The sequence below is a fragment of the Lepisosteus platostomus genome, chromosome 4, assembly GCF_059453375.1.
Source record: "Lepisosteus platostomus isolate fLepPlt1 chromosome 4, fLepPlt1.hap1, whole genome shotgun sequence".
NCBI lineage: Eukaryota > Metazoa > Chordata > Actinopteri > Semionotiformes > Lepisosteidae > Lepisosteus > Lepisosteus platostomus.
Genome location: NC_142614.1, coordinates 4,917,844 through 5,387,197, shown reverse-complemented (window position 1 = coordinate 5,387,197; position 469,354 = coordinate 4,917,844). Strand labels below are relative to the sequence as shown.

General features: G+C 46.7%; 21 protein-coding genes and 4 long non-coding RNA genes across 45 annotated transcripts; 13 read left to right on the top strand and 12 right to left on the bottom strand.

The window, feature by feature from the left end:
- Positions 1-3,726: 3,726 nt before the first annotated feature.
- bbc3 (BCL2 binding component 3) lies at positions 3,727-16,896 on the top strand. The gene is made up of 4 exons (XM_088627721.1): positions 3,727-3,937; positions 7,272-7,554; positions 11,181-11,365; positions 14,458-16,896. Exons 2-4 carry the CDS (start codon positions 7,284-7,286, stop codon positions 14,557-14,559), a joined length of 558 nt encoding a protein of 185 aa, XP_088483847.1. The 5' UTR covers positions 3,727-3,937; positions 7,272-7,283; the 3' UTR covers positions 14,560-16,896.
- A 6,327-nt stretch (positions 16,897-23,223) lies between these two features.
- sae1 (SUMO1 activating enzyme subunit 1) lies at positions 23,224-47,144 on the bottom strand. 2 transcript variants are annotated; one of them, XM_088627718.1, is made up of 9 exons: positions 46,869-47,143; positions 44,920-45,031; positions 43,023-43,196; positions 35,731-35,876; positions 35,537-35,636; positions 34,516-34,621; positions 28,469-28,613; positions 27,751-27,820; positions 23,224-24,043 (listed from the first exon to the last, which is right to left on the bottom strand). In XM_088627718.1, the coding sequence occupies exons 1-9, from the start codon at positions 46,958-46,960 to the stop codon at positions 23,951-23,953; spliced, it is 1,038 nt and encodes a 345-aa protein (XP_088483844.1). In that variant the 5' UTR covers positions 46,961-47,143; the 3' UTR covers positions 23,224-23,950. The 2 variants fall into 2 exon arrangements, with proteins under 2 accessions (XP_088483844.1, XP_088483846.1); XM_088627720.1 differs by lacking the exon at positions 23,224-24,043 and adding an exon at positions 25,864-26,160 and having other exon boundaries at positions 46,869-47,144.
- Positions 47,145-47,656: 512 nt separating this feature from the next.
- Positions 47,657-69,078, top strand: zc3h4 (zinc finger CCCH-type containing 4). Its single transcript, XM_088627717.1, has 14 exons — positions 47,657-47,975; positions 57,985-58,207; positions 58,731-58,847; positions 59,256-59,547; positions 60,174-60,325; positions 61,022-61,127; positions 61,756-61,898; positions 62,368-62,478; positions 62,889-63,000; positions 63,659-63,768; positions 63,896-64,275; positions 64,471-64,841; positions 65,442-65,705; positions 66,163-69,078. Exons 1-14 carry the CDS (start codon positions 47,890-47,892, stop codon positions 67,875-67,877), a joined length of 4,182 nt encoding a protein of 1,393 aa, XP_088483843.1. The 5' UTR covers positions 47,657-47,889; the 3' UTR covers positions 67,878-69,078.
- A 13,722-nt stretch (positions 69,079-82,800) lies between these two features.
- On the top strand, positions 82,801-92,900 carry LOC148672208 (cdc42 effector protein 2). The gene is made up of 2 exons (XM_088627716.1): positions 82,801-83,232; positions 88,878-92,900. The coding sequence occupies exon 2, from the start codon at positions 89,520-89,522 to the stop codon at positions 90,276-90,278; it is 759 nt and encodes a 252-aa protein (XP_088483842.1). The 5' UTR covers positions 82,801-83,232; positions 88,878-89,519; the 3' UTR covers positions 90,279-92,900.
- Positions 92,901-94,699: 1,799 nt separating this feature from the next.
- ercc2 (excision repair cross-complementation group 2) lies at positions 94,700-109,379 on the top strand. Its single transcript, XM_088627715.1, has 23 exons — positions 94,700-94,913; positions 95,000-95,099; positions 95,540-95,617; positions 95,770-95,832; positions 95,929-96,042; positions 96,262-96,378; positions 97,846-97,962; positions 98,480-98,603; positions 99,403-99,499; positions 99,899-100,032; positions 100,552-100,720; positions 101,380-101,498; positions 102,032-102,101; positions 102,294-102,363; positions 102,781-102,882; positions 103,282-103,345; positions 103,912-104,033; positions 104,486-104,578; positions 105,491-105,563; positions 105,928-105,998; positions 106,544-106,687; positions 106,955-107,098; positions 107,363-109,379. Exons 1-23 carry the CDS (start codon positions 94,909-94,911, stop codon positions 107,453-107,455), a joined length of 2,283 nt encoding a protein of 760 aa, XP_088483841.1. The 5' UTR covers positions 94,700-94,908; the 3' UTR covers positions 107,456-109,379.
- A 3,053-nt stretch (positions 109,380-112,432) lies between these two features.
- dpf1 (double PHD fingers 1) lies at positions 112,433-158,581 on the bottom strand. Of its 4 annotated transcripts, none has more exons than XM_088627713.1 (12): positions 158,403-158,581; positions 143,795-143,824; positions 141,923-141,980; positions 141,502-141,609; positions 140,792-140,919; positions 138,286-138,375; positions 137,587-137,665; positions 136,621-136,752; positions 124,664-124,783; positions 122,777-122,889; positions 121,575-121,656; positions 112,433-120,955 (listed from the first exon to the last, which is right to left on the bottom strand). In XM_088627713.1, the coding sequence occupies exons 3-12, from the start codon at positions 141,945-141,947 to the stop codon at positions 120,885-120,887; spliced, it is 948 nt and encodes a 315-aa protein (XP_088483839.1). In that variant the 5' UTR covers positions 141,948-141,980; positions 143,795-143,824; positions 158,403-158,581; the 3' UTR covers positions 112,433-120,884. The 4 variants fall into 4 exon arrangements, with proteins under 4 accessions (XP_088483839.1, XP_088483838.1, XP_088483837.1 ...); XM_088627712.1 differs by having other exon boundaries at positions 141,923-142,083; positions 158,403-158,578; XM_088627711.1 differs by lacking the exon at positions 158,403-158,581 and adding an exon at positions 153,959-154,090 and having other exon boundaries at positions 141,923-142,083.
- An 81-nt stretch (positions 158,582-158,662) lies between these two features.
- On the top strand, positions 158,663-168,335 carry LOC148672205 (zinc finger FYVE domain-containing protein 1). The gene is made up of 11 exons (XM_088627710.1): positions 158,663-158,930; positions 160,245-160,749; positions 161,180-161,397; positions 161,751-161,857; positions 162,174-162,282; positions 162,776-162,873; positions 163,007-163,124; positions 163,753-163,923; positions 164,821-165,010; positions 165,166-165,264; positions 165,740-168,335. The coding sequence occupies exons 1-11, from the start codon at positions 158,808-158,810 to the stop codon at positions 165,970-165,972; spliced, it is 1,971 nt and encodes a 656-aa protein (XP_088483836.1). The 5' UTR covers positions 158,663-158,807; the 3' UTR covers positions 165,973-168,335.
- A 5,759-nt stretch (positions 168,336-174,094) lies between these two features.
- On the bottom strand, positions 174,095-229,746 carry numbl (NUMB like endocytic adaptor protein). Of its 2 annotated transcripts, none has more exons than XM_088627708.1 (9): positions 229,160-229,746; positions 195,999-196,140; positions 194,003-194,077; positions 193,314-193,388; positions 190,636-190,776; positions 189,725-189,929; positions 188,818-189,093; positions 184,561-184,746; positions 174,095-183,564 (listed from the first exon to the last, which is right to left on the bottom strand). In XM_088627708.1, exons 2-9 carry the CDS (start codon positions 196,122-196,124, stop codon positions 182,825-182,827), a joined length of 1,824 nt encoding a protein of 607 aa, XP_088483834.1. In that variant the 5' UTR covers positions 196,125-196,140; positions 229,160-229,746; the 3' UTR covers positions 174,095-182,824. The 2 variants fall into 2 exon arrangements, with proteins under 2 accessions (XP_088483834.1, XP_088483833.1); XM_088627707.1 differs by lacking the exon at positions 229,160-229,746 and adding an exon at positions 203,477-204,008.
- A 2,956-nt stretch (positions 229,747-232,702) lies between these two features.
- coq8b (coenzyme Q8B) lies at positions 232,703-246,620 on the bottom strand. The gene is made up of 15 exons (XM_088627709.1): positions 246,420-246,620; positions 244,239-244,425; positions 243,369-243,671; positions 242,923-242,989; positions 241,879-241,956; positions 241,460-241,579; positions 240,656-240,741; positions 239,921-240,061; positions 239,406-239,487; positions 238,301-238,394; positions 237,315-237,456; positions 236,120-236,227; positions 235,144-235,209; positions 234,125-234,211; positions 232,703-233,941 (listed from the first exon to the last, which is right to left on the bottom strand). The coding sequence occupies exons 2-15, from the start codon at positions 244,413-244,415 to the stop codon at positions 233,654-233,656; spliced, it is 1,839 nt and encodes a 612-aa protein (XP_088483835.1). The 5' UTR covers positions 244,416-244,425; positions 246,420-246,620; the 3' UTR covers positions 232,703-233,653.
- Positions 246,621-247,150: 530 nt separating this feature from the next.
- On the bottom strand, positions 247,151-248,531 carry LOC148672202 (nanos homolog 1-like). Its single transcript, XM_088627705.1, has one exon. The coding sequence runs from the start codon at positions 248,407-248,409 to the stop codon at positions 247,966-247,968; it is 444 nt and encodes a 147-aa protein (XP_088483831.1). The 5' UTR covers positions 248,410-248,531; the 3' UTR covers positions 247,151-247,965.
- Positions 248,532-254,989: 6,458 nt separating this feature from the next.
- fbxo46 (F-box protein 46) lies at positions 254,990-266,914 on the top strand. 2 transcript variants are annotated; one of them, XM_088627697.1, is made up of 3 exons: positions 254,990-255,160; positions 255,339-255,468; positions 264,183-266,914. In XM_088627697.1, the coding sequence occupies exon 3, from the start codon at positions 264,337-264,339 to the stop codon at positions 266,392-266,394; it is 2,058 nt and encodes a 685-aa protein (XP_088483823.1). In that variant the 5' UTR covers positions 254,990-255,160; positions 255,339-255,468; positions 264,183-264,336; the 3' UTR covers positions 266,395-266,914. The 2 variants fall into 2 exon arrangements, with proteins under 2 accessions (XP_088483823.1, XP_088483822.1); XM_088627696.1 differs by having other exon boundaries at positions 254,990-255,468.
- A 1,024-nt stretch (positions 266,915-267,938) lies between these two features.
- On the top strand, positions 267,939-270,301 carry LOC148672200 (uncharacterized). Its single transcript, XR_015935700.1, has 2 exons — positions 267,939-268,320; positions 270,070-270,301. It is a non-coding gene; the product is annotated as an uncharacterized LOC148672200 (long non-coding RNA).
- On the bottom strand, positions 269,451-296,867 carry dmpk (DM1 protein kinase). Of its 6 annotated transcripts, none has more exons than XM_088627700.1 (15): positions 295,789-296,867; positions 286,804-286,895; positions 286,274-286,357; positions 285,250-285,345; positions 283,970-284,118; positions 283,499-283,592; positions 282,359-282,559; positions 280,853-281,101; positions 279,746-279,825; positions 277,400-277,520; positions 276,785-276,960; positions 275,458-275,555; positions 273,463-273,524; positions 273,033-273,107; positions 269,451-272,431 (listed from the first exon to the last, which is right to left on the bottom strand). In XM_088627700.1, the coding sequence occupies exons 1-15, from the start codon at positions 295,940-295,942 to the stop codon at positions 272,330-272,332; spliced, it is 1,833 nt and encodes a 610-aa protein (XP_088483826.1). In that variant the 5' UTR covers positions 295,943-296,867; the 3' UTR covers positions 269,451-272,329. The 6 variants fall into 6 exon arrangements, with proteins under 6 accessions (XP_088483826.1, XP_088483828.1, XP_088483827.1 ...); XM_088627702.1 differs by having other exon boundaries at positions 276,785-276,933; XM_088627701.1 differs by having other exon boundaries at positions 277,400-277,496.
- LOC148672199 (uncharacterized) lies at positions 283,948-288,390 on the top strand. Its single transcript, XR_015935701.1, has 2 exons — positions 283,948-284,077; positions 286,677-288,390. It is a non-coding gene; the product is annotated as an uncharacterized LOC148672199 (long non-coding RNA).
- Positions 296,868-300,108: 3,241 nt separating the features above from the next.
- Positions 300,109-309,985, top strand: lbhl (LBH regulator of WNT signaling pathway, like). Of its 2 annotated transcripts, none has more exons than XM_088627695.1 (4): positions 300,109-300,618; positions 306,499-306,580; positions 307,898-308,207; positions 308,634-309,985. In XM_088627695.1, the coding sequence occupies exons 2-3, from the start codon at positions 306,503-306,505 to the stop codon at positions 308,186-308,188; spliced, it is 369 nt and encodes a 122-aa protein (XP_088483821.1). In that variant the 5' UTR covers positions 300,109-300,618; positions 306,499-306,502; the 3' UTR covers positions 308,189-308,207; positions 308,634-309,985. The 2 variants fall into 2 exon arrangements, with proteins under 2 accessions (XP_088483821.1, XP_088483820.1); XM_088627694.1 differs by having other exon boundaries at positions 300,118-300,618; positions 308,637-309,985.
- Positions 309,986-310,736: 751 nt separating this feature from the next.
- On the bottom strand, positions 310,737-313,296 carry LOC148672196 (uncharacterized). Its single transcript, XR_015935699.1, has 2 exons — positions 312,754-313,296; positions 310,737-311,070 (listed from the first exon to the last, which is right to left on the bottom strand). It is a non-coding gene; the product is annotated as an uncharacterized LOC148672196 (long non-coding RNA).
- A 1,455-nt stretch (positions 313,297-314,751) lies between these two features.
- On the top strand, positions 314,752-317,316 carry c5ar1 (complement C5a receptor 1). 2 transcript variants are annotated; one of them, XM_088627692.1, is made up of 2 exons: positions 314,752-314,903; positions 315,792-317,316. In XM_088627692.1, the coding sequence occupies exon 2, from the start codon at positions 315,811-315,813 to the stop codon at positions 316,870-316,872; it is 1,062 nt and encodes a 353-aa protein (XP_088483818.1). In that variant the 5' UTR covers positions 314,752-314,903; positions 315,792-315,810; the 3' UTR covers positions 316,873-317,316. The 2 variants fall into 2 exon arrangements, with proteins under 2 accessions (XP_088483818.1, XP_088483819.1); XM_088627693.1 differs by lacking the exon at positions 314,752-314,903 and adding an exon at positions 315,093-315,113.
- Positions 317,317-328,493: 11,177 nt separating this feature from the next.
- On the bottom strand, positions 328,494-344,655 carry dact3a (dishevelled-binding antagonist of beta-catenin 3a). The gene is made up of 4 exons (XM_088627691.1): positions 344,136-344,655; positions 332,925-333,054; positions 332,266-332,412; positions 328,494-331,190 (listed from the first exon to the last, which is right to left on the bottom strand). The coding sequence occupies exons 1-4, from the start codon at positions 344,379-344,381 to the stop codon at positions 329,737-329,739; spliced, it is 1,977 nt and encodes a 658-aa protein (XP_088483817.1). The 5' UTR covers positions 344,382-344,655; the 3' UTR covers positions 328,494-329,736.
- A 5,889-nt stretch (positions 344,656-350,544) lies between these two features.
- Positions 350,545-382,311, bottom strand: prx (periaxin). Of its 3 annotated transcripts, none has more exons than XM_088627684.1 (7): positions 382,144-382,311; positions 363,422-363,477; positions 362,928-363,041; positions 362,293-362,418; positions 361,707-361,866; positions 360,007-360,200; positions 350,545-359,500 (listed from the first exon to the last, which is right to left on the bottom strand). In XM_088627684.1, exons 1-7 carry the CDS (start codon positions 382,199-382,201, stop codon positions 351,872-351,874), a joined length of 8,337 nt encoding a protein of 2,778 aa, XP_088483810.1. In that variant the 5' UTR covers positions 382,202-382,311; the 3' UTR covers positions 350,545-351,871. The 3 variants fall into 3 exon arrangements, with proteins under 3 accessions (XP_088483810.1, XP_088483811.1, XP_088483812.1); XM_088627685.1 differs by lacking the exon at positions 382,144-382,311 and adding an exon at positions 378,584-378,741; XM_088627686.1 differs by lacking the exons at positions 363,422-363,477; positions 382,144-382,311 and adding an exon at positions 378,584-378,740.
- Positions 368,347-372,853, top strand: LOC148672193 (uncharacterized). Its single transcript, XR_015935698.1, has 2 exons — positions 368,347-368,696; positions 372,671-372,853. It is a non-coding gene; the product is annotated as an uncharacterized LOC148672193 (long non-coding RNA).
- Positions 382,312-383,224: 913 nt separating the features above from the next.
- Positions 383,225-395,765, bottom strand: LOC148672191 (elongation factor 1-gamma-like). Its single transcript, XM_088627689.1, has 10 exons — positions 395,663-395,765; positions 393,859-393,993; positions 393,441-393,504; positions 389,767-389,909; positions 389,292-389,435; positions 388,609-388,738; positions 388,098-388,221; positions 387,261-387,433; positions 385,528-385,652; positions 383,225-385,092 (listed from the first exon to the last, which is right to left on the bottom strand). The coding sequence occupies exons 1-10, from the start codon at positions 395,666-395,668 to the stop codon at positions 384,934-384,936; spliced, it is 1,203 nt and encodes a 400-aa protein (XP_088483815.1). The 5' UTR covers positions 395,669-395,765; the 3' UTR covers positions 383,225-384,933.
- Positions 395,766-396,025: 260 nt separating this feature from the next.
- Positions 396,026-407,308, top strand: LOC148672190 (uncharacterized). 2 transcript variants are annotated; one of them, XM_088627688.1, is made up of 6 exons: positions 396,026-396,964; positions 398,336-401,163; positions 404,235-404,374; positions 404,873-404,997; positions 405,254-405,371; positions 406,152-407,308. In XM_088627688.1, exons 2-6 carry the CDS (start codon positions 398,640-398,642, stop codon positions 406,284-406,286), a joined length of 3,042 nt encoding a protein of 1,013 aa, XP_088483814.1. In that variant the 5' UTR covers positions 396,026-396,964; positions 398,336-398,639; the 3' UTR covers positions 406,287-407,308. The 2 variants fall into 2 exon arrangements, with proteins under 2 accessions (XP_088483814.1, XP_088483813.1); XM_088627687.1 differs by having other exon boundaries at positions 396,026-397,033.
- A 2,071-nt stretch (positions 407,309-409,379) lies between these two features.
- On the top strand, positions 409,380-422,907 carry kcnk6 (potassium channel, subfamily K, member 6). Its single transcript, XM_088627683.1, has 3 exons — positions 409,380-410,024; positions 415,832-416,227; positions 418,281-422,907. Exons 1-3 carry the CDS (start codon positions 409,709-409,711, stop codon positions 418,508-418,510), a joined length of 942 nt encoding a protein of 313 aa, XP_088483809.1. The 5' UTR covers positions 409,380-409,708; the 3' UTR covers positions 418,511-422,907.
- Positions 422,908-423,085: 178 nt separating this feature from the next.
- On the bottom strand, positions 423,086-441,483 carry LOC148672188 (HHIP-like protein 1). The gene is made up of 9 exons (XM_088627681.1): positions 441,106-441,483; positions 437,047-437,693; positions 434,170-434,313; positions 428,421-428,749; positions 427,424-427,550; positions 426,933-427,078; positions 426,313-426,394; positions 425,496-425,578; positions 423,086-425,379 (listed from the first exon to the last, which is right to left on the bottom strand). The coding sequence occupies exons 1-9, from the start codon at positions 441,379-441,381 to the stop codon at positions 424,319-424,321; spliced, it is 2,895 nt and encodes a 964-aa protein (XP_088483807.1). The 5' UTR covers positions 441,382-441,483; the 3' UTR covers positions 423,086-424,318.
- Positions 441,484-446,236: 4,753 nt separating this feature from the next.
- Positions 446,237-466,729, bottom strand: LOC148672187 (uncharacterized protein C14orf132). 5 transcript variants are annotated; one of them, XM_088627680.1, is made up of 4 exons: positions 466,662-466,729; positions 463,607-463,829; positions 450,351-451,656; positions 446,237-447,808 (listed from the first exon to the last, which is right to left on the bottom strand). In XM_088627680.1, the coding sequence occupies exons 2-3, from the start codon at positions 463,631-463,633 to the stop codon at positions 451,438-451,440; spliced, it is 246 nt and encodes an 81-aa protein (XP_088483806.1). In that variant the 5' UTR covers positions 463,634-463,829; positions 466,662-466,729; the 3' UTR covers positions 446,237-447,808; positions 450,351-451,437. The 5 variants fall into 5 exon arrangements, with proteins under 5 accessions (XP_088483806.1, XP_088483803.1, XP_088483805.1 ...); XM_088627677.1 differs by lacking the exons at positions 463,607-463,829; positions 466,662-466,729 and adding exons at positions 449,210-449,288; positions 463,304-463,531; XM_088627679.1 differs by lacking the exon at positions 466,662-466,729 and having other exon boundaries at positions 463,607-464,478.
- Between the last annotated feature and the right edge of the window lie 2,625 nt (positions 466,730-469,354).

The following is a 469,354-nucleotide window of genomic DNA, read 5'->3' as shown; positions in this document are numbered from 1 at the left end:
TTTGCCAAGTGCACATGCATTAACATCACATAAAAGACCTCCAAACCTTGGCTCCTTGCTGATGCCTGCAGTTTCAGAATTGCATGTCGGTCTGTCATTGGACGCCTGCTGCGATGAGCGAAAACAATAATATACACAGCGTGCACGCACACACACAGAGTGAGTATCAGTGTTGGGTCGGAGAGCTCGGTAAAGTGTGATACAGTTTAACGCGCGCTGTGCACGCTGGTTAGAGGGTGCTGGCGGAGTTGGTCCGGACATGTACCTGCTCGGGGATTTCCCACTTTGGGGGGGTTGGGTCCCCCGTCCCCCTTCCCCCGTCCCCCGCAGGCAGGGGTCTCGAGACAAGCTGTCACTTCCGGGTGACTGAACAATCCGCGAGGCGCGGGGGCCCCGCAGGTGCGGGGCAGGACAAGGGCGATTAGCCCGTCTCTCATATGGCGATCGGCCCTGGGGAGAGGATTCGGGGATTCCCAAGAAAAAACCCATTGTCTGAGATCCTTTACACAACAAACAGGCCTCGGTGATGCTTCTGCTGCACGGCTACAACGACCGCTATCAACTCGGCCTGCCCCCTTCATTTTAGAGCCTTGCTGACGTCCGTAAAGCTACAGGGTTAATAGGAAAAACTACCATCACTTTGTGCTCGCTTGTGTATAACACACGTGCTTTTTAAAACGTATACGATATCTATCCTTGTTAGTAGATCCCTCAATAATAGTGCTGGATTTGAACGCTGATGCATGCAGTTCATGTTCGGTGACGATAATGATGATGGTTATTCTTAATTATGATAATTAACATAATTAATGGTTATTATTTATACAGTGCATTATAAACTACAATATTATCCAATCCTACTCTCCCTTCTCGGTATTTATAACATACGGGATTACGTAATGCTATGAAATATCAGGGATATACTGTTCACTAAACTGCTCTAATCCTGGTGACCATAAATTGCATTTTGTGTTCTGAATAAAAACAACCGCGCGCAGTACCGGCAGTTCTGGGGGAGACAGTTCAAGCCGATGCGGAGTCATTCACAAAAACCAGGAGCCGCTCAATCACGCGCTGCAGCTGCGCGAACACTTTCCACGCGCCTGTCCCGAGCTCCGGCCTCCGTCTCCCGGGAAACCGCCCCTGGCGCAGCTGCCGGCCCCGGACCCCGCCCGCCCCTCCGCGCTGTCCTGGCCGGACACGGGGCGCCGCGCACAGTGCAGGTCCTGACCGCCCTCTGCCCCCGCTGACACCGGGGCCGGCCCGGCACCTCCATCTCTCGGGGAAATAGTTTCACAGCCCCTTCCGGCGATGCCAGTGCCGTTTTGGTCGTGAAACAGGAGGGAAACACTTTCCCTCTTTCAAGAGAGGGGAAGGCTTTTCTGGAACTGGGCCGAAGGCGAGGTACCAGGCCTGGGGGTGTTACCTCTGCTGCCTGTTTGTGAATAGAAGTCTGGATCAAACCCCTTTATCAAGATAAGCAGTTGTTTGTTTTAAAAAAAAAATCAGAAAAACTCAGCTGACCTCCCAGTAATTCCAGGGGCTGTTTCTGCCATTGCTGGGATGCTGTGTTTTCTGCACAGCTGTAACAAAAGCAGGCCCAGGGCTCTCATTCAGGGGTGCACATTAACAACGGCCCCAGATGAGGGGCGTCCCCAGTCCGGGCCTGGATAAAGAAACGCGCTGAGCTTGCTGGTGAGCTCAGAGACTGCTGGGGGTTCACACAGACGCCCCAGGCAGGGGCAGTGCAGACAGATGACCGGGCATCTGTGGTGCGACTCTGGCGCGCTGCCAGGCTTACAGGAATGACCTCCTCTGCCCTCGATTCGAGAAGAGACCCGCAAGGCCAACAGAGAAACACACACCAGAGGTCACAATTCATGATTCCTTACACTTCTATAGCACTTTTCTGGACATGCCACTCAAAATGCTTTACAGGTAATGGGGATCCCCTCCACCACCACCAGTGTGTACCCCCACCTGGATGATGAGACAGCAGCCATAGTGCCCCAGTACTCTCCCCACACACCAGCTCTCAGTGGGAGGAGAGCAGAGTGATGGAGCCAGTTCAGGGATGGGGATTATTAGGAGGCCATGATTGGTAAAGGCCAGGGGGAAATTTGGCCAGGACACCTCTACTTTTTTTGGAGAAACACCCTGGGATTTTTAATAACCACAGAGAGTCAGGAACTCGGTTTTAGCGTCTCATCCAAAGGACGGCGCATGTTCACAGTATAGTGTCCCCGTCACTATACTGGGGCATTAGGACCCACACTGACCCCAGGGTGAGCGCCCCCTGCTGGCCCCACTAACACCTCTTCCAGCAGCAACCTCACTTTCCCAGGAGTCTCCCCTGCAGGTACTGACCAGGCTCACACCTGCGGAGCTCCAGTGGGCTCCAGCAGTGAGCTGCAGGGTGACGGAGCTGCTGTCAAAGCGGACACCGCAGGGAAGAGCACTGATGAGGTTTCAGGACCAGGACCTGGCTCCTGTCAGGCGAAGGCTGGAGGAGATCCTGGGATCGATGAGTTCCTCGCAGCTGAGCGGCCGATCGGCCCCTCGGGCACCTGGGATCAGTTCGAGGTGTGCGGCGTGCAGGGCCTGACGTGGACGGCCCCGCGGGGGGCTCGGTGCAACTCGGCCGACGTGAGCACCCCGGACCCCGCCCGGCCCTCCGCGCTGTCCTGGCCGGACACGGGGCGCCGCGCCCAGCGCAGGTCCTGACCGCCCTCTGCCCCCGCTGACACCGGGGCCGGCCCGGCACCTCCATCTCTCGGGGAAATAGTTTCACAGCCCCTTCCGGCGATGCCAGTGCCGTTTTGGTCGTGAAACAGGAGGGAAACACTTTCAAGAGAGGGAAAGGCTTTTCTGGAACTGGGCCGAAGGCGAGGTACCAGGCCTGGGGGTGGGGGAGCCCGCAGAGGGCTCGGTGCAACTCAGCCGGCGTGAGCGGACCGGGGGAACGCGGTTCGAGGCCTAGGGTTCGAGCACTCTACAAGACTTCGACGGGTTCGGACTCGTGTGACAACCCCCCCCCACAGTGCAGAGCTGGTGTGAAAGCCCACACCTGCCACCTGCTAAACCAGCTGGAGCCCAGCATCGCCCTGCAGCCCACAGGATCCACAGCCTCGCATCCCAGACACTAAGCACTGTCACACGTTCCCACTCCGATCCAGCACTGCAGAGGTCTCTGGAAAGGGAAAGGTCCACGACAAAGTGGGACAACTCAATGACGCCACATCCGATCACAGATTGATAAACATCTCTCGCGTCTGGCATGATTTCTTTTTACTGCCTGGGCGGATAGCGGGACATCCCGGGGACTTAAATGCAAAGCAAAACGACAGAGCGCGCTGCTGTTTGGAGATAAGCGGCTAGGTGTGTGGATTTGTAAAGCAAAACAAGTCGTGAGCCTTAGAAAAGTTCCTGCGCGCACGATTTGAACGCCAGCTGCTTTTTACGTAGCGGTGCATGTATCTTTTAATGGGGACTGAAACGGGAAAGAAAGAAAGAAAAAGAAAAGGTGCGCCTGGTGCGTCCTTTTTGTTGTTCCGTTGTGCACAGAAGACATAAAAAAAGGAGCAGTCAGACACAAGACACCGTGACTTGCCCTGCCCGCACCGCCGGCCGGCCGGACCCGCGGCGCTCCGGCTCCAGCGCCAGCGCCGCGCTCGCGCCGCGTACATGTCAGGGCATGACTCGCGCGGGGGGCGGGGCGTCCGCGAGCGCCGGCCGCCAGTGAAAGCAGAGCGGGGCGCGCGCTGCACGCAGAGGCACGGCGCAGCCAAACAGGGAGACAGGGCAGGACAGGACAGCAGCGGACCGGACCGGACAGGACAGCGGGCGAGCGGGCGAGCGGCTCACGGTCTCCGACCCGTCGGCTTCTGCTTTGCGAGCACAAGGATTTGTTTCGGTCACCGTTTCATGTAACGTTTCGGTGAGTGAGAGTTCTTCTCGGTTTCTGCTTATGCCAGGCGCCTGACCGCTAGCCAGAAGTTGGGCTGGGGTTTTGTTTTGCTTCGCTGCAGAGTAAAGGGTGACCTCCTTATGTGCATTGCGGGACTGTGCGGCGGGTTCGTGTCCGGCACTGTTGTGGTCGCGGACAGCCCAGGGCACTCTGATGTGAGTTTTTCTGGGGAGGTGGGTGGGTCGTGAAGGGGTGACATGTAATACTTTGAACTCCGAGCGTAGCAGCCCTCAGAAATTCTGACACTCAGTGTGTTGTAATTCTCGACCTGCGACCCCTGCAGTCGCGCGGTTTTAAGGTGGAATCGGGGAGTCAGAAAGCTGCCCGGGATGCGGTTTGATGTTGGTGGCTGAGTGCGGTGCTGTTGTTTAATCGCGTTGGTCCCGCAAACGTGTGCCCCCGCGCACGGCTTGTCTCGAAAAGGCAGCGAGGGCACTACTGCAGTGTCAGTACCCGGGTGGATGTTCGAGGGCAACCGAGGACTCTGCCCGCATGTCCGACAGGGACGCGCCAGGTCCAGCGTCTACACTTCGGGGACGCTGTGCTGTGGTTCAGAAAGCTACACTGTCCGCGACGCGATCTATCTCTGCGTTCGCGTGTTTTCAGTGACAGGCGTGTCGCGGCTCTGCCCTGCTCCGCTCGCGGGCTGCAGGGAGACTCAGCTGTCCCGCGGGGTCCCCACTCGGCACACGGTGATGCGGAAGACCGGACGTGGGGTGGCTTTCGCGTCTGTTTCACTGCTTTTTGAGAAGCGAGATCGCAGTCGTGTGAGAGACGCTGTGACACAGAAGGGAATCGGGGAGATTCTGAATCGCGTGTGAACTGGCGGTGCAGAAAAGCACGTTACTGTCTGTTAAAGGCTCTTGCACTGTCGCCGGCTCTGCACGCTGCAAGTCACCCCTACGAGGCGTTGAAATCAGGTTTTTATTTGCGCGCCTGACCGGCGCTCGATCGGTCGTGTTATTGATCGGAGCTTTGGAAATGCGTGGACGATATAGACCAGTAAGTGGGTCAGAGATCAAAGACTGCTCCTCTGTCGTTCTGCTCATCGTCTGCACACCCCAGCGGGACTCGTATGCCTCGGAGCACCTAAATCCCGTGTAGAAAAACTCGCGTGTAAACGCACTGAAAACGTTGGGCAAATTGGCGTTTCTTGGTCTTTGGCTTTCATGTAGCACACGTCGCAGACGGCTGATGTAACTTCAGATACATGCACATATAGTATATTTACACGTCTTGCTTCAGTATTTCCATTTTATTTTTTTAATGGAGCGTTTCTCCCACGTAAACACTTTTTCCACTCGATGCAGCGACCGATAATGTTTTCGGTGTTGCAAAACGGAAATTTGAGCGTTCTTGCTTTCGTATTAAAAAAAAAGGCAAAAGATCTCGCTGGAGCGCGTCTGTTTTTATCGTGGAGGAATTGTGAAAGAGGGGCACGCTTCTCTCGAGGCGTGTCGTCGCGTGTTGCGCGGTCTTGCATGTGTGTGTGTGTGTGTATTTTGGTGGCCGTGTGTTTGAGCGCGCGCCGCAGCCCGGATTTGTTTACAAACAAGCACACGCACACGAGGGCGCTCTGCACTGCCCTCTGGCGGCTACGTGTGACACAGGCTCCCGGCTCGGGAAAAACACACGGCGTTTGGCGGACTGCCCGTGCCCGCGAGTGTTTACGGATTTCTGCGAATGTATCAGGATGGCCAAGCAAATAAAAGAGTTGTATACATACACCAGAGACGTACGAGATGGGCGCGTGTTCCTAAACACAACCCCCCTTGTAAATATTAAGAACCCGAAGAGATGATTGCAAGTCGAGCAATATAAACTTCAGATTTGTGAGAGAAAAGCAATGTAAAAAACAATTGGGATAGTTACATGTTTTACTTTATAAATTGCTTCTAGGCAAACGAATAGCGATAAACCAACCGTGCAGGACATTACATGTGTTTTGCTGTGGTGGTTGCTGAATGGCACCTTACTGTGGATTTTTACAGGGGAAGTTTCAGTTCCAATTTTAATACACATAAACATGACCAAGTTTCAGTGACAAAGGCGACAAACTGAAAGCGCAGTTGTTCATTGAATGCAAAAAAAAAAAAGGGCACTAACGGAAAATCTGTTGGTTTCTCCAACCAAAATTAGATCAGCACAGTTTCCTGTCTGGTTACAGAACTCGGCTCCGCGTGTTTTGTATCGAGGGGAAGCGAACATGAAAGGCAGATTTCTAGACCCTGGTACGGTTTGGATCAGACATGTTCACGGAGCTGTTTCTCCCTGCGAGCGCTGCAGTTCACTCGGCCTCCACCGGGGGGCGACACCCACGTTTTGTTTCGTTCCAGTAACGTGCAGGAGTAGGCTGGGGAGGGGGGAGGGGGGTTGTGGGGGCAACACGCATCTGTTAAGAAGGAAATCGGAAAAGGATGGAATCGCTCGGAAATCAGTCAACCAAAAACAAAAAGACGTAAACGAAAAAGAACACACTCAGACTTGATCTGTCATTTTTTGGGTGGGCTCATAAAAGAGGAGATGTTTCTCACGGGTGTGTGGGTGGACTTGCCTCTCCCTTGCATGCAAGTTATTTGGGAGCCACAGGCTGATCCCAGAACCTCATCGGGGGACATGTCCTAGCGGACCAGCACTCGGCCCGCCGGCGAGCCCAGCTGTGCAGGAACAGAACCGAGTCTCCCCCTGCGTGGTAGCCGGGCACAGGCACGCTGCTAGCTGCTGCCGGAGTTTTAAGGACACCAGGTTCTCCATATGCTCGGCAACTGTATTTACATTTGAGTGGGCAGACGTGTTAGACCGACCTCTTGGGGCGGAGCGGTGGATCTGTGGCTGAGGATCTGCACCTCTGACCGGAAGGTTGCCGGTTCAAATCCCGCGGCCGGCAGAGGAATCCTACTCCGTTGGGCCCCTGAGCAAGGCCCTTAACCCCAACTGCTCCAGGGGCGCTGTACAATGGCTGACCCTGTGTTCTGACCCCAAGCTTCTCTCCCTGTCTGTGTGTCTGTGTCTCCCTGGAGAAAAGCTGGGGTAGGCGAAAAGACGCATTCCTAATGCAAGAAATTGTATAGGGCTAATAAAGAAACATTATTATTATTATTATTATAAAGCAGGCGTAGCTAATTGCTGCTGGTAAAACCCGGAATGGGTCAAAATGCCTTGGATCGGGAGCCTTATTACCACCCGGCTCTGCTTGACTGAGGCCGCCGGGCGATCGGCTGCCCTGCGGTCCGGGATCGGCTGCCCTGCTCCGCGTGGAGTGACGGATCTGTCTCCTGTGTTGTCTTTTCCCGGGCCGCCGCAGACGAGCCCCGTCATGGCCCGCGCACAGAACGACGGCATCGAGGGCAGCCGGGGGCACAGCGGGCGGCACAGCTGCAGGTTCGAGGCCATCCGTGGGGACTCCTGGCGCCGGGGCTCCTACTACCCCCGCATCTCGCAACTCCCCCCCCGCCCGTTCGTGGGGCCCCTGCGGGACGTCGCCACCCAGACTCAGGCCCCGGGCACCCTGGGCGGCGTGCCCACCTGCGCCGCGCCCCCCGCCCGGCCAGGGGGAGCCCCTGGGGGCACCAGCAGAGCCAGCACAGGTAAGCGAGCCGGGGTGCGGGAGGACAGCGGGGAGGTGGGGGGCAGTTCGGGGGAAAGCAGAGCTGAGAAACGCGCTGGAGAAGCAGACGCATCTGCAGACACATCTGCCTTGTATGTTGACTAACATCAGGTTTACCCCGGTGTCCTGGCCAAATTTCCCCCTGGACTTTACCCATCATGGCCTCCTAATAATCCCCCTCTCTGAACTGGCTTCATCACTCTGCTCTCCTCCCACTGAGAGCTGGTGTGTGGGGAGAGTACTGGTGCACTAAGGCTGCCGTGTGGTGCTGCACATTGGTGGTGATAGTGGGATTCACCATTACCAGTAAAGCGCTTTGAGTGGAGTGTCCGGAAGAGCGTTGATAAGTGTAAGGAAGTCATATCACCCTAAAACAGCACATTGCTTCCAGACGGCTCCCAGGTCCACTCGGCTTGCTTTCCAGGGGAGTACCGGGGGTGATAGGCCAGCTGGAGTGTGATGCTGACCACATCTCCTCCACCTCCAGTGTTGGATGGTTGAGGACATGGTGGCCCTTGCCCCCCATTCCCCCAAGGGCCTTTATGGCCTGAAAGGGAAGCTGCCTAAAACAGCACGATGGGCCCCCGACACCGGGCACCAGTGGTGGGCAGAACCAGAAGCCAGTCGGCCTGCAGTGCCCTGGGAGTCTGATGGCCTCTCCCTGGCCAGTGTCCTTCGGCACAGACTCGCTCTGCTGACGCCAGGGGGCGCTCACGTCCATACAGAGGGAGCCCAGGTGGGCGTCGCAGCTCAGACGGGCCGGGGGCAGTCCCAGCGGCGCGCGAGAGGTCGCGGGGAGGTCGTCCGACCCCTCTTGACAAGAGGGCGCGACCCTCGCTCAAAAACGCTTGGGTTTTTTTCCACGTCACTGTGCGTCGTATTGTGTATTTCGGCGATTCGTTTTACGCTCCCGAAATGACTTCTGGAAGCTTTTAAAGAAACTCAGACGCACTGAGGTACAAGTACACAAAATATTGAAGGGATGATGCAGTTTCCTCCACTGCTTGATTCCGATGGCTGGTTTGCATTGGCCTTGAATTCGTCTTCGGAAGGACTGGAGGTGTAGCTGTGAAGCCGTGCTGATGATGGGCCGCCGGCTCTTTCGCTCATTTAAGTGGGGGGTAGAGATTTCCCCCGTCCTTTTCGAGCACGAAGAAGCAGGGGTAATGTCTCCCCAGTGGGCGCAAGATCCCGTCGTCCCGATGATGTCGAAATTCAGCGAGCGCACTTAGGCTGAGCTGCCCCTAGGGCCGCGCCGCCGAGCGGGGGAGCGCTGTCCCCCTCGGTAGCGTACGGGCCAGCCCGGGCCCGACACGTCTGCGCTGTCGCACAAGAAGAGCCCCGAAACCGAAACCTGGGCCCGTTGTTACACAGCGAGAGAGAAAAACTGGAAGTAAGACTGAGAGCTCCCCGCGAAGCAACAGAGGCACGGATCTGGGGCTCGGGCCTGCCGGCGGGGTGTGTGATACCCGTCTCGTGGCGCCCCCCGCAGGCCGGGGGGGGGTGGGCTAGCACACAATAATGTTAATGTTTCTTTATTAGCCCTATACAATTTCTTGCATTAGGAATTATCTTTTCACAGACCCCAGCTTGCTCTCCATGAGACACAGACACACAGACAGGGAGAGAAGCTTGGGGTCAGAGCGCAGGGTCTGCCATTGTACGGCGCCCCTGGAGCAGTTAGGGTTAAGGGCCTTGCTCAGGGGCCCAACGGAGTAGGATTCCTCTGCTGCCTGCAGGATTTGAACCGGCAACCTTCCAGTCACAGGCGCAGATCCTGAGCCACAGAGCCACCGCTCCGCCCCAGCAGGGAGTCGCTTGGCAAAACCTCTAAACAATGGCGTTAACGCCGAGGCGCGCGGGCCCATGTGATTTCACCTGCACGGGGTCAAGTGTGCCAACACAAACTGGCGAAGGCTGGCGCAGGGAGCCGCGCAGAAGGCACCACAGCGAGGGTCAACAGAGCCAGGAGCGCGCTCTCCTCTCCTCCCTTCATTCTTTATTTTCTCCATATTACTGCCTCTGTCTGCAAGCCTTTTTCTGCCCAGGACTCCTCTCTCTTTCCTAAAGTCTTCACCTCTCTCTCCATTTTTTTTCCCCTCTCACTCGCCTTCTCCTGTTTTTCCTCCCTCTCTCTCTGTGATGCTGCTTCTCCCTTCCTACCGACAAGGCCCGCCTTGCTCACCTCGCAGCCCGACCTATCCCAGCCTGCTCGGCGGGGCTGCCGGCCAATGAACGAAGCCCATTTCTATAGGCTCTGGGCCGCGGTTGCCCTGGCAACAAGCCAGCCTTCTCCTGCTTCTTCCCCGTTCGGGGCAGCTCTCCTCCGTCTGAGCACCAGCGTGCAAGCGGACGTACAGAGCCCATGCCACACCATAATGAGAAACAAAACATCCCGTTTCTCCCGTGCCCCTGCAGTGAAGCTAAAGCCAGCCTTTCACGTGAGCGTCTGCTTCTGGCCCTACGTCGTGCAAAATAAAGCCAAACTACCAGACAAGACTACTTCTGCATGCTCAGTGTGTGTGCTTGTTTCCCCCTCTCTCTTTTCTACGTCAATGCTATTCAGAAATATCCTTATGGCAAGGAAGTGTAATTGTGGTTATTTTTTCAGTTGCATTATTACAGCCAAGGTGCTGCAATACCTGTGACCTAGATTAGCCGTGTCAAAGAGGTTCTGAACACTGATGCAACAACAAGGTTGAAAATGAGAAAATAAAGCCTTGCTCCCACACGCAGCGCATGCCTGCACAAACAGAAGTGATCTAGACTCTTTAAGCAGATTAAGAGATTACATAAAGTAACTTTTTTTTTAAAAAAAGGAGAAGGTTGATTATGACAGCAGAGCAACAGAGAAATCGGCCCTTGAGCAGAAGGAGCAGGTTCGCACTTGACTGTTGAAGCAGCTGGGGCTGAGCCTGACTCAGAGCTGTTTCCTGTTGGTTTCTGGGGGCTGGGGGGGAGGTTCTCCTCTCCCTGTCCTGGACAGCCTCACACCTGCAGGAGCCTCAGGGTGGGGGGCAGATGTGGGAAACATCTGGACTTGCTAGTGGTGAATTGAAAACACAGCTTGGACCGGTTGGGTCATTCTGAACGCGCAAACAGGACGAACACAGGACAACGGACAGGCCGGCGACGCAAACACCAGAGGACAAAGTGCTGAAAGAGGCCGTCAGTCCAGACAGTACTAGACTCCTAAGAGCCTTAAGAAGTCACAAGTTAAGCAGGCGATCCGGGGAGGGAGGGGGCTGGAGTGTCTATCTGTGCCTTAGAGCAGAGCTTCTTAAGTTCATCCACAGGAATGACACGAGGGAGGGCTCAGGCCCCACTTGAGACTCGCAGGGCCCTGCCATATTTAAATGAGCTTCCCAGCAGCAAAACAGACAGGCCTGCTGACGCCCAGCCAGTGAAGGAAGTGTGCCTGGGGCATAAGGAGCAGTCTCTGGGGCATAAGGAGCAGTCTCTGGGGCATAAGGAGCAGTCTCTGCGCCTCCCTGCGTTACATCCACACCACACGACCTTTCCTCATTTCAGCCCGAAGGCTTGGTGAAAGCCGGTGTCTGTCCTAACTCCTGTCCCTCATTGCACTTCCTGTGTGTGTGTTTGCAGGAGAAGAGGGGGCCGCACGGGGGCCGCAGACGGTCGGCGAGGACAGGCCTCTGCCCGACCTGCTGCTGGGGAGGAGCCAGGGCCCCGCGGACCGCGGCGCATCGGAGGACGAGCTGTCGGGGAGGGTGGCGGAGCAGCTGAGGATCATCGGGGACGAAATGAACGCCATCTACCTGCGGAGGAGGGTGGGTGCCAGACCGGGCTAGCCCAGGAGGGGGAGGGGATTCTGACCCGAGATCTGCTCTTACATTACCATGGGTTTTTCTGCAACCGCCTTCGCCGCGGCGCCCAGACCCCGGCAAGCTTTACAGCACTCCTGTACACAAAGGGTGGTGGGGGTGTGGAACTCGCTCCCCCCCAGCCGCGGTCCTAGAGCCGGGTACCCCGCGCCCTTTCAGGCTGCTGCTGCCCGAGGGCCCCAGATCAGTCATCTGCTGCAAAAGCAAGCGAGCGAGATGGGCCGGGCGCCCTCCTCTCCTTTTCTCGCTGTCCCCGCTCGGGTTCTCGTGCCTCTCCGGCAGAGTCTCGGGGAGGGAGGCCTCCGCGCGCCAGCACGCGAGCGAGCGAGAGTGATGTCAGCCCGGCGCGGAGCTGGGGGGGGGCGGCCGGGATAAGCCAGTGTTTACTCACTCAGCTGGCACAGGGGCTTCTCACGCGATGCCTGTCTGCCGCCCGGGGCGGGGCTGGATACGCTGCCTCAGTTGCGACACTCGACCAGCAGCGACTGATTTGCTGTTTATCTTTCCGCCGAGCCTGAAGGCGAGGGAGACAGAGAGACAGCCCGACATGGCACACGGCCAGACCCATGGAGAACTCCACTGTATTTATTTATTTATATATATATTTTAAAGTAATATATATATATTTTAAAATGAGCATCCTAAAAAATAAGCAGTACTTCCCTTGCTCCCTCTTTGTCCAAGGTATAAGCTACTCAAAGCCAAACTACTCCAGATGTCGTTGGTGTCTCTGTGTGCTCCGTTTTGTGCAGGGTGTTCTGCGCCACCCTGCCTGTGTCAAAACTAATTCAAGTTAGTAAGGCAGGGCTGTCTGTTTTGCCCTTATGCAAAACCGTAATGTTTAGAAGGTTCATACAATAGTAAAAACCACTGCACAGGGGTTTCTAAAGAGGGGTGTAAATGCTCTCGCCTGTGTGGGTTTTCAAAATTTCAACAAGTGCTCCTCAGTGGATTAAAGGCAAGAAGTTTAACCAACACACAGTGTTGTTGCTGCTTCGCACTTCCTGGCACGAGCACAGCACTTTGCTTCTACAGCTGTGTGGCTGGTGACGAGGAGCCAGAAGGCACAGAGACGTCGTAAGGCGTTATTTACAAAAAGGGAGAAAAAAAAGGGCTGATTAACTTCCTCCTTCAGCTCAACAACTGAAACCAACCCGCAGGACTGGAAAGACGGGCACGAGATCGCATTCTCCCCCCCTCTCTCTCTATCGCTTGTCTGTCTCCGCCTGCTGTCTCTCTGTCTGTCTGTGACCTCCTCCGCCCTCTCCCCCAGCCCCTCCCGCGCCTCTCTCTTCCCTGTGTCTGTCGGGCTGCTCGTCTGCGTCCGCCGCGCTCTCGGTCTCCTGCCCTGGTGTTTAAAAGCGAGCTGCTATTTTAAGCCGGTGAGTCAGAGCAGCTGCTGTCGTGTGGCGCGACGCGTCTCCTGACTCCTGGCGCACAGATCGCTCCTCACAGCGCTAAGGCACGCACGCGCACACACACACACACACAGACACCTGCCTGTCTGGCTCTCTCAGTTTCCATGTAGTGTCTGGTGGTTATCAGTGTCGAAGCGGTGGAAAAGTACGATGATATGCACAATGATGTGCAATAAAAGGAACGGACAGGTGCTTCCAAGACAGAAGTCAGAGAGTTTTTTTTTCTGTTTGTGTTTTGCCTGGGGAAGAGGATGTACTTGTGTCACGTTTAAACAGCGGCACACAGTAGGTAATCAATTTAAATAACCAAAGGGTGTCACCTATGGGTGTAAAAAAAAACGGTAAATCTACAGTGCTTGTGGTCTAACACTCCAAAGTTTGTGCTAGGCATCATTAAATGCAGTTTAGATTGACCAGTTTATTGGCCCTATACAATTTCTTGCATTAGGAATGTGTCTTTTCGCAGACCCCAGCTTGTTCTCCATGAGACACACAGACAGGGAGAGAAGCTGGGGGTCAGAGCACAGGGTCAGCCATTTATACGGCGCCCCTGGAGCAGCTGGGGTTAAGGGCCTTGCTTAGGGGCCCAACGGAGTAGGATTCCTCTGCTGGCTGCAGGATTTGAACCTGCAACCTTCCAGCCACAGGCACAGATCCTGAGCCACAGAGCCACCGCTCCGCCCGATGCCACTCCCTAGATGGCAAACAGATCGCCCAGCTCTCTCTCCTCACACTTCTCGTTTAATAACATCAGTCCTGCTCGTCGACAGTTTCGATACTTGACCAAGGCTGGGTGAAGGGTGTACATTGGATTGAGCAAAACCCCCTGCCCGCCAGCTTCCAAAATAGTCCACATGCCAGCCAGTCCCGCACCCTTCCACAAACGTGCTTCGAATACCGACCTTCTGCGTGAGGGTCTCCAAGTCGCATTCCTGCACGATGAAACAAGAGACGAACCAGATGCCTTCCGTTTCACGCCTGGTGTTGCCTCACTGACATTTTACTTCTGCAAGTAGACAGACTCAGACAGATACAGCGGTTTATCTGCCGTACGTACATGTACACATGAATCACACTGATCTCTCCGGACATGCACAGAGCAACAGACAGCACACCACACAATCTAAACAGTACATTACAAAACAGTTCATAATAAACAGTGACAGTGTGGACAAACAGGAAGCAAGCAGAACAATAAATATGCTTTTGCCAAGCCCCAACCAGGAATCGCACCTGGGACTTTCCAGGTGGTCGGGACGCACTGTCCCGAAGTGTCACAAGAGTGGCAGATGGGTGATGTCGTATTTTTCAAAAGCAGACTCGATGAGAATAGAACAGCAGCAGCACCACGCCCCTCCTGCCCTCCGAGGTTTCCACCGGTCATTCCCAGGCACAGGGCAGTGAGGAAGGACTGCATCGGCGGCAGCCCTCCCTGTCCCGCCCCCCAGCCCTGGGATTACGGACCAGGAGAGCTGCACTGGAACGGTGTCCAGACAGGACAGGATGCTGGGATATGGGGGGAGGCAGGGGAGGTGGAGGCTGTGACAGAGCTCTTCGGAAGAGACACCCTCTCTAACCGCCCTGCTCTCTCTCTCTCTCGCTCTCTCTCTGTATTTTCAGAACGAAGCCCAGCCCTGGCAGAACTGGCGCGGACTGTGCAGAGAACTGTTCAACTTCATCACAGACACACTCGCTGCACTCTACCTGCCGGGACTGAGATGAACTGGGGGAGAAGGGGAAGGAAGTGAGGGCCGGGGTGGGGGGGCTGGCCTCCCCCTTTCTTCCACAGACACCCGAGGCCGTGGGAGGGGGTGATGGGAGTTGATATTTGAGGGTCACGTCCGCTGGATCGGATACCCTTTTTTCGTTTTTTTGCCCTTTTTTTTTTTAAACATTCCGAGAAGAGATGTAGCATCAGGACGCAAGCGCTGGATGATTCCTGTGTTTCCTGGGGGTACGCCACTCTCCCCTGCTTGCCAACCCTTCACCGGGACTCTGGACTGGAGCGGACAGGCACATTTCTGAGTCAGGACACGCTCGGCTTCACTTCCACAGGTATCTTCTCTATAAAGACGAGCCGCACCAAGGCAGCACAGGGGGACTAACACTAAGGACAAAATGGACAAGCTGTGCAGGGTCGTACACATACGCTCAAGCATAATACTGATACGCCACGGGGTGCGCTGGAAGCACTGTGGGAAAACTGGACAACTGTACTGTGCATCTCTGCCATTCATGCAGCAGATCTCCCTGGGCACACGTGCACCCAAACCTTCTGCATCAGAAATAAGGCTGGGAAAGGCTGAGGGACTCTTCAGCCTGTCTCATTCTCTGACCAGTTGTGGCACGAGCCGCGTCACCGTGCCGTTTCCCTGAGAGCTGCTGGAAGGAAGGCGATCGACCCCAGAAACAAAATCACTCGCAAGGCAGTGGAAATCAGATGTCGCGTGGTCAGGGGTAGACGGGCCTCCCCAGACTGGCCTCAGGCTTGCTTGTGATCCCGGTTCATTCTCTCTGTTTCCCTATAATGGGATAAACGTTTTTTTTTTCAATCAGTTCAACTACACTGGAAAAACCCTGAAGAAGCAGCAGCAGAAGCAGCAGAAATAACATAGACATCAAAGGAGCAGGTAAAGGTTAGTTCTGCACTGAAAGGAAAAGAGACACAACGTTTCGGCTGTGGCGTCTTCTTCGGGGGAAGACTCAGGTCCACACCTGAAGGAGGCTCCACAGTTGAAACGTTGTGCCTCTTTTCCTTTCAGCATGAGATTAACCTTCACCTGTTCCATTGCAGCCCAAGCATGCTGACGCAGCTCCCTACTAGGACTCAGTACAGACATCGCTCTTCTACAGGGGATTGCCAGTCACAGGGCCCCTCGGCATGAGCTACGAGGATATTTGCTGATACACTGCAGATATCGGTACTGTTGTGGATACCCGACACTGGAAAATGAAATTGTTATATGTAAATACAGTTCATTTTAAGCATTTTGGTTCAAACATGTTAGCCTGAGTTCTCTGCCTTGCCCTCCTGTTCATCGGTAGCCCTGCAAACGGTGCCCCAACAGTGAACTGGTGATCCAGACCAGTGGGAAATGCTTATCCTAGAGTTGGCTGGACTCCAGAGGATTGTTCCTCAAACTCCTGCTCTCTCGAGCGCGCGCGCGGAGGCAGCCTGGGATAGCCGGACGAGCAGGGCGCTGGGGCCGGTGGTCGATCAGGCCCCCCCCCCCCCCCCCCGGCCAGGGAGAGGGTCCGGCTGTGCTGCCAGCACGCTTTCTTCTGCTGCCTGGTCAGACAGCAGGAGCCTGAAACTCTTGTCCAGACCCCCACGGCGTTGCCCACTGGAAAAAAGGAGAACATCGCCTCCCTTTCGGGAACGCCGACACGGTAAAAAGAAGGAGGTGCCTTCTCGGAAGCGGAGAGGCTGGGCTCGGGGGACGAGTCACAGGGGCGGCTTGCGGATCCTGTCCGGACCAAACCCCCCCCCGGCAGAGCTTTGAAAAAGTTTAGTTCCTCCTTTGCGGCCGGTTCTTGGTCAAGCGTTTTGTAGGGCGTTCGCAGAGGTCGAAACGATGAAGCGGTCGCAGCCCTTGTCCGAGAAAGTCAGGTATTTCCGCCCAAATCCCAGTCTCGATCCCGATCCGAAATCTCCCAGGTGCCTCCTGCCGGCGGTCTTCTGGTCAATGGAGTCTCGTACAGGGGAACAGGAGGACAGGGAGTGCAGACCTGAGCCACTTGGCCAGGCGCTGTTTCTTGGTTTACGGTTTATTTATTGATGTAATTTATTCTGTGGCCCGATCCCATGCTGAGCATTGCAAGTGCAGTCCGCTGATCTGCCTCCACCCTGTCTGCAGCTGCCCAGTCAGAGCTGGGCCGGGGCTGCAGGCCGTGACCACTGGATTCTCTGTTGAAGGGTTGGCATTACAGTACTGTACGGAGTGTCGGTTGGAAAAATGTTGTTTTCTGATAAAGAGTTGTGTACATTTGCTATTTGACATTTTTTTCTATGTGAATTTTGTACATCTTTTACCCAGACAATAAAATAAAACAAACATATCTGTGGCATTCATTCTTTTTTAAGAGCATTGTAGAGCAACACTACCCCTGTACAGACCATTACAGCACTGACCTACACCCTGGGCTGCACACAATGTAGATGGCACACCAGCCAGGTGCTAAGTTCACCAGGCAGGAGGCTCTGCTAAGAATAAACAAGACACAACTATGGTGGGATCAGTTTGGAAGTCAGAAGGCATACGTGCCATTTAAAAACATGCCCCCCTGCAGTGACTCCAGCGTATCTGCCCGCCTACACAAACACAGGAAAGGGCACAGCAACCAGACCCTGGCACAGACGGGCACAGACGCCGACACAAACAAACTCCTGCACCGTTCGCTCCGGCTGCCACGGCACTGATGACAACCAGGCACGGCTGCCGCAAGCCCAGGGGCCCAGCGCCAAGCAGATTCCTGCGCCAGGCTTCTGGACATCAGACCCAGACTGCGTTTCCCAGCATCCCCTGGGGGGAAGGAGAGGAGCGCTATCCTGACATGCCAATTTCTGGGGGCTGAGACATGTCTTGGGTTACATTGCTAGGCATACAGATGCCGAAAAGACCTGCGGGCTTTAACATCAACAGAGCCCTGCTCTTGGTGGAGAGTCAGTCACGGAAAACCAAATCTACAGTATCTGTGGTTCAATTTAGGGTCCATTTAGGCACAGACTTGGAGAACACAGCGAGCCTGATCCCGTGCATTGAACAACTGGCAGGAACAGATACTTGGAGGTGAACGATAATGAACACTGGGCCAACAGGGTCACTGAACAACAACATGCACACCCAGAGTATTAAGGGACACTGGGTTTGTAAATATTACATTTTTAATAAAGAACACGGGTGAATACTAAAAACAGGAATTACAGATACTGGAAAGTACTGGGCTCTAGACAACTGAAAACAGACACATGGCAAGATTGAACCCTGGGCTATAATGGTCACTAGACAATGCTGAAAACTGAGAAATAATTAACATTAGACAATATACAGAACATCAGACAAGAATAGGCATTGTATTGAACATGGGAAGACAACACTATTCCAGCTGCACATTCAATTATGACAGGGTTCTGTATGTATTCTGCCCTAGTGCTGGCAAAGAAAAATACATTTATTTTTTTTTCCTCAAAGACACCTAGGGCTTCGATGGTTCTCAAAATTTCGATATTTGCATAGATACAGTATGTAAAAAAGATGAAAAGAGATGGTTCTGTGTAAATGAGACGCCTAAGCAGATGAGTACAAATGTACGGTAAATCATTGCCTGTAGCACTCTTATTACTGTATTAGATCCAAAATAATGACTTCAATAGCTTTAATATGTGGCAAATTTGTTTGAGTGGAGAGTGATGTAATACAAGTTCGACCTGTTTCGGAATTGCAAACAATGGGGAAAAAGAACACACCTCAGATAACAGGGATAATTAATATTGTTTTCAGGAAAATACCAGTTCAAGTGCTTAAGTAAGTGGTTAAGGGCTGTGTTTTTAAATCACTTTCTGCTGAAGTGCAATTTGAGAGGGTGTTGTGGAGCTGTGCGCGTCCTGGCCCTGACAATATGATATGGCATATTGCCACACAAGAGTCAGCTTTTAATGATACAGCAGAAAGATGAACAGTCAAACACTCCAAGAGTCAGTTTACCTGTACAGTCAGGGCAGGATTCTGCCAAGCAGAACGTCTGGCACTGTGTACGGATCTTGAAAAACTTTTATAAATATGGCAGGCTTCTATTACTATGAGATAATCATGTCTGTGTATTATTTATGTTAATAATTAACAAATTGTGTCATTATGTGTGTATTAATCTCAGCTAAATATCAGACATTGCTACTGTAGTCGTCAAATCAGGGTTTTGTGGATTTACAGAAGGTCTGAGTCCTCAGGGTGTTGAGGAGTGTTTAGTGCATTCTGGTGCCTCTACTTGAGCACTCTTAGACTCAAAGGATATATGAAAAGAAGATTACTTTAGCTACAACACAATGCATTGTGCTGCATTTAGTAAAAGAAATCAAGTACTCAGAAGTACAAATTCTCGTACTTAATGTGATCATGAAGGATCTGTAGCCTATAGAATTATTTAGTCAAACAGAAGGATCCATCATCAGCCAGGAGGATATTTCAGTGCTGCTCTGCATTCTTGACGTAGAAGGCATTGTACTATGATGAAGAGATTCTAAACAGAATTCAGCTCCCTCTCCAGGTATTGCACATGCAGGAATGCGTCGCCTCCTAATTGAACTGCATATGCAATATGATCCAATGGGAAATTTCTTTGAAATAATAATTAAAAAATATTCGCATAACACAGGACAATAACTGGAAATATCGAGACAATGCAAGACCAATAGCTAATGTACACAATGAGCATTTAACTCAGGTGCTCACTAATGAAGAAGCCAACAACGTGCCAGTGGAAAGACAAGGTTGCCTATTAAATTGTTATTAGTGTAGAACAAGAGGAAGTGTTTCAGATATTAGAAGCACTCGAGATCAATATATCCCCAGGGCCTGATGGTGTCGTACTCAAGGAAACGAAAGAAAGGTCAGTCAAAAACAGAAATAAAAAATCATCAGTCTGAAACTTAATGAGATTTTGTACACTTGCAGGCAACCGTGTCAGTGAAACCAACACAAAAAAAAAACTTGTTTCGTTGGCAAACGCCTTCTGTGTTTTGTCACACCTATATCATCTGCACCAAGCATCTCTTGACCAACATCTTTATCCTAAAATTACTGTCTGCATGTTATGAAGAAATTCTGTATTGGAGGAAAACCATGGTCTGGGTCTAATGCACGTGTGTTTGCTCTGAGGTAAAGTAGTGATTTTCGCGACTCCAGAGCTCACACGAGAAAAGATTACTACGGGTTTAAAACACCATCAGATGTTCTTCGTGGCTCTGGCAATGTGTCGTGCAACCGATTCGTTCAAAAAGCCTGTGGCGAGTGCTGGCACCTGGTGGAACACCAGGAAGATCTTTAATACAAATATCACACACAGGGGGTACAATTGCATGCCCCCTGAATAAGGAGAATGGATTCTACTGCCCCCAGTCTTGGGTGCTTTCTCAGTGCCCGTGTGACAGATGTGGACACATGAATAACTCCCGATGAAGACACTATATCGCGCAGGAGGCTTTCTTTCAACGGTCCTGCAGGTCTTTATAGCCAAAGACCCCGAAGTTCTCACAGTGCATGCCTGTGTGTGTGTGTGTGTGGCCTGTGACGCCCAGGTGTCCCAATCAGGGTGTGTCTCGCTGTGTGCCCCTCGCTTGCTCGACCCTGTATCGGATGCAGCAGTTAGAAGCTGGACAGATGGCCAAACGACCATGTGAGAGAGCGTTCAATGAATCACCCGCAGCGATCTAATCATCAATTTCCCTTCAGGATCAATAAAGTCTTATCTATCTCTCACTAAGTGTGCGTCTCTTGTCAAACAACAGAGGCCTTGGGGGGTCTCTAGTGGCGGTGACAGCTCTGACTGTCCCCTTGCAGACTAGCCTATCTCAGGGAAATGCCTGTAGGACAGCCCCCCCCTCACACGCACCCCCAACCTCAGGGGAACAGCCTTTACCTTCCGCAAGTGTAATCTTGGGGAAACGCACATCACGCCTTCCCCATTTCAGCAGGATTCACGGCCCCGTCTCTGGGGACTGCCTATCACACACCGTCAGTCTCGGGGGAACGGCTTGAATGTGCTCGCTATCTCACGGGAATACGTTTGACCCACCCCCTATCTTGGGGAAGCCCCTCGAACATTTATACCCTGCTATGGCAGGAGTGCCTCAGGCGAGCTTGTAATGCACCCCTTATCTCATGGGGATAACTTTCGTGCAACCCCTATCGCAACAGGCGGACTAATGTGCGCTCCCCATCTCAGGAGGATCACTTTTACATCCTCCCCATCTACCGGGACGCGTGTCCTTGTTTGTGAGCTCCGCTACCGAAGCCAGAGCTTCATGCCCTTTTAACACCACCTCTCCATAGCAGGCGTACTCAAAACCAGCTGCACGAGTGAGACACCCACCACCTGCCGCTGGCATGTACCGATACCTGCTGCCCACAGGCCGCAAAGGGGCCTCGCAGCAAGAACAGGACCCCGCAGGGGTACGAGCGAAGCTGGGACCCGTGCGGGGCGACTGTGCCTGTTTGCAGGGGGGATGTGGTGCAAGCTGCCGCCGCCGTCGTGGTCTGGCCTCTCAGAAATGACACACGGCCGCCGGCGCTGGCGTCTGCCCCCATGTCCCATCTGTCACCCCCCCCCCAGCAGCTGCTCCGGAACGGGCCTAATGCTGCTCCAGGTCAGGCAGCCACCCCACCGCGGCGCACGCCGCGACACGGGACCCCCCCGGAGCGACTCGGCAGTGCTCAGACGGAGCCGGGCCAGACACACCGCAGACCGGAATTAAACCGGTAAAAATCCGGACAGGCCCCGTCGGGCCCAACAGCTAAACAACATCCGATGTCTAAACCTAGCCTGCCGCCAGACGACCCCGGGAGGGATTTCCTCTGGAAGACGTGGAAGTAACAGACCCCAGAGCAGGACCTTCCCCCTCTCGAGTTTAGCAACACAGGGTGCTGACCCACTCGGACAGCCGTACCCTGAAATCTACAGTTCATTCTGTCAGAATACTGAAATCTGGTACGAATAAACATGGGACGATAGCTACGTCAAAGGAGCCGGAGGGCAATGACATAGCGCCAGGGGTGTGTGCAAAATGTTTCAGCAGTGTCCTCTGCTTCTGTTGGCCATAGGAATGTTTTCCCCATGGATGCGTATTGCAACCTTACCGAATTTTTAAAGCATCGCGTGCTTTTGATTACTTCTGCAACACTCGGAATCGCGAATCGGTTCTTTTACTACCCAGCCCCGGGCCGGATCAGTCAATCGAAGAGACGTGGATTTAGGCCTGCGACGCACGTACGCACAAGGGGAAGTTGAAGACCTGCGGACATCCTCCTCGGGCTCTCCCGCTTGTTAGAGGCACCCGTTGGCGGCGTGGCACCGGCAGGATCCCGAGGGGACACCGGCGAGATCCTGCCCGCGAGCAGCGCCCCCGTGTGTCTGCGGTGCTCGGCAACGCAGTCCTTGACCACATGGTCAGAACTGAGATGCCAAGAAGCTGAAATGTGCCCACTCAACAGGGAAAGAGGGATGTGCACTGCAATACCTTCAGCACTAGTACAGAGGATGTGGTCCACAGAAAGCACCACTGTGGGAACCACCTCTAGCAGAGACAATTAAACCCCGGGCTCAGGGGGGATGTGTCCCCAGGAGCGATATTTCTTACCCATGAGCAACAGATGGGGGCTTCACTGGAGTATCAGTAATGGCGTTACTGGTATTTTACCACCGAACATAATTAAAACCCAGCTGAATACGGAAGAGAACGTGTTTTTAAACACGGATATGTAAAGTTCGGCTGCGCACCGGCACGTTCAGTCAGGCAGGCCGATCACCAGACTCCGCCATCACTCCTCCTGCCCGGGACGGGCTGGGCTCTGGCTCCAGGCCTCTTTTCAATGAGCGATGACGAACGGCTCTGGCCGTACAGCATCATGCCGCACTCTCCCGTTGACCGAGATCACTGCATATTGCCTCGAACACAAACAGCAGCAGGAGCACTGCTGCAGCCTGCGCTGACTGTGCTCTAGTGCTCCCACCTGGCCTGGACGTGCATCACAGACATTTGGTTGCACAGAGGTGTATTTGGAGTAACGGAGGCCAGTTCGAAGAGCAGTATAGTGAATCAACATTAGCAGACGCTGCACTAAGCAAGGTACTGCTGTATATATTCGCTGGGAGAGGTTATGATTCACCACCATGTCTGCTTAGCTTTGTCAACTTGTTCCCCCTCAAACGAATTTCCAAAGCCTCCGTCCCTCAAACTCCCGTTTATGGTATTCAAACATGAGCAGAGCCTTACCTGATCTTTTAAAAATTTGTTCCAATTTTCAGTATAGCAGACTTGTCATCTCTCTGGGGACTTCACATAAATGGATCCGACTGACTTCAGCAGTTTCTTTTCTAGTGGATAGTGGAACTTGCTCACAGCCAGTTGTCTCAAACCCTGGCCTACTCATACAACTTCAGCAGGAAGCATGGCAGCAGTTCAATCTCCTAGACAAGCCCACTGACACAGCTCCTCGTCTCTCTGATACTCTGCTAGATCCATAGCTCCTCGCAGGAGTCGGCGCCGACTGGAGGGCTGGCGCAACTCCCACTGACGTCGGCCAGTTTAAACGCCAAAGCAGCAAAGGTTAAAATGCGACAAGTACCTCCAAAATGAAAGTGAACACGCAAGGATTGAGACGGGGCAGCATGTTTCATTTTAATTTTTTTATTACAAAACATAAAAATGACAGTTTGTCTGCCCAAGGGCTTTAAACAGTAAAACGAAAAAAGGTCTCTAGACACACAAGGAAGCACGATGTTCACGCCAGGAACCATGTACAGAAACGTCCCATCTCTCCGGCCCAAGCTGACCACAGATTGATCACGGATGCCTTTAAGTGAAATGTCCTATAACTGATTTCATTCTCACGTTCAGGATGCTTGTCACAACAGCCTGTGCTAATGCAGGTTACAACGGGGCGCAAAACATTTGACAGTACAAGCTGAGAAATGCAGAGCACGATTCGGTAATATTGTCGCCACGACACATAACACATTCACCAGGGGGCCTGATCATTCTCATTAATGACAAGAACTTCAAAGATGGCAGGCAAAGAAAGTCTTCTAACGGGCTCCTCCACAGGGTGCTTCACATAGCCTATGCACTGGACCTCTGCAGGTAAATGGTTCAAGCTTCGTTTGACTTGTGTGTGGGATCTCCACACTGGGGCCTGGGACTGGACCAGAGAAACCAGACTCAATGGGTTTAGACCTGAAGTGGCTGACAGAACCTTCTGTGAAACTCCAAACTATGGTCTAGCAAGTAGGCTGTTGGCTGAACCAGAGACAAACAGACTGCAGTATATACACACTTGACTTACTTCCAAGGCCCCCAATCCCACCCCCTGTCTATTTCTGCTAGAAAACGACTCTGGTTTTACTTCTCGCCCAAGCAGTCCACCACCCCAGTGCCCTTCCACCCGTCGAAGAAGAAGAAATTCTTGTGCGGAGCGTCCCTCTGGGATAGCGCCTGGAACGAGAGGCACTGCCGTGATTAATCAACGTGTTTTGGAAAAACAAACAAATTAGTACACATCAATACCAGTGAGTAAGTCCTCAAGGTATCAATACTGGCTCTAAGGCATAGAAGAACAAAGCTAATAAACTGTGAAGTGAGAGACTATAATGACAGGCGGACCATATGCTTCCTGAAAGAGGAGCAGCAGCTTTGACATAGCGAGAAGGACACAACACTAAGCACAAAATGGAGCAAGCACAGACATATTGCACAAGCAGGTTGCGGACGCCTGGCCTTCTGCACCATGCAGAGCCTGACGCAGATGCTCACAGTGAAGGCCAGCGTGTTTTGTACAAGGGCAAGAGAGAAGCAGTGGGAAAATCAGACACTGCCTGCGAGGCGTGCCAGCAACGTCCCAGCAGAGCTCTCGGATCGGTGCAGCAGGGCTCGAGATTTCAACTGGTCTACAAATGTTTGCCCCTCTGTCGTGAGGAAATAAAAAACAGCACAGTTATGGGCTGCCACTGATGTCTTCAACGACCTTTTTAAGAGAGCTGTCACACGAAACGGGCTAGAAGGCTGGTATGGAAAAAAAAAACTTTGTTGGGGGGGGGTTTGGCAAGGTGGGGGAGTGGCTGTGGAAGAAAATCTCGACATTAAAACAGAGATTTAAAGTTTCTTGCGTAATGCCCAAGAAGAAATAAGTCGCGCCACAGCAATTTCGCACTGTGCTGCAAGGCTGTGCGCTCTGGAATGAGTACCACCTTGACTTTCAGGCTTTCCCGGGCAGAGCGAGCACGAACGAACACCCGGTTTTCCACAGCTACAAGGCAGAGTTTCCTGCTTCTCTGTTGCTGCTGCTGGAGTGCCGAGTGGCAGATCCACACAGCCCCCTCTCACAGCTCTCCCCGCCCGCTCATTGCAGCCGATTTCATCATGCGCCAGCGGCAGGAGACAGTGTCAGTCTGGGATCAGCATCGGCTGCACCCACTACCACACACACACGCCGCCCCAGAAACGCAATCCTTCTCATCACCAGCGCTAATTATAAGAGAACATTAAGCGCCAGTTCATTTGCAAGCACGGCGAGAAAGCATTGCCCCACCAGCGATGAACACTAAAATGTTTCTGCAGTGGCACTCCAAGAATATGATGACAGTTGACTCAGTGACTATTAACTTTGCTCGTCCACTGAAAGTTGCCTTGTAAATATAAACTGTGAGGGTCAGCAGAGCCACTATCAGCACCTAAGATACTGCAGACAACAGAGAGAGCAAGATTATAAAGAGAGCAGCTGCATGGAGTTAAGAGTATGTAAATCCTATTGCGACAAAATGAATCATTAAAGGCTCAAAACAGAGAAGACAGAAACCAATGGGCGTGATTCCTTTAAAAGGAGGCCTCAGATTTCTTAGTACAAGGAACCTTTGCCTGCCACAGGGATTCTTTTCTTGAAACCCCCCCCAGCAAATAAACAGAATATATAAATACCCAGCCTTAAGCACAGAAACAGAAAACAGAGGGCTTGGGTAAACTGTGGTTCACATGTCACTTGACGGCTGTAAATTCACAGTTGTTTATGTAACCAAAACTGTAGATGCCGTGCACCCTACTGATGTAAAATAAGTTCATAACATAATAATAGAACAGTCATCAAGACCAGCCCTCATCACAGTCTTGTTCTTCTTTCTGTCCTGGTGGTAGACTTGTAAACACAGCTAGGGGGGCCTTGCTCGAGGGCAAAGCTCTTGATCACTGAAAAACGGCAATTACACAGGGAACAACCCAACAGTCCACTCCGCCCTGCAGTTGCCATGACAGAGATCGGGTGGTGAGCAGGTAAGCGGTGATGGGAATGATGGGAATGATGGGAAGGCCATGGGGGAGCAAGAGGGATGTGAGTTATTCGGAATGACGTGTGCGGTGTCAGGGCTCAGCCCCGAGCAACGGCTGCACAAAAATCCATCCGGATTAATCAGCCGAAAGGCCTCCAGTCCTCTCAATGTATTTGTTTCAATGATTGCACACGTACCAATCTCTTACCCGTGCTTTCTTTTTTATCCTGTAACAATGCGTCACAGTGTCACAATGGGCGAACACGCACAACACAAACAGACAGTTCTACTCACCTGATTCCCAAATCCAGTGTCAGGGTCGCGAAGAACCGGCATCACGGGCAAACCAGGAGAAAAACAGGACACCATCAGCATGCACTCCATTGACGGACACACACAGACACAAAGCAGCTGTACGCAGAACAATGTTTCCAAATAGTGCATTACCACCACATGTGCAATCCTCTGGTGTTTGACTGTTACTGGTCAGTGCAAGGTGTGGTCTGCATGTTGGTGTTCTGTGCTCTCTCTTTTTCTCCATGTTGCTTTTTGCGATCACCTGTGTGTTAATGTTACCGAGCCTGTGCCATTCAGAGTCTGTGTAGTTGTCTTGTCTGGCGCTGGATTTGGGTCCGTACGAGACACAGTACAAGAGCTGTGTCAGAACAGCTGGAGTTTGCTTTTGAAGAGAGCTGTGCCATTGCACAATATTCGGAATAAAAGAAAGATGTAACTTTGGCAGCACCTTTCCAGACCTCCCTGCTGGGTCTCGTTTTGTTGGCGGTAAATATTCAGCTTGTTTGTTTTGTTCTTCTGTGATACAGGTGCTGCAAACAAACTCTCACGATTATTTTGCCACTAATCTCGGGAGTACAGCCTTTTGTTCACAGTCTGACCACACCATCGTGCATTTTCCACTTAAAACATAAACCGCACTCATGAGCTCAGATTGTCCCTCAACAGCCTTAATTTTCCCCACCCCATCACATAAAACATCAGATGTAAGCAAATTCCAAGTTTGCATAACTGAACTGTTGCCCTCAATGCTGCTCTCTGTGGGAGCCGTATGGATCCGTTTTTGCACACAGTTACATCAGAGAGAGCTGTGCACCGTGGCCTCTCGAGACCTGTTGGCTGCAGGCTGGCCAGTGAGTCTCTTCAGCAGAACTTCGTCAGTTAAAATCCCGCTCTCGGTTTTGAAGGAAAACCTTCACCAAGTCTCCTTAAGCAAATTCATTTTGGCACAAACACATTTTTGAAAGGTACGTTTCCGTCTATATAAGCAACTTGTCAAATGTCTAGCAGGGACTCCAGCAGGCTGCACAGTGCAGTGCTTTCATCAGCTTTTACTGGCACCACATTTGCAGGCTCTTGGTTTCACTGTAGCCGACAGAGTCAGTGTCCATGATGGATCCACTCCTGCTGTGACACACCTGGACGGTGCACACTTGAATGCAAATGAAGGTTTTCTTTTTCTGATACCGGGATTACTGGCATAATCTCCTGGGTGCATGCGTGTGCCCTACGCTTTCCAATACATCAGGCTGTGCGGGTGTATTATACTCCATGCAAAGAAACGTGGGTAATGAACACAGAAGAACTTCGGACGGATTAGAACCTCGAAATGCCGGGGGGAGGGCTGAGCCAGGTTAAGTTTCGAAGGCACTGACCAGTGTTTCTTGTGTTTTCTGTGACGCGTTATGCTTTATGTATCGCTATTCAATGCTCTGCCTGTTTGGTTGTCACCTTGGGGTCTCAAGCCACATGTGTGAAACAACCCGCCTCCCTGTTTCAGCGACTCAAAAAAGGGTTTACATTAAAATGAGTAAAATGAAACTTGGACACGGCAGCAAAGAGGACACAGAGCAATGATAGAGACCTCACCTTGACAATCTCCTGTCCCAGCACGCCTCCCAGCACCGCACACACAGGAGACATCTCCGAGAAGCAGTAGCTGGGGAAAAACAAACAAACAACGATGACAATGCTGTTCCAATTCACCCCAAGATTTACTCTTTGACCATTAGGTGGGGAAGTAGGGGTAAATGGTCAACACTGTCAGATGAGACAGAGACAAGCTATAGTAACACAATGCTAGGTCAAAGGATTGCGCCCGTTCCTTCTGTAGGTTTCCAGGCACGAATCCTGTCTGTATCCCATAAAGTCTGGCTACTGTGCCCTGCAGAGCAGGATGCAGGAGCCCATCCTGAGGGCTGTTGTGTATATCGCCCCTTTAAGAACACAGAACCGCTGTTATAAAATAGAACCATTCTACTGTTTTAAGAATGGGAGGGAGTGCTTTACCCAAAGGGTTGTGGGAGTATAGAACAAGCTACCTAGCCACACTGTTAAAGTCAATACACTGGTTTCTTTAAAGAAACAGCTGAAAGAGATTCTTGGATCAATAAATTACTTGTGACCAAAAGTGCTAGATGGGTAGAATGGTCTGCCTTCGGTTCTATGCGTCTGCCAGAGCTTGTTCCAATTTGGAAGCGTTCACTTATATTTTTTTTGTTTTCCAGACTGAGCTGGACTGGAGGTGCCAACACTTTTTCCATTTCTGTCGGCAGTGAATAGCACTGTACCCAGCACGCCGTCCTACCTGACAAACTCGTCCGGGACCAGCTCGGTACCCAGCCCCAGGGAATCCAGGACATCGTCACGGATCTGGAGCAGGAGCTGGGAGTCGTCGGCGAAGCTCTCGGGGTGGGGGTCACGACCCTTGTCCGTGCGGAACTTCAGGAGTACTGTGCACCAGATGGAGAGAGAGGACTCATGGGAATGCTCAGTCTACTCTGACTAACTCATCCCTGTATCTCCAGCATTACAACAACGAATATGCATCACTAGAGCTCTCCTTTTGAAAGTGATGAAACTATGATTTCAGAAGTTTTATACAACAGCATTGTCAGCAGAAACTGTTGGGTGTTACTGATTGTGCATGAAAACTGGTTTAATAGTAAAAAGTCACCAAAATATTTCAGTGATTTATTTAAAATCTACGCAATGAATACTGGCAGTTTTGAATGCTGTTTGATTTGATGTTTGACTCAGTTGCATTTCTACCTGCTTTAAACCATCACACAGTTCTGTGACACCGATATTGCACATGCTCATTTGAATACAGCAGGCCTGTGCTTTCCCAGGCTCAGCAGGCTGACGTTATCCTCACAGTGAGCTTGGAACGGCATGAAAGCGAGGCACGCGCCGCCGCGTTTCTGATGTGTGAAACGGGCTGCAGACGACGAGAACAGCACGCAGGAATGAAAAACAAAAGTCAACGAGTCGAGGTTGAGATTCGGGCTCTGCCAGTTCCTCAATCCCCTCTCTGCGCTGGAACAGGATGATCTTGATTCGTGATAAAGCACTCTGGGTGCTGCTGCGCAATGCTTGGCGTGTAGACAACAACAACAACAACAACAACAACAACAGGCTCCTTGGTCACCCCCCTCCTGGAGCCTGTGTCTCGACACCTTCCTCTGCCTTCCTGACCATCTCGCTGACAACCAGCTCTGCCCAAGCTCATTCTCCACCTCTGACCAGCCTGTCTTGCAAATATCAACATCCTGATGTCGTAAGAGTCTATCTACCTAGCCTTAGACATCAACAACGCAGTACAAAGCGCCTTTAGACTGAAAATATAAATAGAGCTGAAGTGCCGTGCCGGGTCAGCAGAGGAAAGGTTAAAGGTTAAAGCAGGCCCTTATGCAACACACCCATGGAAACACGACGCACCACGACTCGAGGCAGGCCTGGGAGAACACGGCGGGAACGACTTGTGCAACACTTCCTGTGCAAAAAATCCAACTTTGCTACCACAAGCAATAAAAAACCCCCCAAAACATCCTCTTTTGACTGTGAGTTTCACTCTGAACTCATCACGGGCGAGTGTTGATCTTTCCCAGTCGTAACTGTGCACAACCTAAAGAAATACTTTAGCCCCAGCCTACGAGAGGACTGCTTGGTGAAGAGAGGGAAGATGCTTTTTTCTGAGATAGTAAGTCAGAAAGTTTGCAAATACACTGTATTTACATAAAACTAACAACAGGGCGCTATAACCCCTGTTGGCTGCCTCCTGAGCTGCCGTCACCATGGGAAAAACTGGAGAACCAACTTTAATGTGCCCCTTAATTGAGAGAAAAGATCTTGTCTGCATGCGCACTTCCATCTGATACTTAGTGATGGAGCAGCGGAGAATCCCAAGGTCTTGCAGACACCTGCTGACGTACAATCAGGATGGGTGAGCTCGAGTCAGGGTACCCTCAGCTTGGCTTGCAGTTTGCAAGTCGTTTGCAGTCGGCGAGAGATGCATCACTCCTCTAACCTGCGCTGACTCTCTCGTGGAGCTCACTGCACGTCTGATGCCCAGCGGCTAAGATGTCTGAGTCCAGTCCTTGCACCCACCTTGGCGCAGAGATATTAGAAGCGAAGCCAGACGATTAGCAGCTGTCGAGTCCAAAGTAGTCAAGCGCAGAAAAAAAAAGAAAACCTAAATAGTAAGCATTAACCTTATCTTGATCTTAAACAAATGAATCTAAATTGCGTAGTATATTTGCATTGTTTGCATTGTGTCCACCGCATCCTGTTATGTAAACTGTTGTATTTGTTATTGAACTCTGCAACTTCTAATAATTGCATTTCTTCCTAAGGCTGGTCTGTGCAGTACGCCCTTCGCCGTGGTGTATAACCTTGTGGGAACAAACAGGGCTTTGGCTCTGCCATGGAAAGAACACTTAAGATACTGTGCAGGGCAGGAAGACAGGACAGGAGAGAATCCATGTGAAGCAGGAAGCTGAAGCAACCACTACCAAACGGATGTGGCTCAGAGCTCCAACAGTTATCTTTCCCCTTCGTTATCTTTCTGAAGAGCTACACGAAATAGTTTAGACAGTTAAATGGAGAGCCGCATCCTGGAATGTAACCCTACCCCCGAGTCTGTGCCAAGCGCCTGGTGTGCCAATCTCTGAATCCCCCGCGCTCCACCCACACAACAAGCCTTAATTACTAACCCCCCCCTTCCAGTCACTTCCTGCCACCGGCTGTCCGTAAACTGCACAACTCCGCATGGCTGAGCCCGCCTACTCCTGTTTCCACCAGACAGGGAGCAGACGCCCTGCTTGCCATCACTCACTATACCAGCCTGGAACACGACTGAGACACACTTCCTGCTGACTATCACTGCACTATTCCAGCGTGATACACCCACCTCCCTACTGACCATCACTGCCCTGTACCCACCTGACACACCCACCTCCCTACTGACCATCACTGTCCTGTACCCACCTGACACACCCACACCTCCCTACTGACCATCACTGCCCTGTACCCACCTGACACACCCACCTCCCTACTGACCATCACTGCCCTGTACCCACCTGACACACCCACCTCCCTACTGACCATCACTGTCCTGTACCCACCTGACACACCCACCTCCCTACTGACCATCACTGCGCTGTATCCACCTGACACAACCACCTCCCTACTGACCATCACTGCCCTGTACCCACCTGACACACCCACCTCCCTACTGACCATCACTGCCCTGTACCCACCTGACACAACCACCTCCCTACTGACCATCACTGCCTGTATGCACCTGACACACCCACCTCCCTACTGACCATCACTGCCCTGTACCCACCTGACACAACCACCTCCCTACTGACCATCACTGCGCTGTACCCACCTGACACACCCACACCTCCCTACTGACCATCACTGCCTGTATGCACCTGACTCACCCACCTCCCTACTGACCATCACTGCCCTGTACCCACCTGACACAACCACCTCCCTACTGACCATCACTGCGCTGTACCCACCTGACACAACCACCTCCCTACTGACCATCACTGCCTGTATGCACCTGACACACCCACCTCCCTACTGACCATCACTGCCCTGTACCCACCTGACACAACCACCTCCCTACTGACCATCACTGTGCTGTACCCACCTGACACACCCACCTCCCTACTGACCATCACTGCCTGTATGCACCTGACTCATACACACCTTCCTACTGACCATCACCTCCTGGGAAAGCTAAGGTTGCTGCTGGAAGAGGTGTTAGTGGGCCAGTAGGGGGCGCTCACCCTACTGTGTGTGAGTCCTAATGCTGCAGTATAGTGACGGGAAAAGTACACTGTGGGAAAAAAAGCACCGTCCCTCAGATGAGATGTAAATCTGGGGTCCTGACTCGCTGTGGTCATTAAAAATCCCAGGACGTTTTTCAAAAAGAGTATGGGTGTTACCCCATTGGCCTTAACCAATTATGTCCTCCTAATAATCCCCATCTCTGAACTGGCTCCATTACTTTGCTCTCCTCCCCACTGAGAGCTGGTGTGTGGGGAGAGTACTGGAGTACTCTGGGTGCCGTTGCATCATCCAGGTGGGGGTACACACTGGTGATGGTGGAAGGGAGTCCCTATTATCTGTAAAGCGCTTTGAGTGGAGTGTCCAGAAAAGCGCTATATAAGTGTAATGAATTACTATTGCTATTGATATAATGGCTGGAGCACAAGAGCACAAAGTCTGAGAGTGGCTAGAAACAGACATGGAAGGAAGAGTCCTTCTGTGCTACTGTTATTAGTTTCCTGTGCTAGTACTAGCAAAACTATTATTACTGTGAGAACATAAAAACCAGCAACTGCCAGTAACTTATTCCTTGAATAAAATTGAAATCCCACTCTAGTGTACTGGTGAAAGCCCGTGATTTGTGAGAAACAGGTAGAAATCACAATGGTACAAGATTTTCAACAAAGAACGGCTTTCCTAAAAACTGCACGGTTGGCGAAGTGAAAACAGCCTTGGTGCTCGCAAATCTCTACCCTGATGGCCATCGTCACTGCTCACAACACCCCCCGTCACAGAAACAGCCACAGAGTCTGAGCAGGAGAGGAAATGATCCTTCCTCAAAACAGTGCTATTGTGCAGCGGCACTGTATTTATAGCTCCAAAGCAAATTAACCTTTAAAAGAACCAAAACAAGTAAAAGGAAATGTTTTTCTTCTTTAAGAAAAAAAATTACGAGGCGTGCTTTGAATAACCAGCTCTGTTGGAACAACCTAAGTGGTGATTCTACGATTCTTGTTTTTTTTTAATGAAATCCTCACACATGGTTAGCCATGGCAAACCTGTGATGGAAAAAAAGAGCTGATTTAGTGAACAGCCTTGGGGGTGGCTATTAATAACACCGTCATCACAAAAAAGGACCTGGGAAACACAAGAACACAACAACAACAAAAACAACACGTGTGAGCAGGACAAAGTGTGCAGGGGGGGCTTCTCTACACCTGTTTTCACCTGCCAGCCTGCAAAGCAAAAAGCAAAATAAAAAATCATGCACCCCTTAAAATATGATGGAACAGTCCAGTTATCCCACGACCTTTCCATGCCCTCTGACCTGTCTGTGTCAGGCCCTGCAAGAGCCGCAAAGCCAAGCCCCCGACAGACATGCCACGTTTTCGGTTTTTTTTTAAAGAATCTGAATGGCCAATTCTGTTATACACCCTGCCCAACCTGCAGTCGTTAACTCTCTGAAGACCCCCCGCATTGCACACTGAGAACGAGCACCTGCAGACGCACACACGTGGCTCGCAACACCTGTCAGAGTGGTTCATCTTTCACCTCGTTAAAAAAACAATGACCTGGGACTAAATGAGCAACGCGTCTCTTGCTCATCAACGTGCTCTGCACCCGCCAAGTCACAGGAAGCGCTGTAATACGCAATCCTGGAAGATATGCCAGCTAGCATTTCCCTTTCCTCATTGGTGCTCTCCCAGTTAGGCACCCTGGGCCATATCTGGTGCCTTTACTTTACCAGTAGGGGGCCCCCTTTTGAGAACTGGTCCTAAATGGATAAACCTACTTTAGAAAGACCAGGATACGCTCGAGTCATTTTGGAATCACTATTAGAGAGTAAAAACATATCCACGAGTTTCCACCTCTACTGAGCTGTACAATGGAGGAACAGCTTCACAAATGCTCAGCACTGGCCACAGAACTAACAGATTGGGGATCAGTGCTGACCCATTCAAATGAATTGAGGGCAGCAATGTTTTAACACACAGAGCACAGCCAACCATAACTAAGACACCTTAACTGCCCTGCTGTAGTGGGAAATGTGCTGTTATCTGTCCAAATTCACCAAGTCAACTTAAAAAAGTGACAAGATTAAATGATTGGTGAGAAAGTCTGTTTCCATCCATTATGAGAAAGACTTTTATTTCCTGAACACATCCTGGAACCACAGACCACGAGACAAAATTTCACCCTGAACGGAAAACAGGCCATACACAATTACTTGCATTAGGAATGTGTCTTTTCGCATCCTCCAGCTTGCTCTCCATGAGACACACAGACAGGGAGAGAAGCTGGGGGTCAGAGCGCAGGGTCGGCCATTTATACGATGCCCCTGGAGCAGCTGGGGTTAAGGGCCTCGCTCAGGGGCCCAACAGAGTAGGATTCCTCTGCTGGTTGTGGGATACGAACTGGCAACCTTCCAGCCACAGGCGCAGATCCTCAGCCACAGAGCCCAAACAGGGCTTTACAGGGCGGGGGGCGGAGCCTTTATTATGACACAGAGACAGGCAGCCTTGAGAAGGAGAGGCTCTGGGGCAAAGGGGGGGGGGGGGGGGGCGGTACCTTGCAGGAGGAAGTAGTCCGCTGGGGTGCGTTTCAGGGCAGCTTTGGCCTTCTCACTCGTCCAGTCAACTTCCAGGGCTTCCTTCAGGGAGCAGAAGCTGGCCGTCTGTCCGAGAGGCAGAGAAGGGGGATGGTTTAATGGCCACTGCCCACGCATGCCATGAGACAGCTCTGCTTTCACACTTTAGCAAAAAGATTTTTATTTTTAACCGGGATATTATAATTCCTTCATGATGGAGTTGCATTTTGGATTATCCTTTAGTTTAAAGAGTTTTGTAAGGGTACAATAGATGTGCGTGCATCTTATTCTTTCAAATAATTCGAACTATCAAAACAAAAACAGGATCCTGTAAAAAGGAAGAAATGCACTATTGCCTCAAGAGTGAGACTTTATGTACGTTTTACTTTTTATTTCTTCTGAAAATCATTGAAATTCTTTCATGTTTAAAACCCGTATCATTCTCTTAAAAAAGTGGCCCAAGAACACTTTGGAAAAACACATCGGAACGGCACAAAAAAGCAAACAGAACACAGGAGACCAAAAAATCTCATCTGGCTTCTAAACTTACTGTGTGCTATCATTCAACATTGCCGACATTTACCGTGGAAAAGCTGTATGATAAAAACCACACGACATTCATGCGTTACAGTTTTCACCAGACCTCAATATTTGATGTGCAATCTTATTTTCATCCCAAATGAATGAACCTAAAGTATAGAGAAAAGAGGGCACAAAGGGAAACTGCACTGCACTCAATTGAAGGGAGTAAAGGAGGTACATGAGAAAATGAGGCACCTCTTTACTCAAAGGGTTGTAGGAGTATGGAGCAAGCTACCCAGCCATGTTGTTGAAGTCCACACCCTGGCTACCGTCACGTCATGGCTGAATGAGGCCGTTGGATCAATTAACTGGGCAAAATGGCGACTTGTTTGTAACCATTCTGATGTTTTTAATGCTACAGAAGATACTAAAATATCACCTAGGAAAAGACAGTAGAAAAGAACGACGATGACAGCTTACCTTCTTAACCATGGCTGTCTTGCTGGGGTCAATCTTTGGCTTTTTGGCCTCGGGCCCATCGTCAACCTCTTCTGCAGGTTTGACCACCTTTGGCTTCTCTCTGAAAAAGGCAAAGCAAAGGAGCTCACCACCTGCGCTACAGCTCCGCTCCATGGGGCACTTGAAAATAAAAACAACGGGATGGCGGCACTCACTCCACATAGTGGTGCTCGGGCCCCAGGTTGGAGAACATGTAGCCGTGGTACCCGAACACGTCCCCGCTGAAGAACTTGACGTTGTTCTTGGTGCAGATCTGGTCCACTCTCACCAGGAGGTCACGGGGGCAGCAGGTCAGGCACACCTGGGAGGAGGAGAGGACAGGGGGTTCAGACACAGCTCCGGTGCAACCGGACACGGCTGAGGTCCCTGTCCAGCGGTCGGAGCACAGGAGAGAGCACTTACTGCCACACCGTTTTCAGGTTCAAACCCCCAGCTCTGCCACCGGCACGGCACTCTGAGCAAGTGATAATATAAACCTTCACAGTTATGTAGCGCTTCTCTGGACACTCCACTCAGAGCGCTCTACAGGTAATGGGGATCCCCTCCATCACCACCAACGTGTACCCCCACCTGGATGATGTGACAGCAGCCATAGTGCGCCAGTACTCTCCCCACACACCAGCTCTCAGTGGGAGGAGAACAGAGTGATGAAGCCAGTTCAGAGATGGGGATTAAAAGGAGGCCGTGATTGGTAAAACCCAAGGGGGGAAATTTGGGCAGGACACTGGGGTAACACCCCTACACTTCTCAAGAAATGCTCTGGGATTTTTGATGAGGAGTCAGGACCTCCATTTGACATCTTAACTGAAGGACAATGCCTTTTCGACAGTACAGTGTCCCCATCACTATATTAGGGCATTAGGACCCACACAGACCGCAGGGTGAGCGCCCCTTGCTGGTCCCACTAACACCTCTTCCAGCAGCAACCTTAGCTTTCCCAGGAGTCTCCCCTCCAGGTCCCGGACAGGCTCATGCCTACTGAGCTTCAGTGGGCTGCTGTGATGTGAGCTGCTATTAACTACCAAATGGGCTAGACGACCCAAATAGCCTCCTCTCGTTTGTCATGTTTCTTACCCTCTTGATTTGTGTAATTTACTGTGAATATACGTGGCTGGTAAATATTAAGTTCTGTTTTCGTCACGAAACATGAAGGTCAACATCACAGACCAGCTGCACTTATTGCTTTTAAGGCGAATAAACTACAGGACCCAGTCATTATGAAATATCCCTATCACTGTCTGCAATTCTCCAGCTATTACCAGTGCTTCAAACACTCCGCAACTGCCTCCGTCTTCCCCTGAACGATGTGGAAGACCTACAGTGCTTGAGTCTCCTCCTTCTTATGCTCAGTGCTGTATGCCAAAAAGGCGTCGCACAGTACAGCAGGGCTCTACATGTGTGTAAGTGCCAGTTACTGTTCGCAAGAAACATGATGTCATTTCACTGCTCTGTCAACAACCTGATGAAATGGAGGGGAAAAAAACATATTTTTCTTTGCAATGAAACGCTTTTGTTTGTTTTTAGATTTGCCCTTTTCTCCTAGATAACGTTTATCAAGGCGCTGACCAAGGGAGAGAGTGCACACTATCACCCACAGCACTCCCCAACCCCAGCGGGGGTCCGGGTGGGGGTGAGGTCTCAACTCCCTCGGTGTGCGCACAGATAAAGCGTGGGCCTTGCGGGGGGTGGGGGGTGCACATCACACCCCATTTCTTATCCCTCTGGCGTGAGGTGCGTTTGGGCGTCAGTACAGAGTGTACAGAGAGAAATTAGCCCAGGGTGCCACCCAAACTCCAGGGACATATGCAAGTAGGCAGAGGGGGTGCTTGCTTTAGTTTTTAATTTGCTGTTCTGTGCACTTTAAGACACAGAAATGCTGCTGTTGTTTCTGAAACGTGCAGGGGAAATGTGTTCCTTATTCCCTCATTCATGGATGTGACTTGTTTTCTCAGATCCCCGCTTCCGTTGGTAAAATACTCAGAGATGCTTTTGTTCCTAAACTGGAGCTCTGAATTACAGAGCCTTTCCAATTAAAGAGATACTTGTGACGACAGGTGAATACTTGTGGAAACAAGTGAGGCTCAACAGCACATTGCAAAACTGTCCACAGGGAAGACGAATGAATGTTTGGTTTTTCTTCCAACGTAGGTTTGACTTGAGCTTTTTTTCCCTGCAGCTCAGGAAAGAGAAGGGCACTGAGTGGATTTTGCACAGACCGGTCACCCTGCCTTGGTCGGAGCCAGCGGCCAGACTGGTACAGTCGGATACATGGAAATGTTCCCTTTGAATGGAAGCACATGTCGGGACAAGTCCCTACCACCCACGGCGACAGGGAATTTTTTTTTTTCACAGCTCAGACGCATGAACACAAAAGAGAAAAGACAAGCCCCAAGGATAACAGGATGAAGAAGAGAGCCAGAGAGAGTGAGGATGGAACACTGTGTGGCTAAAAATACAGGTGCATTATTAACGGCACTGTCCATGACAGTGCTGTTCTTCCACTACAGGACAATAAAGAACTGCTTTGTCACAGTTCGGGCACAATAAGCGCAACATACAATTAGCCAGTTTGTCACGGTACAAAGACATCGCTGAAATACCGCGCACGAGGCATGCTGGCACTGTGCGTGGCACAGGCGCATGGTGGTTAAGACGGGCATCTCACCGCTACAGGGTCTTGGGCTCAGTTCCTGCTTGTTATATGCGAACTACAACCCATACTAGCACCCATACACATGCAAAGCCCTGTCATTCTGTGTGCTGCTTGTCTGCATGAACCCTGCATATCACCCTGCAACTCACAACTGGCAGCCTGCTGCAGCTGATGATGTTCTTTCCATATCTGCATTGGATTGCTCCCGTTTCTCCTAGCCCCCCCATATACATGCAGATCGTATACAATTAGCTATACAGACGTTTAATGTTATTAAGAAGAGACAATTCCCATTCCGAACGGCTGCCTTATTTCTTTTTGTGTTTGGGCCATTCAGGGTTAACCAGAATGACTGACATACTGCCATCGTTTCTGAACACACAACATTCAACAGAAAACGGCACAACAGATCAGAGAAAAGGTCCCAAGTTTCCTCTTGGCTGCAGGAGACAGGCTTACAGGAACCACATGGCAGAGACTGCAGGAGAGGAAGGAAACACGCGGTTCATTTCTAAACAAAAAGGATCCGTTTGTCACTGGAGATGCTCTTATGTGGACAGTCAGGGGGGCAGAGAGAGCATTCACACCTCTAGTGCGTAGGTGTGTCACAAGACCAGGCAGACAGACCCGACCTACGCCAGGACAGCTCAAGCTGACACACGGAAGTATAATAGGGAGGATCCCCATTCATCCGGGGGGGCCTGGATGACTAACTGGAAGTGTCTGGAAACCTGAACCAGGAGACCTTCGAGTGGGAAAACCGCAGTCCTTCCTCCCCTTTTCACCGCCTGGGCACGGCTGAACAGACGTGGCTGCGCTGGGCTCATTCAGCCAGGGCTGCGAGTCAGCACCCCGGGGGCACAGACACTGGAGGGATTGTTCCCCGGGCAGGACAGGGGGGTTTCCACAGCTCGGCCGGACAATGGGGCTCGGGGGAGGGGAGCGAGACAGTGAAGTCTTCCACCAAAGAGACACACACACACACACGGGCAGACACACGGGCAGACACACACACACGGGCAGACACGAGCTGCACCGCCCACGGTTCTCACACAGCACCCACCCCATCCAACTCTCACAGATCCAGCTTTGTCCACTCCAGTCCTTCACCTCCCCCTTAGAAATTCCCTACATACAACCCCCAGTCCAGTAAGTACATCTGTGCTACAGACCTACAACGTATTTATGACAAATGCGCCATTTATTTCTATCTGCAGAAAGGAATCCGTGTCTATCTTCCCGAAGGTTCACGTTTCCACATATCTGTATTTTGGCAGAATTAGTCGTTCTGCATAAATGTCAACAGGTTTCACCTGCTCTTTGCTGTTCACTGTGGGTGTTTAAGGCTTCACTGATTCTCTACTACTATTTTCTGAGCTCCCCCCCCAAACACACATTTTTTGCTATGATGATACTTCGGATAGTTTGTTTTCTCCAGGTTTCTGGGACAAGCAAGAATCTCAAAGACAGGAAAGCGTCTCTTCCCTGAACTGTGCATCCCAGTCCCAGTGGGAGATACCTCCCTGGATTTGATCTGGTCTGAAGCAGCAGTACGAGAGCACCTGTGCTGTGATGTGTGCCCTGCGATTTATTAATCTCTTACATTTCATTGAGAAACTCCTCACAATGAGTCATTGGAAAAATTATAAAATCCCATTCAAAGGCTTAATCACTTCCCGTCTATAATTGAAGGAAGGGCCGTGTCACGTACTATTAAAACAAAAGCCATTACTTGTGTGCTGCAGGCATTTTGATGTATAAGCAATGCTGCACCTTCCCATCATTCTTTATACCATTTTAGATCTTTTCCTACCTTCCCAAATCCAGGTTATCATGAGCCCAATCTCATCTAGTTTTTGTTCCAGCTCTTATTCGATTGAACCCCAAGCTGAACCAAACTTGGCTAATGCAGATCTTCAAATTGTTTTCAGTTCCGAAAACGTCAGACTTCATTTTTGCATGAAATAAAAACTGTGGAGTTAAACAAACATCATGTTTTGCAGTGAGGAAAACAAAAAGGGTCTAAATAAAACATTATGGAGCTCGCCTGAGTCTGAAAACAAGAGCACCCCGCTAAATAAATCTGTCCAGTTTCACAGCGTATGCATTAGAAACCACAGGATGTGCAAGACGAACCAGTGTTTGGGCCTGCTCCCTTTAGTGCCGGGAGTTTTGCCCAGGCCTCTCATCTGATGAGGACAGGCCTTCCTGGTGCATGATGGCATGTGACTCGAGTTGGGAGCTGTACTGACGAGCCTTTTCACACAGCCCTTCAGAAAACACTGCCAGAGGGTTTCCCTGCAGGAGCCATTGTTCAGCCACTGCTTTATGTGCAGAGGCAAAGGGATCCCAGACCGCCAGCAACATATTGTTTTCACACTGCAGAGTTTTCCTGTACCTTTCCAATTCAAACAAGGGAGCAGAAAGAAAGCACAAAGCAGCTCTGGGATTAGTTTTCACCGCGGCATTGTGCGAGCTGACAAGATCTCCGCCCTTCACAATGGAAGGAGGTGGCCGCTGCCTGACCTTCCATTCACACGGCGCAGACAATGGGACAGGTCTCCGCAGAAGCAGAGGCCCACAGTGGGTGTATCACCCTGCCTCTCACCTTCGCCCTGCGTTGGGCTGCACCTCTGCATGAAAACACGCGCTTGCTTGAAAGGTGCAGTGAAAATGTATATGGCCGTGCGGATTACCAGTTAGGGCACTGGAGGGGTTAATTCCATGCGGTGACACTGCTATTGTGAGCAAGGTGCTTTACACAGACTGCTTCAATAAAAAAGCAATGCTGCACACATGTAAGGCCGAAAGAGTCAATCCAGATGAGTAACAATTATATTAGGTACAAGTAATGGGTTTATTCCATGCTGAACAGAGAAGAAAGAAAACAATGTGTCGGCCGTGGAGTTCTTCAGGTGTGAGGCGTGAGCCTTCCTCACACCTGAAGAAGGATCCGCGGCCGAAACGTTGTGTTTTCTTTCTTCTCTGTTCAGCATGGAATAAACCCATTACTTGTTCCTTTGCAGCCTACGCCTGATGACGCAGCCCCCCGCCTGAACAGTTATATTAGTCTTAGCATACCGTTACATGCTACTATATTCACAATACACTTACAGTGCACAGGAACGAACAGCCCCCCATTTATGCTTTGCAAACCAGTGTAACTGTAACCGAGCCGATGTGTGGTGTGTAGAGTTCACAGCAGTTGAATGAAATGGTGGTGGGTGTGGAGGGGAGTCCCCATTACCTGCAAAGCGCTTTGAGTGGGGTAATTTATTATTATTGCTCAGGGGTTAAAATGTCCTGGTACTTAAAAGCAGCTCTTTTTTAAATTCAAAGAGCTTAGTTCTCCTGACTGATTAACCTTCAGGGAACTGGCTGCTGTGTGGAAAGAAGGGGCAAAAGCATCACCTAGTGGGTTTTTTGGGAACTGCAAGAAATTGCTATTTGGCTTTCAAGAAAAGGGAAACATTCAGAATGGTTGCACTTAAACTAAAAGATTTTCTGTTTGCAAAACAAAGCAAAACAAAGGGCTCCCGGAAATAACTTCACTTCTTTCACCAGTGAAGCTGCTGCTTTCTGCCTCTCTTCTTCAAACCATCTCTCATTGCGCAGTGAAAAGCATGAAGTAGTACAAAGTTTATTTGGGCAATCTGTGCCGTTTTCTCCATCATACGTGTCTGTCAACAGTCTGTAACCATCAACGGGTATTCTGCTCCATAACATCTGCCTTATTATTATTTTTAAATCATTTTAATAGTCATATACAATTTCTTGCATTAGGAATTTGCCTTTTCACAGATCCCAGCTTGCTCTCCACGAGACACACAGACAGGGAGAGAAGCTGGGGGTCAGAGCAAAGGGTCAGCCATTGTAAGCGCCCCTGGAGCAGTTGGGGTGAAGGGCCTTGCTCAGGGACCCAGCGGAGTAGGATTTGAACTGGCAACCTTCCAGCCACAGGTGGGGTTCCTTAGCCACAGAGCCACTGCTCTGCGGTGAATAATACTTTCAGCAGCCATTTCACAACTAGCAGCCCACTGAAGCTCAGCAGGTGTGAATCTGGTCAGTACCTGGATGGGAGACCTCCTGGGAAAAACTAAGGTTGCTGCTGGAAGAGGTGTTAGTGGGGCCAGCAGGGGGTGCTCACCCTGCAGTCCATGTGGGTCCTAATGCCCCAGTATAGTGACAGGGACGCTGTACTGTAAACAGGCGCAGTCCTTCGGATGAGACGTAAAACCGAGGTCCTGACTCTCTGTGGTCATTAAAAATCCCAGGGCGTTTCTCGAAAAGAGTAGGGGTGTAACCCTGGTGTCCTGGCCAAATTTCCCATTGGCCCTTACCAATCATGGCCTCCTAATAATCCCCTCTATGAATTGGCTTCATTACTCTGCTCTCCTCCCACTAATAGCTGGTGTGTGGGGAGCGTTCTGGCGCACTATGGCTGCCGTCGCATCATCCAGGTGGGGGTGGAGGGGATCCCCATTACCTGTAAAGCGCTTTGAGTGGAGTGTCCAGAAAAGCGCTATATAAGTGTAAGCAATTGTTATTATTATGTAGATGTAGCAAAATCTCTGCTTCCCCCTATTCCTCCTGATTGCCCCACAGCCCTTACCCTGGGCACTAAAGCTAAACTAAAGACGACGTTAGACAATGCTGTTTCTCTCCACTTTCTGAACACACACCCCTACTAGAAACAAGAAAGCAGAAGGAACTTTGCGCACTGGATGGTGAAGGATGAGCAGCAGAGCACAGCGACAGGAAACCCGCCCTGTCTCCGCTCTCCAAAGCACTCACCGCATCAAACTGCAGGAAGAAATCCTCAGGCTTGGACTCGGCTCTCTCGGGGTCTGCCTTTACTTCCACCATGGGGTTCAGGTACTGAGCACGCTCCAGTGAGGTCTGGGCCCGGTTCTGACCCTCAGAACCCACTGGGATGAGAAACTGCGCTCGGCTAGACTCCTCGGTCACCTGAGACAGAAACAAGGGGCAGGGGTAAGAAAAGTAGGCAATGCAGGACCTCTTAAACCCTCTTCCTGGACAAATGAAAAGTCTTTGTTTTTTAAGCCTAATTTCTTTACACAAAGAGAGGCGAGTGCCTGGAACAAGTCTTGCTGCAGAAATACACTGTTTGTGAGCTTTCGGGAAAGGACTGGCTGAGATCCTCCAATCAATACGCCATTAACAAACAGAAAAGCGGTTCTCAAAATTTTGTAATTATTTTCGTTACATCTTCTTGCTTAGTCTAGTTTTTCTATTGCAGGACCTATGTGTTTTTCTCCGTTTACTCACATAGTCATATACCATAAGTCCACCCCCCCCCTCCCCAATCACAAAAGCTGCCAAAGTTGGGTTAAACACTGTTTTTAAAGATTTACTCAAAATACAGGACTGGGCAAACACCTGGAAGATGACATTTAATGTAGATAAGTGTGGAGTGTTACAGTTGTATGCAAAAGAACAAGTAGAGGCTTATTTCCAGGCTGAAAAGAGAAGAAAGGAAAAAACGTTTCGGCTGTGGAGCCTTCTTCAGGTGTGGACACAGGCTGAGTTCTCCACACCTGAAGAAGGCTCCACAGCCGAAACATTGTGTTTCCTTTCTTCTCTTTTCAGCCTGGAATAAACCTTTAACTTGTTCCTTTGCAGCCCACACATGCTGACGCAGCTCCCTACTTGAATTACTTCAGTTGTATGCAAAGTTTGTTAAATTCAGCAAATAAGTAATAATTGCGCATTACAATGTGCAGAAATACATCACGTTTAAGTTTGTACCCTGCAGAGGTTGTGTAAACTTCTTTTCACTTAGATATTCCCTGAAATATGCAATTTGATCAGGGGTGCCCAAACGTTTGGATACAACTGTATATGCAGGTAGCAGCCTAGAAATATAACATGCGAAACAATGAGCTTGAAGAAGCAACTTATCCTCAAGACAAGTGTCTATGCTAACATGATTAACAATGCTCTAGAGTAAGCCTTCATGCAGGCTCTGGGACACTTTTATTCATGACGTGACGAAAAAGATAACGCAGCTTTGGATGCACTTCAAAAGAAGAGCAACCGGACACGTTCACCGCACAGCAGGGAAGGAGATATGAGAAACAAATCAAAAGCCAACCAGAGAACCAACAAGAACTGCACAAGGTGGAGCCGGAGCACGAAAAGGACACCGGCTCATTGCTGGCCACACATTCATTCATTCCCATATGCTTGGGGGGGGGGGGGGGGGGGGGGCCATTTAAAGATAGCTGTCTCTCTATGAGAACAGCAGGTCTTTGGGCTGTGGCTGGGAGAGTACCTGAGCACCTGGAGAAAAAACCCACAAGCTCTAGGTGAGGTATTTGGCTTTTCAGGGTCTACAAAGCACCCCAGTGTAGAATCAAACCCAGGACCCAAAAGCTCCGAGCAACACAAACCCTCTGTCCCACCACCAAATCCAAAACATGTCCTTTCATTCTTTTTATGAGAATCATGTGGTTATCTAAGTGCATAGAGACCCGGGTTTGAAGCCAGACTGGAGCTCCTTGTGTGTGGACTTTGCTTTAGTGTTCTTCCTCGCTCAGAAAATCCTATGAGGTCAAATGTCCATTGCTCTCCTTTGGCGAAGAAAACTGCACACGTACTGGTTAGCACTGCAAAAAAAGACACTACTACAGCCGAGAATCAAGTCTCACCCCCGGCACTAGTGGCTTACCTGCTCGTGGTCCAGCATCGTCAGCCCCTTCACTCCTGCCAGGATCAGATTCTTGGCCACCTCTGCCCCCAGCCCCCTCATCCCCACCAGCAGCACGCGGGAGGCACGCAGCCTGGGAGAGGACAGGGCACAAGACAGAGCGAAACATTCAGCTCCTGAGCGCAGCGGACCTGGACTTCCCCACTCTCACTTCAATCCAGTGAAATGCTCAGTTCCTTCTTCAAAACACAATTTCCTTTTTAATGAATTTCATCCAGCGGTGGCGTCAGAGTGGATGCACATACTAGTCTAAAGGAAATTTCAAATATTCCTCCGTTCGAACACATGGCAATGTGCAAGACATCACTTTACTTTAGAGACCCCTGCTGAAGACACAATCTTCACAAGATGAGGTTTCCTGCATTGATATTACTTTTCAACCTGTACACTGTTTTCAGCTGCAGTCACAGATGGGGAACAAGCGCCTACTAACAGACTTCTCTCACACACCCGGGAGGCTGATACTCTTGTTTCTCTGAACGCGAGTGATGACTGCGCAATATTTTTTGGGTGTGGGAAGCGACTCTTTGAAATGTAATCTATAGTCCTGCATGACGACTAAAACAACACAAGGCAAATAAGACCACAGATGAATTATTAGAACTCATTTGTTACACATGGCAAATGTTCCATCCCCTTTACAGAGCTTCCTCCTCGTCCACTGTTCATACTGAAAGGAAAGGACTGAAGTAAGAGGTAGGGAAGGCAGCTACGCAACCAAGGCGATTTCAAAGTCCCTGTCTGCTCTTTTCTGTTTAAAGGGGAGAATTAATAATTGGATAACCCCCCTAAACTAGCAGTTGCCTCACTGTTTGAAGCTGTCATCGATTTTACCCACCCCGTACCAAAAAAACACTTGTCCCACTGTGGGGCACAGCAGGCTGGGAGCTATCTGAAAGCACGGCTCACAGGGTAGGCATGGAGCACAGGGTTGAGCTTCTCTCTGGATGGGATACCAGTTGGATGGGATGGGATGGGATCCGGAAGGGATACCATTTCACATTACAGGGTGAAAGAGACAATTTAGACCATCCTAGACAGCATATTTACCAGAAGAGGGGGTAAAACTATGAAATTCCTCAAAGGGGAATGCAGGAAGATCATGCAAACTCCACATACACAGATGCAGCAGGACAGATTCGATCCCAGAACCCTTTTGAAAAGTATTAAACGCCAGGGTCTTTCAGGGAAAAGGAATATACAAACATGGCTGATCAAAAAAAAAAAGAAACCGTAGACGCAGGAGATGATGATAGACTTGCGAGATAACAGCAACCAGTGCAAAACGCACAACTCTACTTGAACACACAGGCGCAGATCACATTGGTTCATGGGAAAATGCGCACTTAAGGAGAACCAGTCCACTTCATTGAAAAGACTACGGACTAGTAGCCCCGGTTTATCAATCTGACAATCTGAAAAATATGTTTTATTTAGAATGTTAGCGTCTATTTTACCAAGTGCACTCAACACGCTAATCTAGACAAATACACGAAAGTTTACCCGGTTTGTGATGAGTGACCTGCACCTGCTTATTATCGCCAAGAGAGGCGAGAATATGCTGTACATTCCCCTGGCGATGAGATTTCACCGCTGCCTCGGTTTTCACGTCGCGTCGCTGTACACAGCACACTATCCCCAACAGCCCGAACACCTTCAGTTTGTCTGCTGGCTCTACCCCATGAACAACCAACCCCTCACTTTACAACAACCGAATCTTCATCTTTTCGGAACAACACTGCACAGGGTATATTAATAATGTACATTATAGTGCACAATGAAAGACATGGTCGCTGGCCACCATACTTGTAAACAGCAACACGTGAGAAAAGATAAGAAAGAAAAACTTGTTATCGAAAAATCCGGTTCGATCCTCAAAACATAGGGGGCTACGGAACCAGCTATATTACCTTTTCTGAGCATCCAGACCCCACAACCGAATCTGACGGTCATACTGAGCCGCCTCCTCCTCGCTTATTAGTGTTTCCTCCTTTTCAACCATTTTTGAATTCGTGACACTTCAAACCAGAGTAATCGATACTTTATAGAAAATTACTTCTAGCGAGTATTTTATATTTACTATTATCCACCAACAACAAATTTCAATAAACCGCGGTCACCAATGTCCCGCTACGCACGGTTTGGAGAGGCGCTTACGGATTGCGTCATCAGAGACGCGACACTGTCGCGACAACAAGACGTCACATCTTCGTGAGTCCGCCACGAATACAGAAACAAAGAAAATTCGAAAGAATTTTCCGAAAATGTTGCAAGCTCATTTTTTTTTACGTAAAACAAACATATTTTAGATTCATATTCGGGGCTTTCCCTGCCGAATACACATTTATTTCAAAGAAGGATACCATAGAAAACAGTTATTATAATGGAAAAGACATTCATACTTATATGGGATTTTCCATGGAATTTTTTTTTTTCTGTTACATATTATTATAAAGACAATACAGTCCAATTCCAGACTGTAAATTTGGGGATGAATAAAACATTTTGTGATTTGCGGCCATTTCCGTAACTTTCCGAAAATCCTCAACCTCCCATAAACACGCCCACTTCACCCTCACGAAGTATCTTCGCGCGTCTCCGGGAAGCTTCGAGAGCATTGTGTCGTCATCATCGGCAAAACTCGGCCGGGCTCCTCCCTCTTCATCACCGCCCCCTTCCCTGACTAACTGAGTCGCCGCCATTTTAAGTGGATGAGTTTCATTTTACAGAGCGCAACTATAGGAGGAAGGACAACCTCAGGAAAAAAGTCAACCTCTCTCTTTATAACTGTAAATGGGGAATTGACTATGCTGAACTGAAACTTTTCCAAAAAAATCAGTAACCAAATAGCTCCAAGTCAGTGACGCATAATCCAGTAGATTATAGTTGTCGATTTGTAATTTTTTTTTGCACTTTAAATGTTAAGAGGAAATGGCTGTGGAAAGCATGACTGTCCATCCAAACTCCCCAACAACCTCCAACCACGAACACATCAACAGCCTTCTCACTGACGAAAGGTCGAGTAATTCTACAATCATATTTCTATACAACAGTTTATTCATCCTGGGCTTTTTTAGGGCATAAAAAAGCTCGGGTATCTTTTTCTTTGTTTTTTTCTTTTCAAAGGAATTAAAGTCGCCTTTTTTTCTGGGGAACAAGTAACAGAGGTAACGCCATCTTGAAACATTGCAGAAAGCAAACGAAAGGAAGGTCAAACATTAAAAGATGTGGGATACGAAGCTACAGTATTTTAAAGCTCTTTCTGAAAATTACTTTTATTTCGAAATCTAGTTTTTGAAATCAAATAGCAGAGGACAAATCGTCCTGCTGGACATTTTAAGTAATTACATTAACTTTAAAAAAGCCGTCAAAGAAAAAAGCGAACCAAATAATATGATGAAACAAGGACAAATATTTTGTAAAATCTTAAATTCAGTAATAACTTTTTATACTCCTTTATTCTATGTGGGAATGGATTAGCACTTATTTTTCCCAGGGTTGCCGAAGCGCAATCGGAAAACTAGTTAATTGTTAATGAATGTAAAATGTTGAATTCTGTTTTAAATTATATATACATTTTTCTATATTTTATGAACGTATCAGTGTCGTGTTAAATTGTTTTAATTGGTCTTTTCCGTAAAAGGAATTTTAAATTGATACCAATTAGTTTCAGCTGGTGACGCACGCCAAAGTACCCAGCTACGCATTTAACAAATACAGTCTTTCGACGCTTTTCAGCTTTTCTATTTACGTTTAAATGTTTTTCAAACCAAATTTATTTTTCAAAATATTTGTCCTGTTTAACCGAAGCTTTGATTCCGAAAAAATGTTGTTTTTATCCTTTAAAATATTATGTTGCTCTATTTGAATTAAGCGGAAATAGATTTTAATCACCCTTAACGTTTTAGGCTTGTACGGTTACAGAGTATCCCATTTCGTTAGGTAATGTAGTCGTTAAATTAATTACATAAGATAATTGTTTATATTTATTTTAAGATACCCCGTACTTGAATGCATGTTATGTATGTGTTGTTTCTAAAGCATGATATAGTGTTTTTTTTTAGGTTTATTGACCACACGTTTAAGCAAGACGTTATGTAAAATCCCTTTTCTCCAAAAAAGTTAACACTTTACTGTTACGACCTTCTCCCTTCCCCCAGGTTATACACATTCGATAGATTAACTTTATTCCCTGTTAGTGTGATACCAGTACATTTTGAAAATGCTTATGATGTGATTTTTTTTCATTTTTAGCTGTTTTTACCTTCTGAAAAACGACGTTTCAAATCAAAAAAATGTTTTCAACTCATTTATTTTACAGCATCCCTTATTACAGACCAAATACAGTGGTCAAAGTTTCAAAAGCATAACCAAAAGAAAGTCTAAAGAAAAAAAAAACACAAGTTCCCCATTTTAACCCCTTCCTTGCCATAGTAATTCTGGGTACAGCTGCTTTCCCCTAGATTCAAAGATTTCAATATTGAGTTTTTTTACTCCCTTGTCCATGACTCCCATAGACAATAATAAAAATGGATTACTAATGCACCAACACAAAGGATATAGAAAGCAGTACCAGTGATTTGGAATTGTGAAGATAGCCATGGTAACAGTAAGTATTTCCCTGTCTACAAAGAAAGAGAGGCCTACTATTTTAAAAGACGACAACGCTGTACGTAAATCCGTAACGTTCGGAGTGTATTTTTCCTGTTGGGTGTCTTTTGGGAGGGATTGCATGTGGACTGATGTGATGTAGTGAGTTCTTGAAACCTTATTTTACAGTTCTTGTCAGAGCCAAAGCATTTTCTCTTTGCTTTTTAGGATAGTGTTTACGACACTCATACGGCAGTGCATTAATCGGAATATTTTGTAGTGTTTGTAATATTTATGCAGCATTTAATTTGTAAAGTGACGTGTTTGAATCTTGTAGATTCTCTGCGGTCTGTAGGAAAACACCAGGTGGTCAATCGCTTTTTAGTCAAATTTTTACACAAAGGTTTTGTACCAGAAGAGACCAGACTTTCAGCAGGGTGGACACCACAGTTCAAATGTGTTCTTGGATTCTGATCGTCTTTGATCCGAATCCTACTTGCATTCACATTCCTGTCTTTACCAGTTGACAGCATCTATTTGCTGTCCCTTTGAAAGACGTTTTTCCAACAACTGGAGTTTTTTGGTTACCTGTACTTCTGCCTTTGCGTATTTTGTAGAGAGTGCTGTTTAAATCTTGATGGTTTTCCCTCCACTTGGGGTTCCCCAACTCCCAGCCCTTGTAGATTCTGGGGTCCAGAATGCAGCACGTTTTCTGTGGCTCTTGAAATCGCCAAATGTGAGCGTAGTGTAGAAGAGATGAACATCGGTTCAGTTAAACCATGATTGGATTACTCTTAACATTTCTCCCAGGTGAAGAACTTTCTAATTTAAGGAGACGGAAATCCTGCTGGATTATGGGTCCCGAGTACTGGAGTTGGAAAGTGCTTTATACCACAATTCTTTAGTTCTAAATCAAACAACAAAATTGGGACGTTAGCTGAAAAGAAAATGGCTTTCGACTTCAGGAGGAGGCCTCTTACTTCAGAAGAATAATTTCTTGCAGGTGACTTTGCAGATGAAAGGCTTCAAGGCCTTTTTAGGCTCTGAACACCCTGGACTGTGTAGTTTACTTCAGCCAGCACCTGTTAAGTGTCCAAAGCACTTGCTTTTCCATGTCTGCCTGAGTAAATGTGCTGAGAACGTCTGGTATAAAATCTTTATTTAAAAATACACACAAGTTCTATACCTCGTAGCCTAGTTATAGCCTAAACTACAAATACGGAAATTTTCATTCACATTCTGAATCAAAACAAAAGATTACAAACAGCACAAGAAATGTTGTAGTCCCTGAAACATGGTTATAGATAAGGGCGTATCTGTATACATTTTCAGGCATAATTCTTAGTATCTGGATTAGTGTTATCACGTTATTCAGCAAAAAATGCAACCATTTGTTTAACCTAGGTGTACTGAATTTTAGATTATTTTAGCCACTGGTAACTGGTAGTTAATTGCTAGGTTTCTGATACAATGTTTCAATGCTTTTACCCACAACTGTGTTGTTTTTCATTAAGCTGGAAAAATGAAGAATGCTGCTTTTGTCCTTTAACTTAGTTAACTCAGTAGACCGACCTGATTACTGCTTGCTAGCCTGAATAACTCTGAGCTGTGCTGACAAGAGGTGTTATTGTCAAACATTCTTTTCATATAGAATTAGTTATCAATGAGTGATTAGGTAGTTTCATAGTATTAGGACTAATGCCTCCTGTAAATGTGCACATACACATTTACAATCTGGCTTGGCTATATACAGCATGTAACATTCACTGCTGTGCACAAGTCAGAGTTGGTATAGAAAGACAGTCCTTGTTTTGCATATGTGCTGGTCATAAAGCAAGAGAAGTACAACTCGTCAGCATTGAACTGCGAAGATCATGCCTCGGTTTTGTTTAGCAGGGCTTACAGTGCTTTTAAAGAGAGTCTTTGGCATGGCAGAAGCAGAATTCATTGGCACTTTCCTGAGCTTGCCTGTGTGCACAGAGTGAACGCTGCGCAGAGGGGAAAGGGGGCCAGGACTTGGGGCAGTCAGTGGTCTCTTTGTTTCATCTGTCAGCATGCGTGATGAGATGTCTTGTGAACCGCCAGTGGTGCAAGAAAAATAGATTCCCTGTGTTCATTGATAAAGGTTCCTGCGTCTCAGCACAGCCAAAGCTTGTGCCAGAGCTCTAGAAACTAATTGTGGAGCTGTCGGTATTCTCTCCCTGTTATTTGCTGATTGCTTTGTTAGAAGGATCCACTGGTTTAAATCTGGTTGCTAAGCTTAGTGTTCCCTGGCACAGCCAGTGAAGGACCTGGGGCGTGTTATGATTTGTAGTACATAAATCTAATTATGTTCTAGATCCAATAGATAACTAATAATATTTACCGCCAATATGATTGTTTCACAACAGAAGAATGGTAACAAATGAGAGGAGGTCATTGAGCACATTGCCCATTTGTTAGGTAGTACTTAATTAGTCTGAGTTAATTCTTCTTGAAAGATGTCAGGGTTTTGGCTTTAGTAACACAGGTAGATAACCTGTTCCGTACTCCGACAACCCTTTGCATAAAGAAGTGACATCCGTTCTCGTTTTCAAATTCACTTCTTTCTTTATTTCTGGCCCATGGTTCATGTCTCGCTGCTTTGTGAGTTCGATTTGGTCTTTGACCTTAAGGATTTCAAGTCCTAGAATCAGGTCGTCGGGTCTCCCCATCTCTTCCAGACTAAAAAGGTTTGGTTCTCTTGCCCCGTCAGCGTAGGACAGTCCCCTAAGCCCAGAGATGTATCTTGTTGCTCTTCGCTGGAGAGCAGAGCACTGAACTAAAAGTGTTTGAGACGACAACTCATTGCTGCAGCTCGGATAACTCGAATGAGCTCCCATGCCATCATTTCATTGTGCGCTGCATGGATGGGTGATCTCGGTCATCCTCAGTGTGCTGGACGCTTTCTGTGCTTGACGTCTTTTTGTCCCAAGTGGCAGTTCAAGCACTCCCATTTACCAGAGCCTTGCTTGAACTAGTATTAGGAGAGTGCAGGCTTTGGGAGCTAGAACTGACCTCATTTAGTCCATGGAGTGACCGCCATGCTTTAGGTGGCAGTTCTGAGGTCAGGTTCCACTGCTGTTCTTCCTCTGGGCAAATTGAAGAGCGCTGGTAGAGCAAGTGTTGTTGTCATGTTGACTACAGAAGAGGGAAGAACCAGTGTGCTAGTGAAGACACCGTGGCATGGAGGAATTGCTAATAGCTTGTGACGTTCTATGGCCTTTTTTTCCCCACAAGATTTCATTTTGGATCTTGACACACACACACGAAAATGAGCGTGTCTAAGAAGATCCTTTTTCTTGAGAAACGCATTGGTAGCACTCATTTTCAGTGTTTATTTTTAACCAGGGGATGGATGTTCCTTTAAACCTCTCCCAAGGCTCATAGTTAAAAACATCTCATAGTTAGAAATGCCCCCAAACTGCTAATTACAAAACAAGACAGACTGCTTCTCACTTAACATTGCAGCCACAGAGTTTTCCCCTCTTCAAACCCTCAAGCAGAGCTTACAGGCGAGGCAGATCACTCAGCCCAGAGCCTGTTTAACCTGCATTTCTGTCCAGCAGTTTCACAATGTAGCCTAGAGACGCTTTATTATGGTTTTCACTTTCACCAGCAGTTAAACAAGGCATCCAGATAATTATCCCTTTCAACAGAATAATCATAACTGCAACAGTTAAAATCTGGAGAGTTAATCATTCATCCTAAATCCAGAAATTTCACACTGGAGTTTTATGAAGACACAGTTAATTATCATTTCAGTTCTGTTTATGTATTAATTTGTAGTATTGAAATATACTAATATTGATATATTGCTATATTTCAATATTATAATTGCCATTGCAATTGAGATGGCAGCTGGAAAATGACAACAACAAAAAAACAAAGTGTCCTAATCTCTGGACAGAAACTACAGCAGAGACGAACAACATGGATGAGGTAATTGACTTATATGACAAGGGCATAGAAGCATTCAGCAGAACGTCAGGCGATTCTGCAGTGTGAAGGTGTATGTCTGCTTATTTTAATGTGGCCAGGCCCTGCAGGACCAGAGAACAGTACTGTTCATGCACTGAGTGGATTTTTTCTATGTGCCTAGCACTGCTAGCTTAATCTGAGGCCCTTTCAGAGCAAACACAACTAAAACAACAAACCCTTTGCTCTTCCTCCAGAGGAGGTTAGAGGTCATTTGGTTCAGGTTTGAATGAAGAAAGCCTGATCACACAGAATGAAACCCTCTTATGAAGAATGTGAGTTGGTGATCCCAATAAGTTTTGGATATTTTTTTCCGTAAAGCACAGCCTGGATGCAGGGTGATTGTCGTGTAGGTAGTGTGCACTGAATATAAATAGTTCTTCTGGGTGAATTCACTCCAGCTGTAACTATCAAGTAACCAAACAGTGATGTGTGCTGTTACACTAATTCCACACCATATAGACTGATAGTCAGTCTTTTTTTTTGCCTGACATTTTTTGTCCAAAGTGACCTGAAATTATATAGCCAGGTATTCTACTGAAACAGAAAATTACCTTGTTCAAGGGTCCGACAACAGTGTTGTCACCACCTGGTGTTTTAATAAGCTTCCAGTTGCGGGTCCAGAGTTCTGACTACTGCTCCTTGAATCTGGCCTTTTGTGGTTTAGGACCTGTGACTGGTGGATACTGGGCTGTTGTGAGTCCAGGACAGCTGTCAGTATGATCTTACAATACATGGCCAGTTACAATCCTGAAAAATACTTTAAAAAGTCAAGTTAATTGCACTGCATCAAATCCTGCTTGGTGAAAACAACACTGTAATGATTTTTTTTTTTTACTAGCCACTTAGTGACTGTTGTACGCTGGTTTAATAGTGCTGCGCTGTGAGCTAGCCATGGACACTCATTGTCACTCGCAGTAAAAGCATTTAGCAGTGTGCTTTATTTGGTAAATTCTGTAGATAAGGAGAATTATTACCAAAAGCAGTAATATTGACCTCCAGTAGCAGAGGAATATTTTAAATTATGGGTAGTAAATTCACTTCTTTCATGTGGGCTGAAGATTGCACATAATCCACTTGTCACCCCGGGTCTCCAGGTTTTGGAAATGGTCCTCTTCAGCTCTTTCCTGTGTTTTGGTGCACAAGAAGGGTCTTGTAGGGGTGCTTTGCTATTGAAGTGTTTCTGGCAGCTATTTGCACAGACGTGTCTATTTTCTTACCTTATTAATTGTGAGTTTTCCAGTGTAGGTCTAGTATTTCTTATTCTTACTTGACATGAGCAGAGGTGGAAGAAAGATTCTTCTGATTTAGCAGCCTGAACAGTTTTTGGATTTATAACCTGCCAGCTTTTGTATTTAAGCCAGTCTCCAGGAGCTTGGTATTTTATACTTTTACCAAATTGTGAGTACATTTAGATTCCTGCCGTTTTAGAGGCTTTTCCTGTTGCTGTGTGAACCAGAGAGGTGTTTCAGTCAAATTTGACAGTGAGAGCACATGATCAGGGCATGTGACCAGTTTTCGCTGCTCAGTAGCACTCCTTGGAAGCGTAAAATTGCAGGACCCTGGGTCTGAACCCAAGGGGAAGGGCAAGGTATAAGATAAAGTGTAAGTTGATCATACTGTAAGTCGTGCTATAGTTTGATGGTAAAGATTCTAAAGTTTCAGCATTATTCAATTCAAACTGTGGTGGCATTCCTTCAGAGGAGAGACAGAATAGTCAAAGACTCTGGTGCTGGCTGATTTCAGTCTTTAAAATAACCAAAACGTCTGCACCTGTGACTACTGAGAACTACTTGTAATAAACAGACGACGAGGAAAACCTTATGACTTGTCGTAGCGACTCTGAAGCAGTATGTAGTTAGCTGAATAGTGCTTAGATCTCTCTCGTCTCTCAAGAGGATGAACTTATTAAGGCTACTGCACTCTCCAGTTCAACACTTAGCCATTATTTCAAATAAAGCCCGTCTTGTAAAGTAAACTCCCTTGTTTCTGAGTCCAGGCCTTTTTTTTCTTTTGTAATTTGTACCCTTGATTGAAAAGATCCTACACTCCCTTCTTAACCGTCTCCTCTCCCAGTTTTCAGTCCTTCTTTCCCCTGCAGGGCTTGTGTCGACATTCCAGGGAAAAACCAAACCAATTTTTCTGCTTGTCAACTCCAAAGTGTTATTTTTTAATTAATTGAAACACTGCCATGTGATCTGAAGTGGTCTGTGGTTTCTGTTGAAAAGCGCGTGTGTCCTGACATGTGACATTCAGCATCCCACCCAACAAAGTGAGACTGTTTGTCCCATCTTGCTATCGCATGGAAGTGCACGGGATATAAATCTGCCTTCTGTATACAGGAGAGCGTGATGCACGAGGCCGAGCCCTTGGATAAGAATCTGTTGGCTCTGTTATGTTCTGGGTACTGTGTCCCGGTTGTATTTTTTAATGTTGAAGACTGTAATTCTTCAGTGCTGGCATAACGTGATGAGCCATGAATGCTCATTGGACAAAGGAGCCTTCTTCATGTGTTCTGACCGGAGAAGGGTGTGAAGTAAAAACAAGGTAGTGTTCTGAGCAGAATAAGTCTCAACAAAATAGCAAACAGTGGTGCAAAAGGGGACACAACTTTCTGCTGAGAGGCAGACTTCCTTCTTCAATAACAGGGCTAATCAGAGCGTGTTGTAACCTCTCCCAGTGCTGCTGTTCAGCAGCATTTCTCTTCATTAGGGACCTGCTCTTTAAGGGGTTCTGTGTGTAATTAGGACAGCTGGGGCTAACCTTGCCAGCGTTGTTAAAGAGGTTGTGAGAGATCCCTGCTCCCTGGGACAACAGTAATTGAAATTTAGGATGTTAAAAGGCTGTGCACTTAGTCACCCTGAAATCTTGTTAGCGCTGAGATGAGGTGTTACCGTCAAGGGTACAGCTTGAAAATCTTTTATTTCCCTAATCCAGGAGAGACGAGCCTTTTTCTATCGCCTCACTACAAAGGCACTAAAGGTTAGATTCCCTTTGCACGGGCAATTTGATCCACTTCAGGCTTCTTACACCTGAACGCTCTTTGTGTTTGTTCCTCTGATTAAGAAGAAAAAAAAAGTTTAATATTATTTAATTTCATATTTGTCAAATTACTTGTTTTGTCATTGTGTTTCAAGTGTGGCAAGTACAGATTCTCCAGGATTTGCTTATGATAAATCCTGGACAGACTTAAATTCTGTGCAGTGGGCAAATGAGCTCTGAATCAGCTTCTGAAGTTAATCATGTTTTGTTGAAAGTGGGTTGTCAGGTCCTCTGGTGACCACTGCCAGGACAATGCTGTCTGCGTTCTGCTGTCTCCAGCTAATCAAGCAACTCATAGTAAGACTGCGGGACTGCTTGTGCTCCGTTGATTATTGGAACAGTGTTTGCTTTGGTGGTTTAATATTTGCTTCACCAAGACTGTGGGCTTTGAGACTCTGAAGCCACCCATCGTCTTCCCAGATCTTCCATGGAATCTGTTGCAAGAGCAGGTCTTGTGGTCATTGCCTTTCAGCTGTCCCTTATTTAACTGGCCTTTCCCTTTTTTTGGACATATATGTTTGAGGCAGTGACCCCTAAATGGGTTTCTTTTTTTTCCCACTGAAATCGTTCTTGTCTTTTATTGGACACATTATAGCCTTTTGACTTCTGGAGTTAAGAGAAATTCCAGTTTATAAAACCTGTGAAGCAGGCCAGTGTCGAAGGTCTGAAATATTCAGATTTACTACTGACAGCTAATTATTGACATGGAGTGGTTTATGATTGTATCTCATGCTTTTCGCCTCCATTCTGCAGCAGTGGTATTGCTCAAAACCACATCTTTCACGTATATCTCTGAGAAAGCACCAGTCTTCTAACTGAGCATTTCCAGATCGTCTTGTTTTGTCTTCCCCAATGCTGTAGTCTCTTTGTAAAACATTTCTGCAGAATATTTTGTTTATGACTTGTGATGTACAGCTGACAAACGGCTAAGTGGTTGTCTACTGTTTTGGTTCCGACTCCAGACCTGGAAGATCTGTTTCTGGTCCCTGAGGGGCTGATGTATCTGTAGGATATTTCGGTCCCTTTAAAGAGAGCTGGGTGCACTGTAGCCTAATTGGCCCAATTAATGAGCTGTTTTAGTTCCTTAAGTTTCACCTTGGGTTGAAAACCTGCAGATGCACTGTGACCTACCTGGATGGGATACCCCAGCTCAAAGTGATTCTGTCTGTTTCTGGTGCAGACTAATACACAAGCCAGAAGAGTGAAAAATCTTATGGCGGCTATACTGCTTCTTTCCAGTATGGCTGCATCTGTTTTACGGCTGTGCTGTCCACAGTGCCAGCTGAAATTGGTCAAGGAGTATGAGCGCACTTCGGCCCCAGAGCTGCCAATACCTGCCTGGTCTGAGAGGCGAGGGGCCGCGCGGTGACGTCTCTGGCCCTGTCCCTGTCCCTGCAGCCGCGAGGATGGCGAGCTGGAGGAGGGGGAGCTGGAGGACGACGGGGGCGAGGCGGAGGCCCCCAGCGGCGCCGGGGAGCCGCAGGAGAAGACGCGCCACGGCAGGGAGCGGCACGGCAGTGGCTCCGACGAGGACAAGGCCCACCGCCGCAAGAGGAAGAGGAGGAAAGAGAGAGAGAAGGAGAAGAGGAGGGCCAAGAAGAGGCGCAAATCCAAGCACAAAGTGAGTTTAAAATAGCCGCTCGGCCGAGCCGTGCTTTCACCAGGGCAGCTTGCCGAGACAAGAGGAGTGCATGCTCGGTCTGAGAGGGAGCACGGTTTGCAGATTCGCTGACAGCAGAGCAGCATCTGAGCACAGGAGGTTCAGTAACTCAGGGGGACCTGCACAGCTCGGACTTCATATTATTGATCTTTAAGTAATGAGAATATATTACATGCATAGAAATGTTGTTCTAGTTTCCGGATAGTCCCTGACTTAGAGTCACATCAAACAGACTGTGAAGGCTAGAGGTGATAGTTCTGTTTAAAGAGAGCTTATAGCCTGTCTGGTGTAATGCTGCTTAAAACACTGTTCTCACACCAGATACATCTATGTATTTAAAGCCCATTGAAAGTTCCTCTTTCAAGGACAAAATGTTTTGATAGCAGCAGTGATTGTGCAAAGCCGTGCCGAAACCGGACCTACGCTGTGTTTTTGTCGCTGTTTGGCATCCCTAAGATCTTCCTCTTCCTCGGTGTTTCCCCAGCGGCATGCGTCCTCCAGCGATGACCATTCGGACTTCAGCGACGAATCAGATTACAGCCCCACTGAGAAGAGCCACAGGAAGTACCGGGAGTACAGCCCCCAGTACCCACCACCGCCGGTCAGTCCCCTCCTAGCTCTGGTGTTGAGGTGAAGCCTCTTGCCAGAGGACCCTTCTGCATTCTTCTCTATCCGTTAGTTATTTCAGAGAAATCCTGCAACCAGGAAGCAGGCGTGAAAATTGCAAACTTTTGAGAGGTTGAGTTTGAGATGATGGGAGATGGCTTGGCACTGTTGGTTGCAGATGCTTGACAAAATAGAGCACCTCTCCTGATTCGCGATGCACAGAGCTCTGCCACAAGGCGAGTAGCCTTTATGCCTAGACAGTACAGCACCGAGCCCTGAAGAGAGCAGACAAAATACATTCTTCATCACACAGAGCCTGATGCTGGTGATTGTCCATGAGTGTAGTTGTGCTCATATTGCACGCATCAGTGTGCTTACTGTGGACATGCCTTTTCTCTGCCAGCCCCATTCTGGGTACCCCCCTCCCTCACACGGTGGCCCCATGCCCAAGAAGGGGGGCTACATGAAGATGGAGAAGCAGAGCTATGGGGTCTACGATGACTATGAGGAAGACAACTACGAGGGCGAGGAGGATGAGGAGATGGGTGAGGATGAATACGACGACTTTACCAAGGAGCTGAACCAGTACCGCAAAGCCAAGGAGGGAGGAGGAGGAGGAGGAGGTGGTGGTGGTGGTGGTGGTGGAGGAGGAGGAGGAGGAGGAGGAGGAGGCGGCGGCAACCGTGGAGGAAGAGGTGAGCAAACGAGAGTAATCGGAACACAAAAGCAACAGATTTCATAAGGTTTAATTATGCGTACTTTGTGACTCCTTGTTCAGTTTATGTCCTTCTGATTTTGAAAAGATAGGACTTTCCTCTCCGTCAGGAGAAGGCTAGCATGCTGCAACAGTGCTGCATGAATTGATTTAGCCCTTAAATCAGCTGGTAAAGAAATTCCTCACTCCTCCAGCTGATCTGCTGTAGAGGAGGCTCCTGATGAGGCACAGTGGCCCAGTGTCACCCTGGGGGTCAACTGGGTGCCGTACTATGAAAAAAATTGGGATTCTATGGGATGAACACCTGCATACAAATGCAAGAAGTTATTTTTCACATCAGCAGCTAGAACACGAGCTGTGGGTTTACCTTGCTGCTGATAAAGGTAATAAAACAGTGTGTATTTTGCAGTTGTTGGGGCTTTGATTTCCCAGGTGAAGCTTCCCTACTAACTCTGACTTACAGGATGGTGGTGTGGTAGACTGCGGGCCTCTTCTACAGCATGTTTGTTTTGGCACACTACCCGTGCAGCAGCACTGAAATACATCCTGCTATGTTCTGTAAGTCGACACACGGTCAGGTCTAGCATCGCGTTCCTCTCTTCCCAGGAGGCAAAGGGCGGATGAAGAACCAGCGAGGGCGTGGCCGAGGAGGAATGAGAGGGCGTGTCGGCAGGGGCGGGGGCGGCAGGGGCCGGGGGCGGGGCAAGATGGGCGGCGAGAACGACGACGGCGATGGGATGTACGGCGAAGACATGGAGGTGAGGCGCCGCCCCGTGGCCTGTGGTTTATTTTCTCAGGTGTCGTCGCTAGCCATGTGGAATTCAGGGATCAGGGCAGCGCAGGCCCATCGGAATTGCTGTTCCGGATCCCACTCCCCCACCTCAGCCCAGCTCCTAATCCCGTGTTCTCTGAAATGTAACATTGACGTTTTTTAAGAAATGAGCTGGAAAATGGGCGCGGTTCAGATCACTGGATTTTCTGCAGCCCAGTTTCTACAAGGGGGACTGCCACCCTTCCACCAGATATATACAATTTCCTGGTCCATTCAGTATGAAAAGCAGCTACCCAGCAGAGATCCCCTCACCTGTAGGCTTGTTTTAAGTTTTACGTGTTAAAATAAGTAGTGATTACAGGTATAAAACGTAACAAAAGGATTATAGTTCCTTAGATGAGTATTCTTAAAATGGTGAACAGTTTAGATTTATAGAAAACTCACCAGGGGGACACTAACAGAAGAAGACCGCTTTAGCACTAGTTAATGGCTAGCTGCTTAGATGGTGTTTGGAAAAAATGTTAGGTTGGTGGGGTGGCTACATTATCATCAAGACCAAAATACCTCATAGATTATTTATTATTTTTGTTGAGATTATTCAGAATGCTTCTCGGTCAGTTTGGCTGTTACATCTGACAGTAACTTTGCGTTTTGTGATTTGGTTTGTATGGTTTTTCTACAGTATGGAGAGGACGACTATGACAACATGTGTGAGGAAGATTATGATGATTACTCCAAAGAGCTGAACCAGTACCGGAAGGCAAAGGAGGGGCCCAACCGAGGCAGAGGTGAGGTCCGGTGCCCTGCAGAACCAGCACTGGCCATGGCTGTGTTTCTCTGGTACAGCCTGGGTAAACATCTGTGCCATAGCCAGTCTGCCTCACCGGCATTTTTTGGGGGTCAGAAGAGGAAAAAAAAGTTTCAGAAGAGAGTCGCCCATTAACACCTGTTTTGCTTGTTTAGTAGTTTGGACTTTATTGATCCAAGAACCTGATTCAGCCAATTCCTGAGTCTGCTTCAGCTGTACTGGAGGCTGGTAGAGCTCTATATTCTAGAGGCACACAGCCCTGATTGTTAAGTAGCTCCTTTTTAGTCCCAAAATTACCTTTGTTAATATCTTGTATCCAAGGGTCTTTTCTTTATAGAGTGTATGGCAATGGGGGTGTATGGTGAAGACATAGAGGTGTGGCGCCCCCTGCTGCCCGTTGTGAGACACAGCAGAGTTTTGTTGTTTTCTCGGGCTCAGTGATTAACCCATGTGGTGATTCGAGATCAGGGCAGCGCATAGTCCTTTCCCTTGGATTGAATATTTCAGCCAAGCCCTCCTGCGGCCTCACTGGCGCGCAGCTACAAGAGACCCGGTGCTGTCTCCCCGCCTGTCCGTGACCCGTGTCACTTCCTTCCCCGTTCCGGCAGGTGGCAAAGGTGGGCGCGGCCGCGGCAGAGGCAAGGGGGGCCGGGGCATGAACCGGGGCCGGGGGAGGAACCACCGAGGCAGGGGGCGAGGCGGGGACTGCGGGGGTAACGACGAGGACAACAACGGCGACATGGACATGGGGGTGAGTGAGCCGCGGTCTGCCAGGCATGTCTTCACTCTTCGGCAGCAGAACACTTGTAACCACAGGTGGATTGAGCTCTGTGCAGCTGTCACAGCAGTTTCCTGCTTCTTGATTCCTGTAGTCTGTGCCTCTTATCCGCTGCAAACTCTCTTCTCTTTTCCAAACACTAAATAAACGTAAGCTAACTCTCAGTACAGCTCCAACTTAGAAAAACGTGTATTCAGCCTTTGTTTGAACTTTCGGCTGTTTTCTCCCTCTGAGCTGTTGCTCAAAGTAGTTTGTTTTCGGATGCAACCTTTTAAAACCAACCTGCTTGTCCAACTGAATTTTGACCTCTTTCTGTGTGTATCTGAGAGTTTGCACTTCTATATTTGCCTAAGAATAAGTTGGCTGTAGCCCTCTGCCGCATCTGTCTCCCTCACCCTGAGCTGCTAGGGTGACTCAGTGTGTCTCAACGGTGTCCCTGCAGGATGGCGGGGGAGGGCAGCGCAGGAATGATCAGGACAAATCGCACCAGCAGGTCTCTGACAAGAAGGGGAAGGTCATCTGCAAGTACTACATAGAGGGACGCTGCACCTGGGTACGTTGCTCTGGGACGTGCGCTGCTGCACGGGGGGGGGGCAGATATCGAGCCACATTTCCGGTTCAATTTTCACTGAGAAACAAAAGAATAAAGAAAAAAATAATAATTTCCTTGCAGGAAGTCACAGAAAAAAACATACATATTTGAGCAAGTTAGGCTGTGTTGTAGACTCCTGTATGCAGGCGATCAAAGCTGTCAGTGTTTACCCTGGACTTAACGGAATAGAACAAGGAGTGAAGATGAGGGAAGAAGAACAGGGTTGAGGGTCCCCTAGCTGCGAGTGACGGAGCGTGGGGAATAGCCGAACCCTTTTTTTTCTGCTTGCGATGTAAGAAGCAGATCAGATTTGAGCGTTTTTGGAAATAACATTGTTTTTAAAAATTCTCATTCGTGTAATTCATTTACAGGGAGAGCACTGCAACTTCAGCCACGACATTGAGCTGCCCAAGAAGAAGGAGCTGTGCAAGTTCTACATCACGGGCTTCTGCGCGCGGGCCGAGAACTGCCCCTACATGCATGATATCCTTCACTGCCGTGCGTTCTGCTGCTTATTGGCTTTGCAATGGAGGCAGCACCTGGTTCAGTAAAAACTGGTGTTGTGTGAAGTGGTGAAATAATCTAGCTGGCCTGTTCTTTGGGTCTTGTAAGATGTCTGCATTAGGCCCCCGTGTGATACATAGGTATCCAAGTCTTCAGATCTGGATGTGTTGGTCTCTGCTCCATTTTGAACTGTATTATTTTAATCTGCAGGGCCTCTGTATTTTGGAATATATGTAAACACATTTTACCCTTCAATTCCATTCATCTGAAATGTATTATCTCAACAGATAAAAAAATGTTTAAATATCCAGGGAAAGGTTGTTAAAAGAAGGCACTGTTTGGGAGCGTGTTATTTCTAGAGTGTTTTTTCAAGCACATGGTCCTGTTGCTTCTTACTAAGAGAAATCGTCTTGTGGCTATGTGTGTTAGTAAAGCAGCAGGTGGCGCTGTATACCCTGGACCAGAAATGCCAGTGTGAGAGGACACGGCACTGCAATGTGTCAGGCTTTCATTTATCACTAGTCTCTAAAGGAGGGCGCTGAAAGCTGCCTGAACCCGGTTTTGGTGCGAGTGGGACGGGCATCCCATCACTGGGGAGTTCTGTTTGACTGTCTTTCCATCCTTAACTCGGCCTCACGCGACTTCCCCTGCAAGCTGTTCCACACCACAGGAAGCTGCGTCAATGGAGACGACTGCATGTTCTCCCACGAGCCCCTGACGGATGACACCAAGGACCTGCTGGACAAGGTGCGGCCGTCCCTCGCCCTCTTAGCTCTTGATCCCTGGACGTAGACCGCAGGCTGACAGATTCCTGCGCCTGCTCTGTGGTCTTCAGTGTCCCAGTCCACTCGGTAACGGCCCCTTTCCTGTACAGATGCTAGCGGAGGACGCCGAGGCTGGTGCAGAGGATGAGAAGGAGGTGGAGGAGCTGAAGAAGCAAGGCATCAACCCCCTGCCCAAGCCACCCCCGGGCGTAGGTTTGCTGCCCACGCCACCCCGGCCTGGCCCTGCCGATCCGAGCTCACCAGGGGGCTCCATGCCCCCCTCTTGCCCGCCTGGCCCAGCCCCCGGCCCCATGCCCACGGGACCCCCCGGACCCGGGCCCTGTCCTGGACAGCCACCCCCTCCTGGTCCCCCACCCCCGCCAATGGCCCCCCCACCGCCCTGTCCCGGGAACTCTCAGAAGAAGATCCCGTCGCTGTTTGAGATTGTGGTGCAGCCAACCGGACAGCTGGCACAGAAACTGGGCGTCAGGTGAGCCAAGCCAGCAGAAGGAGCCCCTAGTTCACTCTTTTATTAAACTTGTTTCTTATTGACTAGCATGCAATGGATTGCATGGAGACCGTATTAGTTATGCTTCCTGCATCAAAGTGATTCATGTTAGACTTTGTTGAAAAAAAGTTTTGCTTTTTATTTGAGCTTTAAGAAATGGACAATCTTTTCTTGCAGAGCTCCCGGCCCACCAGGCCCCCCAGGTCCCCCTGGTCCCCCTGTCCCTCCTGGTCCACCTGGTCCTCCAGGCCCACCCCCACCTCGCTTCCCTGGCCCTCCCGGACCCCCAGGGCATATGGGTCCCGGCCCACCGCCTGGGCCTCCAGGCATGAGGCCCCCGGGCCCGCATGACATGCCCCCGATGGGACCTCCTGGCATGAACCAAGGGCCGCCACCGATGGGTCCCGGGCCGCCAATGATGCCGGGTTTCGGGCCAGGAGAGGGGCCGCCCCACCCTGGAATGATGCCTCCTGGACCCCCTCCCCCCGGACCGAACTTTTACGATAACTTCTATCACCAGCAGGAGATGGAGGGTGGAGGAGAAGAGGGTGAGTAGACCCTGTGCCCCGCAACAGACTGGCACGCTGACACAGCTTGGGCGCACATCTTGGGCATAGAGGGGGGAAGCACCAGCAGGGCAGCTTTCAGTGATTTGTGCATCAGCGTAGAATTTGTCTCCAACCTGATGAGTCCAAATCTGTGGCAGTGAAAAAAGTCCTGTTTTATTTCTTTAGCATACGTGTGTTCTCTTGAGCTCATTTTGTGCCTTAGACAATTTTTTTACTCTGACGTCCCACAAATACAGAGAGCATATCCTCTTGAGCGAAGGAAAAAGATGTTGACATTGTGTATGAATGTGAGGTGCTTGGCCATTCTTTGGTTATTCTTCCAATGTGGTAGCTTTCTCACATGCCAGAAATCGCACAGAGCAGCCTTGAGGCAGGGATGCATGCAGCACAGCTCCGAGCACAAACACAGCCGTGGAAGGTAGAGCTAAAGCGCAGGTTGACTGTAGGGCCTGACGCAGATGCTCATGTCGTGTTAGACAGCTCCACTGCTCTTGGGTGAGGTGGGGAGGAGCACTGGCCAGTGCTGTCCTGTGGGTCCAGAGTGTGAAGTGATGGGGGATCTCTCCTGTGTGCCTGCAGGAGAAGAGTATGAAGAATACGGAGGGATGGAGGAAGAGGAAGGCGGCATGGGCTCGTTCCACGAGCAGGCCCCTGGCAGCCAGGCGGGCGGCGGCGGCATGGAGCCCCCTGCCCCTGCCGGAGCGCCCAATCAGCAGCAGGGGATAAACGTGCCGGACTTCCTGCCGGCGGCCCAGCGCGCTCTCTTCATGAGGATCCAGCAGAAGCAGCAGGAGGAGGAGGCCCGGCGGCTGGCCGAGGGGGGCGCCGAGAGGGACACGGAAGGTACCCCACGTTTTCCATGTGTCAATCCGACGTGTGTCCAATGTCATTCTGGCGTTCTGGGACACAGTAATTTCTCGATGTGGTGGTCCTGGTTTTTGAATCGTACACAAACAGTGGCTTCAGCATGCTGAGAATTACCAGTCAAGATATCTGTAAAGATTCCAGCTTCTGTTCAGATTGTTGGCTAAATTTGTCTTTTGTTGCTCTTCTGTTGTTTAAATATGGCGTTTCTATAAAGGGCTGTAACCTGTCATCAATAAATAAATTACATCAGTGTTTAGTTACAGCTTAGAACGAGCCTCTGTAGTTTACATTACCTGCCTTACTTGATCAAGAAAAGGTCAAACTGATTTACTTATTGTGTTTCAAATCAGCTCAAGGTAATAAGTGGCATATACATTTTTATGAGTTCAGGAACATCTCTTCATGCCTGATTTTGTGTTTTCCATTTTAACAGGCGATTCAGCCAACTGGTACTCTAGTGAGGACGAGGATGGTGGAGGCAGCGTGACCTCTATCCTGAAGACCCTCAGGCAGCAGACCCAGGCTGCTGCCAAGCAGGCGCACTCGTCCGAGTCGAGCCCCAGCGTCCTGACCGACCCCCGACTGCAAAAGTCCCAGGCCACACATGCCTCCAGCCGCCCTGCGGACCCAAGGCTGTCCCGGGACCCCCGCCTCTCTCGGACTGCAGAACCCAGCCACAGTGCAGAGGGCAGCCCCTCCGCTGCGCCTTCCTCCTCCTCTTCCTCAGCCCCTGTGGACCCCCGGCTGGCCCGCCACGCAGCCAGCCTGCCTCCCAAGCAGGAAGCCCCTCACGCCTCGGCCCACCACAAGCCTCCCCCGTCTTCGGTCCCGGCCTCCACCACCGCCGCCGCCGCCGCCGCCGCCTCCTCCTCCTCGGCGGCGGATGAAGAGGACGGGGAGAGGGTGCTGAGGGACAAGCCGGTGCCCATCCCCCTGGAGCCCCTGCTGGGCCAGGCGCTGCGGGATCCGCGGTCTCAGCTGCAGCAGTTCAGCCACATCAAGAAGGACATCGTCCTGCACAAGCCCCACTTCTCCAAGACGGTCCTGTGGAACCCCGAGGACCTGATCCCCCTGCCCATCCCGAAACAGGACCTGCTCCCGCTGCCCCCCGGCATCCCGCCCGTGACCAGCATGGACCCGCGGCTCAACAGGGCCCAGCAGCTGCTCCACACCTCCTCCACGCCCACCCCCCCGGCTGCCTCGGACCCTGTGCCCTCCTCCCTCCCGGATTTCGAGCTGATTTCCCGCATCCTGAAGACGGTCAACGCCTCTTCCGGGGGCTCCCCCAACTCCCAGCAGTCCCCGTCGCCCCAGCCCTCTGCAGCGGCCTCAACGGCGGCGGCGGCGGTGGCGGCAGCTCCCGCTGAGAAGCCGGTGGACCCCAGGATCATGCGCAAAACCCCAGCTGACCCCCGGCTGCTGCCCCAGAAACCAGCCCTGAAGCAGCCCGCCGAGGCCCCGGCCCCCGCGGCCGCCCCCCAGCCCCCTGCCCCAGCCGCCTCCCCCCCGTCGTCCACCACCATCGCCCCCTACGACCCGCGGCTGCTGTCAGCCGGCGGGGCCGCCCGAGGGGTGGGGGGTGGGGGCGGCAGCCAGAGCAGCGTGCTGAGCGGGATCAGCCTGTACGACCCGCGGACTCAGAGCTCGGGCAAACCGGAGGGCGCCGGGGCCCCCGCCCCCTCTGCGGCCGCCTCCTCCTCCGCCCCCGCCCCCTCGGCGGCCTCCGCCCCGGAGCCGAGCAAGAGCAAGCCCAAGGAGCCCCTGTTCGTGCGCAAGTCCGCCCTGGACCAGCCGGAGGCGGAGAAGAGCGCCGGCGAGCCGGCGACGGACAGGTACAACAGCTACAACCGGCCCCGGCCCAAGCCCACGCCCCCGCCCGCCGCTGGGGCCGGCCCCGGGGCCGGCGCCGCCCCTGCCGCCGCCGCCGCCGCCGCCGGCAACCCGGAGACCGGGCCGCAGCCGGGCGTCCACAACCTCCCCGTGTCCACGCTGTTCGGCATGGTGAAGCAGGCCAGCAAGCCCGGCGGCGCCGGCAGCCCCTTCGGCGGCAACAGCCCGGCGCAGCCCGAGAGCACGGAGCAGGACGCCGCGTCCCTCAAAGACGTCTTCAAGGGCTTCGACCCCACGGCCTCCCCTTTCTGCCAGTGAAGGAGCCTGCCTGTCCTTTTTGTATCGCGTTTCTAAGTTTCCTTTTTAAATCCAGTCTATGGGCCGAGGAAAGCGAACCACCATTGAGCGAGAGAACAGAATTCGAAAGGATGATGGTGTGTGTGTCGCTCCTTGTCTCTGACACCGTACAGTGTTGGCAAATCAGATTCTCTTCTTATCCGGGGGGGGGCGTTGTTCGGGGTGGGGGAGGAGGGATAAGAAAAGCAAAACAGCTTCTATTTTTAATAAAATAAAGAAAAACCTAATGATAAAAAAACTATACTTCCTATATAAAATAATCCCTGTTCTTCTACTTTACCAAAACAATAAAAAATTAACAAAAAAAAATACAAATATATGCTTGTATATAAACTTGTTTACTCCCAGAAGGATGTTGTTTTCTTCTCTTAAGTTAATCCGTGCAGTAATCATGGGGTGTCAGCTCAAGCTTACTCAAGTCCCCCCCTTTTTTTGTATGATAGTTCCTGCTGCCCTGGCGGCCAGAGCTAGGCACTGCTCCTCCGAACTCTGGCAGCATGTCCAGCACATGGCGCCTGGCTCACAGGGAGCTGATGAAGACAGTGCAGTGTGCCGGGGGGGAAGGACGGCCGTTGGTTTGTTGTTGTTTTTTTCCCATTGGCTGTGGATTTGGGAAGGGCCTGTCGCCTGTGCTGCTGGACTTCCCCCCCGAGTCGGTCAGTGATGTAACCGTTTTAAATGTTTTAGCTCTCCTTCATCGCAGCTCGTTTGCTTTATTCTCCTCGGGGCAGGGAGGGAGTGATTGGTGGGAAAGGAAAAGAAACCTGTATACCTATTTGAATAACTGTCTTTGTAATGTGTGTTATTTTTTTTTTATTTATTATTTTTATACTTAAAAGAATCTGCTTTTTCAGTGTCAGTTGGCGGTCGAGTCTTGTTTCATTTTCACCCTCCTGCACACTTTAAAAAAACACTCGAAATCTGAAATACATCAGCTGTAATGGAAGAACGGGACTTTTTCCAACTGTTTTTATAACTGAAAATGGGAAGAAAAAAAAATCACTGTCCACCTTGTCCACTGGCTCCTCTTTGCCTGTTTGGTGTCAACGGGGCAGGAACACCAGCTTTGTATAGACCAGGTCCCTGCCACCTGTTCCTCCTGGGTCTGGGTCCTGGTCCAGGAGGCGGGATGTGAAATAAAGTTGGTACAAGCTGGACGCCAGAGCGAGTTCAGTGTTCATGCGTCAGTCTCTGCGTGTGTGTGCAAGCAGATCTCTCAGTGGCCAGCAGCTTATCCATTGTCACCATTGCAGACTGCGGCCTCGTGCAGAAATGACAGCAACAAAAATATTCACTCAGCGGGACTTTTAACATCCCGTGTCGATCTGTGACCAGCTTTTTCAGTCATTTGAACAGATTAAAGATGGAGTTTCCACTTGCATTCACTGGTTTCGAAGACCAGACACCCAGTGAAAGCATTAAAAATATGTAAACTATTTTTTTAAGGTGTTTACCTGCTGTTGGTCACTGCTGTTGTCTTGCGTAAAACCCTACTGCCAGTTAAACCTGAAATGGATCACGCTGCTGTTCAGCTGGAGTCTGCACCAAAGGGGGTGTGAATGGCAGGTTGGTGACACTGTGTAATGTTTTTATTGGCACAAGTCTCTGCTGAATTTAAACCACAGGTGTCTGACTCCTTTCTTCCCGGAGGCCTGTGATGTTTTTAAATTGTGGATTTATTCTCACACAATGCGCTCATCTCACTCAGGTCCTCTAATTATTTGCTAGATTGTAATTCAGGGATGGATTAAACTGGCTGTTTATTTTGATTGATGAAGTAATCAGATCAGAATTGCGTGAGAGCAAAGCATTAAATTATCTTTTTCTAGGAACAAGGGATATATCTGAGGCAAATCTGGGAATGTTTCTCTTAATTGTTTAAAACAATCATTCTTGGTAATCTTTTCAGGATTTGCCTTCAATAATTTAATTGTATATCTGCATGTCCACAGATACCAGGACTTGATTATTAATATCAGCATTATAATGTAATGTGTTCATCCATCCATTTTCTAATCTGCTTATTCAATATCAAGCACCTGGCACAAACTGAGATACACACTGGATGGGACTTACATCCCATCCATCGAAGGGCATAACATTTGTGTTAGGAGATTATTTCCGGTTATTGTTTTAGGAGGCTGATCGTATGTCAGTGCTTTGAAGGATGGAGTCCCTGCTAAATGCCCCATTATACAGAAATGGGATTTCTAACCCAAAATAATACAGAACAAAAAGGCTTATTAGTACCACTGCTGTGTTCGGCGTTTTCTTTAATTTTCGCCGTTTAGTGCCAATCATGGCCTCCTAATAATCCCCATCTCTGAACTGTCTTCATCACTCTGCTCTCCTCCCACTGAGAGCTGGTGTGTGGGGAGAGGACTGGCGCACTATGGCTGCTGTCTCATCATCCAGGTGGGGCTGCACACTGGTGGTGGTGGAGGGTACCCCATTACCTGTAAAGCCCTTTGAGTGGACTGTCCAGAAAAGCGCTATATATGTGTAAGCAATTATTATTATAATAATTATTATTATTTATAGTACATTTTGGGGTGGGGGGGGGGGATTTTTGAATGTGGGTGCAGTGCCCTCTAGTGTTTGCACAGGAGAGAAGGCAGGGCTGCTGTGATGTGAATGAGGGATGGGGGAGGCTGCATCTGTGTAGATAAAATAGCTTTTGCACAGTAATAGAAGCAGTCAGTGGCATTATCCTAAAGGCTTGCTACACATTTTTGTTTTCAACAAACCTTGAAGCATCATTTGCCACATCAGTTACACCAGTGGATTCCCGGTCTGCGTTGACCTCTGACTCCTGTGTGAGGTGGGCATTTGTGAGCAGAGGATTCTCCTTCCCCCCACAGCTGCCCGGAGCAAGGGGACTGGAGACCCGAGTCGGCAACGTGACCAGGCTCGCACTGCCCGCTGTTTCCCTGCGCTCCCGCGTATTCGGAAATCATCCGAAAGCAGGCTTCCGAAGTCAGGAAATGAAGCCCATGAGGAGAGTCGTAAAGCTCCCAAGCCAGCTAGCTTTCTCCTGTCCCCTTTATACATCCATCCCTTTTACCAGCCGATCTCACTGGTTTGACACAAAGAATTGACAATGAAACAGAATCTCGAGGACGCAAATGGAAAAACGATTTGGATGCATTGAACAGGAGAACAAGAGGCATTTCTTCACGCAAAGGGTTGTGGGAGCATGGAACAGGCTAGCTGCCCATGCTGCTGAAGCTGGAACTATGACATCTTTCAAGAACCGGCTGGATGAGATGAATCAATTACTAACTACCAAAAAGACTAGATAAGGCCACATAACCACCTCTCATTTGTAGCCTTTCTTATGCTCTTATGCACATGTACAGGACTTGTTCTTCTTTTAATTAAGACTACTGTCAGCACAGAATTTGCAAAGTTGCTTAATTTATGCAGGTTGATTCCCCAGGGCAGGTCCATGCTGGCTGTGAGGAAGGGAGCTTTACTGGAATATTCAAGGATTTTATGAAATTCCCTAGTTTCACTTTCTTACTGTAACACGCTTATGACCAAACACTTCTTACATTAGCTCATAGCTTTTACAGCACAGGAAATTACTGCCTCCTAAATCCTCTTAGCACTCTATTACTCAATTTGAAGCGGAGCAACTTGGCGCTTCTGTGCGGAGTATATCTATATACCGTATATTTATAGCTTCCCTAATCTACTTAAAAGTTAAAATGGGTCAGGACATCTTAGCCGCTGAGGGACAACCAGCCCTCTGCTGCACTTCCTGTCTTGCTCTATCTCTGATCCCTCCTTCATGTTTTTTTTTGTGCTTTCCAAGAGCTTTCATTTCTGACCTCCGCCCCTGCCTCTCCATCCTCACCTTGCAGACTCTACTGACAGCACACGCCCGCTGGAGAGTATTCCCATTTTATGTGTTTGAACACTTTTTTTTTGTGTGATTCAGCCTCTTTTTTTCCAATTCACTAGGAATTACACCCCCCAAGAAATGAGAGTATGGACAGGTTTATTGATTGTTTTAGTCACGGGACATTTGAATTGGCCTGCTTGGCCGAGAGCTGACCTCCTGGCCACAGGACGAGGAGTCTGGGACCCCCCCACCAGAATGAGGGGTGCACATGGGGTGGAGAAGGGAGAGGAGGGGATCACATACAGTATCTATGAAGTTTGAGGTAAGGAAAAGACATCAGGATTGCTTACAAATTACCGACAGCCGAGGTTAAGTGAGCATGGCTGTTGTCTTCCCTCCTGAGCTATCGTTATAAACACTCGTGAGTGTTTCCCACTCTCCTGGAAGAGATGACGGGACGTGATCCTGGAAGTGAGCCAGTCCCTTGGGTCTTCCAGACGCACAGCACAGAAAGTGATCCGAGACTTACTGCCGGCCGATCTCGGCCTTCCTGACCGGGTGGGGACGCCGGGTCTGGAAAGAGAAGCAGGAAAGACAGACAGACTTCAGCTTCCCACAGGGAAGTTGCTAGACATGTTCCCAGTCTGGAATAACAATTCAGGAAAGAAAATGACCAGGGTTTCCATTCTGGCTGTCTTGCTTTTACTGATATCCTGAATTTGACCCAGAAACAAATCAAGATTGGAGTGGCTGTGGTCTCTTTCACACTCTCTTTTAGAGGTCTCACCACTACCTGGTCTAAAGGGTCAAAGTTCACACTTCATAGTCCAGGTATGTGTTCCAATGCTTTTGATCGGTCATGAAAACATTCTTTCACTACCTCAGCAACATGAAGGCAGCTCTCCCTTTCTTCAGCGGTTTCAGTAACACAAGGGAGGAGAGAAATGACGTTAGAGAGCTGACGCTAGCTCAAAGGTCAGGAATAAAAAAAAAAGATTTCCCCAGATTTTTAGCATGTGGGCTGTGTCACCCTATGAGCGTCTTGGACTTATGTTTAAACCTGATTTGATGATCCTGTATGGGAGGCTCTTGTTTTGACACTGATAAAATGAACAGCAATGAATCGAAAGTGTCAGGCATCAGACACTGAATGAACTCTGATTTTAATGCAGAGTTAACAGCTGCTCCATTGCCAGCAGCCATATCACCGTGCAGCTCACAGCTCACAGCTGGCAGCCCACTGAAGCTCAGCAGGTGTGAGTCTGGCCAGTACCTGGATGGGAGACCTCCTGGGAAAGCTGAGGCTGCTGCTGGAAGAGGTGTCAGTGGAGCCAGCAGGGGGCGCTCATCCTGCAGTCCATGTGGGTCCTAATGCCCCAGTATAACTGTATACTGTAAAAAGATGCTGTCCTTCAGCTGAGATGTAAAGCTGAGGTCCTGTCTCTCTGGTTGTTAAAAATCTCAGCCTGTTTCTTGAAAAGAGTAGGGGTGTTCAACATGCCTCACAAAACATGAACCTTGCCAATAACAACCTTATAAGTGTATTAAAAAAACAAGTTGTGTCTGACTCCTGATGACCGACACTGACCTGCTCAGACATCTCCCAAGCAGGAAGGTAGAAGGTGAGAGAGGTCATATGCTGTTCATTTTCCTTCAGCCCTGCAGTGGCATCTGAATGTCCTAATAGTGTCGGGACAGCTGTTTCATGGTACATGTATTTTCTGGTCTTCCCCGATGAGTCAGGACGTGACGACAAGGCAGCTACTGGTAAGTGCCTGTGTTCAAGTGCAGGGGTGGCTATACGAGTGCAGAGCGGGGTGTGTGGTCACCACAGGGGTGTGGGCGCCTGCTCCAGTGGCAGGGCTGGGATCTTTCCGTGAGCACAGTGCGCAATCCTGGGCCCCTCCTCTTTCACAGACCAGGAGTTGCAACTGTTAGGGACAGACTCCGGCCATGTGTGCGCTCTTCCTCGGGGGAGCTGCTCCTTCATGTTTGCTTATGTGACCCCCTATTTCCTGCCTCGTCCAAAAGCATTCCACAGCCCAGCATGTTTTCCTGGGAAGATTCTTATTCCCATTCAGAAGTTTGTTGCCCCTTTTTCCTCGGCGCTGCTATTTAATCTGTGCTTTGGGAATTTAAAACTCACAGACCGGCTTTAAAAGCAAAATAATAAATAAGTCTTGATGGGGGAGGGGAAGTATGCAGTTGTCCTCTACCCCAAACACACACTGTAATGGAATTCTTTCTCTTTGATGTGCTTTCCTCCACTTCATTCCATTCACAGTCCATTAAAGAATAAAATGAGCCATCTTGATCTGGGGAAAACGTGAATACGCACACAACCCTGGGCACAGAACAGACACAAACACAGCAGTATGGGGTGGTTCAGCCTTGTGCTCTACACCCAAGGCGTACATAGGGTATGAGGCAGCTGAAAGTGGCTGATATTTCTACAGGCACGAAAGAGCTGCATGGTTTGGCACAATCTGGAAAGAACTGACCAGTTTCCCCCCTGCACTGGTCGTGCACAGCGTGCAATCTTATGCTTCTACAAGAGCGTTCCTGTGGGGCACTGTAGAATGCAATAAAAAGGGCAAATTATACAGATGTTGCTGAGCTTGTGTCTGCTCTGCACGGTGCTAGGTGTTTTACTTCTAGTCACAGTACATCAGTGTTCAGCCTAAATTACTTCCAATTCACACGTCTTTAGAGTGGTTCTGATGACGGAGCGATAAGTCACATCCTGAATAGGGTAAGTGCTTATTCTTGCGTAGAATAAGCAAGCAGAAAGTCTCCGCAGGGCAGCAGGAGCCCATTAAGGCCTGGAGCCGTGGGGCCTCTGGTGTGTGGATTGGAGTGACTGGCGTGAACCCGGCTGCCTCCCTCCTCCCCCCACTTGGGAACACTTGGAGCAAACGAGGTGTGAAGCCTCCTGGCCTTCCTACATTTTCAATCTTTTCTTCTTCTTTTAATAAATATATAGCAGCAGACATATCACACAGGGCCCATGGACGCAAAAACTGCTGCATGAGCCTTCTTTTAGGTGTGTAAGGGAATTAATTAAAGGCTTTAATTAAGCGGGCCTTTTTCACGAGCCTTTAACTCGTAATTTCTCCGTTTCTAATGGTGAAAAAAAGGTGAACTCCCTCATTTTGAAAGCTGAAACTTTAGCGGAGGGAAGAAAGAGCTTCTCAGCGCCTCCGGTACGGTCCCTGCTCTGTTCTGCTATAATATCATCCAGCACCCAGGCAGGACTGACATTGCGGAGCTTCACCTTTGGGTTTCCTTTCGCGGCATTCATTACAACAAAAACTGCAGGTTCACTACAGCTTCACTCTGAAAGTTCAAGGGCTGTTTTGACTTTACTTCACAGTGCGTGTTTTGGTCAGATGTGCTGCACAAGTGAGAAATGAGGGCTACGTTTTATTCTCCTGGAGGGAGGGCAGTCACTGGGTGACATATTTACAAGTTCCTTCTTTTTTCAGCGTATCCCTTCCCTTCCCTGACCTTCCGTTTCCCTTATGGATAAGATTGTCTCTTCACTGGCTAAATCGGGCTCCGTTTGTCAGGCACAAAAAAGGAATGTTGTTTATAATGGATGTGTTTCTTTTTTTTAAAAAAAAAGATCAACTACTGTCCTGTAGTTGCACTCTATGATTGAGAATTGACTCACAAGGCCCAGCCCCCTGGCAAAGTGTACCGATTTGACCAGGCCCACAATAGATGGGAACTTGCACATTTCAGATGATCACTGTAACTGAAAGCCATTCTGAAGTGCCTCTGTATAGTCCGCACAGGATTCCATGCTCTTGACTCTTGGCTTTTGCAGTTCTGTTGGCATGGTCCATTGTCTGAAAGCAACCGCAAGAATTCCTCGCATTGCTTGTCTTTCGTGGGGGACATTCCAGAGCAGTTCCATGCGTGTGGATCAACAAAGAAGTGCTTGAGGGATTTACAGAGGATCGGAGAGACCCTGGGTCACAACCAAAGCCCCTGACCATTGTGAAGACAGCCCACACTTCCCAGTCAGATGCAGACTCCTGCACTCTGAATTCAAATTGTGTTATTAGTGGGGGTGATTATATCATTCCTCTTATTATTATTATTACTTCTTTGTGGAAAATCACTTCCGTGGAGTGATGAAGAAAAAACACCCCATTTAGCACAGGTACAATGCTTAATTACCAGGTAATTAAGAAACAAGAAATTCTGCGGAAGTGCATCGTTAACATCCCATCCTGCCTCACTGAACAATGAGCATCCTTGACCCAGAGGTGAGAGATCCGCAACACAACGCCAAGCATAAAATGGAGCAGACACTAACATATGGTCAGGCAAAGCCCTTACAAATACTTTGTTGTGTTCTGTACAGCTCATACAATTCAATACTACTTCAATTCATTTTTAATAAAATGTTTTTCACATATTTTCAAGTTACAGATTTCATGAGCTTCTATTTGAGTCGTTAAGAATTTCATCCCCCGTGACACCCACTCTACAGTTTATAAAGCCTTCTTTGCTTGCTATAAAGCCTTCCCAGTCGCTCATGAAAAACTTTCAGAGCAAAGGTTATGAACGCTCTTTCAGATGAGATGTAAAACCAAGGTCCTGACTTTCTGGCCATGAACAACCCCAGGGTGTTTCTTGAAAAGAGTAGGGGTGTTACCCCGGTGTCCTGGCCAAATTTTCCACTGGCTTTAACCAATCATGGCCTCCTAATAATCCCCCTCTCTGAACTGGCTTCATCACTCTGCTCTCCTCCCCACTGAGAGCTGGTGTGTGGGGAGAGTACTGGTGCACTATTGCTGCCGTCACATCATCCAGGTATTATTATTATTATTATTATTATTATTTTTTGGTGTAAACAAGAAAAGGATGTGTGTTTGGAGCCCATATGTCACTACTGTGTGAGACCTCATGCCAGCATTCAACCTCCCCCAAAAAAGTCTCTCCTCTAAATTGGAATGGGCTATGAGAAAGAGCCTGTGCATCCTCTCTGTTTTCCTGTTACCTCATCCCTTATCAGCGCACACCCTGCTGTGCGTGCGTGACACTGCCTGTTTCTGGACTGACTCTTCCCGTTGCTGACGAAGTGCTTCCTGAAGAAAGCCCATCTCTCTGGAAGCTCACAATAGGCATCAGGACAGACGCTGGTCAGCCACAGCTTCTTTTTTGCCTCTATTTGTGATACAGTAGTTCATCAATATAACCCTCCAACACGTTATTCTGTATGATCTGGTTTCTGTTGCTGCTGCAGTGCTTGCTGTCACACGCATCAGAGGTAAGGAACGCAGCCTGCTCAAGCAGCTTGGTGAGGAGCCAGCTGGGATTCCACACACATTGTTCCTGATTTTCCCTGGACGTTGCTCGAGGGGGGGTGGGCGGTTGGTGTCATAACCTAAGGGAGCTGATGTTTGTTTTCCTCTGGCTGTTGCTCCCTCTGGGCTCATGCTCTGACATCATTCGTGCTCTGCGTGACATCTCTGCAGCATCGCCTCGCCAAGGAAGAGTACAGGGCCCTGGAATTCAGATTGCAGGGAGGGACGGGGGAGGGGAAGAGGGTGGCAGCACTGTGGAGGGAGGTGTTTCACTCAGAGTGCTCCAAGGAAATATCCTGCTGGATAACTGAGCACTCTCTGGGTCGCATGTGTAAGAGGGGCGCTGGCCCCAAGTGGCACCTCTGAGTAAATTAAAGGTATTTTATTTCTTGCTACCGAAACTGTAGCAGAAGCTAATTTTCAAAAGGGGTCTCCAAAACCAGACTGCCAGGAGGAATAGGTGTGGCAGTGATGTAGCCCGTCCTTTGCAGACATATTGATTAGGCATGGCAGGCCATGATACAGTCGTATTTGGTAGGTACTGAGCTTATTTAACAGCTTGGAATTTGATCTGACAATCTAAGTAAGGCTATGCCTGGTCAATACTAGCACAGGACTCCTGCAAAAAAAACAGGTTGCTGCTGTAAGTGGTGTTGGTGGACCTGTAGGTGGTGCTCTTCTCTCCAGAATATCTTCCATAATTCCCTTATGATGCTGTAAACACGTTATCCTATTTCATAACTCCATAATACCTATAGCAAAGATAAAAAGCATCATGTATCCTTATGAAAGTACAAAAACCTATTTCTAGGTTTCTAGGAAACAGCATTTAATTTACCTGGGAGCTACTGTATACGTTGTTGTTTTTTAATTTTTGGTAATAGAAGCCCTTCAATGTACAAGTTGAAAGAACGAGGCAGTTGACAAGAAACAAGAACCTTCCACCGTCTAACCGCTTCTCCCAATTCCGGGTCGCAGGGAAGCCAGAAGCAATGGGCAAGCAACGGGCACAGGGCAGGGCACACCCTGGGCAGGACAGCAATCCATCACAGGGCAGACGTGCACACACTCACACCAGGGCCAGTTCCACCAGATGCCAATTAACTGTAGAAGGAAAGCAGAGCACCCAGAGGAAACCCACCGACCAGAAAACAGGGAGAAGAAACAAACTCAACACATATAGCATCCCAAGTTCGGGATTAAACCCAGGGCCCAAGCTCTGCAGGGCACCAATGGCTTCATCACTCTGCTCTCCTCCCCACTGATAGCTGGTGTGTGGGGAGCGTTCTGGCGCACTATGGCTGCCGTCGCATCATCCAGGTGGGGCTGCACACTGGTGGGGGTGGGGGGATCCCCATGACCTGTATAAGTGTAAGCAATTATTATTATTATTATTATTATTATTATTATTATTATTATTATTATTAATGCTAACCGCTATGCCACCATGCCACCTCAAAACGGGAACCCGCAGACAGCACGTGTTTCAGCTGCGGGGGGTGAGCCCGCAGACGAGCCGAAGTTCTCTACAGTAACAATCAAGGGAACGTTTCCGCAGGTCTTTCCTCCCGGCGGCTGTCAGGGTGTATAACGCTGCCCTAGGCTAGGACTTTTAGCCCTTCATTTGCTCCTCTATGGACAGCATGTTTACCCCATTGTACTTTTTGGACAATCAGTCTGTATAAACCTATGCACATTTTGCACATATTTTATTGTGTTTACAGTGACTATGATCAGCACATTTTGCACACACCTATGTACTTATTTATTTTTATTTATCTTGTTTGTCTTTTGTTTTATAACTATTCTGATGTCTGTTTTGCTTGTCTTGGGCTGGACTGCTGTAACACATCAATTTCCCTACGGGATTAATAAAGTATTATCTATCTATCTAAAGACCATGATACACAGTGGTGCAAGCACACCACGCACTGCAGAGGGCAGAGAAGGAAAGCCACCCTCAGGCTGCGGGGAGCTGCCCCGTGCAGCGCTGACCCAGTGGAAAGTCTCCGATGTTTGCTCGCATGAGCTCACCAGAGGGCCCAGGGCTCGTTAAAAAACCCGATGACACCGTCAGAGCTGACGCAATTACACGGGCAAAAGGCAGAAGACAGCGGAGCAATTAGCCGTGCTGGCTGAGTGATGTGAACAGATTAATTGACAAAGGGCTAATCCCCTTTCCGTCTTCATCAACACCTCCTCCAGTCATTCACACCCCCTTGTCCACAGTGACACCCCCCCTCCAGGTCCACTGAATGGTCATTTTACAGCATACCACAGTATCTCGCCGGGACGCGTCTCTAAATGCAGATTTAGATTAATTCCTCTCCACGAAGGCCTGAGCGATCTGATTTACACATGTGGGGGTGTTTTACTCCCCTTCGCCTGGAAATCTCGCATTCAAGACCTCCTTACAGCTGTGATTTGGTTTGTCTGGAACAGCAACACAACTTGAAGAAGAGTGAACCAAACTTTCAAGTACTTTGTTTGTGCCACGAAATTCCACCCCACAACCACTACAATAAACATGGGTCCTGTTATTTCCAGTACAGAACTGATTGCATCATTTAATCAGTCTTGACTCCGAGGCAGCATTTTCTGTTCTGAAAAAAAAAATGAACAGACTATTTTTTTAGTTTGCATGCTTATATTTCTGGCTTGATCTTACATAAAGACTAGTGATCATCCAAAACCATCTGAGGGTCCCAACTCTCATGCGACCCAACACCAAGTCTCAGACAAGTTGTCCATTTCCATGTTCCATGTAAGCTCAACAACGGAAACAAAAACAGTTTTTTTAGCTTATTTTTTAAGACACTTCTGACACCCACAGCCAGCCAGTACATCTCCCTCTGAGTGTGGAATGTTTGTTGTGAAGCAATGGGCTTATCAGGAGATGTAGCCAAGGAGGGGGGGAGGGCTGATTCCTGTTTGGAGCAGAAAGATAGAGCCAAGGCCATCTACAGAATTCCTGGCTCCCGTCTTCTTTGAGAAGGTTTGCTTGGAGGGGGGGGAGGGAGAGATCCATAGGGAGTTTCCCCTTGGAATTGACTTATCCTAAGAGGATCTGGAGAACAGACAGTGTGCGAGGACAGGTATCAGTTTTAATACAGGGACACAATTTGGTTCAGCTACACAGCCCCATAGAATCAAGCTAAAGGCGGTCAGAGAAACTCCAATGTGGCAAATTCTCTTGGGGTATATATATATAAGTGGATAGTACAACTTATACATTCCTTTCTTGCCTATCTTTCACCCTTTGTGCAGCTCCAGTTTAACATCACTTTTTAACATTTTTAACATCACTTTATTAACCCTTTACAATCTCTTGTATTGGGAATGTGTCTTTTCGCAGACCCCAGCTTGCTCTCCATGAGACACACAGACAGGGAGAGAAGCTGGGGGGTCAGAGCGCAGGGTCAGCCATTGTACAGCACCCCTGGAGCAGCTGGGGTTAAGGGCCTCGCTCAGGGGCCCAACAGAGTAGGATTCAGGGGCCCAACAGAGTAGGATTCCTCTGCTGGCCGCAGATTTGAACCGGCAACCTTCCAGCCACAGGCACAGATCCTTAACCTCCTATTGTAATACAAAGTGAAATCCCGCGGTGCCTGGGTGTATGCTGTTGTGAGCACTTTGAAACACCTCCAGTCACAGCAGCTGTGGGCCACACTGTGCTCACTGCGGCTCTTAATTTCCAAAACGGTGTCTTCCATTCCCTGGTCTGAATCTGGGCTGATGTCAGGAGTGGCGGCTCTGTGGAATGATTCCATGGGAGCTGGGGTCTCTTTCTCGTGTGTTTTAGAAAAGGCTGAGTCTGGTTCTCTGATTGTTTTGCACATCCACACGCTGCGCGACTGCTTCAGTTCAACAAGTCAACTGTAAAAAGGCACGGGCAAGTTTGAGATGCTTTATTTCTTAGTCTTACTGTGGTTTGTTCTGTGGTTTTGTTTTTTGGGGTGTTTTTTTTTTACGTTTCTTAGTTTTTGTTAGTCTGGTAAACATCTTCAAAATGTCTTAAATAAAATGCTTTTAAAAAAGAGTGGAACTCTAACAAGGCAAGGCAGGTGAACATAAAAGTCTCGACGTTTTTGTTATTCCATTTTTGAGTTATGTCTTAAGTGTAACATTTTTTATGTGACATCGTTCTGCTTACATTGACACAGCGGTTAGCACTAGACCATGAGTGCTGTCTGTGTGGAGTCTGCATGTTCCCCCTGTGTTTGCATGGGTTTCCTCCGGTCGCTTCTGTTTCCTCCCACAGTCCAAAGACAAAATCCAAAGTAGGTTTAAAGGGGTTCGTAGAACAAATGGCCCTTTTGTCAGTGTATGCGTGTCTGTGCCCTTCTCTGGCCCGAGATGCCGAGATGGACTGGTATCCCTTCCAGGGTGTAGCCTGCCTTGAGCCTGTTGCTTACCAGGATAGGCTCTGACTCCCCCACCACCCTGAATTGGAAGAATTGGTTAGAAAACAAATGGAAAATGAGAACCTCAGTCTAACATTTGCTATCCAAATACCCCAACCCTCCTTCCTCATCTGTGCTCTGGGCTTTTCACACCCCAATAAAGCAATGATCCCGCGAGGAATTGCCGCAATAAGATCACAGCTGAAAGGAATACAAGCCGTACTCCGAAGTATTGTCGTATTTTACAGGATTACATCTCAGTAGACCACGCCGAAGTCAGCTACGTATATTTCTGCTGTATTCACGGAGCTCTGATAAGCCCAATCGGGTCATCAAGCGCTGCTGGCGCTCCGGACCTCATCAAGGCGCCGTGGTCACCAGAGTTTAGCGCTGAACTCACCGGTTTACAAGATCTCGGCAAACACCTTCACGCTACTGCTACGACGCACGCAGCGGCGAATATTCTGGCACCTTCTTCTTTTTTTTCCCCCTCCAAATGGATACCTCCGATTTTTCTTTTTAATTAGTCAGACCGAGCGGGCTTTGATCGCGAATACACAAAGATAAAAGGCCACCGCCGGTTAATTGAGGCCCCGCGCCTCCCGGCCTGTCTCCCAGCGAGGAGCGTCGCCCGCTCGGGGGATTTCTATTCGACCTGCTTCGGCCAAGCAAACGACCCGTCTCTAAACTGCGCGGCGATATCGCGAACTTAGACCCGTAGATAAGACCGCTGTCGGAGGGGTATGGACGCAGTTAACCTCGCCCAATATTTTCATCGTGCATGTCAACAACGGTTTTGAAACCCCGTGAAAACTCTTCCTGACGTGCCACAAATCCATCCTTTCGTACAGGGCGATGGTGTCCTTGAACGGCGAGAGAGCACCACCTCCAGCGTCTTCAACACAAGGTACAGGCCACCACGTTAGATAACTTTCATGATAATAATTGCATTTAAAAAAAAAATTACATTCCTGTGGAATGACAGGAACGAGGGAAATTCCTGGACGCTTATGCGCTCCGGAGCTGGAAGAGAAAGCCGGATTTATACGAAGAGACGAGAAGAGAACCTGGCTCCGGTTCCGAATGATTCATGAGTCCCACAGCTGGGACTCACGTCAAAACTAACATTCAACTCCTCTCGGCTCTCATAATATTACCATTTAACGTGGCCGCATAGCTGCAGCTCCTCACATCCGTCTGGGGGTCAGGGAAGGGGCGAGCACGCCAAAAACTTAATTTCTGCGCGGAGAGGGGGAGCGGGAGAGATTTGCAGTGGGAAACGTGCCACGTACGTGAAGTGTTAAATTCGGCAGGGAAGACGTTTATGAGCGCCCAGTCGCTCGTCGCTTACTGCCAGGGTCTCACTGGGGAGAGAGGGGGGGTTTCTTGTGGGAGTTTGAAGGAAATGCGATTGTGAAATTGCCCGAGGACTAACAGAAGGGGGAGGAGGAAGAGGAGGAGGGGGGGGGTACTTGTAACCGAGCGGTGCTGGACAACAGCTGGAAGCTCTCGCGCCCTGAACAGATGTGACTCCCTCTCTCTCTCTCACCCGCGCGCGACCCAGCACCTCTGGGCGGCTCAGCCATTCACAGCCCGCGCGGCCCCTCCCTCCCGGGCTCGTGAGTCACATAAGAGGTTTAGGAGCTTCTAAGTTGGCATCGCGGTCGCGGGGAACGCGCGACACCTCACAGCGGGCCCGGCCTCTGCGCGGACTTCTCCACTCGGGGACGAGACACGGGCTACTGCAGGTGAGTACCCCCGGGGCGGGAGTCGTCCATTCGCTCTTGCTACCACTTTCGATTGTGTTTTGCCTAATCAATCAGCTGCTATTCATTTGCGCTTCGGAACTACTATTTTAAATATATATATTTTTTTTTTACGGACTCGGAAACGATTCTGCGGGGAGAGTAGTTACTCATTAAGTCTTACCATTGGTTATGCGGACGGTAACGCTGTGATTTGGGTCTGTCTAGGTCCGTCACCCTTTTTCCGAAAGTTGCGTGACATCTGAAACAGTTCAGTGATGGGCGACTCTTAATCTATCAGCAATGTGGGTTATATAAAATAAGATGCGTCATTCTCCTTAAGAAGATTAAGTCTCTTATTATAGACAGCGTGTACACAGCCGCGCAACTGAGACGCGTCTCCTACTCCAGTATTCCCACGTGAAAACAGAATACAGACCGATTACCAGTAACTAGAAAATGCTGTTAATCAGAAGACTTAAGAGGGGTTTAATTTAACCTGCTTGCGTTGGGGAAGAGCCGCGCGAAATTTAAACATATCAGAGTTACAGTTTACTTTTGTGACAGCTACTATAAACTGTCAGATTCTTTTTAAACCCTTTTCATGTAGTGTTGACTTAAAAAAAATAGTCCTACAGACATCTTACTGGACAAGTAGCAAGTCCCAAGCAATACCCGGGTCAAAGACCACGGTCTATAACATAGCAAACCCTTTTATCCACAGCATGATCAGATTAGATGTTTTCATCATAAATACGTCTCCGCAGTTTTTATAAGGGCGCTCAAATCTCATGACGTTTTAGAAATAGCGAGGCTGGGTGTGGATTACTGTACTTCAGATGGAGATGCAGAGTACAATGGAATTAACAGAAAACGTCCGGGAAACGGGATGAACTCATCGCGTCCGCGGGGTTATTGTGAGGGAAATCTCTGGTGAATTTGGCCAAGCGAGGCGGTTTCTAATGAAGGGGTGGATTTATCCGGTGATAAAAGTGAATCATCACTACCTAAAAAGGGGGCTTTTCCCAGATTTAGTGATAACTGTATCCGTTTGGAAAAACGGAATTCGGTCTCAGTAACCTGAGTTATCTGGTTCAATCGCAGTGCGCAGAGCCCCAGGAAACGGGACAGGGGCCACTGTTTTTTTTCCACACGAACGACTTGGAAAGAATGCAGTTTCCACTGCAGTTCAACGCGCGGTGTAGGAACTCAAGCCTCTTTTCGGTGCGTGAGCGTCTGCATCAGGCCCTTCCTGACGCGCACAGCCAATCCAGGTCAGATCAGATGCCAACATGTCTGAGTCTGCTCTGGGGCACGCCTGGGGTTATATATACTGCTTATGGTCACCTCAGTGACACAAACTTATTTTTAAGTCAGGGTCCGGGGTAATATACTAACCAGAATGAAAGCAGCGACGGAACACGGCTCAGCACCAATACGTAGTTTTTCAAACCTGGGTGGTGCCTGTAGTGTGAGGGAATCGATGACACACCCTCTCTTTTTTAAACCAGCTGTATGTTTTGCTTGTAATGAAATAAAAGTGTGATGCCACGAAAGTTGCTGGCAGAATCCCTACAAAGTAAAGAGCGCTTTTTGCGCCCAGAGAATTGATTCCCCGATCGCACTTGACGGGAGCTGGGTGTATTTATATTTCGAGACGGAACTCGAGAAGTTCATTTTTAGCCCCGGTAGATCCCGTGGCCGCGCCGGTGCAGTAAGATGACTCCCGCCACGTGAGGTGAGAGCTCCCGGGCCTTGTGACCTTTTCCGGGGAAATGCTGAGACTTTTCTGCTCACATTTCTGGGGCTTGCACAGGCGGCTGGATTTGAACCAGAACCCTTGGGATGGGTGGAAGGGAACACCAGAGGCCTGGGAGAGGTCGGAGGTCATGGGTGTGTGTGTGTGTACACACGCAGCAAGCCTGACAAAAAGAGCAGGGCTGAACTAACGGGACCTTAATGTGGCAAGGAGATGGAAAGCAGATGTTGGGTGTTTTGGGAAGGGAGGCAAATTTGCAACTCTCCCAGATTCCATAGGCAGTTTTCCTGTATTGCTCCGGGAAAAAAAAGAAAACACAGACATCTGATCCCGTTTCCCTAAGGATCTGCAGTAGGGCTAAGCTTACATAAGAGGAGGTCTGAACAGAAAGCCTGCTGGTTAACGTTACACTAAGAACAGCATTTTAAGTAAGTGGATTAAGAGAATATTAACGTAACACACTTCTTACACATACGTTTATTTAAGACTACAAAATCTGCTTTCTCGGGGTGTTCAAATCAGGTTTAGCAAGAGGACGTTGTAACCAGCTTTATGTAAAAAAAAGTTTTTTTTCTGTTATATCACTGTACAGGATTGGGTAGCTTGTTACAGACTCCTGCAACTCTCTGTGTAATGAAAAAATAATAATTTAAAATGCACTTTCATTTATTTCCCACTCTGTTTCCGTGTTTCACTGTGTTCATGGTGTGAAGTTCTGACACAGCTGACTTTATCAGCCTTTGAAAACTAAAGAGATTCAGTTATTTTAGTGTGGTATTGAATTACATTCCTTTAATCTTGGGTATACACCTTCATTTTCTTCTTTGGACAGATTCTGGTGCAGCTAGTTATATTTGTATCAAGACCACGATTTCACACTTAAATGAGTGTGTTCTAAATGAGCTTTTACTAGCGCACTGTACAATTTCACAGCAATATTCCTTGTTTTAAATTCTACACTTTTAACCAAATATATTTCCCTTTCAGAACATTTTTAAAGCAAAATTAAAATATTATTATAAATATTAGTTTCTCAGAATGTTACAGATTCCAGAGCTGACAAGTTAATGTTCCAACAGCGGTGTGTTATATTTTGATTATAATATAGCATTATTTTGGTTGTCACAACATTGTCAACTTGGAGTTTACTAAGCTGCAATGCTACAATGTTTCTGTCCTGTAATTTTGTCATTTGCACTGGTTGGTTCATGCAGGATTCCTGTTTATCGTGAGGAGGAAGAGCACATTGCAGTCCTACAGTTGGCTAACATTGTCTTAATTAGCTTAGAGTAACAGCTCAGGATGTTATTATGTGAATCACGAATGCAACCAACCTGCCTTTTGTTTCCAAATGATATAGGAAGTAGAGGAACTCCCCTTAAGTCCAGACTGAAGGCTGTCAGGAGACATACGGCACTGCTTCAGTTTTGTTTGTTTGCATAGAATATAAGAGTGATTTGGTCTTAACCAGAACTGACATAATTAGCCCTGTCCATTGTCTCGGACTCTCACAGGCCCATGGCCAAGGGGAAACACACACATGTGGTGTACACTGCTGGTATAGTCACACTCTGCAAATCCAAGCTCACACAGGATGTGACGCCACTTGTTGATGGGAGCGTTGTAGATGTAGGCCTGAGTGTGTTTTGCAGTTGTGTTACCCTGTATTTTAGCAAACAAATAACTGAAAATAAACAACAAATTAAATATTGATCCTGTGCTGGCAACAGGAGGGAGTACTGGATAGATGGGAAGAGGGAAAAGGAGAAAATGTCTCCTCACTAGTATCTACACACAAAGACTCTACTGAGCCTCCCAGCCTGGCACTCTTTAACTGACAGAAAGAGGAGTGAGAGGAGTGAGCCTCTATAACTGGCACTCTATAACTGACAGAGAGAGAGGAGTGAGACTCTATAACTGACAGAGAGAGGAGTGAGAGGAGTGAGCCTCTATAACTGGCACTCTATAACTGACAGAGAGAGGAGTGAGTCTGTCACTTTGGCACTCTATAACTGACAGAGAGAGAGGAGTGAGCCTCTATAACTGACAGAGAGAGGAGTGAGCCTCTATAACTGGCACTCTATAACTGACAGAGAGAGAGGAGTGAGCCTCTATAACTGGCACTCTATAACTGACAGAGAGAGAGGAGTGAGCCTCTATAACTGGCACTCTATAACTGACAGAGAGAGAGGAGTGAGCCTCTATAACTGGCACTCTATAACTGACAGAGAGCGAAACTGAGAAACAGCGACTGAGAGATCTGAGCATTCTGTGGCTTTTCATTCTGTTTGCACTCTTGTGATGTAAAGACCGAGGAGCTTTCACGGATCACAGCCACATGTGGGATTTGCTTAAGTCGAATAATAAAACAGGCAATGGAACAGCTGCTTTTCTAGTAATGATGACATTAATGGACTGGAAAAGCAGGCACCACCCAAGCTCTTAAAACTGTAACAACATTACCACGATGGCACAGGGCTATAATTAGTGTAAAGCCCTCCCTGGTTAAAATAAGTAAGTGGCAGGAACACAGTGGTAATAAAGAATCAAAACAGCGTCCTGCATAAATAAAACGGAACAGGTGCTGAGGAGGAAGTGAAGTAGACCCGACACTCCTCTGCCAGTAGCAGAATTTATGGGAAATGATCCCGGAGAACTGCTGGAGATAGCTTTCCAACTTGTACATGCGGACCAAGTGCAGGTTTGTGAGGAACCAGCAGGACCAGTGGCAGGCAGCACAATGCTGGCTGGAGAGTTACCTTTTAACACAATTCGTCTCGGGGCAGAACCAGCTCCTGACTTGGCGTGTGAAGGCGTGCGTCTCGTGTCTTGAGAGGTGGTGTAAAAAATATTTTATTCCCCGCATTCAAAGTTTGTCAAGAACCAGAATTTGGAGTTTGCGGAATGTGGTGAAAATGTTCCACTGGAGTTAAAAAGATTAGAGAATCGTCTTGGAAGTGTCGGTGCACTGGCTCCCTAATCCTGCATGAGTTCCATCCCCCAGGAAGAAAGTGGAATGGAAAACTCTGATTTAATTTCTGCTGCAGCCATGTAAATCCCTCCCAACCAGCCCTCCTCCCTCCATGTCCTCCTTTTTCTTTATAATCTGGCCGATCTCCTGGCTTGTGGGCTCTGGACACTGCAGGAGTGCAGCAGTCTGACCCCTGCCTCTCCCCACACTCACACCCTTTATCGGTATTATCATCGCTTGGTGATGTCACGCCTTGGTTAGATCAAGAGGAGCTGAGCCAAATCACTTTAATTTTAAAGGAAACATCATCATCATCATCATACACTTTTTTAAGAAGTTTGTTTCTCATAGGGGTTATGACCAGGATCTTTCTCTGCTTGTTGTCTTAAGCAAATGAGAGTTTTCAGTAATCTCTGTACCACAGAGGGACAGACACCCAGTGTCTCAAACATTGGGACGAGAATTCATGGGTAAGCAGTTCTCCCCCTGAGGCGGTCAGCAGCAATGGTGTGATAAGTGCCCTTGCTCATCCCTGGTTTCAATGACGCAGATGACAGGAACACAATCCAGATACAGTCAAATAGCTGGTGATTGTCTATACCTGCAACGTTTTTGATTAGCCGTCTTTGCACTGAATGAGTAGCTATAAGAAGGTATTTCACCTGATATTAAAATATCCTTCAATAGCTTAGCCACTCACGAGCCCAACCAGAAAGGCCATCAAGGTCAGCCAAACATTCGTCTTTGCACACAAAATAAAAAAAGACACCATTTGAGAAGCCTGTGAGGAAGATCTGAAGGAGCTGTTTCTGCTCTGTTATTGTAGTATCAAGCAAGTACAAAGCTATTTGTGTCGCCGATATTGTGCCTTTTACCCTGGTCTCTTCTCTAAATCTCTCTCTTCTGTTTGTCCTGCAGATCTGTGGGAATAGCACCCCAGCACCACATTCCGAGAGATCCCGAATTTTTGCACACCCTTGCCAGGTATAGGAGTGCAGCACGAGACAGACGGAAGAATATTGTTGTTAACGTTTTTCCAAGTCCCCAAGGACTTGCTTTTCTAACTGCAACTTTACTGGGGAGGGGAAGCACCCTCAGCATATGGGAGAGGTTTGCCCGACAAAGGATCCGTCGCGTAGAAGCTTCCCCAAGATCAAGCTGGGGGGAAGAAAAGCTTTCGGTGGTTTCTGGATTTAGCGTGTCCCTCGGCAAGGAGCCGGCCTTTCTCACCAGCCTGCCGTTCAAGCCGCTCAGGTCAGACTGTGGCGGGAGGCTCGGGGGGGGCGAAAAAACACAGAAATAAAGACCACAACGGCACTGCATCCGGAAAACAAACATCCCTTTTGTTCTTCCGTTGGCCCGAAGGAGATCTGGCCTGGAAATATATAGATATATAATCCCCGCTTGGTCTAATCTGTTCCTGTTTAAAGAAGAGAGACACGGTGCCAACTCATGCGCAGGCCTCTCCTGCGCAGAGATTAACCCCCCGGTCTCCTGCAGGAGTCAGGCAGCGCGGAGCAGCAGGGACATATCTGGGAGCAGATCACTCTGGGCAACAGGATGCCGGCGAAGACGCCAATGTATCTGAAGACGTCCACCCCGAAACGGGGCAAGAAGCTCAAGCTGCGGGACATCCTGTCTGGGGATATGATCAGCCCGCCCCTGGGGGACCTGCGCCACAGCGCGCACGTGGGGCCCGAGGGCGAGACGGACATGTTCGGGGACGTGGGCTTCATCCAGGGCAAGCTGGACCTCCTCCCCGGCATGAGCCGGGCCCGGTCCCGCAGCGCGGAGAGGGGGAGGGCCGAGAACCCCCCGGCGGACAAGAGGGGCCAGCAGCCGGCCGGCACCGCGCCCACCCTGCTCAAGAACACCGTCTCCCTGCCCGTCTTCAGCCCCGAGCAGGCGCCCCCCAAGCCCCCCCGCCTCCACCTGGAGGAGACCCCGCCGGCGCAGCGCTCCATGTCCGTGAGCTGCGAGGGGCCCCGCGTCGTCTACAGCGACCCCGAGCTCAGCCACTCGGCCTCCATCCCGGCGTTCGGCCGCCTGGTGGCGTCCTCCGGCTCCTTCTCCGAGGCGTCCTCCGAGGACTCGGTGCTGGGGGTCGGCCCGCCCCTGGACGCCAGGCGGGGGCTCAGCCTCGACTCGGACGCGGGCCTGAGCAACGAGGACCTGCAGAGCGAGCGCAGCGAGTCCCCCGGGGTCCCCAACTCCGAGTCCCTGCTGGGGCTGGACCTGGACTTGGGGCCGTCCATCCTGGAGGACGTGCTGAGGATCATGGACCAGTACAAGGCACAGGACGGGGACTACGAGCTGTGACACCTCACCCTGGCTGCCGATTCCTTTGTCATGGACTTGATGATGAGCTACCTGCGTTACCAATAGTGTAGAAAAAACCTGAAATGCCACCGTAACCCCAGAGGTTTGAGAGGAGCAGGACCCAACTAGTGACACAGATTTGATATAACTGAGGGGGGCTTCGAGGCAGATGAGGACACAATTTAAATATGCTGCCATATTCTTGTGCTCGCCAAAACACGTCTGCTCCGCAGCTCTGAGAAAACCTCATGGTGGCTTTTTAACGGAACCCAGCCCCACTGTGACGCTCGGATATACTCCTCAATGTTACAAAAACAACTCCTGTGGTGTCAGCCAGCCCTGTGCGTCCGCACTCGCAAAAGCACAAGTGACACCGCGCTGCTGCTCCGTTCTGTGCTGGTGGTGCTCCGCGCACACCTGATCACACCACACCACCTTCCGAGCTCCCTGCTTCTCGGCTTCAGCCAGTGAGAGGACGTGGGGCAGGCAGCACATTGAGCCCTGAGAAAGACTCTGCCCTGCTTCAGGTGCTGCCCCTGCTCACGAAATGCAACCTTACTTGTTTCCCCACAGCCAGGGGCTTGAGCGATGAAGGACAGAGAAGAAACAGAGACTGCGCCTGTGTGGATGAAATTACTGAAAAGACATAAGGTGGTGGAATCAGGTGATCTTAAACACTTGTCATCTGCTAGGAATCTAAAAGAGATCCTTAAGGTGTGAGCAAGAAGTTCTCAAATGATATTTTCCTTTTCTACAAAACTAACAAAGACGTGAAATGAAAACTGAGCAATGCTACTGAGCTGTATCTAGACCGAAACTTGGAATTATTTTGTGAGTTTATTTTCATGCACATTGGTTTATTCGAATTTCCACCTTCCTTTTCTTTCAGCCTGAAAATGGCAGCAGTCTTTTTACATGAAATACAACCGATTTACTGATGTGAGAATCACGTGTACAAAAAACACCATCTCGTGGGCCTGTGTTTAAAATGTGTGTTAGTCTGTTACTCCTTGACCAGGAAACTGTGACTCCAGAGGCATGGAAAGATGACTCGCACTGCACAGCAGTTTTAATCCATTTCGGGGTGTAAAATCAAATATTGGACACATCCGTTTCAAAGTGTCAATTTATCTGTTGAGTTTCAGACAGATTAAGATCACAATGAAACATTCCGAGTTTCTCCGTTGTTGGATTCAGTACTACAGCTTTTGCTTTGTAAAACTGGGATGTGTCTCATACTGCGATGCATTGGGAGTCTTTATTCCACCTCTGAAATATATCAAAATGTTCAATCACCTGACCATAACTGGACGATGAATCAACACAGGAAGATGGTGATTATTCTACCCACTCAGAAATCTTGCATGGACATATATACTGAAATCACTATTCAAAATAATTTATAAGGACATTTAGTGCATTTATCTCTTTAGAGGATAAGATGGGAAGTACTGTTTACAAATTCTAAAAGCTGGCGTAAATATATATTTATTTTATTGGAAGACTTTCGATAGTTTTAACAAACCGTTCACCGGTCCAGTTCAACAGTTCAACTGTGGTTGCCGAGCAGTACTGCACTTGGCTCGTACGGCCATCTAGTGGAAGGAGAGGGTAGTACACCTGGTAATTGGTCAGTACCAGAAGCGTCCTGGAGAAGCGTCCTGGAGAAGCGCAGCTCTCTTGCTTTTCTGAAGGTCACGAAATCGACACATTTAAAAACCTGAAACGACCGAATAATCCTAAAAGCTATGCCTTAAAGCGAAGCCGGTTCATTTTCTTCATTTTTTTCTTGGCAGGACTGTGTGTTGAGACTGAGTTATGCTACTGGGATGTGGTGACAGATGGAAAGAAATGATTTCTGTTGTAATTCTGCATTTTTTTAAATCTCCGTTAATGTTCACAATCTGTTTTGATTTCTGAATGTTTTAAGACGTGTTTCAGGCCCTGCTTGAATTTAATACATTTTCCATCACTATTCTGGGGATTCTAATAATTGCACAGATCTAAGCACTGGGGGAGAGGTTTGATGTGCTCAGCTCAGTGGGTAATAGCATGATGAAGATGCTGATGATGACGAAGATGAGGTGTGTAAGAGTTCAGCCGGAATGCAGACCAGACAACTGCTTGGAGGAATGTGACTGGATACTGTTGCCTTTCAATGGATTGCTGGGAACTAAAATGAAACTGTCGTCTGGGAAGTAGGTATCTGCTGTGCTGTGGACTGTGCAAGGTAGATGAAGGAGAGGAGAAAGTCCAAATAAATGCGTGGAAAAAAGAAAGAGACAATCAAGGAAAAATGTTTTTTTGAAACGATGATTTTCTGTTCTGGATGGAACATTATTTCGCAGTTTGTGTTACGTTCTGATTGACATGAAGAGGAACACCATGCAAGTGACTGTTGCAGTTATTTATTCTGAAATCTTCAGCTCAAGGCAAGCGGGGCGTCTAAAGTCAGTAACATGTCGCAGCGAACATTTCTCTAGTTTCAGAAGTTGCCCTTCCTCAGCGTGGTGTGACATCTGTCTCTGTAGTACAAAATGACAACCTTTTTTAAAACAAAAAATGTTTCTATATGTATTTAGCCTCGGTATTGAGGTCAATAAATATGAATGTTAAAGCAGACGTCACTCCAAATTTGTATGTTTTTCTTGCTGTTTTTTTTTTTTGGCTTCCACATCTCTTTACCTATGTTCCCTCTTCATCTTTTGAATCAGTGAGATGATCAGATACTGGCTGTGACACAAACCACGTCTCACATTATGAGAAGATACCGCAGCTCTGGTTCAGAAGCACCAACTGTGCAAACACTAGTGAACCATGTGATATCAACAGGAGAAGACTCCTAAGCACCTATGCACCTAACGCCACACCAAGCACAAAAGAGAGCACACACAAACACATCAGGATCTGGTGCAGCTTGGCCTTGTGAATAACCCAGGGTGCAGTACATGCACTTGCCCCCTGTTTTGTCTCCTTATTCAAGCCAGGCCCTCTCGCTATTCCTGGCTCAGCACTGGGAGATGGACACCCAGAAGCCCGCCGTCCAGCGGGTCCAGGAGAGATCGCGGTGTCCTGCCCGTCTGAGTCCGGGGCTGGGAGCGCCTGGCCTCCTTACCTTCGGTACAGCTCCTCCAGCCCTGTTATTGAGCAGATCCACCTCGAGGGTCAAGGCCTGCTCCTACACTCCTCTGGTGCCTGAAATGTGGTTCAGGCTGCCCCTCCCTCCACTCTGCCGTCTTTGTGAAGAACTGGCCCTTTAAACTGAAACAATAGACAGGGTTGATTCCTTTAGGAATGAAACAGACTTCAACTAAAAAAAAAATGAACCAAAGAGACGTTTTAGTGTGGCTTGACGCTGGTTTAATAATCTTTTCATATCACTCTGCAACTCACAGCTGGCGGCCCACTGAAGGTCAGCAGGTGTGAGCCTGGTCAGTACCTGGATGGGAGACCTCCTGGGAAAGCTGAGGTGTTAGTGGGGCCAGTAGGGGGCGCTCACCCTGTGGTCTGTGTGGGTCCTAATGTCCCAGTATAGTGACGGGGACACTATGTAAACAGGCGCCGTCCTTCGGATGAGATGTAAAACCGAGGTCCTGCCTCTGTGGTCATTAAAAATCCCAGGGCATTACTTGAAAAGAGTAGGGGTGTTACCCCGGTGTCCTGGCCAAATTTCCCCCTGGCCTTGACCAGTCATGGCCTCCTAATAATCCCCCTCTCTGAACTGGCTTCATCACTCTGCTCTCCTCCCATTGAGAGCTGGTGTGGGGGGAGAGTACTGGCGCACTATGGCTGCTGTCTAATCATCCAGGTGGGGCTGCACATTTGTGGTGGTGGAGGGGATCCCCATTACCTGTAAAGCAATTTGTGTGGAGTGTCCAGAAAAGCGCTATTTAAGTGTAAGCAATTGTTTTTTTTCTAAAGAAGAGCTGCAAGCCGTGTTTCAGAAACATGTGGGTGTTAGTAAGCTTTGCAGGGTGTTCCCACACGTTCTCCAAATAGAAAATGCAGTAATCATTTACACAAAAGTCATATTCCTAATTAAAACCTATAGGCGGATAATTCATAAAGTTTGACTATAAATCTACAAACATCAATACATTTGTTATTATGGTTTTCTTACAAGGTATATGTTCCTTGTTTTTGTTTTACTTCAAAGTTGATTTGCTCAGTAACTGGATTTTTATAGACGGCTGGAAATTTTTCAGTCCGTGCCAACAGGGAAAGCTAGACTTCTCTGGCCTCGACTATTCAGGTCTAATATTAGCAACAAGACAACTTTTTATATTGGTATTGATTAGTCAGGTCTAGATTTCGGGGCGCACTAACCAGGGGGCGGGGAAGAAGTGTGATTGACATCGAGATCACCCATTTAGCAACTCCTATTGCGTCTCCTCCAAAGACTAAGTGACCAATCGTGGGCGCGCTAGGAGGGATCACGTCCATCGAGGGGGATAGGTTGGGCAGTGACAGTGGAATCACACGTGAATAAACAGAAAAGCAAGAGCGGAGTTATCAACGTGCCTTTAATTTCTTTAGTATTATCCTTTGTTTATCTCTAGTGTTACGATAGCCTTGTCGAGCCTACAACAGCAAGAAGAAAATCGCCCGTCGCCGGACGCTAGCCGTAACAATGAAGTGTGTACTTCTGGAGTCTCTCGCCGCAGCTGAAGGGTCGGGTAACTTGAGAGTCGGGGCGCTAAGTTTTCATCTTGTTTTTGTAGGCTGAATATTGATGGCTTGCTGGTCTACTTCCCCTATGACTATATCTACCCGGAGCAGTACTCCTACATGCTGGAGCTGAAGAGAACCCTCGACGCCAAGGTAAGCTCTCCTTCTGTACCTGCAGCGCGGATGCAAGCGTCGCACCCCGGTCTTTCTCGTCTCTCCGCTGTCTTTGGTCGGGTCCGGTTGCTTCAGCTTTTGCGTGTTGGGTTGGAGGAGGCGGTGAGGGTGTTGGGAGATCGGCGCTCTGTAATCCCCGCGTCCATCAATCTGGCTCACTCGAGCGGTATTTAAAAGTTATTTTCATAAACCGAAACGGACCCGATGGAGTCACAGTCTTTAAAGAAAAAGCAGCAACCGGAATACCTCGCGTCTGTACGTGGAATGCACGGCTTCTGTCGGCTTTAGTTAGGATCCGCTGCTCTCTGGCGTGTGAATGTCGAGACTGCCCTTGCAGTGCAGCTGGGATCGGTTTGCTTTGTTGGTCAGGACGGGGGACAGCTGTGTTCATGTTCGTGTTTGACCTCGTGTCTCTGTAGGGCCACGGGGTACTGGAGATGCCCTCGGGCACCGGCAAGACCATCTCCCTGCTGTCGCTGATCGTCGCCTACCAGCAGGTGAGTGTCTCCCCTCTCCTGGGAGCACGGCACCAGGGCTGTCCTGCTGGGGCCCGATCCCTGGCGGATTGGCTCTTGTGTGCCGCTTGTGTTAACTTTGTTGGTTTGTGGTCGACACGCCTGTGTGTGTGATCCCTCTTCCTGCTCCTCAGACCTATCCCCTGGAGGTCTCCAAGCTGATCTACTGCTCCCGCACTGTGCCTGAGATCGAGAAGGTGAGTCGGAGTGGGTTCAGATTTTTTGGAAACGGCCGCCGGGTTTTAAGCTGCGCTTTTCCTCACCCTGTGCCCGGCTCTCCCCCCGTGTCTCAGGTGGTCGAGGAGCTGAGGAAGCTGATGGAGTTCTACGCCAAGGAGACGGGCAAACAGAGCAACTTCCTGGCCTTGGCCCTGTCTTCCCGCAAGAACCTCTGTGTGCACCCTGAGGTCAGGACGCCTGGCCCCCTGCCCCCTGCCCCCCGTCCCCTGGCCCCCTGGCCCCCTGTCCCCTGGCCCCCTGTCCCCTGCCCCCTGCCCCCTGTCCCCTGCCCCCTGCCCCCTGCCCCCTGCCCCCTGCCCCCTGCCCCCTGTCCCCTGGCCCCCTGTCCCCTGCCCCTGCCGGGCCCGTCCCGCTCCCCTGACTCTCCTCCTCCCTGTCCCGCCCAGGTGAGCTCGCTGCGATTCGGGAAGGAGGTGGATGGGAAGTGCCACAGCCTGACGGCCTCGTACATCCGCGCCCAGCGCCACGGCAACCCCTCCCTGCCTTCCTGCCGCTTCTACGAGGTGAGCGGGCTGGGGGGGGGGGGTGCTCAGGCTCAGGTGGGGAGAAGTAGAGAACAGTACTGAGCTGGGGGGGGTTATTTTCAACGGGTTTGTTAACAGGAAGTCGAAGATCTCCTGCTCTCACGGGGACGCGGGGCAGAACTACGCGTCTGGGCTACGGCAGCTGGCCTGTCCTGTTCACCCTGCAGGAGTCCAGGGAAGGCGTTTGACGCAGGTGGTGGTTTGTTTTAATGCCTGAAGGCCGCACGCGCCTTGTGGTGGCGACAAATGCCCAAGGAGAGCGAAGCAGCCTCCACAGTTTCTCCACAGTTGGCCACAGAGCCGATTTGTGCAGCAGTTGACAATATCGCAGCAAAGGAACAAGTAAGAGGTTTATTCCATGCTGAAAAAAAGAAGAAGAGAAGAAAGAAAACACAACATTTCGGCCGTGGAGCCTTCTTCAAGTGTGAGCGTGTGAGCAGCTGACCATGAAGGAAGAGGAAAAGAAAAACTCCCAGTTCTCGGCGTCCATGGCCCAGTGATCGTCCCCGTTCAAGATCTGGGTTTGTGGGACATCAATCATTTAATGTTCCACAAGCCCAGGTTTCCACACACTTAGTGATACACAGAGTTCAGCCATGAGAAAGACAATAACTACTCGCAGCTGCCAGCATTTTGTTATATAGTGCTTTTTTTTTGCATGTAGCGTCTGGATCTGGGCTCTCAGGTGAATAGGAGTGAAAATGATGTAAAATGAGTGCCCAAGCTAAACCTGAAAGTTCAGTACTTATTGCTGCCATGGACTGCTAAAGAATTGCTCAGCCAAATTCTGTGTGGAGATGGTGGTGTACTCTTTAGTTTGATGTTTCATGTCTCAAGGAGAAGACTGAAGGAGGACATTGCACTTGGATGGTGGAGGGCAGGATCCCAGCCTCACAGGGCTGGCTTGGCACTCTCTGGAAGTTCATCCCTGCTGGTGCACGGGGAGATCCGGATCGAAATACGGACAGATATCTGTCCCACTGGGATAGGGATATAGACAGTGTTGGAGGATTCTCCATGCTTGCATTCACCCACTGACCCTAGGAAGCAAAGAGTGCTAGCTGCCAAAGTTCTGAATACTGCTGCATACTGCTGTAGGACAATAACTGTGATTCTGGTAGGGTCAATTCCGGACCTGGAGTGCTATCTGCATGGAGTTTGTATGTTCTCCCTGTGTGCGTTTGGGTTTCCTTCAGGCACTCCAGCTTCCTCCCACAGTCCAAAGACATGCTGGATTCATTGGATTCTAGGAACTCTGGCTTTCACCCTTCACCCCCTATTTCCATAAAGTAATGTCCCTGTTCCCAGATCGCCCCCATGCTGCTCTCCTGTCCCTGCACTCTGGCGGTCCAGGAAGTCGGTGACTGAGACTGAAAAGGGGACAGTCGGGTTGAATTAGAACGCAAGAGGGGACTAACTTCCTGCCTCCCTTCTGTGCGTCCTCAGGAGTTTGATGCCCTTGGCCGACAGGTGCCCATTCCCGCGGGCATCTATAACCTGGATGACCTGAAGGCCTTCGGGCGCAGGAAGGGCTGGTGCCCCTACTACCTGGCCCGATACTCGGTGAGTGCCCTCTGCAGGGCTCTCGATTCCTGGCGCGTGCCGGCTCTCTGGTGATAATGACGTTGCTTTCCTTGAACTCCAAATGCAGGTTCAATTGAAATTGAAGTTCAAACCATTTTAAATACTTGTTTTTCCCCTATTTCCTTGTCCGTGTCCTCTCCTTTTTTTCCCCTTTAATTAATGTTAAATTGTTACAGTGGCATGAGTGGCGCTTTGAATCCTTGAGAACAATCAGGCTATTTCCCCGTTTCCACCTGTTAGTAGAATTTTCCTGGGATTTCTGGGGCTTGATCTCATTTGCACAACAGATCACACCTCCAGAAGTGTGCTGTTCCCAATACTGCAGGCTTCTGTAAGATGAACTGCTTATCTAGGGTAAAACTCACGGTGTCAGGTAGAAGGGACAATCCTGCAACTTATTCTAAACTATTCATTTTTTTTACTTAGTCCTTGTTGACCTTTTACTGTGCCTCCTCACACCCCCACCCACCGTCTGCCTCCCCGTCCTGCGCTGCAGATTCTCCATGCCAACATCGTGGTGTACAGTTATCACTACCTGCTGGACCCAAAGATTGCCGACCTGGTGTCCAAAGAGCTGGCCAAGAAGTCCGTTGTGGTCTTCGATGAGGCGCACAACATCGGTGAGGCACGGGGTTTGCCCTTCAACTGCTTCTGTACAGAAAGGGCTGGGAAAGGGTTTATCTTTAGTTATCCATGTGTTTGACTGCTGCTTTTAGCCAGAGTGACTCCCGGTTGCCGGTTCATTGCAGATGTACTTTGGTAGTTATGTACATGGTGGGGTTTTGCTGGGGGGAGTCTGGGTCAAGAGCCTTACTCCTGGGTACAGCAATGGCGAACCTGCCTGGAATGTGAGCTCGCAATCCCTTTGGTCAGAAGCTCAGAGCCTAAAGGTCCAGGTTGAAGCTGAATGTAGGTTTTCTAATTGTGACATGAATCTTTTTAAAGGCTAACGCATGTTGGTCTAAAAATGCATGCTGTGAATAGTGCATACCTGGCACTGCTGTGTGTACGGCAGCGAGCAACTCCGAAATACAGGGTAACCTCAAGGTGAGGGTGGCATGGTGGCACAGCGCTGGATTCAATCCCTGGGGTGCTCCCTCCGTAGAGTCCAGGTAGTTAATTGGCTTCTGGGGAAACTGGCGCTGGTGTGAGTGTGTGTCTGCGTCAGTGTGTGCTTTGCAACAGACTGGTGTGCAGGGTGTACCCTGGCGTGCGACCCATTGCTTGCCAAAATACAGCCTCCAGCTCCCCCATGACACTGTACTGGATAAAGCGGACAGAAAACGAGTGGTAGAGCTGCACCAGTAAGCTGCTGTCGCACAGCCAGGCCAGTTCCCACCGTGGGCACCCAGCCCAGCGCGCCTCGTGCCCTGCGCCGAGGCGTTGTCACTGACCTCGCGCCCTGCGGCTCTCTCCCAGACAACGTGTGCATCGACTCCATGAGCGTGAACATCAACCGGAGAATTCTGGACCGCAGCCAGGCCAACGTGGAGACGCTGCAGAGCACCATTCACAAGTGAGAGCCTAGTGCGCGCAGCCCTGCTGCCGGAAGGTTAATGGTGTAGCTTACGGCTGCTACATGAAAAAAGTCATTCTTTGCTGTTGCTAAACTTTTGTTTATGTGCAGTTGCAGGCCATAAATATCTGCAACCCAGATCTCCAGCATTGGTTTTTTAAAATTCCTTTTTAACTACAAGTAATACATTACTTGTAAACTATGCCTTTTTTGAAAATGTTATCCATATTTGTTTTGGCAGTTTTGTAAGCTTTGTTATGAATAAATCATTTGAAGACAAAGGGTGTGAATGTTTCACACGTCCTTAGACATCTGCTGGAATGGAGCAACGCAGCAGGAGACTGATTTCTACAGAAGTGTCAAAACTAGATGCTTCTTGATCCCTGCATGCTTTTTCAGGATAAAGGAGACCGATGCTGCCAAGCTCAAGGAAGAGTACAGGCGATTGGTGGAGGGGCTGAAAGAGGCCAACGTTGCCCGGGAAACAGATGTCTACCTAGCCAATCCTGTGCTGCCTGATGAGATCCTCCAAGGTTAGGCCCCTCCTCTCCCGTAGCCTTCAAGACACGGAATGTCTGATTCAACACGGCACCAACAGGAGGCGCTGTCCCTTTCTTGTTTGCCTTAATATGTTCTTCCATTTTTCAATAGGAGAGGATTGGTGAAAGCTCATCTGTGCACATCCTTAACGAGGCACAGTGTAGATGCAGGAGAGAGGAAAAGTATAGTTACTCTGCTCGTTACGGCTTCTGTTCAGAAAATTACATTTGAGTTTATCTGGTTTTGCAAAAGGCACTGAAGGAAGAGACAGTCATTTCTGTACTGTGTGCTGTGCAAAGTGTTTAAAAGTTGTAATTAGAAAAAGCTGAATTATTTTTAATGCAGTTTTCAGCCTGCTTCTTATTTGTCCAGGCCAGTATGAGATCACGGTGTGCTATTGAGAGATCCGTTGTGCTGCTCGAGGTCCCGTGATGACATCGCAGTTCAGTAGTGAGGTAACGGGTGGCTCCTTGCTCCTGTCCTTGTTCCTGCCCCCCTCCCCCCCTTGGCAGAGGCCATCCCTGGTAGTATCCGGACGGCCGAGCACTTCGTGGGCTTTCTGAAGCGGTTCCTGGAATACCTCAAGTCCCGCCTGCGCATCCAGCACATGGTGCAGGAGAGCCCCCCGCAGTTCCTGAAGGACATCTTCGACAAGGTCTGCATCGACCGCAAGCCCCTCAGGTGAGACCAAGGCGGCCGGTGCAGGAAGCCATTGGCTCCAGCTGCTGCTGTCCGAGGAGCTCCATCGACTCGCTCAGGGTAGTACATAGAAAAAGTCAGTGACGGGAGGTGTGCACTCGAAGGGGAGCAAGTATAACTCTAAAGCTTTGCTTTGACTGAGCCCTCTCGTCACAAGGCCAGCACTCTTAACCCTTCACACTCCCAGCCCAGTTCTCTGGACACGGTCTGTGGTCCACCTTGCATATGTAATTGGGTCCCTCGGTGTAGGAACTTCAGAAATGGACTGATCTTGACCTCTTTCATCAAGGAGTCTGACTGTGATGTAATAGCCCAACAAACATGGGGGCCCATAGCTTTGCAAACAGTCAAGACCTTGGGGTGAGTGTGTAAAAGAGGGAACAAAGTGCTGGATTTCACGTGGTTTTGCCTGAAAATATAGAAAGCCTGATTTTCCAGACAATACATGACTAGTCGATTTCCGACTAAACTAGATACAAATATTCACCATAGGAGCACCCAATGTCCTGGAGAGCACAGAGCTGTGTTGAATAACCTCACTGAGGTCACCAGTCAGTGGCTGGGCCTAGCCCACTGGTGTACTGATGCACCTCCTTCCCCTGGTTCTCTCTCCCCCCCCCTGTGGCTCCTCTTCCCTGCAGGTTCTGTGCAGAGCGCCTGCGCTCTCTGCTGCGGACGCTGGAGATCGCCGACATCGCCGACTTCTCTGCCATCACTCTCATCTCCCACTTCGCCACGCTGGTCAGCACGTACAGCAAAGGTACCTCTCCCTCCTGTCGTGTCCTGTGGAGGTTTGCAGAAGCAGTGTTTTCCCAACCCGGCACGATGCACGTGTCTTGATATTGTGTGCTCCGTAAATTTCCACCTGAAGTGTTTTTTTGCCATGGAGAAGACTTCACTCCCCAGTCTCTCAAAGACCAGAGGAGCAGACTGGGTTAGTTGAAGTGCTGTGCAGCTCAGGCACTTGGAGAACATCCAGAAGTTGGAGTCGGGAGTCTGACTGCAGCTGTATCTGAGGCATGGGTTGAGAGTATTCATGTGATCTGTTAATGCTAACTGTGTCCATTGTGTCAGGATGGTTTTTTATTAGATGGTTAATTAAACATTAGATGTCCAGAGTGAGTCCATCCAGATGTGCAGAGTGCACAGTTATGTTTGCCAATTGGTTTGGACCAAAACGTGCAGTTTTGTCCTTTACAAGTTTTTTTAAGTACAGAACATAAGTGATAAATTGAAGTCCTTTGATAAACCATCTGTAATAAAGAGCCTTCTGTGTGTTATCTTACCTTCCAGGCTTCACCATCATCATTGAGCCCTTTGAAGACAGAACTCCCACGATTGCCAACCCTGTGCTGCACTTCAGGTAAGAAGGATTTTCCTTCCAAATTAGTTGCATTACTTATCAGATTATGGAACTCTCTTCTAAACAACATCCAAGCCTCTGCGCCTTTGTCCATTTTTATTTTGACAAGTTTTATGTTTGATAAATAATACATATAAAAGCCGAAAAGGAGGTGGAGGGCACTTATTAATAGTGTCCAACTCTCTCCTTCAGCTGTATGGACTCCTCCATCGCCATCAAGCCCGTGTTTGAGCGCTTCCAGTCCGTCGTTATCACATCTGGGGTAATCTCTCCCGTCTTCCTTCAGTTTTGGGGTTCTGCTACTTGTGTTTTAGTCCAGCATTTACTACAACAGCAACTTGGTTCAAATTCCAAAAGGTCAGAAGAGCCTGACTTGGTAAAGGTCACATTGAGGCCGATGTAAATGTGGTAAAGACGGGGGAGTCCTTCTCCTTTCCCAGACGCACCTGACTACATAGTTGACATTGCTAAAGCTCTTGCAGTCCTTTGCTTTGCAATTCATTGGCAACAGCAGGACTGCTTCCTCAGTCTAGTTTTGTTCTCCTCACCATGTCCAGTGACCTGTGTTGGAAGAAAAAGGCAGGTTTTGTGGGGCGGGGGGTAACTGCAGAGCAGAAGAGAGCTTTGAAAATTGCCCTGTATCCAGTTCCTCACTGACGTCCACTCTCCTGTTGCCCAGACTCTCTCTCCTCTGGACATCTACCCCCGAATCTTGGATTTTCGGCCAGTCACCATGGCTTCCTTCACGATGACACTGGCTCGCACATGCCTGTGCCCCCTGGTGAGTCAAGAATAATTATTCCAAGAATGATCATCGCGCTTCTCAAATCAGCCTGAGACTGTGTTACATATGTAGGAAATTACATGAACATTTCTTGGCCTAGACAACACATTTGTGTAAAATCTGTATAGCTTTGACAGACGATAAGATGCATTCAGGAGCATAAGCAAAACTGAGAAGAAACCATTTGGACAATCTGGTTTAGTAGTTAGAAGTTACTTGACCCAAGGTTGCCTTCTTGCAGTTTTGTTAAAGAAACCAGAATATCGGCCTGTTCCATACTCCCATAATCCTTTGGGTAAACAAGTGTTTCCTGTATTTTGCTGTGCCCTCTGGTTCATGAAGAAATATGAGAGTGGCGGACTGAGTGGAATAATACTAGGCGTGTATCTTTCCCAGATTGTGGGCCGAGGGAATGACCAGGTGGCTATCAGCTCCAAATTTGAGACGCGGGAGGATTTTGGTGAGTCATGGCTTCTTTTTTGCCAAGTCATTGTTAATAATAATTGCTTACACTTATATAGCGCTTTTCTGGACACTCCACTCAAAGTGCTTTAAAGGTAATGGGGACTCCCCTCCACCACCAGTGTGCAGCATCCACCTATTGTTACCCACATAGAAGACAAATCTCAAACAAAAAATACACCTTTAAAACTGTTTTATCTGCTGGGTGCAGTGCAAAGAAAATACCCTTAAAAAGGTGAAATGCAAGTAAATATTTTACAACATATTTTTGGTTAAATTAATTTTAGGCGCTCCAACAAAGTAGTGTACATGTTCGGTACATTTTAAAAGAGAAACTACTGACAAATAAGGAGAAATTGAAATCGTGATGAATGGTGCCAAATGCATGAGTGGAGAATCCGATTTTTTTTTTCCCCCCAATGAATTGAGTTTTTATACGTCTATATAGTCCGTTTTCTGTGTAATGGGAAATGAAAAGGCGGGCGCACTGTGGTTGCACGCTTGTTGAGAGATGCACCTGTCCGGAACCTCGCGCGCTTGTGTGAAATCGGCCTCTCCCCTCAGCCGTCATCCGGAACTACGGCAACCTGCTGCTGGAGATGTCGGCCATCGTGCCAGACGGCATCGTGGCGTTCTTCACCAGCTACCAGTACATGGAGAACATCGTTGCGTCCTGGTACGAGCAGGTGGGTACCAGGGTCCTGCTGGCGGGACACAGACTCATTTTTATATGTAATAAATAATAAGAAAAAACGGTTGTTTAGCTTCCGGCATTATAGCCTGATCCATGATCCATTATAGCCTGATCCATGATCCATTATAGCCTGATCCATGATCCATTATTGCCCGATGATGTGTAATTGTAATTCCAATCTATGTAGACAATGCAGTCTTTGGGGAGGGTTATGTGAGGGTAGATGCAACTCTCTTACTTGTATTGTATACTGAAACCCAAGAGCCACAATGCCAATAATAAGGAAACATGTCCCACACTAAGAAATGGACTCTTGTTATTTGCATTGTGAAATCAGCTCAGCAGTGGAAGTATATCTGTGTTTTGGTGCTACCCGTGCACCTCTGTTGCAACTCCTGTCGTGTTCGTCATGTCTCCGTCTCGTCCTCCGCCCGGCCGCCGCAGGGGATCCTGGAGAACGTGCAGAGGAACAAGCTGATCTTCATCGAGACTCAGGACGCGGCCGAGACGAGCATGGCGCTGGAGAAGTACCAGGAGGTCAGGAGAGGGGGAGTGGGATTATTTAAACACAGCACTGGGTACAGAGCCCAGTGGTCAGGAGGGAGCAGCTGTTCATGAAGCAACTGGAGCAAGTCGACAGCAGACATTGGGGTGTCAGAGTTATAGAAAATTCATAGAGTATGTCCAAACTAAAAGACGCATGTTCTAGGCTATGGTCCAGTGATGGTATAGGAGATGCAGTTTTCCCGTTTTTGCTTCCTTCCAGTTCTGGGTTAAAGAGAAAAACCTGTTCAGTCTTGGTCTCGGAGACTGTGGCCACAAATGGCCAGCCTGTCCACTGACATTTGATTTATGTGTTGCACGTTTCCTGAGAGGGGCAATTTCATATGTAAAGTGCAAATGCACTCGACTGAAGGACTGTGGTGTGAAAATGAGCACCCGTCCGAGCTAAAGGCCATCATCCGGTTTTCAGCAGGACTTCTGCAGACGCAAAGCATGGGCTTCCTGCTTGAGCACACTTTTAGGCCCAGCATCATGCACAAGGCCAATCTAGACTAGACAGATCAGATCAGATCACTTTATTGGCCATATACAGTCTCTTGCATTAGGGATTTGTCTTTTCGCAAACCCCAGCTTGCTCTCCATGAGACACACAGACAGGGAGAGAAGCTGGGGGTCAGAGTGCAGGGTCTGCCATTGTACAGCACCCCTGGAGCAGCTGGGGTTAAGGCCTTGTTCAGGGGCCCAACGGAGTAGGATATCTCTGCCGGCTGTGGGATTTGAACTGGCAACCTTCCAGCCACAGGCGCAGATCCCTGGCCACAGTGCAACCACTCCGCCCAGACGGTGGCGTGTTTGTTGGCTTTGATGGAGCAGGGGTCTCTGGATGCTCTGTTGCTCTCCTGCTCTCTCCACTGCGGGTCTCCTCACGGGTCTCTCTCTTTGTAGGCGTGTGAAAATGGGCGGGGAGCCATCCTGCTGTCCGTGGCCAGGGGGAAGGTGTCGGAAGGCATTGACTTTGGTGAGCAGAGGGGGCATTAGGGAGTCACTGATGCAGTTCTGCTACCAGTGTTAAAACAGACCACAGGGGAGGAGGAGGAGGAGGAGGCTGTTTTCAAAGTGGGGGCTCAATAAGCGACAATTACTCCAGGTACTGGGGTGCTTCCTCCTTGCAGGGGTGATGGAAGTCCACATTGGCCTGTGACCTGGAAAAACTTAATCTAAGTCAATAGTGGACTTCAGTTCAGATAGCACTGCGCTGCGGCACCTGTGATATGTGTAGTGTTCCTAGGCGCAGGGCAGTGTTACTCCGTTTTCCTGGTTCGGCAAAGAAAGCACTGGAGGCACAGCTCACAGCTCTCGTCTGCTCCTCTCTTCCCCTCCAGTGCATCACTACGGCCGCGCCGTGATCATGTTCGGCGTTCCCTACGTCTACACGCAGAGCCGCATCCTCAAGGTATGGAGGGGCCTCTCACCTCGTCACTCCTCGTCCCCGCTCTCTCGTGACCACCGCTGCCCCACTTTCTGGAACACCTTCTCTCCTTCTCTCCTCCGTTAGCCTCTTTCTCTCTCCCCCTAGCCATTGTTTCTTCACTCTTCCCCCCCATCATATTGCTTGAGGATTCAGATCACGTGTCAAAGCTCTGATTATACTGGAAACCCTGCCAAGTCGCCCTGGTTGCAAGATGTAAGTGTCACAGCGTACAAGCCCTACCCTGTTCTAAATGAGCAACCCTGACAGTTCCTCTGGCAAGCCTCCAAGTGCAAATGAGAGCAGATGCACAGCACACCTGAGGGTCAGGCAGGGTTGGCTTGTCCACTGAGCAGGGCCTGATGCAGAAGCTCGTGCATTTGTACCACAGGTGTGGCAGTGCCTTGGGAGAGCTTGGTACTCCCTCTGCTGGCTTAGGGAATGCTCCACCGTAAAAACCTCCCTTTGCCTTCTTCCTCCTCTCTCTTTTCTGTCTCTCCGCTGCCTTCTCCTCTCTCCCTGTCCCCCAGGCGCGGTTGGAGTACCTGCGCGACCAGTTCCAGATCCGAGAGAACGACTTCCTGACGTTTGACGCCATGCGGCACGCGGCGCAGTGCGTGGGCAGGGCCATCCGGGGCAAGACGGACTACGGGCTCATGATCTTCGCGGACAAGGTGAGGGCGGCGCTTCTGGGTGACGCGGGGCCAGCCGGCGGCGGTAGGGGCTGTAGGTGACCATATCCAGCTCCGGCCAAACCCATTAGCCATGTGCAGGGTCTCACCGCGCGGCAGGTCGCGCATACGTAGGAACGTAGAGGTTGCAGAGTGATGAAGTCGGAAAAACCCCCCAGAGATTCAGTTCTGGTAACCCGTCGCTGGGAGGCCTGGGAACGTAGCAGTGGCTCTCCAGCTCTTTCCTTATCCCCTCCCCTCCCCCGGCAGCGCTACGCTCGCGCGGACAAGCGGGGGAAGCTCCCGCGCTGGATCCAGGAGCACATCCTGGACAGCAGCCTCAACCTGACCATCGACGAGACCGTGCAGCTGTCCAAGCACTTCCTGCGGGACATGGCGCAGCCCTTCCGGAAGGTGAGGCCGCCGGTCCACTGCGGTTCCCGCTGGCCGGACGAGCCGGGCGAGACCCGTGGAGCCGACGCCGTCAATGTGCTTCACGGTGGTGGTGGTGGTGGGGGGGCTTTCTCTCCGGTGGGGGTTTCTGCTCTGCTGTCCTGGAAAACTCGCACGTCTCTACTCACTGCCTTTCTCTCTTCACCCTCCTCTTTTTCTCCTTCCCCACCCCGCCATCGCTCTCACCCTCTCTCTCCCCCCCCCTCTCCCTCGCTCGTCCTTCAGGAGGACCAGCTGGGCCTGTCGCTGCTCACGCTGGACCAGCTGCAGTCGGAGGAGATGCTGAAGAAGATCGCTCAGATCGCGCACCAGGTGTGACACCCCACCTTCTCGCTCCTGGGCGGAGGCAGGAGCCCGGGGAGCAGGGGAGAAGAGGCCCCAGCAGGAGTGACAGGAGAGGCTTGTTTTGGCAGGCCTGGACACTGACGGCACAGCCTGTAGATCACAGAATGTGCTTGTGGAAATGGGCAACCATGTTGGACTGGCGGCTTTCATTCCTGCTGCAACCTTTACAGCTGCTTTCAGACGCTGAGCAGTGTCTGGCCAGGGCGACGGTGTTTCTCCTGCTTGGCCCTGGGTCAGGGCAACAGTGTCTCCAAAGCAGCAGGGATCTGTGTGCCATTTTGATGACCTTTTTCACAAAGACTTCCCGGGTCACCTGACAGTACTTAAAAACTTAAAAAACAGAACTTAACCTCTATGGGAGACGCCATGGAGATGTTCCCTCACGCTTCGTTTTCAGCATTCCCGATTTCTCTAAACAGTCTTCCAGAGAGCTGGAGCCGGGCGTCGGCAGGAGAGGTGTGAGGGTGCGTTCTGCAGGACCGAACCTAAATTTGTGTGGACGGGCTGGCGAAGACGGGGGTCGCAGGAACCCCCTCACTGCTGGAGAAGTTTTTTTTTACTGTGATTTTCTTCTACCCTTAGGCTGGTGTAATCGCCTGGCCCACCTTGTATCATTGTACGGACGTGGGCCATAATGTCAAATATCAGAAAAGCACAATAAAAGCACCTTTGCTGCCTGTCACTGGTGCAGGAGCACTAGGCTGCTGATCTTTCAGCTTGGATAAATAGCTCAGGTTAGGTTAAGGCTTAGGGTGTCTCTACAGGTCATCTTTGTATTGTAATTTTATTTTTACATTCAGTACATTTAAAACAATAAAACAGGGCTGTGCTCATGCCTTTGGGTAGAATGTGTCCTTCAGAAGACTATCCTTTTAGTTCTTCCCAGAGCCAGTTTCTCCAGTCTCCAGTTTCTGCCTGGGATGATGTCTCCTTTACCATTCTGTAATACTTTTGCAAATATAGGCGGTAGAGGCCTGGTTCAGGGCTTAAAGTGAAGCCTCTCAACGCTTAATGCCCTTGCGTTTCATGGGTAAATCGCAAATTAAAAGCAGAAAATACGAAGGGTCATTAATCCCAGTGTTTATAACGTTTTGTGTTTTAGGCGGGCAGGAGTTTGGGCAATGGTAGCAAAAAAAAAAAAGAAATGCGGCCGTGGTGGTTGGCTTTTTATTAAAAAATGATAGGCGAGCTCTGCGCACAGTTGTGTTCAATTGGCGCTTCGCTTTCAACAGCCTTTCCTCTACTGGCCTCGCTCCGAGCCGTCCTACCGGTTCCGGTCCGGCGGGCTCGGTTCGCACGATCCCGGAGCTGCTCAGTAGAACAGGGGGTGAGTCGCTGTCTTGAGAGAAGCAGTTTCACAGTATTACTTGGTGTGGCGTCTGTAAAGACCGGGCTGAAGCGAGTTCAACCGCGGGCGGACTTCTCTCCGTAAGGTCCCGGTGCTTCCTCAACGTGTCTCACCGGCGATAACGAATCCCGTCCGTACGACAAAATACAACGGAATCTCGTCGAAATAGCATTTGGTGATCGTTCCTAATTGGAGTCGGTGTAAAGAAAGTGCTGCCTCATGGTTTGGGTTTATCATGGTTAACGATGGCGGGACATTTATGCAGGGCAATGTTGCTGAATGGAAATGAATAAGACGAATTAAAAAAAACTTCCAAATGCAATATTGTTACAGCAGGCCACTCCCTCTAGCGTAGCAGCAGCGACAACACGGCTTCCGCACTTTCCTCAGACTTACATTTGGTCATTACAATATAGGAAAAAGAAAAGACTGCCCTTACATAATGACAACGGAAAACATTCATTCAGACATATTTGTGATGTATGGATCGACTTCGCTAAATTTGTAATTGCTTGGTACTAAGCGGTATTAAAGAGTTTAAAACGTCAACCTTGTTTATTTTTTCTGATGTTCTGACGCTTACGGTTACAAAATAAGGCTTAATTTCACACAAATGTAATGAAAACACTAAAACGTTATTTTCTTAAGGGAAAACCGTCCCCCCCCCCAAAGAGGAACCAATAGCGTCACAGCACTTACCGCGTATTTCTTCATACTTTAACTTATAATAATAATTGCTTACACTTAAATATCCTTTTTCTGGACACTCCACTCAAAGCGCTTTACAGGTAATGGGGATCCCCTCCACCCCCACCTGGATGATGCGATGGCAGCTATAGTGCGCCAGAGAGCTCACCAGACACCAGCTCTAAGTGGGAGGAGAGCAGAGTGATGAAGCCAGTTCAGAGAGGGGGATTATTAGGAGGCCATGATTGGTAAGGGCCAATTGGAAATTTGACCAGGACACCGAGGTTACACCCCTACTCTTTTCGAGAAACGCCCTGGGATTTTTAATGACCACAGAGAGTCAGGACCTCGGTTTTACATCTCATCCGAAGCACGGCGCCTGTTTACAGTATAGTGTCCCCGTCACTATACTGGGGCATTAGAACCCACACAGACCGCAGGGTGAGCGCCCCCTGCTGGCCCCACTAACACCTCTTCCAGCAGCAACCTTAGTTTTTCCCAGGAGTCTCCCATCCAGGTACTGACCAGGCTCACACCTGCTGAGCTTCAGTGGGTTGCCAGTTGTGAGTTGCAGGGTGATATGGCTGCTTCATCTCACCATTTAACCTGGTGAAGTAGGAAAACGCGTAATAACCGTGGATTAAAAAAAAACACACATTGTTCGACCTAAAAGTTCTCTTTTACATTTAAATCAGAGGAAAACGTAGACAGTTAGCAGACTTTGACACCTGAGGAATGGTCGGGGACACCTGGAGGTGGCGGAGTCGCTCTCTGGAATCAACCAATCACTAGTGATATAAACTACTTGGCGAGTTTCAACACTTCTCAAATTGGCCACACGGGGGAGCGCTCCTCCACTTTTTAACACCGTACTTGCTCTCCTCTTTATTACAAAATGTCATTGTTTTCAAAGACCTTACCACTACCATTGTATAACATCACCATGAGGAAGAGGAGGACACAGGAGGCCCTGGAGTCTTCCTCTTCCTGCTCCGCATCGACTCTTCGCCGTCCAGCTGCTGTGCTCCTAAGACTGGGGGCTCTGGGTCCAATCTAGGCGCCCCAGACTTGAGGACCATGACGAGAGGGTCGAAGTGCCGGTCAGGACCTCAGAGCCGCAGGCAGGCCGGCGGACACGGGAGGTGGGTGCGTTAGGCTCACAGGAAGCCCCCGGGTGTTGTCCTGTAGGACTGGGGCAGCGACCGGCAGTTCTGCAGTCTGTCAGGGCTGCCCTAAGAATCACAGCCTTGTACAGCTGCACTCAGTGGCACAACAAGATGAGCACATCGGGTTACCCTTCGTCCACGCACAGGATTGAGACAAATTACCATCAGCTTCACAGCACAGTCAGGAAACGGTTAAAATAAAATCCATGTTGGCTTTATGGGGCAAATATAAATACCTCAACCATCTCCCACTTCATCGGGTTGATAAACCTGGGCTTGGGCACTCTCGGCTATGACCTGGCTCCTTGTGTCCTGTCCTCTACTGAAATCAATCCCTCCGTATTCAGACGCAGACTAGCTGCTATTTTTAGATTATTTTTGATTTCCCTCCCCCGCCAAATCCGAGACCGAGGAACATTTATCACAGACACTCCCCCCCCCCCCACTCAGACTAACAGCCCTGTTGTCATGGCAACCACCTCCAGCCTAGTTATGCAGGGCTCAGCTCTGATGAGGTAATTGACTGGGAGCCTCATCTCATCTCCCCTCCTCTGGCTCCTGTGAGGGGGGAGAGGGCATCTGGGGCCAGCTGTAATGAAACCTGGAGCTCACAAACCGGGAGTCAGGATAGTACTGGGGGAGGGTGCTCTTCTCAATTTATTCATGCTTTGTATGATTGGAATAAAGGTGTTGCATCTCCCATTGTCCAGAAGGTACGCTGGAATGTTTCTAAATTCAGCCTGAGACTGAATGACTGCACAGAACACATCACATTCAGCTCTGATGGGCTGAATGGCTCATTTTAGTCATAAAATTCTCATTCTCATTTCTACAGTAACATTTCTACAGAATCTGGCTACATCATTTCATTTACTATCTACACCTGCTGAACGTGGGTAGAGGGTGTTCTTTTAGTGCTGTGACCACCTGCCTGGGAGGAGAGGTTAACACACACACACACACACCTTGCGGTGGGAGTCCTGCCCCTGCCTGCAGAAGAGTGTGTGTCTGCCCAGGGGAGTGATGGGAGTGGGCTCTGGACACCCGCCTGCCCGCCAGCCGTACTTTTAGAATCAGACCGGCGCCCAGACCCGATGGGGCAGTACCAGCGCCACCTCGGCCACTCTGGACCCTCCCCACCCTCTCGTCAACTCTTTTTCCCTTCCCCATTTCACCACCTTACTGAAAATTTTATTCTTTTTTCCCCCCAACAGCCATCAAAAATGAGTCAGGTGACGCCCTCCCAGAAGCAAAGTTAGCCAGCCTGCCTGCCCCTCTCCAAGACAGCAGGTTGTCTGGTAATCCAGCACTTGATTGCCTGCAGCTGGGAACTTCTCAGCAATGTCACCTGCAGCGCATGATTTCCTTCTCATCTTAGAAACACTTCTTCTGGAGAACACGGCCTCTAATTGGAGGTACAAAATGAAGATCACCACAATGGAAGCAGAATGTTAAGTAGACTGGTTTCTGATACTCGTGCATGACAACATGAAAGCTTCGTGCTAAGATTTCCCCATTAAGGTTTCCGCTCCTGATTTCACCGTTGCTATTTGTGTCTCCTAGACATGCATTCCAAAGCAAACGACTATGCACCCTACATAGATGTGGCATAATCTAAAATTAAATGGAGGTACAAATGCAGACTTATAATGCATTATAAGTTATAATCATTAAAAGTCAAGGAGAACTATGAGCAAAGAAAAATGCCCCTGCCCTCACCCCCCCCACACACACACACAAGAGTCCAGGTACAGGAGTAACAACTTTTATTTCTTTTTAAAATGGAAAGAACCCCTCCCCCCTCAAAAAAAAACCCCAAAACAATTTAAAAAAAGTTGAAAGCCCTCCCCCCCCCAAAATGAATTCATGAATGTACATTTGATGAAGAGAATTATTTTAAAGCATTCCCAAATTCAGGACCAAGAAGAAGAAAAAAAAACAACCAAAGAAGAGATTTGATCTCTTGGAAAACCGATTTAAAACAAAAATCTTCACTTCATTTTCCAACGCACAGAGTTACTGAAAAAGGGAAAAAGAAACACGCACACCCACGGGTCATAAAAATTTAAAGGTGCAAGCAAAGAATCACAGCACAGTAATATACAAGACCAGCCCTGGCTCACTGGAGTGCCTCACTGGAGCTAAGGTGCTTGATGGGACACTCCCTCTTCCTCCCTAGCTGTTCCTCCTGTTGCTGTTCCTGCCCAGCTCTGCGCTCCAGCTGCCCAGGCAGAGGGAGAGCCTGGAATGAGGGCCTGTCCCAGTCCCAGCACAGGAGGAAGTGAATGGGATGAGGGAGCGATTGAGGAACGGCAGTCTCTGCTTCAAGATCTGTCTAGAACAGCTGCTATCAGTAGGCGTGCCAGCTGCGCGTCCACACTCGGAACGCCCAACTGCACAACGTCATCCCCAGCGGAACCCCAGCTACGACCCCCTCAGATCTCTCCTTTTTTGTGCATGTTTGTTTGCACACTTATTCCAGAGAAAAAGATGTGCACAGAAGATTATTAAATAAAGGCTTTATATTCCCTCTCGTTTGCATCTGTTCTCTAGCCTACTAGAGCGCGAATGCAAAAGAAGTTATTTAGAGAGTCCAAGCTGAATTAGTAGAAATACAAAGGGAAGACAATCAGCATCGCACATAACACTATAGTTCAGTAACCTCCTTCCAGGAGGTTACCTTTGAGGAATTTTACGGGAGGGTTCATTTGATTTGAGAGGGGGTGTAGGCGCAGAAAGACGTTGCTCTGTTTCCTTCATCATCAGTGGGAGAATGATACAACAGAAAGACAATACTGTAATATTGTAAGGTACGAGGACAGTCCTTTCGTTAAAAATGCACCAAGCAATGGTGAACAAGGCAGTGCAGAAGGAAGGGATCTATTGCCATCTGCTGGTGAGAAACAGAGACACACCAAACTCGTACAGTAGGACTGGGCTCCCCAACCCTGGTCCAAAAGAACCACTTCTGGATTTCCTTTCCATACGGAATACTGTCAGTGCACCAATGGGGATGTGCTCTCTACCTGGCATACTCAGGGCAGTGAATATACATCTGGGGTCCTCTATCCCAGTCCTGGAAGGACAGTGAGCCTGCCAGTGAGGCCAGACTGAAATCAACTCATTGTGGGCTGAGCTACACCAGTTTTATCACTTTCTCCCAGCTTTCTGGATCCTACTGATTTAAAGACACTTTAGAAATCTTGCAGACAAATTGGATCTCTGGGACCAGGATTGGAGACCCCAGGACAAGTCACTCCAGCCCAGCTCCCAGTAATTAAATTCATTACATTATGCTCTAAACCTCCAATCGTGTTCCAGTAATACTGAATGCATATAACTATTTTTTTTTATTTACTTGAGCTGAATATTTTCATATAGAAAACCATTCAGCAGACCTGTCTGTTACAAGAAGACGAGGTTTAAAACTAATAGCCTCTGGCTAAGAAACATATCTGTGGTACGACTCGGTAATATACAAAGAAAAAAGCAGATCCCAGCCTTGATTTTTGAATTGTTACTGTTCACGGGCTATTTGAGACAGATCAACGGTGGCAGATCGATTTTAAAGGAACAGATACGTCGCATGTATTTTCCACCCATTCGTCTTTCATTGCTGTCGCCTCTCCCCTACTATGTGTTTGAGCAGTATTCTCTGCTGCCACTTCTGCCTTAACAGCGGCTCTCGCTGAGCCCAGGCAACATACCACAGCTTCTGAAATCAAGATTCTGGGAGCTGCATGGAAAGAAATGAAAAGGGGACATATGACATCTGTCAGTGATGCACAGGCCAGAGTGCAGAGCACACCCACACTGCCTTCTTGCTTCTGATCAGTACAATTTCCAGCCATTGCATTCCAGAGGTCATTTCAGAAGCCATTTTTAGGAAGCCTTTTTTTTTAAACCAAGAAGTCAAATTTGGATTTTAATAGTTTCTTTCTACAGACGGAAGATGACTAGATGACTGGGATACGGATATCAAATACTTAAGTTTCGAAGTTTGTTGAAGTGAATTGAGCAAAGGCTGGAGACCTTATCTCTACCAGCGGACTGGTTTTGTGGTGACCCCTTGAAACCAGCAGATAGCCTCACGTGCACATATACACACATAGCGACTGCAGTGCACTCCAGAAATACTAGGACATCTCTGTGTAGAGAAGGAACAAAGAGGCAAAGAAGAAAGTCAAAGCTGCTGTAAAACACAATTTATACAGGAAGGTACGGCCGTGAAAAACTGGGAGGGTTGTGCAGTGAGGCATCCTTAGAGCAGACACACCGCATACATCAAAACACTAACAATTCCCTTGCAGGTTTAAAGTGCCAGTATGACTGAAACTGTCTCTCCACCTCCGTGGGGTAAACTAAACATTCAAACGCTGCTTCACCTACTTTCGTGCAGGAAAGGACAACCCAGTTTAGATCCCAGGCCCTGCGGGTGTCTGGCCAGACACAGGGAGGCACTGCTGAGTGATCGGGCAAGGGCTCTGTTCACAAGCCCCGGGCAGAAGCAGGCTGCCCCCCTTGGCACTGTACTGCTCCACAGCCTGTGATTCACAGCTCTATGGCTGGACCAGGGTGAAAGGCAAAGGGGTAGAGGAGCTGCTTATACTGTTCTGGTGGTGGGGGTAATAAAGTAAAGTCCAGGCTAGAGGCTCATCACACAGGGGATCATCCTGCTAGTTCTGTCGCATCTGGAAGTGCTGTAGCATCTCCATGACCTCCAGGCAAAAGTTCTCACCCTGCCCCACACACACACACACACACACATGCATACTGTATACATTCTGTCCTTATCAGGGATTCTACAGTTGTATGGCACAAGCAATGGAAACAAAGCATATATGCAACAAGCACAAAGAACCTAGCAACAAGTTCATAGAGGAGATTCATCTGGCAATGCAAAGCACAACATTTTTTTTCCCCCAAGTGCTCTCCATTTACATTTTTTACAATGTACGCTGAAAAGGTCCTAGATTAACATCTGATATTGTGGACACTGAAAGCTTTATGGCACAACAGTGAGGTGTCGTAGCTAACCTCAGCCTTCACAGCCGATAGAAGCTGATATCTGGCCCCTGTGGTCCTTTAAGAAAAGTCTGGACAGGACAGCTGGATCGATTAGATGCACATGAGCAACTGCTTACCTACAGGAGCGAGGTGGGGGGATGGCCTCCCCTCGGTTTTAACCCTTCTTCTGTCCCCAGTCTTGAAGTTTCTGGTTTGATCTGCTCTGACTGTCCAGCACCAGTGCTCAGGCTGTGCTGCAGGTGCGTTTTGTTTCCCAGGTCTTGTATTTTGTTTTAGACAGTCGTGTCAAACAGCCAACATCTGCTAGGCTGCAAACAAGAGGAGGTCATTCACCCCATCAAGCTCATTTTGTTCCGTTTCTCTGTTGAGACGTAATGGTTGTACTAGAAAAATACAGCACTTTAAACCCCACAGAAATACTCAGAGTAGCCTAGGGAGCTTAACCTGCTGGGGGGTTGGGAGGAAACCAGAGTACCCCGAGAAAAGGCCACACAGACCTGCTGGTCAAGCTGGGAGTGAACTCAGGACTATGAGGCTGTAATGCAGGAGTGCTGACCCCCCATTTAGCCACGTCAGTGGCTCAGCTCACTCGGGAATCGGCAGACCTCAGCAGGAAGAAGCCGTTTCAGCAGGGGACATCCCCCTGGAGCATCTTTTCAACAAGGAGCTCTAATAATTGATACGCTTATCAGCAGCAGTGACGTCCATTCAGTTTCCATGTGGTAAACTCTGAACTGTCATCCACAGTGAACCCAGAGAAAATGTCCTAGGAATTCTGGAATGCACTTTTTAAAGTCCGTTTTTTCCAGGTTTCTAGTACCATGGAGTTCCTCTGCAAAACCTTCAAAGTACAAAGAAACTCTTAATAAGACGATGAAGCAGTAGGGGGAGCATCAAGTCGTAGAACGCAAACAACAGGTACACTTATACACATTTTGGGAAGAATAATACTTCAGAAACCAAAGAACACACCCCTGGCATGGTAGAAAGCAATCCGAAATAAAAAATAAACCTGAAAACCCGCACATCTGTGTAACACTGGATCCAATGGCGAGTGCCCGAAATGGGAGAGGTGTGACTCTGAGTTTCCATGTGGCTCAGGAGACTTTCAGAATCTGAGAGCACTCAGGACAGAGGCTGAGAAACACAGGTTAGCAACAAGGATTTCAAATATACGCCATAAAAAACCTCTTATCTAAATGGCTTTGGATTATAAAACAGATTCAGAGAGCGTTTTAACGCAAGCTTGCAAAACACACAGCCATACTTGTTCTAAATTATTATTTTTCTAGCACACAAAGCGCAGTCAAGCATACGGTAAAGAGCCCATTCTAAGTATTTAAAATGTGTTCACAGGCCTGCAAGGTTAAATGCATAAGCTGGCTTAAATTTCGACACCACTGGGAATTTTAAAAAATAAGATTTTAGAAATTAATAAATAAATATTTGTCTTTTGCCTTTTAAAAAAATGTATTTCAATATAATTCTCACAGATTTGATGATAACGCATCGAATTCAATCAGAAAAAATAAATTATTTAAACCTCTGGGAGGGGGGAGTGTTACAACCAAGTTATTGCGAATTAAGTGTGCTTTTTCTGCTCTTTTCTTCCAAATGTTTTTTTAAATTAACGACATGCAAAAAACGATAAAAAGTACAGCCACCATTTTTAAAATGGCGGCTGAGTATACCCACATACACGCACACATCAACAGCACAACAAATTCCATCCACTTCTCAGCAATTCAATATTGGCTATATAAACAAGCTGGCTTGGAACACTGTCTAGCATGGAGTTCTGTAATACTGCTCAGAGATACTGCACAAGGCCCTCTTGACAATACAAAAACCCTTCTCCCCTTCAAGCTGTTACTGATTGCCTATGAAGCTATACAATTCTGCACTCTGTGGGTTTCTGACACATTCCGATATATACTGTATATATTTTTAGCATTCAAAGAAGCAATTTTTAAAAATGACTATTTTATGCGATTAAAATCCTCAGTCCCTCGTACAAGAGGGATACAAAGAAGAGGGATGATGATGACAAATGCCACTATCATCGGCCGCAAACTCCAGATCTGATGACGCATTTCCATCAGATTTGACAAAGTCAGTGCTGCGTCAGCTATCGCTCTGGAACATCACCAAACAGAGGGACACCCACAGCCCTGGTGACTGTGAAACGCTTTCCCTACTTTTCTCAGCAAACGCATGGCCTTGTGGGCAGTCATATCGAGCAGGCTTCTTCTGCTTTCCTACAGAGGAAAGCTCTCCTGTGACTCCATTCAAACTATTACTCATTTATTTGGCTTATGTTTTTATTCAAAGTGACTTACATTCTGTACCCATAGCTTTGCTGTGTATTTTGCTGAAAGAAGCCAGGTGAAGCATCTCGCTCAATGGTATAAGAGCACTGTCTCACCAGGGATACAGACCCACAACCTGCCAGTTATAAGTCCTAAACCCAGACCACTGCTGCACAGATGACTGCTGAGCACTATATCCTGTAACATTAACTCCTGTATTTCCTTGTTAGCAATCTTATACCAGTTGTCTGCTGTGCCACCTTTTGCAGCTCAATTTTTTAAGATTAGGGAATATTAAAGGATAAAACTGGATAGGTTGCAATACATTTTGAATGCCATTACTCCCTTATAAGCCACCTAAGATAACAGTTTACGAATAGGCAACCAATCAGTAAAGTGCGACTGTAAAAAAAAAAAAAAAATTGACACTAGCCATTATTAAAAAAGAATTTTAAAAAATAGAGGGGTGCACAAAATTAATAAATTACTTGCAGAATATGAAAGATAATCCAAATGATATTATTATAGGCGGGTAGAGACGCACAATAATGTTCACATGAGAGCTACACACTGTTCTATCTTGATCTACAAATACATCGACTGATACTGCAACCCAGAATAAGCAGAATAAGTGCTTACCGCAGCCATACTAATTTCAGGTTTCCTGGATGGGAATTTAAACAGGAATCACAACAGAGAATAACTCAGAGCAAATGTCATGGATTTGCAATGAATGATAAACAAAGGCAGAAATCCCTCCTATTGATTAATCATTTGTTCTGTGTTACCAGCGGGGGCAGGAAGGCAATTCAGACTTGTGTTTAAATGGAAAAATAAAACATTGAGCTAATAACGAGATTGCAAGAGACACTCTGATGTAGGTCATCTGGAATCTTGCAGGAACGATTAAAAATTCAAATTTATCCTGCAAGACTCAATACATACGATGCAATTATCGAGAAGACAGGAAGCACTATTTAGAAAAACAAGAAACGTTTGGAAAACCCATAATTTCCATAACCCTGCAAAAGCCACAGACCAGTTTTGCTGAGAAAAATAGCCGACATTGACCATATGTACATACTGTAGCATTTTGTTACAGGAATGTTTGCCAGCATTTAAATTCTTTTCCTCTTCAATGTGGAATGATTTCTCCTTTCATGCTTTTCTTCAAGCTGGGACTGTGTAACAGATGGCCATGTGGTTAAATAATTTTAAGGTGATGCTTAAACATGAGAGGAATTAATCAAAAACTTAGAAATAAGGACGGTTTTCACACGACTCTGGGTCCTATAAGGTCTCAATCACTACTCCTTTTGAAGCGTTCAGGTTCAGTTAATGAACAGAATACACTGCAGAAAGGAGACTTGTGAAACAATCTTGCACACATACTGCACAATTCCAAAGTCTTTTAAAGGTAGGATTCAGAAAAAACACAGGGCAGTCTAGTATGCACCTCAGTCAGTTCTCAGAAATGTAACATTCAACAATCTGATAAAATACTCAGCTGCGATCTTGTTCTTATTAAGGCTGATTCTGTCGAAGTTGCTAGTGTACAAGACGCCTGTCTGTCTTTCATGACACAGTCTGAGGAGGAAGCAAGGGAAATTAAGCCAAATCGGTACCAGCTATACTGATCTGGATTACAGGAGAAGCATCTATATGGGACACAAAATAATTGGAATTTTTGACACCGATAACGGCAACTAATCAGCATGCCTGCCACCACAAAGGCACATAAGAATGAGGGACTCTCTGGGGAGTCTGGCATCCTGAATGTCACCTTTGTTCATTTCACATTATCGTGCTTTCTGGAGACAAGACGCACCCTTTATGTTGAGAGCCTTTCCATGTCACTCCTCCTCGTAGAAAGCTCTACGTGTTGCTCCTGTCCTGTGTTTTGCAGAAACCATACCATGCAGTCACCAGTCAGCCTCTGCTTTTACAAATAGGGCCCTTTTTTATCCCGCAACAGAACTACAAAGCTTCTGCCCCAGTGCTAAAATTAGTGCAACACAAAAACAGCCAAGCTCAGCGTATAGCATACTCAGTGGCAGGTCTGGCCATCAGCACAGGACTTGAGGACACTTTGGTTTAGGCGAATCAACTAGCTGAGTGACTTTATGTCATTCCTTTAGAAGGAAAATATTTTCTCTTCCACTTGCGACATTGCTGCAAGTATGTTTCCAAGTCCAAATGACTTTGGGAGTTGTTCTACTGAACTCCAAGTATTTTATCTTCACTGTACCTGCTCTGCAGGAAGAGATGCACACCTATAGCCTGTGATGTAAATGCTCTTTGGATAGAAAGATAACGCGTTCTTCTTTTGTTTTGCTGTACCTTTCCTGTGCAACCACAGCTCACAACAAAAGACTTTTCTTAAGACTTTTTTCTTAAGCAAAAAAAAAAGTTCTGTTCATAGGCCGACTCGCTTATTCCTGTGTGCCCGCTAATAGAAAAACCATCACAGTGCAATTTCAGTTGTGGATCAGAACCCAGAATTTTGGTTTCAGTCTACAGAACCTGCCAGAGGCTCATCTATATCTTGGTTTAGATCAAAACAAAAACACTAAAAAGCTAAAAGCTCCGGATTTTTTCCTTGGGCAGAGAAGATGTCAAGGGAAGTGGGTCAGATAAGGAACATTATGAAAGCACCTGGCCGCTGTGTGTCATACTTCATAGTTGTGGGTTGTTAACACTGGGGCACAAGCTGAATTAAGATAGTGTGTCTGTTTGCTCTGTTGGAATGTGTAGAACCTGCAGGAGATTTGGAGTTTCTTCATTGGCTGAGAGACAGAGAAGGGGGTGTGGCCTTGGGCTTCGGAGTAGGTGTGGCCTGGAGATTTCAGGGCACAGGGCGTGGCTTAGGTGAGGGTGATGTAAGCTGATGCCTTCTCCTTCAGTTGTCTCAGACACAGGTGGCAACTCCAGCTCCCTGTAAAGACAGCCGAGGCATTTATTTTATTTTGTTCTTCAGCAATGCTCAAGAAGAAGCACTCAACAGAATCTTCAGAATTTCGGAATTCAGATTTGTTTTTAACATCAACCCTAGATCTCCTTGTGTCACAATGCAGCAAAAGAAGGGTTGACCACACTACTACACAGGTTAAAGCGACTTATTCATGTTTAGATAACACAATCCTTGTGGATTAGGCTCTGGACTCAACTGTTGTCCCTTGAGCGAAGTACTTTGTCCAGATTGCTTCAGGCTAAACAGGTGTGTAAGGAACACCAGCATCACTAGGGGTAACCCTGTAATAAACTCAAACAGATGGTAGGGAAGCATCACTCTTCCAGTACACTCCATTATATAACTTTGATCCAACCGGTGCTTCAATTGCACAATTGACATTTAATTTAGTGATTGAACCCTTCTGCCAGTAATTGCTTTAACACTTAAGGATCAGCAGGAGCGAAGATCTGCAATGACAGAGCTACGGTTGATGAACTCTGGAGCACTCAGGGGAGAGTCATAAACTGCAAGTCCGCCTGACATGACAGAAAGCGAGATGCACTCCAGCCACCAGGCTCTTCACTATGCTTGCGTTACTTACCCTCTGGGGGTTCTGCCATGGGGGGGCTCAGACAGTACATGTGGTATCCTCTGTCACAGTCATCGCAGAACAGCAGCTGATCCTGCCCAGAGTGGAAGGTAGAGACAGGGAGATTCTGAGAGCTGCAGGTCGTGTCCTACCACTACCGGAGCGAGCTTCTCCAATATCAAATCACAGCATCTGCTATGTTTGGATTTATGCCAGCATTATGACATCTACCGTGTTTGGATGATGCTGGCATACTTAACACTGCCTTATACAAGTGACTGTATACCAGAGTTCAGATGGATCAAACTGATGCACACAATTTCAAACACCAAACTCAGATGTCTGGTTAAAACAGTGCAACTGAAACCTGAGACTACAACAGTGGAAGACTACAACTTTGGCCAAGACAACAGGTTCCTCAATAGCAAGTTTACACAAGACAGCTACTGTTACCAGCTCTGAGCTATAGCTATTGCGCTGTTCTAAATTGATAAACCACTTCCTTGATGCACAGGTCCTAAGATGACCATGTGATCTAGTGAGAAATAGATTGGCTTTCAGGAGGTGAAAACTGTGCTTAACATATTGTGTGCTATTACTGAATCATCTCGTGCCCCACCTTATGCTCTGGATGAGACATCAGAGTCCTGATAGCACTGACTGGCCAAAATATTAGCCTCTCCGAGTCAAAATAACTCACTTTCTTCGGGGGCAGACAGTGTGCAGCTGGGCTTGTGAAGCACGAAATTGATTTCCATCACCTTCTCTGGACAGAACAATAACCGGAGCTCAATCTCAGCTCAGTCTCATACCCCATTATCCTTAATACAAGCTCAGACGAAGGCAATCCTACTGCAGGAATGCGATGGGACAGGGCTTCAGATATTTCAAAAATCAGGAAAAGAACGCATCCATTAGAAAATGTTTGTTTCAAACCTCTGTGGAACAAGTGCTCGCTCTTTTCAGAGACCGCAACATGTTATTTAATGTCGGTTCTTAATATTTTAGCCACTCAGAATGTAACAGCGCAGCAGCAGCTCATGATGTCTAGTTTAAAGCAATATGCTAAATGAAAAAAGTGATTATAATGGCGCGCACAAAACAGATTCAGAATCTTTTTTCCTACTATGCTAAGCTCATATGCTAAATACCAATCTGAGCAGAGCCTTCGGAGCAGAAAGATGCTTCTCATTATGGTTGTTACTGCTACTCACGTCGTTCTCTGAGGTTCCACACAGGCTGCAGGACTTGCACTCAATGCACTGCCAGCGGTAGGTCCGCACAGCGGCAGTCATGTTCACTGTGAACTGCAGGCAGGAGGGGTGACCTGGCAGAGAGAGAGGCACGGTCACTACAGCTGGCAGGTCCCTGCTTGTTCAGACATGTGTTGCTCGTGTTTCTGGGGGACATTCAGCCCTGTCGCTCCCGAACGGCGCAGTGCTCCCCTGAGCTGGAGACTCGGGATGTACCTGGCAGTTTTTTAAAACACGTTTCAGAAACAGAATACAGTTTTCTAATGGATGCTTTATTTCCTGATCCTTGCATTCCATTTCTTTTATGCTTAGGTTTATTCTGCATTCATGGTCTTGATATACCCTTCCAATGTACAAACCTTCGGGATACTTTGAATGAAGACCATTGTAATTACTGTTACAATCTTGATTATTAATAACTGTGTTTTTTTAGTTTGCTAACAAATTTCACAATCCCCCATTTATTCATATTCCATGATTTTCCTAGACACTGACTAGCAATTAGGTATCACCATGCTTTCCCTCTGCTTGACTCCACTATAACAGCACCATTACACATAATTAAGCTTTACAGGCCTGTTCTGCACGAGGAGCAATCCCCGTGATCTTTCCGGGCCAGGTTCACAGCCCTCTTCCTCAAAAGGCGACAACATGTCAACCAGCACTAAAAGACGTCTTTCATCTTCGGGATTATTTGAGTTCCAGCTTGCTGCAGGGGGGCGTTGCGATTTTGCTGCTGCTGTTTCTGCCTGATCTGGTGCTTGTGGCTTGCGAAGCAGCTCAAAAGCAAATGGTGAGAGAGGGATCCAGGGGCCCTTGGCTGAAAGGCATTGATTCAGCACTGGGCCACGACACACATTCACACACTCCTCTTGGCCCCTTCAGGACCTGCTGCAGCTGAGCGTGGTCGTATATGCAAAGCATGCGATTAGAAACGTGGCGATTAAAGAAATTCAATCACAGGCCGCAACACCCAAATGAAGTGTCGTCTCCTGGCTTATTCCCCTGTACTGAACACCTACTGCCAGCAGAGTGTTTCAGTCACGGCAGGGTTAATATTGCTTGTCAACAGGCATGATCTTGAAAGTGTACCTCTGTAATTAGCCACCTGTCTTCTACTCCTTTTATATAACGTGTTTAGAAAGACAGCTTGTCAGAAGAAGAGTTAAAAGAGCACAATTAACAACATACACCAGAAAGATGCGAATGTTAACAGGAGCACAACCCATTTTAGGACAGAACTGTGGAGTTCTCACACAGCCATAAAGAGTTCCCTTAGGAGTGCCACAGGATCTGCGTCTTGATAATTTGTTACTATTCAGACTTAGCTGGTGCCTTTATTTCAGACTTTACTGATGGAGTTTATTTTTTTCCTAACAGGAAGAGTCTTTGTTACTTCAATTTTTAAATATTTATCAGTGTTGACTCCACACTCTCTGCTATACCCACGAGGACTTCTTGGAAGGATGTTATACATATCAGTCTAGAGTGAAACAGATATATAACCGACACACAGCATTTTGTTATATTGGGTTCTGGGAAAGTCTCCACCTAAGAAGTACAGCACAGGCAACTGAAGCTCCATCTGTCGATCCACCCACAGAGCAGGGAGAGAACAAGTGGCCACATTGTGCTCTTCCCTGCACCTCCTGCCTGCCAGCCTCCCTGGGTCTGTGCCACACTCACCTGTAGGCCTTAAATCTGTCCTAAAAAAATGCTATACTGTATATTGAAACAAAATGTAAATGGATTTGATTCCTTGCCTCTCATTTCTAGCCTGGACTCAAATGTGGGAGGCGCGCAGGTGGGTGAGGGTGTGTGTGGTTGATGGGATGGGTTTAGGCTTACCTGATCGCCCACAGTCAGCACAGGAAATCAGATCCTCCGGGCAGCCTGTCTTCTTAGAGCCGCCCAAGCAGAAATCACAATAGCCGTTGGGAATGACTGATCCATCAGGGGCTTTCTTGGCTGGAAAAGAATTTCGGGCAACTCTGAACAATCAAGGAGAGCAACGAGATCTCGTGAAAGAGGGACTTTTCAAGGGACCAAATCATAGATTTAAGCCTCCTACTGACAATGACAAAAAGGGAAGAAATCACCTTCTGTACTTGTGATGCAATTGCAGATCTTTCATTTCCCATTTGAGCTCTATGAATTGTCATTCTAACAGATTGCTGCTGCAACTCAAGCTCCCCACCCAAGGAGAAAAAGTAACATAAAGTCATTGTGTTCTACCCCTTTGGACCTCTCGTGATAGTGCAGGGTGGATGTAATGAATTCCACTGAATATTCTCTATCAGTGTAGCTTACCTATGGGACATCACGACTAGCTTTTTGCATACAGCAGATTATGTCAACCTGGTCCTGGAGACCCTGAAGGGTTTTCTGTTTCATATTCCAGCTGAGTTCATAATTACTTAATTGGACCACTTGTTATCTTAAATCGTACAAGTTAACAGGTATTGGCTGCTTAGTTGGAAATTTAGAGACAAAAAAAATGTGCAGTACTGTTTCTCTCTAAGACCGGGGTTACACCTGCTATACGGGAATATGACTGTACTACCTGATTCACTTCAGAGACAGCTGGTATAAAAACAGAGTGCAAAACTGAACTCTTTGACCTAGGATCTTCCAAACAGTGGGGAGAGAGATAATATCAGATTATCTCCAGCCAGATTCAAAACCAGATCACAGGACAAGTAAATCCCTTCCCGTGTTGGTGTTTTGGTAAAAATAAGAACATGTAATAAAAGAGAATCCTGCACTAAAAACATAGCAGCAACAGAATCAATCAATCAATCCCTATACCAATACCAACTTCACCCAGTCATCTTGCTGCAGGATCCTGGCACTTCTGCCTAGTTAACTGGCCATTTACTGACAAATGACATTAATTATATAATTAAATGATTGGATATAATTAAGGGCTGTAAAAAAGGCTGGTATTTGACTTGCCTTGTGCTTGGCTATATTAGTACAGATTGCAGAGTTGACAGGCAGGGTGATAATGACCGTGATGGTTTAGCTATTGTATTTATAAAGCAAAATGAATCTATCTCAGATCTTCTGGGATAAATGTCTCTATGTACACATGAAAGACTTGAACTATATACAGAACAGCATGGATTTAGATTTTGGCATGTGCCCAGGAGTTGCATAGTTTTGAGCTGTTTGCCACATGTTGTGTAAATGTATTTAACTCTTCCCAGGGATGTAGCTGCTGCTCTTTTTATAATAATAATAATAATAATAATAATAATAATAATAATAATAATAATAATAATAATAATAATAGGCATTTCGCGGAATATTTCTTAGTGCTCCTGCAACACAATTTCTGATTGCATATCTGTCATTTTTTCTTTTTAGACATTTTTCATAAAATGAGTCAGCAGCCAAGCTGAATGCAGAGGTCTTTTCAAATCCTGGTGCCAGGTGGCGAGGAGGGAAAGAATTAAGCACTACACCAATCATTCATATTGATCTATTAATGATTTTTTTTTTGTAAATGGTGCCACAGAGTTTCTAAATTATTTATGACGTATTAGCTAAGGATGACCCTGTACTCTAAGTGCTTAGCAAGCTATTAACACTGAGGTAAAATGAACTGCTTATTTACACGCAATTAATCACTAGCATAGGTCAGCTTCTACCAGGCTATTAACACTTTATTAATGAGTGACAGGTCATAGAGAATTTGTAATTGGAACGTGCCACCCCTAATCTGGAGTATTACCCTTCCAGTACACAGACTGGAACGACAGATGGTTACCACACAGTTGAGGGGCCCTGTCACCTGTACAAATGTAGTTGAATGCTCTGGTTATCAGTACGAAACGCAAGCCTGGACTCCACACCTACCTGGAGAAACATCAGGTGGCATGCTTTCATATTCTGTTTCTCCCAGTTATACATCGCATTTGCCATGCAGCTGCCAACATTACTGACCGTCATTGATGTCTGTGAAGTTGTTTACGCATAACAGCAATTATGTTTTACAGAGCACAGTGCAAAAGTGCCAGGAAACACAGGGAACTATGAAAGACACAGCAAAATCAAACTTCAGCTACAACGCAGTCACTTTGTGGTTGATCACACACACACACACACACACACACACACACACACACACACACACACACACAACACCTTACATGTGTCAAGACAGTAACCCATCAGAAAACGCCACACTAATCCGTGGATATCCTGCTGCTCAGTAATCTGGTCTGTAATTTGTCATGGTGCGACGCTGCTCTAATGTCAGTTTCTAATCCCCAACTTGCTTTGTGGATTGCTGTGGGGTGCGTCTGTGGGTGAGAGTAGCAGTTCTCCAGATGCCCAGTTGATAATCCCTTGAAAAACCGAGCAGCCTGCTCCTTTTGTCCAGGGGTTTCAAAATCAGTTCCCGGAAGACATCAAGGTCCTTCCACTTTCTATGCCTCTTTAACCTTCGCCTGATAACAGGGCTTCACATTTTTTCTATTTTCCAACTCAATCCCTCTCTTTTAATGGTAATTAACAGCTAGTGAGATCCCATATTATTAGAAACTATTTATCTCTGTGTTCATCTTTCTTTAATTATTAACCATAATGACTTTGAACATATTGTATTTTTGTGCTGTTGAGAAGACCAATTGCACTGTTAATCGACTGGCAAATAGAAATGCACGGCCATATACAGACATGAAAGAATTCAAGGCTGAACTGGAGAACTGCAGGTATGAAATGCAGGTGGCTTCTGGGATTAAAGATCAGCATCACCTGAGAATTGAGGGACTGAAAAGATAGACCACTCAGCTGCTGAGATGTTCAGAATGAGGAAACTGTTGTTTTTGCTTATTCGGCTTGTTTAAATATTAGTGGAGCTTTAGGGTTTTTAAGTGGGAAAAATTGCTTTTGGTATCTTTAAAAGGACACTGCACGGCCAAAAATAAATGAAAAACAGAGAATTATATTTACTTCGAACATTCCACTTTCAGAATAGACCTTGAACACGTATAATATTCCAGTTACTATAGACTCATAGTAGAGAATCATTTAGACCCTTCTTATTTTTTCTTCTTATTATTGAATAGTTTCATTATCACCATTACCACCACAGATACTGTACTTGACAAGGTTAAAACGTTAGAAGAAAGCATCATAAAAACATATTTTTTATTAATGTTTCATAACGCACAACCTAGGCCAGAAACACTCCAAGGGTGTGAGCTACACAATCCAAAAGCTGTTTTGCTTTTCTCTTTGTCGTGTTTATTATGTTGAGTGCGAGACTTGCACTTGCATGTTTTCTATAAGCATCTAGCCTGCCCCAGTGTGCCATACAAGAGAGCAAACTACCTTGAGAAATCACTCCCTATTTCTTATTTTTTCAATTTAGTCTGATCCCAGTGAGTTGCTGTGCTTTCGTTTATCCCTCTGGGGATAAAGCGCACACACACACACACATTTTTAATCAGAAGCTCAAGGTGGAGAATTGTGTTTTGCGTTAATCTTTTTCCGTGCTGGCAGCACAACTGCTCAGAGCAGTTGATCACTTTTCATGCAAACACTTCAATAATAAAAATAATTGAAAAAGAGTTCTGGAGAAATGCCAAATTCAGACTACGTTTGTTGCTGTATGCAGGGGGAAACCTGCCATTGTGAGCTCTGAATTACTCCATTTAGCTGTTTGCTTAGCTGTTCATGAGGGGGAATAAGAAAGGGTTTTAAGGTAGTTAAATATGGCCACTGTCCATAGAAAGGGAGATCAGGTAGTGGACCCTTGGCAATAACAGGTACAATGACACCCCCCTGTTCAATGCTACCCTTTATCCTCGTCTCCCTCTCCCCCTCTTTCCACACATCCAATTACTGGGAGAATCCAGAGCCGAAATTCCACACCTCACTGCTTCCTAAGCCATCGGTGTTTGCAAAAGAGGCACACTTCACTTATCTTTCCCCTGAACGAGACTCCTTTCCCCCACTTTTAAGTTAACAACTTAAAATGAATCCACAAAACGATACATTCCACCATGGGGGGGCGGGGGCAATGTCCTATGATGGTTAATTATTTTTTGCAATCATGAGATGTAGACGACACGACATTCAAAACCAGGCTCTGCGGACCCAACACCACAGAGGTGGCTGGCTATGGGAATGGCAAATTCCTGAAGCTATTGTTGGTAGGTCTTTCTCAGCACAATGAACTGCACATTGTTGGGGTAATGAGTGGTGTATCGCTGGAATCTGCACTAGGGCCACTGCTAGTTTTTATCAATGACCTTCATTCTCGTATAGTTAGCAAACTAATCAAACCGGCAGATTATCTCAAATTAGGACAATTTAGAAACACTAAAGAGCAGCAAATGAATTTCAACCACATTCAGACAAAATTGAAGACTGGGTGAACTGTCAGATGTTCAATGTAGATGTGTGCGGGGTTCTGCATGCAAGTTGTGAAAAAACTAAATATAACTGGGGCTGTTTATAAAATAAGGTGTTTATGCTGACACATTATTTACACCTTCGAGATGTGTAGAATCAATAGAAACTGCTAAAAAATGTTAAGATCTCCAGATAAAAATGTAGAATTCTAATCAAGACACGTTATGTTGAAATTCTACAATTCAGAAGTATAAGAGAAAGTAGTAATATTCATATAGAATATTGTTTACCTTTTAAGAGCAGAAAACAATGCTGCTCTCAAATCGGTCTAGAGTTGAGCAACCAGATACATTCTGACAGGCAGAAATAATCAAACCTTTTCAGCCTTGATCTTAGTCTTCATGAATCCTTGCATTTGCTGTTCAGAGAGTAACTGTGCCGCCTTCGCTAAGCACTCAGCTAATCTTGAGAATTCAAGAGCTGACCCAAAAATTATACAAATCTGCTGCAATCAGGGTTTATGTTGTGACTGAAAAAGCAGTTCAAAGGCGACGTGACCTCCATATTAAAAATAGTAGCCATGGCACTGATTTCAAGCCGTGATATTCCGGCTCTTAAAAAGTGAATCCACATTTCAGACCTTCTTCAGGTTTGCTTTTAATTTTCTGTTTGCAGCAACGTGTTATATTACAAAAAGTTCATCAGCAAAATCAGATACCCCAAACCCTAGTCACAGTTCACACTAGGGGCTGAAATGTCTGTGGCAGGAGTTATTAGAGTCTCTGGTTGAGGATACAATGCAACAGCATAATTATATTTGTGCTCAATTGCTGGTTGTCATTGGACAAAAAAAAAGCACTGAAAAAAGATGTCTTTTCTTCATGCACTGCCTTTGTCACTTGAATTCAGGCAGAAACACAGAACTCTAGCAGTTTTCAGAGTTCGGGACAACATAGTGAAAGGTCACGGGTTGAAAACCAGGGTGGGACATTAGCTTGTACTTTTCTGCAGGGTCCTTCATTCAAATTGCTCCAGGAAAATGCCCTGCTATATAAACTGGTCACCAGATACTCATTGTAAACGAGAACTTGGTTTTAATTGATTTACCTAATTCAAAGAAAGGGATGTTCTTAAACAAGCCATTCGCAACACGCTAATCTAAATGGTGTTGTTTTACCTCCACTTACATTTAGAGCATGTGTCTTTTGGACATATGGTTCATTTTAAATAAGGTCTAAGATAAGATCATTCATCTCCTTTTATGACAAACCCGAATTACAAAACTAATGATGATCATATTAAGATCAGCCCCAATTCCCCGAATTTATTAAGATGAGGTGCAATGAAAACCGTGTGATCCTGCATCCTGGAAATAATATGCATTGTTCCATAGTACGACCGTAACGAAAACTATTGTGCCACATAAAGATTCTGAACTTATGGGTGTCAGACCACAGCAGGGATTCTGCTACTCTTCAACTGAGCAGAACAGCAGACAGAAAAACCGCATGACTGCCAGGTGCGGCTTGTATATGACAGGTTAAGGTTACTGCCCACAGAACATCCGAACAGTTACAGATGAGAGCCAGCTCATTAGGTTTACGATGTATTGACATTCCTACTGCCACAGCTCGTAAAAAAACACTGGAAGAAACAATATTTTATATAGGACCCCCTTCAAAACCCACCATCTCAGAGCACAAAGGTAAGACCTAGAGCAGCAAATCAGTCCTAACCTGCGTAGCTTTAGGGGAAACCTGAGTGCTCGACGGAAACCCACACTATTGGGTAAATAATCCATCTGAACCCCAAAACAGACAGGCGCCTTAAGTTAGAATCTGACTCGGAGCCCAGTTCCTCGAAGTCAACGTGCCCCATTCAAACTCGTTGTGCATTTCCGAAACAAACTGCAAGGGTGAAACACTCACACCTACAATTTCGACTTTCAAGAAACATAAAATGAATCCACACCGCAGGATTTCAAAAAATGTCTTTCTGCTATTCAATTAATGAAATTTAAGATTTTTGTATGTAAACAACGCTAAGGATTTAATCTCATTTCAGCTGAAATGAATTTCACTGTGGTAGTATTGATAAGATTGTTCTTATACTGGAAAATTAAGATATGCAATCTAATGCTTTAATAAAACCAATTCCCCAAAAGTATGATTCAAACTGAGGTGTTAATTGATAAAATTTAATAATTTCTTGGCCACTGTGGTACCATTTTTCTTCCATCATATTCTTGCTGTCTTCAACTGTATTCGATTGCATTTGGATATTTAAGTAGGACCGTCAGGTGCACACCCCCCATTTGAATAAAAATCATCTGTTTTAGTAAGCAAACTGCCTGGTCATGTTTACTTCACTGATTCACCAGGATCTTTCAAATAACACTTTGGGAAGGATGGAGTCCACAACTTAGTGGCCATCTGGCCAGTGAGACGAGACAACTGACATCCTTCTCTTTTGCTATCGGAGAGACAAGCTCTTCAAAATGAGGTCCCCAAGCTGTCCAAAGTCCTGTCTGACGTTGCTCTATACAGAACCTCTTTTGCCTCAAATGAGAGACGCAGATGTGCAGCAATGCTACAATGTCTGCCCTTTACAATACATAAATAGCTAAAAAAAATACATTACTAAATGAGAAAGTGTCTGGCAGTCTGTCAAAGCAGTAGAGTGTGAAAATATCCACTCGGCAATTCTGTCACCTTACTGTTTAATGAGCAGAGAAAGGCGCAAACAGGAAAGATTTATAGCCGAGAGAGCTTTGCATAATAACTTTTGCAGGCTGCCTAACACCACCCCCCCTCTACCAATTTCACCCTATCCCCTTACCTTGGCAAATGCACAGCACACAGCCCTGAGTCCTGCTATGGATATTGCAGCTTCAGTCCACTGGGACACACACACAGAAACACAGACGTACAGTACAAAGGGAAGCCCATGATACACACACACTAACACAGACAGGAAAAAGCAGGCGAAAACTCCGTTAATCAGGCGAAAGCTGGCACAGGCAAAGAAAGACAAGAAACACAGACATGCAGACAGAAATACATGTTCTTTCTCATCACACACACACACATAGATGTAAATAATGTAGAAATAATTTGTTCTAAAAAGCTTCTCATTTGATCATCTTCCACCAGAAAACAGCATGCATTCTCTCATTTGGGTAATCACCTGCATCTGCACGGGGTCGCACATTGTACCTCACAAAGAACACGTATTTCTAGAACCAAGGTCATCTCATTCTCCATGCAGTATGTACTGTAAAACTGCATTCTGAACTGTCGCTTGTTTCATCTGATAAACACTGATGCAAAAAAAATGACCTCAAGCACTGAGCCGTGTGTAATTAAATCTGGACATTACATTAAGCACGGCATGCAGGTGAAGAGCATATACTTCTACACTAATACTCTTAGAGATATAACAACTACAGCTTTGCTGTAACTTAAGTTAGTTCATTCCCCAAAAAGGTGCGTTTTCCTGCAAGTAGGATTCTTTGAGGCTTTACTCTTCAATTAGTGAAGGATTAGCACCCAAAGCAAACCAGTGTGTGATTTTGTTTATAACTTAAATGAGTTGGATTGAGCGGTTAAGCAAGAGGAGAGGAGTTACCCATGCCCATGGCAGAGCATCTCACCTGCCTCTCGTTGGGATTAATGAGGGTCCAAATCGGTAAGTGATGACCAAACCTGTAAGTGATGAGTGACTCTACTACTAAGTAAAAATCAACACAAAATACTCCTAACCTGAAATGGTATGGGACAGCAACACTTAAGATGGTAAAAAAATGGTATAGGGCACCAACACTTAAACAGAGTTCAATATATTTGATTTTGACTCATCTATGACTTCCCTTGCTTAGTATATAATGAATTTTGAAGATTTGCAGGATACTAATCCCATATAAGAACAATTCTTTTGTTCACTGTCTTGTGAAAAGCATACGAGAAAAAACACATTAACATAGAAAGAAGAGTCTATTAAATAGGCATTATATCTGTGTATTTGCACAGGATTTTTGGCAGACCCGTGCTTTATTATAATGCCTAGAGTGGGGGGATGGAAGTCTGCAATCTGTAGATGGCAAAATGACTTTCTGAAGCTGATCCTCGCTGGGCTGGCTGTTTTTAATACCAAATATCAAATGGTACAGACAGGGATATCACTCATCTGGTCCTCTCACTGACTGGGTAATTGAAATGGTAAATCAAACAGTGATTTTTTTTAACTCATTCTCTTTGCCTCTCTCTCCTGCCTGTAATGAACACTCCCCCACACACACATACTTTTTTTTTCCCCCCAGCCCCACTCAATGTACACAACAACATATTCTTTAGGATAAAGATGGCTTGTTGTCATGGCAACGACATTGCTAGGCAACAGAGGTCCTGCTTTGTTGCCGAGCAGCAGCAGTGTACTTAGCAGTATCTTAGCATGCCTGGAAGAGGCCTTGTGTTGGTACATTGGAAATGAACCACCAGCAGGCACAGTCTGGGTATTTGTGAATTGGGGAGCGCCAGCAGAAAGAAATTCTTAAACGGCTCAAAGGAGAATCTGATATCATCTGGGAATTTAATTTATCATGTGCCGTGCATGCCATTATGAATCTTCTGTGATTCTCTCTGCTGCTGTTTATTAGACCAGGGATGGACAACTCCTGCCCTCACAGGACAGAATCCTGCAGAGTTTACTTTTCTACCAGAAAATGATGAAGATCTAAAATAAAAACTGGAGATATTTCTTCCTATTAAAATCACCTGTGCAATCCATGGCTGGAATGAAAACGGAGAACAAAGACTGCATCTGCCCATCTGTGGTCCAGATCCTGGTCATGCAATCTGACCAGGAAAGCATTACTTTCTTGTTGAGATTCAGATTTCACAACCACATTTTCTGGAGGTATGTGCCTCAGCTGTCTGAAGGCACGTTAAGTGCCTGGTGTCTAAAAAGAAACTATTTCAATCAGTTCGTGTGCTCAGGGGATTGTAGGACAGCAAAACTCTCAGAATCCTAACTTTCTCACTCCACGATTTGTGGCTGGACTTAAGCTATGTCTGCTGAGAGAATCCATTAGTCCTCATTTAAGAACTGACAGGTGCAAATGAAGCCGAGAAACATGGCTAGACAAAAAAAAGATCCTATTTTTTTGGTGTCTCAGGGAGATACCAGCACCGCCTAATGAAAATGCAGGATGCCTCATTCGCCACCTGGCTCTGCAGTTACAGGGTGCTTGACTGGGTCCCTTGAGGCTTTATGGGTTTTGCTTCAACCATCACCAGCATCAGAGATCAGGAGTCAAGGTGAAATCTTCCAAACTTAACAAATAATTTGTTTTAGCAGGCTGGCAGGAAGATCCCCTGCAGACCCCTAGCACTCTCAGTGTCAGATACAGTGCCCCCCTAGCCTCGATCTGTCACACACACTCACTGAGCTCCTGCTCTGATCAGGCCATTTCCCAAATTCCAAATTTCAGACGTCGGTGGTGGTGCAGGGAGGTGGGACCACACTGACCTTGGCTCGGACCCCCGTCTCATTTTCAAAGGCGCTGCGCAAAGCCAGTTTTTGTGCATGCGTGTGTGCATGCATTTCACATCAGTGACCTCAAAAAAAGCAAATACCCCGGCCTCTGGCTCCTACCCATCCCCTCCCCCTCGACCTTAAAAAAAAAAAAAAATGCAATGAATTTTAATAAGCTGCTCGTTTTAACCACCAGCTATTCCAGAAGAAAATAATAATAAAAAAAATACAATACAAAGCCATCCGCTAGAAAACTCATCTTCAGGCAAAATAATCTGTGTCATTTACCAAACAGATTGGAAAAAAAAATGAGAGAGAAAAGCACATTAGAATTCCATCAAGCTCTTCTGCAATCCGGTGCCCTGCAATCAGAGATGTCGAGCTGCAGAGAAAGTCTGTCTAGACACAAGGAAACAGGGAACACAGCTTTATACATTCAGCTGTCAGTCTTGCTTTTTTAATAACTTATGAATTATGTATAGCTGTGTGTGATTTTTTTTATTATTTGCAGCATGAAATATATTCAACTGCCTCCACTGTGTTTTCAAGCAGGCTGTCTGCGCTTTGGTGATCAGAACATTAACAGTGCAGGGATATTGCTTTTTTCTGAGGCTCTGTTCTCATTTCAGGAGGCAGGATGAGTTCTGTGACACCCTTTGCCTTCCAGAAAGTCTGAAGAGAGGAACAAGCAGATGCACCCAAGAGGGCCACCTGAATATTTCTTGCCCTTCTCCTTAATTTATTTTCCAGGGCTGGTGAAAGGAGAGACTGCATGCCATATCACAGTCACAAGCCGTACCATATAATATATGCATGAAGCAGGGGTATCTAACACAGAGGTTATTTTATTTTTTAATTTCTCCTTAAACTACAGTTTTCAAGGTGTGAATATCACATATGTTACACAGCATTCGAGTGACACTCAGCTGCTTCCCTTCCCCAGATTTTTAGATGCCTCTTCTGGATTGCTAATTTGCTCATTTGGCTGGGATAGCCAAGCAATGGTAAATCCCCACTCCAGCAAAAACAGCAGCAGGGAGTCACACAGAACGCACAGAATGGCACGAGCAATGGGCGAGCAGGACATGACAATAGATTCATCCTCCTTTGATTCCAGCTTCTGATCTCAAACCAGAGCCTCTTTGTTAGGGGTCCTGATGCCCCCTGATATCCGTACAGATACTCTGAGGAGGGCATCCCCACACTGAATAAAGAAAAATTCCAGCTAGGATCCTGTAGGATTTAGCACAAAAATCCCAGCAACTACCTTACGGGACTCAGAGTGGGAATTCCAGGGGAAGAGTCCTGAAGGAAAATAAAATATTTTATGTGATTTTTCTTCTGGATGGGGGGCAGAAGAAGGTCCTGGACACCATTCCCCCCTCACATGGTGAGCACAGTATGAAAGCCTTAATGCGACTCACTAATCGGTGCAACTGTCTACAACGAAGGCGTACGGATGGAGGACCTGTTGGCTGTTGCTTTACTCCAGATCTAAAAACCGAAAGGAAGCACACAATCCTTTCTCTGAAGCTGACCGATCTGCGTTGGACACAGTTACTACGTTGAAGAAGGGCTTGAGGGCAATGGCGCCGTTCTCAACCTGGTCACTCTTCACTCTGTTACTAATGTTGGGGTCACTCTCACGAAAGATCGGGACACCCCAAATAAAGCTCTGCACTGCAGCGGCTAGGCGACCTCAATCTTCAAGGATCACCGTCCAGCTGAGACGCTCATTTACCACCCGCTCCACGCCCAGGGAACAGGGCTAAAGAGGTCTAATTAAGAATGAAGACAATGACAAGCTCAGCTGGAACTCGCTCCCAGCTGACCCGCGTCGGGGTACGGCAATGTGGGAGCAGCAGGCGTGAGCAGGGACTCCACACGGCGGGGCCCGGGGGACTCACGTTTGTGGTTGTTCTTGCGCTGGAAGGGCAGAGTGTGGCGCTCCGAGTCCTCCTCCCCTTCCTCGTCGGCCAGGTGCGTGTGGGTGTAGTGGTAGCTGAGCCCGGGGCGGTTCTTGTAGCGCTTGCCGCAGACTGCACGGGGGCGAGGGGAGAGAGCAGCGTCACTCAGGAGGTGGGCAGAGGGAGGCAGCAGAGCGGCGCAGCACCTATCTGCCTAGACTGCTCCCCAGGCTCACTTATTTGGGTCACAGAAAAGGCGGCACGAGACTCAACACTGAGGTGAAAATTAGAGCTTGATTTTCCAGAGCGCTTGTATAGTGGTGTCGCTGCACTACTCAGTCCTCTGTGCCAGGGGTGCCCAGGCCTGCTCCTAGAGGAGCACGTGTGTCCTGGCTTTCATTTCAGCCCAGGTTCAACTGAACTAAAGAGTGGCCTGATTGGAACACCTGCAACTGGGATTTCATTTTACTTCTGAAATACATTCTTTAAAAGGTAACATCAAACTAGAGCTGAAGACAGTCAAACAGTTCCTATTATGCCTATCATTAAGTCAAATAATACTTCAGTTTTGGAACTGGACAATAACACAGAAGTTAAAACGTTCCACTTAGCCACTGAGTTTTATTTGTATAGCCTGCAATACTGTAGGTTTCACTTAAGTTATCTACAGTTTTTTAGGCTTATTTTGCAACAGCTACAATATAGGAGTAGAACCAAACAGAGGACATTAGTAGGACATTAGTTTTGTGAAGTCTCAGACAAAGGCAATCTGAAACCATTTTTCCATGTTAATATGGATGTGCACCTTGCCTGCCATGTATTTGAATTATTTGCAGAGACAATTGGTAAACATCTTGCCCCCCGATGAACAGTTTTTAAAACATGCAGATACAAGAGTTGAAGCTCCTCTAAGGGCACGACACCCAGTCAGCACACAGACTCTTACACAGTAAGACTGAGACTTACTGTCACACACGTAGGGCTTGTCCCTGTCCTCCAGTGAGGCAGGCTCTTGTCTTTTCCTCATTCCTCCAATTCCATAGGCCTGCAGAGGAGACACATGCAATTGGCTCAGGACAAGGGAACATGCACCGGGGAAGCACTGAAACCAAACAGCAGCAACACCCAGACCCCATCTTGGAGAGCGATGCTCTTGCAGGATTAATATGCAAACTGAAAAGCCTGCACCTCTACAACCTCAAAGCATCAAAGATCCACAGAGCATTAAAATGGGAGGGAATGTACCAACAGCACAGTTTCCCCTGGTCACCATGTTAGGTCTGGATCTCTGTTCCTGAGGGAAAAATGTTTAGAAGCCAGAAGCTGCCTGAATTCCTTCGAATTCCTCCTCCAGCCAGCTACCAGGCCCAAGATCATATAGCTCCTGAAATCTGACAAGATAAAGCTTCAAGATGGCAAAGCTGCTGGCAAATGCACTCCTAACAGAAACTTGTTCTTTACATTTTCTTCTTATGGTTGGAGACATGCCTTCTATCTGATCCCTGACTGCAGATTTGACTTTGATTGTGATGTGGGGCTGCTTCTGCGCACTGTGAGCAGAGGTAATCGAGGTGGGAGAGCGCACTGCGCCGGTGTTGGGTCAGTTTCACACACTCGGGGCTGCACTGGCAGACGGCAGGGAGCTGGCATGACAGCGACTCTTACCCGGCCCTTGGTGCGGTTCTTGCGTTTGGGCACATCGTCCTCCAGCTCCTCCACCTCCAGCTCATGAGGAAAGTCTCCCACCAGCAGCTTCTGCACAAGCCCAGAGAGCACGGAGTCAAGAGGGGCCGTGGCCCTGACGGGCGGCCGTCCACGTTACGCTTGACACAGCTAACCTGCCTCCCCCTCCACCCCTTCCATATGTTGCACGAACTGACAATCTGGCACAGCCATGTAGCCCATCTGAGCGCCGTTCTTCTGCTCTCGCTTGAGGGGCACCAAAAAAAATAGACCTGGAGCTTTCAATCTGTAAACAGGAAGCAGAATCAGCCCAGCTGTACTGCAAACTGGAGCCCTTGCTGGCACGCGACACCAGGCTGCCGGGCAGCAGGGTGAGAACCAAACGACAGAAATGAACACCACCAGCGTACCTGGCAGCCCTGAGGATTACCCAGTGTCAGTGAGCCAGTCAGTAATAATAATTGATAATAATTACTCTTATAAAGCGCCTTTCTGGATACTCCACTCAAAACGCTTTACAGGTAATGGGGATCCCCTCCAACACCACCAGTGTGTACCCCTACCTGGATGATGAGACAGCAGCCATAGTGCGCCAGAACGCTCCCCACACACCAGCTCTCAGTGGGAGAAGAACAGAGTGATGAAGCCAGTTCAGAGATGGGGATTATTAGGAGGCCATGATTGGTAAGGGCCAATGTGAAATTTGCCCAGGATGCCAGGGTTACACCCCTACTCTTTTCGAGAAACACCCTGGGATTTTTAATGACCACAGAGAGTCAGGACCTCGGTTTTACATCTCGTCTGAAGGACGGCGCTTTTTTACAGTATAGTGTCCCCGTCACTACACTGGGGCATTAGGACCCAAACAGACCGCAGGAAGAGCACCCCCTGCTGGCCTCACTAACACCTCTTCCAGCAGCAACCTTAGTTTTTCCCCAGGAGTCTCCCATCCAGGTACTGGCCAGGCTCACATCTGCTGAGCTTCACTGGGGTGCCAGTTGTGAGTTGCAGGGCGACATGATTGCTGGATGTAAGTCTCACAGCCTGGATCGGAGAGATCCGTAGACTGCAGACATGCACAGGTCTTCAGCCGTACAAGCCTCGTGTGTGACCCCAGGCCACCCCTTCAGAGTGCGTGTTAAAAGTAAAGCAGCAAAGCAATTTACATCTTATATACATCTCTCTATTCTATTTTCCAGAGATGCTCCAGTTTCAAATTTAACTTCAAGATATGCATCTTTGTATTTCTTTGTTGGAGACGGTGAGCATGCATGCCTTGGTTCTCAAGGAAAAAGTATTTGAGTGTGGTTTAATTGCAAGTAGTGCCATCACATTGAGGCATTCAAATAGGAAAACACATGATGCACCCTCTCAAAGCCTGCCACCTCGTGATTAGCTACTGTATATATGAAATTATTTAAGATTTCTTAAACTTACAATTTTTTTTTTATTTGGTTCCTCTAAATCTTTTTTTTTAAAGCTCCAAACAACTGTCCTCAAACAGCATTGCTTTGGAAGCACATAACAAACATGATTATGAATTGTGGTTTGCTAAATAAAATCTGCTTAATTAATAAACCCAAGCATCGCTGAATTAATTAAAATTGGGAGAAGAGGAACTTGCAGACCATTCAGTGCTGCAGTGCTGATGGGAGAAGAGAAGTGTGTACTGGGGTGGGGGGGGGGAGAAAACTGGAGAAAAAAGGAGGCAGGGAGGTGATGACAAGCCTGTTTTACAGCACAGCTGTGCACAGGATTCCCACTTCATTTATGTTCAACTGTATAAGTGAGATTTCAAAAAAGAAGGAAGATAAAGCCACCCGTCCATTATCAGTAAGCGGCTTATCCAGGGTGCAGTCACGGCAAACTGGCTGCTTATCCCAGAAGCACAGGGAGCAGGGCAGGACTGAGAGCACGCGTCTTCCCACCCCTCTAGTCAGGATGCCACTTCAGTGAAGGGCCACAGAAAAGGGCAATGCAGAAGAGACGAGGAATCCCAGCCAGTATGGCACTGGGAGCTAGGAGGACTGTGCAAACTCCACAAGCAGAGTTAACTGGGGGCGAGGTGGAATGAAACCACTTGAGTCTGGGGTTATGAGGTAGAGTGGTATACTTGCGATCTCTCTAAAGGGTTGAAAATCTCTATATAACGTTGGCTATCTCTGTCTTCGATCTCAGACAGCCTCTCTCTGTTTTTGAGCCAGAGTTTCCAGTTTTCTGTGCCCTCCCCCCCCACCTCTCTCTGGTTGTGTATTGCTGTGCTGGAGTGTCACAATGTTCGCCTGCCTTCTCTGTGAGTGTGGTGTGCCTGTTATGACGCACAGCCTCACTGTGTGCAGGAAGCATCGCTCCCTGCTGGCGTGTCAGTGTCGTCTCCATGTCGGCACAGCTCTGTCAACACAGCGGCCTTCTCTGCGAGCGCAGCGCGAGTGCTTTGCGTGCTGCGCCCTCGATATCAAGACAGCAGCGGCATCTGTCCACGTCTGACCTGGCACTCGCTCATGGTCTCCTCATCCTTGGTCTCTACTTTCTTGTCGAGAGTCTCAGCGCTCAGCAGCGATTCAAGGACTGGGCCCTCCGGCACTCCGCCTTCCTTTTTCAGAGACGCCTCACAATCTGAAGGGCATGGACAGGAGGCGTGAGTTTAGCACTTGTTCTTTAACCATTCTTTTGGCCAAAGACTGGCCTTTACAAGATAAGATAAGATCACTTAATTGGCCATATACAATTTCTTGCATCGGGAATTTGTCTTTTCGCAGACCCCAGCTTGCTCTCCATGAGACACACAGGCAGGGAGAGAAGGTGGAGGTCAGAGCGCAGGGTTCAGCCATTTATACAGCGCCCCTGGAGCAGCTGGGGTTAAGGGCCTTGCTTAGGGGCCCAGTGGAGTAGGATACGAACCGGCAACCTTCCAGCCACAGGTGCAGATCCTGAGCCACAGAGCCACCACTCCGCCCTTATACTACTGCAGCTAAACCCTCGTTTAAAGGGTAAGAAACGAGATGCTGAAAACTACAGCATTACACACAATGGTTCATAGTAAAAAAATAAGCACCGGACGTGATTCTTAAAGAGCTGTGGCTGCCCGTGGTGGGGAGCGAAACACAGTACTGACTGGGACCTTGGCTTGAAGCCTCGAGGTGGAGCATTCAGAGCCCGACTTGTTTTTCTGGGGCGGGGGGCTCGCAGGTCTCTTACCCATCTTGAACTCGCAGGGCCTGAGCCGCGGGTCCTCCAGGATGTTCAGCCGCCTCTTCTTGCGCCAGCAGCGGGCCGGGTAAGTGTAGATTTGCCCGGGGGCCAGCCCTGCGCCAAAGAGCAAAGCGCCGTCAGCACGGAGATGGTCCCCCGACGTGCAAAAACGCGCGCGGGCAGACAGGGAGAGGCCAGCTGCAGGCCCGCTAAAAGAAAAAGACCCCCGGCTTATGTCAGGCACGCTTTTCTTAACCTTCGCTTCAGAAACGCAGAGCCTCAGGCCGCCTGGCGTGACGGAAAGGCACTTTCTAAAGGCCGGTGAGCTTCGGTGCTACAGGACGGCCGGCTGGAGCAAGGGAGGGGGGGGGCTAAGTGCGAGCCCGTCCTAAGGAGCAAGAAAAGCAGCAGCCGAGAGAGCGGTCACCTGGCCCCCGGTGGGTCTTCTCCATCCAAATGTAGCAGTTGCTCTGGGCGACGCCGGTCTGCGAATCGAGGAAAGGCAGTCTCATAGAGCGCTCCGCACAGAGTCGGGCATTGTAGCTGCGGCAGTGCTCGATGGCCTCGCGGTAAAACTCCTCTCCCAGGCTGGGGGCATAGGTCAGTCAGTTCAGTCAGCCCGGGCAGTTTATTGTCATGCGCACAAGTGCAACGCGAGGCGCGTGTGCATGTATGCTCCAATGCAAAGAATACAAAGACATTAAGGAAAGACCAAAAACATCAACAGCAGCAGAAACAACAACAACAACAACAACAACGAGTTAAATAACATACATCTTAGAAAAAAAAAAACCCCAACACATCAGTGTGAGCCAGTGGTTGGGGTGGAGTTCAGTAATCTGACAGCTTGTGGGAAGAAACTGTCTTTGAACCTGGACGTACGTGCCTTTATGCTCCTATAATGCTCACCACCTGAGGGAAGGGGGGAGACAAATGAGAAACCAGGATGACTGGTATCCCTTGCAATATTCCCAGCCTCCCTGAGACAGCGAGTTGCACAAATGTCTGAAATAGAGGGGAGCTGTACTCCAGTGGTGGACTGGGCTGACCTGATCACCCTGCTGTAATGCCTTCCAGTCAGACAACGATCCGCTGCCAAACCACACTGTAGTACAACACGTGAGCACACTTGCAATAGCGCACCTGTAAAATGCGCTATTGGGAGCATGCTCACATGTGGTATTACAGTGTGGTTTGGCAGCAGCTCGGTGTCTGACCAGAAGGCATTAGGTGCACAGAGGCATAAGGAATGGTTATAAATGTAAACACATCCTCGGAGCCCTTTCCCCATCCAGTATCTTCAAGTCATGCACTTTCGCCAGGCACTGGATATCTCCCACATGGTCTTGTTTAGGGTCGGTCTGCACGGATAATTTGTGGACTGCAACGCAAGTGCAGCGTTTGCTCCTTCCTTCTTTGTTTCCGTCTGTCAAAAACCCTGCCTCTCGTCATAGCTGAAATGAATGACACTTATACGCAACGCGAGTCCCATACCAAACAAAGCACATCAGACACACTAAAGTTCTTCCTTCTGTCAAACCAAATCAAGGATGAGCTGCGGCAGAACAAGTACTTTATCTGCACCCTAACTGTTAGGCTCCGGAGAAGATTATGACCAGCGGTAAGATAATATTTGGGGGTTGCCATCCAAAACAGATGCTTAATTGTAAAGATAAGCTCAGCTCAGACCCTTGTAAGCTTTGTACACCCCAGGATAAAAAAATAACGCATGTCTGTGCTGCTGTGGCCTGCAGGACCTCTCCAATGAGGAACATAAAAGCAAATTGCAATGTGAAAGCCCAATAAGTGGCACTTTTATCATCAGATATTGAAAGGGAACCACAGGTCAGCCCTCTCACAGTTAAGATTATTAGCAGCAGTTCTATTGATTAAAAGCACCATTCAACATCAAGAAGGACTGTAGGGCTTTTACCTACAGAGGAATTACGGAGAGGAAAAACAACAGACGCCCCCAAACAGCCTCTCAGAGGCCCGGCTTGTGAATGAGAACCGGCAGACTGGACGGCAGTGGTCCCCTATTCCCAAGCAGGGCGAAGCACCACCCAATAGCCCAAATCTCTTTTTCCCTGATGCTGCCAGATTACAAGAGAGAAGACAAGATCTGTTTGTTTGCTTCTGCGAAGAACTTGGCTGCCCCCTGCCAAACGGCTAACGCTCACCTCATCACCGGCCAGCGCACGTCAACACGTGCCAACAAGGCCAAACCGCAGCTCGTTTCCGGGGATGCTGGGTTTTTTTTTTAAATTTCATTCACAGGGATTTTCCAAAGGACACTTACCTGTTTTTAATCACCGTTCCACTGGATTGCCTGAAAAACACAAAGAGAGATACAGATGATTAGCCCTATAGACATCTGCAGAGTGGCAGATATACGTAAAACCCAACCTCTCCTTTTAGATGAAATAAGTCACTGAAGAAGAGCTACCATTACCCACAGGGGTGGAAAAGTGCCCTCGGCAGACTAGTACACCTTCTCAGAATAGCATTAGCCAGCCTCTTTGTGTTAGATACAGGCTGGATATGCCTGCAAGAGCATCTGCAAGAGCATCGCGTCCACTTGCTCCCTTCTCCACCAATTGGTATTTTATAGATCGGGACCTGACATCACCATCCGGACAAATAACAAACAATAGCGATAATCTACTGTTGCGTTTCTCAAGCTTGTGGCGACTCTACTGACAGCCCATGATTTTGCTTTGCTCTTCAGCTCCCCCCCCACCCCCACCATAAGATATGGTGAAGGATGTCAAGTGAAGCAGTTCAGGTGGAGCCGGGACCGAGAACAGGAGCTACTACCTAACACAAAGGCTTGCGGGGATCTGGAACATCCTAACCAGCCAATCCGTCAAACAGCTCACTCACTGGGGCCCCGCATGGCTGGGTGCCATTTTCTGCAGCCAAACAAGCAAGATGGTCTTAACAGGCTCCTCCATTTCCTCCCCATCTTAACTTCAAATATTTCCTAGCAAAACCTGCCGCCGCTGTCTCCTTAAAACCCTCGTCCACTCACTGAGCACAGACGGCAGAACCCTAGAGAATCCCTTCCTGCTTTCATCAGAAGAAAAAAAAATCAAATCATTAAAATTTAGCCGTTGTGGAATCAAAAGGATATATTTTTAATATTTAATCTTTTCCTCATGAAAATGTGGTGGGAAGCTTTTGATACAGGGCAAAGGATCTAAGTGGGGCAGCCTTAGGCAATCTGGTCAGTGTCACTCGTCTGGAACAAGCGTTAAACTAGTAAAAGAGTCTTGCGTGAAAAGGCACACTGGATCATCTAAGTACCTCACACACAAAGGATGGTCTTCAAGGGGTTTGGAGAACCTTGGCTTTGGAGTCAAAGCGTCTTTTTTTTCTGTCAGCAAATAATTGGTTTAGGAAGCTACTCCAAGGCTGTTGTGAGCAGATGTGAAAATTGTTGCCGTTGTGAGAGGCACATGACACAATAGCTACAGCACGCCACTGATGAAAGACAGGAGAAGAAGCCTGAGAGACTCGCTACCTTCATTTTCAAAAAGCTCTTTAAATTCAAAATCTGTCAGAGTGCTTAAAGTGCAAATACATTTTTAAAATGGAATGGGTGGGCTCATTTTGCATCTTGAGAGACATTTTTGAAGTCATTAGATTTTTTTTAATACTCTACACATGTCAACATGCTTACCTAAAGAGACAACAGTTTAGTTATGATTTAAAAAAAAAAGACTTCATAGGTCCCCAAAACCCCAGCGATGTCCAGTGATATCATGGCATCTGGACAACCAGAGCAGCCCTTCCACTCTCAGTCTATGAAGAGGGATGCACCTCAGTAGCAGAATAACACTGCCATCAATTCCCCTAAACAGGCGGACATGCACACACACAAACTCCACACACGTACACCGATACAATCAGCTTTTGAAATATTATGTGTACGCAATGTATTAATACACTACAGCTTAAAAGCCACAGAGGTCCTGCAAGCTGGAGGAGGGGTCCAGGCTGAGAGACAGCACTCACAATGGAGAGCAGACAATCCCTAATCTCACCCCCTCCCCCACAAGCACAGTGAACTGAGCCATGGGGATGTAGCGGGTCCCTCAGTGGTAAGTAAATAAATAATAGCGAGAAGGCAGGAAAATGGGCTACTTTCATGTTTAGTTACATCTCTACGCTGACAGCTCCCATCACCAGTGTCCTTGAAAAGATTAAATAAATAAACAGGGGCCAGTGTTTGAGGTTGGGTGTGCAAGAGATCTGTGCGTTGGTGACAACATCTGTCCGATGAAGCTACTTGAATAATATGTCTGATATTATTCAGCACACTGGTTGTGTTTACAGGGACAAGACTCCCACCTCACAGTAGTGAGGTGAACTGCTCTCAGCGGTCAGTCCCAAGTGCTGGATACTTCAATCTTCTGAGATTTGCAAAGGCAGATGTATGAATCTGAAATATTACGCACTGTTTTTCTGCTTGAAGCCTACTTTTTATAAAACCTGAAACAGGCGTTAAAAACGCCGCTCTGCACGCCCAGCTCTGGCTCTCCCCACTTGACTCCCTGCTCTTTGTGCTTCTGCTCGGTGCTGTTATCCGTCATTATAAATACAGCAGCTTCATCAATAAAATCCCAGAAGTAAGACGGTAAGGCACCGTGGTGGGGTTGGCAGCTTGGCGTCACACTCTCTGATCCAAGCAGCAGCAGCACGCTGGACGATCGGTCACAATGACTGGTGTTCCCCATATATGCTTCTTCACAGTCAGATTTTCGTTAAGGCCATGCTTTTGAGGAAAGGATAATCTGAGCTGGTTCTCAACTGGTAGGCAGTAAAAGCATTCTTTTCCACTGCAGAATGCGTTTGATGATCTGGACTCAGACTTCATGAGTCTCGTCCTGAGATGCATCCCTGGCAGACTGTGACTGCTGGCTTGGTGCCAGCGGGAATGGGCGTTAGTCGGCCGGGTTCCCTCAGCTTCCAACGAAACAGCAAGAGCCGAGATTTCCAGGGTCCTACAGGCTCGCAGCTCTGTCTGCAAAGCCTGCACCTCGCCTCCAGCTGGCACTGAAGTCACCATAAAGCTCAGAGGTCAGAGACGCCTGTCTGCATGTGCTCATTCCTCTAGGTTGTAAGAGGGCCGAGATGTAAAGGTACAACTGGTGTTACTCCAAACTGAGTAAAAAATATTTTGTGATTCTAAATTCATGAAAACAATCTGAGCCAGGAGTGGGCAACCCTGGTCTTGAAGAGAGAAAATTGATGGAACACCTCTAAAATGAACAATTCTTAAAGATTTAAAGATATCTTACGAACCAATTATAATAATAAAGTTATTTAGTTGAAACTTTTATCTGAAGCCATCCACAGAGACTAAGGTGTAAATGATGCACTTCTATGTTCTGCTGAAGAGCCATGGACCTGGCCTGATGTTTCATCTGAATTAGCATGAGCTGGTCCTTAAGTAACCAACACACGAGGACACTGAGTGAGAGCCCACTGCACTTACAATAGGAGACAAAACAGCAGGGGGAATGAACTGCAAGCTGTTGATCTGACAACAAGCAGACAGGCAGGAGCAGCTATTAGCTTTTCTCTAAAATCGACTCCATTGCAATTGCTATTTCAATCTTGTTTACACAAGGGAAGTGTTGGACACTCGCTCAAAAAAAATGGTGTTAAAGCTGGAAGTGCCCAGTCTGTTCCTTCTGAGCCACCCGGAAAAGCAAACCCACTTTCAGATACACTGAAGCAGAATGTGGGCCGTTGAGGACCACCTGGCTCCAGGCTGTCTTTCATTGAGGAGCACCTACGTAAATCTCCCGAACTCTTGCCAGGGCACTCTCATTGACCGCCATTAATAACTTTCTTGCTTTATCCTGGCTAAGGACAAGGCCTGGCGTGTCTGCGTGGGCTGGTTTGCTTTGCGCGTTAGGGTTCCTGAGGTAATGGCACTTGGCTACTTATCGCAGAAAAGCAGAAACACTCCAGTGAAGACTTCAGATCTGTGTATTTAAATATTTACATGCACGTTGTAGTCAGGGGAGCACAATTAGCATTATGCAAGACTTCACCACGTCACCTGTTGGTAAAGCACTGAATTGTAACACCTGTGCAATTCTGCTATGTCTCCCTACCTTGTAACTCCTCATTCACTCCAACGAAGAAGGAGCACCCCGAGCCCACCCAAACACGGTGCCCCCCCCCCCCCATCTCTCTTAATCTCTACCAGTGTCCTGTGTAATTATTTCCTTTTTTTACTATAGAAGGATATGCATTTTTCAGAGCCAATCTTTACATATCTATTGAAATCTAAGCTGAAGGGGAAAGCACAGTAAATCAGTCAAAAACTGGGCTTGACAAACGAGCCATACAGAGCCTGATAGCCAATTTCAGATTTTTTTACTCAAAGACACAAGATCTTGTGTCTAGCTGTTATCTTTTTCTGGGTAACTGTGGCACAGTGATACAGAGCATTTGTACATACAGCACTGTGACTTCATACTCACATACAGCACATTAATGTAGACTACATTTCGACAGATGGACCTGCAATCCTGGACGCTTTAAAAGAATGGGACACACGCCGCTTCAGTGCTGCGAACAATGATTCAATCTGCTGCAGATCTACCCGTACTGCTGGTCCAACACGTTGTGTGTCCATGCACACATTTCAACACTGCACGATTTCCACAGATCCAGAATTTTGATATTAGAAGTTACTGGCTCTCCTATCAAAATCTGTAGGATAAAATGAATTAGCAAGGCGCTGTCCAACAGTGCAGTACTTCCTGCAGATTTCAACAGAACACTGGAGTTCAGATAGGTGTAGATTTCTACACTGCGATGTAACCTAACATTATGCAGAGAGATGCATGACATTCCTGCAGATTTTGAAAGCAAATATAAACGCCAATAGATTTGTATGAAATCCTATACATTTCTTGCACATGCCTGCAGAGGAAAATTCATAGTGCTGTATGTTGCTTCACAGATGACAGAACATTCTCACTGTAATAATCCCAATTGGATATTCTGACAGCTTCCATTGTGCCTTTTTTACCTGCCTTATAAAAGCTATAATTTGAATTGTTAAACTCCTCAAATAACATCATTGTTATTTCACAATGGTGATCCTCGGTTTAATCTTTTTCTACAGTAGGTGTATACAGTAAAAGCCCAGTGAAAACGTGATTGCATTACTCTTATTCCAAGGATGGCGAGATCACCACACAATATTCGTTTTAAGACTAGTGCTAATGTCTGGAGACACACCTTGTTAAGCTTAACAAGCTACATGAATGGAGAAACAGCTGGGAGGACTAATTAGCATATTCCACTTAAAAGGGATGCTATTGAAATTCCAACGCACCTGTCGGAGCAGTGAAGTAATCAGTTGGCGTGACGCTTCTTTTCCCCCCCACACAGAGCGGAAAGAGTCTCAATGAAGCCAGTATCCCTATTAATCAACGTGTTTAGCTGAGCCAAGAGACACTTGATGGCAAGCCGTTTGGACAGGAGAAAGCAGGCTGCCTTAACAACACGACTCTAAACAGTGCCGCTCGATATCTGTGCACCTGCCCCATGACCCCCGCTACACACGAAATAATCCACGATCTTGATTGAGGAGGAACCTCGGGAACGTTTAGGAGACAACGCTGACTACTTTGTCCTGAGGCCTGGAGGGTTTTAGGAATCATCGTTGTCTCTTTTGCCCTGGGTGGGGCCCAGATTCAGCCACAGTGGGGTGTGCGTCCCGAGTGCCTGCCGTTCTCCCAGCCTGCCCCTGCCTGCTCCTGCGCGGATTGTCCACTGTGCGTTTCTGCCCCTCTCCCTCACTGCCCGCCTCAGTGCGGCAGTCCCCCTCGCTGCTGCAATCGGATATTTAGCTGAGCCCGTCTCCTACAATACAAAGATATTCTCCATCTTACTCGCCTGCGAAACGTGTGCAGGGCTCACCTCCAGAGACGGATTGCTCCTGCAACTGAGCCACGAATGACAGGCTTAATCAAACCGGATGGATCGTCCACATTATGAAATGACCAACACGCCACTTCAAAGGCCATCTTGTCTGCACAACGCACAGCAAAACTGGCACCACCTTAAATTAGCCAAATGGCAGCATATCACTCATTGAGCACCCTCATATGCAGAATGAAATCTTCCCTAAGACCTGCTAGGGAGCTACAGCAAACAGGTATGGTGGCACTTGATTTCTAATTACAAGGTGCCTGATTTGCAATCACATTTAGAACAGGAGGTGCTCCTTCTCCTGCTCTGAAAGCATTATTGTTTGTCATCTAGGCTGTAGTTCTTTGGCACATCATTTTGTATTGGTTGCATATTCTTTAATACATCTGCAGTGCGATTCTGCGCACAGAATATCACTCCACACATGCTAAAAAAAATATCACTTCTGAAAAAAAATACTGTAAGCGGGACCGCAGAGGATAAGTCGAATTGAATTGAACTACACCTGCTACAAATCTGAACGACTCTTCCACATTCCCTGGATACTTACAATATAGGCCAAAATTAAGGGGAAAAAAATGAAGCTTCAATTAATTACCATCACTTTGGTGCACCTATTTGGAATTGCTCAGTAGCAAAGAGGGGTCCTTTTCAAATGTAACATTTTTTTTAATCAGGCTGAAATGACTGACCATAATTTTCATAATCTCAAATATGAAATCATACCATGCCTGCACTTGTTCTTACCTAGGTTCAGCATGCTGCTGGAAGTGCCTGGGATCTGTCTGTACCCCAGCTAAGAGCTCACCAGATCCATGTCTGTACCCCCACCTAGCCAGCTCAGAGCTCACCTGTCCCATATCTGTACCCCACCTAGCCAGCTCAGAGCTCAGCTCTGAGAATCCATGGATCCATGTTTGTACCCAGACCTACCCAGCTAAGAGCTCACCTGTCTCATGTCTGTACCCCCATCTAGCCAGCTATGAGCTCACCTGTCCCATATCTGTACCCCACCTAGCCAGCTCAGAGCTCAGCTCCGAGGATCCATGGATCCATGTCTGTACCACCACCTACCCAGCTAAGAGCTCACCTGTCTCATGTCTGTACCCCCACCTAGCCAGCTCAGAGCTCACCTGATCCATGTCTGTACCCAGACCTAGCCAGCTAAGAGCTCACCTGATCCATGTCTGTACCCCACCTAGCCAGTTCAGAGCTCACCTGATCCATGTCTGTACCCCACCTAGCCAGTTCAGAGCTCACCTGTCCCATGTCTGTACCCCACCTAGCCAGCTAAAAACCTACCCGGCCCATCTGTACTCCCTGCACTGTCCTTAAAGAACCAGAGACAGACAGGTACATCCTCTGAGACTTCTGTTCATGGAATACATTCTCAGTATGCAAAACCACCCAGGTGGATGTGTTTTTTGTGGGGGGGAACTCATGAAATTCAGCGATCGTGGAAACCACACGGCAGATGTGGCACACAGAGCATGATATAAACTAAATCCACTGCAAGAACTGTGCAGTCAAAGTGCTTTCAGCAGTCTTGACAGAAGAATAAAGTGACATTAGGAGGAAGGCAGTCACGTCCTGCTTGCGGGGTGTAAAATCTGACAGACACACTCAGAATGATTAAAAAACTTTTCACACTTTTGATCAAGACTGATCAACTGAGCTGGTCAGCCCTGGACCATGAGGGAGACAGTCCAGCAGATCTTGAGAAATCACCACCCGATGTGCACCAGACAGAAACGTTCAACTGGCCACAGAAAGAAAATAATCAGTTTGAATACTTAAATAAGAGCTCAACGGCATGAAAACGGAAAGGTCCTATGGCATTGGGAGGGAGGGACACAGCTAGACACAGCCAGGAAAGGATGGACAGACGAGCTGCTTGAGAGAAACGAGACGCTTAGTTGTGCTCGAAGCACCTGTCAGTCAGGGAGAGCTGGGGAAGGGAAGTATGGTTTCACTTGCAGGTCGCACACCAAGTGTTTCTTTCTCCCAGAACTGCCTTCCTTCTTCAAAACCGAGCAGAAACCTACAGGAAAAAGAAAAATCTAGAACGCAGCCAGCAGAAGCTACCGAGCACTGCAGCACTGCATAAACCGCGCTGAGCGAATGGAATTATAGAGAATTCATTTATTTCAAATCACTGAAGCAAGACAGAATAACTATCAGATCCGTCAGTACACAGCGCCCTGTTATAAATGGAGTGGCTGAGGGAGAGAGGAGAGAGGAGGGGGGGGGAGGGATTAGATGAGGGGAGGGGGGGAATCTTGTGGAAAAGGTTAAGGAATACTCCGTGGGATTTGGGGGGGGGGGGGGGGCTCGTCTCAAGAGGCTGACAGTGAGGCCCCTCGAAGTGTTGGCAAACAGCGCAGCACAACATCTTGGAGAAACGGGGTCCGTTTAGGTCTCCCCCACGTTATTTGGGTCCGAGGGGCAGGGGGGAGAGGGGGGAGGGGGGGCTGGAATTGTACGGGGGAAAGAAATGAATTAAAAAGAGAAGGCGGGCCATTTCAGAGAGGGAGATCTGCCCTGCCTGTTTCTAGGGCATCTGCAGAGCATGCCACCTCTGTGCTCGCGTTCACCTGCTTCCCCTAGCCTTGCCCCAGGACAGGCTGCGTTTCTCAGGCTCAGCTCCCTCCACAGACCGCCGGTGGGGTGTCAGGCTGTTTCACCGGGTGCACAGACACAGGACAGGTCTGTCCCCCCAGTCCCCACCCATGCGCAGGCTTGGGTCTGGAGTAAACCCCACTGACACTCCATCAGCAGCAGTAGTTCGGCTGCCTTTGGGGACACGAGGTGCCTCATTCACTGCCACCATTAAAACATCACGAGGCTGGGAGGATAGCAGCGTCCAGAAACAGGCAGCGGCCGTGTCATTTGCAGGCGATACCTTCAATGAGAACAGTCTCAGCGATCGGCAGAAAAGCCATTCTCAAGTTCACAGCGAGTGTGCCTCTACCCATCACCAAATGCGCCCGACTCCAGCTCACACTGCCGGCCCTGAGGTGGGGTTGTCGTGAACCCCCGCTCGTGTGGGACCCACGAGGACAGCGAGGGTCCCCCAGTGTCCCGGGCGTTGCGCTAGAGGGGGTCGCCCGGAGGGCATCGCCCTCCTCCTCGCACCCCTTCCCGGGCATCACGGAACAAGCAGAAGATCCGTAACGTAAAACGTTTTACAAGTTCAAACCTTAAATTAGACTAAATAAAATTAATAGACCCCCGCAACCCCAGTTTCGGAACTCTACTGCTCATCTACTGCATTTCGTGCCTCGGAGCAGTTCAGTTGCTCCCTGTTTAAATGTGATTAGTCCATGATCCTTTCAGAGACCCTATTTAAAAAAAAACACACATCCCAGGCATCTGCCCTTACAGTCAGTCTGCCCCCGCGCTCCGAGACGCTGAGAGGAGTTAAACTGAGTTCGGCAGGCAGGTAATATCCGACTCCTGCGTGGGCTGAGACCAGACTTCCTTTGTTACAGGTAGACAGACGTTCGGAGCAAGCACGCCGTTAAAACCGCAGCAGAGCACGGCCAAACCCAATGGTAAGAAATAAGAACGGTCCACTCCGGCAGGTAGCGGTGGGCAACAGCGAAGCCACCTATAGGCTAGTCTGCGCGCGGCTGAGCTGTGCTCTCGTGCTGCTCTGCACAAAGGATTCGGACATGAACTTGACGGGATTCTCTCTGTCTGCGCCAGCCGGCACGCTATCGCCCAGGCACATCTGATTAACACCAAAGGGGAGACGATCTGGCCTCGGCAGAAATTTTCAGCAACCATTTTCGCACAGGGTTTAATTGCACATACTGTATATATATATTAATAGCCCCCTGGAAAAAAAAAAAGACGCGCGCGCGCATACACACACACGAATAACTCAGCGCTGACATTATAAGGACTTTTGCTTCAATGAAGACCGACAGAACAAGATCATTCCGTGTGCATTACAAACGAGGAGGAATTCGTTAGTAGCACAGGCTTGTGGCTAATGGGATGTCGTGGTGCTGTACCTGAATCTTGTTCCCAATACGGTTCATTTTGCACAGGTGCTTAAGTGAAATGAAAAATTTCACTTTTTCTCCCCCCACCCCGCCCGCAATCCCCTGTGTAGGAAACACAAACACCTGAAAGAACATGACATTTCACAGGCATGCAAGTCCTGAAATCATTATTAATATAAAACGTCCGGTCTACCGGTCTGCTCTGCTAACATTCCACCATAGACAGCATCTGTGCACACAAGCGCAAAAAGCAGGCTCGCACTTCAGCACCGCGTTTTCAGCACAAAATCAAGATCACGCAAAAGGACGAACTGTCACTTTCCACCCTTATTTGCTCAGAATGAATTAAATCACCCTGCCTATGTTGCTGGCACTTTTCAGACGAAGAAATAAAATTGTCGAGTGTTTCCTCACGAAATAGAAGAACTGACAGCGACCGCCAGGTTTAGAAATACTGCCAAGAAACGACCATAGAAAATGTCTTTACTTACGATTTCAGTGGGGTTTGCACGACTGTGGCCATTTTGATATAGTATAATACAATGTAACACTGCAGATCCCGGTATTGTACATGTAATATACCAGCAATTTTCAATTTCATTCATTCTCTGGGGCTGCGGCTGGGGAAAGCGACCAATCACCGTGGCCTTGCTTCTAGGTCATCCATGGGAATTGTAGTTTTGCGTGTCACCGGCGTAAAAAGGCGAAAAGGGGGAAGCGGACTACGATCCCCACAGTGCATTGCTCTTAACAGTATAACGGTCCCGCCTTGGAAATGTACGGATTAAGCCAAAAATCTACTGTAATGTCACGGTTGGACCACAGAGCTGTCGGTCAAAACAGACCTCCCTTTCTTCCAGCCACAATAATAGGCAAAATCATTTTTTTTCCTTTTCGTTCTGGTGTATATTATTTGGACTGTGTTTCAGGGCGAGGTTTTCAGCAATGTCTGCAACTCCATTTTAAATACGATTTTCTCCCGATCCGCTTACAATTGATAGGGGTAATAAATCACATTTCCCCTAATATTCCACAATTCTCGCACCTTAAGGATTCACGAACTGTTGATACATTAACAAAGCTACAGGTAATTCTTTAAAGCAACACGCATATGGTTGTACCTTCGGGTCGCTCCAGCATTATTGACTAAATACGACATGACAAACTCTTGCCTGCTGCCTCCAGAAAGCGTTAATGATGAAAGCTGTAGATGACAAATTTCAGTAAGCACCTCCTAATTCAGTTAGAGAGCATTGTGCCCAACTCCTGTCCTCGAAGGCTGCTGTCCAGAAGGTCTGTAGTCCCTTTAAAACTCCTGCCTCTCAAGAAGAAGGGGTTTCATCTCTTCCAATTAAGCTAATAATGAGATCAATTAAGTAATTAAGAAAACCAGAATCCCTCTAGTCCTTTAGGACCACAATTACAGTACGTGCCACTGAGTCAGAGCCTTGAAAATTTGCAAGCTAAGTTATTAAATTATTTCACTTAGCTGATATGAAAGAAAAAAATATTTTTCTTTTTGCCTGTTCTATAAAATATATTTTGCACAGAATCACTCACTTTGAACGGATTGCTGAAAAGGTGTACCCCAGTGCCTGCTACACTAAATGTATTAAAAATTATCAAGTGGAGAGAGTCATTGAGGTAACAACTGCTGGGTCATCTTTTCTGAATAACCATAATTGCAGAGCATTTCAACACTAAAGGTACAGCTGACCCAACAACCATACCGCATGTCCATCATCTGTAGGATGCAACTGCGATCCAACTCATACAATATAGGTTTGAGAAGCACTACTGCATGGGAACTGTGCCCACAGTGCATGAAGCTCGACCGAGGGAAGCACACCCACCACAATAGCTGCAAAACGGGAAGACTCTGAAAGTGGAATGGGTCATGCAGATCACCCAAATTAAACAAGGGGAAGGTTTGAGTTTCTTCATCTTTTCAAGTGTCCAATCGCAAGGAAACTCACAAGTTATCTTCAGGAAAGTGAGATGATCCATTTCAGGCATAACGCAAACAGCCACGATCTTGAGCTTCATACTGTATGTCAGGCCTGTTAACTCATCTCGAGACAGTCTGGATAGGCATCAGCTGGGGTGGAGTTAAACCTAATTTTCACTGTAGCTTCATCGGTACAAGTTCAGCAAGAACCGGGAGCCTGTAAAACCCGAACCGGATTGCAGTGCTGTGCAATGAGTATCTCATCCATTTCCCTGTCATCCAGGACTGACTGGCCGACAGAGCTGGCCTGGCCTTGCTTAGCTTCTGACAAAACATGGCTCCAGGAAACAATCCCACCCAGCTAAAAAAACAGAATCTTGCAAAAGCACAATGAACCACAATGAGACGCACTATTTTTTTGTTATGGTGCTAGAATCTCACTCACCCCCCTGATGCTATGCTACTATTACGGAGCCAGGCAGTGACAAAGGCTATTTATAGAACACTCCTTACAAATATTTCATGAACATGATATGGAATAATTTTTCAGAGCAAAGCAGCTCTGTGGACCAGTGAAAGAAAGAGCAGGGCCTGCAGTAGTTGACGTTTTTTCACTGTGTTTCATTTTTAAAAACCTATTTTCTTAATAACAATAACTCTAATGTTATAAAATCAAACAGAAAGATGGAATGCTGTGCAGAAGATAGAGAAATTAGTTGGCAGTGCTGTGCATTCAGCAATACTTAACCAAATTAATTAACCCTCTTTCTTTTAGCTTAAAATAAGGATTTGCAAAATATTATACCCAGGCTATTCAACCTAAATAACTACTGGTTCTCAATAAGGCACGCTCAGAGAAATTCAACGACATCTGCATTCCCTGTTTGATTTGGCTGCTCATAATTAAGTTCAGAGCTGGTCTGGCACCCTGCTTTGAAATATCTTATCTTGATAGGAGCATTTTGAATATCGTATTCAAATACGGTTTTATGATAATTTTTTTCAAATTGAATTGACCAATTAAAAGAGGCGCTTGACAAAGGTTACTTTCATAGCTACAAGAATATTTCACAGAGGGAATGGAAATAACTCTGACGCTTATTGAGCATATGCTGAAAGAAGAACTGGCATTCGATAGTAAGATCCTCATGCTATCACAGTAGTGCAGGTTTCTGTGCATTGCAGAACTCCACTTAGCAAATGACGAGATTTGCAAAATCAGCATTTTAATTATTGTGATCTGAAGTGACGGTGCCCAGGAACATTTTTAATCATGTCTTGTTAAGTTGTCATGACTGGTCCTTTTTAGTGCTGCTTGGCAGGTCTCCCAAACCTTCACTGTTCAGTGGCAGTTTTTTAGAGGATACAGCAGGCTATCAGACAGACATGTTGGGATGCAGAGTGGCTCCAGGCTTCAGAGTTCTGGGTTCATTTTTGGCCTTGTGTGCCTGTGTGGGAGGAGTTTACATGCTCTTCCTGTGTTTGCATGCAGTGTTTGCCAATTACACCAATTTCCTCCCTAACAACACTAACACCAACACTAACTCGTTGCCTGACCTTAGAAGCTCACAGATGGTAAGCATGGCTGGGCCAGGACAGTACTGGAAATGGGAGACCTCTAAGGAAAAGCAGGCTGCTGCTGTAAGTGGACAGATATATATGTATTTATTTGTATGTATTTATTTTATTTTATTTTATATTTATTTTGTATTATTGTACATATTCTAATTTTTCGTCTATTCTGATGTCTGTTTTTTTTGTTTTTTGTTTTGTTTGTCTTGGGCTGGACTGCTGTAACATCAATTTCCCTTCGGGATCAATAAAGTCTTATCTTATCTTATATATGGTGACTTTGGACACTGTAGGAGGCTTCGCTGTTTGGAAGAGATGTTAACCTGAATCATGAATTTTCCTGGAAAGTAAGGTGACACACAGCTTGAGAAAACACACTTGCCGCTACCCAATTCATGATTCAACGACAAACAACAAACCCCATCGACCGTGGTTAGTCACAGGATGGACAAACCTGTGCTTCAGAATTGTTACACAAGCAGCATACAGCTGTTAACGGGGCGGAGCTGTGGCTCTGTGCCTGTGGCTGGAAGGTTGCCGGTTCGTATCCCGTGGCCGGCAGAGGAATCCTACTCTGTTGGGCCCCTGAGCGAGGCCCCTCAACTCCCACTGCTCCAGGGGCGCCGTATAAATGGCTGACCCTGCGCTCTGACCCCCAGCTTCTCGCTCCCTGTCTGTGTGTCTCATGGAGAGCAAGCTGGGGTCTGCGAAAAGACACATTCCTAATGCAAGAAATTGTATAGGGCCAGTAAAGTGATCTTATCTTAATGGACCCTACAATGCCTAGCGTCCCACACAGAGGACCACAGAAAGTAAATGGAAAATTGAAAACTACTGCCCCCTGACACCTGGACAGCTGTTTGTAACAGCGACTCCCTCACCTCAGTGCTGTCTGTGCTGTGCTGTTGACATAGGTGTGTACAGTATGTATTGATTAATTCTACAGTTGTCATTTTTCGCTCTTGCTCTTCACTTAATGTATTGAAGCTAATTTCAGCCCTCAAAAAACAATAAGGGATAGTTATCGGCGCATTTCAGAAATGGAAAGCAAGCTAGAATATCCTTAAACCATACTGGCAACATAACTTAGGGTACACCTGCAAAAAATGTTCAGAAAAATAGTCACGACTGGATCAGGAAATGTTAAGCGGGAAGAAAAACGTTATTAAAACCAAATAAACTTATTTGACCAATAATGCTTTAATAAGTTAAAGCATTTTCCCACGTGCTCGGAGGAAGCCAAATGCAATTAAGACACAAAAACTGAAATGATGCGATACTGATATATTTCATTCAGAAAACGCGCTAATTCTCCGCACACTAATAAAAAAAGTAAAAAGGACCATTGACTTCTTTAGAAATTGTGGAGTCGGATAACAAGGTGAAATTCACCTGGGACAACAGAAGACACGTACCTGAAGCACTACTTGAACTCAAGCAGGGAGGAATTAGTCGAGGTATCGACCTATACTTTTCCAGAAATTCCAGAAACCTCTCTTCTTTGCCAAGTGGACTTCGGGCACATTTTGTGCAAGCAGAGTTGGGTTAAAAATAACCGTTTCGGAGAATTGTTTTCACGCTCCCCTCCGCAATACCCGCAATCCCTCCGGCTCGCCACACGGTGGCGACACGGCCCTCCCCCACGCTGAGTTTGTTTCTGTTTGGTCACGCCGAGGGGGCATTGTGGGAAATAAGCATGGAAGCTGGGGTCGGAAGCTATTGTTGTTGTTGTTATTGTTGATGGTGTCGTTATCGCCGTCGAGTGAAACGGCGGCCGCGTCAGAGCCGGAGCCGAGAAGATGAAGTGACGGTCGGGAGCCATGTCGAACCTGCTGCTGGTGGACATGGACGAGATGTCGCTCGACGGCCGGCCGAGCAAGGCAGAGGAGAGCTCGCCAGGCGGCAGGAGTTTCCTCTTGGTGGACGACCGAGAAAATCTGCAGGTAAAAGTTCGACTCTGACCCGAACTGCAGAAATGAAACTAAAACCACGAACGTTTAAAAATGTAAAACTAGAAGACGACACCGGCTGTCACAGGGGTGCCAGGCGTGCCTTTCCCGTCAGTTGTGGATGCGCCTGTAAAAAGTGTATTTCGGGTTTGTTCTGAGGTTCCCTAATGAACACGATCGTGGTAGGAGCATGAAGAGGGGGCTACAGAGCTCAGCACATCGCAACGACGTTTTTGTTTTTTGTTCTTGAAATGTCTCGTTTTCAGTAACGTTATGCTGAAAGAGCGCGGCGAAACCAGTGAAACCGTGATTGAGTTTTCGCAACGAAAATGACATTAGCATGTTTATATGTTCGCGTGTTAAACGCTGATGGGGGAAATTCCACTCTTTCACACACCTAATTTGGGGCTGACATCGCCTTTGTGTGACAGGAGCACGTCAGGAGGCTGACAGCGTATGTCGTATGTCGTACGTACAGTTTAGGTCCAATAGTGCGTCCTGTAACACCTTGGAAGTCAGAATCCTCAGGGGGGAAACAACTTTTAAGGTTTACATACAATAGTGTAGAAAGATGTTACATTTCTGGTTCATAGTGTTCATTAACGATTACTTCCCCTCTCCAGCAAAGAACTGTAACATTTGTAATCGCCATTGATGTAAAATATGAATGGGTGATATGTCTGTGGAAATTTCACTAGTCACAATGAAAATGCATTATGAATACAAACTAAAATAAGTCCAGGGTTGACAAAAATAAGTTTGCTCAAAAATGTCCAGTTAATTTCTAATAATCTGTTGCAGCTACAGTGCCACGCAGAGGTGTTTTAAATGACGTTGTTTATTAAATAAATGAAATAATAATCAAAAAAGTGTTAGTTGTTCACTCAGGTTCCCTTTATCTAATATAAGATTTTGTCTAAAGATCTGAAAACATCCAGTGTGACAAATATGCAGTAACAGGAAATCGGGAATACTTTTTCCCGGCACTGTTTTACGCTAAATGATTCTGTCTTTTTGTTCTGAAAAGCCCAGCGTGTCAAACCCGGGGAGATTGTGTGGAAGTATGATTTGGGCCAGCTGGTGGTTGTGTGTCCAGTTTCCCCAGTATGGCGGGCTCCAGTAGTTTCTCCAGTATGGCCGGCTTTGTACCGCGGAGAGTTCAGCCAGTGTTTGTCTGGAGCACTGCAGCAGCTTGTCGATGGGAGGGCCACGCATGAGGCTCCACAGTCCAGGCTGAGGCTGATGGTATCGAAAAGGCAGCCCTTCAGGCCGTAAGCTCCCTGTCTTCTTCTCCCTCCCTCCCGCCAGGTCCACAGTGAGGCAGAGTTCCTGGACAAGCTGGGCTGCCAGGGGGTGCAGAGTGTCAAGGTGGTCTCCATCTTTGGCAACACGGGTGACGGCAAGTCCCACACGCTGAACCACGTCCTCTTCGGGGGGGAGGAGGTCTTCCGCACCTCGGCCCTGCAGGACTCCTGCACCGTGGGGGTGTGGGCGGCCTTCGACCCCCAGCTGGGGCTGGTGGCGCTGGACACCGAGGGGCTGCTGGGCGCCGCCGCCAACCAGAACCAGAGGATGCGGCTGCTGCTGAAGGTGCTGGCCGTGTCCGACGTGGTGGTGTACCGCACACGGGCCGAGAGGCTGCACAACGACATGTTCCAGTTCCTGGGCAGCGCCTCGGGGGCCTACCTGCGCCACTTCGCCCGCGAGCTGCGCGCCCTGTCCAGCCGCTGCGGCCTGGAGGTGCCCCTGTCCAGCCTGGGCCCCGCCGTCGTCGTCTTCCAGGAGACCTCGCGCACCAAGCTCCTGGGCTGCGGTACGGGCCCCCAGGTCATCCCCCTGAGGGGGATTCGGCAGAAGGGCATCGATTATGGTCTTTAAAATGAAAAAGTCGACTTTCTGTTCCCTGAAGGACTGCAGCGATCACATACGCCAGCCAGTCAGCTTACTCCCCATAGTGGCCCAGAATTGTCAATCTGTGTGTTTTAGTAGTTTTCAGTGGTCATAAATATTTTTTTGACGTTATGACAATTACAATTTTGACATTAGACTGTCGGGTCGTTAAACTGAGATCCCGATTATTTGATCGTTAAAAGAGCCCATCACACTTCCTATCAAAGTGAGGGTGTTGACTATTCTTTGTGTAAAGATGCCCTGGGATTGAAAGTATGATGTGAAATGCAAGGAATAATGATGAAACCGATGTAATATCAGCAGTTGTCCTGTCATTCCTGTCGTTGCTGCAGAGAGTAGTGTCTCTGGGCAGGCGGACACACTGCTGCAGAAGAGGTTCCACGATCTGGGGCTGACGACAGAGGCCTTCAGCTCGGTGCAGTACGTGGGCACGCAGACCGTCTGCCCCCCAACGGACTATTCCGGCCTGCAGGACACCATCAGACAGCAAGTAAAAAACACAGCGACGCGTTCCCCGAGACACCCTGCCATAGTCTACAGTGCTTTGCAGGTGAGCGAGTTTCCCATTTCATCTCCTTTCTGCATAGAGCTTCTTCAGTGTCACTTTTGGGATGTAGTGTGGCACATTTTAGAGTGAATGTTAGATACAGTTATAAAGTAGGAGAGAAGTGGCAGAGAAGTTAAGCTTTAAGATGACGTCTGCTGTTTTGATAAGTAACTTCATTGTCTAAATTAGACCTGGAGAGAATTTAAATTTACCCAATTAAGGCAATTACTGAGTTAACCAAGTAATTAAGAGTCAAGGTTGGATAGGGTCGATACAGAGGATCACAGTCCCAGGATCACACCAAAAAAAACAAACTAAATTCCTCCTGATCCCCTGCGTTCCTCCCTCACTTTCAGGCCCTGAGCGAGAGGTTCTGTGGAGAGATCTCTGATGACAAGATCAGCCTGTACTCTTTCTTCCCTGATGAGTACTTCACCTGCCCCTCACTCTGCCTCAGCTGCAGGTAAGGCAGGAGTTGGTCTGTGGGCTCAGTGCCAAAGCTGCATGGTTCTGCCAGCAGGAAGTCGTGCAGGCGTTGCCTCTCGAATAAGAAAGGGCAGGGACTAACTTTTAGAGCTTCATTGAGCCAGGAAGCTCCTGTAGATTCAGGGTCTGGACATCTGCCATTTCTTTTGTAACAGCAAGCGATCGACCTTGCTGGTACTCTGTGACCTCGAATGATTTTTGCCTTTGAAAAAGAAAAGTGGCTTGGCTAGAAGTAAGTGCTGCCTAGTTTCCGCTCACCACGAAATAGGAACACGCGTGCTCCCTGTCCGCAGTGTGCGCTGCAAGAACGGCATGAACCACCTCAAAGACAGCATTCCGCACATGGCCGATGGGTTGTGCCAGTACGCCCACCAGTTCAACAACAAGGTCCTCATCTGTAAGGTAAACTCCCTTTGCAAGGCTCACAGCAGGGCCATTAGGTGACGCCGCCGTGTCAGTTGTGTGATATATCCCAGTTACGTGTCAAGCCCTGCGTCCCTTATCCCATCGGTCTGGGCAGTCTGTCCCAAGGTTTCATCAGCCTCTGTGCACCAGAATATTTCTGCGTCTGATGTCACTACATTTTCATTCACGATAGACCATGAAACTGCCACGCTTTCTAATCTGGAGGGACACGCTGGGGAAAAAACATACCTTTCAGTACAGCAGTACTTGATAGCATCTGTTGGGGGGGGAAAAATATTGTTACAGTTAACAAAATGAAACTGCTGTGTTGAATAGCACAGGGCTTATTCAGCCCTCGTGTAATGTACCAATCACGTCAAATTGCTGCATCTCATTTAATGAAAAGGATTGGTCTCTGAACCTTAAGGCTGGAGGAGTCACCCCTCCTTCTGAGATCTGAACTTGAACAATTGTATGTCATCTTTCTCAGAAATGCTATGAGGGTGGCAGGGAGGTGATTGTTATCCCCAAGACGTCGGCCTCCTCTGATAACCCCTGGATCGGTCTGGCGAAGTACGCCTGGTCAGGGTGAGTGGTCCAGTGCTCTTGGCCAGGACGACCTTGCAGCTGTTGCCAACACTGCGGTGACAGCAGCGCTGGTCTGGCGTGCGGCCCCCGGGGTGCACTGCTGACCCGCTTGGTGGTCCCTGTCCCCCTGCAGGTATGTCCTGGAGTGCGCCAGCTGCGGAATCATCTACCGCAGCCGACAGTACTGGATGGGGAACCAGGACCCAGAGAGCAGCGTGGTGCGGCCGGAGATCAAGCACGTTTGGCCGGGGGTAAGTCCTCCTCACCCATCCTCCTCACCCATCCTCCTCACCCATCCTCCTCACCCATCCTCCTCACCCATCCTCCTCACCCATCCTCCTCTTTCACGTCATTACATGCAGGCTCGCACACGTCGGCAGGTTCATGACAGTCCTCCCCAGCACAGCAAACATACACTCAAGATATTTAGAAGAACTAGCACAGACAGCACTTTCTGTCAGTACAAAAACATGGCGATCGATCAATGGTACACACTAGAAAAAAAATGGAAAATAGTCCTTTATTCTTTTATTATATGCACAAGGCTATTTGGGGATCTCCAGGTTTTTTATCTCTAGCGATATTTCCTGTACCGGCCTGGCAGCAAACAAGGGATGCGGCCACACATCTCGGATATATCCCAGTGTCGGAGACGTTCTTAGTTTCAGATACTGTAGGCCCCGACTGGAGAAAAAGAGTGTTTCACACAGATGTCAGAGGAGTTGAAGTGTGCTGGAAAGCTGGCATGAACCTTCGTCAGTCTAGCATCGTCTAGGCAGCTGTGCTGCAATCTTTAAACGTTTTGGAGAGCTCTACAGAAAACCAAGCCCAGTCAGTAAGATCATTCTCACCCTTGACTCTCTCCCTTTTTGTGTCCAGAATGAGGTGTTCCTGGCAGACCACCAGAATGCAGCACAGCGTGTGCTGGATGGGGTGAACTTCGTCATCCAGTCCGTATCGGAGTACAGCACTGGGCCAACCAAGGCCGTCACAGCCTGGCTGACAGATCAGGTGGCTCCACCCTACTGGAGACCGAATGCAGAAATCACTGTGAGCTTTACCCTCATTTCTTCTCATAGAAATCAGTGGAAAGGAAAATGAAAAGGGTTACACTCCCATGCGATAGCAGATATGTTTTCTACCTTTCATGGTCTTCTGTTGATCACAAAGAAATGCGCTTTGAATTACATCTGTTTGAATATTTACCTGGATGAAGGTAACAGCAGCTGTTGATTTATGTACAAGCTTCTGTAACTCAGCAAGACCTGGTTTACAGTGAGAATATTGCCTCCATCCCTGAATCTGATGTACCATCCAAGGTTTTCTGAGCTCTTTTTTTTGTACGGCCCATTATTTCGGTTCTTTGCAACTCTTTTTTGTTCCTTCACACTTTGTTGCTTGCCATGCTGATGTGCTTCAGATACAGAACAGGGCTGTCCTCATTATAATTTGACATGCAGTGAAAGCATGGTAAAACCATACAGAAATCTCTCAAGAAACAGGGTGAATGTTTTTATTTCTCAGTGGTTATTCAGTAGTATTTTAGTTCAAAGAACAAATGTCCTTAAAGCACAGTCAGGTTTGCTTTACTGTGGCTTTAGTCTATAAGAGCCCACCGTGGAGCGGTGGCTCTGTGGCTCAGGATCTGCGCCTGTGGCCGGAAGGTTGCCGGTTCGTATCCCGTGGCCGGCAGAGGAATCCTACTCCGTTGGGCCCCTGAGCAAGGCCCTTCACCCCAACTGCTCCAGGGGTGCCGTATAAATGGCTGACCCTGTGCTCTGACCCCCAGCTTCTCTCCCTGTCTGCGTGTCTCCTGGAGAGCAAGCGAAAAGACAAATTGCTCATACAAGTAATTGTATATGGCCAATAAAGGGATCTTGATCTTCATAAGGGCCCTTCATTATCTGGGCTAGGAAACATGCAGTATCTCTTCCCTTGGTCGTGCAGGCGTGCCACGGCTGTAAGAAGGCCTTTGAGGAGGCGGAGAGGAAGCACCACTGCCGCTCCTGCGGGGAGGGCTTCTGCCAGAGCTGCTCCACACACGCCATGCCCGTGCCGGAGAGGGGCTGGGGGTCAGCACCCGTGCGGGTCTGCGACACCTGCTACGGCCAGGGAGGGAGCGCCGCCTCTGGCCAGGGTGAGGGCTCCCTCGTTCCTCGCGCCCGGGGCGGAGACGAGGACGGATTGCCTGTCTGTCTTCGCGTTTTGGTGGAGGGCCGATCCGAGGTACTGTGAATGGGGGAAGTGCATAGACCGGATGCAATGTTGGCTTCCTCTCTGTCTGTCTCGCAGGGTCTGAGGCAGAGCCCAGGGGTCTGATCGCTCGGCGGGTGACAGAGGTTGCCCAGAGCACGCTGAATCTCGTGACAACAGCAGTGGACTACCCATTAGGTAAAGCAGAGAGTTTGTTTCTCATCATTCACACTGCCTTGCTGAGTGAGACAGGAAGACGAGCAGATTTCATCTGGAGAAAATGCATTTCGGGAGACCCTTGATTTTACATTTATAGTTAATCCGACTACATCCTCAGGAGTTAATCCGTTTCCAAATCTGCTTTTTTTAGGTTAATCTTTCCAAATCGCTCATAAATGCTAATGTACAATACAAAAGGAGAAGTGACACCAATAGCAATATAGTCTTCTGTTCATTTTTCCATCAAAAATTCACGAGATGAAAGTGTGAAGACTTTGAACCATTTGACATTTGACAGTGTTTGTACGTGTCATATTGGCTTTTTATCGCTTTACCACTAAAAATCTAAAATGCGTCCCGAAAAGAGAGGCAGCGGAAATATAATTCCAAATAAAAACAGATCGGTTGCGCGCCGGGCGGAAGAAATGTTTCACGGTCATCTCTTACCTGGCAGGTTTTGTGAAGAATGTTGCGCGGCCGGACTACTGGGTTCCTGACCATGAGATCGTCCAGTGCCACCAGTGCAGCAAGGCCTTCACGCCCAGCATGTCCAAGCACCACTGCAGGGCCTGCGGCCAGGGGGTGTGTAGCTCCTGCTCCGAACAGCGCCGCCCCGTGCCCTGGCGTGGGTGGGACCACCCTGTGCGGGTCTGCAACGCCTGCGCCGACAAGACAGGCAGCCGCTAGGCACGGGAAGTGGGGCAGCGTGGGAAGGAAGACCTTGACACTTTCCTTGAGACTTCTGTGGTGTCCTTTGCGAAGGACTGTAAATATTCCTGTCAGAGCTGAACCTGCAGCAGTAAGGTTCGGGTTGGGCTCCTGCAGTTTTCGGCGGGTAGGCACTGATTCCTGAGTGCTGTCAAACCTCCAGTGTAAGAAGACCACACAGCCTGGAATGCAGCCACATAGGACTGAGTCTCCCATGTGCAAATCAACAGCACAAGAAAGAATTTCAGCTTTGGGTGTCACTAGTTGGTCATTGCTTTGAAGTCTTCATCACGGCCTCAAGTACTGTACCTGTGGGCAGGCTGCCTGCTGGGCTCAGAGGTCAGGACAGAGCATTATGGGGGGAATTCTTGGAAACAAAAGTCTACTGTCGGTACAGGCAGCCTCTAGAAATAACAATTGTTTAAACTTATTTTCTTAGAAAACAACTTACCTTTGTCCCACTTGCTTTAGCCATATGCATTGTCTGAGAAAAACATCTCTGCTCCCAAAGCTCCGTCATCTAAAAATGAGGCTTCATTTATCCATTTATTTAAAGCAGAAAATACTGCAGTACTTGTGTATAACTACTAATATACACTATCCTGTTTTAAAGTGCAACTTTAAAACCAATATTAATATTAAAGCTAGAAAGGTCTGTATCTGTTTTTTAAAAGAAGTCCAGAGAATAAAAATCAATATGCAAGGCTAAAGCAATACAAAATGTCAGTAATGTGTCATTGAGCATATAATCAAATTCCATTATCCTGTTAAGTCATGTTAATGATCATTTAAATACTATATAATGTGACCTGTATATGCAGGGGAAAATAATTCCTTCATAAACAACATCATTTTCAGAAGCTTCCTGTTCTGTCTCCTGTAATGCATTATGAGGGCAAGTCATTCTAAACCAGATCCAGTCAAATACAGAGAAGACCGTAGTCTCACCAACTTCATCTCACTTAGGGGTTTTATTCTCAGTGGTACTGCCACCAGACTGAGCCGAGCAAACTCTCCGAAGCTCAGCTGAAGAAGGCCAGGGTCCCTGCAGGCTGGTTGATTGCTGGTCAGCCAGGCCCCAGCCAGGGAGAAGGGAACTAAACTGAACACTGATGTTGAGAAGTCAGATTCCCATCTGAAGGAGAAGGACATGCTGCCGGTTCTTTGGTGACAGTTTATCAAATGTTGTAACAACAGCTTATCCAGTAGTGCCGCTACTCATAATTTAGACAAGTAGTGTCTCATTTTGTAAGAGACAACTGCTGGTCAGCTAACCCTCGTTTGCAATGAATGTTCAGGGTGTGTCAAAAGGACTGTTAATGGGATTGTTTGCTGTTAAAATCAGTGTTTTTTGTTACTCCGTTGCATTTGTTGCTTTTTCTCCGAAGTTATTATTTCCCATGGAGTTTAGAACATATTGGTGCTGCATTATGTGCTCGAAGAGACCCCCCCTGGGTGTTGTTCCACGGGGAAAGCATCTTATGTTTTCAAACACTCGGAAAATTCAAGATTGTGCATTTCTGATGTCTTAATCGGGCGGCTCCCTTAAATGACCTTCTCAAGTTATAACGATTGAAAATCTTGTTTAATGGATCTAGATAACGTCTTTTAGATGTTATCTACAATACAAACACCGTCACTGGGGAATATGGGCCGTGCTGCTGTTTGGTGCGATTCTGCAGCAGGGGTCTGGGTATTCAGGTTTATGGTTTCTGCTCCTCTTGGCAGAAAATGAGATGATATAATGGGTGACTGTATCTGCAATGCACAGAGTGTGGCATCAATGGAGTTAGAAGGCGGGTGTGTTAATCATTTGAATCCTCAGCATTGACCTTTTAACCAACAATAGAAAATCACTTGTGTCAAACAAAAAATAGCAAAAATGGTTACGAATGGGAGAATGTGGGTAGGATATTCTATCCCATATCGGTATTCCACATCTTTATCTTCACGTAGGTAGCATGAATCGTAATTGTTTCCTAGTCTGCTGGACATTCCTGTTTTTCATGCAGTTAATTTGGTATATAGTATATTTTGCACATAATTATGGACTACTCTAAAAGGGAAGAAACCATTTCAATATCACTTTTAATTTGTGTTTAATTTTGATGGAGTAATGTTAGAATGAGAAAGATGTATGCTGAATCTGTGCATTTTTCCATCTTTATATGCACTTTATTACAAAGTGAATACAGAGTGTGTTTTCCAGTTTAGGGAATATTAAACTTGTTTGTCTTCTGTATGGCTTTAGCTTAATGATAAAGCAAATGTTTTAAATATGATTTTGGCATTTGACAATCGTGTCTTTTAAGGAGATGTTCTGATTAAACACTTGGAAATCATGTGTGCCTTGCTTCTTTCTGTCTGGGTTTTACAAGGAAGATTAAAATCCTGAAACAGTACAGCCGCAGATCAGCCCGAGGTCACATCTAAAATCCTTCTTCGTGGCATTTAGCTATCTGCAACATCTCACTAATTAGACAGTAATAGCTTATGAAATCTGCTAGCCAATAAAACAGCTTTATTTGTATTGATTACACTGTCTGCTTAACTACCACAGTCTAGCTGACGTAAGTGCGTGGATGTAGTTTATATGAGCAGGGGCTCCCTCCCCAGTAATACAGGATAACTCGGAACCAGGATAAAACTGGTCGAGGTTGGATGCTGCACAGTCGTTGAGGCTGGGGCAGGAATTGCAGCTGCAGTAGATCCCACAATGGCTCATCTGAAGGCCAGTGCTGAGTCAGGTTAAAGGCAGTGAGAAAGTGACTCTTTGGCATGCGCCCTCTTGGAGTCTGGCAGCTGGCTGCATGCCTGTCTGACCGGGTGATGCCAGCAGACAGCAGATTCTGTTCCCACTGGCAGCACAGCCAGATCGGACACTTGGACACAGAGGAAGCTAATTGTCTTTGATTCCTGCAAGTCGGCATGGGGGGGTCTTGCAGTGAGATCAGATGGCTCCCACCTCTTATTTCAGGTCAGTCAGTGGCTGTTTGAGGGAAATAACTGGCACTTTAAGATCTGCGTCGTCATGAAATCATTATTGAATGAGGAACAATACAGGGGGGAAGTCATCGTGCTCTCTTTCCTATTCTGTTCAGCAGATTCTAAGCCACCAGAAGTCCCCTGAACTACGGACCGGCAGCAGCGCGTCAGGGAAGTGGATGACCCTCTGCCAAACTCTCGCAGCGCAGGGAGTGACACTGCAGCTTCTGAGCTGACCTGAAACAGTCAAGGTGATTAATCTCACCTGCATTCAGAGGCACCGGTCTGTGCTGGGCCTTCTCAGGCAGCAGCGCGTGAGGGAATCTAAATAAAAGTGACTATACGCGTAAAATTTCTAATTATTATTGACACAGTCGTTCCTCTGTGTACTACTCCTTTTATAATAACATCCCAGTATTTTCTGTCCTTTCACATGAATATATGACATGTATATGGTAAGCAGACCATATTATTATATGATTGAGGTTTAATATGAATTACGCTTGAGGATCTCACACATGGTCCTGATACTCTTTTCTTTTGGGGTTTTACTCCAATTTATTTCTAAAAAATTAGGGACAATTGCTAAGACTATCTGGATTCTTGCTCACAGGGCCCGGAAAATCACAGGAGCAAAGATCCAGGCCTGAGGTCTCTAGAGCTCTTTAAAAAGCATCAACAGCTGGAGGTCTTTCCAACACAGTAATATAGCGCTTTTCTGGACACTCCACTCAAAGCACTTTACAGGTAGTGGGGACTGCCCTCCACTACCACAAATGTGCAGCATCCACCTCAATTAATTAGGTGAATCACCTAATCGATTATCTGGAGTTAGGTAATTAAGATCAAAGGTGAAATGAACAACCTGTCCACATTGTGGCCCTCTTGTACTGGAGTTGTGCCGCACTGGAATAGGCCAGTGTCCAGGACCTGAACTTGATCTTCCCATCTACATCTAATTTTTCCAACAGTACCAAAAATACTGGGGTTTTACTGGTGTTTGAAATTACCTTTCTTACTGGGTAAAAATAACGTCCTTGCCGATTAAGCAAGGTTTGGTTTGTGATACATTATATATTGTACAGGACTTGAAGGCACCCGGGAACTGAATTCCACATCCACTCTAGTTACGAGCCGATGGAGTAATTTTCCTCGTCGAAGCCCAAGATATGCAGTTGCGGAGAAAGGGCACTAGAGGGAGACATGGGGCGATTTTTAAAAATAGTTTTTCTCTTCGTAGGTGAATTAGTCCGCAGACCAGCAGATTATGCTGGTTAGAAAAAACAACGCATTTGTTTCTTTTTAAAGAAAATATCAGAACACTGTGTTACCCAGGTTTCTTTAAATACATTTGTAGGTCAGAAGATTTCAGTTCTCTACTTTCTTATGATTTGTAGAGATAACCTTTTTCTCAAGAGAAAGAAACTCTATGAATTAAACCTGATGTATTCATTTAAAGTATTACAGCCCTTTTAGCTAAAATAAGTGTATTCAAATGAAAATTTTCAACCATGTAATTATTTAAGAAAGGGTATTAAAATTATTATTAAAACATTTAATTATCATCAAATAATAATTTGTTATTAAAACATTTGATAAGCTATTTCTAATAGCATTTGAACTTATTTTGATGGTTTGAATTTGAAAAGTACAATTCACCTTAATATTTAAGTTCAATATTTTATGAACTGTCCATTTCTGGTCATTTATCTTTCAAGTGTTTTTCATATTCTTATTATCTTTATTCATGGATACAAAATTGAGGCTGTTAAATTGGCACAGTGGTTAACACTGCCTCTGCACAGCTGTGGGGTCCTGGGGTCAATTCCAAACTTGGGGTGTTATCTGTGTGGCGTTCTTTCTTCTCCCCATATTCATGTGGTTTTCCTCCAGGTGGTCCAGCTTTCAACAAAGACATACAAGTAGTTTCATTGATGCCTAGGAAAAACTGGCCCTGGCATTAGTGTGTGTGTCGGCCTGTGTGTGCCTGTGATAGTGTACCCTGGCTTGCGCCCCTTGCATGCTGGGATAGGCTCCTGCTCCCCCACAACCCTGTACTGGATAACGCAGTTAAAGGATGGATGGAAGGGGTCGGAAACTGCAATGTGCTGAATGTTGCCTGAAATCGGAATTGCAGTCAGCCTGATTTAGTTTTGCTTTGCACATGAAGGCTGAGGGACTAAAGTGTTTGTTCTCCTGCAATGAAACTATTTGAAAGGGAGCCCTTGCTTCAACCTACAGGCACATAAACAGGTCAGAATATATCCTGACATGCACAGCCTTAAGCAGAATGAGAGGGTGTGACCCTCCCCAATGCTAATTTAACTTGGGATTACCCCTGGCAATTCGTCGGTATCCCTACGTCCAGTTGGGTGGACCAGAGCGACTTGAATCCATAATTTTTTCTATTGCACTGTATTGCTCCCTATTGAATTTTTTTTTCAGAGGATTTAGCCAGGACACTGCAGATAACATTTCTACTCCTACTAACTCCTTCTGTCATAGGATATTTAATCACCAAGTAACCAGGTGCTCAGTTTAATAAATAAATAATTCCTTACACTTATATAGTGCTTTTCTGGACACTCCACTCAAAAGCGCTTTACAGGTAATGGGGATCCCCTCCAACACCACCAGTGTGCAGCCCCCACCTGGGTGATGCGACGGCAGCCATAGTGCACCAGTACGCTCCCCAAACACCAGCTCTCAGTGGGGAGTGATGAAGCCAGTTCATAAATGGGGATTATTAGGAGGCCATCTTTATAGGATAGTGTCCTCATCACTATACTGGGGTTTAACATCTTATCCAAAAGTTGGCACCTCTTAAAGCACACCGTAAAGGGGCATTGCTTTGGAAGTCCAGAGGGAAGAGAGCCAACTACTGGTCACACAGCACCAAGTACAGCAGTAAATCAGACTTCCTTACATCTCTCCCACCCAACTCATTGTTATACTGACCAGGTACCAACAATGATTTGGTGAGCAATTAATATCCTTTTATTCATTTTCATCACTGCGTACAAATTGCATTTGTTAGGGTTTTTCCAGGTTTGTCTTAACTGGATCTTAAAAAAGTTATTCAGGGGGAATTTAGGATACAGAAATACGACGTCAAAGTCAAATATATCATACCCCGACCCTGCAGTGCGAATACCCAACATTTGAGCAGGAACGCTTCGACGAAACACTTATATTTCTTTTAAGATCAGCCAAAAGTAAACTGATATCCATCTCTTTGGCAAGCTCTGGAAAGTTAAGGTACAAAAAGGGTAGAGAAGGGGTCCCTCGTGTGGCGTGTCGGGGGAAACTCGGGTGCTGGTGGAATTTGGTATACATGGCGTTCCCTGCGGACATCTGCGCCATGGAAGACTGCTAATTAGAGGCGGCTGGATAATTAATAGATCCCTGACTAAAAGGCTCCCCCCTTTCTCTTACATGTCTGGGAGCAGAGTCTCAGGTGTGTAAGCCAATCGAAGGGCGGGGTGTCACAACATTTAAGATCTCCTCTCCCAATGCTATATCTCGACATTGTGATGATCTCGAATAAAAAACGAATAAACTCTCTCTTCACACTGTTGTCGAAGAGGAAATTATCGCACACCAGTCATGAGCATTCTTTGCAAGGAGACTTGAACTGCCACGGTGTCTTGATCATCAGTGTGTTTCGGACATGCTGGGCTGCCTCTTGAACTCGTCTGGAGAAGCCAGATATTCAACCAGACAGTGTGTGTGGAGCTCAGCCATTTGTAGACTTGAAACTGTGCATACAGGTTTTAACAGCTGTTTTTGCCTTTGTGGTGGTTTACGGTTAACATGCATTCTGTGAAACAAGCATTATTTAATTACTATTAACTCAGCCCAGAGGTAATGTGATAACGGAAATAAACAATGACGGTCACATCCAGAGAACATCGCCATTTCAAAACTCTCTGTTAAGACTGTTTTGCACATCTTGTGCATCACGTACAAGTGCAGGGTAAACAATAGACAGTTTATGATATTACTCGTTTAAAAAAAGTGCCAACAGACACCGTATCACTATTCCAGCTTGATCTCATAAACCACGTCAATTCACGAACTCATGTTTTAACGCGTTTTATTTTTAATTATCAGACGCGAGCTCGGTGGACCGAATGTTAGTTTCGAGAACAGACAAATAAAATCCAGTTTGACCTCCTGTCTGCGCGGCATTTAAACGATCCGGATTGGAATAGGTTGGGTTTTTTAAACCAGTTAACTTCCTGACATAATTTCTACGTATTGTTCAACTCCTTCTCGCACAAGGAGCTATTCGGACGTATTTGAATTACCCACTCGATCCCGTTTCCTTGACGACCGAAGCAGCTCATCTTGCAGGCCAGACGCTGGCTCTTCTGATCGTGTGTTATATGTAAAAAACAATAACAGAAACAGTCCGCTGTTAAACTAGCTTGGCTTCTGCTGAATGGGTCTGTTTTCGGAGGGAGTGGTGTCACAAGAAGACACGAATGAAAGAGCCGTTGTTGTAGCTCGTTTCCGACTACATTTATAAACTACGAATTCAGTTTTTTTTTCCTTACGGGGGAAGCGGGAAATGTTAAAAAAAATAAATAACCGTATTTTTATGAATAAGGTCACTACCGGTAAAAGAAGATAACGGTTAGATTTCACATGTATACATTTTAAAATAAAATTAAATGTGGGAGAGGTGGCGGGACACTGTTTTATACAGTACTAGCTACACACAGGCCTGCATACAGACTCTGCTGGTCGGTCTTTCCTGTTGACAACTTCCTTGAGGCCCTGAGGACACTGTTGTCAGAGTACAATGCTGAGGAAGTTCAGACAACGGGGGGTGTAAGACTTGATATCTGTTTTCACAGGTTTTCAACAGGATTGAGTTCTGGGGATTGTGCTGGCCAGGGAATGGCGATGGAAGTCGGTCTCCTTTTCCTGTAGCCTGCCATGCATTGCCTACCAGCTCGAGGGAGTTTCTTTGTTTCATTGGAGGGGAGGGTATCTAATATTTTGGCCAGTGAGTGCAGAATGGACAAATAGTCTGGCGGTCACTTACGTAGAGACAGAAACAGATGATCCAGCACAGACCAATACGCCAGGAAAAAAAATCATAACACCATTTTTAACATTATATTATTTATTTATCTTTGTACAATGTAATTATAATACAAATATGTAGGTTTAGATACAAAAATCTGTAAATAAAGATTAAAAATAAGCTTCAACTGGCTTGTTACCACTACACTACAGTTTACAATCAAGTTTATGAGGTAATTTAGTTTTTTCTTCTTCTTTAACATAATGACCTACAAATCCAGAGGTGGTGGTGGATTGGGGGAGGTTTTCAATATGACATTAAATACTTTCTCGATTCGCAAAAGAGGAAGGAACTAGGGGCAAAGACGGCTTGTATGAGTAAACCGTTTACACACCCAACACCTGGCTCTTTATACAACGTACCTTGTACTCAAACAGATTAAATTGGGCCTTGGTTCATGATGCAGGACCACAAACAGAGGACAGCCTTTCTTGTATTGTGAGAGCTACATAATTATGGGTCAGCCTTGCCAATACATATGATCCTGATGCAAAGACAAATTAAAGGTTATTATAAATAAACTCTGAGAAAAGTATATGCAATATTAGACCAGAGGTGGATCACTGTTGGTAACCAATAATCAGTGTCAGTGGGTAGGTTTGACTTGGCACTTACTGCCAGCAGATGGTAACACAATTACATGTAAACACTCTTGGTACTGCAACCATTATTTAAAGCCATCGTCTTTTTCTGCCCAATCCATGAAATTGGGGGAAAAAAAATCAGAAGATCCTATATTTTCAGTAAAAAAAAAAAAAAACTTGGACGGAAACTTGGACATGCGTTTAGCGATCAGAATTACTGGGATTAAACGGGCGAGGGGAGACGGCGGGTACTGCCGGCAGCAAATGTGAAGTGCGAACCCAGTGACCCCAATTAGCTTTTCTGCTTCACCACTTGCAGAATCAGAGACGGAGTGTGAGCGTGTCCCACGATTGCCTGGTTACAACAGTCTAATTCTACAGCAATTGATTTTCCTCTGATGCGTGTATTCTGGCAATGTTTACTGAGGAAAAGAAGAGCAACATGCACTAAGCGTGGATTGGAGCATGTGTCCAGCACAACACCCGATGGAAATGGGACATGGGGTTTGGCATGACTGGAATGTGGAGAGGAATGTAAAACCCGTGCACGGTGTTAAATTAAATTGCACTACTTCAAAAAAAAAAACCTAAGGGGAAAAATGAGAAATCGTTATTTCAAATGCATCGTGCACGTGGGTCTGTCGAGGGTTTTAATAGTAAAACGCAGTTTCCAGCCACACTATAACAGTCAAAGATGCCTTGCTTGACCCCCTTTGAACAGCAAAGGCTGTTGAGCTAGAATGTTGGTATTCATGGATGTTTCTCCAGCAGAAAAAAACAAAAACAGCTGGTGTGAAAAGTTCCCTTTTTCCATTTTTATTTTGGGGAAAATTATGAGGATCAGAAGGATCATCAAGTTCTCATTCAACCTCTAAACTTGCAGTTTTAGATCTTAAATGGACATTAATTGAGAAGAACTGTACCTGTAAAACCTGCAGAACCCTAGGTCTTAAGGATAGCCATAAGTCAATACTTAAAGATGTTATCCCCTACGCAGCTTCAGTCCTGTGTGCTTGTGTACGCTAAGAAAACAAATCTGAATATGCAGTTATTTACTGCCCAGCATACGTTCTTAGACTGTACAACCAAAAACATAACTGATCCCCTTCTCTACACTGTTCAGAACGTAGACTAGGCCATTTTAATCTCTTTCTTCACAAAATACAGATTGGAGTCAATTTCAGTTTCATTGCAGCTCTGTTGGCTTTTGTTACATCCAGCACCTCTGCGCTCACCCGTGAATCTGCTTTATCGTTAAGAGAAAACGAAAGCATTCATTCCCATGTTTTTGACTCCCAATTCCTTTAACTGATAAAAGCAACACCAAGGTCATGTTTGTCTGGACCAACTGCTATCCCTGTCAGCCTCCTTCCCATTAGATTAGACATCCCAATCCTGTGCATACTTGGGGTCTCCAGTGCTGGTCATGGAGATCCCCAATCCAGAATGTTACAGATGACATGTTCCTAAAGACCAGGAACACTGAGCACGTAACTGGATAATATATGTCTAGTTAAGGGAGGTCTGGTCCTTAATGGTGAACTGTTCTTGTTTCTGCAATTTCCCTTGAAAAATACCGTCTTTAAATTGGTCCGAACCTTTGGAAATTTGAGGATTGCATCGATTCGTCCTGTCTACACTCTCATGAAAGATCCCTGGCACCATTCGGAAGTATTGGTCCGGTGTCCTGGCTAACTTCCCATCGGGGCCTTAGCAAGCTGGCCTCCATACGGTTCCCCCTTTATTCCAGCTGCCGTGCAGGGGTGGAGGAAATGGGTCCCCTCCTGTCTGTGGAGCGGCTTGGGATCCTTTGGGATGAGAAGCGCTATATAGACGCATGGAATTATTAAGAAGCTATAAAACGTACAGGACTGGGGCTCGGGTTCTCAACCGATGGGGCGCACCACCCCCTAGGGGGGCATGTAAGTATCCAAAGGGGGATGCAGGAGCTTTTTATATACAGCTAATCCAAAATCCGTACCACATTTTTCAGACTATAAGGCAAAGTTTTTTACAGCACTTTATAAGCAGAAAAGTAAGATTCGCCTTCTAATCAAGCTTCCGTGTGTCTCCGACGTGTATTTGCTGCTAAACAGTAAATTCTCTGAAGCAAAATTTGAGTTGGCAAAACCACAGACAAAGTCTGATCCATCAACAGTCATTTTATAATAAAAAAATGTTAATTAAACCTTTGAATTGCCTGAGACATCTATCAGTTGACTTGGGAGAAGCTTTGGTTGAAATACTTTCCTGTCTACATAAAGTTAAATACATCCTTGCCCCATTTTCAGCCACCGATCTGCGCAAGGATGGATTTTCTGCACCTTCCATGATCAAAACTAGGCGCTCAACAGACTAGGTGGTGAAAGTGCATAATGCTCCTTCTTCCACAGAGCCAAGAACTTCAAAATCTCTGGCAAATATTTAGCATGAAAGCTCACTTTCATCATTTTTCAGGCAAATTCTTAAATGAACAGAAGTTGAAGTGTGAATTCGGTTCATACTGCCTTCAATCTGTTTGACTATTTTTAAAGTTAAAACTATTTTTTTTCATTGAAACGAGATTAAACGCACAAATAGCAATTAAAATTAAATTATTTTCTAAGAAAAGTTTAAATAAAATAATAAATAAATAAAAACAATAGGGGCCCTGTGGTTTTGTGTTAACAGAAATGAGGGCATTCTGTTTCAAAGGTTGAGAACGATTGGTTTAAGAGATTAAAATCTCTTCAGTCTGGAACAGAAGACTGAATGAAGATGTGGCCCGGGGTACATAAAATCCTTAGAGATACTGATGGGTCAACTCGGGGGAGAATTTCACACTCAATAGTGGAACTAAGACACAGACTCACAGTTGAAAGCTAAAACACAAAATAGGGAACACTTCTTTACACAAAGAGTTGTTGATGCCTTAAACAGGCTTCCCAGCCAGGAGGTTCGGGCCTAAACTCTGAGCTCTGTGAAGGGACACCTGGTCAAATTTTAATAGTCACTTAGCTAGAACACTACCAAAAAGAGGCCAGATATGTCCTTTTTAAACAGTGCTATAAACATGTAAGCAGTATTATTATTTAATTCCCTCATAGCCTCTGTGGATATAGAAGTCCACCTCTTGGGGTGGGGATGTCCAATGTTGTCCCTGGGCCTCCCCACCTGCCACTGCAGCAGCTGCTCTCCGCCTCCTGTCCTGATCGGAACTACCCACACACCGGTCCTCCTGCTCTCCTCTCGCTTTGTGTGCTTTTCACAAAAATACGCAAAAGTGAGATTTGTTTGCAGTCAACCTCCACGTCCCCCTTCCACAAGCCTTCCTCTGTGTAATTGATGAACACATTCCCGTTTCTCTCTGGCCGTCCTTTAACCAGCGTGGTTCCTCATCTGTGCCGAGTTCTCTGTATGGAAGCCACCTCTTGCTCAGAGTCTTCCAGCTTCTCCTAAGAGATTTGGTCATCTTTTCACAATGCCCAATTTTTAAAGTGCCCTGAAGTACCTGTATGTCCTGTCCCCATAGCCTGACAGCCTTGTTTAACTTGCATTTATATTTTTAACGTTATTATTATTATTTTTTGGTTTAAGCTGAATTTCAATTGTACCTTCCCTAAATGTCTTCTTCACCACAGTCCTTGTTAGCAGGACTTTTTTTAAACTCGTATCTTAATGCTCAGTTGTATAAGGCAACAAGCAAATTGTTTTTCTTTAGTGAAGAAAGTTAGCCTGTTAACAGCAGAGCTTCGCAACATGAACGCCGGTCCAGCGACCTGCGTGACGTTAAGGATTATTAGGGAAGTTAAGGGAGAAAGAGGGGCAGGTACACAGAGAGACTGTGATTGTGCAGAATGGAAAAGTGCTCTGAGAAACAGGAAACAATATGTGTGCACGTTTCTACTCCTCTCTCTTTCACTTCCTTACTTTTCAGCCTTCTCTAAACTTGCCTGAAACAGTCCAACCTCACATTCCTCACTTTGCTCCAGGTAACAGTTTGAAATCCACACCAGCGTGCCCCATCATCCACCACTTCAAAATACCATCCAAAGAACACATCTGAGCTCCCCGCTATACCAAGCAGACATTGCCTGAGTTAAGCCCCACCTTTCTAAATTAAAAAGTTCACTAGATCTTCAAACTTTATGACAAGGATGTACAGTAAAGGATCTAGGGAGAATATGATGTAAAAGGCTAGGGGTTGGAACGTGCTTGAGTTAAAAAATAAAAAGTGTTTTGGGGACTGAAATGAAATCTTTGTAAAGTGTAAGAACATACAGTATGTGCAAACAAACTGACCTACAGTTAAAGCAGAAGAGATATCCAAGACGAAGAGAAGAGTCAAGGGTTTTAAAAATGAAATCTACTACAGAGCTAGATTTTAAGGCTGAAAAATGGAACCCCATCGAGGGTCTCGCAGAGTCCAAGAGTGTTTTTTTTCTTCTTCTGAGTCGATGTTTAGCTGTACTTGCCATCCACATTGGTCAATAATTAATTCCCAGAGATCCTTCTAATCAGTAACAATCAATTTAATGGCAGCAATACTGGTGTACTTTTGTAATGATTCAAGACTTTGTTCTTATTTAACTGGTATAAGTCACAGGTTAATCTGTTTCTCCACTTGGCCTTTAGCTGAATCACCTAAAAGCAGAGAGCAGGCCTTTTAAACCAGAAGAAGATGATAGTGGTTGTAACATTGTGGAGGCCGGTGAAACCATCAACCACATTTGGTTGCTTATAACTAAATGATCCAAGGATTTCATCCAGCCACTCTTTTGAAGGATAGCATTCAACAGTATGGCTGGTAGGCTTGCCACCAGACAGCCACAACCCTTTGTGTACAGAAGCAACTTCTATTCTTAGCATTAAATCCAAATCTTAGCATTAAATATAATAGGGTCCCCTTAGTTCCCTATTATTTCCTCTGGCTCAGGTTTCACTTTTGATCTGATGAGTTTATTGGGTTGACATAGTTAACACTTCTGATTCAGGTCTACTCAATGTCACCACTGTTCAAGATTGAAAAGCTATATTTTTTTAACCCTGACATTCCTTCAGCCTGGTCATGTACCTTTCAGAAAAATATAGATACCAATGGCCTGCTCAGCACTCTCCCAATATTAAAGGCAGAATCACTCATTACGCCGAGAGTAAACCCACACACATGGGGTGCATTTTGAGTAGGGTGTGTAACAGTTTTTCCTAGTATCTTTCTGATAAGAGCTATGTGCATTAATTTTTATGTTTCCTTAACCAACCATTAAATAAAGACTGTACAGAAATAAATAAACAGAAGGGTTGATTCCCTTTGAGAGTGCTAGTTAGCTATGATGTGCATGGTCCCAGGACACAGGATGCATTTTGCTTAATTGGTATGCAGTATGTCCGTTACTTATTTTAATCCTAGTTGTACTACACTTTTCTTTTAAAAAGAATTACATGTCTTCTTCCTCACATTGTCAACTACTGACACTGCTGTATTATACTCACACAGGACCTGCAGGATATTTCCATAATAAAGTGTTTAAAGTGTTTTGACACCGAGATGATTTTACTGTCCAAGTCACTGGACTTGACAGCACATTTGTTAATATCTTTTGTCACTCCTCTCGTGTGGTAGGCTGTCTAACATTTGGTACCAAGAACTAAACATTCAATTCAATTCAATTCATAGCGCAACCGTGCATGTGCAGAAGAGGGGATTGGCCCGTCTGAGTCCTTCTTGTGACCGCTGATGGGCTAAAATGCAATAACAGGGTGAGAAGCACCTGCAGTAATCTGAGCCTCAAGTCCTCATCGTTTTTGTCCATCGGTAAACTTGTTAGGCTCAGCACCATTACTTCCAGTGCTGCAGTCCTCACTAGAGACACACCACTCGCTTACAGTGCCTTTGGCACCGAAACCATTGATGCACACTAGTAAGATCATCAGCAGGGGAAAAGACAACAAAGACTAGTCACCTAAAACACTGGACTAAACAACCAGCTAAGTGCATACCATCACTGGCTGACATGGGATCTATCCAGGGATGAAAGACTACGGTGTACCATTCCAAATTCTAGTCCCCAGGACACCTGGATGGATCACAGTGCCTGAGGGCAATCCCTGAATTCAAAGGTGTAAACGTTTTAAGTGATATACAGCAAATGGATGTAAAGTTTTCCAACGAATTCGATCTGATGTCAAATAAATAGTACTTAAATAAAGGACCGAGCGCATCTGACTTCATTCTTTCCCTGCGAAATGTTTCACAAAACTGGCCTTTGGCAATGTTCTAAATAAAGGAAATCGGGGAAAATGCGGGAGACCAGGGCCTTCAGTTCTGTATTTTCCCATTTCAAACCAGGGATCCAGCTACTACCGCTCTGGGTTTGAGGCACACCCAGCAACTGGGCATTTACTGTATATTAAAACTTGCATGCTTTTTCTCGCCGAATACACTAACTTGTCCCCATTTATTAGTGTATGAAGTAGGCATATTTTATATCTTGCACACAACAATGTAAGATGGAGAAAATAGTGATCAGAAGCTCTTTGGAAACGGAAGCCACAAATTAAAAAAGCCATTTTAAAAAGCATCATACGTGCACGCAGGGCACTGCCTTGCTCACAAAGCAGGATGGATCCTGTTTTTCAGCCTTCGAGCCCACAAGGTCTGAAGGGCTAAGCTGAGCTAACAGGTCAAACTCTAACTGTACAGCAGATTGAACACCTGACTTTGTTTTACAAGCCACAGGTACTGCTACAAATTGTCAGCTGAGGCAGAAAAGCAAACTGATTTATTAACTAACACTTCTGCCAGCGCACGTTTACCCCAGATTTAACTAACTTACTCCAGATGACACAGCTTGCAGCCAGTGGCTGGTAAAACATGAAAAGCAATCAAAGCTGATGAACAGTGGGAATCTGGTCCGGTTGACCCGGCAAAGCTCTCTGTACATCCGATTCAGACTGCAGTCTAGAAAGAGGCAATTGTGTCCTGGCAAGGGCATGTAAATTGAGTGACATTTCCAATTATCGTACAGATAGGGAAGGTTAAATGCTCATTTTAAATAAAAAAAACAGAAAATTTATCTAGTCCTCTTTCATGCACATACACACATACTTACAATGATACAATACTGAGGAGTCCTTCAGCTGATGGGCTTGTGTCACTCATTAGGACACTGAAGTACATCATTACAGATGATCTGAACTGCCTGTACATCTCTTGACCTGTAGGGGTCAGTGTGGATACTTCTTTTCAGGCTTATGGAACAGGTGAAACTCTGGTTGTGATGTTGAGCTCTAGATGCTGCATACACAGTTAATGAGGCCTGGGCTGCTTGGGTATTTGTATACAACTACCAGCATCTATGCGGAAGAAAATGAATCAGAACGTGGAGCTTGAGTTCATAAAACACAACAGGCACCCACTCCTTCGGACATTGCGGGACAGCTTGTCCTGGACAGAACAGCAGATGAAGCAGAGGTTACACTCGCTGGGTTTTCCTTTGAGAGGAAAAAAAGAAACCATGCAGGAAGGTGGATTTTCAGCGGCAGGAGCGGTGGACATGTTTTTGAGACCCCCTTTAAACCCGCACACATCAGAGCCCTGGGCCAGCCTGCACAGAACTTCACCCTACGACGAAGAGTGCTCTCGGTGTCCCAGATAATCCTGCCGGGCATCCTCTTCTGCCAACCAATATGAGCTGCAATGCGTGAAGAAAAGAACGTCACACGTTTCGACTCATGTCTTCTTCAGCCTAAGAAGTCAAGATTTCCATCATCTTCCTCCTCTCCTTGACTTGCGAAGAAAGAGAAAGCAAAAGTCACAAAGAAAGGTCAACTTTGGACCGTATGTTTTGGAATTAAGTGTTTATACTTTCATTTTTCTGCATTCTAAGAGAGGAGTTAAATGAGTATATTTCAGTTTGGCCATGGACTTGGAAAAACAAATATTGGAGGTTTAACAGCTCTGCACTGCTCATCCACTGAAACGAGAGACGAAAAGTATTGAGAAAACAACTAGGAACCATCATGTGTTTGAATGGAGAGGACAGGGCAGGCCGACGAAGGTGGGGATGGGGGGGCGTGATTCTTCCAGATAAGAGAGAGGAAAAAAAAAACTCATTCGGAAATAAAGAAGAGTGGTTCAGGTTTGATTGTGGCATGTCTGCGTTACAGTTAATACCCCAGGGCTCAGTTAAAGCTCGATCTCGAAAGTCTTCTGCAGGTCGTTGGAGAAGGGGTTGGGCGCCTTCTGCTGAGACTTGGACTCCAGCGCCGCCCACTGGGCCTCGAACCGCTCGGCCTCTTGGGCATCCCCAGGCGCCGTCAGCCGGGCGTCTGTTGGCCAGCCTGTGCCGTTGGCGGTGCCATTCTGGCTGCCAACGCTAGTGGAGATGGGCGCTTGCGGGGCGGGTGGGATGCCATTCATTGCCGCGGGGCTGGAGAACGGCGCCACCGCGAAGCCGGTGGCTGCAAAGCTGTGCCCGCCGACACCCCCGGCCTTGCCCGCTGTAGTCGCTCCCGAGCTGGCCGCGGTGCAGAAGACGTTGGCCACCATCTGGGAGGGGGTGATGCCCACCACCGGGACGCTGGCGCTGGGGTAGGTCATGCTGTTGGCCAGGGTGGGCATGTAAGCCGGCATGGGCATGAAGGCGGGCTGAAGGGGCGGGGGAGCGTACATGCCCACGGCGGCGGGCGTGGCGTCGAAGGCCATCGGGAAGGGCTGCATGGCAGTGGGCAGAGAGACAGGTGCCCCCGCCATGGTGGGCACCGCCTGCTGCTGCTGCTGCTGCTGCTGCTGTTGCTGCTGGGCTTTGACAGCCTTGGCCACTTCCTCCAGCCAGCGCTCCGCCTCCGAAGGGGTCCGCTTGTGCCCACCCTGGAAGGGGGGCGACGACTGGGCAGGGGCCTCACCCTGCGTCCACACCGTCGTCCCTGTAGGGATGAAGAGGGGGGGGGAACATCAGATGTTTGCTGGTTTCTAGGAAACCCCTTAGTTACCAACAGGAGTGTTTCAAGAACTCTTTCACACCTGTCTCGCTGAAACGTTGTGCCTCTTTTCTTTTCCTTTCAGCGTGGAATAAACCCGGACCTGTCCGTTTGCAGCCTACGCATGCTGACACAGCTCCCTGCTCAAAACTCTTTCCGGGGTAGAACGTGTTCGCACCCCAATTTTCCTGTTGTTTTCCAGCTTCCACAGCCTACAATGTGATCTGATTCTCTGATTTTTATGTACATACAGTACACACATAGCTCACACATACACCCCATTCATATGAACAATCATTTTGTTGTATATTATGGTTAAAAGAAAAGCTAAATGTACATAATAATAATAATAATTGCTTACACTTATATAGCACTTTTCTGGACACTCCACTCAAAGCGCTTTACAGGTAATGGGGATCCCCTCCACCACCAATGTGCAGCCCCACCTGGATGATGCGACGGCAGCCATAGTGCACCAGTACTCTCCCCACACACCAGCTCTCAGTGGGGAGGAGAGCAGAGTGATGAAGCCAATTCATAGAGGGGGATTATTAGGAGGCCATGATTGGTAAGGGCCAATGGGATAATAATACTGAGCATAATGCTCAATTTAAGGATAAGGCCTTAGTGTTCGTCTTAGACTGAATCCTTTACTTCCAGTTGACAGCTGACTGGTAGAATTGATTCAAAAATGTAAGCAAAAAAAAAAGAATGGACTTCTTCTGACAAACCATGAAGAAAACGTCCTTGAGCATGACAGAAGAGCTGCTGACTGGAGTGCAGGATCAGCACAGCCTCTCAATCTGTAGTTACACACTCAGGGTTGTAACACACTATAAACTGGTATTGTCACCCTCTCCGTTTGCAGAAGCTGAAATGATCCAAGCGTGCACAGATCTGCAGGAGGTGTAGAAAGTTGAGCGTTGTCCTTCTCCGGCCTACCTTGAGCTGGGGCGGGCGGCGGGGGGACGGCGGGGGGGACGGCAGGGGCGGGGAGGCCGTTAGCCGTCGCCGTGGCGAAGGGGTCCTCCGAGGGCTTGGCGAAGGAGGTGTTGATCTGGCTGCACAGCGCGGTGATGCCATCGCCCTCCCCCGGCGGCACGGACGCGGCCGACTCCATCTCGGCCACTGCGGCAGAGAGGAAAAGCAGGGGCGCACAAGTTTAGCGGGACCCCCAGGGTTTGCGGACAGCTCTTCCTCTTTTTCAGTTGTTTTTCAGCAACCCGTTTTATGTCCCATATTTACAACCACCATGGGTTATGCAAGATCCCCAGACATCGCTCTGAATATAACCTGATTCTGGGGTACTCCTCAAATGTGATTGCAAATCTACAGCATCCCAGCACAAAGGAGAGTCCTTGCTTTTGGAAAAATATCGACATCTCCGCAGCATTACAAGAGCAGTAGAGACATGTTTGGCTTCAGCTGACTCATTAGTATGACAGTGGCTTAGATGCTAGAAGCCTGCTGTGGATTTTATTTAAATGGCTTATTTTAAGAATCATACTATTACAAAACAAATACATGTCTTTTTTGTTCCTGATATCTTGATTATATCATTGCATCTTCTACTACTCACAATCTTGTAATGGTGTGCGCAGTCATTTATTTATTTAAGTGTGTCTGCATGTAGGTGAGCTAATTTATCAATGAACCTGTACAAGGGCTGCACAGATGTGTGTTACCCAGGTGCTCCTGAGGTACCTAAGTTACCTACAGTAAGTATTTACTGAGCAACACCGAAGACAATCAAAACCAGTCTGGGCTTGTTTGAGTTTGGGATTGCTTTCTTTTTGGTGTCTCCTGCCAGTGGACAGCAACAATGTATTCACCAAAGCTGCAACCACAGCTGGGCAGGGGGGACGAAGAAACACCAGAACCCCTGCCAATGTGAGCTTCCATGGCAACAGACATCAGCAGGAACTAAACCGTTTCTTTTGAAAAAAGACTGGCAACTTGTGATGGTGTGTGGAAACCTTTGTCCTAAGATTTGATGAAAAAAATCATATTATCCACTAAGGTCTCATTTGAATGAATGTATAATCAAGAAAGGTCCTTTTCTTGTTTGCAATCTTCTCATTATTCTTGTTCATGAAGTTTTTCTGATGCTTTCACTGAGCCACCTTAACACCAGTTTCCTAATGCAGCTATGAGATAACATGGAGTTACATGGCAGACACCAGCGCTCTCTCACAGTTCCTTTGGACTGGGGCTGCCTCCTCTGTGTGGAGTTTGCATGTTCTCCCCCTGCTTGCACCAGGTACCTCAGTTGCCCCCGTATCCCTGTGTGTGTTTTTGTGTCTGCCGAAAGATGGGCTGTGTTGATAGTGAAAGATAGTGTTGATCTGGCCTTCTGGGCTAGGACCCAGTGGGGAGTGACTTTCTGATAATGGATGGATAGACAATACAGCTGTGGTGTGGTTTAACTCTAAAGCACACAAGCACACAAATGGAGGAAAATTCCCAGAAGGGTTTCTCAGAGATCTATTGGCTCAGCTGTGGGTGTGGTATCCCCTCCCCCTGATATGAGAAAGCACATTGAGCTGTTTTCTGTCACTGGAGCTCTGCTGGGGTGGCAGGAGTAAGAGTCGCCCGTTCTCTGCAGCGCTCGACTCAGACAGCCGATCAGAGGGCCTTGCTCAATAAAGCCATTGTGTCGTCTGAGCTTTGGGAAGCTCAGCGCGAACAGTAAAAGAATGGCTGCACTGCGCCGCCGCCGCTGTGATGTCCTGTTGGATGGATGGCAGCCAGGACGCTGCGCCCCGCTGTACAGCACCTGTCACAGACGCCTACCCCAAAACCGGCCGCCGATGAGTCAGGCCAGATCTTGTGGGAGCCACTTATAAATGATAAGGTGCAAACACATGCAGCCACAATATTGAAAATCAAAATACTTGCCTTCTACAACACATTTCTGTGTGAACCCTCTCCACTCCACACAAGGTCAAGCGGCACTCTGTTTCCCCACAGGCTACTGGGTGTGGTGCACCATCCCGTTCTTGTACAATAACTTTAATGCTGTTTTTTTTTCTCAGGTCTAACACAACGAAGGAAAACTCTTTTTTAGACATAGCTGTAAGTTCACCATTTGGGAGAGGTAGGCAGTTCTAAAATCAAACCACCATGGCCCCCTGCTCCAGAGAATTTCCATAGAGCGAAGCAAAAAGAGATCCCATCCGTTTGAGTCCAGCCACCTAGCTGCTACACTGCACTCGCTACCACTGGGAAGGAATCAGAATTCTCGGATTCTCAGAAACGTATGTCAGAAAACAAAAAGCTGGGCAAAAGTTTGCCCCTTTATTTTTCAGGCGAGTGTATAACTCTCCATGGACAGCCATCTCTTCGTTTGTATTAAAAAGTGCTTAATATGAGTGTGTGTGTGCTCAGGAGTGTAGCAGGAGTGTGTGTGTGTGTGCTCAGGAGTGTAGCAGGAGTGTGTGTGTGTGCTCAGGAGTGTAGCAGGAGGAGTGTGTGTGTGCTCAGGAGTGTAGCAGGAGGAGTGTGTGTGTGCTCAGGAGTGTAGCAGGAGGAGTGTGTCTGTGCTCAGGAGTGTAGCAGGAGGGGTGTGTGTGTGCTCAGGAGTGTAGCAGGAGGAGTGTGTCTGTGCTCAGGAGTGTAGCAGGAGGGGTGTGTGTGTGCTCAGGAGTGTAGCAGGAGGAGTGTGTCTGTGCTCAGGAGTGTAGCAGGAGGAGTGTGTGTGTGCTCAGGAGTGTAGCAGGAGGGGTGTGTCTGTGCTCAGGAGTGTAGCAGGAGGAGTGTGTGTGTGCTCAGGAGTGTGTGTGTGCTCAGGAGTGTAGCAGGAGGAGTGTGTGTGTGCTCAGGAGTGTAGCAGGAGGGTGTGTGTGTTCAGGAGTGTAGCAGGAGGAGTGTGTGTGCTCAGGAGTGTAACAGGAGGAGCGTGTGTGCTCAGGAGTGTAGCAGGAGGGTGTGTGTGCTCAGGAGTGTAGCAGGAGGAGTGTGTGTGTGCTCAGGAGTGTAGCAGGAGGAGTGTGTCTGTGCTCAGGAGTGTAGCAGGAGGGGTGTGTGTGTGCTCAGGAGTGTAGCAGGAGGAGTGTGTCTGTGCTCAGGAGTGTAGCAGGAGGGGTGTGTGTGTGCTCAGGAGTGTAGCAGGAGGAGTGTGTCTGTGCTCAGGAGTGTAGCAGGAGGAGTGTGTGTGTGCTCAGGAGTGTAGCAGGAGGGGTGTGTCTGTGCTCAGGAGTGTAGCAGGAGGAGTGTGTGTGTGCTCAGGAGTGTGTGTGTGCTCAGGAGTGTAGCAGGAGGAGTGTGTGTGTGCTCAGGAGTGTAGCAGGAGGGTGTGTGTGTTCAGGAGTGTAGCAGGAGGAGTGTGTGTGCTCAGGAGTGTAGCAGGAGGAGTGTGTGTATGCTCAGGAGTGTAGCAGGAGGGTGTGTGTGCTCAGGAGTGTAGCAGGAGGAGTGTGTGTGCTCAGGAGTGTAACAGGAGGAGCGTGTGTGCTCAGGAGTGTAGCAGGAGGGTGTGTGTGCTCAGGAGTGTAGCATGAGGAGTGTGTGTGTGCTCAGGAGTGTAGCAGGAGGAGTGTGTGTGTGCTCAGGAGTGTAGCAGGAGGAGCATGTGTGCTCAGGAGTGTAGCATAAGGAGTGTGTGTGTGCTCAGGAGTGTAGCAGGAGGAGTGTGTGTGTGCTCAGGAGTGAAGCAGGAGGAGTGTGTGTGTGCTCAGGAGTGTAGCAGCAGGAGTGTGTGTGTGCTCAGGAGTGTAGCAGCAGGAGTGTGTGTGTGCTCAGGAGTGTAGCAGGACGGGTGTGTGCTCAGGAGTGTAGCAGGAGGAGCGTGTGTGTGCTCAGGAGTGTAGCAGGAGGAGCGTGTGTGTGCTCAGGAGTGTAGCAGGAGGGTGTGTGTGCTCAGGAGTGTAGCAGGAGGAGTGTGTGTGTGCTCAGGAGTGTAGCAGGACGGGTGTGTGCTCAGGAGTGTAGCAGGAGGAGGGTGTGTGCTCAGGAGTGTAGCAGGAGGAGCGTGTGTGTGCTCAGGAGTGAAGCAGGAGGAGCGTGTGTGTGCTCAGGAGTGTAGCAGGAGGAGCGTGTGTGCTCAGGAGTGTAGCAGGAGGGTGTGTGTTTGTGCTCAGGAGTGTAGCAGGAGGAGTGTGTTTGTGCTCAGGAGTGAAGCAGGAGGAGCGTGTGTGCTCAGGAGTATAGCAGGAGGGTGTGTGTGCTCAGGAGTGTAGCAGGAGGAGTGCGAGTCCTCACCTGGGTTCTTGCTCTGGAAGTCTGTCTTGCGCTGCAGGGTGGAAGGCAGGTCGTTGAGGCGCAGAGAGAGCTGCCGCTTGAAGGGGGAGTTCTTCTGGCTCAGAGCGGGGAAGCCGCGGAAGGAGCCCTGGCGCACCAGCTGCTCGATGGGCGCGTGGCGGCGAGGGATGGCATGCTGCCCCCCGGGCTCAGCCTTCTCCACGGGGGAGGCGGCCCCCTCAGGTGGAGAGGCAGCTCCAGGAGGCACTGCGGCAGGGGCAGCCGAGGCAGCCTCCGCTGTGAACAACCAGAGAGGCACACAGACGATGAAATACTAATTGCATTTTTGGTTGCAGGATAATTGAGTCATCCTGATTATAGAACAACTAATATGTAAATATTAGAAGAATCAACCTATGATCTTAAATGAGCCTCATTAAGCTTGCCAGAAATATAGATAAATAACTTGATGTGGATGATCCACTAGAAGGAGCCCAGTTTCAGAAAAGGAAGTACAGCAATGCCTTGCTTATTGCCGAGGATGGGGTCCACAGAAAGGTGGTATATAAAATAGTTTATTATTATATTATAATTATTTTGCTATTAGAACAAACAGCAGCAGGAGCACCTCTACAGCCTGCGCTGACTGCGGTGACAACTGTCCTGCATCTGCCATCACAGATATACACGTGCTCTTATACAGTTGAATTTAGTGTGATTAAAAAACAGCCAATTCAAACAAGAGCTAATGGAAGCAACAGGAATGGCGGTATGAGAAATCTCTGCAAGATACCGCACTGCATTATTCCAATATAAGAGTGAGAAAGTGGAAGCTGGTATTCTAAGCACAATAGTCACGAGAAAATGCCAATAATCCAACCAGGGCACAGGGCTGCAGCTGCTCCTCCCGGCCCACGGGGGGCAGTACCTTTCTTCTTGTCCTGCGGCTGCTTGGCGGCCTCCTCGCGCTCGGCCTGCTGGCCGGCGGAGGCGACCCGGAAGGAGCCCTCGCGGACGAAGGAGGTGCGGCTGGCGTCGAAGGAGGCCGTCACCCCGCACTCCTTCTCCCGCCGCTGCTTCCTCTCCAGGCAGGCGGCGAAGGCGCAGCCCACAGCGTGGCTCAGCCGCTCCCCCTGGTGGACAGCACAGGCACAGCCCCGCGTCAGTCTGCAGCCTCGGGCGCACGGAGGGCGCGCAGCGAGCCTCCTCTCTCACGTGCGTTTGGACCGCTCACGCCAAGGGGCCAGCTTGTCTACAGGCAATACTCCCTAGCTCCCCTTTTAGTCTGTCAATTCTGTGTTTATGTGACCAACATCTGCTCTTAAACATCAGCACTTCTTTAATGAATCTATGAATCTAATCTCTGAACTGGTTTCATCACTCTGCTCTCCTCCCCACTGATAGCTGATGTGTGGGGAGCGGACTGGCGCACTATGGCTGCTGTCGCATCATCCAGGTGGGGCTCCACACTGGTGGTGGTGGAGGGGATCCCCATTACCTGTAAAGCGCTTTGAGTGGAGTGTCCAGAAAAGTGCTATATAAGTGTAAGGAATTACTGTTATTATTTAAAATTGCATGCAATCAATTTACTTGCTGAGGCACCTTTAAAAACGAGGCCAAAGCTTCAAAGAGCACTACTGGTTCTACTGCAAACTTAATGTGGATGCATACTGGTTGTAAAGCATGAGGAAGGCTTGTCACATTCACAGTTCTTCAAAACTAGCGGAAAACCGCATTAAAAGAAAAAAAATACTGGGGTAAATTTACCACCCACTATCCAAGCCCTCTCTGAAATCTGAGGCGCCGCTGTGGACCCCCGGCGGACCGGACCCCACTCACCGAATCCTTGAGGGCCATGAAACAGTGGCAGATCCAGCGGCGCGTGGTGCCGTCCCGGCAGATGTAGGAGAAGGCCTTGTCGTAGTTGCGGTCGGGCGCGCAGAAGGACACCTTCTCGATGGTCTGGTCGACGATGAGGTCCTGCAGCGAGAGAGCCTGCGGTGAGCCGAGCGAAGAGGCTTCCCCGCCGGCGGGCAGCCGCGCGGAAAGGCCCGTCTCCCCGAACGACACCGCCTGGGGCTAGTCTCGCAAGACCCCCGACACATTAACTGCAGCCGTACGGGAAGAAATGAGCGAAACCGATTCGCCTGGCGAGAGGGAGCAAACGAATTCTTCATGCCCTCGTTAGGGGCAGAGCGGTGGCTCTGTGCTGAGGACCTGCGCCTGTGGCTGGAAGGTTGCTGGTTCAAATCCCGCAGGCGGCAGAGGAATCCTACTCCGTTGGGCCCCTGAGCAAGGCCCTTAACCTCAGCTGCTCCAGGGGCGGTGTACAATGGCTGACCCTGTGCTCTGACCCCAAGCTTCTCTCCCTGTCTGTGTGTCTGTGTCTCATGGAGAGCAAGCTGGGGTCTGCGAAAAGACACATTCCTAATGCAAGAAATTGTATAGGGCCAATAAAGTGATGTTATGTTCAGTTTTTTTGTTGTTGATCCTATATCAACAGGCAAAGCATGTACTGCTTGTTTGAAATCAGGAGCATATCAACATCTCCAGCAAAACTGGATTCATGTTCACAAATCCTACTCGAACGATGGAGTGTGTCAGGGCTAAGCTTTATTTTTGTGTGGCTGTATACACAGGCCCTGTCGCACTCAGCAGGCCTGGGCACAATCTATTGACTATTGTGGGGATCTGGTCATGTCAATTCCACAATAACACTACCTTCTTCAACGTCTTGCAATGACACCATAGAACCCGCTGCATGAAGGGCTTGTTCCTCTGCAGGACAAGGGGTGCTTAAGCACAAAATGAAAAACCTTTTTTGAAACCACTTCATTAGAGTGGGTCGGCCCACTAATCCCACTGAAAAGCTCTATTTGTAAAACACAAGGAAGGGTCAGTTCAACGAGAGGGCTATCAGACATTCTAGTGCCCTTGCTTTTTAATCAGATAATCTGGCTGATGCTGTTTAAGGCAGAGGAATGAGGAATATTCCATTAACATACTGTACCAAAAAATGTGAATGTACGAAAACAGGGGAAGTGCAAGAGGGACAACTTTACACTAAGGGCAGTAGGGGTCTGGAACATACTGCCCAGTCACGTTGTTAAAAATGACACTCTTCCTTCAAGAAACGGCTGGATGAGATCTTCTGTGCAGACTCCTCCTGCCCACACAACAGCCTGGCTGGACTGAAGAGGCATCTTCTCATCGGCAACCTGTCTTGTGTTCTTTATTCATACAGGTCCCAGAGCTGTGGCTGTTTCATTTCCCAGACATTCCAAAGGGCTGAAGGGATTCCAGGGAGCAGAAAGGAGGAATACCCTTCACCGTGAAGCCTCTGCACAATCACAATACGGCTGTATCCTCCACGCTACAGTACGTGCAATTCCTCCGCCTTCCGTTCTTTTTGTTTTTGGGCCCATTTTGTCACGGCGTTCAGGCAGCGGGGGGGCGATCATGTCTGCAAGCCAACGCGAAGCCATGTGGGCCGAGATCCGCCCACAGTGCAATTGTTCCCTTCCTTCCCGTAAAAAAAGGACAGAATACCCCCTTTCATTAAACCCAATTACCTCATTAAAAGAGTCGTTAGAAGGCGCAGGCGGCGGAGGAGGATGGAGGCAGGCCGTGGGCGACAAGTGTCAGACCGCACACCGAGTGTGAAAAGGCTGCCTCTTCAGCAGGCTGCGCTCGGCCTAGCGAGAGGGGGAGCGCAGACGCTGCTGCGCCCTGCGAATATTCCGGGAAGGCCGATCCTGAGGTCGGCGAGGCAGGGAGCAGAGAGGAGGCGGGCGGGGGCAGGCTGCTGGAGACTGCTGATTCAGTTCTGGTAGCGACAGAACGGAGGTGGGGGGGGGCTGGAACAGCAACGTTTGTGTGTAACTGCACACAAAAAGCCTGCTTGTGTCTGAAAAGAAACTCCAATAATTGCCTCATTATGTCTGCCTGATGGGAGGCCCACGGGTCTGCTGAATGGCCGCGTTTTGAAATACCGGCGGACTTTTTTCTTCCTTTCCCATTGTCCAGAGTGAAGACTCAGCACTCCCGGCTCCCGGGTGGACCGCGCGGCTGAGCCGAGAAAGCCTCCCCCCGGATGGCGGGGAGGGGTCTGTGCGGCCCCAAGAAGGGGGATCAGCTGCTGAGGTCAGGGATCCAGGTTTTGGGGTTTGAGTTCTGCAGTGCTGCAGGAGCCGGTGACCAAGGCGGGGAGGCTGTCTGCTGCAGTGCGTTGTCCCGCCAGTGCTGTCCCATCCTCGCGCACGCCAGCTGCTTCCTTTCCAATTCATGAATAGAAATAAGTGCAGCTTCCACGCCCACCCCACTTTGCCACCTTATTTCTACCCACATTACAAAATAAACTGCGCAGGAACACACTTTCAGCGGGATACAGTCCGCAGGGGTTGGTTTCCCCTTGTCTGTGTGCAGACCGGCTCTGCGGTATTGATAAAAAAGGTGCCGACTTCATCCTTCACTGCGCCGGTCTGGGCCCAGCTGGGCTGGCATGGGCACAGTCTTACCTTTGTCTTGTCGTCCACCACTCTCAGGCCGTCTGCGGACACCCACAGCACCGCCTTCACCGATTTCTTCCCGCTCTGAAAGACAACGGCAGCACTGATGGCCTGCAGGTCCCCGCGCTCAGCATTCACAGCCTGCCCTGCTGTGTGCGGTCCTCTCACGGCCCCCACCCGGCGACAGCTGTCCGTGTACTGTGTTCGTGTTAGTGCTACCCCTCGAGCACACTGTGTGGTCGCTCCTGGATGACGTGCCTTTACTGGCCAGCTTCACCCAGTGCTGAATTCCCATCCACGGCCGAGACGACCCCCAAAAACCCTAATCCTTGCTGGAAAAGCAGGGACAGGGAAGAGGTGATGGCCTGAGGCTATCACCTCTGCTTATCTCCCTCTAGCAAAAACAAAACTCTCCGAATGACGTATAAATGAACACAGAAAATTAAAAGTAAACTTGAAAACAACAAAAACAGCATAGAGGTGTCGGACACCACCTCAACGGAGTTTTATTTTTTGCTTATTATGGAAAAACATATTGGGGTGCATAGCAAAAGAAAAGAGCAGTTGGAAAGGTTTGAGTCTGTGTGTGTGATCTCGCTGCTCCTGGTTATTCCACTGCAGTTGTTGCAGCCAGCCCTCAAAAGGGGGGGAATCACTATTACACTGGAGGAGAGGCAGGGAGACGTTTTTCTACTTACAACTTTGAGCTTCTTGACAGCCTCTTCACAGACATGCATGCCCCTGGACTCGTCCACCTCCACGTGGCCCAGATACTGGAAGAGAGAGCAGGTGGAGTCAGAGGACAGTGATTCCTGCATAGGCCTCTCACTGTGAAGCAGAGATCACCAAGAGTTGGACTGTTCACCCAGTCACGAAGAACGGGAGCTGGGTTTAGACCAGAGGGAGACGGGTAAGTTTTACCCTGCTGGTCATGTGCTGCAGCAGCAGTGATCCCGCCCGGCATGTGAGGAACTGCAGGCTCAGGCATTTGGTGCCTTTGCTCGGCAGAGGAGCCAGTGGTGCGAAGCTCCCTTTGTGTGGTACTTGCACAAAAGAAGGAAAACAACTTAACCCACTGTAAAAAAAAAACTGGTAGATCACTGTGCTTTTCTCTGTTCTGCCTGGGGGCTATACACCACAATCCCTGGATTCTAACAAAGGATTCCATAAGATATTTTGGCTTTCAGGGCCTTCAGTGAGCTCAGGGCTCACCCACTCTGGAGAGTGCTGATATAGTTTCTCAGCCACCCTGAATGAGCCACGCAGACCACAACTTCACCAAAGCTCATGCGATAAAAACATCTGGAACTTCTTCTGGTCAGATGTCCAGTTTGTTACCATTTGTACAAAGCCCCGTGGAACAAAATCCCTTCTCTAATGCGATTAACTTACATTGAAGCCATCTAATTTTCTTAATGCTGTGAATGCAGTGAGAGGTTTGAATAATGCCCTGCTCAGGCAAGTCCTGCAGTTGAAAGTTAATCTGAGTGGCAGTTCTTTCAGTTTTACTGTATTTAATGCAGCTGTTACCATGGTGAGCCATAGTAAACCTTTAGAAGCCCCATCTCATTGCTTGGGCAGTCGGAAACTTTAACAGTGTGATGCAAAACACAGAGGAAAACGAACAGCCGGCGCACATAATGGAAATCAGCAGACCTCTGCAGGTTTATTCCTAATGCTTTCTCAGTCCCAGCACCAGCACTGGTGCTGTTGGTCAGACACTGTGCTGCCTTTCCTGGTTTTCTAGACATGTAAATTCCCTAATGTCTGAGGTGGAGACCAAAATGGGACAATATCATTTTAAAAGGGACATTTCCATTGGCCTTACTATAAACATGGAAATAGGACTAAAATCTGCACTCTGACATCAGTAACTTGTTAACGTCTCCTCTGCGCAAAATGACAGGTGCTCACTATTCTTACAAAATCATTGCAGCTTTATTGTTAGACATGTTGCCTGTCCACCCCTCTCTGCAAGACCTCAAACACAGTCACACCTTCGAGCCTGTGCGCATAAAAATTGATGTCTGCTCACACACACATTTGTTAAAGACACACGCCCGAGGACACACATTCACAGACAATCAGCCCTTCTGGACTGCTGTGGGCGCAAGTTACAATCTGTGCAGTGACAACAACAGAAAAGCCTTTTATAATTGGAAAATAATATAATAGGAGAAAAGATGTCAGAAGCTCAAGAACACACACAATAAACACAAAACAAATGATAAAACTGGAATCAGAAGGATGTGAAGGTGAGACCCATGACCTGTTTCACTTTCATGATGTTAAGTAAGAGTTAATAAAGGATAAAGACTCTCTTGACAGCTTTAAATGTGTGGAATTCAAATTCAGCTCAGGAACTGAAAAACCAAGAGTCACAGACTGAGAAAGCTGGACAGGTCAGGGAGTCTCATTCTACTGTGAAGAGAAGACCAACATAATCATAATTCCTTATACTTACATAGCACTTTTCTTGACACTCCACTCATAGAGCTTTACAGTCAATGGGGAATCCCACTATCACCACCAGTGTGCAGCCCCACCTGGGTGATGTGACAGCAGCCACAGTGCACCAGTACTCTCCCCACACACCAGCTCTCGGTGGGGAGGAGGGCAGAGTGATGAAGCCAGTTCAGAGAGGGGGATTATTAGGAGGCCGTGACTGGTAAAGGTGTCAGGAGATGGTCTTACCCGCACAGAGAAGTTACATTTGCCCTTGCGCACGGCCTCCTCATCCGCTTGCCACTGGTGCGGCCGGCTGGCCTCGGGCACGTAGGAGGGCTTCTTTTTCCGCAGGCTCTGACGCAGCTTGTTCATCTCGGGGTCCCTGTCACTGAGGAGGGGAGAGAGAGAGAGAGAGACAACTGGTTCAGACAGCCAGGCAGCCAGCCCCCCCTGCCCCCCGAGAGAGAGACGCGCATTTATCTACGGTCTCAGCTCGATGGCTTGCCCTTCCCCTGTCCTCCTCTGTTTAGCCCCCGCATCGTCCATCGCGCTTGTACTGATGTGTCGCGCGGACGGGGGGGGGGGGGGGTGTCGACACAGATGCGTCGACTGTGGTGTTTTTACGCGTTACCAGCTGGCGGATTTCTGGGCGGACGCGACTCAACTCCTGCCTTTCCTCGCCCCCGAGCCAGCGTCATCGCAAGCGCTGAGTGTTCGAGAATTCGTGGCGCGTCATGCTCTCCCCGAATTCCAATTCTGCAGCACCCGTCTCGCAAATTCCCACTCCAGCTGGATTTTCCTTGGCCACTTTAAACCCCCTACTGCTGTCCGGCTTTCCCAATTGTACTCGTGGTGCCACGCCACCCCTGCCTGGACCACCCACAAGGCCATGCTACCCACCTCCAGCAGGAGACCATCTAACCCCCTGCTCAGGATATTCTTGCTTTAGAAAAAAAGCTTCGGTTTTTGGAACATCAGAATTGCTTTACTCATTTTATGCCTTAGTCTGGCTTTTAAGGTTTTACAGTATAACTTGTTATCACACAGGGTCGCTCTTTAAAAAGCGACGTCTTGAAAAGATGGGGCCAATAAAAAAGAGTAATCATAACAGATGCTGATGCTCTGCCAGCACTTTGCTCATGCCCAAGCCATCTCTACGGTGACAGGAAAGGGCTGAGAATGCCAGGCTCTCATCTGACGACTCTCACAGTTTCCCCTCTTCCCATCCGCTCTCCAGAGTCCAGGCACGACAGCAGCTCTCCCTATTCCAGCGGGCAATGAAATCCAGCTGGAATCCAGATTGGAGTTCGGGACACCAAAGTGCAAAAGTGCCCCCCCCTCCCACCCATCTCAATTTCCCCTGCCTCACACATTCCCCGATTAGCACCCTCCTTCTCCCTCCCCCCACCCCTCGTCTTGCAGAAAAGTGCCTCTCCAAATAACTTTGTTTCAGAACATCTGGAACACATTGAAGAGAAGTGTGTGTGTGTGAGAGAGAGAGTTGGGAGAGTGGAGCGAGCAGGTTTATGTCTGCTTTTTTTTCTGGCAGCAGAAAACTTCTGCAAGCTCTGCCTAGTTTCCTGCCAGCCCCGTCTCAGACAGCAGCCGTCTGCGCACACTGCATCTACAGGACCTCTGCAGGCAGCGGCGGCAGTGAGGCAGCAGAGCCAGCCCTCGAGGTCAGCCGCCTTTCTCCCTCGCTATCTCCTTTCTTCATTCACCTCCTACTGTGGGCTTTCCACGTCAAAACGGAAATAGGTCACAGACAAGAGGAGGCCGTTTGACCCATTTTGCTTGTTGGGTTGTTGGCAGGTTATTGATCTACAGATCAATATTAATTAGCTGTTTTCCAAAGGATGCCACGGAATGGCACGGCTCGGCAGCATGTTCCAGACACCCACCATCCTTTGTGTAAAGAAGTGCCTCCTGTCCTCAGCACAAGCAACCCTCCTTCGTATTGTCCAGTTGTGCCCTTGTATTCTTATATTGCTGCTAGGTGATTCACTGGGTTGACGTTATCAATAACTTTGGGGATTTCGAACGTTTGCCTCATCCCCTTGTGCTCTCCTCTGGTCAAGAGATTAAGTACCACTGAAATATCTGCGCATGGCATTTCCATGACCAGCAATGATCCTGGACACTCTTCTTCGATCTCTTTCAGGGGCAGAAGAGTCCTTTCTATAGTGTGGTGGCCAGAATGAATAATAGTTTCTAACATTTCTACAACAACACATCGAGTTCTGTGCTGACCAGGCCCAGGCTTGCTGAACCTGAGATCTGACAACATCAGGCTGGTGCCACATAGAATTGTGCATAGTATTCCAACACCGGGCAAACCAGTCAATCGTATAACTTTAACTTTACTTCCTCGGGATTTTTAAAGCTTTGGTTTCTTAGCCCTCGTGACCTTGTATTAGATAAAGAGGTTTAGAAAATAATGGATGGGTGGTTTCTTAGCTTCTTGTGGCCGATGCTGATGAATTTGAAATTCTTTTTCATACTGCAATTGGCTATGCCAGAGCTCATCATCAAACATGCTGGCTTAAAGCATCACTTGTGCTTTCTTCTGCATTATCACTGAGGGTCCTTGCTCAACGTGGAGAATGATTCTCAGTGTCCCTCATTCTCAGCTGGAGCGCTGAAGAGAGCTCTACTGATGTCCCCTTGTTGCTTGTAGGTATGAAGCCAAAACACCATAAACATCTCTAGATCTTTTCCAAACAGCACACTAGAGCAGCATGTTGGAAAAGGAACATAAGGATCCTGCACCAAGGCCATCCCCTCGAGCAACAGTTTTTCCACTACAAAGAGGGTGTGGGGAGGAAGTGTCAGTGCTTATTTTCCCTGTCTGCTGTGCAGCTAGAGAAGGATGAAACTGTACCTTTAAGGATCCGTCTGAAAGCAGCGCTAATTCCCTTCCTGGATGAGAGAGCCTTTTGCTGGAAATCAGGCAAGCTGTGAGTCACTCTGCCTTTACTGTAAATCTGCTGCAGAGCAAGGATCAGAGAACAAGTATCTGTGTGTGTTTGTGAATTTTAACCTAAACACCCCTCTCTGGGCATGCGCTGCTGTGTGCGCTACGCGATATTGTGCTCGGGTAAGAGCGTGTGGGGGTGTCGGGGCCTGACGACCCCTCTCTCCCCCACCTCCCACTTACAGTACTATCCTTCCCAGCCTCACCCTTACTGCCCCCTCTTTCAGCCAAACCCCCCTTCCTCTCTCTCCTTTCTCTGCCAGCAGAGAGCTGCGTTTACTAACAGTTTTACTGCGGTTTCATCCTTTTTTTCTCTGCTTTCTCAGAGCACAAATAACCCCCCAGGCTTATTTACAACAAAGGCAGGAGAGAGGATCTGTGAAGGCAGCCGAAAGAAAGAAAGAAGGAAGAGAAAAGCACAGACAGCCAAAGGAACCGAGAGAATAAAAGGTAAATCTGAACTTGGAAAGCTTACAAAACTGGGTAAATTCACCTGGACTGAGTCTGCTGTGAGACACGTCAGATCTTCAGAGGACTAATCTTTTGTTACTAAACTGGGTCTTTCGAATGCTATAACATCTTTCTTCGCCCGATGCCTTTCAAACAGGGCCTTGTGCGTAGCACAGGAGTGCTTTGTTCAGATAAATGACATTTCTACTTTGCACTGTGGTTTAAATGAATTATTTTTTCATCTGTATTAAGTTTGAGAACAAATCTTGTTCGTAAAGGAAAGGGGAACTCCAGGTATGCCAACTGCAGAGATTAGTTCAATTAATTTGACTACTTTTTTGGTTAGCCCTCACTCTCTCGGATCCCCTGTACAGATGGACAAAAAGCAACTGGCACAGACCAGCACAGACCCAAACCCTTCAAGCTCAATGCTGAGAAACACCAGAAGCTGCAACACATCGTTCAAGGTAAACGATTCTCTCCCACAACCAAAATGTATATGACGTCTTAGGGTTCATACTAGATAGATAAGCTAATTTTGCCCAGTGGCCAAACTACAAGAAGATCCCGACACAGCACCGCGCCTTCTGATAAAACAGGTTCACGGGGCCAACAAGACTGGGTACAGGGATGAGCAGGCTGGTGCGCTAGTTCCTACATGTGCAGAGACCTATGTGCAGTAGCAGCTGTGTTGACACAGGCCATGGCTGAGGGACTTACTTTCAGTGCAGGCAGCAGAGGGAACGCTGACCAATTGAGAACTACCACAGAGACAGAGAACACAAGTATGGAAGTGCTTCCAAGCAGGATGGTTCATAAACTGGAAAATGATGTTAAAGATCAGACTTCAACTGTTCGAATTTGTAACAAGACTCGCCTACAATATCTACCTGGTAAAGAGCTCTTTCACAGAACAGCGCCAGCCCTTGAGATTTGACTCCAGATGTTGATCTAAAAGAGTCAAGTCATATCTCTACTGCAGAATGCTTGTTTAAAAAACGTATTTTATGCCCCGTCGTGCTCAGTGTGTTTCACTGTTGCTGTTCACTGCGGGGGGCGCTGCCGAGGAGACACTGTGTCGCAGCTTACTCATCTGTATAAACACAAGCCCTTCCAGGAGAAATGTGCTGTGTTTGACTGGAGCACAGGGAGCCAGCGTGTGCGTGCTACTGTTTAGCACAGGAACGTGCACTCTCAGAACAGCGAAGGCCTCTCTGTTTCGTTTGAAAATAAGGATCAGGCTGCCGTCTGGGGCTCCACGTGTTTGTGTGTATATACATTGCCAGGAACACCCTGACCCACTTCCTTTCACACAAACATTCTCCCACTGTGTCGGGCGCGTCCGACTGATAACACGGGACCCAGCCATGTTTTGCTTGTAAAAATTAACATGGAAAGGCCAGCTATTTTTTCTGGGTGTTTTCAACTCTCAGGAACAGGGGGACCACAGGTAGCTAGGCACGCTGGAAAAGACCACAGCCAACACTGAAGTCGAGAGCACGTGGAAGGTCACAAATGAGAGAAGAGCGTTACCGTTTTTCTGTCTCGGCAGGATGCAAGCCACTGATGCAAGGCTGAATCCAATCCACCCTTCTCAAGCTCTATCTGGAGGAAGTCCAGGTGTCACCTTGGGCAACATGGACGAAGAGCCTGCTCCAGACTCTCTCCCCCTATAGGTTATCCAGTCGTAGTAGTAGGAGCCCAGACTCACTCAATCATTTGTGCAGCTCAATAATTCACAGTCACGGTAGGTTGTAGCCCACTAACCATCTGCAACCTCTTTGTATTGCTGCTAATTAGACCATTTCGGTCTTTTGGCCATAAGCAAACCAAACTTGCCCATGGAAATGTCAAGTTGGTCAGCTCAGCCTGCCTTTCTCCTTCCCAACTTCCTAACTGGATTTAAAATATAACAATGGCATTTTTTATCCAGTCTTAAACCAATTCCTCAATGCACTGCACTATATCCCATTATATATTCAACTGGCCCACATACTCCATTCACTAGCATTCACCATGCCCTGTGAAGAGAGCATTCGGGAAACCACAGGAGAAGGTCACCGGAAGGTTACCGAACGACAACTCGCTCGATTAATGTGTAAGTGCATTACTGAAACTGGCATCTCATTCAGATTTTTCCTGGAAGATCCCAGGAAATCTGATTTAAATGCCTTGCTCTGTGACGATGTTCCCCCCATTTCCAGGCTGGATACATGCTTCCCTAGTGGGATCCATCCCTGAGCCTAAAGTACCTGACTGGGCGGACCCTGTCAGTACCTTTTAATCATTTTAATTCTCATGTCAAGAGCTTTTATTATAGCAGGACGTCTGACCCCAGAGCTGTTTTAAAGTCCTGCTGAGCAGCTGCTCCAAGTCTAGCATGTGGCACAAGAACCCAGATCCTCTGCGCTTTGGTAAAAAAAAAAACCTGCTGCTTTGCCAAAACCTGCTTGCAGTGGGCTGCAGACAGGGGCTGTAGACAACGCTCATCACAAATCACTGCCTGGTTTTAATCCTCAAAGAGACTGTCTGTCCCCGACGCCTGGCCTTTTTAACCACACTGATGGACACAGGGATCAAAAGGCTTCAATATCTGACACTCACACGGCTCCCTTGCAAGCCACATCAGATCAAGAAAGGCAGAGTCCTGCAGGGGTAATGTCAGCCTCCAAAAAAAGCTTTAAAGAGCACATAGATGGATTCCGATGCTCCAGACACAATGTTATACATCCAGCAGGCACAGAAAACACCAGGAAGTCACCAATATAAACGTATGTCAGCGCAGGTTGGCTTATACAGTATATGGCAAAATTTTCTGGCCTTCCCTGGTCAGATCAATTCTCAGGTCTCTACCTAGTTGAAAACTGGAGTAACTGGTGCAACATGCAGCTCACTCCCTCACACTGTTACCACTCAGCTGCTCTGGGATGCGGATACTGCCAAATCCTGTTTAGCACACACCCACACTGCGTTCCAGCTGGTCTTGCTGTTCACAGAGGATCAGCATGTGACGCGACTGTAAGGTTCCCAGTACTGTAGCCAGTGAGTGTACATCACCACTAAATTTCCTTCAGCAGTTTGAACTAACAGCTGGGGCTGTTTTAGTCCTCCACATCCTGAGAAGTTTCCAGGCCTCGAACACTTCAGGCCCATGCGCTCATTATCGCCGTCTCAGCTTTGTTGTACCGCCTGACGTCACGAGTCTGAGTCTTCCTCCAAACCCTCGATGCACCGGGACCACAGAAATATTTATTTCTTCAGCAGCTGCAAAGTGATGTCAGACATGCAGTGGCCTCAAAAACGCACTCCCGCCGAGGCCAAGCACAGGCGGCCGTGTCAAAACTTCGGCAGCGTCCTGAAACCGGAGCGCAGAGTCATTCGCGAGTCAGTCTCTGGACTCGGGATCGGAAGATGACGGGTTCGGATCCCAAGTACAGACGCTGCTGCCGAACGTCGGCCAAGGTAGCTTACCCAGACTGCTCCTGCAAACCCAGGCCACTAAAATTCACATCCAAACTTCTCTGTAAGTCACGTGATGAAAGGGTCTGCCAAACACATTAGGAACTGTTTTGAGGCACATTACATAAACAGTTTTAGCAACCTCAGCAATAAGCTTTAGATGTACAATGCTATGTTTTCACAAGCACAGACTTGACTTTTTCTCCTTATAGGGGTCATCTTCTGGCGAAGTTCTTCAGAATGGAAAAGCTTCTACACTTTCAGCTTTGAGATAATCAAAATAGAAAATTCTTGTGTTCATTAAGCCTGGTGAATTAACCATCAGCACGTTGTTTCAGGAGTTTCTGCTCTTCACTAGCAGAGACCCTGCAGCCTCGTACGTAGAAAACCATCTTTGTTAAGCTGTCACACGCATACTTCCATATTCCTACTAAAGGTATGCAACATCGCACTTTTTGGAAACTGTTATATCAGGGAAGATTTGTAGTATGATACTAACACAACCTTTAAACAAACCCCCTTCCCTTAAAACAAATAAATAACCCACCCCTTCAGAAAGGGAGGACTGAGACTTAATTTGCATTTCTTGCAAGCCTAAGTTCCAACGAGACACACTAAACTTACCGTTCAATTTAATTGCTAGGTGCAAACCCAGCCAGTCACACTGCACTTTTCTACCAATCGCCACTATTTCCAGAGTTTTTCTGCTGAATGTGAACAACTAACTACTCATGTTTGCTGTCAGAGAACCCAACTCTAATAAAAAAACAGATGTTTTGGGGTATAAACAAGCCATAACTATGTCACTGGACACGACATGACTTTCTCTTACAGTTCATACCTTTGCTCAATGGCTTCCCCCATGTTGCTCTCAATGTATCTTCCGAAAAAAAAAATCTTTGCGAATTGAAAGCCAGGAGTCCCTCAGGAAAACACCAGACCTGTGATAAATCCCGTAGTAAAGCAAAAAAAAAATCCCAGAGACGCTGCTCCTTCTCTGCAACCCTTTTAAAAACCTCAGCGATTCCGAGCACTTCTTCCACGTGTGGCTTTGTCAGCAGGCCCGCTCCCCGCCTCCTCCTCCGAGGCTCAGTCCCGGCTGTCCGGGAATCTCCGGAGGTGCGGGAATTCTGCACGCCCCGAGGAGCAGCTGCGCCCGGCTGCTGCCCTGCACCCGGACCCCCGATTTCCCCGAGGCAGCACTCTGCAGCTTGGCCCTGTTGTGTAACTGTGGCGGATTAGGCCGGTGCTTCACAGTGAGCGTGTGGCTCTGTGTATCCTCGTTAAGCCTATTAACAGCTAGAGCACAGGATGACCCCCCCTGCAGGCCAGGGGCTTAAGCATACAAGACCCAAGTTATGTAATGAATACTACAAGCCAATAAACAGCTCCTATTTCTCAATCAGATCTGAAAGCATCCCCCGGATAGAACTGCACCCCTAATCTCTCTAACAAGGAACCCCTTCCAAGGCCAGGCTGTGTTTCAGGCACCAGCAGTCGCTGTGGCTTATGCATGTTGTGTATCTCTTCCAATTCCACCTCTCTGCATTGTGAAATGGCAAGAGCTGACGCATATTAATTCCCACAGTTCATATCGGCCTTTCCACCTACAGCAAACTGCACTGAGTGTGCAACAGTGCAAGGGTGCAACAGAGTGATCCCCATTTCAACAGATTGTCAACAAAGAGGCAAGTGTTCCTGTATTTGACTGGATTACAAGGCCTTGTGAAAACCCGATAAGGACAGGAAAGTGTAATGGCTTCTGAAGTTCTATCTTGCTCTTCAAAGTGGATACCTACTGTAGCCTGCTGTCCTATACCCAGGTCCCATTCGTGTATTTTCAGCAGCCGCTCAATCCAGAACAGGGTCGCGGTGAGCCACAGCAGACTGTGGGTACGAGGCAGGACACCAGTCCAGTTCAGGATGGGACAAGTAACCTGGACAGGGAGGAGCACCTGGAGAAAACCCACCAGAACATGGGACCAAGCGCTAACGTCCACACTTCACGCTGAGGCACAGAGACACTCAGCCCATGTCTGTCTGCATATTTAGACTCCCTGCTACAGGCCGGTCTGTTTACCTCCAGCAGGGCTGCTGAAAATGGACTAACTTCCTGTTGTGCCTTTCCTTGCGCCTCCCTGCCCTGTTGGCCCCGATGTCGCCGGTTCAAGCCCGGGCCATGTTACTCGTCAGCTCCGACCTGGATTCTCCCCGCGGGGACGCAGAGCTGACCGAGCACTGCCAGGGGGGGTCAGAAGCAGGGCCAGGAGCTCCCCGGCTTGCCTCGCAATAGCGGCCCCTGGGAGTGCCCGGGGGCCCCGCGGCCCCGCAGCCCCGCAGTGAGGTCTCGTTGGTGCTAACATCCAACGAGGCCCCAAGGTGAAGCTGCTGTCAAAGGCCGACTGGCCCCAGCAGGCCAGACAGGTCGCAGGAGCTATAAAACAAGTCCGACTGGACACAGGTCCCAACCCCCCGCGTGAACAGGTGCTTGTGCTGTCTCAGTCCCCTTGAGGAAAGTCTGTGCAAAATCAAAATCAAGCCCCAGTATTTCACTTTCCTCTCCTGCCTGTGTGGGTATCTCTAATTCAGCACCTTGAGATGCTATACCATCAAAGGCAACACATGAAAGAAAGGTTATTTTATTCTTAAAGCAGCACGCTGGCCTCCTTTGTGTCTGTACTTTCCCACTTCCTCATCCTTGTCTCCGTTAAAACACCCTGTTCAAAAGTCAAATCTCACAAGCACCTTTTCACTTTTACACGATGGCTTCCTCTTATCTGCAACATAACTTCGTTTTCTAAAATCTCATCACTCTTGCTTAAACACCAGTCCTCAAGCAGTGCACACACATTAAAAATGCAGTAAGTTTTTTTGCACCACTTATTAATTTTCTAATACGAATGTTAAAATATGCATGCCCTGCTGCTTTGAAGTTTCTACATCATTTATTGATCAGTGATTTTCTCGTCAGGCCCTACTTACTGGAGGGACTTTGAAGGCTGGGGTATTGACAACAGACAAGCAACCTGGAAAAAAATATTACTGAATTTGATGACATCTTCATCAGAAACTGAGCTGGCCAAAAACACTGATATATCTCATACACGCCCCAAATAACACCCTAACACAGGAAATAGTGATATACTTCAAACAGGGTGAGCGCTCAATAGCTTTTTGTACTTACACATGATGCAGTTTAATGAGGCTCATTACAGAGTTCATAAGAGCACTCTGAAATGCACAAAAGGACAGTATAGTATTTGCATGGAACACTAGTAGTAGATGACCTGCAGATATTTCCTGCTGGATTAGCGCTTGCAGACACAAGAGCTGTGTTCCAGCCAACACTGCCGGTGTGCCTCTGGGGTGCCTGTTGAGATTACAGGCCCAGTTTGGCTCTATCACCTACAGAACTAGCAATGAGATACCGGGCAAGTGCAATGCTGATGCCCCACGATTTGGTGCACCAAGGGCTTTGGAAGTACTTTTGCTGTACTCTGCTTATCATAACTTCACATTTTGGGCGATGATGTCATGGAGACACTAGAAGCAAAGCTGTAAAACACAGGCTAGGATCGGAGATCAGCCCCCCCCATCCCGCAGCAGTGTGGAACCCCCAAACAGAGGAACCCCCAGTCCTGTCTGCGTGGCTCGACTCTGTCCTGGCCTTCCTCAAACACGGCCGCAAGCCTCTGGCACCTTCTCAGGCGTCCCTCACCGTGCGTTCGCAGCGATGGCAGAGAAGGGAAGGCCTGTGGTTAGCTCATCAAACATTACTCTCACACTGCACAAGATACTTCCACTGCGGGGCTGGTTTTGGCAGGCAACCTCACGCGCTGTTAACTGACTGCGAGCAGCTGGGGCACCGTTTTCTCTCCCCGCCTTGTACCGTGTCTCTGCATGCAAAACAAGGAAAGTAACTAAATAGTGAACAGCAATCTCATCCACTCCAAATTCACCTGAGGAAGCAGATGAATTTATACTGCATGTTCTTGATCTGCCAATGCACAATACCTTAACAGAAGGGAACAAGCACAAAACAGGCAGCAACTCGGAATGCATTATAAACACTGCATGAAGGCTTGAGGTTTGTAAAATCTGAACTGGTTCAAACTTCTCCGACAGCCCCGGACAAAAATACGTCACTCTTCTGCTGTGGGAATTGTGTCACTGGCTTGATTGACTTCATTGTGGAAGCCAAAACTCAGACAGAGCCACACTAATCAATTGCTGGCTGGCCCAGTTCAGAGGCTCTGTCTCTCAAACCCAGGCAGTGCAGACTTCGTGCCCTGTGGGTGTGCACACAGAGATACAGACACATGAGACGGTACCTTGGTAAGTTTCAAAAACATATTACTTCACAAAATCAGCAAACAACCTTACTTAAAACACAGGATTCCAATTACTTTTGACTAGAACTGTAGTCAAGAACTGTAACTGTGCACCTTATTTGAATTCTGCGTTCTGGCTTTTAAACCTGCTTGCTTTTTTACCGATTCCCAGTATATATGATAACAGCCTGAACCGGATTCAACATTAATCACTGAAGCATAGTCTGTCAATGTACCACATATATGATCATGTATAACACCTCAAGAAAAAAAAGAGTCAATCATTTAGCTTTCAAACAGACCAAGTTTACAACGCCATGCCTTATATATTACCTTGTAAATATCCTTTACAAGGCAATATTCTTTGGTAGTTGTTTCTGCGCAGACGATTTTATTTTTGCCATTCATCCAAGCAAGAATCCCATCCAGAGAAGCTTCTCCAGGATTAATGCCTGGGAGTGATGGGTGTGTTGAGATTAGTGTTGCAATATGGGCTTCCGAGCATCACGACATGAATTCCCCCCAGCCACAACACCAGCACATAATCACAAATGATGATAGTTCCTTACAGTTACATAGTGCCTTTCATTCCAAAGGGTGTTAAAATGCTTACTCCCTTTATCCAGCACCACAGCAGTCCCACTACAGTGCAGATCAGGGGAAGAAAGTCCTGTGAAATTCATGTCGACCTTTACTCTTATGAACAGTGCCATGGCATCTTTAATTAGCAAGCTGTTGGGACCTTGACTTAATGTCTCATTAGCAAGGCAGTACCTCCTGCAGCACAGTGTCGTGGTACTAATACTGAGCATTGCTTTGAAAGTTCATGAGAAAGAGCACCACTAACTAGTCAACAAACACCAATTACAGAAGCAGTCTAGTCTTTGCATTTCTCCCAGTATTCTCCCAGTATTGACCAGACCAAGCTTTCCTTAGTTTCTGATCCTACCAGGCTACGAGGCAGTAACGCTGCAGCCAAATCACCAGGAAGAAAAATAGTTTCCCAGACATGCCCGGAATGCCAAAAAATAATGTCTAGGAACAAGGAATATAGCAAACGCTAAAAACATTCCTGAAACATACAGTAGATTTAAGCTGTAGATGCAATCGACTTACTCGCTCACAGAACAAGAGTCACAGTGCCTCACGCTCGTTCCACTCCACTGAGCAATCCAGCGGGGGAGCGGGACCACTGAGCTCCGCGTGTCCTGGATCGCCGCAGCCTTCGGGATATGCCTCAGCCATGCAGAGCGGCTCACTCTCCCAGCTGACCCTGCAGGCCATGACACTGCCTCTGTTGCTGTCACACACCGGAGTCGCCCTTATTCCTGGGCCGCTCTCCCTCTGGTCACACTCACGCTAACTCAAAATGATCAGCAAATGCCAAACAGCACAGCCTAAGGGAACCCCAGTAACAGCCATCCTGCGTGAGACATGATGCCTGCAAGGTCGCAAGGTCGCAAGGTTGCAGAACTGACGGCTTGGACAGTGCCTGCTAAGAATCAGATTAAGAAAAAAAAATACTTCTTACAGAACAACAGGAGTATCGGTGGCTCTGTGGCTGGAAGGTTGCCGGTTCAAATCCTGCAGCCGGCAGAGGAATCTGGCTCCTTAACCCCAACTGCTCCAGGGGTGCTGACCCTGTGCTCTGATCCCAAGCTTCTCTCCCTGTCTGTGTGTTTCATGGAGAGCAAGCTGGGGTCTGCGAAAAGACAAATTCCTAATGCAAGAAATTGCATAGGGCTAATAAAGTGATGTTATGTTGTTATGTTAATGTTATCCCTACGGAACAAAGAAATCGAGGTGCAAATCAAGCTCCCCAATTGGCACCCTCAGCTGAAATACTCGGAGGCAATGAACTTGAACAACGGAGAACTTATTCTCAATTCTACATGTTCCTGGACCTTCTGCATTCGACACTCAGAACCGAAGGGCGGTGCAACACGAGGCTGCCAGCACAGTGAGTGTGCTGTGCTGTGCTGTGCCTGACCACTCACTGCCAGCAGCCCACACGTGTGAAAAAACAGCGTGGCTAAGTTGAACAGAGACGTCGAGCACATTCAAATTAGCACCGTAGTTAAGGAAAGGGGATCCATACATTTAACATATTTGATGTGTAACATATGTGAGGGTTGCTGAAGTGTGGAATAAGATTCTCAACCTCAAGGTGAAATTGATTACTTTTATGAACAGTGCCACGGCATCTTTAATTAGCAAGCTGTCAGGACCTTGACTTCACATCTCATTAGAAGGGCAGTACCTTCTGCAGTGCAGTGTCCCTGGTCCCGGTACTGGGGCATTGCTTTAAATTCTGGATCAGAGGCAAGTGCACCACTTACAGAAGCAGTCTAGATTTGTGCTTCAGTCTAGATTATCATTGAAGCCGATACCCTGGCTTCTTTCAACACACTCTACTCCTTTTTCATTTATTTTTTAGAGCAAGTAAGAGGGGAAGTCCTAAAAGTAGTATAGGAGGGACATAAATAGCAGATAAGCTATGGATATGGAGATAGAGGAAGACTGAAATGAGGGTCTATTATTAGTTATGATACAGATGACAGAACCCATTAGTTCCGAAACCCATCTGTGAGTTCAGCTGAACAAAGCCTCAAACTCCCAGGAATCACCTCATTGACTATACCATCCTGTGCTGTGAGGCCTCCAGCTCAGAGCTTTTTGCTTGGCTTTTAGGGGTCCACTGAACGGAGGGGGAGGCATGTCTCTTGTTGTTGTTTCTGCCAAGTTCCAGGATGGAATCGGCAAGGCAGAGGCTTGGTCATGCAAAAAGACTTCTTGCTTCCTGCCATCACTGGAGCTGATCCGCCTCCACGGCTGCCTAGCAACCGGCTCCCATAGCAACCGCTGCCAAGGATATAGTTGGGAGAGCAGCAGTGGTGGACGAGTGAGGTGAAGGGGGGGTGGATGCAAGCTGTGCACTGTAAAAAGTGCTTCACTGGCACATTGGATCACAGGAGTAGATTAGACCTACATTTTCTTGGTGATTCTTACATGTGACGTTCAGCCTTTGTACTCCATTTGATTGCACTCTCCTGTTTAAACGTTCGGTTTCTAAAAACTGAAGCTTCTGAAAGGACTGGAAGTGCCTGGATCACAGGTGTATTCCCTCGTCGTTTGGCACATAGAGACTTTTGAAGTGAGCAGCTTTTGCAAATAGGATGCCCATAAAGAACATGATGCAGATGCCGATTCCCAGGGATCCATCAGAAAATACTGCTGGGACTCAGGGATGTCAGAGATCTGGGCAAAACATGTGGACCAAATAGACATCTCTTAGTGTCTCTTAACCTTAAACCTTAATAATGAGCTTGTCATTGATACTATCACTGTTGCCAATCCAGATTTGCCTCATAATCACCCTAGATTCCAATTGTCACCTCAATATCATATTTAAAAAGACAGATTGTAAGCAGTGATTTTCCCCTATTCTCTGGTCTGCTACAGCCAATGTCTGGTCACGCTGACAAGATCCTGTACTGTCTGTAGAGGGGGGATAAAAGACACAAACAGACACAAAGGTGCAGCCCTTCTTTTCACTTCGATTTAACCCACGAAGAAGTGAAATTACTCATTTCATTTACTGGATAATGATAAAGGTTCAACAACCTGCGGATTTAAAATGGGACTCAAGATCAAAGTTACACATTTTGTAAATCAAGAGGATTTGCACTATTTGCTGGAGCCTTGCGTGTGAGGACGAACTGCACAAAGAAAAAGCGCAGTAAACACGAAAGACTGCGAAACGGCTCTGGTGAGACACCATGTCCGGGGGTTAACTGCTAAACCAGATGTACAATCAGTTTAGAAGCAGCGCTGTGTTTACTTTTTGGAGAAAAAAAAAATACACCCACGCTGCTCCAGAGGACCGCCCTTCTAGCAATCCTGTTGCCTGGAAGGAATCACAGCCGCTGAGGGTGAGGTTTCATGACTGCTCTCCCTTACAGCGACAGGCAGGGTATCCAACAAGCTTTCTTCAGCAAATGCACAGCTTTTAGACAGCAGTGTGGGGCAGGCGTGAGGTCTCTTAACTTGTAATCAGATGGCTGTGGCTTCAAATTCTGCACTGGGGCCCAGCTGTAGTTCTCCTATTTCTGGCACTTCACTGTTTCAGTAAAATATCCAGCTGTTTAAATGCATGCAAATGTAAGTCACGTCGGACAAAAGCGTCAACCCATTTAATTTTAGGCCTAGTTTACTTAGATGTTGGGAGAGCAGACCCTGGACAATGAAGGCTGTTTAAAAATCACAAGAGATACTGCATTTCTACTGCTGTGGTCCCCCTCCTGACATCTGTCCCTCCCTGTGGATGTCTCATGTTTGGCGCGGGTTCAAGTTGGAGGCAGGGGGCGGCGCCAACAGAAAAGCACAGAATCGGCTTTTGGAAAAGCACAGCATCAAGCTGGTACTGTGCTGCACCGCCGCAGGTGAACAGAAGAGACTAGCTTGACTGGAAAATGGTAAGAGACTGGCTCTCCCTTCTGGGTTCGTCTTTATTTTCACATTTTGAAGCTAGTGGAAACAAATGAAACCTGCTTAAGTGCTCCTCTGCACCCGGGGCTTAAACCCAAATATTTGTCATGTTACAGATGGCTCTAGCTTTGTCATGCTAATTGTAGACAGTTGTTGGAGGTGGAACAAGGGTTAATGGAAGTGAAAATAATAATAATAAGAAGAAGAAGAATACAGGTGGGTAGCTGCATCAGCATGCATAGGCTGCAAAGGAACAAGTAATAGAAGGCTCTTCTTCCTGAAGAAGGCTCCATGACCGAAACGTTGTGTTCTCTTTCTTCTTTTTTTTCAGCATGGAATAAACCTATTACTTGTTCCTTTGCATAATAATAATACACTTACACAGCACTTTTCTGCACACTCCACTCAAAGAGCTTTACAGTCAACGGGGAATCCCACTATCACCACCAATGTGTAGCCCCATCTGGATGATGCGACAGCAGCCACAGTGCACCAGTACGCTCCCCACACACCAGCTCTCAGTGGGGAGGAGAGCAGAGTGATGAAGCCAGTTCAAAGATAAGATAAGATCACTTTATTGGCCATATACAATTTCTTGTATTAGGAATTTGTCTTTTCGCAGACCCCAACTTGCTTTCCATGAGACACATGGACAGGAAGAGAAGCTTGGGTTCAGAGCGCAGTGTCAACCATTTATACAGCACCCCTGGGGCAGCTGGGGTTAAGGGCCTTCCTCAGGGGCCCAATGGAGTAGGATTCCTCTGCCGGCCACAGGATTTTAACTGGCAACCTTCCAGCCACAGGCGCGGATCCTCAGCCACAGAGCCAGTGCTCCGCCCCTGATGGGCGATTAAGATGGGGATTATTAGGATTATTAACCCCAGCCGATCTGGCACAAATCGACCTGTGCCCAAGAGCTGCAGATCTGCTATGACAAGGGCAGCAGCATCCTCTAGGAAGAGGAGGAGACACGGGGTGCAGCCCCCTTTCCTCACATGCTACCGGTGGTCACTAGCTGAGTTTCCGACCTGTCCCAGCAGGAGACCGTGGCTCAGAATCCCTGGGTGGAATCAGATAAATGGCCAAGCAGCGCCAGGAATCAGGCGGGGGTCTCTGTCATGTCACACCAGCGTCCGACACAGACTGGGCAACTGTGAGGACAGGCAGGAGCCAGCAGGAGCGGAGTGGCTGTCTTCCATTTGTTCCTGGAAGACTGGTTGGGCTTCAGGACCACCTGTGTCTTCTGCTCTTCCACCAGCTGAGCTCTCCTTTACTTGATCTGACCCTTAACCACACCCACCATTGGCTAAGAGGGACATTTAGAATCCTTTTTAGCTCAGAAAACAAAAACGTTAGTCTTTTTTTTGGGTATCTTGGAATCCCAAATAGTAAAATAACAGATGAGCTCTAATAACCAATAATATTCAATGCTTCAGTAATTCAATTAATCAATTAAATGGGATACTAGACTCACAAAGAGGAAGGACTGAGAAGCATCTGAGAAAGAGACAAAGAGAAACCATTTTTGATTTCTGATCATTTTGATCATTTTTGACGCAATAGATTTTGGCCCAATTCAGATTCGCTGTACTTCATTCCTAGAAACGTATCGAAGAGGTTTGGCACACACAGTTAAGACACTTTAAAAATGACTACTGTTCTTCCAAACATTCAGACTACATGTCCCTTTTGCAGAAAAGAAAAATCAGTTTTCTGTCTTATCATGGGGAAAATAACTGTGGATTCATTCCAATCCGCCTATATGTCCCCGTTCAAAATCTGGACAAAAGGCGCTGGCTATTATTTTACTAATTTTAGTCAACACAGGGGATGCAAAATATCTTTTTGGCATACGCAGACACGTACCAGACGGAGAAAGTGCCGCGCCCCCCTTTATAGAAGCGAGATCTTTTAACGTTTTCAAACTTTTTTTTAATCAGGAAAACAAAAGGACATAAAGGCCAAGCGTGTCCAGAGACGAAAAGGGGGAGGAGGTGTTGGGAAGGTGCTGGGGGGGGCGGGGGGAGACGTGGGAGATGAAGAGGATTAGAGTAACAAATCACAGATGGCAGTCGCATCACGCATTCGCATCCCCCCCCCCCCAGCCCGCAAATAATTAATAGAAACGACCCCGGTTTCCTTTGTGACCAGCGTGAGCCTGTCAAACACGAGCGTGTGTCGCACACAATAACAGCCCCACGCCGGCCTCCTCCCTCGCCCCCGAGTGTGAATAGCCAGGCACGAGCGACTTGTCACAATCGGAACAATGGGAGAAGGGGGGGTGGGGGGCAGCAGCCGGTCGCTTCGATCCCCACCCTCTGATGTTCCGAGGCCAGCCTCTTGGGTGTACTCCGGCCCCAGGCTTCCTTTGAACGGGTAGGCCTCGGAGCCGGATTGTCAGCGTTTAGCCACGCTCCGGTGTGACTGATTGGGCTATTGTCCCAGGAAGGGGGCTGGGGGGTGCAATGGGGAAGGGGGGTGGGGGGGGGGTTGGTTTTAATCAGGGGAAAGAGGAAAGTCAAACTTTGGAACAGCTGGGCTGGGTCTGGGGGTGGTGGGGGCTGTGTGTGTGACACAAAAGCAGAAAAAAACAGACGAAGGCCAGGCCGGCTACCTTTCCAAAGACATCCCTGGGCTTGACAGGGGCCTTTTGTAGAGGCAGCTGGCGAGAGAGGAGTTAACACCAGCTGTGCTCCCCGCCACGCCCCCCCACCCGACTCCTTACCAAACAAACCCAGCTGCGGGCAGGAGAGAAAGAAGCCAGTGCAGATCTGGGAGAGGGGTTGACTTGAGGGGGGCAGCTGCTTGAGGAAAGGCCTTCCCCCATGTGTCTTCCCACCCCCCCCAGCCGAAAACCGACTGTTTCTTCAGCTGCTGCCAGCTCTGAATCCTGGGCGTCCCCCCGCCCTCGACAACAGAGCACAGAACCAGGACACAAAGGCCGGGTCTCCACTTTCTGTCCTAGATTAATTTTTTGGGGGAACTGCAGTCGTGTTTGTACAGTTTTCTTACGGAGCGTCGATGTCCCAGTGTATCGTTCTCCACCCCCACCGCGTCCCGCAAACAGGATCCGGCCACCTCGTTTTGTGCTTGGTGTTGTGTCACTGGTGGACTACCTTCAGGGCAACTTTTCAATACGGCAGGGCTCGGACAGCACACGGGAAAGTGACGCAATATGAAAATTCACCTAGAAATGAAATGTTCATTTGAACACTTTTCCGTCTCTGCGTAGAAATTCCCACCTCAGATAAGAAACATTATGAAAAAAACAGGTTTGATGGAGGCTTGGGTCTTGAATCCTGATGACAACAGCACAGCCTCAGACTCCTGGGAGCCCGCGTTACACAATGCTTTGGCTGGGCTCCGGCTCCGGATCGGGGAGGCTTTGTGAAAAACATGCTGAGGGATATTTGGCTGAGAGAACCCCTGACAAAAGGCCATTGCAAAATGAGAAACTCCGTTGCAGGAAAAAAAAAAAGAAAATTAAAAAAGGCAATACTCTGTTTGCGGAGGTATCTCGGACCTTCCCTGATGGTTTCAGCTCTTATTGCTTTCCCAAGTTATTGTGTGGGATCTTTGCGTTCTTCCATTGTCTCCGTGTAGATCAGATTGCACTGATCTTATTAACTAAGCCGTAACAAATACACCTCCATTAAAACCAGCCCTGCACAGTGGGATGTTTTCTCACGGTTATTCCCCAATTCTACAGAACAAATCTCATCCCCTCACACAACTGTCCGTACCCTGTCCCACTGATAAGATTGGTCAACATATTAGACACTGCTGTGTTTGTGCCTGGACCGTTCTGGGCCGAGTCCTGCATTAGTTTTAGTCTCTCTTTGTCAGATCTCCTTATTTTGAAAATGCTGGGACTCTGGAACTCCAAGATCCACTAAAAGCCATACAGAAACCAAGAGGGGGAAGACTTTTGCATCTCTACCTCACTGAATCACTGAATCCTATCAGTCTATTACTTTCATTACATAAATAGAAAACATGCACGGACACTAAACTCGCATTGAAAAGATTATTTAATCTTACAGACATGAAGGAGCAGGGGGAACCCTGACAGGCTCAGCTGTCTGAAACCAACTTAAATACATTTGCTTAATAAATCACTGTTGTGTTCTGAAGACAGTACAGCTGTACTCCCACAGAGCACAAAAATGAGTCCCATAGTCCAAGGAAAGTGGTTTCTAACCAGATACACAGGGTGTCTTCATCTTGGGCAGTGATTAAATATCAGACTGACAGTCTGATCGCGCTGAGCACTGCCTTCACCTCTCCCAGACCAGAGAGACGCAGAGGTAAGCAAAGCTGATTGGAAACCTTTTGGATGTTTCCAAAATGTGGGCATAAAACACACAAAGCAAACAAATTACGAAACATTGAAATACCCTACTGCTGGTCTGCTCTTCACTTCAGCATTGAGCAAAAACCACCCTCCTTAATCTAATGCACATCATTGTTACACTCCACATTTACTGCATTCTCTGGCTCACAGTTTCTTCTGATTGCAGCTGAACACTTCTATCCCATTTTACTTGTGGTAGTAAATTGTATTTCTGAACATCATTCATTGTAATTTGCCTCCATCATATCCTGTGTTCTGTCAATGTCTGTCCTGCACGCTTTTCCCCCCCAGTGACGGTCTCTGCTCTTGCATGATGTGACATTTGGAGTTCTGCGAGGTCTGATGGAAACGGCTCTCTCCCTGCCTTTTCTTCTTTTAACATTCTGAGCCTGGTCTGTTAGGGGCCCCGAATTAAAGTACAAGTCAAATGGGATCAACGAGGTAATCGCCTCCGAGGGCTGGGTTTCATCGGCCCGGCGAGAGGGAGAGTCCGCGGAGCAGGGCGCCGGACAATAGCAGCCAGGAGCACCGCGGAGGCACGGGGGAGGGGCGGGGCGCGCCGAGAGACAGCCTGTGCCAATCAGCAGACACGGGGGTTCACGATCCCCGTCAGTCAATGCATGCTCCTAGCAGCTGGTGTCTGGTCACTTGGTCTGGTAACGTCATCCACCCCCACACACACACACACACACACACACACACACTTTTCAGCGGTGGGTGTCTGCTGTGCTGGAAGAGTCAGGCGCCCAGAGCCAGACCCCTCCCCGAGGAGATGAGCGAACCTCGAGCAGCCGGGAGCACCCAGCCCTCCCACCCTCCTCCTCCTCCTCCTCCTGCTGCTGCTGCTCTCTGTCTGGCCTCAATTTTTTCCCCCCATCTACTTATTCCTTTTCGAGAGAGGTAACAGCAATCACCCTGGTGAGAAACAATGACTTCCTTTTCAAAACTGTAGCCTGCACTTGCTGTTCATTTTTCATGTATTCCTACATGCTTCTGCCTTTCTCCTGCTTCTGAAAGCACCCTCCTCGACAGCTTGTACCACTTCCTCCCACACATGACCCCCGGAGGCCTGCGGATCAATGGATGTCTAGCCAACTCCCTCATTTGAACCTGGACGCCATTCATGAGCTCCTGGAAAAAAGGGCTGTTCAGCCCGCACTCCACAATCAGTTTTTTAAATCTCGGAGCTGCTCTCCAAGGTGAGCACTTTCAGTAAGAGGCTGATACTTAGCCAGGCTGCACTTTGGCACAGGATGCTCAGATCTATTGCTGTGCTGGGTATGGAGACACCCTGCTCGTCTGGCGCAGAGATAAGTAAATCTGACTGTATGTACTAGAATACGTGAAGCGGACTTTTATCTGATTTCTCCGTTAATGGGGGCAAATCTGGCATTCAGCACAAAAGAAAATACACTGTAATTAGGAATCCAGTTACAGATTTCAAGAAATCCTTAAATGAACTTCTAGCACATACAGAGAATTAGCAGGAAAAGTCTTCCACAGCTTTTTTTATACCCAGAGAAAAATCTGTTGCCTGTTGGTGAAGGCACACCAAGTGTAAAACGTTTCTGAAATTGAACATCATTTCACACGGGTCGAGGGCAAGCACAATAAAAGCCACATGCTGGGGTTGTGGAAGAGACTAGAGTTTTACTCGGACTTGGCCAGCGACACACATCTCAAGTAGGGGATTTTCTGAAGCCAAGCACTGACTGCTGAAAACAGCGAAAGGATTCCAGTCTAAGGCAAGCAGATCAATTAAATTTCTGACAAACCTAAGTAATTAGCAGACAAGTTATACTCCAGGGCCTGGAGTAAAAAGCACTGAACAAAGAGGGAAGAATTCCAGATAAACAGCAGCACAAAGCCAGCCAGTCAGCAGCTTTCAATTCACCATGAGTGCACTGGCAATTAAGCAGGTCACCAACAGGAAGTCCTCCTAATTCAGAATTCCATGCTCTCGCTAAAAGTTCTGGCTGAACAGCTAAAAGGGTGGACTGCAGAGCGGAGCAGCATCTTTGCACTGGGAATAGAAGTCTCCTATACATTACAGAGATGAATCTTCACATTTTCACAGCCTGTTAAGCACTTTTATCTCGTATCTTTTAAGCTGCCTAATGGAGTGTGAACTGGCTATTTTCCCCTTGTTGGAACGAAAAAAATACTCAGTTACAATTATATGGCAATTAGAGAATACTGAGCCACAGGACCCCAAGGGAAAGGGCTGGGGGCTCCAGGACACAACACTGTGGGGACAAAAACAAATTTAGCCCCTGGCCTGAAAGGACTGTCCCGGCCTTTGGGATAAAAACATACTGCTGTGTTCCTGCACAAACCTCAGCTATATGATTGAGTCTAAGTTTTAAAGGAGAAGGAGGTTTAATATTCAATTAATTTTAAACAGAAATCCTACATCTTTCACCGTGTTTCTTTTCTGAAATCAGAGGTCTACTGCATAAAGACTTTTTCATTATGGAAATGGAAATTTAGTCTATTCAGGGAACATCAACACAGAGCCTTTGCGAAGAACCCTCAGGTGTCTTGAAATTACAGCGCTCTCCTGATGTTCCAGTGCACCAATTTGCAGTTCCTTTTAAATCCTGCAGCTGAAGTGCAGTCACTCAGCTCAGTAATGTCCACAAAAGCATGGCACAGTCTTTTATAATCATACTTCTGCTTCTGAGCCACATTTTCTGTATGCATTCACCTCGTCACAAAATGTAGAATTGGTCATTATTATTAATTAGTCCAGCACATCTACTTAAGACGGTGTACAGTGCTCAGCGAAAGCATTTACCCCCTTCTGTCCCTAGTTGATTTTTTTTTCATTACAAATGAGATAAACACACCTTTGAAGTAAATATTTTTAAATAAAACTTGAATGTTCAAATTGAAGACTTTTAATATCAAGTTAAAACAAGTTAATATCAGCAAAAACTGCAAAAAAACGTAAAATATTTAGATTGCACAAACATTCACTCCCCTGAGTCAATATTTAGTGGAAGACCCTTCAGCGCCAACTACAAACAGGAGTCCTTCCGGATTAATAATGAAATACATATTTATGTTATTAATAAAACATGGGATACTACTCGCAATGAGCCGCACCACGAAGCAGAGCAGCGCAAGGTGTAAGCAGTCCCCTGCCGAGATTAACAGCAGTCCTTGGTGCATCACCAGGAAGCTCAGACACTGAACCATCTGGGGGTCGGCAGGAGGATATGAGACAGGCAGCCTGGTGGGGTTCTGGCAGCGGGGACCTGTGCACCCCAAGAAAGTGATGGAGATCATAGGGTTGAGATCACTGTCTCCATGGCAATTCTACCCCCACCCCATCTCACCAATGGTAAAACACCCAAGCAAAAAAGCAAAAAAAGGGAGATTAATAGCTCATGAACTGTGAACCAAACTGGTTGACTGACTGACAAAAAGACTTAGGAATGGGAACTGGATCAGGCAACACTGTCGGGGTGGCAAAAGGCACTTGGATCCTACTTTGGTTTGACCAGCTCCAGCTTAGAGTACAAACTGCGATGATTACAGTGATCAACCGAACTGAAGGCATTCACGAAACAATCAAGCACAATTGTTGAAGATGATGGCAATGTATTCGACACTAAAGATTTCACGTTTACAGAGCAGAGGCGGTGCTTTGCTGTTCCTGTGTGGAGAGACACTGGGGCCCAGCTGTCACACGGTGTGCAGGACGGGTTCGAGGCCGCAAGCGTTGGGCATGTGCGACTGCAGACAGAAGGCCTAAGTAGGCATGCAGTAGCTGAAATAATAGCTCTCTGCGATCTGCCAGGCAGATTGTCGGTAAAGTGAGGAGGGGCAGAGGTAGAGTGGGCCGCTCCACTGCCTCACAACTGCAGAGTTCTGGGTTTATGGATTGGGAAGCCTCCCTGCGTTTTTGTGAGGTGCTGCAGTTTCTTCCCACCTCCCAGAGACACACAATTTAGGAAAGGCGGGATTCTCTAAATTCCTTTCCAGGGATTCAGGATTGTGTCAAAGAGATTTGCATGCTTGGGAAGAGAGGGGGTGGCACCTGTTCTTCTGTACTTGCTGTGGGACTACAGAGAAACAGACCCAAACACACAAGGTTCTGAACAGTCTCCTTTCACTTGTGGCCGTTCCGATACTCCAGAGCTGGAACCTATGGCATCAGTGCCAGGCTAGTCATGTTACTTCACAGCAGGCAGCAAGAGAGTCAATTTTGTGTTTAATAATAGAACAGATCTGTGCATTGGGGACGATACAGCCTCTGCCCCCTGCAGGCTATGTCCAAGTCTTCTACTGACACGCCACACACTTATCTTGTGTGGACACCAGCTCTTTTTGCAAGGCCTGCAGTTTTAAGGCCATATCTGAAAAGTTCTCTCCTAATATTCTGGGGAAGGTAATTAGCGTTGCTCAAGTCTCTGAAGCCCTGACTTCCACTTCATGCACAATCCTACAATATTTGAAATCCAAAAATGGGATGACAGGTGTAGCACATGCTGGGGAGCCCCTGTCCAGTCTGTCTCAAACCCCAAACCACTTGCTTCTAAAGACACTTGTGCTATTGTTATTGATTAAGTGATCAGAATATTTGTGTAACTCAATGAAATCTGGGCCTTAAAAGCTGAACGATATTGAGATTGTTTGTTCCAGGCGAGCTCTGAACTACTAACCTGACCAAATCATTGTGTTAATTGAACAGCAAACGGGGAGTCACTGCTTACCTATTGAGCCTGCAGGGCTGGGGCTCTCACAGGCCAAGGCTGGAGACTGCTGGTGGACATTAAGCGGCACCATTTTGGCCAGGGAACTAAAGGACAACTTACGACAGTCACAAGTGCTTCTGTCTTTGACATATGTAAATGTGCTGTGCTGAAATACTCGCGCTTGCCTATATTACATTGAGATTTGACAGCTGGAATGCTTACAACTGGTATGTTTTAGTGCACTAGTACATATCCAGAGGTCTGGGTTTGGTGTGCTAATTTGTAATTGCCTATGTACAAAAGACTACAAAACACTACCTTAATATGAAAAGGTAGAGCTGCTACCGTCATGATAGCTGTTTGCGCTGTTCGACATGTGCTGGGCGCCTCGCTCCCATGCCCTCTGCTTGACGTCATGCAGCATCTGACCCTTGTTAATGCGCCTGTTTTTAATCCTGGCTCCAAGGAACAGTGCCCAGCTCCACCCTCCTCTTCTTCAGTTTTGAAAACCTTTTTATCTCTTGTTTGTACTGTTCAGACAGAAATGTGCACCCAGGCGAAGATCTTACCTTGTTATTAGATGTCCCACAAAGCAGAGATCACACAACTGCCCACGCTCATGTTACCAGTTTGCAGTTTTTCTATCACAAGGAGCACAAAGGAATCCAAGCTGAAGCAGAAACCCAGGAGCCCTTGTAGAGAATAAACACAGCGATTTCCTCCTGCTCTTGTTCCGTTACAAGCAGTACATCTGGCTATAAAAAGAGGTACTTAACCCCCCCGAACCTCCATCCTCCTTATTCAACCTCAACTGCATCACCTGGGGCCCACTCTGTCACAACTGCACTACCTCGCCACATCGGTCCAGCAGCTGGAGCCTCGCATCAGCCCCAGCAGCCGAGCTCCGAGGACGGAGCCCGGGAAGGATTCGACAATGAGCCCAACCAGCCCAGAAGCATCTCACGTGAATGCAGCAGCTAAACCAACATGCCAGCGCTGGGCTGGGGGGGGGTGCCGAGAACTGCAGCAGGGGGCTGGTATGGCTCTCTGGTAGACCCATCTGCTAGCCCCCTGGGGAAAGTGAATATGCAGACATGCAACTCCCTTACTGTGCTTCGTACTACACAAAGAGCTAATTTGCTCGAATGTGAGATACAAGTCAATCCAACATCACATCAGAAGCTGCAGAGTCTCGTGTGCCAACGCTAGCCAGGAGTACCATCCTTTGTTTGCCAGTGGTCAGTCCACAGTGTCACGCAGTCTCTCTCAGGGCTTTTGCTCCACCCTTCCTTCTTTTGTCAACGCCTTTGAGACGATTTCACTACGCTGTTCTGCACTCTGCTCTGATCGTGGCTCACTACATCGAGCTCTTGAAGGGAGGTGCACCGTGCCAGGCAGCGAGTCCTGTGCTCCTAGAGAGGGGTGCAGGGTGTTGCAGTCCAATGAGGGCCTGGACAGATGCTGAGAATGGAGGGGAGATGAGAGGAGGAGAGCCCTGCAGTTATCAAAGGGAAATTTTAATCAGGAAAAGGGCATGTTTCCCTTTTCCGGATCAATCACACAGCCCAGTACTATGTCATGTCAAGATACGGTACCCATGTTTTCCACATGTGAGCAAGCATGGTAAGCAAGACACTGAACACGTGGAGATTTAATCTATCCCTTTCACGGAAGCACAGGCAACATTGTCTTAAGAGCACCTTTAATGTGATTAACTTGAGCTAAGCAGCATCTCCAGGAGAATATTAACTCCGGTTTAATCACACCCTCGCGATGAGACTGAGAAGGCATGGAGCCGACCACAGAAGAAGAGCGTCCTGGGGGCTTGGCGGGGGGGGGGGTGGGGGGGTGGCAAATTGAATAAAGCCCACGTCGTTCTGGGAGCATTGAGCTACTTTTAATTAAAAATAGACCCATTTTCCCAGCTTCTTTCAGCTTGGCTGAGCTGAGAGAATTCTGTCAATAGCCCCAACTGCCTCCTGGGCTGTGGGGTTTATGAGAGGGCATCTCTCCACTCCTGGACAACTGCGGGGTCTTTATCTGCGCTCCTAAAGGGTCTTTTTGTTGGCATGTTTTCAAGAGACTTCAAATATCATTATTGCATTTCATAACTGTCATAGAAGCTGTGGGAATGCTTCTCTAAGTCCACTCTTTGTGAAAGTGGCTCATTGGCATGGCATTCCTTTTTGAGAAGAGAAACTGTACCAAATCTTCATGTACGGATACTGCTCTGGTCTCCTACTGACATCAGACAAATGCTTAATGAGCAAAGTGATAAAGTGCTTCCTCTTGGTAATAAGTGATGGCTACTGCATACACTCATCTCTTACTGATGGGATTTTGCAAAGTTTTGTCTGATACCAGCTCAAGGCGAAACCGGATAATGTTGGGCAGCTCAGTCACTAAGAAGGTTCAGGAAGTAGTGGACGTGCCTGCAGCCTAACTGTGCATTTTTAAAAGGCTTTCCCCGTTGGACTTGGAATACAGCAATCCAGAGAGTACTGGATCCTGAAACAAAAGTATTCGGAACAGGTACTGTATGTCACTGGCTAACACATAAGGAGCAGAGATGTGGAATGGTCCATTCTTTCTTATTGCGAACCTGTCTGATTCGAACTCACTCACTCACTGGTTAAGCCTTGGGATTATGGATCCTATGCTTCAGAGGTACAATGAAGACCCCAGTCAGAGCCACTCATCATTTGAACAGTTCTGGTTCCAGCATGCCCAAACCCGAGACCTACTGTATAGACTAACTCCGTTTCAACGGATTTAACTGTCCATGTCCTTGTGACGTCATTTATGAGCATTAATGGGCACAGGCAGCGGAGATTTCTAAACTTAAAAAAAGCATGTAACTTTAGAGTAACTTTGGAAAATTATCTTTAGCACATACCAGTTCATTGCACTTACTTTACTTTCCAGCACTCAGATTAAAAGAAAGGTGGAGGGAGGGGTGTGTGGTTCCCTGCAGAGGCCCTGAGACTACATTATCAAATTGTTATTTAAATTATGTGAACAGGAGCGGGTGATCACACATCCATTTCTTAATGTCTTCCCAATTCTTGATTCATCCTCAGTGATACATTTTCAATCTAAAACCACATAAAGCATCAGACTCAGCAAAACTCCAATTCTTCAATACAAGTTACTTCTCCAGCGAGATTAGCTATTCTGTTTTCTTGAGCATGTTTACTGTCACAGTTTTACAACGTTTTTTTGCAACTTCAGAATTTATCAGAGTCTGGCAAGAAATATTTACGTCCAGCTAATTAGGGAATTAGACGGATGAAATAGCTGAAAAGGCTCGTCTGTGAGCAAAAGCCAGGAAACAGTGTTTTTTCTCTCTAGGAAGAGTCAGGATAATCGCTGGAGCACATCACCAAAGGCACTCCATCTCAGAGCTTTCATCATAAAAGCAGATTTGTTGTGTGGCTGTGAGTCAGGGGGCCATTTCACAGGATGCCATTCCTGTGTGTTCTAGTTCCCAAAGCAAACAGTGCTGGGAATGCAGAGGGATGGATGGGCCTGAGTGTCAGGTGTCTACAAACAGTCTCTGCAAGGTGTGTGGCTTGCCACATCGCCCTCCCACGGGGGCCCACATCACTCTGGCTGCTTACCTCTCCAGTACTGCAGGGAGCAACACTGCGATTACTATTTTCAACAGCCCATACGCCGTATACATACAAGTGCGTGCAGGCAGGCGTGGGAGGGCATGCATATTCACCCGCAACAAGGTTACCTGTGAAATGTACTTCAAGCACATGTGCAGTCCCTGTAAAAACCCACATCTGAAGACATGCGTGCATCTGTCCCCCTTCACTGAATTGCTCCACATGCATGCACACATGCTGCACAACACACAGATGACACCTGCCACAGGCCTCTGAGCATTGCCCTGTTAAGGATTTATTCCCCTGTCTGGGAGCGTGCAGTGTCTAACACCTCTCCATGAATGGCAGGCTTAATACTGCCTTTCCCCTTTTATAGCTACTGCAAAAAAGGCTCTGGCAGGGGGGAAGAGCTTACCCCTTACACAGACACACTTCAGAAACGGCTCTCAATGCTCCCCCCCACAGCGTCCACAGCCCTCTCAGTAGGAGTCCTCCTGCCTGACTCAAACACAGAGGGACAGCTATGAAATCGAGGCAGGCTGTCCGAGGCCTGGTTAAGCGCGCACCAGCGAAGACGGGAGAGCTAATCTGTTTAGTTCCGTCCTTTCAGCGGATAAAAATAAACCCTGCCAAGAGAAACTGGAGCCAGCAAAGCCCCACGTCCATCTGCGATCAGCAAACAGGCCAGGGGACCAGTGCTCTGCGGATGGACAGCGAGGCCTGCAGGGTTTTTGAGTTTGAACGCACCTGCGATCCTAGCTTGTCTAGCCCAACTATGGTTTTGGCTCAATACGACCAATTTACCCCTTTCTCCAGGCCCGAAGCAAGGGATCAGACCCACACAACCTCTAGAGGAACCTGCTGCTCTGAAAAAGAATCACCCACCTGCAGCCCCCACTCTGACTCAATTCCTTACCCTGCATCTGTGCCCATCTTTCTCCACCCCACCCGGCCCCAGAGAGCTCACTGCAACCCCAGCTCACCAACCCGTCCGCAGGCCGAGAGACACTTCCAGTCCCCGCTGCATCTGCGGCAAGACCCCTCCCTGGAGCGGCAGGGGGTACGCGCTGCAACTGGCCTGCAGGGCAAGAGGGCAGCCAAGCCCCGGGAATCACCCTCTCCTCCAGGAAGTGAGCACGCCTGACCCAGCCGGAGCCGCCGCTCAGGGAGAGAGCGCACATCAGACTGCGCTCAGGAACGTGCAGCCTTGCAACGCCAGTGCTACAAACCGGATGGCAGAGCTATGGACACCCTAAGAGAAAGACTTCGCTTTTGTACGAGCATCCGGGCAGACCTGGGCTGAACACATGCCTCTCAACTTTAAATGTTACACCGAGTCCTCCTGGGGACACGTGAAACTCTCGTGAGTAGACATTTCAAAAAGGGTGGAGCTGACAGAAGCTTAATTCCAATCTAAATTGCATAGCAAAAAGTTTCATAACTCTGCACTTCTCCATGATAGTTTCTCAGCTGGGTTCTCCTTTGCATCCCTTGTGTGTGTGTTTGTGTGTGTGTGTAAGGGAGGGGGGGGCAACTTCCTTGCACTTCATCAGAATGCACACTTGTCGGAGCCCATTGCTATTTCTCCAACCTGCACACCAGCACTGACTTGTGCAGGAATGCAGCCCACACTGACAACATCACAAGCAAACATGAATGAAGCACTTTCTGTCAGCAGGCACGATGAGCCCGGCTGATCGCGCTGCAGGCACTGCGTCAGCGGCGAACTAGGCAGCAACACAGCTGCTGGAGAGTAAAGTTCGCACTACAGTGACACCAGGGCCGAGCGCTTCTGAATCCACATTACACTGCCTCTAGAATGTATCAGGGAGATTATTGATTGTGTGGGTTGAGGGATTAATCCGCGCAATTTCATGTTCCACCAGTTTCATATCCTGTAACAAGGACACCATGTCTGCCGGCTGTTGTTTCCGTTAAGATGGTTACTGCTGAGGCTAATTAACTTTGTCTGCGCAGCAACAAGAAGAAATCATGTTGAACCAGGAACACGGTCACATGGGAGCAGAAGGGCAGAAGGAAGACGACAAGTGAGAAGGGGCCGATCTTTCTTGAAGGAAACGAGGGTGTTGGCTTCGACCAAGAGGCAGGGCTGCTTGTTCCAGACACCCACCACCCTTTGTGCATGAGAGGGCCACCTGTTCCCACTCTTAAACAGCCTTCCACAGGGTTTTCACTTTCGCTTGTGTTTCACGGCCCTTATTACTAGCCCACCCACAAAACCCAGACCTGCCCCTTGGGAGCGCACCCAGTTTAAAGGAGGAACCCCTTGGGGAAAATCGAAAAAGGTCAAATGCAAATGACCTTTTTTTCCATGTCACCATGGTGACTGCAGTATTACTGGGACACATGGCTTGCACTACACTCCTTTGTATGACTTCCATCATCATCATCCTCCTCCTTTATTAAGCCATCTCTCTCTCTCACAACCGTGACTTCTCCCTCCTGTGAATAAAGCCTTCTTCAGGGAAGGAAACACACAGTGAGGACTCGGACAATGGAGACCCCGGTATATTTGACAGGAGGACACAGTGTCTACACTGCCCGATTCCCCCATGAAAACTAAAAGCCAGCCAGGTGAAAGCTAATTCTCATCAGAGTCCGGCTAAACTCTTCTCCCCGATCCCATCTCCGTGTCCGACTTACACTTCAGTTTTCACGGTCCCTGTGGTCACTTTATTTTACTGGACTGGCGTGTTAGGATATCGATTGGTGTTTGGTTATTTTTTTGCTTTCTGTTTACATTTAATCTAACCCTATCGGCACTGTAAGAACCTCTGGGCAAGGACGAGGGTGTCTGCTCAGCACAGAATAAAAGAGCTTGTCCTGAAATTTCCTTCGGTTCCTTCAGCGCTTCCCGCCTGAAGCCTCTTTCCCTGTTTACCTCGCTTCTGTCCTCACCTTTCCAACCCCTCTTTCCCCACCCTCTTCCCACTTCTTTAAAACAAAAAGAAACGGGGGTCCGTGGTGGAACTGAGGACCACCCCTCCGCCTCTCGCCGGCAGCGGAGAGGAAGAGAACCCGTTTTCGCACACGGGGAGCCACAGGTGTCTGGGGGACAGGCTTCCCAGATCCCGAATTCCCCCCCCAAGCGAAAAAACGCCCAGGCCCGGGCTTGACAGACTCCGGAGAAAGCCCAGGGGCAGGACGTCTCCCACGTTCTCCCCTCGCTGGGGGGACCGGAGGGGGCAGGTTTCTTCCGGCAGGACCAGGCTCGGGCCAGAGGCCTGCAGACCCTCTCCCTGCGGCCTGTCTGTCTTGCCTTCACCACCACCCCCCTCCACACACACACATTTCAGCTTTCAGCAGCTGTGCTTATTTATTTCCTAGCACAGCCCGGGGAAGGAAGTTCTTCAAAGCAGGAGTGCTCTTACCAGGCTTTATTGTCTGAGGGGAGAAGAGAGGTGGGGGCCGAATCCAGCTCACACAGATCGCACACAAACACACTGAATGAACGTTCCCAGGAAGCCCGCGCCCAAGACCAAACAAACTGCACCAGATTGAACAAGAGGATGTAGGTGTAAATGTCCACCTGTTTTTTTTTTTTAATTTCCACCTTCCCTGTTTCAGGAAACCTAAACAATCCCGCACTGATGACACGCCGGGTTATTGAAGTGCAAGTGCTGTACGCGAGAACGCCTGCAGTCAGCACAGGGCACAAACAAAACGTAATGAAACGTAAACTTCGAAAGATTTCCACCGTATCTACGCAAGGCGACCTGTGAACTATCCGAGAACCATGCTTCTGAGAAAGGAAGGGAAAAAAACGCAGGCTTTTAACTCCACCGCACCACATCTGGGGGAAAAAAACCACACACACGCATCTAGATCTTGGTATTTTTTTGGGAAACCATGAGGATAAATCAGCTTTAGGAAAAAACGCGTGTTGTCCAGACCCAGGCATTCAAGCAGGCGTCGACTGTTCATGCGCTCGGAGGTATGCAGTAACCATACGCCGCTGGAAATATGTTTGGAATATTTTTCCTGACACAGACGGGGGTAGCGCCTAGCGATGCCTTAAAAAAAAAACCCAAAACTTTCGTGTCTGGGTACCGTGCCCGCTCCGACGCCCCACTCCCGGGCGCAGGATGCTGCCCTGTGCGCCGGTGGTGACCTATATTTCCCCACGGAGGGCGGTCTCCATGGTTTCCGAAATGACCGATTCTCTACGGCCTAGCTCGGTCCCCCGAGCTGTCAACACCGCGGCACGGCACGGCACGGCACACCGTTACCCTGAGCAAGATGCTCGCCTGATATAAAGAGAGAGATTTCAGGGCGAAGCTGCAGCGATCAAAACCTCGGACGTCGGCACGTCTCGTTAGCCACGGAGTTTAATGATACGCTATTCAGAAATCAGACAGCGGAATTGTACACTGCCAGAGTATAAAATGTCGATATGCACTGTATGGGTTTTTTGGGGGGGTATTTGCGTACGTAGAAAGGCTCTTTTATTGGATCAGAACAGAGAACATGACGGATCAAAGAACTTCAGAAACCTTGGTAAGGGATACATTGATAAGTTACAATCTTTAATCCCCAATGTTTTAAAAAAAAACATTTGTTTATTTCTGGAAAGATGAGGGTTAATATATATAGTCATTTTAAACACGAAAAGCTTCCAAGACACATTTCTGTTCCATTTTTTTCCACCGCTCCTCGGTGGCAGCAATTTAATTGTGCACACGTACAAATGTTGTACAGTTTGTCTCCATATGGCCGCTGTTCTCCGCTCAACCAACCGAGATCCGGCGCTACACGAGTTACGGAGACATCCTCCTCTCCCGACCCCATCTCACACCAGTCCATGAACACGCCTGGTAAAAACACAGTATTTCTCAGACGCTTCGCACAATCTTATCTCGGGAACCAATTCATTCCAACCCGATCCGATACGGCAAAGACAGTCTCCGCAAATGCGAAGAAAAATGTTGTTGCCCACCCCCGATTACCTCCTCTCACAAAACAACGCGTAACCCCAAAATCCAATGCAATCTCTTGAACAAAATATCAACTCACCGTCAAAAACCAGCAGCTGTCCGAGGTCCGTAGCGCCTTTTTTTTTTTTTGTTTGCAATCCCAAAACGGCGTAAATTGGGCAAAATGGATGTTACTGCTTTTGGCGAGGGGGGAGGTGGGGAGGGGAGGGAGGAAGAAACAAAAGTAGCAGACAATAATTAATAACCAGTCCTGAAGCGGGTCGCCTATTTTAGCACGCCAAGTAATGAAGGGAGGAGAGAGGGGGGAAAAAAAACCTCGGCGACTCTACAGCAATCCGTGGCGCTTTTGTTGTTGTCTGCCCAGTCTCTGGCGTCCAGATTTTGTTCCACTCTGGGCTCCACCCGCGAGCCCAGCCTCAGCGCGAGCCCATTGGCACAGACCGCCGCGACATGCAAATCGAGCCCCATTGATGCTGAATGCGATCCGGAGGTGCCCGGGGGGGGGGGGGGGGGGGCGTTAACCCGTGTGTGGACGGAACCCGTCTCCGTGGTGGCCGTGGACGTCAAGTGCAAAGCGTGTGTCCAGGCTTCCCCCCCGGACTCAAAATGACAGCTGCCTTTCGAGAGCGGAGACTAACCTGGAGAAACGTCAGAGTTCCCCCCTCCCCCGAAATATGGTTATTTCTCTGGATTCTCAATGCTTTACAGTGCGAAACATTTCCCTACTATTATACTTTTCAATGGCTTGTTAGCTAGACAGTGTACAATAATTGTACCAAGCTCTAAATTGGTTTCTCCTCGGGGTTTGTTTTGCCTCGAAAAGACTTACACTTCATCCGACTCTGCGCTGTACCTGCTAAATTTTCATATTTGAGCCTGGCTCACGTGAGAAAAGTTTCAAGCAGAGGACGAGATGCAACGTATCCAGTGAGCACGACGAATGCACTTCTCTTGAAGTCGCGGAAATATCCTGTGCCTCATGATACCCCTCGCTTTCCCCTAACAGCCAGCGTGCAATAGAAACGCGTCCCGATTCAACTGTTAACACGTTTACTCCCTCCAAAGCGCCGCAGGGGCGAGAAACGCGAACGCCGGAGCTCAGCCCGTATGAGCTCGGGAGTCCGGCCGGCCGGCCCGGGGAAGGGCTGGGCCTCTTCTCAAACGCGACCTGAGAGACGGGCTGTGAGGGTGTACAGCGGACCTGTCTGGGGGAAGGCACTGGGGTCGACGACAGAACAGGTCGTCAGTACGCTAGGGTCAAAGAAAACATCGTAGGAGCAGTACTGCATCTATAACGCTATAGTGGTTTAAAGACTAAAAACACACAGCGTTCCTTCTGCGGCTGGCAGGGCGCCCTCCAGTGCGTGTTTTTTTCCTTCATACGATGACCGTGAAGAACGTGCAAACCTGTCCTCGATTTTCTTCGAGTTTGTCCCTCAACACTATCACCCCCAGCAAAACAATGCCACGCTGTCCAAAAAATGACCCACTGCTGGAGCAGAGATGACTACAACTGGAGACCACTCATATCCTCCGTCTCCGACGTCCCCCAGCGCCTCCCACACAGAGCTTCTCCTCTAATCCACACGCCTGTCAGCCATCACCCTCTCCGAGCACAGGCAGCCAGGCAGGCGACTGACCCGACTGACAAAGGCACACATGCATGCGAACCCCCATGTGCACCCAACCCCAAAGGGTAATTCTCCTTCCCAAAAGATCTTAAGAATGACTTCACTGACACCCCTCACCCAGACCTCCGGAAGGGCTCAGCAAGGAGACCAGTGGGCCCTTGTCAGCTGCACAACCAGCAGCCCCAAGGCACAGAACGGGCCCAGGAAGTGGAGAGTCTCGGTGAAGGACTTGACTACTGTATAACTGGCGTGGGCCAGTGTGGCACCACCCCACTGCGCTTCCCAGAAATCACAGGTGCCAGGGACTCCCAGCAGGACTCAAACTGGCAAACCCCAGAGCTAAATCCCCGCTCTCGGGATCAACGGCAGGACAGATTGTCAAGCACAGGACTCAAGCTGCAGCATTTGAAAGTTTCCCGTGGGGTAAATGACTCATGACCACCCCGTTTCTCTGCACTGTGCCACAGGGTGAGAGCGTTACTGACCGTGTGCCCCCTTGCTCAGTTATTAATGGCCTCCATCTTCACGGACCAGTACGCCACTGCATCACATTAAACATCAAATCACAGTGAGAAAACAGCCAGTTATTTACGCCCAATTAACCATCTGACTTCAGATTTCAGGTTGCGAACCAGAGGACACTGCTCTGCCCATTGGGCTCGATGGGCAGCTTGATCCTTAAACATCAAAGAATTCCAGCATGTCTTCCAGGATTCTGTGGGTTCCGCTGTCAAAGCCAGAGGGCTGATTCCAGACTCCTACAGTCTCTGTGCTTTCTAGGCTTAGGAGCACCGAGATCAATTTCGGCTCGCCTCCCCTCTGTCACCGAGAAGGCTGAGCGGGCCTCAACACCACTCCACACCTACCACAGTCCGTGTGCGGTTTTCAATCCGGCCCCAGGCTGGACCAGAAGTAGTTTTTGAAGTTGCCTCTAAAATCAGGACAACAATAGGCAAAAATACAGATGATATTAATATACAGAATAGCAAAAGTGACTGATTATGCTGCGTTGAACTAAATAAAATAAGTAAAAATGTATTAAAAGTTGAAAAACCAGACCCTTCTGTTATTTCTTAGTTATATACTCCTTTTTCCAAGAAACCTATACAAAATGAACAATACAGTAAATATGTCTTCAATGCATGTTGTAAGGCAAAGCAAAAACAACTCTTTGAAACACCAGTCACAGGTGGTCAATACTTGCAATTACAGGGTCTCATTATTGCCTCCTGCATTTTTCTGATTTAGTAGAGACTTCAAACGCCATGTCCGTCTCTCTTAAGAGCTGGGAGTTCAGTACTCCAGCAAGTGCAAAACTGTCACGTTGAACTGAAAAATAAATCTCTTGCTGAGCAAGTCCACTGCTGAAGCTGCCTGGCTATTCAGGAGAGAAAACTGCTGTTGTGTACAGTCTATGGCACCTGATCCCAGCAGGGCCAGTACAGGTGCAGTCACTATCCCACACCCCACTTTTCAAATGCCCTTGTACCCCCACCCCCCTTCTTTGTCTCCCATGCACACTGGGAATATCAACTTTCTATAAATAATCTAATAACCCTTCTTGCATCTTCTTCTGTGCATCTAGTATTTTTCTCCTCTAAAACTGCAAAAAAAAAACCCCAATACTGTAAAATTACCAGTGTTTCTGATGTGTTCCGAATGGTCTGTAAAAACTGGCAAACTCAATCCATCTGCTGCCAAAAGCCTCCTTCCTGCAAAGGTGGCTAGCAGAAAGTGCACCGTACACAGCACGACAGTACACTCTCCACAGCAACAAGGCACAACACCCATCTCCTGCCAACCAAATGGGACCAGACAGGGGCTGTCTGTGCAGCCGATAACATCCGATAATACCTTCATACTTGTCCTTCTTGCTACCTTGAAAGCAAGAAGGACAAGTATTTAGGGAATGAGCAGATATAGCAACCGATGAAATCCATTGAAAAAAAACAATCAGAATAACAGCCAAGGCCAAGGTGAGAGCAGCCAGCTTCATTATTAAGATATTTATTCCATGTGTAGCGAGTGAGACTTCAATGCACTGGGGCGTTCTCACCGAAGAATGTGACATCGGGCTACACAACATGAAATGTTTTCCAGCACGGCACCAGAGTTCTGGGTATCCTGAAAAAATTACTTCATGTGGCTGATTAGAAGTCAGAGGGCTAACCTCAACCTCCTTCTTCACCAGATTTCTGGCAAAAATCAAGAAGTGCTCACAGCTGAATTCACCCTGTCCAGCACCCCTTGAAAACAGGGAATGAAGATCATTCAGAAACTTGGCTAAGAATGTTTTAAATTCAGCAAAAAGGTGATCTTTGGACCAGAAATGTCAGGTCAAGGCTAACAATAGACCTGAAAAGAGAAAGCAATTGCCAGTTTTAAGTACAGAGCCAAATGCTGCTACATCTTTAAAAGCATGGTAACAAATACAACAGAAATATTACGGCACTGTTACAATAAATTCCACTGAAACAATCAGCAGTTTTAGACAGAGGTCAGAGATGTGGACTACAGCAAACTGGACAACTCCTTGTCTTTGCCGTACTGAACCCTGGAGCACAAGCAGCATGCTTTTGGGGAAACGGCAGAGGACAGAGTCACATCAGAGTTACTCTTGGCATCCTGGGCTCGTACACCAGCAAGAGGGTACTAGTGTGCGGGAGACCTCAGATCCACTAAAATACCTCCAGACAGAGCCCACTCCACACAGACCTGGAGCCACCTGGGAGTTTCACACACAACTTGAACCAGCAGCCTCCAGGATCCAAGCCCCAGCCTGGCATCTTCTGAGCAGGCGTTGCCTGCCATTGTGTGTCCTTCTTCCGAGAGCTTGATACCCGAGCCCATCCATCGCCCCCACACTCCCCACCCCCAGCTGGATCAGTAAGGTCCGAAGGTCCGGTTCCAGGCGCAGGAGGGATTACAAGCCCCCGGTCCCTCTAGGACCTTGACCTCCGGCCTGCAGCGTACGCGCTGTAGATGGAGCGGAACATCTCCCAGCAGGGGATGACGGCGCCCAGCTTTGAGCACATCAGGAAGGAGCCCGCCATCTTGCGGTGCAGGGAGTAGGTCTCCTCCGGCGGGGGCGTCAGCCGGTGCCGCAGCATCACGGGGACCAGGCTCTGGATGCGCTGCGTGGTGCTCTGGGTGCTGAAGTCGAAGGGCTCTGGGGAGGCGAAGGCTTCCCCCAGAATCATCACCGCGTCCACGTGGGCCTCCTGCATGGCCTGGGGAAGACAGACAGCGGTCTGAGACCCACTGCGGGGGCACTGCCCCGTAAGGGTAACGGGCGAGTGCGGTACAAACAGCCAAGAGGAGTCTCCGATGCCTGCTCAGCCTTCCCGACCGGCTTGTACAACGGGAAACTGGCTGGATTTGTCCCAGGGAGGAGGAAGGAAAAAGCCACCCACCTTGGTTTCAAAGCCAGTGAGGAATTTCAAGTCCTTGGATTTTTGGAGGACCCTCTGCCTGTCCCCTACAGAGGCAGCATGCACCACCTTGTAAGAGAAAGGGACAGGGCTCAGAGGGGACATGTTTCACAGCTCCCAAATGCCTGCAGGTCCCCAGGAGTCCACCTGGTACCCCCACTTCACAGAGCCCCGAAAATTCTGGAATCTTAGGTCTTGTTGCAGTACCACAAAAAAAAAAGTCACTCTAGAAGCTACAGGGATCCATCGGAAGTACAGAGACTTCAACAGCACAACACACATGTATCTGACTACTTCTTCTGATACACGTTATTTCTACAACATGTGCTTTTCACTCTGGCTCAGCTACTCCTGTTAATAATCAGACCGCATCTGCAAAAGAAATAAAGAGAATAATACTCTCTGAGGCTCTGCTAAAACTTCCTCCACTAGATTAAAATAGTGAACCTCTTACAAGATTTGGCGTCTTACAGAGAAGGAATGAAATCCACTCCGACTGTCTCACTGTTTTACGTAAGCTGACTGCATACTTCTATTCAGCTCCAATCCTCATTTCCTTTATCTGCTGCAGTTCATTACAGGAATTTAGGTTTTACATTTCATTAGAATACCAGCAAATTCAATATCTCACTAACAATAAGTCACTTTAGAAGTCAGGTGTTAAAATGGGAACCCGCTGACCAGAGAAGTCCTTTATCCTTTATCCAGAGAAGTATCCCATGGCCGGCAGAGGAATCCTACTCCATTGGGCCCCTGAGCAAGGCCCTTAACCCCAACTGCTCCAGGGGCGCTGTACAATGGCTGACCCTGCTCTCTGACCCCAAGCTTCTCTCTCCCTGTCTGTGTGTCTCATGGAGAGCAAGCTGGGGTCTGCGAAAAGACAAATTCCTAATGCAAGAAACTGTATTTGGCCAATAAAGTGATCTTCTCTATCTTATCATCTCAAGCGCTGGTCCAACTTGTTCCTGCCCTGCTGTTGGTTTCATGATGGGTACACCTACCTCGATGTAGTCGTCGGTGAATTCCTGGCTGTAATCCCGGCATGCTCCAAAATCTAAGAGGGAAACCTGGAAAAACCACCGGAATGAAACAGCAAGGATCAGCGAGGCGTAAGTATTTGATAGCAATGGAATAAAGACCAAAAGGGTCTGTGAAGTACTGGCCTTTCATAAAAAGAGGTCAGAAGACCAAATTTTAAGTGAAACCGACTACTTTCCCAAACGTTTCAGAGGTCATCCTAATCACACCATGGGTCCAGCCCCCTGCTAAGAGAGAAACGTTTGGTGCTACTCAGAGAAAGTGGCCCTTGTGCATTCCTTCATAAGGGTATGCATATAATAGTATATAATGGGAAATAATGGTTTCAACAGCTTGCACTGACTTTCCACAAGGGATGTTGCTACATGTGGGTCAATACCAACAGTAAAGATTGTTTAGGTGCTACATGACCAGTTTCAAAAGGTATTTTTATCTCTTCTTCTTCCTATACATTAAGATTCTGCCCCTCTTCATTTGCATTTCATGCTGTAAGATGCTTCCGGTTGTTATCATGGCTGGTTGGAATTTAAGTGTTGAAAATGTGACCAGTGAAACGTCACCTTGATTGAACACTGAATATCACTGAATACCATACAGGGTGACTTACATCTCACTACACTTGGATCGCTCATGGTCTAGGCCCAGACTGAATCAAAATCTGAACCTGCTCAGTCTTTCAAAATGACCAAACCTCATACCAGGTCTCCTCTGAGCAGAAGCAAGAATCTATTTGTGAGCAATGCGTTACTGCATTTGTAATCTGAGAGAGTAATCTGGACCCGTCAAGTCACCAAACATCACAGGTCACATGCTGAACTCTAACCCTTGGCCTCTGACCTCTGGGGTCAGCTTTTGCACAGAAAGCAGAAATCACTAGGGTGTTATGCAATGCATGGCGGAAGGCGCAGACTTGGGAGAATAGAACAGTCAAGGACTAACCTTGTTCTGCTCTGCATCGTAGAAGAAGTTGGACCAGTTGGGGTCAGTTTGCATGAAGCGAAACTCAAACAGTTCCCGGAGACACAGGTGCAGAATGTTGGAACAGATCTTGGGGGGGGGGGAAAAATAAACTAAAATTGGCAGAAGGCAAATCTTGCCGAGTGAAAAAACGACACCACAAAGAAGCAACATTGGGAATTTTTACATGTCCTGCGTTAAAAACTTCACAATTAGAACCTGAATTTTTCACCCTTGTAGTCAATGATTTTTAACTGTCTGGAAGAAGAAAAAAAACTCACTTCCTATCATCTATCCTGCATCTGATCAGGAGAAAAAAATGACTTCTGAAACAGTGGTCTCTCAAGTCATCTACTTTTATTTCCCAACTTGAGCTGATATCTGCACCTCCAAGCCAGATCAGTCTGACTCTTTCATGATCAGTGATCGGACTGTTGGGCTTGGATGTACACTGTAACCAGTTGACTCAATGCTTTTCATCGTCCTGTCACCTGCACTTTAACCCCATTAGCACTCCAACCCCAATGAGACGACTAGACCTGGTGACGTTCTAGGGACACCTGCAACAGCAAGTGGAACAGCGGACAGAGATGCGTTGCAATGCCCTGACAGATCTAACCGAAATTCAATAAAACCAATCCGCCCACAGGATGCTAATTCATCCAGCACAAATTCAAGATGTCCGCTTGGAGATAATGGCGTAGCCTTTTCGAGTAACCTCACTTGGCCTCCTCGCATTTCTGTGCGTTACAGAAGCCAGCAGCTAGTCACCAAATCAATGGCGCTGTGACCAGCTGCCACCAAGTCCCAGATTTAATCAAGGCAGACCCGATATGAACTCTGCACAGGCCGGAAAAGAGGGAAAATTAAAATCAACAAAGGTTCAGTAGGGCGGTTCATCTCCTGCAGACATACTGGCTGGAATTTTTAGGACAATCCAGAACAGGCAGGCTTACATCTTCAAATAGCCCCAACAATACACTACATGACGTTTGGCAAGAACCCCAGGACTAAGACCGAATCAATCTTGGAGGACAACAGTTTCCATCCTCTTAAGAGTTTAATCTGTTAACTGCCAAAGGGATCTAATTATTAACTGAAGTGCAGCAGTTTAACTGGAACTGGAGACCTAAAGAGACCTGAAGACGTGCTGGACTACAGCTGGGGGGGGTCATACCTGGTTGCGGGTCTCCTGTTCCAGGTCTATGCAGCGATCCAGCGGCACCCCTGACACCAGCTCCATGCACAAGACTCTCTCGGTGGACAGATCGTCCACCACTGCCGGCACTGTGAAGAAGGGGTCTCCATCTAGAAGCTCCCTGACATCACGGCAGAACAAAGCTCGTCAGTCTGGAGGACATCGCCACACGCCGACAACAACCGACACAAGGAACCCAGATTTGCAGTGCACAGCGGATCTCTGCATCAAGACTCCAGCACATCAGCAGTCTGTGCACAGTCGTCCTGCACCATACGGGCACAGCTGCAAGAACGACAGTGCACCACAGGTCTACAACAAACCGTTTCAGCGCCATGTGTCCATACGTTTAAAAGACATTTGGAAACAAATGATGAGCAGTTAAACCAAAATCATGATTTTTAAATGGAAATGATGAGGGACTTTCCATGAAAAAAAAAAAGTTCTTCAAGTGCAATATTTTTCCCAGGACGCACGAAACTGTTTGCTGTAAAAACCGCACAAAAATAATATCAAGCTAATCGCTCGAAAGCAATATTTTTTTTACACGCATCAATAACAGATCCCCGGCTTCCCTGGCCTAGCAGAAACATTCGGCATGATCACACCTTTGGGTCTGACGATGTTAAAATGTTACAAATGCGGGTGACTTGATTAACAGAGTCAACTGCTTTAACTCCTTAAAGCTAGTGATGAGCTTACTGCCATTACCGCACACACGGAACTTAACTCAAAAACTGACCGGACGAACACATCACAAGCCAAAAAAGACAAATGTAATGCATATTTATGAATTATATTACAAATGACTAAGATGGTTATGTGTAAAAGAGAAACTGTTACACGTGAAGCAGCACAATTTATGACCCTGTCGGCTTGCCGTAGATCTAAAGCACACAGCATGACTGCATGACAGCATGACAGCATGGGCTGTGCCTGTCCGGGGGTGCAGCACTGCCCAGTACCTGAAGCGTTTGGCACACTTGGCCTCCCTCCTGTAATCGCACTCCCACTCCAGCTCCCTCTGAAGGACCTCGATGCTGCTTTCCGCAAACAAGCCTGAGGGGACAAATTGACAACATGAGGCAGACTTACAACAACGAGGAAGAACAACTCCAAGCACCCTGGTCTCCAGCTGGTCTCCGGAGACTGGACTGCTGTGGCCAAAGAGGGGAGTGCAGATCAGGTCCTGGAGGGCCGATGTGTCTGCAGATTTTAATGACCTAAAAAAGCTCATTCGTGGCTCATTTGGTCCAATTCAACAACTTCTCCAGGCCTTTGGCATTTAAAGAAACTTAGAAGATCTGAAGACGGAGCAGCTCCCCAAGATCAGGATTAAACACCTCTGACCAAGTGCTCAGAATGAACGACGGGTGAAGTACTGCTTGCAAATCGCTGCTCCACCTGCTGTAAGACACGTGGGTCTATAAAATTACAGATGCCTGCCTTCCACAGGATCCTTCCGCACTTTCAGCCTAGTTAGTTTGACAATACACTCCCAATCATGGAAAAATGAACAGTTAAGAAGCGGAAAACAATCCAAAGGCGCAAATTAAAAAATATTAGCTCGGTCGGACAGCTCACAGCACAAAACAGAAAATCTGGCAGACCCCACAGACCCCACATTGCACCTTGTACTATAAACAACAAAAAACAAAGAGCCAAAGGGACTCCCCCAAGTAAAGGCTCTCACTTGAGTCGAGCCCGAGTCATGGCAGTGGCTGACTTGTACTGACATGTACCCCGCCAGCCCCGTGCTGTGACTCCAGGGGTAAGCAGACCACAGTCTTCTCAACGTTTGCTAAGGCAGCAATTCCTGTAACTGGCCAGGACACCTGCAGGCTTCCAGTGATCCCAGCAGTGCCAGCAACAGACTCGCTCTCCGGTGCGTCACTGCATGTGGCACGTGCAGCGCATCAGAAGGCAAATGTCTCTAACAAACGGGCGTGTTCTGGGATCACGTGTGTAGCGTGCTCTCTCTCTCTCCTCGGTAGGTACAGAAGCTCAGTCTTTAAGGGAATTGGAGGTTCCCATTTTTTTTAAAAAAACCCCAACATAAATGCACATCACCTTGAGGCAGAGCCACGCTCATCTTCAACACGGACAGCAGGTTGTTGACGTCGCTGCGAATGCTCTGCGCTATTCCAGGATACTACGCAGGAGACAAAACCAGAGGTGGCAGTGCCACTCAGTCAGGGCATCAATGATCTCACGTCGGGACAGAGCGGAGCTGTGGTCAGGGCTCTGGACTCACAGCTCAAAGGCTGTGGGCTCAACTAAGGTGCTCCACTCCCAGCTGTTGCAGTTTGCCAAGCTGTGCCAACTGGTATCAGTACCAATGAGGGGGGTACAAACCCTGTGATGGCCAGACTTGGCACCGCTTGCAAACACTGGGATAAGCTCTAGCATGCAGAGCCTCTAGGATCGAGTAAGCACTTTACTTTAACATGGTAACCACGGGTCTGAATTAAGACCAAACCTGACCCTCCTCTGGTATTCATGGATACAAGGCCAGTAAGAGCAGGGCCCTTTTCATACCCTGAGAGTTTCTATGCAGTAGGATACTGTTCCTTCCCCGCTCTCACCTGGATTTTCATGGCCACCTCCCTGCCGTCCTTCAGCACCCCGAGGTGCACCTGACCGATGGAGGCGGCAGCAAAGGGCTTCTCCTCGAAGGACGCCAACCTGTCCCGCCAGTCGGCACCGAGCTCCTCTTGCAGTACCTTCTGCAGATGGAGGGACAGACGACATCAGAGCCTGGCCACTCGGAAGCAGCCCCCAACACGGCTCTCGCGTGCAGCAGCAAGCACAGACAGACACTTTAATAAGACTCACAGACAAAATATTATGTTCCTCTTAAAAGAGCCTTTTAGTATGACTGTTGGTAAACCGCAGCGACTGAACTTTCATCGGCATATTCCAGGATCATACAATGACACCTAGAAAGAAAGAACAGATGTCCAAAATGTTTTTTTTCTTTTATTTCTCCATCCAATAGGAACTTTTGAGGGGATTCTGGCTTTTCGTTTATCAAAACTCTTTGTGAAATTACACAGCGTTTGCACAGAGTGCACAGAGACCAGTATTGGAGAGAGAGCACAAAAACTAGCACAGTGCTGTACTCCGTGTGTATTGGGATCTTATCATGCTTTTCAGCAGTCAAGGAAGGAGCTCAGACCCAACAGTCTTTGCTCTGCTGGCCTCACTGGAGCTGGTCTGGAGACCTCTGGAGTCTTTGTACGTGTATACTGTGAGGATAATGATTAGAATGACATCAAACAGATTTCACCTCCCAAATGTACTAAAATCAGAAATCTTACCGTCATTTGCCAGGCTGGCATGAAGTCTGCGCTCTGCCTGACCCTCTCAAAAATCTTCTGGAGCTGCGGGTTGATGAAACTGCTGTCTGGACAATAAGGATGAAAAAAAGACAGCGTCTTCTGAAAAGCTCATTCACGGACAGACTCATGTTCTGCTTCATGTTGCTGGAGAGCGACGCCTGCGTTTGTTAGATCTTTTTCACACGAGTTCACAAAAACGCACAATAGATCTACTTGGTGGATTGTATGGAAACATCTAACACTGTACCTTGTCTGAAAACATATCAGCATTGCTCCATTATTCAGGTTGAGTAATAGAAGATTTAAAAAGCTAAAATGGTGACCAACTTTGGCTCCTGAAGCACTTAAAAGGTCTCAAAAGGTACCCTTAAATCATGCACTTGTAAAAGCTTTGATGCATTTATTGAATTAAATACAACAGAAATGGTCATTGAGAGCAACAGGGTGTTGGAGTCTTTATTTCAAGTGAAATCGAAAGCTTCTTATTTGAAGAAATCACTAGCTAAGTGGCTAAAACAAAGCCGCTCACAGAGAGCTTAAATTCAGAGGAGAAACTCGGAGATCCAGCAACACCCACCCACCCCCTTCCAGCTGCTTTTAATGTTCACACTCTCCCCACTGCTAAACACATGATGTGACAGCATCCCACGGCAAATGGGTGATAAGAGAGATGACACCTTATACAAGATCACAACTGCACAGGCTCACAAACCAAAGAGAGCAAAGCTCTCATACACGCAAGCGCCTGGTCCAATTAACTAATTAGTGCCACGAACACAGTACCTTGAATGCTGAGCATCTGTCCGATTTTCAGCGCGGCTCCCCGAACTTTGCACAGCGTGTCCACAATTCTTTCGGCGTTGGATTCGGACAGGAAGGGCGAGTCCAGGAGAGCCCGGCCATCTCGAGGGACAGAACATATTGCACCGTTATAAGACAAGCAAACCCACCCCATGTAACTTTATCTAGCCATCCCTGCGTGTGCTCTGCATTAACACTGGCACGTGTTAGGCCACAGGCAAGTGTCTGGGAAACAATCAAAAAGTTCCACCAATCAAGCACAACTGTAGTTTTATGAGCCAATCATGTGGCATTTTTTAAATTTAGACCACTTATCCAATCTCTCCTCGTTTTGATTTCTTCATTTCGCAAAGCACTACACTCTCTGTTTTTTCTTCACTTTCTCTCGGGTGGCTACTTACTGGCCTGTGTCTGCTTCCCTCCCAGAGACTGCTTGGTGACCTCAGCTATTGCACCAAGACCCAGGGCGACAGCCAGGCCTACATGTGGGAAAGTGGAAAAACAACACGACTGCTGGGCAAACAAAATCACTTATTGCAAAGCAGCGCCACCTAGTGAATTTAAATCAAAAGGCATCCTTTTCCAGGCAGTGTTCCATCTGCATTTATATAGCAGGTATACGGTTCTTTAGAATATCATGACCTCGTGACCCCAAGTCCGCAAAAAAGAAAGATAAAAATGTAGCCTATGGCTCCAACAAAGCAAGCCGAGTTCACAATCCCTGTGAGGTTGTGCTGGGGAACAGATCACTTGGAAGATGTTCCAGTCAACACTCCTAGAGCTGATCATCCAAGGTCTTTTAATCCTGCTTTCTAGGATCTTCTTCTCAGGATATAATGTAGGCAATTCCACTCCCTGGACAATGATTTACTCCAGAACTAGGTGCACTGGCCAAAATTTTAGGAACCCCCCCACTGTTAAAAAAATGCTGTGCTCAACAGCTTCTTTATGGTGGCTACACATTAGTCATTAGTCTACCACTACTGGGCCAGATACGACTCGAGAGCCTTAGTGCGATTTCAGATTACATCATAACTAAAATATTATGAATCCCAACTGTATGAGAAATGCAGTGGTTTCAAGAACAGTCTGAACAGGATGCGAGCATGGGTTCTACAACATGAAGGATTTTAAGCCCTCGGTTTGTGAGGGATAATTACTTGGATTGAACTGTACTTTCCAGGAAGCCAGGAAGCTTATGCATTTGACAGTATGTTCCCAATATCGTGGAAAGTGAGTGTATCTGAGATGGTGGTGGAAGTGAAGATATACTTTTGCCCACATGTTGCGCAGCAACAATTTTATCTGTCAGAGATGTGAATGTGTTTTTTTCCCTAATGCACGGAGTATTGAAAAATATGAAAAATCTCAGAAAACATGTTACAGAGTGCAACAGCCACTCCTTTGGACTGTAGTTTCTGTGGGACCCCGCATTGTGCACCTACCCCCAAAGTTAGCGAGCCGACTGAATCTCGTCGCAGGGACGCTCCTCTCCTTGGCTCGGTCGCTCAGCTGAGAAAGATCGGAGAACAGGGCCGTCAAAGGCAGGGGGTATTTTTCAATTTAAAAAATGAGAAAACAAAAACAGAAAAATGAAAAAATGTTGATCCAGAATTACATGTACTTAGAAAACAGATTTTCAAGATGTTGGTTAAAGGGCTTCTTTCTGGATCTTGCTTTCCTGACTTTCTGTAAATGCCTCTATTACTGCTATGAGCCTAAATTCCCATGCTAATTACTTCCTAATAAAACAGATTCCCAAAGCTGACTGCACAGGAACACACGGCACTGATACAGCTCAGCTCTGTCCTGTGATATTCAAAACCAGGGCAGCCCCCCTCCCCCCAGTAAGCAACAGGCCTTTAGGGTCCCCTCGGGTGCAGCTCCTCACTTTCTGCCGAGCCGGTTTTGAAGAGCCGCCTCTCTCCATTGGCCGCTTGGCCTCCCTGGCTTTCCTGATGTCTTCGGCGGTCAGTCGGCCCAGCGCCGAGTCCTGGTGGAGGTGCCGAGTCTGACCCGGTCCTCCCAGGCCGGCCGCCTGCTGGGAGAGGTGCTGGGAAGCCGGCCGCTGCAGGGGAGAGCTCTGGGGCTCGGGCCCTTCGACCTCGGGGGCCATCTCAGAGCCCACCGCCCACTTGGCCAGCTCCTCTTCCTCCCCCCACCCGGAGGCTTCTGGGAAATCCACTCTCCCTGTCTGGGGTGGGGAAGAGCAGAGCAAGGAGACGTCAGCACTTTACCAAAACAGCACATCTACAGTTCTGTTTCAGACTGGGGCACTATAAAAAGTAGAGTCTGCTGGGCGCACACTCTGTTTTATATACAGAAATAAACAGTCAATATTGTAAAACAAAAGATATTTTGGAGTGCAGAGTGTAAGTGTCTCAGTTGCATTTCTCTGGACAGCACCTCCATGATTTTTGGATGTGTGCTTTCTTTCCCTTCAGGGTACTACCTACTGAAAGGGGAACAATTGGACACAAAACAAGAGTGACCAGAACATTCCCCGTCACACCTGACACTCGAAGCCCCGTTAATTTAAAGTGCTTCAAAATGCACACGCCACTGAGATGTCCCAAAGCGTGAGGAGTGGTTCACAGATGAGAGGCCATTCAGCCCAACGCCTGATCTTTAAGGAAGGCTGTCATGTGAAAACTAAGCCCTGAAGAAAACTCAGCCTGCCCCATGCTGACCGAAAAGAGGACAGGACAGAGGAATACTCAGTTTGAACTGCGTCCCTGTTTACGTGCTGGGCTGTGCTTACCTCTCTGGCCGCCAGCAGGCTGCGCAGGCCGTCCTCCGCGCAGTTCTGCACTCTCTTCAGCCCAGCGGTGAGGCTGCTGTTGCTGGCCAGGAGCCAGAGCTGCTCGGCCTGGGTCTCGGCGAAGGCCGCGCCCACCCGGCCCACGCCGCAGAGCACCTGCTTCGCCTCTCCCCACATCGTCAGGCCCCTGCGTCACAGAACACAGCGACCCCAGTTCAGGACACTATACTGTAAAATGTTGCCATCCCTTGGATGAGACGTAAAACCGAGGTCCTGACTCTCTGTGGTCATTAACAATCCCAGGGCGTTTCTTGAAAAGAGTAGGGGTCTTACCCCTACATCCTGGCCAGATTTCCCATTGGCCCTTACCAGTCATGGCCTCCTAATAATCCCCCTCTATGAACTGGCTTCATCATTCTGCTCTCCTCCCCACCAAGAGCTGGTGTGTGGGGAGAGTACTGGTGCACTCTGGCTGCCCTCTCATCATCCAGGTGGGGGTAACACTGGGGGTGGTGGAGGGGAGTGTCCAGAAAAGCACTATATAAGTGTAAGGATTATTATTATTTTCCCTAGATAAAGGTAGCATGAGGACTGCAGGCTAACAAAGCCCATCAAGGAAACACAACACTGGGGTCACACCTCTGTCTCTCTGGGAGGTGGGGAATAAGAACATTCTCGTGCACAGAAAGCTGGGGACAGGTCCTCGTGCACCCTCGCAGCCCAGCCTGGGATTCGGACCCAAGCGCTGACGTTCGCATCACTGCTGTTGAAGTGCCCTCGGAGCCACAGACTGGACAGCACCCTTAGTATTAGGCGGGGGTTTTAGACTGGGAGTCGGAGATCAACCGGAAGTTGATCCAAGACTAGTAGCGTGTGTAATCAACACTTGGAACACAGTGTATGTGTTGTGAGCCAAGGAGCACGTGTGACCTGCAGTTCTGTCTTTAATCATTCAGACTACACACCAACATTATTTTTATTTCAGATTCCGCCTTGGACTGGCATCGCATCAACGGTGCTGCCCTGTGCTGCCCAGATTTTGGTCAACGGGAGCCCTTTGAAAAGCAAGACTCCGTGGAGCACCCTGGGTGGGCCACAGCACGGAGCTGCAGTCGGGCTTCTGGGCTTGTAACTGGAAGGTTGTGGGTTCAAATCCCAGGAGAGCGTCTGCTGCTGTACCCGTGAGCAAGATGATCCGAGCACCTGAGAAGCTCCAGTAAAACAGCCAGCTGCATAAAGGGGTGCTATAGTCATCTTGGATAAAAAGCATCAGCGGAATAAATTAGTAAGAAAAACAACAGCAGTTTCAGGTATTGAATAAAGCACAATTTATATAATTTATCCTCACATGACACTACCAGTCACATGGTCTGGACTGCCACTATCTACAACAATAAATTGAATTCTAAAAAGATACAGAGAAGCATGAAAATTCCAACAAATTGGTTTCAATGACATTTGTTGCGATATGAACACATTTCTACAAGAGAAGTCTACTCCCTTACATAAACAAGCCGCCCAGCTCCTGATGCACATGTTGAGATCCGTCTGATCAAATTAGCAAACCGGATGAGTTAGAATCGTGCTCTCATTTGTAATCTTCATATGTTCGACTTGTCTGGAACTAGACAACTGGAAAATATCCGGTTATGTAAGCTCTGTAACAGGCTTGAGGCTAGCACATGTAGTACACTACACGTACACCGCAGCTGGTGTGTACCCTGCCTGTCTTTAACGTTCCCCGATTACCCAATAAACACAGAGAAAAATGATGTACAGCACGTCCCAGTCAAATATCAATCACCACTGCCCCGCTAGCTAATGTCAGTCTAATCTTGCACGTTGCTAACAGGTTCTGAAAAACTGTCCTCCCTGTTCACTCCACCGAGCGGTTTTCAATTCAGAAACCCAACACTTCTACCAGCTCGCCTCTTCGCACGCATGACAAGAGCGTAACTAAAACGCCACCGCTTAAAGGATATACCCGCAGTTCATAAACAGGAGTGCAAGAAATGTCATTTTTTTTTAGAAAGTAAAACACCGAAAACACAAAAGACGTCTGCGGGGGTGCGAGAACATGTTGAGACCCCGAGGGGTGCAGACTGCAGTAAAGGTTAAGAACCACTGGAGTAGCTGAACAACTTGTCTGTAATGTCAAATATTACGGTACTCATAACTTACCAAATTTGGTGAATTCCTGCGCTTCAACTTGAAATATAAAAATCGGTAGCTACTTTTTCTTCTGTAATTTGAAAGCCGACTTTAATGTAGGTGTACTACTTCAAAAACAATCCATTACAAATTCACACTCTTGCCCTTCAGTTATGACCACCAGCGTTTTGCAATACCACCATACCGGAAACAGCGCCTTCAGAGCGGTTCCGCCTTAACAGAGTGGATGGATGCTGCTTTCAGCCAATAGAGATACACCGGAAGAGGGATGACTAACATGTCGCGGTACACCGAGCTTGCCTCTCGTTGTCATGGTATTAAGGAGGTGATTGGCAGATCTGCAGAACCAATGAGAAGGATGGATAATGGCCTATCGTTGTCGAGAGGGGGCGGTGCATATTGGTTGCGTAATCGATATCAACACGAGCTCAGTACAGACTAATGGAATAGGGTTTTTAAAACGAGTGTATGAAAATCACGTTTGCAAAATAGCGGATGCAGAACTGTATTCAAGTGTAGCTTGTAAAACATTATAAACGGAGCGTAATAGACAACACAAATCTCCTTAATCACTGAAAGTTTGCATTTTTGCCAATACTTGGACAGGTTTTGAGACCAGGCTGGACGCGCAAAGAGAAGTGCTAAAAATTACGTTTTTCTGATGTACTGTTCAACTTATTAAAACAATCATTTAAACTTCGGACACATTATTTCAAAGCAGAAAAGACGAGACCTTAACCTTAATTATGTAACTCTTTTTAATGGGGTTTTAGTATTTTTATACAGCGAGATCTGTTACTTCACTAACTTCACAGATTGTAGGTCAAGTGTAATTTTACTCAACACTTTGATACGAACAAGTTAGAGTATCACAATGTGTGCTGCAATCAAGAAATCAATCTTTGAATCTTATGTGCACTGGACAAATCTATCACTGCAATTGTAGGTTGTAAATAATATTGATTATTAATATTTCAAACATATTGTGGGTAGCCTGAAAATGAAATAAAACTCAAATGTACACAATAAAATAATTCTCTAATAAATATGTTTCGAAAGGTTCGGGGCAAAAAATGGACATTCAAAACATTGGAAAGGACCATACAATTAAATTTTCATAAAGACATCTTAAATGTCTTTATAAGAAATAAATACGTTTATCAGGAATAAATGTCTTGATAAAGAACTTTACAAGGAATATTCAAAAACCTTCAGATAAACCTTTCGAATCCCATTAGTTACATTCATTTGTTAAATCAGAAACAAAAAGCTTCTCGATACAAAAGCATATACAAATAGCAATATCCTTTCAGACATGGTGCAAGTACTACAGACAATCACGGTGAAAAAGAAACAATTTTACAAAACACTGGTAAACAAATCGAAAGGAAAACACATCGAAACATAAACACACGGGTCTTTCGTGTTAAGGTGATTTTTTGTCGAATAATATAATTATCGAAGACGTCAGTGAACCTCGCAGGACACACCTTCACAGGTCTTGAGGTGACGCGTTACACGCGCTTCCGGTCCCGAATCGGGCTCAGCGCGAGGCTCAGCGCGGGGCTGCCGTGCCGGTGGCGCTCGGTACACCGCGCCGTGGGCAGTAGTTGACTGTATGCGCCCGGTCGCCGGTCGCCCCGCACAGCGGACACGTGTACTTTCTCAGAATCGGGCAGGAGACCGTCCCGTCCTTCCTCTTCAGGAGGTGCGAGGTGTACACCGCCGGCGCCTCTTCGTTTTTCCTGCAGAAGGTGCAGCCGACGCCGTTCGAGGTCTGCTTGGGACCGGGACCGGGACCGGAAGCGGAAGTGGAAGCGGTTCCGGGGCCGCGAGGCTTGGCGCCGAGGCCCGGCGGTGCCAGCTCGTGCCAGCCTGCCCCCGCCGCCGAGCGGGCCGAGGAAGCGCGGGACCCCGGCGCTTCCTGCAGGAGCGTGCTTTTCAGCTGCAGGTAGTCGCGCCAGGGGTTGAAGTTGGTGGCGCCGCTCTGAGGCTCCATGTCCAGTGGTCACTGACTCGTCGCAGTCTATCGCGAGGCTTTTTATAGGCTGGGGCGCTGAGCAAATGCAAGACTGTCTCAAGAATGTTTGTATCTTTTCGACAGCGTAAGTGTACGACGGCTAAATAACGTTATTTTGAGCTTCTAATGCTACAACACCGAATGAGGTGATAAAGTGTCACACTTGCAGATGTCTGACACGTAAACACGAATAACAGACAAGGTTATTTGTAATTCATGTAGATAACTGATGGAGAAAAATTCTGCCGTACTGTCATTTAATGCATGTTTTAATAACCACCTGTTATCTCTGGAAATGGCATTCGACATTCACCTTGTAGAAAACAATGTACAGTACCAGGGCTCCACCCTTTGTTTTTTCATTGGATCTGCTGTATAAAGACACAAGAGTGCCTATGATCTAGTGCTCGGGGCATACGCAGTGTCATCAGGCACTGGCTACACCCTGAGTGAATCTGTGACAGGCGGTGAGGTGCCTCAGACTTTCTAAGGGCAGGTTTCAGTGGATTTGCTGGTCGTCTGGTAGATTTTAAGCAGGAGGTAAAGCAGTCCCAGTCTGCATTCTGATCAGGATTGCCTTTCTCGCTTTTTACCCCACAGGCAGGTAGCGGGGAGAAGCCTGAGTTGGGCCGAGGACGGGGACGGGGGGTTCTCCAGACGAGCACCCGGCCTCTGGGAGTGTCTGCTGAGACAGCTCAGCGCACGGGGCGAGAGGATAAAGCACCCCAGACTGTCTAGACCGCACACTTCCAGCGGAGCTGTGAACAGGGAGGACACGGGGAAATGCAGACTCCCACCAGACGGATGCCCAAGGCTGGGGTCAAACCCAGAGGGGAAAAAAAAAAAGGTGGAGCAGTTGCCCACAATAAACGACTTGCACCTGCGGCCAAAGTTCAGAATCTGTTACTTTTCCCCAGCCACCTGCCTGGGTCTAGCCAGACTTTGTGACTTTGTGTTATTTCAAGGTCTGCAGGAGGAGGTCTCCTGCAGCTGGGGTGGAGTGTGTGCGCTGCTAGGAGCCTCTCAAGCCCGTCGTGACAACAGCAGTGCCACCTGGTGGCCTGACCTCCACAGACCTCACAGCCCAAGCCAGGGCCGCCCCCCCCCTACAAGGGGCCGTCCCCCGTCCCACTGGATCAACACGTCCCGGGATGCTGACCTGCGGCACAGTGTGGAAGGAGGTCTGGATACTGGGGCACCTTCCCCGTGACGAGCGCTTTGTGGGGAGATGAGAACAGAGGCAGAAATGTGTGGATTTGCCAGGGTCTGTTCTATATGAAACTCTTTCCTGAAACAGGCAGGGGGAAAATGACTTGAGTTAACCATCTGATACCGAGACTCATGAATTGAAATTGCTCATAATTCTGAAGATAAAACTTCCTCGGTTTCATGTAATAAGCTTATTATAATACACAATCGTTTAAAATGCCCGGAAGAATTTAACAATAAACAACTTTATTATTATTATTATTATTATTATTGCTTGTGGAGACAGATCTGGATTTCTCTCTTTCCTACAATCACCTCCCAAGAAACAGGCAACTATTTTTATAAACGGCCTCGGTCGCTTCATTGTCGCCGCAGTCTTCTTAAATTCAAATCTGCGCCACTCCTCGAACATCACCTGTGCCCATTCTATTTTTACCAACTTCACGTAAGGCTACAAACCTGTTTAAAATTAGTCATTGTTTTTTTTTTACTCATTCGAAACATGTGAGCACTGTGTCTTGGGTTCAAATCTGTGTTTTTGTTCTGAAGACCGGGCGACTGGAGCGCTGTAGGCGTTCAAGCAGGTATAGGCTGAAAGCGACGATACAACAGTCTTCGCTTGCAATCGTGTTTTAAATCTCGACAAAATCGTATTGAGCTTTGAAAGTGACTACTTTCGATGATATAGTTGGAAGACTAAGTATGGGCAGACCTATCGTACAGACGAAGGTGGCTCTTTTCCTACCGAGTTACATTCTTCGGAGCGTCACGGATGCGGTATTTAGGCAATGAGGAGAAATTCACAAACGCTTCGCTGAATTGATTGAAACGATATTTATGGCCCGTAACGACTGCCGTCTCTCTTTAATTTTATAGCATTTGTTTTTGTAAATTCTGTAGTTTTGTTTCTGAAATTTAGCTCCCAAACCCAATGTCCTAAATGTATGTGGGAAATACAGATACAATTTAGAAATTATATCTGAATGTTTTTTTTTAAATCGATTAGATATTTAACGTTAAAACCTGAAAAGCGATGTGAAATAATTCAGTTAAACCACATTTTTCTTGAAATATATATTTTGTACTCTAGGCGAAGACAGTTGTCTGACATCCCTCGCAAGTCGCGTATTAAGAAATGTTTTGCTACTCCAGACCTCCGTGTACTCACGCCTTTGGCGACTTTAGCCGACTTCTTAATCATGTCATGTCATTTGCCAAACAGCTTTATACCATACGGAAGCCGGAGCCTACCGGCATGCAACGGGCGCAAGGCAGGGCACGCCCTGGAGGGGGCGCCAGTCCATCGCAGGGCAAGTGCAAGCCAATCATACACGGGGACAATTTGATTGTAAAGGCCACAGTAAAGGTTGAAGGGGGAAATTTGACCCGGACACCGGGATAACTCCCTACTCTTATCGAGAAATGTCCGGGGATCTTTAATGACCACTGACAGTCAGGACCTCAGTTTAACGCCTCATCCAAAATATGGCACCCACTACACTGTCCCTGCAACTATATTAGGACCCACACAGACCACAGGGTGAGCGCCCCCTGCTGGTGCCACTAACACCTCTTCCAGCAGCAGCCTCAGCTTTTCCAGGAGGTCTCCCCTCCAGGTACTGGCCAGGCTCACACCTGCTGTAGCTGCAGGAAGATACGACTGCTAAGCTCACTTCTTAATGTAAAAAAAACTATTTTCTAAAATAAATGTATACATAAGGTACAACGAGGATAATATACTATCTTTAAAATATGCTCAAATAATAAACTTCTTGTTTTCAGTTTTAAACCATGGAAAAATACCACCAATAAAACACAGGATGCAAAAAAAAAAATTCTGTTTATCCAGTTAATGCCAGGAAACGCACAGGAGGATTACCTCATCCGCACTGAATACCCCAGCATTAAAATCAACTATCTGCACTCCTTTCTCCCCAAAACCCGTTCAAACTTGCCCGATACGCAGCACTATTTTTAAGATCGTTCTATCTCTGGTCACCTAACTGGGCCCGTGGGCTGTCTTAATTCCTGTAGTTCCACTTCCAGTACCTTTGCTATTTGAAAAAGAGGAGGTGGGTTCTGTAACAGTTTTCACAGATGTAAATTAATGTATTGTAACTCAACAGGGGTTCAGGCAGGCACCCTTGCCAGGTCAGGTCGGCCCCCCACCGTCGGGGGCTCGAACCCAGGACTCCCACATTGCTCAGCAGGGACCCAGCCCGGTGAGCCAAAGAGAGATCTCTCCACAGCCCAGTAGCTGTAGTCCTGCTATCACAGGGAAGGGCGGTGACGTCACCTGCTCTGGTACGCCGGCTCTTACACAGTGCCTGTCGGCCGTAAGCGTTACAGTATTTACATCTAGAAGACATGTTCCACATTGCTCCCTATGTTGCACACATTGAAAACCACAGGTTTCAGGGGCCTTGTTGTGCTTGATCCTTTACAGGACTTAGTGTCAAATGCAGTAGAGTGTGTCTGTAATGTAACCTGGGGTGGCTCCCTGCACCTGGCACTTTGAGTAAGATATACAGCACACCAGGCATCCACCACTTTCTAATCAACACCAATGCAGGAAAGCAGAAAGGCAACTGGTGGTTTGACCTCTAGATCTTTAACACAGAACATTTACTTTCAATCAAAATCACTCTTTGAAAAGCGCAGCTACTGGGACAGATCAAATGCAGCTCAGCTCAACTCACTCTCTACCTGATCCAGCCAGATCACTCCAGGTGTGACACCTGAAGATGAGCTCCGTGAAGCTGGCCCCCCTACAGACGGCACAATCGATGAAACCCACCTCAATCGTTTGTGCCGGTTTGTGCCGTTGAAAGTACTGTTTGTGTCCCGAGATATAGCGCCTTGTTTACCGGTGATCACGTGACCATGCACGGTGCGTTTGACCTCCAGTGACCCCGTCTGCCGAGTTCAAGCACTCTGTTACCGGCGCGAGAGTAACAGTTCTGCAAGTTTGTTCCTCTGTTTGCCCTGGTGAAGGTGCAGCGGTGGAGTTTGTGTTTAATATCATTATCTCCTATGTGTTTGTGTGAACAGGAAAATTAAATTTGTCTCCAATATCGTACCCGAATCAGAAGAGTTGCGGGTGAAGCCTTAAAAAGTGAACATTAGCAAACAATTGTATGCTCTTACAAAGAGGCTTTAATGAACACGTACAGTACGTCATAGCGCTGTCCTTTTTTAGAAATCTGAAGAAGTAATAATAATAATGTTTCTTTATTAGCCCTGTACAATTTCTTGCATTAGGAATTTGTCTTTTCGCATACCCCAGCCTTTTCTCCATGGAGACACAGACAGGGAGGGAAGCTTGGGGTCAGAGCACAGGGTCAGCCATTGTACAGCGCCCCTGGAGCAGTTGGGGTTAAGGGCCTTGCTCAGGGGCCCAACAGAGTAGGATTCCTCTGCCAGCTGCGGGATTTGAACCAGCAACTTTCCAGCCACAGGCGCAGATCCTTAGCCACACTGCCTTTGTTAGATCGTCGGATTTCTCCCAGGTGAAGTCGTGTCTTCTGCAGTCTGCAATGTAATGACCCAGGACATACCCCATACAGTCCCCCTCTACCTCAGAAACAGCACAAACAATGAAACCCACTGCAATTGTTAGTGCTGCGTATGTGCTGCTTTTGTTTCCGAGATATAGCGCCCTGTTTTATCGGGTAATCTACTATCGTGACTATCCACAAGGACATTAACAGGTACCAACTAAATCGGTACTTAAATTACTGGATGTGATGAAAACAATGGATCCAATTTGTTTTCCGAGTCTGTCTGGTCGGGTGGGGGTGGATGTTTTACATTTCAATATAGCGCCTTCTTTTTTCTGGCCGTGACGTCACTCTGTGCGGTCGGCACCATACAAAAACAGCAAGTTCACAACCACCAGATCTTTCAATTGTGATCCTTTGATCAGTTGTAGGGGGGCTGACTGACGTCACACCCCCAAAAAAGAAGGTGCTATATCTCGGGAAAGAAAGAAGCTGGGAAGTTACTTTCAATGGCACAAACCGGCACAAACGTAGCTCTAACGAATGAGGTGGGTTTCATCGTTTGTGCTGTCTGTAGGGGGGGCAACTTCACGGAGCTCTGAAGATGGCTCCGCAGCTGAAATGTTGTTTCTCCTGTCTGCTTGTCAGCGTGGAATGAAGATCTGCAGTACCTCCATCTCTGGCCAAAACAGACAGCAGAGCTTCAGCTCGACTATAGGCTATCCTGCTTGGAACTCTGGGAAGGAATAGCAGAATATTTGCATACAGATATTATAATTGTTCATCTGAGGAATGCTTTTCTATTAGAGCAGATCCACATATCAGATAAAGGCAACATTTCCAGTGTGGTATTAGTGTTGTAAGTACACCGACCAGAAATCTAACCTGCACAGGGAATTAGGAAGCTGTTCTGCAGGCAAACTATGAAATGAACAGATTCGTCTCTTGTCTAGAAGGCTGGAAGTGCTCAGTGGTAGCTCAGTGGTAGAGTGCATGCTTCGCATGTCCCGTATGTGGTCCTGGTTCAATCCCCCAGTATCCCCAAGTGCTTTATAGGGGGCTGAGGCTGAGGATCTGTGCCTGTGCCCATGGCTGGAAGGTTGCTGGTTCAAATCCTGTGGCCGGCAGAGGAACCCTACTCTGCTGGGCCCCTGAGCAAGGCCCTTAACCCCAGCTGCTCCAGGGGTGCTGTATAAATGGCTGACCCTGCACTCTGACCCAAAGCTTCTCTCCCTGTCTGTGTGTCTCATGGAGAGCAAGCTGGGGTCTGCAAAAAGACACATTCCTAATGCAAGAAATTGTATATGGCCAATAAAGTGATCTTATCTTATCTAGGGTTGCCTCACTAAGACACAGGCAGTGGGACCTCAGCCCTCCTATATTGTATTTCACCCAAACGCGCCTTGGATCCAGGTAACTTTGGAGGAACACCTTCCCCGGGGTCGTGGCTGACAGTGGGACCCTGCCAAGTGCCCAAGAACCACACGCACGACTCAAGAGAGAGCCTGCCTCCCAGCCGCACAACCATATCACAAAATGGAAACGGGCGCATCTCACAAAGGCACACAATTTTCTTCCGTGTCGGTAACGGTGGGTCGTTGTGCGGCACCGCCAGTGAGCTGCTGTGCACCACTTAATGTGGTGTGGGGTGCGCCTTTCAGTTATTAGAAATGTTTAAAGGTTATGCTAGTGCATATATTTTTGGAACGATTTGCACAACAGCACGTTCAGCTGACCGTCTGCAAGACACCCTAGGTTGCACGGGGGAGGGGAGGGGAGGGGGGGGGGTCTCGGCTGCTGCCATATATGGGCACGCCGTCGACTCTGCTCTGCTATTGGCTGCTGGCCCTGTGGCGCTGCCTGTCAACAACATGGCCTTCCTCTACGCTGTGGCTGCTCGATTATTTTGATTATCGCAACCCTCCATAGTAGCGGCCCTGTACGTTACTGTACAAGACTAGGGGAACGGTCCTGCTGCCGTTCCATACGTGCGGTTCCAAAAACGCGGACGAAGACCTACGGTACCGGGGATGGCAGCGGGCTCCTTTGAATTGAATTAACGAAGATACAAGTGGGGGGGGGACATCAAATAAGTCCATATTTACACATCTTACTTCTGCCTTGTGAAGGACCCCCCCCCCCCCGTTCCAACACACACGCACACAGACCTACCTCACCTCGATCTTATTTGCTTTGCAGTTTGTTGTGGTGAGAGAGAGCAGGCCGAAGCAGGGGGTTGGATTTATCGCTTCACCGGGAGAAAGACTCTCCGTCGCGGTTGGAAGATCTGCCCGGGCAGCGGGCTAATCCGGGAATACATATTGCCGAGGTAAGACTGGGGAGAGAATTTTTTTTTTTAAGGCGATCATTTGTGTTTTTTCGTATTTTGAAACAGTTAGATTCATTGGTGTAGCAACGGATGATCTGTTCTCAAATTTGTTAGCTCTCTTTTAAAAATAAGCCCCGCTCGAGCGTTACTTGTGTCTTTTTTTAATCGAATAAAACAACAGTTGAATACACAGCTTTTTAAATATATTATAGCCCTTAGGTGAAATTGCTATGGCCGATATTGCTTGTCATGTTCCGGGTTGCTGTGTGACGAGTTGATACAATATGGTGAAAAACTTAACAAAAATATCCGATACCTTTTGCAAAATCGAAAGTACTGTATCCACACAGCCGTCATGAGATCGATAGAAATGGATCATAACAGGAAGGAAAACGGAAGGCATTTTGACGTTTTCTGAGAGTTAAAAATACATTAGCTGACAGCGAGAATGTCCTGTCATTAAATCAATGTATGTGTCACGGATCGATATCGTCAGATGGGGACTTGTATCTAAGGGAAAGGTATTTTAGTCGAGTTTTGGAGTCCCGTAGTGAACGACTGATACAACAAGGCACTCTGTATCTGACTGTACCCACAATGAGAGTATTGAGACCCTCTTGTGTGCTGATTATCGGTGATTTAAGATTAAATACATGCCTTTGCGGAATCCTAGCAGCGTTATACATGGTAAACTATATTTTGTTTACTGCAAGGCTCTTCCCCTTTTCGGAGAAGTTGGTGGCTCAGGTTTGAGGAAGTGCTCCCAACAGTGTCGTTTGTCCTTGTTCCCCAAAATGATGTGAGCTGCATGTGTGTGGGGTTTCTGTTTAACTTCGGTTACACACGCATCTGATTCTCTTGTGGAAGGAAACTCTGGCCTGAAAATGAATATTCTTTTTTAGCCATAACTTCAGATGAAGTGTTGATGACTCTGTACCTTTAGAAAAATACTACTATTTGGTGACCACGCTGAAGCAGGGTGTTTGTCGGTCTCAGTGCTGTACTCGTTTGGGCTTGTATTGGCAACAGTGTTATTTGTGGCCCATATTGTTGTCGGCGGTGTACAGCATGGACTTTGGCCAAGTTATAAGAGACATAAGTTTCTGTTAACATGTTGTGACTTAACTCCGGCGCTGGAGACTGAAATGCTGCTCAGAGACATTTTAAATGAGAAGTTCTGATAATGCATACTTTCCAAACTCGGTTACTTCTTTGCTCAGAGGTCTGTTCGATGACTTGGGACAAGGTGATTCCCACTGAAGTCCTAGTGAGCACCTAGCAATTGAGTTTGTCCTGGGGTTTCAATCAGGGAATAGAGATCATGGTTGTCTTGTCTAGGTTAATAATCAGTAATTGGTTCACTGAAGTAGCACTGAGCTTGTTAGGAATGAGAAGAAGGGTTTTACACAGTAGCTTTAGTAGAGTCAGAATCAAAGAGGCCTAATCCAGAGGTCTCAAACTCTCTTCCTGGGGGACTTTGTGTCTGAAGGGCCTCTGGGCTCACCTGAGCTCTGTTGCATTGTTGATCTAATCATTTCTCATGATTGTCATACCTCTGACGAGGCACTGAGGAGGTGTACAGGTCACTGCACAGTTCCTTTAATATCCAGAATATTTGGAGCAATCCACTGTAAAAGACCTTAAGTAAATTCCTCCTTGTATACTGAGCATGAAAAGAAACCTGTTACTCTGTGTTTCTGTAGGAAAGTTGTACAGATTTTGGATATGAAATGTTTTTTGGCAGTATTTCGTTTAATTGACCATTCCCGACCGACTGTGATCTACATGAGGGATTTTGACTGCCGTGTAAGCACTAAACCGCAGTAGAGAGAGCATTGGTTACAGGCGATGACCAGATTTGACCTGTTGAATTTCAAGCCTGGTGCCCTTTTAAGTCTTGGGGGTCGCAGTGGGATGATGTATAACATTTTATGGCAGAAGCAGTGAATTAGCACATGCTTGTCCAGGCTCTACTAGAGAAAATTGACAAAATGACCCCTAGGGTGCATCTGTACCCTGGTGTAAAGTTTCTCATAGCTGGGAAGCTTGTATTGTTTTCCAAGGTTGCCACATACTTTACTAGTAGTCTGAGACTTTTGCTGTAGACACTTGGCATTCTCTTAATAACTAATAATCAGCATCGTGACTTTACCAATGTCTTATCTGTTCCACAAAATGTCAGTGCACCCGTTACTAAAAGAGGCTTCATTTTCTTGGTAACTTTGTGAATTTTGTTAGTTTAAAGTGATACATTTCTTTTGTCACGCAGTATTTAATGAAAATAATTAGGTTCATTATTTGATGACTCAGCGGCATGGTGGCGCAGGGGTTAGCATTTCTGCCTCACAGCGCTGGGGCCCTGGGTTTAATTCTGTACCTGGGATGTTATCCGTGTGGAGTCTGTAGGTTCTCCCTATGTTTGCTTGGGTTTCCCGCTGGGTGCTCTGGTTTCCTCCCAGAGCCCAAAGACATACTGTACAGTGCTGCTGGGCTAATTGGCTACTGGGAAAACCGGGCTTGGTATGAGTGTGTGTGTGTTTGTGTTTGTGTCTGTCTGCCCTGTGATGGACTGGCGTCCCATCTGAGGTGTATCCTGCCTCGCATCCGAAGGTTTTGGGGATAGAATCCAGCTTCCCCGCAACACTGAAGTGGATGAAGTGCTTAGAAAATGTTTGGATTTGACAACTCGGGCTGGAACAAAAACCCGCAGGGGTTAGGCCCTCCAGGACCACTGCCCTTATCTAAGCACAGAGGGCCGTGGGTAAAAAGTGAAAAGCTGGCGGGCTGTGGTCAGTGCTGCCAGAATACCTGAAAAGTGGAACTGATCCCAGGTCCAGCCTGACGGCTCTCAGCTCTGTACGAGAGGGAGAATTACTCAGGGTCTTGTGCAGAGCGTATTGTCTCAGTTTGACCAAGGTCTATGATCAGATTTGTAAAACATTTTGGTGTAGTTCTCACTCCCCCTTGTTATGAATTGTAGGCTACAAGGTAAAAAAAAAAGAAGGCGGGGGTGGAACTGCTGGGGGGGTAGTTTGACGTTAGGGGTCTCCAGTCCTCGAGAGCCCCAGTTGATGAGGTTAATTGGTTTCTCAAAATTGTGTGTGTGTGTGCCCTCCCAGGGACTGGCATCCTGTCTTGTGCCCTGGGCTTTCTGGCTAGGACTGGGCTGTCAGAATAACTGGTTTCAAATAAAGAATGGATGATCTATACATTCCTTGACTCACCTGTTTCCAGTGAAATGGTTGTTTTCAATTGGGAATTTGCATTTTTTTTTTAATTTCAGGAGATAAGGATTTTCACTGATGGAGAAGGCTTACAACTGAGCAGCTTCAGTAATTCTGAAGGAACAGGAAAAGGTTTATTCCATGCTGATAAGAAAAGAGACACAACATTTTGAATTTCTGATGCAATTACCGCTTGATAGTTCTATTGGGATAATCATAGTTATTGCAATGGATGTGCCGCATGGATGCAATGCAGTTGTTTTATTACTTCCTTCTGTACATTGGTTTCCCACCACCTGAACTGTGGAGTTTCCTCACACCGTCTGCTTCAGAATAAATCACTCCCTGTATACCATCTGTCAGCTTGAAATCTAAAGCGTTAATTTTGAGAAGATTTGCAACACATTACTTTGGGTTATGTCCTTCTACAGTAATATTGTGAATGATGGCATGATTTATAAACTTAGGATAGGTTGTGTTACTTTTGCATGTCAATTCCAACACACCAGCTCTCGAAAAAGCCAGGCAGTGCTGCATATAGAACACTACAGTACACAGATGTCTTGCGACACTCCACCATTTGGCAGAGAGATTACACAGGAGAGCCTGCACTTTGATAGTATTACTAAGCAGGAATTGCAGAATGACATCAGCTGTGCTGATGAAGTCAGCCTGTATATATTCCTTCCTGTATGAAATTCGGAGGGTGTGGGAGTCTTTAATTAGTAGTAAAGAATAGCTGAAGAGTAAGCACTCCATTAAACATGAGACCGTAGGTGCAGAGGTCCTGTCCTTGCCTGTCAGAATTGTCCTTTCTTCTGCGTCTCTAAGTCGGCACTTGAAGGTGTTTGAAATCTTCAGTCTGAGGTGGAACAAAAACCCACAGACACTGTGGCCCTGCAGGACTGGATCTGCATGCCTCTTGTGCTTTGCCTCCTTGCATTGACCTGTCGAACACATTCATAAAATGAATCTGCGTGTGGGAATTGGGCACGATGTGGGCGGAGTGGTTTCATTTCACGTTCGCAAAAAAGTGAAAGCATGTAAGCTATGGCGTTCCTCTAAACGTGCTCACTTTTACACTACACTGTCTCTTTTCTTGTCAGCATGGAATAAACCTTTTCCTGTTCCTTCAGAATTACTGAAGCTGCTCAATTGTAAGCCTTCTCCATCAGTGAAAATCCTTATCTCCTGAAATTAGTCTTGTCTTTCTAATGCCAGTTAGGAGGAGGTTGAACATAAAAAGCTAAAGCTGGAAGAACTGGAATAGGGAAGGTCTAGAATCGTGAGCTTTCCCATCACTGGTGTCTCTTTGGGGAACTCTAGTCTTGTGGTGTGCAGCTCAGACTTTCCAGATACTGTATATTTAGCTGTAAAGCATGGTAGAGTTATAAAAATGGCCTTTTCAATTTTGGAATTGTTTTGGCTGTAGCATTTGACTAACAGGAACAGGTAGTGAGAGTCGGTTTGGGACTGAGAGTCAGGGAAATACCACTTCTGTCTGGTGCCTTATCGTGCTCGGATCTCTTTGGGCGGCCCAGGTTTTCTGAGGGCTGGGACGAAGTCTATGCAGTCCTCCGTTACAAGGCTGGAACATCTTAATTCTTTAATTGACTGTTCTGTTGTGGAGTAAATTATTCAGGTGCTTGTTCCTGAAAGAGCTGTGTGATGAATGAGGAGGCCATTGTCATGAGTAGCCCTCGTGACGTATGTGCTGTTTCTTAAAGGCATGCTGCTCTTGCACTGGTGCGTGATCTCGAACTCTGGGGCTTCCCATCCGTAGTCCTGGTCCCTAAATTGAATTAAATTGTACTTTGGAGTAGTGCCTAGAGCTCTGGCCTCCCAGAGGAAGGTCATGGGTTCAAATCTCAAGTGAGGCACTGCTGTTGTACCATTGAGCAAGGTACATCTCTCAGGCCACTCCAGTGAAGAAAGGGGTATTCTCCAGGGTGTCATTATTACATAAGAATTGGACTTACCAGGTGAAATAAAGGTTTATAAATATCTGATTGGGGAGACATTTTCTGTAAAAAACAATTCAGTGCTCCTGAAAATCTTGCATTTTCAGCTTCAATTTCAGCTTCAAAACTGAAAATATAGAGTCAAGGGGGTTTAAAAAATCTTAGTTAAAATATGCGGTCCATTTTAGTGATCGAGCTCGGCTAGAACAAATCTCGGCAAATACCGTGATTCCCTGGACTGGGAATACTCTAGCTTCAGGCTGAAGCATCTCTCTGTCTGGATAACTTTATGGTGCAGAAAACCTCATTAGTAAGCATTCTCTTAGGTAAGAGACCATTATTGATTTTTTTAACAAAATGTAATTGAGTTTGTGAGCTGGTATCCAGGTACTCAGCATTCATGTGAACCACTGCTATTGCACACCGATAAGAGGCCACTTCACCAATTGTGTGGCTTGTTAAGGCAGTTTTGTGTCTACATTAAGTAAGGTTTGCTACAGCAAAAGGTCTGAATATTTATGACTTTTTTATGTTTGTCTTTAATATTATAAGATAAGATCAGATCACTTTATTGGCTGTATACAATTTCTTGCATTAGGAATTTGTCTTTTCACAGACCCCAGCTTACTCTCCATGAGACACACAGACAGGGAGAGAGAAGCTTGGGGTCAGAGCACAGTGTCTGCCATTGTACAGCGCCCCTGGAGCAGCTGGGGTTAAGGGCCTCGCTCAGGGGCCCAGTGGAGTAGGATTCCTCTGCTGGCTGCAGGTTTGAACCGGCAACCTTCCAGCCACAGGTGCAGATCCTGAGCCACAGTGCCATCACTCCGCCCTTTAAATTATGTATTTACTTTTTTGCTTTTTGCTTTGAATGTGTGCAGTAGGCTGTGTACGTAACAGATATTAATTGCTACTTCACAGTGTCATGGCTGGCTACTATAAAGCAGCAAAATGTGAGAATTGTGCAAGGGCCTGAGTACTAGTGCAAGGCACTATAAGCACAAACCTCCAGTCTCTGAAGGTCAGAATTCAGCAGGTTTTCTAGATCGCATTGCATTGAATCATCAGCAGCAGCAGCAGTTGGAAGTGTAGTTAATCTGTGTTAAATCGGTCCTGTTAATTTAACGATCAGCTCTTTAAGGTGATCTTTAAGGTGATCTTTAAGGTGATCTTTAAGGTGATTAAGAGTAAATAAGGAATGAACACCCAAGACTGGAGTTTGCGCCACCTGTAGATGAGTTTTAAGGAGCGACAGGCATGCCGTGGGCGAAGACCTGTGTTCTGATGTGACAGTGAAATGGATTTAGGGACATCGATGAATAAATGAGTCTAATTCTCTCCCTTTCGGGACATTATTAAACATTCTGATGCAGGAAACGGCAGCAAGCAATTACTGTTAATGATCATGAATTGAATAAGAACGTGGCTGTGGTGTAATCCTGAGGAAGAGAAGGCTGTGTTTCGTCTCTCCTTACCGAATGCGCTGGAGCTGGATTTACAGGATATTGCAAAAAGCTTAGTGCTGGCCTGAATCTGCAGGAATGCTTTCAAACACAAAAACCGCCTCATCGCCCAGATTTACTGAGTGGTCAGGAATAACGCCTAGCCCCTAGCCTCTCAGAGTTCGTTTTTTTATTGACACTACATAGTTATTTGTATCTCTACCATCTGTGTAGATCTGAGGGATTCCTGCCGTGTGGTGCTTTTTTAATTCTTGTTTCTTGCCATGCATTATTAAACAAGAAGGGATCGGTGGGCGTGGGGCTCTCTGAGTCACCTGTATATTTTAAGTTGCTCTTACCATGAATGACTACATCTGATTGAAACATGCAGCTTCCTGGAGGCTGCAGATCTCATAAGAGAGAAAGACAAATAAACACAATGGATCTGTTCAGTTAAACATTTCCCAGATGTGTGTATTCCCCAAATCTGTCCGAGGATTTGACATCCTCATTTCTAAGATTTCCTGTCAAGTTCTCCACAGCGTATACAGCGTGCTTCTGATCTTTTTTTTTCCCTGCACGGAATTGGGATATTTGAGTTCTCTGCTTCCCCATCGTCCTTAATGATGAAGTGCTTTCTGTCTACAATGCCCCTTCAGTAATGTATGCTAATGCAAAATTTCAGCGCTTACTGTAGATGAAAACAGCTATTAAAATAGCTCACAGATATTTGTAATTATCAGACTAATTTAGGCGCCATTAAAGATAGGGGCATGAATTGGTGGAACACTAGGCATAACGGAGGCGAGCCGAGAATGTAAAATTCTTGGTGCTTAATGTTTCAGGAGTGCTTTTTATATCGGTTTGCTTTTATTTCAGTGAGAAGTGATTTTCTCATTATCTTGATAAGGTTCCACAACCCTCCACAGAGCACTGTCTTTCTCCTGCTTTAGCAGTTTGGTTGTAAATTACCATGGGGGTGTACAGAGAGGTTTCAGATTTTCTTTCGGTGGGTTGTTTTTGTTTTGGGAATATCAAAAGGAAGTAGATGACACTTTCTTTTGACTCGAGTATTCAACAGTTGTAAACTGGACAGAAACCTGCCCGTGCACTCAGTCTCATTGCCTCGAAGCTATTAATGAATGTTTTGTCATCAAAAATAGAACCCATAGATCACTTAATACACCGTTCTCAAGTACAGACCTTTACAGAAAGAATCAAAACCTGTTTCATGTACAAAGAGGTGATAAAATAGATAGATAATGATTTATTAATCCCGTAGGGAAATTGATGTGTTACAGCAGTCCAGCCCAAGACAAGCAAAAACAGACATCAGAATAGTTATAAAACAAAAGACAACAAAATAAATAAAAATTTTGGTCCAGGATTCATTCAAAACCCTTTTGTTCCTTTGCTAAATGATTAAAGAGGGTGGTCGTAATTTTCACAGACTGGAAAAAAAGAACATGTTTCGTATAAAGCAATATGTGTACACAACTAGAACTGTGCTAAAGCTGTAACATTCCAGGGCCTTAGTCTTCAAGTGGTCCTCACCGAGTGCAGATCAAAAATCACAGTAGCAATACCAGCTGCGGATTCTTAGCACTATGTAACTTAAGTCGGCGTTGTTTTGTAGCACCCAAATGAGGTAGATGAATCAGTTGACTTCCCGTTGTTTGTAACCTTGTTCTTGTTTTTATGGTTTTCAGTCACACACTTAGCCTAGGTCCTCATCAGGCTGGTTTTTCCAAACATCCCAAAGAAATATAGATAATGTATCACCATGATACCAACCCGTACCACCTGAAAGCATGTCGATCCAGTTACTTAAATCTGTGGATGCCACTGGCTTCTTGACTTCAGTTTTCCTGTAACACAGACAAACGAAAGAATGCTGCCATGTAGTTAGGTCTTTCAGAGTTATGGGGATTATGAAAGGAGTCCCTTGTTCTTTCACAGATCTGTGACTAATGCTTTTCATGCTTTAGTTTCCTTGATGTAGCAGTAATGGCTATGGAAGACATCGGGGCCTTGCCACAGGGGGACTGCCGTGTTTGTCTAATCCTGTGGCTTTGCTGTCTCCGTAGGTCGCACTGAATGTCAGCTCCGCCGGGATCGATCTCCGACCCCCTAGCCCAGGCTGCAGCGACGATGAGCTCCGAGGATCGGCATGGCAGCTCCGTGGCTTGAAGGAGGGAGGCTCCCTGAGCAGCTGCATGACGACATGCTCCCCAGTAGCCCATGATGGACCCCGATACCTTCTCCCACATCCGCCTCTGGTGCCCCCGACCGTTCGGCACCTACTCCCAGAACAAGCCATGCGGCGGGGCGGGGGGAGGGGGCGCCGGCGGGGGGGCCCTGCGGAAGGCGGCCGGAGAGCTGGTCGGCCGGACACCGACGGAGGTCGATGAGGGGGAGTCGGCTTCCGAGAACACCCCCCCGCCGCCCCCGGCCCCCAAGGCCCCTCCCCCGCCGCCCCCCAGCGGGGCCCAGGTGGAGGAGGGCCGGGTGCTGCTGGACACCTGGTATGTCATCAAGCCGGGGAACACCAAGGAGAAGATCGCCTTCTTCGTCGCCCACCAGTGCAGCGGCGTGGGCCTGGCGCGGCCCAGTGCCATGAAGGTGAAAGGGAACTGGGGCACAGACTGCTCCAAGGCCAAGAGGCGGCGGCGCTGCTCCTCCTACGACCCCCCGGGCAAAGTGAGGGGCGGGTCCTCGGAGCTGACGGCGAAGGAGCCCTCGTCGGAGCAGGAGGCCCCCGAGCTGAACGAGATGGATCTCCTGTCTGTGGCGGAGATGGTGGCTCTGGTAGAGCAGAGGACAGCTATGGCTCTGCAGGGCATGGTGACGCAAGGACCTCTCCAGTCCCATCCCATGCCCACCTCCCCGAGCCCCATGAGGGGCTCCCCCTCGAGCTCCGGCTCCGTCGTGTTCCTGTCCGAATCCCCCGAGGCCCGCCCCCCATCCTCGACCTCCGGCTCCCCTGCCCCCGAGAAGCAGCAGCCCACCCCAGACTCGCGGCGGGTGGCCCGGGCCATCGCCCACTTCGAGTCGCAGCAGCAGCAGCTGGAGAGCGCCCTCCTGAGGCGTGCTGGGGCAGAGCGGGAGAGCGGGGAGGAGGAGCAGCAGGGAGAGGCCGGGGGGAGCAGCGGGAACAGGGGCAGAGGAGGAGGAGGAGGAGGGGAGGTGAGAATTGCCTTCCGGGTCTCCAGCATGGACCCGCGTTCCCAGTCCGAACCGGCTGGCCGGCCAAACTGCATGTTCCTGAGCTGCGGGGGTGGGGGGGGTAGCGGCAGCCCGGCGGGGGCGCGCGCCAAGGAGAAGATCACCTGTGACCTCTACCAGCTGGTCAGCCCCTCGTCCCGCGACCCCCTGCCCACGAGCAACATGGGGCTTCTCCTGGCCGCCTCCCCCAAGGCGGACTCCCGGGGGGAAGGCCAAGCGGAGCGCCCCATCCCGCCCTCCGGCTCGGACTTGGCCCCGGACGGCGGGAACGCGGACAAGAAGGCGCGGGAGTGCGTGACGGGGTTCCACGTGGAGGTGGTGGTGACGGGCGCGGTAGACCAGTGCGTCTTCTACGGCAAGGACAGCACTGAAAACGTGCAGGAGGAGACGGTCTGCTTCACAGTCGGTTCCCAGGCGCCAGACCCTGGCGAAGACCCTCCTCCCGGCCAGCTCTTCTTCCTGCAGCCCCCCAGGCCTGAGGAAGAAGGGGTAGCCCATGGCTCCCTGGACTGCGCCAACAACAACGGCCCTGCTGGGAGCCTGGACCGGCCAGACTCCCCCACGGCGGCGTCCGAGCCGGACTCCGCGGACACCTCCCTGTGCCGCCTGTACCGCCACGTCTCCCACGACTTCCTGGAGATCCGCTTCAAGATCCAGCGCTTGCTGGAGCCCCGGCAGTACATGCTGCTCCTGCCCGACCACATCATGGTCAACATTTTCAGCTACCTGCCCACCCGCTCCCTGGCCGCCCTCAAGTGCACCTGCCACGACTTCAAGGCACTGATCGAAACCTACGGCATCCACGCCACCGACTCGCGCTGGAACCAGGACCCGCTGTACCGCGACGACCCCTGCAAGCAGTGCAAGAGGCACTACGAGAGGGGGGACGTCTCGCTCTGCCGCTGGCACCCCAAACCTTACCACCACGACCTGCCTTACGGACGCTCGTACTGGATGTGCTGCCGGCGCACCGACAAGGACACGCCGGGCTGCCGGGTGGGGCTGCACGACAACAACTGGGTGCAGCCCTGCGAGCTGGTGCACGCCCGCTCCAGGCGGGAGGACGGGAGGTGAAACGCGCTCCCGACCCGGGGACAGAGACACACGGGGGCTGCGGTGTGGACGCTTGCTGTTGAAAAGAAATCGGAAAAGAAACGATTCCGTGCCGCTTTGCGGAGCTGTGCAAGTTGGGTTTGTGTGCTGCGTGTGTGCATGTCTTTTTGTTTTGTTTTTTTAAGCTGTTGGAACATTTTCCAGTGCACAATCTCACCTCCACCCCCCTGTTTTGGAATTTTTCTAACTTTATTTTGGCCCTTCTTTCTCCGTGCTGGACGGCTAAACGTCATAGACTTCTGCCAAAGCTGTGACGTGCCGTGCGACAAAGAAACCTTAGACCACAAAAGACAGGAACACCAGCTTCAAGCCTTAACCCCCCCTGTGTAGAGTGAAATCCCATTTCCTTTACGTTGAACGCCCCCAGATTGTGCAAATTCAAAACCCCAGTGTCAATAATGTGGTGTGGGAAATATATGTAGGTTTCAAGCTGTACAGTGCTAAGGGGCATTTCTCCAATAAACTAAAGTGATTAAACTGGTTTCTGGTGCCATTTAGTTCTTTGTTAGCTGTGAAAAGTGTACAATTTTATGGGAGTTTTAATTTTAAGAGAGTTAAGGGGTAATATACTTTATATATGTACTGTACTGTATAGTGTTTGTTCCTGTGAAGTGATAGGGTGGGGGAAAGAGACTTGACTCTGGGGAAAAATATTTTGAGACACGGTCATCATGTCCCCTCCCTGTCTCACAGGAAATCTTCCCCACTGTGTTTTGATAAAGCCGGCGTTGCAGTGTTAATGTGTACTGTGTGTAGGTCAAGGATCAACAGCATTGAGGTGGGAGATCTGCAATCAAACAAGTCCTGTGGACTTTCTTAAAGAATTCCCGACCACTATACCCTAAAACCGTAAGTATAACGCTAACCCACAGCCTTTCAGCATTAAGATCCTTTGCTGTTTATCCTGTGTCCAATGGTAAGCACAATACAAATGTCTGTGGTGAGAGAAGGCACACTCCAGTTTGCAAAAAGTATTTTTTAAATTGATGCTGCTTGCCAGATACTGGGTACCACATTCTCCATTTTTTACTAGATGTTTTTGTAAGAAAAAGTCCTTATACATCCATCAGTATAATCAGACGTACCGCACTTGTTAGAAGCCCTAAATGATTTGACAGGACTTATGATGTTAGCTTTTTAAATATGATTTGATGCTTTCAGGAAGCTTGTCTGAATTGTCAGGTGTGCATTTATAAATCATTTAAAAGTGCCCTCCAGTTTACAACATTTCGGAGAAGATCAAATCATTAAGTCATATGGGTATCTCAAGGAAAAGGTATTCCTTTCACTTTGTTTGCTTTGTTAGTGGGGATACAAGCTAGTTGCGCAGTTCTTGCAGAATAAAGCAAACTTCGATTCACTCTCCAATACCAATTACCAATATGTCATTGAGGAAAAAGCATCTCACATTGAAAATTATTTTGTAATTGAAAATTGAAACATTGAAAATGTATTGTAAAATTTTGACAATAAAATGCTAACATTTTATTGTAAAAAAACGGAGAACTAACATTAAGATTTTTAGTATGGCCTTCTAGCACACGATAATGGCAGGGGGCCTCACTGTAAAGGACAAAGGCCAAGAAATGGCTGGATAAGATCCTGGGATCAAATATTAAACGGGTACAAAATGGGAATGACTGGGCAGCTCCATAGTGTGGTTGGTTTACTGGTCCTGTGACCTTGTGGTCAGCAAACTGACCTGTTGTCAGTACCTACAAGTGGGTTTTCTCCAAGTTTCCTTCCATTTCTCATAGGCATTCTGTCAGAAGTCTCTAAATATGCATGTGTCCCCTGCAATGCATTAGTGTCCTGGGTGTAATCTGGCACTGGGCCCTATGCTTCCTGGACAGGCTCCAGGATGCTGTGATTTCCACCAGGAATCAGGTATTCTGACGGTGAAGGAATAAAAAATAGCTCATTAATAGAGCTTACATTTTTATAGCCCAGACCAGTTTTTGTTTGAATAACCTTAAATATTTAAAGAATATACTACAAGCTTTTGAAAAGCCACTAGGTTAAAGTACATAAACAGAATCACAAACCTCTTCGCCTCAATAGCATAGAGGCTTAGCTTGGCATAGAGATCCTACCACAAGAACTTCAGCTCCAAAAGGGTTTTATAGATAAACATGAAATCATCAGTTCCTACAGACATGAAACAATTTAACCATGATCGATTAAAAAGGTGAATGGTTAAATTATTAAGAAATTATTTGGAATAAAAACTCCAAGAACTTTTAGGTTTCAGGTCCAGAGTTCCAATAAATGAAAAAATTACTTAGTAGATCTATGGCTTACACGTATTCTTCATCTGTACAAAAACAGGTGATTTAAAGTGACTTGTATGACTAACTGGACTAGAGCTCTCCTGTCCTACAGTTTCTTAAACAAATACCCACCAAACCAATATGCTCTTCAAAGCTATAATGCTATTCTTTAACAAACCATACATACGTTAGGTTAACATCTGATGTGCTATTTGAATGAATCTGTCTTCTCGAGAACTTTAATGATTTCCACTATGGTAAAGAGAACGGATTAAACGGAGAGGGTTACCCCTTTTGAAAAACTATGACAAACCTGCTATAGACATCTTTTCAGTTAGGAAATTAGCTGCAAGGGCACAGATTTTGCATCCTTATGAAGAACTTGTGTTTACATGGCTAAAGCACAAAATGGTTTTATACTCCATTCCTCTCCTTTGCTGGCAGACTATGAGCTAGAGAATTTAAACAGCTGACAAGCCCTTTTATATACCCCGTTATTTGAATCACCAGCTCAGAATTAGCACAGCTGTACATGCTATATATGACTCTTATAGCAGCACAGAGGAGATAGTGATCATGCAACATAAATACATCATTATTCATGCTTCAAGTTCCACAGTGGATAAGTGACTTAGGAGGGGTGATGTCAGCTCAGAAGTGCCTGACAAGTCCCCAGAATTAACCAGTCTCTAGAAAGATAATGAACTCAAGACCACCCAGCCCCCAACAGTGCAGTTATCACATACATGAAACTAGTTATTTTTTTATTTTTATAGTATGCGAATGGCCTTATAAAAGAACCCCATTCAAAAAAATAAAAGTTACAATATATTATTTTTGTATTATCATAAAATAGTGTGTCCTTGTCATGCATGTCTATCTTAATATTGCACAAGATTTATATTTGTACACAGGCTAGACTTGCCACATACAGAATAGACAGTTGCGTCTTCACAGCATTTTCAAAGGGAACGTATTGGATACACTGATTTAAGACACAGGATTTGTCTATTTCTGCACTTCATAGAGCAGGAGGTTGTTCAATACCAGACCTTCAGATTAATTACACCACAGTATTTTCATACAGCCAGATATTTGTTTAGTTAAATCTATGATTTGGCGGCAGTACTAATTGAGCAGCTGATTATATCAAAGACCTGCACTATAATAGATTGTAAGGTTGAGTAATCTTTCCTGCTCTAAAGGTTTACGAAGCTGCAAAAATAACCATTCACATTCCATGTCATAAAGAAGCTGCTTTTTCAGTAATGCAGACTTTCTGCTTACTAAGAGGAATCTCGGCAGTTCGTTGTGTTTTAAATAAACCTGTTTATCGTGTAATTTGTGTTTCATACTTGGTTTGCAGGCAGCATGATTTGTGACATACAGGAGACACTTCCCTACATCTGGATTTTCAAGTCTTAGCACAGCAATACTTCCATTTGCACCTGGAAACAAATTGTGCCAATAATTGAGGTTTGCAATAAGTACTAAATGAATGTGAAGAGCTACTTTTTTTCACTTGTAATTACCTGTTAGGGCTTTATTTCTCTCCTGTGTAACATCAAATTAGACTGACATTAAACTGAATCAGAACAGGTGGGCGGAAGAACTTCTTTTGTTCTTTGGTAAAAATATTCCTCTCTCTGAGCCCAGGCCCTGGGGCAAAGCGATCTGTGGTTCCCCCCCCCCCCCCATGTTTCCCATATTCCACAAACAGTGAGCTGGGCTTGTGCATAAATACATATAAACAGGCTTTTCAAGGAGAATACAGCTGATGCGATTATACACCCCAGGCGACTAGCGTAGTGCAAAGTTCACAGTTTGGCTTCTGAAAGTGTTTTTGCTGGCCAAGGAATTATGTAAAGAAGCCTTCCAGCCAGACGTGGACAGTGTGTGCTACTACCGTTTTTATGCTCAGCAGTTCGGGACACCTCTCACTCAGGGAAGAGGTCCGCTTGTGTTGTTCGAAGCAACCTTTATCTCACTTTAATTATTCACACATTTCTGTATAAATAATAATTATAAATAGATCATTCACTTGATAAACAGAAAATTTTTCATTTAAAACTATTTTAAACACATTTAAATTCTCAATTCGTAAGCCTATATACCCCTCCCATTTTGCTGTCCCATTTCTCTGCCGGGTGAAGGAAATCAATGTGAAGAATGAGGCACATCCTCCTAGACCCTTTCCCAGCTCGGAGCCCTGCCTGCTTTTCTCAGGGTCCTTTCTTTTTGTTTTCACCTACCTGCCTTTAAACTCGACAGATTTCAAGCGGTTTCTCAATCGAAACGTCAGGGAGTGCTGTTAATCGGTTTTGAGTTCCCTGTTCCCTCTGTAGCCTGAAGTGGGCATTTTTCCTAAAAAGGACACATGGGTGTTTTGACAGTTCTAAACAGGACCCTCTAAACAGTTTCCCCAATTTGACTGAAGTGATGCTTTTAATTTTTGTCCTCAAATTTTTTTTTATTACTAGTACTCTATTGCATTATGTTCAAAAATAAATTGCTTCAGTTTCTCTTGCTATTAAATAGACCCTGCTGTTCTTCTATGTGGAATTTAAATGACTGAGTATTACGGCTTTAAAGGCAGGCAGATATAAAAATACCAAAAATGAAAGGGCTGTAAACTGAATTTAACCCTATGAGCTCTTGAGCCAAGGAGGAGGAAGCATGACCCCAGCGATATCTGCCTACGTGGCCTCATTGGGTGCCAGAGGTCTGAGTGTTTGTGACATAAAGAAGTAAGCCCATTACTCCTTCCCTCACCCTGTGTAGGACAACTGTTGTCACGGGAGCTCAACTCAGTGCTGAATAATCAGGTCTGTTTCCCCTCGGCTTCCACTGAAGGATTTCTTTTGCTTTTCATCCTTTTTTGCCAAGCTGCCAACCATCACCGGAGCTGTTAAATGCACATTTGACCCTTTAAACCTCCAAAGCAAAAATACGTACAAGAAGAGGCCACGAAAGCCAACACATTTAGACAGCCTCTCTCCACTTACCCCTACCAAGACATCGTCATCACCATTACAGAAAGGTTCAACACCAGCCAAGACCACAAAACAGCATTACCGCTGACGAGGGAGTCCAGAGGTGGTTCAAAAATGTCCAAGCCGTCTGCTGTTTGGCAAGTGTGTGTGTTTTAGTGCATGCGTTTCTGCTCTATGTGTTGCTGATCTCTCAAGAGAGGCAGGGGAACATTTTTCGGTGCACATTAAATAAAAGGTGGGGCACATCGAGGATTCAGGCAGCTAGTCTGTGGCAAGCATCATGGAACTGCATTGAGCCTAAGCCCAATTCTGACGAGCAGCTTCAGTTCGCAAGCTTGGAATCGGCTCCACTGCAAAGAGAGGTACTGTCCGTTTTTCTCTCCCAGCTTGGACGATGCTCAACGTGAATTCAACACCGGCACTTCCTGCCGTGCGAACACAAAGGGGACTGCTTGGTGGGGGTTTCAGGGAATCGAGATCATTCGCTTTCAGGGTGAGGGCGTAAGATGTTGATCACTTTCCCAAATACTGTGCGTTCTTCTGGGCAATCTGGCAGATTTGAAACGCTCAGAGGGGAAAAAAGACCTGAAGGCAGAGATCCAGCGTATTCTCTGTCCTTCTGCTGGCTGGTTGTCAGCTGAGCTCTGTGCAACAGTGTCGTGACCAGGCATGGAGGTCACTGCCAGCTGCACACACGAGCAAGTACCCCTCAGTCCTCACTAGCGGCCAGCGGACCTGCAAGAGCCCAGAGAGAGAAAGGAGGGAAGGAAAAGAGAGCAGAGGAGGAAGAAGAGAGAGATCACACAAGAATCTGCAGTGGATCCTGAAAGTCACCACTGGCTTCTCAAAAACCATTGTGGTGCCCTTCTAAATTTTAATCTCTCAGTGTGTGTCAGTCTAATCTTTTATTCTTTGTTGCTCAAATCAATGTTATGGCAGTGGTGCAAGGCTTGTAATAGTAACAGGCAAACTAATGTGAATAGAGGTCAGTCAGCCAAAGTTAGCAATGACAGTGACATTAGCCTGCACTGTACTATAAACTGCCATGCCTGTATGTTGTTAGGCTTATTTATTTATACTGATTAAAGCTCTAACAGCACCCTCAACTCCCCAACAGAAAATGTTCTTTGCTCTCTGAAGGTAAGGGGTGGAACAGAAACCAAATCCTCTTGAGTTACAAGCAGAGGATTCCATTTTCCACTTCAGAAATGAATTGAACTAAGTACTAATTGAACTTATTCTCGGCAGGGTATTATACATTTCTGTTTGTTGCACCATAGTTTTGTGTGATTCAATAGTGTGAAGATAAAAGACTGAAAGTGAGGAGTTCACCCACCCTGTGGAACAGCAGCAGGTGGCGATGAATGGGGATGACCAGAGGGTACTGGCAGACAGAGGGCGTCGCAGAACTCTGGAAATAAAAGCTATCACTGGTAAACAGGCAAGGGCAAGGCCTAGTCTTCATCATCCCTTAGGCAGGAAGCAGTTCTTCAAACAAAGGATTGTGGGAGACAGGAACAAGCTGCTCAGCCATATTGTTCAGACCAATACCCTGACTTCTTTCAATAAACAGCTGGATAAGATCTTTGGACCAATTAGCTACTACCAACTAAACACGTAAGATCTGATATAGCAAGTTGACAAGCGCTCTTCCAAACAAAGTGCATCTCAAACACCGGTCTCCTTCCTGCACAAAGGAAACATAATAAAAGCTATGTATAGCAGTATAGCATATTTAGCTATGTATAGCACAAAAAGATCCTTACATCCCACATGAGATCCGGACACCAGGCAGGCAAAGTGTGGTGAGACTGGCAGATTCTCAGCTCTGTGATTGGAGGAAGAGAGAAGCTGGTTAGAGCAGCTGTATGCGTGATCCAAGCAAGCAGGAAGTCGCCTCATGTGATATGAGGTGTGTGTGGGGCGAAGGTGCGCTGAGCCATGCAACTGGAGGAGCGTGTGCAGTGGGCCGGGCGTGAAAAGCATGTTTTGGCAATGCTGTGGCTGGGTGAACGAGGAAACAGGCTGCAGAGTGCCTGGCTTTTGGGATTTGACAGAGTGGGTGTGTCCTGGAGGAGTGGACAAGCCAGCTATAGGGAGTGCTGTGACTGGAGGAAAAGTGGTGGTGGTGGTGGAGGTAGGAGTGGGGATAGGAAAGCAGAAGACTACCCTTTTCAAGAAAACTGTAAGAAATGAACAGATCTGTCACTTGTATGGCAGTTTCATTTCTTTCATTTTTTAATCGCCGGTGATGCTGGAAGCTATATGACTGAACGTTTCAGTCAGGAACAAAATATGTATTCTAGCAAGAAATATATATATAAAAAGCTTTCTAAACAAGGAGAAATCAAGTGACATGGCACCAGTGAGCTTTACAGCCTGGCTCTGACTTAGTTCTCCTCCATACCTGTAAATAAGATTTGAAAGTTAATAACAGTATCACAAAGCAAGAAACATAAGAGGATGAGAAACAAGTTCAGGGCTGTAGGACATGTTCTAAAAGTGTTTTCTCTCATTGTTCTGCAATTAAAGATGACAAACTAGCAAGAAATTTACATGTGATGGGTAAAGAGAAGACAAAATTTACTCCAAGACTCAGTAGCATTTGTTCTTTACAATGAAGCTAGTGATGAGATTGGTTCAGTAACTTAAAGGTCAGGTATCAAGGATGAAATAAAATAAGATTCCATAACTGTAAAGAACTGTAAACAGTGGTAACAGAGTACAAGAAAGTAATACTCTGGAACAAATTCTGGTACAGTCTACAATAGCCTTGTTGTGTTACTGTAGACAGAAATCAGTGGAATACCATTATTTTACATAAGGAGACAGCTACTGTAGACAGAATTATATTGTTGGATAGATTTTATAGTGTCTGGTAGCATGTAACAGTAGACAGAGTGCCATTAGTAAAATAATGACTTTGGAATGGAAAACCCTCCACTTGCTCCTCAAATTCCTTTCCTCCTCTCATCTGCCGTATTTCCTTGAGGGTGCTGATGTGGGAATTCTCTCCCTTCCATCAATACTGGATCAGGGCCACGCCACTCCTTTCCCTTCACATAGCAGCAGGTCCGGGGATTGACTGCTCCTGCTTCCCACACCATCCTTCAGTTGGTCCAGGGCCCAGCTATCACCTCTACTCTAGTCACTTCTGAGCTCCTTCCCAGAATGAGGCTTGGAGAAGACTCTCCTATTCGTTCCCAGAGAACTTACACCTTCCAAGTCAATACACACCTGTGGCTAATTCTGTATGAGTAGTCTTCAATTAAAGTCATTCTCACATGCAAGGCCACAGCACTGCCTGAGCATCCTACTCCTTGGTGCGGTGTTGCTGCCCTCTAGTGGTTTCTACATGAATCTTCATGGGGCCAACCTGGAATCTGCAGTATGTACTGTATATTCCATTCTGTGCAGAGAGTATATGAAGGCAAAATGCCTTGATTTTTTACATGGACCTTTTACTGTCCATAGTTATCCATACTTGATCTTTTTAAAGCAGACGTAGTGAACATTTTTCATTTTGGCTTTGAGAACTGCAGAACTGCAGTTTGGTGTTTCAAGCATAACCAAGCTTGGTAGAATGACATGCATAACTGCAGTAACTGTACTGCTTAAATGCTTGAGAATTGTTAACATGGCCAATGCCAGAGTGAGTACAGCTACTTCAATCTTACAAACACACCCGCCACCTGTGGTACAATGAGAGATCAAGTTGGCTATTTCCCAGGTGACTCCGTCACCCAGCCCTGCTGACTTGCCTGTGTGCCCTGGAGATCGGAGACCCTGAATCTCCAGTCTCAGCCTCTCGATTTCCCCCTCCAACTCCCAGTTGCGTTTCTCTGCTTCTTCTAGACGACTGTGAAGAAATCAAACAGCCACGCCAAGGGGAGCCCTGTTAGTACTACAGGAGGAAACCCATAAGCTTATAGACATCTGAGGCAGGTGAAGTCAGGATCCCACCCATGTCTCAGCAAAAAAGAGACACAGACAGGACATGAAGAAAGCAGTGTCCAGTTTCTATTCCAGTCCTCCCAGGAGCTCCGGTCTAGGTCATCTCAGAACACCCACCAACCATACAATAAAACGTTATTTTATTTTAGTCTATATACCAAGGGAAACTAAGTTACACAAGGAAACTAAATTTGATATGTGTCTGAACTCAAATCCAATTTGATGTCACTTACCCACAGAAACACTTCTCAGTGGTTTAACATGCCAAAATTATCACTAATCCTGGAATTCCCAGTATTAATTTAGATAAGGAGGTTCAAGACTGCTGCTAATAAGGGTATGCAAAATAATCCCTTCAAGATACGAGAAGTAAAAACTTTATACCACCCCTTATAATGCCAGCAACACATGTCACCAAGATGAAAGCCTTGGTCTTGTTTTATAGGTCTAGGAGTATGATTCTTGCTTAGGGTGCAGGAGGTGCCGGGTTCAAATCCCAAATATGCCTGTTTGTGCTGCTTTGAGATCCCTGGATCAACAAAGGGTACTAACTACCAAACAGGTTAGGCAGGCTGAACGGCCTCCTCTCATTTGTTCTTTATTCTTAAGTTCTTAGAGACATTGATAGAGGCTGGTCTGTACCATAAACCATTGATACACCCCCCAGTCAGTGATGCATTCTTGAGGCAAACAGGAGGACAGCTGCCATAGGAAAATTACACACAAGCCAACACCTCACAGCTGCAGTACGCATCCTTAACTTCTGCCCTACTGCAGTACACATCCTTAACAGCTAACTGCAATGCTTCAGACTCAATGCATTATGCACTTTTGGTATGGATTACCCTGTTCTTTTCCTTTCACTAGTCAGTATTTATTGTTCTGGTTATATTATTTAATACGTTCTAATTTACTGTCTACATTGTGTGGTGCTGTCTGTTGTACTGTGTCTGTCCCGAGAGATCAGTGCAAATGAGAATTCCAATGTATGTGTACTTCCTCTACTACCGCTGACTGCAGCCGGAACAACACGTGATGTTCAAACTTTGCCACACACCAGCTGCGATCAGGACTGCTGTTATTCCCACCCCAGCGATCTACCAGGAAGCTCCAGAGGGAGGAGCCCTTTCCTACCTCTTCAGATCGACGTTTTGGTTGGTGCTCACGTCCATCTCTTCTTGGCAGCGAACTGGCCCCGCGGCTCTCTGCCCCAGCGCTAGGGGGAGCTCCAGAAGCTCGGGCACCTCAGCAGGAAGCACTGCCCTCAGCCTCCACACCTGACTCTGCAGCGGGACACAGCAAGGAGACACCTGCCGAGCAGATCCCAGGCAGCGCAGCTACAATGGCGGTTCGGAAAGCTGAGGCTAATGCTGTTTGTGACCGAAGAAGACCAAATGTACCAATCGAATCACATGAGAAATGCAGGAAGGTTTGATGCAGGTGTGTGCAGGCCACAGCAGAAGTTTATCTAGGACACCAAAAATGAGCTAAGAGGCTAAACGGACTACAGTTATTTGTGATGTTTCATAACAATCTCATCCAGACCGGATTGTATATCGCAAATAGCGACAACGAAACAATATATCATCCTACAACTCACAACCTGCAGCCCACTGGAGCTCAGCAGGTGTGAGCCTGGCCAGTACCTGGATGGGAGACCTCCTGGGAAAGCTAAAACTAAGCTGTGTCTCAGTATGGTGATGGGGGGACACATACTGTGAAAAAGATACAAGGAATGTCGCCCCCTACCAGCCTCTCCTGGAATAGCAGGCTCTCCTCCTCAGTCAGCTGCTGCCTGTCGATCTCCATCATGATGTCCTGACTGCGGTCCTGGGCCCCCGTCTCTCTGCAGGAAGACACAGATCCCCCACTATTAGAGTGTTCAGGTGCTGCTCTTTAGTACAGAATCAGGCCCTCCGTTTCCTTTCCACAGTCTTAGCATATCTGTTTCGCATTGTTTCTGTGTTGGTGTTCCATTTTAGATTTTTGTTAAGAAAAAATAAACGGGCTACACGGTACGACTGAGTTAAGGACTCGTCTAAACTGAATTACAGGAAGTGCGCTGGACGGAATCAAACTGATGTTGCACAGTGCTCTGAACCTCTTAGTTATTGTATTTTGGAGTGCCAACACTTTACTGTTATAAAAAAAACAGTGCTGTTATTAATACAGGGCATGAAGCTCTTTGTACAACGTTTTTGACCACGGTGGAGATTACACATGGGCTACTTATAGGTATTTTTAAGACGTACTATCGAGTGGGTTTCAAGCACTTCTTCCAACACTTGTTGCCAGCCATCGATTAAAGCAATGATAAAATTGGATCAAGTAACCTCTGCTACTTACCAGATTCCCAGCGGTATACCTTGCAGCTTTTAGCTGTATTCAGCTATTTAGTCGCCTGTCTTGTGTGTAACTCGGTTGTATTTTATCACGCAATAATTTTTGTAAACACGCGTCTGCACCATTTTCAGTGCTGCGCATGTGCGACAGCCAGAGTGACCGTTACAGATATGAAAGTTCCGAATCATTATAAATGGCCCAATTTTCCACTCTTTATTATTTGCTTGTTAAAAACTCGAAGTTTTAATAAGCTCCACATTCGCATTTCTACAGATAATGAATGTGATTCTAGTTTCATATGTACAAAAAGTCCGAACCTGTTTCATAACGGAACAAAATACAGTATCGAAAATTAACTCCAGGGAAGACGGTCCTAAAGAAGTCTGATTTTAAAATGTTCTGATGACTATATATAACCCCTACACCTTTAAGAACAGATACAATTGTGTATTTTACTTTTTAAACCTAAGAATTGCGTTAACCCCCCCCCTAGAAACACACGCAAAAAGATGTCGCCAAAATGCTCGCGAGGACATACGGCGATAATGTTGCCCGGGAATAAAAATTACTTGTATTTAATTTCTCTCTTGGTGAATTAACGTCTGAAAAAGAAAGCGATTTCTGATTTCAGTCAGTGCAGAAAGGAGATACCAGGCCTGACTTTTACAAATAAGTGGGCGGAACCAACAATACTTTAAACAGTACAAATTAACGACCATCGAGGGAAGACGCATGCAGTCACACAGAATTTAAGGTAAAATAATTGTTCGTTAATTTGTCGAACGTTTTAAACAGTCACTCGTAAAATATATCAATTAAAAAATAAGGAAATTATGTTGTAGTTAATTGCGAGATTTTAACGACTCGCCTTTGAAACTACAGGTACTGTTATGCTCACGTAAAGGGAAAAAAGTGATAAAAGTTATTCTCGTCCGCCAGTTCAACAGAAAGAGCAATCGTTTAGTCATGTTGTAAGGGTATATGTTAAAGTTTTTGTCGCCGATGGATATTTTGTTTCTGCAGCGTTATAGCACAGTTTCGCCACCAGAGGGATGAGGTTGCGTTGGAATAAATACGCCTGGTGGCACAGAACTACTTTTCGCACTATTTCTAGGCTACTAACAGTAACTAAACTTTAAAAGTCTTTTTTAGTTATACTAGTTTACATGTGTTGGACCGTGAAATTGTTTTACACGTAAACTGGAATTAAAGTGGTAGTACTGAATTGTGACTACATCGACAATAGTACTGCTCTTCTTAATTCAGATCACCTGTCGAACCCCTAGTGCTTGTGGACTGATGCCATCACTAATCTAGATTATAAAAGCATGCAAAATATCCTTATCTATGAAAATGTTCATGCATTTAAAACTAAAATATTAAAGGATGATGGAAAAATCTATTTTAAAGACAGTGTGTGTTAAAGTACTTTCAAGGAGGTATAACAAACCACACAGTTTATAATGTTTGAAAGACATGCAACCATTAAAAAGAAGAAGCTGCTTTTGAGAGTCTCGCATTGACCATTTGCTATCAGATCTTTTTGTACTGGTGCCCTTTCATCCTGAAAGCATATTGAACTGCTGCAAAATGACCCTCATATACAGGGAGCTGCAGGTTTACACAGACAGCCCAGCCAAGTGAGGACACTTGGAAAATAGAGGAAGGTATGGAACCATGTGCAAAGCAGGCTGAGAATCGACAGGAAGGCTATGGATGTGGAAGACGTTTGCGACATTCCTCTGTCCTTACTTGGTGGCGGTGTAGGAGTAGCCCACGAAGGCCAGGTGGACCCCTGCTGGTGAATCCTCCAGCACCTCACTCAGAGTCTCCTAAAACAACGAAGCACACTCTCCTCAGTCCATAGCTAACCCCCCAAGATCTCGGTCTTGTGTGTGAGGGAGTTACTGCAATGGCATCAAACTTACCTGCCTGCAAGTATTCTTTCTGCCAACACTTAGTTTTTAAAGCTGAGCTCAGATACCCACTCCGCAAATTGCATTAGGTGCTCGATTTCCTTTGACTGCAGAGGACTGTTATTCTGTCTCTCACAGCTAGTTATTTTATTACCAGTGTGTGTCTGAAAGGGTATGTGTCATGTGTCAGGTGAATGCTGTCTATAATTGGCTTTATGGAGTTTATTTGTATGGCGTGTAATTGTATGAGCTGACTCAACGGAGTTCCATGCAACTCATTTTTATGGCAATAAAGCATTGAAGTTGAAGTAGGACTTGGATTCTGTTCCACAAACAGAGCAAGCAGGTCGAGTTGTCTGTGAACCTGGTTGTTTTCTTAACAGACTCCTTTTGATTTTCCTGATTTCATGAGTTGACCTGGCAAGTTAATTGCTTTAAGATTTGTTGAATGAAGATGTCTTCAAAGAAATGAATCAGGTGGAGAAGTTCACTAGCCCAGAAGTGTTGTCCCTGAGCCAACCATGTGTTCCAAGCAAGAGGGATGTACCCTCAGCGTGTCTGCAAGTATAATAAGGCTATAGTGTTAAACGGGCCTGCTATGGGCCACAGTCCTCACCAGAAAGAGCAGGAGGAAAAAGGATGTCTAGTATCATTCGCTCAGGTTTTCAGTTGTCTTGATTACAAGCTCTCCCCCAAGAGAACAAGTTTGATTCAGTAAAACTTCTAACAAACTTGAAAACATAGTGTTGACTGGCTCTCCATCAGGACTTGACAATTGTATCTATCGTTTTAATACTATTGTGCCTTTCCTGTTTTACTCAATGGCTGTATCCTCTGAATATATAATGTAAGGCCAAAACCAGAAGCTTTCTGTTGCATTAGACTGCCTGGCTGTACGTTGTATGCAGCAGATTCAAGGGTGTGCATGTGAGTGTGCAGTTACCACATCACTCAGGCAGTCGTCCACCACGTCGAAGTTGGAGGTGTCGGTGGCGTTGGACACCTCGGGCTGGAAGGGCGGCTGGCAGTGCCGGAGGGTGTCCCAGTCGATGCCTGCGAAGAACGGGTGCCCCCGAAAGTCCTCAAACTCGCCGGCACCCAGCCGATGGCTCCGCTCGCAGACCAGTCCCCCGATCAGGGCGCGAGCGTCCTCCGACACCGGGGGGTCCGTGCTGGGGAACTCGAAGTGCTCCTGGGAAGTCGGGCATACAGTAAAATCAATAACAACGCAGCCGGCTCTTGAAAGAAATAGACCTGATCTCTCCTGGTCGCCTTGTTAAATGAAAGAAAATGTAAAAAAATGTGGTTTTCCTCCAGATTGGCACAGGCTGTAAAGGATCTTCGTTAGAGAGCAGGTTGGTCTCTGTGGTCCAGATGTTGCAGGTTCGAGCCTGGGTCATGTCACTAGCTGGTTGCGACCAGGACCTCCTAAGCGGTACTGCTTGATTTGTACAACACCACCAGGGTAGGGATTGGCTTGGCTCAGCAGCAGCTCCTAAGACTTGTCACAAGCCTGCAGGCTTGCAGCGACACCAGTAAGAGATGCCAAGATGACTTTGTGGTGGGCATGTTGGGAGCAGCTTGTCTACATCTCTCATTCTCTCCTGGGTTGCTACAGGCGTTGTTGCCAGACCTGCCAAATCTTAAGACCATTGGGTATACAAATAAAAAGTAAGGTCTGTGTCTTTTGCAGTTCACATTTGATACTTTATTTCCATGACAACTACTTGCGCGGAATTTGGTAAAGAGGGGGCACCTGGATTTGAATCGGGGAACCTGTTGATCTGGAGTCAAATACTCTAGCGATGAGCTAGAACCTAGTTGTTCCTTTCCTATGGGATGCTATATCTAGCTTACACACATGGGGCACATGGCAAAACCTGGATCTGAACCGGAGACCTCTGTTCTCTAGAATTCACCCTGTGCTCCAGGTAGAGGCTTCTCATTGGGTGACACACAATGGAAGGTCCCTGCTGTTGCTCTTTTTGTGCCTCTTGTGCTGAGAGGAAGCAGGAATGCTCTTGAGTCAGCAGGCCAGCTGGAGAGAAGGTATTGTGAATGACAGGAAGGAAGCAGTAAATCAGTGGAAAAGAGGCTCAGCACAGCTGGGGGAACACAGGGGTAGGGGTTCAGAGGTCAGGGTATGACAAATACTGTATGTTTGAACAGTCACTGGTCAAGCCACCCGCTTCTCGGCAACATTTGCTGGCTTTTCTCCAGTGCTATTTTTTTTGTTATAGCCACTGGGGTGTACAATTCTGCAGTAGACTCCGAGCTGATCTGGCTGTTCGCTTTGAAATTTTAGAGAGCCTTGCTGAATGAATGATTTCAGATGGCACCAACTCTTTGTTCTTTTATAAACCGGATTCAGCCCCACTCATTCTGGCGCTTTCATTAAACGGAGCAGTGCAGGGGGGGCTAAGATTTGGCACGCCAAGGGCAGGACTACCTGGAAGTGGATGATCTTGGCGTAGGTCTCGGTGATGGAGTCGGCGTAGAATGGCGTGGTGCCGAAGAACATCTCAAAGGTGCAGATGCCCATGGACCACCAGTCGCACTCTGGCCCGTACCCGCGGGTGCTGTCCTCCACCGCCAGCAGGATCTCTGGAGAGAGGTAATCGGGGGTGCCCACTGCCAGCGAAGAGTGGATCTGCGGGTTACAAGAGAGTGGGCCCAGAGCTAAAAGTGGCATTTTAAAAGACAAGGGGAGCAATGAAGACTTTTAGGCGACCCCCCCCCCCCCCAAAGAACTGTCATAGAATTCAGCACAGAGTATTGTTGATTAACTGCTAAATGTAAGTCCTCAAACATGAAAGGCAGGCTTGAAAGGCCGTACCTTCTCCAGGAACTAGCATGGACACATTGTGTTTTTAGACTCTCAAGCGCAAATGTTATCAGTCTGGGAGCCCCATAGTCACTGCTTCTGGTAACATGATGGTTAAGAGCCTGAAGCCTGTCTTAAGAGCAGCTGCTGTTAAAAAGTCCCATTGTCACCGTGTTTGTCAGCTAAAAATGGAAAGCTGGAGACAGGACCAAGTGGTATTTTACAGTTACCTCTATACTGACATCATTAGTAGTGGAAACTCAGTGTGATTAAACAATTTGGGTGATTTTTTGGGGAAAATAGCATTTAGAAGCAGAAAGAATTCAATCCATCGTTTGCAAATCACAGATGAACTGAACCAGTTATGATTTAATGAAGTGAGTGTAAATCAGGCAGGTGTACACATTGCACCATTAAGGACATCATCAAAATGATTGGAAACTTGAAATTCAAAGTGACATGTTTTGTATATTGTATTTTAATGGTAATGAGAGCTGTCATTGAGCTTCCCAGTCCCCCTTTCTGTCAATACAGAAAAGAGTCAATTATTTTAGTCTTTCACAGTAGGACAAGCCAACCATTTGATTATCTAATCACTCTTCTCTGGGCATGTTCTCTGGGCCGGATTTCTGAACTATTTCATTCAATAGTTCATTAATATGTGCTTTAATACATTTTTTAAACCTGTACCGTCCGAAAATATCGCAGGATTATATGGCAACCCCACCATTGACCCCTCAACCCCATGTCTTCAGATGTTCTCACCAGCCCGTTGTCCTGTAGTCTCAAACAGGAGCCAAAGTCACCGAGTCTCACGTGACCCTGAGCATCCAGCAGAATATTATCAGGCTTGATGTCTCTGTAATCCAAAGAAAGGAAAAATAAATGTTCAGACTGCAGCGCTCTCCATCTGTGGCAAAAACGACAATAAGTTTGTTGTGAAGGCCAAACAGAGCATGCAGGGTATTCAGTAAAGGACTGATCATGTTGGTTATTGTGTAACAGCCACAGAGCACAGAGCTTCTCGTATCAATTGCGGGGATGGTACTCCTACAGCTCTGAATTTTCTGAAGTTTTTTTCCCCCACTTTGCCCATGTCTACCTGCAGTTAAAACCATAAAGACAAGTGAACAAGGATAAGTAATTTGATGATCAGAGATGTTTGGTCCCAGCAGGCATGACGGACGAACTGCTGGCTGCAGAACTTGGAAAGGAAATGATTACAAGATTAAAAACCTGTGCACGTAGCCTAGCCTGTGGACAGAGTCGATCGCCATCACCATCTCTGCCAGGTAGAACTGGGCCATCTCCTCGGGGATCCGATCTCCGAACTTGCTGAGCAGGGTGAGCAGGTCCCCTCCGACGTAATAATCCATCACAAGATACTGGAAGGGTAGTTGGAAAGGGAGAAGGACAGGAGGACAGGGGTGAGCTTGGTTTTTAAACAGTTTCAGATAAATGTTTCTTAAAAACTTAACCATTGGTTCTGCCCTTCAATGGCTCTCTTCCCTCTAAAACACTTGCATGCTTAGATTGCCCAACCAGCAAGCTTTGGGGACTTAGCTAAGAAAGCAAGGGGAGTCTGGGAAGGAGACAGCAGCTCTGACTCCTACAGGCATCTTTACTACGTGTTATAGTCACTACTAATTAATTTGGTTGATGCCTTTATCCAAAGCAACTTACATTTGCACCCATTTATTCACCTATGTATTTTACTGAAATGGTTCTCCGCTCCACTCTTGGATATGAAGCCACAACCGTCCTGTCCAAAGGAAGGCCAAAACCTTGACCACTGTCCCCCTGACACACACAATGATCCTTGACTTTCCATTATGTTTTTCTTTGATAATGATCAAATGAGGATTAATTGTGAGGTATGATGTTGGTGCAGTGTGGGGGAGAATGTGAATTTGCTGCCTGAACTATCAATTTGCTTTGTTTGCTTCACCAAAACAATCGTGATGGAGTCCATTATATCCCAGTATATATACCCACCCCAAAAGTGAGTGTCTGATTTGTGACACAATCTGTATTGGAGTCTTCAGGCTGTAGGTCCAATAATTTGAGCAGGTACCTTTACTAGATGAGCCACCCAGATGCTCCCTGCCACTTTTTTTTATTTTAGTCTGAAGTTTTTATCACATTTACAATAATCAGTTATCAGAAAGACAACAAGGTTAAGTGTTGGTCATCAGGAACTATGTTGCGGACAGATTAAGAGACAGCGCCAAAGAGAAATGAATCTCAATGGTTTTGAACAGAGGTGGCCGAAAGGGGCTTGTGAGGGGTATTTAAAATCTTTCACAACTGAAAGCAGGAAGCACTACTATAAGCAAAGGGTGGTTTTCTTCTGGAACCAACTGCCCAGCCCTGTTGTTGACGCAGATACCCTGAAGGTTTTCAGATCAGCAAGCTAGTGGAAAACCAATGACGAAGAGGGTTTAAATGCCTTCCTCTCCAGATTAACCTTTCCTAGGATCTAATGAAGCCTGGTGTAGTCTAAACGCTTTAAGTACCAGGTTGTTGTCATCCTGGAAGGCGAAGTGGAGCTCTGTGATCCAGCGGCGATCCCCTCTGACCAGCACCTCTCTCTCCTCCTGGTAGCAGGCCACCTATGGGAGTTGGATCCACCACACAGAAACATCATCACAGGCTCACTGTTGGACTCCCTCATAAACTGCCTCCCATTGCACTTTCACCTGCCTCTCTCTGGGTGGTCTTGACTCAAAGCTATGAGCTCACTTACAGCTCTCTGAATGTCTGACCCCATGGATAACTCACTTACTTGCTTTGGTTCCAAATATGAGCCCTTCAGCTCTCAGTCAGAGACGATTGGATGGTCTAACTCTGGTCCTGGAGAAAACTTTTAAGTTTTTGTTTGTAGCATAGCTCTTACTCTTACTCAAATCATTTTGTTATTGGTTTAATCGAACCAATTTGTTTCACTCAGCTGATGCTTTATTTAAAGACATGAAAAACCTGCAGAACCCTGGCCCTCCAGGATTGCGTCCCAGCCTTTTCCATATAAATAGCCTTTAGTGTTTCTCTCGTGACTGCTGGCGTTTTTATTTACAGCTGTATTCACGAATGTTTGAATGCATCTCTGCCAGATTTTTTATTGTTGTGAAGCACATTTGTTGACATAAAAATAGTATTTGTAGTAATGGTACTGTAATAGAAACAGTACTATTAACTAGTTATGTGTAAAACGTGGTGTATGTTAAACTGTGCAGATTTGTCTGTAATCAAGTGTCAAGCTTGTGTTCAAGAGGAGCGGGCAGCTTGAAATCTGGGGTTCAGCTGCATGCACAGGTGGGTGCACAGGTGGGTGCACAGGTAGCTGTGGAGCTTGTAGAGAGACCTTAGAGGGAAAGATCTCTCTCACCTCTCTCAGGACTCTCAAGAGAATTCAGCTCTTCCAGACCTACTGGTGGGTTTGTCTATCACTGTTCTGAGCTCCGAAGATGCCAGAGCAGATGATTGGAATCGGGGGTGTGCCCACACACACTGCTGTGAAACACCTGAGCGCCCACGACGTACCTCTCCTCGTTTCAGCATGTCCCATTTGTTCATGATCTTCATGGCGTACACCTGCTGTGTCCGTCTCATTCTTGCCACAGCCACCTAACAGGAGGAAAAGCGCAGCTTTGGAATTGGCTGGAGTCAAATGAGACATTGAAGAGCATGTCATCCTGGATCACATTTCTTCGCCTGCCGGTTGAATGATTCATGAACTAAAGTAACATCTCTAGGTTTTTCAAATAGTCATGCTCTTAAGACATTGTAGTTAATAAAGGACCAAAACTCAACTGTACAAGGAGATGATTACTGATGTCTGCCACTCAAAGCTGTAAAGATGTGTGAGGAAACAGATTATTGTTGTTTCTTTTTTGAATATTGACGGGATCTTAAAACAATACTCTTTACTTTCCTCTTGTTGCAGGACACTCAGGCAGTGCAGCAGTGACATCTTTGTCACTAAAACTTAAATCTTACATACTGTACCTCCTGTCTCTCAGTCTGACGTAACACTGGCCATAACCTGCAGCTCGCCGTCCTACCCTCCTCACCTCACTGAAGTTGCCTCGGCCGATCACTTTAAGGATTTCAAAGTCGTCTCTCTGGAGGCGGGTCTTCTTCACCTGTTGGACCAGGGGCCCAGCTGCGATTGGAAAGGAAGTGTAAGGAATGACGGGATGTGCATTGGCCTGGACATCCTGCAATAACTGGGTCAAGCAGGGCAAGCTACATTGGCTGTTTGAAGGCGATTACAAAGTGCTGTTTAAATGAGAACGTTACAGAAGGGGTTCTCCTTCTGTAAAGAGTGAAAACCACTTTCTCAAAGTAAATCAGAAGCATTTTGTAAATTGGTGGTGCTCGGTCCCTAATTCCCACAGTTGATAGATGTAGCAAACATCTTAAATAAAGTGGTCGGGCAGTTCAGATTTTAAAACAGGGCGGCCACAGGTGGATCAATGACTTGGGTGTGATTAAGTCATCAGGGTTAAAGTAGAGAAATACTGGTTTATATCAAGAAATTGAGTGAGGTAAAAATGAGAGGAATCCTTCATCAATACCCCATCTTTGCATTTATGGGTACCTTGTTGCCAAAAAAAACAACCTATACCAATGACCTATACACTGAGAACCTAAGATACTTTTTTTCTGAGCTAGGAAAACTTTTTTCGGTTTTCCCTGCCTAAAAGAAACTGACCTAACACCTGTTTCCAACTCAGTACAAAAAATCAGACCCCGAAGTCCTTAAATGGAAGTCATGGCTGGTGTATTTAGGGCAGGAAATCGGAGACACTACTTTTCACAACAAGTAGTGGGTGTCTTGAAAGCACTCGATTAGAACTGCAGAAGATAACTGACTTGTATCCTTTAAGAAACAGTTCCGTGAAGGTCTTGCATGAATATATTCGTAAACTCTTTTTCTTATGTTCTGCAGTTTTGAGTAACTTACAACAAGTGGCCAGCTGTGGCAGAATATTTGTGAAGCAGTGTTTTTTTATTTCTCCTCTAAGAAATGAGAAGTCAAAAATAGTTTGCCAAGGTCTAAGAATAGCTGCCAGCATATGTGACCTGTTTTAAGGAAACTATTTCAAGACCGTAGATCTATTCTTTGTTTGTTCACATACGAAAGAATGTTTGATCCAAGGTAACCAACTGTTCAGGAGCAGTAGACAGGAAGTTCCTTGAATACCATGTCTCACATAATTAGTCAACACTAAGTCCGTGAACGAAAAAAAAGGAGCAAGTCGTGATTTTCGCAGCCCTTTTATCATCATGTTACAGAGCCCAGCATTTTATTAGAAGTTGATTTCATCAGATAAAATTCTTGAACTGCTCTTGTGATCTTTTTAACCCTGTTTTATTTAAATGAGAAGCCCTATTCAGAGCAAACCCAAAGGAGACAAAACATGAAGCACAAAACAGAGCTCACTCAAAAACAGCAGCGCAGGGCCTGATGATGAAGGGTGATTTGTACATTAAGGTGGGAGATCTGTACCTAATGGGGTACAGATCTAATGTTGCTGTACTTAGGAGGCTTCTCAGTTTGACTTGGCACTGTTGCTGGTGTTCAACATGAAAACCTCACATTATTTTCTTACATTCTAAAATGTCTCTCTGAATAAAAGTCTAAAAAACAACTACATTGATTAGACTACCTTTCACTTTTTTATATGAAGGATAAATCAGGATCATCCCTGTATATTGATTGTTTATTAATTTATCTGACTTCTTTATCTAATGTGACTTATACATGTAACCATTTATACAGCTTTACTGAAGCATTCTGAGTGAAGTGCTTTGCTTAAGGGTACCCCAGTAGTCCCAGCTGGGATTTGATCCCACAACCTTGTATTTGTGATCCTAGAGCCCTAGCCACAGCTCCACACTGCTTCTGTAAACCCCCCTAAGAAATCAGGAAGCTGACATGTGTCGTTCAGCTGCACCAGAAAGCTCTGCTTGTGTTCAGGCCCCAGATGGTGGAACTAAGAGGTGTGTAGACTGGCACTGACTCCACCTCACACAAAGTTTTTGTCACATTTAATCCCCCTTGAGGATACACCGGCCTAGCAGCTTGTGTGAGACGGGAGGGCAATTCTGGAAACTTATTTTTCCTCCAGAGGGGGGGAGGCAGAACAGTCTGCTGTGAGCCTCGCCCACACTGTTTACAGTATCCACCGTTTCTATGGCAAAACGCCAGGCACCCTGCCAGCATCATAAATGGAAATATCTGAGAAGTAGAACCGCACACACAAAGCAGTGTAGTGCCCTCTGTGCTGGAGGGAATATATCCAGGGAGCTGTCGCAGCTATCACAAAGAGCCTTTTAGATGCAACCCAGAAGAAGACTTTGGAAATAGGAACTGCCCCAAAAAACATGGACCCCTTCATCCCCGGGAAGTCTAACCATGCTGGGCCAGGACTTGGTTGACCCTATAAGGGCTATATACAGCTGTAAAATGATTTACAAATATTTTCTCCTTTAAACACGGTTTAAGCCACCATATAACACTTCAGTGAGTTTCCATTCTGTCCCTATTTCGTTTTCAGTCTCAGCGTTTTTAACAGTACCCATCATTTATTGGAGGGAAAAGTGTTTCCAGACAATCTGTAGGGTAGACTTTTTGCATTATTGCCGATTAGACTAGTTTTAGTGTTAAGTGGGCTGATATGGGTTTTATAAAGAGAAGCTCTCTTTATTTGCTTATGCAGAGCTTGTCGTTCGCTATTCTGTACATTTGTAGATCATACAACACCACTGCATAAATACACCTGTCATTATAATATTAATATATTGCAATATCATATAATATGAATGATGTAGGCATAATAGTCAACATTTTGAGTTTCTGCTCTGAACCACCCATAGGCTTGATTGCTTACTGGGGAAACAGTATCACAACCTGTGATTTATAATCTGCATCCCATGGCCATGCACATGTAAAGCCAGACTGCTACGCTGTCTCAATCAAAGCAGCGCCACTACACTCTAGAACTACATCCTGAGCCAGGAAAACTTTTTTTTGAGTACATGCGCAATGCTGGCTGGTACAGTATATGCTCAAAAGCCATTTACAATAGGGCACAAGTGCAAGCTCCACACCGTCTTGTTGGAAAGTTGGCACAGCCTTGAAGAGTGAGATCTTTCTTTCTGACATCTCCTCAAGCTCATAGGCATCCCGCAGGTCCTGGCAGCCTGCAGTCAGGCTGCACCGAGAGGAAGCTGAGGGAACCCCAGCCCAGTCTAAGCCCACCCAACCTCAACACACCCTTGGCGGCTAATGACATTGCTCATGTTTGAAATGGTGATGATGGGATTCCTTGGGCTCAAGATGCCATCCAAGCAGAAGCTTTGCTGGGTCAGCCACTCAGGAGTAAGCAAGCATCTTTATTAAATGGGCCCCAGTTTAGAGTTATGACTCAAATGTGGTTAGTGATTTCACAGATTGTGCAAGTAATAGGATGCTTACCCTTGAGCTACAAGGCTGCTGCCTGTGAACTTAGCATCCAGTGCATGCTGGTGTTGTTCCACTATATAAATCCTTTATCAGGAATTGCATGGAAGCCCTTCATAGTGAGTCTGAAGCTAAGGGACAGGTATGGGATAAGGAAGCTAAAAAGACCACATGGTCACTGGAAGGAAAGAGCTAGCTTGTTTTGTATCTCATGCTGCTTTTCTTCTTCCTGTATTTGCCGTCTGGAGTTTACTGTTTACATCATGCAGTATGCTAGGCACAGAGCAAACCACGGCTGTTTGTTTTACAAGTCTTCTTAGTTTGTCAAGCCACTCAGACACAAGGACTTAGGATGTTTAGTAGGATTTTCTTTTCAATGAAAAAAAGCCTGCTGCTTGTTCTGGGATCCTGTGTTTGTTTACACTGGCAGCTACCGCTGGAGCCAAGAAGCCAGAACCTAGACAAGAGTGCGTTGTGTCAACCTTTGAGACGGTGGCCCTTTTATGGACTAGCGGGACTCTTCCTTCCCTCTATAAACTGCCACCCCGGCTCGGGGAGAGTGGCTGGAGGAGAAGCATGCCGTCCCGTGCAACTGCCTGGCCAAGTAAGGCCTGGGTCCAGAGAGAGAAGGAGAGAGGGAGTGGGAGGGAAGGAGAAAGGGTGGAGGGGCACGCTGCCAGACTTCCCTTCGAAATCAGTCTGCTGCCTAAAAGTCAAACGCACAAGTGCGCCACGTGTCCGGTCTTCACAGAACGCTAATTGATGCTGCTTGGACACATCCCCCTGAACAAAAAACATGAACCTGATTTAAAAGCCCATATGAAAAATATCGATATAATTTACGGAATGTCTATAAGATTGGTCATATATAATCCAATGGAGTCGCTGTAGGTTCCCCACCAAGAGTCCATTGAACAGTTTTCATAAGGACCTGAGTTGAAATCCTAATCCAAATGACTTTAATGCAGGGAGAATTCATGAAAGTACATAACTGTAAAGTATTTCTATTGTGTCATAAAGTTGATTACAGTTGCTGTGTTTGAAATGGCTATCTTTACACGCTTTAGAAAATAATAACTTGTTCTTCAGAAACACAAAATGATGTAACACAAATGTGTACTATAACATTCCCATACTTTTTTGTTTATTATTGCTGTTCTCTCCTGGTTTGAGAAATGCATACAGATAACACGCACCCTCACAAGGATAACACCATAAACTTGGTTCACAAGGCCATACATTGCCAGCACTTTAGACAAAGCTTTATAAAACATACAAGAATCTGAAACCTTTCTCAGTGAGATCATACAAAGGGAGGCACACAAGTAGGGAAATCTTTAAGAGCTATAAACATTTTTCTGGGCTTTGTTATTGCTAATGACATTGTTAAAAAAAGCACTTTCTGCTCTGTACATATTTTTGGCTCTTGTGTGTCAGCAATTGGGTAGATCTTTGAGTCAGGCAGGGAGATTTTTCTCTTCTTTCCCAATCCATCTTGTATACTGTAGTAGTTGAATTACTAACACACGCATGCCTTCCTGAATATTTTGAGAAGGAGAATTTTATTCTGGGGGAGAGGCTGATTGCTGGCTAGCAGACCCAAACTAGGTCTAAGGAAGAACAGAAGTAAAGAGATTCTCATTCAGTTAAAATAATTGCATATTAATGATACAAAGAGAAACCTTTAAAAGAACATGCAAGGTGGTAAACTAGATCACTAGTTTTTTTTAGTATATTCAGTCTATGGAGGTAACTACAGTATGTGGATGGTCCCGGGGAGTCTATGCACTTAGCATTGCTCATTAATTGTAAAGCAAATACCCTCCTGCTCTGTCTCTGGCTGGGAAAATGGGGTATTGTTCTCATATGGCCTGCATGTGACTCGGAGGAGCCTGACACGCTTCCTAACAGAGAAACAGCTTCAGCTAACCCTGCACTGCCTGGGTGCTGTTTCTCTGGATTCATTAACTCTTTTGAGCATATGCACCACAACTGTCAGGAATTGGGCACTGTTCGATTCATGCTTGTCTGTAGACTACCTGCTTATCTCTCTGGCTGCTGTGTGCATGGACACTCCCTTAAGGGTTCTGTATAAGTACCTGCCTAAATAGTCACATTACTCGTACCAGTTTCAAAGTGGGACATTTTTCATCTCCTGGACACTTCTAAAGGATCTGTGCCTTGTTGGCATTTTTATTTTGCCTGCTTCTGTGTTTCTGTGCTTGGCTATAAAATCGAAATAAAAGTCTACTTTGATGTACAACATCAACAACAATGTAGCAAAATCACAGTAAAGCATTGAGATGCAAAGTTAAATAATTCTGTGGCTTGAGCAAAGAAAACTGTGAAATCTACAAACGTAGTCCACAGGTCTACCATAGTATACTTTAACAATGGCCCTGTTGGCATTTCTTTTGAGATTTGCATTTGTGGTTTTACCAGCAGAAGCAGACTTAAACTACGTGTGACACTTAGTTCCCATGCAACATACAGGGTACTTTAGAAGAGGCTTGATTGATCTTGAGTAGAAGGACTTCATACAAAGCTGATCATTACAAAATGGAGAGGGCGGAGACAATATCCTGCAGGCCATTAGTGAATCCTTTAACCCCGAAGCCTGTGGGAGCAGTCTCATAGACCTCTTTTAGGAATTACATGTGAGGGTCTGTGAAGGGAAGCTGAGAGGAATGGAAACGAGGGCTTAATTTTCAAGAGTGTCCTGCTTCGTGACAGGACACAGACTCCCTTTGCGATGATGGGTTCAAACTACAGAAAGATAAACCTCTTCAAAACACAGAGGTTGGAGCCAAACATTTGATACCTGCTGCAGCCTTGCCCCCCGTTTGAAATTGAAGCTACTGAAACCCTTAAAAAAGTCCACCATGGTACAGAAAGATCATGGCACAGTGAAAACAAGGTATGGTAATGCGTGTGATACCATATCAGAACAAAAATGATTTATGCATGGTTAACCAGCAGCCATATCACCCTGCAACTCACAACTGGCAGCCCACTGAAGCTCAGCAGGTGTGAGCCTGGTCAGTACCTGGATGGGGGACCTCCTGGGAAAAACTAAGGCTGCTGCTGGAAGAGGTGTTAGTGGGGCCAGCAGGGGGTGCTACCCTGCGGTCCATGTGGGTCCTAATGCCCCAGTATAGTGACGGGGACACTATACTGTAAAACAGGCGCCGTCCTTCGGATGAGACGTAAAACCGAGGTCCTGACTCTCTGTGGTCATTAAAAATCCGAGGGCGTTTCTCGAAAAGAGTAGGGGTGTAACCCTGGTGTCCTGGCCAAATTTCCCATTGGCCCTTACCAATCATGGCCTCCTAATAATCCCCCTCTATGAATTGGCTACATTGCTCTCCTCCCCACTGAGAGCTGATGTGTGGTGAGCGTTCTGGCGCACTATGGCTGCCGTCGCATCATCCCAGGTGGGGCTGCACATTGGTGGTGGTGGAGGGGAGACCCATTACCTGTAAAGCACTTTGAGTGGAGTGTCCAGAAAAAGCGTTATATAAGTGTAAGCAATTATTATTATTATTATTATTATTATTATTATTATTAAATCTTAAACAGAAGAGATTATGAAGGGACTTTGTGCAGGTATGTAAAATCTTGAATGACCATTGCCAAAGTCAGCCCAGAGCCCTACATCAGGAGCAACAGTGAGCCGATAACTTAAATGGGAATCTCTTCTTTACACAAAGGGCTGTAGGGAACAGGAAGAAGCTGTCCAGCCACATTGTTGAAGCCGATTGCCTAAAAGGCCTCATCATAACAAATCCAGCACCCCTCCCATCAGCACTGGACAAATTCTGTCACCCTGGCAGCACAGATTCAAACCAGCAATCTCCAGTATCATCAAGTATGGCTTGAAGTAATGGGAGAGCTGTTGCCTCATCCTTGATATTAGGATGGAAACATGATGGACTCCCATACTGTGTTCAAAACATGTCCAGTATAGGTGCCAGAGCCTGGAGCTACCTTCTGAGGAAACCTCTGTCTCAACAGTTCTCTCCTCTTGAGCTGCAGAAGGTCTTGAATACAGAAAGACTGCCTGTTACGCAGACCCTGTAACCATGACTTCTGTGGCTGCACTTAATAACATCGCCAACCACAGCTCTACTGTTTTTTCATATCCGGTCTCCTTTGAAAATCTGCCTCTGTTCAGCAATCTCTGTTTGAGTGGTTAGAGATGGTTAGGTTGTGGCTTTCACATGTGTGGCTCCTGCTCTGAAGGCTCAAACCACAGAGGCACTTGATTGAGCCCTATTGTTTGGATATTGCTGGTCTACATCTGGGCTGTGTCGCCATTCAGCTGTGACTGGAATTTCAGTCACCAAGCGCCAGTGCTGAACTGATCAGGTCTTCCTCATCCTGTTTCAGAACAGTGATTTCACTGCCTCTGCAGCCACACCTGTGATTTATAAGTATTATGAGAGAAAGCTGCATCTCTCCTCTGTCCTGTGCTAAGGTTCTGAAGCTGCGGAGAGGCTCTCTAGTTTAAAAACTTTTGATAGAAAATGTGAAGCGTGCTGCTTCTCCTTTAAATGCTACATTGTGTGGGATTTTGTGTAGCTATAAAAAAGTGCAGAAAAATATAGGCACAAGCTGTGTGCGGACTGCATTGAACAAGTTAACCTTTCTTTTAAAAAATGTGCAGATTTGTTTTCTACAAGGTATAGAATTGTTAATATTCTAAAAGCACGCTACTAAGTCTCTCCTTCAAAGTGTCTAAGACACTTTTTCTTATGACACTCTCATCCATAATTTCCAGATCTGTAAAATGAGGTCCTGACTCCTTGATTAAAGATCTCATGGAACTGTTTGTAACACAAGAGGTGTTAACTGTGGGCCTGGCTAAATTCTATTCTGGTGTTATACAATGTGGCCTCTGTGAACGTCCCTCTCAATTCAAGGGGCAGCCCTCTTTAATTCAGCTTGAAGCGGTCCTGCTGGTGCATAATAACATTAACATGACCCAGGTGAGTGCTGCGCTTCAGTGGTGGATATAATGTATTCTCTCCTTATATGTCAGGAGCTTTGGGATCCTTTGGACTGAAATGCACCACATAAGTGCAACTAATTCTAATTAATTATTATTATTAATCGCCCAATGATGTAGATCACCCTCTATTTCCTCACAACAGCTATCAACGTTCTCTGACACCCCAGCTCTTCTGTGGGAAATATGGTTTGGTGAGTTGACAAGAATACGACAACGATGAAAAAGTAATGAATTGGTCATAGAATGAGAGCTGCACCACTAAGATGTTTTCAGAAGGGACGGGCGCAGTGTATTGCAATAAGGTATCCTTCTAGTGCCCTTTAATCCGTAAAGAATGAAACATGCTCCTGGATTAACATACTGTAACTGACAAAAATACCGCAACGGCACTCACATGGCTGGGGCCCAGTGTTGGCTTTCATGACCTTGCTCTGCTTGCTTCCCCGGAGCTCGTCTGTTTGCGGAAACCCCTTCCCATCTACTGCACAGAAACCAGGGGACCCACTCCGGGGCCGTGGGCAGGCGAGCACGGGCTTTAACAGGCATGCAAGTTAGAGATGGAACACAGGTACTGACCCCATTGCAGGAATCCCGCGACGTACTTCTCCCCAGCCAGGGGGGACACCCGAAATTCCTCGTAGACCCCCACCAGTAGGTCCAGAAGTGTCTGCAGCCCCACGGGGCCAGGGCTTTGCAGCACCCCCTCTCGGGGGCAGGATCCCCCAGACATGTTTCTGGGTTCAGCGGCTGGGGCGTCCCATGGTTTTGGATGTGGCAGCGGCCCTCCCCGCCCAGCCAGAGAACGCCGTGGGGACTGGGCCACCCCACCGCGGCCCTGACCTTTCTCACACCCTTACCCTCCTCTCTGCCACGGGTGCCTCTTTTTCCCCTCTTTTTTTCCTTGTTTTCTATCACCTCGGGCCCCCCCACACACTGCGGAGCCCCGGTCGAGCCTTCCTCGCTCTGAAGGCAGGCTTCAGCCCTTTTTTGGTGTGCCGCTCTCTCTCCAGCACTCGCTGTCTCAGTCCATTCTGTGATTTTTATTGCTTGCTGGTGACCGCAGAGCGGTGGCTGCCTGGAACTGTCTCTCCCTCAATGCTTCCTCTCATCCTGCAGGCTTTGTCTCCGGCCCCTGTTAAATCAGCGTTTTCTTGGTTCACAGACTCCCTCTTTTTCTCTGGCTGTTTTCTTCCTGTCCTGCCCCCTGCTCCCTTACTCTCTCATCCCTTCTCCCTCTCTCACACACTTTTTTCCTGTTCCGCACTGTCCGTTTTCTCCAACTATCCTCTCACTTCAACGCGCAGACCTACCCTGTTTTGCACTCTGTGGCCTTCTCTTTTTTCTCCCCTGTTTCTCCTTTTTTCTTGCTGTTCCTCTGTTTTGTGAGTCTCTGTATTTCTCTCTATACAGACTTCTTTTTCTAATTTCCCCCACTATCTGTTCCCCACTCCCTGAGTATCTGTGTTGTATTCAAGCTCCTGTCTCTCCAGCCCCTCTGTATGCTTCTGTCTCGCACTCGTCCAGCAGCTCCAGACTCTCTTCAGCTCTGTTGTGACCCACGCTCTTTCTCTCTGTTTGTTTGCGGTTCGGAGTCCGTTGATGTTTGGTGCCTTGCATTGCTGACCTGTTCTCTCCCTAGCCCTCTCTCTTACTTCTTCCCCTCCCAACATTTTCCCTTCCCTCTTTTTCCTTTTCCAATGGACTCGCCCCCAACCCCTCCTCCTTGTCTGCTGTTTATAAATATTCCACAGTGTGGTGGCCTCCCTCTTTCTTTCCCTCCCTCTTTCTCTCTCTCCTCTCTCCGTCTTTTCCCCCCTCTCCTCTGTTGCTGTAATCTGCAGCTCCTCACCTCCACTGCACAGATGTGTTTCAGTGCCAAAATCACCAGCGTTCATCACTCTCCAAATTCCTTCTTTCGTCAATCAAAACGTCTGCGTCTTCATATCCTCCGATATTTTGGTCTCTGATAGTGTATCGCCCCGTCTCAGTTCACCCATTTACAAAATTCAAGATAGAAAACATACCATTGATTAATTTGATCATGTGTGACCAGGACTGAAGTATTAAAGAATGTGTTAGGGTGCTATGGTCATTTTATAGCCCAAAGGGTTTTAACCTAAACCTGATTATCTGTTCTCCTGGTAGCTTGTTGAACCTGGAAATGCTGAAAGTATTAAGGAAATGTCATTAATGCCATTTCATGCCCCATAAGTCCTACAGCCCCTATCTGTGTAAAAACGTGCCTCCAGTTCTGACGCGTGCATGGACTTCAGGCCTGTAGAGCACACCTTTTTTACAATATGTCAGTGTCTTTTCTCTGTGGGCTCAGTGGCCTTGAAGAGAACATAAGTGACTCATATTTGAACAGCAATTCTGAAGTCTGAAGGTGGGAGCAGGAAAGACAGTTATCTTCCAAGGTGAAGAATGTCTTTTTCCACCTGTACTGTGTACCTTTGGTCATGTTAGAGGAGACCACCTCTGATGGGAAAACTGTCTGCTCGCTTTCCTCCCCTCACCCCCTCTCTCTGCCTTGGTCAGTTTTATTCTTCCCAGGCTGAACAGCTGATGTAGGAATGTTTTAAAAAGGAAGCACTGGCGTGTTGGTGCCAGTTCTGAATACCAGTGAGGTTAACTCTTAGCAGTCTGGCTAAAAATAGGCTGCACTCTGATGTATAAAATGCACTGCCTCTCCGTAGTTTGACTCTCTGGCTGGGTCTGGCAATGTGTTTAAACCTGGGTTGGGGCAATTTTGGCACAAAGTCAGTAACCACAGAGTCAGCAAAAGCATCCCCAGGTCCAATTGCTCCCTTAGATTAACCACAGTGATTTCCCCCAACAACAGTTCAGTTTTCAACAGTTCAGCTCAAGAGAAGTTCTTGCAGACTTGGTGCTCTTGCTCAGCTAAACTGTAAATCAAATTGAAGTATTTCATTTTGTAATTCTAATAAATAATAACATGATTGATCGTAGTATTGTTAAAAGTAGAATTTCAGGTGGACAAGTCTATCACTAGCACTGTCAGATCCATTGTGTTGTGTGAGTTGTTCTTGACTCGTCATTATTCAAATTTTGCAGTTTTTTTTTGCTACTTTTGTGCCTGCTAATTAGGAACAGCCAAGCCAACTTAGTGTTCGATCAACTCTGCAAAATGTATACTTTCGTACATCTTGAAGGGCTCAGTAAAAAAGCAAGACCTTTAACAGACACTTTACCTTGAATGAGAGTTTAAGCTCTGGTTACGTGATTATTGATATTTTTCTTCTGTGTCAGGGTAACAGGAGTAGCCATAAAGTTCACTGAAAAGTCGTACAGCATTTCTCCTTTTAACATTGTCTGCTCACTCATGTACTCAGGCTGGGTCACCTATACTCTTGGGATAAAGATGATCCAGGGCAGTTGAGTACGGAGACAGATTGTTATGTCCTCACATAGATCAGTACATGTTGTGTGCATGTCCTCAGTTCTTCTTTCAGCGCAAACAACTGACATCACTGTTCACTTTTGATGGCTGACACCACTGTTCCAGCTGTCTCTTGTCTCAGCTGTGATCTATAGTAATACACTCCTGCTGGCTCCTGGAAACGGCTGAGTAACGGACTTACACTGAAAATGGACTGATGACTGCTGCCCTCACTGCCTGGCACTGTTGTGCCCCTAACCATCTTCAGAAGCCATCTCTGTAATCCAGCATGTGGTGCAGACCAAGTTCTGTAGTGATAAATGTCTGTCCTCGTAGGACCTGCTTCTGCAGCTAGGGTATAAGACAGATATGATAAAGCCCCTGTAGTGCATAATGTAAAAAGAGAACATAATAGAGTGACAGAAATTTAAAATAGTACCCAATACACTTACGTACATCATGAATTCTGTTCAAAATAGATGTTGATATTAAGGGGAGAAATATATGGCAAAAATGTGAGTCCTCTTGATTTGATGGCTTCAGTTTTTCTGTTTTGGTCGAACCTTCTTGTGGCTGTGGGGGCCACTTATCCAGAGTTCTATCTTTTGTAGAGACTACTCTACTGAAAAGACTCTGGTGCCCTCTAGTGTGTGTTAGTTTGGATTTTTGTTGCTCCACTTTTAGGTGTTTAAATGTTCATGTTTAGAAAAAGTGAATACATATTTTATCTCACATTCTTGAATTGATTTAATACCCCCTGCAAAATCTAAAATTCAGAAGCATGATGCATATCAGCGTCACGCCGCAGCACTCATTTATGGATATTTCTCACATCTGTCTTCCCCTCTGCCAGCAATGAACCATCCAGAGGCCAGCACTGACTGACAGTAGCTCTGCGGTCTGCTCCTGGCTGAGTACACTGTAGGGACAGGGCTGTGCATGCAGAGAACTCTTCTTTCTATATTCTGGATGCAGAAAGCTGTTGTAGCACCTGTATGTATGGGGGAACCTACCAGGTCCTTTGTTTAAATGTGACTAACAACACACTACTGTTCAGCTTATACTACTGAATTCTGGGATAGAATTCCATTGATCTGATGGGGAACACTCGTTCAACAGTTCACATCTTCCCCTGTTTTCCCAGGAGAAATATTTGGAGCTAGCAAGAGGTTGGCTTTCAAGGAAAGCACAGCGGGAAAGAGGACAGTCCTTCTGGGGTGGCAGGGGGTAAAGGGGGGGCTGGACTCATGGCTCTTGACGCAATCCAGAGCACCCATCTAAAATGCACTCCAGTGTGGAGCAGATTTTAGGAAAAAAAAAGTCCTGCATTTGTTAGACAGCCAATGCATGCTATAAATAAACTGGCTTGTGCCCTTGATCCATCTGCTAATTCCCGGAATTGTCCCAAATCCACTTTGATGGGAGTGACAGCTCTGGTAGCAATGCTGCAGGAAGGAATTAGCAACTTTTTATCTTCTGTTTCTCCTTCAATGTTTGCATGACTAGAAACTATACAAGTATATAGGCGTATACACTCCAGTCTTGCCTGACAGAACCCGTGGAGCTCATGGGTAGGCGTGATCCAGGCAGGCTGACGTCACGCGGGCTCTGCTTCTTTAATTCAAAGCCATGTTAATCCTGTTGCTCTGGAGAGCTTGTCAGCTTAGGCTGGATCAAAGACAGAGAGAGAGAAAGCGAGAGAAAAGGGAGGACTGGTGGTCTCGAGCGCCGTAGGGAAGTTTGTTTATTGTTAGTTGGTTCAGGAGTCCGCCTCGTGCCCCATCCTGCTCTACTGCTGCCGTCGTCTGGATCTGCAGCTCGCCGAGCTCACCCCGCCACATAAGCCGGTCACCCACTCAGCAGCCCGCCTCACCACACCTACCCGGTGCCATCCTGGAGGCGGGGTGCCATCCTGCAGGGTCTGGGCACAATGAGAGCTGTGGGGGCTGTGCCCGGCTGCCCGAGACACCCCAGGTTTCGCTGCCCCCCGAAGATGCCAGCGAGAGGTAAGGGCAACAGGCGCAGCAGACAGATGCCTAATCAGCGGCTGGCAAGGAGAAGCTATTTAGAGGGAACGGCCGATTGCTGCCAAAGCCTCTCCTTCCGCTGTAATCGAGGTGGCCAGCTGGGAAACACCGTGCAGAGATGGCGGCTCAGGTGAAGATTTGAGGACTTCGACAGGGGCCTTTGGTTTCTGCTATTCAGTCATCATGACATTGCAGTTTCCTTAGCCTAGCCCATTGCCGGTCTAGACAGAGGATCACAGTGCGTTGCACGCAAGGGTGGCTGGATTAAAGGATACAATAAGTTGGGTGAAGGAACCCCTTTGGTCTTTGTTCACAACTGCAATATCATGAGAAAGCCCCGGGTTTGCAGTTATTTTAAAAAAAATGAGACAAAGTCAGATCAGATTTTTCCATTTACTTGTTAATCGTGAAAATCTGTATTTAAGGAAGGTTGGGTTTTTTTGCTGAGGGTGATCTGTGGCTGCACAAGGAAAGTAACTGGGTCAGAGGTTATCAGAAACTCTTCAATATGCTTTGTTTCTTATGGGATTCAAAAGAAAAGGTTATTTCCTGAACATGTTTCATAGGTATCCTAGTGATAGTGAAGGCAGAAGTTCTTAAGTTGTCAAAAGAAGTTGTTTAAAGGTAAAAGATTTCATTTGGTATGATCTGGTAGAGTAGCGTTGTGCTTGGATATTGGTTGTTATCAGTTTACACAGACATCTTCAAAAGGACATAAAGTAGAAGTGTGTCTTCTAAAATTACTATAAGCATGTCTAAATAATGCACCAGATATTGGAAAATTGTAGGATGAGGCCTTTATTGATCTAAATTACTGCAGCCTAAGTTCTTGAAAGCCACAGTGTTGAATGGTTTTAATCTTAATTGAGCTTTAAATGACTTTTTTGGTTCACGTTTTTGCTTTGTTTAGAGCATTGCAGGTCTCTGTGCATAGACGTTGAAGGCTTCCTTTACAAATCTGGACTGTGTCTTTCTGAGACCTTGGCTATTGATCTCTGATGTAGGTAAATCAAGATTTGAAAGTGATCAGAGTTCATTTTAGTGCTAGTTTGCAGCAGCACTGGGAATAACAGCTAAGCCAATCCGTTCTCTCCTTAGCACATAGGGGAAACTGTCTATACTTTGTAAATCACCCAGGCAAGCAAGCGAACAATTAATCAAACAGGCCAAGGAACATTAAGAGCTCTCCATGGAATGCAAAATAACTCAACAGAGATCAAAAGACGCAAAGAAAAGCAAGACAAAATAAGGTACCATGCAGGCAGCTTGGCTTAAATGGTGTGGCTGCACATAATCTCCGAGCATCCACCCCTAGTACACACACGGAGCATGAAGTCACTCTTGTCATTGTGTAGTTGATCTCATTAGCTTGTTAAGGTTTTACTCAGGGAATTAGAGGAGATGCCAGTTCTACATTCACCCACCCTCCACCGCACTGCTAATAAATCCGCATGACAAAGTTTGCTGTTTGGGAATGGGTTCAAGTCCCACACAGCTAAATAAATGTCTTCAATGGTCTGTGCTGTTCATTACTTTTTTTATTGTCTGGACCTGGTCCGGACCATGCTGTGCTAATTTACCACCGCTGTGTGGGAGGAGCTTTTGAAAACTGAAGATCATCGGTACCAATTCAGGCTCTGGTAATTATAGGCTATAACATTGGTGGTGGTGGAGGGGATCCCCATTACCTGTAAAGCGCTTTGAGTGGAGTGTCCAGAAAAGCGCTATATAAGTGTAAGCAATTATTATTATTATTATAGGCTGTGCCAATCCTCCCCAGTGGCACCAAAGAGAAGATGTGTTTGATCTTGCAATGATACTAGAGGCAGACAAAAGACGACCTACCCTGCAAGCTTTTCTCTGCCACTTACATTCATTCACACTGCTGTTGTTATTACTTCTGAACTCACATCCGATACCAGCAGCCAGGAGCCAGCAGCCATATCACCCTGCAACTCACAACTGGCAACACACAGAAGCTAAGCAGGTGTGAGCCTGGGAAAAACTAAGGTTGCTGCTGGAAGAGGTGTTAGTGGGGCCAGCAGGGGGCACTCACCCTGTGGCTCATGTGGGTCCTAATGCCCCAGTGTAGTGACGGGGACACTATACTGTAAACAGGCACTGTCCTTCGGATGAGATGTAAAACCGAGGTCCTGACTCTCTGTGGTCATTAAAAATCCCAGGGTGTTTCTCGGAAAGAGTAGGGGTGTAACTCTTTTCGCCTGGACAAATTTCCCCCTGGCCTTTACCAATCATGTCCTCCTAACAATCCCCCTCTATAAATTGGCTTCATTACTCTGCTCTCCTCCTGACTGAGAGCTGGTGTGGGGGGAGAGTACTGGTGCACTATGGCTGCTGTCGCATCATCCAGGTGGATGGTGCACACTGGTGGTGGTGGAGGGGATCCCCATTACCTGTAAAGAGCTTTGAGTGGAGTGTCCAGAAAAGCGCTATATAAGTGTAAGCAATTATTATTATACCAAATTCTCAGCTCTTTGGTGCATAGCTGTTGCAGAAGGTTATTTTTGCTTTTTCCCCCCACACTTTTGTTAACTGGAATTAACCAAATTAAAACCTAGTTAGTAACATAAGTGGGGGTTTTCCAGCACCCACAAAGCAACAGAAAGGTGCTCTGTTCCCCAGTTGGGGCCGTTTTGAGTCATGGGTTAATTTTTCTATTGAAGATTTTTTTTTATTATTTTGAGTTTTTTAACCTATTTCACAATTTTCAAAATTTCCAGCTGTTGGGGATTTCAAACAGTTATGTAACACTTGTGGCCTTCAGGACTGAGGCTGTCCTAAGAGGCAGAAAGGCTTCTTTGTGTCACAATCACACATCGTGTGAGTGTTTTTGTACAATGACTGTAGGCCCTGCTTTGAGAATAAAATGTGTTGGGTACAGGGTACAATATGGCACTGGGTACTGCCGTTGTGTGAATAAAATGGATGGGCATCCTATCCAGGATGTAGGCCCACCTTGTACACGGTACCAGCTGGGGTAGCCTCTGCCTCACTGAAACCCTCTAAGGTGAAATGCATTGCTAACAATGGATGGAAATACTGTAGTATTCCTTGGTTCTTTTTAGTGAGAGCAAACCGGAGAGCTTTCTCAGAGTGTGTTCTCCTAAAGACACCTCAGCGTCTGTGGTCAGGGTCAGGTCCATTATCATCTTATCTGGGTGTGACCTTCAAACCTCACCCCGGTACAGTGTGTGCCTGACCTGCTCACCGGCTGTGCTGGGGTGGTAAATTGGAGTGAAGCAGAATGAAATCAATCATGGCAGAAGATCAGTGAAGTGTGGTGAGGTTTGGGACCACACTTCACTTGGCACCACGTTTCAGATTAACGCACGTGGTGAGAAACCATGGCAAAGAAAAATTTTGCTGCGGTAAGCTTCTGTTAAACCACAGCACCCGTGAGCGCTCACGAAAGCATGTCAGCATTTCCTGTTGCATTTCCTAAAAGGACAACCTCCTTTCAGAGAGAGGTTCAAAACAATGAGCTCACCACTTGGACCAATACCATAAAAGAGTGGTTTAGTGACAGGGAAAGGAAGAGATGACATTATTATTATTATTATTATTATTATTATTATTATTATTATTATTATTATTATTATTATTAATTTCCGTACCTAACACACATATGCAAGGATATACATTTGTAATTGTGGGCATTTTACTGAATTAATACAAGTGACATTCATGCTCAATAGTACAGCAGCATGAGTTTAGGATTTTAGTCCACAAGCTTCCGCTGACAAGTTACAGGACCATAGGTGCTAGGAATGCACTAGGGTCCTGGGTCCTGGGTCCAGTATGAGCCAGACCCGTCATCACCTATTGCTGAACCCTGAGACACTGGGGGCCTGCAAGACCACATTGTGAGCGAGGGACAGCTGCGAATCACCTTTAAAGATGCCTGACTTTGTGGACCCGTCAGATTTAAAGCTGCTCAAATTAAACAAATGTATTAAGTGAGTTGATTGCCTCATAAGGATAGATCTGATATACAGTATAAAAAAGTTTTTTTTATGGGTCTATTACATGCAGCTGCAAGTGTTTCAAACGATGTGATGAACTAGTTGCATGCTTTTCCGCAGAGGAGAGCTGTATTTCAGTTTCCTTTGCGTCATTGTATGCGTTATTGTCTTGTGAAATTTTAGTGTCTGTTGTGAAAACCACATCAGCTTTGTGTTTTGCTGTAACTCGGTTTTAAGAATTTAGTGATTTTTTGTCTTGATCTCCAGGCAACAGCATTGTTTACACCGCAAGAAAGAGGCAAAGAGAATAACTGTGACACTTCACTCTTTGGGAATGGCTGCCAGTTTTGCAGTTTTCTGTTGCCCAGAGCAGTCTACTGCTCTCCTGTGACTATTTCTTCTACTACCTCAGTTGCATGTGTGTTTGTAGAGGGTGGCAAGCAAGCTGCGTGGCACACACACATTGACATGTACAACGACACAAAAACAAAACAGAGCACGGACTTCTGAAGTCCATGCAGTCCGTACACTTCACCTCTGTCAGGGCATGGAGGGTATATTTATGTACAAGGGGCTTAAAAAGTCAGCAGACCATCAAGATCATGTTGTGGAGAAAGCTGTGCAGTGTGGAACAATGAAATCAAGTCCACACAGGCTGTGTGGATTCTACACATCGTTATTCACAAACAACAGTACACTCCACGAAATGATTCTCCCAGAGGCTGGGATTTGATTTTTATTCTGATAAAGGTTTCTGTCATTTTCCTTGAACCGAAGTACCCCTTTTGAGATCTTAAACTACAGCTGACCTGGTCCTTATAGGAGACTGCCTGCTGTCTTGAAAGAGAAGGTATTTCTTTCAATCAAACGTAATGTTTAATTTCTCTCAGTCAGTGATGTCATGCTATATGCATACCCATGTCGTAATTATTTATTCGCTGTGTTTATCCAGTTGAAATGAATGCTTGTTCCAGACTTTTCATGGTTTTGAGGGGTTTTTGTATCTTTCTTCTACCCCTAGTTGATTTTTTGGTACCTTGTCATATTTGTAGAAACTAGCAATGACTGCACCCTGTCTGCCCTGTCACCTGTACTTCATCTGCATGGATTTCAGCTCCAGCACTGTACGACATTAGTAGCTACAAAAGCAATTTTCACGTTCTGTCTTAAGCCATGATTTTGGATTGTGTAATTGATCGGATTATCTTTCTATTCATCGATCATATTATTCATTCACAACTTTGCTTTGCACTGTATGTCTTATTTCAGTAGGTTCTGTTGTGATATTAACTTTATTATACGCCTGTACGTGTTGCACTGCGTGACTTACAGTTGTTGATGATAAACATGTATCAGCCAAGCAGGCTAAGACCTTCAACTGATTAAAGGGAGAAAAGTGAAAAATAATGAAATGACCTGGGATCTGATCCTTTATAATGTAATCAAGTTTCCCCTTGATTGCAATGGGCAGTCCAATCTCTTATGGCAGTCGGTGCACATGTGCTCTGGGCCATGTGAGCAGGGAGATGGTAGTGGTGTGTGTGGTGGGCGGGGGGCGGGGGGATTAACTGACAAATGGGATGCTATTAGGGGCTGGCAGCACCCCCTGGCCCACGAGCCAAGACACCACCTGCTCAGTTTTCCTCTTAGAGATAGCAGAGTCGATCTGTCTCCTCTTCAGTCAGTATGGAACAGTGTCACTGTCTGTCTGTTGCTGGCCATCAGCTTGACGTCAGTGAAGTGGATACGTGACAGGAAAGGTGTCCTTGCCCCGTACTTGTGCCAGACCACCCCTGTGTCAGTCCCACCCATGTGCTCGGCTGCCTGTTTCGTTGTTGATGAGGCCGCGGCTGGTCTGTCTTTCGGTCCCCCGCAGAGTGATGGAAGTGGTCTGCCCGCAGGATTCTGCCCTCGGGGAAGCTACACCGCAGAGGAAAGAGAACAGGCTGCCATTCCAGGTACCGAACCGGACTGGACTGGATTGCGATACAAGACGGGAAACTATGTGGTCTGTGAAAATCCAATAATAATATATTTTGCGGTATAAAAACTGCATTCTTCACATTTCTGCTTCTGCGTTTAGTTCCCTCGATGTTGTGCAATAATGTAAACAAAAAATCAGTCTAATTTTTCCCCAGTACTGCAACATTGCATTGCTGTAGACTGAAATGTGAAGACAGACAACTTATAGTTTCGGTTCCCTCGAGTTAATTGCATCTCAATAAGTTAATCACAGTCACTCTTCATTTCTAGTGTGTATACAGAATTAAGGGTGTCAGAAAAGCAGCTTCACATTGAAGTACATTCTCTAGTTAAGATAGTAGATACTGTAGATACTTTATTGGGAAATTGCAGTGCAACAGCAGCTTAACACAGTCAACACAGCACAGTGTAACTAAATGATACAATAATAATACAATACAATCAGTACAGTGAGAAGTGAACTAAGAAGAGTTACTCACAGTCCAGAACATACAAAGAACAAACCAGAACAGTACACAGAAACTTGTATTGCACAATATAAATATAAATATAAATATATTGCACAAAAACGGTTGTAAATGGTTGTAAAGCCAGATGTCAGCATCTGAAATGATGACAGGATGAGCTGTTGCTTCCTTCAGTTTTGTTACTTCCTCTGAGGTTGTTATGTTACGTTGTCAAGATCAGAGCCAGTCTCTGTTGAGCTCTCTCCTCAACGTGTTGTTTCTGTACATCTAGCAGGACAAATGGTGTCTAAGAAGGACTGTTCTGAGATAATAGCTAGCGCATCACCTTGACAACAGCAACAGTGGGTACAAAAGGCACAGCCATTACACAGAAGATAAAATGCAAAGATCAAAAACTTGAAATGCAAGAAACTCAGAATGAACTTAGAGGAATTTCTGTTAAACATTTTGTAGGAAAATATATTCTATTTGTTTTGACATGGTTCTGGAAATTGATTGTATTTTGACGTGTGCTGAAATTGAGCTATTGAATTATTATTTTACTGCTACAATATTTTCATAACAGTATTAGAGTATGATTTTGGGTGAGGATAAATTGTAGGGTTTTTTGATTGGCATTATCTGTGTTTTTCAGCTTCTGATAATCTCCCTGGATAATACTGCATGCAAAGGAAATAATGATAATAATAATAATAATAATAATAATAATAATAATAATAATAATACAATTGTTAATGATAAGAGCCAGAAATGCAGGGCAGGGTGTTGGGGGCCTGTTGCCTGTTGACTTTGCCTCGCTCTCTCTCTCTCTCTCTCTCCGCTCAGATCTTCCCAGACCCCGTGGAGACAGCCCTGGGGCCGGGGGGCTGGGGCGGCGAGGCTGGCCACCCCAGGCAGAAGGAGCGCCTGCCCTCCATCGTGGTGGAGCCCACGGAGGTGAGCGAGGTGGAGAGTGGCGAGCTGCGCTGGCCCCCCGACGACCTGGGCTCCTTCGAGGAGGACGAGGACCTCTTCCTGGAGCAGTGCATCCCCCCGGCCAACATCGCCGACTGGGGCGAAGATGAGGGAGGCGGGGAGGAGGAGGAGGAGGCGGCGCGGGGCGAAGGCGGGTGCTGATCGAAGGACGGTCTCCTCGGTACGTTGTGACCAGGTGTCACCAACAGTGTCACCCCAGTGACCGTGTACCCCCTGGCCACACCCCTCCGTCGCTAACAGCATGGACCCAGACGTGCCATTTCTGCCGAGGTTGTGCTGATACCCATCTGTTCCAGATAATCCACGACACTAATATCAGGAGGGATCCGAATCTCCCCCCATTTTCTAATGTTTTGAACTGTCTGAGGGGCTTCCAGAGACCAGGCTGACAGTATAATGACTTGAGAGAATGCAAACATTGGCAGAACATACAGACCCCTGCTGTTATGACAAATGTTATGTATTTTTATGAAAACCTGTTATGTCTGTATGTCAACAGTCATAAAGAACGAAGTGTTATCTGGGTTACATATGTCCTCCTTCAATGACCGTGACTGCTGTTCTCCTCTCCTCTCCTGTCTCCCAGCAGATTTACGAAAGTACAGGATTTCGAAGAAGACACCCTCTCCTTTCAGTGAGAGAAAGAGTCTACTCCAAAATCACAAGCACCATAGGACAGACACCCAGGCTGATCTGCACCTTCTGATGTTACGGTGTCTACTCATTTTTAAGTTCGACATAACTGTTACATATAGTATTAGGATGGGCATATCCTTAAATCGAGAATTTCCCATTTTCAAAGAGAACGTTGAGAGAACTCTAGTATGTCTGCCTTTTGCAGTTCCTTTCAGCAATAATTCTCCAATTTAGGGCTCCGAAAATCTGATCCTGAACACCCCTTCTCAGAAACAGTGGGAATCTAGGATGGCTCAAGTACAATGTCACATTCTCTGAACCACATGGCCAGGGCAGTTCACATTCAGATACTCTTCATAGTGTTGTGTAACGGCTGCACAGATAGGGCCGACAACAGTGTGTTTCTGCATGTTATATAGCATCCTACAATAGCTGTGCAGCTAGGGCAGTTTGCACAGTATTGGTCTCTGTGCTTAATATTCTCTGATACTTGCAGTGCTCGGTTAACCTGCAGTGTTGTGCTAAGTAAGATATCCTCTGTAATACAGTATATATGCACTGTTTCTATGGAAGCACTATTCAGTGTGAAGTATCCTTCACTACTTGCATAACTATGGCAATCTGCTCTGCACTGTGTTAGTCTAATGTTCTCTAACACATCATATCAGAGATATGTTTTTCTCTGATACCTGCTCTGCTAAGATAATAGGGCACTGTAAGGCCATCAATGTAAGGCATTATGATAAATGTGTAGTTAAGGCACAAAGTAATTATGTAAGATGTTCTCTGATATCAGTACAACTAGCTAAGGCAGTCTAGAATATATTTCTATGCAGGGTATTCTCTGTTACGGTGCTAATGCAATCTGCGCTGTGTTTCTGTGCACAGTATTGATGGCACCAGTGCAGTCAGGGCAATCTGAGAGGTTCTTGTGTTATTGAGGCTGCCTAGTGCAGCTAGTGCATTAATCTCTTGTCGTACTGGGGGCTATAAAAGAATAGATTGAGGGGGGGCAAGACACTGACAGCAATTGTCACTTAGCTGTCAGCCCTGGACTCAGTCACCGCTGCTGTAGAGAAACAGCGCACTTCAGAGCTCAGGGGTCAGAGGTCTCTGCAAGAAGGCTGCTTTCCCTGACCTCACTGCAGCTCCTGCTTGCATGCCACTGCTGGTGAGGCCAGGTGGAGGCTGCTAGAGTTGAGCCTCATCCTCTAATCTGTAAGAGAAACATGCAGACCGGTTTTGTGAATGTGCTGTGTGTTTCAAATACCATCAATAAAAGAGTAATTTGGAAAATACAAAGTGCAATACATATGAAAATGTAAGTAGATATTAAGATAGTATTGTGTAGATTTTAATATGATTTAAATTAATTTTAACATAAATGTATTTAAAAAAAGCCACTGGCCAAAATATTAGGGATCCCTCCACTGCAATGATCTCCTGGGCTTTTTGCTGTTTCCATCAGACTCAGACCAGTATGTATTCCACAGGGGGCAGCATAACATGTAAGGCACTAAACACTTGTGACTTACCCAGCCCAAAAAAAGGCACATGAAGTGGGATTGCTTGTTTTTGCGCTAATTACTATGCCATGCTTGTTTTATAGTTTAAAATTTAGAGATAAAAATACAAATACTATGTAAAATATAAAATATGTTGTTTGTACTTTCTTAGACCACTGTATTTCCTAGCTTTTGTCAAAGTATTACTGAATTCGGCTAACAGCAGGGTCCTTTTTATTTTGGCCAAGAGGTGCAGGTATGTTTTTTTCTGCACGGATAGAATACATGTATCACCGCCAATCTGATCAAAAGAGGGGCTGGCTTTGCTCACAAACTCAAGACTGGGTTCAGTCAGTGATGCCCTAGGAGGGGAACTATGGGAACTGAGCATTTTGGGAACATGCTCCGAATGTCATCATTTTCCTGTTCTGTCCAAACACCAGCTTGTCTAAGCACGTTATGCAATACACATTGCGCAGTGTGTTATGACATCTGAAGGAAGCAGGTTGACAGTATCCCTATTTTGTGCAAAGGAAATGAAAAACAACTTGAAGTAAAATCACTTTATTGGCCATTTACAATTTCTTGCATTAGGAATTTGTCTTTTCACAGACCCCAGCTTGCTCTCCATGAGACACACAGACAGGGAGAGAAGCTGGGGGTCAGAGCACAGGGTCAGCCATTGTAGAGCGTCCCTGGAACAGCTGAGGTTAAGGGCCTTGCTTAGGGGCCCAACAGAGTAGGATTCCTTTGATGGCTGTGGGATTTGAACCAGCAACCTTCCAGCCACAGGCACAGATCCTGAGCCAGAATGCCCCGAAAACATGTGGTGTAAGCAGGTGTTGAACCTAGATTGTCGAGGCAGAACCTCTGTTGACAAACCTGCTGCACCAACGGAAAATACAAATACAGTTTCAAATACTGATATATAAGTTGTCTGGAAAAAAATGAAATCCAGCAGAAAAATATAAATGTATATTAAATAATAATAATATTAATAATAATCATAATAATAATTGCTTACACTTATATAGTGCTTTTCTGGACACTCCAGTCAAAGCACATTACAGGTAATAGGGATCCCCTCCACCCCCACCAGTGTGCAGCCCCACCTGGACACATGAAGTTCAAACGAACGGACTGCCATTGCAGGGCAGCTGATGGGCGGAAGTGATTTTTCAGACGCTCTGGTGCCCCATTGCTTATCTGTGATTTTTTGCTGAAGTTCTAGATTTGCTGAGCTCATTCATCCTTCAAATAAAATCGTAGAAAACCACTGATTTGTTTTCTGCTGAAGCTTGGGAAGGATAACAATGTCAAGGCACTCTCACGCAGCTGTACGATTACATAATTTCATTACAAAATTAGCTGAATGAGCAGGGATGGGGGACCCTGGGTAGGTTCAGACAGACTCGGTCTTGTAAGAAACAATCAGACACTACATCCACAGACAAGATCCGGGAGGAGGTCGAATCCAGAAACCAGCAAGGGAATTTGAGGAGAAAACATCAAAAAGTGGAGGAACGGAAAGAGGGGAAAATAATGGAAGAAAGAAGGACAAGAGCAGGGCTACAAATACAAGAATCGGGGGGGTAACAGTCTAGTGCTCAGGCCAGAGGTTAAGAGACTGGACGCTGAAGTGAATGAGAGCACTGAATATATAGAGCTGGGCTAGGGGGTGTGCACTCTTAGGTACACTGGTCAGTCTGTGATTGACTAAGACTTAATGCAGCCGTCTGCGTGGTCTGCGCCTCTGCTGCGCAGCTGGGCCAGCAACCGGTGCTGGAGTCGCCCTCTGGCGGCGAGGAGCTGGAACTGCAACACCAACTCCACCCTGCGGCTATCCCTTGCTTCACACCGTTTGAATGGGGTTCCAGCCAGCTCGCCCTATGGTCACAAGGCTACCCGATAACCAAGCAGGTTAAGGCAAACGTATCTCACCAAGTAGTCCAAAAATTCGCAAAGCATTCAGCTCTTGGATGTGGTTGTTCCTAGAGAAATTTGGATAAGCACATTTGGACTCCTCAAGTGATCCCACTACAAATACATGCTTAGCTGATGGAAAAAATGAATCCACTGTCTGATTATGTTTGTAACAGCACAAAGGAATTCAAAGTCCCTAGCCTAAAGTTTTGATTTCTCTGTGAAACCCACAGAAAATTAACATGGTTTGAGGACAGTGACTTTGGACACTGTCACCGTAACAAATATGAGGATTGTTTCAGTCTTTGTTAAGTATGAAGTCTTCATTGAGTGCAAAGTCTGTGTATCACTTTGTTTCTCTGGCATGCTGAAGAAACATACCAGCAATCCTGTTTGTTATGTTAGCTGTTGTAGCTGCTGTTGACTGAGACAGTAACGGCAAAACTGGTCATGTCACACCAAGAGCTAAGTCTGGCTTCCTAGCATTTTTCTTTCTCAAAACACACATTTTCAGTACAAAATTATATTTAAGTATTTTTGGTTCCTGTTTGCAGTGAAAGCCCAAGAACCTGCACTTCTGGAATAATAATAATAATAATAATAATAATAATAATAATAATAATAATAATAATAATTGCTTACACTTATATAGTACTTTTCTGGACACTCCACTCAAAGCGCTTTACAGGTAATGGGGATCCCCTCCACCACCAACAGTGTGCAGCCCCACCTGGATGATGCGACGGCAGCCATAGTGCGCCAGAACACTCACCACACATCAGATATCAGTGTGGAGGAGAGCAGAGTAATGAAGCCAATTCATAGAAGTTTCCTTTTGAAAAATAAACACAAAGTATATTCCCCCAACTAACCAAGGGCCATATAAGGGTTTATATGTAGCAATGTGCGAATGGGGAGTTTACTGTATGGAGTGTGTTGAAATCAGTCAGTAAGGTAACAACCACATGGTGGAAGATGGAAAAATAACAACACTTACAGATAAGGAAGTGAGACTGCTTAATGTGCAAATGTCACAGGAGTTGCAGAGATGTTGCCGCCTGTAGCTATATTTAAAATGTAAATAAAATCAAGGAATGTCAATCATTTTACCAGAAGCTCTGAGGATCTCATCTAACTGCTTCTTGAAAGAAGCCAAGGTATCAGCCACAACATGGCGGAGTAGGTTGTCAAGACTCCCATAATCCCTTGTGTGAAAATGTGCCTCTTGTTCACTTCCTCATATTTTCCACGATTTGTTTTATTTTGTATTTCACAGTTGAATCTGAATACATATGTGCATGCTGGTACCTTTGAGGTTTTCTATACTTGTTTACCCCGTCCTGGGCTCAGCTCAGCTTGATCATCCTACAACCCCTGTTGCTGCATAAAATAACTTTCATCTCACATATTCAAAAGGTCAGTGATGACAGTGTTCAATTCGCACTCTTCATTCAGTCCAACATCTGCCTGAGCCAGCTCTTCCAAACTAGAGTCCTCCAATTTTAACATAATTTTGTAGAATTACTTGCTCAGCCTGACCTAAAACACCTCTGGCTGTCAGAATTCTTAGGTGAGCAATGTGGGCTTCCAGCAGGTGACACGTTGGCTGTTTTTTAAGGTGTCACATCAGAGAGGACTACACCATGTGACTGATCCTGCTTATCTGTTATTGTGCTTGCGTTTCATAAGGTGGTGGCCACTTTTGTGTCTCGCAGCAATGACTCATCTTTAGAGCTAGATGTTATTGAAAGACAATTGTATCCTTCATACAGAAGTTCTAGATGACTATTGTCTGCTCTCAGTTCATCTTGCTGCCATAAGCTTCCGTTACAAAAATATGAGAGACCGGTACATTCTTCCGAGGAGTGAACTTCACAGGAGAATGAATACTTCTACTGAATGAATGAATGAATCTACTCTGAACAAGCTGCAGTATGTCCAAAATTCAGCAGCCAGAATCCTGACCAGGTCTAGTACAAGTGTTCACATTACTCCTATCCTGGAGTCCTTGCACTGGCTTCCGGTCAAATTCCGCGTAGACTTTAAAATCCTCATGCTCACCTACAAGGCTTTACATGGCTTGGCACCTCAATACCTGTCTGAACTTTTATCGCCCTACTCCCCACCTCGCAACCTCCGCTCTTCAAATTCTGCCCTCCTTACTGTCCCCCAAGCCCGTCTACATTGTATGGGCGACAGGGCCTTCTCCTGCTATGCCCCCAAGCTCTGGAACTCTTTGCCCAAGGATATTAGAGAGTCACCTTCTCTAAACTCCTTCAAATCCAGACTCAAAACCTTCTTCTTCAGAAAAGCCTTTACTTAACTGGTTCCATTCTTCACCCCTCTGCTCTTCTTAATACCACCTTCCACGGTCTCCTCTATTGTTATTGTTGTATTGTTGTAATTATAATTGTGTCCTGTCTTGTGAAATTTTCTTATTTATTGTTGTAGTCTTCTTATTTATTGTTATTGTCATCCTGTAAAGCGCTTTGAGAAGCCACCTTTAAAGGCGCTATATAAAATAAAGTTTATTATTATTACTTTCTCTGGCATGCCAAGATCAGAATGGCTGGGCAAGTCCTTTCAAATGGAATGATTGTACTGCGATGACTTTGAGTCCAGTCATTTTTTGCCGATTCCGTGTACACTGGAGGAAGCAGTAAGAACAGGAAACAAGTTAGAAAACCACAGAAGATAACGCCTCAGAGGGATGTACTTTGTGGCGTTTCTCAACTGCAGCTCAGCTCTGCACTGCAGTTCAGCTCTGCGCTATATACAGCGGATTACTTAAGGTATGTCTCCTTAATATTCCTAATCATAAGAGCAACAGCGATAAAAATTCTTTCTTGGAATGTACATTGGGAGCCATCAACCTGATTATTCTTATTCTTATTCTTATTCTTATTCTTATTCTTATTCTTATTCTTATTCTTATTCTTATTCTTATTCTTATTCTTATTCTGTCCCAGTACAGGATTTCTGTCAAGGCTCCCACTTCTATGGTAAAGGAAGACCAAAGTTTTAAACTCATCCTTATTACTGAAGATTGAAAAATCACATTGCTGGTGGTGTTGTTACAAAAGGTTTTGTTCGACGTGGTCGTGCCAGAAAGTTTGTTTTTTAGAACATACTGCTTTTGCCACTATTCTGTGTAACACAGGAAACTATGCAACTCCTCTCCGAATCAAACAAGGGGGTTTAGCTAAAGAACCAGTGAAGCTGGTGAAAAGGACAAAAAAAACACAGTATAGTAAATTATTAATACATATGCAAATAGTAGAAATGGTATACAGAATAAATAGATCTGGCTAGGGTGCCAATGTTCTCCTGTCAGTGGTCACCCTTGGTTCACTGGATCAGTGAAAACGGTGAAGACTTTTCTTAGATTTTCTGCCTCCTGTGGAACCAGCTGTGCTACATCATCCATTGGTCGTGTCTAATTTCAGATATAATTTGACAACAATGTCTGAGCAGGGTGAGGGATCACGTTTTAAAAGTTATAGCCCAGTGTACATTACTCCAGTTTTGACTATAGCACAAGTTTTCAAATTCTAATTTGGAAGAACTTCCTTGAAGCACAAGGGAGAAAGGCTACACATTGAAGCAGAGGACGAGCTTAGCTGCAAAGCTGGAGCTATTCCAGCTGACTCTTCACTTATTGTGGGCTTCCTTTTTTTCAGGACTATCATCTAATTCAACATGAATAACTTCTCTTATACTGCAGATGGATCTAATTATTCTATTGCCTTCAACCAATCCGATTATGATGATTGGGATAATTACTCAGACTGGTCATCAGATTCAAGTTCACCCTTTGGTAAAGAACAGCTCATATTTATGGTGATCTATAGCCTGGTCCTCCTGTTGGGCGTTCCTGGCAACACCCTGGTCATCTGGATCTCTGGATTTCGCATGAAGCGCTCTGTCAACACAACGTGGTTCCTCAACCTGGCCGTGGCTGACCTGCTGTGCTGCCTCTCCCTGCCTTTCCTCATCTCCAACCTGGCCATGGACTACCACTGGCCCTTCGGCAATGTGGCCTGCAAGGTGATCAACGCCCTGATCTTCCTCAACATGTTCTGTAGCATCTTCCTGCTGACCGTCATCAGCCTGGACCGCCTGTTGCTCGTGAGCAGGCCGGTGTGGTGCCAGAACTGGCGAACGGCCGCAAAGGCCCAGTGGGTCTGCCTGCTGGTCTGGGTTCTGGCGTTGCTGTTCTGCACTCCGCTGTTCATATACAGGGTGGAATTGCATGACCCCCTGGCCAACAAAATCCTCTGCCACTCCTCGTACTCGGACTCGGAGGGGGTGGGCTTCGCCGTGTTGCGGTTCCTGGTGGGGTTCCTGGGTCCCTTCGTGGTGATCGTGATGTGCCACTATGTGGTTTACACAAAGGCCAACCAAGGCAGGAGCAAGTCCCACAAGACCCTGCGGGTGATCTGCGCGGTGGTCCTGGGCTTCTTCGTCTGCTGGTTTCCCTATCACATCGTGGGGTTTTTCCTGGCCCTCACACCCAGCAACTCCCCACAGATGTTCTATATTCGCCAAGCGGACATCTTCTGCCTGTGCTTGGCTTACCTCAACAGCTGCCTCAACCCCCTGCTGTACGTGTGCGTGGGCCGCAGCTTCAAGGACAGCCTGCGGAGGTCCCTCAAGAGTGTGATGGTGAACTTCCTCTCGGAGGACTCCCATAAGGCATCTCTCAGTGGCCCTTCCATGACCACGATGACGTCAGACAAGCCCCGGGAAAACTTGTGCTGAAGGGGTGCAGGCAGTCCGAGGGAGACAGAGAGGGGTCCTCAAGAGTTTCAGCATTTTGTCAGATTGATACATAGAACTTCTACTGCTGTAGGTCACCTGTTGAGCAGACAGTAGATTGAAAAGAGCTCTGTATGCTAAATGAGAAAATTCCATGAAATCAAAATGAAATCAATTCCATGTGCCTCTTTTTAAGACATCAAATACAGAGCATGAAAATGTTTGTTCTATTTAATGGTATGTTCCGTAAAAGTTCCATATTAGTTGTAGTTCATTTTTAAAATATAAAGTGGTGCTGTATAATGGCTCACCCTGTGCAGACCCCAGGCTTCTCTCTCCCTATCTGTGTGTCTGTGTCTCATGGAGAGCAAGCTGGGGTCTGCGAAAAGACAAATTCCTAATGCAAGAAACTGTATATGGCTAATAAAGTGATCTCATCTTTTCAAATCCTTGTTGGCTGATGCTTTTCGGAAGTGATTTTTTTTCTTCAGGCGCAGTTTCAGCAATCGTGCCACAAGATGGCAGAGAGAGGCTGGAAAAGGGTGACAAGCTTTCCAAAGACAGACACAGAACACAGAACTTTATACAGTAATTCTTTCATATCTCTGAGACACAGAACTCTAATCATATTTACAGTCCTGACGCATATCTCCAATCAGGGAATCTGACTGATATTATTATTCCTGTTTTCCCTTTTTTAACTTGTTTTACTCCTGGATTACTGTTTTGTTTCTGAAACAATTAACTTAGCTCTTTAAAATATGAAACATTATACATACTGGCAACACCGAAGAAAGGGTGAGCCTTTTTCTGTGTAGAAATAGATGCAGAAACATTCAGTTAATATTCAATTTAAGAATTTTTTGAGAAGTACAATAGGCTCCTATTTAGTTTACTGGCCTGCACAAGTATGAGTAATGAAGATTTCACATAGTCAGAAAAACATAAATCCACCATCATTATAAAGCATTCAGATATATCTTATTGTGTTGGATGCAAGTATGTAAATGTAGCTGTAATATAGGTAACCAAGGAAACTGAAAAATCAAACATCTCAAACCCTGCAACTTGCACATATTATAAATCAACAAATCCTAAAGACACAGGAAATCTAATTGCAATCAATGGCGGTCAATTTGTTAAATTAACTCATTTAGGAATAATCTGGAACACAAATCGACAGCCCACATGGATCGGAGTTCCCTTAATTGTGCACACGACTTTCTTAATTGACTTCCAAGCAGTCCCATTCTTTAGATACAGGTGGTAAGACTGGACTGGGACTCCTGAGGACCTTTCCAGACTCCTGGAAACAATGGAAAATGCACAGCTGAGATTTTCTTAAAGAAGCCAAATACTGGGGAGGAGGTTTAGATTTTAGCATTCTTTATGAGGGATGCTGACATGCTTAGCACTTTGTTCTGTGACTGTAGCCAGCCTCTCAAATGTCATGTTCTCGTTGGCTGTTACACATGTCGATAAACTGTTCACAGTTTTCTGTGGCAGCACAAATGGCAGCCCGTGCACCCACAGGTTCATTAAATAATACAAACTTGTTGCTCAAATGCTGGCTCCTTGTCCCTCTTTCGGTACATAATTCACAGCTTCCACCTTTTCCTGGCTCCGTCGGATAGGTCCCAGGCCTGGACTTGTGGGAAACCGAGTGAGATAAAGACCATGTGATCTCAGCACCTATCTGTCTTCCTGAGAGAGATAGATGGTTTCCTTTCGTGCGGGCTGCAGAGCATCAGGAGACTTGCCGTGATCTCATTTCAGCTAAACCTGTGATAAATCGCGTTTCTTTTCCCCGACAGCCACCACACTCTGGGTTCCAATTACATATTATTTACACACATGGGCCCATCTGGTGAATTTATTAGGGTCGGTCTGCCTACGCTGCTGAATTTATCTCTTGATCTCCTTATTGAGTCCTGTCCTGATAAATTGGATGGATGCACTGCCTGGCTCAGCCGCATCGAGATCAACAGTCAGTTCAGTAAGCATGGTGAAGCTCAGTCTGGTAATATACTGGCAAACAGAGCTGCAGCAGACCGGCCAGAGAGTGAAGGAGAGGTAGAGAGAGGCAGTAAGGGAGGAGCGTGATCAGAGGTGAGGAGCCCTGCATTAGCGCTGATCGCGCGCCTGGGAGCTCGCCTCCATGCTGGGAGATACGGGGATGTGGACGAGCTCGATTAAGATGGATGTCTGGCCACATTAAGTGCTCCATCACGTCAGAGCCCGCAGCAATCTTGCAAATTGCCTTTTCATTACTGCCGGCTGTTTATTCAACCTGAAATCGCTAACCCTCCACCCCCCAGCTCCAAGACCCCCAGTCAACAGAGTAACCCCCCCCCACATCTCTCACCCCCCAACCATCGCCACCGCTATTCTACAGCTCCCTGTCAGCAAGAAAAAGAGATTAAGATTCTACACTGACAAGAAAGGCTGGGCAAGGGAGAAGTCCATCTCTCTTGTGATCTTGCCAGTAGCTAATTGATCCACCAATGTCCCTGACCTGTTCCCTGCAGGACTATCAGTGGTGTGAGCAGCAGGTTTATGTGATCTTGCCAATCCAACCTGCACAGCAGCCCCCCATAGACAACAGCATCAACAGCACTGAAGCAAGAGCTATCTCAGGGGCATTATGGGGGGCTTAGGTTAACTTCCCATGGATTCCACAAAGCTGATATACCTATGGGGGGTGGGGGGGAGGTAATGGTGTGTGGGAGCTGAACTGCACATTTGTATTGAGTCAGATTGAGTAATGGGGACTGCTCTGTCCACGAAGGCGAAGGACGTGTCTCACAACCCTCCAGAAATGTAGCACGTCAGTATTACTGCACACTGCACAGTGCATTAGTTTGATCTGGGAGATAGGACGGGAGGTCCTTGTATTTTTGCCAGCAGGTGTGACTCATTCTCACCCAGACCTGCTAAAAAGTCTACTATCTGCCAATCAATTATCTGCTGTAGGAGGTGGTTAAGGAACACTTAAGGAGCTACGTGCAGCTAACTACAGGTCTTTCAGAAATGACAGGGGACTCTTTCTTTTTGACTGGGAGAGCTTTTCTTTTAATTTCATTTTTGCAGGCCCTGGTGCATGCAGCAAGTGCCAGATGTCTTCTCTGCCCACTTAATAACAGCTACCACAACCTGGCCGTAAGCGTACAATTCTAAATATAAAAATACTCCATGGCAACCGAGCCGAAGAAATTAGGAGAGCGTGGGGAGGGAGAGGGAGAGAGAAGAAGAAAGAGAAAGAGTGAATCTTTTTTTTTCTGTGGCTCCAAAAACTGTTTACAAGTCCTGTACATGTGCTGTGCAAATATTTACTGAAGCCCCTGGAGGTGTACTATTACAGAGCCATATAGGAATAGTTATTTGTCTCTCTTTCAGTATCTTTTTCAATTTGGAGGACACGGTACTTTTCATTTTATTCTTATAGTTTTCAGGCCCTATCCACCTGGGTGACAGACTTGCAGGCTTGATCCTTCCTCCTGCCTCTTCTTTCTGTTGTCATATTAAAAGCCTGGCAATGAAGGTTAACAATGCACTTTTTTCAGAAACATATGTTTTGTATTCTTTGTTATTTAAAATGCTGTTATTGAACTTCCAATTTAAAAAAAAATGACATTATGACAAATGACATTATGTCTTTCCCGGAGGAGTTAATGAAAATCAAATCATTTGTCCTATATGTGCATCTCTAAGTACTGTACCCTGTGTTAACACCAGGCTCCTCTGGTTCACTTCTGACTCCCAGCGACATGCTGTTGAGATTGAATAGCTATGCTAAACTGCCAGAATAGGGCTTCTGGGTTCGACATCTGACTTACTGACATCCGGTGTGTCACCTTGAAGGAGCTCTTGAGGTTCCCTGTGCCTTCCTGCCCTTCCGATTAGACAGAAATAATGCCCAGGTGCGGAAGTATGGCTGTCTCTGTTCCCTCAGGATTTAAAAATTTTCTACATGACGAATTACATTTGTACTGTCGCTAATCCACTTCATGCTGGGACTCCTTCGCTGCCCATTTGGTGAAGCAGAAGAGTATCCAGCCCACCAGTTCTCTCGCTCCGCCAACGTCCTCTTCAGCTGGGCTGTTCTTTGCAATCCCAGACAGCAACAAATGTTTAAAAAAGAGGAAAACAAAACTGTATTAGGCAGCTCTTTGCAAAGAGAGCTGTGGATGTCTGGAACATAATACTTCCCTGCGTTATGAAAAAACATACTAAAAAATACTGTCAAGAATCTGCTTAGCATAGTCTTGGAAGCTCCTAGCCTCCCAGACAGGAAGATACCCTTTAAGGTAACATTTCATGTTTTGAGTCTAAAGCTCTAATACTGACAAGACATTACAGGCAAAGAAAAACCTCAAAATGCATTCTAAGGGCCTACCCTGTGCAGAAACCTGAAATGGATCAAAAGGGGATCTTCATCTTGTATCCGGATTGCCGTAAATCGATTGAAATCGATTGTGAGTGGCAGGGTCAAAATCGGGGATGGAAGTCCCCGGAGAGATGACTTGCAGCTAATGGGATTGAGCCCAGCCAGCTCTGTGGGAATCACTGGGCGAGCAATCAATAGGTATCAATCAATAGGCTCCCTGGCAGGAGCAGGCCAGGGAATGGAACACGCTTCCTCAGACAGCTGAGGATGAGCGCGGCCGGGAGGAAGCCTGCTTGATGTAAAGAGCTACATCCTGAGATTTATGACTCAAGCACAGATGCCTGTGAAGAGGCCTGTGTCAAACTTGATACAGCAAAACTGCTGCAAAATAGTAATAATGCAATTGCTCCTATCAGTCTATTACTGCTGCTAATGCCAGTTCTATGACTCCTGTTTTGAAGACTGGTGCAAAACATTCTGCTATGCATAACATGCAAGTGCTTCAACATGTGCTGCTGCTAATACCTCTCTTGGTCCACTGCCTTCACAGACACAGCTTGGGGCTCCAAGTCAGAGACATCTCACAGGCCAAAACCCTTGTACTCACTCAGGAAAGAAGGAGACACATTCTCCACCCCCAGCTGCCAGGCCCATTCATGCTCGGATGTTCCCATGTTCCACAGTGCCTAGTCGGTGAATTAGCACTGCTTGCCAGCAGGGTGAATGTTGTGCTGACCCCACTGCAAGAGGTCACTGTTGCACAGCAATGCTCTCGTTTTTGCACCTGAAACCTGGGGAAATTCCAAGCTATACATTTGTTCACAGAAAACACACCCCTCGGAGAGGCGAGAAGAGCTACAACAGGCGTTGAGTTCTGTCTTGAACATTTTGCTGACTCAGTAGATCCAAGGGTCTTAGAGACTGAGCAGCAGGCACAGTAATTTAGTGGTAGTAGAAATGAAAATGAAAGTAGCGAATAGTGTGACCGTTGGAGTTCTGCGTGGGCTCGTGCCCTCGCCGCTCCACCCCGCTGGTTCGTCCCGCAACACCTGGGGCTCGAACCCGGGTCTCCGGTGTAACGCAACAGGGAGCCAGCCGAGTGAGCTAAAGGAGACCTCCCCCGGCCCAGGCGGCTGAGGTCCCTGCTACGCGCAGGGAGGGCGATGACATCACCGCATCCGAACGAGCTCCGCTACAGTGGAAAAACTAAGGCGGCGATGACCTGTTCAGACTGTCTGCAATGACAGGATTCCTGCACATCAAGGGAAAAGGGTGCAGCTCTCAGCTTTGACAGGGCCTTCACAGATTTCCCAGCCCCATTGAACAGAAATGGCCTTTTCTGTTCTGAAAATAACATGAACACAGACCGGCTGAGGCCATACAGCTATGGTTTCGGCTTCAGTATCAGCGTATCGGCTTCAGTATCAGCTAAAAGCAATGAGGCTTTGGAGAGAAGAAAGGATATAATACAGTCTCCACAAGTCACAGGTTCAAGTCAAGTCTTTTCTTCTGGGTTTGTTTTACAGTATTTAACCTAAGAGGTTAAAGCACAGCCTTGAACACACAGAGGCTGTGCACCATAAGAGAAGCTCAAAGATTTGACAGCAGAATACATCTGCTACATGAAATACAAATCAGTTACACCAGAGACTGCAGACAAACAATGAACTGAGTGCTAAATTTAGCTGATTATTACAACATAATAATGTTAAGAGAGTTTACAAATGAGAGGAGGCTGTTCAGGCAGTCTTACTGATTTGGTTGCTAACAGCTTAATGATCCAAGTATTCCATCAAGTTGTTTCTCTGTGTAAAGATGTATCTGTTGTTTTCTATCTTAAATATAGTCTCTGCTTGGATCTCTGGGCTCATATTGTTAATAATCGTGAAGAAGACTCCATAACCTTTCAGGGTTGTTAATACCAGAATCAGGCTCTTGTCACACTTGCCGAATCACACAGAATCACACAGAATCACACATTCGCCAGAACAGACTACAAACATTAATAATAATAATAATAACTGCTTACACTTATATAGCGCTTTTCTGGACACTCCACTCAAAGCACTTTACAGGTAATGGGGATCCCCTCCACCACCACCAGTGTGCAGCCCCACCTGGGTGATGCGACAGCAGCCATAGTGCACCAGTACTCTCCCCACACACCAGCTCTCAGTGGGAGGAGAACAGAGTGATGAAGCCAGTTCAGAGAGGGGGATTATTAGGAGGCCATGGGGATATTGGCCGGGACGCCAGGGTTACACCCCTACTCTTTTCAAGAAACACCCTGGGATTTGTAATGAGCACAGAGAGTCAGGACCTCAGTTTTACGTCTCATCCGAAGGACAGCGCCTGTTTACAGTATAGTGTCCCCAACACTGAACTGGGACATTAAGACCCACATAGACCGCAGGGTTAGCGCCCCCTACTGGCCCCACTAACACCTCTTCCAGCAACAACCTTAGTTTTTCCCAGGAGGTCTCCCATTCAGGTACTGACCAGGCTCACACCTGCTGAGCTTCAGTGGGTTGCCAGTTGTGAGTTGCAGAATGATATAGCTGCTGGTCACATTAGGCTACATTAATATGTCTGTGTATGACATTTCCCTTCAAGCAGTGCAGTGGTAAAGATGGGTAAGGTCCACACCAGCGTGCAGCAGCTCTTTGAGCTCATCCTGGTTAGTGCAGAGTTAAGTGGAGTGAGGGCACACAAGTCCTCTCTTGGATGGAACACTTGCAGCTGGGGGAATGGAGCTACTGGGGAAAAAAATCTTCACTTAAGGGAACAACAGCAAATAAGAGAGAATGTTCTCTATTGTCCTGTTCCTAGAGCAACTGTAGCTCCTTACTGCGGAGTGACCAATATTTCAATATTCAATTTATTATATATAAATTATATATATATATATTTATCGAACTCGGCACAAATTAAAACCAGAGAACTGCTTGCTGTGGAGATGAACACATAAAACCTCATTTAAGAGACATTTGCCAGATATTTAGATGACAGTCAGCACAGTTTTGCATGTACCACATTTAAGCAGCAGAGGGTGCCTGTCACTACATCCTGGTGCGTGTGCGGCGTAAAGTTTGGAGGGCAGCTGGCTACATTTAAGCAGGCTGTTAAAAGGTGAATTATGTTATTATTCCGAATCTCCGGATCGGATCAGACATCTCTCCATTAAACTGCTGGCAGAGAGCCCAGAATGAGGAATGTTGGGGAGAGACTAACTCTGAAATAGTCTGGATTTTTTTAATGGCTGATATCCCACATACAGAGATTTGACTGAGGTGAGCAGACACCCACCCCACCCCACCTCAGGACTCACAAACCCCACGATCACTGCAAGGAGAACAGGTAGCACCCAGGGAAGCCTCAGTCTGCAGGCACATGGCTCAGTGGAACGAGCGCCGTCTGAGGGAGAGCTAACGGGACATCGATAGAAGCCAACGGGACACCACCCCGCGGCGAGCTTTTTAGATTCCAGCTGTTACTCGGGAAGGAAGACAGAGAGTGAGAGAGAGAGGGGGTAAGACTAAACACACAGTATGTAATAAGAATGAGAAAGATGGAAAGAAGCACGGTGTTCTCTGCATGACCCCTCCATCTGTCCCCCTCCCTGTGCCGTCTCTCTCTCTCTCTCTCGCTCGCTCGCTCCCCGAACCGCGGTGGTCAGGTTGGATGAAGAAATCTGCCGCTTTCAAGCTGCACTACAGCAACTTTCTGGACTCGCCTCTCCCCCCCACCCCCCTCTCTCCCCTCCCCAGCTCTAATCAGAGCCAGATGTGGCGCTGAGCTGGCGAGGAATAACCCTTTCACTGCTGCGCTCCCTGTCTCCCGGTGTTTCCTCACGCCGCGCCTTCCAGACTGCAGGGTGGTCCTTGACTGTCAACTGCTGTGCTAGTTAACAGCGCCGGAATAAAATAAAAATAAAGAGAAATAAGGCTGCTTACAGGGGAGTGAGAGGAAAGCAGGACTGAGCTATTCTGGGGTACAGTCCAGCTGAGGCCCAGTAAATATAGAAGGCTTAGAGACGTGAGGAGATGTCCCTTAGATATTTGCCCTGACTGATGCATGAGCTAGCTGTTTTGGCCCTGATGTGTTTATCCCACGAAGTGGCACTGTCTCTGTCAAGTCTATGAGGACGTCCGCGTGCAGAAAAGAAACAGTGTGATACAAGCGTCACAAAATCTGAACAACCTCCCTTTTGCTCTCAAAATGACAAGCATCTGTGCGCATATAAACATGGGTCTGTTTCGTTTTCCGAAGCCTCTAATGGGGTTGGCACTGATCCTCGGCTCACGTTCTCCCTTTTCCTCTCTCTGTCTCCTTCTTTCCATTTTGCTTTTCCCCCCTCTTTCTCTTTCAGTGTCTGCCCCCACCCCAGAAATAAAAACATCCATTTCTTTCTCCCTTACAGGAAATGCTCAAGGTTCCTGGGCTGAAGGGAACATGCTTACATAACTGTCTCCAGATGGAGGGGAGGAGAGGGGGGGCGACAGTAGCCTCTTTCTTTTCGAGAACCTCAGACAGCTCTTCGGAGTGGGGGGAAAGGAGGGTGGCTCTTCCAGCAACTTCTAAAAAGTGGTTTCTGTTTCCCACTTCCCCGCGATGCCAAGACTCGCTCACTCCCACCTCCTGCTCCTCTCGCGCTGTCCGATTCTGCTGTTGAACTCGGGAGCGGAATGGCTGGGGCTGTGAAGGGGAGCTTTATCAGTGTTACACGCTACATCGGCTTGAATGGATTTTGACCACTTGCGCGCCGATTTGCTTCCCCCCGGCAGCACTTCCTGTCTGGTCAGCTTTGAGATATCATTGAAGGAGATTTTGTGGATGATCAATGATGGCTGGGATCTAGGGCAGAGAGGATCTTTGGAACCCTGTCGCTGCTGTTTTTTCCATCCCGTAGGACTCTCTCAGTTGCTTCACCTAATAATAAACTTAATAATTTGATTGTTTTTTGCTCACAAAGACATTTGCCATTTCTTAGTTGCTCACAGATGCCTGCAGGCACATTACAAATCTCTGACAGTTCCAGACCAAAAAAACAATCTGAAAGGTTTGAAGGAGCTCGATTGGGAGAAAGCTGTGGTCCAGGGGTCCCAAAAGCCTAGACGAGGGGTTCCCAGTCCTGCCCCCGGGGAGCCAGTGAGTCTGCAGCTTTTTGCAGGTCTCTTGCACACACGATATTTACAGCTGGTCTGGCAAGACGTGTTTATGAAAGGGAACTCCGAGAGAGTGTGGTTGGGAGACCAGAATTCCTCGAATTACTCTTGAGACACTGAACACCTGGGTGGGATGGGAATCTCTTTTATGCAAAGAAATCCCAGAGGTGTGCGAGATACGGTTTAAAACAAATGCCTCGGAGAATTAGACCTACTGCTTATTTATTCTCATATATCAATTGCCTTTTTTTTGTTTTCTTGCTTTTTGAAAACATGCAGAACTAGCACTGTGCTCCCCCTCCCCTGAGTTCCTACTGATCTGGTTTCTCTGGAGGGAATCTGGCTTTGACTCATTATGACACAGCTGGGGATAATTATCTCGTTAGGGTCTCCAGGGAGGTGTGTGTGTGTGTGGGGGGGGGGGGAAACAGATTAAGAAGTGTTTACATTAAAGCACATTCCTTCGCCCAGATACCTGTGAATGACATTCCAGTCTGCTGCTATTTCTTTAAAAAAAAACAAGTCATTTCAAATCCGTGATGGAGGATGGCACTGAGTTCCTGGTGTCTGATCCTTTGAGAGCTGCTACACAGCTCTCTTAGTTTTCTTAATGGCCACATACCCCGACTCTTGCATCCGCTACCATTCACCATGTCTGTGCTGGTCTGATTATTTCCCGTGCCAGACGGGATCTGACCTCTGACCTTTGCGCGCACAGCGCATTGCGATTCAGCTGAAGTGGACGCAGCTCATCAGCCTGCTGGCAGTTGGCGGCGAGTGTGGCTCTCCGGTGCCACACGGGCCACGAGCCTTTTTCGATTGCCACGCCTCGCGTTATAGATTGCAGCGACCGACAGGCTTCTCGATACCACCAGAGAGGGACGGTGGGCGAGAGGTCTAGATGAAACTGCCCGATTACTGGGCTCTTCACCACGCGCGCCACATGGGTGCTTCCATTGATCACTGGGTTTGTACAGGCCCTGTTTTGTGGTCACACCTGTCGCTGGGACAAGTAAGGACTGTCTCAGGGCGGTGTCAAGTGGTGGCCGAGAACTCGGTGGGGGGTGGGAGGCACGTTTTCCGTGGTAGGGGACACACACCTCCGACCCATATTTCAATGTTCACGCTCCTGGATCTGTCGGGAAATGGCTTGGCCAGCTGTAGGGATCCTGCACGAACCCGCCCTCCCCCAATGTCCGTGACAGCAGAGAACAGTGGTAATGACCGTCATTGCCACCAACTGCATTCTCTGCGGTTCTTCCTCTCAGAAACAGCTGTGACTCATCGCTTTGTTTAACGAGACAGTGTGGGGAGTAATAAATAAAACCCACAAATGACTGGATATAGAGCCGAGAGTGTATGTTGCGTTATATCAACGGACATCAGGATATATTTGTGTTTTGTTTTGGTCCACATGCTACAGGAAAGGCACTGCATTGCAACTCTTGAGGCAGCACAAAGGAGAGCAACCAGACTAATTCTTCGCCTGAACGCACGCAGACAAAGGGAACTCAATTCAGTCTAAAAGGGCAGATTGTGGGAGCATGGATCAAGCTACCAAGCCCTAAAACTGATACCCTAGTTTCTTTCAAGAAGCAAATGGATAAGTGTCTTCAATTAGGCCAGGGCAGCAGGTATGTCACAACGCAAGGGGTTGTGGGAGTGTCGTTCAAGAGAGATAGATCACTTTATTAGCCATATACAATTTCTTGTATTAGGAATTCATCTTTTCACATACCCCAGCTTTCTCTCCATGAGACACACAGACAGGGAGAGAAGCTGGGGGTCAGAGCACAGGGTCAGCCATTGTACAGCGCCCCTGGACCAGTTGGGGTTAAGGGCGTTGCTCAGGGGCCCAACAGAGTAGGATTCCTCTGCCGGCCACAGGATTTGAACTGGCAACCTTCCAGCGTGCCACCGCTCTGCCAGGGCTACCCAGCCCTGTTGTAGAAGGCGATACCCTGGCTTCTTTCAAGAAACAACAAGGGCCGGGAAGAGATCCGTGGACCAATCAGCTGCGAACTAGAAAACGGGCTTGTTTTCTTCCACTCTGGAGAACAAACTCAGCCAGCTTCTGTGTCAAATATCACAGCTTTATTTACAGACCACATTCATAAATACAAGGCCACAGGAAGGTATGTACAGATATATACAAGAGCTGTGACACCGCACAGATGCTGGGGCCAGAAGGACTCTACTGTGTCACTGAAATCTAAAAGGAGATTCATCAAGCTCAGCCCAGCAGGCAGGTCCATGGGATCCCAGTGGCAGTGCTGTGCTGAAGACTTCGTCAGCTGCTTTAACTGAGCAATGTCATACTTCCCCTAGTAGATCCAAAGCAACCAGCATTGTGTAGGGCTGGTAGTCGGTCCGAACTGGTCGCCTGTTGGTGAATTTGTGCCGACTGTACTGTAGGTTGATGACCATGTTGCGGTTTACCTTCTCATAATCTAGAAATGGCAGGGAGGGTGTTGCACGGGAGGCACAAGTTGTCTATTTGAGTCAGAGGCATGATGATTATTAATATGATCATTTTGATAGTCTTTTCCGAGCGTCTCCAATAAGGGTTGGGTTGCAGAACCCTTACCGAAATGTGGAGCAAAAACTTGAAAATGTGCATGAAATACTGATAAGTATGTCCTCTGTAGGGCTCTGCCTATTCCAGACATGTAACCAATATGATGCCTGGTCCTCGATGGGGATGTGTATGACACTACACTTTCACAAAATCTGCAGGACAAAATACACATTTAACTGTCTACCTTTACTTTGTAGCATGCAGATATTTTTGATGTCCCTCTAAATGAAATCAGTTCTTGTGTCGTAGAACGTCACTTTTTCAGCCAATCCCCTTTCCTTGAGACCCTTGTTGACGACACTCGCAGTGAGAACGAGATAAGCTGATGGGAAGGATGACATCATGAAAGAGACCCTGCAGCCAGAGCTGAGGCAGCCACCTCTTGGCCTGGTCTTGAACAAGGTCAAGACATTAACAGAGACCCAGCTAAAGCACAGACGTGACTCACGGGCCTCTCAGTTTGCCTTTGGGGGAGTGCCAGTTTGGGTGCTGTTTTAAATCTTTGTCAGAGAAAAATCCTCCACTTCACCTGACCCAGGTTAAAGAATTAGACTTTTCTCCCGTGAGGCCACATCAGATGGTACTTAAATCCAGAAATCACTGAAGCAGAGCAAACAGAATGACGAAACAGAACACTGAAGCACTTAAAGTTGTCATTCTGCTATCACTGTCTCCACAAATTTATATATATATTTCAAGCTTTCAAGGGTGAATCTGTCAGGTCTGGGAGACAGCTCTCAGACAGTTGTCATGACCTTGAGCGAGCCAGTGCGGAATCTAAGGATCTTCTTTTTCAGTGCATGGGATGCCTTGATCTTGATGAAGGCCTTCGGCTGGGGGCCGCAGGTGGGAGAGGAGGGTGAGGGGGGCCGAGCCAGCTGCGGGGGCAGCTGCTGGGGCCACACCAGCCCCCCACTCTCATCCGAATCACTGGAGAGGGAGCTGGAGCCCGGGGAGTCAGCCTCACTCAGGCTCGACTCGGAGTCTCCCAGGCAGGGGGTGGGGTACCCCTCTTCAGGCCGGCAGAGGGGAGCACGCTCCTGGAAGTCAGTCTCAGGATAAGGATGGTTGTAGGGGTAGGGAGGGGGCTGACGAGGGGGCTTGCGAAGGCGTCTTGGGGCCTGATTCCCCGGCAGGATCTCCCCCTCATCCTGGCTGATCTCCAGGGTGGATCTCCACTTTCGGTAGCAGGTGTTGCCTGGTTGCTGGCGCCTCTGCCTAGACTGGCATCCTCGGGCACCCCCGTCTCGATCTATTGTGTTGTACTTTCGATCCAAAGCCATCCTCTGGCCAAAGAGGCTGTTCTCCGACTGGGATCGGCAGGCTTTCCTTCCCGGCTTCCGGGGAGTTGGCTTGTCTTCGGTGAAGCGGCATTTCTTGGGGGTACCTTTGGGTCTGGGATTGCAGCGTTCTGGGGAATAGCGGACAACCTCTGCTCGGCTCTTCCCAGGCTTGCCCGAAGATCTCTGGGAGGAGTTCCGACTGGACTGCTGAGCCCGACAAGCCTGCTGAGCTGGAATGTATTGGGCACTGACCATTTGGTCATCAGCTGGAGGCGATCTGTGCATTGCATAACCCTGGTAGTGTTCTGGGGACTCTTGGTCACTGCTGGTTGGCTCCAAAGCAGCACTGCAAGGATAGTCTAGGGAAGCAGGGCGCACTGCAGCCAAAGGTGTGGGCTTGGGCCTGGAATAAATGTAGGAGAAGCTCTCATCAGAGTTCAAAGGCATTCCAGTATACCCATCCTCATCAAGGCTCCTACAGCCCCAGGTGGGGCCTTCGTAGCTGGGGGAGATGGCACCATGAGCACCCTGGTGGTACCCCGGCTCCAGGGGCCTCCGGCACAGGCTGTTCTGCCGAGCCAGGCCTTTGTGGGGCTCAGAGTTGAGGTTGGTGCGGGGTTTGGAAGGGCGAAGAGGCAGGGCTCTCCTCTGGATCAGGCCCAGGATGTAGTTCTCGACGCGGTGGGCCTGCTGTATGTCCTCCGACGTGGGCTGATCCCCGGGGTACAGCTGGTCCTCCTCAAACTCCCCCAGGTATGGTGGGTCCCAGGGCCAGCGGTCTTCCTCGGCAGCGGTCCCTTCCGAAATGCCCTCCAGGGAGCGTGGGTAAGGGGCGGAGAAGGAGCGGGGCACCATGGTGCGAGGACCACTGTCCAGTAAGCCTTCCCGGTTGGCCACAAAGAGGTCCCCTGGGAACACGGAGGAAAACATGCAGGTTTACTCACTGGGCCATCAGCTCAACCCTGGGCGCCCGAACTCCGCGTGCAGCATTGCATGGGACTCTGCTACTGCACTGCTAGGATGAACTGAGTCTGTCACACGAATGGCACCAACAACAACACAAGGGACAGTTTTCCTTAGAGCCTACCGACAAACCAGCTTCTAAAGAAAACCAATACCAGATTTCCAAGCAGTTGAACACAGCTTATGAGCTTATACAGAAGGGAACTCCAGAGACCATGTTTAAATGCTTTCAGACAGATTTCAGCATTTCAAAACAATCTCAATCGTCCAGTTTGGAGACACAAACTGGCTGCCCACGAAGAGTTTGAAAATCTGACCGAGTGGACCGAGGCGTGCCCTAATGCAGCACACATCCAGTTAGAAAGAAAATAAAAGAACTATTTGGCAGCGTATAAACTGCAGTAGAGACAGGCCCTGATGCCCAGGCAGTGTGTGTTTGGTTTGTACGCAAGCATGTGTCTGCGCGGTCTCTAGCACAGAAGCCCTTTCTCTCCCTGCGCCATGCTGCTAGCTGGGTAAACAGAGGTGCCTTGTCTTGGAAGGCCTAACACATGTGTCTCATGACCAACCTGCAAACCCAGCTTAATTACCCACTGCTTGACGCAATTAAAGAATACTTACCCTTATACAGTGGCCAGATGTTACTTCACGTTTTTTTTTCCTTGTGTGCAAGCTTCACTAAAGAATATATATATATATGTTGCTACTCTCTTTGCATGTGATAGAAGCATATTGTAAGCACTACTTGATAAATCACTATCCTGTTTTTTACTCTATTATCGGACGTGCTACTGATAGCATTCCTTCACTAGGACCTGAATTCTAGGGTGCCCAGATGCTTGTATTTCCTAAAAATCCTCTTGAACATCACATTAAGAAGACTTGAAACGCAGGCACAGGCAACTTAAAAGTTGTTTTAAGACACTCATTTCTGTTTCCCTTTGATTACCAGCCTGCCTCTGTGGCAGGTTTTTTCTGAAGGAATTGGGAGGGGTGACGCCTCTCCCAGCGCCAGCTTACCGACTGACTTGGGCCGCTCGCTGGCATAACTGACGCGGGCGTCGCTCGGCCCACCGGCCCGGGAGGAGTAGCTGGGCTGGAACTCCCGGAAGACAGAGGAATCCGACAGGCCGACAGGCGAAGGGCCTTCACTTAACTCGTAAAAACCTGGAGGCCAAATACAACACACAAGCACAGCTAGAGACACAAATCTTCACATCAACACAGAGAATTGCTATGCATTAAAAGCAAGGAAAACAGAAGTGTTTCGCAGGCTGTAACAGCTGGACCCTTACTAAGGCTCTCTGAGCCTTAGGCCTTCGATGAAGAAAAGTGATATGTCTAATATTGTTTTGAACTGAATATTACATGGAAAGCCCTCCCTCTCTGGTTTGGAAGATCTTGAAGGTAGAAAATAACCTGATAGGGATCTACCTGCTGTGCAATAGGAGCCTTATCTGTTTCCCAGAAGATTCTAATAACAACAGAAAGCAACACACCCCTACAGCTAAAGACTGGCCTGCTCCTTTCCAGGCATTCCATGCTGGTCACGTCTGCCCCACTGGAGAGAACAGGATTTTCACACTAACGTTGCCACTTCCATCTGCTCACCATCATCACAGCAAATTGATTTGAGCTGGATGGTACAAGACAGCTGGAAGCAGCTGCTGCCCCAGTACCTGAGCTCGGCCGGCTGTCTCCCACATCAGAGGGGGGCTCGGCATAGGCGGTCTCGGCGTCGACCCTCAGCTCCCCCACTTGCTGCTCCAGAGAGGCCATCAGCGCCCAGGGAGTACCCTTCAGACTGTTCTGCAAAAGAAAACACACAGGAAAAAAAAAGGAGTGAAATACAGAGCACCAATTATGGGTTGGGTCACAGCCCTGTCTGCCGCGGCCACACGTGGTGACTCTCCCTGTTTGTGCGTTGAGACTCAGAAGTGAAAAACTCCACAGATCCCTGCTGATCACGACTAGTACAGCCAGGTATGGTGTGGAGGCAGAAGAGGATTTGATACGGACTGAGAACTGCTGAATTTAGACCAACAGGTCATGCAGCGAAGAAGCACTGGGAAGAGAGCTGTCTAAAAGGGCTATCGAGCGGATCAATCTGTTCAGGTGTTTGATCAGAGTGCAGGGGGAGTCCACTGGGCCAGATGGCCAGCTGTGACCAGGATTTTCACAGCAGTGATGCCCATCCAGGAGAGTGCCGACAGGCTGGGCCTGAGTCAGCCAGGATATTCCTGGATCTTGGTGAAACGGAGACTCCGGAGACACGCAGTGACATCAGTGCAAGACAGGCCAGAGCTGGGACTGGCGCTGACTCTCCTCTGAAAGTACAGAGGAGCACGCAGCATGTCAACCGGTGAAGGCGTTAGACAGGTGGGCATGTCTGAGGAGCTGTGCACAGGCAACTGGATGGTGACCTGATTTTAAAAAAAAGAGCGATTCCAAAGCTATATAAAAAGAAGAAGATTGACCATGTTTGTGGAGATTTGCCTTCCTTAGGGGCATGCAGTTCAAACCAAAGTCTCCCTACAAGGCCTGGGCTGGGTTTCATGGAGAACTGGAACCATCTTCAGCACGTGCATCATTTTCTCTGGCTTTGCTTCCATTCTGGCCATTCGCTGGCTAGCGCGGTTCGGCGAGAACCGAGAGAACTAAATGGCAGATTTCTTTGCAATCGTGCTTCTTCTTAATGACTTTTTCTTGGGGAGAAAAGAAAATCTGATGGCTCCTCTGCAGGGAATCTGAAGGCCTTCTTCAGAAACAGCCCTCAGCTCTCTGGATGTCACTCATCACGGCGCTGGAGTGACAGCTGCGCCCACCTGCTGGTCTCCCGTCACGCCTGTGACAGACAGCATGTCAGTGCGGCTCGGGGGGCGCAGGGAATCGGGGGAATTGGTGTCACCGCGTTTCGGGGCGCACGCGTGCGCCGCCGCATTCAAATCCGGCTGGTGGGGGCAGGGAGAGGGGGAGGTTACCACAGATCCTGGACTTGAATGATGTTTTCCTTTTGCGAGTTCAGGGGCGTTAAAAGCAGAAATCAATCACTGATTCTGAAAAAAAAAACAAACTTCTGTGCAGGGTGCCCATAAATTAAACTGGCTTGTTCAAAGACATGGCTCCCCAGAGCCCAGTCTTCATGATGCAGCAGTTTGAATAAGCCTGGTAACTTCATAATCAATTACACATGGAACTGAAATGTCATGATGTATATTTATGATGTGATCTTGCGCTGTGCATACATATATTTGTATCACTGAGCTCCAATTCAAGCAATGAGGCGTTCAACCTTGCCTAACCACTGACTGGATTTTTCATGGTCTGCTGTGGGCAGCAATGTCCCAACCAGAACCTCTGCAGTTCTGACCGTGAGCATTGTACTTGGGTGGCAAGACACCGCGGCCACATCCCAAGCCAGCTGGGAAACAGGACTGCTCTGCGGCGTGGGACAATTTCAAAACATGCAGAAACGCAGCGTGGGATTCCTCTTTCTGAACCCGCAGCACGCACTCGCAAAGAATCCCAAAATCCTGCACACGGGCTCTCTCGGATCTTGCATTTTTCAGTTTGTCAGTACACGGTGCTGAGATGTGCGCCCCACGTTCAGGCGAACGAGCTAGCTGTCGGATCTGCTCAGGGAGCGCATCGGCTCCTGTCTGGTGGATTCATGCATCCGTCCAAGATCACGTTAGGAGTTACAAGGCGATAAGAGGAGATATGAGGAAGTATCTCATTTGCCTGGACGGGCGCTGAATCTTTAGTGTCTCGCCTCTCTGTGGTCGCACTCATTTGGCATGGCCACAGAATTAGCTCAGGCACTGATAAGCAGGCCACGACACTGCACTGCTAATGTTCCAGCATTTCCTCCAGAAATGCCCCAGTCAATAATGGTCATAAATCATTCTTTTAAAACGAGTTTACTGCCAGGTTACACCAGGAAGGATGTCCCTCTCAGAACAATTATTTTCATTAAGGCTCGAAATATTCCCTTACGTTTCTAGCCCTAACATCGAACAATTTGTCCATTAAGGACCACAAGCTTCAAACTGTCACTATATGTAAAAGCTGGACACTGAAAACTATTTCAGTGCAATTGATCTCCAGGGCTGCAGTGGCTCACCTAGAGCTGTGTAATCACACTGCAGGACTGTGCACAGAAAAGCACTTGGGCAAACACACTCAGGCTACCCTGCCCCTTCCGGACCCATTAATCACCCAGCTGCCACAGCACAGCTCTCTGAGGGGGGGGGGTGACATTTACTCCCCCAGGTGGCTGTAAAAACCTTTACTGCCGGACACAGGCAGGCAAGCCAGGCTTGTTAAACACGTAGCTCTAAAAAGAAATCCAGCACTTCTTCCTTTCCTTTAGAATCCTGAACTCCAGACTGTGAAGTGAAGACGTGACAGAGATCTTGTTTCCAGAGTGAGTGAGGACTTTTGAACTGATTGAAAACTGTCTCTGGATTTGATTTGTCAGTTTGCTCTGTGAACTGATGTTCTGATTTCTCTAACTGGTATCAGCTGGAATTTGTCTCATTATCGTGGCACTTTGTTTGTTTTTTCAACACAGCTGTACACATGCATGCCAACAAATACGCATACTGATTCACAATGATGTGCACGGACGCACACAGAGCTATTTCTGCAGACAATAACACACGCTTTGCCTGTCTCTCTCTCTCCCACACACTTATCCTCACTCTCCTTTCCCATATTAAGTCATAATGCTGGGGGACAGTTTGTGCTGACAATGTTTTACCCATCTGTTTTGAAGTCAGAGTTCAGTCTAGAGACACATGACCTCTGACCTACTGTAATTAAGACACCTGACTTGTAAACTTGTGCAGACAACCTCACATGGCTACAGTCCCTAATCTGTCCAAGCAGGAGAAAATGTTGAGATGCCTTAAGATTGAACTGATATTTTTGTGTATTGCTTGAATCTATATGTAGGCCAAGCTCAAGAAAAGCAAAGTTTTTTTCATCTGTTTGCGTGGATGATTGGTTGTGTGGCCAAATGGGTGGTGATAGAGACACATATTTTTGCTCATTTTTTATTGCTATTTAATGGTGGCTCTGCAGAAGCAGGCTGCCACAATAAGCTGCAAGTTAGGAACATTCCTAGCCTAAAAATAAGCCGGAAAGCGTGGAGCTCGTTAGGTGAACTAAATGATATAACCGAGTGTCGCCTTGGCAACACAGCAGCTTGGAGAGAGACGGAATGAGGCAGAGAGAAGGGAGATAGAGGCAGGGGGTGGGCAGGAAAGGAAGGAGTCAGAACAGAACAGCCACAAATAAGAGAATTTGGACCATGGCGCTCATTTGATTGTAATTCTCTATGGGCATATAGCCAGTACTGCTTATAACGGGAACAACCCCCTGGAAAGGGACAATTAAGAACAGACAATCAAACCTAAGCTGTGTGTATTTGGGAGGTGGGAGAATACTGAAAAACACAGGGAGAGCACGCAAACTCCACACAGACAGATGACCACATTTGGAATCGAACCCCGGAGTCTGGAGCTATGAGATTGTGTTGCTAGTCCCTTTCCCATCCCTAATGACAGAAAGCTGATCAAAACATAACATAAATTATTTGTATATGGAGGATGACCTGTTTTTTTTTTCTGGGGAAGAGGTGTTGAATCTGCTACCACCAACAAGAAGGCCTTTCTCCCTCTGCCTGTTTTTGTTTCCATACATTAAAGCGCAGATCAGCTCTTAATTGATTCTTTTCAAAGGGAGCATGTAAAATAGGAGAACAGGAGCCAAGAAAGTGAAGCGCAGAATGCACTGCACACAGAGCTCAGCCAACAGCTCATTTCCTCACAGTCCCCAGGCAGTAATCCTTTGTAATTAAACCTTTTGTACTGATAAATTATTAAGTCGTGCGTCTCGGCGCACATCTTCCTCGAAGCACTACACTTCAGGTTTGTTGTAAGTGAACTGATCGACTGTCCGTGTTTCGACACACACCGACATAAGGCAGAAACTGTTGCTCTGCACCTGACAGATGACAGACAATAAAAGCCAATGGCCTCCTGACCTGCCCCCACACTGCTCCTGCGGTGGAGTTTGACTCCTGGAAATGCTTCAGCACGTTCAGCAAGGTCATGCGACTTGAGCAACTGTTTCGGGGGAGCTGGGCATCAGTAATGCCAGGGCTGATTACGGTTTCTTTTGTAAACTGACCACTTCAAAAAAGAAACCCTGACCACATCTGAGATCCTCACTGCAGCTGTCCGGCCACATCTGGAATGGAGCTGGCCCTGCCCAGGAACATCTGGACTGGGAGTGCTCTGGAATTAAGAGGATTCCTTTCGGTGGGGCTGGGAACGGCACAGTCTTGACTACAGCGCTCCTTGCACCCTCCTCAGTAAAGACAATAAAGAAAAAAAGACTGGAGGTGGGTCCAGACTTACAAATGACACTTTCCGTCTCGGGAACAGCGCCCGTAGGAGTGATTCTGGCCTGCGCTGGCACTGTGCGTTGGCTTTCTTTCCATGTGCTCATGCATGTCTTCTGCGGTTGTGGTTTCTGCACTGGTTTTTGACTTTCCCTCTCCGGCTAAGCTCCAGCAAGAGAAGAGGCACCTCATGGCTTGAGGAGAGGAGATTGTACTAGGGTGACAGTACTGTATAGCTGGGGACTGGGCTGTTGATTTCAGACAGGAATGTCAGACCTCAAGAAGGCTGAGCTGCTATTCTGCACAGATCCTTCCTACAGGTCATTCTTAAGGGAACAGCCAAAGGAAGCTTGTTGGCAAACAGCATACACACAGCGCACACGGGCCGACAGCAGCTCTCATCTGAGGTCCTGTTTCAGGAGCTGCAGAGGTAAGACAGAACACGCCAAGATGACTCAGGGAACGCCTCGCTGCTCCCACCGCTCCCCTCTTCCTCTTCGGACCGTGGCCTGCCAGGGGCGTTCCTGGGTTAGGGAGGTAGTTGTGCTTCTCCTATTGCAATGCTCACCTGGGTGGTGGTTTGTAGCAGGTGGTCTCAACACCACTGCCAGTCCGACATGAAGCTGCTTTTTTGCCACTTTTGCTGCGTAAAACCAAAGCAGGGCAGGTGCCCGGGACTAATCCCAGCCTGTCGCCGGGCTGAGCTGGTCCGCGTGGCGCAAAGCTGCACCAGCCAACAAGTCCAGCACCCGCGCCAGGACTGTGATCACCCTGGCACCGACAGCAGGCTCTTTCATGGGAGGTGGTAAACTGACACTCAATCTCTCTCCTCTGCCCCCCCCCCTCCCCTTTGTCACTCCCCACACACACACACACACACACACACACACACTTCAGCTGCTAAATCTCTCAGCCCACACGCGTCTGCCACTCCCCGGGTGTTTACACAACGTGGCGAGGTGTGAAACTTGAGGAACACACTCCCTTGCACCCTCTCTCATCTGTAAACTGCCCGGGACACTGTTTATTTAAACTGAGGCCTGCAGCTGGAGAGAAGGGCTGTCTCCGATGGTGTAAACTGACCCTGGGATATACTACATCTATGGGCAGTTCCACAGCTGACAGGGCTGAGGGCAGTTTACAGGAGTTTCGGTCACAGGAGGGGGACTGTGACAATCATACAGGACAACAATTAAGGGCACCATGGACATGCTATGGAACTGATGTGAGAGCAGCACAGTACTGCTGCAGGCCTGGAAAGAGATGCATAATGGTACAGAACTGAAACATGGGCTTTATAGTGATATTGTAGGGCTGAGGAGAAGGGTTCAAAGGACTGCAGAGAAGCCACCATGGTAATGCTGCAGGGATGCTCTAGGCATCTTGACAGTTCTGTTGGTCAGCACTGGGGGCATCATGGCAATACTGTAGGGCAGGAGAGAAAAGCTGCCTGTCTCTCTCCTTTACAGAGTAAAAAGCACTGAGGAAGATCACTCAGCTCAGGTGCACATGTGCCGATAGGGCTGTTTCAGAACAAGCAAAGAGGTACCTGAATGAGTGATATTCTTCTTGGTGGAGGACCGTTCGAAATGACCTGCAATGTCACGGTCCGTTACGTACATTGTCTCTGTCTCTTTCCCTAATTCTAAAGACAACAAGCATGCAGGGTCTCAGCAAGGGCAGACAACAAACAGAGGGATTGCACACATGTGCTGCTCTGACCTTTAATATCTACAAACGTAAATGAGCTACATTATTGTTTTTCAGACAAACAATGTGCTGAAGCACTTGTGGTTATTGAAAAATATCAGAAGACCTGGAAAGGATAACATTCAAACATGTGAAAAAGAAATTAAATGCTAATGACTGTTTTGAATATTTGCCATCTCTAAACCACTGTAATTGCTTTCCCGCAGTCAAACGCATTTCTTCTCCAAACAAACCAGTTTTTTTTAAGACATTGCTGTTTTGCTTGGGTAGGGCTTGATTTGCTTTTTAGCTTTTTTTGCATTTTGTTTTAAAACTGCAAAGTGAAAAGCACAGCCACTCACAATATGTGTGCAGCACGCCAGACGGTGTGTGCTGTCAGCTGGTAGGACCTGACCAGTACACCCAGAGCAGCCAATGGCTCCCTACCAGGCAGTTGGTGTTTATTTAAGTGCAGGAGCACTTTATGGCTTTTTCGGCACACAGTGAAGGGCACACACGGCAGGCTTTGCTTTCTCAGCTGCTGGCCAGTGTTAAGTAGTTGTCAACAACTAGGGGCTGAGAACCGAGAGGCCGCTTAATCAACAGCAGTGTGAGAGTGTGCCATGCCGTCAGGCGGCAACGCATGGGACCAAGCAAGTTGCCAGGAAAAAGGATACTGCAATACTATTGACAAGGAGGCCAATGGTGCCCTACAGTCCACTGGTGCATCTTGGCTCTGGGCAAACAGTCAGGGCCTGAAGCACCAAAACACAGCAACATGGCACATCTGGGTACACACTGCACAGACACCTTTGTAAATGTGTATTTACAGAAGTGCTTTTCAGTCTGAGAACAGGTGGTGCTCACTTCCTTACACAAGGAGTTGTAGTGGTATGGAACTGCTGGCCCAGCCATGATGCTGAAGCCGAAACTCGGGAGTGTTTTCCAGAAATGGCTGGATGAGATCCTCGGAGGACCTGGATACTGACTACACAAGGGGTGAGATGAGCCAGTTCCGGTTTGGCTCAATCAGTCGATTGTAAGATGCCCTGCTGAATGCTCTTATGTAACGTCACACTCAGAGGTACAGCCGGCCAGTGGCCCCTCCGCTCTCCAGGACACAGGGCTCACCCTGCGCTCTGCAGGCTGAGGAGGGTCTTAGGATTCACTTTGCAGAAACCAGGCTAAGAGCCCTACAGTTCCCCCCTTCCTGCACAATCCCTAGCCCAGTGCCAGCAGCTCTCTCATTTATACAAGTGGCACTAATTGAAATAATAATAATAATAATGTGAGGATTGGAGACAGGCTTCTAATCCTCTTTTCTTCCCTGCGTGTAAGGAGAAGGGGCTACAGCACCTACTAATCCTCTTTGCTCTTCAATGCCAAGAAAGAGAATCAAACTCTCCCTGTCCACACACTGCGGCTCCCTCCCCTCTCAGCCCCTCCAGGTCAGCACTGGAGAGAGAGCTGCACAGCTGGGATCCCACAGCTTTTCCCAAGGGGGCTTAGTGTATCCCCAGAGGTGTGGAGCGACGGGGACATCGTATCCTGACGGACAGCTGTCAAAAAACCCATAGCGCTGAGAGCCCCCCCTCCCCACTCAGACTCACACCCACATCTACAGGGGTCACATCAATCACCCAGTAAGCCCCACCCCCCAAAAATGAAAGCTGATCAATTTGCGTCATTTTCTGCTTGCATGCTGACAACTAATTGAGTTGCTGCTGTAGCGGAGCTCGTTCGGATACGGTGATGTCATCGCCCTCCCTGCGAGTAGCAGGGACCTCAGCTGCCTGGGCTGGGGGAGGTCTCCTTTAGCTCACTCGGCTGGCTCCCTGTTGCGTTACACCAGAGACCCGGGTTCGAGCCCAGGTGTTGCGGGACGAACCAGCGGGGTGGAGCGGCGGAGGGCACGAGCCCACGCGGAACTCCAACAGTCACACTATTCGCTACTTTCATTTTCATTTCTACTACCACTAAATTACTGTGCCTGCTGCTCAGTCTCTAAGACCCTTGGATCTACTGAGACCCGGGTTCGAGCCCCAGGTGTTGAGGGATGAACCAGCGGGGTGGAGCGGTGAGGGCACGAGTCCGTGTGGAACCACCACGGTCACACTAGAACTGTACACATGGGCAGGGCTGTCCAATTCTGGTCCCTCATCCCAGCTCAGCTGTTGAGGAGCTAAACCGGGCTTAACTGGACCAATATACCAGCTTTTCCACACACTTCAGGTACTCTTGCTTTGAAAAGACCCTCACAGAAACACCAGCCCTCCAGGACCAGGACTGGACACCCCTGTACTAAAGAGAAAGACAAGAGAGGAGAGATTCATCGCTGTTAAAATGTCCTGTGGAACAGGAGAGAGAGCTGAGCTGGTTTTGCCCCGCAGTCACAAGCAAATCTCTACCAAGCGAACGATCAATCACTGCCTTCGTCCTGTTACCCATCAACAATCCCGGGGCAGACACGATTGAAATTAACACCTCGCTGTTTCTAGCGATCTGCCGTTACAGGGACCCCTTTAATGAAAATGAAGACCTCAAAATCCATCAGAAGTCCCTCCGGCCACCGCCTTGTACGGGTTCCTTGTAGAGTCCTGTGGGATGTTCGCAGGAATGTGGAGGACTTTGATATTTTTTAATGTAATGTTGTTGCGTGTACACTGGTGCCGCCCGTGGAAACGGGAACACCGTTCAGCTCCTCGGAGCTGTCAGAACCCCGTCTCCCGTGGAATTCCCTTTGTGCGGAGAGTCCCCCGCTTTCCACACCCCGACGGCGTCGCGTTTATTGTTCCACTGGACGCCGAGCGATTAGTATTCAGATCCACTCGCGGCCATTGTGTACACCGAAGCTGGGGGGCTTGAGGCGGGGAAGGGAGGCTGAAGAAAGGGGGGGACGCTGCTCACTTCATTTCTCTCGCCTCTCCGAAAAACGCCTCCACAGAACAGAAACTCGGGGGGAGAACCGGGCGTCCCGTCTGTCCTTCTCGCACACAGGAGTGACGGCGTGGCTGTTGAAATAGGATGGCCGCCAGACACTGGGACTCGCCGGTTCCCTCCCAGCCCGTGACAGAGCGGGCAGAGGGCAGTCCTCATTTAAATACAATTCGGCGGCTGTCGGCGATTCGAAGGCGACGCGTGATTAATGCAGATTACATTTAATAGAGTTCACTCAAATGTCGAGACGCGGTGTTATTTGCGCTGGTATTTACAGTGTTTGCACTATGCGTGTAGCAGCCTCGGATCGCGACTGCAATTTCCTTATCAACTATTTTGACCAGCTTATCGACCATTTTACTGCTTGTAAATGTTATAAAATCATAAGTGCTTTGCAGCTTTTATACATCCAACATCATCAGGCAATGCAAAGCCAGAACAGCCACATATACATTTGCTTGTTCCAAAAGGCAATATATACATATATTAGATTTTTTTTTATCTTTGCAAGTTCCAAAGTAAATCAAATGCACGACTAGGTTGTCAGTTACTAACATGCCATTCTTCTGTGACATCTTAATTAAATGGATATTATCCGCAGTACGCAGCAGCCGTTAGCTTAACCTGAATATTACACAGAAAAAACGCTATTAAGGAAAGTTAATGCAGTGGATTTGACAATAATCAGGACGATTTGCTCAATACATTAATACATACGGAACAACGTGTTATACAATTATAGAATAACATTATATAATAAGTCATTCTTACATGAAACGCTATAGCCTGTCAGGTCAACTTAGATTTCTGCTTTCTAGCTCCAAAACGTCAATCAACAACACCGCGAGACAGACTATTACGAGTTAGGCACAAGACGCAAACTTAAATTAATATTTTGATTAGAAAGGACTCCATTGCAAAATTTCACATGCGCTCGAGGGGGATGTTAACTGTATTTGGCTATTGCGGACGTTTTGTGGAAAGACGCTGTGCGGATTGGAGAATGAATTGTAACAACAACAGGGACGTATTAACACAGCCTCTGGCTTCGAACCGCCGGAATACAGTCCTGCGTTTCCCTGTTTTCACAACGTTAAGCAGCGCTATGGCATCGCTGAAGGGGAGAACCACGTCAATTACTACATGTAGCGACAACAATGAACTGTAAGAACACTGAACGACTCGAAACGACCGAGGCTCGGTTTTGTGCACCACGGCATAAATCAAGGAGCACACCGATTGCCTGCCGGGCTCTCAAAGGAATCGACAGTCATAGATCCCCGCGTAGACAGACGGACCATTAATCAGGTTGTTTCTGGCCCAAATAAATCATGACGCCTCTCAGCCCCTTTCTTTTGCCCTGCTCTGCGCTTTGGTTGGAAGGACAATAGATGAATATAATCGCGAAACCAGCCGAGTTTGCCTTAAATGGTCAAGGATGGGTGACTAGTATCACCGAGCTCCGGCTGTGCGTTTCTGTGCCTCTGCCTCTCTCGCGTTTCCTTTGCCCCCTCGTTTGCTCCGAATAGAGAGAAACAACTTAATATTCAGGCTTGAACGCGCGACCTGTAGCAAAAATCAAGTTGCGCTGGGTATTTAATACTCAGTCTCGCAAAGTCAAGTCCCCACATCGAGACACGCATGACCCGTGACCACGGACACCCCCACAAACAAAAGGGAAGCGCTTTGGTCAGCTAGTTACAAATCTCGCCCCTAACCAGCCTCTGTTAGAGTACAGCTACCCACACGTGTGAAATCCTGAACTGGACATGGCGTGATAAACAAGCTGGCGGTGGCGGTGGGGATGGGGATGACATTATTAGCATCGCAACTCTTAGCGTTTAACCGTGCTTACCAGCTGTCGCCTCAAAGTCAGGTCCCCCTGGGCTCGGCTGACGGGAGCCGGCGGGTGAGCGGCTGGGGCGCCGCCTGCCCATCGCTGCCCCGGGCTGTGATCCCCGATCTGGAGGGCGCTGAGCACCAGGTACTCCTGCCGCTGCTTGAGCAGCTCCAGTTCACACAGACCGGCCAGGCTCGCTTCCAAACGGTCCTTGTTCCTGCTGCGCTCCAGGCTCATAGGGAAGGAAAACGCGCGGAACATCTCTTTTTTTTCTTTAGCAAAACAAAAAAACGCTTGAAATGTCACTTTTTCATCAAGTTTCGGTTAAAACGGATCTTTGTTTTTTTGAAGTGCGCCCTCCCACCCCCTCGGTTTTTAATCTGCTTTTTACGGGCTTTTTTTCCTCGATTATAATTTTTGGAACTGGCAGCTCTCGGTAACATCCATGTGTCTTATTTTCAGTGCAACTGTACAGCTGTACTGCCTCAGCATTGCTGTCTCTCTCCCTCCCCACGGTCAGTACTCGCTCTACCGCTGTAGTCTTTCATTCCACAGCTGTCACGCTAGGATTTGCATACGCCCCTCCTCTCCCTTCTTCCTATTGGCCAGTCATTTGCAATAGTGGAAAGTATTTACCGATTGCTCCGCCCTTCACACTTCACCTTGCCTCTGATTGGCCTTCGACAGACATGTGCGTTCTTTATATTTACATATCATTGGATTCGTCTCTTTTTATTGGATAAACATGGTTCTTCCCCGCCCCTTTCTCTCGACAGGACCCCGCCCCCTAACAGCCTTCCTGAAGCCCCATTCTTTGGGACAGTGTTCACCGGGACCCCTTTCGGCGATGACATCATTGAATGAAAATCTGCAATGAATGTCTGTCCGTGTAATGAATGAGGAGGTGATGGCGTAAGGTTCTGAGACTACCCAAGGGTTCCCAATCAAGGTCGTGGGGACCCTAGACCCTTCAGAGGTTTGTTTATCTACACCACAGAGGTAACTAACAATTTACCAATTAGACATGACTGAATCGTTTTCGGGTTCTGGAACTGGAGTATCTGGAAAACATCATCTCTACAGGAGACTCAAACAATGAAAAAGGTCTGATTACTCGATCGGTTCAGTGAAGGATTCAATCAAGCAGCTGAGAGCACAGCTGACCCTGAGGTTTCCAGTACCAGGATTAGGAACCAATGGTGAAAAGCAGAGTCCTGGAGAGTCCCAGACCAGCAGGTGTTAGAGGCAGCCCTAAAGTCACCAATTTCTAAAGACCAATTTTACTGTGGACGGTTACACTGCTGGTGTGCTGAACTAAGTCCTTCACAGCTCATTTGAAACAAAACTCAGAACATCCTTCAAGGACCAGTGTTTGCAGTGGAGCAGTGGTCGGCCCTGCTGCCTCACAGCACTGGGGACCTGATATGTTCCCCCTGTGGGTTTCCTCCCACTGTCCACAAATGCACTAGCAGGTTGATTGGCTTCTGGGAAAACTGGCCCTGGTGTGAGTGTGTTCATGTGTGTGTGCACCCCCCCCATCCAGGGGGTACCCCGCCTTGCACCCCGTTACTTGCCAGGATAGGCTCCAGCACCCCTGCGATCCTGAAATGGAAGATGCAGTTAGAAAATGGACGGACAGACCCATGTTCTGTTCATTGTAACATTCCTATCTTAATTGATCGATTGTTTAAACAAGTGTTTTCTGATTTTGAACAAACAGGTGATTTGTGGTGACCTAAAAGAAGAACTGGATTGGGGCTTTCCAGAACCAGGGACAGAGACCTCTGCTCTACAGTATTACTTCATTTCCCATTGGCCTTCAACCAATCATGGCCTCCTAATAATCCCCATCTCTGAACTGGCTTCATCACTCTGCTCTCCTCCCAATGAGAACTGGTGTGTGGGGGGAGTACTGGTGCACTATGGCTGCTGTCACATCATCCAGGTGGGGCTGCACACTGGTGGGGGTGGAGGGGATCCCCATTACCTGTAGAGCGCTTTGAGTGGAGTGTCCAGAAAAGCGCCACATAAGTGTAAGCAATTATTATTATTTTTGTGTGGGTTTAATATGGTAAAATGGTGTTGCAGATTGGGTTGCAGCCTAACTGAAGAACCGAGCGTCACATAGCTCCTGCCGAACTGGCTCGGTTTGGGAATGTGATGAAGCCTGAGAGGCTAAATTAGAGCCCGGCAATCTATGAGGGCCTGGAAGACATTCCAGTGGGTCTCCACATCAGCTGGGAAACACTTCCCCGCGACACTCTCAATAACCAGGTTTTCTCTCTACAGTGCAGACACCCTTCTTATATTTTAAAGATCTGCTGCCCTTTATTGTTACTTCCTAATTTTAGTGACAGAAAGTAAATATTAATATCTTGATGTCTGTGTAGTGCATTGTGTGTGGTGCAGTGTTGTCTCTGTTGAAGGTGATCATTAGAAAATGATGCCCCTTTGCTTGAAGGCTTTGAGCAATCCCGTTATATGTGGATTTTGTTGCTTAATTACTGCAAATTAGAACACTAAGTGTTTTTGTTTATAACAGCTGAGGAGCCATTATCCACATCTCTTCCTACTGTTCTAGGCTGCAGGCTCTGTCAGGATTCATAAGGCCTAATTTCCAGAGCCTACAAGTGGAAACTATTGAGATGTGCATTTAGAACTGAGAATGGGAGTTAAATCTTTTCACAAAGGGTTGTGGGAGTGTGGAACAAGCTACCCAGCCTTGTTGGCGAAGCCTATCCAGAAGCAGCTGTTTGAGATCCTTGGATCAGCTCTGTACTTACTACCAAATGGGCTAGATGGGCGAATGGTTTTCCTGTTCTGGCTCTGGTGTGACGTACAACAGAAAGAAGACTCTGCTGGGCAGCACATTCGCAGACCAGTCTGAGCTCTTCGTGCTGAAAGAGGGGCGCAGAGCTGGAAGGCTGGTGTTCAAGGTGCAAATCGGAGGAAATGATTGATGGGTTACTGAACGTAACCGAAGAGATTAAGTCAGTGCCTTTATTTTTGTTTTGCTCACTGTTCTTCTGTCTGACTTTTTCTGTAATGTGAGCCATTTTAACAAAACACAAAGAAAAAATGGGGAAAAAAGGTTTTAAAATATCACTCTCCAGCTTTCTATCTCGATAAGATGACCGGGATGCAACGGTGAAAAAAGTACATGCATTTACATGCTGATGCTTTTCCGTTAGTTACAATAGGAAGAGTGATGTGCAAATGTGAATTTGGATGAGCAATGCTACTGCGGTTCTGTAGTGATTCACGCACACATTTAGACCGCTATGTATACAGCACTGCGCTATTGTGCCACCTAGTGGCAGAGTTCTATAACTGCTTCAGACTTGCGTGTAACTTTGAAAAAGTCTTTCGAATCGGGAACAGATGAGTCAGGGGTAGGTGCGTTTTACATCCATTTGAGGCGCTGGAGTAGCGTACCGCGAACTACGTAGCATAGTCCTGTCCTGCTACACCATAACCACACCATTCCTTACGTAGTTGTGCATAGATGGTCTTTATTATGGTAACAATTTGGGAAGTTGAAGCACTTGAAATTTCATTGTATGTTCTCACCTATCACAGAACCGCTGCTTCTTCAGTCTGTTAGTACAGTGGATATCCTGTGCTAGAAAAGCATTTTTTCAGTCTTTCCTTAATTAAGATTGTACAGTCTTTGATTTGTTTTTTTCCCCTCATCTCTTTCAGTTCTTACACAAATATGGTCGTCAAATCATCACATATAAAATGTAATCTTTCCGTGTAAGATCCGTTCTTCAAAGATCAGTTTTTAATTAATTTTATATAGCATTTTGTGGTTTCTAAGCTTCTAATATTTGTAAAGTATAGCTACAGTAAAAAATAAACACCCTTTATAGTTCGCGTTTTTTTAAAAGTAACAAGTAAGAGGTTTATTCCATGCTGAAAAAAAAAGAAAGAAAGAAAACACAACGTTTCGGCCGTGGAGCCTTCTTCTGGTGTATTTTAAAAGTATGCTTTTCTTTATCTTGCTTTTCTTCTCTGTTTCTGCAGTCGCTTTGTGTATATCCCTCTGTACACACACTCACATTTTTTTTCACTATTCCTCTTGACTCTAAGTGGCATTACAGTCTAGGTGATGTGTTATTAAAATACAAGAGTGTTTGAAGTCCGCGAGTACAAGTTTATAGGGGTAGGCGATTTTGATACATACTGCACGTAAGAAACACGCAGCCCTGTTAGACTTATTGCCGAATGCCTCCATCTAGTGGCGTTTTTCCAGTATTGCAACTCGAATGGAATTTGTGTTCCATGCCCAGTATGTCCATTGCTCACACCTGAAGAAGGCTCCACGGCCGAAACGTTGTGTTTTCTTTCTTCTTTTTTCCAGCATGGAATAAACCTCTGACTTGTTCCTTTGCAGCCTACGCATGCTGACGCAGCTACCCACCTGGACTCCTTATGTCTAAAATACAAGTAATAAACTGCAGTCACCGCAGTGAAGCATTCAATTCAACTATTTTTCGGATGCATTTATGATAGGGAAATAAAATGATGACAGTTACAGGACTGAAAACGCTTTATGTTTCTAATTCGGGCAATCCAAGAGCTCAGCTGGTGCAAATGTCAGCGTCAAGGGGGTCAGGAGAGAGGTGACTATTTAGACCTGAAAGCGTAACTTCAGTCTTGGAGGGCTGTAGGCATTTGCTGGATTTTCCGCCAAGTTCATACCAACTTTGCTGATGTAATTATTGGTTGAACTGAACCTATTTAGCGATCTTTCTTAAGATCGCTGGAGTCGTAGGCTATTGGTGCTGCTTTGGTGTGGCCAGTCAGGGCTGCAGATATACGTGCTGTAGGTGCAGGACCTGCAGTACGTGGTCAAGCTGGACGGATAACAACACTCTTCACCTTCTTGCCACTGTGCGCAACACCTCCCACATGCGTCTTCTCTGAAAAGCCGTGTACCTAACACAAACACTGACAGTAACTCATGGTGGCTCATTTCTAAAGGTGAAAGAATATCTTGGATAGGTTTTTCCTGTCCTTTTATTGTATTTTGATGAAACAATTTTTGGGGGGCATGTTGGTGTTCAAGCTTTGCAGGATGTACGTGTAGCGGAACTAGTTCGGATGCGGTGACGTCACCGCCCTCCCTGCGCGTAGCAGGGACCTCGGCTGCCTGGGCTGGGGGAGGTCTCCTTTAGCTTATGCGGCTGGTTCCCTGTTGCGTTACACCGGGTTCGCGCCCCAGGTGTGGCGGGACGAAATGGGTGGCGGAGGAACCGCGCCAGTCAAGTACTGTAAGCTTTAAGGTGTGCTGTGTGTGATCTGGCCGTGGAGCTGGTTATTCCTTAACTCCTGCAATATGGACTATGGGTTATGGACTGCAGACTAAGACATTTACCTCAAAAGCAGTAGTCATGGGGCCCAGCCCTGGTTTCGTGGATGCCTGCAATCGGCTGTTCGATATCCCATATTAATGAATTTAGAGGTGGGCAGGAACACCAAACAGCATCTGGATCTTTCAGGAGCAGGGATGGAAATCTGCCTGTTGTCTGTCTTTTATTATACAATTGTATTGTTGTTTTTTTTGTACTACGTATCGTCTGAGAGCTAGCTAAATAGCATTTCGTTATACCATATACCTGTACATGAGTATTATGACAATAAACTTGAACTTGAACTTGAAATGTAGAAACTACCTTTTACAACAGATCTTCCCACTTGTAAATATCAGTTTCCAGAATGCAAAAGAAGCTTGTGTTGGACAATGCAAGGCGCACTAAGGAGTGTGTTCAGCTGGGTTGTTTGCCTATTTGCTTGGCTAACTCTTTGTGTAACAACTCTTAAGTCAAAGGTTCCCTCCTCTGGTCCTCAGGGAATGGATTCCAGCTGGTTTTCCATGTCTCTTTAGATCACCAGCTGCTCAAGGGGCACACAGAAGGAATGAGCTGGTCCGGCTAAAATTTAACTGAGTCAGGAGCAGAGCTGCTTAGAGCTTGAAAACATACAGAAAACCTAGATTTTAGGCCTGGAAGACCAGTTTCTTGTCTTAAAGCAGTTTTTGCAGCTGAAGTACGTTCATTCACACTGTGGACCTGGTTGGCTGTTCTTTTCTTTATAACCTCTTGCATACAGTCACCAGCTGAGCCACCTTCGTCGACACATCGGGACCTGCAGCGTCAGCGCAGGGCGGCCAGCAACACTTGGAGGAGCGACACAGATCTCAGTGACAACCCCACAGAGTTCCCAGCAACTCTGACAAATCCCAGGCGTGGCTATTCGGCGAGAGGCTGAGGTAAATGCTGGAAAACTAGTCGGCGCTGTTAATCGGGAAAACCCATCACAGCAGGCAAACGTCCTGTTTAGCCTACCTGGGAGACCCTGACCCCTAAAAGCTTTCACACCTGGAAAAGGATACACACAGAACGGAGAGCGAAAACACAAGTTAGAAGTTAAGGTATTGTTTTAATTAATATGACATTGCATTCTTCGGAAACAGTCCCTCCTCAAGCCAGAGCATATATTACACGTAGCTTGATGTTAAGTTCTATTTGTAAAAAAAAAAGAAAAGAAAGAAAAAGCAAAAGTTTCAAAGGGCTCCAAAAGACTCATGCAACTTCATCTGTCAATAAATCAAAACATTTGAAACTCTCTCTCTGTACATATGCTGTTAAGTGGTATCACTAATCTCCAGTGCAGTATGAGCTCTTTGTATTCCTCAGGCAAGATGGTCAATTCCCACCCAGACACTTCCTGTGGTGAATCTGCACATGCCTGCTCTTTAGATGTGTTGTCATGTGACACATTTCAATAGCACCACTACACACCCGTGACTCTCTCAACACCACTCTGCATTGCTTTTCTGCAGTTTAACTGTGCACTCACTTTGCTGTGCCAAGGAATAACTCTTCTGACCCCGCGCTGAACCTTTCTAAGGCCACTGCTTTCAGTTCCCATTGAATAAACCTGGAAAAGGAGCCCAGTTTATCATATCCAAGGCACAGTGTCCAGGATGACAACATGACCACATGACATTACACTGTAGTGCTATCTCTATGACAAAACCATATCAGTACTTTCTTAATACAAAGCACTGATCAGTCAGTAAATTTCATTTACACTTCAACTCATAACACGCAATCTCTTGGAATATGAAAAGAAATGCCGTTCTCAACAGTATCATAAATATATAAAAACAAAAAGAAGGCAAACTACCCTTTGCACACTGCTTTAAGAAGCTCACATCTATCTATAGCATCAGATCAACAAAGACCCAGTATTTTTTTCTTTCTAATCTAATCTCGTCTATCCCTTGTGCTAGCAAATCAGTTAAGACACCACTCGTTTCCTGTATTTGTTAGTGCCACAGTTGCCCATCCCCCCTTTAAAGTTAATCCAATTGCATTATAAAAAAAACATTTTAAAATAAATGTCAGCATAAATTTGGAATTACAATATTTCGCTTCGAGTTTGTTAAATTACAACCAATTCTTTCTTTTTTTTTTAAGGTTATACACAATGCATGTGGGGGACATGTACGGCAATGAGTTTGTACAAAAAAAAGGTTACATAATATTTTTGTTTTTTAATGACATCAACATTCACGGCCTGAACTGCTAAAAAAGCTCAAATATTAGAAATAAAAGGAAAACATAGAAAAAATAAAAACAACAAAATGAAGTGGTCACTTATTTTAAACACTGAGATGAGTGACGAAGAAGCCACTCACTGCTCTATCTTGTACATATAGTCCCATGGTTTTCTGTCATTTATTAAATGGTAGTGGATTTCTCAGTCCCTGACTCTGTTGATGTGTGTTTTGATGTTTTTGTGACAACAACCACATTGCCCTCCTTGGTTGTCACTACCGGCTCCTCTGAAGCATGCTGGGTAGAGAACCCTATCCTTGGCATTTGGATCTTGAAGCGAGAAGATCGTTCCTCCTCTTCGGAGCGCTGCAGAGAGTCCCTGCTGCCCTGCGGAGAACCTCCCTCCGTGATGCGGAGGATTCCCGTCGATCGGGGGCTTATAGAGAACTTGGGGATCTTGAATCGGGGAGACTTGTCCTTGCTGTCCACGTTGCCTTCTGCCCCCATTTTGAGAGCTGGGTCACTGCCGGTCGCCACCGCGCTCTTTGGATCCCCTCGGCCTCTCCCCGAGACAAATCCGATGGAGACTTTAGGCTTCGGGGATTCGGAAGCCTCCCTTTGGTCCGGCTCTAGCAAGACCATTTCAGTCCGGGCTTTGGAAGACACCAACGCGCCTGCCTTCTCCTCTCCGTCCTCTTTGCCTGGCTTCCTTTTGAAGCCTGGGAAGGTAATTTTGGGAGACTTGTACTTCGCTCCTTTGCCATCTCCCTCCATACCCGAAGAGTCTTCCGATTTGACCAGCTTCATGCTCATTTCAGCGTCCCCTTCCCCACTCATCCCCTTGGAGTACGGAGAGGAGAACTCCACCTTCGGTAGTTTCATCTTTCCAAATTTTGCTTCCTGGGATCCGTTTTGGAATGTAAGATCACTCTCTCCGTTGACCTGAGGACCCGACCTCTCTCCTTTCTTGGACCCAGCAGAGCCAGATCCATTCAAAGTGACATCAAAGGAGCCGGTTTTTCCCGGAGAGAAGGTGACCTTGGGCATTTTCAGTTTGCCCCCTTTTGATTTCCCTTCTTCTTCCTCCTCATCCTCACCTTCTACGTTCACTTCGTCTCCTTTTTTTCCCTTGGGGTGGGATTTCCCAACGGAGGGCTTCATCTTGATCTTGGGCACTTTCATTTTGGCTTCAGTCAAGCTCGATTCTCCCTCTGAGGCGTCTGACCCATTGGTTTTGGGCTTTGCAAAAACAAACACTGCTTTCTTGACTTTGGGCATCTTGGGGCCTTCATAGTCTCCGTCAGTGTCTGTAGACTCAGAAGGTTTGGTGCCTGCTTTCAATTTCACATCAGGCCCTTTCTCTTTAGCGCCTGGTGTGGACATTTTCACTGCTGTTTCAGGCTGGGAGATGGAAGGCAGAGCAATTCCAAACTTTGCTTTTTTGGCTTTGGCTTTCCTGTCCTTATCAGTTTCTAGATCCTCAGACTCCAGCAGGGGACCCTTTCCTTGCACTTCTGGAGCTCTGATGTCCAAATCTGGGACTTTAATCTCAATCTTTGGAGCTTTTATTTCGAATTTTGGCCCTTTTATTTTGCCCTCTGCATCAGCCTCTGGGGCAATCAACTCTGTGGAAGCACTTTTGTCTTTTGTGTCTGAGAACCCAACTGAGGGCAGTGTAATTTTTGGCATTTGCAACTTGATGCGTTCTTTGTCCTCAGGGGTACTGAGGTCAGCGTTGGCACCTGTAGTGTCAGTGTCCATATGCCCTTTGATCTTCGGTCCTGAAATTTCCACATCAGGCATTTTGAACTTTCCTGTTTTACTGCTCCCTTCTGCCTCTGGTATATCCAAAGCATCGACGCCTCCCTCTTTACCAACAGAAAAACCTACACCTGGAAGGGAAATTTTGGGCATTTTGAACTTGGCATCCCCTCCCTCACCAGCAGCATCGGCTTCAAGATCAGGATGCTCTGTTGTGCCCTTGATCCCAAATTTTGGCATTTTTATTTTGAATTTACCTTCTGCCCCTTCTTCTTCAGTTTCTGTTTTCTTTATATCCTTGTTTCCTTTTGGAGCCTCAGTCTTTATCTTTCCCTTTCCCTTATCAGCTTTCGGTACACCAGTATCTAACTCCAAATCTGCCCCTTCTAAATATGGACCCGATATTCCTATTTTTGGCATTTTAATTTTAGGCATTTTGATTTTAAACTCAGATGACTCTGTATCTATAACCGGGCCAGATACTTCAATTTTTTTCCCCTTAACATCCACCTCTGGACCAGTGATTTCAGTCTCATGCTTGTGTTTCCCTACGCTGAGTTCCAGATCAAGATCCGGAGCTTTCACTGTAGGGGAGGTAAACTTCGGCATCCCAAAAGAAGGCATTTTAAATTTCCCCTCACCTGTATCTCCTTCAATGTTTAATTTGTCAACCCCACCCTCACCAAGAGACATGTCAACATCTCCCAATTTACCTTTTGGTACAGATATGTCCACCTTAGGCATTTTTATCTTTGGCATCTTCAATTTGCCTTCATCTCCCTCAATGTCCACGTCTGGAGCAACTGCAGAGATCTTGGGTTTGGAGAGTTCAGCCTTGGGTCCTTTTATATTAACTCGTTGGGAGGCACCTACATCTGGTTTTGATCCACTAACATCAATGTCGTTCTCTTTGGATCCAGAGATACCAAATGATGGCAAACTCACCTTTGGCATTTTTAACTTGAAATCAGTTCCCTCAAAGCTGCCGTCACCTTCTGCCTTCAAACCTGGGTCAGAGTCAAGGGAAGCATTAGCTTTGGCTTTAGGCAAACCTACATCCAGTTCGATTTTGGGGGCTGAAATGTCAAGTGTTGGCATTTTGGGGATTTTCAAATGCCCTCCATAACCCTTGATGTCTTCTTCCGTTACATCTACTTCAGCTTTAGGTAACAATACTTCACCTTCTCGTTGCTTTGCAGCTGGGAGGGAGATTTCCAGGGATGGCATTTTGATTCTGCCTTTGGCCTCCATATCGGCATCTGGCGGACTCACATCAAGGTTGCCCTCCTTGGACCCAAACTTAGGCATGGAGAACTTGGGCATTTTGATGGTGACATCTGGTGCTTGGACACCACCTTTTCCACTCACTTCATCCCTTAGTTTCACCTCAGCTTCTCCCTCTGGGAGCTTGCCTTTAGGGGATGATATTTTAAATTTGGGTAATTTTAATTTGGGCATCTTCCCTTTGCCACCAGGGCCTTCAATGTCAATTTCAGGCCCTGTGATATCCACTTTTCCTTTCTTGACTTTGGATTCAACCTCTGGGCCACTAATACCAACTTCTCCCTCTTTCCAGGACATCCCAAAAGAAGGCATCTTGATTTTAGGCATCTTCATCTTGCCTTTTAGTTTTCCATCGGCATCTGACTCTTCCGATGGTGCTCTGCCCTCTATGGCTATTTTTGGGGGGGTTACTCTGATTTCAGTTTTCGAACCCCGTCCCTCTAATTCCAGATCACCATGCTTTGATTTCCCCCCAATCTTGGGAAGAGAAAACTTTGGCATTTTCAGAGAAACGTCCGGAACATCAAAGCTTGCTCCCGAAGAAGGCCTATCACCTTCAGCCTTGAGCAATTCTATTTGCTCCTTGTCTTCAGCTTTGGCTCTGGACAAGCCGAAATCCAGGTCAATTTTGGGTGCTGAGATGTCCACCGTCGGAAGATTTACAGTTGGCAGCTTGAGGCTTGCATCAGAAGTGTCAATGTCTACATCAGTCCCCTTGGTTTTAAGTTTTATTTTTGGAACCTTAACCTTTGCTTCAGGTGTAATAGTGTCTGTCTTTACAGTGGGTGGAGAGATGCCTGCTTCACCTTCAATGCCATCTTCTCCAGGCTTGCCTTTGGGAAAAGAGATGCCAATCTTGGGCATTTTAATGTTAGGCCCTTTGAAGTGCAAGTCTGGAGCTTCTATGTCAAGTTCTGGAGCCTTGACTTCAGCCTCCCCTTTTCCTTTTCCAAATGTGGGGATTTTCGGCATTTTAATCTCAACATTTGGACCTCTGGCACTCACCTCTGGTCCTTGGCCAATTTCCACACCACCAGTTCCTTCAGCTGCACCCTTTGGCATTTTGATATTTAAGTCAATATCTGGTAGTTTAGGCGCAGAAATATCAAGTTTTGGGACTTTGACTGTAGGCAGTTTCAGTTTCGCATCTGTGCCCACAGACTCAAATTCAGGACCTTTAATGTCCAGTTTGCCTTTTGGCAGTTTGGTACTGGCCTCTATTTCTGGATGGCTAACATCAATCTTGCCTTTGGGTGTCTTTATATCTCCTTTAAGCTCAAGATCAGCCCCCATCTCCCCTTCTTTGCCTTTGACTCCAAACTTTGGCATTGGGATTTTGGGCATCTTGAGATGAACATCGGGCATGTCAAAGCCTCCAGATGGCTCTGGAGCACTGATACCATGCTCCAAAGTTGTGTCTTTTCCTCTAACCTTTGGCAGGCTCAGATCAAGGTCAATCTTTGGCATATCAATGTCAACACTTGGCATTTTAACTGAAGGCACTTCTCCCTCAGGAAGCTTTATTTTTGGTAAGGATATATCAACTTTTGGTGCTGATATTTTTGACCCTTCCATTTCAGGTCCTTGCACATCCACCTTAGGCAAGGAAATGTTGACTTTTGGCACAGATATCTTTGGCCCTTTAACAGAAGGACCTTCTATTTCCATTCCTTGGACATCATATTCCATCTCTTTTGATTTAATTTTAGGGAGGGAAATGTCAAATTTAGGCATACCCATCTTTAGACCCTTTCTATCTGGGCCTTCCATTTCTTTTCCTTTTATGTCTAACTCAGCTTCTGGTAACTTCATTTTTGGAAGAGAAATATCCACTTTCGGCATGCCTATCTTTGCCCCTTTAGCTCCAGGCCCTTCTACTTCAATATCAGCTTCTGGGAACTTCATTTTTGGAAGAGAAATATCCACTTTCGGCATGCCTATCTTTGCCCCTTTAGCTCCAGGCCCTTCTACTTCAATATCAGCTTCTGGTAACTTCATTTTTGGAAGAGAAATATCCACTTTCGGCATGCTTATCTTTGCCCCTTTAGCTCCAGGTCCTTCTACTTCAAAATCAGCTTCTGGCAACTTCATTTTTGGAAGAGAAATATCCACTTTCGGCATGCCTATCTTTGCCCCTTTAGCTCCAGGCCCTTCTACTTCAAAATCAGCTTCTGGCAACTTCATTTTTGGAAGAGAAATATCCACTTTCGGCATGCCTATCTTTGCCCCTTTAGCTCCAGGCCCTTCTACTTCAATATCAGCTTCTGGCAACTTCATTTTTGGAAGAGAAATATCCACTTTCGGCATGCTTATCTTTGCCCCTTTAGCTCCAGGTCCTTCAACTTCAAAATCAGCTTCTGGCAACTTCATTTTTGGAAGAGAAATATCCACTTTCGGCATGCTTATCTTTGCCCCTTTAGCTCCAGGCCCTTCTACTTCAATATCAGCTTCTGGCAACTTCATTTTTGGAAGAGAAATATCCACTTTCGGCATGCTTATCTTTGCCCCTTTAGCTCCAGGCCCTTCTACTTCAATATCAGCTTCTGGCAACTTCATTTTTGGAAGAGAAATATCCACTTTCGGCATGCCTATCTTTGCCCCTTTAGCTCCAGGCCCTTCTACTTCAATATCAGCTGCTGGCAACTTCATTTTTGGAAGAGAAATATCCACTTTCGGCATGCCTATCTTTCCCCCTTTAGCTCCAGGCCCTTCTACTTCAATATCAGCTTTTGGCAACTTCATTTTCGGTAGTGAAACATCCACTGTTGGCATGCTTATTTTTGCCCCTTTGGCACCAGGTCCTTCTACTTTGATGTCTGCCTCTGGAGATTTCATTTTGGGAAGTGAAATATCCACTTTTGGCATGCCTGTTTTGGGGCCCCCTATCTCAATACCCTGAGTCTTCAAATCTACCTCTGGCAATTTCATCTTTGGTAGGGAGATATCAACTGATGGCATAGATATTTTGGGGCCTTTTGAGGAAAGGCCTTCAGTTTCCATTCCATGAACATCTAATTCTGCATCAGGCACCTTGATTTTCGGTAGAGAGATGTCTACTTTTGGCATGCTTATCCTTGCACCTTTAACATCAGGACCCTCTACTTCAATATCTCGTATTTTAACATCTGCTCCTGGGCCCTTCACATCGACTTTAGGACCAGAGATATGTACATCAGCATCTGGCTCTGTCAATTTCCCAGAGGCACCAAATTTTGGCAGAGATATCTTTGGCATTTTCAGCTTTATATCCAGACCTTCCCTGCTGCCTCGGCTTCCTGCATCAAGGTCACCCTTCATTTCTACCTCGGCAGCCCCTTTCCCCTTTGGCAGGTGCAGATCTACATCAGGAATGGGAACTGAAAGGTCAATGGATGGCATTTTGATGCCAGGCAGTTTCATCTTTCCCTCGCCACCTTCCTCTGCAACTCTCATGCCTCCTTCAGGTCCAGCGCCCTCTACTTTTATTTTTGGCAAAGAAATACCAACAGATGGCATCTTCATCTTCGGGCCCTTAGCATCAATGTCCACTACTTCAACCTCTGCTTTGGGGCCTTTGATCTCTCCTTCCACTTTTGGAGGAGACACCTGAGCCTCCATGTCACCCTTAAAGACTCCAAATTTTGGGAGTGTCACTTTGGGCATTTTAACCTTCATGCCTTCATCAACAGTGCCCTCAGCACTCAGCTCACCTTCACCCTCTCCTTTGCCCTTTGAAAGACCAAAATCAATGTCCACTTTGGGTGCTGCAATGTCTATTGATGGCATTTTCAGACCACCCTTATGCTTTCCTTCTGGGGCTTCGATACTCAGTTCTGCTCCAGCTCCTTCAAACTCACCCGAAGGCATGGAAAGCTCTATCTGAGGGAGTTTTATTTTGGGTGTCTTTAATTTGCCTTCTGGACCTTCAATACCAAGTTCGCCCTTGGCTGAAGGAACATCCACTCCTTCTGTTTTTGTGGAGATGCCAACCTTGGGCATCTTGATTTTAAAGCCCTCCGCTTTCAGCGTGCCTTCTTCTCTTTCAGGGCCTCCTTTGATATCCACCTTGGGACCCTTCACATGAACTTCTGGTTGGGGAACTGTAATGTCTGCCTTTCCTGAGGGCAAAGCAATGCCCAGTTCCACTTTGGGTGGCTTGAATTTATGCCCTTCTTTTTCTGTAATCTCCTGTTCTGGCAAACTCACTTCCTTTTTCCCCAGGGGAAGACCGAAATCAAACTCCACTGATGGGGGTTTGAATCTGGCCTCCGGTGGCTTCACATCCACGGTTCCTTCAGGTGGGCTAACTTCCACTTTGGCCTTTTTAGTTTTTGGAAAGGAGATGCCAAACTTTGGGGATTTCCCTTTGGCTTTAAGCTTGGCCTCGGGGCCACCAAAGTCTGCTTTGCCCTCCGGTAAAGTGATGGCAAGCTCTCCCTCTGGTTTCTGTGTTTCTATGCTCACATCTCCTCGGGCTCCTGCAGAGTCCTTTACTTTCATCCTTGGAAACTTGATCCTCTTTTTCTTTCGGCCTGTGATCGCCACGCCTCCCGGTGCACCTGAGCCCATGAATTTCATTCCCCCCTCTGCTGAGGCCTTTCCCCCCTTTCGGAGCCTGGAGAACTTTGGGAAGGCAAACTCAACATCCACTGGGCTCAGCTCCAGCTTGGCCGGTGATCCCTCCATCTTGAGCTCTGCCCCAGCTGGAAGTTTGCCTTTCTTGCTCTTCCTCAGGCTGAACCTGCCCATCCTTTTCTTTGTCTTCAGGGGTTTGACACTCTTGACCCGCTGAAAATCCAAAGATATACCTTTGCTTAGAGTGAAAATTCACACAATACATAGTAGAGTACAGTGCATCGGAGTCCTGCATTTTAAATAGCATCTTATTCCTATGTGACCGCACAGAGTAAAACGTATTTTTCTATGTATGTTTATAACTTGCAAATCATATCTAAATATTGTATTCAAAATAAAGTGTTAGAAATCTTTTGTATTAAAAATAACATCCATCTCAAGTTATGTTGGTTCCAATTTCTCTGATAAATTAAATTACATAAAAATGTATTTTGTCCCCAAGATTGTCAGTTCCAATGGCTTGATTTCATTTGAGCAATATGTCAAAATTACTAATAGGTGTTCTAATACATATGCACACTATTGTATATTTCACCTCTGTCTATATGCAGGGGTGTTGCATCCTGATTCACCTGCAAGGAATGATGGTCAGCTTGCAATGATCTATTCTACAGTGTCCTGATATAAGAAAAATGACCACCAGGGGAAGGGTCCTTTACCATTTTGGGCATCTTGGCTTTTGGTCCTTTAACATCCAGGCTTACAGAGCCGGGGGAGACATTGACATCAGAGCTTGGAACTGTCCTCTTTAGGAAGAAGGACACCTTGTAGGGTTCTGCACACTGCAGGATCTTCAAAGCATCCTCGTACTTGACATTGTCAAAGTACACCCTGGCACTCAGCAGCTGGTCTCCTGTGAGGAAAGGGGTAACAAGAAAAGCTGAGCCGTCAAGCCGTAACTGTGTGACTGATATCATCATATGACCGTCCTCTACGTAAGCACATGCCAAAGAGGTCATCTGCACGGCCACCCCCTCACCAAATTATCCTCATTTCAAGTAATCCATATTGTCAACAATGAGGAATTTAAACAAGGGAGATCTGAATCATTTAAGCAGATAGTTTTTCTCTTGATTTTAAGCATAAAACTTAAAATCAAACAAAAAACATAAAACAAGAAATGAAACATAACACAACTTCTTTCATATTCTTTCATATTCAACTTGCCAGACAAATCTGGAAAACAACTTTTTTTTCCAAAGAACTTCACCATATGCAATGTAACTCAAATGTCAAAACCACATACAGTAAAATTGTGAACAGATTTGAAAAAATAAAGCCCAAAGAAGTGCTTTCCAGTTCAAAGGGGCCAGCAATGACATAAGCAAATGTCATTTAATGCACAGCAAGACAGTTATTCAGTAAAGGTCAGTTAAATTTAGTCCTGTTCCCTCGGTAGATTTGTTTATTATAGATACTCAGGAAAAAAAGATTACAGAAAGACACTTTTAAATGTAATGCACTTCTCTGAAGCCATTTGCTTTGTTTTCTGAACCAACTTTTTAATCAAACTGATCATTTTCAGGATTAATTTAGCATTCAGAGAGCTATTTGCATCAAAGTTATAGTATCAAAATGGCAGAAATCAAGTAGCTCGGGTTTAAAGGGACATAAACAGGAATTCAGATCACTTTTGGCATCCAGTTCGTGAATGCTGCACGACGGAGCAGGGGTTAGCACTGATGCCTCTCAACAATGGGGCCGTGGGTTCAATGTCTGAGGTACTGTCTGCATGGAATTTGTATGTTCTCCCTGTGTTTGTGTAGGTTTCTTTCAGGTGCTCCTGTTTCCTCCCACAAGGTAGGTTAATTGACTTCTGGGGAAACTGGCCCTGGTGTGAGTTTTTGGTGATTGTGGACCTACGGCGGGGGGAAAATGTGGTAATGAAGAGAACTATTTTCTGTTCGTTATGCATTTCATGCAATGTCTGCGAGTATACTTGTGGACCACTTATAAGAAGCCCTGTCTATAAACTCTTTTGTACTGTAGCCCCAGAAGGCCTGAAATCTAGTGCAGTTTGTATTGTTTAAGATCCCGTGATGGAAACAAACAAGTCCGTTGGTGGGAGTCTCCCTTCCTGGCTCCCCCCACGCTTACAGCTTCAAAACTGCAATCACAAGGAATCAGTGTCTGTAAGCCCACTGCAGAACAGGGTCAGGTCAGGGCTAGTGACAGCTCAGGCTACTGCAACTGATGCCCAGCAAGAGAGCACTGGCCTTCATGCCTCTCAGGCTTCCCATACAGAAGGCATCTACAGCGTACCTGTTTGCTCTCACAATTAAAAAGTAGACTGTCACAGTCACTCATTGGGGAGTGATGTCACGTCGATCTGAGATGGAAAATAAAGCAAAAATCTGACCTTTCTGGAGGCTGAGGGATTTCGCTGCCGGTGAGTCCTTGAGCACATTCTTGACAAAAATGCCCTGCTCCCCTCCTCCTGCAACACTGAACCCACTGGCGCCAGCCTCGGCCTCTGTCTCCACGACAACCTCCACTAGCTCGGAGCGAGCCACTTCCTCCTGGGCAACAAGTACAGCAGCTGGTCAACAAGGCAGAAGGTGGCTGGCCAGGGTCAGGAGGAGCTATCAATTCCCCACATACTGAGGATCACGTCTGCCAATAATGGACTTAACACAGTGATCCCAGGCTAGAATGGGTTAAGTATCATGCAACTGAATTGTTTAACATAGTTTTTTGTTTTTGGTAACTTATACCTTTTCAAAAGTGTGGGCATTTGAATGGTACAGCAGACATTTTTGATTATTTGAAAAAAAAAAACCCAAACATTTGAGAGACGTCCAATAATTGATGCTTGATAAACTTGACAAACTAATGAGGTTTCTTTTCTTTGGCATTGTGTGTCATTGAATGTTTAGGGAAGAGTTCTTCAGACAGGCACTCAGAATGCTGTAAGAGGTGAAGAAATGCCCATATCAGATCATTACCTGTGTCACGTTGATCTGGACAGGAGGATCCATGCTTTGTAGGGAAGGATGTGACGTTTCTTTGAGAAAACTTCTTTTCAAACTCAAGACCTGCTTCAACTCTGCATGGAGTTTCTCCTTCTGAACCTACGGCAGAGTCAACAGAGGAAGTCACAGTGAGGCAGCGCTGGAGCGCTGGCTCAGTCTTGGACCTGGGGTTCTGTATGTGTGGAGTTTGTGTGTTCCCCCAGTGCTGACTTGGGTTTCCTCTGTGTTCTCTGGTTTTCTTCCACAGTTCAATGACACACTGGTGGGTTAACTGGTATCTGGAAAAACTGGCCCAGGTATGAATATGTGCGCGTCTGTGACTGTGTGCATCCCGTGATGCACTGGCGTCCCATCCAGGGTGTACCCCGCCTTGCGCCCCTTGCTTGTGGGGCTAGGATCCTGCACCCCCACAACCCTGTACTGGACAAAGCAGTTAGAAAAACAGATGGGTGGGAGGACCTTTTGGAAACATTTTCAGCTCTGAAACGGCTTTAAACACAGGGATGTAGGACGCCCTAGCTATGACAAACCAAATGTCACCCAGAAGCTGTGCACACAGAGTTTCAGCTGAGGTGACTGGCAGCACGGCGATCACAGCCTTAACTCACCACTCTCTCTGGGGTCTCCGGCTCCTCGGCAGACAGGAGAGGGTGAGCAGGGGGCGCGGCAGTGGGAGGTCTCTGTGAGGGGGCAGCTCGCTCTTTACTCCTTACCTCACCAGCCTGGGTAGAAAACACAGGGCAGCAGGGCAGGATCTGCACTGGTTAACACGAAAGCTGCAGCATCCTTCTGAGGTTTTTTTTATTTAATTTGTTTATTTTTACAAAATATGACTGTTTTTGTACTACATTGAGATGAACGCGTCTCAAAGCCACCTAATGCTAAAAAGAGACCTTATGCTATGAAACAGTGTCGAGGCAGTCAAGGAACGAATGAGCGCCGTTGTTGGAAAGCTGGTCTGCAGTGTTAAGACCCTTCACTGAGGGTGCACAGGAGAGTGACCTACAGTTCTTGGCGGGGAAAGTAAGAGAGAAAGAAAACCAAAAATAGAGAAGTAAAGCCAAAAGGAAAGGGGAAAATAAAAGTTTTGTTGTCCACTCACTGTTGATTCTCTTTCGTGGAAGAAAACATGACTTTCTTCCAATTCTCCGTCAGAGCCTGGAGACACAAAAGAACAGATAGCTCAGGTTAGTATCGGGCAGTAGGATAAAGTGCAACAGGATTCTTCCCATGTGCCACAAGGGCAGGACAGGGGACCAAGAGACAAGACATCAGGCAGGGTAAAGGATTTGGAGCGGTGTGGTTTAACAAAGGACCTGCCCAAGGATGCAACGACTGTCACTTCAACAGCTCTGGAACAATGGAACCAGGGCACGTGATTGCACAGCAGGGTAATCAGGCTGGAAAACGCGACTTCTTGGTCAGAAGCACACGCTGTTGCATTTGCACTGGTATTCCGCCCATCTCGCAGGGGCCTTAGATATGTCAGCGCGTCCAGAGAGGCTCAGATGTCCCTGATCAGAGCCAGCAAATGCCAGACGCTCTATAACGCGACTCCAAAAATCCTCCCCAAATAGCGCAAGTCAGCATCACCGAACACCAGTGCTTACAGAAGGGCGGGAAAACAGGTTGGTGATGTACCCAAGACACACTGAAGTACTCATACACTGAGTGGTCAAAATATTAGGAATAACAACTGCAACTGAGTTTTCAGGCTTCTGCAAGAACATCTTGAACAGAACACATGTATTCTTCCAGGTTTGGAAATTGTACCCGGATCTCAACCCCGTTCTTCACAATTCGTTTGCTGTGATGAGGGGTGAAGCTACACAGGTCCGAACTGGACATTTTCCCCAATTTTCAACAGGATTTAGAAAGTGAAGGGTTTCGGCCAGGGATAGTGATGTCATGTTATTCTTCTGCTCCTCGGGTCCAAACATGTATCACCTGCCCACTGAGAGAATCTGTTCATGTTTATGGGGGGAGGTGATGACAATGACGAGACACATGTCTGATGTTTTCACAGCACTACTCTGCCTCCTAGGTGAGTTGAACAGGCTTCTGCATGAGCATCTGAATCAGGCCCTGGATGACACCACAGGCTGAGCTACCCTGATACAGAGGGGTTTGTGTCTGCTCTGTTTTGTGTTGCGTGTCATTCTATTATCGTCTCCAAGAAAAGGCTTCTTAAATAAACGAATAAGGCAGGATTCTCTATGGTATTACACACCTGAGAAAGTATTAGAGCTGAAGGCAGATGGGTGAGAGTAACCTCTCTTCAGGAGACAGGGTAAAGAATCAGAGCCCAGGCTACAGAGGTGAAGCGATCAGCAGACCTTTATTTCAGCTGAAGATTAGACGGAATACAGCAGCATGAGAGGAAGAAAAGGTTTTTTTCTCCATTTTCTTTCTCTGTCAGTTTCCCCCTGGCAGTGCTCTGTTTACAGCCCGATTAACAGAAGTTACAATTCTCTTTCCCATGCAGCTCCCACCTCCAGCACCTGGATGACTTTCCTTTCTCGCCTGTTTATTAACACAAACTGAGTGTTTGTAGCTGCCTGCAGTCCACGCATTATGTCAGAATCACAACAACATATTGTTAACAAAAGTTGTGAACCAACAACTTTTTACAGATGCTTTGAGTAACCGCTGGGATGCACAGAAAGTCCAGGCATAAGGTTACAAGTGTTATGATTGCAGTTATTTTGACATTATTGTGGTATTATATAAAAATATATATAAAAAGAGAGAGCCATTCAGTCCATCTAGCCTGTTTGATCCAAGGATCTGTTCCAGCCACTTCTTGAAGGAAGCCGAAGTATCAGATTCAACTACATGTCTGGGTAGATCCCTCCATGCTCCTTCAAAGTCCTATTAAGCTCCACCCTGAGTTTCAGGATCCACACCCTCTGGTGCTGTAGAGCTCTGATTACTATAAGGCACGGGGGAATTTCAGGGTGTTTCATATCAGCATGTTTACCATTCCAATGAAGATTGTATCGGATGTCCCAGCTGGATCACGGGAAGCTGGCACAGACGACAAACAGCGCTGCCTGAGAAGCCGAACAACACCTGAACATTTTCAATCAACGCAAGGGGGCTGTTTATAGCAAAGGTCTGATTTGAGTGAGATGGTGTTTTAGGGCAGGACTAAGTCCAAGTCATCGTAGTAGGGTGGAGGAACTGGCAATTCAGAAGACATAAATCTCACAGACACACAAACCCTTTGGCAGATTAATCACATTAACTCTTTTATGACTTTTGCCAATGCCCCTATTAGGTCTGCACACCACTGCCAAATGCCCCTGTGAATGCAGAACTAATACAGCTCATGCCTGTGACATCATCAGCCCTGACCTACAGAAAACTCAACTTAAAACTGAGTCCATCAAGAATCAAGTCCATTCTATTTGAGCGCCTTCATATGAGGCAAAAACTCCTGAAGTGACCCTTTACGGTGATAGTCAATGAGGTAGCCTCTCATGACTATTGCACAGCCAAGAATAAAAAAAAACAGAGGAGAGGGCCTGGAATGAAAACATTAAAATGCACACGATTTGCAAATACATGCCCAGGATTTCCAAAATGCAACCTATGCACAGTGTAGATCAAAACTTCAGAGCATGTTGACAAACTCCCAAAACCAATAAAGGTGACAGCAGTTAAGATCGTTTAGATGGCCACCAACAAGCACGGAAAAGCAAAATACTGCAGCACCAACGCTGTCTTCACTTCTTTCCTGCACTCAGCTCTGCAGAGCCACATCCCTTCAGGTGATTCCCCTCTCATGCCTGGCTAATTGTCACAACCTGAATATTTTAAAGCGCATGCACCTATCAAAACCCAAACAGCAGCCGTGCTTTCCAAAGACAAATTCCCATCTTGATTCCTTCTTTTGGGAAACACATGACGGGGCCAGCAGGTACTGTTTTGTTTGTGGCTGCTCCCTCTGGTGCTTGGTGTTATGCTCTGCACATATTCCCCGTGACCAAATCACTCATGCTAGCAGGAGAGGATCTTTGCGCTTCTTCCAAGGGAAGACACCGACACGCCCTTTACTGCTGTTGCTTCAGCTACGGCCTCCCGTCACCCCTAATAATAGGAGGCTACTGTGAAAGCCTGGGGCCCAAACGAAGAATGTCTTTGATGCAGCTACAGTAGGCAGGAGGACTTGGCATCCAGAGCCCCAGTGCAGAACCCAAGCTGGACGGAGCGCCAAGTTCTGAAGACGATTAAAAAAAAAAAAACTTTCACAGAGTTGTGTGTAGGAATCTGGACTTCTTTTATTCTGAGAGTGAGAGGAGCAGCTGGCCATCTGGAGCACGAGGGTAAAGGGGGGTGGGGTTGCTCTGGGTGGGGGGGTGGGTTGGGGGGATTTTCCAAATAGCTGAACCCACTTTCTTTATATAGAAAGAGCGCCATTCCAGCGCAGGGCAGAGCTCTAACGCAGACTGCCAGCCATCCTGCATCATGGGAGAGAAGGGCTCTCCCAGTGCTCACTGTGTCTGGGGTCCACAATCAGTGCACAACCCAGTTTCAACCCCCCCCAAAAAAAACCCACACAGCTGTGAAAAAACACCTGCTTTTTAATGCTTTTTGTATTTGCTTTTAACAGTAACAATAACAGTAAGTAGTTGTTTTACAGCATACCCATCATTCAAGATAAAATAACATCATCGTCCAATGACTGAATTAGGAGAGGAGATTTTCCCAATATAAATCCAAAGAGGTGACCAGATCTTCCCAAAGTGCTGAGATCATGTCAGTTTTTCTGGAGGTGGAAATCAGAACCACCTGCTTTGGTTTAACCTCTCACATCTACTGCAACATGCTCAAGGTTAGCGTGAAATGCACTGAAAAAGACAATTCCATAGGTGTTAGGAGAATCAAGTATACTCTTTACGTCAGGAGTCCCCAGCCCTGTTCCTAGAGAGCCCTAATCCAGTTAGTAGAGATAAACTTCTAGGTCACCTGTTTTTAAAGAGAAGTACCTACAGTATAAGGTCCTGATGAGTTAAGGAAGTATTGTCATTAAGATAGGCCTTGTCCTTGAGGGCTGAAGGGCTTGATCCCAAATGATTATTTAACTCATCGAACCACCTGCTTCACTGATCACAGAGAAGCTGTTCCAAGTCTTTAGAAATCGATGATATAATGGTCGCCTCTGAACGATGCCAGGTGGGTAAAGCTCTCCCAGAACAGAGCTGGGTCCTACTCTATATTCAAAGGAAGGAAACTTGAGTTGTAAATGGTAATTCGGTGTATTGAAAAGGAAAATAACCTACTGTTCTTTAATCTAGTAATTCACAAGATGGATAATCAGAAGATAGATTCTGGTACCTTGTGTGATAAAGCACGAACCCCCAGCTCCATAGCAATTTGACTTCCACTGGGGGTATATACTGTAGGTTCAGGAGGGTAGCTGCGTCAGCATGCGTAGGCTGCAAAGGAACAAGTAATAGGTTTATTCCATGCTGAAGAGAGAAGAAAGAAAACACAACGTTTCGGCCGTGGAGCCTTCACACCTGAAGAAGGCTCCACGGCTGAAACGTTGCGTTTTCTTTCTTCTTTTTTTTTCGGCATGGAATAAACCTATTATTTGTTCCTTATACCTCATTACGGTGCAAATCAACGTAAATATGCCAAATAACGAAAGAACACAACAGGAGGTAAATACAGTACTGCCCGGTTTCTGATTAAAGAAAGGAATAATATAAAAGCACGTACCCTTTACAGCCCCTGAGCGGAGTGTTTTTTCAGGAAGACGCGATGAAGCGGGAGAGATGCGACGGGCAACGGGCGGGAAAAGGCGCGCGCGAGAGAGTGTTGGAATGACACCGCGAGCGCGCGTCGCGCCGCGGACCCCGTCGTTAACCTAGCGAACCACTTCCAAGTCTTGAGTGATAAAAGGCGTCTCCGCAGGACCTATATTTCTAATAAACTGTCAAATGTGTAATTTGGAAAACATCTTAAGTGAATGTGGATGTCAGCTTTCACCTGGCTCATCCTTAATAAAGGAGGGAATTGCTGTTTTGGAAGAAAAAAAACAAGACGCGGAACTAAGGGGCTTAATAAAGTTTCGACAGAAAGGCAGGAATTCGGTACAAAGGCAGATTTGATTTAACGGATTTAATGGATCGACAAAACGGTCTGGAAAGCCTGAATAACCGGGCATCGCGAAGTTTCTAGAAATAGGGTGGACTCGCAAAACGTCCATGTTAAAACCTTTTCAGGGAGATTCTGTCTAACAGGACTTCGAAAATCCCGTAATCTATTATTATTATTATTATTATTATTATTATTATTATTATTATTATCAAGACCGAAACGTAAAGGAACTGACCACTCTCAACGACAGTATGAGACCTTCGTTAATGGTAAGAAATGAACTGTTATATATTGAATATATTTTAAGACGAGCATTGTGCATAATTTGAAATGCTGGCGCCTGTTCTCCGCTCCCAAATGAAAACATATCTATGGAGGAGGGTCACACAAATTCACCGATACCGTGCTTTTTTCTGTTATTTCTAAAGTGGGATAGAGGTGCAGGTCTGGACAATCCAGTAGCTATTCGGACAATTAGAGAAAAATGGAGCAAACAAGAATTCAGGCCTTAATTTTTTAAACGCTCTTCTCAGCAAAATGTTCGCTCCTACGTTCAGTTTTTTCTGTTCATATTTCTTTTTCTATTCTTGGAAGCCACATGCTGGCTGAGAAATTCCCTCCCACCACAATTAAATCTCAAGGCCAAGAATTGTCTGGTTTCAGTAGCTCGGAGGGACTAAATATTTTGTAGGATGTGTGCCATTTGAACAATTAAAATGAGAAGAAAACATTACCTACAGAAGCTCAAGCTCAGAAGTTAGTAGCTAATTGGTGGAGAGGATGATATCTGGTCATTTCTGGAAAGAAGCTGACAAAAATGGCGTGGTAACTTGTTCCACAATCCCACCACCCTTTGTGTAAAGTAGTACTGAGCGATTCACTCCATCCATCTGTACTAACACCAAGCACCAAGTGTTTTGCAGAACTAGTGTTCAGTTTCGCAAAACAATAGCATGAGATAGTGATTCCTCAATAAGCAAAGTAAAACCAAGGGAGGGGAGGTCAGTACCATAAGATACAGTACGTAGGATCACAGGTCAGTCTGTGAGCCAGTCAGGCCTGTCAAGCAGCAGGTTGCATGGAGTAAGGTTTTCTTTTCCCCTTTACCTGGCCTGAAAACATGTCTTCCACACTTCAGCACTGAGCTATGCATGATGTGCAAGACTTAGGCCTTTTTCCCAAATGAACATTCAGTTTTAGTTTACTCCTCTTTTCTCTTGGTATTGTGGGGGTATAAATATTATTTCATTTGATGACAACAGGTTTTTTTTTTGCACAATGTCTGAATCAAACATAGCATAGATCTTATGTTTAATTTCCAGATGCCCAGGCCTATACAGCTCTGCCTGATGGACAGACAAGCGCTGTAATGATGACTAAAGGCATTCAAAAAGAAGATATTTGACAGAATGCCTCCGATCACAATTTTCTCTATTGTCTTAGCAAACATTAGAACAGCAGGTTTTGAAAGAAAAAACACACATGCAGAAACAATCTGTGGTCAAAAATGCTTTCCCACGCCTTGCAATTGAGTCAAACCCACGGCCGTCTCTCAGTAAATGTCAGCGCTCCATAATGTGAATTCCTCCTTCACTGCAGGACAATGATGGCGAAATCCCTCATATGCATTGCTGACATTCCCGGGAAAGGTCCAGGAATCAGGAGACCCTTGTTGATATTATGTAGGCAGCCTTTCCCCTGCATCTTGTCTAGAAGTGAAAACACTTCTCTCTCTAGTCCTGTTGTGGTGTTTTTGAAGGTGGTCTGTAGGTATCGTGGCTTAAAAGGCTAATTTCACAGACTACTGGGAAACAACAATCAGAAAACACTGTTCAGAACTGACAACTGAAACATTCTGGGGGAGGTATTTGCTGTTGCACAGTGTTTGGGATCCCCCTAATAAAACCCTGTACACAAAGGGCTGTGTATCCCAAAAAATTTCCCACCTTATTTTTCCAGATCCCTTTTGTGTATTGCAAAAAAGTAAAGTATATAAAATATACAGCACAGTATATAAGCATGGGACAAGTAATAGGTTTATTCCATGCTGAAAAGAGAAGAAAGAAAACACAACGTTTCGGCCGTGGAGCCTTCTTCAGGTGTGAAGGCTCCACGGCTGAAACTTTGTGTTTTCTTTCTTCTCTTTTCAGCGTGGAATAAACCTATTACTTGTTCCTTTGCAGCCTATGCATGCTGACACAGCTACCCACCTGAACCTATGTAAGCATGGATGTGTACATGGCATAAAACCACTAGTGAATGTACAGTATTATTTTGCTTACTCCCCCATAATACTCTTCATCCCTTTCAGGTGCAAGAGGAAAATTGTATGGCTAAAGGAAAGGCAATGCATAGAACATATATGCTGGACATATGCTGTATATGCTGGATAATTCACACAATTTGTAATAGGTCTGGATTTGGCACAGATCGTGTAGCTACAGTGTATTGTAATATTCACAGCCAAGTCAAATCCACATTTCCCTGGACACTCCTAACCTAAGTCGCCAGACACAACTCTGGAAAAAACTAAAAGTGCCACTGGGTTCAAGCAGAGCAGGAAATCTAATTCACTTTTCAGGAAGCCAGCATGATTTCTGCAAATACTTTCCATGCTGACAAAAGGGCACGAACATATTCCATTGCCTTGGATCTGTTTCATTGAGTTTTGTCCGCATCTCAGGTAAAATTTAAAAATACATTTCATTTGCCATACGTATGGAGCCCTGTCACATTAAAAGCACTCTTAAGAACATTGCTTAGTTTTGAGCTTTGTGTTGCAATATATAAACGAGTATCAGGTTGCTACGCTTTTGTGCACCTGCAGAGGCTAGATGGTTGTGCAGAAAACTGATTCTTACATCACACATGTATGTAGGTTGTGTATGGGGAAAACTGGACATGTCCACTGTTTCCAGTGGTGGTTTGTGGGTTTGCATGTAGACAAGGTGCTCAATGGTAGTTAAAGTCAATAGCTGCATCTCAGGCAGAATATCCCAGGCCTCCTTTCTGATCAAATAAAATCTCAGAGTGTCAAGCATATCTGGGCACAAGCAGCCTAAATAAACCAACTTCTAAAAGTTCTTACTTAATGGCTTTGTATTACTGTCAAAGTCCTTCTCATACTGATGCATATATACCAGGGGTGAGCAGTACTGGAGAGCTGGTAGAAGATATTAAAGTGGTCCCATTAAATCAATAATGAACTGATTTAAGTTAAGAGCAAAGTTGGAGTGAGAACCTAAAGACACACCAGCCCCTGGTTACCTAATTGCCCATCCCCCATATCTACAATACTATGGTAAACAACCAATTTAAAAAATATTTTTTTTCTAGTTTCGTCATCTGCCTTTAAGGAGATGCAGGACTAAAGCTTTCAGAAGTCAGATGAGATTCATGTATGGAGATGAACAGTCTAGGACCACTCAGTATATTAGCATGCATAAATTACGATCATTTACAACCAACTGTTGCAGATGGATGTAAGTTGAATTCATTCTTAACTTGAAAAACAAAAATGACATGCTGATCCATTCTTGAAGCCCTCACTGAAGATGCACTGAGCTTGTATGAACTGATGAGCCAAAATCAACCCGGCTTTTTTTTTTGTCAACTTCCAAAGTAAACCGAGATAAAGAAAAAATAAAAGGAAGGTGTTTATTCCTCTCAGCCCAGTTTGGCTCTGAAGGGGGCAACCTTCTCTCTGAGCAGGAAGTTGTTAGCCTGGGCCCCCCAGTTGTTGTCCATGTGGGACAGAAACAGAGGAAGCCATGCCCAGCTCATTGTTTTCTCCCAACGGTTTAACAAGACAGAATGAAACATCTGTTTACGCCGCTTTGGAGTCTGTTTCCTTGTGATTTTGTCTCTCAACTTCCCTAGACCCTCTTAAATCAGCTCCTCTTGGGCCTTCCTGGTGCCAAGGTGAATCACAGCTATACATTTTAGGAGGAGTCACCAAGGAATACGTCTTTTCCTTTTCTAAAATTATTTGAATATGTACTGGCTCAGTGGTGCACATATCCTGGCCTGGAAGATAAGAGATTACCATTTTTACCATTTAGTAACTACAGAATTTGAGACACGTTTGATCCCTTTAAACCACAAAGGGCTTCTATCACTTCAGTGGTTATCAGTCCCAGCCTAGGGGTCATTTCTGGCCCCTGATTTTTGTTCCAGCCAGTTGCAGGGCAATTTATTTCTAAATAAATAGAAATATGAGTGTTTATTTTTCATTTGTTTTCAGCTCCCTAGACGTTGAATGGAATTTGTATTTGCAACCATCCCTGTATGAATAGGTGAACTCCCAAACTGTCCTCATTGATGGGTGTTAATCAAAAGGTGGAAAATGTGACTTCAGCAGAAGAAAAACTGTCTGATAAAGTGTCATTCCTCTTCTGTTCATAATAAACTGGCTTTTTAGTCCAAACTAAGTGAGAAGATTCTTGTTGAGCATGTTAAGGAGAGACTGCAGACTTTTCTGTATGCCTAAGGTGTTGGAAAGGTACTTCAGCTACTGTACATACAACTGAAACCAAACCATGAGTACTCAAAAAAGCAAGAACAATAATTACAGGCAGCAATTAGAACTGGTGATTAAGGGCCTAGCTAGATTAAGACCCAGGAGATCCCTGGGGTCTCCTGATGACTAGGACTGAGTACCACTGAATAAAACACTTAAGAGTTTGTGTGGAGTGAAACATTGTGCTCCATTGTATGGGCTTTGTTCCTAATGGTAATCTGGCATCTTGGTCAAGGAGAAGAATGTAACCTTATTATTGGATGGAATCATATACAAACATGCTGTATAATTGTTCAGTAAGGGAAAACTGGATTCAAATGTAAAAGTCCAAAGTTCATTGTCTATCAAGTCACAAGTCATTACTCAAGACCAACTTGGTGATCCATCTCAAATGTTTCAAGAACCAAGCCCCCCTTAATATAATCTATTATGATCACTTTCTTTAGTTCTCTATTCTCTTGGTCTCTTCTGTACCTAATCCAATACTGGACACAGTTTTCATGGAAACAGGCAACAGAATAAAATTGTATGAGTCAATTCTCATATAATGAATATGAGAATAATTAAGGAGATAACCAATTCTCATATAAATTTTCATATAATGAAAGTCCAGTGAAAAAATATAAATGCATTCTCTCCGTTCCTATCTCTGGGTAAGAGTGTTTAAAATTCCCAAAATAACCCCTCGCCCCCTCCCCTTTGCACAGGATGAGTTGAAGTTGGGAGGAACCCCTGTCGCAATCACGTCAGCCTGCCCTCTTTCCTGTCCCCAGATAAATGGTGGTCCAGAGACATGTGTGACACAGCCCAAGACTGAATTTCCTTTCCATTGCAAACATACCATCCAAAAAACAGGATTCCTACACCACACCCAAGCAATTGATTTGAGTTTCCCAAACTTTTGGTCGTGCTGGAATCCAATTTCACTTCATGGCAGCCAGCAGCTAGTGCAGTAAAACTCACGGTGGATTGTCTCATGTAATTACTCCAAGGTCTCAAGGATTAGTATTGAACTTCAGCATCAGGTGAGTAGTGAAGTCAGGGTTAGGGTGCAAATATGTTGAAGTTGAGAAGTCTGAGGACACGTAGTAAAAGACACAGGCTGGTGCTGTTCCTGTGGTTATCAGCCAACTTTATAACACAACATCCATTATTCTAAAATGGGGCCATCTGCTTTCCTGCTGCCCTCAGTGCACTTTCTACTTGACACACGTCTGTCTTTGAAGTGTTTACAAAGACTGGTGTCCTGTTAAGGTATCCAGGTGAGCAGACAGTGTTGGATCCCCCCCACTGGCTTTGAACCATGCCAGTTAAACAAAACTGGTTTGTTCACACTTGAAGCTAGTTGTAGAAAACAGCTGGATTGTCTTACTGCGCCCCACTATTAATTTAGGACCCCCCTCAAAACAGGGCAAGAAATTTCCTGCTCATGTCCTACTCATCTTCTATAGAGAAGAACTCAAATTTTCCTTTGGAAATCCAGTGGAGATTTCCAGACTACGCTCTTCTGTACACTCGCCATATCACCCTGCAACTCACTAATGGCAACCCAATGAAACTCAGCAGGTGTGAACCTGGCCAGTACCTGGATGGGAGACCTTCCAAGCTTGCTGCTGGAAGAGGTGTTGGTGGGGCCAACAGGGGGTGCTCACCCTGTGGTCTGTGTGGGTCCTAATGCCCCAGTACTGGTTGGGGATACTATACTGCAAAAAGGCGCTGTCCTTCAGATGAGACATAAAACCGAGGTCCTGACTCTATGATTGTTAAAAAAAAATCCCAGGGCTTTTCTTGAAAAGTGTAGGAGCCTTACCCTAGCATCCTGGCTAAATTTCCCATTAGCCTTTAGTAATCATGTCCTTCTAATAATCCCCATCTCTGAACTGGCTTCATCTGTTCTCTTCCTCACTGAGAGCTGGTGTGTGGATAGCGAACCGGTGCACTATGGCTGCTGTCGCATCAACCAGGCCTGGTGGTGGTGGAGGGGAGTCCCCATTACTTGTAAAGTGCTTTGTGTGGAGTGTCCTGAAAAGAACTATATAGGTGTATGGAATTAATTAATATTATACTGCAGATACAGATCTTACAAGTGTCTTTCAAGAGTGTGCATCAGAGAAAAAGATTTGATTTCTAAACCACACAACTCGAGGCTTAGACACTGACTTGGTGTTCGTCAAAGAATGTCTTAAATAATTGCACATTTTTTTCAGAACACTGTTCGTTGCTAGCTAAACAGTTTTGTAGGTTTTTAAAGATTTCCTACATTCTCACACCCAGAGTATGGGTTGAGAACTTTTGCATCAATCTTTCCCAGATACGGCAGTGTGGGGACACCTGCTCAGCTTAGTGCAGAGAGAGGGGCTGACTGTTTCCCATTGCCAAAGTCAAAGCCACTTTCTAAAAGATGACAGGATGGCATATTGCTTCCTGCATTAAATAGGCACAAATAGCACCAGCCTGGCCTCTTAGGCCCTGATGCAAAACATGATACAATATTCTTCTGCTGGTGTATCCTGAATTTGCAGCCTTAAAGGTGCTCAGCAACCGTTCACCAATTTCCAGCTCCCAGGAATTGTCAGTGATGAAGATTTTACAAATGCTGTCATTTCTATGTATAGTACATCAACAGCCCCTTGCATTCTGTCCAGCCCAGCCCAACCCACCCCACCCCCCCTGCCTGGTGCAACAGAGCCTATTTTAGATCAGGACCCTCCCCTCCTCCTCACCCCACTAGTGTTCCATCACACCAGTTCACAGCTCACAGGCACGCCAGTTAAGGGTGGTTCGTACAAAATAATTCATGTTGTTGAGGAAAATGCATGGCATAAAAAGATTCTCTCTTAAAGCAGGGGTCCTCAAGTCTAGTCATAGAAAGCAACAGTTCAGCTAGTTTGTAGCAAGACATTTAAGTTATCTGAAAAAAGGGTTAGCCGGATTAATTCATCTTTCCCCGTGAATAGTTCTGAAGCTGCTAGTTGGTTCTGCTGCTACCCTGTTTTTTTCCCCCCAATTGTCGAAATCAAAGCTCCCAACTGATTAGATACCAGGTAAAAAGAATCTTTCAAAAGATGAGCTGTAAAAATTATTAAACACACCCTGTACAATCATAAGCCCTGTGGTAATTTCCAGTGCTTAATATAACATTTTATGGACAAATGTAATACATAAAGAGTTGCTTTTTGATTAACAGCATTTCTTTTTTGGAAGTGTGTTCAAAACTGGCAAAAACTAGTTATTTTTACACATTGGGTTGGAGCCAATATCTTGGCTTCATTCAAGAAATGGGTGATTCTAGGCTCTCATCAAGCTGATACCAAACATGTTAGAATAGATTAACCAAATGGACTCTACTTGTTTGTATTCTTTATGTTCTCATGTGTTTTTACACATTTTGTTCAGCTCATGTTGATCTGACACCAGTAGTGTTACATTATAAGTACAATATTTCTGTGCCTGCTACAGCAAGATGAGATCTAATCAGAATCCCAGCATCCACCCCTTTTTGTTGACACCATTGCCATTACCCCCAGGTAAGCATGAACCCATGAAATAGCCCTATCCATACTCCCCCTTACTTTCTGAAAGCCACTCATTCCTGGTAAGTTTTGCAGAAACCAGAACCCCATCCTGGAAGCACTGGCCTTAAGCCAGGCCACAGTCCAGAACTGAACCAAGGACCCAAGAGTTGTTAAGTAGTAGCTCTCATCACCACCAAATGTCACACTCCAGGAACTTCTACTAAACCAAATTCTAATCCGTACCCATATCCTAACCCTGAAAACCAGCATGCTCAAAATAGGACCCCTCCCACCCTAGTGCACATCAGTTGTGCCAATAACACCGCTTACCATAATTGCTACATTCCACTTGTTTGTACGGAAGCAACAAATTTCTGATGCAAATAAGACACACTGAGCCTGTCATTAGCTCTGCTTGGCACATGTACATGAATCACACGGAATAATATTCTGTGCGCATAACTGTGATTTCGTTTTAAGCAAGTGTTTTCTGAGTTCCATATTCCATACATCTCCTTTCTCACTCTGCTAAGACAGACATGTTCATCCTCCATCGATGCTATTCGGTCTTGATGGGTTGATGCCATTTTAAAACAAGATTGTCTAAATCAAACGTTTAGAAATGACCCAATCCTGCAACATCCATCTCCTGGCATTCTTCAGAACATATTATTGCAAATACATTTTACAAAACAATGCCATACTGTGAATTTACAACACTTTGCTATGGTTTCCCACACCTGTGTGTTTTTTCCCCCAACAAGATTTCACTTTATAACACTGCTCTTGAAACATATACTACAGTTACCATTCAGAAAAGATCTACTAGTCAGTACAGTTAGCATCGGAATCACAAACAAGGGCGTCTTTATAAAGTGGACCAAGTGCATCTCAATAGAGGAGGTACTAAAAATGATTGTTTATTACGCACATAAGCACTCATTATTAAAGCCTCAATGTCCTTACTCAACCTGCGAGCATTTTCCACCATACAGAAGACATATGCCCTACTCTTTCACCCTCAAAGAGAACTATTCACTGAAATACCATGCGGGCGGAAAGCAGCAGAAAAACTCCCTAATAAAAAAAATCCTTTTGTTAAGTGGAGCAAAAGCCTTGTAAATATACCACGCATGTTGTCCTGGAATCACATTCCAAGCCCTGTAACAAGTTACATTAAAGTACTGTTAATCACAGACCAAATGACTGCCAGCGCAGCTGTCCCCTGGTGTATAAAATAAAAAAAAATTGGGAGCCTGGAGCCATCTAAAACTCTGGGTCTGCTTTCCTCCAAGGCTGACTGTTAAAACTTAGAAAAGAACGATTCAGGGCAATGAATGCAGTGGTTCAAACATGGAATAAGGCAGTTGCAAAAATGCAATGCATTTCAAAGACTTAAAAGATGAGAAATAGTTTTCTCTCCGACACAGACAATGGAGACAAAAAGATGTTGGATCAATTGTACACTAAAACGTCTTTAGCTTATTTGCCATCATTACAGTAATCAAGCAAGAAACCTTTCCTTGGGATTTCTCCAGGAACATTGGAAAAAGCAGAAAATCCCAAGGAAAGTGTGAGGACAACTATCAATATACTATGTCTAACCCACTGCAATCTCACCCCAGTGTATTTTTCTTACTACACATTAGCAGTGGGGTCTTGTTAAAGCAACCAGACTATTTGCTCAAGAACAAAAAGTTCTCCTCGTTTATCTGAAAGGAAATAAAACTTAAGTTTAAGGGAGGAAAATGTGATTTGGAAAAAGGATTGAAGAAATTGATTTCAGAGGAGTATTTTGAGTTTAATAACTGGTACAGGAACAAAAGCTTCTATGCTCATCCTGTAGATGTACAGGACATCCAGGCTTGTTAATGACCTGAGTTTTGATGTGTCAATAGACACCAACCCTCATCCTTTAGGTCAAAATTCCTTGAATCCTTCACCTTAAACATTTTTGAAAGCACCAGAGTTCTCTTTGCAAGAATTGGAATCAGAAATAGCAAACTCATTCTAATCTCTTAAAAGCCGGGAGAAAAAAAAAGAGCATTTTGACTGGCCCTGTCAAATGAAATAGTTTAGTTTGATGGCAAAAGTAACTTAGATCAGACGAATCAGCTCTTACCCCAGTGCTCTTGGTCTAAAGCCCCAGTGAGGTGCAGAGATCAGCTGCTGTATCGAGAGTGCCTGCCGTCCTGCAGAATTAAAAGCTAGCACGCTCACTTATTTCTTGTTCCCCTTTGCCAAAAGCCTATCTCCTTAACTGAGCGCTGGAAAAGGAAATCCATACAAGCCCACTGCTACTGCTGCAAGTCCGGGAGGAGGGGGGAGGAAACCAGTGGCTGATTGGCTGCTGCTGCTTCTGACAAAACAGGACATTGTGGCTCACTGTTACTCTGGGATGCTCCCAAATGTGGAAGGGGAAGGGGAGGGGACGCACGCACACAGAGACATGGCAGTGGTCATGCTGGAGTGAGCTTCGCACAGTGGTCAACCTGGAGGGCGCATGCAGTACACATTCCCGACTTTAAAAAGTGGCTTGGCTTTAAGAACATAAGAACATTTTGCACAGGAAGCCAAATTAAAGCTGTGCTGGCTCAAGTCAAACATCCTACAGTTCATTTCAAGATCCACATTAAGTCCTTTAAATGATTTTATTGTTTTCAGATTTTTCCCCCTCTAAAGAGCTAAATCCAGTTAAGGAACTTAATTGTATTGCTTAATTTCTAGTATTCTTTGGAACTGGAAAGGTTGAGATGCAAGTGTAATTTATTCAAGAATCCCATCATATGAAATGCAGCAGCCCCTCCTCAACCCCAGAATGGTACAGTGTTCACCGTCTCCCCCAATGCTTCTGGCCCAAACCACACTGTCTGCATCAAGCCCTGCACCCAGCCCAAGTTCTGCTTTGTGCCTGGCATTTGGTTCTTATGTAAATATGACCAGAAACTGAACATGGGCACATATTTACTCCTGTGGCCTGGTGTCTAGAGTTATACCCTTGAGTAATGGTCATGCCGAAATCACTTTTACTTGACATTGAGTGTTTGATAACTGAAAAGAGATGTTTTTGGCCTTCATTCACCAGCAGATGAGTATAGACTAATGAAGATGATGAATTATCAGAATGCAATTTAAATTGGAAACTCCTGGAATTGCAATTGCCTTTCTTCACACAGTGCCATACTGACAAAACTATCCCTTCAGATTTAGTCTTTTGGTGAACAAAACTTCTGTTAGTTTCACTTCTATCCTTAAGTGACTTTTAGACAAACACTTAAAAGGCTAGTTGGACTAAATGAAAAGAAAACCAAAGGAACCCAATTATGTTATTATCAGTCCCCACTGTGAATTGAAGCAAAGCTTGGTGTTCTGCAGTTGAAAACTAAAATTAAGTTTGTTTTCCAGGCCAGCACTTCTGTCTCATTAACTTCTGGGGTGTAAATCTTTTTCCTTATTTTTCCAAGTTGAAAGCATCAGTTAGAATTTCAGCTGACTGGGGCAACATGAACAACAAAAAAAAAAGTGGATAGTGAAAACGCTTGCCTGCCTCAGCAGTTAACCAGATTCTCTCTCCAGCCCCAGAAACCTCTTTGACCCTCAACACAGCAACCTCACCGTTGCCAAGGCGATGCTGTGCCAGTGCTCCACAGACCGGCTTCAAACTGGGTTTGCTCATTACATGCAATTTCCTTACCATCACCTTCGAGGAAGCATCACGCAGACAGTACAGACCGAAAGAGGTGAGTCTGAGGCTTAGAGTACAATAGCAGAAAAACGCATAACAGACAGCAATGAGCACATAAACTGCTCCAGAAAAGCACTGGCAAGGTAACAAATAAAATCCACTATCAGCCAATTATCTCTTCTTGGAAAAAGTCCCAGTACCAGGTCAGATAATGTGGCCAGGCAGCTTGTTCCAGACTACCGACAGCACTTTGTGTAATGGATTACTTAGATAACTATAAATAATTTTTGTCTCCTTAAAAACCCAGGGATATTTCTGGTTCCTCGACTCTAGACTTACCAATGTAATATCGACATTTTGTAGTACACTATTCCATGAGGTCTTATTTCCCATTTTGGCTATATAATTCTTTTACTTAAAATCTGAAACATATTGTACTCGGACATGATGTGAAAAGAGTACAGCAAACAATTATGCATATACACCATGAGAGAAAAGCCAAGAGTGTGAACACAGGTCAGCGGGTCATGAAAAGCTAACTCTCCTAAACTCTTGTTGGGCAATATAGTGGTTCTTCCATATTACACTTCAATCCTAAAATCCAGGGGAAAGGGTGATGTCCATCAAGTGACCAAGTCAAACAAAACTGGCTAACCAAACTGATACTGGGACTTCGAGACCATTAAAGGCATAGACATGACTAGCCCCCCAGCCTTTAGCAATCGTCACTTACTATTAATCCCCATCTGACAATTGGCTTCACCACTCTGTTCTCCTACCCACTGATAGCATCATCGTCGTCGATGATCCACCGTTGCATCATCCAGGTGTGGGCTACACATTGGAGACCCCATTTCCTGTAACGTGCTTGTCCAGAAAAACTCTCTATATAAAAGTGTAAGGAATTATCTTGACATTCCTGCTCCCCTCCGCCCCACACCCAGTTCCTCTGCCTCTCCGAGTTGTCACTGTGCACGTCTGGAAACAGCTGTCACGGCTGTCTGACAGAACACACAGACACACCAGTGGGGGAAGGAAGTGTTTAAAATTGCAGTAGGAATGCAAAAAAATATATAACCCTGTAAAAAAAGAAGCAAAGGCGGTGCACTAGAGTAGATGGTGAATTCAGAGACGGACTGCTCAAAGGCTGGAGACAGTGTCAGTAAAACATACTGTTCCCCCCAGTCATTATCTGCCCATCAGACAAGTACGTAAACCACAGTTTAAGACATTAACAAAAAACAAAATCATTTAGCATTTTACAAAAAAAAAAAAGGTTGTGGGAACAATATGGAACAAGCTACTCAGCCATGTGGTTATACCCCGGCTTCTTTCAAGAAACAGCTGGATGAGATTCATGGGCCAATTATGAAACATTCTAGATGGCCTCCTCTCCTTTGTAACCTCTCTTCTACTCATTGTAGGTACAAAGAAATGCTCCAAGACGCCATAACTCATGACCTTGCGGTTTAATCCGTACCATTGCACCATGCCAGGATAACCAGTGTGGTCTTGTCAATTACAGAGCTATTTTAACCAAGCATATGCACTAGGATGTCCTGTATTTCAGTACCTCTGCTAGATTAGAAATGTTAACTTCAAATTTAATTGGTTTCACATCTTTCTTATATCCCCTGCCTTAATGGCTTTCCTCATCATTTCCTTTTCCTCCTATAACTGCTTCAATCATTCTCATTGTGATATTCATAAGTGATGCTTTTATCATCATGAACCACTTGTGGAAAGAAGTACAGATCAGAGCATTGATTTCATACCATTTAAAGTGCACCACAGCAGATGGCAAATTACAAGAAAGTACAAGTACATTTCTAAAAACTGTCATTCAACTGAATTTTATTGACAGACCCTTTGCTAACCACCACCAAAAAATAAAAAGTTGAATAGGCGCTTCTCCACTACTGTCCAACCTTAAAAGCCCGCACTGGCTCAATCATACGTGCAGGGCTCTTCCCCAACTACAGCCCCTCGCCACTCACCTGCACTGGAAGGTGGAGTCCAGGTGACTCTGAATATTCCTCTGAAGCACTCGCACATCCTCTGAACAGAGGCACCAAGGAGGAACTCTTGGTGAAGGCAAAATAAAGAAAGCAATAGAAATGCTCCTCTCCTGAAGGGTCCTAATGGCAGCCCTCCCCAGCAGTACAGCAAAAACACTGTTAATGGGCACAGCAACTGAACCCTGCAAAGAGGGAGACTGACAAAACGGATGGCATTAGCACAAGCCCACAGTCAGCAATTCAGGCCACTGTTAAGCCCCTTGCTTTTGTGTCCCAAAGGATGGATTTAACAGGCGCTGCATGTGCCCCCACCACCCCGCCTTGTTTTGGGCTTTACAAAACCCACAGAGCACACTACACTTGTCGCTTTTGAAATAATGGGATGCCACAGTGGAAGCAATGGGTATACTGCAGAAACGGTAACATTTCCCCCAAATGGACAGAGGACACACTAATATAAAACCCCTTCTGGCCAATATTTTAAAATTTGGAGCTTTCCCCAAGAGGCAGGAGTGGGGAAAAGGTGTAATACGAAAGGGTAGTCTCGGCAAAAAAAAAAAAATGCTCCTGAAAGCCCTGACAAAGTACAACAGCAACCTTATGTAAATTAGGCCATGCTGCTGAGCAGTCATTATACTGAAGCTGCATTAAATCACATTCCATCCATTGGTTTTAACAAGCACAATGTGGACCCAGTTCTTTCACTTTAAAAACGTGCATCTTAGAAAGCAAAACTGTGTACATAGCATTCTTCCCCCTCCCTGTTAAATGAGCTGTTCTGTAAAATGAAAAAGCCTTAAAATGTAGTCCTCCACATAGCTTCAATATATACTGGAGCTGTAGCCTACAGAAAAGTGACATGGAAGTGATTGTCAATTGACTGCATCCCTGGTACACAAATGTAAGGCCTGACACTCCAATGGAGAGAAGTCTGAACTGCAGGGCATTAAGGACCACTTTGCAGCTCCTGCCCAATTCCACAAACTCATGAATACCTGTATGGTTCAGATCAAGGAAAGCCAACAGCACTCTTCTCAAAATCAGTCAAGTCAGACAAGAGTCTTTTGAATTGCTCTTTATTGAAAGGACAATCGTTGGTAGTGTTGAGGTAGACTGTTGCAATTCTAACACTGTAACTATCACATCCCCACTCACCTTGACAAGCATTTTGACCAAAGCTGAAAAAGAAGAACATTTGCTCTGTGGCACAGAACAGCAATAATCTCAGAGCTGATGCTTCTCAATGAGGAGCATGGGAACATTTTAAATATCCCTAACGCAATACTCTTCACATTGGGGGAGAGGAGCAATTGCTTTGCAACGTAATCCACATTAACAGGACCTTTTTTTTTATAGTTTTAAGGAGTAACTTCCATTTTAAAGATGGGTTCTAAATCTTCAAACATGGCAGAATTCAGCATCTCCAATACGTTAAGCATTAAGGCAGCCCTCAAGATTAATCAAGACAAAGCAGACAGAAGGCTGCACATCCACATAAAAACCAGGAGCATGCCCATGAATAGCTTGTGCTCTTTTGTTCCCCAATACCAGCAGAGCAAGATTAGGTACATTCCTGGAGTAATTCATTTCAGCTTTGGTATCTCCACCAAGCCCAATACAATAATTCAAAAAGAACACGTAGGCGAACAAAAATCCAAGAATTTGCACTGCAACTGTTCTCCACCCTCATACTAGATTGTTAGTGCCAATATCTAAAATGGTCTATTGTTTGTTTTATGGCCTGGAGTGTTTTTTAAGATCAAGAATATTCTCTCAATTTAGGCTTGCCCACAGCAGTTTGAGGCTGCATGGAGTCACATTATCCTAGGTGACAGTCAGTTTGGCATGAAACTTGTTGCATCAGTTAGAAATTCACCTTCCTAAGTGCTCTGAACAAATGTTTAACAGATCTCCTTGCATGACTGCATTGGATCAATGCAAGCAAACAGCATTACAGAGTGAATCATAGCGCCACAAAGCACTCCATTCACTTTATGCAAGCAGAGGTTATCAAATGCTCCGTCACTGGAAAAAAGGGTCAAAGCAGGATGGAACTTGTTCATGAAGAGCCTTGCTTCCTTAAAATTATGCATTTTCTTTAACTAGGACATGAATGGACCCATTTTATTTCTAATGCAGTGACATTTACATTAGCAACCAATTAAATTACAAGCTTATTCAAGCAGTCTCCAAGAAGTGTATTCAAATTCAGTTTTATAAAATTTCCCCATAACATACAGTCTTAGCATGCTCTGAAAAACAGGCCGTTCAAAACTTGCAGAGCAATTTTCATCCAAAATATAAGATGAGAATTCAGAGCATGGGTTTTTGGACAGTAATGTTACCAAGTTTCAGACCATAAGTAATCTTCAAGCTTCAGTTCTTATTCAAGTACAAGAATGGCATGATGCTTGACAGTCTTTACATTGGTAAAATAGCATATTTCTGAAACTTGCATAGTTTTTAAACATAGCTTTTTGGGGGTTAGTCACTATGGAAAGTGATCAATAGCACATTAGGTTCTCACTTGTTCCAAACTGCTAGTTTTTTTTTTTAATCTGAAATGTTCTAATTTTATTGCAAATGATACTGAGAAGGAATCGATACACCCAACGTATTCTGAAAGACCTATGAAAAATAGGTACTATAGCAGCAGGTTCCTTTTAGGTTTTGGGAAACAGATTTCCAGTATCAAGAACACAGAAGCAGCAGGGCTTGCTTGGCATTCTTGGTTCACACAAAGAGGCAGAGGTGTGAATGACTGAATTCTCATTTGAAGATCTTGCCCTGGTTGAAGGACCTGCCCACGTGTTTGAACTCGCCCTCCCAACACAAGTACTCCTTCACCAGCATCTTGGTTTCCTCATCGTCAGGATCCAGCTTCCTCCAGGTGTACGTCTCATAGTCAACCTTCCAGTCGTCACACAGCTGCAAAACAACGCCAGGGTGAGGGCCTCCGCACAGGGCCCATAGCACTTCCAACACTTGCTTTTCATTTTCAACATTTGGAAAGACAATTCGTAGGACCAGGCTTCATGTCTGTGAGGGAACTCATTGGGAAGTGCTCAAAATTAGCAATTTGGGGGGAGGGGGTCTGGTAGAGATAACCAAGCGTCAACATTTGCCAGTTCTCCTTCATGCCAGAAGCACACAAGCAGATTTTCTCTGACCCTGGTGCTCATGTGCTCATTCAGCACTGTAGCCACAATCCAGCCTCTTACCAATGCACGGCCCCAGCAGAGCTGTCTGAACTGAAGAGCCACACAGGTCGGGTGACTGACGACTGGTTAGTCCCATTAAAACCAGTTATCACCAGGAAAGCATTGTCCTAGTCCAAGATGGACCATCATCAGTTCCACCCACCTCAAATGCCAGATCCTGCCCCCGGAGAAGCCAGATGCCCGATATGGAGCTGTCTCCATCCTCACCAAACAGAGCCACACTGGCAAAGGCGTTTTTCCGCAGCCGGTCCAGACGCTGGAACATGCCTACAGAAGCAATAACCTTAGTGGACCTGCACAGGCCCAGCATAACGTGCACTACGTGGTATGACCAAACAATACAGCAGTACTCCAAAATCTAACATGCCTCTACTTGAGCCAAGGTTAAACCATTGCTATCTAATGATCCTGCAAAACTAATTAAGGCTTCTACCTTCTTTCAATTTCCACATTAAATTTTAAGACTCCTATAAATGAGCTGTGCACATGGCTCAATACTCAGGTTATACTGGAGAGTACTGATGGAATAAGGCCAGGATTTGGAATGAATGGCTCCAAGTCACTAACAGGGACAATTAAAATTCCTTGCCTTTCATTCTGATAAAGTAAAAGGGGAGAATGTTCAAGGTCTACTGATCTGCCTATTACTCAGGTAGGTCATTTTCTTATTAGTGATTATGCCTAAAGTCATTTGACTCGCATTCATGCCGAGCTGTTTGAAAGCAATTATCTTGTGAAACAAAGCACAACTTTAACGGGGCATATACATCCACCATAGTAATGGCCATTAAAGGCACTTTTACCACAGATCTGCACATGCATATAACATTATACTAGAGTTGCAAATTTAATCTAGCCACTGTATGTGGCATCATCAGCTGTTCTAAAACCCAGCACTATGGCAAGGACTTCTGTACTTCATATCAAACCAAATCTACCATGCCCAACATGACACTACAACAGCTAAATATGGCAAGACTTTCATGGCGCCACTGCAAGGAACTCAAATTCACCATTTTGCCAAAACAACAAGACCATGCTGATTAAATCAAAGTTATATTTTTACTAAATGCAACTGGCAGACTACATTTTCAACTTCAAGGGTTTCCAGATAGCTCAGATGATAAAGGTACTGTCCAACACCAGTCTCCTCTGTATATTGTAATTGTGTATTCTTTTTATTTATTGTTGTTCTCATTCTGTAAAGGGCTTTGAGAAGCCACCTTTAAAAAGGCGCTATAAACTTTTTTATATTATTAATAAAACCATTTTCCTTTACTGTAAAGACAGTAGGATTTTCTCCATCACCCAACCAGCAAGGAAAGAAGTCTAAAATGCAGCTCTTGCAGTGAGAAAGAAAAAAGTTTAGTCAGTGTCGTGGCCTCTCCAGTAGCCATGTCTAGTATGGTTTGACTAGCTGGCGGTGAAGAGCCACAATGATCTCTGCACCCTCGTCACCACGCCTGTCGATTTGCATTGCAACAGAGTGGTAATTAAAGTGCAGTACGAGATGTGAGCAACATCAACGCTGTACCCTTGTCCCCCCTGCCTAATTTACAGTTAGCAAACAAACACAGACATGCTTCATTTACAGCATAGTGCTGTTTCTCCCCTCTACAGTGGCCAAAAGGGAGCTCTTTCAATACAACAGCCAGGGCTTGCACCTTTCCTAAAAGGGACGTCTAAGAGATCCTAGCATATAAGAGTAGCCTGTGGTCTGGAAATTTAAATTGTACACAGGTATACATGGGAAGACATAAGTTAAGACTCTGGAATAAGCTTCACTGCCCTCTGGATAGGCTGTAAGGTGAAGAACAAAAAACACTTGTCGCAAAGCAGAAAACTCTGGACTTTTGGAACTGACATATTACACACCTGTGATGAGGTTACAGCTCATGAAGACCTGGCCCAGTTCACTGGCGTATCTGTACTCCGAGTACCACAGTGACCAGCCCTCTCGGTCAAAGTTCTCCCACAGGTAAGGAAGAGCCACAGTCATGGTGTCGTCATTGGAGTACTTGCGCTTGAACTCATCCAGAGCGAAGGTGCTGCAATACGAGCAGATTCCCCAAGATACTCCAAAAAGGAAGGAACTTGGCCATTTTTTACACCACTTTCCCCCCCTCAACAGCTAGAAAATGTGTCAGAATCCTCCTTCACCATTTACAAGTTATCAAAAAAAAGTGCTGGGAAAAGAATCAAGTCTCATGAAGCAATGCAACAACCAATTAGCAGTATCTGCGGAGTCTTAAAAAAAAAATCACTGCTTTACAGACGAAGGCAGTCACACCTTTGAGGGCCAGTTTTACCAGAGTTTTTAGACTCTCCCGGATAGGCCTGGAGAATAGATTAATCAGCTGCACTTAAAAACCAAACCCTTGGAGAGCAGTTGGTTTAGATGGGTCCGATTTAAAATTCTTAACTCGGCTTTTAAAGACCTACGAACAATTTGGTGGTTGCCTAATAGTTCAGGAACTGAAATTAAGAAGTCAAGTTATCTTGAGGTCAGCCAGGGGTTCAGTTATGCTAGTGACCTTACCTGGAATAAAAGAACAGAAGGAGAGTTCTAGGTCCTCTATTGTAAGGAAAAAGAAGAGAAAATGGAAGCAAGTCCCTCTAACAAACAGGTGGAAGCCCTGCTCTTGTGCCTCCGTACACAGGCAGTAAACCAAACAAATTGGCTTTCAGAAACCCAGCTGTCAGGTTCTATACCTCTTAGGAAGGCTGGCGAATGGGTCTTTGGCCTTGGGTTCGGCTGCCATGGCCTCCTCTGTGGGATCAAGCGTGTCCTGCTCTGCCTCCTCCTTGGGAGGGTCATTCTTAGGAACCTTTTTGCCTGCGTGGAGAAAGCGGTCCATGATAAACCTGCCCTGTACAACCCGGAGGATCCTCAGATTTACAAAATCCCAGCTTGACCTCCTGTAAACTTCAGATACTAATAACTTGCCCTCCACTCTCTCAACCTAAAAATGTATTTTTTTAAAAAAAGAAAGCTCATAAAATCCATTTCTGAAGCTGTTGCAGAAGCTAATTTTGAAAAATTGCACATCAGGGAGATGGGGAAAAAATCATATTTCTAGGATTTAATTCACCCCCCCCCCCCCCCACTATAGATCCTTTCACATTTCAGGATCTGCCAGTACCATCTAAGCCCGAGTAAAAGCAACAGCTGGACGTTGCGTTTCTGAGCAGAGCATGACTAGCCAGCTGTGGCCCTACTTACCCACGCACTCGGCAGCCTTCTCACACAACTGGACCTCCCCAAGCACCTGGCTGAACTGGGGCTGCTGGACACAAGTGCAGAACCAGCGCGTCACACTGCCATAGCCTTCCCGCTGAGGCGGATCCAATACCTAACAGGTTGGAGAACAGGAGACTCTGTAAAAACTAAAACTTCAAGACTATTGCAACCCAATGTTCAGTGGCTGCAATAGGTAGCCATTTGCCACCCCCCCTCCTCCCCCATCTTGCTTGTCAATAACCATTTTATCCAAGGATCTCAACCAGCTGGGTCTTGAACAGAGAAAGTTTCTTTCAAGACCAAGATCCAGTTCTCGGTTGAGGACTCTGCCCCCAGAAGTCCCCCAGAGTGACAGCAGCAATCTTTTGTAACAGTAACCAGAACTATTTAAAGAACTGCATACAAGGTCTTACGCACTAGATGAGATGTACATTTGTTTCGACCTCAAAGCTACCTCTACTACAGGCAAATCTTAAACCTTATGCACGAGTTCTAGTGGTTAACAGTCACATGTGGTGAAGAACAGTGAAATCAGGGCTTTGGCAAATATTACAAGCAAGAGGAAATTCACAAAGCAGGAGCTCATTTGGAGAATAACATATTCAAATTGGTCCTTAATTGAACTGAAGTTTGATTTGAGTAAGTGAATGCTAGGGTCACCCGACCTGTGTGTAGGCAAGAAGCAGGGCACACACAACACAGATGTCTGCCAGGGTCACCCTCTCCCCCACTAGGAACGTGTGGGTCTTCAGGTGCTCTTCCAGCACTGACAGCACTCCCTGGAGATGTTCTCTGGCACGCTCAGTGGCCTGTTGCAACAGACAAAAATATTTTACCTTATTTTATGGTACATTATGGATTAAAACTTACTTGCACTTGGTTTGTGCAACTTTAAAGTATGGGCTGCTGGTTCATGTACAAAATGCAGTAAGGCTCAGACACCTAGGTGACAGCAGGCTGAAATTTAATTCTTTCCATCAAAACTCCACTACACAACCACTCCCTCTCTCTCACCTTAACTCAATATTTCACCGAATGGACTTGTTTTCATCAAGGAATAAAGACTTCCCTTTTGAATTAAATGTTATGAGCCGAGAGGAAAAATGTAGACACCACCCTACCCCCCACACCAGCTCTAACCTGCTTGTTGTAGTCTGCAGCACCCAGAGTTGGGTAGACCCAGGTGGCAACAGAGGGCACAATCTCACTGTTGGCAAAGTTCACCCATTGCTGCACCAAGGCACTATCTTGAAGACAGGATCCTCTTAAACTTTCAGGGGACACTGAAAAGATGGTTAAGAACACATTAAAATATTCAATTACATCCCAGATCAGTCAAAGGGCACAAAAACCATGAAGTTAAAGCAGCATGAGACTGGATCCCAGTATTCTGAGAAACACTAATTCACTATCAAAAAAAGTGAAAGCCCTATGCTGTGGTGAAAACTGAAACAGCCCACCTCCCCCCAACACAACAAAATCCAGCTCTGATCAACAGAACCTTTTCTCCTCATCCTTTAGTCCTCCACCAGTGAAGCCTACTGTGAAATCAGAAGTCTGGTGTAGAATACTGCCCTTTGAAGTACTGGGCATAACTACAGTATACTGTAGGTAATGATTCCCATTATCCTTTAAGATGAAGGAACAGTGCTGAGGGGGGTCAAAAGGAAGCACAGGATCTGACAAATCGGAGGTCTTAATGTTAGGACTTCTCCCAGAGGCTGCTGGGATCAACATCAATAGAGGCCAGAATGACAACACCCACCGTGAACCAGGCTACAGGGGACACAATCACTTAGCTTACAATTGTACAGAGAAAGTCTGGTCCTTCTCGGCAAAGGGCAGGAGTTGGGTACTGAACCAAAGTAGACTGATGTCTATGGGACCATATTGTTTGTTCCTATAATATTCCGTTTTCATGGACTGGCAGTCAAAACTTGTGCCTACATGTAAGTTTCTTAAAGGTAACAAGCACCTTGCATTATTTAATGCATTTGTTTTGTATTTCTAGCAGTTTCAACTTTGGCCTGAGCTTCAAACAGGAGAAAAGGGGGTTAACACCTTTAATACAGGAAGGTCTCCAACGCCTAAGGCAATTTTAAAAAACATAAAACCTAGTAAGGGAGTTAACAGCTTTGCCATTTCCACCCCATCATTTTCTGCTATTTTACTTGACAGGATTGCAAATGCTTGGCCTTCCTCCCCTTTTAATCAATGGTCTTGAGCTGCCGAGGAGTTCTACACATTCAAGAGATTTAAAACAAGTGGGAGGAAAGTCAAGTTCACATCTTCCTTCTAAAGGAAAGGTAGCTTTTGAGCAAAATGGGGATGAACAGGTTGAGTGACTGCATAAGAATGCAACATTGACATTTCCAGTGGGCACAAGCATCACAACCAGATTACATAGGGGTTTACAGTTTAATACTCAAACTGCATACCAATTAGATTACAGGCGTTTCTACATTTAAAGATGGTAGCACTCCATGGTTAATTCCTTACCAGAGGAAACCTTAGTAGGCTAAACAGGAAGTTCACATACTCAAGCTATTACAGCCAGAAATGCCTCCTGCCATTTCTTAAAGTAAACTTCTAAAACAGACTAGTACAAATGTACTGGAATGCAATCAACCGAGTGGTCTCGAGACAAGCAGTTAAGGATTAAAAACGGCACAATTTGTGCTTTGAGACTTGAACACAAAACTTGAGCTCTGACCACACAGCTAGTTCTGTCCAAGAAGAGAAATATTCTATTAATAATCTTCTTCCGTTAAACTTGAGACGACAATGGCATTCTCCTGCAAAGGAATGGAAGGGTTTGGTGAAGTGTTTGCCTGGAGATTAGAGCAGGGAGGAGGCTCATGGTGAAACAGGCTCAGAGTCAAGGTGTGGCTCTATCATAAACAGGACATCCTAATCAGAGAGGAGTTTCCTGTGGCTGGACAGGCAGGACAGCTGACACACCCACCCTGGCCTGCATGTACAAAATCGGGTATTGGACACCGACAGGCCGTGGCCAACCTAACTGGCCAAGGACAAGCAGGATAAGGAACTGCTGTTTATCTAGGAAACAGGAGCTGTAACAGAATCAACCCTACATGACTCCGAAGTAAGTGATGCACATTTTAAATGTACTGCACCACACACAGTGGACCAGTGATTAAGTGGTGGGCTGCGTTAATGCCATCTCTTCAGACAAATTAAATAGCCCTGCTCTTGGTCACCTCAACAGGTGAAGCATATTTCCCCCCTAAGCCTATTGCACCTTATGAAAGAGCTCAGCACTACAGTTTATCTTTTCTATTACCTCTGGGTAAAAAAAAAGCCTGTGGCATGGCGAGAATCTTTGCAAGAGACGGGGTGAAGTTCAACAGGAAAAGAGCTAAGAAAATGTCCACCCTGGATACAGTTCCACTGTGATTAAGCAATGCCCTTTTTTGTGCAGTTGCCAAATTCCCCTCCCTGCCTTAAACTTAAAACGCAGTTCAACCACTATTTGGATTTGAAACCAAGCTGGTCAGGAAGACTTTCAGGACAAGGAAGAGTCTGCTTTTTTTATGAGGACTCTTCAGCACAGTGACCCCATCTGACTGCTGCTTGTAACTTCCGAAACCTTTCATAAGGGCCATTTTAAAAATTAAATGCATTTCTGAATTCCCTGCAGCGTGTCACTCCCCCACCCAACCAATTTTCCACAAAAAAAAAAAAAGAGACTGTGGAAGGGCCAGAATTCAACAGAAAACCCTTCAGTGTGAAGAGTTAGCATAAAACATAACTGCTTTTTCAGCTAAACTGAACCTTCATTAAGGAAATATACATACTCCAAGCAAGGGAAAGTGTTTTTAACCGAGACAAAAACAAATCAGAAATGGTGGTTAAATAAGGGATTTAAGTTCCAACCACTTAAACTGGATAGTGTTGCTCGTTAGACTAGATATTTGAAGAGGCAATTTCTGTTTAGTACATAGGGATAGTTGTCAAGCCAATTTCAAGAAGGGGTACCAAGGCATATTAAGAGTTAAACAAGGGATTTTAAAAGTACAAACCCAGGCAGACTAAGCAGAGAGGCATCAAGTGCCAGAAGAAATTAGAAAAATGTTGCAGAAGAGAGTAAGTTGTCTATTGACTGGATGTGCAAAGTACATTATGGCAGGTAGTCCCGAGAGCTGCTGAGCAAGACCAACTGTGGTATTAAAGTATTCCAATGTTTTGCAAGTAAAAAACAATCTGCAACAACACAGAGGCTCTATACATCTGTACAACAGGGACTTTCACCATTAAAACCCAATGTCATATTTACTGCCCTCTAGTGTTAAGCAGGAGTATATACAAGATTGATTTATCCCACTTTAAAGAAAACCTTCTTGCACCATTTGTTTAATCCCTTAAGCACATTAACCATGATACAAAAGTACATGACTAAATAACCAATTCATCTTCTTAAGAGATGTCAATTCATGGACCCCCAAAATGCTTTCAGCCACCCAGAGATCACGTCAGTGGAGATCTGGACTTCCCTGCATTTTTTTCCGGTTAACCTTTCCAAGTCTCCTCATCTAGAGAAGACAGGGCTTCAGACTGTGGTTACCCAGTTTGTGACCGTTGCTTTATGCATACTGTTCCCTTTTTATTCCACATCACAGGGTACACTTAGGGTGAGCTAGCGGGGGCGTTCCTGAAACTGGGGAGCAGCTTTTTCCATGCAACAGTCCCATGTGCATACCGGCAAAGGACACTACAAACAAGAACCACTCGAATGTGGAAAGCAGTGTATCGAGGTAACATGCATTCATAGTCCGAAATTGCAAACCATTTACCATAGTGAGCAATAGCAGTGCCCTCATTAATCTGAAAACCATCTTCACCTTCAAAAACTGGGACCTGTGTCAGGAAAAAAAAAAAAAAAAAAGTCACTTACAGGAGTACCATCCAAAAGCAATCAGGACAAACTGATTAAGCCCTGAAAAAAAGCTACTGCAGAGAAAACCTTCAATCAATTAAAAAAAAAAAAACTGGTGTGCTCTTCAGTTTGAGTATTTACAGAGGCTGTAAAGGAAACCTCACGAGTGATAAAATCAAATGTGGAACCTATAGGTACATCTGTCTTAAAATTAAGATTCAGTAGTTTTAGCTTTCTTGAAGGCTCTAGAACATTAAAAGCACAAAAGGAACAGTTTTCCCATTCCAATTTTAATCTAAAAAAAAAAAAGAGTGAACAAGCACATCCAATCTTACCTTTCCAAATGGAAACCTGGATAAAAAGGCATCTGATTCCAAGGGCTCCGAGACTATGTTAATCTGTACCCCACTGTACTGGGCAGCAATCAGCGCAGGGTAAGACCTCCAGTAATTGGGATATGTGTAAAGAGTCTGCCGAAACAAAACTTTAAACAGCAACTGCCAACATACAGATGAAGATGAACAGTGTTATTCCACAGCCAAACTGCGTTTACTGTTCGACAGGACCCTCTACCCAGTTTCAACTGTGGGTTCTGTAGAACAACAGGAAACATTACAGTGGTTTCTTAGACCCCAATAAGCACAGGTCTTTGATTTTGGTTATATCAATGGTTCTACTCCCCAGCACAGAAGGAACACCTTTTGGCTCATCCAGGACGAGCTCTAGACCTCCAGCGCTAATGGAGGACCAAGCTGCTTCCTTGTTTAGACTTCATTTCCATCTTCAGTCAGTCCCACATATCAAGAAATCAAGTGCTGGAACTGGTAATTGGTCGATGTTAGTTACAAACACACAGCACAGAATCAATAAAGAACTTAAATGGATAAAAAAAAAAAGACTGCTTTCCTCCAGGACCAGGGTTGGGAACTACTGGTTTAAAGCGAACGATGCAGGTCTTATTGGCAAAACCAGTCCATAGTAACTGCTCTTAGTGTCCAGTGACATTTGTAGACCACTCTAGTGCTCAAAATATAATACGTTGGTGTAAATTAAACCTTGACAGTTAATTGGTTTTTAAAGTCGCAAAATATCGAAGGATGCCCTTTAACCATCAGATTTAAGGAGAATCACTTAGGAAATAACTGCTAAGGGACCAATAAAGCAACTTGTTAGTTCAGTTAAGACATTTACCTCAAAACAATTAAGGGTTGTAAGGAGTCCCAGTACCAGGGTTAGTCACCTCTGCTTTAAAGAAAAAAAACTCAGCATTTTCTTCCAGCAAGAATTCTAAAATAGTTGAAACTATTGGTATTGCGAGACTAACCACCTCCTGCAGCTCTGACGTACGACATGCAACACCGCAGTTCGCCAGTGGTGACCCTAAAATGCTGACCCTCAGTGAAACTAATGGCTTTCGGCTTCCCAGGAGTCACGGTTTTGGATTTGATCTGTTGAGCTAAAACAACAGCCCGATTCAATATTGTTTAATCCAGGGTGATAATTTGTTTCGGGCAGAAACCAACATAACCATCACTAACAGCTCGGGAAAGTTTTTCAGGAGATGAACTGGATGTGTGCCAATTCTGTTTTACTCGGAGCTTTAGATCTGAAAGACATTGTAACGCTTCTGGTTCAGGCATTTTAAACTGTTCCAATTGCTTTCCACAAGATGGCATAAGCAGTGAAGAGCTAGAGGTTCACTGCATACTGAAAAATGTGAAGACTGAAATTCAACTGAGGAGCTCCAAATCTGAAACGCTGCGCTCCGGGTTTGAGAGGAGCCGACGCACCGCCCTACTTGTAACCAAAGGTAAACCAAACCTGTAGCACCTTCACAAAGAAAGCACGTTGCCCATTACTTGGAGCTTGAATGTTAAATCGGCTGGAAAGTGCAAGCACAATGTCGGACAACAGCTGCCTCGCTTCCAGAGCTTACAGACAGTTCTGTCTCCACCCTTGCGCTAATTTGCTACTTTAACGTTTAAAACAAAATAAACAAAAACACACTGTGCGTAAACATACCCTTTCTAGGCTTCCTCCATCAAGATGCAACAAGCAAAGCTGAAACCGGGTTATAAATCACTGCATTTCACTTAAAACTGTAACTCTCTATCTGAGCTGGCAAACGCCTCCACCTACCGCCATTTTCCACCAGCGCAGACAGCCGTAAACCAGCCCGCTCCTGCATTCCCTGCAAACACACACTGGGAGCGACTGTCGCAAATAAATGCCCGATGGAATAGGAGGGGCTTATAACTGAATTCATGGCCGGTTCAGAGCTACAAATAAAAGAGTCTAGAGCACATAAAAAAGTCTGAAGACGAAATATATCAAATCTAGATTAAGATTTAAATGGTTAAAATAAACAATAAGTGTTGGATGCACGGATTTTTATATTGGGCATCATTTTGAAAAGTCTGAAATCGTGAATTGCTACTTGCTGTGATTGCGTGTAAATTCCTCCTCATTTCACCGTTTGACGTGAAGACGGGAGAAATAGCTATATACTGTATGTTTTTCCTTTAAAGGAAAACACAGGAAAACGAGAACGAATCAAATCTTTATTTTGAAGTTATTTCTGTAAGCAACATCTAGGATACCTTTATCACTTTTATTTTAAAGCACTTTCCTATTTCATTTGATACTGGGAGATGTGCAACAAAGCAAAAAGGTTATGGGAGTAATATTCGACTATCCAAGTGCCCACGGTTAGTACTACTTCTGTGCGGAAGAGAGCGTGGTCTGGTCCCCACGAAACCTCACATCGTGAGATGAACTTCGCGGAGGGTTGCTATGGCAACTGCCTCCATCCAAAGTCTACTGAAGTCACGAAGATGACCTAGAAAAAAAAATACTGGGTAATCGTTTTTACGCATCGGCGGAATCTGACTGGCACACGCTGTACAATGATTCATTCGCCTAGAAAAAAACAGAGGTCTATAGTTCTGTACTGCAAATCTTTTTTTTTTTAATTAGCGGGTATAACAATAGGATGTATAAATATACTTGGTCTGTTGCCTGAATATGGATACCATTTATGGTCAAGGCATTCCAAACCACCGCGCTTTGTGTTTTTCATGCTTCGTCTTCCTGCGAGGAGACGGGCTGTGATGCTATTATGCTGAGCGTGTGGGATGGAAGTTAACTACCTGGACCCAGTACATTCACGCACGCCACTGCTGCAGCTATGCGTAATTCTCCAAAGCTGGCCAAACCGCGCCGCCCCGAGACTCCAGTGAGATCACAGGCGCAGACGGCGACAACAATAATCACATCGCCGTGCCATCGCGCCTGCTTCAGCGGGGAGATTAATCGCGGATGCGGCGAGCAGCCGTCGCTCTGGCATTTGGAAAGGCCCCCTTTGTGTTTTCAAAAAAAAAAATAGCAGAAAACGATCATCAAAATATATGACGAGTCAGGAGGGAGAACGACGGATTCAAGGTGAAACCCGGATGGCACAGAGACGCGCTTAGTTCGGTGCTGGCAGAGCAGTGTAGAATCGGGGGCAAGGTGAGCGCAGAACAGAATCCGAACCGCCGGCAATGTACGAGATAACATCTCTTATAATGAAATGCGACATTTTTTTTTTAGAATTTCGATATATTCGGGTTCGTCTGATTAATTTGTGTGCGCTATGGTCTCGCTGTGAAGACATCGAACAACGTCTGAGAAACTGTATAAATCGCAAATGCTTAAAATATCATTTTTTTTGTTCCAGAAAATTCAATCGAATTATATATATATATAAAAATGTATCATGATTTGTATAATGTGTCATCTTAATGTGGTAGTGCACAATTCCTTAGTCTACAGCCTATTTTTTCCAGAATTCCGTTTTTCGGCTAAGTTTGCTACTATTATGAAAATAACTTGCTTATATCCGAATGCGGTCGCGTACGTGTTATTATTTTTGGTCGTGGTGACACGAACCATCTGAAAAAAAAATCGATTTTTAAAAAATGACTCCTGAGTAAAATAACGAAACACGACACTTATTACTGTATTAAAACGTTTATTTTAAGAGATTGTCCATATTTTTATTTAGAGCGTCTTGATTATATTAAAGAGCGAGGGATCTGCATTTGATGTATATGCCGCATCTTAAAATGTCGAATTTGTTTTAGACAACACATTCATATTTCTAATGCATTATATTAAGGATTTAATAGCCTAACTGTATTTACACCATGAGGTGTAACTATGTGATGAAATGTGTATTTGTTGGAATATAGATTACCATCTAAAGTGTGGGTATACTTCAGCACTGTGTTTAGAAGGCAGCTCGTCTAGTTTTATAACTGACTCAAACGTTTTTTTTTAATTCTATATAATTATCTGGAAAAAAAAGCTCTCTCTTTAGCACTGCGTGTTTTTTTTTTTTTAAGAGGAATGCTTGGTGTATGATTCATCTGAAATGTATAATACGTCCTGCTTAAAGAAATGACAAGCTGTCAACAGATATCTATCCAGTGAGAGGTGTGCTGTGGAAGACTGAGAGAGGGCTCTTGAAACCTTTGAAGTCTGTGACTGTCTAGCTTTCCTGTGCTGGACTGCAGTCGGGGGTCAGGCAGGCACCTGGCTGGAATTCACACGCTATAGATGTATCTTCAGTGCTCAAGCTTTTAAAATAAGTGCCTCTTTATAAGTAACACATATACAGTAGATTCATAGTGTGGTCTGGAAACACGGGCAATGTGTTTTTAAAAGACACTTCATTTGCAGTGACCATTAATGCATTTAATTACCCATCCCATTTTGTTTGTACAATACGGAAGTCCAATGCACTTACAACAGTTTTTTTTTTGCATCCAGGCTCCAGTTAAGGATATTTGGCATGCGAAGAACTGGACAGAGATCTCCGCTACATTTTAGTGAAAGACATGAAGCCACTCATCCGCCGCGTTGGGGAATATTTCCCAGCCCTGTGAGGAAGGAATGTGTCTCACGCTGCGGTTACAGGGAAGCGTTCTGAAAAGGCAAGACTAGAAAAGGTCTCTTTCCTACGACTCCCACGCTGGCTTTCTGCCTTTAGAATTGGCTCTACTGCCACGGCTGCAGGGCAGTGTCCAATGAACCTTTTTTTCTTGGCCTTCTTTGCTCCTCTGAGCTGACAGAAATGCTACAGCAAAACAACAACAACAACTACTCGTGCCTGGAGAGGGGCCGCGGCAGCAGCAGCAGGAAGATCATCTCGGAAGCTGGGGCCGAAGGCGGCGGCCCGCCGTTCACCAGCCTCCTGCAGGTCGCCTCCTTCCAGGAGTTCCGCGGCACGGCGCGCCCGGCACCGAAAACCAAGGGCTTCAGGAGCTGGGCGGTCAGCAGCGTCTGCGCCAAAGGCAGGAAGAGGGCCGCCGCTCCCAAGAGCGATCACCGGCCTTGTCCCCAAGGAGCCGATGGGGCCACTGTGAGCAAAACCAGACCGGGGAACGGCACTCCTGCCATCGCCAACGCCAACGCCAGCTCCCGGCTGAGAAAATGCGGCGGCAGGTCGGCTCAAGTGAAGAGCAGCTTCAGTCTGGGGGTACAAATTAACGCAGCGACGGGCATATGCTGGAGAAGCCCGAGAAGCAGAGCTAGCAATGTGGGATCATTGGTAACCGTGGCAACTTTGAAAGCCTCTGAAGGCAGCAAAACACAGACCCAGTGCTTTTTCCTGCAGTCTGACGCTAAGAGCTACTGCTGCGCAACCAGGAGTCATTACAAGAGGCCTTCTCCATATATCGGCTCTGAATTCTCCACCCAGACGCAAGGGAAATCTGTTTTTGTAGGCGGGGGAAGGCCAGGAGGCTCAATGACAGGGGAAGCCAGTTACTCTGGGATGGAGCGCCGTGCGGATGGCGTGGCAGAAAGGGCAGTGAGAGTGGGCAGCAAACAGGGCAATCGCGCAGGACAGGAAGGGCCAGCTTTGGATGTTGTGACCATTGACCTGAGCCCGGTCCCAAAAGGGGATGAACCCCGAGAGTCCCTTCCCTTCGAAGAGAAGGAAGCAGGGGACCAGGGGGAAGAGACCGAGCCAGGAAAAGGAGACGGGAAACGGGAAACCTGCACCGTACCGCAGTTCCCAGAGGCGGAGGGACGGGAGAACACAGGCGCGGAGAAAGATGGGAGAGACTGCCCATCGACCCCAGGCCAGGTTCAAATGTTGGTGCAGAACTGTGCTGTTCAAAGGGGATCAGAATGCCCAGGAAGCAGGAATCAAAAGAGACCTCCAGTGGGAATGAGGAGGGCTGTCTCAAAGGAGCACAATCACATGTCTCGGCTCTTCAGGGAAGAGGAGGCCTCTGTGGTACCTCAGTCTCAGCCACACCATCACTGCTGCTCTCTCTCAGAGTGCTCCAGGCCCAGAGGTAATGTCAGCGGCCGAGAGAACGCTGCCAAGCAAGATGTACAGAGTGAGCATGAACCAAACTCTTCACTCGCCAGACTTGCAAAACTAACCCTTGATGATGATAAAGACACAAACCAGGACACCGGAGATTTCAAAGGCAAAGTTACGGTAACTCTTTGCGACCGGAAAGAGGACTGGCAAGAGAAAGATGATACAAGCCAGAATGTCTCCCTTATCCAGCACAATCAAGACAGTTCTCCTTGGGATCTGGAAGAAGCTGAAAGCCGGAATCCCAGGGGTCTCAGTGAGAAACTTCACAGTGAGTCTGTTGGTAATGACCGAGTGATGGGGACCTCAGACCACACAGGGAGAGGGGTGGATGACCCATGGGAGCAGCAGAGCTCTCCTGATGATGGTCTAGCCAGGCCTTTCTGCCGGTCCTGCTCTGCAGTCCTCCGGGAGCAGCCACAGATCACTTGTGCTGATGACCCTGAGCTTCGTAGGGGCAATTCAGGCTCCGACCAGACAACACAATTTGTGACGTCAGACTGCATAAAGGAATGGCTCGAAGGTGCTGAGGATTTCTCCAGATCTAAGGCCGAGGATAGCCCCGGACCAGTGGAAATGACTGGGAACACTGGAATGGGCAGTTCTGGCAGTCCCAGGTGTGAAAGCAAAAGACGTGTCGAAAGCAGTCATGATGGAAAATGGAGGGAATGCTGGAGAGAAAAGGCAAAAACGTCAGAGAAGGTGTCCCTGCCAAAAGATTATGCTTACAACAGTAACAAGGCTGTAAGCCACACAACAACTGACACACGTGAGAGAACTAACAATGACGGGAATGAGACGGGCCTGAATTCCCAAGAGGGAACCTTGAAACAGAGGGCTCTGGTAACAGACTTTAGTGAAGGAACAGACCGTGGATGCAGAAGTGCAGGGAACGCCGAGCCTGGGGAAGCAGACTCTGCCTGCTTTTCTGTGTGTGCCAATTCCCCCTCAAGAGGCCCTGGGACTGCAGCAGCAGCACGAGCCCCAGCCGGGCCTAATCCATCAGCGCCGGTAACCATGGTGACCCTCTTAGCTCAGGAGAGATCCCTGCCTGAGGTTGAAGGTCGCCTGCTTCCCCAGCACTCGATGGGAGAGCCCCACGGTCACAGAAGCACAGCGGCTAATGAGAGGGGAAGCCCCGATATCGAACAAGGCGCCGGAGATGATGAGTTTGGCGTTTTTGTGCAGGCAGGGGAGCCTTTCTCCTGGGACGACAGCTTCACTGACTTTCGCCAAGTGCCTTGTGGACTGAGGGAGAGCAATGGTAAGTCCTGTCTGACTCTGCAGCTGGAAGGCTGGGAGCTGGGAGCACTGGTGATTCCTAGGTCAGGTGATGCAGTAGTGACTCAGACTCAGAATCAGCTGTAAGACAAGACACTGTCAGGTATTGGGCATGCAGACTATCAGACTGACACCTCTTCTTCACCTGCTCTTGTCCTGTCAAGGGAAACACTTTCAATATGTGAAGGAAAATCCTTCATGTTTTATAACTGAAAAGAAGTGCTTTAGAACTATAATCAGGGACAAGGCCCTGAGACCCCCGAGAACCCCCGAGAACCCCCGAGATTTACTGTAAAATCACAGTAGAGATACATTACTTTTCTTAGAAAACAAGATTCAGGAGGAAAGATGGATAATTTCAGATTGATCATCCTGTAGCTCGTGACAGAAGAATCCAGCCTAGGTACGTCCTACTGAGATTTTCCAAGTGCTGCATTTTAAACACCCTTTCGTGTTTTTATGTGATGAAGCAAAGAGTATGCACTGCAACAGTCCTGGGTATTACACCCAGCAAAAGGGGAAGAATGAAAGGAAGGATAGATCGATAGAGCTGCATGCAATCCTGCACCAATAATTAATTAAAAAGTGTTGTTTGGCCTGACCTAAATCTGCTGTCTAAAAACTGTGATCTGATACAGCGCTGATGTTGTTACATTTATTATTTAAAGGCCTGCTGGGAGACTCTGAATCTATGATGATGAGCATTTCCTGGCTCTGTAACCCTACAGCAGGCCTTTCTCAGAGGAGAGCATTACAGAGGCAGGAAAACCAGACAGGGAACATCAGGGAAGACAAACAGTGGACACAGCACGTGTGTCTCCCTGTTCAGCACAGCCCAGGGTTTGAAAGGGAGCTCTGTCCCATTCCCTGAAAAACCTGCACATTTAGAATCAGAGCCTAGACATGCGTACATCAGGAGCTTCTGTTGATCTTCTACATCAGTGTTTACCCAGCTGCTTCTGCTGCTAATCCCCTCTCAGTGCTTTTTTGATCTAACCAGACCTAATTATGAAAAGCAATTTTTAATGTTCTGGGATCTATAAATTATTCATTTTTCAGCAACACCAGTCTTCATGTTTTTTAGAATACATATTTTTTTCTAAGGAATATAGAAAGTTAAGCCTGGCAGGCCAATAAGTACTGAAGTATGGGAAAAATTTGAATAATTTTCTAAGTATACTAGAGTTTTCTCAATCTGTCTACTAAAAGTGGTTCTCACTGCGGGTGATGGAGAACTGAAGCCCTGCAGGTTTTGTAGACACTATTAAGACAGTTCAGTGGTGGGAAGAGAGGCTGTTTAAACCAATGACATCAATAACTGATGCAGCCGAGCGGCCGAGAAGTTAGGCTGAGTGAAACCCAGAAAGCAGTGTTCCTCTCCAGCAAGAGCTGCCTGTGTCACTCCTCTGTACAGCTAACCTGCAGACAATTTACTGTATACAAGCGCATGCAAACAAAAGAACAAAGAACCCAAGGACAATCTCACTCCTGTAGTGCCCCCTGCTGGCAGATTTTAGGCATGGCAGGTTTTGCAAATAGCTTTTTTTGCATTTGAGTATATTACATGAAGTGGTCGCTAACACATGCATTGTCAAATTCATAAAGTGAAAGCATTTTCGGGTGCACATATAGGAACATATTTTCAGATGTAAACTGATAAGGTTAGCGAAATGTACTTACTGTAAATAAAAATTCAGAAGAGCATTGTAGAAATGGAATTGCAGTCACCAGTCTTCCAGTGTCTGGCCAGTGTGCTCAATGGAAAGGGCTGCAACATGTGACATTTTCTTCCTCCTGATTCTCCCCTTGATTCTCAAGATGTGATTAACTGAATGCAAAGAAATCAAATATTAACTCATGAGCCCCTACCTGCGCAATTAGCAGACCTGAGCAGTTAAGGCCGTAGTTGAAGATGTTCAAGTAGGGAGCTACGTCAGCCAGCGCAAGCTGCAAAGGAACAGGTAAAGGTTTATTCCATGCTGAAACGAAAAGAAAAGAGAGCGGTTGAGCCTTCTTGTTCCAAAACATTGTGTGTTTTTCATTTTCTTTTCACCACAGAGTAAATCTTTACCTGTTCCAAAGCAGTAGTTATGCTAGAACAGTGCCTCTGGTTGTAAGTCATCTTCATGCTGCTCACTTCTGTAGTGTTTGCCCTGCCTGTAGCTCAGATTCATTGAGGTGACCAAAGCCACAGTTATCAGATTAGATGCATTAGAACAAACAATGCTACAGTTTTAGCTATAGGTTTTGGTACATTACGTGAATAACAATATGACCATCAGTTGTGCAATAATGTTAGTAACCATTTACACATTGGAATCTCCATTGCATCCTAGGATTATCTGGCTTTTATTTCTTCCGGTTTCTGTTCATTCTGTTCCTGTGGACAGGAGGTGCGAGAGTCCATCTCTATATCACCCTGCAACCCACAGCTCACAGCTCAGAGTTGGCAGCCCACTGAAGCTCAGCAGGTGTGAGCCTGGCCAGTACCTGGCTGGGAGACCTCCTGGGAAAGCTGAGGTTACTGTTGGAAAGGGTGTTAGTGGACCAGTAGGACCAGCAGGTGGCGCCCACCCTGTGGTCTGTGTGTGTCCTAATGACCCAGTAAAGTGATGGGGACGCTATACTGTAAAAAAATAAAAAGGCGCTGTCCTTTGGATATGTAAAACTAAGGTCTGACTCTAGTTGGTTATTAAAAATTCCTGGGGCGTTTCTCGAAAAGAGTAGGGGTGTGAATCGTGGATTCGAGACCAAATTTCCCCCTCAGCTTTTAATAATCCCCCTCTCTGAACTGGCTTCATCACTCTGTTCTCCTCCCACTGAGAGCTGGTGTGTGGGGAGAGGACTGGTGCACTCTGGCTGCTGTCACATCACCCAGGTGGGGCTGCACACTGGTGGTGGTGGAGGGGATCCCCATTACCTGTAAAGCACTTTGAGTGGAGTGTCCAGAAAAGCACTAAATAAGTGTAAGGATTATTATTAGGGCGATGTAATGATTATTATGAAGTCTGTGCCATGCCTCCGGCTTGGCTGCCCACTCTCTTCATGTTTCAGAGGAGGTGTGGACAGCGTTTCCACAAGAGGGCAGCGATGGGCAGAACGCAGGGGAGGAGAAATGGCCGCCGTCCGGCCCAGTGGGGCAGTGGTGGCACGAGAGCGCTCTGGAGGAACCCAGAAGCACCCCGCTGGACCTGGTACGCTACCCACAAGCATACATCTCAGCGAATCCTATCTTGATTTCTGTTTTCTGGGTGGTGCTGCAGACCAGCGCCTTCAAAAAGAAACCTGTATGAGCTGATTTTGATTCCCTGTTTACTTAGAGTCTGGTGATCTCTGTTCCGCTTTCCAATTCAAACCGCATGAAATTTAAATATGAATGGACTAAATCAGCTTCAAGAGGAAGCCAGTCGTTTGCAGAAATAAAGTAAATGTCTGTTAGATGTTATTTGTTAACAAGCATGCAGCTCGATTTCTATCGTACTGTGGCATTTCTTATTACCTGTGTTCTGCAGAGGCCAATGACATCACACAGCACTGGGTTTGTGCCTGCTCCATTTTGTGCTTGGTATTGTGTTGGTGTCCCTTAGTGACAAGGCGAAGAGCGCATCTTAAAAAAGTAAACAGTGACAAACAAGGGAAGTTACAGCACAGCCTCCTGTGTGTATGTTCACTGCATGATTCTTTCTATCCAGGCTGCTTTGTTCCGGGAGTCTTTTCCCAGCACAGGATCTTCCTTCTGCGAGGCAGAGCATGTCCCTACGCTGCATCAGCTCCTGCAGAGAAAGCCTGGAGATAAAGATGCAACTGGGGAAGAAAGGTGAGAGAGAGAGAAAGCTGCTCGTAGTCTAGTTTAACAGAGCCTGTGTGTGTTGTATGTCATGGAAGCATCCAGTGTGTCATCACAGATCTGGATCTCAAGGAAAAGCATACCTTGGTGGTTCTGCACACTCATTGTGCACAGCAAATATTTTGCCAGTTGTTTTTGTGCGGGACACTAGGGAATCCCCTCTTTGTGTCTGAAATAAGATAGCAGGGGAGTGCAGGAATTGATTTTTCCTCTCACGTTTTCACAGGTGCTTGCTGGAGGGGCTTCAGGATGTGAATGAGATGATTGGCTTCAGAATCAAATGGGCAGAGTCGGTCTCTCAGACACTCCTCCTGCATTCTCTCCGTATCGACCCAGACAGCAGGGTGAGTGCACCAGGGCTCGGCTGTTTGCACAGACCTCGTGCTTTTATTTTGAAGACGTAAGGAACACGTCAGCATACCTGCTCTTGCTTGAAATACCAAGACGGTATGAGGCTCACAGCACTGTGCTTAAATCTGTCCAGAGTGGTATATTTTTTTGTGAATTGTACTGGGTTTGTGTATTAGAATTTTACTTTATTTTGATTTGTGTTTCCAACCAAAACATCATCCCTTTTCTCCTTACTTGGACATGTATCGAATAGGAGATGTTCATTTCTAGATTTGATTTTGCATGTTAAAGAAATGTGAATCTCACTCCTGTAGTGCCACCTGCTGGTAGAGTTTAGCCACTGCAGGTTTTGCAAATGAACCTCTTATTGCCTTTGAGTACATTACACAAAGAAGTTGCTAACAAATGATTTGTCAAATTAATCATTCTTTACCTGAAGACCTGAAGACATCTCCCTAAACTGCCCTGTAGTGGCTTGTCTTCATGTCAAGAGGGAGCGTAATCATTTGTTCTCAATTCTACCTTTTCTCCCTCTGGTTCCTCTGTGTTTCCTCTGGCTCCTTCAGGTGAGGCTCTTACATTTTCAGAGTTGAAACTGTAGTACGTATATTGCAGGATATGCTATATTAAAACTGTGTGGCACATTACAAAAAGACCTGTCGCTGCTCTGAGTCAATCAGCAGTAGAGTGAGCAGGTCCATTCCAAGAGGAATGTCTTTTGTCTGGACGTGTAACACTGGTGCTGAGGTTTGCTGTGTCGATCCACTTTGCAGGAGAGTGTGGAAAACTCCTGGACGATGGGTGACAGCCCCTCCCACAGCCAGCTCAAAATTCGGCAGTGGAGCCCCGCTGACCGCAACACCAAGACCAAGCTGTCCTACGACATCAACAAGAACGTACTGGCTTGAACAGGGGGCTTGGCTAGGCCACGGCGATCTGTCAGTCAGCAGTTTGTGGTTGGGGAGAAATTCATTTGATAATCCGAAAAAGAGAGTCGCAGTGCTGTGAGTTTGACTGGCACTTAACATTACAGTACGCTCAAAAACCTCTGACAAGCCTGGCTAAGAACGAACAAAAACTGCTCTGTCCTAACCCTCAAGACCATCACGAACAAGAGAGAGCTGACTGGATCTTCTTGTTTATATTCCTGTGGGTTTTCATGCATTTTAATTGTTTTCCCTACAAGGGCCATGGAATAGGATGACTCAAGAGGCTTGGGCTTTGGTACAAGTTTTTTTTAAAGCCTTCGTGAAACACATTTTGGGAGCACTGAACAAGCTACTCGGCCATGTTGTTGAAGCCGATACTTCCGTCAAGAAACAGCTGGATCAGATCTTTGGATCAGTTAGCTACTAACTAGTGGGCTAGATGGGTCTAGTTTGTAACCTTTCGAATGTTATTATGTATGTCTTGATATGGCTGATGCACTCCCCCATCAGCATTATGGCTAATAACACACCTTTCTTTGTACATCAGGAAGGAACATCTGTACTTCACCCTTCATTTTGCTACCTTCTACATTAAAATCCCTCGGAGTCATTTTGACAAAGCTCCGTATTGATCGGTGGTTGACTCCTTTTAAAATATAAATACCTATCACCCTGCTTTCAAACCGTTTAATGATTTAACAGGAAAATGACAGAAACTACTTATTGGTCACCAATTGTCTGCACCATTTGTTGACTTTTTAAAAAAAGCTCAAAGCATATTTTAAAAACGTTTTACTTAATGTTTGTCTATCCTTGAAAAACTCTGAAAACTGTCAGCACAGCTGGAAATTAATTTAAGAAAACACCATGCCATTTGTATGACCTATTTACTCTGTTAACAACTGGTTATTTAAATAATATTTTCTGAAACGGTTAAAAGTGTAAAAAATTTGAACTGGACTTGCTAACTTATTACGTAATAAAGAAAACATTCATGTGAACATGGGGTTGTGTTTTTTTACGTAATACCACTGAGTTTTGCAAGAAATGTAGGCCGAGGTTCAAGAACTGGGACCCACTTGTTGGCTTGTGCTGACTCGACACTCTCTCTGACACAAAAGTGTGTCAAAGTGTGACAGCTGACAAAGAAGGTGTCAGAAAAGGGTACCAGGAGGATTTCTCTCATCACGAATTCTCTGTCCTACAAGGAAAAACTCAGTGACCGGAGTAACGATGTTCCTGGCTTCACGCTGGGGCTACAGCATGTGACAACCAGACAATCCCCACAGCGTATCGGGACAGTGCCTCACCAGGCCTGCAGGGGCAGGTGCTCTTGGTAAGAATTACGAATGAGGCACTTCCTGGCTGCCCACAGCCTCACCTCAAGCCTGTAAGCGAGTGTCCTGTTTCTCTCTCTTGCTGCGCGCAGCTCATATCTGCATGCTGGAAACACACACCCTTGTCGTTATTATACTCGCCGCAGCTCAGGACTTTGGATCCTGAGTTCCAGTGGGAACGCTAACAAGCTGCTTCTTGGAGGAGCTGAGTTTCTCTGCTCTTTTATTGCGGATTGCCTTTTTTTCTGCCTTTGCTTAAGAAATCACAAGGCAATGTCAAGTACGATTCGCTTCCCTGTCCCAGTATCTATCTTACCCTCCATGTCAAAAACGGTCAGAACAGTCGGGGCCTAATTTGAAGGTGGTCAGTGTTTACTAAATGGAATTTCCAACAGGAAGTACAAGCCCTCATTTCTTCTTTAAACTATGTATGGCACGGAATGCTTAACATTTTTACATTCAAGAATGTTTGAATTTATTACAGATCTGGCTTGGCCTGTGGATTACTGTTTGCGTGCGTGTGTGTGTGTGTGTGTCAGCTTCTTACATCCTCTTATGACCCAACACTGTGGCTGAGACTGCTGCTTCCTAACTCGGGTTGCCATGGCAATGGGCAACCTGCTCCTTCGTTAAACCTAAATGCCTATATATAACGGTTTCCAAAGGAAGAGGCCTTTTAGTATGCAAATTAGGGCTGATGGCCCAGTCCTTAGATGGCCTTTGAGTCACATTCAAATGCCAGGAGACAAGGTCACCTTGTACAGGCCGCTGTTTTCACTGTTTTCAGCCACAACGGGTTCAACTTGTAGCATCACAAAATCTCAGCAAAATCAGATAAGAAGGACCACTAGAGGATATTACTGCAGTCTTTTCCTTCTGCTCTCTTCATCTTTTATCTGAACTGAGTTACTGAACAGAGGCTTTTATCCAAAGTAACTAATCCAGAAAATGTACAGAATCAAGCTGGACTGGACCTGGCCTGCTCGTTTCTACGTTTCCTTGTAATGTTCTCTCCTGTTTGTACTGCACTGCCATTAACAGTACCTACGAGTCATGTTGTGCAGCCAGTGTTAAACCCGCTGGGCTTTTTCAGACCACTTCACCACATTACTTAAGACATCGCAGGAGAGCTATTTTGTAGTTTACCGACAGACTGTCCTTGTCTATTTGAGCGCTTCCACTTCTGTGTGGTATTGTGGGTCACCCTCTGCAGCTCGTCTTGCACACATAAAGAACATTCCCGCTGCCGGCGTGAAAGCCTTCGTTTTCAACACGAGGAAAATCACATTGACTCTTTTCCCTCTGAATCCACACCCCCCTGGAATTTCTCTTATTCGTCGTGATTCCTTAAACCTCGAATGAGTTTGGAATCAGGACAGAAAACGCTCATTCCTCAACTTTTTTTTTGAGTGAGATGCATGCTTTTTGAACCATAAACGTTGTTGTTGTTGTTGTTGTTGTTGTTGTTGTTAAAAAATACTTTTGTTTTGCCCACTTGGGTGTTGTAAATTCAATACACTAGATTAAACATTTTTAGTTACCTCTTGCGGTCTACGTTATGTTGAGCAAGCTACAGTATCAAACTCCCCATCTCCCCTCCCTGATGTCACAACAGCTAAATAAACGTTATTTCTCCGGTTTTTGACAAGTTGACCACTTTTTTATCACTCTTGCGTTTACAGAAAAGTGGGATTAGATAGCACACAGTAACTTAATGACTGCGTCGACTTCAGCTCGCGTTGTTTCTGACAGAACACAATTTAAAAGTGATAGGGGATGCGAATTGTCTCAGTAGGTTGCTACCTCTTTTAAAAGGGAACCCCCGCAAGTCGAATAATTCAGCTGTTTGTTAGCGCTGCTCACACGGATCCGCTTCCTGACAAGTCTTTAAGAGTGGGTGGGGGAAAGTTTCGTTTAAGGTGGAGTTGCTGAACTGCCCGGTAAACTGCTCAAAAAAAGAGCAAACAGGAGAGAGGGAGAGAGACGGAGGAGACGTAGCGCAGAAGAGGAATCCGTTGTTCGGAAGAAGAACGGAAAAAAACAGATTTTTGAGAAGCAAAAGCAATGTCTTCAGGTTACAGATCATGGGTCCTACTCCTGGTCTTTGTCCTGTTTTATTTCACTTTTCTGTTGCTGGGCGCTCTCGTCTTCTCGGCCATCGAGCGACCCGAAGAAGCGAGGTTGAAAAGCGAGCTCCGTTTGCTCAAGGCTCAGTTTCTGAACCAGAGCTGCGTCAACGCCACCTCTCTCGAAAACTTCTTAGACAAAGTTTTGACCGCTAACAAATACGGCGTCTCCATCCTTCAAAACTCTTCCGCCACCACAAACTGGGACTTCGCTTCGTCCCTGTTTTTCGCCAGCACACTTGTGACAACAGTGGGTAAGTGACAAAAACTGACGTTTTGTTTTTCTACGCGCTTCCTTTTAGTTTGTTTTTCGTGGCAGGATGTGTGTCTCGCATATTCCGGTGTGTTAAAAAAAAACAGTGATGAATACACTGGCATAATGAATTTCATGAATGCAGAAGCACAAAGAGGAAGATCAGATAACGCACTTCTTAAAAAGTTGCGACTTTGTTCATTGAACTCCCAACGGGTCAGTTTTCATGACCTGCAATGTATTTGAACTCCTTGTAATAAGTGTCCAAAATCCGGATTTAGAGGTCACGGACCGACCCAGTTATGATGTTGTCCCTCAGGAAAACTACATAGTCGATGTTTTGTGCATTTGTGCAGGCCGTAGGATTCAACTGTTATTCTGATGGGCTAGCGTCATCATTTACGCCACTACCTCCAATCTAGCAACCCCCGAAGTTGTGAGTATTCAAAGCACTTAAAGCAAGTCAAATAAGAGCCATTTGCCGTACGCTTGTAGAGCAATACTCGCTTCATTTCATGTTGAATGGGACACTAGTAATAAGTCAGTGGCTGCAGATGGACATATTTACATTGCTTAGAAAACGGTGTGGAAGCTCGCAAGGAATCGATCTGCATTAATGACAGGCTTTCCTGTAATAAAGGTATTCGCGAAGCCCCTCTGTATCTTTGACTTAGAGGTTGTGTGTTGGTTTTCGAAATTCACCCTGATTATCGGTATCTTTTTTTTCCCCATGATTTTCGCATTCCTGAACTGTAGTAATTGTAGAATCCAGGAGGAATTTCTGGAAACTTGGCGCTTTGCTTTAATTACGTCTGGAATAAATTAGAGCAGCCGTCTGCATCCTCGTTACCCGGAGAGCCACAATCCTGCAGGCTTTTGTAGGCGTTCAGTGATCACGGATCAGAAAAGCCTTTAGTTAAGGAGGCGTTAAACGAATTGATCTAGTTAAGTTTATAACTGCTCATCTGGCTCTCTAGGACTAGAGTTGCGGATTAGATTGAGGTCCCCTGAAATGAACCTTCATTTCTCCTCGCTCCTCTGATCTCTTACTAGTACATCATGAAAAACTAACAATACAAGAGGGTGAAATACCGCATTTTGTTAGGCTCTCCCGAATTCTTCCCAAATAACAGCTCTCCATATAGCAGGGCGGCCCCACTCTGGTCCTCGCAGGCTTTAAGACTGTCCTTTAATTCTCCAGCTTCTCCGGCAGAGGAAAGGCGTACTGACCCAGTGAAGCAAGTAATGAGTTCGGTTAATGGTCATTCAGGGCTCGGGCGGAAGGAAACCCAGAAGTTTGGCCCTCCAGGACTGGAGGTGTGGACGTCTGGCAAATGGGGGAGAAAAATGGAATTCAAGACTGTGCTGGATCTGTGGGACTGGTCTGAAGCATGACTGAACCTCTGAACCATTCCAGGGATGGTTTGTGCGAGAAACGCAATGCTTATTTTTGAGTATTAAATGCTGAATCGTGCAGCATAATCACAGTATCCACTGCAGTGCTGTAGAGCAAGAGTGTGAATGTCCTGTGGGACCGTATACAGGCACTTACTCATTGGAGCATCAGCCACCCCTTTTCCTTTATTTTTTGTTTGTTTAGTATAAGCACCGTATTTCAGTGTATGCCTAATAATCACAGACGGTAACACTAAATACGCTTGTCCGTATTTTCCATCAAGTATTTAGTAGATAATTGTGGACATCTGGCTTATAACGTGAGTTGTGTGCGAAGCCCTTGTAGAAGTTGGTCTGTGAATAGCCACAGTGCCCAGGAACACAACACACAGCAGTAATCGGGATTCTCCAGCAGGCAGCCCAGGACACACCCAGCATTTAGAAGAGGTTGTAGTCTCCTGCCCTCCCCTCTGTTTGCTGGGAGGAGTGAGGTCTGGAGTGTGATCAGCACAGAGTACGTGGCCCCTGATCACTGTGCTTCTGCACGTAAAGAAACAAAACATGGTGGAGATGGGGAAGAAGACAGGGACTTCTGCATGACGGAAGAGCCCTTAACTGGACCGGCTGGCCCCAGCTCTCCCGTGCTGCTGGACCGGGCCCTGCTGTGGGCAGGACATGCCTGTTAGTGATCTTCACGCTTGCCTGCGACTGCGGCACTGTTTCGGGTGGAGTTTTTTTTTAGACTAGTTTTAATGTCCCTGCTGTTTTTTCTCTCAGCATTGTTGTGTGCAAGAAAAACTCGAATTACCATAAAGTCACGTACACCCAGAATTGCTAAATTTCCCTACTAGATTTAGTTGATGCAGAATAAGCATTCACCGTGATGAACTGGGGGCACCTGCTATTTTTCTACAGCTGTGCGGCTGTGGAAGTCTTGCAGGTGTTGTTAACTTCATGTGATGGCAGCGTTCCTGTCTTGTAAACATACCTTGTCAGATTGCGGAAACAAAAACGCTCTGTAAAGCGCTTTGAGAAGCCGCCTATATAAAATAGTTTATTATTATTAACCCTGGGCCTTGTGCTCAACACTGGGATGGGAGCCCTCCAGTAAGTTTGCTTGGCTGCTGTGAGCAGTGTTGGGTGGACCAGTAGGTGGCGCTCTTCCTGCTGGACTAGAATTTCCAAACCACATCCTCCACATTCCGACGGGTAATGCCATGTGGTAGCTGGCGCTCCTCTGCAGATGAGATGTTAAAATCACTGCTTGGCTGTTAAAGACCCTTTGGCTCTGCTCATACTCGTGGGAATCATTTCCGCTTGTTGCTGTAGCGATCTGGACTCCCTAAAATTCCCCTGTAATTCAACTGTCAAGGCAGTTTCTCACCTCTTCACCTGTTTCGCTGTGCAGTGGGGTGCTGTAGAAGAGGTGGAGTCTCCTCCTCCTCTGTGCAAAGTGCTCTGGGATTCTTTGGGATTTGTTTTTCCCCCCACTAAGCAGCGTCTGTCTTCAGTTGTAAAACACTTGCTGTCCCAGAAGGCCGAGCGCCCTGCGTAGGTGAAAATGCTGACTGGTAACTGCTCGGGGAAACCGCAGAGTGGGTTTTGGTGTCTTGGTCTGAAATCTGCATGCCAAGACCCCCAGTCCTTCAGCAAACTGAAATGGACCAAAAAGAAGAGCCAGCTGCTGTTCTGGCACTGCGTGGATACCAGCTGGCTCGGCAGAAATAAAACTCCATTTCCTAACAGTGAGAAGAACACTTGTTGTTGTGCAGAAGCATCCTATTCCAACCCTTGGCCGAAAAGTGCCCTTGTGGTTTCTGCTGCCTTTGAGAGAGCTGCTGGCGTTTGACAGGTCAGATGCTGACTTGATCAGGCCGTTTCATCCAATTTATTGCATCTTATTAAAGTCTTGTATTTCGGAAGTGGCGTTCATGCCTGTGTAGCGTACACTTCTTTTTTCTTTCAATGTCTCAATGTAAGCTCACATATTTATCTAAACAAGTGAGTAAAATGGATTTTTCTTGGTGGCTATGTTGCTATGGAGTAAATGTTTAAACCCTCTTGTTAATGTATTCCAGATGTAAACGAAACAGTCACACTGCTGTACTAAGGAGATCTGATCACACGCTTTACGTAATGTTTTGCCTGTTTGTAGCTAGGGTTTTGTTCCCAGAAGTGGATGTTTTTCAGCCTTGTTGGAGTTGTTTGTTTGAGGTTATCTGTGTCTTGCTCAGGCCTTGAGCAATATAAGAAACCAGGACGTGAGACAAACACTTATGTGTTTGTGTCTCCTCTGTTTTGTGCATTGTCCAGATTTAAAGGCGGCGCATTTTAATGATACATTTTTGATAAATTGGGTTTCTTCTTGTTGGCTCGAGAAGCTCCAGAGCTGTTCGTGTTTGGAACACGTCACTGTAATCATCAATAAAGTGACCACTGGCCAAAATATTAGAAACTCTAAGAGAAGTGAATGGAATCTTGAGATTATCATGGTCTTCCCTAACCAACCGGATAAAATCTCCTTTGGAAACACAAGTGCTCTACATCATCATAAGCCCTTCAATAAAAGCAAGTTTAATTTTATTTATCTTGCATGTAAATTCCTGCTGTATATGTGACTGCAGCCTGGTTAGAAGGTGGTCATGCTGGAAGAATGGGACAAGACTGTGGACATTTGTGGGAGCATGCAGTCATCCGTGTGCTGTTCCAGCTGTCCCTCTTTGCCGTTCCTAATATTTTGGCCAGTGTTAGTGCAAGCTGCCCGCTCCTGGGAGGTCACCCAAAGGGTTACTCTAGCTGCAGATGTATTTTAAGACTACACAGTAATTTCTCTCAGTACCATAAAACCCTAAGGAGGGGACTTGCCATCAGCTGAAGTTCTGCACAGAACAAGCTTTGTTCTCCAGCTCCCTGTGTGGCAGACTGGGAGCAGAAGTGGAGGGTGGAGGAGGGGGGGGGATGTGGTGGGGGGGCTTGTACAGTCACACAAGATCTTTTGGATTATATAATGGATGTTATTTTACAGCAGGGAGAATGGTCTTTGTAACTGGACTGTAAGAGGGTAGTTCTCTAAACTGTGCTCAGGGTTTCCTCTTTCCCAAATCGCATGACGTTCCTGTAGTGCGTGGCCCTAATGTAGTAAAATTGACAACCACGACATCCAGAAGGTTGTAGCTGTGGTAGAATACAAAGCACACAATGGAGCACACACAAACACATCCATGAGGAGCCTGACGCATATGGTCACTAGGAAGGCTGACCTACAGTATAGGAAAATGAGGGACTAATGTGGCTACTTTTGAAAAAGTTGTTTGATTTGGTCTTGGTTCAGTCCCTGATTCGGGAATGTCGGACATGAGGTTTATAATAATAATATAATAAACTTTATTTTATATAGCACCTTTTAAAGGTACCTTCTCAAAGCACTTCACAGAATGATCGACAGCAATAAATAAGAAGAATACAACAATAAATAAGAAGAATACACAAGATAAAACACAATTACAGTACACAGAGGAGACTGTGGATGGTGGTACTAAGTATAGTAGGAGCAGAGGGGTAAAGAAGGGAACCAGTTAAGTAATACCTCTTCTAAAGAAGAAGGTTTTGAGTCTGGATTTGAAGGAGTTTAGAGAAGGTGACTCTCTGATGTCCTTTGAGAGAGAGTTCCAGAGCTTGGGGGCATAACAGGAGAAGGCCCTGTCACCCATAGAATGTAGACGGGCTTGGGGAACTGTTAGGAGACCAGAATTAGAAGGCAAAGGTTGCAAGGTGGGGAGTAGGGCGATAATAGCTCAGACAGCATGAGGATTTTAAAGTCCACACGCAATTTGACTGGAAGCCAGTGCAAGGACTCCAGGATAGGAGTAATGTGAACACTTGCAGTAGACCTGGTCAGGCTTCTGGCTGCTGAATTTTGGACGTACTGCAGTTTGTTCAATGTAGATTTGGATACCCCAGCGAGTAGAGCATTACAGTAGTCAATTCGGGAGAACACAAATGTGTTCATCAGCTTTTCAGCCACAGTTAGTGATAACATAGGGCGTAGTCTAGCGATATTTCTGAGGTGTTTTGACAATATGCTGCGCATGTGGGTCGAATGTTAAACCAGAATCTAATATCACCCCAATATTTGACTCAAGCTCAAGTGCAGAACCATCTACAGATCGGGTTACAGCATTGGCGTTACAGAGTTGATGGGGGGTGCCAATAAGCATGACTTTAGTCTTGTCACAGTTAAGATGAAGGATATTTTGAGTCATCCACGTTTGTCAGAGATGCAATTAGACAGAATAGAGACCGCCGCGTCAGTGTCAGGTTTGGTATGGTGTATGGTTTATGTCGTCCTGTCTGCGGTGTCCTGAAGCCTGGCCGCTGACCCGCGGGTGGTGTGCCCTCTCTTGTTGCATGCAGGCTATGGGCACACCACGCCCCTCTCGGATGGCGGCAAGGCCTTCTCCATTGTGTTCGCCCTCCTCGGCGTGCCCTTCACCATGCTGGTGCTGACCGCCAGCGTGCAGCGGCTCATGCACCTCCTGACCTACCGCCCCGTGGGGGCGTGCCAGCGCAGGGCCGGGCTGGAGCAGAAGACGGCCGCCCTGCTCCACTTCGCCGTCATGCTGCTGCTGGTCGTGGTCTGCTTCTTCGCTGTCCCGGCGGCCATCTTCACCACCATTGAGGGGAACTGGACCTACCTGGACTCCTTTTACTTCTGCTTCATCTCCCTCTGCACCATCGGCCTGGGAGACTATGTGCCCGGGGAACAGCCCGGGCAGAGGCTGCAATCCCTCTACAAGATCCTGGTCATGGGTGAGTCGGCCGCCGTGTGATTCTGGTTAAATGATGACACTGCAGTCTTTCTCTAGGGAGCTGGGCTGCAGACTGTTATGAAGCCTGATTTGTGTCACCGAATCCCAATTTTGAATTGACTTGTCATTGAGTCCCGTTGAATCTGGATGATTCGACTCCAGTGTTATCTACACTGGTCCCTCTAAAAACAAAAACCCTGGAACCCTGGGATCTCCTCACTGGGGTCAGTCTGGGAGGTCAGAAGAATCTTGAAGTCCATGAATCATGACCGTAGCTATCGCACAGGACTTGCTGTGGAATTGCTCCAAACTCGTTCACTGTAGCCGGGGGTGAGCTGGCTCCACAGTGACCCGTCCTGTCTGTCTGCCAGCGTTGCTTCACATGTCTCAGTGGCTGCCAGCTCAGAAGGAGGTTATTTGCCTTCTTGTGGGATTATCCAGCACGAACACGCTGTGCTCTTGAACGCTGCAGGTCAGCTGCATTATAATCTTAAGTCTCTGCTTTTTTTTTTAAGCAGAAGAGCCACGAGTTGGATTTTGTTTTCTACTGGGAGCGCTGTGTGAACAAGGGCATTTTTGCAACCGCGATAGGATTGAGCAGAGATGTGAGGGTTTTGGCTCAAGCACCTGCAACTAAAACCTTTGCATAAAATAAAAAAAGGGCATATTTCCATTGTACTGTTTCTGCACCTGTGTGACAGGCGTGACTAACTACCGAGCCACTGAAACATTTACATGAAAGGTCTAGGATTACGCAGTGCCAAAAATTCAACATGGAAATTGTACCTGAAAAAAAAAATGGGGCCAATATCATATATTACTCAGACAGCCAACAAAACGGTTTTCTAAACGGGAATATACAAAATTGATATTTTGGATTTTGATCAAAATTCCGAATGGAAGCCGTTTTTGAATCTCAAGATTTGTATTCACTGGACAGGAATTTCACTTGGAGCTTGTTGCATTTTAGGACTGAGGGATATGCTCAAGCAGACAACAGAGCTTTTAGTTTTCTAAAAACATCTTTAGGGACTTTTTTCACATCCCACTTCAGTCGCAGCTCAGTGCAGAACTGTTGCTCGATAATTTCTGGGTCTGTAATGCTGACACGTAATGCTATACGTTTCCTTAGAATTCTCTCATGGTAAAGCCCCTGTGAATGTCTAATATAGGGTGTTAAATTATAGACTATTTTAGGTATTACTATTTCACTTCCTCATTCTGTTTCTGGTCTTAGTCCTTGTTGCAGCTGAAGTGGCCAAGTAAAGCTTTTGATCTTGCATTACGTGTTACTTGTTTTCCGATATTAATCTGTAGAACGATTACGATGGGGCAGTTTCTCCTGTTATTGTAAGTTGCTTAAGCAGATTTGCTGCCCTGAAGTTTAAACAACAGTTCATTTGTATTTTTGACCAGCAAAAATCGAGCTTAAAACCCTCTAACCGCAGGCATGGTGCTTCTGTACTGAGCATCTAAAGACACAGGCACTCTGCATGAATATCGATGACATTGTGGTGAATGAATCTTCCTGGGATAAGGGAATGTACACTGAAGCAGTAAGTGGCTTTAGCAATAGATAGTGCCCTTGACTGGTGAAGCATTTTCAAATCGGTGCCCCACTATAGTGACCGAGGGCACGGTGTTGTAGGAGAGGCTGTACTTCAGATGAGATGCCAAACCCATGTCCTGTCTCCTTGTTGATGAATGATCCCATGGCAGTGTTCACGAGTAGCTCTAGTTAAATGCCTCTCTGGGCTTGTACATTCTGGCCTCTCTAAAGTTACCCTTTACTTCACCAGCTGAGTTAATTTCTCCCCTCATTTCATTTCCGCTTGTTGCTATAGCGATCTCTGCTGTGCAGCGGGGCTGCGAGTGTGTAATGATGCACGTTGCCCAGGTGGTGCTGTGCTGCAGTGGTGAATGAAGTGCAGGAGATTTGTTTATCCCTGTTGGGAAACGGCTCACTCTGCAGCAAACGCAGTGTGAGGGCAGATAGCTCGCCAGCGTATTCAGCTGTGGGGTGAACATCATCCCCGTTGCCTGTGTGTCCACAGTTTACCTCTTCCTGGGCCTGATGGGGATGTTCCTGGTCCTGCGCTCCTTCCACAAACTGGCTGACCTCCACGGACTCACTGCTTTCTTCCACCTGCCTCACTGCGAGGAAGAGGAGGAGGACGAGGAGTCCATCATTACCTCCAGCCAGGAGAGCCACAGCAGCGTTGACAAGTCGCGCAGTCCGCTGGACCCTGGCTCCCAGGTCTCTTACAGCTCCATCAACAGATAGCTCCCTCCTGCCCCTCCCTCGGCTCTCCGCTCGCTGGACACCCAGACCCCAGGATTGTACTCTTCAGACATTCTTCTGCTCCGGTGTGAAAAGACACAAGCATAAACTGAACCCACCAGATGTGATGGTTTTCATTTTAAAGCCCTGTGGCTGTTGAAATGTTTTTTAAAATCGTTGTGCTTGTTTCTTTTTGCTTTCCCCTCCATTAACATGTTGCTGACTCCAAAAACTCAGCAGTGCCTCTGAAAAGTGTGCGATTGCCCTGGATCTGTTTGTGTATTTGTAGTCTCATGGTACAGTTGAACGGTGGCAGTATACTGAGCTTTCTCAGCTCACGGGAGGAACGCAATGTTTGCACCTTATCAGGATTTGTTGCTTTTGCCTGCACCCTATGTCTCCGTTTCATAGTCATTTAGTTTCATCAGTGTGAATTGTTGTGTCGCCCAAGACCACCGAAAGATCAAAGCTTCCGCTTAGTGCCCATCATTCATGAATGTTTTTACATCTGAAACAGACCAGGACCCCTGAACGTGGCTCTGTATAGGAACAAGAGTGTGATCCATCAGTTTGATTTTACTTCAAACTTACTTAATTGTTTTGAGGAGGTTCATTTGTCCGGAGAAATCTTACTGGACTGGAGCTTGTAATCAGCAGCACTGTAGTCCAGTGTAAGTAAGGAAGATGGTCTGGAGGTGTAAATCCTAATACTCTTTGACCTACAGTGATGGTTTGCACAATTAATGCACAAATGTCAAGGCTGTGGCACAACAGTGCATGATGGGTAGCTAAGCCCAGTGTGTGAAACTGGAAGGGCCAGAAACCCTGCTCCTTAGGCCTCATTGCATCTGAGCTCTTTACTTAAATGAACTCAACTTTGCTTAGTTTTTGTAATAGTTTTCAGCTTCTGCCAAAATTGTCACTCCTGATTTACTTATTGGTGTTCGTTTTAGGTCATTTAGTGATTCTGAAGATTAAAACTGTAAGCGGCATGTAATTAGATTAGAGTTTAGGGATAATTAACTGACAGTGAGTTACGGCACTAAAGAGGATGGTGGAATTCTTTGTTTTGTATGTGGAAATCCACAGAAAACGGTGCAGCTGCAACTGTGACCTTCCACTGTGTTATTCACGTGAATATTGGTGTTCTGAAAAGATGTGAACGATCACGTATCGTTTTGTTGGAAAGCTGTTACCAGGAGTGTCTGCTGTGTGGGTTTTCACACGGTGAAACAAAAAACAGTCCACTTGCACTTCAGTGGCGACTCCGAATTGGGTTCTGGCCTCCTTCCGGACCTGTTTCCTCTAAGGCATCTCCGCTGTCCTCTCTCTAATGAGTTAGTCCATTCTGTTTGCTGTGGTCAGTGACATTTTGACCTCCATGTCAAAGAGTCTGCATTCTCGGTGCCAGGGGTCAGTCAGGAGAAGCAGACCAGATGGGAAGAATGGAGACTATTTGCTACAGGGGTGTTAATATTAACATTTCGTGCAGTTTAAGGACCTGCTGACTCTTGAGTGCTGTTTAACCATCTATCAGCACCACCACACTGATCCCAATCCGACACGATGACCCTCTGACCTGCAGTGCTCAAAATGTCCAGGGCTCTGGGACTCTGTCCAGGGCTCTGAAAACCAGAAGTCTCTTGGCGCACAGCTCCAGTGCGGAGAGTCGTTTCCAGAAGCTCATGCTTGGTCTGTAGGTCCATTGTCCATTGCAGACTAGATCTTCACTTGTACTCTTTGTAAATGGAGACTTGCCGATTTGGGGTTGATCTGCAGGGTGAGGAATGGATTCAAACCCAACTGTAGTTGAAACATGACTGTAAAGCTCTTTCTAAACCTGTGTGAAGTATAAACTCACCTGTGTGTGGAAGAGCGGCGCTCAGAGCAGTGAGACGAGCTGTGTGAGTTGTACACGGTCCTCGGTGCTGTTCTTTTTCTGTTGTTTTTTTCAAAATTAGAGTGTTTTTCTGGTAATGTTGCAATTATTATATTATTCATTTTTGATAACGTATTGATGAAGCTACCTGTAGGAAAAAACAGAACTGTATTCCTCGCGGTCCTACCTCACGACAAGCTCGATCCTCCCTGGCTCTCTGCCGTGTGTTTGACATGGAGTTGATGCTGCTCAGGATCCCATTGGCTTTTATTAGCTGCAGCGATCCGCACGCAGTGGAATAATCGCTGCCTTGGGTCAGCGTGTCCATACAGATTTACCTCGTGATCTCCTGCTCTGGTCCTGAAAGGTGGGTTTTTAATTCCATCTGACCTCAAATAGCTGTCATTCTCTTTTGTCATAGTTGCACCGGTTTCCAAGCTGTTTAGATGCTGGTGCTGTAGAGAGACCAGTACTGGGGACCCCTGCCCAACAGGAGGAAATGACTAATAAGGCGAATGGGAATCCAGTGATGGGCTCTTTGGGGTGGAAGCCGTAGAGGCAGTTGCCTGAGCCCTGTAGTCCAGGTGTTGCTGGTTTGAGTCTAGTCTGCGATGCAGATGTGTCATCGGGACAGGCGAAGATCGGGGGCGTGCCCTGCGTCATCAGTGGGAGCTGCCTCTCTCCTGATCCCAGCTGGCTCTGAGCAGAGCTGTGAAACCGTACCGGCGAGTCCAAGCGTAGGGGGCTTTAGAAACAGTGTGATTAAACTTGTCATCTCCAAGAAGCAGGAGGACTTGTATAAAACCTCTGTTACAAGTACTTTACTGTAGTTTTACCATGTCATCGGGTATTTTAACCCCCTTTTTTGCTGAGGACCTTTGAGGAGTTAAAATTTGCTCTCTTGCTTGTTGCTGTCCATCCCAGTTAGTGTGCAATAGGTCATTTTGCTTGACAGGTTGGAGGAACTGAATGTGGGTTTTTATCAGAGTGCCCCATTGAGCAATCACGAATCCTGAAATCACAGGAATGTTTTGGGGCTTGTGTGCTGTGACGACAGGTAGCTTAATGTACTCCAGACTGGAATACAGTACTTGGAAGCTGGTAGTAGAAAAATGATACATACTGTAGTGTACTAACAAATTCAGTGGATCCCAAACCTTGAATCCTTCCTTTTTATTGTGCCTCAATTTCATCATAGTTAACTTGAGTGGAGGCACACTTTAAATTGTCTGGTTGTTATATTTCACTTTTGTCCCTGTAAACCTCAAAATAGAAGAGAATTTGCACATTTTTTACCCTCTTGTTTACATGAAATCAATGACAGACCAGAACTGTATTTTTCCACCTCTTCAGAGGTTTTACAATTTTTTTTTCCCCACTTGTGAATGCTTGTTCAGCACCTTGATCAAATATGCTGATAGAAATGAGGGCATAGAGTTGTTCCTGTGGATTAAAGTGGATGTGTAGAGAAAGGGCGCGTTCACAGAAGTCTGTGCATCTGAAAGTTGTGTGCGACACGGCGATGGCCTGTATACAACAACCAATGGGAGAAAGGGAAAATTTCACAATGTTTCCACAGCGGTTAAACTGCGGAGAAAGAGTCCGTGGTAACACAACCATGTAACGTGTATCAAACAAATAAAAGGTTAAATGCACACGTTCTGCAAACAGCACTGAGACGCTGCCCTTTCCTGACTTTGGTTTAGAATAGCATAAGAGGCAGAACCAGGAGGAGCCTGAAGCAGTCGCTTGTATTGCAGTTTTTTGCTTTTCTGGGCATGTGATCCTCAAACTTTTGATTTGGTGTTCTGGGTACTTCGTGTTCACTGGGGGAGGGGGGCCGAGGGGGGGTATTCCAGTCGGAGCACTGCCAAAGCATTGCTGCTTTAGACCAGCTGAACCTCAGTTCGAATTGTGTCCAGGCGGCAGTGCCCTTAAATGGCTTTCATATCGGTTTCAGTGCAATAATGAAGCAGACCAGGTTAGGGCATCGCTTTGCGCAAGTTTTATACGTTTAGCGACGCTTTTTATTAGCGTGGGCATGTCGACATTTTCTCTTTCTCGAGAGTTGAGATGAGGCAACAGTGGAACTTTGTTGGCTCAGTTCAGGTTGGTACCAGTTGAAGTCTGTGATTTTTTTTGGAAGAGAATTGTATCATTGTTGCTGTAAAACCTAGGTTACTGTTCTTTAATGTACAGTGACCAACTGTAACTGTGGGCAATAAATAAGGTGACCTGAAGCAAGTTTTAAGTTTTGATACCCAAAGGAAACATTTTTAAAGCTCTTCTGGAGTTCAGTTTTCCCTTCTGGAGCAACAGTACTGCCCTTTTAAACTCTATGCATCAATTGTTTGGAATACCTGTAAACTCATCTGATATCGTCTTGAATTGGTTGTAAACTTCTTTTTAGTACTATTAGTTACAGTATTTTGTTTTTATGCATTATTGTTTTGTGGTTTTGTCTGTATCCTCATTAAGGGATACCGCAGTGTTTAAACAATAAACATTTTAATTCCTTCTGCTCTTGCGTCTGTGGTGGTTGTTCAAGCATTATTATATTCAACCATTAAATTGCTGGCTGTTGATCTACTGTGGAACAGTCATCTCACAAAACATCTTGTTGGAATTAGTATTTTTATATAAATCAGAGCACTAAGAAAATGAAAAGTTTTTTGCTTTTGATTAAATAGAAGCAGTGATTAACAGAGTCTTCCGATTTTAATATTATGACACCCTGTGCCTTAACAACATAGAGGGCATTTTTACAACAAAATGTCATGTCCAGCATTTAAAACACTTGTTTTTTTTAAATGAACATATTTTCTCAAGTACAAGATTTTAAGCTGCGCTTCCAGTAGGCTGAAGAGATCTAAAGATGCATATTTATCAGATTTTAAATACAAGCTAGATTGTTGATTTTACTTTAATTGCAAAGCTGGCCTTTTTACTGCAGTCAGCCTGTTTTCACGATGAATGCTGCCTTTTTAAAGTTGGGATTCTCTTTCCTGTGTTTTACCAACACAGACAGTACGCTATAAAAATGACAGAGGCAATACGAACTTGCAGTGCAAGCTATGTAAACAAAACCGCTAGGAACACTTAACCTGCAGTAAGAAATGTGTGGCACACAGTATCTTTAGTTTCTGTTGGCTTTTCATAGCATAACCACCAGAGGGCAGTGCTGCCACAAAATGGGAGAAGCCAGGGTGAGAGAGTGAACAAATGCAAATAGCTGTTGCCTGAGAGTTACGAGAATCCTTACAGCACCTTTCCTTACAGGTGTATGCAGACTGCGTTCAAAGCGTTACTTCAAACCTGTAACTTCGAAAGGAAAGTGAAAAGATTTGTTTGCTTTTTTTAGCTGACAAAAAAAAATCAGCTCTTTACTTTGAAACCCAATCGATCCCAACCCGTGAGACCGAGCTTCAGAGAAAGTTGGCCTCTCTGACCTCTAATAACTGACTTAATAATCAAGACACCCTGTTCCCTGATTCTAACCCCATCACAGAGCAGCAGCTTGTTTTGCTCTGTCGTAGCAAAAGGATGAGGGCGCAGGGTTGTCTCCAGCCTCGCAGGAGGTCAGTCTCCAGATTCTTCCTAGACGCGGGCGTTTCTTCAGTGGCTGAAAGTGGGTGTGAACTGTCCAAAGAGATGTGGGGGTTCAGGCAGCGCAGACAGGCTCGTGTACGCGTCTGGAGGGAGACATCTTGACTGGTCACAGGCCGGGGGGGTCGAAGAATCTTTGCAGGCAAGCGAGCGAGAGCAGCACGACGGAAAGGTGAGAGAACCTGTGTGTTCACCGTCCTGTTTGTGGGAGACCAGAGTGTGACCGCATTCCTGGGACTCGCCGGGCGCTGGGAGGGGAGTCCACCGGGCGAGCCGAGCCCCCGAGAGAAATGGGGAGGCAGCGGCTGAGCCCCCCCCCCTCCCGCTCAGTCCTCGCCGTACTCGTCGTAGCCGCAGACGACGCCCACGTCCTCCTTGTGGGAGCAGTCGTGCTGGCCAGTCCGGGCGCGCGGGCACTCCAGCAGGGTCCTCTCGGTGCCCTCGCACCGCACGTCGTCCAGCAGGATGGGGAGCTCGGCGCCGCCCTGGCCCAGCTCGGCCCGCTTGGCCACCCGGAGGGCGAAGGGGTACCCCAGCTGCCGGCACACCACGCCGGCCGCCTGGCGGTCGAACAGGTCGTCGCACACCGTCCCCCACTCCCCCTTCACGAACACCTCCACCCGGCCCCGGTCCGCCCTCTTCCCGGCGCCCGCCAGACGCACCGCCCCCTGCCTCAGCTTCCGGCGCCTCCCCTTTCCCCCCGCCGAGCCCCTGCCGCCCTTGTGCACGCGGTTCCCCCTCGACCTGTCCGAGCCCCCCAGCTTGTCGGCGTAGCCCTTCAGGCTCTTGTCCCCAGCCTTGGGCAGACTGGAGTTGGGCCTCTGGGTCCTGGCGGTGGGCTTCAGGATGACGGTCCGATAGGTTGGCCTCAGGGTGGTCAGGGGGGTCTTGGTGACTGCCTCTGTCCGGCCCCCCAGCCTCGAGCTCCTGGCTGTAGTTTGGCGCTGGTGCGGCACCAGGCTTGGGGATGGTGGGGAGGGTTTCTCTGCCCTGCCTCTGTCCGGCGGGGTGGTCACTCTGGGTCTGTGGGTGGCCAGGGTCGTGGTGGGGCTGGCAGGCTGGAGCACAGGGGTGGGGACGACATGTAACCTGGGGCCAGGGGTGACGGTACGGGGCCTGGCGGCCGTCAGCGGGCCTCTGCTCTGGGCGACGGGGCGCGCCGTCGTCGTCGGCGCGGCTGGTTTTCTGGTGATGCGGGGGGTTGTGGGATAAGAGGGCGTGGCGGCCGGTCTGCCCGTGCTGCGCGGAGCCGTGGGAGCCGGCGGAGTCTTTGTCGGCCTGCGGGCCGGCTGGGTCAGGCCCGATCTGCTCGTGGCCGCGGGGACCGACCTGGAGGAGGACGTCGCAGCTGCAGCTGGGCCGGTCGGCTTGGGGCGGCTGACGAATTCTGCCAGGGAAGTTTGAAATCACACGATCGGTAACGGCTCCCAGGCCCAGCTCTGCAGGTGAGGGTAATGCATCAGACTTGCTTCCGGGAAAAAGGAATTTCCTTCTGTTACTTACTTTCCAAGGGTCGGAAGGGGATCAGTTTTCCGTGAACCGTCACCGGGGCGTGTGTGACGCTACATTTGCCGGGAGGAGCTCTCCTACAGTAGCAGAGAGGGGGAAGAGCAAGGAAGGTCAAGAAACGGTCAGTCTGTGGGCGGCAGTGCGTTTTGCTCACCAAGTCCAGATCTGCAAGACACCTGCTGGCGGTGCAAGTAAATAGCAGGAAGTTGCACAAAAGAGTTAAAAAGTAGAGTTAAAGTGTAGAGTTTGATGAACTCTTTTTCTTTCCTGCTGGGGTTTTTATTCCTTGCGACAGCTTCTTCGTACCTAACTGAAAAACCATCTGTCCGCGGCACACACCGGGCCAGCACTGCCTGCCTGCCTTTCCAGCTCCTGCAAAACGGGCAGCCTGTGACATCAGCTCAGTAAAAAGGGCCTGGTGGTTTTCTTTGTGGGTGTTGGTTTTGTTCAAACAGGATCCTTTTTTTCCCACTGTTTGTTTTTGACTCATCAAATCGTTCAGTGGGACGAGTTTCTGTAGTGGGTGTGAAGCTAAAGGTATAGGCTGCACTGTAGCTCTAACGCTAGTTGCCATGACAGAGGAGAGGAAAATAAAAGCAACTAGTCAGTAAGACACCCATTTACAGGTACTTTTAGCTTTATTCATTTGCCAGACACCTGTATCCAAAGTGACTTAGAATTACATCCAGTCAAGATGCAGAGTGTGAATACAACTGTTTTAAAGGCAGGCGTGCATTATTAATATCAATGAAACTAACATTCACCTCCTACTTGTAAACCTGCAATAGTGACTGTACGCTACACCGCTTACCTTGAAGGGTCAACTATTTTATAGACGAATCCAGCTCGGACAGCCGCGCTGGGCGACCCTGTGGACAGGAAGTAGAGTTCTCCTGCAGAAACAAACGTACAACAAGAGGAGAATGAAACTTGGCCTGTTTTCCTTGCAAGCGTATTTCAGTCCCTCTGCTTCACTGGAAAGGGTGGAAGAACATGCCCCCCAGTTTTGGCAGCCTGAAAATTTGCCTTGAGCCCTGTCTACTGGCCATGTTCCGGATCGTCTGAGATGTATGCCCCAGTTTCCCCAGAAGGGAGGTTAACCGATCGCCAGATGGGTGGGCGACACGCAGCTTTTGGGTCAGGTGTATTTGCATATAAATATCTACTTTGACATTGCACTGCAGATCAGGAAGAAGATAGGAGACATGGAAACAAGGCGAAATGAGAGGTGAGGAAGTTATGGTGTGTACTGTTTGTTACTAGATCACCATATAACCGTTAATTCTACATCCCCACAACAGTGCAAGGTCTCTCTGAGCCACAGTAGGTCATCTTGGAGCTACTGCTCTAAGTGCAGCTCTTCTGCGGAAGCCCACAGTGGAAGATCTCTACAGCTATGGGGGAAAGTGCACATACAGTAGCTAAGGTTACCTGCCTCATCCTCAGCAAACGAAATGATGTACTTGTAATAGCTGTTGATGAGCTTGGGGAAGAAGCAGGTCAGGCCCTTGCCCATGCAGACCTCGGTATACTCCCACTGCCCAGTGCTGGGATTCTCCTTCAGCGACATCAGGCGCCTGCGAGACGGCAGAGGGTGTCAGCGCCGATGGCTCAGACCGGGCCCTGAAGAACAGAACTGTGCTGGCCCGAAAACACGAAATGTCTTCGGGAAGACTGGACTGAGGCCTCTGGAATCCCCCAGAGGATTTTCGAAAGAAACAAAACCACAATTCTTTAGGTTTAACACAAGAGAATTTCAGGAGAGAAGGATAATGTACTGTAGTCTGCCTGCCAGCATGGCTACTTTGTCATGTGATACAGACCATGCAAGATTTACATTGGGAGGATGATGACAAAACTAACAGCAGCAGCAGCTCATATTGTTGGGTGGTAGTGAGCTACTCATTAATTCACAGACTCACCCGCTCATGAAGTCTCCAAAGATGTACAGCCCGTTGAGATTGGGCATCTCGCAGCCCCTGTAGACGTAGCCCCCCGTCACCGACTTCCCCAGCTTGTGGGGGTAGGCAAAGATGGGCAGGATGTCATCTGCAGGAAGGAGACACACAGCTCTCTCTCGTGTAGTGATGCTGAGCTAAGATTTCACGCCCTCATTCCTGCAGGTGAAGGGCCCTGGATCTGCCCTTTCCTCACAGGTGAACCTCCAGCACGATAAGCAGTGCACAAAAAGTGAACATCAGACCCTGTGTGTCACAAGATGGCTTCCCTGCTGTGGGCAATCTCAGCACTAATCCTGAGAGCAGAGGAGATTCTACACAATGAGCCGTTATACTCCCTGATAGTAGTGCAACTATGTAACTAATGCACCTATGCACCTCATATAACTGTGTAACTAATGGAACTAATCCAACTAATGTAACTATGAATCTAAGTAACTAATCTAACTAATGTAAGTAATGTAACTGAATCTAAGTACCTCATCTACAGTATGTAACAACTGTAACTAATCTATGTAACTAATGTAACTATAAAGCTAAGTAACTAACGTAACTATGTAACTAATCTAACCAATGTAACTAATGTAACAAATGTAACTAATCTAACTAATCTGACCTAACTAACGTAACAATGTAACTAATCTAACCAATGTAACTAATGTAACAAATGTAACTAATCTAACTAATCTGACCTAACTAACGTAACAATGTAACTAATCTAACCAATGTAACTAATGTAACAAATGTAACTTATATAATTAATCTAACTAATGGAACAAATGTAACTAATCTACCTAATGTAACTGTAATTCATGCAACTAACTAAAGTAACTATGAATCTAAGTAACGAATGTAACTGATCTAATGGAACTGTGGAACTGTATAGCTGATGTAACTCCAGGAGCCACCAGGTCCACTCCTCCCAGTACCAGAGCCTGTCCCGGGCCCGGAATGCCCTTACCGAGGGAGGCGTTGTGGCAGAGCTTGTTGTCGTAGCAGGAGAAGCCCTCCTTGGCCCTCCAGCCGTAGTTGCCCCCCCGGGTGATGACGTCCACCTCCTCGTATTTGTTCTGGCCGACGTCGCCGCAGAGGACGCGGCCCCGGCCCTCGCCCGTCGCGGGGTGCCCCCGGTCCACGGAGCAGCGCCACATGTTCCGCACCCCGTAGGCGTAGACCTCGGGCCGCGCGCCGGGCTCGCCCGCGAAGGGGTTGTCCGGGGGGATGCGGTAGGGGGCGCCGCGGTCGTTGTCGTCCACGTCCACCCTCAGCACCTTCCCCAGCAGAGAGGACCTGCAGCCGGGCGGGAGGAGACACCCGGGTTTGCTCCCTGCGGATCGCTTCCACCCGAAGGGGGCGGATAACGGCCCACGCTCCTCTGCACGGTTCATTCCTAACACGTGCAGTAGGAGGCGCCGTCCTGCGGCCGACAGGATTATTCAAGATCCAGCGGCACGGATTGTAAGTGTGGCAAAGCCAGCCCCTGCCCGAGCTCTTGCTTGCTCAGCCTGGCCTGCCACAACTCTGCCCTCGGTTGAAACACCTCCTCTCTTCTCTATCCCGTCTGCTGTGTCGTGGAGGAGCTCAGGCTCGCTGCCTCATGGCACCCAGCTGGGCTCCACTTTTCAGGGGTCCCTTTGAAATGGGTCCCTTTCTACACACAAAAAAAAAACCTCTGGGGCTTCCTCTTGCATGAAAAGACCAAGGGATTGTCGTCAATGCACTCAGGAGGACAGCAAGTGACGTTTTAGCAGGAAAAAAAAAACACTTTAAGGTTTCTAAAATAAGAGATAAAAAAGGAAACGCATTTTAGCAGAGCTAAATCGTGAACGTCGCAGTGTTAGATGTTTTTAAATGTTAAATAAGGGTGGTTTTGTCCCACATTGTACGTTGTACGACTTCATTTCACCGTTATGTTGTGTCACAAACGCAGCGTTCGCACCTGGTGGCTTACGAGGGTCACAGCGCCCTGCAGATCCACACAGACTCTCCCCGCTGCCGGCTCTCACGGCGGCCGGCGGACAATGCGCTGCACTGTGACACCAGCCCGCGCCGCGCCCACTCGGGGCTCGAGGTGTAAATATTAGCCTTGGCGCGGAGCGCGGGCTTGGATCCTCGGCTGAGCGAGAGGGGAGTGAGGGCCACGTCTGTCCTTCAGCACGGCAACGCCGTCTCCTGCTCCGTCCTCCTCCGGGAGCCGGGCCAGGGATGAAGCAGACATTTCATTTCCCAAGCTGGGCTCAGCTCCGACCCTGCAAGCTTGCTGTGTTGCGGGTGCAATTTTGCACGTCTTTAGAAAATCTGAGGTAAACTGCGCGGTGTGCCGCAACACACGTCACCTAATGATAGTCGTCCGGTTTCTGCTACATCTACTGCTCGTCCCGCCCCCTCGGCAACAAACAGAAATGCCTGCATCCTCAGACTACATCTACTACATCAAGCGCCTTGAGAAGCCACCTTTAAAGGCGTTATATAAAAATACGTTTTATTATTATTATTATCACTGGCATAGGCGACCATCACTCCTACAGCTGGTGCTACAGGTCCGTAGGCGCAGAACATACAAGAGAAAGAAAGGGGAAGAGAAGATTGGAAGGGGCCTGCCCTGGGAGAGAAGAAATCTCTCTCTGTCACCCCCCGGCTCAAGGAGCGCAGATGCCGCAGCCTCAAGCCCGGCCAGGGCAGACGCACAGCCGGCCTGCAGTCTCCCAGCGCCAACCCTGAAGGCCGAGGCGTTCGTGTTTGGAAAATGTCACGCGTGATTAAGAGCTGTTGGCGATGAAGGCGTCTTTCGAGCTGCCCTTCAGCACCGCCGGGACGCGAAATGGCTAAATTTAGACGCAGACCGGGGAAACTCGCTTTGCTCGCCGCCCACTCGTGTCGAAGGCTGTTTTACCATCCCTAGTGTAGACGGTCTCCTGAAACCGGACTCCGAGGCAGAAGCAGAGGGATGGAGGCCGATATGTTATTCTCTGGGTACAACATGTCGTATTACGCGTAGGTAAAAAAAAAATAGCCTGGTCTCATTCTGAATCCACAACAAGTCAGTGATATACTTTACTCCGGCCAGGAACCGGCAAAAAAACAAAACAAAAGAAAAACAAGCACGCAGAGACGTACTCCACAAAACCATGTATTTTTTTTCTTTTTCCTTTGTCATCTTAAAAGTGTTTTTTTTCCCCCATGCCTGACTGATTGATTTATATCACAGCGCTAATCCGAGAAACCCACCGGACAGTCCATTTTCGCGCTGCGGTAGAGTCGTGGGCTGGTGTCTGGGTGGCCATACACAGACGCTCAGTTCGAGAGACCCGTTTTAATCATGTTAATAAATGGCATTTTCATGGATAGGAGATGGGGGATGGTTCACAATGACTCAAAGTATTCTTTCAGCTAACAGCTAATGTTTCACTTTTCACAACTGATTTAAATTCCACAACTGGACTCTGTTTTATATAACCTGCACACTAGTAGACACCAATCTTTAAAGCAAAATCATTTTTTACAAGAAAACATGAAAGATGATGTGCTCTGAGCACTAAATCACATTATATCTCTGCTCCACTGGGCTGGTGAGAATGGAGCTGGAGCCTGTGGTATGTCTGCCCCCCAATACAGCTTTTCTGGACACTTTACAGGTAATGGGAACTCTACTCCTCCACAACCAGTGGGCAGCCCCACCAGAATGCTCCCCACACACCAGCTCTCAGTGGGGAGGAGAGCAGAGTGATGAAGCCAGTTCAGAGAGGGGGATTATTAGAGGCCATGATCGGTAAAGGCCAGGGGGGAATTTGACCAGGACGCTGGGGTAACAGCTCTATTTTTTTCTAGAAACACCCTGGGATTTTTAATGGCCACAGAGAGTCAGGACCTTGGAGAGTCAGGACATCTCACCTGAAGGACGGCGCCTTTTTTTACAGTATAGTATTTTTTTACAGTATACTGTCTACACCTCTTTCAGCAGCAGCCTTAGCTTCCCTAGGAGGTCACCCATCCAGGTACTGGCCAGACTCTCACCTGCTGATTCCCATGGGCTGCCAGCTGGGAGCTGCAGGGTGGTATAGCTGCTCACAGCTGTCTCTCTTTGAGACAATCCAAGGGGTTTTAAAGTATAAAGACTGACCTAACAGCTAACATGTAAATTAAGAGTCACACCATTGCAAAAATCAATCCTTAGTTATTATGTCACAGTAATATGTTTTTGGGGAAATAAGAGTTCAGAAGCTTCTGACTTGCCTTGTAGTATTCAGTAGTTTAGGAGGTGAGCAGGGGCAAAGGATCAGGTGGCTAAGGGAATGACAGATTTACAGTGATTACGAACTTAATTTCAGAGCACCTGCCAGCAGCCAGATGCTGTTTTTGGGAGAGGATGCTGATCCGCTAATGCATGAAGGTGACACTGCGTTCTCTTCTCTCTGCTTGCCAAGGGATAGAGCCAGCTGCATACTAATCTGCTCTGATTCCATGAGCCCCAGCGTCTCGGGTAAGGTTTCCCCATGGGGCCCCGTCAGCCGCCACTCCAACTGCTAGCTTAGGTCTGGCGGTGCAGGACTCGTACAAGTCTGATGTGAAGCTGCTGTCATCACCCCCGGTAGTGATATGTACAGTATAATGCATGTATATGTACAGATATTAGTTGATGCATGCGCACAGGAAAAGGAATTGTATATAAGCCATTAAAGTAGTAACACAGCGTGGTGTGCAAGTCTTTCCAGTAAAGTTATTATTCCCTTTCAAATCTTGTGGATTGTTAATCGAACCCAGAATAATAACAGAACACCCCCCAGCTCCAGGGCACTGGGATCTGAACTGTACTAGAATCCCCAGCCGCAAAGCTGCATCAGGACAACGACTCACAACATTGTAAACTGACGCTGCCAGCATCGCCAAATCAGTGCTCCAAACGCACAAAAGGGAAGGTGGACCGTATAAACCTGACAAAAACCTGATGGCAAAATCTGCTTTGTGAAGGAACCCAGTTCTGCATCTGTAATCATCCGATTGCGGAATAGTAAAACCTGTGGCTTCATTTCTAACTTGTCCTTATCCCCGTGGACCGCCAGGGGGCGCTCTTCCCCCCAGAGGGATTGCAGTGAAGGGAGGACAAGTGGATGTGGCTATATGAACTGACGGGATTTCACTGGACTCTGCTCCTCGCAGAGGGTTATTAAGGGTTACCTTCGAGTGTACACACCAGCCTTTCCACCAGTTTTTGAAGCTAAGGCGCCAAGCCTCTCGCATGCTTCTCAGTCAAAATTAAACAGTGGGCATTTTCTTAGGCAGGTGTACAGTGGCTGAAAATATTAGCCTTGGCACTGCAGGTGGAGGCCGATCTCCACTGGAAGGAAAAGGCAGGCGCCCCCATGAATGTATGGAAGCCAGCCTGGCATTGCTGGACTGAAGGCACCCAGCCATCAAAACAGGCACAGAAATATCAACAACCTTAAGTGCGCCATACTTTGGGTGTTTCTGAGTAATGGAAGAAAGCTGAAAAAAAATTGTATATAAATCTTTCCGAAAATGTTCTTTTTTTACACCTATTTCCTGTCCATGTTGTTACCTTGCTATGTGGTGGTTCCCCATGTAGTTCATGGGATAAAATTAAAAGCTCAAAAAGAACAGTCTCTTCTAAAATAATAATAATAATAATTCCTCACACTTATATAGCGCTTTTCTGGACACTCCACTTAAAGCACTTTACAGGTAATGGGGACTCCCCTCCACCACCACCACCAATTTGTAGCCCCACCTGGATGATGCGATAGCAGCTATAGTGTGCCAGTACACTCCCCACACACCAGCTCTCAGTGGGGAAGAGAGCAGTTCAGAGATGGGGATTATTAGGAGGCCATGATTGGTAAAGGCCAGGATGCTGAGGTAACACCCCTACTCTTTTCGAGAAACGCCCTGGGATTGTTAATAATAATAATAATAATAATAATAATAATAATAATAATAATAATAATAATTGCATACACTTATATAGCGCTTTTCTGGAGACTCCACTCAAAGCGCTTTACAGGTAATGGGGACTCCCCTCCACCACAAACAATGTGCAGCATCCACCTGGATGGTGCGACGGCAGCCATAGTGCGCCAGAACGCTCACCACACATCAGCTCTCAGTGGGGAGGAGAGCAGAGTAATGAAACCAATTCATAGACAGGGATTATTAGGAGGCCATGATTGGTAAGGGCCAATGGGAAATTTGGCCAGGACGCCGGGGTTATACCCCTACTCTTTTCGAGAAACGCCCTGGGATTTTTAATGACCACAGAGAGTCAGGACCTCGGTTTTACGTCTCATCCGAAGGACGGCGCCTGTTTACAGTATAGTGTCCCCATCACTATACTGGGGCATTAGGACCCACATGGACCACAGGGTGAGCGCCCCCTGTTGGCCCCACTAACACCTCTTCCAGCAGCAACCTTAGTTTTTCCCAGGAGGTCTCCCATCCAGGTACTGGCCAGGCTCACACCTGCGGCGCTTCAGTGGGCTGCTCCTGGGTTTACTGGATTCCCCGACCACAGGTGCCGACCCTGAGGACACCTTCCATTCCTTCTCACCCTGCCTCCAGCTCTGCTTCCACGGATAACACATGCTGAAGGAAGACCTCTTACAACACAAGAGAGGAAAACCGGGCGGCACGGGGATTGGCGATGGGCGCCACAGGAAGTGCCTCTCGGCCTGTTCGAAGGAAAAGGAGGCACGTACTTGTTCTGCGAGTTCCCGAACTCTCCGAAGGGGTCCCCCGCTTTGCCCCCGTCGCCGATGAAGATGTAGAGGTAGCCATCGTAGCCGAACAGGAGCTGCCCGCCATTGTGGTTGGAAGCCGGCTCGGCCACTTCCAGCAGAACTCTGCAACGACACAACATGGCTCTCATGCACAGAGAGTCTTGTGCTGTTTTTCCATCTGGGATACTGTTTTTCAGTAACCATTTCTTTATATTTGTATTTTTGGGTTTCTGCCCACTCTGTTGGAAACTTCCAGTAGTTTTGTTTCCTCCCCTCGGCTCCCTGCGGCTGCAGCTATACAGAAATGTATAGTATTCCCCAACCAGCCAGCCTGCGGAATGCACTGCGAGCTCCACAGCTCCTGATGGGAGAGTTAGAGCCAAACAGAGGGGCAGTTTCTCCAAAAGCTGAAAACGCCCTGGTCCCCTGAACCCAACCCAACCCCAGTGGATGTTCAATCAGTTGCAGGGAATCCTGCTCTCAGCTGGTGAGATTGAACTTGGCGCCTCTGGGAGCTGTTTCAGCCCTGTCAGGTTCCCCTGGTGATGTTCTTCTTCTCTTGAAAGCACTTGACCTGTCTTAATGTAACGCTGCTCTGTAGAGGTGAAAAGGATCCGATGCAGATGCAGGAGTCGTAGGGAGGTGAGTAAGCGTACAGAGCAAAACCAGGAGCTGAGTCGTAGTCCGAAGGGGAAGGTAGGTCGAGATCCGGTAAAGGCACTGGTGGCGAACAATCCAAAATGTGAGACAGAATCGTGGTCGAAAAAGAGGGCTGCAGGGTCAAATCCGAAATAGGCACAGATAGCAAACAATCCAAGGGCCGAGACGAGATCCGAAGTCCGAAGGCAAAAGGGTAGACAGAATTCCAGGAAGGCAAAAGGGTAAGAAACGCTAGGCAGAGCAACAAGAAGTGAAGTGGAGTGGAGTTGAGGGTGAATTTCTCGCTTTATTGCCCAAGAGAAATCTGAGGGTTGAAATTAAAGGGCTTTATGAAAGGCTCTGAAAGGCTCCGCAGGACTCGAGAAGCTGAGTCTTCACAGGCAGCCCATAAAGCGTTTGAAAAAGCCCCTATGGTTTTCATGAGGAATCCGCTCAGCATGCCCTTCCTCCGGATTGGAGAGTGGACGTGTGGTTATGCGGATCAGTATGGAGAGTTTGAGGGTGACGAAACTTTTACAGGAAAGTCAAAAGCTTGAATTTCCAGCCAAGCAAACAAACACATTTCAACTGCAGAGATTTAATTAAAAAATAAGCACTATCTTTGTCCAAAACAACCTTAAGAAGAGCAGTGTGTGTTGTTTTTAGGTGCAACTCTCCTCTCATCACACTAGCACAGGAATCTCGGAATTTGACCTGGATTCTGGAAAGATATTTAAATCTTAACACATGTGGATAAGAATTTTAACAGACTTCTTGCACTTTTGGGGTGATTTCCCATTTTCCAAATGTGAATTTATATTTCTAAGCCATTTCTTGAAGATGAGAATAATTTAATTCTGTGATTTGAGTATTTTTCTTCGTTTGCAGGACAGTGAGTGTGAGGGAGAAGGGAGTCTGTATACTGGGGTCACAGCAGCGTGAGGGAGAAGGGAGTGTGGATAGTTGGGTCACAGGGAAGTGAGGGAGAAGGAAGTGTGGATACTGGGGTCACAGGAGAGTGAGGGAGAAGGCAGTGTGGATACTGGGGTCATAGGAGAGTGAGGGAGAAGGCAGTGTGGATACTGGGGTCACTGGAGAGTGAGGGAGAAGGCAGTGTGGATACTGGGGTCACAGGAGAGTGAGGGAGAAGGCAGTGTGGATACTGGGGTCACAGGAGAGTGAGGGAGAAGGCAGTGTGGATACTGGGGTCACTGGAGAGTGAGGGAGAAGGCAGTGTGGATACTGGGGTCACAGGAGAGTGAGGGAGAAGGCAGTGTGGATACTGGGGTCACTGGAGAGTGAGGGAGAAGGCAGTGTGGATACTGGGGTCACAGGAGAGTGAGGGAGAAGGCAGTGTGGATACTGGGGTCACAGGAGAGTGAGGGAGAAGGCAGTGTGGATACTGGGGTCACAGGAGAGTGAGGGAGAAGGCAGTGTGGATACTGGGGTCACAGGAGAGTGAGGGAGAAGGCAGTGTGGATACTGGGGTCACAGGAGAGTGAGGGAGAAGGCAGTGTGGATACCGGGGTCACAGGAGAGTGAGGGAGAAGGCAGTGTGGATACCGGGGTCACAGGAGAGTGAGGGAGAAGGCAGTGTGGATACTGGGGTCACAGGAGAGTGAGGGAGAAGGCAGTGTGGATACTGGGGTCACAGGAGAGTGAGGGAGAAGGCAGTGTGGATACTGGGGTCACAGGAGAGTGAGGGAGAAGGCAGTGTGGATACTGGGGTCACAGGAGAGTGAGGGAGAAGGGAGTGTGGATACTGGGGTCACAGGAGAGTGAGGGAGAAGGCAGTGTGGATACTGGGGTCACAGGAGAGTGAGGGAGAAGGCAGTGTGGATACTGGGGTCACAGGAGAGTGAGGGAGAAGGCAGTGTGGATACTGGGGTCACAGGAGAGTGAGGGAGAAGGCAGTGTGGATACTGGGGTCACAGGAGAGTGAGGGAGAAGGGAGTGTGGATACTGGGGTCACAGGAGAGTGAGGGAGAAGGCAGTGTGGATACTGGGGTCACAGGAGAGTGAGGGAGAAGGCAGTGTGGATACTGGGGTCACAGGAGAGTGAGGGAGAAGGCAGTGTGGATACTGGGGTCACAGGAGAGTGAGGGAGAAGGCAGTGTGGATACTGGGGTCACAGGAGAGTGAGGGAGAAGGCAGTGTGGATACTGGGGTCACAGGAGAGCGAGGGAGAAGGCAGTGTGGGTGTTGGGGGTTGGCTACCTCTCGGAGGAGTGATCCAGCATGTTCATGTCGGCCGCAGACAGCGTGAACTCGCTGATGCGGATCCTCTCCTCCTTCTTCACGGAGATGGAGTAGTAGACGTAGACCTTCTTCACCGTCCCGAACCGCGGGTGGAACGCGATGCACAGGAAGCCCCTCTCGTCGCCGACCCAGGGCGAGGTCAGGACGGCCCGCGTGAGGTTGAGGAAGGGCCTGTCGACCCGAGAGCCGTTGGGCAGGTACACCCAGACGTAGCCCACCTGCTCCGCCACGAAGAAGCGGTGGGTGCCGTCGTTGGCGTGCACCATGGCGACTGGGTTGCGGAGCCCGTTGGCCACCTCTTGCAGGCAGAGTTGCAGGCAGCCCTCCGGGTCGGCCTGCACTGCACCCAGGTTGGCGTTCAGCTCGGTGTTGGTTAACACGTTGGGGTAGCAGTATTCGGGGTCTTTGAGCTCCAGCAGGGCGCAGAACGTGTCCCGGTCTCCCTCGATCTGTATGATGGTCTCGTTGTCCATCAGGAGGCTGAGAGTGGACCGGCACTGAAGCCAGAACTCTGTGCAGTAGTCACCACACAGTCCCGCCAGCTCCCTCATGGGCGTATTCGCATCCTCAGCGTCGAACAGGTGGGCAGCGTAAGGAGAGCATTCCTGCAATAAATAATACAAGAATGCAATACAAGTCATTTTACAGCTCCATGTTGCAGAATACCTAAATTATTGGTACATTAAGTGTGTTGACTTTTCCCCTTCGCTCCACTGCTGATATCGGTGTATTCAACACTTTGTACGGCACCCTCGACCCTAAGGAACTCTTACGGAGGAGATTATGGATTCAACTTGAGGTTTAATGCAGGGCAGCATTTAACAGCAGTTTTGCTCCAGATGAGCTCTGGGTGACTGAATAGGATCAGTTATTTGCTTGTCCTGTGGTTATAAGCCTGTAATAACATTCTGTAGGTCTTCCCTCACTGGCTATTTCAAGCTGAGAAGAAAAAGTACAGATCTGCAATTCTGCAGCACTAGGGCTTTTTTTAATCAAGAGAGTGCTCATGGCTTGTGCGTTCTTAAAAAATCACATAGAAGGTTAATGGAAGAAATGAAATATTTCCTTATGCATGTTTAGAAAGGATCTTAAGCTCAGGAAAAACCCATCATGGTGGGGCATATGAAGGTCTGTCACGCAAATCTGCTGTAAAAGATGTCAAAGTTAGCCTTTGTCGAAGTTGAAAATCATCGCTTACAGTGGCTCAGCGAGGAAAGGTGTTTCTCAGGATTGGAGGGAGAATCAGGGCTCTGTCTCTCTCTGCCAGTGACTCGGGCCTCACAGACAGTGGTGCAAAGGCGGTTGAAAGTGAGTCAGCCTGCTGCTCCCCAGATGACCCTGAGATCTTGCAGAGCTTTCCTCCGTCAAGAGGCTGCTCTCTCCACGGCTCGGAGATGTCCTCTTTCCAGAGCGAAAGTGCTTGCTGTGCCCAGCAGATAGGATCTGTTGACCAGATCCCTGCTCTACAGCTGGTTTTTTTTTCAAATCTGGGGGAGGGGGGTTTTGCAAAGTAACATAATGTCCAATTTAATGTAAAAAATATAGCTTGCTGTTAGCTGTCAAATGGCAACTGGCTGGAAAAAATTGCAAAAATGCATCATGGACTTCCGTGGGTGGACAAGAAGTCTGGATCCTGTCTGATTAGCAATTAAACCTTTTGTACTTCTGCCAAAACAGTTCATTACAGCCGTGCAGAGGATTTCTCCCCAGTGCTCGAGCCCTGATTAGGACCAGCAGGCTTGCTTACGGAGATAGCAGCAATGTGGATGTGGAGGAACGCACTCAGACTGCCTGGAAACATCGTGAGGTGGCACGCAGCTCAGAGGAGGGAGCATGCCGACCACAGATGTGATATTTTTACTCCCTCCTCCATCCTTGGTTTTAGAGGCTGCAGGACTTTTGCCTGAGTCACCCTTGAAGATGAATGTCTGTATGGGAAGAATGGGAAGGCATTGCAAATCTTGGCCACCACAGGGACAAACCAAAGCTGAACACAAGCTCATGCACATGATGAAAACTTTCAGCTCACCATGATATGCCATTCAGATTCATTTCTGAACTGCTTTAAAGCGGGATATTGTATAATCGTGCACATCGTGTGAAGGTACACACCAGTATGTCTCTGGGCTGTGTGGGGAAACTGGAGCACCTGGAGGAAACTCACTTGAACATGGAGAGAACATGCAAACTCCACACAGACAGCACCTCCAGGTCTGGAATTGACCCCAGCGCTCCAGCACTGTGAGGCTGCAATGCTAACCCCAGTGCCACCCAACAATGAATTAGATTAAGTAAATGCATGTATTTGAGAAAAGAGATGGTCTGTCCCTGTATCTACAAAATCTGCTTGACCTGATACAAGTCGTAATTCAACAGAGCAAGGTCAATCACCCAAACCATTTATTGTCTTATATTTCTGTGGGCTGTCTCCAAATAGATACGTTGAGAAACACTGGACAATAGGGATCACCAAAGCACTTTTTACGCTTAATATTAAATTCCCTGGAATGTGCCATTTAAAAATAATCTTTATTGCTGCTTTAATCAAGATTACCATGCAGGTGCCATACCACAGCATATGCTTTTGAGTTTGTTTCATCTCCTACATTGCATTTAGACTTGCTGTCTTGTTCTCTTGTTGTTCAGACCTGTTCCTATTTATATTTTTATTTTCCCAGCAATCATGATTAAGCAGAATCTCCATCCTCTGCCTAATGAAGGCTTTCTCTTCCATTGTGGTTGTTTTCTCTTCTGGTTATGGTGATAAACCGAGAGTGAAAAAACAAAATCACCGCCTTTAATAAACCAAATAGCACCTCTTGAGCTCAGAATAAACACAGAAGGCATTATTGTATCACGTACAGCCCCGTCTCCCAGACAGAAGAATGGGAGGCAGGAGAAATGAGAAGCCTTCAATTACAATTCACTTTCTTTTGACTGTTTAAATGGCCTGTTGACAAAGTCCCGAGCCACAGTCTGCAATCGAGCAGAAACAGAAGACGTCCCTGGGAGTTGCAGAACTGGAGTTACCTTCTGCTGATGAAAACAGATGCCAGATGTTGCCTGAACCCTTTAACCCCTTAATCAGGACTGACCATATGCAGGCTTAGTGAGTTCATCTAGGGTGGCAGTTAGTGCTGCTGCATTCAAGCTCCCAGGGTCCTGGGTTCGAGATCAGCCTCGGGCATTGCTCTCTGAGTTTCCTGCTACCTCCCAAAGGTGTTTGACCTAGGTTTGGGTGGTGATGCTAACCTGTCCCATTCAATCGCCCAGCAATTGGTTGCTGTCCTATCCAGGGGAGAGCAGACATGTGCTGTGTCCCACCTTGTGCCCTGTGATTCCAGGACAGAGACAAGCAGTTTTCTGATAATGGAAGGATGTATGGAAGAGTTAACTTTAAGAGTGACCGCTCTGCTGTGTCAGCCTTCTGTCTCTGCATGGAGAAATGATTTTTCTTTCCATTTCACAATTCTATTGTCTGGAGAATGGAATGTGAAAAGCATGATAAACAGAAGATGCGAGATAGCACTGTGGTCTGGACCATGTGTTGCAACTTGCTGAGATGTAGGAACTGAAAGATGAGCTTGCACAAGTGCAACACAAGTAAGAATTAAGGAAAACAACAAAAATAGTTCAGTCTCAACTCCCTGTGAGATCAGCTTGTGTTTTACTCAGTGCACAAGTATAATAGATCATCTCGAAATGCAAACATGCATTTAAAAATGCCGGCTTTGTTTAGATAGTTATTTACACGCACACAAAAGTCTGCAGAATGTATGACCTTAACAGTGGGCTGCGATGAACGAATTCTTATCTTTGAGAATCAGAAAGGTTTGTCCCTATGGGTCTGGAACACCCGTAGAAAGAAAATGAAAAGAAAGACTTTGCCAAACATTCAAGCATCAGTCCCTGATCACAGAGGAAATACCTTTACGATTAAAAACGCAATTTTCCAAGGAACGTAACTTATTGAAAAAGATCAGAAAGGCGAATCTGCCTCGCTGGCCGGGATCTCACCTGGCAGAGGATGCTGCGAATGTATTTCCCGCAGGTGATGAACCCAGAGAAGTCGAAGTAATCCATGATCTCGTAGTACCTCCCGGAAATGCGGGTGTCCCGCTCCAGATCGCAGCAGCCGAACTCCGAGTACTCCTTGCAGAACGTCAGGGGCTCGGGGGGCTGGAAGGGGGGCTTGTAATCCAGGCACTGCGGGTGGGAGTTCAGCACCCATGGGGCGCAGAGGATCAGCAGCCAGCCCCCCAGGCGGACAGCCTGCAGACGAGTCTCTCTCATGGCAGGCGAGGCTGAGCTCTGGCACTGCAGCTGGAACGTATGGGGGAATGCCTATGGAGAGGGTTTGCAAGCGTGTCTCCCTCCCTCCCCCCCCCACCCTCCACCTCCCCCACCCCCACCACAAACCCTCCCTCCGCTGTTTAATCTGGCCAGTGTTTCGGGAGCTCTGGAGATGCCGGATCCACCACAGAGAGAGCCATCCGATCCCCCTCCGGGGAGAGGCAGCAGCTGTTTGAGTACACAAAGACCTGCACACGGGCTCTTCCAGCCCTGCTCCCACTACACTGTCTCTCTACTCCCGCCCTCTCCCCTCTCTTTCCCTCTCTCTCTCCCTGCACAGCCAGGATCACAGCGCCCTCCCCCCTCCATCCTCTCTCCCAGAGCTGACACCCTCTCACACGTTCTCCCTGACCGGCCTCCCCTCCGCTAGGGCAAGCAAGGAAACACCTCGAGGCAGCGGGCTGCTGAGAGCATTGCAGGCAGGAAGAAACACAGCAGCTTCTGCAACCTCAGTCTTGGCTGACACTGTTTAACCACTGAGTGAGGCCCCGATGATTATGGCGTTCCTGGGACAGGCAGGACGGATACCTGCGGTTCCTGGGTGACTCTGCCAGTAGAGCAGAGAGCTTCGGGCATCTGTAATCTCCTGCAGCCGCGTCACAGCCGTATGCAGGACCAGAGGTACGATCCTGTCCAGAGCAGATGTGTACAGTGTAGGTTCATTGTCTCCTTGAAAGTAAAGGAGCTGGGGAATCAGTTCATTCTTGGACACTCCTAAATAGGCAAAGCAATGGGCCTCAGCAAGGCATTTTATATAAACGACAAGGACACAATGAACAATGCCTGAAGCTCTCCACTCGCCTGCCAGTGCTTATTACCCGCTCCTGCTACACTAACTTGTGGTGCATTGTAGCCAAATGCCTTCACTCTTTGCAGTCAGCTGTGCCCTGGCTGAGATGAGCAGCCTGCATAAAACACTCAACTCGCGCAGTGGAAAGTAATGGGGTCTGACATCTATACCTGAGTGAACAGAACTGTACTACTACACTGCAGTTTAGACTCACCTGTCCAGGTTCATGTTTATGTATGTAGTAAAAGGAACAAGTAAAGGTTCATTCCTTGCTGAAAAGAGAAGAAAAGAAACAACCTTTTGGCTGTTGAGCTTCTTCAGAGCCAAAACATTATGTTTCTTTCAATCTTCTTTTCAGCATGGAACCAACCTTTACTTGCTCCTTCGCAGCCTACGCATGCTGTCGCAGCTACAGTATGTGTTTGATGTACAGTATATACTGCATTTCCATTCCTCTTAATCAAGCCAGGCACTAGCAATGGATTAAATCGGGAGTCGTCCTGTGAATCTCACTTTAGGATGACTTGCAAGGATTAGCCTTGCAGTATAGGGTTAGATACAGTAGAGACTGAGTGGGGGCTATGTCTGCATGTGTACAACTGTATAGTAACTCTAGGAGGAGCAGGTTTCTTTATGCAGACACACCCAGACTGTGTGTTAAAAGTCCATGGCTCCACTAGACGAAAAGGTAGAAGCAAGCAATGCAGATTCCTAAAATCGGGAAACTGAAAGGTTCACAAAGGCTACTTTGCCTATAACAGATCTTTCCAATCTATCTGGATTATTCTTCAGCACTTGGCAGATTTATGTGCTATTTCACTGGAAGGTAATTGTTTATTTACTTACTGCTTTTGGATGAGAGTGTAGTCTTATGAAATGTAACGTAAAACAAATGTCTTGAGACAACAAATAACAAAATGTATGAATATTTAACTAAACAAGATGCTAGAAAATAAATATTTTCAAAAAAAGGATGTCATAAAATAGTTTAATATTCTCCCTTTGCTTTTATTTGTAAACAGAATTTCATGCCAGATGTGGCTGTTTGAGAGAAACACACTAGCATTTCATTAATGAGGCTTAATGATAGGTAATAGTAAGGTTAGGTTTTTGCAACTTCACAATGCCTTATGAAAATCACTAAAAGTTGTATTTCTGCAGAATTTCAGTAAGATTTTCATTAAGAAACGACAGCTAATAATTTGTCCTTCAGAATTTGTGGTTCCACCATTGCGTTTTGTATTTGTCTCCAACTCTGGGTTAGTCCCACTTGACAACGGTCAGATATCTTTAAGGGCCCCAGTGCCATACGATTTCTGAATGCCTTAACTGTCAGTAATGTTTCATATTTTAATTTTGCTGGAAGATGGTGGCATGGTGACGCAGTAGTTAGTATTGCTTCCTTGAGTGCTGGGTCCCCGAGTTCAACTCTGGACCCAGGGTGCTGTCTGTGTGGAGTTTGCATGTTCTCCTTGAACATGCAACATGCCTATGGCTTCCTCTCACAATCCAAAGACATACTGGAAGATTAATTGGCTTCTGGGAAAATTGGCCCTGTTGTGACTGTGGGCGTGTTTGTGTCTGCGTCTGCCCTGTGATGGACTGGCATCCGATCCAGGGGGTACCCTGCCTAGTGCCCGCTGCTTGCCAGGATAGGTTTTGACTCCCTCACGACCCTGTATTGGAAGAAGTGGTTAGAAAATGGATGGATGAATGATCAGTTACAACGACAAACAGCAAGCAGCAGGAAAGAAGCTGTACAAGCTAGACTTAGTCGTGACCTTGCTTGTACACAATCCTGTACCCGTTAACACTTATCCTCTGGACCTGAGGATGGGAAAATACATTTGAAAATCCTCCTGGTTTTGATATTTACAAAAGGAGTGCTTGCTGTGCTCAGACAGGAGCTGTTTTGGAAGCAGTCGGAAGGCTCTGTGAAATGAAACATTACAAGGACCTCAGAGAGAGTGCTTTTTAATCTTGAAACAACTAGCTGTTGTGTCAGAATGCATTTCAATGAAAGAACTTAATATACCGTAACTACTCGACTGAAGAAGCAAAAAAGAGGTCTGTAACCGAGCAGATGCAGATGTCAGGCGTTACTGGCTGAAGAATGTGTCTAGGCTTTAATCCAAGGGTTCAGTGGTCTGGCTGGACTGAAACTCGACCACATTACTAAAAAGTAATCTGACCACACGGCCCCTCATAATGATGTCTAACCTCCTTTTCACTGGGAAACAGCAAGAAGGTTTTTTTTTTTTTCAGACAGTACACACAAGACATTAAGTCAACCTTGTAATGGAAGATCTGGGTGCTCCAGTGAGGTCATTCTTAAGTGACACCAAGTCCAGCACTGGCCTACTGAGTCGCTTGGAGCCTTGGGCCTGGAGCAGCCCTAATGGAGACTCGGTAAAGGTTATAAAACAGATAGGACCCTTTCCGAGAGACTGTTCTGTTTGCCAGGAGACAAGGCTACATTTAGTCCCATAAGCCCCTTTTCTTTGCCTGTCTGAGATTTTCCATCTGTCAGCGTAAAGAAACCCCTTTGCTGCCCCATGATTTGAGGTCTGAGATCTGATGCGGTTTTGGGGATGCAGCACAGAGGCGCTGCCAAACCATCCTTGACTGTGCTGAGGGCTGGAGAGTGGCAGAGGGGCAGGGGGGGTGTACTGTTGAAGTGCACGTATGGGCTAAGACCCAGTTGAAATTCATACATTGAGGAATGTTTACTGAGCAGTTAGGCTGAGATTTTGGTCTTAACTGGCTTGGCTGCAGGATGAGGAGGCTGGGACCCTGCTGCAGAGAGAGGAGTTACCCAAGGGGCCACTGTGCAGGGGTACAGGGAGCGAGCAGGAGAGAGGGCTTTCAGGAAGTGATGTCATGGAGAATTCCGAGTCAGAGCAGCAGAGGTGAGAGAACTTTGGTTGCTGCCATTCCTCTGAACTTGCTTTAAAAACTCCATTTCAGAGAACCACGTTCAACTCTGTTGCTGCTTTGGGTGAAAAGAAAATCTAGAATAAATTACTGCGGAAGGCTGGATTCTGATCTTGCATTTTATTCGGGATCAAAAGATGACTTTGTCTTGTAATGCCTTTTTAAAGCAAAGAATAAATTGTTAATGCTTTTTTTTAAACTGTGGGTTGCGGTTCCCTTTTATGTTAATTATAGCTGTTTAAGGGACTCCGCCCATGTTGAAAAAAGCATCTTTAACACAAACATAATAGACACGTGGCAAAATATCAAGCACAAAATGGAACAGGCACAAACACATCTGTACCCAGGTATATAAAATATGTAAGACAGGGTGATATTTTTCTCAAACCTGCAGGAGGACAGAGGAAAGTGTGGAATATTCTGTTTTGTTCTGGGGTGTCACCATTTGATATTGGGGAGCTGTGTGAAACTGCAGAAGCTGCATCCTAATCTTTAATGCAGGCTGGCTGCACATGTGAGAACTACATTTGTAAATCAGTTGTTTACTCAACTGTGTTTGGGCATGAGGGCATTTAACTGCAGACACAGATTATATCTGCTACCTCCTTCTGAGTCAGGGCTCAGATACTGTAATGCTGCCAAGCTACCTACAGTACAGTAGTGCAAACCTAGCAGTACTGAATGATGCAACATGGGAGGAGAGGCAGAGCTGGACTCCTCTTAAGATCGCGACCGAAAAGATACAATATAGCAGGGGTAGGGAGACCTCTTGTGGACAATCTGACGTACCGCATCCGTCCAAGAAATGCTTGCGAGCAAAACGATCTTTACTGATCTTTGCAGCTGACGGTATGTCAAGGTCACTGGTGCCTGGACAGGCGTAGGAATAGGATTTACTGTCGGAAGACCCGTGAGTGAGCCTAACTGACACTGTGTGTGGGTGGATTTCAGCTTCAGTCCCAGTCACAGCCTAGCATAGATTCAGTTGAGTACGAGGTGCATTGCATTGAGTCCGGTTTTATAAGCCGCGTAATAAAACGCACCATCATAAAATACAGATACCAAACATGATTACTTTTACGTTTTATTTGTATTCAAAGATGTTCCATAAAGATATACATCTTCTATACATTAAAAGAAAAAAAATGTTTATTTAGTTTTTCATTTGATTGTAATTAAGCATATCTGTAAAGCACTTTAAACTCATTTTCACTTCCTAGTAATTACGTGTAATTTAAAATATAAGCATTTAGAATCCTCACAATAGTACAAAGCTTAACATGTAAAAAAGCCCCACTCATGTTATTGAACTAGGATGCTGTTCTAAAATAAATGCTTTCCCACTTTCCTATAATTCATTGGGCCTCACATTAATAAGTCTGTGCCGGTTATTTAACTTCGCTGCATTTAAAAAAATAAGCTTGTACAAATGTGCTTTATAGTTTTAACTTTTCAGTACAGCCCTGTCCAATGTCAGTGCTGGAAGTTTGACTTGCAAATTAACGTTGTTTTACTGATGAAACACAAGTAAAACTTAGTCCAAATAATACAATCACAATATTAATGAAACCCACAACAGATAAAATAAAACTATTACTTAGTGCCTTATGAAAATGTGTAAATGTATTATGCAATTTGCTATTTACAACATGTTAAGAAGCTGTCCGTGTCTTGAGTGTAAAAGGTGATGTTAAATGGCAGCTACTGTATGTGTTAGCATGCTTTTCACCCAATTAGAGAATCATCTGCTCTTGTCGTAAGCAAATCAGCCTAAAATACTTTAAAAACATTAAAACAGTTCAAGACACCATCAAGGCAAAAATAAGTAAATGACCAAATAAAAGACACTGAAACAAAAGTATTCATTTTTTTTCACAAAATGTAGATGATATAAATATGTGTCTGTGGTTTGAAGACAATTTCACTTTCACTGCACAAAATAACCACTTTCTACTCAGAACCACAGGGAACGAGCTTAAGGAAACAGCTCCACAAGGATGGAGGGTGACATGCAGGCCAAAACCTCTGTTGATAGCAAATTCCACCACTGGCTGCCGAGTACCTGTACATTTCCGAGCACCTTCCCTGTCAGGGTCCCAGTGTCCAGATGAACAGCTCTGTCGACCCAGAGCCCAGCTCCAGGCTGCCCACAGCAGTCTCCTGTCCAGTATTCAGCACTGATTGGCTTCTGAAGAACCCTGCTACTGCTACTGTATATGTGCAAAAGCCAAAGGTGAAGATGAAGTGCTTATCCGGCTGCTAATGATGTTTCTTCCAGCATGCAAAACACAGCTGCCCATCTGTTCCTCATCCGTGTCTCATGAATAGAAAAAAAACCCAAACTCAGTTTTGAAACATTGCGCTTGCAATGGGACAGTCTTCTGCTGTTCTTCAGGAACATCTGGATATTTTATTCTGGCGTTTTAGAACGCAGGGGTTTGATCTCTCTACCGGAGCACTCTGCTCACGTGCTGTCAGCTCATGCTTTGTGTGAATAAGATCATCGAACCTGTGACCTCTGTAGCTCATGCCCTACAATCCCCACAAGAAGTGTTCTGGTCTTGAGCGGTTCCACTCGAGCGCATTTCTAAATGGGCTGTACCCTCCGGTGCCCTTCAGCAGACAAGAGTTCATCTTCAGAGGCTAAAAAAACACAAGCAAACAACACAATAAACGGAGGAGACAGGAATGCTTTCTCTCTCTCTCTTCTGTTCTGCCCAAGGATGAAACATTGAGCTCAGATTGTTTTTCAGCTGTGTGGCAAAACTCACAGATCCCTCATGAAGCAGGCCAGCTAACAAAAGGTGGTCATTTCTCAAATTAATCAGGAAGCGCTGGCAGTTTCTGCACAAACATGTCACACTGCCCATGAAAAATCAGAACCCAAGGGTTTGAAGAGAGAGTCCATTTCTGATATTATGGGGCCAGTGAACAGGGGTCTTTTTTTCTACTTGCACAGAATTTCTCCAGGGATGTGGTCTGCAGGATCTAAAAGGAGCTGCACAATACTGTGAACTCAAGCTCTGCCCTCAGCCACTGTGGCTCTCTTGCCTCTTGTCTTTCATGCAATTAAAATAAAAAAGGTAACATCTGTGCTTAATATTATCCAGATGTTAGTTAAGCAGGCCCTTCAGGGCAAGGTTTGTGGGCTTTGTATTTGTGTTTGATGTTTATCAAATCAAATGCAATGGAAATCTTAGTGTCTCCCTACTAAATGGCGATTGTATTTGTGTGCAGAAGCTCCTTGCAGCTTGGAAGAGCTCAGAACCCCCTTGCCAAGATCTGGTCAGCTAAGTGGGAAATTAAGAGCAAAGCCGAGCAGAGAAAAACCAGGACAGCGGCCAAGCACACGGGGGAGAACAGTTCATGCTTCACAGTGTGTGAAGGCAGGTTTACCTCCGCCCTGGGGCTGAGAGGGGTAAACTACATGTAGGGGTTAGCTACATCTGTCGCAGATGAGAGTGTGCTCATGCAGTCTCAATCTCTTCCTCTCTCAGTTAGAAAAAAAAATACAGCTCACTCCTAGAACAGACCATTCTCATCTCTGCTGCTTCTACATTTCTGCTGCTCGGTCACATCCTGTTCTCCTTTTGCCCTCTGGTGTAGAAGAGTGGCGAGGAGGTGGAAAGGAGCAGACTGCACACAGCGAACTAGCAGACTGTGACAAGGACAAGTGGCATCACTCTTGCCAAGCTGAACTACAGGAGCAGAAAGGGCAAAAGTCCGCTTACGAAGAGATGGGGGAAATGTAAAATCAGTCAGCAAAGCTGCAGAGATTCCCTCAGAAAAGAGCGATTCACGCAGAGGAAGCGTATACAGTGTCTTTTAAAGCAGACCACTCGGAGGCCTCGAATGAATTTTTCGAGGCCTTTCTCCCCTCGCTCAGTTCGTCCTTCTAAAGAAGAGAAAAAGAATTCTTTAGATATAGTGGCAAAGAACAGATCTCCATAAATGTCTCCTGAACGTACCTTTGTGTTTTTCCAACTTAAAAAAAAAATTGAATTAAAAAATATATTTATTTTTGTGCTAATAACATTCGTATACCTCCTCAAAGGCTGCCACTGAAGAAGGACCAGTACATGGAAAACATCACTTCTGATGGTGATAACTTAAAACATAAAAACTGTAATAAAACAAGAAGTGTTTTAGTAACTCTTTTGCAAATTCAAAACATTCTAAACATTCTAAATGCCAGAATCTGATGTGTGTTTAGTGTGTTCCCCAAGTTGCCCGTTAATATTTGGAATCTTCTTCCGAATCCATCCCAGTTAGTGTGAGATCTGGGGACTGGTATTTTTAGGAGGTTTCCTCCTTGTCCTTCGTGTTCTGTATAGCATGTACTATAAAATATAGCTATTTTAGATCTCTGACCTTTTGCACTGTTCTGCATTTTCTATGTTCTCAGAATTTTGAATTTCCGGATATGTTCAAGTGATAATGCAGATGAGATGAAACATTTCTTGTATGACCTAACAAAAGACAAAGTATATTCATGAGAGAATACAACATAACAAGAGCTCAATAGTGTAAAGCAGGATGCTTATCATAGCTGCATCTGCTTTGATTTCTTCCTAGAAAAACACTGTACAGTCTCTTTGTGAGCTGGGGATGATCTTAATGTTTACAGACTCTTTGGGACATCAGGTGACGTAGTCAGGGCTTGCATGGCTGTATTTTAGTTGTGTGGGTTTTTTCTTTCAACACAGTGTGTATCTCATGACATTTTTAACTTCCTGAAAAAAAGTTGTTTTTAATAGGCACATATACTGTTCATATGTTAAATAGGAAGGACTGTTCTCTTGTAAATGTAAACAGAGTCCAGTACACACAGCTACAGACTAATGCCTGTTCAATAACATCAGCAAATCCCCAGTGATTTACAATTGTCCATTGTAATCCTTGTTTATTTGCACTTCTTCAAATCCCTATCAAACAATTAATGACTACAACATAATGATCTTGTGAGACAAAGAGTGGTGGGAGAACAGTATGAAATAAGCTACTCAGCCATGAAGCTGAAACTGATCTCCTGGCTGGTTTTTCTAGTCAAGGATGGATAAGATCCTAGGATCAATCAGCTACTATCTACCAAATAGGTTAGATGACCAAAGGATTCCCTTTTGTTTGTAACTATTCTTATGTTCTTAAGGTGTAACAAGAAAAGCGGCATCTTTACATACAGTACCTGAGAGAGCCACAGAATCTGCATTTACTGGACTGCCATCAGTCCAGTGTCCGTGAAGGGCATTGGAAGGGTACTGCTGTCCTGAGTCACTGCCCTTTGTGTGCCAAGGCAGAGGGTGGGTACCATCGTGTGCCCAGGCCAGTGGGTGCCTGTGCCTTTCCGGAGCCCTTAGAAAGCCCACAGCTCCACCCAGGACAGCAAAAGGCTTTGGGAGATGGCCGACCTCAAACAGCCCAGCAAAGTCCCAAAGCCTCTTGCCCCGATTTAAAAACATAATCTTGAAATCGCTAAAGGTCTTAAAAATACCACATGCCAGAAACTATAGACTTTTTATGTTCAAAGGAATTCCTGTCTTGTTTTTCCCCCCTCGGATTATTTTAGATTTCCACTTACAAACATCTACGCATGTACTCAAATAGATTCTTGCCTTCAAGAAAGAAAAAGTCTGCCACTGTGCTTGCTCTGGAAACCCCTTTTAATTGTATTCGCTCTGAAGGTTCCTAGCTTCCAGGCTTCTTACCCGGCGTTATATGTTTCTTAATGCTAGCTAATGCCAAATCAGACTTTGGAATGTGTTTTTTTTGTAATTGGCGAGTTGTGTTAAGAGGATTTCAAGGCTAATCCTCTCCGCAGCTGCAAAGTCGAAGTGTCAGATACAGTACGTCGCTGAGATTTGCACTCACGCTAACAACGTGAGGCCTTCAGATATCCCGCTTTCTAAAAATGACCTTCACTGACAGTTTCCGTGGGGTCAGAGCACCGAATTGTTCTTTTTCACACCAGGTCGGCATCGGATACATTGCACCTATTGCTCACGACGAAGGAATAAGACTCTGAAATGAATCATTCATATTTAATTTATACCAAAGCCTTTTGTAGGCAATGGTTAGTGGGGCATCTTCCCTGGGAAGTTTGTTTTGACCGTCTCCCCTCGGCCCAGAGCGACAGACTCTTTATGGAAGCCAAGGTCCAGGGGAGATACGAGATGAGAAGGTGGAAGCTCTGCACACTGGGCTACTCTGAAAGACCAGTCAGTCTAAGCTACGAAAACAGGGGTGGTGTTTGTGGTTGGGTGGGCCAAGGGCTCTTAAAAGGTACAGGCACAGACCACGGCCACCACCACCACATTGCCGATGGTGGCGATGATGGCGATCCACAGCCAGATGGCGTCTCTGGAGATCTTGGGCTCCTCCTCGGGCTCCAGCGGCCGGGCAAAGCTGGCTTCCAGGTTGGAGGTGGAGATCTGCAGGGAGGTGTTGCAGTTGTTTGGAGAGTCCAGGAAGGCCCCGCTCACAGCCGGGAAGTGCTGGGAGAGGGAAAAGGGGAAAGGAATGAAAGCGCCTAAGAAGAGGCCCATGCAGCTCAGTTCCTCGGGAGCGGACAGTTATTTCTGAGTTTCATACATCCACAACTCTTTGTGTAAGGAAGTGCCTCCTGTTCTCAGTCTTAAATGCATTCTCCCATCTCCACCTGTCTCCTGCCTCCTCTGGTTCCCCACCTGGATGAGGGGGCTGCTGCCAGAGTGCCCCAGTACACTCCCCACACATTAGCTCTCAGTGGGGAGGAGAACAGAGAGATGAAGCCAGTTCAGAGATGGGGATTATTAGGAGGCCATGAAGCATAAAGGTCAATGGGGAAATTTGGCCAGGACACCAGGACCCATGCAAGAGAATGACATTCAGGCCCAAAAGAGTTTCTGAAAAAAACTCGGATAGGAGCAAGAAACCAATTGTCCTAAACCTAACTTGGACCCCAAAATCCAGCGCTAAACTTAAAAATGGTCTAATTACAGTGTGAATACTAACCCTAACCCTACCTGGGGTGTCCACTGAGCATTTCCGCGATCTACATATGAACTTCTCTTGGCATCAGATGTTGGCATATTCCCCAAACCAAAAAGTATGATTGGGAAACAATCAAGACCAGCGATTAAAGCCCATGCAAGAGAGTGACATTCAATAATCCTTGATTACAACTTTAGGTCGGACCGACTCAGTTTTGGGATTCAGTTACCGCGCGGTGCATGTTTAAATGTTTAAACCAGAAATAACACCCTTACTCTTTTCAATAAATATTTAATGACCATGGAGAGTCAGGACCTTGGTTTTACATCTCATCCGAAGAACAGTGCTTTTTTTATTTTTACAGTAGAGTGTCCCCATCACTAGGGCGTCAGGACCTACACAGTCTGCAGGGTGAGCGCCCCCTACTGGCCTCGCTAACACCTCCTCCCGCAGCAACCTTATCTTAAACAGGGGGTCTCGTCTCCAGGTCCTGGCCAGGCTCCTGAGCTGAGCTCCAGCGGGCTGCCACTGGTGAGTTGCAGGCTGCTATGCCTGCTGGGTATAACCTTTGGCAGTCAATCGCCTGCTGCCGCTCTGAAGAAGCCTGCTCATGGGCCAATGCCAGATCAATACCCCCAGCCGTCCGCGTTTCTGCAAGATTTCTCCCAGCTGCACGCCACTGCAGAGGCCAGAACTCCCATTCACTCGCCAGGCAGCAGAAAGGTTCAGTGGAGCGGACACAAAAATAAAAATATATCATACAACTGGCAGCCATCAAGCTCCTTCTTCAAAAGCGGTCCTGACGCATCCGTCTCTTCGTGTGCTCACTTGGCTTTTCACGCCGACTTTCTTTCTTCCGCTCGGACATGCGTCAAAATATACCGCAGGTATGTCCTGGAGCTTCTAGTAATGCTGAGCGATTACCTGCGCTCGAACGGCCCTGTGCTCTCCGTTCTTCTCTTGGTCTCACAGGGCAGTGAAGACTACACAACCTTGAGCGGGCTTCCTTGGGTTGAAGAGTTACAGCCACAGACATTTTGATCAGCGAAGCATGAATTCATTCATGCAGGACTAGCATCTGAAACTACCGTAAAGAAAAGGGTTTTTTTTTTCATAGGCAATGCATTATTTCTGGCAGAGAGACTGTATCGTCACTACAGAGGAGGACAATGTCCTAAATTTGGAAAATAACAGTATAGTGCCTCTACTGTTATAACATAAGATGGAAGAGCACAATGCTGTAGAGCTGAGATTTGCACTTCAATCAATTCAGCAAAAAGCTCCTAGGATACTTCCTCACCTTAAAAGAATATCACAGTCAGAGATAACTTGAGAAAAGCATTTGAAATCCTTTCAGATATCGATCATGTCAGCCCAGTACTGCTGACATTGACTTGTGGACACAAGTAAAAATGAAGAAGACGTGCATTTAAGACATGATTGTGTAGCTTGTTCTAGAGTTGTTGGTGGAGCTGAATTCTGAGATTTCTGAGAAGTGAGTTGGAGTAGCCTGAAGTAGATTTGTCAGAGAGCTGATTTTCATACCTAGGGCATAGAAATGTCAGGAAACCTGAGGGAAATCAGTGCTATGAGTACTTCCAAAAACAGTTTCAAAACTTACTATTTCCCATAAGGCAAAACTTTGAGCCTTGTAGTTGCTCTGGCTGCTGAAATCACAGAAGTTGAGAAATGTAAAATTGGTTATTCCAAATTTTGCTATTAAATTTTTAACTTCTAAGGTCTAAAAAGATGAAAGAGAGATGCAGTGCTCACCAAGAACTAATTTAAAATATGAGACAGTTGTTTCAGAATTAAACAGCTGGCTTTGTTGGCCTTATGACTGCTCTGCTGGAGTTCAGTAAAGCTTGTGATTGCACTGGTTGGCAAAAACACAGAGAGTTTTTTTTTAGAACAATCGAAAAGCTGAGAAAGAAATTTCCTGGGAGAACGGCCCAGTTAGGAGGTAGAAGCTGGTTCCAGCAGGGCGAGATCATTATTGCCCTGGCATGACCATGCTCAGTGTGCGCTGAGAGCAAAGACCACTGGGTGGAGCGGTGGCTCTGTGGCTGAGGATCTGCGCCTGTGGCTGGAAGTTACCCTTCCCGTGGCCGGCAGAGGAATCCTACTCCGTTGGGCCCCTGAGCAAGGCCCTTAACCCCAGCTGCCCCAGGGGTGTTGTACAATGGCTGACCCTGCACTCTGACCCCAGGCTTCTCTCTCCCTGTCTGTGTGTCTCATGGAGAGCAAGCTGGGGGATGCAAAAAGACAAATTCCTAATGCAAAAAATTGTATATGGCCAATAAAGCGATCTTGATCTTATTTCATGAGTATCAAATTGATTTTGAAATGAAACCTGGTGAAATATCTTAGACGCGCTTGTGTAATAACTGTTCACTTTGGCTGATAATCCTTTTTTTGTTGTTGCGCTGGGAGTTCCAAAGTTTCACGGGCTCCCTGCAGCTGGATAATGACTTTATCATGAGAAACCCGAGAAGGAGGCTGCCTTGCAGCTCCATTTAGCTAATGATCCCATTCTGCTCTGCATTACATTACATTCGGTAATTGTTTGATTCCGTTATTGTGTGCTGTAAGCTTTAGCTTGTTAGCCAGTTAGAAAGAGTCAGCCCTGATGGACCTTTTGACAAAAAAAAACGGGCGACTATTCACCACAGCGGACAACCACTTCACAAAGGAACTCCAGTAACCGAATAAGATGATGAAAAACTTCTGCAGGACTTTGTGTTGATTTTCAGGTTTGCTGCCCCCTATTTGCATAATTCCTTCTTTCGAAAGGCTGCAAGACAACACTCGCTATGAAACTACAGTGGATTGACCGAGAGTTTTTTTAAAAAAACAGCATTCACCACATTGCAGTGGATTACAGTTCAAGCCACATCAGGAATACAGCACACGTTCTCAATTTAGCGTAGAATCTTTAACCATGAAAATGTACCACGAATCTGGAAGCAGTGGGAATTCTCATTTCAGGGTTATGACACGGATCACAGTCTTTAAAAGACAGACCTGCAGCACTGACCAGAGTAGCAAAAAATTCCTATAATAAAACCATTTCTCATTCATGCTTGAATCCAGCATTAAAAACTGTATGATTCCTGAGGATGTTAAAATTGCAATAGTTTGTGTGTACTGCATGATAAGTGCATAACGGTAAAAATGGATTTGCAATAAGTACCAACGCTGTGATCTACACAAATGCCAAGATGTTAGGCCAAATGAAGGGAGTCAGAATGATAATGCAGTAAAACAGTTTTTCCACTGTGCTTCAAACACTGTACTGAACCTCAGATCTAACATTGGCCTCAATCTATCCAATCCCTTTCCTTAGAGGGGTGTCAGAGATGCAGATGAGAACTACAGTACATTACTTCCATTATTCTCTCCTTTCGGATCATTGGACAGCTGGAAAGATCACTCTGTTTTTCCAAAGGGATTAAACACTCTTGATCTCTGTCCATGCTGACGTTTCTCATCTCTCATGGGGAACTATGGGTTATGTAACGTATTTTCTCTTTCCCTTATTTCTTTTTGCTGCTTCTGCAATTTCTGCAACCACGCAGTACCCTGAAGCAGAAGTTGTTGTTTTTTTCCTGGATAGAATGAAAAGAATAAACAGGGTCAATTCATTCATTTTGGGTGTTCAAATGACAAGACTGGTTCATCTCGGTTCAGCACACATTTTTACAGCCTGTCATCTCAGGTACCCGACCTGCATGACAAACTGTACTGTGGCACCACTGTGTAAGCACTGGCTCGTTGGCAAAACCTCTGGGGCTCAGACAGTAGAGCCTTAATTACATGCAGTCCCCATCTCCCCTGCTCACTGTGTGCTGTATTGTCTGAAAATTATCTTACAGTGTACAAACACTTGAGGGGCACAGTTCCATCACTGCTGTATTTTCCACTTAAAATAGAAAACCAATGCAAATGTTGATTTAAATTTTACCTAATGTCACATTGGCTGCAATCTCTCTTTTTGTAATTCTTTTAAAGAGCTGAAGAAAAATAAAAGTTCTGTGAAGGAAGTTATTTTATTCCAAACTGAAGGATGCCCGCCTACAGTGCAATTTATTATCACTATATAATGATGGTTTATCACCGGAAGCATCAGTAGGTTTTCTAGGCCCTTTTTACAGAATTTGAGCGCAACCCCACATGAGTCCTCCACACACAAAGCCTGGAGCGCCGAAAGCCAATTGAGGTTGCTCAAGTGAGGCCATTTTGGATTGCATGCTCATTTTTCAAACGGCAGAAGAGGATTTTTTTTCCTCTCCTCTAACTGTGCTGACAACTCGTGACCCGCAACGGAGAAGCAGTGCCAGCTGTTTTCCTTTGCAGACTATTAATGACATCCCTGACTGCATCGGGAGATGTAATTATTTTGTCTGCAAGGTGTCCACAATGCATCAAGGACCATTAGAAGAGCCAAGTCACAGCTCGTGTGCAGCATTCCATCAGATGTGCATAAACTCAGCAATGACAAAGGTACTGACCTCTGCTCAGAAAGCACTTCTTCAGCATGGAGCTGTGGAAGGTGAGAGGTGTTGAGAAGATAGGCTGGCGGTGATACTCATTACTTAAGAACAAAAACATGTAGGTCCTCTTTCATACTGGAAACCTGGGAAGTTAAAGTGCTACAGTATATCACTGGGCTCCAGATCTTGCAGGGAACCATGATGATTGTTTTATCCTTAGGAACATTCATTCAAGCTATAGGCTATAGATCTGCCTGTTCCCTATATTTCTGGGAGAACTTCCCAGTTGCTGTGAGGGTGACCAGGACGAGATAGCTGCCCAGTAATGAATGGATGCATGTTGCTTCTTACTTTTTCAGCAGCTTTTCCACTAAACTGTGACCTTGGGCTCGCGGGCTCAGGTGTTTTCAGCATGGTACTGCAGAGTCCTATTGAGGAAAGTAATTGTCCAAGTGACTCCGATTCCTCTGACCACTGACTCATACTGGGCTATGGGACTGGACACAAACATGTATTTTACAGACTGACAGTGCTGGAGGCTTTGAAAAATGCCCTCTTTAACTATCTTTGAGATTAAAGAGAATTGAATCATGAGCCATCTTTAAAGAACTATCTTAAAATAAATAAGAACTGAACCATGTAAGAGGCCTCCATGTTAAACCAGTGGCTACAGACAGTCTTCATATTAAAGCTATTTGTTTCTTAACACTACCATTCAACATTTACAACATAAAAAAACTGAGAAATGGGACCTGAATTTGTCTTGTTCTATTAATGAAAGAAACTGACATGCAGGCAATAGGATGTTCCTAGATGTCAAACGGCAGAATGCACACAGTGCAACTGCTTAATTCAGCTCGATTAATCACGGGGCATTTAACTCGACTACATGTGAAAATAACCGTGACAGGGTAGCACTGAAGACTACATGATGGACATGGGTGGCAGGAGTTCAGGGCTCAGTGCGCAGTGCCAGTTGCAGAAGTGACGTCACCCTCCTCCAAAATCCCGACACTGCAGGACTCGGCTGTTGACTGGGAAGTGGTACAGGGGCAGAGACAGAGGACACACGAGACGTTAAGGGCTAATCCATGTTTCCAAGTCCTTCTCACTTTCTCTTATCTTGAGCAGATTTCACCCTGAACGCTTCTGTGATCTTCCTCAGCTGCTGATGAAGAGTGACTCATTTTGCTTCATTATTAATGCTTTAAGCCCATTAGTTCTTAGAGCACAGAAGAATTATACGATGGGTTCTCGGGATTACTTTTCAAACAGTGATCTTATGGTCTAACAGCTCCACTTGTGTCAGCAGGAATGATTTATGTGTTTTCATGAACCATGGCGCTGCAGGGACAATAAGTCATCCCTGGCAGTTAGGGAAAAGATGCCCCTGGTGTGCCAATATAGGCTTTTTATATTGGAAAAAAATAGAAGTCTGCTTTTAAGTATCCCTTACAACAATTAATTTAAGATTATAGTAGAGTCACCATCAAACTAAAATCATAAGAATTGATTAGATTATAGAACTGTTTATTACATTCCGTTCCGGGCTTCTATGTGGATCTTAAGTGCAGGGAGCACAGAGGCTCAAGCAAGTTCAGGTGAGTGGAATAATGATAACTTCACAGTAGATCAGCGACTTGTCAGTGGGTTTGGGGTATTCAGTATTATCAGTGAAATCATAAGGGAACTGTTTCAGTCTTCTGATAAGGCGCGAGCTCTATTAGCGTCTCATCTATATGCATATTGGCTCTCAGTCCACATGCTCCAACGTACACAGTGTGCTGTGGACAGCTCTGATGAAACTGAATATAAAAATTATTGATATCTAGGGTTCCTTTCAACAGGGAGTGGTGGAACGGGATGTTAATCGATAGTTCCTATGGTCATGTCATTTTGCTGTAATTTGTTAGTGAAAACCGGCAGTTTGTTTTACCATTCCACAAAACCCCCACAAACCTTTTCTCTCCTAGGCTTTCAACCGTCTAGCGCTACATGAAAATGACTTTTAACGCCTCTGCCATCCGTACATGACACAGAGCCACATCTCTGTGTTGCTGGCATTCGAGAACGCTGATCTGTTCTGCTGTGATTTCCACACAGGGCGTGAAAGCTTACCCAAACTCCCAGTGACATGCAAACTTCCTGGCAGGGAAACTGGCTCTGGGTGACTCTTTTCCCCAGCTGTGCCGAGAACGACACTCTACTTGGCAGGAAAAGATCGTCTGAGGACATCAAAACACTGGAAGTGTATTGGGAGGTTAAAGTTTAGCCTTAGATGATTGATCCTGTTGTTATCGACTGGAAAATGCAACCATTTCCCACTACATTCTCAGTTTTCAGAGACAGAAAATGGGATCTCTCGGCTTTCTTTGTTTACTGCCCCTTATTTCGGAATCTCACACCGCCTCTGGGATGTGGCGAGGTAAAGGTCAGGTGGCTTCTGGGATACAGCAAGTGTCACATGACCTCTGGGCTGAGGCTGTTTCTGACTGTCATGATCGTCGGCGCGGGGAGCGGGGGGGGGGTGAGGAGGCTGCTCGTTCTCCAAGGCGCACACCTGTCGGAGGGAGGGCCGCAGGGCCTACAGGAGATCGAGCATCAGCTGGAGGAGCGGTGCATCTCCCGCGGACGGCACAGCAGGCTCGCAGGTGGCAGCAGGTCATAGGGCGTGCTGTTGCTCAGCAAGCTAAGGGCACCCTGGCCAGCTGGAACCCTCACAACATGGCCAGCTGTGAAACATGCGAGCGGAGATACAGTGGCCTGACATGGACCACATCCAGCTGTGTGCTGCTGGTTGGGAAATAATGGACTCACTCAACTAATGATGGGGCCCAGACTCACAACTGGCTCAGTCTGGAATATAGCGACTTAGAAACACAAAAAAAGAGGTCAGATGAGAGGAGACCCATCTGTATCATCTGTTCACCTGCTGCTGATTGTTCTGAGGATCTCATCTGCTCATTTCATGACGTACCCAGACAATCTGGCTTGACAATTTGTTCTGGTTCCCTACAACTCTTTGTGTAAAGACTAGTTTTTTTATTTCAGTCCTCAGAACCATGTGTCACCTGCACATTGATCCGGAGTGCTTACTGAATGAGTCATTCTGGAAGTACAGATGATTAATTCGCAAACTAATGCAAGTCTTCTGTTAACACGAGCCACACGCTGAAATATTTCCAAAAAGGAACATTAAGGAGAAAGAAAAAAAAATGATACCAACTTTGTACAGGAAACTGGAAAAGACATTCAGTTACGTCTGCCATGGTGTCCTAAATTAAGACTTTAATTTACTTTCTATCACTTGATAATTAACGATCTAAGGAAAAAAAAGTGATTAAATATCTATTACCCAGATTTTAACAGCAACAATGGTTCATCAAATTCCCTGAGATGTAAGAAGAGAGCTGAAAAAGGCTTCAGTGACCTCCTGCTCTTCTCTATTAATTGGAAACTCATCGTCCTTCTCTGGACATTTACATAATTCTTAAATGTCACCAGAGTGGCAGCTTTTCTGGCAGAAATCAGCCAGAAAAAGAAGTTCCATTTTCCAAGATAGAGATATTTGCTCATTGTCATTTCACATAAGGTTTTGGTATGGCCAGAGATAATGCCATTAATATGCCCAAATATAATTCTGTCTATCTGTAACAACCAAAAATTTAGACTACATTTTATAAAATAAAAGAACTATGTATTTCATGAGCTTGATATTGTATTTTGAAGAAACGGTCATGAATTTACTTAAGGCTCAGGGCCAGAAGAAGGAGTGCTTCCTTTTGTTATCCACATTTTCTTTCACAAGCAGTCCTTGCACAAAATAAAGAAAGTGTCGCTCAGCATTTCTTCAGATAGATAGCACAACTGCCTACCAAATAATGATTTGATAACAGGCCTATATCATGAGGGTTTCTGCAGTAATTTTAAATTGCCATTTGAGGCAGCCTACCCTTCAAGAACGCTTACCAGCTGTGGTGAACTTTGGGAACCTTTCTTCTTGTTTTTGTTTGTGAGGTACCAGTCTTATCCATGACAGCATCTGAACACACTGACTACGAGCTAGTTAACACACTGAGGCTGCGTGCCCTAGATCTAGAATCTGCAATTTCTCTCACGGGATCAATGAAATATCTATACATCTAGAAAAGATTCACAAAATCGGGTGCTCAGCTTCAGAACTGTGTTTCTGCCTTGCACATACGACAGGTGTTTCCATGTTGCCCTTAAGGAAAACTGTAGAAGCTTGCAATCTGATTAACAGGCAGCAGCCAGAGGTCTTAGGAACTTCTTAATAGGCAATCATTATATCAGCAGCTCTGACACGTGAGATCCAGCCTACACAGTTATTCCAAGACTATGTCTTTTCCTTTTTGGTATTTATTGTGGCTCAAATATGGAGATGCTGCATTAATTGCAAAATTACATTATGCAAAGGATTTCTGGGGGAAAAACATTAAAAAAAGCATTCCTTTAATCCATAACCCGCATCTTCTCCTTTGCCTCTTAATTATAACGGTGGCTCATTTTCTCTCAGGAAATTTGTTTTAAGCAATCACTACAAATCTACAAATCAATATGAGTGCAGCTGTAATTCAAGTGGAATTCACTACAGTTTCTATCTGCTCATTTTCCACTTGTCATGGAGAGCAGACCATAGTGCTGCTTTGAAAAAATATAAGAATCCTAGCAGATGGCTAGATTTTTTGTGGTCACTCAGTAAATTAACAGGCACCCTTTCCTCTCTTTGCAACAGAAGACATGTGCCCGTTCAGTCTTTTCTATGTAATTTACTCTAGTTAAGGAGAATAAAAACTGAAAGTGACGAAGGGCTCCCCAAGATTCTATCCAACACTCTCCTCTGACCCTTCCTGAATTCCGCTTTCCTTTCATCTTCCAGGAGATCTCCTCCTGTTCTGGCTTTGATCAGAATGTCCAGATGGGGTCCCACAGGGACCCCTCCTCCCTCACTGTGTGTTGAGCTTGGGGCTTTTTTACCCTCCTGACTCCCACAGCGAGGTCACACTCTCCAGTTCGTGCTATTCTGTCTGTGCTCGGAGTTCTTTGCTTTGTCTGCGGTTCCTCTAACTCTTCTGCACTCGGGATCCTGGTTTTCCAAGACAGCACACTTAGAAAGGTGGAGAAGTTGGTAAAAGACATTCCATTCAGGATTCTACTTCATGGGGATTTTACTGTCCCTGCCTCGTACTTTCCTGGGCTCTACACAAGTCCTTGTGATGGGTGGTCATGGGCAGGCGATTGTTACACCTTGGAGAATTATTGTCACGGCCCCCCGTAATCAGAAACAAGCCCCTTCCAATTCCCGCAAACGCGGGCATAGAAACTAATTATCCAATCACACCCCTCGGTTCTCAGAGTGCTTGAGGGCTCTTTACCACCACCACAGTGCTCAGTACTGGGTATCCCAGCGGAGCTCCTAGTTAACGTCCTCAGGTTTACATGATTGCTGTTCGACTCTTGAATCTCTGGCTTCCTGACCTGCGTTTCCCTTTGACTACAATTCCGGATCCTACGATTCGGCTCAGTACACCCGGCTCTCTCTCAAACCCGGTGCTTGATATCAAACCTACTACCGCATAGGGTCCAGTTTTACATCAATTTTCGGCCATCGTGCCGTTACAATTATTTAAACCACTTATCCTTATCAACACTCTTTACCTATTTAAAAAAGTCATTATGAATGAGCTGCCCAATAAAGACCTTGTTTCTGGATTTTCACTGTTTTAACTAGAAGATGCAATGCTCCCTTGTCTCAGTTGCTTAGGTTTGTGAAGGCTTTTGCAGCAGTTGTAAAGACATTCCCTGCACAGCTTTGTATTGTGATGGTACCTCAGTAATCAATTTCACAATTAGCCTAATGATTTTCTAAATTAGTCATATATACTGTAGGACATTCACAGCTGACTCCACCAGGCATTCACTTCATTAAAGGTACACTTACTGTACCTTTAAGGTTCCTCAGAGCCTGGACAGATTTATTACATGTATGCAGCTCATTAAATTAGACCAGCTATGTAACACAGAATGTGGTTGAACAAAAATACGAAGATACCAAGCCTTCGAGGAACTGAGACCCCTGTCTCTCCATCTTCGTTTTCATGGTAAAAAAAATGTCAAGAAAATATCTTCACAGTTAGCATCTCCGTGGAGATCGATAAAGGGCCCTAGTTATTATTAACTAGGGTTTCAGCAGTAATTTACGTGCGTTATTGGTTTTGAAAAAAATTGACTAACTGTGCCTACACAGGAGCAAAAAGTTGAACAGGGTTGATTATTAAAGCAAGAGGAACCCCAATTAGCCACACAGAAAACATTTTCGATTTAGACGGCTTCGAGTTAGAAACTTAACTATCCGACTGTGAAAATCACGTGTTTGCACTGGATCAAAATTCCAGTTGTTTAAAAGCCCCACAAGACCTGAGCTCTTTTCATATAATACGCATTAAAACACGCGCGCCTAACTTACAAGAAACCCCCATCAACATTCATTTGTTGAAAATGTACTATTTGTGAAGACTACCGGAAAAAAAGCTAATTAAAATAATTAAGCATTACATCAATTGACAGTGACGCACGATTAGTTTTAGCGTTCTCCCTCTCGGCAATACTACGCCAATTTTAAAAGCAAACAAAAACAGCAAGCCTGAACTGTTACCGACTGGTACAATACCGTCCAAAACGTCTCGCTTGTGTCTGGACCTGACGAGAGACGAAACGCGCTCGTTCGCGGGAACATCTTCTCAGGAGTTCAGCGTCGGTGAGAAACCACTTCATGAAATACTGCAGTGTGTGTCTGTGTATCTACAGAATTTGTGACGCGCCTACGGATGTCCGAAAATAGACGGTCGGGAAATGGCAGACCCGCGAATAAACCGCAGCACGCCACAGTGAAGCAAAGCACGACTTGTTCAGGAGAGGCACGGGGGTGGCCGGGTCCGGACGGACATCGGAGCCTTACCTGCGCAGCCATGAGAGACAATTCCATTCTGTGGCTCCTTTTTCAATACGCCAGACGGGGCAGGGAGACGGAGTCGCGGATGAAAGATTCAGCAGGGGGCTGCGTTGTCGAAGGGTGGCGGCGGCACAGTGCTGTTGCTCCTCTCACCGGGACTCCGCACTGTGAAGTCCGGAGGTCTCGCACAGCTGTGAGAGCGAGCCCAGCTGCAAGGCGAGCGAGCAGCCTGGCAGGATTATTGATGTAAGTTTTCTCTGGCAGCTCAACAAATCTCACTCGCACCCTTTATCGCCCCCCCGCCCCCGCCTGTTCCCCCGGCTGCTTGAGGATAATACAGTTTAATTGTCCTGATGTTTTAATTTTCTTCGGATGCAGTAGGGAGGGGTGCTAAATGCGAATGCTGCAAGATCGTCGTCGCTCGACACACCAACAAATACGGAATGATTCCCAGGCAGGTGCTTTAGGGCAGGTGTGAGAATTCAGTTCGAAAACACCTTAGCCACACTTGCGCCCGTCATCACTCTTATCACACACACGCACATGTGTGCGCATATAGAGACACGGTGTACGCGCACGTCTGTCGCACGCATGCTTTTTCTGTACGGTGGTCTGTATTTTTTTCTGACACTGCGATGAACTCGATGCTCGCAGATTGCGGTCTGCCTGCCCTGGGGACGGCCAGATGCACAGCTTCACTCCTTAATTAACGTTCCAACAAGCACAGCCAATGGCGTTCTGGCCGTCGGAGCCCGTCTGCAACGCCCTACCCTTCAAATACCCCCTATCCAGCCCGGGGTGGGAACTACACTAAAACCGACAGGGTCGTGTCGAGTCGAGTAACGCCCCCCCCCCCAGAGGTGATGCCGTCAGTCGCCCAAATATTTACGAGCGGCTCATGCAGAGTGAACATAGCATCGCCGGACTGCAGAACGGCACAAGCTTGTCGATCTGCGTCAGAGAATTCATGTGTTAAATTGCTTTGGTAGATTAAGGGGGAAATTAGCGCACGCCGCCGGAGAAGAAATGGGAATGCAATATTTTTCAAAGTGGTTTATAGTCCATTGCACCGCATCGAATAACACCGCTTCCTGTCTTTTTTCATTCTGCTGTCTTCTCGGGATATTCATTAAAAAATGTACCAATCGTATTAATGTGAATTCCCAGTTCTCGCCGGGATAAAACGTGAATGCACAAAAGGACTCTCAGTTCTAAACCGCAATTTTGTGAAAATGTGAATTCCTCATTTACTGAACTGAGTACCTCACCTCCTGTATAGGAGTGAATGTTGTACATCTTCTGTTCTCGGTGTTAAACGCACTTCCGCATACTGTAGTTTCCACCTGTCAGTGTCAGTGTGTCCGGCCAGTTTCACTGGTCAGTGTTTCACCCAGAAGTTCCGCTGGGTTGACGTCACTGTCTTTGAAGATTATGAATGCTTCCCTCATCCCCTCTTAAACTTCTCTGTATATTCCTTTCTGTATAACTCTGTACAAAATAGTGTATATTCTTAATTTCCTAGCGACAGAAACTACCATGAATTCTTACATAAGCAATTCAAACATACAGTTTCACTATCGCCGATACGTCTGTTTGTTTGTTTTTTTTCTTTTGCTTGAAAATGTCTTGTAAAAACAGCATGTTTGGTGGGGGGAGGTGTTCTGGACAACCGTGTTCTTCCTGGCCTCCCCTTGTCGCGGTATGAAATCGACCTCCGATAAAATATGCATCATATATCAGAAGCGCGGGGAAAAAATCCTGGCGTCTTAACAGAAGAGAATTCACTGTGTGTATTTTCCTCGCTCATTCGTCTTTATAAGAGCCCAGAGGTGACACTTCAGAACCCCCGTGTGCGCTTTTCCTGTCTCTGTCATACTGGGGGTGTCATCACTAAGGGGACAATACATCACGAGTCCTTCCTTTGCTCAGCCTCTGTGGCACATTCATCGCTGTAGAGGCTTAAATAAAGTTCTGCCTTGGCTCCAGTGTTGTAGATCTCTTACTATTTAATAATGAAAGCCAATATACAGCATGTTTCTCACCCGGCCCATATTCCCATCTTAACGATGATCCCACTGCACAGCTAACTGCAGGGCCTCGGACTCGATACACATCTGCACTCTGCCCTTTTTACATTGTCTACCCCCTTTTTGTTTGGTCTCACTACTACGTATTTATTTTCCCACAACACATGTATTGTTCCTGTCGTCTACAGTGTGTTGTGTTGTACCGTGTTTGTCCCGAGAGATCAGCGCGATTGAGGACTCCAGTGTACAGTACGTGTACAGACGGCCATAAACTCCTCTGCTCTCTGCTTTATGATGTAGGTGTAACACAAAAAAAAGACACTTCAGAGCTGATTGCTCTAGTATAACACAGCTGTACAAATTACCACCCTCACAGGTGAGGAGATGAGTGTGTGTGTAGCGCCCCTGAAGAGGGGAATTATGAAATAATCACTCAACTCGCTGTTTCCTCATCAGTGGCTTTTAGTGTGAATCTCTATAGGATAAACAGTTTACAGTAATACAATAGAACAAAGAAAATAAGCTGAACGTTACAAAAATGCTTCTTAATATTTTTCTAATTATATATCAAGAAAATATTCTGCATTACGTCTTATTCAGTCTTCTCCTTATTATATTAGACATTTCAGTTAAAAAAATACGCAACACTAGAACACAATCAAATCGGCGACATCGCGAGAGCACGTCAGTATTTCTTTAAAAACGTAACGTTCACTAGCAATATAAATGCGACAGCATTTTGGTTATTAATAAAAAAAAACACTAATAAATATAGAAAACCAGGAACAGTGAAATAAACTAAAGCTATTACCGAACATGAACTGAATTGCTAATCACTAAAATATTCACATTGAACATACAGTACCAAATACATGGCTTTTATGCCAACCGCAAGGATTCGCGCTACTAACTTTGTTCTAATAACTCGATATAACTTAACACATACACTCAAATCTGACCAGAACATACTTTTGTCATAAGAAATCATTGATACATTTTCTGCAAATAACAATCGTGTTTTATACACTTTTTACCTGAAGAGGGAAATGATTTAATAATCAGTCACTCAACTCGCTGTTTCCTCATCAGTGGCTTTTAGCGTGAATGAGGAAAGGCAACGGGAGCTCCCTCTTCACAGACATAAGTAGTAAATTATCGATTAAAACTGTAGCCTCTACGGGTAGATAACAGATAAAAAGATTGAATAAAATATCCCAGTGAAAACTATACAAAATAACAGCGTCCATTCCAACCCATTACATGTGCTGGACAAGTCATGGCTGAAGGGACCATTAGAATTTCAGTCATGAGAATGTCATATTATACTACAGCAGGTGTCTCCTTCCCTGGCTCTTGGAGAGCCCAGTGCGTTTGGTCCTATGAGTTGCACCTAAATCACCTGTTTTAAAAAATTGGGAACACATGTACTTCGTTGATCAATAAAGGAAGCCATTTCTTTAAATGCTTTTAAGGGAACTCCTTTTCTTGAAGAGATCAAGTGAATGGCGATTTTATTCCAAATAGTCTCTCGTGGTCTTCATTTGCTGAATCATCTTTCCAAGGGGTCAGAGTTAAATGGCTCCAGTGTATGGAAATTGACAAATTAATGATCAGCCGTAAAAGCTGTCACACTTACCAGCCTGGTAAGAGGGTGATTTGGGCTGGAGTGCATTGTGCTGCAAAGGTACAGTATGTGGGGATCACCCTTATGGAGGGTTTCAAGGTGTTTTTTTTTGTGTTTGAATGTCTCAGGTTAGTGAAATAGGATTCCTTGCTTTGCAATAGTTTGTGAACAAATACGGTGCTCCTAGCTGTGTATGCATTATTTTGAACAGAAGGCGATTTCGAAAGGGAGACTACCTGGAACATATTAAAAAGCCAAGTTTAAAACCAGTTTTTCAGGGGCTGGGGTTGTTTCTGTTGGAATGTTTTTAATCCCCATGGATGTTAATAATAATTGCTTACACTTATATAGCGCTTTTCTGGACACTCCACTCAAAGCTCTTTACAGGTAATGGGGATCCCCTCCACCCCCACTAGTGTGCAGCTCCACCTGGATGATGTGACAGCAGTCATAGTGCACCAGAACGCTCCCCACACATCAGCTCTCAGTGGGGAGGAGAGCAGTGAGAAAATCAGTTCAGAGATGGGAATTATTAGGAGGCCATGATTGGGAAGGGCCAATGGGAAATTTGGCCAGGACACCGGGGTTACACCCCTACTCTTTTCGAGAAACACCCTGGGATTTTTAATGACCGAAGAGAGTCAGGACCTCGGTTTTACATCTCATCCAAAGGACGGCACCGGTTTACAGCATAGTGTCCCCGTCACTATACTGGGACATTAGGACCCACATGGTCCTAATAACTAAACTTGTTAAGGTTTAGGTTAAAATGGTACTACCCTAATTAACCCTGTATGTAAATGTCACGATCGTAATCCCTCCTCATAAGGGCGCTCCGGCTCTATCTTATTTTGCTAATTACTTGCACCTGCCCCCAGTCCTGCCCCTCCTTATTTAAGCTGGGCGCTCTCCCTACTCCCAGCTCAGCATTGGAAGATGGGCTCCCAGAGGCCCAGCTACCATCAAGTCACCCTATGCCTGCGGCTTGAGGGCATAGGCCTCCTATCGGTGTCCTGACCCTGCTGAGTCCGGGGCTCGGAGCGCCTGGCCTCGTCATCCCATTTTTTTTAGTCCCTGTCCCTGTACCAGATCCCGTTCCAGTTTTTAACTCGGTTTTGTCACGTCTCGGGTGGATCACCTGGTTTTGGACTTTTGGACTCCGCCCCAGATTTCCCCCTCGGCTCCCTGGACTCGCCTTGGCTACGCCCCCTGAGCACCAGTTCACCATCGTCATGCCCCCTGTCAGTCAACCGATCCTCATCATCTCCTCCCCGTCGTCCTTTTCCACTTACTTCTGGGTAATACCGTCTGCATAGGGTCCAGAACTACACTTCACGGAAGAGCCTGGACCAGCTCCCGTCACAGTAAAACAGCTGTCTTCAGGATTTCTGATGTGTTTTTTACTTGGCAGCTGAAAAGCCATTTTCTAAATTGAAAGCCTCAGAGGACTGGTGGGCTGATGGCTATAAATAACAGCAGCAGTGCTCCTGATAGAAGCTGCTTTGATGTAAACTTCCCCAGCAGTGATGGCCTGCCTTAATTCTTCAGCGTGACCTCTTTTCTTTTCGAGCACTCTCTCCAAATCGCCCTCTTCCAGAAGTGGAATCGCTTGCAGCTCACTGCGAAGTTCTCCACAATATCTTAGTTTGCAGGGGCAGAGGCCAAAGCAATTAAAACAGAGCGTTATCAAGGCCTGGCTGAAGAGCAGTGTTATCTCCACAAAGTTTTAATCCACAATGCAGGAGTCTGAAAGCTGTTCCTTTTAAACTTCTTTGCCTTCGAATTGCCTCTGAGCATTAATGCTTGGGCTGATATTTTGTTAAATGTCAATTACTTTTCAAAATTCAATCTGTTTCTATAGAATTCTTCCTAGACGTCTTTGCCTGTCCTTGTCCAGTTGTCTCCTAAAATTGAGTTTTAAATGCCAGGGAAGCAGGATCTCTGAAAACCAAAAGAGATAGAAGCATTTCTCACACAAATTAAGGATTTAACAATTTGTTGCTCCTTTTTACCTTTAATAAAGACTGTTCAGGCATCCCTGACATTTTGACCAATTGTTTATAGAAATACAATACAAATATTGGTGTAAAAATGGATTTTGTT

Bases quoted from the DNA above. Each gene is read 5' to 3' on its own strand.
- lbhl (XM_088627695.1), top strand. From the start codon at position 306,503: ATGGAAGTGGTCTGCCCGCAGGATTCTGCCCTCGGGGAAGCTACACCG. The intron at 306,581-307,897 runs GTACCGAACCGG...CTCTCCGCTCAG, and splicing joins AGAACAGGCTGCCATTCCAG to ATCTTCCCAGACCCCGTGGA.
- LOC148672202 (XM_088627705.1), bottom strand. From the start codon at position 248,409: ATGGAGCCTCAGAGCGGCGCCACCAACTTCAACCCCTGGCGCGACTAC.
- LOC148672187 (XM_088627677.1), bottom strand. From the start codon at position 463,384: ATGTTCCCGCGAACGAGCGCGTTTCGTCTCTCGTCAGGTCCAGACACA. The intron at 451,657-463,303 runs GTAACAGTTCAG...TCCCTCTCCCAG, and splicing joins GGACGGTATTGTACCAGTCG to CACTTCCCGGCTGTGAGCGG.
- LOC148672190 (XM_088627688.1), top strand. From the start codon at position 398,640: ATGCTACAGCAAAACAACAACAACAACTACTCGTGCCTGGAGAGGGGC. The intron at 401,164-404,234 runs GTAAGTCCTGTC...TTCATGTTTCAG, and splicing joins TGGACTGAGGGAGAGCAATG to AGGAGGTGTGGACAGCGTTT. The intron at 404,375-404,872 runs GTACGCTACCCA...CTTTCTATCCAG, and splicing joins GAAGCACCCCGCTGGACCTG to GCTGCTTTGTTCCGGGAGTC.
- LOC148672208 (XM_088627716.1), top strand. From the start codon at position 89,520: ATGCCGGCGAAGACGCCAATGTATCTGAAGACGTCCACCCCGAAACGG.
- numbl (XM_088627707.1), bottom strand. From the start codon at position 203,499: ATGGGGGAAGCCATTGAGCAAAG. The intron at 189,930-190,635 runs GTGAGTGGGGTC...GCTGTCCACCAG, and splicing joins TCATGGCCCTCAAGGATTCG to GGGGAGCGGCTGAGCCACGC. The intron at 184,747-188,817 runs GTGAGGACTCGC...TCTCTGCCGCAG, and splicing joins CTTCCAGAGCAAGAACCCAG to TGGCCGAGATGGAGTCGGCC.
- zc3h4 (XM_088627717.1), top strand. From the start codon at position 47,890: ATGGCTGTGGAAAGCATGACTGTCCATCCAAACTCCCCAACAACCTCC. The intron at 47,976-57,984 runs GTCGAGTAATTC...CTGTCCCTGCAG, and splicing joins AGCCTTCTCACTGACGAAAG to CCGCGAGGATGGCGAGCTGG. The intron at 64,842-65,441 runs GTGAGTAGACCC...GTGTGCCTGCAG, and splicing joins GGAGGGTGGAGGAGAAGAGG to GAGAAGAGTATGAAGAATAC.
- kcnk6 (XM_088627683.1), top strand. From the start codon at position 409,709: ATGTCTTCAGGTTACAGATCATGGGTCCTACTCCTGGTCTTTGTCCTG. The intron at 410,025-415,831 runs GTAAGTGACAAA...TGTTGCATGCAG, and splicing joins CACACTTGTGACAACAGTGG to GCTATGGGCACACCACGCCC. The intron at 416,228-418,280 runs GTGAGTCGGCCG...GTGTGTCCACAG, and splicing joins CTACAAGATCCTGGTCATGG to TTTACCTCTTCCTGGGCCTG.
- coq8b (XM_088627709.1), bottom strand. From the start codon at position 244,415: ATGTGGGGAGAGGCGAAGCAGGTGCTCTGCGGCGTGGGCCGGGTGGGC. The intron at 242,990-243,368 runs GTGAGGAGCTGC...GATCTTTCTCAG, and splicing joins CAAAACCGGCTCGGCAGAAA to CTGAGCGACCGAGCCAAGGA. The intron at 241,957-242,922 runs GTAGGTGCACAA...TCCCACATGTAG, and splicing joins TCGGCTCGCTAACTTTGGGG to GCCTGGCTGTCGCCCTGGGT.
- fbxo46 (XM_088627697.1), top strand. From the start codon at position 264,337: ATGATGGACCCCGATACCTTCTCCCACATCCGCCTCTGGTGCCCCCGA.
- dact3a (XM_088627691.1), bottom strand. From the start codon at position 344,381: ATGTTCCGCGCGTTTTCCTTCCCTATGAGCCTGGAGCGCAGCAGGAAC. The intron at 333,055-344,135 runs GTAAGCACGGTT...TTTCTTTTGCAG, and splicing joins TGACTTTGAGGCGACAGCTG to AACAGTCTGAAGGGTACTCC. The intron at 331,191-332,265 runs GTAAGCTGGCGC...CCGTGTTCCCAG, and splicing joins CGAGCGGCCCAAGTCAGTCG to GGGACCTCTTTGTGGCCAAC.
- prx (XM_088627684.1), bottom strand. From the start codon at position 382,201: ATGTGCGAGTGCTTCAGAGGAATATTCAGAGTCACCTGGACTCCACCT. The intron at 360,201-361,706 runs GTCAGATTTTTG...CTTTCCTCACAG, and splicing joins ATCCCTCAGCCTCCAGAAAG to GAGACCAGCTGCTGAGTGCC. The intron at 359,501-360,006 runs GTAAAGGACCCT...TTGGATTTTCAG, and splicing joins AAGCCAAGATGCCCAAAATG to CGGGTCAAGAGTGTCAAACC.
- sae1 (XM_088627718.1), bottom strand. From the start codon at position 46,960: ATGGTTGAAAAGGAGGAAACACTAATAAGCGAGGAGGAGGCGGCTCAG. The intron at 27,821-28,468 runs GTAGGACGGCGT...GTTTTTCCCCAG, and splicing joins GTCCCGGACGAGTTTGTCAG to CTACTGCTTCTCGGAGATGT. The intron at 24,044-27,750 runs GTGAGGTCTCTA...CTCTCGTTCCAG, and splicing joins TGGGACAGGAGATTGTCAAG to GCGCTATCCCAGAGGGACGC.
- LOC148672188 (XM_088627681.1), bottom strand. From the start codon at position 441,381: ATGAGAGAGACTCGTCTGCAGGCTGTCCGCCTGGGGGGCTGGCTGCTG. The intron at 434,314-437,046 runs GTAGCCAACCCC...GTGTCGTTGCAG, and splicing joins CTGGATCACTCCTCCGAGAG to AGTTCTGCTGGAAGTGGCCG. The intron at 427,079-427,423 runs GTGAGTCTGTGA...GCCGTCTCGCAG, and splicing joins TTTGGAGACTTCATGAGCGG to GCGCCTGATGTCGCTGAAGG.
- ercc2 (XM_088627715.1), top strand. The intron at 103,346-103,911 runs GTGAGTCATGGC...CTCTCCCCTCAG, and splicing joins TGAGACGCGGGAGGATTTTG to CCGTCATCCGGAACTACGGC. The intron at 107,099-107,362 runs GTGAGGCCGCCG...CTCGTCCTTCAG, and splicing joins TGGCGCAGCCCTTCCGGAAG to GAGGACCAGCTGGGCCTGTC.
- dmpk (XM_088627699.1), bottom strand. From the start codon at position 295,942: ATGTCTGGGGGATCCTGCCCCCGAGAGGGGGTGCTGCAAAGCCCTGGC. The intron at 286,358-286,803 runs GTGAGGAGGGTA...TCCTCCTGTTAG, and splicing joins GCCGAGGCAACTTCAGTGAG to GTGGCTGTGGCAAGAATGAG. The intron at 282,560-283,498 runs GTGAGAACATCT...TGTAACCCGCAG, and splicing joins GACTACAGGACAACGGGCTG to ATCCACTCTTCGCTGGCAGT.
- bbc3 (XM_088627721.1), top strand. From the start codon at position 7,284: ATGGCCCGCGCACAGAACGACGGCATCGAGGGCAGCCGGGGGCACAGC. The intron at 7,555-11,180 runs GTAAGCGAGCCG...GTGTGTTTGCAG, and splicing joins CACCAGCAGAGCCAGCACAG to GAGAAGAGGGGGCCGCACGG. The intron at 11,366-14,457 runs GTGGGTGCCAGA...CTGTATTTTCAG, and splicing joins CCATCTACCTGCGGAGGAGG to AACGAAGCCCAGCCCTGGCA.
- c5ar1 (XM_088627692.1), top strand. From the start codon at position 315,811: ATGAATAACTTCTCTTATACTGCAGATGGATCTAATTATTCTATTGCC.
- LOC148672191 (XM_088627689.1), bottom strand. The intron at 389,910-393,440 runs GTAAATGGTTTG...CCATCTTTTCAG, and splicing joins CACTGCTATTGCTCACTATG to TGTCCCCTGAAAGTTTAAGA. The intron at 389,436-389,766 runs GTTAGAGCTGGT...CTGTTGCAACAG, and splicing joins CTGCAGACTACAACAAGCAG to GCCACTGAGCGTGCCAGAGA.
- LOC148672205 (XM_088627710.1), top strand. From the start codon at position 158,808: ATGTCGAACCTGCTGCTGGTGGACATGGACGAGATGTCGCTCGACGGC. The intron at 163,924-164,820 runs GTGAGCTTTACC...TTGGTCGTGCAG, and splicing joins GACCGAATGCAGAAATCACT to GCGTGCCACGGCTGTAAGAA. The intron at 165,011-165,165 runs GTGAGGGCTCCC...TCTGTCTCGCAG, and splicing joins GAGCGCCGCCTCTGGCCAGG to GGTCTGAGGCAGAGCCCAGG.
- dpf1 (XM_088627711.1), bottom strand. From the start codon at position 154,068: ATGAAATTGAAAATTGCTGGTATATTACATGTACAATACCGGGATCTG. The intron at 124,784-136,620 runs GTGAGTCCCCCG...ATTCTTTTCCAG, and splicing joins GCGCAAGAACAACCACAAAC to CCAAGAAAGCCCCTGATGGA. The intron at 122,890-124,663 runs GTAAGCCTAAAC...TCTCTCTGCCAG, and splicing joins TGCTGACTGTGGGCGATCAG to GTCACCCCTCCTGCCTGCAG.